We start from the raw sequence: 576,716 nt of genomic DNA on the forward strand, positions 1-576,716 counted from the left end.
GCCTTCTCTGTCCTACCCCCAGTTCTCATGGTGTGTACTCCAAACAGAACTCACATCATCCGGTTTTTAGATCCTTAACTATGTTCCTTGAATTCAAAAAAGAAAGCTTCTGAACACATGGAATGATGCCCAACCTCGGTCATAATGACAGGAATGCCCATTTCAACAATAAACGCATCTGTCACCAATCACATCCACAAACCCAACAGAAACAAACTTCACAATGCACGGCACTTTCTGCCTCAAAACCTCCCACGCTAGGAATGGATCAGGGCGGCCTATACGCACACATGTATGTGGCTCATGTACAAAAAGCATCACACCGCAGCACTGTCTGCTGTACGCCGAAAGCACCACAAATGTCCGCACACAGAGGACCTGCTAGACACACAGCAGAGTATCCAGACCGTGGAGCCGCACGGGGTCAGGAGAAACCTTGACTCGGAGCACTCAACCTGGACCAAGCCCCATTTTCATGTGTAACACATAAGTAGGTACCTGTTTCTAAAAGGAAACCTAAGAGATTAGTACTGACATGGCCGCTCTCTGGAGCGGCAAAACGGGCGGAGGAGAGGGGTTGGGAGAAAGGCTGACGTGTCCCCCCCAATTCCCGTTCCAAAGTGAATGTTTCCCCACGCCCACGTGTGACTCTGAGTACTCACAAATGCGGCATAAAAAGTCACTCTTGGAGTAATTGTAGCCGGCATTCCAACACCCACCCCTTAGGGTGAGCCTGTCTTGATCACAGAGCAATAAGCAGAGCCTCCTGGGGGCACCGCCCAGAACAGGGCACAGCTCACCGCCTCCTGGGGACCAAACCTCCTGCTGAGTCCTGTGCACACATCACACGGAACCCCAAAGGCCTCTCCTCTTTAAAAGTGCAACGAGGGCTTCCCTGGTGGCGCAGTGGTTGAGAGTCCGCCTGCCGATGCAGGGGACACGGGTTCGTGCCCCGGTCCGGGAGGATCCCACATGCCGCGGAGTGGCTAGGCCCGTGAGCCATGGCTGCTGAGCCTGCGCGTCCGGAGCCTGTGCTCCGCAACGGGAGAGGCCACAACAGTGAGAGGCCCGCGTACCACCAAAAAAAAAAAAAAAAAAAAAGTGCAACGAGCTCGACATTTTTATCATCAGAGAAGTAATACACTTAGACTGTGCACTTAATGGATAAGATGGTAAGTTTTGTTATGTGTATTTTACAATTAAAAATTAAAACTTTTTTTCATGGGGCCTATACAGTTCTATAACTACTTGTATGTGTTCCACTCAACTGGACTTTGAGGGGCATCTTTCCATGTCAGGAAATACTGACACCATTTTTTTTCCATAAATTTATTTTATTTATTTACTTTTGGCTGTGTTGGGTCTACATCGCTGCGCGCGGGCTTTCTCAGTCCCCTCTGCGGTGCGCAGGCCTCTCACTGCGGTGGCCTCTCCCGTTGCAAAGCACGGGCTCCAGGCGTGCAGGCTTCAGTAGGTGTGGCTTGCGGGCTCTAGTGTGCAGGCTCAATAGCTGTGGCGCACGGGCTTAGTTGCTCCGCAGCATGTGGGATCTTCCCGGACCAGGGCTCGAACCCATGTCCCTTGCATAGGCAGGCGGATGGATTCTTAACAACTGTGCCACCAGGGAAGCCCGCTGACACCACTTTTTAATTTTGTAATAGCACTTGTATTCTTTTTAAAAACTTTTATTGATGTATAGATTTATAATGTGTTCATTTCTGCTGTACAGCAGAGACTCAGTTATACACATATATATATATATTTTTTTTCATATTTTATTCCATTACGGCCTGTCACAGGATGTTGACTAGAGTTCCCTGTGCTCTACAGTAGGACCTTGTTGTTTACCCATTCTATATATAATAGTTTGCATCTGCTAATCCCCCCCTCCGAATCCATCCCTCCCCCACCCCCCACCCCCCTTTGGCAACCACCAGTCTGTGTTCTGTATCTGGGAGTCTGTTTCTGTTTCGTAGATAAGTTCATTTGGCTGACAGCATTTATAACAGCAGCACTCTGCAGTATGGATGGTCCCTAATTCACTTCAGTCATTTCCTTTGGCTGAATATCTAGGATCCAAGAAATGAAATTCTGAGTCCAAAATAGGCCTTTTGACACATGTTGCCAAACCACTCACCAGAAAGTCTCATCAGCATTACATCAAATAAGCACTTGTTTCCCTGCATCTCAGCACCAATGGGCACTGCTATTCCATTAGATCTCGGCCAGCTGGAGAATCAAAACCTAGTTTGTAAGTAAACTTGTCGATCCCTAGTTAAACGTCTTTTTAAACACTTGTTTCCTATGTGCATTTCTCATATTAGGAACTGCCTATGAGCGTCTTTCATCCAACTTTCCACTGGGGTGCAAATTCCCTCCTTTATAGCTGTCATTACTAAACCAACTTTATTACACACCTGCTTTTTTTTTTTTTGGACCCTAGAATAAGATCTGACATTGACCAACATTTTACTTTCACCTTGTGAGATGCAACCGGTGTAAATACTCATGCAGCCTGATTCCGTCCCCCAGGATGTGTCGCTGGCTCGGTTTTATTTCCTGCTGCCTGCCCTGGGCTGGCCGATGTCCCACTGACAGGTTTTACTGAACGAGCACCTCAGTGTCAGCGTCCCCATCAGGCCCTCCAATGACACCCGTCCCGGTGCAGTTCAAATCAATTCGATTCAGCAAGTCCAAGCCCTTCATTTGCCCTTGCGCATCGGGCACTGCGCTAAGAAGCTGCAAACTGGCGAGACGGTTTGCTCACCGCGTCAACGAAGCCAGCGCTCTCCCCGTGGGGGAGACGGACAGCAAGCCAACGAGCCGTCTGTGTGTTCTGGGGGCTCGGGCAGCCCCGCAACGGAGACATTTCAGGTGGTGGTTTATAACCGCTGTCTCCCCTGTGTGGGTCAAGTGTCCCTCACCATCACCAGCGCTCCACCAAGCCTAACGGCATCCTGCGAGAACTTCACACGTCCTGCCTTAGGAGGCTTAATAAGGCGACCTCAAAGAAATTATACACCATGATGGCACCCGTCATGTCCCTTGCTCCCCCAGAAGGCTCCAAAATGGTCATTCTGAGACTTCAGTTTTCTGATTTACAAGGAGGACAGCCTATTCCACTGAGAAATGAGGCTGCTACATTAATGTGGCAAAGTGAAATTTTTTCCTTCTTCGTTTCTGAACCCCCTCCTTGGATGCTCTTTTGATCCCCCAAAAATAAATACATAAAAAGTCCACAGGGATATGTCTTCAAGTCTGTACTAAAAACTGAAGGCCTTGAGTCAATTTACTTTGTAAAATATACAGCCAGGTTTCCCTGGTGGCGCAGTGGTTAAGAATCCGCCTGTCAATGCAGGGGACACGGGTTCGAGCCCTGGTCCGGGAAGATCCCACATGCCGTGGAGCAACTAAGCCTGTGCGCCACAGCTACTGAGCCTGTGATCTAGGGCCCACGACCCACAACTGCTGAAGCCTGTGTGCCACAACTACTGAAGCCCACGTGCCTAGGGTCCATGCTCCGCAGCAAGAGAAGCCACCACAGTGAGAAGCCCATGCACCGCAACGAAGAGCAGCCCCCGCTCGCCGCAACTAGAGAAAGCCCGCGCACAGCAACAGACCCAATGCAACCAAAAATAAACAATAAATAAATAAATAAACATTTAAAAAATAAAATAAAATTTACAGCCAACCTTGGAAAGACTGCACTAATTCTGCTAAAAGGGGCACGTCAACACTTTACTGTGAATTAGCCAACCGTAAAACACAAGGTCGAGAATTATTTCTGTATGAAACCAGTCACTGGAATTCCCTGGCGGTCCAGTGGTTAAGACTTAGCACTTCCACTTCAGGGGGCACAGGTTCGATTCCTAGTCCCTGGCTGGGGAACTAAGATTCCCACAAGCTGTGCAGCGTGGCCAAAAGAAAAAAAAAAAAGTCACAAAACACCTCCATGCTGCCCAGTAGTATCGTTCTAGTGCCTGTGTGTAAAAGCATCACGTGCCCAACTTCATTTTCTGACTCCTTCAAATCATCCCAACTTCTATCCACAATCTCCTTTCTTGGAATATGCACTTGCTCCCCTCAGACCTCAGCACAGCACTGGAAACACCTGCTAGCTGAGCTGTAAGTCTATATGCATCACATTATTTTAGCATAAAACCCCAAAACCTGGTAGCCTGCCACCTTGTGTAAAACACAGGCAATAACATTTCATCATTTGGAGCATAAGCAGTTTCCTCACTGCCAGAAAATCACCTACATATTGCCAAGAATAAGATTTAAGTATTCAAGATCACTTAAATCAAAATTAACAGTCAACAGTAATAAAAGAAGAAATCTTTTAAGAACCTACTGTATAGCACAGGGAACTCTACTCAATACTTTGTAGGGACTTCCCTGGTAGTCCAGGGGGCAAGACTGCTCGCTCCCAGTGCAGGGGGCCTGGGTTCGGTCTCTGGTTGGGGAACTAGATCCTGAATGCACGCCACAACCAGAAGTCCACATGCCGCAACTAAAGATGCCACGTGCTGCAATGAAGACCCTGAGTGCCACAACTAAGACCCAGCACAGCCAAGATAAGTAACTATTGAAAAAAACAACAACAACAACAACTTTGTAATGACCTACATGGGAATAGAATCTAAAAGAGTGGACATCTGTATATGTATAGCTGATTCATTTTGCTGTATAGCAGAAACTAACAAAACATTGTAAATCAACTATACTCCAATAAAAATTAATTTTAAAAAAAGAAGGAATCTTTAAAATTTTTGATGTTGGATTCATCCTTGGCCAAGAGATAGATTCCTAAGTGTACATGCATGTACACGTACACACACACATGCGCGCGCGACTTAAGTCCAAATCACGATCGCCACAGTGACACAGCGCAGCCAACAGACTCCAGGTTTCACTGTCCCGCTCATCTCTGTTTGTAAACAAGGCACGAGGCCCAGGTCTTACCTTTTTACCACCAGCTTCAGGGTCTTATGCGACCCCTTCACCAGGCAAATCGCCTCCTGTCTAAACCCCGACAGACTGATGTCATTGATGCCAACGATCTCATCTCCGGCCAGCAACTTGTCCACTGCCGCGGCTTTGCTTCCTTCTTCGATCTGCAACACAGAAGTGTGTCCCGTGAGCCTCCCGAACAAGCAAACAAGCCTCCAGGACTCAGCCAGGAATACAACATGCCCGTGACACATGCCACCCACAGGTTTTCTCAGACTGGCTTCAGGACAACCCAGGGGTGAAGGAACGCACCTGGGCCCTGATTCCCAGCGGGAGACCAGGGATGCATCCCTCACCTGGTCTGCCTCCACAAGGTCTACCATTCATGGAGGGGCGGGAAAGCGCACGAGCTCTCAGAAACACACCAGAAATAACAGAGCCAGAAATACCCATTCACTTTCTGGATCTCCTTCCTCCAAAAACTGATGATGGATTTTTTATTATTATTATTTACTAGTTATTTCTCATAGATTAATCCTGCACCTAGTTACTTCCGTAACAGCTGTATTTAGATGTAATTCAGAGAGCACACAATTCACCCATATAAAGATAAATGAATGGCTTGTTAGTATATTCACAGAGTTGTCCAGCCATCACCACCACCCACTTTAGAACGGTTTCCTAACCCCAGAAGAAACCTCGTTCGCGCCTGTCAGTGGTCACTTCCTGATGTTTCCACCCCCTGGCAACCATGCATCTGCTCTCGGCGTCTAGGGTTTGCCTATTCTGGACATTTCATATAAACAAAATCATACAATAGGTGGCCTTTTGTGTCCGGCTTCTTTCACTCGGGTTTTCAAGGTGCATCCATGACGTAGCCTGTGTCAGAGCTTCATTCGTTTTTATGGCTGAAGCAAACTCCATCGTATGGACCGACTACATTTTATTTATCCGTTCATCGGTGATGGGTACTGAAGCTGTTTTTACTTTTTGGCTATTAATGCTGCTGTGAGCACTGGTGTACAAGTTTGTGCTTATGCGTGCATCTTCATTTCCCTTGGGTGTACACCTAGGAGTAGAATGGCAGGGTCGTACGGTAGCTATGGTGAACATTGTGAGGACCTGCCAGACTGCCTTCTAAAGCAGCTGCACCGTTTTACGTTCTGCATCGTAGGGCTCCAATTTCTCCACACCCTTGCTGACACTTAGTATCTGATTCCTTTCATTACAGTCCTAGATTATTACACCATGCTGGGTATGTAAAATAGTCCCTATGCAGTGTTAAACACATCTGTATGAATGTGTATTGCCTCACTCCTTAAAAGCATTTTATGATTTTTATCCTGAGGAATCTTAATCTTTAAATCCTCACCCTCGTCTTCCCTATACAGTAATAATCCAACTCAGCATCAAATAGTCCATCAATTAACCAACCTGTTTTCTGTACTAGTGCTTGGCAAACTGTGGCCCATGAGTCAAATCCAGCCAGCTGCCTTTTGTTTGTTTTTTTTTGTAAATAAAATTTTACTGGAATACAACCAGAGCTATTTGTTTATACACTGCTATGGGAGAGAAGAGAATAGTCTGACCCACAAAGCCAAAAATATTTACTACTTGGCTTGTTATTAAAAAAAAGTTGCCAACCCCCGTTTCACACCAAAAAGCCATTATTTTTACAAACTGCTAGGAAACCTAGTGAAAAAGATGCATGCTTATAGGCACAGAGGTGTACGGGTCTGGAAGTTCGCTGCTCTGACCGTTTGCCAGGGCTAACCTAAAAGTCCGTCCCGAACCTCACAAAGCACTAAAACCGTAAATGTTTCTCCTCTGGTAGTTACAGAGCTGGAAACGAAGCAACTTACAGGCTCAGCTCTGAAACCATGTGGTAGTTTCCTAAAGTCTCCGCCTGAACCCAAGGACGGCTGAACTTTTCCTAGGTTAATAAAGCAAGTATTCATTGCAAGTCAACAGCATGAACAAAATGAGCACTCCTAACTAAAATACGAAGCAAACCATTCAGTTAACAACCGGTTTCAAAGTCTAGACAATTTTTATCCCCACATAATAACAGATCGTCAATAAGTTTCCACCCCACCAAGATTACACACTCAGCCACATGTAGCCAAGGTGAAGGCTACGTGGTGGAGAGTTTCCGTTTTGGCACGTCCCGGGTGGGAGGCCAAGGGGCCGTCCGGGCGGAGGGTCGGTGGGCAGCTGGCTGAGGTGAGGGGAGGGTACCCGGGGAGAGGTGGCCTGCTCGTGGGGTGACCAGCAACGGAAGGAATTTAAAAACTGGAGGGATGGGGACGGAGGCCTCCTACACAGAAAACAGACCCACCAAGAGCTGAGGACAGAACCCTGGGGCCCCAACACGGAGAAATCTGGAAGAAGGTGGGTGGGTGAAGGTGCAGGAAGTGGAGAAAGAGGGGGGTGAGAGTCACAAAAGCCAAAACAAGCGAACACGCGCAGAGCTGGCGAGCAACGAGAGTAGCGCGAGCACGTGCGTCCCTCTCCTTACGACGACCCGTCTCTGAATTTCAGTTTCACGAGAAAAATCTTCAGGCAAGACAACTATGACCAAGGAATTTGCAAGGGCCTTAGGACAGGTTTCCAAGGCAGGACGCCCTGGAGGCAAGCTGTGTGACTCGGCCGTGACCTGGTGGGTTCTTCAGTCTCGTTCCCACAAACCCTCGGACGCACAAGTTCTGCGAGACTGTCCCCAAGCGCTGTCACCGAAGTCTGATGACGTCGTGTTGCTTCCCCTCATCTGCAAAGACTTCCCGAGCCGCTCCCGCACCAGTGAAGACCGCACTCCGAAGCACCCACTTGCCCCATCCTGACCACACTCTACCTACATCCCCAGCAAAAACGGCTCTGGGCCTGGGAGACAAAGAAGCTGGGGAATTCTCCCCCCTTGGCTTCCTCGCCAAGACAAACTGTCTGTGTGACGTTTATTGTGCTCATGGAGAAAACAGTTGTAAAAGAAGACGTTCTGAAAACCTCCTGTCTGTACTCTTGACCCCATCAAACTTCTCCCAGTAGGAAGAATTAATTAGGCTTGAACTTGGTAAAGGGCAAACCTGAAGTTGGCTCTAGCCTCACCGGATACTTACTGACTCTGCCTGCCAGCACTGTACGGCGTATCATGCATTACAGACACTCAGGATCGTTTTGTCACCGTCCCCTGCCTTAGAGTCAAGAGAGCACTTGGCACTGCCACACTAGCAGAGGGAACTGCCTGACATCTGCAGCACTCGGGGGGCCACAAACAGGGCAGTCCTGTCCTAGAGCCACCAGGCAAAGTTCTCAGTGTCGCTCGCCGTAGCTCCGAAAAAAAGCCCGGTTACAAAAAGACAGGCACACAAGAACAAATGACTGCACACCCATGATGCCTGTCCATGTGCCACTGGCAGAAGCAAAGTCCCAAGTTCACATGCCAGGACGAATATTCTGGTCTGAGTATTCACTGGCATTGGAAACCTCCCGTTTAAGGCCTCAATGAAGACCTAAGTGTCCCCAAATGTGCACATTTTCTTGCTGTTCTTATGGAAACATTTTTTCTGGGAACAGCAGCGGGAGGAAAAAAAAACAGTCAATGGAAGTCTCGTTGGAACAAAGTTTTTGTATTTCATCCAACGGATGTTACAGATGATCAAGGATGACATCCACGGGGGCCGGAGAACCTTGATTCTCCTGGGAGCCGGGACTCCCGTGGGAAGGAACCACGTCAGGGCAGCAGGGGCGCGAGGGGCCAGGCTTGCTTGGCCTCGGGGCTGGAGATGAAAGCCTTCACGAAGAGAGAGGCCCACGAAGCGCAACTTGAAAGGGGTGGCATAGATGGGGGCGGACGTGCCACAGGGGGGTCTGGATGTGTAGATGGACCAGAGGCAGGAAGCCGGGCCGGCCTGAGGAATGTCAGCCTGGCCTGGCGCGGAGCTCTGGCTGGGGAGCGTCTGAAGATAAGGGCGGAAAGAGGAAGATGAGGAACTTGACCTTGAGTCAGAAGCTGGCATGGTATCCTGGAGGCAGTGGGGGCCCCAGAAGGCCAGCACGGAAGCAGGGGAGCGACCTTCTTAGGCCAGCAAATGCGTCTGGCCGCTTCCTCCTGGAGGTTGACACGAAAAGAATTTCTTCTCCCCGAGAACAGAAGGCAGCAGGCTCTTGTCTTTGCACTGGGCAGAAACAAGGGCTCAAACCAACACAGGGCAGAGAACACGAATGTAAGCAAGCGCTCTAAACACGGGGAAGGAAGGTCTAAGGACAGAATCGATGGGCCACAGGAAAGGGGTCGGCCGCTGGGGCTCAGATGTGGAGCTGGACTGATGTGGAAAATCGCGACGCCCAGAGATCAAAAGGAAAGGAGGAAGGATGTGTGAAGTCCAGTATTGTATTTCAAAGGCCATGAATCACACCCGTGATTAATCAGTTACGACTATCTCAAAGGAAGCTTTGCTGTCTGGAGAGCAAGCCATGAGAAAGCACTGCTTTCTGTGAGCCAGGATGATCACTGATGTCACCTCCTTAGTCTGCTTAATTTAACTATTTGACTCATTCTCCTTAAGCTCCCTTGTTTCGGAAAAGAGAGCTGACTCATCCAAGAGAAGTATCCAATGGTGAAATAATCGGAGAGCGCATCTCTGGTAACCAAGAAGCCCGTCGAAAACCAAAAACCTCTCGAGTGTTAAGGCTTGAACATACCATCACAGTCACTGGTCCCTGTCTCCCTTCTTATACATCCCGAGGAGGGTTTTTATCAACTATTTGAGGAATTCAGGCTTCGCAGTAGCTCCGGAAACATGCTTAAGAAGGAAACCCCACCTCACCCCATTTCTGGAGTATAAACGCTTTTTGAAGAGGTGAAATTGTTCGTTGGTTATTTTTTGGTACAACCAGAGAAGGGTGGGATAATGAATTTGAAGAGTCTCTGGCTATCCCGAGTGTCAGCTTAACATTCCATGGGGGGTAGTTCTTTTTAACCTGACAACACAGAACGTACTCAATGGCACTTTGGAGACGCAGTCACTCACGTAATAGGTCTTGAACAGGATACCCGGAGAAAAACATGGTCCAAAAGGATACGTGCACCGCAGTGTTCACTGCAGCACTGTTTACAATAGCCAAGACACGGAAGCAACCTAAATGTCCATCAACAGAGGAATGGATAAAGAACATGTGGTGTGTGTGTGTGTGTGTGTATGTATATACACACACACAATGGAATATTACTCAGCCATTAAAAAGAATGAAATAATGCCATTTGCAGCAACATGGATGGACCTAGAGATTGTCATACTGAGTGACACAAGTCAGACAGGCAAAGAGAAATATCGTATGATATCGCTTATATGTGGAATATTTAAAAAAATGCTACAAAAGGCAGAAACAGACTCATAGACTTAGAGAACCAACTTATGGTTACCAACGGGGGGTGAGGGGAGGGATAGTTAGGGAGTTTGGGACTGACAGATACACGCTGTTATATTTAAAATGGATAACCAACAAGGACCTACTGTGTAGCACAGGGAACTCTGCTCAATATCCTGTAACAACCTAATTGAGAAAAGAATTTGGAAAAGAATAGATACATGTATACGTGTCACTGAATCACTTTGTTGTACATCTGAAACTAACGCAACATTGTTAATCAACTATACTCCGATATAAAATAAGAAGTTAAAAAAATAAAAAATAAAAATAAAATTACCTGTACTCCCATGTTCTTTAGTAGAATTACTTCCTAAAGAAAACCACTTCTTGATCTTGGCCCTTCCTGTCGCCGGTCATGACACTCCAGTTTCCCTAATCATGCGCCATGAATGTGCCATGAAAAACATGGAAATGTGAGCATGTGGTGCTTATGATATTAAACGGTTAAGTGGGACCTGTGAAGTCACAGCCTATCAACATTTGAAGGTATTCAGACTTGATATCCTCTTAAGGAAAAGCTGCTTCCACATTTTAAGCCAGAAAGTCACTGGAACACCTGTTTAGAAAAGAATCAAGACTATGTGGTTTCTTAGTTCTTCAGTACATACATTAGGAAGGATGTACAAATTGAACTGTGTGTGTACCAATCCTCAAAACAGCCACTAGGGCTTCCCTGGTGGCGCAGTGGTTGAGAGTCCGCCTGCCGATGCAGGGGACACGGGTTCGTGCCCCGCTCCGGGAGGATCCCACATGCCGCAGAGCGGCTGGGCCCGTGAGCCATGGCCGCTGAGCCTGCGCGTCCGGAGCCTGTGCTCCGCAGCGGGAGAGGCCACAGCAGTGAGAGGCCCGCGTACCGCCAAAAAAAAAAACAAAAAAGCTCCGACGTCTCCAACATGCCACAGATGTCTCTGCATCTTTGAATACTCAATCACCGTTTTTGTGTCTCTGCCAATGGGGCACAATGATGGCAGAAATGGGCAAACAGGAATCTGTCTTGATCTAAGAAGCTATTAACATACATTTGTTGTGGGTTTTTATAGGAAAAAAAAAGCCAATAAAATATCAATTAGGGAAGAAAACTGCTTTCCTCATGGTTGACAAAAAAAACATATCAAAAAGCAAGAAAAATGATAACTACCCCCACATGCAAAACATCCTAAGAAACCAAAACCCACCTCATACATTCGGATTCGGATGAGCCAGTCAGTATTCAGTCCCATGCATACGAACGTGAGGGTCTGCTCTGAAGATCCTAACGCACGCCTGCCCCTCACGGCTACAGCGAAGGCTGGATCCCATGCCACCCCAAGACAAAGAAAGGCAGGTGTGGCCCCGACAAGGCGACAGAGCCAGGCTGAGCAGGTCACTGAGACGTGTGACGATCCAGAGGCAGTGGAGGCTGCAGTGAGCAACCCCAAGTCCAAGCAGACACAGAAAAGAAGCTGACTGCTCAGGGAAGGGAATTTGCAACAGGGGGTCAGCAGTGGCAGCTCACACCCCAGGCTGGCTGCAAAAGAGAACCCCGAGAGGAGCGTTCGTTCGGAGCCAAATGGGCTACGGCCTCCCCCGGGGGGGATAAAGCCCCAGGTATGTGCCTCTTCTCCAGGTGGGGCAAAGGTCTAGGGGCCTCAGGACCCTGCAGAGTCCCGAGCCTCAGCACAGCACAGCGCTCCAGAGAACACAGGCCAACCCGTGAAAGGGACAGTTTCTGGTGAGCAACATTCAGGGAGCATTTTCCGAACACCCCTGCCCGGTAAGTTACAATCTAGAAGGAGCGAGGTGTGCGAACGACCCGCTCCAACACCACGCCAGCCAGCCTCGTAACTGCAAACCCCCGTCGCCGCCCGAGCGAGCGGTGATACTGGGGCAGGACCTGAGGACAGCTCTCCTTCGTGGGCTGGCACCTCTGGAAGGGTCCTCAGTAGAGGGCGCTGGAGGGGCTGCTGTCCTCTGCCTCCTCCTGTGGACGAGGCGGTGGCTGAATCCACCGCGGCTCCACAGCCAAGTTCCACGAGCACTCCAGTGGGCAGCTTCCCGGCCAGTTTTAGAAGCATGCCCTCGGAAGGCTTCCCAGGGGTTCCGCTGGCGTGCCAGCCAGCTCCCTGGCCACCTGCCAGGTGCTGCACGGACAGCTTCCTGTCTGTCAGCTAGCCCGAGGGGCTCAGTGACTTTCTCTGTTGTCACACCCATGCCATGCAGATCTGAATCTCAGACTGGGGGGAGGGTGGGGAGCAAGAGGGGGGTGGTCGTACAGCTCCTTCCTCCTCCCTTACAGGTAATGTGCCTCAGCCCTAGAGGCAGTGGCTGGTCCTTACAGCTGCTACTCCAGCACTCTTTAAAGCTTTCTTTACCCCGGAGGAGTCCCTAGCTCATCGAGACTCAGTAAGTTGACAATAAGTAATAATCTGCTTAGAGTTAGTAATCCTTTACACCAGGGGCTGGCAAACTTTTCCTTCAAGAGCCAGATGGTAAATATTTTAGGCTTTGCGGGGCCTTCTGGTCCCTATGGTAACTACTCAACCTTCCCGGACAGACAGACAAGACCTAAGGGGTGTTTTGGTACGTGGCCAGTTTGCGGAATCCTGTTTCCTATTAAGCAGGCCCTGTTCCAATTACTATGCGCTTTCTGCCTCCCAACTGGACCCTGACGGATATAAATTCCATGTGACAAGCGCAACGAGGGAGGCACTCGTGGGCCCCAGTGGCACAGGGTACGGGGAGGGGTGAGGATCGGGCAAGGTTTCACAGAGATGAGGGGTGATGGATCCAGGACTGAAGACTCACCTCTACCACGTCACTGCACAACTTGGAGAAAGTCACTTAATTTTTCTTCGCCTCAATTTTGTCACCCAAAACAACGGTGGTAAGAGCTGGTTGTCTTACAACCCGGCACCAAGAGGAGAATAAAAATGAGACAATTATGAAAATATTTTGTAAATTCGGACGTATTACACAAGTATGTTTACAAATCATTTTCCTTGTAATTTGTGGGTGTTCCAATCAGGACTACAGCACAGGCTAGGTTCCTGGACTCTCAAGTTCAGTGACAAATGATCCCCATTCTTGGTCATTAACACGGGGAAACCAGACGTTGAAGTGGTAAAGGGAGACAGCTTCATTTACAATACTGCAAGCTATTTAGGTAGAGTGGTTTCTAAGTCCTTTCAAATAACATTGTTTGGGGGAAAAGTAAATCCTGAAGCTCAGTTATCCTAGCTGTTCTTACAGGTTATTCTTAACCTAATTTAAAGTTTCTTTTCCCCTTAATTAGCTACTATAGCCTTACAGAAAACTTCTAAAATACAGCGAGTTGCCATTTACACATGGAGCGTTTTACAAAAGTTTCACCTATAAGTGGATTATGTTCGTGGAAACCCAGACCGCATTTCTCACATTTAAAAAAAACAACATGATTTAAGTGATAGTTAAGTTCTCAGGCTAAGACACAAATACCTCTTTAAAAAGATGTCATGGTTTATATACTGTGGCTTTGCAATCAAGCAAAGGGAAAAAAAGGACACATGCCCCATCTCCCCAGACGGCCCTTTGAAATAAATGTATGCTGCATGCACAGGTCAGGTGTTTATAACAGGTACAGCTCTGGGTCCTCTTGGTTCAAACAGGAACTACGCTTTCTAGAATCTCTATCCCTGTACGGTTGGTTAGATTGGGTCCAAAGGAGAATCTGTCCAAGGATAGAAGGCGGAAGTGATGCAGAAGAGCCCGGGGGCCTCCAGCTTCTCTTACACCCCATTGCTCTGCATCCCCTGTCTTCCTACAAGGAGATGCCTGGCCCAGGCCCACGTACCGGTGGCTGCATGGAGGCACCCTCCCGGCCAGCTCCCCAGGCCGGCTGGGCGTGGCTTCTCAGAGGCACTCCTTCCGTCCAGGATCCCCCAGAACTCCCTTACAGACCCTCTCCCACATTTACATAAGCTCTAACTCCTGTCATCCTGTAACACCCACTGCGCCTCTGCTACCCTGAGCGAGCGAGCAAGCGTACCTCAGAGAAGAGGCAGGGTGGGTCCCACGAGCCGCAAAGGAGTGCAGTGCAACCACGAAGACACCAGGACACCCGCAGGAAAGCAGCTGGGCGAGGACCGGAGCACCTGTGACTCTTGTTTTTTAAAAGGGTGGTTTAAAAACCCCACAGAAGATTTACCATCAACCGCTTTTAAATGTACAGTTCAGCAGTGTTCTCTATAATTACACTGTGTGTAACCGACCCCTAGAACTTCATCTTGCACAACTCCATGTCCATCAAGCATCTCCCCGGCCCCGGCACCAACCATTCTGCTTTCTGTTTCCATGAACGTGACTCCTGCGGATACCTTGTGGAAGTGGAATCATACAGGATTGTCCTTCTGTGTCTGGTTACAGCGCTTGAGGTTCGTCCACGTGATCACACTTCTCTAACGCTAATATTCCATTGTATGTATAGACCACATTTTCTTTATCCTTTCACCTGTCAATGGACAGGTGGGCTGCTTCTAACCCCCTCAAGTCTTGTGTACGGGGCGGATGCACAGATCAATACAACCACTTGCAGAAACAGAGAGAATAACCTTCAAGTCAACCCTGTGTAGGTCTGTTCACCGAGATGCCCCTACAAGATGATCATACTGGCATCAACCACACCAGCTAAAACACAGAAACCACCCAAACGTCCAGCAGACAAAACACGGGAGAGCCCAACGATGGGGTACCACACCGCCTTTCCCCGCCACGGCGCTACAGACATCCAGGGCTGGATCGTCCTGTGCACTGGGTGGCCGCCGTCGGACACTTAGGAGCGGCATTCTCGGTCCCCACCCACTAGGTGTCAGCAGCGTCCCCGACCCCAAGTCAGAACAACCCAAGCGTCTCCGGATACTACTCAGGGTGCCCCGGGGTGGGGGTGGGGGCTGGGGACAAAAGCCATCACCCCCAGCTGAGAACCATGGTTCTAGAGAAAGGACGAAGTACCTGCACCAGTCATCGTAACTCCTGGGGAACACAGGAAACCGGACAGCTCGAACATCCCCTTTCAACCTGCCACAGAGCCTCTTCCACCAGCAACGCGAGAGGCCAGCCAGTCAGGCCCGGGGAACCACTGTGTTCAATCAAATCCCACCCTGACCAGGCAGAACAGGCCTTGTTCTGGACACCACGAGCCCTGCCCAGACATCACGGGCCTGCAACTAAGAAGCCTTTGTCCTCTCTCCCCGAAGAAATGGTCCTCCTTGTCTCCAGGCCTTGTTGGCTGGGTCCCCTCTATTCACACCCCTACCCCTGACACGCACACACTCACTCTGCCTGGCTCACCCCACTCATCCTTTTGGGTCCCACACCAGGACCCCCCAACACCGCTTCCACAGTGGGGCCCAGTGGCCACCTCCTGGCCTCCCGAATACCCTGGGCGCATCACCACTCAGGGCTCCAAATCCTCTGGTTTTGGGTTTTCTCATATTCTTTTCTTCCTTTCCTTTCTTCCTTCCTTCGTTTTCTTCCTTCCTTTCTTTCTTTCTGGCCACGCCACGTGGCGCACGGGATCTTAGTTCCCTGACCAGGGATGGAACCCATGCCCCCTGCAATGGAAGCTCAAAGTTCTAACCACTGGACCACCGGGAAGTCCCCCCAAACCCTCTGTTTTCGGTTCCCTGCTTCTGCTGCCAGCCCCACAGCAAGACTAGCATCTCCTGGAGGATAAAACCCCAAGAGTATCTTTATTTCTTCCCCTCTGATACCAGTGTCTGTCACGACACAACAGGCAACGTCTCTGGGAAGGGTGAACAGAGAGGGAAAATAGTCAGCCTGGACAGTGAAGTTATGGTCTAAAGCTAGCTTTCACCTTATACCACAGGAGGAACACAGCACAGACCTGCCCTTTGCAAATGAGTAGTGGGAACATTTAAGCACCGGTTCAACAGGGATGACTGGAATGACTTAATTCTGCAGTTTTCAAAGAAGAAAAGCAATCTGCAGGAGCTGATAGGCAATCAAGAAACAGGAAGAGGAACTGCTGGACACGAGAACAAAGTGTCCCTGCTTGTCAGACACATGGCTGTTTATTTGTAATGGACGTTCCCAGCCTTCTGCTGTTTCAAAGAAACGGCGCCTGTTCTTTTAGATAACGCTGCCGCTGGGCAACGCAGGAGAGGGGCTGCTCCAAGGGGACCCACCCAAGGCCACCTCACCTTCCCTTTAGGTGAGTCAGAGCTCCCCCCAACGCTTCATCTATCGGGTAAAAGAGAGAAGATCTCACCCATCACGAGGGCTGTCTCTTTGAAAAACTCTTCTCAGGGATGGTGTCATAGACAGAATGCTTGTGCCCACCCCCCCAAATTCACATGTTGAAACCCAACCCCCAATGTGACGGTATAAGGAGGTGGGGTCTCGCGGAGGTGACTGGGTGATGAAGGTGGAACCTTCAGGAATGAGCTCAGTGCTGTTATACGAGAGGCCCCTCAGCAGCTGCCTCAGCCCTTCCACCGTGTAAAGATACAAGAAAATGCCACCTATGAACCAGGAAGCAGGTCCTCGCCGGACACTGAATCTGCCAGCCCCTGGCTGGCTCTTGGACTTCCAGCCTCCAGACTATGAAAAATCAACGTTTCTTGTTTATAGGTTTTTGTTTGTTTGTTTTTTTATTGCGGCAGCTCAAATGGACAAAGATACATGTCAAAGGCCAAGCCTGGGGAGCCTAACTAAGCACAGGAATCTCAGGGCTGCACACACTAGCACCCAGAGGGTAGGGGACCAGGATACAAAAGACAGCCCTCGAAAGGGGCCCTGGGGCGGTGGCTGGGTGCTCCCCTCTGAAGGCGCAGCAGCTACTACCCGGTCCTGGCTGCTGGTAGCCCCAGGGAAATTAACAGCCAGTGTGGGCGGATCTTCCAGTTTTTTGGGTTGGTTTTGTTTTTGTTTTGTTTTTTTAACAAGCTGGAGAGCTGGATCTTTATGGGTACTATCCCTATGTCCTCAAATCGCTGGCACTCTTTTGCTTTTAAAACTTGGCGAGAATCCCCCCACACCAAAAGAAAAGTTGCATGGGAACGTCATATGCGCATAACCCCCAAGGGGTAGCCTGTGATTTGGGGCGTTTTGTCCTACTCTGTGTACACGCCTCTTCTCTGCAGTTAGAATCTACCCCCATGCAGGATCCTACCCACACCAAGGTGGTCTCCACCACGCCCACCGCCAGGTCCTCTTCCTGCATCCCCACAGCCGGCCGGTCTTTCAGGGCTTCGCTCCCGTCCGGATCCTCCAGGATCCCTGACCCCATCTTGCGGAGGTGCCGCCCTCCACCGTTGTTACTAGGATCCGACCATCCGCAGTGGCCGGCAGCACTGTGGAGCCAGAGTCCCCGCAGACACGGGAGGGGACACGTGCGTCCCCCCTCACAGGGAGGGCAGCCGTGACGGTCCTGACAGGAGACGGGGGCGGATGTCAGCTGGAGGCTTCTGAGGAAAGCCTTTGTCTCTGCCATCAAAGGGGCAGAAACATCTGGTACCACCCTTTCGCTCTGCTTCTGGCCGTGAACAAAGACACCGACTGTGGATGCGGCAGCTGCCACGCAGCTGCAAGGCAGAGACCCAAAGGGTCCCAGGACCCTAGGTGTGCATGGGGCTGGGCGGTGAGGTACCGGCACACACACACCCCACCCCACTCTCCCCCGGGGCCCCCTGGAAGGGCCTGGGGCGAGGTCCTTAGAGAACCAGACGGGTTCATCCAGAAGACATCCATACTTTAGAATGAGTCCTCATTCTTTATAAATACAAATCGTTTTTTCCTTTTAATGTTTATAATGTTTTTAAAAAATCAACACCAAATAAAACAGTTTGAAACACTAAAACTCTTAGCTTTTCTAATTAAAGAACTACTGAGGGACTTCCCTGACGGTCCAGGGGTTAGGACTCTGCACTGTCATGGCCAAGGGCGCAGGTTCAATCCCTGGTTGAGGAACTAAGATTGCGCAGGCCGCGCCTGGTGGCCAAAAAGAAAAAAAACAAAAACAAAAAACTGCCGAGGGGCATCATTTATTATCACATCTGAGACACAGGCTACGAAAACCTATAACGTCTTGCTGTACTCATGTTTTTATTTAAGACACATTGCATACACTCTAGAAATCTACCAGCTCCAAGTCACTACATCTCTCCTCATGTAACACCTGTACTCCTGGCTGACAGACGAGTATAATGCATTTTAAAAATTTATCATGGGGCTTCCCTGGTGGCGCAGTGGTAGAGAGTCCGCCTGCCAATGCAGGGGACACAGGTTCGTGACCCGGTCCGGGAGGATCCCACATGCTGCAGAGCGGCTGCGCCCGTGAGCCATGGCCACTGAGCCTGCGCATCCGGAGCCTGTGCTCCGTGACGGGAGAGGCCGCAGCGGTGAGAGGCCCACGTACCGCAAAAAAAAAAAAAAAAAATATATATATATATATATATATCATGGAGGAGGGGAGTGAGGGTTGGATACTTATAAAATCTAGAGTTTAAATCAACGGGACTACATGAACGCAGGTTTTTCACTAGACACATTCCTCATCTCCGCAGTAATATTATTTCTCCCCAGTGAACTGAAGTTTTAGAATCAGACCAAAACTGCCAAAATATTATGTTTCTAACTTGTAACCTCCATCTGTCATCTAAAAATAGGAAAAAAAAAGAAAGCACTTAAGATTTAAGCTACTCCATGCGCCCCCTATATTCATAGCAGCACTGTTCACAATAGCCAAGACATGGAAACAAACTAAATGTCCATCCACGGATGAATGGATAAAGATGTGGTACATATATACAATGGAATAGTACTCAGCCATAAAAAAGAACAAAATAGTACCATCTGCAGCAACATGGATGGACCTAGAGATTATCACACTGAGTGAAGTCAGTCAGACAAACATCACAGGATATCACTTATATGTGGAATCTAAAATATGACACAAATGAACTTATCTACGAAACAGAAACAGACTCACAGGCATAGAGAACAGACTTGTGGTTGCCAAGGGGGAGGGGGTGGGGGAGGGATGGACTGGGAGTTTCGGATGAGCAGGTGCAAACTATTATATAGAGCATGGATAAACAACAAGGTCCTACTGTAGAGCACAGGGCACTACAGTCAATATCCTATGATAAACCATAATGGGAAAAAATATGAAAAGGAATGTAAATATGTATAACGGAATCACTGTGGTGTACAGGAGAAATTAATACAACACTGTAACTCAACTATACTTCAATAAAAAGAAAAAAAAGGATTTAGGCTACTCCAATCCTGATGAATCTGCACAGAAAAAAACAGCAACCTTTTGCTGACTTTTCAGCAGCCAGCTTTCACAGGCGAAATCCTCATTCCTTAATATTACATTTATGTCTCCCAAGTGCATTCACAGCTTTGGGCAAAAACTGGACACATTCTTAAGTTTAAAAAAAAAAAAGACTCATATTAAAATGACTTAACTCTCCTGACCCAGTAGTGCCTCATCGTCTGCCGAGGCCAGAGCACATCAAGCGCTTCTGGGCTGTGCTTTGCGGGAAGGGAGCTGTGCAACCTTTTATCAGGATGTCAGAAGTTGCTTCTAGCCCACTTCTCCTTCTTCCCCAGGTTGAAGACTGTATTATTCACTAGTCAAGGGAAAACAGTTAACCGTGTGCCAGTTCACGATGGGCAGAAGTGTGCAGAGAGGCAGGCACGGACCATGAGAGCCCGACACACCCCGAGGCTGTGCGCACGGAGGAGGGATGGAGCCATTATTTCTTCCTGGGTTGGGGCGCTTTAACACTCAGCATGGCAAAGCTGCAGCACCAAGGCCTTTTTTTTTTTTTTTTCTTATTGGAGTATAGCTGCTTTACACTGCTGTGCAAGGGCATTTCTGAAGCTGGCCACAGCCTGCGTTCGTTCCATCTCCTGTGCTTTATTCCGTCCTACGGGGGACAAATTAATGCAAAATATACATTCATCTGCTAGGACTGATAAGGGACTATTTGGGACTTTTATCACTGTGTTCAAAAAAGGGGGGAGGCAGCTATCTCCCATGACAGGGTATTAAAAAATACTTTGTCGGGCTACCCTGGTGGCGCAGTGGTTCAGAGTCCGCCTGCCGATGCAGGGGATACGGGTTTGTGCCCCGGTCTGGGAGGATCCCACGTGCCGTGGAGCGGCTGTGCCCGTGAGCCATGGCCGCTGAGCCTGCGCGTCCGGAGCCTGTGCTCCGCAACGGGAGAGGCCACAACAGTGAGAGGCCCGCGTACCGCAAAAACAAAAACAAAAACAAAAAAATTATGTGGAATAATCTTTTGTCCAACAACATAGCGGTATCATTATAAAACAGGATTTCTGTGAAACAATGTTAGTGTTGAGTAAAAAGTTTCCTCTTTGTTTGAAAAATAACAACACTCCATTATCAGTAAGAATTTCTCTTTGTTCATGTCTGAAAGAATTACTATAATAACATTGTGACTATTTGAACTACTCTGGCTTTGGTAAGTGTTTAATATGTGCACAAAAAGTTAGTAATAACTTTTATATTTATTATATTTTAGGAGGCAGTTTTTCAAACCTAGAAAGAGTGCCATTATTAGGAGCATGTCTTTGTGTAATACGGTTTTTAATTCAGAATTTTGTGTATTTACAGTAAATAATAGACATTTTATCATGTGTTTTGGAAAAAATAGGGTACTAAGATAACAAAGATAGGAGGGCTTCCCTGGCCGATGCAGGGGACACGGGTTCGAGCCCTGGTCTGGGAAGATCCCACATGCCGCAGAGCAGCTGGGCCCGTGAGTCATAGCCACTGAGCCTGCGCGTCCAGAGCCTGTGCTCCGCAACGGCAGAGGCCGCAGCAGTGAGAGGCCCGCGTACTGCAAAAAAAAAAAAATTGTCCAAAATACCAAATGATATCACTTGTACATGGAATCTAAAATATGACACGAATGAACTTATCCACGAAACAGACACAAGATCAAAGACACAGAGAGCAGAACTGTGGTTGCCAAGGGGGTGGCGGGGGGAGGGATGGATTGGGAGTTTGGGGTTAACAGATGCAAACCACCATATATAAAATGGATAAACAACAAGGACCTACTGTAGAGCACAGGGAACTCTACTCAATACTCTGTAATAACTGTATGCAAAAAGAATCTGAAAAAGAATGAATATATGTATAACTGTACCACTTTGCTGTACACCTGAACTAACACAACATTGTAAATCACCTATATTCCAATAAATTTTTTTTAAAAAGATTGCATTTCTTACGTTCTTATCTATAATGTTCTGAAATACCATTTTCCCCCAAGGCATTAATGATTATTGCATGATTTTTTCTATAATCTAGAAAATGAGTATCTCATTTTAAAAATATAACTTTATCTATGAGGAGTATCCTTATAAAATTCTCTAAGTTGTAATGTGTTTTAGAGAATTTTCCATTTCCTGACTAAAGTTACTAGGAAATGTTATATATCTACAAGTAATTTTAGCCTCGATTATCAGCATAATTAAATTTTTCTGCAACTGCAATTCTACAGTCATTGTTATTGTGGGTCTAATTCAACACTCCTGAAAATTGCAATTCATGCAATCTGTGCCCTAATAAGGTATGATGTGTGTCCCAAGGGAGACTGGGCATAACAGAAATAAAGCCTCCGGCAGACCCAGTTCAAATAGAAATTCAAGATGGTGGCATTAAGAATTAAGCCTCAGGGACTTCCCTGGTGGCGCAGTGGTTAAGAATCTGCCTGCCAATGCAGGGACACAGGTTCAAGCCCTGATCCGGGAAGATCCCACATGCCGCGGAGCAACAAAGCCCGCGAGCCACAATTACTGAGCTTCCGCTCTAGAGCCCGCGAGCCACAACTACTGAAGCCCGTGCGCCCTAGAGCCCGTGCTCCACAACAAGAAGCCACGGCAATGAAAAGCCCACGCACCTCAACAAAGAGTAGCCCCCACTCACCGCAACTAGAGAAAGCCCATGCGCAGCAATGAACATCCAACACAGCCAAAAATAAAATAAATAAAATAAAAAAGAATTAAGCCTCAGATGCTACCAAAAAAAACCCCAAACAAACAAACAAAAAAAACCCCAGCAAGGAGCTAGACAAGTCTCAGCAGGAAAACTTGTACAGACAGTTTGCGCATCAGGAGGTCATATGTTTGCTGCTCTCCACCCCAGCACAGAGGAGCCTGGAAGGTCCTTAAGAGCAGGGCGTAGAAAATCAATCTAGTCAATTGAATATTCCAAGTAATCAAAGCTTTAGCTGAATATGTTGCTGGAAGCTGCTGTCAGGTTTTGTTGTTGTTGTTGTTGTTTTACAGACTACGTACGACGCAGCCTTTTCATGGGCACTAACCTCCCCCAAAGGATGTGGATGGCTCAGCCAGCTGGTAGTCACGCCCTGCCCTGCATTCCCGTACGTCTCCCTCAGCTTCACGAGACACTGCCTTTAACGAGCAGGCCCTTCCTGCTGGACCCTAACGTGAAAGGAACGGAATGAGGCAGACAGGCCTCTCGTCTGACACAGTGAACTCCTATTAATACAAGACTAGAAACTGACGGGACAAAATAGACACTCGTCACCTAGGGAACATCCCTGGCTCTAAGTTAAATTCCAGGCTAAATGGTCAACGACTGATGAACAGAGTTTTACCACAGAATAAGGTTCTGAACTTTTTATCCTTATAAAAGCAGTACAGAGGAGGCAACCCAAAGCAGAAGCTAAAAGAGTAGTGTCACCAGAAAGGGGAAGCAGCGGTGTTTTGACAGAGCAGAAGAAAAACAATTCTGTACCTTTCCACATTTCTATTCATGCGCCTAGGATAACAGCACCGTCTGCACACACAAACGTCAGAGGAAAATACTGGACGAACCGGCGAGAAACTTAAACATGTGAGTGGCAGCGCTGCACTGTTTTCTCTGAACTCCAGCCTCCTGGGTGGCCAGTTAGCTCGAGGTGGGGCATATATGACCAAGTAATCGCCGGGGTTCTGGATCATTTAAGGCTCTGACCGAGAGACAAGCAAAGTGGAATTTATTACAGAGAGATGGGGAAACATGCAAACCACAGGACTGGGAACTGCCCAAGCAGGTTCCAGAGAGCAAAGAGGACAAGGAAAGTCCGCAATGGCCGCAGGGCAGAAACCGGCTGGTTGGGATGCCAAGGACCTGGAGGCGGCTGCGTGAATGTGCTCCAACCCCTCCTTCTTTCCTGACTTCCTCGTGTAAGGACAAAAGTCCTAGGAGTCTGAGACAAGAGACTGGCCCAAGGTCGTTCAGTGAGTGAACAGTATGGAATATGACTCAGCAATAAAATCAACTACTGATATACATACACGTGGGCACACTCCAGAGAATTATGCTATGTGAAAACAGCCAATCCCCAAAGATGACATACTGTCTGATTCTATTTATGTCTTATTCTTGAAATGAAACAATTACAAAAACAGCAGCCAGGGGTTAAAGGTGGGGTTGAGGGCAGGAGCGGAGCGGGTATGGCTATCCAGGGGCCACATGTGGGATCGAATGGTTTGTACCTTGACCGTATCCATGTCAACATGCTGGTTGTGATACTGTTACTAGAGCTTTGCAAGGTGTTCCCAGTGGGAGACACCAGGTAAAGGGTATGTGGCATCTCTCCATAGTCTTACAACTGCAAGTCCATCTACAGTTATCTCAAAATACAAGCTTAATTCAAAAGACTGGCCCAGAGAGGATCACACGGCTACCCAGGTTGTTCCGGAGGCAGAAGCGAAGGGATGTGGCTGGCTGATCCTTGGAAGGCCGTGGGGACAGGTAGGGCTCCCCACTCAAGCCAAGACTTAACAACGGGGAAGCAATTTTCGTAAAGAAATCGGGGTGCTCCAAGGAAGGGCCATGGGAGCGAGGAAGCCAAACGCCAAGCAACATCCACTACTCGTTTCTGAGGACGTGAACTCTCACCCGGCAGCCGGCCAGCAAGCCACTCACCCACTTCATAATCTGAAGCCACTTTGAAAAGTCTTAGAAAAATGGCTTCCCGAGTTCTACTGATGCAGCCTGTTTGCTGCCACTAACACTCAGCAGACTATCAACAACTCAGCCCATGGAAAAAACTCGACAGTTACAGTGATCAAAAGGAGCAGGGAGGGGGAACTTAAGCCTGTGGAACGCAGTGCGCTTCTCTCCACCACCATTCTAGGCAGACGCAGAACTTGGCTTTAAATCCACACCATTCAAGGCACTCAGCTTTTATAAAAAGCAAGGATAGGGCTTCCCTGGTGGCGCAGTGGTTGAGAGTCCGCCTGCCGATGCAGGGGACACGGGTTCATGCCCCGGTCCAGGAGGATCCCACATGCCGCGCAGCGGCTGGGCCTGTGAGCCATGGCCGCTGAGCCTGTGCGTCCAGAGCCTGTGCTCCGCAACGGGAGAGGCCACAACAGTGAGAGGCCCGCATACCGCAAAAAAAAAAAAAGAAAAAAAGCAAGTATATCTTCTTCCATCTCGATTGACAGCTAGACAGTAACATCAATAATGCTTCACTGATGCTTCACTGATGTGAATTTACCTAGTTCACTTAAACAAAACCCTGGGAATGAGACGTGATGTCCCTCTGCACTTAAGGGAATTATAGGATGTCTGTACAGTATGAGATTTTTAACCATATTCTCATTTGAGTACAAAGTTTAATGGACTATTTTTAAACGAACAATCCCTTGGGGTCAATAAAACTAAAGTCTGTCCTGCCTTACTTTGGGTAGACTCCTAAAATAAACGTACTGATTGTCAACTCTGAAATACTAGCCTACTGCTGAGTTCAGGACACAAATTACGAAGTGAGGTGATGGGCTCTGTGACGAGCTATCCACCTCATAGCCAAGTCCTCTTCCTGGCAGTCTCCCAAACCTCCCAGCACAGCACCTGGCTTATGGGAAGGGCTCCACTACTTTCTGAACAAATACACCACACCGTGTTTGACTGTATGTACCCCGTCATCTGACTCCCAGTATACTAAGAACCAACGAGCACGTCGTGTGCGAAGCATTTTGACAAGCATCTTTAAAATCCTTTTAAATTCAAGAACCGTAACAAACGTATTTCAACAGTCAGGGTGGAAGACAAAGGCAGGATCACCCAAAGCTACCTTGAACTGGGCTCACAAAATGTGGATTCGTACATCTATAATTACCTCACAAAACGCACTCCAAGGCCTGGGTGGTATTAACCCCCTTAGAACATAAGCCTTTCAAATCCATAATATATTCATTCCTCTTTCCACCCCTTACCTGCATTGTGGGTGAGGAGAAACACAGTTACAGGTGCCAGAGATTAAAGAGAAAAACGATTCTGGGACTTCCCTGGTGGTCCAGTGCGTAAGACTCCACGCTCCCAAGGCAGGGGGCCTGGGTTCGATCCCTGGTCGGGGAGCTAGATCCTGCATGCATGCCACAAGTAAGACCTGGTGCAGCCAAATAAATAAATATTTTAAAAAGAGAGAAAAACTATTTTTAAAATGACCAAGTGACTGGGACAGGAGTGAGCTGAATGGAAGAAATCTTTAGAAAGAACGAGGAAACGCGGAAAAGTCGGACCGTGTGATAGCAGTCGACACACGGAAGTTAGCACAAGCAGGTTCCCCAATCCCTAGTGAGGATGAGAACACCGATCAAAATAAATCCCAGATGGCGCTCATTTCAGGACTGGCCATGCCTTGCCTGCCCTGTGGACTTCTTAGGAACAACACATTTTATACAACTGGACATCTGATCGGTTTTCCTCCCGGTACAATTTTTACCTAATGATTCCTCTAGCACCCCCTCCTCTCCCTTTCACCAGACCTCTACTTACTTATGCAGACGCCCCCAGGATACTGTGTCTCCTATGCTCCTCTGTGAAAACCTCAGCAGTAAGCTGGTACATTCTGCAAAATCCTACCATCCTTTGGTACACACTGCATTTCAGCACGCCATGGTCACTGGCTGCAGAAGACAGCTTATGAAACAGCATGCTCGCCCAGCAGACCACGATGCACCCCAAAAGCCCCCAACATGACCATTACTTCTCGAGGACCATCTCGCAGTCACACCAAAGCCCCGACCAGTGACGGACCCAGAGACGGATGTACAATTTCAAGGTCCCATCCCTTGCCCTTGGGTTTGAAGGCTATCACTCTGGCATGCCAGCCTTATTCTACGAGATCTGTCTGGCTTCATGGATACTCAGCTGAAGCTGAGACAAGCACAGAACGATAAACACGGTTAACAGTCTTAAGAAACCCAAATGAGGAAAACCAACAGGTCCAAAGCCATCTTCTGGCAGTTGGATGACCCTTATTAACCGCGGGAAGTCGACCTGTCCTGGAGTGCAGATTCCACCTCCAAGAGGCCACCACCTCCAAACCTCTACAACCTTCAGTTGTGCCGGACAGGAAGTGAAACCCAGAAGCAGCTCACGTGATCCCCAAGGCTCTACTGAATAGGTACCCACTGGCTGTGGGAAAACAATGAATTTTCTGGAAGGCAGACACCAACCGCAGAGCAGCCAGACACGGGCTCTGAGGCAACAAAGACGCCAGATCTGTGTTCAAGATGGCTCGTCTCTGGGGAAGGAGAAAAAGGGACTATAACTGAGCTCAAAATCACTTTCAGAAGTGCCCTTAGAAAAAGAAACACTGAGGCTCAGCAAAGAGAACGGGCTACGACTGCCACCGGCAGTAACAGGAGTGAATGTCACATATGTAAGATTGAGCGAAAAAACGCTAGACATAAATATATTATTCCATTTATATAAAAGTCGAATAGGGGCTAACCTGTGGTGTGAAAGTTCAAGACACCAGTATCTTGGCGGGGAGACTCAAGGGTGCCTCTGGGAGACTAGAACGTTCCCAGAACATAAATAGGAACGTTCTACTTCTTGATCTGGGTAGTGGGTTACACAGCTGTGTTCATCCCATGAAAATTCACCCAGTTGTTTATCATTGGGGGATCACTTTTCTGAATGCAAGTTACATTACCAAAAATATACACATTAAAAAAAATAGGGGGGCTTCCCTGGTGGTGCAGTGGTTGAGAGTCCGCCTGCCGGGGACACGGGTTCGTGCCCCGGTCCGGGAAGATCCCACATGCCGCAGAGTGGCTGGGCCCGTGAGCCATGGCTGCTGAGCCTGCGCGTCTGGAGCCTGTGCTCCGCAACGGGAGAGGCCACAACAGGGAGAGCCCACAACAGTGAGAGGACACGTACCGCAAAAAAAAAAAAAAAAAAAAAAAAATAGGGCTTCCCTGGCGGTCCAGTGGTTAAGACTCTGTGCTTCCACTGCAGGGGGCTCGGGTTTGATCCCTGGTCAGGGAAGTTCCGCATGCTGCGAGGTGCAGCCAAAAAACAAAACAAAACAAAAAAATAGAGCATGTCTACTATTTCAAGGAAATAAAAAAGCAACAAAACTCAGAAAACACATAGCAGCACAGCCCCCAAAGCATCTGTTCTAGAACAGAATCGGCCCCTTGCTGGGGTGTCCCTTGGTACTGCCCACAGCAGGGTTATGCCATTCTTACATCAATACCACCATGACACTGGCGACTGGCATCTGCACTTCAACAACCATATCCAATGACAGGCCAGCTCACTGCCCGGTAAGAGGTCTAGGGCCCCTGGGGTCCAGGTCATGCTGATTGATAAAGCACACCTCAGCAAAAGCACCAGGAAGCCAAGATGCCACCCCAAAGTGTTTTAGCAGTTGTGGGACCCAGGGCACGATGTCCAGGGAAGCTGTTGGGTGAAGCCCACAAGTGAGAACTTCCAGAGCGGGCTGTAGGGACACAGGAACAGGACAGCAAGTAAGCAGACAAGCAGCCTTACTCCACTGCCTTCAGAAGCCTGGAGAAACAGAGCTCAGCTCGGCAGGGCTCTCCATTTAAACACGGCAATATCCAGCTCAAGGGATCATGGAGGCAAGGCAGAAGTCAACTCGCATTATTTCCCCAAGAGTAACTTGAAAACCTAGCCTTTAAGAAATGGATATCCATATCATCGTCTTTTTTAAGATACAAGTCACTAAACAAAATGTCTTAGAAAAGTCCTATAAGCCACAGAAGAGCTGCAAGGATTCAACAACAAGCCTGACTGCGACAGGGTTTGCAGACCTCCTGGATCAACCCACTGGATGACAAGCCCCTGCCAGGCGGACGGCACCCCAGCCACCTGATGGGCGGGACAATGTCAGAGAAGGGCACGTTGGAAGCACTGGAGACAAATGCCAGCTTTCTTTACTTCCCTCCCAAGACAGACCTCACCCCACCCCCAGGAAAGGCGGGAGGGAGGGGAAACGTGAGAGAGGGACAGACCGGGCCTCCTGCCCTCCCTGACGTGGCACTGGTGTGGAACGCAAGACGGCATCTCTGAGGAAACCGAAGGACCAGACCGAATCCTGCCTGGCTCCCCAGGCTTTCACGTGTGCGAGGGCAAGTAGGGGGAGATCCCCTCTAGGGCTCTGAATGAACCGAAGGCCTGTGTGCCATCAGATTACGTGCTGCCTTCAGATTCAGGGACGGGAGGGGACCTCCACTCCCCCTTAAGAGCCCACCGTGCTTACAGGTTAGGACTAAAAGTCATCCAGCCGCTGCACGCCCGGCAGCTGAATTCTCTCCCGAGGACCCCAGGACAGGAGTACGGCTGCCACGGTGCAACGGAAAAGTATGAGTGTATTTGAGAAATCGCTCAGAATCCCACGTGGACCTTCAGGAGTTCCTTTAAATAAAAGATATATCAATCATTAAGTAGAACACTAACTAGGTTGAGGGGAAAAGGTCCCAACTCCTTAAATTTATGTTGCTTTAACAGGAACTGAAAGAATCTCAGGAAGTCATAAATAAGAGAAATTTATAACACACAATGCTTATTAAAGACGTCACTGGGACTTCCCTGGCGGTCCAGCGGACCCTGCACTTCTAATGCAGGGGACACGGGTTCGATCCCTGGTTGGGGAACTAAGATCCCGCGCAGTACAGCAAAAAAAAAAAAAAAAAAAAAAGAAGTTGTCAAGTTACGACACCACGCAGAAACATACACACTGCACAGCATCGCGATATCAGATTCAATTCTGTGGTCCGTTATTGAAAAGCCTCTGGTCGTTTTTGCATGTAACTCACAGTGAGTAACTGCTGAGGAGTGTCCAGCAATGCCTCCAAGACAGACTGGGACATCGCGGACTAAAGTGTCACTGCCCTTGCTGAGCTATGTGACCTCGGGCAAGGAGGGGGAATACTAACCGCGGGGCAAGGGACACTGCAGTGAGCATCCTGCGTCGGACACACAGTGGACCACAGAAAGAAAAAGCTACCGTTACACCGCCAGCTCTCCCAGCGTCTTCTCTCCTGTCAACTCCTCTTTCCTTTCCTAGGAATTCTCGGTGGCCCCAGCTGGAAACTCTACAGGGTTTTCATCATATATTATGTAAGCCAAAGGGAGAAGGCAGCAAACACATCAAACGCATGTACGGTAATTTATACTGTAATATCTTCTCCATTACAGAAGTCCTTGCGTACACACGTTACCATATTCACTTTTAAAGAGAGAACGTCTTTCAGTCTGCCAGTAACCCTAGTCGGGAAAGCCCAGTTTTGCAAAGCAGGTTGTGTGCAACACACATTTTCCTTCTTAAAAATAAGTACTCACTACAGAAAAGTTTTAAATTACTTGAAAGTATTAAAGAAACGGGGGTGGGGGGGACCTCACAGACATTCAACAACCAAAACACCAACATGTAACATCTTTCTGTACTCTCAATTTTTCTTCCTCTTTCTACGTTGCGTATTCAATTTTACATTAAGTTACAAGCAACTGCCCTCCTATAAACTCCTCATAAACAGCAGCTTGAATTGCTGCAGAATATTCCATGGGCTGAGTACCTGCCTAGAATTCTGAATCTGTTTTCACTTAGCAACTGTGAGAACAGCAGATTTTAACCCTGAGGTTCAATTTTTGTTTTCTAACATGCAGTCACAAGAATGTAAGACAGGAATCAACTATCCAGGGGAGTTCAATTTACAGATTTTTCTGTATGAAAGACTGCCTTTAAGTACATCTACAAACATTCTTTGAATTTTTTAAAAGAAGATACTAGTATAGCAGGCGGGTTGGGAATGGCACACTGAAGCAGGTGTGCAAGGCCCTGTGAAGAGCCACATTCTCCTCCCAAATGGACATCACCCCCCTTAATAATTCCTTAAAAAACCTTCCACTGTTCTCCTGCTGGCGATCAAATGAAGGTGTCCAATGACCTCCAACATGGTAGGAAATATCCTTCCCAGTTTAGAGAAGACCTAAGTCAAGGTTGAAGTCAGAGCTCGTGGCATTGGGACTAAACGCAGGAATCGGAGTGGCAGACACATGCTTCTCTCCATCCGTCCAGAGCGGCAGCCTTCACAGACAAGGGAAGTTGGTTCTGTTCGCCTCGTTAGCTCTCCTTTCTACTATTTCTAGAAAGTAGCCTCTAATATTAAAAAACACAGATTCCCACCAGCATGTAACGCACAAACTGCCAGTGCAGTCGTGAAAAAATGGAATGAACTATTGGTATATGCATCCACACGGGTGATCTCAGAACAATTACGGAGGAGATCAGCCGGACAGGAATGAGTACTGACCACGGAGCCCGTTTGCATGAAATTCCAGAAAACATACACTGACCCACAGTGGGTCAGAAAGCAGACTGGTGTCAGGGCTGGGGGACGAGGCTGGAAGGAGAGATTCCTAGGATGCAGCATGAGGACACTTTCAGGGTGATGGCTGTTGTTCACCCTTCGATGCTGCTGACGGCTTCGCACGTACAGTGTATACACATACATACATGTGTGTGTGTAAAAAGTACGCATATATAAAATGTCAAAACCAAACCAAAAAAAAGTCAAAACTTCATTGAGTCATTCAATTGAATTCTATTCCTAAAAGCCTTTTATTTTATTTTTATTTTTGGCTGCACTGTGTGGTTTGCGGAACCCTCAGTTCCCCAACCAGGGGCTGCACCCGGGCCATGGCAGTGACAGCCCGGAATCCTAACCACTAGGCCATCAGGGAACTCCCCTTAAAGCCTTTTTAAAAGAATTCCTCTGGAAGGGCGTTTGCAAGGCCTCGAGGTGGGGCTGTAATAAGCAGTTAGGAAGCAGAGAAGGCAGTAGGAGCTCCAGCTGTGGTTTTCAAAGACTCACCGTTAGTCACTTGATCTCTGGAGGGTCAGGGGGCGGGGAAGCTCTTGAGCCTTAGAAGCACACACAAGGCTTCCTTCCTGGCCAGACTCCAGGCCGCAGCAAGGAAACGCGGGTGAGCAGAACAGGAGACCCATCACCTGAACACACGGCACCCAAACCACAGCAGGTGACCAGCAGAAACCCTCCCCTTCCCCAGAGCCCCCTCACGGCTCTGGAAAACCAACACACGCAACGGCTGCTGCCGGCCTCAAGCACACCCAGGGAAGTGACAAAAACCATGAATATTCGGTGTCACCTGGTATCGCTCAAGGTCGTCTATCTCAACCCCGAGAGCCACCTGGTGAAATTTCAGCCAAGATAACGATGCTGCCGATTCCATGCATCCAGCCCTCTGTTTGGTTTCCCGTTTCCTTCCACGGAAGACTCGTGTTGCATCTCAGCGGATAACCGCTCCCCCACGCAGGTCACAGAGCTGAGGCCGCTGCTGGAGAAAGCGCCGGCCCTCTCCCCTCTGTGAGCATCTTACGCAGATGTTTTCCAAACTCACCTGAGGGAGGGCAGGGAGGTCGTCTCATCCCCTAAGGCTTTGGTTCCTTTTGGCTTAAGCTAGAGGGCTTAAGTTTGCACTGGACTTGCTGTGAAAGCGGTGAGAAGAAACGAAGGATGTTCTATGACGAGTTGCTTGCTGTTCTAGAAACTTGGAAACAGGCAAGTTACTCTGACCTCTTCCTCAGTGGTCAAGACCAGATGCGTGCTGCTGGATTCGGACAGCCCCGGGCTCCCTTGAGCCACGCAGACCACAACAAAACACACTGAGAGCGGATTCCAGCCGTCGTGAAGGTGAGCGCGAGGCCGACTCCAGCCAACCCCATACTTCAACCTCGACCTGCCTCCGCACCCCTGCTCCGCGAGCCAAGCGTCCGGGACCACCCAGTTCCCGCGCTTCTGCCGATAAACTGCGCCCCCGCCCCCCCGCCGTCGCCCAGTGGCCTGACGCACAACACGGGGACGAGGGTCACCCACTGTCCCGGGCTGGGCACTGACTGCACAGCCTGGCCCGCGAGGGACTCGCCGACCCCGTGAACGAGGGCCTGGACACAGGACAAGGTGTCTGTGACCACCCGACGCTCGCTCCACGCCATGGACAGGGCAGAGAAATGCAAGAGAAGGCATTCAGCCGCCCCCAGACGGCATTCAGTCTCGGGGTGCAGCCCGCCGCCCCCAGACGTCCTGATACTCTACGGACGTACCCATTGCACACTTGCAGGAGGCAAGACCGGACACGAGCACGCTACACGCTTTATCTTAAGAAAAGCAACGTGGAAGAGACGCCTCCTGAAGCTTCTCTCCATTTAGCTGCCAGCCTGATGAAGCTGGGGATTGTTCTCCACGTTACAGGAGTTCAGTTACTTCCTGAGGGCAGACAGAGACGACATGAGACACATTTTTCACGTATTTGGTCTATCCGATTTGCCTAACGAGCTTATGACATATTTTCGGAGCCCTACTTACAAGTGATGGAATTGATAGCCCACGGACTTACGTGGCCTGCCTCCCCCTGGCCACAGAGCTGGATCACCTCCCCCGGGTGCCCACCGGAGGTGGGGGTGCGCCCACATGGGCAGCACGTGAAACGGCATAAACATCCACCAGCTGACGAACCAAGGAACAAATGCCGTCTGTCCACACGACCGACTAGTATTCAGCAAGAAACAGGGAGGAATTAGTGACACAGGCTGCAACACGGATGAACCTGGACAACGTGAGGCTGAGGGAACGAAGCCACGCACAAAAGGCCACAGAGAACATGAGGCCATTTATATGAATGTCCAGAACGGGCAAATCCAGAAAGACAGAGGGGAGATTCGTGGTTGCCTGGGGCCGGAGCGGGACCAGGGAGTACAAAGGATCTTTTTCGGGTGATGGAAATGCTCTGAAACACTGGATTCTGGGAATGGATGCCCAACGCTGACTTGACTAAAAGTCACTGGAGTGGACATTTAACACGGGCAAACTGTATGGTATGGAAATGACGTACCTACATGAAGCTGCAGAAGAAGAAAGGGGAGGGGGAGGAGGATGGAAGGGGGAAGACGACGGGGAGGGAGGCAAAACAGGCAGGCAAACAAGGGAAGAGACGAGCTGGCACAGGCCAGCGCAGAGGGAAGACAGACGTTCCACACACACAAACGAGGGTCACAGACGTCCCTCGTAATTGGAGGCTCCGATCTGCTGAGCCCAAGTGTCAGGCAACACATCAGGCCCTGCAGGTCCTGGAAACAAGGCCACAGGGAGGGTTGTCCACCCATTTTACAGATGAGGAAACTGAGGCCAGTGATGAGCTATTTTACCTGAGCTCACCAGTCAAAGAAAAAAACAAAGAGTGGGATGAAGGAACTGGGACCCATGAGGAGGAGAGGGGTGGAACTGGGGAGGCAGACAGACTGATTCCCGGAAGTTATTTGCCACCTATACATCCACACGTGCAGTACACGTACACAACCCAGCCCTCCTTCCTACAGAGGTCTGGTCCTCCAAGCAACCACGAAGCGTAAGTCAGATGTTTTACCTGAGGTCACCTGTCAGGAAGAAAAAGAGCAGCCGTGCTTTAAGTTTCCCGACTCCCAGTTTTGAAATCAAAGTATTAGGTCACCATATTTACAGTAAATATTGGTATCACGTTGTTTCCATCAGCGAGCTGTTTCCACGGTTAGCAGGATCAAACAACGAAAGCTCTCTGCGAGACTGGGAGTTGGCATCCGTCGGGATGGACAGGGCTGACCTTGAGGGGCCAAGGAGGACACACCAGCCCGCGCCTTCTAAGGGAACCTTCTGGTGCTTGGCGCCGCAGGGGCTGCTGAAGTTCCAGGGCCGATCCAGGGCGAAGCTGACATTCTCCGTGAGCTGGAGGCCAGCGATCAGGCAGGGTCAGTGTGCTCACCAACACCTCCTCCCTCCCGCCCTGGCCAGGCCCTGGGGACGGCTCCGTGGAGGGCGGCTCTGCGGCCACCGGCGGCGTGTTCCCGTTTGTGCCCTGGCGGGGTACGTGCGGAGCCGTCTCGGCTCAGCTCTGACGTGAGTCATCCCCACCACACAGCCCCTCTTGTCCTGGGGCTCCCTTTCTCCCTCCCGGATGATGCCCATCCTGACTCCTTCCCAAGAGGCTCCAAGGCCTCTTTTAAGGGAAGCCGCCCACACGGCTTGGGAACTTGCAGGGTGAATGAGAAGGCAGGCGGGTAGGAAGTGTCCCGCCAGCGCAGAGACGAGGTTCCTTGGGGACGCCTTCTCACGCCAGCGCTGGACCGCTGTTATCCCGTCATTTCTAGTTTCTTCACTCCGTTGGTGTTCACACCTGTTCCTCTCCATCCAGCTGTCCCCTTCCTCCCTCACCTGCTCCCTTCCCCTCTCCGCTGTCCCTGTCCCGGGGGATCGTCTCTAATGCGGCGCCTTCGAGCAGCAACTTGCCCACCAAATCGGACCTCTGGCCCCTGACCTCCTCCCGGCCAGCTCCGAGAGAGGGCATTTCCAGCTCTCCCTTGCTTGTCGAAGGAGAAGACAAACCGATCTTACAGCTGCACAGTCCACTGCACATGAGGCAAACCATCGAACGATCTCTAAGTCCATTACCGTAGACAGCACGACAAACTTGGGAGTGGAGCGGGGGCGGGAGGACCCGGCAGGCACCCAGAACCCAACCAGGCCGACCACACAGGAAGCCAAGGTTCCCAAGGGGCTGATCGTTCAGACAGATAAGAGACAAACACCAGCTCGAGGGGACAGGAGAGGACAAAGCCACAGAGGAGTTGGAGGAAGAAAAGTGCCCAAGAAAGGGGACAGTTGTCCTCTTTTAAGACAAGAGCTAATTTCACCAAGCAACACTCAAACAAAACATGACGTATGACTTAAAGGACAGGAACAAACTTTGTATCTCAGCTAGATACACAAATTGCTTACAGCAGGGTTTTTTTTTGTTTTTTTGACATCTTCATTGGAATATAATTGCTTTACAATGGTGTGTTAGTTTCTGCTTTATAACAAAGTGAATCAGCTATACATATACATATATCCCCATATCTCTTCCCCCTTGCGTCTCCCTCCCTCCCAGCCTCCCTATCCCACCCCTCTAGGTGGTCACAGAGCACGGAGCTGATCTCCCTGTGCTATGCGGCTGCTTCCCACTAGCTATCTATTTTACGTCTGGTAGTGTATATATGTCCAGGCCTCTCTCTCGCTTTGTCACAGCTTACCCTTCCCCCTCCCCATATCCTCAAGTCCATTCTCTAGTAGGTCTGCGTCTTTATTCCCGTCTTACCCCTAGGTTCTTCATGAACTTTTTTTTTTAGATTCCATACATGTGTGTTAGCATACGGTATTTGTCTTTCTCTTTCTGACTTACTTCACTCCTTACAGCAGGTTTTAACCAAATAGGAAGAGTATTTTCTGCAGTGACTCCTGTTCAATCCCAACAGCAATGATCAACAGTGTTCTGAAGATGGTCTAGACCACCACGTGGTGTCCTCAGGGAACCCTCAGCCCTGCCCTGCTGGAGAACACCCACATGACCACGTTAAAGCACATACTCCGATCAGAGACGGTGCAGGTGCAAAGCACACAGGATCCAGAATGCGAGAGCCCTGATTTGCCTCCACTAAGTACTGGCTCACAGTCTTGGAGGAACTAAGGTGTGCACACTCCAGTTTCCTCATTTATCAGTACGAATAACAGTACACAGCTCAGCGCTGTCACTGTCGAGGAATCAAATGGATAATTTATGTCCTACACGTAGCAAAGAATTTGCTACATAATACATGCTCACTGAGTGATATTATTTCCAAAGACGTTGTACAGGACTAACTGGACACAGAAGAGAAGCTGCTCAGCAACCCAGGGAAGAAAAGGACAAGTAAGCAGCGGGGAATTTTTTTTTTTTAATCAAAATTTCATTCCATAAGAAGTAACATAATTTTCTGCTCCACAGCACTAAAAAGAAATGAGCTATCAAGCCATGAAAACACATGGAGGAACCTTAACGCATACTAACTACATAAGAGAAGCCAATCTGCAAATGCTACATTCTGTAGGATTCCAACTATACAACGTTCTGGAAAAGGCTCAACCATGCAGACAGTCTAAAGATTCATCAGGAGATGAACGGATGGAGCAAAGAGGACTTTCAGGGCAGTGAAACTACTCTATTATAATGATGGATGGATATCATTATATATTTGTCCAAACCTGAGAATGTCCCACCCCAAGAGTGAACCCCAATGTAAACTACGGACTTGCTGACGATGGTGTGTCAACATAGGTGCAGCCCTGGTGACAAATGTGGAGGACACTGATAACGGCGGAGGCTGTGTGTGTATGGGGGGTGGGTATACTGGAAATCTTCGTATTGCATTGTCAATTTAAAACTGCTCTAAAAAATAAAGTCTTGGGGCTTCCCTGGTGGCGCAGTGGTTGAGAGTCCGCCTGCTGACGCAGGGGATACCGGTTCGTGCCCCGGTCTGGGAGGATCCCACATGCCGCGGGGCGGCTGGGCCCATGAGCCATGGCCGCTGAGCCTGCGCGTCCGGAGCCCGTGCTCCGCAGTGGGAGAGGCCGCAGCGGTGGGAGGCCCGTGTACCGCACACACACAAAAAATGAATGAATGAATGAATAAATAAATAAATAAATAAATGTCTTTAAAAAAACCCAGATGTCACCCTATAATGTCACACTGCCAGTTCACATATTTATAACTGGAAAAAATGCCATGTAATAAAGATACTCAAAGGAGGTAAGTCTAGGGATTTCCCTGGTGGCCCAGTGGTTAAGACTCTGAGCTCCCAGTGACGGGGGGCCCTGTTCGACCCCTGGTCAGGGAACTAGATCCCACATGCATGCCGCGACTAAGGAGCCCACGAGCCGCAACTAAATCCCGGCACAACCAAATTAATTAGTTAATTATTATTATTATTTTTTTTTTTAAAAGAAGGAGGTAAGCCGGCATCTATTTTGCACAAGTCTCTGAAACCCCAGGCTGGAATAATTATTGCTTTTTAAAATCCATATCCACTACCATTGTTCTTATGACTCTTTAGAAGTAACTATATAGGGACTTCCCTGGTGGCGCACTGGTTAGGAATCCACCCGCCAATGCAGGAGACAGGGGTTCGAGCTCTGGTCCGGGAAGATCCCACATGCTGCAGAGCAACTGAGCCTGCACACCACAACTACTGAAGCCCGTGCGCCTAGAGCCTGTGCTCTGCAACAAGAGAAGCCACTGCAAAGAGAAGCCTGAGCACCGCAATGAAGAGTAGCCCCCGCTCGCCGCAACTAGAGAAAGCCCGCGCGCAACAACGAAGACCCAACACAGCCAAAAATAAATAATTTTTTTTTTTTTTTTTTTTGCAGTACACAGGCCTCTCACTGTTGTGGCCTCTCCCGTTGCGGAGCACAGGCTCCAGACGCACAGGCTCAGCGGCCATGGCTCACGGGCCCAGCCGCTCCGCAGCATGTGGGATCTTCCCGGACCAGGGCACAAACCCGTGTCCCCTGCATCAGCAGGCAGACTCTCAACCACTGCGCCACCAGGGAAGCCCAATAAATTTATTTTTTAAAAGTGACTATATAATTGTGTCATTCGTGTTAATTTTTTTTTTTTTTTAAATAAACAGCCCCAAACAAACCTCCTTTTAGCATTATCCTGCCAAAAACCAGCTGTGTGACCGTGGGGAGTGTCCTTTCCTTCCCTGGACTTCGGTGTTTTCTCCATCACGCGAGGGTGTGTAACTCCCACTCCCTTCTTGCCCTAAGACATCATCAGGGTCTGCAGATGACACGTGAAGAAACGGGGGGGGGGGGTTCAACTAAGAAATGGTACCTACCAGGCAGGGGAAAAGAGTGGGTGTAAAAATAGCTGACAAAGTGGCAAGGTTTGTACAAACAAAACCAAGGCAGAGAAAGGGGGCTGGGGAGGGCGCTGAGGACCGGTATCAGATGACTTTCCAGAGCTCATCAATGACCCTTGCTTGACCTGCAGTACGTTCCCAAAACTCCTAACACCTGACCACAGGAGTCAGTGCTGAGCTATGCAATCCTGCCTCAAGAGCTCCAGATGCATCCTCAACTTCCATGCGTTTTAGCAGGCGTCTACGGAGCATCCGCCGTGTACTCACTAGTCCGGAGAACACACGGGAAGGGCCCCCCGGGGGCCCACACCTAGAAACTAACTCCAGAGATTCCTTTCTGTCTGTCAACCTTCCCTCCTCTTGAGGAAACCATCTGTCCCCCACAGGTGTCCCCACCACCGTCCTGTTTGCCCTGCCCTGTTCCCAACGACGAGGGCACACCGCTGAACCCACGGAAGGGATCAGTCACTGGGTCTGGCGTTGTGGTTCTCCACCCAGCACTACTGACACGCCGGGATGGACCACTCTCTATGGTGGGGCGCCCTGTGCACTGCAGCACGGCCAGCAGCATCCCCGGCCTGTCTCCACCAGATGCCAGGAGCCACCTTCCCCCTCCGTTGACAGAAGTGCCTCCAGACATCACCAGATGTGTGTGGGACAAAGTCACCCCTGGTTGCAGTCTAGGTGAGCACCTCTGTGAGGCCTGACAGGGAAGAAAGGACCCCCTTTGAGAAGGCAGGCTTGTAGGGCACATGCCCAGGGCCACGTGCGGCCACCATTTCCATCCCGTGGGGAAGTCTGCCCGAGGAGCCAGCCAGCAGGAGGGACACAATCAGACCTAAGGGGGTGGTGGAGGGAGACACGGGCCTCCAGCGTTGGCACAAGGCCCTCTCCCACCCTGCCTGATGCATCTTGGAGATGTCCCAGCTGGGTGAGTACGCATATTCCCTTTTCTACTCAGGGTATTAAAATACGCTTTGGCTCCCTGCCACCGAAATGGTCCAGCTCTCTCAAGGGCTCTGTTCCCATCATCAGCCACATGCACGAATGTGCTTACGGGTCTCCATTCGGTGGTCAATGTCTTAGTCACTAAGTGCTTGGAGTTATGAGGTCCCTGCGGGTAAGGGGAGGCTGAAAACGTAGAGAGATTCACGATAAGGTTACAAGCAAAAATAGCCTGCAGCTCAAACGTCACACCCAGGGTTCTGAACTATTTTCAGAATCATCACCTAGGAGAGGGGAATTTCAGAAATACTGGAAAAACTCAGAGTGGAATTCTCACTCTTGTAGAGGAGAGACTAGTCACAGGACTAGTGTGACTAGTCTTAACAGGAAAGCCAGAGAGAAACCTTGGCAAGCTTTCATTTCCCCAAACAGGCAATGAGAAACGGCCGGTAAGAGAACGCCCACTCCCCAGTGAGGTCCATCTGTTCCCGATAAGAACCAGCCTGCGGGCCCACGCAGACAATTAAGGGTGCTTGATGAGCTCTACAACAGGCTACAGTTTTCAGGTGTGTCCAATCCTAGCAGACAGCGTCTAAGGATTGCCTGCAGTTTTCCTTTACAAGAGCGATACCAGAAAACGCTTGGTAGAAGCTGAAGGAAAACAGTCTCAGTGGTGCTGGAGACCCTTTCCTCTCCTCTTCAAGCGCACGGCTGGTCACAGCGAAACCCTCGCATCTGGCCACCCCTGCTGCGGAAACTAGCAGGAATAAGTCCTCACCCTCCCTTTGACCCATTTGTTAGCTGGGTTTCTCCTATGACCTAGACACAAACAAGAGACATCAGATACTTGACACCTTAACCTTGGCCGGGGGGCGCACCTGGTGAATCAGCCAGCCGGGGGGCATCAGGACGACGCTGGCTGGGAGCCAGGCCCCGGGGCACGGTGCACACTTCGATGCTGGACCAGCAGGGGCGCCCGGTGATTCACGGCCCCGCCGCACACTTCACCGTTCACAGCCACACGTCTGCTCCATGCGCGGGCTCGGCTGCTTTTCCAGCTGGTGGTGACTTCCCGAACGGGCTTTGCCCGCTCCCTTCCCCGTCGGCCTGCTTCTGAGCAAACGGCTTCCTAACTACAAAGCCTGCCGACATCACCAGCTGTCCCGGCGGCCTGCCCATACACTCTAGTCACAGGAAAGCAGCACAGAGCCCCACAAGACTCAGCAGAGACAGCGGCCCCGGCCCGCGTGCGCCCGGCCCCGGGTTCGAGTGTTCCTTTCCATCTCCTGCCAGCCTGAGCTCACTGACAAGGTGCAAAAAGCGAGCCCCCTACCTCTCCCAAGTCCAAACCCTCAGAAGCACCCAAACATGCCACCGGAAATCTGAAATAATCTGATCATTTTCTGAAGCTAGTCGCTCTCAATCCTCAACAGCACGGGCTGGAAACGCTCTCCCAGCTGAGCCGGACGCCTGAATCATCCTGTGTGAGATCCCAGTCCTGCATTTCCTCACCCTGAACACACTCAGCATAACTAACCTTGGTACCTACCCCAACCAGGATGTCATAATGAGCATTCAGGTAACTGTGCCCCGACAAACAGGTATATGCTCTTTCCCCAGTCGGAATCATGCTTTCTACCTGACTTGGACGCCAACTTCAGAAAATACCCTCACTTGTGATTCATCTTCAGCCAAAAGCAATTTCTCAACCCTGAAGTTCTCTGTTCCAGTTTTCGTATTAAAGCAATTTCTCAACCCTTTCCAGTTTTCGTATTAAAAAAAAAAATCTCTTATACTAAGATGGACTCCCAGCCTGTGAGCCCTAGAACCCTCGGTGGGCCCTTGTCACCCTAAGGACTGAAAGGGAAGCAACTGTGTAGCCACCTGCTGTTTGGACAGACGGTGGCCCTGTTCCCACCTCTCCCAGCATGGTGACTGGGCATCCCCAGGATTCCATGGCCACAGGACAGCTCTGTTCATTGCCACCTCTGACCAGGCGTCCGCTTGGCCGAACACACCAATCACAGCTACTGCAAGGACACTGAAAAGCAGGGAATCTGACTGGTGTTGCTGTAGCATTTCTAACACGCTCCAGCCCACTGCTCAAGCCACCCTGCGCATGCCAAATTTAGAGGTAGAAGAGAACTGTGTCCAGAGATTTCTTTTTAATTACTATTTTTTCCATTAATTAATTTTTTATTTATTTTATTTTTGGCTGTGTTGGGTCTTCGTTGCTGCGCGCAGGTTTTCTCTAGCTGTGGCGAGTGGGGGCTACTCTTCGTTGCGGTGCGCGGGCTTCTCATTGCGGTGGCTTCTCTTGTTGTGGAGCACAGGCACGCAGGCTTCAGTAACTGTGCCGCATGGGCTTAGTTGCTCCGTGGCATGTGAGACCTTCCCGTACCAGGGCTCGAACCCGTGTCCCTTGAATTGGCAGGCGGATTCTTAACCACTGTGCCACCAGGGAAGCCCATGTGTCCAGAGATTTTAAGTGCCTGTCTAAGCTCAATTCACAAGCGTCCTGTTTCCTAACTCACGCATAATTCTAAGGTCTTTACGCTACCCCTGCTGAGTCTCCTATTTGCCTGTTCAAATGGAAATAACCATTACTTTACAATCTGTACACAGACTTGTGTATATGTATACACAGGCCACAATGCTGTTAAAAAACCGCAAGCGCTACAGCAAGGCATAAAGTAGAAAGTAACCCCCCACAAGGGCCACATAAGTATTTGTTAAAAGCTAACCATCTGGGCTTCCCTGGTGCTGTAGTGGTTGAGAATCCGCCTGCCAATGCAGGGGACATGGGTCCGGGGAGATCCCACATGCCGCAGAACAACTAAGCCCATGCGCCACAACTAGTGAGCCTGCACTCTAGAGCCCGCGAGCCACAACTACTGAAGCCCTCGCGCCTGGAGCCCGTGCTCCCCAACAAGAGAAGCCACCGCAATGAGAAGCCGCAACGAAGAGTAGCAGCCCCCGCTCTCCGCAACTAGAGAAAGCCGGCGCACGGCAACAAAGACCCAACGCAGCCAAAAATAAATAAATAAAATAAATAAATTTATTAAAAAAAGAAGAATATCAAATAAATGGAACCACACAGTATGTAACCTTTAAAAAGATTAAAAAACGACAAAAGCTAACCATCTATAAACACCAACTGCTGGTCCCGCGTTTACATACCTCACACTTCAGTTAATCCTGTCAGCCCTGGAAGGAGATGTCATAAAGGTGATGGACTTGGAGTGCAGGGGCTTTCCAAGTGGCCCCACGTCCTGCGCCCACGCCCAGAGTCCCGGGGCACCCGGCTGACCGCAGCTCGCAGCTCGCCCGTCTGCCAACTTCGCTACCCTGAACTGATATATCCCCCGAGCCTCAATTTCCAGCAGCTGGAGAACGTAAAAGCATGATCGCCTCAGCTGTAACGTGTTACAAAATAACAAGCGCTTCCACAGAGCAAGAGAAAGGATATACAGCTGAGGTTCCCAAACCTGGGCTACAAACAGGAGCCCCCAAACGGGCCTTAAACGCACCCTGCTAAGCTCCCCCACCCCCGGGGTTTCTGGTGCAGTTTTTGAAGCAGCGGGTGGGGGGGCAGGGCCTGATACTCTGCATTTCTGACAAGCTCCCTGAGGAGAACGCTGACTCAGAAACCCCACCTAGAGACTGCCCACTTCAAGCGTCTACCCCAGCACCTGGCTGGCCTGCACTGGCAGCCAGGACCCCATAAGCACAGCTCAGCACCCCAGTTCTCCTGCTGTGTTAAAATCCCTCGGCTCCAGCCTCAGCATGCAGGCTGCGCTCCCCTCCGCCCCTGCTTCCCGTGACCCCCCGGGCTACCAGAACCCAGCCAGAGCTAGACCCTGCTTCCCTGCCCTGGCTGAAAACATGCCTCCTCGGGTTCAGAAAACACACCTGTAAGGGTAGCCGGGGGACCTCTGGTCAGATGGACTGAATTTTCTTTTTGAGTCTTGCAGGGAGCTCTTGGTGCCTGTCTGTAAATCTACCAACACGAGTAAAAACTAAAATGTAAGGCCATGATTCGCCACCTGGTTGCACATTCAAACCTCCTGGCCAGCTTTAGAGTCACTGACACTGGGCCACCCCCGAGACCCCGACTTAACTGGCCCAGGGTGTGGCCAGGCATCGATAGCTTTCAAAGCCCCTCCCTCCCCCCAGGTGATTCCAATGTGCAGCCAGGATTTCAATCCACTGCCCCCCACCCAGAAGAACTGTAAAGTCGTGCCCTCTCCCATACATACCCAAAACCTACAGTGACACTTCCAGGAGTCAGGGTCACTCGGGTTTTAAAGCTGACCAGAGGCTTTAAGGCCCGGCATCCTTTGCCACGGTCCATCTTACAAAAATGCATTTGCGCCTTTGGACGAGATCTCCCAACTCCTGCTCATCTTGTGAAAAGTGAGAATCTAGGCAGTGATTTTGTTATTGTTGTTGTTACTGTGTTTAAATGAAAGTAAAGTTATTCTGAGAAATCGAGATCTGAAACAAGTAAAATGAGAGCTATCAAAGAAAAGTCATTGGGCTTCCCTGGTGGCGCAGTGGTTGAGAGTCCGCCTGCCGATGCAGGGGACACGGGTTCGTGCCCCGGTCCGGGAAGATCCCACATGCCGCGGAGCGGCTGGGCCTGTGAGCCATGGCCACTGAGCCTGCGCGTCCGGAGCCTGTGTTCCTCAGCGGGAGAGGCCACAACAGTGAGAGGCCCGCGTACCGCAAAAAAAAAAAAAAAAAAAAAAAAAAGAAAGGTCATTTGGTGTAAACTTTAGGTATTATGGTTACCTTATATCAAGCTATTCTGTCTGGGTCACCTGAGCCCAGCGGTGACACATACAGCTAGGTTATCCCCAAAGACCTCTGTTTGGATGACCACAAACCTGCCTTCAAAACCCAATATGCAAAAAGAAAGTAAAAGGAAGAAAGGTGCCCTTGACTTTGACAAAGGCCGTTGCATAACACATTCACTGAGTAGCTAAAACGTGTCAGGCGCCGGGCAGTGAAGTGGAGATGCAGATCCCAGGGGAATGCTGGGCCCACGCTGCCAGGCCCTGGAGTTGCTACCTGGGTAAGCTCATGCTAAGGGGGCCATACAGCTGCAGGAGGCCACAGGTCAAGGTGGAGTCGCCCGGAGAGCTGCAAACACACCCACAGGTTCTTCTTCCAGAAGGGAAGCGGCTCCTCCCTTTGCTGTCATGCAATACAGATGGTGCCATGAACACGGCCTGAGCGCCCAGTGTCGAGGGCTGTGCAGACTGTCCTTAACACCCAAGTTCCTAAACAATGAGCTAGCCAGGGTGCATTCTGGTCAGTGTGGATATAAACACAGGAAGAGAAGTAGCCACGCATGTAAGTTTCCCTAAAATGCCAGCCCATTGATTTCCCCCCTGCCAAGTGGATGATGGGAATAGAACCCCAGATTCTCACCATTTAGTGAGAACCCAAAAAGCTTTAAAAGCTAAAACTTCATGCTATCAGGAGGGTATCTGTGCAAATACTGTTTTCTTGAAGCAAAAACTAATTACACAATGAATGGTCTCCACTCAGAAGACAGAATCATGGGTAATTACCCCAGTCAATGAAGCTGGCTTAAAATACATTCCCTGCAATTCCTTTCATTTTGTTCAAGAGCGGTCTGGTTTTTCTCTGTAATATTGAGCTGCACAGAGAAATTTCTGAAACTTGAAGTTTCGAGATCGAGCCCTTTACAGCTATTCCAAGCACATATTATTCCATAACCTTTGATACTGAGGGGTTATTTTTCCAAAGCTCCTGATGTAAGAATAGTGATTTTCATTCAGGAGAAATCTCTCCTGCTTTTTATTTATTTATTTTTAATAAATTTATTTATTTGTTTTCATCTTTGGCTGCACTGGGTCCTCGTTGCTGTGCGCAGGATTCCTCCAGTTGCGGCGAGCAGGGGCTACTCTTCGTTGCAGTGCGCAGATTTCTCATTGGGTGGCCTCTCCCGTTGCGGAGCACGGGCTCCAGGCGCGCGGGCTTCAGCAGTTGCGGCACGTGGGCTCAGCAGTTGTGGCTCACGGGCTCCAGAGCACACGCAGGGTCAGAAGCTGTGGGGCAAGGGCCCGGCTGCTCCGCGGCATGTGGGATCCTCCCAGACCAGCGCTCAAACCCGTGTCCCCCTGCACTGTCAGGTGGATTCTTAATCACTGCGCCACCAGGGAAGCCCAAAATCTTTCCTGCTTTTACTCCACCACATCTGAAAATGAGCTACTCCATTGCAAGAAGTGAAACTGCTTCATTCCTTTCAGCAGAGCATCCCGAGCAGCGGAGATGCTGGTGGTCCCAGTGGGTGGCACTCCCTTGCATCCCACCTGGGAATTCTGAGAGTGTTTGGCTTCGAGAGGCTCTCCCTACCCTGCCCAGGTTCTGAACACTAATGCAGCGTCTGAATGGGGGAAAACAGCTACATTAACTGGCCTGGCCCAATCAAGACCCTGCACAGTGCAAAAGGGCAGAATTCTTGCGTGCTGGGATCACAGAAGCACAGCGGGGCTACTGATCTGCTCGGAGGCATTCCAATCTCCAGGATGCTTCCCCCCGCTTTCCATCATTGTTCCCTGGACTCGGAGGCTCTAAATTCTGGAACTAAGAAAGGTTCCGTGCAATTACTTTTGTCCAAACGCATCATTCCTGGGAGGCGGGGAGAATCAACGGAAGACTTCTGGGTTTTATGTATCTGAACTTAACGTGTTTCCCTTCTCTCACTAGAAATCAATGATTTTTTAAAACGCTTAAACAGTTAAACTAGAACGATTTGAGGGAAAACCCAGAATGTACTAACCTCGTTCGCCTAAAACCTAAATGTTGTTTCTTTATTTAAATCTGAAACATGATTTCCTGATTACCACCAAGAACAAAACATAGCCAAAAACCAAAAATGACTTTCTCAGATCCTCCCTCTTTCTGAGAAAAGTAATACCTGATTATGTTTTCACAGCATGTAATTTTAATGACTTGAAGGCACAACTATAAAAATACAATCTAGTGACAACTTAAATACAATCTACAACGGACTCCACTGGTGGCACAGTGGTTAAGACTCCACGCTCCCAATGCAGGGGGCCCGGGTTCGATCCGTGGTCAGGGAACTAGATCCCACATGCATGCCGCAACTGGGGAGCCAGCGAGCCACAACTAAGGAGCCCGCCTGACGCAACTAAGACCCAGAGCAACCCAATAAATAAATAAATAAATATAAAAATTAAAAAAAAAAACCAATCTACAATTAAGAATAACAAGAAAGGTAGGAGAACAAAGCATGGAAAAGATTTATTCAATTACATAGCCACCGATTTTTATTCTAGAGTGCAATCAATTTGGCAAAAGTCACATAACCAGAATGGTTATTGACCTGTGCAAAATTAGGTGGTTCATTTGCCGAGTTACAGTTTTGTGGGGATTCGTATTATTTATATTGGGCTACAGCTTGGGGCTAAATTACAAGGGAAGTCTAGCTTTCAATGCTACCACTGGAACTGGGTCCCCAAAGTGCAGGCTGCCAGCCCAGAGCTGTTTGATATTTACTGAACTTTTAAATTACTGCTTTTTCTATTATGCACAGAGGTCATTTCTACACGTGGTCTGTAATCCCTTCAACGGTGAACACACGTCCATGTAGAGACACTCTTCCTAACTTTTTTTTTTTTTTTGGCTGCGTTGGGACTTTGTTGCTGCGCACAGGCTTTCTCTAGTTGTGGCGAGTGGCGGCTACTCTTTGTTACGGTCCACGGGCTTCTCATTGCAGTGGCTTCTCTTGTTGCGGAGCACGGGCTCTAGGCACGCGGGCTTCAGTAGTTGTGGCACGTGGGCTCAGTAGTTGTGGCTCGCAGGCTCTAGAGCGCAGGCTCAGTAGTCGTGGTGCACGGGCTTAGTTGCCCCGCGGCATGTGGGATCTTCCCGGACCAGGGCTCAAATCCGTGTCCCCTGCATTGGCAGGCGGATTCTTAACCACTGCGCCACCAGGGAAGTCCCCTAACTCTTTTTAATGAAAGGGACATCTGAACTTTCCGCCATCTCCTCACTTCTAGAGCCCCTGAAATCATCATTATGACATTTAATCCTCACCAGGGTATCGCTGGCTGCATGTTATTTAAACCAAGAGAAGCAAAACCACTCTAATCTTCCCTTCCAGAGAAGCCCAGCCAATACCTAGCCTTTGTTTTGTTTGTGACATCCTTATTTTGAGTGATGTTTCATAAAAAGGAGGGGGGAAAAAAGAGGAAAACAATTGAGTCAAAGTGACTCCAATGGTTGAACTAGACACCTACTTTTCAATAATTATTACACTCAAAGGGAGTTTTTTTCCCAAGTGATTCCTTTCCTTTCGAAGCAGCTAGGACCAAGCATGGAAAACACAGCAGCAAAGCAAGCCAAGTGTCTGTCTGGAACCCTCCGGAGGGCACAGAGGCCCAGGGGAGGCGCCCCTAGCACACCTGCTCCACGTGGCCCTGGGCAAGTGTGTTGAGACCACACCTGCCCATCACCCCAACTACACCTGGGCAAAGAGGAGGGGCCAGGGCTGCCCTGGAACACACCTGCTCCTTCCCCGGGGCTTTCTAGAAGTGCCACCTGCACGTAGGAGCTGGGACTCCCATGGCCGTGCAGCCCCGGGCCTCCACCAAATGGGATGGGAGAGGTGACCAGCACCTGCAGCCGCCAGGCTCCTTCAGGGCATCTCCAGCATCCTCCAGCCAAGCGCTAGGTGGACCCTGCTGTGCCCCGGGATACCACTCAGATCCCTTGCCTTCTCTCTATCGGCACCAGAGCCCGCAGCATTCCGACTCCTGCCCACACCCCCGCACCCATCTGCCCTCTGCTGCAGAGAGATCCCCGCCATCACCTCCTGCTTGAAAACCTTCCCTGGGGGGGCTTCCCTGGTGGCCCAGTGGTTGAGAGTCCGCCTGCCGATGCAGGGGACACGGGTTCGTGCCCCGGGCCGGGAAGATCCCACGTGCCGCGGAGCAACTAGGTCCGTGAGCCACAACTACTGAGCCTGTGCATCTGGAGCCTGTGCTCCGCAACAAGAGAGGCCGCGATAGCGAGAGGCCCGCACACCGCGATGAAGAGGGGCCCCCGCTTGCCACAACTAGAGAAAACCCTCGCACAGAAACGAAGACCCAACACAGCCAAAAATCAATCAATCAATCAATAAAATTTAAAAAAAAGAAAACCTCCCCTGGCTCTCAGCGCCCACCTCACCCACGGCAGCCCCCTCCCCTGCCAGTAACCTGCAGGAACAGTGTGGGCCCCTCCTCCAGCCCAGGGCCTGACTCTCTCCCCAGGCCGTCTGCCTGTGGGTCCACCCAGCACCAGCAGAGGAATCCCTGTGACATGCATGGTGAGGGGTGTGGAGGGTCCGCCCACAGGACGAGCCCTAGGAGGGGCCTTCCCATCAGCCTCCTCTCCGCCAGGTCTGGGCAACTCAAGGATAAGGCTGAACACCTTGACCCATTTCCTTATGGCAAGTAACAACTTTATTGGGCTGTGAGTCACATACCATAAAATTCACCCCTTCCAAGAGTAAATCCATATACAAAATAGATAACTAACAAGGACCTACGGTACAGCAGAGGGAACTCCACTCAGTACTCTGTCATGGCCTCTATGGGAAAAGAATCTAAAAGAGAGTGGATACAGGTATACGTATAACTGATTCACTGCTCTGTACACCTGAAACTAACGCAACACTGTACATCAACTCTACGCCAATAAAAATTAATTTAAAAAAAGCGGAAATCCAGCGGGGTTTAGCATGCTCGGAGCGGTGCAGCCATCACCACTCTCTAATTCCAGCATATGTTCATCACCCCAGTCCTCCCCCTGACGACTGCCCGTCAGCTCGGTCTCTGTGCGTCTGCCTCCGCTGGACATTTATACCGAAGGAAACATACAGTGTGCCCTTGACCTGTGTTCATTTCAAATACCGAACACACGCATTAGGAAATGTGGTGTCCGATGGCTATTAACAGAAGGGCTGAATTTCAGTTCCAGAAACTCCCAGCTTTGGGACACACATGAGGGGTTGGAAGAAAGAAATCCACCTTCTGGGACCAGGGACTCCAGGCACAGTTCATAATAAGGTGACACAAGGCCACCCCCGCCCCAATCTTCCACATCACCCTCTTCTCACTACCCCCCACCCCAAGCAAGTCCCAGCTGAGGGTTCAGAAGTTCCCTGACACCTCCCCCATCTCCTCTACTGGTCCAAACTAGTCCTGCTTTAGAAATTGGTTCTTATTTCATGGGCATAAGACCATCTTGGGGCCACTGTTAAAATTCAGATTCCTGGGCACCACCAACCCTGATTCAGTAGGATAGCGCTTGTTAATTCCGATATAAATGGCAGGTGTGTCACACCTTTCTAGAGCAGCAGTTCTCAAACTGGAGCCAGCGTCAGAATCCCCAGGAGGATTCCCGACCGAGCCCCAGTTTGGGGTTCAGTAGGTCTGCAATGGGGCCAAGACTCTGCGCTTCTAACAAGGCCCCAGGTGAGACGGATGCTGCTGGCCTGGGGGCCGCACTGTGAAAACCGCCGCTTGCTGGGGCGCAACCCCCCTGCCTTTCCACGTTGTCTATGGCTGTTCTCACGCCACAACAGCAGAAAGGCGTAGTTCGGTCCACAAAGCCAAAAACATTGACCCTGGCCGTTTGCAGAAAAAAGTCTGCTGACCTCTAGTTCACAGAGGATCATCCAAATATTAGAAATATCATGAGGATGTCTATGGCCAAGGTGAGACTTCTGGTACTTCCTATGGATTTCAGAGAAGTGGGGGGGATGGCATGTAATTTTATAAAATCCTCAGGATTTTTACACTTTAAACAATGACCTTAAGAAAGACTTTTGGGGACTTCCCTGGTGGTCCAGTGGTTAAGACTCCATGCTCCCAATGCAGGGGGCCCGGGTTCAATCCCTGGTTGGGGAACTAAGATCCCACATGCATGCCACAACTGGAAAAAAAAAAAAAGATCCCGCGTGCCGCAACTAAGACCCAGCGCAGCCAAATAAATAAATAAATAAATATTAAAAAAAAAAATGGGGGGGGGACTTCCCTGGTGGTCCAGTGGTTAAGACTCCACGCCCCCAATCCAGGGGGCCCAGGTTCAATCCCTGGTCGGGGTACTAAGATCCCGCAAGCCATGCAGCCAAAAAAAAAAAAAAAGAAAGATTTTTTAAAGTCACGTAGAAAAAAGAGCTTTAGTGCACTCCTGAACTCAAAGGCCCCCGGCTACAGCCGTCGTCCTGACCACCTAATATGATCCGCAAGCAAGCCGCCTGGGGCTTGGTTCCCCACCTATAAACATAAACAACCCTGGTCAAGCCCTCCCAGCAGGCTCATTATAGAACGGGGGTGAAAAGAAAGACTCAACAGAAAACTGGATAAACTGTACAATGGGATATGAAGATAATATCAAGGCACCCCCAACCCTGGAAAGGTTAAGTCCATTCAGGGATTCCCCTGTAGTCTGGGTTCATTCAACAACCAGAAAGGTTCGAGATGCGGAGCCTCATTTTCACTTGAAGCTGTGCTACTGGAAAGAGGAAAGAGAGCAGAAAGGAAAAGAGAGAAGCTCATTTCCTAAGGAGGGGTGACGCCTTGCTGAGCTGTTAGTGCCCTTGGCCACAGAGTGACCCTACTCAGTGTCTGCACCCCAGAATCCAGCCCTGCAGACAGGAAAAGGCATCCCTCAACAGAAGAATGGAGGTCAGCAGGGTGCCAGGGGGAAAGGATGGTGTCCTCCTTCCAAGACGGTCCATGGGCATCTTCCACGCACTCGAGAGACAGGCTGCAGCTTCCCTCCTCCTGAAGACGGCCCTGCTGGGTGACCAGGGCAGTGGGTGCAGTTCCCCCTTTTGGCAAATCTCTACCCTCATCTGCGATACAGGAGAAATACGGGTGTCCACTTTCTAGGGCTGTTTGGAGATGCTCTACACTCGTGCACAAAAGCAAGAAGCAGCAGCCAAAAGCAAGGCTTCAGAAAGTTAGGTGCCACCCTATGGACGAAGACGATGCCGGGAACCAACACACACTCCGGAGTGTTCCAGGGGCCGAGGTGAGACGCTGACCGCATGTGTCAGAGCAGGGGTCCACATCCCCTCTGTTGTCGTTAAGACAAAAGTCCCATGAGTTCTGAAAAGTGTTCTTTTTAAGATTTTAAAAGATTTTAAGGTTTCCAAATGGTCAGTTTCCATTGTGCTTAAACAGCCTCGAAGCCAGAATGACCAATTCTATTCTTTTGATTTATGAGAGGTATGACCCACCCCCACCCCCACCCCCACCCGGGGGTGGGTCAGGGAATCGCAGTTCCCACGCCTGGGCGTGTAGATGGCAAGCTCAAAATGCAAGGAAAATACCCAAAAGAAGTGAGACGTACATCCACACACAGACAACCATGTGAATGTGCGACTGTCCATAGGAGCATTGTTCATAAAAGCAAAAAGGTGGAAACAACCAGATGTCAATCAACTGACAAATGATAAACAAAATATGCTCTATCCATTAAGTGCAATATTATTCAGCCATAAAAAGGAATGAAGTCCTGACACACGCTAACGTGGATGAGCCTCGAAGACGTGATGCTGAGTGAAAGACGCCGACACAAAAGGCCACACGTTGTGTGGTTCTATTTAGATGAAATGTCCAGAAGAGGCAAACCCGTGGAGACAGACAGCAGACTGGTTGTTGCCAGGGGCTGGGGGCAGGAGGAACGGGGAGGGACTGCTCATGGGCACAGGGTTTCTTTTGTGGGTGATGAAAATTTCTGGAATTAGAGCGATGGCTGCACAACTGAGTATACTAAACCCCACCAAACGGTACGCTTTCTTAAAAGGATGAATCTTATGCTACGTGAGTTATATCTCAATTTAAAAAAAAATTTTTTTTAGGGCTTCCCTGGTGGCGCAGTGATTGAGAATCCGCCTGCCGATGCAGGGGACACAGGTTCGTGCCCCGGTCCGGGAAGATCCCACATGCCGCGGAGCAGCTGGGCCCGTGAGCCGTGGCCTCTGGGCCTGCGCGTCCGGAGCCTGTGCTCCGCAACGGGAGAGGCCACAACAGTGAGAGGCCTGCGTACGCCCTCCCCCAAAAAATTTTAAACTCAAGGGAAAAAACATTCCGGCAGGCCTGCCCTGCACGCTCTCCAGCGCCCCCAGGGAACGGAACGGGCTTCCTCAACACTGTGCATGCACCCTTAGTCCAAGAGAGTGCAGAGCTGGGAGACATGTGCAAAGATCGCGAGGTCAGAATGCTCGCGGGGCTGCCAGGATGGCAAGGAAGCCAGGCCGTGGTCTCTATGTGGATCCACAGGACGAGCGCCCCGTGGCGCCAGGCCCGGGCTGGTTCTGGCCGATGGCGTGGGGCTGTAGGTGCTCGGGGTGGCCTGGCCCCCAGACTGGTCACAGGTCGGGTTCTCTGCGGCCTCCACACTCCCTGGGCCACCCTCTCCTGCAGCTGCCCATGACACTGAAGTCTGGTTAACAAGGGCCCTCGGAGGCAGTAAAGACAGCAGAAATGCAGCCCGGGAGAGCAGGCGAGGGAGACTCGGGACAGCCCACGGACCCTCTCCCCTTCTCCCCGCTGCGGGGGATTCTGGCAGGGCTTCCTTCACACGTGCGCGCGTGCCTGCCTTTCCAGGACAAAGCAGGACCAGGCGACAGCGATGTGGTGAGGCCGGGGGCACCGTCTGTACAGGGCAGACTCCTCCAGTCCCGCACGCTGCTTTTCCTTCCGCTGCCCGTCTCACACCGCAAGTCATCCCCTGCCGCTGGGAGGCCTGGGAAGCATCATCCCGTAATGGCTTCACAACACGCATGGCCTCGTTCTTTAGAAACACCTAAGGTTTCTTCCTCAGTCAAGGCAGGAGGGAGGACTCCAGAAGACAAGGCTGGAAATGGGCAGCTGAAAGGTAAAAAGCCTTCTGGAGCATCTAAGGTGCAACACGAGGAGTTACCTTTCCAGCAAGAGCCTGAGAAGCCCAGCCAGGCTCCGGCACGTGCACTGCTGGGAGTCTAGACGAGGCTGGCGCACGGAGAGTCCAGAGGCGGTGACAGTACAAGACCAGTCCCGTGACTGCCCCGAGAGGCGATAACGGAGGCCAGGACACCGGGGGTGAAAGAGAAGGTACAAATACGAGATACCGAGGCTCCAGGGACTGGGTGATCGGTTGGCCACGGAAGGTCAAGGAGAGACAAGCATCACGGATGACTCCTGCATTGGGGGATAAACCTGTCGGCAGGCCTGGAAGTGCAGGAGAATTAAGGTAAAGAAGGTGCAAGATCTGCATCTGCAACACGCTGAGCTGGAGCAGCCGGGGCGGTACCCAGGGGGCTCTCCCAGATTCTGGGCCTGCGGTGGAGACCTGAGAGCTGTCTGCCTGCCTCAAGGAAGCGCACGAGACCACCTAGACAAGAGAGGAGAGAGAAAGGAGGGGCCTCCAGCAGAAACCAACACTGCCGCGCACAGCCAAGAGGAAGAGCCAGCAAAGGCCACTTTCACGAGGGTCAAAAGAAAGAGAAAGCGTTTCTGCGTGAATGAGACATCTCTTTCAGATCGGCAATACCACCACAGGGAATTTGAGAATTACACTCTGTAAAAGCAGGGAGCACAACAAGGAGTGTCCTCAATCAGCAGCAGACAATGTAAATTTACCTTTGGGGGTAAAACTGCACAACTACATGCAGTGGTGTGAGGTTCTAATCATTTTTCTCCAAAATGCCAGCCCCTGAAACACGGGGAGGAACAGGGGAAACAGTAGCCCCACCCCAGCTCGTAACCCATAGAGGCATCCACTTTGGACGATTTCATCCACTCTGTGGTGAGATCAACACCAAATAAATATGACTTGAGCAGCAGCAAGGCCTGTCTCTTCAAGTCCAGATGTTTCCTTTCCAAACTTTCATTCAAGATTCAGGGCATCTAAACACTAATGAAAATTAAAAGAAAAGCTGCACCTACCAAAAAAAGCACACCGTTGTTTTAAAGACCAACATATATATATATATATATGTTTTTTTTTGCGGTACGCGGGCCTCTCACTGTTGTGGCCTCTCCCGTTGCGGAGCACAGGCTCCGGACGCGCAGGCTCAGCAGCCATGGCTCACGGGCCCAGCCGGGCCGCGGCATGTGGGATCTTCCTGGACCGGGGCTCAAACCCGTGTCCCCTGCATTGGCAGGCGGACTCTCAACCACTGCGCCACCAGGGAAGCCCAAGACCAACATATTTGATCAATACGAAGTACTCAGTTTTCCAGAAGTTAGGGTTTTCTTTTTTATATGCCTGTCTACAAAAAGCTAAATGATAAAACTCAATATATACCATAGTAACGAAACAAATCATTTTTAAAATTCCAAGTGGCATACACAAAACTCAGCTTCCTTTAAGCTAGCATGTGATTCCAAAGATTGTCTACAACGTAATTCTTAAGAGAATTACATTCAAGAAACTCACAATCAGATCTGCATGGTACCAAGCAAAGAATTCCACAGACGGGGAAAACAAATTCAATATAGCTCTACTACCAAAAATAAGATTATTAAATGTTTTGGGTTGCTGATTATCTTTTCCCTTAGTTTCAATTTTTTGAAGATGGTTTGAATCTTTCTGCAACAAGAAAAAAACAGTACTGCTATACTTACAAATTGACAAGCACACGTACAATTAGCACAGAGAAGTATCACTGTGTGTGTTTACAAATTTACAAACATGGCACAATTCATCCAGACAGAATCAGAATTTCATCAGCAGCAGTATTTCATCAGCTTCAGCATTTCCAAGCCACAAGCAAAGAATCCCTTCACCTCCTCTGAAAGTCACGGAGGGCCACCGGGGTTCCCCCCACCCACCTTCCCAGGCTTTCGGTAAGCATTTCAACACCTGGAACAGAAGAGGCTCTCCTTCCCCACCCCTCTCAGCACCCCCTGCCCCCAACCCTCAGATCCCCACACCAATGCCACCTTCCTCCGGGGACCAGCTTTACTTTGCACTCGGCTTTATCTCCCTTTCCTTGACGGTCTACCTCATGTGTCTATGTATTCTATTCCCTAGGGAAAAGAAGAGCCTGCAATACAAGATCATAATTGATTAATCTGATAGAGGCAGCCCGGTTAATGAGGATTTAATGTAACCCGCCCAGGCAATACCCTCTGCACTTGAACCAAGGTGGTAAGTAAAGCACAATTCAACCAGCAGAAAGGTGCACGCCCTGACATCATACCGGCAGCCGGGCAGCCACCCTCCTCTCCTCTGGTCAGCCCTCCCGGGGGGCTGAGTAGCTGGACTGGGGAGCCTCCCTGTCTCTGCCCCACCTCTCCATAGCTCCCAGGCAATCGTCTGCAGGGAGGGGAAGGCAAAGCAACACAGGGTGAAAATTAAATTACCAGCTGAGGGAAAAGCTACGGTGGAAAGAAGCTGAACTTCTGAGGCTGCAGGTCTCATTTTATGTAATAAGTGTGCAGGGAATAAGCTACATGCTAATTGGACACCCACAGTGATTCCTTCTACAAAGTAAATAATCATTCCCTCTGTATGGGTGTAAATTAAACATTACATATTCAGTCTCAAAGCTAGCGGTATTCATTAAAAGGAAAACTTTTGAAAACAAACTTATGGTTACCAGGGGGGTAACGGGGGGGAAGGGATAAATTGGGAGACTGGGATTGACGTATACACACCGCTACATATAAAACAGATAACTAATAAGGATCTACTGTACAGCATACGGAACTCTTCTCAATACTCTGTAATGACCTATATGGGAAAAGAATCTAAAAAAGAGTGGATATATGTATATTATAACTGACTCACTTTGCTATACACCTGAAACTATCCTATAAATTATTTACAACACTGTAAATCGACTATACTCCAAAAAAAAATTTAAAACAAACAGAACAAAAAAACAACAACAAAAAAGAAAATTCCTGATTTCTCTCCAGATTTCGTTTGTTAGAACAGTCTAACTCTTGTAGTAAGTAATCAAAGAAGCGGGTCATGGCCCAAATGCAACAGAGGCTTATTTCTTGCTCATATACTGGTACTACTGGGAGGGCAACCAGGCTATGGTCAGCTAGCTTCCTCCTCAGGCATTCAGGGACCCGTGCTGATGAGGCTCTGCCCTAGGACCATCTTCATTCCAGACAACCAGCAGAGGAAAGCAAGACAGGCGGTAAATGGCCTGCATCACTTCTACTTGCTTCTGATTGGGTAGAACTATGGCCTCATAGCTGCAAGGGAAGCTGGGAAGTGTAGTCCAGCAGCACTGTCCAGAAGGAAAAGGAGACACAGGCTCCAGTGAACAGACAGCATGTCTACCAAGCCTGTGGGTCTGACTCCATTTCTGCTGCCAGAAAGCAAAGCAGTGAAGAAATGGAGTTTGTTGTCATGGGATATTTAACCTTCATCTTTTCCTACTATTTTCACTTCCCAAACCACTTTTTAAAATCTTATTCTTCTGAATATCACATCGATCTGAAAGAGCTACCTTTCATTCATATTGTAAAAAAAGAAAAATCAGTATTATTCAAAAACACTTTAGGGACTTCCCTGGTGGTCCAGTGGTTAAGACTCCGCGCTCCCAGTGCGGGGGCCTGGGTTCGATCCCTGGTTGGGGAACTAGATTCCACGTGCGTGCCGCAACTAAAAGTCCGCATGCCGCAACTAAGAAGTCCGCATGCCGCAACTGGGAGTCCACATGCCGCAACTAAAGAGCCTGCATGCTGCAACTAAAGATCCCGCATGCCACAACGAAGAGCCGGTGCAGCCTAAATAAATAAATAAATATATTTTTTAAAAACCAGTTTTTGGTAGAAGGGAGAAAATAATCACTTTCAGTGATTATTATTATTATTAAGTGATAAATACTGTATGCTGACACATATATATGGAATTTAAGAAAAAAAATGTCATGAAGAACATAGGGGTAAGACAGGAATAAACACACAGACCTACTAGAGAATGGACTTGAAGATATGGGGAGGGGGAAGGGTAAGCTGTGACAAAGCGAAAGAGCGGCATGGACATATATACACTACCAAACGTAAGGTAGATAGCTAGTGGGAAGCAGCCGCAGAGCACAGGGAGATCAGCTCGGTGCTTTGTGACCGCCTGGAGGGGTGGGACAGGGAGGGTGGGAGGGAGACGCAAAAGGGAGGGGATATGGGAACATATGTATATGTATAACTGATTAAATTTGTTATAAAGCAGAAAAAAATAAAATTAAACTTAACTGGTAAAAAAAAATAAAAATAAATAAAAATAAAATTGCCATCTAAATTTGGAAAAAAACAACAACCAGTTTTTGGTAGAAGGGAGAAAATAATCACTTTCAGTGGGCTGTAAATAGCACAACTAATGTACTGGAGCTGGGCATAAGATGTGTATTTGAATTAAATGCTTTTCTACAAATCCAATGCTAAACAGTCAGAATAAGCACCAAAATCTCTAGGAGACACATTAAAATGTTGCCATACAAAATCCAGCTTAAAGTCTTTCCACGATAAATTGGCAATTTCATACATTAACATTACTTTTTTAAGAAATTTTTTCACATGACTTTTTATAGTTTTCCAAATTCTTAGTGAAGCAGGATGAAGTAGGGGAAAGGGGGGAAGGGGAGGAGAGATGGAATTTAAATCTACTAGAACTAGGGCTTCCCTGGTGGCACAGTGGTTAAGACTCCGCCTGCCAATGCAGGGGACACGGGTTCGAGCCCTGGTCCGGGAAGATCCCACATGCTGCGGAGCAACTAAGCCCGTGCGCCACAACTACTGAGCCTGCGCTCTAGAGCCCGTGAGCCACAAGTACTGAGCCCACGAGCCACAACTACTTAAGCCCACGTGCCTAGAGCCTGTGCTCCGCAACAAGAGAAGCCCCCATGATGAGAAGCCCGCGTACCACAACAAAGAGTAGCCCCCGCTCTTCGCAACTAGAGAAAGCCCGTGCACAGCAACAAAGACCCAATGCAGCCAAAAATAAATAAAATTTTTTAAATGTAAAAAAAAAAAAAATCTACTAGAGCTATCTTTCCATACTGACTCATTTCACCCCTGTGTCAATATACTGAAGTGGGAATGATTCTAGTTTGACAGCCTGAAGGATTAAGGGTGAGAAAAGTTTAAGGACAGAGTGCACGATTCAGCTACATATGCAAGACGTTCTCTCCAGACTGGAACCACTGTGGCCAGAGCAGGAGGCAGAGACGACCACTCTCACGTCGCCAAGCGAAGCAGGGCTCCTCTAAACTGGCAAACCCCGCAGCAACGTTCAAATATGCCCTACACCAGAAACTTACGTTCAATAGGGGAAAACATTACTATGTGAAGGGATGTGACCAGCCCAAAAGAAACAAGTGAAGCTATGGCCTTAAAGGAGTCCCCAGAGAAGCAGCCTGGCTAGATCACTCACCGGCGTGCACCAGCCTCCAAAAAGCCTTATGGTCACCCACTCTTACATACCTGCAGACAGCAAGGACGAACTGAGCCTCCAACAGAAGCCAAACAAACACACAAAAAGCAGCGGAGCTCAGAAACGGAATCTACACGGCAAGAAGACATTTTTTAAAACCGGTTTAATATTCTCAAAGATATGAAGGAAGAACCATGAAACAAGATCAGTAGGGTATCAAAAAGGAACATTCGAGAACAACACTAACAAAACAAACAAACAGACAGACAAAAAACAAACAACTTTGGAAATAAAAAAAAACCCAAAAGCACACATTTAAAACTCAATGGAAGGACTGGAAGATAAGGCTGTACAAAATCTCCTGAGAACAAAAATAAAGAGAAAAGAAAAATAAGACAGAAAAAATTAGAGTTAGTCCAAAGGACTAAGAAACAGAAAGCTTTGGGACCTCCTTGGTGATGCAGTGGTTAAGAATCCATCTGCCAATGCAGGGGGCACGGGTTCCAGCCCTGGTCCGGCAAGATCCCACATGCCGCAGAGCAACTAAGTCCGGGCACCACAACTACTGAGCCTGCGCTCTAGAGCCCACGAGCCACAACTACTGAAGGCCGCACGCCTAGAGCCCGTGCTCCGCAGCAAGAGAAGCCACTTCAATGAGAAGCCCGTGCACCGCAACGAAGAGTAGCCCCTGCTCACCGCAACTAGAGAAAAGCCCGCATGCAGCAACAAAGACCCAACACAGCCAAAAATAAAAATTAATTAATTAAATTTAAAAAAGAAAAGAAACAGAAAGCTCTGTTGTCTCCCCAACAATACTGTACACCAGCGGAGATTAGAACACCACCTGCAAAGAAAGTGCCTAGGGAAAACCATCTCCAACCCAGACTTCCACACCCAACAATCCATTTACTGTCAAGGTAGGATAATGACATTCTCACATAGAGAAGGTCTCAAAAGACGACCCACTGTGTGTATGAATATAGTAAAAGATTTTTTGCAACTGGGGAAGATGCAGTGGACAGATCAACGATATGCACATAGAAAATTAGGCAAAGAAACAAAGCCTATCCTTACCCTTGGTGGTTATGAAAACTTGTGCAGGAGAAATAATCATAGTTTGTACCACCAGGCTCAGCAGTGTTGGCACTGGCATTCAAAATAACGTACACACCAAATACTGCTAACCAAGTGGTTCTCAAAGGGGGCAATTTATTTTTTTATTGTTTTATTTTTTTTGCAAATGCTATAACACTTTATTCTGTCAATTATGAAATGAAAAACAAATTTTAAAAATAAATTTTGTCTTTAAATAACTTTTTCTACATATTTGCAGGATGCTTTACCATTTATTTTCATTTTTTTATATTCATATTAATTTTTTTTCTAACATCCTCATTGGAGTACAATTGCTCCACAATGGTGTGTCGGCCCCTGCTGTACAACAAAGCGAGTCAGCCACCCGCATACATACATCCCCACCCCCACATCTCCTCCCTCTTGCGTCTCCCTCCCACCCTCCCTATCCCACCCCTCTAGGTGGTCACAAAGCACCGAGCTGATCTCCCCGCGCCACGCGGCCGACCCCCACCAGCCATCTTCCCCATCCATTCATCTGTCGATGGACAGCCAGGATGCCCCCAGGTCCTGGCCCCCGCAAAGAGCGCCACAATGAACACCGTGGCACACGACTCTCCCCCGAGCAGCCATGGTCTTCTCAGCGCACAGGGTTTTTTTTTTTTTTTTTTTTTATAGAAGTAGACTCGATTTACACTGTGCGCCAATCTCTGCTGTACAGCAAAGTGACCCAGTTCTACACAGAGACGTTCTTTTTTTAAATATTCTTTTCCATTATTGCTTACCACAGGTTACTGAATACAGTTCCCTGTGCTCTCCAGTAGGACCTTGTTGTTTATCCATCCTACATATAATAGTTTACATCTGCTCATCCCAAACTCCCAGTTCAAAGGGGGCGATTTTTGTCCCCCAGTGGACATCCGGCAACGTCTGGAGACGTTTCTGACCATCTCAGCTACAGGAGATGGAGGAATCTGTACTGGCTTTTAGTGGGTGGAGGCCAGGGATGCTTCTCAACATCCCACAGGGCACAGGACGGCCCCCCACGACAAAGAACTATTTGGCCCCAAACGTCAGTGGTGCTAAGGTTGCAAAAACGCTCTTCTAACCAAAATTATGTAGTAACATTGGGAGTATGGGGACCCAAGGCATGTGTCTGGGTAGCTGGTGTGGGAAAAAAGACTACATCCCAAGGTTCCACAGTGGGAAGTCAACAGTTATCCCGAAACGGAACAATGAACGTAGCAGCCATAGAGAATATAGGCAAATGCCCAAAGCAATCAGCTAAAAAGTTTCAATAGCTTCTCCAGGGAAGAGGAAACGACAGTGGGGGACTGCCGGTATGATAACAAGCCCTGCAGAACTATTTGATCATTTCCACCCTGCAAGAGCCACTTTGATAAAAATAAAAACAAAACTCAAAAAGATACACTTAAAAAAAAAAAAGATACACTACCATTTTGTGTCTTCCGTCCCTTGAGTAAGTGAACTGTTGCCTTTAGAGCCCACACGATCTACCCTGCCTGAGTTCTTGTTGACCTTCACAATTTGCCTTTGATCTGCAAGTCCCGGCCACCTGTGGCCAAAAGGAAGACCATCGCAACCGTTCCCAGGCCATGCGGAGCACTGTTCTTCCAGATCCATCCAACAGAGGCTGCAGACATTGCCTCCAACTTCATACCCAGGAGATTTTAGAAAAACAGGCCAGGTTAAAAAAAAAAAAAAAAAGTCACCTCTGCATTGCAACTCAGAACATCCTGGCTTTTCAGAACAACCTTATTTGTTCGAACGTAAAATAAAGTTAGTCCAATTATGTTTTAACCATATCCTACCGTCGTCCTCCTACTAAGATATGTTCCCCCAAAGAGAGGCCTTAACATTCGCACTGGTCAGGGAAACAGGCTCCACCTACCACAGGGCCATGCAAACATCGAATCCAGCAAGGTAACAGGAAAACAATTCTTCCAGAATACACCCTCCCTCTGTTGAACGCTGGCAAGGTTTTAAAAAGACCAAAAGAGCAATATGCAACCCTGAGGGCTTTCGAAACCCTTCGTGTGGGTGGAAATTGCAGCTTGGAAGAGCGCGGCTTGCATAATTTCTCATCAAAGGATGGCCCCATGCCTGACTGCAGTGCATGAAAAGTAAAAGAGGTAAGACTGAATAAAAAGTCTGTTCAGCCTTTAAGTCCTTAAATTATCTCGTTGACTGTTTACACTGCGCCCAGTGTACAAGTAGAAAAGCTCCCCAGAGCCCCGAAGAAATCCTCAAATCCAGGTTCATTTGCATGCTGACACAAAACAACTTGGGCAAGAGGACAGCTCCAAAATGCCTTCCAAATAGAAAAGCCAGCCCTTTCCAAGCTGGGAGCCCAGTTTCTTTGGCCAAGAAATAGAAAGGTGAATTAAGAAATCCCAGCTCGTTAGGACAAGGTGAAAACGGGTATTTTTATGAGCCTTCCGTTCTCATTCTCTTCTACATTTAGCTCTCGGGCAAACTTGTTTTCTTCTTTTCAAAAGACGAATGTCAGGACATGTTACGAAGCACTCATAACTGAACCAGAAGGGCAAAATCCATCACGATGCAGAAGTGTGACGGACAGCTTAAGTTTATAGCTTTTCACACCGTGGAAGCTTCTGGATTTATAGATGTGAGTCCTGCTGAATTAATTTCTACGAGAGGAAGAACCCCCCACCCATTGCACCTCAAAGCTCCAGCACCAGAGCTCGGGATGGGACTTGGGTCTCTCTGCCAGACTTCCCACCCCTGCACCCAAAACACCTCGGGAGGACCAGGGGTAAGGACTAACAGGACCCAGCTAGGCACAGGCTGGGACAGGGGAATAAAGATATATCTGAATGCCAGCTGGCAAGGCAGGTCTTCCCTTTCCACCAACTGGAAAGGTGTTTCAGCACAGGAAAGAAAACTCACCCTTCTTTTTTTTTTAACCGTACTATTAATTTTTAAATACAAATGAGTCTCTGGCATTACACTCCTCCGAACAATCAGCAAACTGCAGCTGGCCTCAAAGAGGCTGGGATCTCTCAGTGCCCAGGAGTTGCCTCGGCCATAACAGTACCCACAGCACCTGGGTCTGCCAAGGAGGGGCACCCAGCCCTCGCCCATCCACCATCTATTTCTATGGAACCCTGGGAAAGCGGCAGTGGTCCTTAGACGGGTGCTGACGTGGGACTGTGCTTCAACACCGACATCGAGCAAAACCCAGAGAGGCTGAATCCGTCGGTTCCCGATCCATAGCTGAATTCAACAGACCCCCCCCTTTTTCACAGCCTTCAGTGGTAACTGATCAAGTACGTGGCTCTTGGGGGCAAATATAAGCACGTCCAGACAACAACTTGTCCTGACCAGGGTTGCCAGGTCACCAGCGACCGTGACTCAGCACACCCCATGAAACGGAGCCCCTTTCAGACCACCGCAGAGGTACCTCCCACCCCCAACCAACAGCTAGTCTCGGCCCCAAGCCTCCACCATCAGGAGCCCTAACGGTTGACACAGGACATCTGCCACCTGGGCGTGTGGGCCAACCCCCCAAAAATGTGCCCTGCATCCCCTCCACCCCGCCTTCAGCATGCAAACCAAGAAGGACATTTGAGGACACGGCCTGGCATCCAGTGAAACGCCGAATGGTCCGGAGGCTCCTGAGAGGGTGCGTCAGGCTGGGCACCCCAAGCCCCAGCTCTCCCACACCTCCCCCCAGGACGGCTCTGGTCCCCAAAGACGATCTGAAAATCAACGGGGTCCCAAAGGAGCCGCCCGTGGGACCAGGCCAGGCCCAAATTACTGTCTTCTTTGGAGCTCCTGGCTAAGGCTCTGGCATTCTTGGCAGAAAGGGGTGAGGAGGACCTCAGAAACGGTGAAAAGGAGGAGCAGGGGCTTCATTCCTCCCCCGGTTAACAAACATTCCTGAGGCCGAGGGGGGTCCGCTGACACCCAGCTGGCCCACTTAAGGTTTCCTAATGAATCCCCAACGGCCCTTCTGGAATTCTAGCCCCTCCACTGACACGTTAGAAATCAGGCCCTACCCACCCCCATGGAACTTTTACACTTGCTGAGCGGATGGGGAAAGAAAGTGCCACGCAGACAGCAGGACCACGTACAACATCGCACCTACTTACACAGCTCCTGAGAGGTCCCGCATCAAAGCACAGTCTCGGAAACACTAACAAGTCAAAGTCTTTGGAGTTTCCTAAGGCACGGACATTATTTCTGCTCCCTCTCCGACAGCAGTATGAAAAACTGGGGTTCTGTGTATCTTCCAGCCCTGGTAATACGTCAAGCTACAAGTCAGTGTCAATGCAACGAATGGTTACAAATCTGGTTGCCACCTTGCTGGGGGACTTTATGTGTGCACTTTGAATTCCAAGAATGCCACTCCCGGGAAGTCAGTATCCCTTTAACTTCAAACCCGACCCAGAGAAAAGGCAGTCCTCACCCAGCGGCCCCGCTGAATGCCCATGAAACACAGCACTTGGGAGTTCCTGCTTCCATTTCCTTTCTCCAGATACAAAAATGCAGATGAAGCAAGTATTTGTTTGAGTTTTACTATGTAAATAAAGCCTATTATCAGGGCCAGCGCTTAGGAAGAAAACAGCTTTCTCCGCCAAAGCTGACTATGCCAGGGGCCTCTGAGTATCTTCAAAAAGAAGAATTAAGCACAAGCGTTCAAAGCTAAAATCGTTTCAGAGCAAAAGTGATATAGTTACTCTAGCGAGGGTGATTTGTGCCCAGGAGACATCTGGCAACGTCTGCAGACCTTTCTGGTTGTCACACCTGGGGGGTGGTGCCAGTGGGCAAAGGCCACGGCTGCTGCTAGACACCCTACAATGCATAGGACAGCGCCACCGCCCCCAGCAAAGAAACATCCAGCCCAGAACATCGTAGTGCCAAGGTTGAAAAACCCTCATAGGATGTGACAAAGTTACTGAACGTGGCATTGCAAGTGATTCCAGACAAGAGCAGATGGCACCAAGTGGAGAGAAAGCAGAGATATGCAGGGTCAAGATCTGGTCCTGAGGACCCTTCTCAAGATTTGCCAGGTTTGTGACCTCAGGGCACACCACTGAACCCTCCTTGGCCTTAGCTGTTTCATCTACAAAATGGGCTAATGAAACTCCATCAAGGGGCTTCCCTGGTGGCACAGTGGTTAAGAATCCGCCTGCCAATGCAGGGGACACGGGTTCAAGCCCTCATCCGGGAAGATCCCACATGCTGCGGAGCAACTAAGCCTGTGCGCCGCAACTACTGAGCCTGCACTCTAGAGCACACGAGCCACAACTACTGAGCCTGCATTCTAGAGCCCGCGAGCCACAACTACTGAGCCCACGAGCCACAACTATTGAAGCCCATGCGCCTAGAGCTCGTGCTCCGCAACAAGAGAATCCACTGCGATGAGAAGCCCGCGCACTGCAATGAAGAGTAGCCCCTACTCACAGCAAATAGAGAGAAGCCCGTGTGCAGCAACAAACACCCAACGCAGCCAAAAATAAATAAGTAAATAAATAAATAAAATAAAAAACTCCATCAGGAGATCAGGGATTGAACCAGCCTTGTTCTTGGCATCACTTCCAGTTCTAAGATGTACACTTCTATGAGGCTTTCAACTGAGACACTCACCATCATAAACAGAGTGCGTCCTCTTACACTGGATCAAGTTTCTTCCAAGTCAGATTCTGTTAGAAATGAGCTGTATAATATCCCAGGGCTCTAATATGTAACAATGTAATTACAAGGTTTTTTAAATGCAAAAAAAAAAAAAAAGCTATTAGAAGGCCTATTATTTAATGAGCCCTAGAGATTTTTCAGTAGGTACTGGGAAAAGAAGATTCAAAGCTTGGATTAATCTAAATTCTGGAGGTGGAACAAATTTCCCCAGTCTCCAACACAACAGTCTATTTCTTTTTTTTTTTTTTTTTTTTTGCGGTACGCGGATCTCTCACTGTTGTGGCCTCTCCTGTTGCAGAGCACAGGCTCCGGACGTGCAGGCTCAGCGGCCATGGCTCATGGGCCCAGCCGCTCCACGGCATGTGGGATCTTCCCGGACCGGGGCACAAACCCGTGTCCCCTGCATCGGCAGGCAGACTCTCAACCACTGCGCCACCAGGGAAGCCCTATTTCCATTTTTTAAATGATTATAATGGACACGCTTTCATTTACCCTTCTCTAATAATGTGAGTTAATTACCAGCTGTTGGATTGTAAGCAAGCATCAGTGATGACTTAATCCAGGAGGAAAGACAAGTAGGTGAAATACTGCAAATACCATGCAATACAATGTGTGGTTAAGGAATATATACATGCATGTGTGAGCACACGTGTGTGCATGTGTGAGCACACATGTGTGCATGTGTACACAAGTGTGCGTGGAAATTTGTCACTGATGTCCCAAACTGTCCTGAATCCTAAGCAAAGAAACCACAAATCTCCAGTCACAGTAAAGCACCTATAAAAACCAAGCAGCAGTTTAAGGGAGGGACATATGAGCATCTCAGATAAGACTCATAAGCAGTTTTATTTCTGCAAAATCCTGAAGCACGATCTGGAAAGACAGGGCGTGTACCCCGCTACCAGCCGAGCCCTACCTACCCACACACCTTAGCAACTACCGTGACAGCCAACCCAGGGACCACATCAGGAGCAGACTGCCTGCCTCCTGTGCCCTGAATAGGCCCTGGTGTGTGTCCACGGGTTTACTGTCCACCTCCTTCAGTTTCTAGAACAGGGTCCTCTTGCACAAGCAGAAGAGAAACCACTAAGAATGCGTGGGGTTTTTTAGAACTTGAGGTACAGAGAAAGGAGGAGGTTCCCATCTCCAGCTTCCGGTCAAACAACTGAATTTTAGAGTTTAAGTCCAGCTTTCTTACACTGCATAAGTCCAAAAAGCAAGATGTCATCTTAAATAATGTTTTACGACTTACTCCATCTGCTGTAAAGACAGGTCCGAGGAAGACAGGTTGAATCGCGCACACGCGTGTATTCTTTTTTAAGAGAATCTCTAGAAACGATAAAAGTCCGAGTAATTTACCTGATATCTTTTTAACTTTTACCATCAGAAATGCCCGGTAAAACTTTTATTATTGAAAAGGCACAGATTACTATGCCTTAATGCACGTATATGCAGGAAATGCCTGCCCTGCACAAGGTGTACACTCTATGGCTGCTCCACCACATACATTTTTCCAAAGAATCCAATTCATTAACGGGTTGCACGTGGGTGAAACTTATAACAACAATGACAGCCTCTTTCCCCGGTTCCACATAAATTCAGTGCACGTCTCCCCTCAAAGTCTCTAGTTTTATAAATATAAAAATGAGAGAAAATAAAGATCAGAGAAGTTTAGTGTCTCATTTACTATCTAGACAACAAAGCCACGCCGCCTCCCAAATTCAATCCGGTGGGGTGGGTTAGGAGTCACTTTAGTTCTTCCTGCTGTGGTGAAGCAGGAAAGCGGAGAAAACCAGTAAGTCACCTTCAAACGCTACTAGAAGCCAAGAATTTTTGCATTTTAAAGGGAACTTTGTCCCCAGGAATGGCGCGGCCCAGACCTTCCCAGAGAAACTGACCAATAGACACTTTTAACCAGAAGAAAACAGGACGGCTGGTTTGCTGTTTGTGTGCTTTTACAGGTTTATACAGGTTCGGCTGGTAAGTTTCAAGATGGGTTTTCTGTTTTGAGACAAGAGAATTCAAAGTACTAAAGTAACCCCAATACATACACACACACACAAAATTAGGAACTTATTTTGGGGGCTCAAATCCCACTTTTATAAAAGACGCTGAAAAGTTTCAATTTGTTTTTGCAGGTATCCAGGGCGCCGTGGGTCTAGGGCTGGAAGTGAAAGTCAATAAATATTGATGGGCTTTTGGGAATCGAGAAGCTAGGCTGGCGGCAGCTGCTAGTCTGGGCTTCCTAGCGATAACGGGTGCAGGTCCAAGGGGTGCAGAAACAAGTACCTAGACACAGGTGGGGACGTCTCTGTCCACCCCCGGCACGTGGGAATGTCCCTCCCCGACCTCTGGGTAGGCCCACAGGTGCAGGCCGGCGCAGGCGAAGCCGGGAGTGACAGGGGACCCTGCCAGGCCCTTCCCCGGAGGGGGAGGGGAGGGGACCCGGAACAAGAGCCATTGGAACTGCGCGGCGCTGGGAGCCAGCAAGACCGGGAAACAACGCTGAGTGGCCAAGGTGGCGCCCGGACCACACACCTATGCGAGTCCTACTACCCACGTCCTCGCAGGTGACCCAGGCGGACGCGCGTCCCGGGCCCAGGGGCACGAACCGGACACCCCCTCCTGCGCTCCTACCCCCCGACGAGTCCCTCGGCCCCAGGCCACATCCCGGCTGTCACCGTGCGTGTCCCGCGCCCTCCGTACCTTCGTGATCACCAGCGGCTCGCCGTGCTCGCGGCCGCCCTTCAGGGTGAAGCCCCAAGGGGCGCCTCCGCTCAGCTGCACCTCCACCAGGCGCCCGCCATCGGCCGCCCGCGCCTCGGCCTCTGCCAGGCGCTCTGGCCGCGCGCGGGGCTCTGCGCCCTCCATGGCGCGGGGCGCGGAGGCGGCGCGGCCGCTCAGGCCCCCAGGGCCGCCCGACCTGCACCCATGCACTCCGGGGAGCCCCGGCCGGCCGAGGGCGAGGGAGGCTCCCGGCGCCCCGCCGCCGCCGCCGCCGCCGCCGCCGCCGCCGCCGTCGGCCACTGGCAAACTTGCGCTGCAACTTGGGAGGAAAGTACCGGCCCCGGACAGGGAGGGAGCCGGGAGGACGCGCGGCGCGGCGCGGCGCGCGGGGTAGGGCGGGCCCCGGAGGGGGCGGGCCCGCGGGGAGGGGGCGGGGAGCGGCGAGGTCCGGCGCGCGCTCGGGGGCTCGCGCCGCTCGGGGGGCAGGGGCCGGGGCGAGTGCTCGGGTTCCCGCGAGTTGCCCGGAGGGTGGGAGGCGGAGCCGGGAGAGAGGTGCGCTGTCCGGGACCCCCGCGGCCTCCGGCGGTGGGAGGCGCGGGCGTCGGGGGCGCGCGCCCGGGGCTCCCCAAGTCGCCCCGAGGCTGGGAGCGCGCTCAGGACCTCGCGCCGCCAGCCGGGCGCAGTGTGCTGGGGGCCGGGGCCGTAGCTCGCGCTCGGGGCGCGCGCAGGCCTTGGGGGCGGGGTGGGGGGCGCGCGCTCGGGGTGAGGGGCGCGACCCGCGGGGCCAGAGGGAGGGAGGGCGGGCGGGGGCGCGGGCTCGAGGTCCGGGGGCCTCTCCTCCGTCTCGGGCACCGGGCCGCCCTCGGAGGCTCGGGGCACGTCCACCCGCTGCTCGGGTGGCCTAGGCGCGGCAGGTGAGGCGGCGGAAGCGCCCGCGCGGGGCGGGCCGGGGCGAGGCGGGCCCAGCAGCGGCCGGAGCCCCCGGCGCCCTCCATCTTGGAGCGCGCGGCCGGCCGGCGCCCCCGCCTTTGTTCGCGCGGACCGCGGGCGGCGGGCGGCCGCGCAGGTGAGGCCGGGAGCGCCGCGGGTATCCCCGCCGCCGTCCCGCGCCCACCCGCGTGCCTCCCGCCTGTCCCCGCGCCGGCCCACTGTGCCCCCACCGCAGGGCAGCGGGATGGCGGGTCCCTGGAGCCCTCTGCGCGCGCCCGCATTGTCCGGCGCTGCAGCCCAGCGCTGCAGCCCAGATACCGAGTGGCCGGTGTTGGCTCGTTCTGTAGTTACAGCTGAGCAAGTCATTGCGTTCAAACCCTGCTCTCCCTTTGGTATAATTGTGCCCAGAGGACTTAACGTATTAGGTATATTACTGTTCTGTAGCTGGACGCTGGGGAACACCTGGTTCCTCGAAGACGCTTCATCCAGGTGATGATGCAGGAAGTAGGTGGCAAGGACAAGCCAGGAGAGCGCAGAACAGAGAGGGGTCCCTGAGTCCTTGTCTGGGATCTGCCGCTGTAGAGCCAGGACGAGGAATCTCAGCAGCAGTCCCAGTGTCTTTAGCGGTCAAGAGAGAGGGATTTGCATTCTCTGGCTCTGTGGCTGATCTGTTGCATCTTATCCGGACAATTGAAGAAAGAGGGCACGCTCCCCTGGGCACCGGTCATGGCGCTGGGCACCGGTCATGGCGCTGGGCACTGGGTTACCGCCTCATAAATAACTCCAAGCTGCAGTGTCCAGAATGTCTCTAGTTAGAAGAATGAGGTGACTTTTCCTTTGTACATGGAGACTTGAAAGGAAGGTGCCTGTAAAAATCCATCTCAAGTGTACCTTTGCTGTGGTGGTCACATTAAATTGCACAGGACTAAATACACACGGCTATATATAAGCTTGGTGGATTGTATCAATTTTTTAAATAAATTTATTTATTTATTTTGGCTGCGTCCGGTGTTCATTGCTGTGCACGGGCTTTCTCTAGTTGTGGCGAGCAGGGGCTACACTTCCTTGTGGTGCCAGCTTCTCATTGCAGTGGCTTCTCTTGTTGCGGAGCACAGACTCTAGGCATGCGGGCTTCAGGAGTTGTGGCACGCGGGCTCGGTAGTTGTGGCGCATGGGCTTAGTTGCTCTGCGGCATATGGGACCTTCCCAGATGAGGGCTCGAACCTGTGTCCCCTGCACTGGCAGGCGGATTCTTAACCACTGCGCCACCAGGGAAGCGTAGATTGTATCAATGTTGATTTCCCGCTTGTGATAGTATGCTATCATTTTCCGGGATGATCCCATTAGGAGAAGCGGGGTACAGGATACAAAGGAGGTCCCTGTATTATTTCTTACAACTACATGTGAATCTATAATTATCTCTAAATAAAAAGTTTAATTTAAAAAGTGGTTTTGGGGAACTTACCTGGTGGTCCAGTGGTTAAGACTCCGCCCTTCCAGTGCAGGGGGCACGGGTTCAATCCCTCGTCAGGAAACCAAGATCCCACATGCTGTGAGGATTGGCCAAAAATAAATAAGTAAACTAAGGAAAAAAAATGGGGGCTTCCCTGGTGGCGCAGTGGTTGAGAGTCCGCCTGCCGATGCAGGGGACGCGGGTTCTTGCCCCAGTCCGGGAGGATCCCACATGCCGTGGAGCACCTGGGCCCGTTGAGCCATGGCCGCTGAGCCTGCGCGTCCGGAGCCTGTGCTCCGCAACGGGAGAGGCCACAACAGTGAGAGGCCCGCGTACCGCAAAAAAAAAGTGGACGGAGGGAATTCCCTGGTGGTCCAGTGGTTAGAACTCCACGCTTTCACTGCAAAGGACCCCGGGTGAATCGGTCTGGGAACTAAGACCCCGAAAGACTCGAAGACTCGTGGCATGGCCTAGATAAATTAAGTTAAAAGTGGATGGGAAAAAAAAAAAAAAAGATGTGTATGATCAACCAAAAGTTAAAGAACCATATAAGTGCACCTAGAGTTTATTCACATCCCCTATCCTAAAACATGCCGGTTAAAGCTGGTATTGACAAGGATCTCAGTATTAAATCTCAGACCTTACCTGGGGCTGAAATATTCAGACCATTAGAGTCACTAAAGCACGCAGTCATTGTCTTCATAAATCACAGCTGAAGTCGTCTTTAACATTTTAGGTGCACTGTATAGTCACTGTCAGATTCACCCATCTGCCACTTGGAAGTGTTATACTGTCATTCCTGGAACTTTGGTGTAAATTTACTTTCCTCCTCATTCTGCTGAGTTTGTTTGTCTTTCTTAATCTTCACATTAGGCATCCCTTCCAACTTAGCATCATTTGAATATTTATAAAGCTGTCTATGTTGACATTAATAAACAGGATGACAGGGACAGCAACACGCCGTGTGTGGCCTGTGAGATAGATGCTCTCCTCTCAGCCCCTCATACATCTTTCATCAACATTCTTGGGGTTACACCGGGGAGCACATCTGCCTGTGGTCCTGTCACACCTAAACTTCTGTATCATGTCTGACATATTATGACAAGACTGTCAAGCTTGTGAAAGTATCACTGTCTTGTGAATGAAAGGCATAGTCCCAATGTATCAACCTTGCACCCCTTTTGAAAGAATTCAGTATGACATTGAACCAGTGTGGACTTCTAGTGGTGACAGCTTTCTTTTCTAGGAACTCACAGCTCAGTCAGAATTTCTGAGAGTGGAGTATGTTTGGCAGCACGTAGCTTTTGTTCTTCTGGAAAGCCCAGGGCACGTTTGTTCTGTGTAGCTTCTCATTTTTTGGACGTTCATCTTCACTGCTCAGAACATGAGGCTGAGCATATACCCTCTGGACCCAAGGAGCATCCTCTGAGCATCCACACCTAGGCATTCAATAGCCTCGGGTGTGTGTGTGCCACCTTTTCAAGTCTGAGGCTTATTTCCTTTGATAGAGAGGAAATAGGTGAAATGAAATTGAGTTCTGCTTTCACTTGATCAACAGGCAATGAATTAGTCAACCAAGGGCAAATTGAACCGACTTTCAGAGATTTCATCAATAGCTAATCCTGGACTTCCCTGGTGGTGCAGTGGTTAAGAATACGCCTGCCAATGCAGGGGACATGGGCTCGAGCCCTGGTCCGGGAAGATCCCACGTGCCGCGGAGCAACTGGGCCTGTGCGCCACAACTACTGAGCCTGTGCTCTAGAGCCCGCAAGCCACAACTACTGAGCACTTGTGCCACAACTACTGAGGCCCGCGTACCTAGAGCCCGTGCTCCACAGCAAGAGAAGCCACCGCAATGAGAAGCCCACGCACTGCAACAAAGAGTAGCCCCTGCTCACCGCAACTAGAGAAAGCCCACAGGCAGCAACGAAGACCCAACGCAGCCAAAAATAAATAAATTTATTTTAAAAAAAATAGCTAGTCCTCTCTACGAAACAGAATTCAAATTATTTTAGTTTTTTGTTCTAACAGGAGATTTATAATTATAAAACATAATGGAGGATGGAGTTCCAGAATTTTCCTTTTACCTTTCACATTGTAGGGTCAAGTACCCTTCAGTTAGTAAGATCAGACTTTCTGAAACACCTTTGAGTGGGATATTTTTTAAAAGGCAGGTTTAGCCATTTCCTACCTGACTCACAGTGTACCTGAGTCGGGGACCCTACGATTAAGACTGGTAGAGGGTCAGTCAAGATCAGGGAGCACAGGTATGGTGGCAGTTAGAGGAAAACTTTGACACAATGACTTTGCCCTTAGTCACCAGTGTTTGTCGTCTTATTCTTGATTCCTACAAGCTATTATTACAAACACTGGAATTTAGCTGCAGATCTTAGATAAAGCTGAGTCTGCACAACCCAGCAACCAATTTCTCCCTCTCACCTTACAAGGATTTTACCCTGGATCTTGTTATTAGTTGGAATATTTACAGATCTCTAGGGGGGAGAGACTTCCTCTTTCTGTGCAGGGGACAGGAGGAGAGACCACTGGGTCTCTCCATGTGCCTGGCACCATGATAGTATTTGTGGCCCCTATCTTTGGAGTTTGCATCCTAGGGCCCAGCAATTATAGCTGCAAACAAAGCAGCCACAGCAGCTGAGAAACACTGACTGTCATTCACGAAGAGCCTGCTGTGTGCCAAGCATGTTATTCAGATGGACTCGGGTCCTCTCAGCAGATTTTCTCAGGGCATGCATCAGCCCATTTTACAGAAGGAGAAACTGAGACTCATCAGGGTTTAATAACGTGGCTGAAGTCACTGAGCCCAGGTCCCCGTGAAGGACTCACACGCTACCACTCACGGGAACCAGCGCCAGCTCCAGTACCAGAGGGCAGTTCTCACTGAGCGACTTCCTTATGTAAGATACTGATACTTAGGCACTTGACCACCTTTTGAGATTCCCTTGATCTTCAAATGCCAATCACGAAACAGGCTGAAACCTTGTATGGGAAAGCTTTGCCTATAAAACTAGATTCTTGCTTAGGTCTGTGTGAGTCCCAATTCCTTTACCTTTAGGACATGTTCTTTAAACTGTTACATATGTGAAGGGCCAAGTTTCCTGCTGGCAACTAGAAGGGACTAAATAAATGGTGCTTAAAAAAATGCACACACATATATATATAACAATACCTAACTGCAAATCAGGAGTACTTAAAAAGAGAGTACTTAGCTGAAGCTACTATTGTAGAAGTTTTTAATTATTATTATTTTTTTGGCTGTGCCACGTGGCTTGTGGGATCTTAGTTCCCAAACAATGGATCAAACCCAGACCCTGGCAGTGAATGCTCCAAGTCCTAACCACTGGACCACCAGGGAAATCCTAAACATTTTTATATTTTAAAGTACATTTTTAGAAAGCCATTGGCTATTTTTCAGTTTGTTTTTTTTTAATGAAGTAGCCGAAGATATACAGACAGCTCATGGAGCTCAATATCAGAACAACAAACAACCCAATTTAAAAATGGGCGGAAGACCTAAATAGACATTTCACCAGTGAAGACATACAGATGGCCAATAGGCACATGAAAAGGTGCTCAACATCACTAATTATTAGAGAAATGCAAATCAAAACTACAATGAGGTATCACCTCACACAGGTTAGAATGGCCATCATCAAAAAATCTACAAACAATAAATGCTCAGCTCGGTGCTCTGTGATGACCTAGATGGGTGGGGGGGGGGCGGGGAGGGGGGAGGGAGGCCCAAGAGAGAGAGGATATAGGTATACATGTGGCTGATTCACTTCATGGTACAGCAGAAACTAACACAACACTGTAAAGCAATTTTACTCCAATAAAAAATAAATTAAAAAAATAAAGTCGCCAATGAGCCTCTATTTCTTGAGCCCTTTTTACTTGTCCAACACCAGGGAGGGCTTGCGAAGGAATGTAAAGGATGCCGGAAATATGAAACATTAACTGTGGCTGTGAGGGAAAAAACCATGAACCACCCTGAAACAATTAGAGCACAATTACAGGCAAAACATCTTTGAGATGCAAATGTTTCAGCAGGAAAGAAATCCAAGTAGAGAAGAGAAGGAGAAAAAAAAGGATGAACAAAACCATAGGTGAAATTTTGAAAAAGAATTTCATCTTTTATCGTGGACATTTCAAGCAGACACAAAAATAGACTTCTTCTGTTTCATCCCTGCCCCCTTTTTTTTCTCTGAAGTATCTCAAAGCACATCCAGGAGGGAGTGACTGAGCTACTATCTTGCCAGCTGAGAGGAAGTGGGGGGGGGCGGCGTTTCATCAGGTGGGGACCCCAGGAGCAAAGGAATGTTCTCTGTTGTGAATGAACACAGACATTCCCCAGTCCTGTTCATTCTGAATCTATCAGAGCCTCCACGCCCCACTCCTAGGGCGGGTATGTATCCTGGGAGCTGGGGGCTGTCAAAAACAACTCCCGGGTTTCTGGCTGAAGTTACTTGAGTTGAGCAGCTGATACATGGAGTTTGGGGCAGAAACAAGTGAAGGGGGGCACTGATGACTTTCCTTTGGGCAGGTTGAACCTGAGACGCTTTAGCGATGTTGTGTTAGTTTCCTAGGGCTGTCGTAACAGAGTATCATAAACTAGTTAAAACAAGAGAAATGTTTTCCCTTTGGGAGGCCTGAAGTCTGGAATCAAGGTGCCAGGAGGGCCAATACCCCGTATGGAGGCTCTGGGGGAGAATCTGTTCCTCTCCCCTTCCAGCTTCTGGTGGCTGCGGGCGTTCCTTGTCATTGCCCTAAAGGCCCACCTAGAGAATCAAGGATCATCTCTTCAGCTCAAAATCCTTATTTTAATCACATCTGCAAAGACCCTTTTTCCAAATAAGGTAAGATTTGCAGGTTTCAGAGATTAGGACCTGTCATCTTTGGGGAACATGAGTTGGCTTACTGCAGATATGGAAACCACTCTAAGGTATTCTAGACAATGAATGGGACTTTTCCTGTTAGTGTGGAAAAAGCCTGGCTAAAGGCCCGCAGCTTCCTGGTGGTCCTAAGTGCTCTCTTGAGGACCAGCAGAACAGGCTAGCTATTTGCTGACTTCAGGTGGTGCCTGGGGAAGCCTGGTCCCACCCTCAAGCCAAGTGAGGACTGCTCCGGGGGAAGCCCTCATAAAGATTCGGGATACCTGGGACTTCCCTGGTAGTCCAGTGGCTGAGACTCTGCGCTCCCAATGCAGGGGGCCAGAGTTTGATCCCTGGTCAGTAAGCTGGATCCCACATGCCACACTAAAGATCCCATGTGCTGCAACTAAGACCCGGGGCAGCCAAATAAATAAATATTAAAAAAAAAAAAAAAGATTTGGGGTACCTACGGGCAGAAGACCTAAACAGACATTTGTTCAAAGAAGACATACAGATGGCCAACAGGCACATGAAAAGTTGCTCAACATTGCTAATTATTAGAGAAATGCAAATCAAAACTGCAATGAGGTACCACCTCACACCAGTCAGAATGGCCATCATCAAAAAGTCCACAAAAGGGCTTCCCTGGTGGCACAGTGGTTGAGAGTCCACCTGCTGATGCAGGGGACACGGGTTCGTGCCCCGTTCCGGGAGGATCCCACATGCCGCGGAGCGGCTGGGCCCGTGAGCCATGGCCGCTGAGCCTGCGCGTCCGGAGCCTGTGTTCCGCAACGGGAGAGGCCACAACAGTGAGAGGCCCGCGTACCGCAAAAAAAAAAAAAAAAAGTCCACAAAAAATAAATGCTGGAGAGGGTGTGGAGAAAAGGGAACCCTTGTACACTGTTTGTGGGAACGTAAATTGGTTCAGTCACTGTGGAAAACAGCTCAGAAAACTAAAAATAGAGTTACCATATGATCCAGCAGTCCCACTCCTGGGTATATATCCAAAAAACCCAAAAACACTTATTTGAAAAGATACATGTGCCCCATTGTTCATAGGAGCACTATTTACAATAGCCAAGACATGGAAGCAACCTAAGTGTCCATCAACAGACGAATGGATAAAGAAGATGTGGTGTGTACATACATATATATATATATATATATATGTATATTACAATGGAATACTACTCAGCCATAAAAAAGAATGAAGTAATGCCGTTTGCAGCAACATGGATGGACCTAGAGATTATCATACTAAATGAAGTAAGTCAGACAGAGAAAGACAAATATCATATGATATCACTTACGTGTGGAATCTAAAAAATAATACAAATGAATCTATATACAAAACAGAAACAGTCTCACAGACATAGAAAACAAATTTATGGTTACCAGAGGGGAAAGGGAGGGTAGGAGGGATAAATTAGGAGTTTGGGATTAACAGAATCAAACAACTATACATAAAATAGATAAACAACAAGGACCTAGTGTAGAGCACAGGAAACTATATTCAATACCTTGTAATAACCTATAATGGAAGATAATCTGAAATATATATATATATTATATATATATCTGAATCACTTGGCTGTACACGTGAAATGACCACAATATTGTAAATCAACTATATTGCAATTAAAAAAAAAAGATTTGGGATACCTACAAAAGAGATACTGGCATCTCTTTCCCAGGTTGTATTTCACGGAATAGCACTGATTGCTTTTGGGCTCTCTGGGCCCACGGGTGCAGCGGGCCAAGACAGCATCACAGCAAGGGGGCTGAGCAGTGGGTTGACTCTCCAAGTAGACTTGAAAATGTCACTTCAGTGGACCTAGCGATTGTCATACTGAATGAAGTTAGTCAGACACAGACAAATACCATACGATATCACTTATACGTGGAATCTAAAATATGGCACAAATGAACTTATTTACCAAACAGAAGGAGAGTCACTGATGCAGAAAACAAACTTATGGTTACCAGGGGAGAAAAGGGGGTGAGGGGTAAGTTGGAAGATTGGGATGGACATACACACACGACTATATATAAACTAGATAATAAGGACCTACTGTAGAGCACAGGGAACTCGGCTCAGTACTCTGCAATGGCCTATGTGGGAAAGGAACCTGAGAAAGGATGGATATATGTAGATGTATAACTGATTCACTTTGCCGTACAGCAGAAACTAACACAACACTGTCAATCAACTGTACTCCAATCAAAATTAATTTAAAAAAATAAGAAGAAGAAAATGAAAATGACGTCTCTTCATAGCAAACCATTCTGAAATTCAGGGGCTTAAAACCACAAACTCAGGCCTCATCCAGGTTTGCGACTCAGGTCAATGGTGTCCCACGCCCTGGGATCCCAGGAAAGATTCTGAATGGTGGTAACTTCTTTGCCAGAGACAGAACACTTTTCCCTGGGGAATGAGTGCAGGGGGTGTGAGTCATCTGCTACCACTGCTTTCTTGAGTTCTAATCGGGGACCCAAGTTCTCAGTGGCTGCCCTACGCATGCTGGGTCTAGTATCAGTTCTCTCTCCCCAGGGTCTCTGGTGCCGTCCTCTGCTTTACGGAGAAAAGCCCAGGGCTTTCAGACAGACCAAGAGCTCAACCTCTGTTTCAACATTCAAAGTTAGGGAGACTTCAGGGAGGGGTGAGGGGACCAAGGGCAGAATAAAAAGCGGCCCCCGGCCTGGGCCATGTCCACCACCCACCCCTGAGTGACCCTCAGCTGAGGTTAGGGGCCAGAGATCAAAGCTCTGCCCCGGGGGCCGGGCTCCGGGCTCCTGAGATAACAGGAGTTGTGAGGCCAGCCTGGCAGCCTTACCTGCATCTGGAGAATTATATTTGGGGAACAACGTTTTCAAATCTTGAACGCCTTCTGGGACCCAGCGTGCGTGCAACTCGGGGAGAGCGGTGTCAACGAAATCGCAGCATAACAATGCGGCACCTGGGTTCTCGTGAAAACCAGCCCAAGCAATTTCCAAGCAGCAAAAAAAAAAGGATTCTAGGGACTTCCCTGGAGGTCCAGTGATTGAGACTCTGCGCTTCCAGTGCTGGGGGCCCCGGGTTCAATCCCTGGTCAGGGAACTAACATCCCACATGCCGTGCGGCGCAGCCAAAAGGGAAAAAAAGAAAAAGAAAAAGATTCTACACGCGTGAGATTTCAGTGAGAGATCCTTGAACGAACTGATTTTCCCAAAGGCAGGATGAACTTTCTGCCCATTCACGATGATATCATTTGAGTGATTAGCAAATGGAGGCCTGTCTAGCTTCCAATGCCACAGTGTGAGGGGGAAAAAAACCAATAGAGATACTTAAAAGAGGTCCTCAGAGAAGGCACGATGAACTTGAATTTCTAACAGACTCCGTGGGTGATGCTGAGCCCGTTGGTGAGAGTGCACCGCGAGAAGCACGGAATAAAACGACAGCCAGGGGCTTCCCTGGTGGCGCAGTGGTTGAGGGTCTGCCTGCCGATGCAGGGGATACGGGTTCGAGCCCTGGTCCGGGAGGGTCCCACATGCCGCAGAGCAACTAGGCCCGTGAGCCACAACTACTGAGCCTGCGCGCCTGGAGCCTGTGCTCCGCAACAGGGGAGGCCACCGCAATGAGAAGCCCGCGCACCACAACGAAGAGTGGCCCCCGCTCACCGTAACTAGAGAAAGCCCACATGCAGCAACAAAGGCCCAATGCGGCCAAAAATAAATAAGTAAATAAATTAAAAAAAAAAAAAAAAAAAAGACGACAGCCAGGAGAGTCCGGACACTGTGGCAGCTCGATAACGTTCATCCCGTTCCGCCTCTCACTCCCAGCACAACTGCAACTGTACACACGAGGAGAAAGGGACGGGCCATCTGTGCATCCTCAGAGCTGAAACAATTCGGGGGCTGCATGGGAAGGAGAGGCCCTGAAAACGGAAGCCGCTACTGCTTTGGTGTTGGAGGGCTACTGATTCGGATGCTGGAAATTCCTTCACTTTGGCTGCTGGCCAAAATATTTGTTTCAATTGAATCTATTTGAATTTCAAGGAATGTAGAAGTACTTGACTAGCAGTAGATATAACAGGAAGTATCGGAGGGAGGCTTTCTGAAAGGTGGTAGAATTTTTACTACAATGTAGAGATTTCTTCCGGGCACACAGAGCAAGTTTCTAAAAATTTAATTGACTTATGATCATTCTTTACCTTTGCATAATTAGACTTGTAGAAAGCCTGCAGGCACTATCGTGTGATTGGCTTTTATGTATTTTATTTCTTTTATTTTTATTTATTTTTTTGATAGGTAAGAATTGGATTTATTTAGAGAGAAACACACTCCACGGAGTGTGGAGCATCTCAGAAGGTGAGATACGCCGTGACTGGCTTTTAAAACAATAAAATTTTTAAAATTTTACAATAATTTTAGGTTGGGACTTCCCTGGCGGTCCAGTGGTTAAGACTCTGTGCTTCCACCGCAAGGGGAGAGGGTTCAATCCCTGGTCCGGGAACGAGGATCCCGCATGCTGCGCGGCATGGCGAGAAAAAAAAAATAATAATAATAATTTTAGGTTTACAGAAAAGTTGCAAAGATAATACACAAAAAGCTTGTATACCCTTTACCTGATTTCCCTGAATACAGCATTCGTAACTATGGTTCTTTTGTCTAGACTAACAAATTAACATCATTACCTTACTAGTAACTAAACTTACGACTTTATTTGGATTTCCCGTCTGTGCGCTGATGTCCCAGGATCCCTTGATGCACTTAGTTGTCACGAGAGTCTCCTTAGCCTCCTCTGCCGTTTCTCCACCTCTCCCTGTTTTCCATGGCATGGTCACGTATTTCATAGAATGTCCCCGAACGTGGCCTTGTCTGACACTTTTCTCACGACCAGACTGGGTTATGGATTTCAGGAGGAACCTGCAGAAGCGATGCAGCGCCCTCAGCGCATCCCGTCAGGGGGACTTGACATCCACATGCTTGTCACTGGTGACACTCACCTTGACCTCTAGGGTAAGGTAGTGACTGCCAGGTTTCTCACTACAAAGTTACAGGGAAATTTTTCCTTTTCCTGACTCTTTTAACATCATTATGATTCAAAAGTGTCCTGTGGGAAATCACTTGGATTCAATGGTAGCCACCAAGTTCATAAGTGGCTAGGCTGTCCCTGAGACCGGATTAAGATGCTCCAATCAGAACATTAAGACAATTTAAAGCACTGAGAGAAAGGGTAGTCAGGATAGGTGTCACCAGTGATGGCCAATTGAAAAGCTCACTAATGTTCCAAGGCTTCTTGGTCTCATGTGTTTCATGAGCTATTTGTTTCTTCACAGAGTTTCTCTTATTTTCTAAAGCAGAATCAAATACTCTTTAAAAATCTAGTAACCACACTGTACAAAAGCCCATACAGGGAATTCCCTGGCAGCCCAGTGGTTGGTGCTCTGGGCTGTCACTGCCGAGGGCCTGGGTTCGATCCCTGGTCAGGGAACTAAGATCCCACAAGCCGAATCATGTGGCCAAAAAAAAAAAAGCCCACACATATTTCTTAGTTTACTATTATTTTGGTTTGCTTAGTTTGACAGAAAAGACCAGCGGTGGACAAATTATAGCCCAAGGGCCAGCTGTCTGCTTTTGTAAATAAAGCTTTCTTGGTACAGCGCCACACACATCCATTTACCTTCTGCCGATGGCTAGTCTGGGGGTCCCACGGCAGGGTTGGGTAACTGCCACAGAGAACGTGCGGCTTGCGAAGGCTAAAATACTTACCATCTGGCCTCTGAAGAATAAGTTTTCTGACCCCTGTGAGAGACTAAAGAGCTGTCATGAGTTTGAGAGACTGGGGTTATGCACACGGTTTACTCTAGATGTCCAACTAAAAGCAACACAGTGAGACCCAAAGACTTGGGGGAAGAGCCATCACATTTAAGCCACGGGCTCCCTCAGGGGACTGACTGACCCACACTTTCTCTGTGAGTGCCTTTCAGTCCCTCTGAGATCGACCTGTTGTTCTGCCGTGTGTATCAGACACGTTTCTGCTGTGTGTGTGACCAGCTGCACGTAAGGCTGCGTCATCTGCAGACACGCGGGAGTTCTCGCCACAAGCCAAGCTCTTGAGGTTCGTGTGGATTTCCTATTGCCTGCTCACAGCTGCTTGAGTAGCAGCGAAGCAGTCATTTCAAAATTAGCCAAAGTCTGTGGTTAATGAGCGGATTTCGTCTTTTACTAGATACCTGAAATCTGACAGTCTCATGTGCATCAGGACTCCAGAGCAAATAGCCTGCCCAGAAATAATGTCAGCTCATTTTACTACATTAGTATACTGTGCCACAAAAAGAAACATAAAATTTAAACGAAGTCTGAAACAGGTAACACACATATGTGTGGGTCCATCCTATTCACTGCACCCCCCCTCAACTTCCTTGAAAGTGCAGCCACATTCTGATGGCATCAAATTCGGCCATCTGCGACCTGCTTCCAACTTCTCAAAAGTGGACTTCTTGTTGCTTCAAGATGGTGAGTGGAGAAAGTGCTTTCATTGGTCTGACCAGTTCGTAGACATTCACGTTGACGGGGAAATGAATCTCCAGTTCCCCTCTGGAGCTTATGGCATAACCTGCTTGGATCTGAGCATCAGCTCTATCACCTCCGTGACCTTGGATAGGTTTCCTCACCTCCTCTGGTGCTTTGTACAGAACCTAGAGATACAAAGATGAGCCACAAGGATGGGGGGTACGAGTGAAGCCAGACTTAAAGTTCTTAATGCTGCCAGCTCTCGGAAGGCGGTCGGGGTAGCGATGATATTCATGTTAGTTTAGTTTCCCTTTTCCTCTCAGGACACAAATCCCACCCTCTCCTTTCCAGGGCTTGCTCAGTCTCATCTCTTCCCAGGCTGACACGGCATAGCTGACAGATCCGTTATCTGACTGCTGCAGAGCTGAAGCTGTACTGAGGCACTACTTCTCAATCCATCCAATTCTGTTGTTTCTTCGGAGGAAAGGACAAGATGCCTTCAGAAGCCAAGACTCTCAGGTCTTGCCAGGTGAGGTCAGTTGCCAACAAAAACCACAAGTCCGGAGGCTCTTTGGTTTCTAAGCCTGGGTTCAAAACCCAACCATCGTGTGGAATATTTTCAGAACTACTGAAGTCCCCAGGAGGCAGAAAAGGAGTTGAATACCAAGATATAAGCCACGGCAACGCTTTTTATCCTCTTAAAGCTTTGTAGGCAACCTTGAGCACTTTTGTCCATTCTGGAGGACACTGGGCACCTGAGTCCTCCAGAGCCTGCACGTGTGCACGTGGGAAGCAGAGAGGTGGGGTATGTGCCGCTTGGGCACGCAACAGAGATTGAAACGCAGTGATGCCTTTGCACAGATTGGCTACCGGAACCTTTGGCGTTAGAGCAAACGAACAGACTCTCCTTTTTCATTTTTATCTTTTAAAGCACATTCCACACACAAACTTCCAGAAGAACTTCTGCTTTCCAAGAGCCAAGGATATAGAAGATTAACGGTTCAAAACAGATACTGAGATTAATGCTTTCTGCAGGAGCGGTAGACCAGCGTATGGGGAGTAGTCCTATGATGTTTCCTACGGTTTTTACAAGCAAGGGTGTCATATCCAAGAGCCGTTAAGGTTTTGACAATGTCGGTCTGTTCCGGACTTCTATCAAAGCAGCCGCCCCTGCTTACAGATGCGCCGGGTCAGGTCTTTTTGAAGTAGTGGCGCTTGTAGCTCTTGGTTAAAGGCTCTGCTTCCATCTGGCAGTGCAGCTCCTGTCTGCCTTTCATGGGTCCCAATAGAAGCCCAGTCCTGTCGTTTTCCAGGAAGAAGGCTGAGGACCTGAGCCCAAACTTTGTCTTACTTAAAACTGCAAAGCTGGTGGTGGAAATGTAGATGAGAAGACAGAGGAAAACGATAGGGACGCCTTACCTGTGGTTGGTTGGAAAAATTCTAGAGGAGGCCACATTTACTGCAGGGAGAGGTCAAAGTGTGTCTGCTGCTGGCTGCAAAGAGGCCTATTCGGTTTGCTGTTAATAGATATGATGGAGCTGGGTGTGGGTGTAGGGGGTTCTTTTTAAAAAATAAAGCTGGGCTTCCCTGGTGGCGCAGTGGTTGAGAGTCCGCCTGCCGATGCAGGGGACACGGGTTCGTGCCCTGGTCCGGGAGGATCCCACATGCCGCGGAGCAGCTGGGCCCGTGAGCCATGGCCGCTGAGCCTGCGCGTCCGGAGCCTGTGCTCCGCAACGGGAGAGGCCACAACAGTGAGAGGCCCACGTACCGCAAAAAAAAAAAAAGAGTAAAAAGTAAAGCTTTGGTTAGTAGAGCCAGAATCTAGAGGGGGCTCTTTTATTTTCAACCCTGAAGAGTTTTTAAGGAAAAAAAATCCACTCAGTATATTATCAGTAGTACTAATATCATTTTGAAACTTTTATACATAGAGAATAAGGCATGATTTTCAATGTATACTGAAATTCATCTAGAAATTAAAGAAGTTAAGAAAATCTGAATAAACGTGAACATTTTTTTCCTAAACAGAGTTACTCTCCAAAGCGAATTTACAATGTGAAAAACTTAACCCTACATTGCTGAGACGAGTAAAAATGGAACAGCCCTGAAAGGTGCACAATGCGTGGAGGGGGGGCGGGCAGCTGGGCAAAGCAGTTTCCCCTTTCTTCAAGATTGGTTGATTTTCAGGGAAAATCCTAGCTCTGGGGGGTCCTTTCCGTATGGGAGAGCGACCGTAAAAAAGCAGTATTTTAATGCCAGTCACTGCAGTCACAGTTTATGAACCTGTAAGGGATCAAAACTAGGGACGTCAGAGTCCCACACAGGGCAGATCTGGCACGAGGCATGCTTTCTTATGAGTTAAGATGAGACGGCGGTGTCGGGTGGGGAGCGTGGGGGGGCTCTGGATTCTGGAGAACTAACAACGCCCCACGCCTCCCCTTGGGAAGGCCTTGATGAAAGGGGAGAGAGCTGACTTCCCCACCCCGGCGCGCTCCTTCCCCGCCCCGCACCCCCCCACCCCGACCAAGCATCACCCTCGTGAGGCCTCGTAGCGTCTGCAGAGGCGCGAGGCCCCCAGCGAGCCCGGCGCCTTGACTGCCAGCGCAGGGGATCGGGCGGGGGCTGCGGAGAGGCCCAGGGCACATGACGGCCCCACCCCACCCCCGCCAAGGGCCGGCCCAGCACATGACCCGGACCGGCCGGCGGGGTCCCGGCAGACCCGAGCCGCATCCCCAGCACGGACCATGGCCTCACCGCGCCTGGGGACCTTCTGCTGCGCCACGCGGGACGCCGCCACGCAGCTGGTGCTGAGCTTCCAGCCGCGGGCCTTCCACGCGCTGTGCCTGGGCAGCGGCGCGCTCCACCTGGCGCTCGGCCTCCTGCGGTTGCTGCCCGGGCGCCGGCCCGCGGGCCCCGGGCTCCCCTCGGCCTCCCCGCCGGCCACGGCCCGCGCCCCGGCCTCCGCCCGCATCCTGCGCGCCGCCGCCGCCTGCGACCTGCTCGGCTGCCTGGGTGAGGGCGCGCCCGCGGGTGGGGACCCGTCCGCGCGAGGTTGAGGGCGCGCGGCCCGCAGGTCGCTCCCGGCCGGGGGCGTGGATGAGCGCGCGCGGCCCCCGCCTGGGACCTGGTCGCCGCGCGGGTAAGGACGCCCGGCCCACGGGTGGGAGGGCCGAGCCGGAGGCGGCTCCCCAGGGGCTGGACTGGACGACCGGGGGACTCTGCGATACAAGATGGTTGGTAAAAGTTCCTTCGGGGGACCGTGGTTTTTTGTTTTTTTCTAAACAGTTTGATGTATTTGTTATTGCACTTACTAGGGAAACTTTAGACGGTGCTGTGAAGGAAAACCCAGAAAATACAATGCATCCCTAATTGTACCACTAGTGAGAGACTAACAGTTAATATTTCGTGCGCGTGCGCGCGCGCGCGCGCACACACACACACACACACACACACACACAAAAGCGTTTCCAAAATGATTTAGCAGAATCAGGAAGAAACCCATATATATATATGTTATATATATATGTGTGTGTGTTATATGTATATATAACAATTTTATTTACTTGCTTGTTTATTTATCTAACTTTGGGTTTTATACCACAGGTGGGCAAACTTGCAGCCTCTGGGCCACATCCTGCCTGCCGTCTCTTATCTATGGCCCGGGAACTAAGAAAGTGTTTACATTTTAAAGTGTTTTTAGAAAAATCTAAAGAAGACGACTGTTTCTGACATGTGAATAGTCCATGAAATGTAAATGTCAGCGTCCGTACGTGGAGCCTTATGGGGATACAGCCATGCCCTGCACTTGTGCATTGTTTGGGGGGCATCTTAGCCCTACAAGGGCAGAAGTGAGTGCTGAACAGAGAAACTATGGCCCATAGAGCCTAAGATATCTTCTCTCTGGCCCTTTACAGAGACTTTGCTGAGCCCTGCTTTCAACTCTAGCATGGCCCATTTTACAAACCTCTATGCTAGATATTGCCAAGCATTTAAACTTTTTTATTTTGTAAAATTTTTAACATATGCAAATGTAGAGAGATTGTATAATGAACTCCCTGTACCCATCACCTAGCTTCATCTATACCCCATCCCCATATCCCACTCTCCACTGGATTAGTTTTAAGCAGATTCCAGAATTTATATCATTTCACCCACACAAATCTCAATATATAGCTGTAGAAGATGAGAGTTTTTAAAAATCATATATATCACACAGATATCATTATCACCCCAAAATAATGAAAACCAGTTCCTTAATATCACTGGTGTATGTTCAGGTGTCTCATAAATGCTATTTTACAATTGGTTTGTTCGAATCAGGATCCAGATACTGTTCATGTTTTGGAATTGGCTGACAGGTGCTGGCATTTTGGAATTGTATTTTTCAGTCATGTTTGCTCTTGAAGGAAAGGCTGCTGGTGGTATTTGAAGTGCCTTCCACTGCTCTGCCGTGAGGGCGTAGCAGCAGCTTCTGGGGCACCTTGAGTGCTTCTCTGGGCGCAGGTGGCTGTGTGTCCCAGGGCCTGGTTCTCCTGTTCCTGGTTGTGTGATTGGAGACACTCAAGAATCTTGGCTTCAGATAAATGCTATGGAACCTCTAGTCACTTTGTTAGACTCGAGGAGTAAGACAGGAAGCTATAGCGATAAAATCAATTTGGTGCAGGACAATAAAATAAAAAATTGGTTTTCTTCCTGATTCTGCTAAAGCATTTTGGAAAAGCATCTTAATAATAATCTAGTTTCTGTAACTTGAATATCTGAAAATAGAGCTGCACCCAAACATCTTTTGAGGGTCAGCAAAATAATATTCGTATATCCTTTAGCCTTTAAAAGGAAGGTGCATGACATTGCGGGCAAATGAGCAGAGGCAGGTGTCAGGGGAAGGCTTGGTGACCAGGCCTCCTCACTGAAAAATAAGAAATACAGATGTCTATCTCACGGGGTGGTTTTTTTCCCCCAGTTTTTTTTTTTTAATATCTTTTTTTTTTTTTTTGGCCACACCGTGCAGCTTGCAGGATCTCAGTTCCCTGACCAGGGACTGAACCCAGGCCACGGCAGTGAAAGCACAGAATCCTAACCACTAGACCACCAGAGAACTCCCTCCCCAGTTTTACTGAGACATAATTGACATATAGCACTGTATAAGTTTATGGTGTACAGCATAATAACTTACATTTATCATGAAATGATTACCACAAGTTTAGTTGAGGAAATATCCATCACCTCATATAGATACCAAAAAAAAAGTGTTTATCGAGCTAAAAGCAGAGCTCTGTACTGAAAACGACAAAGCACTATGTGGAAGCAAAGCATTATTTTTGTTATCTGTGCTTAAGAATGAGAAGCTGTATCTTAGGCTTTTAGTGTTCATAGTCCCCCTTTAGTGGTATATGACACAGTGTATATTCGGTAGCATGTGACACAGTGTATATTTCTGTATGTGAAATACACACACTACACTAGTGTGTAACTCTTTACTGCTCACAGGTCCCCTTGAGCAGTGTGTCACATAGTGAATGCTTAAACAAAGGCTATCTATTGAATTACTTAACAAAGAACCCTAATATATGCCTTAGGTGTGTATACTGTGTTGAGGAGAATTAGATATTTGGGTCAAATAGCAGGGAAAACTCACAAATAATAAATGTCAAAAGTAGACTGTCAAGAACTAATTTGTGAAAATCTTAAATGTATTTTTTTTAAAGAATGAAAGAACTATCTTTTTAAACTTCAGAATGTGCTTTTTCAATCATTCTTTTTTATGTGAGGACTAGTTAACTCGGACACTAAAAATATAGCCAAGAAATATAAATTGTTATTCACATAATCACTTCTGGGTGCCAAATAAACAAACAGACAGCGTTAGGGACAGCACTGTGGCTAATGGTGGTTGAAGTTGAAATCAAAGTGCCTGGGATTGCTCCACTACCATAATAATTATTTTCTGAGTCTTATTTTTTTCTCTGTCTCTCTGCACACACCAGCGTGTGTTTCTTTCCTCCCTGTCTCCCTCACATCTTTCTCTTTCCCTTCCTATCTGTCTGTCTGTCTGCCTATCTATCCATCCATCCATCCATCCATCCGTCCATCCATCATTTTTACAGAGTCAACAGTCACCTTTAGATTTGCATTAGGAGCAGATACAAAGCATCACCTGCTTCTCCCTTAGGCATCACAGTCCGGTCTACGGTGTGGTTAGGGTTCCCAAGTTTCGTGGACGACATCTCAGCCGTGAACGGGACAGACGTGTGGCCCGTCGCCTTCTGCATGGGGAGTGCAGTAAGTGGACCTCCCCTGGTCTCTCCCTTCCCTCCCCTTTGCCCCGCTTCGTTACGCTGTGTCCTCAAAGTGTGGTCGCATCCCTCCCGCCAGCCCACTGTAACTTTTAGAAATGCACATGCTCAGGGGCTTCCCTGGTGGCGCAGTGGTTGAGAGTCCGCCTGCCGATGCAGGGGACGCGGGTTCGTGCCCCGGTCCGGGAAGATCCCACATGCCGTGGAGCGGCTGGGCCCGTGAGCCATGGCCGCTGAGCCTGCGTGTCCGGAGCCTGTGCTCCGCAACGCGAGAGGCCACAACAGTGAGAGGCCCGTGTACCGCAAAAAACAAACAAACAAACAAACAAAAGAAATGCACATGCTCAGAGCTCTCACCCCACTGACCAGGGACCCTGGGGTGCGGGCCATCTGTGATTTAACAAACCCTCCAGGGGCCTCTGACCCACACTCCAGTTTTAGAACCACTGTGCTAGTCTGTTCCCCATCCCCACCCTTAAACACACATTCAATCCTTACCTTAGATCCAGCCACAATCAAAACCAGCTGGCCAAAAAAAAGAAAAAAGAAAAAAAAAGTTATCAATTTAATGGATGTATTTACTTAACAAAACATATATTTAAATATAGCAATTTGTTCATCCATATTGCTGTCTGCCAAGTTAACCCTCCAGTGAATGACCTCAAAGGACACTGATGCCCTGTTGACCCCGCCATCTGTGCCACAACTGTCAGTGTCTCTCCCTTCCTCCCCTCTATTGCTTCCCAGCTGCATCCCGATGGAGCCTCGTCTTAGTGTATAGATCTCGTGCTGCTTCTAACGTACGGAGCTCCCCCCCCACCGCCTTCCTTCTACTGGGAAGCTCCTTCCTGTCCATCCTCCTTGGTCCTCAGCAAAAGGGCTTCTCGTTCAAAGACCTTCACGCCAGGCCAAGCTGTACACCTGAGCCCCTTATTTCCCTGATCACAAGCGTTAGCACAAGGCAGGGCTCGCTGGACCCGGTGCAGCGGAGCACACAGAGCAGCAAGGCACACGCCCGTCCCAGGCCACATCCCAGCCTGGGTTACCAAGCCTCTCCGCAGGGCTTTCATGTGCTGCCCCGTGACGTCAGAGGAAGTGGGCGTCTGCCAGCTCATTTCACGGACGGGGCAGTCTGGAACCCATGTCCGGGAGCTTTGATGCCGGCTTTTCCCGATGACAGATGTGGATCCAGCTGCTGTACAGTGCCTGCTTCTGGTGGCTGTTTTGCTATGCGGTCGATGCCTACCTGGTGGTCCGGAGATCGGCGGGACTGAGGTATTCAGAGCAAGCCAGCTGGCTCTTGCCCTAGTTTGTTGCCTGAGGGAAGGTTGGAGACACCGCTGAGCGCTCCATCTCTGTACGGCAGACACAGCTGATCAGAACCTTTCAGCTGACCCCTCCACCGAGAAACATCGGTGCCAGCTCATTTTTATAAAAGGCTGAAGGCACAATCGAAATATCGAGGATTTCTCCGGGTGCCCCCTACCAAGAAAAAAAAATGAGGATTTTAAAACCCTGAAAACAGTATTTCAGTAAATTAAATATTTGGAACAGGACAAAGACTTTAAAAAAAAAAAGAATTGGCATGAAAATAAAAAATTCTGATGGTGTCTAAAGGTTTAGGAAAAAAGTTCTTAGATGTATGTATTGATACAGGATGCTAAATACGGAGCCCAAGAGTTCTGGAGCTGCCAGGGGCTGCCTGGGAGGAACCCAGGAAGGGTTAGTGCCTTGGTCCTGGTGGGTTCAAGTTCCTGCCCCGTCACTCACTAGCTGTGTGACTGTCGGCAAGTTGCTGAACCTCTCTGGACTTCCGTTTTCTCGGCTGCAAAACAGTACCCACCTCAGGAGGTTCCTGGGAACAGTAAATGTGATAGTACCCGTGGATGGTTATGGATGGAGCCTGGCACGTAGCAGGCGCTCCGTAACTGGGAGCTGGGGTTGGAGCTGGGATGTGCGTGTTATGGAGGAGAAAGAAACCCAGAGAACCTATGTGCCAAAGAGAAGCAGGAGGGCATGGCGGGTGTCCTGGTCTCCTGGCTCCAGGCCCAGGAAGGATGGGTCCCCGACCAAGTTCGTGGTCCACGTCCATTAGGTCCCCTTTGCATGGAGCCCTTGTTTGCTTTTTTTCTTTTCAAATAGCTTTATAAAGTTCATCTGTTTAAGTGTATAAAATCCATTGTTTGTGAGCATATTCACAGAACTGTGCAACCATAACCATTATTTGGTTTTATGACGTGTTATTCATCCCCCAGATCTCTGTACTGGTTACTAGTCATTCCCCATCCTTACCTCTCCCGCAGCTCCTGGTAACTTCACATCTACTGTCTGTCTCTGGATTTGCCTGTTCTGGACAGTTTCTGTAAATGGAGTCATACAATATGTGGCGTTTTGTATCTGGCTGGTTAAACTTGGCCTGTTATTTTCAAGATTTATACATATTGTGGCACGTATCAGTATTTCATTCCTGTGCGTGGCTGAATAATATTCCATTGTTTCGCTACCTGCATTTTACCCGTTGATCAGTCCCTGGACTTTTAGGTTGTTTCCATCATTTTGACTGTTACGAATAAGGCTGCAATGAATATTTGTATGCAGGTGTTTGTGTGGACATATGTTTTCACCATATACTTATGGGTATACTTGGACTGGAATTCCTGGGTCATATAGTAACTCTGTGTAACCTTATAAGGCACTGCTGAACTGCTTTCCAAAGACTCTGTACCATTTTACCTTTGCACCAGCAATGTTGAATGGTTCCAGTTTGTCCGCATCCTTGATAACAACACTTGTTTTCTGTGTATTTGTTTGGTTTTTTGAGATTGTAGCCATCCTACTGCGTGTGAAGTGGCATCTCATTGTGGTTTTGATTTCCCTGATGAGTAATGATGTTTAGCATCTTCTCATGTGCTTATTGGCCATTTGTGTACTTTCTTTGGAGAAATATCTCTTCGCTTCCTTTTTCCAGTTTTTAATTGGGCTGTTTGTCTTTTTTATTATTGAGTTATAGGAGTACTTTATATATTCTGGATACGAGTACCTCATTAGATATATGATTGACAAATATCTTCTCTCATTCAGCAGGTTGTCTTTTCACTTACTTGATGGTATCTTTTTTTTTTTTTTTTTTTTTTTGGCTGTATGTGGGCCTCTCACTGTTGTGGCCTCTCCCCTTGTGGAGCACAGGCTCCGGACGCCAGGCTCAGCGGCCATGGCTCACGGGCCCAGCCGCTCCACAGCATGTGGGATCTTCCCGAACCGGGGCACGAACCCGTGTCCCCTGCATCGGCAGGCGGACTCTCAACCACTGCGCCACCAGGGAAGCCCGATGGTATCTTTTGAAGCATAAAAGTTTTTAATTTTGAAATCCAGTTTTTGTGTTTTTTTTTCCTCTTATTTCTTGTGCTTTTGCTGTCACCTAAGAAACCATTGCCTAACCTGAGGTCACAAGGATTTATACCTTTGTTTCCTTCTAAGAGTTTTATAGTTTGAACAATGTGACTTAGATCTTTGAATTAATTTTTGTGTGGAGGTGAGGATAGGTCCGCCTTTATTCTTTTGTGGGTGGATATCCAGTTGCCCCAGCACCACTGGTTGAATAAATTCACTTTTAAAACCAACGTGAGTAACCAAATAAAGACCACATTAAGGCTATAGACTACACTGGGCAATCTTAGTGAATCACCACTCTAAAATCCTTGGTATTCCTTACATGTATCACATCATCATTCACTTTGTCTCTCTGGCCTGAAATTTAGTACTCTCTTCATTTTGGGGTTTCTTTCTTCTACCTTTTTGCCTTAGTTCCCAAGCTCTTACACATCTGTACAAAACCGAGGGATACTTGGTTGTGAAAATTCTGTAGGGAAGATAGTTAAGGTTTAAAGGCTGCCAACCAGGTATATCAGTGAGAATTAGTTTTGGCTACATAAAATACATAAAACAATAGTGACTTAAGATAGGAATTTCTCTTTCATGCTAAAAGAGGCCAGAGGTAGGCAATCTAGGGCTCTTATGATGGAAATCAGGGACTGAAGCTCCTTCTCTCTTTCTGCTCCACCATTCCATTATGTGACTTCCATCCTCAAGGTATCATGGCCCAGTACGGCTGCTGGAGCTCCAGCCATCACATCAGCATTCCAGAAAACAGGAAGGAGGTAGGGGGCCATGCAAAAGGGGCCTGTTGTCCCCTGAGCCAGATCCCTTTAAGCAGGGAGGTGTTTTAAGCAGGCCTGTTGTGCATGGGAGTTTTACACAACAATAACATTTTCGTGTTACTGGCCAGAACTTAGTTTTCTGTCCACACTTAGCTGTAAGAGGAGGTAGGAAATATAGTTGATTATCCAAGCGTGCTGCTGCTCTGCCTGACATGCAGGTTCTGTTGCTGAGGAAAAAAAGGGAGAATGATTTTGGGTAGGCAGCGAGCAGCATGAGGAGACCTTGTCCCTGAAGCTGAGTGCAAGTGGGATGGTTCCCTCACTCAGTTCGGGAGGGATCGGAGCTATGACACCGTTAGAGGCCTCATAGACCACCAGTCAGTTGTGGAGATGAGAGGAACCTTGCAGCACCGAACAGAAGCTAGAAGACTATGTCTCCTGCTGTCATAGGAAATGCACCTCCACCCGTGAGGGACTGGAGTTGGACAGGGCTGTGTGACCGCTCTCTGGACCCGGAGAACAGACAGAGCCCTCAGAAGCCAGGACAGGCAATCGGAAGCCCTCCTCACACCCCGGCGGGTGTTTGGAATTCATCTTGGAGCTTGGCGTTAGGATAGGCAGAAGTCTGCGGACGTGCAGGGACTAGAAGACGCCAGGCTTGCAAGGACCTGCCCATCCAACAGGAGGCCGCCCTCCAGGGATGCCACACATCCAGATGCCTCCCAAGGGCAGGGTTCCAGGGCTAGGAACACCGTCGGCAGTGAAGTGGGCTCTCCCATCAAAAAGGAGCGGGCACACAGCAGAGAAATAAGACGGGTGCCCTCTAACCACGGAGACCCAGCCCCGACCTCGTCCCTAGCACAAGTCACACTTCCCAGGGTGAGGTCTCTGAGGGGCCAGCCCTGGGGGGTTTAGAGCCAGAGCTGAGCGTGTGGGTCCAGAAGCCTCTGGAGCCCCTCTTTGAATCGCCAGCTTGTTTTCAGAGCCGAGGGCGGAGTGGATTCTGTAGGTGGCAATGAAGAACCTGCAGCTGGTGGAGAGGGGTCCCGAGGAATTCCCAGGCAGGGGGCCAGACTTCTCCGGTATGGCTGGATTAAACTCCGCATTCCCTTCTAGATCCTTCCAGCATTTAGCTGTTTCCTTTGGCGCGGGAGAATTTTCCCTAAGCAATGTCATTAAGGCAGATTGAAAGTTAGCATGTAAACTGCCTCTTGGGCTCCAGGTGCGGGAGACGCACGTTTTAACCATGCAGGCCGGTACCTGAGATCCCGGGAGAAGCTCTGCTTGCCCTAAGAAAAGGGGAGTGTGAGAGCAAGGAGGGTCTGGGGGGGGCCTTCGCGTGCCTGCACGTGAAAACTGGCTTGCCGTCAGAAAAAGGGACGAGGGCCTTCAGCCGGGGCTGCTCCGGATGGATCCACCACGGCCACATGGGTGTGGCTTTCTGGCTGTATTGGTTATTGACGTGGCCGCAGCCTGGGCCCCGCGGCCCGGCTCTGACTTCCTCCCCTCGTGGGCGTTTGGGGGAACCGAGGGCCGGGCTTCGGGGAGCGCGAGCTGGCCTCGCCCTCCCACCCAGGAGATGACCCCAGCGGCTCCCTGCAGCCCAGGCTTGGCGTCTGGAACGCAGATGCCACCCTGCCACAGCCCAGCCCCTGCACAAAGCTGCTCCTTAGTTTCCTGAGTGTCCTGCAAAGCCTGTGACTTCTGGGCAGGACAGACCCCCACGCGCTCCCAAAGCCAGACGGGCAGGGAGGGCTGCTCCAGAACCAGCAGTGCCAGGGGAGGCCAAGGTGCAGCCACGTCCGCGTGGCCGCCCGGTGGGCCAGCTGTGCAGCGTTTCCTCCCTGAAGCCTGCCTGCCCTCCTGGGCCATCTCTCTTCCCTCCTGGCTCCTTTAGAAGGGTGTCCTTCACCGCATCCCTGACCACGCCCTTTGTCCCCACGGCGGGTCCGCAGGGTTAAAGTCCTGATGGGCCAGGGGCTGCCCTCTCTGCCAGGCGGCTGGCAGAGGGTTTTTTTTTAAATTTAATTTATTTATTTTTGGCTGTGTTGGGTCTTTGTTACTGCGCATGGGCTTTCTCTAGTTGCGGTGAGCAGGGGCTACTCTTTGTTGCGGTGCACGGGCTTCTCGTTGCGGTGGCTTCTCTTGTGGCGGAGCTCAGGCTCTAGGTGCGTGGGCTCAGTAGTTGTGGCGCACGGGCTCAGTAGTTGCGGCGCACAGGCTGAGTTGCTCCGCGGCATGTGGGATCTTCCCGGACCAGGGCTCGAAGCCGTGTCCCCTGCATTGGCAGATGGATTCTTAACCACTGCGCCACCAGGGAAGCCCCATCTGGCAGAGTTTTGAGTAACAGTGCGCACCTCTGAGGGAGCAGCCCTGAGCCCCGTCCCGTTGCACAGAAGAGGCAAACGAAGGCTGTCTTGGAAGAGCGAGGTAGCTCTGCACGGGCTCAGGTGGTCCATCGTCCTGACCCCACCTGCAAGGCTGGCTGCCTTGAATCTCTCAGGGGGGACAGGGTGGGGTGCGTGGGAGTACAGAGATGAAGGATGGACATGGTAACGATGAGAGAATTTGAACGATGCAGGGAATGGGGGGCAGGGGGACAAGATAGGAAACCTCCCTGCTGTCCTGGAACGTCGAATAACCACCCATTTCTTAGAGACCTCCTTCTTGGTTTGGACTGAGCATTAAGACGCTTGCATATTAGGTATGGAGGTGACTTCAGGAAGGCCAGAGGCCAGGAGCTGCTTGCCTACTGGGGGAGCCAGGCACTTAGGAGGAATTCTGAGGTACCCGTGCCTCACTCCTCTCAGTCTTTTATTTATTTATTTAGTTAGTTAGTTGCGCCAGGTCTTAGTTGCGGCATGCAGGCTCCTTAGTTGTGGCATGCAAACTCTTAGTTGCAGCATGCATGTGGGATCTAGTTCCCCGACCAGGGATCGAACCCGGGCCCTCTGCAGTGGGAGCGTGGAGTTTTAACCACTGTGCCACCAGGGACGTCCCCTCCTCTCAATCTTGCAAGCCTTAGGTTGAGGGAAAGAAGCCAGACGCAAAAGGCCACGTCGTGTATGGCTCCCCTTAGATGAAATGTCCAGAATAGGCAAATCCGTAGAGACAGATGGTAGATGAGTGGTTGCCGGGGCTGGGGGCACAAGCATGACGGGGAAAGACCACCGAATGGGTCCAGGTTTCCTTTTGGGGGGATGAACATGTTTTGGAACTGAATAGAGGTGGTGCTTGCAGGGCATTGTAGATGTCCTAAATGCCGCTGAGTTGCTCACTTTAAAATGGTGAGTTTGACGTTATATGAATTTCACCTCCATCCGAGGAAAAATAAAAACCTCACAGGCAGCATCAGGCAGCTGTTTGCCGAGGGTCTGCTCTGTGTGCGTCTTCCTGCCGCTCGCGGAGCTCGGGGCTTGGCCAGTGCTGGACCTCAGGCGTGGCCGCCTCTCTGCCACTTCGTCCCCCAGCACCATCCTGCTCTACCATATGATGGCCTGGGGCCTGGCCGCACTGCTGTGCATAGAGGGAGCATTCATGCTGTACTACCCTTCCGTGGCCAGGTAAGCCGGGGCTCCCCGCAAGCCCGCTCCCCCGACGCCTGGACCCCCGCCCCCCGCCTCTCTTGCAGGAGACGCCTGGGCGCTGACCCCGAGTGGGCGGGCAGGCCATCGTCCTGGATCTGTGCAGCTGAGAGCACAGTGGCTGGCACCTTGAGTTAGCATCCCTCCCTCTCTCCCTGTCTCGTGCGTGTGGGTCGGCGTTGTGCGCGGTGTGGATGCAGAGTGGGGCCACGGCTCCCCCGTACCAGCCTGTGTGCCAGCCTCCAGGCCTGTCCCCCTCCAGACGGACGCAGCCTTCCCCTGCCCACTGTTTATTTTTCATGCTTCAAACCAGCTTCCCCTGGGCGAGCAGGTGAGTTGAACATCCCAAGAATGAATTGGAGATGGCTGGAAGACACAAAGGGTCGCTCGCTCTTGACGAGCTTATTTTAAGCCTCTGCTGTCTGCACTTTCTCACCTCTCTCTATCCTGTGCTGTTCTCAACACAGACACTGGGCGATATGGCCTCTGAAACTGTCTCAGGCATTTCTTCAAGTTTAAAACCCCATCAGTGCAACCATTTGTAAAGCCTCAAGGTCCCTCCAAGGATATATACTCTAATTTTCAATGGAAAGCTGAAAAACAGAGGTTGGACATTGTCTCTTTGTCTGTGATTTCAGGGCGGTGTACGCCCGGAATCAGCACAGCGCAGCCCTCAGGACAGATCCAGCCCTCTGCCTGCTCTTGTAAATAAAGCTTTATTCGCACAGCCGTGCCCATTTGTGTACGTATGGTCTACGGCCGCTTTACACATTAGAGCTGAGTAGTTTTGACAGAGGCTATGAGGGTTCCGAAGGCTAAAATACTGACTAGCTGCTCCTTTACAGAAAAAGTTTGCTGACCTGTGGTGTAGACCGTTTCTGCCCATTCTGTTTCGATTTCTTGTAGCCACTCACTCAGAGGTCTCCACGTTGGTGTTGCTTTGTGGACAGTGACTCCTCCCAGGCCTCTGTGTCGATCACTCCAAACAGCCCACTCTCCCCAGGAACCCTAAAAGGACAAATACACAGTTAGCAGCTGTTACAGAGGGATGCGCTTCATTGGAAAGGCAGTTTTTATCTCTGGCCTCCACCTGTGAGATACTGGGGACGCTGCGTCTGAGCGCGAGGGAGCCATTGCTGCAGGGCACTCAGGAGCGCCAAGGTGCCCCGCGGTCTCCACGAGGCCGCCCCCCTGAAGCATCTCCCTCCTTCCTCATATCCATCCTCGGAGCCCACGACGACCCAGAGCCCTTGGCGCTCGGCAGGCTCCCAGCCTCTCTCATTGGTTCCTTACGTTCGGGCATCCGAATCTCACCTCTTCCTCCTCGTTTCCCTTTCTGCCCTCAAGCCCTTCCAGACCACAGTTTAGCTTTTGCAGCTGAAGAGGAAAGCTTCTGTTAAAAAGAAGGTAGCAACACAACACTGTAAGTCAACCATACTCCAATAAAATACGGCTTTCAGGGTAAAAAACAAAACACGCAAACAAAAAACCAAAAAGAAGGCACCATCCTCAGGTGGTACTTTCATCCTTAAGGCAACAAAGACGGGCACTGCATTTTTCTTACCTGTTTTCATGCATTTTCAGCCACTTTCGCCTCTGGTGTGAGCACGTCATCCATATGAAAACGATTCTGTGGCCACAGGACCTGTTCCCTCCTCTGCTTTTCCACCCCGTCCGGGGTCGGGCCTGCGCAACATCCCCTTTGCTTTGGATTCTCTCTTCCTCTTGGCCATTTTCCTCTACACTGTGTGTTTGTTCACTGATAGCCCCGACCTTGGTCACATACCTGTGTGTGGCACTCCACCGTGTCCTGTGGTGACGGATGATTCTCAAGACCCGTCAGTAGAAATCCTGGTCCTTCTCCCTGAAAAGAACCACTGAAACGATTATCTGTCACCATGAGAACAGATAATCCTGTGCAGTGTGAGGCTTGGGTATTTTGAGTTGGTGGAGAACAGAGCTTGGATCTTATGCGTGATGTCAGCCAGGCTTAGCACATACGTAGTAAGTGCCGAAAACCCAGCTGGTTCATAGAACGCCTTTGCCTTGCTTGAAAGACAAGTAGGGGGAGACCCACTTGTTTGAGAGACCCAGTGGGGGAGTTCGGGGCGGGGGGGAATCCACCACCCCAGGGAGCCTTTTCCACTCTTCACCCTTTCCCAGCAGGGAACTTGACAAGCTCCCTGATTTACGAGACAAACAGAGCCATGATGGATCCTTCGTCTTCTGTGATTTATCGCTTGTCCGCAGACCTGAGATATGAGTCAGGTGTCCTTCGGGCAGAGTCAGAAGTCATCTGTGTGTTTCCCTCTTCGATCTGGTCCTCTTATCTCGACATCCAGATAAGTCGGCGTATCTCAGGCAAAGCCCCGTTTTTTTTTTTCGAGCATGACCCGGCTTTCCTCCCTCAGGTGTGAGAGGGGCCTGGAGCACGCCGTCCCCCACTACGTCACCACGTACCTGCCCCTGCTGCTCGTCCTCGTGGCCAACCCCATCCTCTTCCGAAAGACAGTGACTGCAGGTAAAGCACAGGGACGTGCTCTGGGGGCGAGGCCACGGCTACGGCCCCGGGCCCCGGGCTCTGATCATCATCTAGGACCACGGACCTCATCTGTCATCCTCCAGAGAGGAGCAGAATACAGCTGGGGAAAGGGAGGGGGTTAATAAATGGGAGGGAGCGAGCCTGCTCAGTTACGGGCTGTACGAGTCCTTGGCCAACGTCTGCTAGCTCAAAGCCGGGACCGGGGGACTTTTCACTTCTGTCTGGGCTCATGCTGAGTCTGCCACTGGCGTGCCCCAGAGGACCCGAGTGGCCTTGGAAAACTGTGGAGGGGAGACGGGAGCAGGAAAGGGTAGCCGAGGGGAAGGGACAGATGTGGACTGAGCCATCCTGGGAGCCTGGGCCCTCCCGTGATGTGTGGGCCTGTGTCTTCTCCCACTTGGGCAGTAAACAGGAAGGAGAGCACAGGAAGTGAGTCAAATGCATCAGGAAGAACTGGGTGAGAGGGATCTTGTGAGTCAGCAGAATGCACTGGACAGACCTCCGGGCCAAGCCTGGGGACCTGCATTCCAGGCCCCATCCCATCCTCAAAGAAACGTGCCCTGGGGCAAGTCTCCAGGCCCCTCATGCCGCCCTGTGGGTCCCTCACGAGCAGAATGAGAAGAAAGAAACACACCTGAACAGAAAGGTCACTTGATGATCAGCTGCGGGTTGTAGAACTTTAACCAAAGTGAAGTGCTTTACCACTAGGGAGGGAAAAATCACTGCAGCTCTTTGCATCTCTCTTTGCATATCTGCATTTAAAACTAGTGTGCTGTACACCTGAAACTAACACAACATTGTAAATCAACTGTACGCCAATAAAAATTAAAGACAAAAAACCCCTTCCCCCCAAAAAACTAGTCTATTAAATATAGCTTTTTTTTAACAAAATTGCATTAAAAAATAGTGATTTGATTACATCAAACAAATGAAAATGACTTATAGAAAAAAGACTGGAAAGAAATACACTAAGATGCTAACAATGCTTGTCTCTGGGTGAACTATGGGTTATCAATTCTTTTCTAAACTTTTTTTTTTTTTTTTTTTCTTTTTGCGGTATGCGGGCCTCTCACTGTTGTGGCCTCTCCCGTTGCGGAGCACAGGCTCCGGATGCGCAGGCCCAGCGGCCATGGCTCACGGGCCCAGCCGCTCCGCGGCATATGGGATCCTCCCAGACCGGGGCACGAACCCGTATCCCCTGCATCGGCAGGCGGACTCTCAACCACTGCGCCACCAGGGAGGCCCTAAACTTTTTTATATTTTCGAACTTGTCTACAAGGATAAATGTCAAATCTTTCAACATTTTAAAATAGAGAGCATGCATCATTTTTATAGTAAAAAATATAAACTGTAAACAACTGTAGTTCCCGAACTAGTAAAATCCAGATAAACTCCAGAGTGTAGTTAATAGCACTGTACCAGTGTTGATTTCTTCATGGTGACCAATGTGACTATGGTTGTGTAAGATGTTAACTCCGGGGACAGCTGGGTGTAGGTATATGGGAACTCTTGGTACTGTCTTTGCAAATCTTGTGTAAATCTAAAGTGACTTCGTAGTAAACGTTTAAAAACTCTATATTGCCGTGAGTCTCCCAGAAGTCCCACGTGGAGGTGGTGAAGAAAGCACGGGCAGGGTCTTGCTGGGCTTCACGCTCTCCTGGCTGTGCTTCTGAGCTCCCATCTGCTTTACTGCCCTTGCTTTGCACGCGGGAAACGTAAATAATGAAATTACGTGCTGTTCCTCTCTGCTCTTCACAGTGGCCTCTTTACTAAAAGGAAGTCAAGGAGTTTACACGGAGAATGAGAGGCGGATGGGAGACGTGATCAAGACCCGATTTTTCAAAATCATGCTGGTTTTCATTATTTGGTAACCTTTCTTCTTTTTTTTTAAACTGTCGCTGGGAAGGGAAATGCAAACCGCCTGTCATTTGCTTTTCCAAGTGTGACCTGAAAGTTCCAAAGGGAAGCGTCTTTGGAGAGGAAATTTTTGACACTTGTGCTATAGGAGCCTTTGGAGGAAATGCTTGCGAGACAGGAAGGCAAGTCTACCCTCCGTGAACTTCTGGAAAGATATTCACATCTACTCAAACTGTATAAAAAGCCCTAAGAACGAAAAGTCCCGAGTTTAGTTTTGATGCATCCCAACCATATGCCTCCGGAGTTTTGCCCCATCGCTGGGGTTAGCATTCAAATCAAGGGCCTTCTAAATCCACCCATTTGCAGCAGTCTTTTTTTTTTGACGTGCAGCATGTGGGATCTTAGTTCCCCGACCAGGGATTGAACCTGCACGTCCTGTCGTGGAAGCGTGGAGTCCTAACCACTGGACCACCAGGGAAGTCCTTGCATCAGTCTTGACACCAGGATTCCTGTATCTGACAAGATACAAGGGCAAGGGCTTGTGACTCACTGCTCAGGCAAGAAGCGTAGAGTGGGACTTCCCCGGCGGTCCAGTGGTTAGCACTCCACGCTTCCACGGCAGGGAACACAGGTTCCATCCCTGGTTGGGGAAGTAAGATCCCACAAGCTGCGTGGCACGGCCAAAAAAATAAAAATAATCAAAAAAAAAAGAAGGGTAGAGAGCAATCTTCCTGTCCACCCACCCCCCATTCCCTCCACCCCCCACCCCAACCCCCTCCACAGGTGTCCTGCCCCAGCACTGCAAGTGGGTGTGCTGGGCACAGACCTGTAACCAATGCAAACTCGACTGGAATCAGGAAACACTTCGCTGTGGTGAAGCAATGCTTCGCAAGACAGAGCACGCCTTTGTGGTGTTAATAATTGATGTGATGTGAGCATGTTTGTTTGGACAGTCTCCTACGAGAGACGAGAGACGTACATCAGCTCCCTTAAAACTACACCGAGCCTGTGGTTTCAAACGTCACCTGCCTGCCAACAATAACCTCAAAAAATTCAGACATAAAATGTCAAGATTTGTTGTGGTCTCCATCAAAACATGAGCTTACTCTTCAGAGGAAGGGTGAACTCTGGGTTATTTGACATGTGCTAGAACCTTCCACCTGATGTGGTGTTGGGTGCGACCATCAGTAGGATCTGCTGGTCTCTGCTTTGGGCTCAGTGGGGGGCAGGTCTTACGTCAGATGCTTGGTGTGCCGCGTCCTCCCTGCTGCTAAGCAGGCACTGCCCCCCCAGGACCTCTAGGTCTCGGGAGGCATGGTCCCTGACCCCCAGCATTAAAAATGAATTATGGGGGCTTCCCTGGTGGCGCAGTGGTAGAGAGTCCGCCTGCCGGTGCAGTGGACGCGGGTTCGTGCCCCGGTCCGGGAGGATCCCACATGCCGCGGAGCGGCTGGGCCCCTGAGCCATGGCCCCTGAGCCTGTGCGTCCGGAGCCTGTGCTCCGCAGCGGGAGGGGCCGCGACAGTGAGAGGACTGTGTACCGCAAAAAAAAAAAAAGAATTATGTCACATGTTCTCTTCACCTGTGGGCCCTGTGGGCCATTTTCCTTCTAACAGTTGGGTGTCGAATATCATCAATGAAAGCCTTTTATTCTATCTTGAAATGCAACCGGATATCAATGGAGGCTCTTTGAAACAGGTCAGAAATGCAGCCGAGACCACGTGGTTCATGATGGTAGGTCCATCTTAATTTAAAATGTTCTTCCTAAAGAAAAAAGAAAAAACAGAAGGGATAAAACCACTCAGAAGTATAATCTATATGTTATTTAAATATGCAGGGAGTTGAATAGGTTCCTGGGATGCTAACATCTGGCCTTGGTCCATGAGCTAGCTATTTTCATTGTGTTGGGATCGTTATTAAACGGATATGACTCTGGTAAATCAACTTGGCAAGTGAATCAAACCTTTCAGGCAGATTTAAAATATCAGGGAAAAAAACAAAACAAAACAAAACAGTGCATCCTAGTAACTTTTAATATATACATCTTGTGCCTGAAAAAAAAAATAAAAATAAAAAAAATAAAATATCAGGGAATTTATCTTGAAGAAATGTTTCAGACTGAAAAAACCATAGGGATGTAGGTATTGCCTATAACATTATCCGTAATTATAAAGCATCATAGATAACCCACATTGTTTTAAACAAAAGGGAACGGTTACGTTAATGATGGTCTTTGATCTTGAGGAATGTTAAGCCGATGTTGAAGGTGACAATGTAAAAAAATGACAATGGTGAAATCTAGTGTTAAGTGAAAAATGCAAGATCTAAAAATTATACTGATTTCAACTACCTAGTAACACGTGTATGAAAAAATATTGGCGAGAAATACATAAAATCCTCATAAGGTGGGAAGCGCATGGGTCGTTTCCCTCCATGTTTTCTTTATATTGCATTTGCAAATACAAAAATCCATACACGAGCTGTTGGTGGAGAGATGCACGGTGCCCTACACAGAATTAAAATTCATGTTGCTTCAGAGTCGGGGGAAGGCTGATGCAGGAGGCTAAGACCAGCATTAGCTGCCTCCGCCCCTGCCTGTGCTGTGGTCACGTGCAGGGACCACACGTAAGCAGTTTCCTAGACTGACTGTTAGGCTCCGGTGCCTTTGTGCAGTCACAACCTGCCAGGGGCGTGAGCACGGCCACGGCCAGAGGTGAGACAGCCCTGCTGGGCCGTCCAGGGCCTTCCCTCTCCTGCCTCCTCCCTGGTCTGACTCAGCTTCCTCTCCCCACCCCACCTCCTGGGTCTTCACGCACCTTTGAGGGCCCAGCACCTCCAGACAATCTCTGTCTCGCCCTACACCAGCCAGTGGGGCAGGTTGCAGTGAGGCCAGCCCAGCGGGCCCCGAGTCACCCTGGGAGCACCCAGCGCTCTGATTCCCACCGCCTCACCCTGACTCATCCCTGTCTCTCTGTTCTCCCTGCCAGGGGATACTGAATCCAGCCCAAGGGTTCCTGTTGTCCCTGGCCTTCTACGGCTGGACAGGCTGGCGCCCAGCTTTTCGGGGTCCCAGGAAGGAGATCCAGTGGGAATCGATGAGCACCTCGGCCGCCGAGCGGGGTTCCCCATCCCCGAGGGGCTCCCGTGAGCCCCGGGAAAGCCCCGCTGCCGGGAAGGAGGTGCGGGCCGGCGAGCACAGTTCCGACGAGGCCTTGAGCCTGCTGTCTGAAGGTAAGAGCCCCTCCGCCAAGGCCGGCAGACGGCGGGGCCCCTGGCTCCCCTGGAAACGCTTGATAAACGGCCACGTGGCTGGTGCATAGCATTTCTGTCCTGATGTCCGGAACCTGCTTCAAGGCGAGAGTGGAAAGTGCCAGCGTTAGGCCTGCATTGCATCACCCACCTCTCCTTTTACTATGACGGTGGGACCTTTCCTCTAGGTATTAAGCACCGTAGCCTTGTAATCGTTGTAACTGGCTCCACCCTGGGCTGGATGGCTTTTTGCATATGAGATAAACGGCCCCTTCAAAGCCGTCGCGAACGTCTGCTGTAAGACAATGAATGGTACAGCCTGACCTCTGTAGCTTTTAGTGGCAACTTGGTTTGTCCACCTCATTCGGGGACATTTAAGACAACACGCTGCTCGTCCAGTGCTGGCTCTTCTGATCTGTCCTTTTCATTTCAAGACTCTAGCACTGTGGTCCTCAAATTGGTCCTCTTTTTAAACTCCTGTTTAATCCGACTTGGGGTTATGTCTATTAACCCAGCGGACAAGGAGGAAGAAAGTTCAAGACCCAAATAATGTTTCTCTAAAGGTTGCCATCTACTAAACCTACTACATACATTTTATATTTATATATTCATGAATACTATTTATATATATAAATAAATCTATTATATGTGCTTTTCATTAAACATACTGTAACCTTATAATTTATCATTTGCTCTGTATTCTGAATTTACTATTACAAAAAGCTCATTTATAGTCTAATCAAGATGGGTCATGAGAGAGAATAGTCACTAGACCTATGATGCTTATTCCGAACTAAATCTCAGGGACTGTCATGGTTATGATAACTGATTAACTTTACCGTCCCTGGTCTATGCAGATCTTTATTCCCTTGAAAGCTTCTTCTCGAGCAGACATTTTGCTGTTAGCATTGAGTAACAAGGCTGGAAATTCTTTACAAGAAGCGGACACATGTTTGCAGCACCTCCTCTGGGGGTCAGGGGGTTGATTCCCACAAATGCTGCTTGGGGAGGAGGCCACCCCACGCCCTCCTTCTGTTCCCACTGAGGCCCTGAAGCCCCTCCCTCTTCCCACTTGATTACACTGGGGCTGGTTGAAAACGCTTTTAACAGGAATGCATCACTCTGCAGCCCGTGTACCATCTTGTACTCATGCTGACCACTGCACGTGGTAAGGGCCCAATAGTCGTTTGTAATAATTATGTTAAATTACACATTTTTGATGGGACATTAGTTCTAAAAGGCCTAAGAGTAATTAACTGTAAGATGTAAAGACTTCTTAGACGTAAGATTTAAAGAATTCTTAGTAACATAAGAGTTGGGGTACTATGTCAAATATATCTCAAAAGAGCTGGGGAAAAAAAGAGTTGAGATCTTCTTAACCATTTTTTTTTAGTAAGACTTTATAATGAGCAAGCACTTTCTTTGAATAAAAGCAACATTTGTCAAGCTTGTTAGAGGCAAGGTGACATATGGTCTAAGTATAAGGAATGGACTTGCTATGCAGGAGCCATGATGATAACCTCCAGGGAGGGCTCGTGGCTTCTGGGCACAGGACTGTCCATCTTGGCCTTTTTTTTTGCAGCCCTTCCTGCAAATCTCACTTAGTATTTCTTGACCTCTAATAGGGTGCTAACGACACTGATTTTCATAAGATTAAACAGATCTTTGTGCTGTGTGCTTAAATAGTGCTGGGACACAGAGGGCATTCCATAAATGCTAACTCTAGTAAGCATACATAAATTCCATTACATATTCATAACCTGAGCGGAGACATGGAGCAAATGTTGGCGAGAAATAGAATGAAAGAGTCCATGAAAATTTCCAATCTGCGTTTTAAGTACGAAGGCAGGGCGATCTGGGCTAACGACGTGGATACGTGTCAGGAAACAAGCCCAGGGCAGAATGGTCCCCAGGCAGGAGACTCCTGTTCTTATACCACAGGCTGTACACGCTGCTGCCAGAACCCTCAGGAAACGGCAGCCTTCTGTCTACAGTGGTAATCTTGGAAATGAGATACGGCTGGCTTGGTCTTGGGCCGTTTCCTTTCTCCTCCTTCCCAGCCCCTTTGCTTTTAGTCTCTTTAGTAAAGGCAGGGAGCTACTCATAATACAGAAAGTACTATTACATGTGGGAGAAAAGCCCAGAGATACAAACTCGAAGCAGTAAATACAGTTCGGCTTCTCCCTGTTTGCATTGGTTAAGATGAAGCTTCACTGGTTTATCATATCCTTAAGCCTCTGTCTACTACTTTAGGATTCACTTCGAGGCCAACAGGCTTACACTGAGCCTCCGACAGGAAGTATCTGACGTGGTGTCTGGCACTTACTAGGTACTTGACATAAGTCCACTGAGTTTGAACAGATATTCATCGAGCCTCTGCAATACGGTCAACAGCATTTTAGCTGAGGGGTGGGGGCGGTGTGTGTGGATTGTGAGTGTCCCTGGGAAGTATCATGTAGGAAACTTGCAAGTATCAGTTAAGTAAAGACAATACTATATTTCATTCTAAAAAGTCTGACGCGTTAAAGGAACACAGAAAAGGCAGGGTCTCCACTGGTGTTGGTGCATGGGTGAGGGTTTCCGGAGGAGGTGATGTGCAGACTGGGTCTTGCACCGCAGCCTGGAATGGGAGAGGAGGAAGCCCGGAGGACGCCCTGTGTGGAGACTTAGTGCAGAATGTCTGTACGTCGTTCAGGGGTGGCCACAGCGTGGGATTTGTGGGAAGCTGGAGAGGCAGGTCGGGAACAGCTAACGAAGGGTTTTTACAGATTCTGCTAAGGAGTTTGCATTTTATCTAGTGGCCAGCGAGAGGCCAGTTAAGGTTTTTAAGTCGAGAGAAGCACTCAGAGTTGCTTGTAGGACTAGCCTAGTGAATGGATGTGGGAGAGTTGATTGGACGATCACGCTTCGTGACCATGGCAACAGCTAACATCGAGGGGATCTGTGTGTAATTCTCTATGACAACTTCGTTCAAAATCGCATCTTTACGAAGAATCAGAATTTCCCTTGGGACTAAAAGTCAAGAAAAAAGGGTACTTGTCACAAATAAGCAAAAACCTCGTTGGTTTTTATCTGGTGAGCACCAGAAAACCTTAAAATATTATTTCCTCTGTCCATGAGCTTTACGAAGCGTAGTGTCAGACCTCTGGCCCTACTTCAACAGAACACTTGTGCTCACAACGGGAAAGTTCGGGATCTGATGGATACTTTAACCTTATCATTGCCTTCAAAGGTTGGGGGGTGTATTTCTCGGAAGATCTGCTCCCCTAGCCTTCAGCGTCACCCTGGACCCGGTTCCCCCAAGCCCTGCCCACCGGCAGGGGGGCACGCCTCTGGTGGCAGGGCGGGACGGCGGTGGAGGTGGGGGCGTGGTCGCAAAGGGGGCATGTCTTAGGCAGAGGCCTGGCGGGGAGGGGCGTCGAGGAGAACAGGCCTTCCCTTGCTGTGGCAGAGGGGCGTGGCCACAGGGATGGGGGTGTGGCTGTGGACAAGATGGACCACAGGGCACAAAGGATTGAGTCAGTGGGGTAGGGCCGAGGCGCGGGGCGTGTGGGGAGATGAGGAAGGCTGTCGTCAGAAGAGAGCACGTGTAGTGTGTCCACAGGTGGGAAGCTTGTGGCCTGTGCAGAGCGCAGTGGATGGAAGTGAGGGGGCGTAACTGTACGTCTCTCTCCCCAAGTGTCTTTCCCACAACTCCGTCTCCCTCACAACACCCCAGTTCCTGCGCCGTCCCCTCTTACCCCCAGTTGCCCTTTCCCTCCCCCACTCCCTGTGGTTCCCACAATTCTCCATCTTCTCCCACAACCCCTTGCTTTTCTCACAGTTGTGTGTGTCCCCCACAGCCCCCTATTGCTCCCACAACTCTCTTCCCACAATTTCCCATTTTCTGCCACAATTCTGGCTTCTTCAGGGTTTCTCACAAATCTGTTGTCTTCTACAGTTCATTTTGCCACTGCTCCCCAAGTTCTTTTTCTTGCAGAGATTTCTGTTCTCCAGCCTGATTCCTTCTCTCTGACAACGGCCCGTCATCTCCCACGGTTCTCCCTCCCGCAGTGCCTGTCCTCCACACGGCCAGTCTCTCCCACAACACTCTTCTCCCCATCACTCTCTGTTCTGCCTGGCAATTCCGTATCTCCCCCCACCACACACACACCAGGTTTCTGCCGTTTCCCACAGGACTTTCTCCCCGCATTGCGTCTCTCCCACATCTCTTTACCCTCCATCACAGCTTCACACCTCCCCAAATTCCCTGTTCTCCCCCAGGCTTCCCCGTTACCGTCCCCGTTTCTCCGTTCTCTCGTACACCTCATTCTTTGTCTGTGATTCTCTCTGCCGTCACTAGCCCCTCCACGTAACACCAGGGGGCGCCATGGGTTGTGTTTGCCAGGGGAGTGTGGGAGAGAACACACCCCAGGGCCTCCAGCTCTGTCGGGCTGGCTGGACCCAATTCGACACCTTGAAGCGGACGCAGGCCCAGGGGTTGTGCGCCCTCTGTGGCTCATGCAACTGACCACCTGGCTGGTGTTTCTGATCTCGGGCCTCGAGGTTTGAAGGGATCCAGGAGCAACAGATGAGGGCGCCGGAGGCACCCAACATGCCTTCCCAACTGTTAGGTCCGCGTGGAGCCAGGAAGTTCTCGAGAACCTGCCTGGGCTTGCAGGGCTCCCTGACAGGAATTGCTAGGAAGGCGCTCGGCCCTTTGGGAGCTGGGAGGTCGCTGGCAGCCGCGTTTCCTGCACGCACACCCAGACGTGCACACGCACCGAGAGAGAATTAGTCCCTCACCCCCACCATGGCCTCTTTGGATTTGCTTCTCAGAGACTAAGACCAGACGCGAAAACCCATGGAAAGGCAGGCCTGCCGGAAAGCCCACGCTGCAAGCACCCAGCCAACGCGGCGCAGGCGGGCCTGGGGGCCAGGGGCGCGGGGCGGGTGTGTGTGTGTGTGTGTGTTTGTTTAGCGGCGGCACTGGCGTCTGACCCTCGGGGTTGTCGTGACACAAAGGGGTCTCCTCCGTGGAGCCCCGGGGGACGGGGAAGGAAGCAGGAACTCTGAAAAAGGGGGCAGAGTATGTCCCCAAGTGTCAGGTCACGGGCCAGATCTTGATCCCGAGACCCCGTGTGACGCTCCAACCCAGAGGCTTTTCGAAAAGACCACAGAAATCGCACACACGTTCCCACGAGCCCAGGACGCGCTCATGAACGGCGACCGACGCCGAGAGAACCGAGCCTTCCCGCTCCCACCTGCCCCGAGGGCGGCGCGGCTTCTCCTCGGAGCCGGCTTCGGGGCCCAGAGCCGCGATGCCGGCCCTTCTCCCGTCCTCTGAATTCCTTTCCCACCTCTTGGTGGGCTCTTCCCTCCGACCTGTGTTCTCCTGGACTCGCCTCGGGGCCGCCCTGGGAGGAGGAGCTGCGCGCCTCTCGCAGCACAGGCCGCTGTGGGGTTTGGGTGCTGGTGGGGACGGTGGTGTGTCGGCCACGCAGCGGACCCCGCGCTTGCTTCCTCTTGGGTAATATCGTCACCTGTTCCTGTAGCTCCGGCTTCCCCAGGCATTTCCAAGCCCACAGTGCTGACGGCCTCTCCTTTTCCCCCCGAAGTGTCCTCTAAACTCTGCATGTGGCTCTTCTTACCGCGGGCTTGCTCCTGCCGGTGTTTATACGTTAGTCTCCATGAGTGCTCTGAGGTGCCTGTGCCGTGTCCCACGGATGTCAAGGCGGTGACCCCACGGTATTTAGCCATTCAGCATTAGTTTATCGTGCCGGGGGCCTGTTGAAGCATTACAGATACTGTGGTAAGGTAGACAGATGCGCTGTCCACTGAGACTCTCCATATGATTATATAATAATTATTGTATCAGCATTTGTGAATGAAAGTCTCAAAGAACTGTACAAGATTCAAGGCAGCGAGAAGTGCTGCGAAGAACACCACGTCAAGAGGGGGCAGGAGAGTGGTTTTAGATACGTGTCCCAGACCCCTCCTTGAGGAGGAGGTAACATTTGAGTTGAGACCTGAATGCAGTGTGGGAGTGAGCCATGAGAAAATCTGGAGCGCTTTGCAGGCAAAAAAAAAAGAGATGTGCAAAGGCCCTGGGGCAGCACTGAGCTTGGATGGAAGAGAAGCATGTGCCTGAAGGTTGTGAGAGAGCAGAGGGACATGAGAGGAGGAGGCTGCAGCCGTCAGCGGGGCCTCTCGGTGGAGGGAGTTGGGATCTGGAGATGTTCCTGAAAGGCAGTCACCTGCCCCATGCACAGCTGAAAAGGCCACCCTTCTCTGCGTCCTCCTGTGCTGTATTCCTGACACACACACCCTAGAACCTGGCACCCAGCAGGCAGGCCTGGATATTTGTGGAGTGATATCCATAGAAAGAACAATTCTGACATCTGTTGCAAAGATCTCCCACACCTTCTAAAGGACGGCGTGTTGTTGGGATGGCTAAACAGACCTCCAGGATTATTCTTTTGGCTGGAGTGATGTTTGCTTTCACTCTACTGATTGTCACCTACGTCCCTCCTCTTAAGTTTTAGTAAGAGGAGTCCTTGGGGCACCTTGTGGAATTGAGAGCAGGTGGCTGCACGACCCCGGAGCCCTGTTGCTCCCGAGTGGCCCCTGGGGCAGCTGTGCCCACCGTCACCGCAGTGCACTGAGACCTCGGGCCCCTTAGACAGCATGTCCCAGGGCTCCGAAACTCCCCCGTGTCAACAGTCTGTTTCCATTTGGGCTGCAGCATCCACAGGATTCGGCTGAGATGCGGTGAGCTGCCCAGCGGTGAGGTTTGCAGGAAGGGAGGCGGGGTGGACCTCCCTTCAGGGGGGTCATACATCAGCTGCCCCAGAGAATTCTGTAGGACTTTTGTCCTTCGGAATGATTTAACCACATGTAGGTGAAAGCATCATGTAATTTTCTTTTTAAAATACAGATGGTTGTGAAGCTTGTGAAAGACCTTCTCGGGCACGGACACCATCACGTGACAGTCTTTTTTCCTCTCCAGGTTCTGACGCCAGCACAATTGAAATCCATGTTGCAAGTGTGTCCTGCAACGGAAAGGAGGCTGAATCTGTTCCAAAAGCCCGGGGAGACCTGTGAGAAGACGAGACAGAGGTCCAGACCCGTCTTCCCCAGACTCCACGTGTCTCACCCCTTAGGACTGTGTTCTCGCCTGCAGTCAGCGCACTGCAGGGTGTAGCATCCCCCAAATGTCACCCCCATCACCACGTTAGTGTGTCCCCCGAGATCCTCTTTGCGGTAGGAGGGATGATCCGTGAGCCTGCGCTTGGGGACGGCAGGGGGACTCTTTGGAGATCTCTCTCCAGACTCTCCATCGACATTAGTTTTTCTGATCTGGCTGTAATGTAAATGCCAGATCCAGGTCCTTGGAAAAGTTAATAAAGTAGCTGTGTCCGAGCTCCCAGCCTGACTTGGATTCTGTCTGAACACCTCCTCCAGCGAATGCTCTCGAGTCAGATAGTGATGATGCCAAAAGGCCACAAGGCAGCAGGACCCACGGAGCACCGAGCAGCAGCTGCACAGCAAGCTCCTTATCCACCACTAGGGGGCAGCGGAGGACAGGCTTGGACCAGCAGTTGAGCCCTCGGTCCCCACGTTGTGTTGAGCAATGACCGAGTCTAAGGAATCCTTAGGACCTGACTTATGCTCAGACATTGCCTACGTTTCCATCTTTCCATCAGTTGAAATATAGATTACATATATAAAGTATACATATATAATTATATAGAGAGCTGTCCTTTGATATCCATGAGAGATCTGCTCTAGGACCCGCACGGATTTCAAAATCCACAGAGGCCCTCATCCTCATCCGCAGGGGTCCTGGTCCGCATCCGCGGGGGCCCCTGGTCCGCATCCGCGGGGGGTCTTCCTTATCCGCAGGGGGTCTTCTGCATCCCCGGGGGCCGCGGGCTGGGGGATGGGCAGTGCAGACGGTCGGCTGTTCCTAAAATTTGTATACTATCGATATTGAACGTATACATGTGCACATATATATATATATATCTGGGGGCAAAAATACTATGTATATTATTCACTGGAGACGCAAGCCACCTAGGTAAGTCTATCGAAAGGCAAGGCACCATTTCCTCAGGACACTGCAGCCAGCTCTGCCACGTGATCCTCGTTTATATCAAGACTAGGACTCCATCCTGCTCTAGAAAAGCTGTCCAGGATGCTTCTCGATTTGTGCTTTTGGAGTCACATGGCCACAGATGGATTCAGAGCATCCTGTGACTGCGACCGTGGTACCCAGGGCTGCGTGCTCCTAAAGATGGACCTACATCCCAGCCACCTTGACCCAAAGTGCCCAGCAGGTGTGAAGGAGTTTGAACTTTCCTGGGTGTCCTCCGCATCCTTCATCTCTGCATCGACATTCCGTCTGCCCGCAGCATCAGAAGCCCGTCCTCTGAGGACTCCCCGTGCTGAACGAGGTACAGCCTCAACCCCACTCGAGCAAAGCTGCCAGCTGCTCACTTTCCCAGGCTCCCTCACAGCTAGAGCAAGCTATGGGCCTGGCAGAAAATCAGATTCGTGTCCCAAGTCTAAGTTGGAAGCTGGTGCCCAAGGCAATGGGCCGTGCAGAAGCACTGCTGGAAAGGGGTCGGCAGCTGGTGCGTCTGCTTTGGAAGGCATCCGGGGTGTGCTTTCAGGGGCCGGCCCAGTGTCCAGTATCAAGGTGTGGGCAGCTCCCACCGCTGTGTCTGTGCCCGGTGTTATGTGCATGGGCCCGATCCTGCAGCCGAACACGGCCCCCAAGCCTGGTTCTCCAGAGATGCCCCCGAGGCGCTCAATGTCCTCCTCACCCATTCTGTTGGCTTTACATTAGCCACAGTCAGGTTCAGAGTTTGCACCTGAGAACCCAGGCTGCTCTGAGTGTCTGGTTAAAGTGACCTCTCAGTAGATGGGGTGTCAGCATTGCAGCTGGCAGGGTGGTTTTGATTGGGATGGAGGCAGACTGAGACGGTGATTGGATACCTTCACGAGGCTACGTGCCACGCCCTAAGCTACACCTGGGCACTGGGGACAGAAATGAGCATCAGAGACAGAGATGCTATCAGTCACTCCTCGAGCACAGCAGATCACGACAGACCACGCCTGGCTTTAAGCAATTTCCCTGTAAGGCTGGCTGCTGCAGGGGGCTGCTATGTTATTGTTTTGTAGATGGTAGCTAGGACGGTAAGGGGAAAGATCTAGGGGAGAGGAACCGATGGTGATGGGAGATGGGAAGGTTCTTGAAAAGGGGAGGAAACTGGGACCCAGAGCCAGGAGTCTGGACTTGACAGGTGCAGCTGGGAGTGTAGGTTGGGTGGAAAGATAAGCCTGCTCCTATCAGGTGGCTTCTGTTTGATTTCAACTTATTGGCCAGTTTATTTACACCTTAAGAAACGTTTAAATGAGGCTACTTATTCCCCCTATTCCAAAGATACCCTCTTCGTTGTTTAGAGTTGTGTTTCTGGTGGCGTTTCTCTCAAGAACTTTGCTCAAGGGTAAGGATATTCCTAGCAGGAGACCCTATCCCCCAGAGGATTAACTTCAAGTTTTAGGAGAAGGCAATACTGTAACAGTCCCTGCTTCCTTCCACCATGGGTACCCCCCCTGCCCGCCCCCCACCCCGAGGCTCCCCACGCCCTCCCGCATCACGGGTCCTTCTCCCCGCGACCCCCCACGTGGTCCTCCAGGTGGAGCTGCTGTCTTCCTTTGCTTACCTTGCAAATGGATGAAGACACTTGGGAGAAAAAGGAGCCAGACTGGAAGAAAAAAACAAAAACAACATTCCACCCAATTCTGAGTTTTTTTGTAAGGTTACGTTATCTGCTTCCCACCCTCTCCCAGCCCTTTCCATGCATCTCACCAAGTGATGTCCAGGCTTCCACCAACAGTGAGCACCACCAGCATCCACAGGTGCACAGAAACCTTTCCGTGAATATAGAGAACACCTCAAAGGCCCTTTAGGAACAGCACCCAGATGTGGGCAGTTGAAAAAAAAACAAGTTTCTGTGCAGTGAGGGGAAACTTGGATTCCCGAAATAAAGTGGGAGCCTCAACGGACAAAACATTTTTAGAATCACTGCAGCAATGGGCTCCATGCACCTGAAGATGAAAGTTGGACAATCTGGATTCAACCCAGTTTCCTTCACAGCACAAAGAACCCCCTTCGAAGCTATGAATATGCCACCAGCATCGTTGCTGAAGCCACCAAAGCCCGCATCCCACACGCACCTACCCCGGGAAGCTCTGCCCTGCACTGTGCAGGCCCACTGTGTTTGCTACAAAGGTCTCCCCGGGGCCTCCCCGGGGCTTTAGCAGCAGGGCTTGGGGTGCTCGGAGCTTCACCCCAAATCCACCATGTGGGAACACGCTTGGTCAACTTGGCAAGACTTAAAAAAGAGAAAAACAAAACCAGGCAAGGCTGAACCCCAGACAACACCGGGGCAGAGAGAGGAAGGGAGGGGCCAGCCCCTGGCTCTGTTCCAGCCCAGGATCAAGTTGGGGTTAGGGGAAATGGCACCACGACCTTCTTTTGTGACTCACGTGTACAGCCAAACGCAGCCCGTCTCGCTGCGTCTGCCTACCACGGGGACAGCGGTTCAATTCAATTATGTCACATCCGTCCACTGATGAAAGTGGCATCAATGGGAACACCTGGCCAGGGCTGGCACGGAGCAGACTCCGGTCCACGTTTCCAGATGTCTGTGTGCATCGTGCCCAGTGTCCGCTCACCAATATCCACCACCTTAGGTTCTGCTAACTAGTCAAAGCTCACCCTTGAACTGCAACTCCCAGCAAACCAACCCCACTTGAGAGGAGAAAATTCATCCGCTTTGACTTTCTAAAACAGCCAGCCTGAAACACAGCAACACAAAGGAAACGTACTAAAAAGCACGCTCCCTTTATATCGTAACGGGGCAGCTGACCCTCCTGCCGTCGCGACCCCGAAAGCAGCCCTCCCGCTGTTTTCTGCTGGAGAAGACACAGAGCTCCGTCTACACTCAGGGGTGTCAGCGTGGGCCCCGGAGATGCTGACCAAGACGAAGAAAGCACACCCACCAAGTTCTCTATCAAAATAGAGCAATTTATTCAAGACACTGAATATGATCTGTTGATTCTCTCTTGAAACGAATGAGCTACGACGCACAAGGTGATTCTCTTTCTGGGAGCGCGTGAGGGTGAGGGGCGGAGGGAGAACAAAATGGGGGCCGTGTGGATGGAACAGAGTCTGGAAAACGCGGACAGGAGCACATCTGGCTGCACGTCTGACACAGACAATAAAAACCGCAGAAGCCAGAATTCACAACCTCAGTGAGCGGCGGAAGGAAAGATTCTGCATTTGACAAGAAACACGATAAAAAAAAAAAAAAGGTGGAACAGAAGGTTAAGAGAGAAAAATAACAAGGAACAGAAGCAGACCCTTATGTTGGACAAAGTGCACTTCACTCGGCTCTAAGATCTATTTTTAGAAAGACAGAACGAGCGTCGCGTTCTGGGTGTCACGTGGGGTCAGACGTGCCCCGTGGGCAGCATCCCTTGCCCAGGTGTGCGCAGAATGAGTTCTCAGTCACCGCAAACCCAACCGAAAATTCCGGGGAGGATCGTTGTGTGACTCCTGCTTTCAGAATCAAGGTCCCATTTGGTCACTGAGACTGAGGCATTGACTTCCAAGTGTTAGAAGCTGTAAACGACGTCCAATGCTAACATGAGCCACGGGGCACCGATGACAGGGATGTGTCTGCTGAGCGCTGGCTGGCACGGTGCAGCTGGTGGGCAGCGTCTGCGGCTCAGGGCACGGCTGCCGTCCTGCTGAGAGTGGGAATGGGGTTCCAGGCGCACTGGCTGCCTCGTCTTGCCTCCCTGGGGCCCCTGGGAGGCCCCTTCTCAGTGGCCGGCCGAGGACGCCAGGAACGCGGATGGTCTGCCTTCCTCAGCCTCAGGTCACTGCCAGGCCCGGGATCAAGCCCCCGTGTCAGGGGCCTCACAGCCCTCGGCTCCAACCCAGCAACTCCCAACTGCTTCAGATTTACCAAGAGGCTAAAGTCAGCACTTGGAGACCCTGGGTACCGACCGTCCAGTGAGGATCGTATCGTGAACAGACTGTCTTCACCCGTCAGCAGGCTTTGGCTTGTCAAACACAAACTGTGTCCTGACCCTGGACAGCTGATGTCTGTAGACGTGACACATTTTCATCGGGTGAGGGGGTCCAGATGGTGCTCGTCTAGATCCCCCCAAACTGCACCTCAAACCCAGTAACTTCTTGGTGGCAGGCAATTACCAGTGTACCCGGGGATGTCTGCCATCTTCACAGATGGCAGCAGAAACTCCGGAGAACATTGATCTTCTTAGAGGCCAAGCGTTTAGGTAACAGATCCAGAATAAAATGCTCGACTCATACGTGAACAGAGCGCTTGTTGGTCTCCTACAGACGGGGCTTGAAGAACTCACAGATCCATGGAGGCCCATTAACGATCCGAGAAAGATGAATGCACTCTGGCTTTTGGGGCTGGTCCCCGGACAATCCAAGTTTTGCAGGAGGGCCTGGTCTGCTCTGCCCATTAGCTTTTGCCTCCACGGACAGACAGCACCCTCTAAGTAACCTCGGGCCTTGTTGCTGGAACACACACATGGCTGCACCCTGCCTGCCGCCAGCCCCCCGGGCCCGGCCCCCTGCCCCACCCCGGCCTCTGCCTGCAGGAAGACGGATGAACCCAGAGGCCCTGTGTTCCGCGGCTTCCCCTGCTGCTAACTGAAAAGATGGGTCAGCGTCGGGTTATGACAACAAAGTACAAAGGTCACCGGATCCAATGAAAGGAAGCTCCTCCAGGAACACAAAGCCATGTTTAATTTTTTAAAAACAGTAAAAAGATTCATTATTACAAAAGGAAAACCTTGCTCCTCCTCCGTGGCAAGAGGAAGAAACTATGAACAGGACAGAAATGATTAGTGACACTCTACCTACGGAATTCACCTTCAGGACCAAAAACCTCTCTCCCTGTTCGTTTTTGTCGTTATTAGACCCAGTGAGATCCTGGAGCCTCTCCCGTCAGCTGTGCAAAGGACCGACCGAGGTGCTCTTGGTGGGGGGACCACAGGTGGCCCTGCGGCCTGAACGATGCCAGGCGGCATCCTGCTGAGTGGATGGCTGGGATGGCCCCTTCAACGCCGCTGGTCCTGGGAACGCTTCTCGGCTCCGAAGGCACGCTTCTCCAGGTCTCTCCTGCCGGCTACTATACGGTCCACACACCCTGAAAAATGCCAGGGTCGTCTTCGAGCTGGAAGGGCCCGGATTTTCCTCTGTGGCCGTAGGAGAGCCCCAGCGCCGACCCCAGAGCTGGCCCCTTCCCACAGAGTCTTCACTGCCTCTCAAGAAGCTGAAAGTGAAGGGAACAAGCCACCTCAGACCCTGCCTGTGTCTTCCTAAACTTTGTTTTTAAATATGAATCACACAAAGCTCTCTATGTCTGATGGCCATTTTAGGATTTTAAAATTGTTTTAACATAAAAATATTTTTTTTTCTGCAAAAATACTCTGGGCTCTCTCTTATAAGTCACTTTTTTTTTTCCTCCTGTAAAAAGTCCCCCTGCCCTGCCTTCTTACATAAAGCACTTATTATGCGCCAAAAGTGCCCTTGAGACCTAAGATGGGAAGCAACTATGAGGAAAGGGGCGGAGAGAGTGTGGCGGGGGGGAGGGCGAGAAAGCCCCGCCCGTCAGAGACTCTGTCAGGGGGTGATGCCAACCAAGACCACGAAGGAAGGAAGGAGGTGGAGGGGGCGGGCGACATCAGCAAACAAGCAACAAACCCAAAACAGTTTCCACCTCAGACCCAAGGCCCCCAGACGACAGGATTCCAGCCCATAGAAAAACCACGGGACAAAGAGTCTAGAAAATAGAAAGTGTTGGGATTACACAGTTGCCCATTTCATCCGCACAAACTGGTCTTTGAACATCCTTGTAAGAGTAACTGTAGTGTCCAAATTTTTAGGGTAAAAAAAAAAAAAACCCACCACATGAGGACTTCCCCATCCCCATTTTGGTTTATCACAGCATTTTTTTCCTTTTTCTTTTTGGCACAGTTTTTTTTTTTTTTTTTCCTCTCAGCCATCAGAGCCTGTTCTGGATGGGAACCAAACCGTGCACCGTCTAGCTGGTGGCTTCATGCTTCCCAGGCTGAACGTTCCAGGTGGAAACCATTCTTTCCCCCTTTTATATGACTGTGTGTATATTTTTGTTTTAAACTTCTTGATAAAGATTACAAAAAAATAGAGACTCCTGTGGCCAGGGATGAGTTGATTTCAAAGTACACTCTAAGGTCAAGTTCGTACAGTTTTGGAGCTGACAGAATTGTGTTTGAATAGTGCTACAACCCCACACATTCACTGCTGGTCCGTTAGAATTCTCTTCTTGTTTCTAAAATATTTCGTGTTTACTTTCGCAGATCTAAGACACACACCTGGAAGGGAAGAGAAAGCTCCCGTTATCTTGAGACACGACACAAGACGCCTTTAGAGCAGAGGATGGCAAACGGCCCATGGACCAAATCCAGCCTGCCACCCACTTTTTACAAGGTTTTATTGGTACATAGTAGAGAGGGTTCAGAGCATCTCTCACGACAGACTAACATCTGAGCATCTGACCAACCAACCCCAGGCAAACAGGACAGAGGGGAATAGCCAGGTCGAGGGCTATGCTAGGAACTAATGGGGTGGCCACAGCCATCGGCGGGTGTCACAGACCAGACACCAACATGGCAGGGCAGAGGGCAAATCACGCCTGAGCACACATTTGGGGGCCGGGCTGACATCTGGCCAGCCAGCCCACTGCCACCTGCCCTACAGCTCATGGCAATTCCAAGTGCAGGCATGAATCCAAAAGCTAGACATCTTAGGGGAACAACATAGGGCCACTGGGACCCCGGAGACCCGTGGAATGCAAAGTCGGGCCTTTATCACCCGAGGGCCCAGCAGGCTGGGAGCCAAGACAGGACCAAGTTTCTCAGCCTCGGCACCTGCGCTACTTGGGGCTGGTCACGTCCCTCCTGTGGGCATCCCGTGCACTGTAGCAGGTTCAGCAGCAGCCCTGACCTCCACTCACCAGATGCCAGTAGCCCCCCGACCAAAGCAGTGGCAACCAAAATGCCTCCAGACATTGCAGATGTCCTCCAGGGGCAGAATCACCCCGGTCGAGGACCACCAATTTCACCGAGAAAACGTCATTCAGTAAGTAAGAGAGACGGCTGCTCCCAGAGGCGGTGCCAGCCCAGAAGTTTCCTTCACCAACACACATTGGCTGCAGCGCTCGGAGGCCACCACAGCGCTGGAGGCCCCCGCGGGTATCAGGGGTCTGACTTTTCGTGTCTCCACCGCCGAGCCCTCCGCCCCCCAGGAAACTACGGGTGCTGCTTACGGAGCCGTCCGACGCACTGGCGCCCACTTTGTCCCCTCGGGCGTTCCAGCACACCTCGAAGATGCCGCCGGTGCCTCGGTAGCTGTGGACGAGACTTCCGCTCTGCAAAGCAAAGCCACCGTCACTCGCGATGCAGACCGCCGACGTGGCCCCCCAGGGTGTCAGCACAGAAACTTTCAAACAGAGAAGCTAACGGAGTTTTCAGCGGCCGTAACTCGCCTCTCAGACCTGCTGCCATGGGGGGCGTAGCTGACCTACGGCAGCCCGCGGAGTCGGCCTGAACATGCTGCAGCCGAGGTCACGCCTCCCAGGGGTCATTCCCGGGGGCCAGCGACTGAGGGGGGCAGTGGGACTGAGGCAGCCGGGGAAGGAGCAAGTCAACAAGGTCATGCGCGTCTTTATATTTAGAGGCGTCCATCTCACTGAGGACTAGAGAGACAGACCCTCAACGTCTCAAAGAGTTCTGTGATTTATAAAAATAAATAAATAAATAAAGGCGTAAAATGATTTAATGACTTGCTGACAGCAGCAGTTATCTAACTGATGATGTCATTTTAGAAATCCATCCATCACCATTTCCAGCAAGAGCTCCTGCTACGTGTTGATGTCTGTTTTCCGGGTGGCCTATCTGGGGCTCTGAGGCTGGGCTCGGCACCAGGCTGGCTCCACGCAAGGGCCACCGTCGCCTCTTGCTCGCCGAGAAGACATGAGCACGTGAGGCGGCTCCTGGGAAGCCTGAGGTCTCAGTGGACCACCCTCGGGCCCCCTGCCACCGCCAGCTAACATGGCTCCCGCACTGCCTCCCTGCACCAGCCACAAGGGGGCGCGGGCTTGAGAAAGTACGTTCGTCCGAATGCCACCCAGGCCTAAAGGAATCACGAAGGAGCGTGGGAATAAAACAGGAGGGGAGGGACTTCCCTGGCGGTCCAGTGGTTAGGACTCCGCGCTTCCACTGCAGGGGGCACGAGTTCAATCCCTGGTCGGGGAAGTAAGACCCCGCGTGTTGCACGGGGCAGCCAAAAAATACAAAAACAAAAGACAAAACGAAACAAAAAAAACTCCCCCAAAAACCAGGAGAGGAGAGGCCACGTCATCCATCCTGAGGCCACACAAAATGGATCGCTGGCTGTCTGCAGTGACCCCTCCCATAGCACATTTCTCTCTTCCATTAGCAGGAGACCCAAGAGCCCAGTATACTCAAACACCGTCTCCTTTTACTTCCGTGACAGTATAACCAACAGTGACATTCCTGCCGCTACCCAAACATAAAGCACTTCCCTTCAAAAAGTCAAAACGCCATGACAACAGCCAACGAATATTCCTCATGGTCCTTGATTTGTTCCCTGAAGAAGCTACAGGAGCTGGTGTGGAACAGAGGCGGTCAGGGCTGGCCTCACCCCGGACGGCCGTTCCCCCTAGAAAGCTCGGATGGAAGGACACTTCTGACCTAGACCTCAGTACCCACAGGGCAGCCTCTCGGGTAGGAAGATGACTGGGCTATGATTTTCCAAGGTGACTCCTCATGCCCAAGAGAAGGAAGTGGCAGGTGGAAGGCTTACCTGCCAAGGACTCAGAAGAAGTAACGAGTCTATGGGCGTCCCTGGCGGGGAAGACCGACCGCCCACACGGAGCACAGGGCAGATGGCACTGGGTCTGGGCTCCACCCGGGGAGCTGGGGTTTGTGTCAAGGCTCTGCGTCTGAGGTGAGGCATTCCTGAGCACACACTCATTCCCTGGTTGCTGTTCCGGGTGTGGGCCACCAAAATCATGACTGTGGGGGCACTCTCTCTGGAGAGGACTGGGCGGTGGGAATCAGGGGATTACCTGCGTGTTCCAGATGTGCACACACTTATCAAAGGAGCCGCTGGCCAAGTGCTTCCCGTCGGGGCTAAAAGCTACACTATAGACCGGTTCCTGGTGTTTGGTGAGCGTGTGGATGCAAACGCCCCGCTCCACGTCCCACAGTCGAACTGTAGAATCGAACGAAGCACTGGAAAGACGGGAGAGAAAACGTCACCACAACACACGCGGGTTCCCAACTGTTTCCCTAAGACGCGTCACGGGCAGCGGGCGCTGCCTTCCTTTCCTGGCTCTTACGTTTCGAGGGCCAACAAGCGGGTACACTCTTCCTCTTCTAAAACGTGAACCAGATACACTGAAAACAAAGCCACGGTCGTAAAACACATCATCTCCTTCTTTTTTTGGGTGCTGTTACGAGGGAGACAAATTGACATCCACACTCATTTGTCTGTGCATTTTTCTAAGATATGAATGATATGTACTTTGGTATTCACTACGTTTTGTAAAGCGCTCCCACAACTTACAACACGACATCTATCGTTGCCAACTAAAATAATGCTGAGAGCCGTATTTGGGGAAATAGCAAACCGAGCGAGTACAGAATTAAAATATAATCGCATCCAAATACACAATCGCACTCCTGGGAGCTGCAAATTTTAGTAATTTCCAAATTTGAAAGAAGCGTACACAGCACAAGGATGCTTTACCCGGCGCTGCTTCTCTCTGCAGGGACTTACAGGCAGCAGCACGTCCCTTTATGCTTGGTAAGTAGAAGGATCGCTTACGCTCGTAATGGGTGCCACGTGATACACAGCACCTTCCAAGTTATAAAAAAAAGAGAAAAGAGAGCGTGCTGTATCCTAGACATTTAAGTGGATTTCAGGACAATTACTTGAAATAAGAGAGTAACGGCCTTCGTGTTCTTCTGGATCGGCCTTTCAGCTGATGTGGACTTCCGTCCAGTGTTTTCTAAGAGACGGCCTGGGGTCGGTCCTTTCAGTAACACGAGTCCTTGCTGCCTGGCGAGGCCGCCCACCCCACGGCTACACAGCAAAGACGGAGGGCTCTCCCTCATTGACAGGAGGGCCGTGCCACCTGCCACTTTGCCCCACAACCCTGTTCTCTGCAACTACACAGAACAAACCCACTGCTGCTTCCTGGCAGGGAGACATTCCTTCCCAGGCCAAACAGCTAAACAAACACCCACGCTTTGTTGCATCATGGGCTCCGGACCCCTAAGTAACCCGGAAATTCAGCCTCAGAATCTCTTTAGTTCGTTTTTCTAAAGGTTCCTGTTAAAATATCATACTGGGATCGGAACATTATATCCTGCATGGGGTCCGATGAGCACGGGGACGAGTCTGCTGACCGCAGGCTAAGTGATGTAGTTCCGCGGAGGCCACTGTGGGGACTTACAACCACTCTTCTCAATTCTGGCATCTGACTGACTAGCCACTCCTCTGCCTCCAATGCTGGTGTCTTGGTGGGGGGGGTGGTCCACTGTATAAACCAGTTAGGTCAGATCTGGCTGCGGCTGGGGACACTTATCACCATTCAGCATTCTCACCACCTGCAGCTCCGAGGTGAACCAAGTACACCAAGCCCAAGGTCCAAGCTGAACTGTTACCTTTCTCCATCAGGAAAGCAAAGTGCTGGGAGCCTGGACACATACTGATTCCTCCCACCAGCCTCACGGTGAAGACCGTCCTTACCTCGAGTTAGCCGTCACGTGATAATTTATATCTCGGGGCCCTTTCAAAATCAGCCGCCTCTCCATTTACTACGGAAAGGTGTAAGCACATTTGGAAGACAACTTGGCAATATTTTCTGGGCTCTCTGGATACGAAAAACTTTGACCGGCCACATTGCTGGCTCAGCCACAGTGAGCAAGGCTGCTTTTAGGAACCGAGACTGGGCTGAGGGCTGCCTTCCCTTTACCTTGCTAGCATGATGTTGGAGTTTGGGTTGCTGGTGGCTGGCCCGGTGGGACTCCACTTTATGGTGTATATCTCTTTGCTGTGAGCTTGGAGGTCATGGACACACGTATCCTGCTTCATACTCCAGATCTAGAGAACACATTGGGAACACGGTGAGCAGCGGCTGCCTCTCCCACCGGGGCAGGTTCTCCACCACCCCTGCTGGGGGCGTTCCTTAGGTTGCCTCCTCTGGGAAGCTCACGCCCAGCGGGGTGGGCAGCTGGCGGACTGGCCAGCAGAGGGGCCGGCTGAACACTAGGGGGCGCCCGTGAGAAAGGCCGCGGGAAGGGCGGGATGAAGCAGTGAGGTCACTGCAGGACAGCGACTTTTGCCGTTTGCCAAGAGGAAAGACGACAGGGGTGGGAACAGCGCTCGGAACAGAATAGCCAGCCGGGGGAGCGTGAATGTTAAGACCAGCACTGAGTACGGGGGGGTCGCCTGGGTTGGTCAAACGGCTCAGCCTTTTAGAAAGCTTTACCTTTAACGTCATGTCATCAGAGCAGGATGCTAGCAACATCCCAGAAGGATCCCATTTGATGGCATTCACCTCATTCTGGAAGAGAGCAAAGGGTTTCAGAAAGAAAGAAAGGCCTGGGAGCAGTAACACAACCTTCCAGCAGGGGGAGGGAGTGCACTGTCCTCTCTGCAAAAAGCCTACTTGCATCCACCCTGGAGAGAAAAGCACACACCCCAGGCCACGTGCGTATTCCCCCTTTCCTTACGCCGCCTTGCTCAGGGATACAAAATGCACAGCCGTGTGCCACACATAACCAGCCACCCTCATCTTATTTCTCTAAGGAAAAAAAAAAAATCACAACTAGGAAGGAAGCCAAATGAATTTACACAGAGTAAGGGCAGCACGTAAAAGCAGGAAGACCAGCAAGTTATTTTAAAGCTGACTTGGAGAGTCATTTCCCTGCTCACTATTAATACGACAGCTACCCGCTCTGTCTACATCTGTCAGGACATCTCTCTTTTGGTGCTGAGTGGAGGGGGAGGAAACGTAAAGACGCAAGGTTACCCAGAGGGGTAACCCAGGCCCAAGACGACGTGACCTGAACACACACACGCAGGCGAGCACACGTCGCCTGGCTATTTCCAGAGCAAACGGCCAAGGACACAGAACGCTGCTGTAACTCGGCACATATGGAAAGCTCTAGCAGGCAGGCCAGTGTGCAAAGGGGACTGGGCGGAGGCACCGAAAGGAACAAGGCTGCAGGCGGCCTTCCGGTTCTGGGGGCCAGGGGACCTCGAGGCTACATCCTGGAGGGCGAAGGCAAATGCTCCCGTGGGCAAGGGAGCCACCTGCAGCTGAGTGGAGGCGGGGTGGACCGGGGAGAGATGGCGGGAGCCAGCCGCCGGTCCCGGGCCCCCCATTTCCAGTAGGGGGACCGTGGAGCCCCGTCCCGTTCTCTCAGGCCTGCTGCTGCAGCCTAACAATTAACTCATTTCACACTCATAATTAACTTCCCAATTAACTGCATGCTGCTAAGTGCTCTGGTCTGGATGACAAGTGGTGATGGTCATGCTACTCGCTAAGGGCACTGAGTGCTGAACGTGCAAGACAGGGGGGACAAGGCTGCGTCTGTGTTCCCTGTGGTACCCGAGGTGGAAGGCCCAGAAAATAGGGAGGGACTGGAACCTGCAGTACAAGGGGCAGGCCTGTGGGTGAGCCCGGGAGGTCGAGGCGGCCGGACTGAGCCTGTGCGCACAGGCAAGCGGACCCAGGAGGACACCGAGAGAAGCGGTGCCTGGTGAGAGATGCACACCAGGGACAAGGGCAGTGTGGGGGGCTCTGAGCGTAACTGCTGAGAACAGAACCCGAGGGTGCATCTCCGAGGGCCTGCCTGCAAGAGGGAGCTGGTGCCCACTGGCCGTCCCCAGTCGAGCCCCCTCCCATCTTCCAGGGTGAAAGTGGAGTTTCCTCTCCCTCCGTCTGCAGCCCAAGTCACAGTTCCCAGAAAGCATCCAGAAACGGCGCACGGGGTCTCGGGAAGAAATCAGCTCGACTACATTGAGCTCACGGCTTGTGTGGAATGGTGGGCTGCCATGGGACCCGTTTAAAGAGCCAGGTGGTGCGAGGGCATGAAAGTCCCAAACGGGGCAGCTGGCAAGTCACAAAGATTTCCTAGTAAAAGCTCGGGGACGGTCTAGGCGTAGAGGAGAAATAAGTTGAGGTCAGAAAAATTAAAAAAGAAGGGTCTGTTTATAGCCACGACAAGATGTTAACAGGACAATTGGTCCCTGGGCTCTGAAAGAACCTTCTTTTGGAAGCAGGGACCTGTAGGGACAGAAGCTGGAAAAAGTGGGTATAAGGAAATAGGCAAGTGCCACAGACAGTGCAAGTTATGTCGGGTAAGTTAGTGGCAAGGGATGCCGTGAGCCAAAGGCGGGGAGCAGTGCAGGTGTGAGGTGCTCCCAGCCAACAGGTCCTCCAGGAGGACCGGGGTAGAGGCGGGGGTGCTGCACACCAGAGGGCTCTGCCAGGGAAAGGCTGTGAAGAGCCTCGTGGGCTATGCGGGAGAATCTGATGGTACCTCCAGAGAGCAAAAATGCTCATGTGAAAAGACACACGCACCTCAATGTTCACAGCACCGTTATTTACAATAGCCAAGACATGGGAGCAACCTAAGTGTCCATCAATAGATGAATGGATAAAGAAGATGTGGTACACACACACACACACAGACACACACACACACACACAGACACACACACGGAATGCTACTCAGACAAGAAAAGAATGAAATTCTGCCACTGGCAACAACATGAACTTGGAGGGTATTATGCTTAGTGAATGAACTAAGTCAGACAAATATCGTGTGGTATCACTTATATGTGGAATCTAAAAAAATACAACAAACTAGTGAATATAAGAAAAAAGAAGCAGACTCAGAGATCACAGAGAACAAGCTAACGGTTATTGCTGGGGAAGGGGGAGGGGCACGACAGGGGAGGAGATTAAGAGGTACAAACTATTATGTACAAAATAAATAAGCTACAAGGATACATCGTACAGCACAGGGAATATACCCAATATTTTATAATAACTATAAATAGACTATAATCTTTAAAAATTTGAATCGCTATGTTGTACACCTGAAACTTATATAATATTGTAAATTAACGATACCTTGATAAAAAAGATTAATTAATTAAAAAAACGAATTCAGTGAGAAGTCAGCTGGTGTCTTGAGTTTCTTGGATTGAATGTTGATGTTTTCCACCCAATTTAGGAAAATTTGGCAAAATCATCGTGTCAAATAATTTTTCTGTTCCATTCTCTTCTCTCTCCATTACACATATACGCTACAGTGCTTCACACTGTCTCGTAGGTCATTAAGCCTCTATTCATTCGTTCAATCTTTTATCAGTTCTTCAAATTGGCTAGTTTCTACGATCTCTCTTCAGGTTTACTAACTGTGTTTCTGCAATCTCTCCACCATCCATCAAGATCTTCACTTCAGACGTTCTACCTCTCGATTCTGAGATTTCCACTTGACTGTTTTAAGAACAGTCTTCCTTCCTCTGCCACCCTTGCACATCTATTCACTCATTACAAGCAGCCTTTCCTTTATTTCCTCATAGAGTCGAATAATAGCTCCTTTAAAGGCTTTCCCGCAAAATCCAACATCTGGCTCATGTCAGGTCACTTTTTTTTTTTTTTTTTTTTTTTTTTTACACTGCCTGCCCAGATGGATAACTGGGTTAGCCAATCACCTGAGATAGCTACAGCAGACCAGGGAGCAGTGGGCTGCCCAAGAACTGGTCTGCAGTCACAGCACCCTCTAACCCTTGGCAGAGGGGAGCCAGCTCCCAGCTCCCAGCACATCCGCAGCAACCTGAGCCCCACGGTCGGAACGCGCACTTACTGTGTGTCCCTGGAACGTTTTGACCGGGCGGTCACAGCCGAGCCTGCAGACGTGGATACACATGTCTGTGCTACAGGAAGCGAAGGTGGTATTGTTCTGCCAGTCCACGTCAAGAGCAGGGGCTGTGGAGCAGCAAACAGTCGGGGGGAACATTTGCGTTTAGCAGTCGTGCACAGAGCCCAGGTGACTCAGAAGTAACAGCAGTCAAGAAGCCTGAGGACGAGACACAGCCGCACCCCCAGTGTGGACACCGCCTCCGTCCCTCACACGCCTTAAAGCCTGTCCTTTGCATTTGGAGGGACGCCCAGAGGCCTGCGGAGCGAGACCCCGTGACACCTCAGGTGCCGTAAGCGCAGTCCCTTGCTCCCCCGGCACAGGTGAGACACGGTAGGGGAGAAGCACGCCGTCTCCTCCCGCACCTTGCCGCTCCCGGGAGTATCACTGTGCTGGGCTGATCGGATTTGTTTCAGATAGAGAGGAGAGGAAGAAGATTTCATATCCTATGTTCAGGGTATCCGCACTGAGAAGATCTCCCACAGGGACTTCCCCGGTGGTCCAGCGGCTAGGACTCTGTGCTCACTGCCGAGGGCCCGGCTTCCATCCCTGGCCGGGGAACTGAAATCCCACAGGCCACGTGCCGCGGCCCAAAAAATCCCCCACCACACAGTTCACGCGTTCCACCAACTGGAGGATGCTTATCGTTGACAGGAACCCCTGAGGGGACCCAAGTGACCTTACGATGAACACTGCCTCTGGCTCCTGGGCCTTTCTCAGGGGCAAGTGGCTCCAAGAGCTCTGTGAGATTTGGGGGATGGTGATGGCCCTCTTCCCTTCTCCCAACCGCCCCGGGAGACTACTCAGCATCTTTGTTCTCTCCACACACTTCCTTGCTTCTGGGCAAACAGAGGGTTAAGTCCTGCAAGCCCCCGGTGAGATCTTCATCGATGGATCGACCCCCTAACCATGTCCTACGTGTGCTTCTTACAGGCAGGTCAGCACTGAACTGGGAGAACAATCCAGCTTCCTCAGGATACGCTAACTCGGACTGCCCCCTCCCGTGCTCAGCCTTCAAGTACGAGGTGCACCCATGCGCACGCGCCAGCCTTCCACAGCTGCAGGGCCGGGTCCCCTCAGCTCCCCTGTCCAGCTCTGTCCCCACACAGAGGCTATGGGTGGGAGGATCTGGCCGGGAGGCAGCACTGGCTTTTTCAACAGCCCAGGGCGTGCATCTGTGTGTGTCACACCCACTGCAGAGCGGTTCAGCACGGGCCCCCGGTTTCTGCTGCATTTCCCGCGTGTGCCCAGTGGAACAAAGGAACCAGATCCACTTGGTCAGAAGGACGTTCCCGGGAGCCAGGGAGCAAAGAGCAAAGCCGCAGCTGCTGCCGTTGATGACACTGCAGGAGCCAAACCCCGAATTCCTGGGCCAGCCTCTGCAGTGGGGTGTGCAATTAATACGCCTGGAAGAGGGACCATCTGGCGGGCGTTTCAGGGGCTGGTGACCAGCACCTGGCCGTCAGAATTACCGTGCGTTGAACCCCTGCCATCTGAACGGAGGATGCTGTGTACTCAGGCGTCCGGCCCCATTCTGTGTCGACGGTGCTGCCAGGACCCTGCCCTCCCCCAGGAGCTCACCATCCAGTGTGGGTGGGGCCAGGTAACGGGGCTAAGCTATTCTGGGGGTCTGTGTGGCCTCCCTGCCCACACTTGGCCAATGATGTTTGACCGTCAGCAGCACTCTAGGTACAGCCAAGCATTACTACTTCGCTTTAAAAAAAAAACAAAACTTTTAATTTTGAAATGCTTACAGAATCGCAGGACGCTGCGAAGATGTAATAGAGAGGCCCCACGTTGTACCCTTCCCCCACTGGTGGCATTTTATGCCCCTACAGTACAATGCCCAGACCCAGAAGGTGAATGGGCGCCACACGTGTGCAGTGCTGCACTGTTTGATCACGTGCACAGGCTTGTGCAATGACCACCGCAGTCAAGATCCAGAACCCTGTTCCATCGCCACGAGGACCTCCCTCTGCCACGTCACCAGCACACCAAGCCCTCCCTGGACCACCCCTCAACTCTGGCTCCACATTTAAAATTTCAACATTTCGAGAATGTTATGTAAATGGCATCATCCAGCACGTGACCCTTGGAGACTGGCTTTTTCCACGCAGCAGGACCCCCTTGAGAACCTATCCAAGCCGTCGCGTGTTATCGATAGTCTATTGGTAACTGTCCCTTGTCACTGCCGAGTGGAGGAACGCCGTCAGGCTCTGAGCTAACACTCCCTGCTGTTGGTGAACAGCGGACGCACCCCGCCAGGCCTTCATGGCGAACACCTACGGGTCAAGGCGGTTTCACAGATCCACCCATCAAACGCTAAGGAAAGGTGCCCCTACCGCTCTCCCTGCCTGTGCTTCATCCTGAAAAACAGCGCCCTTTCTTTCCATCTTGGACAGTCTCTACCACACCGCTTGACACTACAGAGAAAGAGCAAATAACACACGGAGCTTCCTGACCCAGCAATGGGATATGTATGGGTCGACCTCGTGGGCAGCAAAACCGCAGGTGAGAAGCTCTCTCAGGACACAAGAGACATGTGGTCTGCGGGATGGAAAGCCACTCCATGGACCTTGGCAACGCTCTGGGAAGCCTTGGTACACGAATTCTTAAGATAAAACTGTTAGACGAACCTTACTGATGGTTATTTTGGGCAAATCATTCTCTGAAAAACAGAAGCCAGAGCTCTCTTCATCACAGATATTCCCCCATCACGTGAGCACGGACGCCAGCACACCTGGTATTCTGCGCCTCTGCCCTGTCACTGCATCCGTCCTGACAGCAAAGGTAGGGATGGGCTTGGGACTTATGCCAAACTCGATGGACATCCACCAGACTCACTTGCTTTGGGCTGCCGAGTCTACAGCACAGATGTCTGACATGGAGATGACACACACAGATCAAAACCTGGAGACTGGGTTGCCCGGGACTGGGGAAAGGGGGAATGGGGAGTGGGTTCTTAGTGGGTAGGGGTCTCCTGATGGGAGGACAGAAATGCTGTGGAACTAGACAGTGGGGAACGCTTTGTATATTCTGCCCGGTCCAAGCACACCCACACAGACACACGCACAGGCACATACACACACAGACACAGGTTGGGATGCCAAGCTGCCTGCTCTTGGAGCCCTGTCCACTTCCTCGTGGGGAAATATATTCTATAAAACGTTCACCAACTTCCACATCATCAGTGGCATCAGATTAAAGCAACAAGAAACTTCACTGGCGGCCCGAGCAGGTGTCTCCGGTGTGGTCCCAAGCACAGCCGTGGAAGAGACGGGCTGCCTCTGCAGGGGAGTGGGGTGCAAACCGGCGCCTCCCAGGTCTGCCTCCGTCAGGAGGGAATGGAGTGCCGCGTGGAGTGACAGACGCTGGCGCCCACGCATTTGTCACAGTCGTGTCAAGGCCTTGTCGGAACCTTTCCTCATGGTCTGCTCCCTGCAGGACCATGTATGTCCCCCGCGTGGAGCCCTCCCTGGGCACGGTGGAGATGCACCGTCTTGGGGAGTCCTCGGGGCCAGTCCTCTGGTTCAGACCATCACCAGGCACCCAGAAATACCCAGCAGGGAAGACCCTCGGATCCCCTCCTGAACACTGTCCCGGGGCCACCTGACACAGTAAACGTCCACCCTGTACACTCAGCGACTCCCTCTCAGTGGAGCAGGCGCCTCTCGGGAAGGGAAGCAGCATCCGCCCCCTGCTGTCGACTTCAAGCCAGATTCTCCTGACAGTGTATTCGTCTCCACCTCTGTCCTAAGGTAAGAGACCACGTCTAACAACAGGACTGAGTCACATGGAACATGAAGCATCAGGTGGGAATCTGGGAACCTGGACTCCCTAGACCCCCGGCTGCCCCACGTGGCCTGGTGAGGACCCGACACACACAGCGACGTGTGTGGTCGAGAACAGCAGCTACCCATCCAAGCAGGCAAGACCACTGCAGGCCTGACACTGCTCCCTGCAGGAAGCCATGGCGGCAGGGATGGCATTGGCCCGAGCCTGGGAATTCGGATTTCCCAGCATGTCCTAACCGGTAAGAACGGCTTCTGGGCCTCCACCGTCTGTGCAAACAACGTGGTTTACGCTGAATCCCACGCGCCTCCTGGGAGTGCAGAATTCGGGTGCAGGCGGGCACAGGGTGCCTACTAACCAGAAATGCTGGGCACCGGGCTCCGCTGACTTCACACGACCTTTCACACGCACGATCACCGCATGCTTCCGGGGGAACCCAGCAGGTCCTACGTGACCCCATCAGGAGACAACCTTTGGAAGGTCTGGATCTCGCCCCACGTGCCCTTGCGCTCTGCCGACACTGCTCTGGATCCTTTTACTGTAATCCATCTGAGCTATGAACTCAACTGCACGCCCTGGGGGTCCTCCCGGGTGAACTGCGGAAGCTGGGCGAGGTCTTAGGGACGCCCCCGACCCAGCGCCCTTAGGGCAGCAGCAGACAGGAGCCCACACCAGTTCTGGGGCTGGTTCGCAGCTTTGTCTTTAAACTTTTGAGCAAACGAGCGCTGAGGGTATCTGTACGTTGGAGACCTCTAGAGCAGTGCTTCCTGTGAGAAGGGTTTCCTCGCTACCAGCTATATTCCATGCACGCCATCCTGTACCCATTCACCATTACTTTAAGGGACACTTCCTAGGACTCTGAGTCATTATTTTTGAATGACAAAGAATAAAAAGGGAAATTTTAAAGAATACTCACCGGAATGAAACGGAAACTGCTGTTTGGCCTCTCCTGTGTGGGCATCCCAAATTATTGTGGTCTGTGCTCCGCAAAAAAAAAAAAAAAAAAAGTTAGTTACTATTCTTCTTGCAAAGTTTCCTCTAGAAAAATTTATGATACAAGAAAATGCAGTGAGCCCCTCTTTTTTCTAAAGCAGCACTGTCCAATAAACAGTATATAAATAGCATGCAAGTCACACAGCAAGTTTAAAATGTTCAGTCACCACACTAAAAAATTAAAAAAGAAACCAGTAAAACTAATTTTAACAATAAAGTTTATTTCACTCTAGCAGGGCGAAAATATTATCATTTCAACATAAGATCAACATACTCATATCAACAAGATATTTGGCATTCTCTTTTTCACCCGTGTCTTTGGAATCCTGGGTGTGTCTTACACACTTAACGATCCAGAGGGTCACACTCATGAAGTTGGCCACACGCACTGGTTATTCCACCAGACACAGCAGCTGTAACTGATACTCGCAAAACTACCAGTTTTGGTGGGAAATCCCCCTTATCCCCAAACATGAAAAGCTATTGAAAAAACTATAACGATAAACACCTTTTGGGCACTTTTCCCAATGAAAAGCTGCAGAAATGAGTATTTCTGAAAATTCCCCTGACCGTCACTCCATGAATTGGGATCACTAGACAGAGTAGAGAATTGGGTTACACTGGGGTCTGGCACTGATTTATGGGTCTATATATAAGGAGGAAAAAAAAAATGATCTCCTCCCCGGAAAACACAAAGTAAATCACAAATGCTTAAGAACGTACTAAAGTTGGGAGACACTTAGGGAAGAAGGCATCTCTGGCAGCTCGATGAAGACCACGGGAATTAGTTCTTAATCTACTGGAATTTTCAACTCAGTCGGAACCTTTACACCTCCCTGTCAATGACGTTTAATAAAGATTTTACTTTAAGAAGAACTAGTTCTATTTTGTATCAACAGCAGTAATTTTCAGAGGAAATACTCAGAGCAATGAGTATCTCTGAAACTTTCGGCCAGCTCTAGACCAATTAACCATTTTTTTTTTTTGGGCCGCGCTGCAGAGCTTATATAGGATCTTAGTTCCCCAACCGGGAACTGAACCCGGGCCCTTGGCAGCGAAAGTGCGGAGTCCTAACCACTGGACTGCCAGGGAATTCCCAACAACTTTTTGTTTGATGGAGTATAACTTTTTTTCTTAATTGAGCCACTCACAAATCTGGCAAGGCAGAGAACATATAAACCCTTCCACAATTCTGATACAATTTCACCTACTACATCAATAATTGTAACAACTTGTTGATGTTTTAATGTTAAATATACACTGGGCAAAAGAAAGTATTCCTTAGGCAAAAGCTTTCAAGAAACTGAAACACATTTTAGCCACTTTGGGTTAAGCACGCACTGAAGGTCAAAGCCAACATCCCTAAATTACATTTCCTCCCCGAGAATATATCACTTTACAGAACATGACTATTACTCCTGCCATGGTTGACTAATCATGGTAGATAGTGTCTGACTCAGAGGCTACTAGAATTCCAAATGTGCATTTCCACTAACCATCCAGTTCATCGCCTGGCAGAAACAGAAGATAATCAGGTAGAAAATCCACAATGATTATAAAAAACGGCCTCAGGGACAGGGAGGACCTGCAGATGCAAAGAATTCTCTGGAAGAGTGTGAAAGCTAAAGGGCAGTTGTCATTGGCGTCCAGGGCCTGAGTTCCAATCTGACTTTATACCAATGTGTCCCGAGGCAAATTAGTGAAGCTCTCTGGGGCTCCATTTCCCCCTCTGTGAAATGGGCTGCATCAGCCCAGAGAGCCCAGCCCCTCGCATGGGCGTCTACCTTACTCCTGCTCTCAGGGAAGCCTGCGGTCTACAGCGCGAAGCAACAAGTTGTCAGACTAGGAAAACAGAAGCCTGGGGAGAGAAAACCGTTTGTGTTCCTAAAATCACTCTGGGGGGTGTAAGTTTATGCAGAGGACACCCCACGCCAGTGGGCTTCTTCAAGCAGTGGACAAACGCAATTTGGGGATTTTCTTCTTTCTATCAGTGAACTATGAACCTCAAAGTAAAAGGTGTGACGGGACGGGGGAGAGCTTTGATCACGGTCTGTAGAGCAGTCTACAGCACATTAAGACACGATGTGCTATAAATGAACACTAAGATCAAAACCACAGAAACAAACAAAAGAGATCCTTCTGATTTCTTAACGGGAGGCCGAATTCTCAGAATTCATAGAAAGCACGATGTTATCTGAGATTAGACATGAATAAGCATCTACAGATCACAGCAATGTATGTATCTTAAGCAGACACTCACTTTGTCTACTCCGGCACTCAAAATGTAATTCCCCTTCTTGTTCCATTTCAAGGCAAAGATGGGGCCTTTATGTTGGCCTAAGGTGCTGGCCAGGTTACCTGGTACGTAAAACACAAACACAGCGAGCAGGGTGACTTCCGAGCCTCAGTCTGTTCACCGGATGATGACAAACCCAGCACCTCCTCTCCGACCCCAACACAAGGAAGTCCAGACTTACCATCTTCCGTCCATATTCTTGCAAAACCGTCGTAGGAACCTGTAGCCAACAGCGTGCCGTCACTCTGCAGGTCAGGGAGAAACACAGACCAACAGAAACAGCTTAGCAGAGGCAGCACTGGAAAAGAGCCCCTCTCATTAGCCCCGGGCTGGAGCACCCGATGTCAACGACAGGTTCCCAGTCACGAGACTCCCCAGTCCCGCTGGCCTACTTTATAGCTCGCACTGCCCTCCAATTAAATAAAATGTGCGACCAAACAGGCTCCCTGCATACAACCAACAAGGAGGCGAGGGGGCAAGGAAAACACATGGCAACCCCTCAGCACTGACGACGTCCATAAAGATACTGTACGGGGCTTCCCTGGTGGCACAGTGGTTGAGAGTCCGCCTGCCGATGCAGGGGACGCGGGTTCATGCCCCGGTCCGGGAAGATCCCACATGCCACGGAGCGGCTGGGCCCGTGAGCCATGGCCGCTGAGCCTGTGTGTCCGGAGCCTGTGCTCCGCAACGGGAGAGGCCACAACAGTGAGAGGCCCGTGTACCGCAAAAAAACCCCAAAAAACAAAAAATACTGTACAAAAACTTATCGTGAGACTCCTGGAGGCTTAGGTGAGCTCTTAAAAATATGTGCAAATAGAGACGAGTGGTGAAATGACAGAATATGCATAAACATGATAAAGGGCAAGCAAATCAAAAGATGTTCCAATCAAAAAAAAAAAAGAGTCAGAGAGCAGCTCTGTGTGTCTCACGTATTAAATGCACGTAGCACAGGTGCTGAAGCCTCAGGGTGGAAAGTCAACTTTCCTTCGTGAAAACTCACAGAGCACCAGCAGAACGGGTTCCCTGATAAAATCACGAGACAGACTCCATCCTGCCAACGTGGGGCTACTGAATACCCAGCTAGAGGTCCACCCACACGGAGGGCCTCGGGAGGAGCGCTCAGAAACGGGGGCCAACCCCCCAGGGTGAGCTGACCAATAGTACTGCCCCCTTCCTGCGTCTGCCCGGCTCCGTCAGCATCACGGCGGCCCTCGCTGTGGTGTACACGTGTTCGAGTGTCTGGGCGGTGGCGGAGGCTTACGTTCCAGTCCAGCGAGGTCACGTCTTTGTTACTGGGGACGTCGTGCCCCCCCTCCCGTATACAGTGCCTCAGCACGAGCTGCGTGGAGCCCCCGTTGCTGTTTTCGTTGAGGTTCCATATCCTGGCGGTTGAATCTCCAGATCTGCGCAAGGAACACACGCAGCATTCAGCTTCCGGTCCCAGGCCCAGCAATGCGCACCGCTACTTGCTGTCTGGCTAGGTCGGGCATCCTCGGCACGGGGTCCTCCGTCCTGACTCACAGTGGTTTTCTCTTCCCGACCTTTTTTGCACTTAGTAATTTGAAATGTCTGTGCATTGCTCCCCACCCCGCTGAGAAAACGGCCGGACCGGGCACTTCTGCACAGCCTGCGGAACTCGGGGCGCCCCCAGCCCTGGTCTGCACTCACTGGGAAGATGCCACCAACGAGGTACGGCGGGGGAGCGCGTGTCCTGTGAGGGAGAACTCAGACAGCCAGACACTGGGCACCCCCAGCCGGACACCCTTACCCGGAAGCCAGGAGATCACTGACAGGGTTCCAGGCACAGATGAACACCTCAGACTCATGGCCCCGAAGGACTGTGGCTTTGTTGGGTGGAATCTCCACGTCCCCATCTATTTCCATTGGTTTTGAATGATTATCTGGCACAGGAAACAGGAAAAGACACAGGTCTGACGGATACCGAGGAAACAGCCTCAGGGCACGTGGGTTTTACAAACAACCTCCTCTGCCGTCACCCGTCACCCACGACGTTTACAACCAAATCGTGGGTATTGTGTAATTTAGTAGATAGGTGACATTTCTTCACAGTCTCCAAATTTGATAGAGGAATAAAAACTGGTATTTATTCTTTATACCTAGGGCGAGGCTAATTTCTAACAACAGCCGGAACAAGACTGGACAGAAAAGATAACAGCCAGCTGGCTCGTGAGCAGAGCCGGAAGGTTTCTTCTCTTGACGGGACAACAGATCTTCCCTGGAAGCACCCTTGTGAGCGGCTTATCTGTGAAGCTCCTTATCTGTGAAGCTACCACGGGGGTAGGCCATCATCCTGCCAGAAGGCTTGCCACCCTAAACCCCTCTGCCTTCAAACACCCTCAGAGGCTTGGGACTCCAGTGCTGTTTTCTGACTGGAGTCATCTGCATACCATGCTTTTCAAGCCAAGCAGAACCACCAGGCTTCTGAACCCAAGCAGTCCTCCTTCCAGATGACCCATAGGGTCCAGGCTCTGGAAGGGTGACAAGCCACGCTAAGTGCCACCCAGAAGAGATTCCCCCTGGAGAGTGGCCGTTTCCCCCCTATGTGGCACAAGAAAAAAGATTCTTGAAGATTAGAATGAAGTATCACTTCAGAGGCTACATTCAGGCCACAGCCTGCCCTGTAGCAAGATGGGAGCAAAGAGCAGGTGGGACTAGTTTCAGGGACAAAGTGAGAGTCGGAAACCACTGGACGGTGTACGTGGGATGGGGCGCCGGCCAGCCCTCAGGTGAAAAATAACGCCCAGGGACTCCTGAAACAAAGGCTACCTGCCTGCCAGCCACCAGCGTTCCTTAAGGCACACAACGGTCTCCACGTGGCCACACTCCCCTAGAGGTTAAGATTTAAAATACACGGTGCAATTTATAAGTTTGCAAAATTTCTGTCTCGGCAGATATACGGATTTCTCAGAGCTCACCAGTTACGATCACTGCCTGGGGCGGAGACTAAGAAGACAAGGACACGTACCTCCTTCCTGTTTTCTTTATTTTGGGCGCCTTGAGGGATGTACCCCACGGGAGTGGGCAGCCCGTAAGTGATCCGTGGGTACAAGCAACCTATTTTTTCTTCTTCTTTCCCTGTCCCGTCATTTTGGACCTCGTTAACAGTGATCACGGGGCCTGCTGGCGGGAGGTCTTTTCATCTGACGCTAGACAGATGGGCTTTAAGCCACCCTGCTGTAACATGACCCGCAATGCAGCCTGCCCTGGCTTCCCGCGCAGCGCTGGAGCTGCATCTCGACTCTAGCGGGAGAGGGCCTGTGCCGGGGAGGGGGAATGAGCCGCCCCCGCGGGGGCGGCACGGCTGCTCGGAGGGAAATGATTTTCAGAAGAGGAAGAACACACACGCGTGCACACAGTCACACGCACGTGCGCAATGCACACACACACTCTGAGCTTAGACCTTGAAGCTGTCTCCGAGTTGATAAGCCGCGTGTCAAAGTTCCGGCAGGTTCCCTGGGTAAAGATTCACGGTCTCCGACTTGTCTGCCAGACACTTTAGGGCCATTACCTAACGGGGACCCTGATGCAACCACCAAATAAGACAGCACTTGCTGCCTGGGCCGGGTGCCCTGTCAGTGACCGTGAGCTCCGAGTGTTAGGTAAGAGTTTGTCCACGAGGCCGGAGGACGGCGCGGGGGCCGCCTTTCTGTGCCGGACAGTAATCACCAGGTGGAACAAAGGAGTTCTCAGAGCAGCACAATCTCCTAAAGCTGAGGACGTGTAAGCAAAGGACGCTGTGTCCAAGGATCTCAGTGAAAAAACCCAGAGCACGAAGCCCTCCCAGCCACAGAGTAAGCAAACCCTAGACACTGACGCACACACACCGCCCAGCAGGCAGGCTGGAAGGAGCCTGCGGGGCGTGCCCAGACTCAGAGACCAGAGAGAGGCTGCCAGGAGCGCGAAGCTCTGGAGCCCCGCACTCACTTATCGCGTGTGCTCCGTTCTCTTCCCCGTTCACCGTGGCCTCGCCGTTCTTTGGTGGATTCTGCTGGGAAACGGCCGCCGGGGCCGCCGGGGCTACTGCCGCCGCCGCCGCCGCCGTGGCCGCCACGCTGGCCTGCTGCTGCGCCAGCTTCTCCCGGAACGCCTGCTGCCGCGTCTGCACCACGTCGGGCATCACCGCGTCAATCAGGGACAGTGATTCTATCGGGCGGCCGTCGAACACCGTGCCGTCCTGCGGACAGAGCCCAGGCGCAGACGTCAGCCCCCGGCGCGACGGGCGCGCGTCGGGGACACACACGCGGGCTCCCGGGAGCCGCGCCGGGCCGGGCGTCCTGAGCCAGGGGAAGTGATCACGGAGTGGGCAGGCGGGCAGGGGCCGGCAAGAGCGAGCGTCCGCGGAGGGTCCGGTGTGCCTGCCGCTGCCAGGGGCACCCAGCACTCGGCAGATACCAACCTGAACGCGGATACTTCCTGTCATGATGACAGGGCTACCCCTGACGCACTGCTCCTCAACAGGGGTGTGATTTTACCCCCTCGGGGGACATTTGGTCAAGTCTGGAGGCATTTTTGGTTGTCACGACTGTGGAGGTGCTTCCGGCATCTAGTGGGTGGAGACCAGGGATGCTACTCCACACCCCCCAGGGCCCAGGACGGCCCCGTAGCAAGGAATGATCTGGCCCCCAAGTGTCAAGAGTGCCGAGGGTGGGAAACCCCGCCCAGGCGCTCTGACAAGTGTGGAACCACTCCCCTTTGACGGGACAGACGTATCTTCGGAGACCGCAAGCCCAAATCAGACATCCCTGCACCGCTCACGATCCGATTCCTAATGCATCTGTCCGTCTGATGTACTAAAACACACACATCTGCTACCATCTGTAATGACTTCCTGGGATCAGGGCACAGACTAACACAGCCACGATACTCTAACAACAGCACTGTTTCGTTACACTTTCTATTTCCCGAACTTCCTTTGAGTCTCTGGCTTCCATAGATGATGAAAACATTTCCAAACACACTGAGCACCACAGGAGACAGTTCTTTCCTTAGAAAGCGCTCCAAAGATCAGTCACATGAAACTCAGAGCCTCTCAGTGTGTCTACTGGATGTGCAAACACGTTTTAGCCTGTTTTCTCCTAAATTAGGAAGAACTGAAGGACCTAAGTTTCAGCAACACAGTGTGTGAATGAAACATCACCCCGGCTGACTAAAGGTTACTATACAATATTTGAAAATAAGTGAAACAATATAAAATAACACAGAACATGGGAAAAAGTAGCCAGTCACCTCATCAGCTGCCCGGGTTCCAGCCACGGAGGGGCCAGTGCTGACCAACTGGTCAGCCCGCTTCTACGTCACCTTCCTTCTTCGTATATTCAAGCCCCAAATGGATGATGATTTTGCAAAAGGTTGTAACTGCCCAGGGTGACAAAAAACCTTCTAGTTTAAGCTCTAAAAGCACACTGTCTCACTTTTAACTACCCGAAACCTAAGGGACAAATGAGATGACCTTTCGCTCTCCTCTGGACACACTGGACTTTGAATGGCCAAGGAAGAGAAGGTATGGGGGCTCCTCCGCAGATGAAAGACGTGGAAACTGGGGCAGGGGGCACAGGGGCAGGGGGAAGGGAAATCCAATCTCACTCAGCATCACACAATCTGAGAGCTGGTGGGGCCTCTGGGGTCCTGTAACCCTATCCCCACACTTGTTTGTTTTGTGGAAAGAGAGACGCAGAGAGACGCGACGGGGCCTCAAGTTGCTGGTGGAAGATCCCAGGCACCCAATGTAAGACAAGGAAAGAGGAGACTGCCCATTGTTAGGCAAGAAAGAGCACAGGGTAGGCGGACACTCAGGTGTTTTCAAGGATGTGGGGTTTTGGAAAACAGCAGAGGAATACACGTGACAGAACACAAGATACACTCCTTCCGTAGTTTTAAAAGCTGAAGAGAAAGTGGAGTTAAATGCTATGCGTAAGACAGGCTTGTGAGGGAGACTCAAGAGGGAAGAGATATGGGGACATATGTATGTGTATAACTGACTCACTTTGTTATACAGCAGAAACGAACACAGCATTGTAATGCAATTATACTCCAATAAAGATATATATATATTTAAAAAAGGCTTGTAAGGGTGAGAGCAGTTCAGAGGGAGAGGGGATGGAGGGAACTGGAAGGGTTCAGGAAGACGGGCCCGAGGGTGGTGTGACCTGGGAAGGGGACACTTGGTGGTAAAGAGGGGCACGTGGGCAGTGGACGGCGTCAGCCGTGCAGGACGGACCGTGACAGAAGACGGGAAGTTGGTGCAAAGCAGCGTGCCACACCGTGGGGGGAGACACGAGGGCAGAGAGAAGGAGAGAGGGCGGGAAGTGTGGTGAAAATCAGAGGGGCTCAGGCCGAGATGCAGGGGAGGCCTCGGGCCTCTTCACAGGACGATCCCAAGAGTAAAACAGAACAGGGGAGAGGGGCACTGTTTTCAACCAAAAGAGCCCATTTAAACATTGGTATGACGTTGGCCCAAGGACTCACTGGGCCCCAATCTATAAAGAGGGAGGGGACACTGGGCCCCCATCTATAAAGAGGGAGGGGACACAAACAAATTGGAGTGACTTGAATGTATAATTATGGATACAACTGCCGCCTTCCCCTGAAGCTCTTCAACGAGTAACAAAACCACCCCCTGGAATCCTCTCGGACGCAACAGTCCTCATCTATCCTCCGTGGCCTCCGGCTGTGCCCTCTGTCGGGTTCACATGAAACACAGATTCTAGGCAAATGTTTCCCAGGATCCCTCTTCGACTGAACTGCTCAAACTATTCCAGGGGGGAGGGCATGTTCTGTGCACGTGCAAGGCCCACACCTGTCCTGAAGGACCCCTGACCCTTGAACAACACAGGTCTGAACTGGCTGGGCCCACTATATGCAGATTCTTTTTTCCAACACATTTACTACTATGTTGACCATCCGCGGTTGGCAGAATCCGCGGGTGTGGAATCTGCGGATGCAGGAGGGCCAACTGCGGGACCTGAGCACTATGGCTTTTGGTACCCGCGGCAGGTCGCGGAACCATCCCCGGTGCGTACCCAGGGATGCCCGTATAAAGCAGCTGCAGATCTGCTGTGTGGTTTTCCCATTGGGCAACGTAGTGTGACTTCAGTCAACAGCTGGCGATGTGCACATGGATATGGAAAACCACACACCCAGCTAAATAAAGGGCCTCGGAAGATTGCTCCTTGGGTGCAACAGAAGCGCCGTCCCCCACTGGAGAAAGTATCTACCGCAAAGAGATAAGGAACCCTAACCGACCGTGAGAGACGGCGGGGAGCCGTGTGCTAAGGGGGCGCGTCTTCCCGGCGCGGGCACGCTCCGGCGTCTGCGCGGCTCGGCCCCGCCCCGCGGTGCACGTACCTCGTTGATGCTGATCTCCGCCTCCACATACTGCAGGCCCTTCTGCAGGATGGAGATGAGGGCGGCCGGCGGCACTAGAGTCCCGTTGATGTTGGACTGGCTTATGTGGCTCTCGATACCGAACGTGAAGGCCGAGTGCGAAAAACCTGCAGCAAGACAGGGAGGCCAGGGTTCCGTGAAGCCTGGACCGAGGGCGCAAGGCGCAGCCTGAGACCGAAAAGGCGGCACCGCTGATGCCAGACGCGTTAAGAGCGGAAGGGACGTGGCCGTAGGATGCCCGGCCTCTGACGTGGGGTGTCGCGGGCAGGATCCGGCAGAGAGAGGGAGAGATGCAGACGGAGGCAGGCCTCTGCTTGCACGGGACGGGAAAACAGCTGTAAAGGTAGAGCCCTTCCCACGTTATTAAAAGCAAAAGAGGCCCGTGTCTGCCCGGGTTCAAGGTTTCTGTTACAGAAGTCAGGCGGCAGGGCTCTCTGCCTGGCTTTGCAGGGCTCCTTCCAGAAGTTCAGGCTCGTGTCTGCCTGCACCCTCCTTGCAGGGCTCATGGCACATGGATCTCACCACCAACCGTCCAAAGAAAAAGAGGTGGGTCCGGACTCAGTGGTGTGGCCTTGGGTCCTTTTACCGAAAAACTGGGCGATGCCCCTGGCTAAGAGGTGCTGGGTTCCCCCCTTCCTCCCCTAGCACCCCCCACCAAGTGCCTCTGTAGGAAGCTGCTGACAACACTGGGCAAGTGAGAGGGGCTTGCAGATGAGGTGTGGATGGAGCTGCTTGGATGAAAACGTCGGGAGGCAAGTCAGGACGGTGACTGCAGGGAGCAAACAGTGCCTGTTTCAGTAAAGGAGGGCACAGGGCAGGAGGAGCCGGGGGTCCATGGGGGACGGGGGTGCGGGTCTGAGGCACAGGCTGCCTTGTGCTCTGTCAGACCCTCACCTGCGTGGGTCCCGGGCAGCCCGCTCCCAAGCTGTCTCAGCCATGAGCGCCCTCCCGTCACCCCGGGTCGTGGTACGCGCTGGCGGGGGGCTGGCGGGGGTCTCCCTGCCTCTCGAGCCGCACTCACGTTCATCAGCCCCGGCGGGGCCCCTGGCCTGCATCAGAGTCAGCATCCTCAGGGCTTCTGCCTTTCGTTACCAAAACACAAGCAGCCTTTGCAATGAACAAAACACTCAGCCGGTGGGAACGTTCCCTCACGTGAGAAGAGTTCTGCCTGCATCTGCGTCCCTTTCTCTCTTCACTCCCTGCTTCTCACCGCACCTCCTGCTCGTGGCCTCGTTATTAAGAATATATAAAATAGGCACTTGATACTTATTTCAGGAGTAGTACTGTAGCTGCTATTAACTTGTGTGTATTTCTTTATACACTGTAAGCCCCTAAGTTAGACCGTACAGGAGAGCTCCTCGGAGGCTCTCCCCGCACAGGGTCCTTCCGCTCTTACTCTCTGAAGGACATGAACAAACACCCTTTGTGGTCAGCCTTCCCTTCTCCCTCTAACTTGTTTTCTCTCTCTCTCTGCCCTCCGTTCCCCTACCCACTCCTGCCAGAACAGAACCACCCACCCCTGTGTTAACCAATGACTCTATCCCCCCGAGTCTCTGCCACCCTGTGGACAGTCTTCATCTCCAAGCTTTTATCACTCATTTTCCGGCAAGGGGTAGCCTAGAAAAATCTGAGGTCAATGGATGGAGCAGGACCGAGTGGGTTCTCGGCCGGACTCCCCATCGCATGGGCTCATCCCTATATACTCTGGGCCACAATGGCTTCTCTCTCGGAAGAATTCTTCCTGGGTGACAGCCCCGCCCACCTGGCTCCTACCATCTCTTCCATTCGTGTCTCCACCAGCTGATGGGACGGGACACTGGACTGAGAGCCATTTGTTATCCTCCTCGTATCTTCACAAGGTCTAGTGCAGGACTACGCCCACCGTGGCAGTAATAAAATAACACCCGCCAGCCCTGACACGGTACGCACTCTCAGTCAGGCATTGCTCCAAGGACTTCCTCCTAATTCTGTAACCCTCTGCAGTCATTCCCTCATTTTCTTTTCTCCCTTTTACGGATCGGGTCCTGAGATCTCCCAAAATTAACTGACATACCCCAATCACTAGCTCCAAACTCAGGCAGTAGGACACCAATCGCAGCCCACCACAAAACTCCACCTAGAAACTTCTACAGAGTGTTCCACCAGAGCACAGCCTTGACTGTGACCAGGGCTCCTGACAAACACATCTCAGTGACTGATGGAGCAGCTGTGGGAGAAAAGTCAAGCTTTTGGTCTATGTCTTAGTCCGTTCCAGCTGCTATAAAAAAAACACCACACACTGGGTGGTGTCAGCAGCAGACATTTATTTCTCACAGTTCCGGAGGCTTAAGTCCAAGATCAAGGTTCTGGTAAGAGGCCACTTCCTGGTCCACAGATGACTGTCTTTTCCCTGTAACCTCACCACGTGGAAGGAGCAAGAGAGCTCCATGCGGCCTCTTAGAAGGGCACCAATCACATTCACGAGGGCCCCATCCTCATGACCTAATCACCCCCTAAAGGCTCCGCCTCCAAATATCACACTGGGGATTATGCTTCAGCATATGTATTTGTGTGTGTGTGTGTGTGTGTTCAGAAGGGAAATACAAAATTCAGTCTACAGAAGTATTATGTCATTCATCTGCTCACCCACTCATTTATTCCCTCAAGTAACACAGGGCCATAAAAATGCTACTTTTGGGGGGAATTTTTGAATTTTATTTTATTAATTTTTTAATACAGCAGGTTCTTATTAGTTTTCCATTTTCTACATATTAGTGTATGCATGTCAGTCCCAATCTCCCAATTCATCCCACCACCACCCCTGCCACTTGCCCCCCTTGAGGTCCATACGTTTGTTCTCTACATCTATGCCTCTATCTCTGCCCTGCAAACCAGTTCATCTGTACCATTTTTCTAGGTTCCACATATATGTGTTAATAATATATGATATTTGTTAGAAATGCTACTTAAGTCACGTGAAACGCAGCAGATTCTGACTACCTTACCACCTTTAATCAAACCTGGGCACTTTGTGTCCATTATCTCAATCTTCACAGCAGCTGTTGAGAGTTGGTGTTTCTGTTTTACACATGAAAAGGACAAATGCTGGAGAATTAAGATAACCTGTCCAAGGTCCATACATGCGATGAGAGGCTGAACTAGAATTTCAACTCTACACTATGTGACTCCAAGATTCACCTTTTTAACCTTACTTACTCTAAGACCCACAGGCACAGGAACCAAAATTCTTAAATTCTCCAGGTGGATGCCAAGCCCATTCCCAGCTGGACCACCAGTGGCTCTGGATCGGCAGCAGCCACAGATACAGTGCAGGCAACTTGTAAAGAACTGGGTGCAAACCCACTTCTAAGCCAAGACTTGAATATGTCCTGGATGGCTCTCTTTATCTGGGTTGGGGATACAGTTTGGTTGCATAACTTTCTTGTCTCTCCACGGGATACTGCTCTTCAAAGTAGATTCCATTTCTAGAACATGTTGATGACGATACTCAGTGAAGGACTGCTGAAAGAAGGGGATGGAGCAGTGAAGACGAACGGGGGGTGGTGTGGGAGTCTGAGGCTTCTGCAAGGAGGAGGGCTGAAAGCCATCTGCTAGAAGGAATGTCCCCCCCACTAAAGCAAAATGATGACTAAGGGGGATAAAGCTCTATAAGGGAACCATGACCTTGAACACTTGGGTCCGCTACTGGAGACGACAGTAAATTGTGACTGGAAACAAGGTTATCTTCAAACCCTTGCTGTAATGTTCCATGTCACTGCTGAGAAGAGTCCTCCTATTTGTTTACATTTACGTTAGCTGCATTTCTTTGGACAGATCTATGTGTGGCCTCCAAATCAATGGTTGCTTTCAGTCCATTTGTTCTTAAGACTTTCTTCTTGATTTCTGGCCAAGCAGATTTCATCAAGGCATGTGGGAGGGCCAGGCAGACAAAGTGTCAGGAGTCCTGGGTTCCGTCCTAGCTCAGCCACACGGGGGCTGAGTGTCTGGGCCAGGCCCCTTCACTGGGCTGGGCCTCCATTTCCTTTACTACCACGCGGGGCTAAGGAGTACCTGAGGAGCTGAAGGGAGAAGCAGAGGCAAGAGCAGCAGGAACACAGACACTTTTTCTAGTTTAAATTTATTTTATTGAAGTATAGCTGATTTACAATGTTGTGTTAATGTCTGCTGTACAGCAAAGTGGTTCCGTTATACATATACACATTCTTTTTCATATTCTTTCCCATTATGGTTCATCACAAGATTTTAAAAAAACATTTTATTGAAGGATAGTTGACTTACAATGTTGTGTTCGTTTCTTCTATACAGCAAAGTGACTCAGTTATACATATATATATTCTTTTCCATTATGATCTGTCACAGAACATTAAATATAGTTCCCTGTGCTATATAGTAGGACCTTGTTGTTTATCCATTCTATATATAAGAGTTTGCATCTGCTAATCCCAAACTCCCACTCAATCCCTTCCCCGCCCTCCACCTTGGCAACCACAAGTCTGTTCTCTCTGTCTGTGAGTCTGTTTCTGTTTTGTGTCATATTTTAGATTCCACCTAGAAGTGATGTCATAGGGTATTTTTCTTTCTCTGTCTGCTTACTTCGCTTAGTGTGATCATCTCTAGGTCCATCCGTGTTGCTGCAAATGGCATTACTTCATTCTTTTTTATGGCTGGGTAGGAAGTAATCCATTGTATATATGTACCACATCTTCTTTAGCCCATTCATCTGTCGATGGACATTTACATGGTTTCCACAGATGCTTTTTAATCTACATAGAAGACCATGAACTAGTGGAAACATCCCTTTTCCATGTCGCCTTGTCCATGCAACGAGGACAACTGATGTCGCGAGGGTACTTCCCGGTTCTGGAATTCATTCACCGTGGAACAGGGGGATGTCCTCGGCCTCTGTCGGGGAGGCCTGCTTGAGCACTTCCTCTTAGGTCACGGTTGCTGCCATGTGCCAAGGTGCCGTGTAATACGCCACCTTGGAAGACTGGCATCTCCAGGAAGGATGCCCCTGTGTTGGGGGTGGCCAGCCTCCATATGCCGCCACCAGTGCCCCAGCCCTCCCAACGAGACTCCAGGGCTAATGAGCATATTCATTTTCAGTCTGCCAGTGCTACGACTTCTGTGCCTTATGCCTCTTCAGCTTTCCCCCAGCTTTCAGGGCATCCCTTCTTCTCCCCAACAAGACACTGGGAGGAACAGAGAACAGGATGTCAGTGACAGAGATGCAAATGCTCAGAACTGGCTCCATGGCAGGTGTGGAAGTTGGTAAAAAGAGGCAGAACACAGAGCTTGGTGGCACCTTGATGAAAGATTCCTGGGACGGCTCAGTGTGAGCGTCCTTGGCGTCCACTGCTCGGGCAGCCTGGAGCAGTCACTGAAGCCTGCAGACTTGCCTCCTGCTAAGCAAGAGGCATCCCTGATGAATCTCTCCTCAGGAAGGTTTCTCAGCGGTGGCATGACTGATATTTGCGCCAGACCATTCTTTGTTGGGCCGGGGAGTTGGAAGGGGCGCTGTCCTGTGCACTGCAGCATGTTTAGCAGCATCCCTGCTCTCTACACAGATTTTTTTTTTTTTTGGCTGCACCGTGCTGCTTGCAGGATCTTAGTTCCCCAACCAGGAGACTGAATGTGGGGCCACGGAGGTGAAAGTGCCGAGTCCTGACCGCTGGACCACCAGGGAGGTCCCTCTACACACTAGGTGTTAGCAGCAAGCCTCCTCCCAGCCATGACAACCAAAAAGGCCTGCAGTTATTGCCTAACTGACCCTAACCACGGCAGACAACCAATGACCCAGAGGAAGCACACCCCCCGAAAGGACACAATCCACAGGTCTAGTCTACTCACACTTCTGCTGCATTTATAAACACCGTGGGCGGATTGCTGCCATTGAAAACCAAGTCACAGAATGCAGATAACACACGGTAATGGGGGATAACCAGATGAAGTGAAGATATTTCCGAGGAGAAAAAAGGGTATCATCATGATAAACTGGGAAAGGTTTAAAACAAGCACTACGTTTTTTATAAAGCACAGTAAGACCTTCAAGAGCAACTACTCTGAAAAGATACACGCACCCTGATGTTCACTGCAGCACTATTCACAATAGCCAAGGCATGGAAGCAACCAAAATGTCCATCAGTAGATGAATGGATAAAGAAGATGTGGTGTGTACACGATGAGACACTACTCAGCCATAAAACCTGAAATAATGCCATTTGTAGCAACATGGATGGCCCTAGAGATGATTATCATACTAAGTGAAGTAAATCAGACAGAGACAAATAACATATGATATCACTTATATGTGGAATCTAAAAAAATAGTACAAATGAAATTATTTACAAAACAGAAAGAGACTCACAGACATAGAAAACAAACTTAATGGTTACCAAAGGGGAAGATGGGGAGTGCTAAATGAGGAGTATGGGATTAACAGATACATACTCCTATACATCAAATAGATAACCAACAAGGATTTACTGTAGAGCACAGGGAACTATACTCAGTATCTTGTAATAAATTATAATGGAATTGAATTTTTAAAAAGAATATAGATCTGTACATATCTATATAGATAGATATACGTATCTGTACACCTATCAAATCACTTTGCCGTATACCTAAAACGAACACAATATTGTAAATCAACTATACGTCAATAAAAACAATAAATTAAAAAAAAAACATCTTGGAGAGTAAAATCCTTCCCATTTAGGGTTGAAAGGTGCTACCATCCATGAGAGAGGGAAACAGCAGGTGCAGGAAGGTGCTTCATCCAACTAGGCAATAAAAACAGATTTAAAACAAACTAAGTACATGCTTTGTTTCTTGCAAAACCACTAAACCATACCTCTTTCACAATGGCTTCACAAACCATTCGAGTTGTGCAGTGAACCATCCTGCCCCATTAATGCTGGCCTGATTCATCAGCAAAACCTGCTAAATGATCACTCACGGCCCTTAGAAACAGTGCTTATTCGGCAGAGAAAAGCAGACATGTTAATACTTGGGCAGCTGTGCCACTGGTTCTGCATCTTCAGCTGGAACAAATACCAAGGGCACCAATTTGAGGCACTAAAACGCAGAATCTTTATCAAGTACTTAATGGACTTTATACTTGGAATACTGACAGCTATCCAAGGCCAACGGGCACGATATGAAAATTATTTAGATCAGGGACAGGCAAGCTGAGGCCCACGGCTGCCTGTGCCTGGAAATAAAGTTTTACTGGAACACAGCCATGCGCAAGAGTTGATATACTGCCTACGGCTCCTTTCACACTACGATGGCAGGGCTGAGTAGCTGCAACAGAGCTAGTATGGCCAACAAAGCCAAAGATATTTACTATCTACTCTTTTATAGAAAAAGTGTGCCAACTTGATTACTATATATATATATATAGATAGATAGATATACACATACACACAGACACGTAGATATATGTATGTATACATATATGTGTACACAAACACGGACCACACAAAAGCAGATGTCATGGCTTCCCATATCTGCTCTTTCATTTCTTTCTGCTGCAGACTGAATGTCTGTTTCCCCAAAATTCGTATGTTGACACCCGCACTCCTAAGGTGATGGTATTAGGAGGCGGGGCCTTGGGAGGCAAGAGGTCATGAGGGTGGAGTCCTCATGAATGGGATTAGTGCCCTTACTTCAACACGAGCAAAAACTCTCACAGTTATCTTTCTAGGAGTAAATACAACTTTCTTCCCAGAACACTTTCTTGGGCTGTCAGCGGGTCCCACCGAACCTGCCGGCACCCAGGACTTCTCAGCCTCCAGAACTGCGAGAAACAAGTGTGTGTGTTTATAAGCCACTCAGTCCAGTGTTTTGTTACAGCAGGCCAAAGGCACTAAGACCCTCCTTCTGCTCTGTCTGATTAACAGTGGTAGCAACGGTAGCAGCCCAGCAGCCGACATTTACTCAGTGCTTTCTTTGTGTCAGGCAGCAGCGTTCAAGCTTTCCAGGTGCTGTTTGATGGGACACAGAACTACCACAGTAACTTGGATGATTCGCCACAAGGAACCTAGGACTTACTCTCCTTCTCAAAAGCAGTGAAGAGACTGCAGGCCTGGGAATAGCCCTCGAAGCCTCTCATTCCCTGTTTTTTTTAAAATTTAATTTATTAATTTATTAATTTATTTTTGGCTGTGTTGGGTCTTCGTTTCTGTGCGAGCTCTTTCTCTAGTTGCGGCGAGCAGGGGCCACTCTTCATCGCGGTGCGCGGGCCTGTCACTGTCGCAGCCTCTCTTGTTGCGGAGCACAGGCTCCAGACACACAGGCTCCAGATGTGCAGGCTCAGTAGTTGTGGCTCAAGGGCCCAGCCACTCCGCGGCACGTGGGATCTTCCCAGACCAGGGCTCGAACCCGCGTCCCCGGCATTGGCAGGCAGATTCTCAACCACTGCGCCACCAGGGAAGTCCTCATTCTCTGTTTTAAGCCTGGCCTTATCTCACTGCTTCTCCAGGCTGGTTTCACTAGAAGCACATGCCTGCTTTCCTGCAGGATGACTCTGCTTGTACGCTGCTCTCTTGGTCTAGAACAGTCATTCGTGCTTTTCAAGCGAGGGCGATTCCATCTGCCAGAGGAAGACGCGGGGCGGTACCTGGAAACATTTTTGCTCGTCACCAGGGGCTGTGTATGTGTGTGCTGTTGGCTAGCAGGTAGAGACCAGGGAGGCTGCTCAACACCTACAATGCACAGGACAGCTCTCCAAGCCAAAGAATGACCCAGTCTCGAGGCCAGTGGTGTTAGGCTGAGCAAGCCCGCCGCTCAATTCCCTCTCCCTCACTGCTGAGCCCCCTCAGTCGTCAGGCCTGTGGCCGGGCATCCTTCCTCTTCGTCCTCTCACCAGGAGACGACTGCTCTCTCCTTCCAGCTCCCGCAGCAGCCTCCCCATTCTTCCATCTTGTCGAGGCGCAGTGGGCAGTGTCCTCTTTATTCCCATTCGTCTCCTGAGAAGGCTGACGCTCCTTGAATGCAGGAAGCCCATCTGGATTCACTTGATAACACGGAGCACCTTCCTCAGTACAGCAGCTGGGGCTGAATATACATTTGTAGAATGGCTGAGAGACACCGGTGAAGCTGATGTAAATGAAGGGGTGGGTGAGAAACTGAATAAAACTGAGTCCTCATTGTTTTCAGAATGAGAGACTTTAGGGAGAAGTACAAGAACGAAGGATTTAGGTGTAACGGCACAACAGAAGGAAAACAGCTTTTAGTTTTTTTTAACGTCTTTATTGGAGTATAATTGCTTTACAATGGTGTGTTAGTTTCTGCTGTATAACAAAGTGAATCAGCTATACATATACATATATCCCCACATCTCCTCCCTCTTGCGTCTCCCTCCCACCCTCCCTACCCCACCCCTCTAGATGGTCACAAAGCACTGAGCTGATCTCCCTGTGCTATGCGTCTGCTTCCCACTAGCTATCTATTTTACGTTTGGTAGTGTATATATGTCCATTCCACTCTCTCACTTTGTCCCAGCTTACCCTTCCCCCTCCCTGTGTCCTCAAGTCCATTCTCTAGTAGGTCTGCGTCTTTATTCCTGTCCTGCCCCTAGGTTGTTCAGAACCATTTTTTTTTCTAGATTCCATATATACGTGTTAGCATACGGTATTTGTTTTTCTCTTTCTGACTTCATTCTGTATGACAGTCTCCACGTCCATCCACCTCACTACAAATAACTCCGTTTCGGGAAAACAGCTTTTAGATGAAGATGTCATACAACCAACAGTCTCAAAACACCAAAGAGGGCTCTTGGCCATATGTCTATACCAGAATTAAAAACCCATCATGTTATTTGAGAATAATAATAGTTAATCATAAAGGTAATGATATTAAGTGCTTATTATGTGTATCAGCCCTTTTCATGAATTAGGTTAGCGAGTTGGCAACAACCTATGAGTTAGTCTTAATAAATCCCTATTACAGATGGGGAAATTGAGTCACAGAGCAGTTAAAAGTGATTTCCCCGAGGGCACACAGCTAGCAAGTGGCCATCTGATCACTGAGTCCATTCTCTTAACCCACACACCACACACTACTGAAATTTGTTTAGAAACCTCTGAATGATTCAAAATGGTATCCTTTTAAAAAAGAGGAAGAAAATCATCTCATCAGTAATACCATTTATATTTCAAATTTCAACAAAATAAGTTGCAAACAAGGCCTACACTGCAGAAACTAGACGGAATGCTTTCCAGGTTAAAGAGGCAAACAAAGACGAAGTGTATAAAGAGAGCTATATTAGGAACAAGAGACAGCAAAGTCAGATGCAGTGATGCAGGAGTTTGGTGCTGTTTCTTTTCTTTTTTTTTTGTTTTTGCTGTACGTGGGCCTCTCACTGTTGTGGCCTCTCCCCTTGCGGAGCACAGGCTCCGGACGCGCAGGCTCAGTGGCCATGGCTCCCGGGCCCAGCCGCTCCGCGGCATGTGGGATCTTCCCGGACCGGGGAACGAACCCGTGTCTCCTGCATCGGCAGGCAGACTCTCAACCACTGTGCCACCAGGGAAGCCCTGGTACTGTTTCTTTTTGTTCACAGAGAGAACACACTTCTCCCATGTGCTCTACGGCCTGGGCCTGCCCTCACTTGCTTCCCCGGCTTCCTTTTCTGACCAACAAACAGGTGGAATTAGGCGATCTCCAAGGTCCCTTTCAATTCTAAAATTCTAGGCAGAGGAAAAAATGACCTCATCATCACAATCAAACCCACGGGATTTTAATTTATGGAGGTGAGTGAGTGATGACACGGAGAGATGAAGGCCACGGAAAGAAGAGTCCATCACTTACAATTCCAGTGGGAAGCGGCCACACCAGGCCACCAGGGCCACAAGAAACCTTATCACATGCAGGGACCAGAACGCCAAGAAACAGAGACAGGAACCGGGACTACGGCTTTATGAATATAACGGGGGTGGGTGGAGTAGCTTGATGGGGATGTCACCTACTGGACCGGAAGTGAAAATACACATGTGAGAGTCTGTGGACGGGAGGACTGTAATACGATTTCCACGTGCCCGCAAAAGCCACCTTGAGATAGAGAGAGGTCAGTGGCTCTGGCCGCCGGTCCAGCCCTACGATTAATGACCACCAAGCAGCCACTGGTCAACACGCTCATCCAGTCCAACTGGCTACCGGGGTTTGACAATGGGGTCGTTCTGAAAACGAAACTGTGGACCGCTAAGGACTACGTGGCACTTCCTTATTTCTGTAACATCCCTGGACGTGGTGCAGTCAGCACAGCTTCTCCTCTGTCAGTACTTCCCGGATCATAAAGTTTTATCTAACAGAACTGCAGCTGCTTGCGAAGTGGCCCGCCTTCCTCTTGGGGGGGCGGGGGGACCGGGTGACTCAGGTGTGCGGGTGGGGACAGTACCGATAAAAATAAAGACGGGAGAGAGGCTGAGGGTGGTCCAGAGAGAGCTGGACCAAATAAATCAAACCGAGGAACAGACGCACACACACACACACACACACAGAGTGAGAAGATGTCAACAGAAAAGGCGGGAGAATAAGAAATCATACCCTCATCTCTGGGGGCTGATGTATAATCAGTTCACTTCTTCTTTTTGGAAGTGATGGATTTGTCTCACCAGAGGATTACATTTTCTGCCCGGGAAGCAATTCATAACCGTAAACTCTAGTTTTACCCATGGTAAAAAGCACAAACATATGCTGAGAGTTCTTTTTGATTTTTCAGTCTACATCACTATACATGTCCATAACAACTCTACACTTCAATGTGTTTATCTTAAAAAAAAAAAAAAAAAAATCCCCAAGACCCGGCTCTCCCACACTGTCCCAATTCTCCACTATCTTGCTGGAGAAAAAACCGAGTGCAGGGAGGTGGCTTTATGAGCCGCAGACCTGTTCTCACTGACCTGCCGTAACATGGAATTCAGCGTAAAATGGAACTGCTTGGATGGCCCCCCAAAGAAATACCAGGAGGACCTCGTTAAAAATAGGGTTTCACTTCTCACATCTGGCCTGGACCCCAGGGGCGGCGGCGGAGAGCAGCCTGGGCTGCTGGCTGTTGCAGACCTCGCAGTCCTGCCAAGACCTGTAACATCCGCTAGACCTGGGAGGCCTCCAGGAGGAGAGAGCACAAGGCAGGTTATGAACCAAGGGTGCTACTTCCTCCTGGGCCCACAGCTGGCCGGGGGGCGGCAGCTGCGCGAGGGGCGCCGGGGAGGCGGCCGCCTGCCCCCACAAGCTCAGCCAGACCTCCGCTCCCGCTTCCGGCCGCCACTCGGAGGAGCCTCGCTCGGGGCCCGCTCCTTCTGGCACCACTGCCGCAACAGCTTTGAACCCTCGTGAATTCCGGAGCCGCTATTCGTTGACTGGGAAAGTCGAGCATGACTGCCAAACCGGAGATTTACGATGGACAGGACCGTTAAAAACTACAATTAACACAGGACTTGGGGGAAAAACAGAGAAACCAAGTTGGAGGAGAGAGGGAATAAGTCACACCATTACATGCTCGACACAAGTGCTGTTCTCACACGGGGGAATTTCCTCCAGTCCGCTTGCCCTCGCAAATTAAGTTTTACATGTAATTCTTGTGGTCCTAGAATTCTGCACCCGTGTTCTTTCTTACCTAACACAATATAAGCATTTCCCCTGGTTGCTAATTGGTCTCAATGGTCACCATTTTGGTTGATTCTCAGTTTTCACTGACAGTCATCCCTGACTTACACACACGGCCTCCGGATTTACTTTCAAAGACTCATCAGTGGCTTCCCACCGGACAGCCTGGCCTTCGTGGGCTGTTGAGCCAGCGTCCCAGCACTTCCTTCCTTCCCCTCCCGTCCTGTAGCCTTTGTTCCCCGCGCCAAGATGGTTCCTCCTCCATAAACACGCGGGGCTTGGCTGAGCCTCCGGGCACTAACTCGGGCTCTTGCTTTTGGTTGAAATGCTCTCCTTCCTCCTTTGCCTGAACAGTTCTAGCTCAATGCCTCCTCCTCTCCGCACCCTCCCCCATGGTCCTCTGTGAACTCCTCCAACCTCACACGTATCAGCCTCTGGGTCAGACGCCTCTTTAATACCTGTGACACTCCCTGGGTGGGGAGGAAAAGACTTCCTTCCCCCTCCCATCTGTCCTTCCAACCCTAGCACCTAGGGCAGTGCCACCACTCAACAGACAAGCCAGCGAGAGACATTTATAGAACTGCAAGTCAGGATAACTGCTTTATTCGTGTGTATCAAGGATTCCCGGATGGCATCCATACCTCTGACAGTACCTAAAACAATTTAACATAGCACAGGGGCAAATATTTTAAAATCAAAGTTATTTACTTTGATGTGCATCATGCAAGTACGATTAATAGATATTTTTGAAAATTTAGGATAAAGTAACTGCTTCAATTTAAGGGAAAATGTTAATAAATATTAACAAAATACTTTTAGGTATATGCAAAAATAACGTAGACAGTACAAGAGAATTGAGGATGGGAAATACACGTATAGACAGAGGAGGGCAAGAGAAGTGTCCAAAGGACAAGGAAGTAATCGATACTCACTATAAACACATGGGGGCGGGGGGGCGTCCAGGTTCCCTGGATGGGAAGAAACTCCTACATTCCATTAGTAGGCTTGGACAGGAGTCTGCAAACTATACCCTCTGAGCCAAATCTGTTCCCTTGGCCTGTTTTTGCAAATAAAGTTTTATTGAAACACAGCGACTCTCACGTGTCTATGTATTTCTGATGGCTGCTTTTGCACTACAAAGACAGAAATGACTGGTTGTGACAGAGACTAAAATACTTACTATCTTTTACAGAAAGATTCCTCCGACTAATCCAGGGGAGACACCTAAACTAGGCGATGGGACCAACAGGTGCTTAGGAAAGCAGTTTCTGATCCCTCAACTTGTTTTATGAGGCCACTATAACCCTAAGATCCAAACTCGATGAGGACATCCAAAAAGGAACATCACAGCCTAACTTCTCCTGGTAAAATACACTCAAATATACCAGACACAGAACTAACAAACGGAATTCAGTGATATATATGAAGAGCACAAAATGTCCGGGCCAAGTGGGGTTTATTCCAGGAACACAGGCTTTAATGTCCAAAGATGAATCAACAATTTCACCACATTAAGAGTCAAGAAAGGGCTTCCCTGGTGGCGCAGTGGTTAAGAATCCGCCTGCCAATGCAGGGGACACGGGTTCGAGCCCTGGTTCGGGAAGATCCCTCATGCTGCGGAGCAACGAAGCCTGTGTGCCACAACTACTGAGCCTGCGCTCTAGAGCCCGCGAGCCACAACTACTGAAGCCCGCGTGCCTAGAGCCCATGCTCCGCAACAAGAAAAGCAACCGCAACGAGAAGCCCGCGCACCGCAACCAAGAGTAGCCCCTGCTACGCCACAACTAGAGAAAGCCCACGCGCAGCAATAAAGACCCAAGGCAGCCAAAAACAAACAAACAAAAAAGAGTCAAGAAAAATCACTTACATGTAACGTTCCAGAGCTAGATGGCCTGTTCTGAATCCTAGCTCTACGACTTCCTGGCAGTGTGACCTGGGCAAGTGGCTACCTTCTCAACGCCTTGGGTTTCTCATCTGTCAACGATACCGGCTGCGGTACCTACTTCTTAGGGGTAATAGTTTTATTGGTCAAGTACTTAGAATCATGCCTGGCACAGAGCACGTGCTCAATAAATGGGAGCTGCGGTCACTAAGGCAAGGCAGTGACAATGGGGAAAGATGTAGCACTGACAAGATTTGGGGAGCACCCAGCTGGTGGAGACAGTACGAAAGATACTATGGACAAAGAATATGTGAACATGATTCGATGTTTTCATATTAAACCGCGATACAATTACGGGACAGAGGAAGTTGTTCTTTGCCAGGGAGGGACAGTGGTCAGGAAATGGCAATGGTATTACGTGTGGAATTATGTTAAAGAATGCTTGGGAGATATACAGCCAAAACAGCAGTATGGAAGGCAACAGAGCGGCTAGAGGTAGATACCAAGACTGGGGGATCAGAGGGGTTAGGGATGGACACCTAGACTGGTGGGTCAGAGAGGTTAGGGATGGACCCCCAGACTGGGGGATCAGAGAGGCTAGGGATGGACACCTAGACTGGGGGTGAGTAGAGAGGCTAGGATGGACACCTAGACTGGGGGATCAGAGAGGCTAGGGATGGACACCTAGACTGGGGGTGAGTAGAGAGGCTAGGATGGACACCTAGACTTGCAGAAGGAACAGCACACTGGCCACATAGACATGGGAGGGAAAGAAAAGGATGTCACCTTGGGGACAATGGCATTTAAGAAGTGGGTCGTGGAGACATCAGTAGAACAACATATAGAAACTTGGGAGGAAAAGGACAGTGTTGTGTCTGACAGTCCAGACGACTGGCTCTTCAGTCTGGAAGGAAGAAAGGGAACTGAAATTGGCAGGAAATAAAGTACACCAAAGCTGGACACTTTTAAGGTCACATTAGAATTTCAGAGCAGGCAGATCTTAAATGTAATAGTGTATGAACTTTGGAAAACAGGCACTTTGGTAAGTGGTTATTTCGTCTTAGCTAAAAAAAGGAAACAGGAACCATCTTAGGTTTTTTCATATCATCAGTAACATTTAAAGTAGGAAACAATGGTATCCTAAGACTTAAGGGCATCTTCAACAGCATCTAACCTCTCTCTGAGGGCAATACCAATGGAAATTGTTTGTCTGTACTGAGCAAGACACATATTTAAACAACTGTAACTTATAAACACTCAACTGATTTTCAAGTGATTTTTATTCTCATTGCTTCCCCCCACCCCCCCGACAAATTAATGAGCACAAGAATGGCAAATCTTGAATCCGAGCTTTTACACAGATACCAACGAGAGCAGTAAACTTAGAAAAGATTGCACAACCAAAACTGCACGGGAACCAGGATGACTGTGAACATCTGGGACATACAAAAGCAACTTCTCCACGGTTCCGTTTTGCTACTCTAATTGGTTATTATCAAACCCAAAGCGCAGTTTAGGAAAACACTCTTCCTGAACAAAGAGGAGTTCGTTGGCAACTAGCACCATGACAAGAGGGTCTGTGACGAGACGATTCTCGTAGTACAGGTTCTTTCCGACGCCCAGGCACAGCGTAAGGGGAGGCTCAGTCCCGCTGCAGACTGTGCTCTGCAAAGGGAACGTGGGCAGGTTTTGCTGGAGGAGAAGTGTGCATTAGAGATGCCACAAATCTCTCCTGGGGGGTGCTTTACTCTTTTCTACTAAGAGGCATGGCTATCATATTCTCCAGCTACTTACCTGCCCTTACATTTTTTAAAGTGATTTTTAAAAAGTGAGGTAAACACAGACTCACAAATGCATAAATGATAGATAGGCAACCACAACCTGGACTGGACTGGGGCAGGAGGGACACAGCCAAGGTCTGTCCAGGTTCGCCGTCTGTCCCCCTCAGCAGGTGCTGCAGGCCCCCACGACCGCCCTCTGATATAAACCTGGACACCAAAGCTCGGGAGGCTAGCAACACTGCGCGCGTGTCATCGTACATGCTACTGGGAGAATCAGGTGCCATCAGGTCACTCCACCAGGAGAGGACACCTGCAAAGCATGTGCCTGGTTCTCCTGGACTGGATGCCATGCACCTCTTCCCTTGGCTGATTGTAATCTTTTGTTTTGGGGGGGGGCGGGTGTATTGATTAATTTTTTTAAATAAATTATTTTATTTATTTTCGGCTGCGTTGGGTGTTTGTTGCTGCACGCGGGCTTTCTCTAGTTGTGGCGAGCGGGGGCTACTCTTTGTTGATGTGCATGGGCTTCTCATTGCAGTGGCTTCTCTTGTTGTGGAGCACGGGCTCTAGGCACACAGGCTTTAGTAGCTGTGGCACATGGGCTCAGTAGTTGTGGCGCACAGGCTTAGTTGCTCCACAGCATGTGGGATCTTCCTGGCCCAGGGCTTGAACCCGTGTCCCCTGCATTGGCAGGCGGAATCTTAGCCACTGCGCCACCAGGGAAGCCCCTTGATTAAATTTTAATGGAGAAAAATTGAAGCTATCAATTCAAAATAAAGTGTACCACCAGATATTGCATAAACAAGACATTTGAACAAACAAAATATAAACCCAATTATACTACAATTAAGAGGAACATAACAGGGCTTCCCTGGTGGCGCAGCGGTTGAGAGTCTGCCTGCTGATGCAGGGGACACGGGTTCGTGCCCCGGTCCGGGAAGATCCCACATGCCACGGAGCGGCTGGGCCCGTGAGCCATGGCCGTTGAGCCTGCGCGTCCGGAGCCTGTGCTCCGCAACGGGAGAGGCCGCAACAGTGAGAGGCCCGCCTACCGCAAAAAAAAAAAAAAAAAAGAGGAACATAACAGAAACGGAGACATAGGATTGACTTTGATTGATCTGTATCTTTTCTCTCCAGCCTTCCTGAGGTATAACTGACATATACCAATGTGTACACTGCGATGCTTTGACGCACGGATATACACTGTGCAAGGGTTACTCAACAGGCTACTTAACACAGGCGTGGCCTCACACAATTAACCTGTGTCTACTTCAGTGAGAGCACCACGCGGTACATTATAACCTGTATCTTTGTGCTGTAATCCACTGAGTGTGACACTTAGTAAATTCTGTGAATCCTTCTAGCAAACCATAGAGCCTGAGCGTGCTCTAGGGGGCGCAGCCAACAAACCACCAAAAAGGCACTGCTTCCATCTACTGGAAGACATGAGGACATGAGACATTACTGTTTTACATGGTTTTATTTAATGTTTATTTGTTTTTTTTATTTTGGCAGGGCGGCTTGAGGGATCTTAGTTCCCCGGATCGAACCCGGGTCCCGGCAGTGAAAGCGCCGAGTCCTAACCACTGGACCGCCAGGAAATTCCCTCACGTGATTTTAAAGGTACTTTCATCCTCTACTCATAGGCACAAACTATTCAGGTTCTTCCTGATTTATTATTTGATGAAACCAATATTGTCCTTTATGATTTCTAAAGCAAAGGTTACCATTACCTCAGAGAAATGCTTGCCTTGACCGTTTTCGTAAAGATTCTCTTTCTAAACAGGGACAACATTAGCAATGTAAAAGAGCCACTGCAGTCAAAAATATTTTTAGAGACTCAGCTGAACAATAAGCCCTGAACTTGTGTTTAAAGTAAGATAGTTGAACCATTAAAATGACTTCCTGAATCCGGGAAACGTGTCTTGCATAAGAAGTCATTCCTTGGTCCCAGGAAACACAGCGGAGCCTACCGGGTGATGTGTCAGCTGCTGGGATTACAGAGAGCAATGCCGCTTAATCATTTTTGGAGATGTAGTTATTCAAAAATACTAAGAGGAACACCCTTTTCCTGGTTATCTAACCTCCTCAATGGGAGTCCAAAGCACCCCCCCAAAACCGAAAACAAAACCCAGACTGAAGACTGCTACTCCCAATTATTTTATTATCTGCTAGAGAACTGTTCTGGCAGACTTCCCTCTTCCTCAAGGGGAAAAATACTCTGGAAAAATTTAATAAAAACAGGGACTGCATTATGCTCACTGTTAAAATCTACCTGAGTTCTGCAGCAGAAGGCATCAAAATGCAGCCCAAGAAGATGATAAAGAGTGAGAAAATGAGAATCCCATTACAACTCCACTTTCCAATAAAAACTAACTGGAAGAAGAAACACCCCACAACTCAGGGATGTGTATCAGTGCTTCTCAACTGGAGACGATTCTGCCCTCCAGGGGACATCTGGCAAAGTGGAGACAATTTTGGCTGTAACACAGGAGGGTGGGGAAGCATTGCTGTCATCCAGTGGGTGGAGACCAGGGATGCGGTTTAACAACCTACAATACTGGACAGCCTCACCGGCAAAGAACGACCCGCCCCAAATGTCAACAGTGCTGAGGCTGAGAAACCCTGGCTCTTTCCTGACTGCCAGGAGAGGCTGACAGTCTTTTGATAATACACGCTCTTGTGGCCATTCAGAATATCTCCAGAGATTAAGACCCTCAACTCTGCCCACCTAATAGAATTCTTCAAGCTAAAGACCATAAGGGGATATTTAAAAACCTTGTACAACACTGGAAAAGCGGTGGGGAAGAACATTGCATAGACTTTTATCCTCCCCGTAAAAATACAGCCCGTCCAGTACCTATGGGCCCGATCAAATGCAGAATTGCTTCTCATGACAATTACACAGGAGGAAACGGCCAGGTGAGCACGGCATACAATGCACACCTGAGTTTGCTGAGTTCCCAAGGAAGCAAAGATTTGTGCTATGTATACATGACAACTGCTGTTCACCTTCAGATGACTCTTCATTATTTTTTCTGTTTCCAAAAGCCCCAGAAGGTTAGTGTGGCTATCCACTTCTCAGTTAATACAGCTATGAGTCAAATCCAAGTAAAATAGACACCCCATCAAAACCTAGGCCTACACAATGGCTAATGACCTGAAAATTCTAATTAAAATGTCTTGGCCTCGGTTGTATTACTGACCTCTCTCTCTCTCTCTCTCACACACACACACACACACACACACAAACACACACAGCTCTGCAGACCATGGAAGTGCAAAATTATCACTGCTGTTTAATTTTTTTGTTTAATAATTTCAAGATTATCATGGACTGAGAGGAAGTTGTGAAAATAGTGGAGTCCTGTGTGCCTTTCACCAAGCCTCCCCGAATGGTGACATCTTATCTTGCCCTAGGACAACATCAAAACCGAGAAGTTACATCCAACTGACTGGTCACCTGACTGCAAACCTTCTCCAGGTTTCGCTATTTCTGACCTGTGCGTGTGCGTACGCCCATCACCTACACACGTAGCGTGTATAATTTTATCCCATGTGTCCATGTGTGATCACCTCTGCGGTCAAGACGCAGAGTTCTTTCATCAGCACGAAAGAACTCCCCCAAAGCAGCCCTGTGCAGGTGGACCAGCCACCCGACGCCTGGCAGCCATCTCTGCAGGCTTGCCATTTTCTGAGCGCTCTACAAAAGGAACCGTACAGTCTGCGGCCTTTGACGATTGCTTGTTTTTTCCAGCACATCTCCTTGGAGACTCACCCAGGCTGTGTCATGTATCAATAATTCGTTCCCACTTATTGCTGAGTGGGACTCTGGGATATGGACACACCACAATTTGTTTAGCCAATCACAGACATTGGGGAAATCTCCAGTATACTGCTACTGCAAAACATGTTGTTTTCAGTATTATTTTTAAAAAATAATCAGATTTTTGTAGGATACCAACCTAGCTTAAAAATGACCCCATGTAGGGGCTTCCCTGGTGGCGCAGTGGTTGAGAGTCTGCCTGCCGATGCAGGGGACACGGGTTCGTGCCCCCGTCCGGGAAGATCCCACATGCCGTGGAGTGGCTGGGCCCATGAGCCATGGCCGCTGAGCCTGCGCATCCAGAGTCTGTGCTCCGCAATGGGAGAGGCCACAACAGTGAGAGGCCTGCGTACCACAAAAAAAAAAAAAAAAAAAAAAAGACCCCATGTGTGCCAAGGACTCACCCCAAACGCTGTATAGTTCTATTAAAAAGCCTTTCAGTGTTAATAATGTTACTGTGGAATTTAAGTGGCTTCTTATCTTCCTTTTGAGACATATTTTCCAAACTCTGAAATACTCTACACACAAAACTTACCTATAATACTGTGATTTATTTAAAAGTTGTGGTTAAAATATACAAGATATAAATGCACCGTTTTACCTATGTAAAGCGTCCGGCTCAGGGGCATGAAGCGCATTCACACTGCTGTGCGACCATCCTCACCGTCTCCAGAACCTGTTCAACTTCCCAAAAGGAGACTCTGTCCCCATCCCACACTAACTCCCATGCCCTCCTTCACCTGCTGGCACCCACCTTCCCGTCTGTGTGGATGTGACTCCTCCAGAGACCTTGTATAAGTGGAACCGCACAGTATCTGCCTTCTGTGACTGGCTTACTTCACTGAGTACAGAGCCCTCAAGGTCCATCCCCGTGGTAGCACGGGTCCGAGGTCCCTACTTCTTAAGGCCGAGTAACATCCCACTGAATGGAGGCACCACACTGTGTTTCCCTCTCATCCGTCCATGGACACTGGGTTGCTTCCACTGTGATTTTTTTTTGCGGGGGGCTGTGTTGGGTCTTCGTTTCTGTGCGAGGGGTTTCTCCAGTTGCGGCGAGCGGGGGCCGCTCTTCATCGCGGTGAGCGGGCCTCTCACTGTCGCGGCCTCTCCCGTTGAGGAGCACAGGCTTCAGACGCTCAGGCTCAGTAGTTGTGACTCACGGGCTCCAGACGTGCAGGCTCAGCAGTTGTGGCTCACGGGCCTAGTCGCTCTGCGGCATGTGGGATCCTCCAGGACCGGGGCACGAACCCGTGTCCCCTGCATCGGTAGGCGGACTCTCAACCACTGCGCCACCAGTGAAGGCCCAGACTTTTACTTCTGAAAACCATGGATGCTCCTCTCAGAATAAGCCACATACGGCAATGCTAATATAGGCAAAACATATGTGTAAGAGATTGGCCTCTCGACCACAAATCATGACAGATCAGAAAGTAAATTCCAGCGTAGGAGGAGTTTTCAATCCTACTCGGAAGTCTTTATATCTCCACAATGAAGCAAGAAGTTCACCGTCTTGCTGATTTGTGATTTACGATAAATGACTTTCTACCATCTATCATAATGATAAGCTTCTTTCACTGTCTAAAATGTTAAAAACGACAGCCACTGGGGACACGCAGCCTGGTAACACCCCCGCACCTGACAAAACATTAGGGAAACAACTTCTCACTTGTGTTCCTTGTTCACTGTTACAGTTACCACCACAGTCATCAAGTGGTTTTGATTAAGCCTCTGTCTGTTCTTCATGGTGTGCAAATGTCAGTCACAAAACTCACAGCAGAGAAACACTTCCCCAAGTTTCGATGACGTTAATACCTTGGGTGTGTAGTCAAATCAATGCATGGAAACTTTTAGCATCTGCCCTACCTGGGGCCCTGCCGGCAGGAATCCTGCTATCTACCTGGAAGCCGGCCCAGACGGACGTATGTCCTGCCCACAGGCTCGGTCTTACCCACTGGAGGGCTGGCCAGGCGGCAGAGTTCCCTCGTCTCCTGCAGAAAGGTGCACACTTAAGGAGGACTAGGTGTGCACGGGTGGATGTTCTCTCACTCAGCAGATCTGTGGAAACCGTGACCCCGGTACAGGCTCACGAAGGCTAATTTTAAACCCTGAGAAGAAGCGTAAAACTTCATCAGTATCCTGTAGATGTATCTGCGGAGCACAGTGTCCTTTTACTTACTTTCCAACATGTCCTGCGCCCCAGGAACCAATTAGCTATACAACGCGAATCAAACCTATAAAACCACTGATGGTTGTGAAGTGCCTCGCTGCCGAGTGAGACCGAAGAGGATGTGGTGGCTTCTGATAAACTCAACCCACACTTGTCACACGGCCAAGCAATCCCACTCCCAGATACCAACCCAAGAGAAATGAAAACCCACGTACGACAAAAGCCTGTATGCAAACGTCTGCAGCAGCCTTAGCTGTAATCGTCAAAACCTGGGGACAACTCAAATGTTCTCACACGGGACAAGGACTAACCGCCCTGCACCCCTAAAATGGAACATGACGTAGCGGTAAAGAAGGAACTACGGACGTATGCACCAGTGTGAACGAACGTCAAACGCACCGAGAGAGGCCAGACTGTCAAGGCTCCCTGCTGTAAGATTCCACATCTAAGACATTCTTGCAGAGGCAAAACTACAGGGACCGGAAGCAGAGCGGTGCTTGCCAGGGGCTGCAGTGGGGGGAAGGGCCACGGGGGACTTTTTGGGGTGATGGAGCTGTTCCGTATCTTGACTGTGCTGGTGGTTACACAACTGTAAACGTCTGGCAAACACTGCAAATCTGTACTCCAAAAAGGGTGAATCTTATGGCATGAAAATTATACCTTACATTAAAAAAAAAAAGAAAGAAGGAAAAAGAAAAAGATGGTACAGATGAGGGTGGGGAGGGGAGAAGCAGCCACATCTAACAAGGAAAGGTCACGTCTGTCTTCTCCAAGGCTGCCCACTGAGATGAACGAGAAAAAGGTCTTGTCACGATTTAACGTCATGGAGAATCTGGCCCCAAACACCCAGACCTTCTCTCCTTTCCAGAATTAACGGTGACACGGACCCAACGCCATATGAGACCATCTTTCCCTCCATCCGTCATGGAGCTGGTCCTGTGCACACGACATAACAAAGACACTCGGGCTTGTTCGTGACAGATCTCCAAAGCCATTCATTCACCTCCTTCACCAGAGCCTTGGCAACTCCTGGCAGGTAAACACCCTGGTTGTGTAAAGAGCTGCCTGCCACCAATGCTAGCGTCCAATGGGTCCCTGCCCCACTGGATCTGGGAGAACAATGTTTCTGTATAATTTAGATTTGAGGATGAGGCCCCAGAGGAAATATTTAATGTGCCTACAGAGACTCACTTATCGGATGTCTGGAGGGGCCGCTCGCAGAAGCCCAGGCAGGCTGACACGCATCCACAGTGAGAGAACATGGAAAACACCGACCGGCTCAAACGGGCTTTGCCTTCTTAAACAGGTTGTTGATTGATCGAACCTGGAGTTATTTTACAGAGACAGCCCTGTGTCAGCACAACACGAGAACCCATCTCCAGGATGACCCCGGAACCAAGAATCTTCAGTCTGTGGGACTCAGAGAATAGAAATGTTGCCACCAGAGCCTTTCATGAAGCGAGAAACCCTTCAATGAGGAAAACCTGGCTTCCAGCAGTGCGAGTAGCTTGTACGGACTGATTGGAGACTAGCCAGTCGGCTTCCAAGTTCAAAACTCCCCCAACCCTTTGAGTTTTGCCCCAAACCCTGGATCAGGGAGACAGATGTGAGTCCTGCCCCTTGTGTCCTTGCAGGTTGACCTCGCAAAAGACCTCCTTCTTCTCTCAAAAGCTGGTGACACAGTACTGGCTTCTATGAGTGCTGGGCAGTGAGCCTTTGCTCGGATCATGACGGGAAATTATGGGCTGCGTGGCAAAGACTCTCTGCCACAATCTGCTTCCTAAAAATTGCCCAGACGGCAGATCTGACCACACGATTAACCCCTGTAAGGCAGAGGCCAACAGACTCCTAGCCCTCAAAACTGGACTCCCGTAACTCATGCAAAAACCAACTGAGCCACTCTGGTGCCAGAGCTGGTCAAAATCTCCTGAGTCGAAAAGCCTTGCTGACTAACCAGTTTCACTTATCAGGCTGCCATGCAGCCCAACTGTGAGATGTCACAAATCAACAGTATTTAAGGGAGTGCTTTCTACGGGCATGGCCCTTGCTTCAGACAACGAACAGTGACAACAAGCCTTTAAGGAAAAGGCTGTGGAATATATATACAGCTGGGTGAAGGTCAGGGAAGAGTCCAAGATGACACGAATTCTGCCTCTTGAGGGCAGAAACCCAAAACAAGTCCATTTTCAAGATTCTTTCCTGAGTTTGCAGAGATGAGACGTGGATTCGCACAACACTTTCAGGAAAGTATCATTTCAATACCCTGCCTTCCTGCTATCTGGGGGGATGAATGTTCTGTCGGTTATCTTACTTGCAGCCAAAAGCATCCTACCTGATATGCGATACCTTTAGTGCAGGACTCTCTGCATCGGCTCAGGTGGTAGGAGCAGGAGTGCCCGTGGTTGCAGGGAACTTGTCCCTAGAGCGGGCGTGGAACACTCTGAGTCTATTCCTGGTTGTGAGGTGGTGGGCAGATCTACCAGAGAACCAGGGGTGTGCCTCACTGCGGGGTCCTCACCACCTACCATCGCCGGCCTCCTCCGCACCCACTTTCTTCTACACACAACCTGAGGATGAAGACTACTGAAGACTTCACAACAGAGAACTTTCAACCTCTAGTAGAGAAGCCACGCTGGGAGGGGTTGAGGAATGAATCACTTATCACAATACAGGACTTAGCTTGAATGCATTTGATGGCGGCAAAGGAGAGAGAGTACAGATACTTAATCAAGAGACCTTTTTCTTTCTTTTCTTTTTCTTTTTTTTTGAAAAACTAGAAAGGAGACATTAACAGGCCAAGGGGAAGGTGCTCTTTGCACTTGGTGGGTGCTCGATAAATATATGCTTAACCAAAGCTTGAGATTTGAGATAAACATGTAAAACCACCCCAAAATGAACAGTTACACATTAGGCATTTCTTCCTTTGAGCATGTCCTCGTGGGGTACTCGGGTCTGTCGTCAGAGGAACACAGAGTAATCTCTTAACTCCTCACTCAACCTATGGGATTTTCTCTAGGGAGTCTGACAAATTAGGACAGCAGTTCAGCAGAGGTTACATACAATCAGCGTTGATGAAATTCTATACATTGCTGTCTCCCAAGTCTCTGTCTCAGTTGCCTGGTTACAGAAACTTTATCAACAAATGTGAGACAAATGTAAACAAACACCAAAAAAGGAAGTTTCGCCTTTCTGGGGGAGGAATGGAGATTTCTGTGTTTATTCAAAGAGGTCAGCAACGCTCCTGCCCCACGGCTCTAGGAACCAACCACGGGGAGAAACCTTTCTCTGGGTTACACAAAAGCTTTCTTTCACACCCTTTATTTACCCTGATGTTCACAGACAGAGGGACGGGGATTTTAGCGTGTGATTTGTCTACACATTTTGACCGTGCTTTTGCCTTCATCCTACCTTTGTGAGGAGGTGTTTCTAAAAGGAAAGGATCCCAAATTCAGTGCTGGAAGTCTACAGGGAGACAGGGTGTGGTACAGGGAACTTTCATTTACAATCGTTCCTGGGAATCTAACAGATCAGGGCTAGGGGAACACTTGTACTCCAGGTGAGAGATTCCCTGGCTAAGTTCTGAGGTTAAGGTATCAGAGCAGCGGTGGTGATTTCCCTGATTTACAGGGGTTAGGCAGTGCCTATTTTGTTTTGCTTATCAATTTTTTTTTTCTTTGCGGTTCGCGGGCCTCCCACTGTTGTGGCCTCTCCCGTTGCGGAGCACAGGCTCCGGACGCGCAGGCTCAACAGCCATGGCTCACGTGCTTATCAACTTTTTATACTATGTTCTGGCAAAAGCTAATCCAAAGGTTCAAGTGTATATGTAGAAAGAACGTGTACTTTCCATGAAAAATGCTAGCTGGGGTCGCTAGCAGAAAGAGAGATCCAGGCTTGGTTGGGGAGAGGTTTATTTATAACATGCTACATGCCCGATGTATTTCATCCCTTTTGCCCAGGATAACCTTTTTTTTTTTTTCTAATTTATTTATTTTATTTTTTGGCTGCATTGGGTCTTTGCTGCTCTGAGCGGGCTTTTCTCTAGCTGCGGCGAACAGGGGCTACTCTTCACTGTGGTGCACGGGCTTCTCACTGTGGTGGCTTCTCTTGTTGCGGAGCACCGGCTCTAGGCGTTGCGGGCTTCAGTAGTTGCAGCGTGCGGGCTCAGTACTTGTAGCTCGTGGCTCTACAGTGCAGGCTCAATAGTTGTGGCACACATGCTTAGTTGCTCCACAGCATGTTGGATCTTCCTGGACCAGGGCTCAAACCCATGTCCCCTGCACTGGAGGCGGATTCTTTTTTTTTTTTTTTTCTGCGGTACGCGGGCCTCTCCCTGTTGTGGTCTCTCTCATTGCAGAGCACAGGCTCCGGATGCCCAGGCCCAGCGGCCACGGCTCACGGGCCCAGCCGCTCCGCGGCATGTGGGATCCTCCCGGACCAGGGCACGAACCCGTGTCCCCCGCATCGGCAGGCGGACTCCTCCCAACCACTGCGCCACCAGGGAAGACCTGGAGGCGGATTCTTAACCACTGTGCCACCAGGGAAGCCCCAGGATCATTTTTCCAATGGGTGAATAATGTGTTCAAGAATAAGAATCGAGCCATTTGGTTTACCTGCAAGGCCTGCCCATCGCACCCTTCTGGGCTGACCCTGAAAGAGCCCGTCCCAGGGGCCCACAGTTGGTTCACCCTGAGTCCTAGCATGTGTGTTTCTGGCAAGTGGGACCTGGGAATTGGCTTCCTTCTTGAAAAATCAAGTTGCAGGATATATACAACACGACACCAAGTGTATAAAGCTTAAATGTGCGCAAAACAAACTGTTACAGGTTGAACTGGCCCCTCAAATTCATATGTTGAAGTCCTACCCCCACAGTACGCCTCAGGATGTGACATTATCTGGAAAAAGGGTTACTGCAGATGTAACTAGTTAAGATGAGGTCGTACTGGAATACCGTGAGCCCCTAATCCAATATGACTGTGTCTTGACAAAAGGAGAAACCTGACAAATTTAGACAGAGAGGTACATGCACACAGGGAGAGTGCCACGTGAAGGTGAAGGTATGTATCAAGGGATGATGCACCAACAAGCCAAGGAGAGCCAAAGACAGCTGGGAAAGCACCAGAAGCTGGGAGAGAGGCTGGGACAGACTCTATCACATCCCTCAGAAGGAACCACGCCAGCTGACACCCTGCTTTCAGACTGCTGTCCTCCAGGACACTGAGACAATATATTTCTGTTCAAGCCAACCTACCAAATCACCCCACCTCCATATATACACACCATATGTGTACACCAGCCCATAAATGCCCTCCCTGTGCTGGGGGCCAAGAATCCCCAAATCACGCCACCCTCATATATATACACCATATGTATACACTAGCCCATAAATGCCCTCCCTGTGCTCGGGGCTAAGAATCCCCAAATCACGCCACCCCCATATATATACACCATATGTATACACCAGCCCATAAATGCCCCGCCCTGTGCTTGGGGGTTAAGAATTCCCAAATCACCCCACCCCCATATATACACACCATATGTATACACCAGCCCATAAATGCCCTCCCTGTGCTGGGGGCCAAGAACCCCAAATCACCCCACCCCCATATATACACACCATATGTATACACCAGCCCATAAATGCCCCGCCCTGTGCTTGGGGGTTAAGAATTCCCAAATCACCCCACCCCCATATATACACACCATATGTATACACCAGCCCATAAATGCCCTCCCTGTGCTGGGGGCCAAGAACCCCAAATCACCCCACCCCCATATATACACACCATATGTATACAGCAGCCCATAAATGCCCTCCCTGTGCTCGGGGCCAAGAATCCCCAAATCACGCCACCCCCATATATACACACCATATGTATACAGCAGCCCATAAATGCCCTCCCTGTGCTGGGGGCCAAGAACCCCAAATCACCCCACCCTCATATATACACACCATATGTACAAACCAGCTCATAAATGCCCTCCCTGTGCTCGGGGCTAAGAATTCCCAAATCATGCCACCCCCATATATATACACCAGGCCATAAATGCCCCCCACCCCGTGCTCAGGGCTAAGAATCCCCAAATCACCCCACCCCCATATATACACACCATATATATACACCAGCCCATAAATGCCGTCCCTGTGCTGGGGGCCAAGAACCCCAAATCACCCCTCCCCCATATATACACACCATAAGTGTACACCAGCCCATAAATGCCCTCCCTGTGCTGGGGGCCAAGAACCCCAATCACCCCCGCCCCTCACCATATCTATCACAACTGCTCTTGATCTTAATTCCAATCTGATTTCACGTGAACAGAAATGTCAAGGGAAAGAAGAACATGCTGCCTCATCCCACCCCAGGAATGGGACGGCCCCTGAACCTTCTCTTCCCCCCTGTAATCCTCTGAACAAGAGTGTTCTGAGCTCTTCTTTTTCTATAGCCTGGGTGTTTGACCAGTGAATGGTTGCTCGCTTTGCACTTGGCATGTGGAAGATGATTTCCTTTAGACAGGAGGCCGCCCTCTTACCTGACTCCTGGAGATACCGATACACCAGAAAGTTCACCTCGTCACTGGTTATGCTCATCTTAGCCTCACCTCACGGCGATGAGGTCTTCACGAAGCGGGGGCCACCTTCTGTGAGCAAGCTGGGAGGAGAAAGTGGAAGAGAGCTGTGAAACACCGCCTGTAGTTTTTTGTTTTTCACTGCATTCTTTTTGAGATGACTGAAAAATATAATACTCAGGATGTTGTACATGTGAAGGTAATTAATGCCTGATCCGTGTTGTATTTTGTGATTACATAAAGATTTTATAATTGTGTGTGTGTGTGTGTGTGTGTGTGTGTATAGACACATTCATACAGGTGAAAATTTTCCCAAAAAAGATGAGTTGGTGCATTTTATAATGCTGGGATGGACTCATATATAAACCACTAATGGAGACAAGCTCAGGGGCCACAGAAAACGAGAACAAACACTGATTTTTTATTCACTAAAAATCCCGTGTGCGTTATGGTCACGAGGCAGTTGACAGCGAGCTTGCATGGGATCCTGATGCGCAGCGGGACAGACGCGACCGCCTTGGATGCCACCACCCTTTCCTAGACAGACGGGGAAGACGACCAGGCGGGCCAGCAGGCACGTCAACACCCCCAGGCAGGGCGACCGTATGGTCTGGAAAACACCTGTGGCTCTGAAGCAGTGATTAATCATAACACCTTCCACCCATAAAAGTTCAGTGATGAACTGGACCGTCACTGAACCTATAGGGTGCACACGGCCCTGAGAAGGCAGACACACATCAGCACGGAGCTAAGTCAGCGTATGTGTCACCCTGACGTGGCTTCTATACAGAGGCCAGGTGCAGGAAGCCAGCCCATGGACACAGAGAGAACCTACATCGTTTGTAGTTTGCCCCAGAAGTGGCTGCATCAGTCTGGCCGAGACCGCAGTATGGGAAGGCAGGTAGAAACCTAGGGGAGGAGTGAGGGGATGATGGGGACTTCGGAAGCCTCTGGGTCTGAGGCAGACAGTAAGAACAGAGCCTTATTTTCTTCACAATCCTAACTCAGACCTATGAGCACCCTGGCCCAAGACGACAGAAGTCAATCAAACAGAACTCTTTTATCCACAGAGAGAGCAGAATTCACACATGTGTAAGAGCGTTCACTCCAAACGGCAGCGGCCGAGAAGGGCCACAACTTCCTTCAATTATGTCATCAATACCGAACACTTCAGGCTGTTTGGGAACTGTCTTCAGAGGCCATGCCATATGTGTTCAGGCATCTTTACGGTGGAAAATCTTTCATTATTGAATTACCATTAAATGTCCATTTGTTTAGAAAACGATAAAAGGACGAAATGCACATTTCAAGTTGGGAGGATGTGAATTAAAGGTCATCATGATGGACACACCCCACGATGGCCCCCCAGTGAGTGCCACCTGATATAATCCCCTCCCAGCCAGTGTGGGCAGGACCTGTGACTCCCTTCTACCCCTCAGAATACGTCAAAGGAGATGGATGCCACACCCTGGCTAGGTTCGACGGCAAGGATGACCAGATGTCACTCCTGTAATTGTTACATTACATTGTGCAAGACTCTTACTGGACTAGAGAAAGACTGTCCTGCTGGCGTTCATGTGAACCGCCCGGGGCACCGAGGGGGGTCTGTAGAAAGCTGTGCGCCTCAGTCCTACAACCACAGGAAAACTGAGTTGTGCCAACAGTGTGAGCTTGGAAGAAGGCCCTTCCCTTCTCAGCTCTAAATAAGGATGCGGCCCAGCCGCCACGTGGCTACAGCCTCTCGAGACCCTGCACAGAGGAGTCCTGCACGTGCCCAGTCTCCTGACCCCGGGAAACCGTGAAAGAATGAACGTGCTGTTTCTAGCTGCTGAATTTGTGGTCATGTGTTAGGCAGCAGCAGATAACTAATACAGTGGCCTCTTGGGGCACTCCAGGTCTCACTTCGTCGTCTTAACAAGATTTTAATTTGTAGTTACCAGAATTTTGTCATGCAAAAATACTTGTTTTCTTCGCTTAATTAGGTGGTATTTCTGTACTTTTGTAGACACTGGAAAGAAAATTTGACAGTCAAAATATAAATTTGTCAGGGCTTCCCTGGTGGCGCAGTGGTTGAGAGTCCGCCTGCCGGTGCAGGGGACACGGGTTCGTGCCCTGGTCCGGGAAGATCCCACATGCCGCGGAGCGGTTGGGCCCGTGAGCCATGGCCACTGAGCCTGTGTGTCCGGAGCCTGTGCTCCGCAGCGGGAGAGGCCACGGCAGTGAGAGGGCCACGTATTGCAAAAAAAAACAAAACAAAAACAAAAACAAACAAACAAAAAAACATATATATCTATATAAATTTGTCCTGAGATGTCTGCTTGAACTCTGGGGAGTTCACATATAAGATGGCATTAGGAAGATATTTGAGACTAAATAAAAAGCTATGAAATCAGAGCATATACAAGGGAAAAAATAAAACATTATTCAAAGGACAGAACAAATAATAACAAAGATGTGTACGGCAGAATAGTGTAGCTCTAAAGAGACTTTTTTTTTTTGGCCGCATAGGGTCCTAGTTGCAGCATGTGGGCTTCTCTCTAGTTCTCCTCTCCAGTTGTGGCGGCGTGCAGGCCTAGTTGCCCCACGGCATGTGGGATCCTAGTTTCCCGACCAGGGATCGAACCCGAGTCCCTTACACTGGAAGGCGGACTCCTTACCACTGAACCACCAGGGAAGTCCCTAAAGAGACTTTTGATGATATAGAGTGGCAGTAACGATGTCGACTCAGTTCTCACGAGGAATTCAGTTTCAGTTCCTCTCTATGGTAAATAGTAAATAGTGGCGCCACTGGGATGTGATTAGGTCATGAGGGCTCCACCCTCATGAAGGGGTTAGTGCCCTTATAAAAAGAGACCCCAGAGCGTTTTCCCTCTTTCTGCCATGTAAGAACACACTGTTGCACACTTAATACACTACAGTCTAGTGTAAACCCTACAGGAAGAGAAGATGGTGGTATCTGGTCCTCACCAGATACTGAATCTGCTGGTGCCTTGATCTTGGACTTCCAGCCTCCAGAACTGTGAGAAATAAATGTTTATTGTTTAGGCTGTCCAGTTTATGGTATTGTGTTAGAGCAGCCTGAATAGACACCACCCCTAACCCGCTTTTCTTTTATTGTCATTTTCAGTACTTATAAACAGGGAAATCTAATCTCACCAACAGGGTCTCTCGGCCTCAGGGAGTCTGACTTGGGGCCAGACGATTCTCTGAGAACACTCTGCACACTGTAGGATGTTTAGCAGCATCCCTGGCCTCTTCTCACTAGACGCCAGCACAACCTTCCCTCCATCCCCTACGGTTGTGATGATCAAACACACCCCCAGACACTGCTAAATATTACAAATTGCTAAACTGCTGCTGGCTGAGAACAACGGTTATACAGGAAAACTAAGCATTTTGTGTTTGAAATGAATTCCATTTATAAAATTGTAAGACACCGTGGAGCTAGCTCATAGACGTTGCTTAATGAAACGGCCATGCTGCTAAAAAGGATCCTTTAAAATGCACCATAAGAGCTTGGCTTTTTCAAATAGTCTATGTAAAATCTTTCCACAAAATCACATTTTCATAAGGAAAGTACTGATATTTGTCTTTCAGCATCCAGATCTTTCTTGCTTTCTAAGGAGAAGGTATTTGGATACATATGGAAGACACCCCTGTACCCAGAGCCTGGTTCAACGTTCCCCACCCCACAAGTGTCTGTAATATATATTAGAAGTGTCTGCACAAGCGTTAGCACAGGACTCTGGAGTGAGAGAATTTAAGATCCTCAAGAGAGGGGAATTATGGACGACTTTTGTTAGTCCGTTCCCCTGTTTTTCTTTACGCATCAGCCTTTTTTCCAACTAAGAAAATTTCTGTTGAAGCTCTAGCTCTCTACTTTCTGATCCCAGATTCATCTTCTCTCTGAAATTTTAAGTTAGGATCCAAGGATCAGAATGATTTCCCCAATATGGTTTTAACTTCTTAAAGGATTTTTGATTTGTAAACAGCAGAGGAAAGAAAACAAAAAGCATCCCCGGCCTGCGATAGAACCAGGGATGTGATACCATTTGGTCCACAGGAGTGTCATGTGTTTCTACTGACTGGTCCACCTCAACATAGGCACACCTGGAGGTATTGTGGGTTCAGGTCCAGACCACAGCAATAAAGTGAGTCACAGGGCTTTTTTCTGGTTCCCCAGTGCATGTAAGAGTTAGGTTTACACTATACTGTAGTCTATTAAGTGTGCAACAGTATTATGTCTAAAAAAAGCTATATACCCTCATTAAAAATTTTATTGCTAAAAAATGCTAAACAAAATCTGAGCCTTCAGTGAGCTGTAATCTTTTTGCAATAACATCAAAAATCACTGATCACAGATCACCATAACAGATATAATAATAATGAAAAAGTCTGAAATGGTGCAACAACTACCCTAATGTGACACAGAAACACAAAGTAGCAAATGCTGTTGGAAAAATGGCGTCAGCTGACTTGCTCGTTGCAGGGCTGGCACCAACCTTCAATTTGTAAAAAACGTTATGTCTCCGAAGTACAACATGTGACATTTATGAGGTATGATTGTACACATGTGAGGTACATGTATGTACACATATGAGGTATGCCTATACATGTATTAATTTTAAAAAACCTGATCTAATAATTGGATCAAAGTCCCGCCCACCAATAAAACAGCTTCTTAAATTAAATGGCTTAAACTTCTTCTAAAACCTAACTAGTTCCAAAAAAAGGATTTACAGTGACTAGTGAACTGAAATGTGCATGTGTATTGTGAGACTATTCAATACACACAGGAGAACATTCTTTAAACTGACCATAAACCGCGGCAACATTCAATCCACTCCAACGCTTTGGGTTTGATTACACCAAAATCAAGAGAAACCAACAATTAACTGGTGTCTAACTGCGGTACCTCTGAGCAACGCGCTTGAAGGTGGTTGCTGTCAGTTTACTGGGTCAACGTCACTATTTTGACTCAAATGAGTAAAACGGCTGATCTTCACCTGGCAAAAGCTACTGTTTTAGACATATTTTGCCAAGATCTACATAAGGTTGGGAAGAAGAGTTACCTATCCTCTTTTCTCCAAGACAAGAGCTCAATTTCCAGAGAGAGATGTTAGAATAAGATGATGGATTTTTTAAAATCAGGGATTTTCTGTATAATTTCATGTATAGTAAATAAACGTGCTGGTATGACAGTGCTATTCAAAGTTCTGCTGGGCTGGAAGACCTCTCAGCCGAGGGTCTGGGGGTACCTCCCCACGCCGAGTTTCTGGTGTGGGTGGCAGTGAGGACATCTCGTGCCACGCCTGCCATCTGACCGTGTGGGGCGCTGTTTTCTGAGGCAGCCCGCAAGCCAAGGCTGAAGGAAGGGCGCCTTCCTCCTGTTCAGCAGGAAACTGGGGTTCCGGCTCTAAAAACACGTCTCCTCAAAGCCCCCCTCGCTATCTCTGCTGAAAGGTGAGCCAGCTCTTAACGCAGGTGTGAAGTAGCGGCAGGCAAGGCAGTGAGTTCCTAGCCGGCGAGCTCGGCCCCGGGCACACCATTCACTCGGGGACGGGCGCGGGCTTCTCTACCCCAGACACAGACAAGCGAAATCTACATCAGTGGCTCAAGTCCCAGGTCTGGTGTTTTGTTTTGTTTTTTCAATTGTGTTAAAATACACACAACATTTAATTTACCACCGTGACCATTTTGAAGTGCACCAGCCGGTGGTGGCATCGAGGGCATCCGTATTCCTGGGCAGCCACCCCCCCACACCTCCACCACTTCTTTATCACCGCCAACGACCTCTGTCCCCGGTCCCCCCCACCCCAGGCCCTGGGAACCACTCTTCTGCCTCCTTTCTGTCTCTGTGCATCTGAAATGAGAACCAACGTTCCATCCTGCAGGCGGGAGGCGGTTTCTGTCAGCCCTGAGGCACTCCGCCACTGCAAATACTCGCACAGCCCTGACGCTCGCCACGGACTTTCTTCCATCACCATGAGGGTCGGACGTTGCTGCCTACAAACACCTCTGCAGAAAGAAACGCTCTGTGACGAGAAGACCCCACAGCGAGAAGCCGCCACGCCTCCCGTGAGATGAGCACGTGGACCCCAGTCCCGTGTTCACTGTAACCCCGCTGCAAACCAAAACACGGGCAAATGCTTCACCCTGCTTTTCCCGCACTTGAGATAAATGAGGTACAAAGTGATGATAGAAACAATTACCAAGCACCTACGACATTCAAGGCATGGTGATGGCAACAGCGGGGATGACACAAATTCAGATGCAGGCGCGCACGCGCACACACACACACCCAGAGACACACACAGACACACACACACCCCGCTTCCTTGAAGCTGTAAGATGTCTATGCAAACAACGACAAGCTCCTGTAGTTAAAGCCCCGCGCCTATACCCTAAGGTGCTAAGAGGCACGGCAGCATGGCTCCAGGAGAGGCTAGGTCAGGGAGGAGGGGGGAAGGTCTGGAAGAGGGAGGAGGTGAATCCTTGACTGACGGACACAAGATGCGGCGGAGAAACATGAAAAAGGGAGGAAAGGAAGGATCTGTGTGTGTTTGTGGCAGGGTGTGTGTGTGCTGGGTCACCTTCAAGGACGTACCGAGTGCTCCCTGGGACCCAGGGCGGGAAGACGGCCCTCCGTGCCATCACCGCGGGCTGTGAGCTGGGGGAGAAGTTGGCCTGTGTCCTTTCTGCCAAGGACGATTTTTGTGGGCACGTGATGCGGAGCTCAAAATGCTTGTACTGGCTGCAATAAAGCTGGGGTACACCACGGTGATGGTTCCGGTGTCCACGGACTTACTGGCTACAGGTAAGGGAACTAACGTCCTGAGAGCCACAGAGCAGATCACAAAACGTAGGACTCGGGGGCCTCGTGGCTCAGAGCCAGGTGGCCTGACTCCTAATCACACCTCCATCCCTTGCTAGCTGTGGGTTGCAGGGCGGGTCACGTGGCTCCGTTTTCCCTTCTCCAAACTGAGGATCATGAGAGCCGTTCCACCCGGCAGAGGCGGTGAGGACGCGAAGCATTTATACAAACTCCCCGTCAGGGCCCCGCGCACAGGAGACAGGCAGGATGGCTATTACTCCCACTCGGCTACCTGCGAGCATCCCCAGAGCAAAGAGCCCCCGAAAGGGCCCGAGGAACACAGCACCCTCGCCAAAGTGATTCAGAGCTGGCAGCAGGTGACGTGTCAACAGGCCAGCGGCGGGTCGAGAGCCCGTCCGAGAAAGCACCTTCCTCCACGCTCGGCCCGGCACTTCTACCACGGAAACCCGGAGGGCCAGCTCCCACGGCAGCACCTCGCCCGTTTCCGGAGCAGCCGCCGTGGCCGGCTCAAGACCCGACGACACCCGTGGATGCCTTCCAACCTTCCAGCTCTAGAATAAAGGAGAGCTTTTTCAGCACCGGCAGATCCCCCTCGGCCTCCAAAAGAAGGAAAAAAATGAAAAAGGGCTCTTAATTACTGCAATTGTGTTTATTCTCTTGCCTGACCCAGTTTTGATTCGAGGCACCTCCAGTTAGGTTGATTTGAGGTCTTCAGCGTTGCGACTGTGCAGAAAAGAAATAACCACCCTCACCGTGAGGTAAAGCTACACATTCCCTCGCTGTTCTTTACAGAAGGAGGAAGAATTAGTGCGGACGGATGACATACATCCCTGGAGTTGCCCCACGCAAGATGAGTATTCCAACATACGTAATAATTCGGGGTTAAATCCATCAGGAAGCTAAAGGGAAGATTACTTATCATTATTATTTTCAGTATTTCTCCTTTTCACGATTTAACTTCAAGGTGGCAAAAACTCGTATGAGTCAGTCCTGCTCACAAAATAGTTCAAAATTCAGTTGCAGGAGAAATGGTGTCTGAGGGTTTCGTTGTACTGAGTATGCACGTACAGTATTTCATAGGCTCTCGTGCTCTGGGAAGGGAGAGAACTGCCCCCAAACAACAAAATCTTCACTGCGCTTTAATTATCTTAAAGGATATTATCACAAGAGAGCTGGCTCTGCGAGAGGAAGACAGGAAGGGCAAGCGTGTTCCCTGCCAACGGGAGGGGAGGCTGGATCGCGAACAGCGAAGTAAGCGCACAGTGATTACAGGGCGGGGGGCGTGGTGCTCGGCTGATATCACTGGTGGCAGAAGTTTCTCTTGTAACAGTCGGTCCCATTACGAAACGTTCTCTTAAAATCCTTTAAATCAGGGACGGAAGAAACTTTGTCTCATGGCTTATCTCTGCTATTAGTCTGCTGGCTTTCACGCTGGAAGAATCCATCCCTTAAAGTAATCTTCTGGACGAGGCTCAGGGCGCTTTGGGACATGATTCCGTGCAGACTGAGGACCGAGAGCCAGAGCAGCGGGAAACTCTGCTAGAGATTACCTCATCCCAACAAGGCGCTTTTCTTCTCTCCGCATTTCACAAATTCTCTGCTGACTGGAACGCAGTGGGTCTCACCTCCCTGCTTGCTTTATCCATAATGTTTTTCTCTCTTCAAATGGAAACTGAGTTTCCCAGGGGTCTCCCAGTCAGTTCAAGATGCAAAGTTTTAATTTACGCATCAACATTTACATATAAATCCTTCTGTACAATCTTGATGGGGACCCAGCTTATCGTGGAGATGAAGCAGGCTTGTTTTATACATTGCATATACCTGTTCTTCCGGCATAACTGTAACGAAGCCGATATGTAGCCCCTGAAGCTACTGAAAGCTATTTTGTTGTCCAATGACAGTCTGAGTGTGATTCAATAAATTAAGGCACTTACAGTTGGACCCCAATTATAGAATATATACATAGAAAAGATTGGGCAGGGAACAGGAAAATGTTAACAGTGGTTTCATCTTTTTTTTTAATAGACATATCTTCATTCACCAATGAGTATGTCTATTATTTTACAGTAAGAAAAAAATCCCCCCAAAGGTAAGATTTTTCACTAATTTTAGAGTTATATTTACTTACTTGGGAGTCAAATGGTCCAAAATTATAAATATAATCAAAGAACTATTATTTTATTATCAGAGTTCACATGCCTAGCAGTGGAACTGCCATTTAAATATAAGAATGAACTAGTGTAGTAAGATGCAGTCCTCAAAAGGATTTTCACGACGGGAGAAAATGTCCATGATACGGCGATACATGAAAAAAATAGGTTTCAAGATGGAATGTGCATGTTGCTAAATTTCATTTTGTACACACACACACAAAAGATACCCTCTAAAATATAAAAAATATAATAAAGTACACCCATCTCTCCAGGGGTGGGATCATGCTGGAATTTTACCTGTGTACATGTGCGTGCCTTTCTGTAGTTTCCAAATTTTCTCCTATGAACGTGAACTGTTTTCATATTCATTAAAATGTAATTAAAATCTGGCAGTGTCTTCAGAAATCATCACTATGAGAGCAACCCAGCTAACTAGGAAATAAAGCTGCAGGGTTGAGAGGGCAGAGAGAAGCGAGTCTTCTTGGGCTACAAAAATAATGCTGCGCTTCACAAAATCGAAAACATTCCCTGGGTGAGGCATTCAAAAAGGGTCCTTCCTGTGCCTGGCTGCCCTTCTGGGTTAATTAACGGCTGGCTGGGGCCTTTCATCCCAACCCTGTGTGCAGAGCCATGAAGGATGCTGACGTGACAAGAGAGGCGTCCGGTCCTGGAGTCACCGCCAAGACCACGTGTGCATCTCCAACGCGGCCACCGGGTCCTCTCGCAAACCCTCTGAGCCGCAAACCCTACCCACCCTACACCTCTCTGCCTGATGGGGAGGCAGACCCAGAAGGAAGCCTTTCTAAAAAATGTTCCACCCAGTAACAGCAAACCGCTGCTAAAAAATCTGCATCACGGAGCCAGACGATGCATGTAAGACCAATAGCACAGTTATCGTTTTACAGTCTTCTCCTCTACACAGTGAAATGCCAGTTCAGGTACCCAAGACTTCAAAGCAAAGTGCCTTGGGAGACACAGACAGCTGCTTCTTCCACATAAGAGTAGTCTGCCTTCTTTTTCTAATGACTTTGGTCTTGTAAGCTAATGCTTCCGATTAATCTGTAAATTAACATACAGATTTTAATTATCTCTAAGACTGAGAGGCTGGAATTGGATTCTTTACAATGTGCACTAGGCCCTCAGATAAATTTCAGTAATACGTACAGGCTGGTTATGAAACCTCTAAGACACTGTGATTTTCACCCACACACGCAGGATTTATTTGGGCCCTGATGATTCCCTTTTCTGCAGTAGGTGGAGTCATAAGTGAGGTCATTTACTCATATAAGGTGACCTCCAAAGTCCTGAAAAATAAACCCTGTGGTTTTCTCCGTAGATATTAAGGTGGGCGATGCCTTGCCCTTTGAGGTAGACTGCGTCTCAAAAATCTTGGTGTTAAAGCGTATTTTGATGCTTCAATTTAAATGAATAACAACAAAAAAAGTTTTAAAAGAAAAATACTTAGGGGCTTCCCTGGTGGCACAGTGGTTGAGAGTCCGCCTGCCGATGCAGGGGACACGGGTTCGTGCCCCGGTCCGGGAAGATCCCACATGCCGCGGAGCGGCTGGGCCCGTGAGCCCTGGCCACTGAGCCTGCGCGTCCGGAGCCTGTGCTCTGCAACGGGAGAGGCCACAGCAGTGAGAGGCCCGCATACCACAAAAAAAAAAAAAAAAAAAAAAAAAAGAAAAATACTTAAAGCATCATGAACCCAAGTATCTGCTGAGAGTTCAATGAGCCTCACGTTATGTCAGCAAACGCAGGAACTCAGTCTTGTAGTCAAATGCTCGGCATCTTAAACTTCCACAGCCACAAAACCGTTAAGATTAAAACACAAAATAAAGTAGTGACAGGAGCTGTGAGTCGGGTTCGTCACTCTCAGTACTCCGGACTTCTGGGACCACATAAATCTCCGGGATGGGCTGCCCTGTGCACTGGAGGATATAGAGCAGCATCCCTGGTCTCCACCCACTAGATGCCAGAAGCTCTCAATCTCCCCGAAAAACCGTCTCCAGACGTGATCAAATGTCCCCTGGGGAGGGGCGGGGAACTGCCTAGGGCTGAGAACATCTGAGTGGGGGCGGTTACACAAGTTCAGAGCCGCTCTTCACGTGGGAGGCCCTCAGATTCCTAAAAGTCTTGACCCCCTGAGAATCTGCAGTGCTTTCGTCGAGTAACCACAACTTGGATGCTGTCCTAAGCACGCCACAGACCTTGCAGAGTTCCACCTCGGATGTCCTCCAACTCAAAGGCTGCAGTCAGAAGAGGGAGACATAAAACAGGTGTGCTTCTCTAGGTCGAGGTGGGCACACTGTGGCCCACAGGGCAATTCCCACCTGCAGCTGCATTCTGCAAGGACTGTGACCTATCGATAGCTTTTACATTTTTAAATGGTTGAAAAGGAAATCAAAATGATGCTATTTTGCCACCCATGAAACTGATACGACATTCAGATTCCAGTGTCCGTCGGTGAAGTTTTGTTGGCACTCAGCCACATTTGTTCATCTGTGTGAGATCGGCAGCTGCTCTCACACAACAAGGGCAGAACTGAACGGCTGCAGCACAGACCACTGGCCCACAAAGCCTCAAATATCTACCCTCTAGCCCTTGACAGAAAAGGTCTGCCAAGCTCGCTCTCCTGAAGATTTCCTCCTTTCTACATTAGAGCACACCTGCCTTGTCGCATCCCAGCCTGACATCTTCCTGTCTGAGAACCTGAAGGTGATGCCCCGAAATGTGGATGTTCCTTGTGCACACACCAACCACCGTGAAATGAAGAGCCAAGAAAACACCACAGCCACGGTCTGCTGCGAATGGCTTTCAAAGGAGGCACCTGCCGAAACTAGGTAAGTTTAAGGGGAACAGATATTAGCCCTCACTTTCTGACGCACAGCACCCAACATAGAGAGGAAGGGCATGTGGTTTATGCAGATGACTCCCAAGCTCGTGGATGCACCATGGGTCCTATGGTAGGTAAGCAACAGTGTGTCATTTCCCAGCACGATCCCAAATGACCATCTGCATGTATAAACTGTGCAAGGAGTTAAAGGCTACAAAAATTTCCAGAGTCATCTATAAAGCTAAACACCAATGCCTCACACACAGCAGGAAGTCAGCATGTGCCCAATTCAATTCAATTCAAGCAAAGCTTACGTTCCCTAAATACTGAATTAATACACAATCGAAACACTAATGAGCAACAGACCTCCTCTTCCCTCTGACATTTAAAATATGGTTCAACTGCATTTCAAAACATACTCACTGATGGTGCAGCCACTTTGGAAAAGTTGGACAGTTCTTCAAAATGTTAAACAGAGTTACCATAACAACCTGGCAATTCTACTGCCAGGTATACACCCAAGAGGCATGAAGGTATACGTCCACACAAAACCGGTACACGAATGTTCATGGCAGCATTATTCATAACCACTCAATAAGAGTAAATACAACTCAAATGTCCGTCAACTGATGAATGGATAAACACAATGTGGTATATCCATACAATGGAATATTATTTTGCCATAAAAAAGGATTCATGTTACAACACGGATGTCAACATCTGATGTCACAGACTCAATGAACCTTTTATAATTTTTTATTTTTTAAAACAAACTAAACTTTACAAATATTTAAGTAAAATATTGAAATTCTAATACAGTTGAACCTTTAACAACATGGGGGTTAGGGGGATTGGCCCCTGTGCAGTTGAAAACCCACTTATAACTTTACAGTTGGCCCTCTGTGTCCATGATTCCTCATCTGTGGATTCAACCATGGACTGTATACAGCAGTCCATGGTTTATTGAAAAAAATCCATGTATAAGTGGACCCGTGAAGTTCAAACTCAGGCAAGGGTCAACTGTACATATTTACCTTGTTATATATTTGGCTTTAAACAAAAATACTTCAATAAGGTTCTTTTTTTTAACATCTTTATTGGATTATAATTGCTTTACAATGGTGTGTTGGTTTCTGCTTTATAACAAAGTGAATCAGCTATACATATACATATATCCCCATATCTCCTCCCTCTTGCATCTCTCTCCCACCCTCCCTATCTCACCCCTCTAAGATTCTTACTTTGGTTAAATCTGGGTCTATCATTTTCGTTCTGATTGGTTCCTTTAAAACAATAAAGCAAAAATCTTCCCCAAATTTCCATCTTGATGTTCTTAAAATTACAAAAGTTCTATCAGTTTTTTAACTTAAAAAAATTGAAGAAACAACCAGAAAACACAAAACAGTAAATGATAAAATCAAACCCTAAAATCCCATCTATCAAAAGATAACAGCACTTTTTCTTGGTAGTGGACGGGGAAGGGAGCCATCAGTTTTAGTTTGGAATGTGCCTTCAACTCTTGATTTTTTTTGGCTATGTGGCTTGCAGGATCTTAGTTCCCCAACCAGGGATCAAACCCATGCCCCCTGTAATGCAAGTGTGAAGTCCCAACAACCACTGGACCGCCAGGGAACTCCCTGGGCTTCAACTCTTGATGCCTGTCCATCTACGATTGTTTGGTTTGCTCTTCTGGATACCGTATCCTCTCACTAGATCTATAAATAGTAAGCTACATGTTCTTCTAAGAAGTTTCAAGGTTAAGTAGTAAATCAATTTGCAGACAGACACAAATCATATTAAGAAACTAATAAAGCATAGCATTAAGATACAGGGGCCAACTAAGATCTAGACTCATGTGCCCAATTATAATTAATTTTGCAGCTTAATTTTAATTCACAGTGTTGACAAGAGGGAATGATTTTAGAAAGTGTCCTCTGCTTCCGGTAAGACCCAGAAAAGTTTATAATAGCTGGTTCAGTATCCACAATTCTTAGAAGGCAATAAAAGGCCAATCTGTCGTGTAGAATGGACTACATTATTTAATGATGCTCTATCTACTACCTTCAACTTCAACAAGGAGAAAGACCTCAGACTCCTTCTAAGCAAAGCATTTTAAAACAGAAGGTGTTCAGTTTTGGCAAAACGCAGCTCAGCTTCAAATGAATTGCAGGTAAAAGACAAAGATCAACGCCAGGCATTTACCTTTAGGCTGACGTCATGTGTAGACCTTTGAACCAGTGGGCTCCCCAGCATCCGATCATATAAAATGCCAAGTGTCTGCTGGGACCTGCCTGGTGAGAAACAGAGAGATGTGAAAAACAACAACAGTAACAACAAAAAACACCTTAAAATTCTTTGGGAATTGTTCACCTTTGACCTGTCCTATTCTTGTTTTTCTTTTTCATCCCAACTCAAACTTAACACATTTTACTGTTTCATAATCTCTGTCCTAAAACTTTAACACAAACTATGCAGTTTTATTTGCAGTGTGAAAAAGGAGAAATTAAAATGGCCAGTCAGTATTATGGTACATGTAGAGATTTGTAAGGAAAAAGTCTCAAAGTAAATAAAATCGATTTTAGCTCAGATACTGTTCCTGCTACCATTCAATGGCAATTAATGCCCACTTAAAATATCTTTGTTTTAGGGACCGTATCACATACAACCAATAAATTAAACTGTACACACCCTTAAGAGAAGAAAAGATGCTCCAGACATCTTTTCTGACATTACAGACATTGCTTGGGCAAATGTTTACAATAATCACGTCATGCATGTTTGTGTGCAGATATCCACTCTTCTATGTGCTCAAAAAAACACAGAAACATTAGAATCTTTTTTTTCCTTTTTTGGCTTCCCTAAAAATAAAGCGAAAGCAAGCACTGACTCTCAACTTTTACATTACTGTTTTCCTACATTTCCATTTCACAGAGGTTCCACTTGCATGGATTTCTGAAGAAGCCAGGGGTATATCTCATAAGATAATCCTTCATATCAAAAACTCATTTTTATTTTTCACTCAGTATAAACAGTAAGCAGTCAACCAGGATCTACTTAATGATATTTACCTTCTTCACTCATAAACTGTCTTCAGTTGTGAGTGAATCCAGTCTCCTACAGGGTTTAAATGATCTACAAGCTCAAAAACTAAGGAAATTAAATGCCTGTTATTTTCTCTAAATTCTTGTTCAATAGTCTTAAGTGATAATAAAAAGGTGCCAGGTTTAATACAATTCAAATCCATAAGTGAGGCTATGAATGAAGGTGTTTCTTTCTTTCTTTTTTTTTTTTTTTGCAGTACGCGGGCCTCTCACTGTTGTGGCCTCCGGACGCGCAGGCTCAGCGACCATGGCTCAAGGGCCCAGCCTCTCCGCAACATGTGGGATCTTCCCAGACCGGGGCACGAACCCGTGTCCCTTGCATCGGCAAGCAGACTCTCAACCGCTGCTCCACTAGGGAAGCCCCGAAGGTGTTTCTTATTAGTGAATTTATACAGAACCTCCTGAAATGTTTTAAGGAAATTCAAGTAAATTACTCTCACTGAGTCACGTTTATAGTTACACTGTTCAAAGAAAGGAGAGTAAAAGGATTCTACAAGCAGGTTCATAGGCCCTTAAGTTTCATTACAGTACATTTTTAAACAACATAAGGATATATAAGATAAAACCAGGACAACTGAAAAAAGCTACCACTGAAGGAAAATAATAAGATTTAAACAAAATTTCTCTATAGCTCTTTGAATAGAAATTAAAGGGCACCAGACTGAAGCAGGCACAAGGGAATATTGCCTTTGCTTATAAAATAAAAATACATTTCATTATGAAAAAATTCGGTAGTGGAGATGAAATAGAACACCTGAAGCAGACAGCAAATTATTTTCAGGACTGGGTTGTAAGCCCAAAAGAGCCCTATGATGAAACCGCTAAACACCATAAAGTATCAAAATATGAGCAGATGTCACCACAATAAGCCCCAAACTGCTTGAAAATTAAAACATTAAAATCCATAATAATTCAATTAAGTAATTAATATATAAACAGCTCTCATTACAAGCTGTTCAGGAAAAAGCTTTAGTATCAAATTCCTATTCTCTGGCCCAAAACAGATGGTAACTCACAAATTGAAGGTTATCTCTGATATAAGTTGTTAAATTCAGTACATGTAATTAACATCATCTGTGTGTTATAAACACAAAAAATGTGAAATATGACTGGTTAATAACATTCTGGTTATGCAACATGTCAAAATTAATTAGTTTATTACTAGAAATAATAAGTTAAAATGAGAAACCTGAACTTCCAATCCCTGGTCAGTCCTGAATTTCCCATTATTAACACCTAAATAGAACCACTATCAATAAACAGTGTTGGCAGAACTTCCCTGGTGGCGCAGTGGTTGAGAGTCCGCCTGCCGATGCAGGGGACACGGGTTCATACCCCGGTCCGGGAGGATCCCGCATGCCGCGGAGCGGCTGGGCCCGTGAGCCATGGCCGCTGAGCCTGCGCGTCTGGAGCCCGTGCTCCGCAACGGGAGAGGCCACAATGGTGAGAGGCCTGCGTACCGCAAAAACAAAAACAAAAAACAGTGCTGGCAACAATTTACGTGCTGAAAAAGATTTGTGTGAAACGCAAATGATTTTTTTTTAAATTATTTATTTATTTATTTGGCTGCGCCAGGTCTTAGTTGTGGCACATGGGATCTTCGCTGCGGCGTGCAGGATCTTCATTGCAGCACATGATATCTTTAGTTGCGGCATGCAAACTCTTAGTTGCAGCATGTGGGAGATCTAGTTCCCTGACCAGGGATGGAACCCAGGCCCCCTGCATTGGGAGCGTGGAGTCTTAGCCACTGGACCACCAGGGAAGTCCCCCCACCTTTTTTTTAAGTCTTTATTGAATTTTTACAGTATTGCTTCTGTTTTATGTTTTGCTTTTTTGGCTGCGAGGCATGAGGGATCTCAGCTCCCTGACTAGGGATCGAACCCTCACCCCCTGCGTTGGAAGGCAAAGTCTTAACCACTGGACCGCCAGGGAGGTCTGAGACGCAAATGATTTTAACAAATGCAACATATCCTTTACTCTCAAAGGTAGTAATGAATGTAAAAAGGCCTCAGTTTCTACTTGCTGTCAGTTCTTGGCAGGGAATGGTGTAGACAATGACCGATAGTCCTTCCGCACAGGAGGCGTAAAGCCTTTCGTATGCTCACCATGCTGTGCAATCATCCCCTATACCAAGTCTCAAAACCTTTACATCACCCCAAAAGGAAACCTTGGGCCCATGAAGCGGTCAGTCCTCAAGCCCCGTCCCCCCTCCCCCAGCCCAGGCAACCACCAGCCTGCTTTCTGTCTCTGCCGATTTGCCTGTTCTGGACATTTCATATAAATGGAACCATACAATACCTTCTTTGTGTCCGGCTTCTTTCACTTCGCATAATGTTCTCAAGGTTCACCCACAACGTAGCATGTATCAGTACTTCATTCCTTTGTATGGCTGAATACTATTCTGTCGAATGCATGGACTACCTTTTGTTTACCTTTCCATCCACCAGCTGATGGGCATTTGGTTACTGTGAATACTGCTGTGAGGAACACTGATGTCCAGGAATGTGTTCGAGCCCCTGTCTTCCATCCCTTGGGTGTGTATAGTTCTACATCATTTTGCCAGAGACGAGGAATAGTGCAGTGTCGCTCTCCTTGGGGCAAACCAAATTACTACTTTTCCACTTAGAAGCTTTGTAAAGTCTATCAGGGCAACCCGAGGTGCTGGATTGGTTTTGTTTTGCCTGCAGCCCTGGCTATCATTCTAAATCCTTCTAAATTCTAAATCTCCCTCCCCTGAGGTAGTTCAGCTCCAAAGTTTTGACTTGGCAGTTGCTTGCATTTCTGGCTTCGCGGGACCCCTTGAGTTGACTCTGGCTACCCAGGTACCTTCTCACACTGATATCTGATGTGGATCCACATATGTAACCCCTAATAGAAGCATGGAACTATCGTGGTGTGTCCTATTTTAACACAGTGGTTTTCAACCAGGGATGGCTGTGCTCTCTGCCCCAGGGGACTGTAGGATACTAGACAATGTCTGGAGACATCTTTCGGTCGTCACAGGTGGAGGAGGGGAGGTACTGGCGCCTAGTGGGTAGAGACCAGGAATAGTGCTAAGCATCTACAACGCACAGAATAGCCTCCCTGCACGGAAGACTCATCAGCCCCCAAATGCCAATAATGCCAAGAAACCTTAACAGAACAGATTTTAGACTCACTAAGTTCATCTCTTTATGACTTCTGCCTGATTCTTACTGTGAAATATTAGAAGGTGAAGTAACAGTTTCACACAGGGCTTAGGTTCAAAAATAATTATTTAGGGGATATTTTCATAGATTGTCATAATGCTTCCTTCTTGGTTGCCCTAATCTGTGGAACAAAACGAATAATCCATATGGCTCACTAAGTGAAAACTGAGGATAAACCTACATTTTTACTGATCATAAATGAAATGCTTAACTATATACATATTGATTACATCTCCTGATAAAAATGAATCACATGTGTACAATTAAATTCCTTTAACTGCTGGTGGAGAGGTCAGCATGGAGCAGAACTGAGGCCCACAGCCAGCAGCCAGCACCATATGCCAGCCACATGAGAGCCACCATCGCACTGCATCATCCAGTACCAATCAGACCATCAAGTGCCTGCAGCTCTGGTTGATGCCTTGTCTGCAACTTCAAAGAGACCTCTACCAGAACCACCCTGCTAAGTCACCACAGCATTCCTGACCCTCAGAGTCTAACACACCATGAAGGACAGGTGGGAAAGATACCTGGGGCAGCAAGCCTTTTCAGCAATGGCCTCTACATCATCATCCATAGAATGGGGACAATGACACGCACGGCTGCTGCCAGGAAAGCCTAGAACCACAGGAACTTGGAAGCCAAGCAAATGGAGCTTTCAAAGAAGTAGGAGAGAGTCTGCCAAAGCATGTTCTTCAGAATGATGTTTTCCAGATGGTTAGTATGCGTTTAGTATCACCACATGAAAAACAGTTCTGTGATCCAATTTTCCACGTTCAATAGGATTGGTAACCCTGGGTTAAAGTTATTGAAAAACAATAAAAAGGAGCACCTAAATACATAAAACAAATACTAACAGACATAAAGGGAGAAATTGATGGGAATACAATAATAGTAGGAGACTTTAACACCCCAACGATATCAATGGACAGATCTTCCAGACAGAAAATAATAAGGCAACAGAGGTCCTAAATGACGCAATAGAACAATTAGACAAAAATTGTTATTTTCAGAACATTAAATCCAAAAAAACCCAAGAATACACATTCTTTTCAAGTTCACGTGGAACATTCTCTAGGACAGACCACATACTGGGACACAAAACAAGGCTCAAGAAACTTAAGGTGAATAGAAATTATTTCAAGCATCTTTTCTGACCACAACAGCATGAAACTAGAATTGAACCACAGAACCAGAAATGAGGAAAAAACGATTACATGGAGACTAAACATGCTACTAAAAAAACCAATGGATCAACAATGAAATCAAAGAGGAAATTAAAAAATACCTTGAGACAAAATGACAATGAAAACACAACCATACAAAATCTTTGGAGTGCTGCAAAAGAAATCCTAAGAGGAAAGTTCATAACAATACAGGCCTTCCTCAAAAAGTAAAGAAAAAATCTCAGATAAACAACCTGACCTACTACCTAAAAGAATTAGAAAAAGAAGAACAAACAAAACCTAAAGTCAGCAGAAAGAAGGAAATAATAAAGATCAGAGAGGAAATAAATAAAATAGAGTTTTATAAAACAATGGAAAGACTCAATAAAACCAAAAACTGGTTTTTTGAAAGGGTAAACAAAAATCAACAAACCTCTGGCCAGGCTCACCAAGAAGAAAAAAGAGAGGACCCAAATAAACAAAGTAAGAAATGAGAGGAGAAATAACATCTGATATTGCAGAAATTTTAAAAAACCACAAGAGAACACTATGAACAATTATATGCCAACAAATTGGACAGCCTAGAAGAAATGGACAAGTCTCTAGAAACATACAGCCCACCAAAACTAAATCAAGAAGAAACAGATATTTTTACAGACCGGTCACCAGAAGTGAAATAGAATCTATAATTTTAAAAAAGTTCCCTGCAAACAAATTCCAGGACCGAATGGCTTCACTGGGGAATTCTACCAAACAAACAAAGGAAAACTTATACCGATCTTTTTCAAACTCTTCCAGGAGGGTGAAGAGGAAGAAACACTCCCGAAGACATTCTATGAAGTCACCATCACCCTGATACCAAAACCAGACAAAGACACTACCAAAAAAAGAAAATTACAGGCCAATATCTTCGATGAATATGGATGCAAAAATTCTCAACAAAATATTAGCAAACCGAATTCAACAACACATAAAAAAAAATCATACACCATAATCAAGTTGGATTCATTCCAGGGTCACAAGGATGGTTCAACATATAAAAATCAATCAGTGTGATACATCACATCAAGAAAAGACAAAAACCACATGATCCTCTCTGTAGATGCAGAATAAGCATTTGACAAAATTCAACATCCATTCATGATAAAAACCCTTACCAAAGTGGGCACAGAGGGAACATACCAACATAATAAAAGCTATTTATGACAAACCAACAGCCAATATAATATTCAATGGTGAAAAGCTGAAAGTCTTTCTGCTAGTATCTGTAACAAGGATGCCAACTCTACCGCATCTATTCAACATAGTATTGGAAGTCCTAGCCACAGCAATCAGTCAAGAAAAAGGAATAAAAGGTATCCAAATTGCAAGGGAAGAGATTAAATTATCATTATATGCAGATGACATGATATTATATACAGAAAACCCTAAAGACTCCAGGCAAAAATTACTAGAACTGATAAACAAATTCAGCAAGGTAGCAGGATACAAGATTAACATACAGAAATCTGTTGCACTTCTTTACACCAACAATGAAATATCAGAAAAGGAAAGTAAAAAAAAAGAAATAAATAAAAAGAAACCAAAAAAACAATAAAAATTCCTTTTAAATCGCTTCAAAAAAAATATTTAGGAATAAACCTCATCAAGTAGGTGAAAGACTTATATGCTGAGAACTATAAAACACTGATGAAGGAAACTGAAGATGATTCCGAGAAATGGAAAGACATCCCATGCTCTTGGATTGTAAGAATTAATATTGCTAAAATGGCAATACTACAGATTACCCAAAGCAATACTACAGAATACTACCCAAAGCAATCTACAGATTTAATGTGATCCCTATAAAAGTACCCATGACATTTCTCACAGAAGTAGAACACATAATCCAAATATTTATATGAAACCGTAAAAGACCCAGAATTGCCAAAGCAGTCCTGAGGGGAAAAAAAAAAAAACAAAGGAGGAGGCAGAACCCTCCCAGACTTTAGGCAATACTACTACAAAGTTACAGTAATCAAAACAGTGTGGTATTGATACAAAAACAGACATACGGATCAATGGAACAGAACTGAGAGCCCAGAAATAAACCCACACAGCTACAGTCAATTAATCTTCGACAGAAGTGGCAAGAATATACAATGGAGAAAAGACACTCTCTTCAGCAAGTGGTGCTGGGAAAGTTGGACAGCCACATGTAAATCAAGGAAGTTAGAACACACCATCACACCATACACAAAAATAAACTCAAAATGCCTTAAAGACTTATAAATATAAGACATGATACCATAAAACTCCTAAAAGAGAGCATAGGTAAAAAATTCTCTGACATAAATCATACCAGTGTTGCCTTAGGTCAGTCTCCCAAGGCAACAGAAATAAAAACAAAAATAAACAAATGGGACCTCATCAAACTTACAAGCTTTTGCACAGCAAAGGAAACCATAAACAAAACAAAAAGACAACCTATGGGCTGGGAGAAAATATCTGCAAATGATGCCACTGTCAAGGGCTTAATTTCCAAAATATACAAACAGCTCATACAACTCAATAAAAAAAACACAACTCCATCAAAAAATGGGCAGAAGACCTAAATGGACATTTCTCCAAAGAAGACATACATATGGCCAATAAGCACATGAAAAGATGCTCAACATTGCTAATTATTAGACAAATTCAAATCAGAACTATAATGAGGTATCACCTCACACACATCAGGATGGCCATCATTAAAATGTCTACAAATAATGAATGCTGGCAAGGGTGTGGAGAAAAGGGAACCCCCTCTACACTGTTGGTGGGAATGTAAATTGATACAGCCACTATGGAGAACGGTATGAAGATTCCTTAAAAAACTAAAAATAGAATTACCACGTGATCCAGCAATCCTACTCCTGGGCATATATCTGCAGAAAATGCTAATTCAAAAAGATAAATGCAACCCAATGTTCGTAGCAGCACTATTTACAATAGCCAAGACATGGAAACAACCTAAGTGTCCATCAACAGATGAACAGACAAAGAAGATGTAGTACATGCACACACACACACACACACACACTGGAATATTACTCAGGCATAAAAAAGAATGAAATAATGCTATTTACAACAACATGGATGGACCTAGAGATTATCATATGAAGTAAAGTAAGTCAGACAGAGGAAAACAAATATCATATACCACTTATATGTGGAATCTAAACTATGATACAAATGAACTTATTTACAAAACAGAAACAGACTCACAGATGTAGAAAACAAATTTATGGTTACCAAAGGGGATTTGGCAGGTGCAGGGTTCAGGGGAAGATAAATTAGGACTCTGTGATTAGCAAGTACACATTACTATATATAAAACAGATAAACAACAAAGTCCTTCTATAAAGTACAGGGAACTATATTCAATGTCTTGTAATAAACTATAATGGAAAGGAAAAAAAAAACAATAAAAATAGTTTACACAGGGCTTCCCTGGTGGCGCAGTGGTTGAGAGTCCGCCTGCCGATGCAGGGGACACGGGTTCGTGCCCCAGTCCGGGAGGATCCCACACGCCGCGGAGCGCCTGGGCCCGTGAGCCATGGCCGCTGAGCCTGCGCGTCCAGAGCCTGTGCTCCGCGGCGGGAGAGGCCACAACAGTGAGAGGCCCGCGAACCGCAAAAAAAAAAAAAAAATAGTTTACACATAATTGCATCTATTATCCGCCTGGCTCTGTTCTAAGTGCTTTAAGTTATGTAATCCTTTTAATAAACAATGAAAGAATCCTTCCTACCAGAATCTCACAATGTGTTTTCAATGATACATCCAGGAACCACCACTAACGGTGTCATACCAGGGGTTCACATACACTAAATAATCTCTCTCCTGTTACGACTTTCTCATAGCTCTGAGCTGCAGGCAGTAGGAAGTTTGTGAACCACCTTCCTCGTCTGGCTCCTCCATGTACCCAGGTACCCACCTAGATAATGACACTCCAGGTACAATATGCTATGGTTTGCCCCTCTCTCCCACATTTCCGACGTTTCAGAAATATGCTGAAATTTTAAAGACAACTTTCTGATTGGCTTTGAATACATCAGTTGCTAGACAGTCCAATAAAGGGAGGTTCTGCGGTTGGAAGACTGTAGGTTCCCCAAGAGAATATAAAACCAACGTGCATGTCTTTAGACTCTGGAAGCGTGAAATCTGAAGATGACAGTACTTGACGAAAATGAAGGCAAGTGTGCCAAGCTGGTAATGACTTACAAAAATAAACGTTACTTTTAATATCATAATAGTGTCAAGAAGTAGGACACTTCTCGATGAGCCTTTATACACTGGGAATTAAAACCAGGCCATCATCCACATTTCTCTTTTCACTCACCGAACTAGGAAAATGGGTACGGTGAGGTGAAAGGTCACAGTGCATTAATCATCTCATTTCTTATCATCTCATCTTTTTAGAAAAATCTATTTTTGGAATACCCTTTTATTTAGGTGGATTATTTATTTTTTTGCCACTATGGTAAGGGTGTACCCTTCTCTGTTTACGTGTAAAGTCGAAGAGACAACACGAAAGGGATCCCTTCTCTGTTAAAGTTCTATTTATGACACAGAAAAGATGTTTTGAATATTTCTTAAGGATAAACACTAACTTTGTGCATAAATTCCAAAGGCCCAACCTTTAATATTCTTTAAGAATACGCATATACACCATAAAAACAACAGAAAGGTATAAATTAAAACCAAGTAACATCCTAAAAGATCTTCCTTTTAAAAAGCCTGCACGGTCGGGCTTCCGTGGTGGCGCAGTGGTTAAGAATCTGCCTGCCCATGCAGGGGACACGGGTTCGAGCCCTGGTCCAGGAAGATCACACATGCTGCGGAACAACTAAGCCCGTGCGCCACAACTCCTGAGCCCGCGTGCCATACTACTGAAGCCCACGCGCCTAGAGCCTGTGCTCCACAACAAGAAGCCCACGCGCCGCAACGAAGAGTAGCCCCCGCTCGCCACAACTAGAGAAAAGCCCTCGCACAGCGATGAAGACCCAACACAGCCAAAAAGAAAAAAAAAAAAAAAAATCAGTAGCCCTGAAAAAATTATTTTAGAAAAAGTCTCCATAGTTCAATGGTAATATTTGTTGTCCAATGTCTAAAACAAATGTAGAGTTTGAACGTTTTTTGGACGTAACGTTTCAGTACTGTTATCTGTAGACGGTAATCTTGGATGTGCCATCAACTCTCCTTTCCTGTGCGTTACTGTGTCAACAGATCATTACTGTACGAAATGGGAGAAAGGTTTCGGTAAAGCTTTTGACCTATATTTGAGATGGGGAAATGGTCACTATTGCAGCACGCCCATAAAGCTGGCAGTTACCCAGACAGTTACTAATGAAACCTCATTCACGAGCTGGTGATGTGGACACACTCTGCACACTACCAGGGCGGGGGTCTGAGAACTTCCTGGGGAACCCAACTCTCTGCGGCCCAAGGAGGCAACAGAAACTTACAATCACGCAAAGATTATGAACACTGATTTTTATCTTCGTTTCCCAAAGTAGATTGTGTTCATTTTAGTGCTCATTTCTAAAACAGTAGCTCTTAAAGATGACAACGTGATAGTTATAGCAAAGATTTCAAGATCAAATCTGTTGGAAAATTCTAGGTTTGAAAAAGGTAAAATAGATCCGAGAAGCTAAACAAACCCCATGCAGGATAAACACCAGAGAAAACCCCAAGAAAGCACAATTTCCTGAAAATCAGCAACAAAAGAAACTCTTAAAAGCAGCCAGAGGGAAAAAAAAATTACATCCAGAGGAAAAAGATAAACAAATGCCAAAAACTTGTTGTCTTCTGGCTTGCATTATTCTGGACAACGGAACAAAACCTTCCAAGGGCTGAAAGAACATGTCAACCTAAAATTCTACACTCAGATGAAACATTTTTCAAAACATGAAGGCAAAGTAAAGAATTTTCCAAACAAACAACAAATGCAGACAGAATTCACTGCTAGGAGATCTGCATCACAGGAAATATTAATGCAAGTTCTGTAAGAAGAATTATCTCAGATGGAAATTTGGATTTATGCAAAGGAACGGTGACAGAAATGGTAACTATTGGGGTGAATATAAACATATTTTCTTCTCATTTTGAAGTTTCTTTTACATATAAATACTTAATACAAAATAACTATGTATTGTAGCATTTTAAACATATATGAAAGAGGTATGTCATCAGAAGCACAAAGAACTAGGTATGGAAGGTAAACAGAAACAGATTGTTGTAAGTTTCTTATACATGATGTGGTAAAGTATCATTCAAATGCAGACCGTGATAAGTTAAAATGCATACTGCAAACGTTAGTGTAACACTGTAAAAATAAAACAAAGAGGTATAGCTAACAATCTAACAGTGAAGTAAAATCATAAAAAATTCTCAGTTTAGGCAAAAGTGGAGGAACGGAGGGAAAAAAAAACAGACAGCACGACACAAGCAGAAAACAGAAAGTTGGTGGTAAATGAAATGGTACAACCTTTCCGATTAAAAGGCTGAGTGTGAGACTAGATAAAAAAGCCACACTCAACTCTGTAACAAACCCACTTTGCATAAGTACATATTGTCTCTGAATACACGTATGTATATTTGACACATGTTGATGCATTATATACATCTACTATATATTATAGATATGTATTCCCATTATGTTCCACTTATCATTCTCATCTTCTGTGATTTCTCGTATTTCTTCCCTGCTTAGTAAGGCCGGGGAGGACGCTATGGAGGTGAAGACGACATAGAACAGGAAGCGAAACAGAGCGATTCCTGGGCCTGGAGGAGCGCACCTGCCTTTCGTGAGGGACCCATACGTGAACAGAACACAGCCCACTGATCCTGCTCTGCTGGGAGCAGATGGCAGAGTGACCAGACCACCAGGCTCCTTAAGAAGTCTCAGCATCGTCACACCAAGGCTGCATCCGCCTGCTCACGTAAGACACCCTTGGGGGTTTAGGAATAGAATCCTGAGAAGTCACAGCCTCGGTTCTTGAAGTCAGTCACACTGGAGCTGAGACAAGTGCTTGGAGGGACTTCCCTGGCGGTCCAGTGGTTAAGACTCCACGCTCCCAATGCAGGGGGTATGGGTTCGATCCCTGGTCGGGGAACTAGATCCCACATGCCGCAGGGCGCGGCCCAAAAAAAAAAAAAAGAGAAGTGCTTGGATAGGGGGTGGTGCTTGGAGGGATGGGGCACAAAGGGCTTTCCGGGTGGCATGGCAGCGCCACGCCCGGTCCCACCCTGCTCCCATGCCCCTGCAGGAGATCTGTAACCCTAGCTAACTTCCCACTCCACCTCAGTCTTGGAGTCTGTTTCTTGGGAAACCTTCTTAAAACAATGGCTCCAGCAGCACCTGGTACAAAATTCCGGATACAACTGCCCTGTTCTTTCAAGTGCCCTTGTCATGGCAACACTTTTGTGTGTGTGTGTGTTACACGGGCCTCTCACTGTTGTGGCCTCTCCCGTTGCGGAGCACAGGCTACGGACGCGCAGGCTCAGCGGCCATGGCTCACGGGCCCAGCCGCTCCACGGCATGTGGGATCTTCCCGGACCAGGGCACGAACCCGTGTCCCCTGCATCGGCAGGCGGACTCTCAACCACTGCACCACCAGGGAAGCCCAACACTTCTTTTTTTAATAAAAGAAAACGATGGTGTTTTGTATCTTTGATCCAAAAGCCCACGGGGCACGCATTTCAATAAATACATGCTAGTACACATGGTGTGCAGAGAAACACAAGGAATACCCCAGAATACTTCAGAGGGGATGTACTTGGCGGTCTCTATTATTTGTCTAGTTAGGTTACTCTATTGATTATCCTCCCCTTTCCTGAAATTGAATTTAAAAATTGGGAGACATATCGAGAGATGACAACAGAAGAAGGTGAAGTTCCAGAACTGTAAAGCAGGGGTGAGCACACTTTTTCTGCAAAGGGCCAAACAGCAGGTATCTTGGACTTGGCAGCCATACTGTTACAGGTACTCAACTGTGCCTCAGCTCAAAAGCAGCAATAGACAGTACGTAAATGGGCGTGGGTGTGTTTCAATAAAACTTTACAAAAATAGGTGGAAGGCGGGGTTGGCCTACAGGCAGGAGTCTGCCGACCCCTGCCCCGGGGCAAAATCATGTTCATTTTATTAAGGTGTGCACTCATAACTCATTACGAAATTAAAACAGACAACCGTAAAATATCATCAGGGTGACTTGAGGCATGAACACATGACAGAAGTGCTTTATTCCAGAAGTGAAGCAGGTCTGTGCCTTGTTCCTGGGAATGAGCACAGTGGAGACGGCAGCAGGAGTGTGGGGTGGACTTCAGCCCAGGTTCCTGGTTCCTGGGACACACACACAGCTGCCACAGGGAGCCCTCAGGACACGCGTGCAAATGCCATGCTGCGTTAAGATGGTGCTTTCAGAACCCAAGTGCAAAGTCTCACGAAAACTTCCCAATTCTTTTATTTTATGGATCACAGAAGTGTGAACCTGAACAGAATAATCTCATCAGTGTGGAGATGACATCTTTAATTTCTTTTTTCCTTTTTAAAAATTATTTTTAATAGGTTTAGTTTTTAGAGGAGTTTTAGGTTCACAGCAAAATGGAGGGGAAGGCACAGAGAGTTCCCATACGCCCCCTGCCCCCCAACAATGCACAGCCTCCCCCATTGTCCACACCCCCCTCCAGGGGGTACATCTGCTACAGCCGAGGAACCCGTATTGACACATCAGCATCACCCGAAGCCCATAGTTTATATAAGGGTTCACTCTTGGTGTTGTACCTTCTATGGGTTTTGACAAATTTATCATGAATGACACGTGGTCACCACTACAGTATCATAAAGAATCGTTTCACTGCCTTAAAAGTCCTGTGTTCCACCCACTCATCCCTCCCCGTTCCCTAAACCCTGGGAACCACTCATCTTTTGGCTGTCTCTGTAGTTTGGCCTTTTCCAGAAGGTCACAGAGTTGGAATCATACAGCATGTAGTCTTTTCAGGTTGGCTTCTCTCACTTAGTGATGTGCATTTCAGGTTCCTCCGTGTCTTTTCCTGGCTTGAGCTCATTTCTTTTTAGCGCTGAATAATAATTCCATGGTCTAGATGCAACGGTTCATTTACCCGTTCACCTACCAAAGGACATCCAAGTTTTGGCAATGACAGATAAAAGCTGCTATAAACATCCGTGTGCAGGTTTTTGCAGGGAAGTAAGTTTTCAACTCCTTTGGGTTAATTTTATTTTTTAAAAAATGCCATTAAACTTATATAAGTAATACATGTTCATGGGAGAGATTTTAAGTCATTCTCAACCGCAGGCAATTTTGTCCCCCAAAGGTCATCGGGTAAAGTCTGGAAGACATTCCTCATCACAACTTGGGGGGAAGGGCCCTGGCACGGGATGGGTAAAGGTCAGGGATGCTGCTAACCTCGTTCAATGCACGAGACGTCCCCCCATGAGAAAGGATTATCGGGCCCCACGTGTCACTAGTGCTGAGGTTGAGAAATCCTGACATGAGGATAAAATGTTAAAAGTTTTCTCTCCCCAAGTCCTCCCACTCTCACCACGCAGAGACAGCCTGTACTCACGAGCTGCTTCCACAGTCTTCTACAAGTTTCCACACATACGTTCTTACTTTTAACACAAATACATTTTGCTGACTATAATCTTTGAATTTAGTCATGAGTGGCACATACCAGTTGTTTGCATCACTGACATCCTTGAACAGCAAGGCTGCTGACTACCCGCCTACATAAAACCACTCCTTGCCCGTCAGTCCGCAAAGGAAGTGTACATTTTATAAAGTCCGTTAGGTCCATTATACAACTTAACCATCACAGGAGCCCTTTCGTTATTCCCACTTTGTGGATAAAGAGGCCAAGATCTAGAGAGTTCAAGCGAACAGAACCGGGCTTCACAGATCATAAGTGGTTAGGATTTGAACCCCCCGTTCTCGCTTCAGTTTTGGGGCTCTCATCATTTCACGGCGCACCAAGTCACAGTAATTTAGATAGAAGGTAGGTAGTCAGGTTCTTTTAAATTAATTAATTAATTAATTTTAAATTTTGGGCTGCTTTGGGTCTTCGTTGCGGTGTGTGGGCTTCTCGTTGCAGTGGTTTCTCTTGTTGCGGAGCACAGGCTCTAGACGTGTGGGCTTCAGTAGTTGTGGCACGTGGGCTCGGTAGTTGTGGCTCACGGGCTCTAGAACACAGGCTCAGTAGTTGTGGCACATGGGCTTAGCTGCTTCATGGCACGTGGGCTCTTCCCGGACTAGGGCTCAAACCCGTGTCCCCCGCACTGGCAGTTAGATTCTTAACCACTGCGCCACCAGGGAAGTCCGGTAGTCAGTTATTTTTGCACAATGGAAGTACCTCGCAATTTGCAACCAATAACACACTTTATTGAGAGAAGTCTTCTAGACACTTTGAATAATCAATTTGCATGTACACAATGCACCCATTACGCACAATTCTAACCCTTTCACATTTGGTTAATCTTTAACACTTCCGAGCCGGTCTGAAATGTATTCAGTCACTTGCAGTGTACCGACAAGCAACTAAGTTGAATTCATTTTTGGATTTTCTATGACAGTTTATTTTTTTCACCTGACTGACATGAGACTTTCTCACAGTTACTCTCTATGTCTACGACATAGTAGCCGAAACAGGAGTGGGCCACCATGCGGCTTTACGTTTTGTTCACATGCGTATCTGTCCCATTACGTCGTACCCAGACTCATGGAGTCTTAGATCAACAGTGAATATCTTATTTATAGAGACCGTTTATTTATAGATGAGGAGGATGACCAAGTAGGTCATTCCTCTGACCAAGAAGCCAGCAGAGTGTGCAGTCAGCTGAGCTAATGATAGAGCAGAAACGGAATTTCAGTTCTTTAGGGATAAAGCCTAGGCAATTTCTACATACCCTCGTTCCCATTAAACTTCTTACTCTGTTGTCTGATCTGCCTTCAAGACGTTAATGCCTCCCTGTTCCATCGCAGGTACTGGAAATTTGTGAAATCATACGCAGCAATTATTAAGATAAATGACGGCAAAATCATAGCTAAATATGTACAACGGGCATTCTCACATAAGGCCTCATTTCATGCGACAATGCCTACTGAATATGAGTATTTTCCAATTCCTAAAATGAACGATGCCCACCTTTTTAGAATTCTGATGCCTCACTGCCCTCTCCTGCCACGTGACACTGCTAACTAGAATAAACTCGTGTGGGTGCCCTTCCGTCTGTCCTCCAAAGACGGGGGCTGGAAGGACACGCAGGCTGGGTCTCTCGGACACGATGGCTAAAGAGTTGTACGTTTGCTTCTTCCTCAGTCTCATGTGGCTGAACCACATCAGCGTAAGTTTACTCTCACGTGTGGTGGCTGCAAACGGCAGTTTCTAGTATGAAATTCTCTGGGGAAAGAAACACTTCAGACAATTCGTGTGAAGCAGGACCAAGAAATCTATCCGTTAAGTAAAGCCCGCTTTTATCGTGACGAAGCCCTCGGACATAAGCCCAGCGAGGGAGTAGGTACCACTGACCTCTGGAAATGGATGACGTGGGGCCCTGAAAGATAGCACACCTCACGGAAGCAACGGCCAGTGCACGGTCTGGCATTGCCTCTGTCGAAAAAAGACTTGAGTTTTCCTAGTTTAAAAGGGAGACTGAATCTTGAGATAGAAAAAAGAACACAGGAGCATTTCTGTGAGTCAACTACCTCTTCTGACTGGTCCTCAGAATTCCCAGATTCCTAACGGCGTGAAGGTCCCCCACTGGCTTTTACAGTGTGGGCTTGGGATGCTGAAGTCACATAAAATATAGAGAATCTCACCATACCTCATCAGGAATACGTATGCCCAAACGTGCACGTGTGGGACAGAGAAACACAGCATTTGTGTCATGCTTCAGGGCAACACGGATGCATTCCCCACCACTGAATTCGTCATCATCCTCCAATATCTCACAGACTTGGACAGCCGATCACCAGGGGGGTCGGAACCTGGAAGTCACACCAGGTTGTTTGACCCTAAATCCCGTCGTTCTTCCACTGCACCACTCGGCCTATCTTTAGATGGCACTTCTGAGGGACTCTCAAAAAAAAAACAAAAAACCGGTCCTTCCTCTAACAGTTTATATTTGCCTTGAAGGCCAAACCCTTGCCTATGTCTTGTTTACCCATCTCAGTCATGCTGTATTTATGCCCGGTCTAAGTTGGCTTTCTCTTCTCTAGATTTCAGTGTGGCCTTGTTTCTCAGAAATTTATACTCAGTGCTTGCACAGGGTAGTGGCTCCCTTACAATGCATCCCTTACAATGCAAGCTGGCAGACTCTCTGAGAAGCAGTGTGGTCCCGGAGTGACCCTGGCTAAACCCCAGAATCCCTCGCTGAGGGCTGTGTGTCTCCTGGGAAGTAACTTAAATTTTCTGTGCCATGAAAGGAGCATAGTGCTTTACAGTTACACTGCACAAATTCCTATGTTCAAATACACACAAAGCCAGACGTGCAGGCTTGTACAGAACGATAGTTACAATTATAATCACAGCATGGGAACAGCTGTACACTGGGCACGGGAATTCTGCTGTGTTCCTTTTGTTCTATATTCTCTGTGATTTTTAAAGAAAAAATAAAAACCAAGATGAATCTTATGTGTATTTTACCACAATTAAAACATAAATAAAAAGCCAAGATAAATCTACATTTTCATCAGTCACTCCCACAAAGGAATAAATGTGAGAATTCCCTTAAGGGACTGAAAGAGTCACACAAAAGTGTAACAGAATAATGCTTTCGTTTCAACTGGAACATAATCACATTTATTCCTAGTTTTTTTTTTTTTTTTTTTTTTTTTGCGGTATGTGGGCCTCTCACCGTTGTGGCCTCTCCCGCTGCGGAGCACAGTCTCCGGACGCGCAGGCTCAACGGCCATGGCTCACGGGCCCAGCCGCTCCACGGCATGTGGGATCTTCCCGGACCGGGGCACGAACCCGTGTCCCCTGCATCGGCAGGCGGACTCCCAACCACTGAGCCACCAGGGAAGCCCCCTAGTTTTTCTTAAATGGAAACAAGTTACTTGGTTTTCAAACAACAGAATTCTTAAGTGAGCAAGTGTGTCTAAGAAAGAAAAAAGGAACAGGATCACATGAGAAAACAAATCAGATTAGACTGAGTGTAGATGCTACAATTCTTGACAAGCGGTTATCTTCATGCTACACTTAACCAAATGATTTTATCTGCCTATCTTTCTCTATTTTATTGATACCATTTTACCAGCCTAGTAGGCAACAGGCTTCTTCATGCAAATATAATTTCAAACACAGTTTCAAAATGCAAACGCCCTATTTCCTATAAAAACCAAATGTAAAGGAAAAATAGAATTTAAGTGAATTTCCTAGTTTAAGCTCAGCCTGATTTCCTTTGAGCTGTTCAAATTTCTCTCAGGCCTTAAGATCACTTTCATGAATTAAAGAAAATAATACATCAAATGCATAAGTATATAGGTACTTGTGTATATTAAGAAGCTCTGGGGATGATATTTCTGACAACAAATTAAACAGAACAAAGTGTTACCCTAAAATGGTACTTTGAAGACGTCATTGTTAACAGAGGGAACAAGTGCTGTGTCAGATTTCCGGTTGTGTGAACAGAAATTTTCACAAGTCACACACAGCCCTAACTGCACAGAAAAGCACTTTGTAAAAAAATTGCTGAGAATGCCCTTCTGTTCTAAGTGTGACATTTACATGGTTTTACAGAAATATCACAGATTAAAAATAGAAGACAGTGCCTTTTAGTAGGGCACAAACCTTGTTCCCAAAAAAGTATATGAGAAAAGTAAGCGAATTTTGAGACATCTTTCTCAGTTTGGATCCTCCATTATACAGAGATTTACTTCTTTTTCAGTGGGAAGAGACAGTCCCTTACAAGGACAGGGAGGCAAACTCTGGCACTGGGAACAGAAAAGCAAATGCACCTGAAGTGGGCGAGTTCAAGCTTGGCTGGGGTTTTACACCTGCATCTCCGACCGAAGGAAGTCTCCCCAAGGACTGATGCTTCATTGTGAAACGGTGACACAAATTAGTTCAGAACAGTGTGATAAATTAAGGAGACGGCTCGATGACCCACCAAGACCACTGGAAAGGCCCCCGTACACGGGCAGAGCATTCAACAGGTGTAAATATGCTCATCTGACCTGTTGTCATGTTAACCTGTTCCATTCGAGGTTGGCAGACCTGTTCTTTTTTTTTTCTTTTTTGCGGTATGCGGGCCTCTCACTGTTGTGGCCTCTCCCATTGCGGAGCACAGGCTCCGGACGCGCAGGCTCAGCGGCCATGGCTCACGGGCCCAGCCGCTCCGCGGCATGTGGGATCTTCCGGGACCGGGGCACAAACCCGTGTCCCCTGCGTCGGCAGGCAGACTCTCAACCACTGCACCACCAGGGAAACCCTAGGTTGGCCCTTTATTCTTAAAGGGCCAGGCAGTAAATATTTTTCACGTCATGGGTCATAAAGAGTTACAACCACTCAATTCCACCACTGTAGTGAGCAACAGTCAGACAACACAGACATCAATGGGTAGAGCTGTGTTTCGAGGAAACTTTAATTAATAGACTTTTCACGCATCATGACTTGTCGTTCTTCTTGGTTTGATTTTTTGGACCACTTAAAAATGTAAAAACCGGGCTTCCCTGATGGCGCAGTGGTTGGGTGTCCGCCTGCTAATGCAGGGAACACAGGTTAGTGCCCCGGTCCGGGAAGATCCCACATGCCGCGGAGCGGCTGGGCCCGTGAGCCATGGCCGCTGAGCCTGCACGTCCGGAGCCTGTGCTCTGCAACGGGAGAGGCCACAACAGTGAGAGGCCCGCGTACCGCAAAAAAAAAAAAAATGTAAAAACCATCCTTAGCTTGTTGACTGTACAAAAGTAGGTAATGGGTTAAATTTGGCCCACAGGCTATAGTTTGCTAACTCTTGTGTGAGATAAGGTGAGGCATGGTTAGATTCCATTGCTATCAGACCTTGCCAAGATTACTTAAAAATGAACCTCCGGGAAAACATGATGGTTTCTCAAAACATTCAACATACAATTACCAGATGATCCAGCAATTCCATTTCTAGGTATAAAACCAAAAGAACTGAAAGAAGGAAGCTGAACAGATGTTTGCAGCCCAATGTCCTTCATAACATTATTCACGATCGCCAGAAGATGGAAACAACCCGGATATCCACCGATGGATGAATGGATAAACATGTCGTCTATACGTACAGCGGAATATTATTTAGCTTACAAAAAAAATGAAATTCTGACACATGCTATAACACGGATGAACCTTGAAGACATTATGCTAAGTTAAATAAGTGAGACACAAAAGGACAAATAACCTAGGATCCCCCTTACATGAAGTACCTAGAGTAGTCAGAAATGGAGATAGAAAGCTGGGGGGTGGGGGAGAATGGAGAGGAGAGGAGAGTTATTACTTAGAGTTTTAATTTGGGAAGATGAAAAAGTTCTGGAGATGGATGGTGAATGCACTTAATGCCACAGAACAGTATACTGTGTACTTAAAAGTGGTTAAAAAATGGTAAATTTTATGTTACATATGTTTTACCATAATAAAAAAGATCTCAAAGAAAATGAACCTTCCATGCAAATGTATTTCTTCCAAAGACGCTGCTGTTGGCTACAGACAAACTTAGATCAAAATGTCTATAACAGTTAACATGGGCATCGGCCAATTTACTCTGAAGCAAGTCAAGAATAAATGTCTGCTTTCTTTCCATAAGCCAGAGTCAAACTCTGCAACTGTGAAAAAAAGGTGTACTCAGTTACCTTCAAACTCACAGGCGACATTTTGAGATACTTCCCAGTGGAGCAAAGGCATTCCCTAGAAACAATCTCAGGATCTTGGTAGTTTCTGGAATATCTGAATGTCAGTCAAGCCTAGAAATTCTTAAGCAGCTTCCGTCCTTGGAGAATTTAGCTTCACAGTGGCAGAATGACACATTTTGGTTAATTAAATTTGTATTGATCTTTGTGGTTGGGAAATGGGATCAATGTTATTGCTAAATCAAGGTTAATCATAAAAGTCATTCCAAAAAATTAACACATTATGCTGTTATATGATGATCAGGACCGTACTTGTGATTGTTAGCAAAAACTCTAAAAGCCCAAGGAAAACAGCAGGTATTCAGATCTATTTAATCTAGGCTGAATCATTTCTTCCCACCTAAGATGAAAGCTGCAAAGTGAGGAAAAAAAGGGAAATTTAAGCATAATTCTTAGTGGAAGCTGTTTCAATTATTAGAAAGAAAAGAGTTAAGGAGAATAAGATGATATTGATGCATCTTCCGTCAAGAAGTGTCCCGATGGCAGGTTCACTAAATTCTGATCTCCTACAAGCTTACTTTGTAAACCTCTAAGAATATACAAGGGATTATCGAATGACTTTGGAAACCTTTCAGCCACCTTAAGTTTCCAAAAGGAATCTTATTTTTTTGGCTGTGCCTCTTGGCTTGCAGGATCTTAGTTTCCCCACCAGGGACTGAACCTGGGGCCCCAGCAGTGGGAGCACCGAGTCCAAACCACTGGACTGCCAGGGAAGTCTCAAAAGGCATCTTTCTGACCTTTGGCTTGCTTTCCGTTTGACTGCGAATCGAGCCCCTTTGCACAGGACTGCACTGCCATCCATCTACCCCGTGAACTCACCCAGCCCCTGGCTTCAAATCCCAAATACATGTCTCAGGGTCCTGGCCTTCCCAGCTGCACGCGCATCTCTGGACCAGCCTGCATGACGCATCCACTGAGAGGTCCCACCAGCATCTCGCACGTGGCACGTCCACAGTGGAACCCTTGACCCGCCCGCCACCCACACCAACTCGCCCCTCCTCCAGCCCGCCGTCCGAAGAAATGACACCTGGCTCGTACTCAGGGTCACGTGCCGGGCCCACGCGCCTCCAGCTAGGCCATCTGCATGTCTGCTGGCGCTCCCCACTGAAGAGTGTCCCAAGTCTGTGCTTTCCTCCTTCCCGGGTCCGCTGAGCTATGCTAGTGGAAAATGAGACTGGGACTTCCCTGGTGGCGCAGCGGATAACACTCCGTGCCCCCAACGCAGGGGGCCCAGGTTCGATCCCTGGTTAGGGAACTAGATCCCACATGCATGCCACAACTAAGGAGCCCGCCTGCTGCAACTAAGGAGCCGGGGAACCGCAACTAAGACCCAGCGGAAGGGAGGGAGGGAGGGAGTGAGGGAGGAAATGAGACTGCCTTATGCCTGGAACCCACTTGGAGCCACTTCAATCCCTCCCCCACCAGCCACCAGTTAGTGCAGTGGGAAGCCGCCGGAGGGTTTCAAGTCCAAACACATCACCGTTACCATCACATCCTGTAAGGAACTGTCTGGGGGTCCCCTGCACACAGCTCTCACCTCATCTCCTGGTCAGTCGCTTGCCTCCTCCATCATGCTGGCCTGGCCTCCTTTACGTCCCTCGAGTGTCTAGAGCTCCGTCCCGCTGCCTGCCCTTTGCATGCGCTGTTCCCCCCTTCTGGAACTCTTTTCTCCCGGCTCTGCCCAGCTACATCCCCGAGACGTCAACTCATCAGTCTCCATTTCTTAACTCTAACGTGGAAGCCCTTCCACCCCAAGCCCCTTGGTCGCATCACCCGCTCATTCTTCACAGCATGCGCTACTATCAAGGCATCTTGCTGATCAGTTCCCCTGTTTACTGCCTGTCTTCCAAGGAGCAGGCAAGCTCCAGCAGGGCACGGCCTCTGCATCCACACGGCTGAGCTCAGAGTGTGTCCAGCTCACGCTCCATCCGCAAAGCTAAGCTGTGTGCCAGATGCAACGAAGATGCTTAATAAACAGCCTAGGACACGGAAAAGTACGTGAACTGAAATTCAGAATACAACACGATGTACTTGACACCCAAACTCCAGTGAAGATGGCATTTTCCTCCTTGACGACTCATGTGCCATTTTCAGGTCTTACAGGGCTTTTATAACAAGCATTAATGACAACCATGAAGTGTGTGCGTGTAAGCCGTGTGGAATCACATCCCTGTAAATTCATATGGTTATGAGTAGATGCTGGTGCATCCCCGTGTCACCTACATGTAACAGTTTAATATCAGCACTACATCAAACTGACAACCAGGCTAGTCCGACACATACATAATTACTAGGCTTCACTCTTTGCTGGAAGGTCTAACCATTAAAAGATAAACGGCCAAAGGTTCTCGTAAAGGATGCTGCTACTCCCAGTGGCTGAGCCTGCTGTCTGCTGTCGCCAGCCAGGCGCCCATTTACACGTGCACAGCTCAGGAAAGTGACCCCAGGAGGTCCAGGAAACTGACACACGCTTACCTGTGCTTTCTACTTCCTCTACAGAAGACACTTAAGGAGGGATGCCCGGGACACAGGGATGGATGCGCACAGCTGGGAAGCGGCGCTCAGAACCGCCCCCGCCGTCCCTCCCCAACCTCCGGATACACCTGCTCCCAAAGCCAGGCCAAGTTTGCTCAGCTGTCCCTGCTGCTGCAACGACACACTTCACTGAGGTATGTCACATGATGAAGTACGAGTGCACACGGAGCCTGTTTCTGGTTTTGTGCTAAAATGAAGTGGATGCTTTATGGACAGGGTGAGTGGGAATCATTTTAACAGATGCTGTGAAATCAGGTGTGGGAAAGACAACCAAGGTGACTGGAAGGCAAGGTGGAAATCTAGAAAGAGGCAAAAGTTGAGATTTCTGTGCAGGTGTCCTTAAGTTTTCACTAGGAAACTGGAAACCACATGAAATACACTATGGGTGTGGATGGTGTCAGACCAACGGGCAGAACGCCCTGGCTGTGAATCTTCCTCAGAGCAAAGGTATTGGCAGATGACTGAATACCCACAGGCTTTAGGTTAAAACAACAACAACAAAAGTAAGGCGTGTATGTATCATTTTCTGTGATTCCCAGCTTAACTGACTTTTCCAATTAACGTGACAATGCTCAGGTCAGATTGAGAGGGGAGGTTTCCAAGGTCCTCTCATACTAAACTGCCTACTTCCTGCCTGCGATAAATATCCACGTATAACGGGCACAAATCAAGAAGTCATTTGTGCTTCCAAATGCCAGGAAGTTCTGATAGTTACCAGTGATTACTCACCCTTTATGGAGTCCTGAGAAGGCTCAAAGTTAAATGGCTATAACTTTATAATACGAAATTAAGGCAGTAAATCACTGTATCACAAGATTCCAGACACCCCCAATACTCTGAAGCCCCTTCACGAGATACAAGGGTCTAAACGCTGAATATATAACATAAATAAGAGTTTTTTCACTACAACTAGCTTCTTAATATTAAAAAAGGACACACAATGGAATGTGAAGTAAATTCATATTGAAATGAGTAAATTCTGTGCTGTGCTGAATATATTAGCTTATACAAATTCATTTATGAAAATTCTATTTAAATGCAGCTGTGAAGTGAGCTATATACCCGCGAAATATGATAAATTTAAAAAAAAATCATGCTGATCCTCTACATCTAATCCCTCCTCCTCCCCCACCTCTTCCTTGACTGACTTACACTCATCTCCCCCAGAGATCATTAAGCCAAAAGGCTTCTGGACCCCAAGACCAATGGTTTGCGGGTTGCCTCCTTGGGCTCCCACGGTACGCCGTATGCACTGCCATGAAAGAACCGAAGGTCCTCGTATCTGTTTGCATTTACCTATCTGTTCTGGTGGGTCTCAACTGGGGTGATGTTGCCCCTGCCCCGGGGGGAATATCTGGAGACATTTTTGGTTGCTGTAACTGTTGTGGGGGGGGGGGCTACTGGAATCTACTGGGTAGAAACCAGGGATGCTCTTCAACATTCCACAATACAGAGGACAGCTCCCACTACCAAAAATATCCAGCTCCAAACAGCAATAGCGCCAAGATTCAGAAACCCATTCTATCTCCTTATGTACCCGGGGAATTTATCTGTTCCTCCTGGAACCAGTTTCCATGTTCTATACAAGTTGAACCTTTTTTTCCCCTCGCTCCTATGTTGGCTGTAAGACACCTTCATTCTACTGGTAGGAACTCAATCTTGCTTCTGTCTTTCCCGCATTCAAAGACTCCTCACATTGTAATGGGCAACTAGCATGTCCTCACAGATCGGCAATCCACACAGCTTCGACGCTTCTCTCTTCCAAAGCTACGGTCTCACGGGCTTTCCTGGTGGCGCAGTGGTTAAGAATCCGCCTGCCAATGCAGGGGACCCGGGATCAAGCCCTGGTCCGGGAAGGTCCCACATGCTGCGGACCAACTAAGCCCGTGCGCCACAACTACTGAGCCCGCGTGCCACAACTAATGAAGCCCACGTGCCTGGAGTCCGTGCTCTGCAACAAGAGAAGCACCGCAATGAGAAGCCCGCGCACGGCAATGAAGAGTAGCCCCCGCTCACTGCAACTAGAGAAAGCCCGGGCTCAGCAATGAAGACACAACGCAGCCAAAAATAAATGAAATAAAATAAATAAAATACATTTATTTAAAAAATAAAAAATAGGGCTTCCCTGGTGGCGCAGTGGTTGAGAGTCCGCCTGCTGATGCAGGGGACACGGGTTCGTGCCCCGGTCCGGGAGGATCCCACATGCCGCGGAGCGGCTGGGCCCGTGAGGCACGGCCACTGGGCCTGCGCGTCCAGAGCCTGTGCTCCTTAACGGGAGAGGCCACAACAGTGAGAGGCCCACGTACCGCAAAAAAATAAAAATAATCAATAAATAAAGAAATAAATAAATAAATAATAAAGCTACTATCTCACAAAAATAACTCTCATGCCCCCACTCCTTTGCTCTCCACAGGTTAACTCCCACTGGGAAACAAATACATTCTCCCAAAAGTTAACAGACTAAAACCACTGTAGATATGCCACTCAATTTTATGAATTATAGGTCAGATAATACCACTATCAATGCACCATACTTACAAGAAAAATTTAGAGCATCAGCTTCATCAAGAGGGAAAAAAGCAAAAGGCAAAAACCCAAGGATGGTCTGAATCTTCCAGATCGCAATGAAGCTGACCTTCCACTCCATCTAGAAGGCACTTTGTATGTAGTCCTACACTGTTCTGACCAGAGAACCCGTGTCTACTATCACGGCAGGCTTCGTGGAGGGATGGAGGGGGAGGTGAGAAAAAGAAGACCCCATGATCAGACATACATCAAAGGGCTACGAATTTACAAGGCATCTATTTAAAATGCAGTAGACCAACCATCATGAACACTATTTCAACAGAATGTGTGCCATGAGAAGCTGTACCTGCCAGACACCACGAATCTAGTCACTTCAGCCCCAAACAAATTGGTCAAATAAAACAAACATGATGTCCTGTAGCCGTCTATGCTGTCTCCCCCATCGCAGTATTCCTACTGGATTTTAATGGCTCAATCAGTCAAAACGGTGTCATACAGATGAAGTCCACATTTAAGCACTCATAAATGGGGCTGCTCCCACGTGCACATTAGGGGGATAGAAGTCCGCCATAAATGTAAGGAGGTAATTAATCACACACTGGGACCTCACACAGCTGGGTCTATCTGCATTCATCTCCTTAATTTCTAATAAACCTCCGTTTAACAGTGTGATTCTCACTGAATGAAAATTCACGGTGGCAGGTCAAGAGGAGCATTTAGAACCGATATACTGGGTAAAAAATAAATATAATGATTTACAAAGCTCCCTGGAAAGCAAAATACTATGAAAGGCCTAGTAATACATAAAAGCGTCCCATTTGCATAAATTTTAATAGCACTAACACTGTAAGAAAATATAGTCTGAATTTTCCTTATTGGGTCAGAGTATGTTATTAAAACAAAATCAGGGGCTTCTTATTAATCACCTCAATTCTTCTCTAAATCACTATCCACTCCACTCAACCTGCATGACTATAAACTTCTCAGTAGCTTAAAAGAGATCATGCCCAGGGAAAATCATTAGGTTTGCTAATTTCTACACAAACCCCAGGAGCCATCAATTTTTCCTTACCTCTTTCTAACTGGCAGCACTACAGAGTGTTGTGTTGTCTTTTTTTTCAACCCAGTCCTATTATACAGAGGGAGGTGGTATTTTATGTATTTGTTGAAAACAAAAAAGAACTTAAATGAACTTTAATTTTCTACTTACATGACTGAAAATTATAAACAAATGACTCAAATACACCATATTAACATTTAAAAATATTCGATCAATACTCAACATTTCTACTGTATTCCTCTTCTGTGGGTGCGGGTGTATGACTGTCAGTATCTGCTCTTTGCTAAATAACGCCCATATTTAAACATTATAAAGTGCAACGTAAGTGCAAATATCAAAGTGATTTCACACTCACTCATTTTTGGTACCAAAACACCCAATGTGCCATACCTGACCCATATTTTTATCCACTAGAATGTAAGCTTTTTGTCTGGTTTGTTCACAGCTATATTCCCTGCATCTTAGAAGAGTTCCTGACACACGTGGTAGGTGCTCAATAAACATTCACTGGTTAGGTGAACGTGGTAGTCTGAGAGATGGAGTGAATGCAAATGACCAAAGAGCATAAAAGTTCATCAAGAACTTCGTGTGCAAATATTACGCAACGTGCTATGCGGTGCGGAAGGACCATGGAGATAGAAGACAAAGTCCCTTCCTGGACAAGAAGGCTGCGTCATGAACGACACACACTCGTGTACAAAGGTAACTCCCAACAGTGCATTAGATGACCTCCTCCAACCTACGATGAGAAATGCAACAGAGTCGCTCCCTTTCATCTTCATTACTCCATGTAATCCTTATAACATGGGGTAGATCATATTCCCACTTCGTGCACAAAGAAAGAGGTCTCTAGTCACCTGGTTAAAACTCAGAGTAAGTGGTGGGCAGGAGACAGGGAATACTCACCATTGAGTTTCAAAAGATGGGCCAGGGATGCTCTTTGCAGGAGCCCTTGCTGTACCATATATGACCCTTGTCCCACAGCCTAGAATTTTGCATCTAACGTGTTGTTGTTTTAGTAATGCCACCTTCCCACTAAAGTGAGGACAGGGTCGGCTAGACTACCATTATCCACTTCACCCTTTGAGAATATAGGACACCTGGATTTTATGTGGCCACATGGCCACACCCCTTCCAAAAGGAGAAACTTTCCATGTAACCCAGTTCTGGCCAATGGCTACGAGCAGAAGTCAGAAATGAAACCTCCTGTCTGTGCCCTTAAAGGCAATGAAGTCCCCCTCCCGCACTCCTACTCAAGGACTGGGACAGGGATGTGATGTGAGGGCAGGAGCTGGAGCAGCCATCCCAGACGTGAGGTAAGATAGAACATTGCGGCCCCCGTTGTGAGGCGGTGCTTTAGGGAACCAGAGTTCCGTCACCCCCAAAGCTATATAAAGTTACATCCCAGGCTACCAGCTGACTTGAAAGACTCACCTCTTCACTTCCAACGTACTAGAAAGGTTAAAAGCTGCTAACTGACCTCATGTAACACAGAGAGATTCATCATAGGGGAAGAGGAGTAAAGAAATAAAACTATAGCGACTAGTGACGTCCCTGGTGGTCCAGCGGTTAAGACTCTGCATTCCCAATGCAGCGGACACGGGTTCGATCCCTGGTCAGGGAACTAGATCCCGCACGCCACAACTGAAGATCCGTCACGCGGCAACTAAGAGCCGGTGCAGACAAATAAATAAATAAATATTAAACAAAACAAAAAAAATTAAAAACTATTGGGACTAATGACTTCCTGGTCAGAAACCTAAGTCTTCACAATGTGTCTTGGAACCAATTTTAATTGTCTGGAACCCTGAGGTGTTTTACCGCATAAACAACGCTTGAAAAACATCCCTTTCATCAGAGGAGGCATCTGGTGGAGGCAGCCCTGGGCTTAATTCCTGGCTCTGAACCCTTACTCGTTTCCACAGTTATGGTCAAATTATTCAACCTATCTGAGACCCTGTATCTTAAGTGTACAGTGGGAATACCATCTGTATCTCATGGGGATGCCAAGGTATAAGAAAAACAGTGAAGACGGAGGACCTGGCTCCCTTCCACGTCAGTATGAGAGCCTGCAGCAGCTAAAATCCTTTGACTGTGGTCTGCAGGATGGAAGGATCTGGGGACTTTCTAGGCCACGCAATTCCTCTTTAATTGGTTCACATGCAAATTTTAAAGTTACGTGCCCGAAACATTTTTCGGTGGAGAGAATATGGATTCCGTTTGTCCACAGTTGGAACGGGCACTGTGCATGTATGTGCAGCCATACGCCCTGGGAAACTGAGGTCACACTGAACGCCTTTGACCTCGCGCCACAATTTGGAAAGGAACCTGGGAGTGAGTCCTGCTGTCTGCTCCATTCCTCATTTCTGTGTGTACTGCATAATGTAGAACCAAGAAAACGCCTAGCGTGTGTAGGAGTAACACACTGAAAGGAAACAGAACCTTGAGTCCTGAGAAGATACTCCTTATTACAGAAATACGACCACTTCTCCAAGCGTTACACCTCATCTGTTGAAATTTGGCGGGAAATGACTCACGCCTAGACTTACCTATTCAACATAATTTTGAGCAAAAATACACAAACACCACTGAGAAGCCAAATCCATTAAGCTATAAAACGACAGACACTGCACTCCAAAATCATCATAGAGGGACTTCCCTGGTGGCACAGTGGCTAAGAATCTGCCTGCCAATGCAGGGGACACAGGTTCGATCCCTGGTCTGGGAAGATCCCACATGCCTCGGAGCAACTAAGCCCCTGCGCCACAACTACAGAGCCTGCACTCTAGAGCCCGTGAGCCACAACTACTGAAGCCCGCGTGCCACAACTACTGAGCCTGCGCGCCTAGAGCCCGAGCTCCACAATGAGAAGCCACTGCAATGAGAAGCCCGCGCACCACAACCAAGAGTAGCCCCTGCTCACCGCAAGTAAAGCCCGCATGCAGCAACGAAGACCCAACGCAGCCAAAAATAAATAATAAATTATTTTTAAAAATTCTTCAGCATTTCTTTTTAACTATCTTATACATATATACATATATTTTTTCTTTGTTTGTTTGTTTGTTTTGGGTTTTTTTGGGCCACACCATGAGGCATGTGGGGCTTTAGTTCCCCGACCAGGGATCAAACTCACGCCCCCTGCTGTGGAAGCACAGAGTCTCAACCACTGGACCGTCAGGTAAGTCCTTCTATCATTAATTTCTGAATCATCATTTTCCTCCCCTTTCATTAGTTTCATTTCCAAGTTTGGAAAGCATTCTTTAGAGAATAAAAAAAAATAGAAATACTGAAACACTCTAAAAGGAGGAACTGAAATCGAATATTTGTAAAGCTTTCTGTGTGATGTTATAAAACAGTGAGAGGAGAGAGTAGTAACAGCCAATGACTTCAGAGCAATAAAAAAAAAACAAACAATTCCCTCCTTGTCCCCAGTGTATTATGAACCAGCTCAATGCTTCAAAGACAGCGCAGAGCTTGTCACATAATAGATATTCAACTAATTCACTGGCACAACACAACATATGTCACACGTACACACTCATTCACACATATACACACACCCTTGGGAAACAAACGTTGGCCAATGACAAGTAGAAACAAGTTAGCAAGCTTGCCCATTTATAATTATATATTTTTTAAAATCTTTTATTAGCTAAAAAATCTATGCTTTTCCTACAGATGTCATTCTATAAAGATACTGTCTTTTGATAAGCACACTAGGAAATACCAGATGAGCTTGTGCACATACCACAGTGACACTCAAACACATCATCTCTCATTAACAAGCCGTCATAACGCTCACACATACACGGCAGCTTTAAGGAAAGGGGTCAAAGAGTTAACGACAGAAGTGGACATGTAGGTATAATCTTAGTAACAAATTAATTTGCTAACTTGCCTTCTTGCTTTCTGGACTTAACTCTTGTTTAATATGCAGCCCTGATAGGCAGATAGATACCCAGTTTGGCTAAGGTCAGGAGACTAATATCCTGGCAAACATCAGAAATGGCCCATTTAGCTGAAACTCTGACACCGCAATCTTTAAAACAGCTGGCATTCACATGAAACCCAGAAAGTGTAACGTTCAAAACAGAACCTGAGAAACGCCTGTAAAGCAGCTTATGTCCAATTAACAGAAAAAGAAATGCAATGTCTGGCAAACAAGATAAAATATTCCACCTCATTTTTTTAAAATGAAAGAAATGCAAAAAAAAAAAACCCAAAAAAACCTAACAAACAAAAAAGTGCCTGCATTCTCAGCTCCACTGACCACAATCTCATGAGCTGCCTGAGAAGCTGGCACCCCTCCCCCATGCCCTGGCAATGCTATACAATCGGCACTACCCTTCAGGAAAGCAATTTGGTAATCAGTCTCAAGAGCCCTACAGCTTCATTCTCAGCAATCTATCCTAAAGCAGAAATTGGAAGCAATCTATATCTCCAACATGTGCTAAGTCAATTACAGTACATGCACTTGATGGCACAGATGCATGAAAATGTTTTCAATAAACGTCAGTGATGATCAAACACTTACTCCGTAAGGTTAAGTGGAAGAGCCGTATTACAAAGCTGAACATACATTATGTTACATACACATGAATACAGACATTTGGAAGAAAATATACCAGAACGCTGACGGCGAACTGCTCGGGGTGGAGAAGTGTCTTTTTTTTCTTCTGGACTTCATTGTCTTTTTTCAAATTGCTCATTACAGGCAGCACGTTATTTTTTAACATCAGAAAAGAGTTATGAAAACCCTGGCCAGCAAGGAATAATGACTAATTCCTCAACTGGTGAATATGAATAAGATAAATAAGACAGCTATTTACCTGTTCACTTCTTTTCTAAGAATGTCAATTATGGTTTCTCTTACACAGTGCGGCATGCTACGGAAGGACGTACACACTCAGCCACCACCTCTGAGTCACCTTTTTGAAGTTTTATGATACCAAAGTCTATAAACACAACATTAAATATTTACAGTTGATATCTGCTGTTTCTAAAAATACACAGAGGAGAAGGTCTCTTAACGAGGCCTCCACTTGACCTTCTCAAGGCAGTGTATTCTGCGGACGTGCTGACAGCTGTCCACGGGCCCTGGAGCTCACTGGGCTGGGGCCTCCTTCCTTCCCAGCAAGCCCGGGGCCTTTCCACCCCAGCTGGGTACCTGGGTGCTTCATAACCCATAGTGTCTTTGGGTCCCAAACCTGCTTATGCCAGTGGGGCTTCATACTGCATTTATGAAAAGTAATTAAATATTATATAAACTAATGAGCTAGGAGTACCATCTTTTTTTCCTACCGAAACTACTTTGGATGCTTTGTTATAGACAGATCATCAAACAAAAATGTATCACAGGGCCTCCCTGGTGGCCCAGTGGTTAAGAATCCGCCTGCCAATGCAGGGGACACGGGCTCGAGCCCTGGTCTGGGAAGATCCCACATGCCACGGAGCAACTAAGCCCGTGAGCCACAACTGAGCCTGCGCTCTAGAGCCCGCAAGCCACAACTACTGAGCCCACGAGCCACAACTACTGAAGACCGCGCACCACAACTACTGAAGTCCATGCACCTACAGCCCGTGCTCCACAACAAGAGAAGCCACCGCAATGAGAAGCCCACGCACCGCAACGAAGAGTAGCCCCTGCTCGCCACTAGAGAAAGCCCGTGCGCAGCAACGAAGACCCAACGCAGCCAAAAATAAATTAATTTATAAGAAATGCATCATGGAAATGCTGGCAGGGTGGACAACCCTGAAGAGATCTAGGAAAAGGCAGTAAATCTGCAGATGGATTCTGCACTGAGACGGTTTCACAAATGTCCTTCAAGTCCCACTGCACTTTAACGAAATCAATACTGCCAACTGTAGAGGGTGCATCAAGGGTACAGTTTATAAGGAAAGGTGACCCCAAACTAGAATTACTGCATCCCCATTCCAAGAAAAGGCTCTATTACCTTCTATCAAGCGATGGGTGAATACACCTGTATTTACATAGTTTAACCTGAAATCTCCAGGAGGTGAAGGTTCACTGGCTCCCCCTACATTACTGAGGATGGGCTTTGAAAGAGCGGTGTACGGAAAGAAAGGGAAAAGCAGTAAACTCGATAGTGGAGAAAGCCGGCCCACGCAACCTGAAGCGGAGGCCAGGGTGAGCTCATCAGAGACAAGTCATGTTGAGAGCCCACACCCCCGATGTGACATGATCAGAGGGTGCTCGGCCTCTGTGGTCTTCGTTCCCAAAACTCACAGCCCCAGTCTGACCACGGGAAACACCTCAGCCAAATCCAAACTGAAGGACATTCTACAAAACTCACGGCCAGTAGCCCTGAAAACAATAAGAGCCACAAAAGTCAAGGAAAGTCTGAGACCCTGTCACAGCCCAGGGGAAAGATGCACACGGGACAACTGAATTCAACGTGGTGTCCTGGATGGGATCCTGGCACAGAAAAAGAAGATTAATGGAAAAAAGGGTAAATCCAGAAGAAGCCTTAAATACAGTCGATAAAGTTTTTAAAAACCACATATATGTGTTTCATTTCTTATGATTCCCTGATTTACCCAATGCTTTCTGACGAACTTGCCCGGAGAGGCGTCTCAGTCCTCCAGCTAAGACGGCGCAACTGTGATTGGAAGAAATGAGTGGGGAAGCCATGGTACCTGCCATCTACACGGTGGCTCACTTCCCTGTGTAGAAAACCGGCACACATAAATAGATTCACAAACCAACCCCATCTAGGTCAACATCTGTTACTGGGGCAAAACCATCAATAATTCTTTCACAGTTATGAGTCTGCCTTGCTGCAAACCTTCAACACATCACCAATCATTAGCCTTGGCAATCCTGGAGGAAACACACACACACAATCCTATCAAGTTGCATTTCCACCCTTCAAAATGCCATCTTCTTTAATCTTAATTTTATCAATATTTTCAGCTTTTCCCCCCTTAGGAAGTTTTGGCTATCTGCCTTAGCTGGACTTGAAAAGCAGGGAAGATGAGAGTCCATCAGGGAAAAATTAAAGCAAGAAGAGGGATACTGGCCAAGCCCTGGCTCTCAGGGGTGAGGGCCACCAGCTGTAAAGGTGGAAACACTGGCAACCCCAAGCTCATGCCAAAGCGACCGGCAACATTTAGCACAAGCTAAGGGCTTCCAATGCAGCAAGCACTGCACGTGAATGAACCACCTGGGGGCTTCTGACCCTGCAGGTGCTAACAGAGCGGGCCTGGCTCGGGGCCAATGCTGCCTTGGGGGCCAACCCCTTAGGGTCCACCTCGTGCCAGCTCCAGTTTCTATTCAGGAAAGCCACTCCTCTCTCTGCACTGCAGCTGCCTTTTAGAAAACAGAAGCGCTACAAGAGAATCTCAAACCTTGGGATCCTATGAAATGTCCATTAAGTCAATCCGAGTATCCAGAATTCACAAAATGAAATTACCACCCACCAGGTTCATTTCTTTATACCTGATATGCCTTAAATGACTGTTAAAAGACCGTCTGCCCTTACACTCTACCTTTGCACCTTTACAGTGCAAACTCCAGGACCTCGCGGATGCCTGGCACACACAGGTATTCCGTCAGTACCTGCTGAATGAATGAACAATTTTAGTGCTGTGAGAGCAAAGTTAAATAAAGATGTTATCATCTTGGAAATCATGAGTAAGAGCTCGGAAAAAATTCTCATTCATTTTTTCCCCACTAACTTTGCACAGAAGACAATAAAAAAGGGTCATTCAATTATTTCATGTTTTGAAAAGGCAAGGTCAACATTTCGTTCATGTCTCGGGGCAGAAGGCACATGTACAGGGGGCAGCAGTGATTCTGACAGCAACTGGAAGAGTGAAGTGAATTTATGGAGGAGATGGGAGCCGACGGGGCACATCCACTAGGGGCTCAATAGACGTTTCCATTTCACGGGAGGAAAACTACTTTTTAAAATCCAATACAGGTAAGAGCACAAAATGGGTATGGAATTTTTATTTAACTATGCAGTAAAGTGAGAGTCTTCATTTGTACATTTTAATGGCTCCAAAGGTTAGGGAATGGACCTGGTTAAAGAATTTTCCCAACATTTTCTGATAGTTGACTATGTACTCAAATGAGTAATTCTCTAACCAAGACGCCAATTTATGGGTGTAAAAAATAAGAGGGCTGTGGTTGGTAGGCAGCCTCTTATATGGTGCCCAAGGAGCCCCACTCCCTGGTATTTGAACCCTGGAATAGCCCCGACCCACACTGGCCAGGATTGGTCTGTGTGACCAACAGAATACGGCAGAAGTAATGGCACATCACTTCTGAGATTAGGTCATGAAAGCACATAGCTTCTAGCACTTTCTTTCTCTATCTCCTTCTCCCGTGCTCTCTTCCCCTCTCCCTGTCTCAGTCTCTCTCACACTCACACAGATCATGCTCTCTGGGGAAGCCAGGTCATGGGCAGTCCTACAGAGAGGTGAGGAACTGAAGCCTCCTCCAACTGCCATGTTCATGAATGACCTTGAGCTTGACCCTCCAGCCCAGGTCCACGCTCAAAGACTGCAGCCCAGGCAACCAACAAGGGATTAATATCCAAAATATACAAACAGCTCATGCAGCTCAATATCAAAAAAACCCAAAAACCCAATCAAGAAATGGGTGGAAGATCTAAACAGACATTTCTCCAAAGAAGACATCCAGATGGCCAAAAAGCACATGCAAAGATGCTCAATATCACTAATTATTAGAGAAATGAAAATCAAAACACGAGGTATCACCTCACACCAGTCAGAATGGCCATCATCAAAAAATCTGCGAACGATAAATGCTGGAGAGGGTGTGGAGAAAAGGGAATCCTATTGCCCTGTTGGTGGGAAGGTAAATTGATGCAGTCACTATGGAGAACAGTATGGAGGTTCCTTAAAAAACTAAAAATAGAATTACCATATGACCCAGGAATCCCACTCCTGGTCATATATCCAGAGAAAACCATAATTTGAAAGATACGTGCACCCCAATGTTCACTGCAGCAGTATAATAGCCAAGATGTGGAAACAACCTATCCAAGACAGAGGAATGAATAAAGATGTGGTGTACACACACACACACACACACGCACACACCACACACAGGTATATTACTCAGCCATAAAAAAGAACAAAATAATTCCATTTGCAGCAACATGGATGGACCTGGAGATGATCATACTAAGTGAAATAAGTCAGACAGAGAAAGACAAATATCATATGATATCACTTACATGTGGAATCTAAAAACATGATATAAATGAACTTATTTACAAAACAGAAATAGAGTCACAGACATAGAAAACAAACCTATGGTTACTGGGGAGAGGAGGGGGGGAGGATAAATTGGGCGATTTATATAAAACAGATAACTAATAAGAACCTACTATATAGGGACTTCCCTGGTGGCGCAGTGGTTAAGAATCCGCCTGCCAATGCAGGGATCACGGGTTCCAGCCCTGGTCTGGGAAGATCCCACATGCCGCGTAGCCACTAAGCGCGTGCGCCACAACTACTGAGCCTGTGCTCTAGGGCCCACGAGCCACAATTACTGATCCCGTGCGCCGCAACTACCGAAGTCCGTGCGCCTAGAGCCCTTGCTCCGCAACAAGAGAAATCACCGCAGTGAGAAGCCCAGGCACCGCAACAAAGAGTAGCCCCTGCTTGCTGCAACTAGAGAAAGCCCGCGCACAGCAACAAAGACACAATGCAGACATAAATAAATTTATCAAAAAAAAAAAAAAAGAACCTACTCTATAGCACAGGGAACTGTACTCAATACTCTATAGTGACCTATGTGGGAAAAGGATCCAAAAAGGAGTGGATAGGGACTTCCCTGGTGGCACACAGGTTAAGAATCCACTTGCCAATGCAGGAGACACAGGTTTGAGCTCTGGTCCGGGAAGATCCCACATGCCGTGGAGCCACTAAGCCTGTGTGCCACAACTACTGAGCCCACACGCCACAACTACCGAAGCCCGTGAACCCTAGAGCCCGTGCTCCGCAACAAGAGAAGCCACCGCAGTGAGAAGCCCGAGTACCGCAACGAAGAGTAGCCCTCGCTCGCCGCAACTAGAGAAAGCCCGCGCACAGCAACAAAGACCCAATGCAGCCAATAACTAAATGAATAAGAGTGGACATATGTATATGTCTAACTGACTCAGTTTGCTCTACAGCTGAAACTAACATAACATTGTAAATCAACTATACTCCAATAAACTTTACTCCAACTGTAAATCAATTTTTACTCCAATAAAACTTAAAAAAAAGACTGCAGCCCAGGACAACACGTTGACTACAACTCATGAGAGACCTTGAGCCAGAACATTCCAGCTAATCTGTGCTTGGATTCCTGAGTCTCAGAGGCACTGTGAGATAATAAATATCTGTGTTTTTCAGCTGTTGAGTGCTGGGGTAATTTGTTACCCACCAATAGATAACTAATACAGGGGCTGAAACCGGAGTGCGTTAGTGGCCATAAAAGCACAGTACCATAGAAACTAATACCATCCACCTGTTCCTCCATCACCTCCTCCAAGCCAGTTATTATTTAATTCCATTTGTTTGCCTTCAACCAAGCATGCAAACAAACACAAACAAACATAAGACCCTGCAAATAGTCTATCTTTCCACCATCAAATCGTTCTGTTTTAGTAAAATCTGGATCTACTGGGTAAATCATTTACCTCCCAGATTCATGCACCCTTAGTAACCAGGTATTTTTACCCCTAAACCCCCAGCAAATCACTTGCTCTCCTCAGCTAGGCATTTCTATGTCCAAATGGTACAAGTTGCATTTTTCACTAGATTAGAAGAAAAGTTCCTGCTTAAAGTTCTTGATTCACTATGAGGTAAATCCTAAACTTGTCTGACTTATTTTAGCAAATTCTTGACATAAAAACTTGAGAACCTGTGCTGCATTTTGCATCATCATGAATGAGTCCCCTGTGTGGCTTTAAACTACTGATACTACATAACAGAATTTCGATTATTTTCCTCCAATGCAAATTCCCGTTCCTGTTTGGTTGGCTTTCTCACGAGTCTGACATCAGTGCCCAGAATGAACAGAGGCGATGGATGTGCACATGCTCTAATTGGGACTCTAATTATTCAGCTGGATCTTGCTTGAGGGCTGTAATTATGATGTGAAATCGTATTCCCTGTTGCCCAAACTGCTACTGGAAGCTGATCCTCCAAGGCCCCAAGTCCGTCTCCAAGGGGTGAACACGTTGACGGGACACCCAGGTGACCTCCTGTTTACCATGTGAACCCACTGCCGCCAAGAGAGACAAATCCAAGGTCAAGGTTTCACCTACCGTGCTCTGAGACCTCCAAATTCGGAACATTTCTGAGCATACGTGCTGTTTGTGTAACACGTTTCCCTGAAAAGAGCCTGAGGGTCTCAAAAGATGTCTAACTGCACCAATGACTCGTCCACAATATAATTTCTTTCAGAGGAAACTGGGCAAGACTCCACGGAAGGGCCTTGTGATTCCAGGTGGCAAAAACACCCAAGGGCACAGCTGCTGCTTCTCGCGAGCGCCTCTGGTGAGAACACAAAGGGGGCTGCACTCGGGAATGCCCGCTCTGGGGCCTCCACCCCGCCGTGGCTGGGAGCTTAGCAATGTCAGCATCAGGTGGCTGAGTCACGGAACAGTCCAGGGACCAGGCAAGCGGGCCCACAGTCCACACCGTCCCCTGAAGCCCGTCCTCATGGGCAGCATCCCTCCCGTCCAGTCCCAAGAGAAAGCCCACCGCTGCCGGCCCGCTCGCGTGTGACCGAGAACAGGCTACACGCGCTCCACGTGCCCGTGTGAACTGTAGCACACGAAAAACACCTCCTGAGGGAGAGCCCATGAGAGCTTGCAGACCTTTGGCAGGAAAGTCATGAAATAAAGAATCCGCCCAGGCGATCCCAGCTTCAGCCGAGGCTGCTGTGCGCCCTGCTTGCACACGCGCCTGGGCACCAGGACTGGCTGGTGACGGATCACTGCACCTGCAGCTCTGTCATACTGACTCGTTCATTTTATTAAAGACAAAGAATTTACAACGGTTTGGATTTCTTTGGCTGCCCTGTAAATGGCCACGGGCATGAGTCGTGCATGGCCAGGTAGCCACGTCCGGACACCAGGGGCGTCTGGGAGAAGATGGGTGGGGTGGGATGGTGTGGGGAATTGCCACCGCTACAGGTTGAACTGGGTCCCCTCAGGAAGATATGTTGTGGTCCCAACCCCCCGGACCTCACAATGTGACGTTATTTGGAACTAGGTTTGCTGCAGACAGAATTCATCAAGATGAAATGCAAATCAAAGCCACGCTACACAACCTCACACCTGTCAGAACGGTCATCACCAAAAAGACAACAAATAACAAGGGTTAGCGAGGATGTGGAGAAAAGGGGACTGTGACACAGTGATGGTGGGCATGGAAACCGGGGCAGTCGCTGCGGAAGACAGATGGAGGTTCCTCAAAAAACTAAAAATAGAGCTACCACACGGCCTAGCGGTTCCACTTGTAGGTATTTTCCTGAAGAAAACAAAATCTGAAGAGATATACACACCCTTATGTTCACTGCAGCATTGTTTACAATTGCCAAGATATGGAAGCAACCTAAGTGTTCATCAACAGATGAATGGATGAAGAAAACGTGTACACACACACACACACACACACACAGAGGAATACTGTTCAGCCATAAAACAGAATGAAACCTTGCCATCTGTGACAACATGGATGGACCTGGAGGGTATTATGCTAAGTGAAATAAGTCAAAGAGAAATACTGCATGATTTCACTTATATGTGGAATCTAAAAAACAAAACAAATGAACAAACACAACAAAACAGAAACAGACTCATAGAAACAGGTAGTCATAGCGGCGAGAGGGTGGGCGGTGAGTGAAACAGGTGAGAAGCTTAAGAGGTACAGACTTCCAGCTACACAATAAATGAGTCATGGGGACGAAATGTAGAGCACGGGGAATAGTCAATAATAATGTCACATCTTTGTATGGTGACAGATGGTTACCGACTTACTGTGGTGGTCATTCTGTGATATACAGAAATACTGAGCCACTACGTTGTACACCTGGAAATAACATAGTGTTGTAGGTCAAGCGTATGTCAATAAAAATAAAACGGAGAGAGAAACAAAATGCGCACGCACACAGAGAATTCATCAAATGAGGTCACGGTGGGGTAGGGTGGGCCCTTAATCCCATAATGACTGGGTGTGCTTATAAGAAGATGGTCACATGAAGACAAAGACACACAGAAGGCAGAGGTTGGAGTGACATGTCTACAAGTCCAGGAACGTCAGGGGTTGTCAGAAACCACGGAAGACGGGACACAAGCCAGGAAGGCCCTTCAGAGGGGGGCTGCCCTGGTGGCACCTTGATCTGGGGCTTCTGGCCTCCAGGACTGTGAGAGAACCACTTTCTGTGGTTGTAAGTCACTTTGTGGTACTTTTGTTAAGGCGGCCCTAGGAAACCGATACCATCACTAAGAATCATGGTTTCTGTTCTACTTTATAATCAAGACAGGTGCTTATTAAAATACTGTTTCGGGGGCTTCCCTGGTGGCGCAGTGGTTGAGAGTCCGCCTGCCGATGCAGGGGACACGGGTTCGTGCCCCGGTCCGCGAAGATCCCACATGCCGCGGAGCGGTTGGTCCCGTGAGCCGTGGCCACTGAGCCTGCGCGTCCGCAATGGAGAGGCCACAACAGTGAGAGGCCCGCATACCGCAAAAAAAAAAAAAAAAAAAAAAAAAAAAATACTGTTTCGGGTGCTGGCTGTAATGCAACAGCAATTTTCATAATAAAAGACATGCATCTCTTAAAAAAAAAAAAAAAAGGCTTCCCTCGCAGCCTTTCAGAGAATCCCTGCCTAAGGAAACGGTCCCTCTGATGGGCTCTGGTCCTGCGTTGCGACTTCAGCCCATCCTCACCCGGGTGGTTTCTCTGCTCAACCACAGTCACCTGCATGTCCTGGGAGGAACCTGGGGCTCGGGCGGGAGTGGAGAGGGACAACGCACAAGCTCCCAAGTTACCGAGTTGACACTTCCGGGTTTACAAAATGCTGCCTACAAATGTATGCATAAAAGAGCATGTTTTTTAAAAAAAAGCATGTTTGTTGATATGACTGCTATCTACACGCATGTCCCTGCATGCATGTTTAGATCCTTTAAAACAGCACAGTTTTTACTGTTTAACATCACTAAATAATTATTCTAAAAACCAAGGTGGTGTGTGGGTTTCAGATCAGTAAAAGAGGCCCTGGAACTAGAGCCCAGCCAGGCCCCCGGGGTCTACGACATCAAACCACAGAACGGATGAGAAACCATTACCATAATGAGCTCTTTCTCCATTCCTCCCAGTAATGAGTCCTCTTGAAGAATTCCTTCAAAATTCTGAAATGGTTTCTCTTCAAAAGGAGAAAGATAGGCTTATTGAGAAGGGTAGAAACCAGCTCGCGTCTGTGTGTGCATTTATTCACCCTCTTGTCTTCTCGCCTTTTAGGATGTCTGAAAAGTGAAGGGATCTTCACTTACTCCGGGAGTTCTCCGGCACATCAGTCAACGATCCACGCTTCTCGTTTACCAGGACTGACAAGAATGCCAACTCCACGTGGATTAATGACAAACAGTTCTATGTGTGATCAAGAACTAAGCCTGCTTACTCAGTCATAAAAAAGAACAAAATAATGCCATCTGCAGCAACATGGGTGGACCCAGAGACTGTCATACTGAGTGAAGTAAGCCAGACACAGAAAGACAAATATCATATGATATCGCTTATATGTGGAATCTTAAAAAAAGGATACAAATGAACTTATTTACAAAAAAAAAGTAGAGTCACAGATGTAGAAAACAAACTCGTGGTTACCAGGCGATGGGTGGGGAGGGATAAACTGGGAGGGTGGGACTGACATATACACACTACTAATATATAAAACAGATAACTAATAAGGACCTACGGTACAGCACAGGGAACTCTACTCAGTACTCTGTCATGGCCTCTATGGGAGAAGAATCTGAAAAAGAATGGATATGGGTATATGTATAACTGATTCACTCTGCTGTACACCTGAAACTAACATAACACTGTCAATCAACTATACTCCAATAAAAATTTTTTTAAAAAATGAAAAAAAAAACTAAGTCTGCTCTTCGAACTTCTGGATTCTGTTATTCCACACCCAGCCAACCAGGATCAATTATTAGAAAATACAAGGGACACCACCACCGAGGACTTCGTGACATTTATAAAAGCAAAAAAAAAAACACGGTCTGTTATCATTTATTAAATAGTATATATACACCTTATAAGAATGGAAATTCAATGAGTATATGTATATGAGAAAAAAGATGAAATCTTAGTCAACTCTATCCAATACTTGTCATCCATTTGGTGTGAAAGAAACCACCTCTTGACTTTATCTAATTAATCAGCTACCGTTTAAAAAATATATGTTAACATTCAACTTCAAAGCTATATATGTATTTTTAAAATAAATTTATTTATTTTATTTATTTATTTTTGGCTGCATTGGGTCTTTGTTGTGGTGCGTGGGCTTCTCATTGCGGTGGCTTCTCTCGTTGTGGAGCACAGGCCCAGTAGTTGTGGCGCACGGGCTTTGTTGCTCTTCGGCCTGTGGGATCTTCCCGGACCAGGGCTTGAACCCGTGTCCCCTGCATGGGCAGGTGGATTCTTAAGCACTGCACCACCAGGGCAGCCCCAAAGCTACATATTTTAAAGCAGATGAACTCTAAATCCAGGACCAGTCACTGCTGTTGACTCGACTTCACGACAAAGCTCTCTGAGCCAGGAATTCTCAGAACCAACAGGAAGGGCTTACAAAGGATACAATGCACCTTGGTCAGGAAACCAGAAAACTGGTGGCAAGACAAGCTGAAATGCTAAGGCTCCCGGTCCACAGCAGAAGAAAAGGAACCTGAAGACACACGTATCCGTAATGATCACTGATTGTATCCTCCACAGCCTTGAAGTCACCTCATTGAGCTTCAGCAGTATTACGAGACATTCTAGATCGTTCTACAGATGAGAACTACACACAGCACACAATACGGCCGTGCTCATAACCATCTCTCTCAGAAAGACAGCATTTGCGTGTGATGAAGAAAAGAAGGAAAATGCAATCATGGGGTGATGGCACACCTGACTTCCCGTGGACACAGCCAGCATTTCTGTCTCACTTGAGCACACAGCAGTGGGCCAGGGCTACAATTCCTGCACACGGTTCCCTGGGCTCTCTTCCTGCCCACCCGAGACCCCGCAGCCCCCGCAGCCCCTCACCACCCCAGTCAGAGAGGTGGGAGAGGGGCCCGAAGCAGAGTGAACAGGGAGCCGGGATCCCAGAAACGTGAAATGGGGGGTCCCGGATGGAAGACATCACGCTGCCGCATTTCCTTACACGACCTTCATGCCCACGTCACACTTGGAGGGGGAGTGAACGGGTCTGTGTCTGCTACTCACTTCCAGAAACAAGTCCTGTCCTTACAGAGGCTGCCCAAAGCTGGACAGCTGTCACCAACCTTTGCAATTCACGTGATAAAATACCCTAGACATACCCAGCTGAGGAACACATTCCTGTAGGAGAGGCCAGCCCTCACCCGCACCGGCTTCCTGCAAATTGCATGGAGCCCGCACGTGGCCACGACAATCCCAGCGCTACCTGACCCAGACGTTTGTGGTGGTCTAACTGTGAGGACAGAGATTAGCCGGTAGAGGCCGATGGTAGGGGCAGGGGTGCCACCCTCCAGGCCCTGAACTACCCCCAGATTTCTGCCACACTTTGTCACTGATGTGCTCACCCCCAAGAGACTCAGACCCCACCATTGCCAAAGGTAACACCCTAGGACATGTTACATCATGCATTACATCATTCTCCATTCAACAAACTCTCCAGTGGTCCCCTGAGCACCTGTAACGCAGTCCACATGCCCTGACCGGTTTGTTCCCTCTAGCCAAGAAAGAAGACCCGTCTCTCTGCTCCCATATTACTGAGGGGTCAGGCCATGTTCAGGCCTGTCCTATCCAATCAGATGATAAAACTGAAGTTTTATTTATCGGTATACCTCCCGTGCCCAGCACGGCGCCTGATCTGCACGAGATACTCAGCAAATACTGGCTGCACTGAATTAAATTCAGATACAATATTATGAAAACACTACAGGAAAAAGCATGGCTTTCCACGGTCTAGGAACAACACAGGCAGGCTTCTTCTGGGCCTCTTCGATTTTATGACTCAGATACCTGTCAAGAAGTATTTCCAACTGGGGTCAGAAATGCTCATCAACGTTACCTAAGTGGAGAGGTGAGTATTCTTCTCTGTTACAAAGGAACGACACTCTCTGGTACTTTTTCCAAGCTGTGACATCCTGCTGGGTTTCCATCATAAGCAGTTAAAAGCAAATGAAGACCTGGGGAGCTTTACTGATCCAATAGTGAGAGACACAGCAGCGCCAAAGATTGATTTCCCATCACGGATGCAGGTTTAGTACAGCCGTATAGCAGAGAATCACAGACTGAACAGCCATTCTCACTGGTTCTTCCACTCTCTCCCCAGTGCTTCTGTGGGGTTCACATACGACTCACAGTCCAAGAGGTGATCACCTCTTCCTTTTATAAAGATCCCCCCCCAAACTGGAAGTTTCAGTAATACCCTGGAAGTCCAATGTTCAAGATCTTTAATTAAAGGAACCTTGGCCCTGTAGCTACTTCCAAAGGGGCAGTGTAGCCACCCTGCACTGTGCTCCAAGGTGGTGCAGGAAAACTGGGCACCAGCTTCTAATTCCTCATCCTCACCAAGACCAAATCAGCTCCTAGGAACCAGAGGCTGGTAGGAGGAAGCAAATTTAAATTCTTCATAACACCTACTGTTGTCCTGTGAACCCTTTCCCACCAGGGAGCCCCAGTTGGGGGCGGGAGCCTCAATTCCAAATCTAACTAAAAGTTCTGACAGAACAAACTGCAGCGCTCGTGGAGACGCACATCCAGCTCTGGCCCAATAAAGCCCTGGGTACTTGTCAGTGTATCTGCTTCTCTCCCACCTCTAATGTCCATGAGCGCTCGGGCATCACCCATCCCGTGACGAGACACTTATTTTTCCTCCCGGTGTGAATCCTTCTACACCCCCCCCCCAATTTATTCATGGAAAAGTCTAAGCTTGGTCATCCACTATGAATTGGTGTTACGGCTACATCTAAAATGCTAAAGACTAAGACTAAGAGAACAAAAAACCCCCTCTTTTCCTTGTATTCCAACATATGATGTATTTTATGTTCCAATCAAGATATTGCTTGTGGGTTATATACTCTTCTCTATGGGCAAAATGTGTAACACATTCATGGGTGTCCATTTTTTTTTTTTAGCTCTGGGGAGACCTATACCCCAAAATGAATTTTGAACTATAAACAAGTCATTGAATCAGGTGCACTGGAAGTAGTCATGTGGCCAGAGCCATCAAAGAAAACGGGGAAGGATGAAGATGAGAAGTTTAGAAGCTCCCGAGAGAACACTTCTGGAAACAATCAAGTTAGCTCTCCATACCAACTCAAGGGTCCACGGCACACCGCCTCTGACGAGAACTCATCCGCTCTGTGTCCCTCTCCTTCTCGCTGCAGTGACCCCACCCCGCTGAGGAAGACCCTCCCACCACCTCCAGCTGGGGAGATCCACCGAACCACGTGGCAGTGTGTACGAGGAGACGATAGAAGCTTCTCATTCAGGATGCTTTGGGTTGACTTAACTTTCCCCCAAAAGATATACTGAAGTCCTAACCCCCAGTACCTCAGAATGTACCTTGTTTGGAAATACGGCCTTTGCAGAAGGAATCAAGATAACGTCATTACAATGTTCCTTCTCCTCAAAAAAGTCCCAGGTTCATTTCACGGGCTGAATGTACTAGTTTCATAGGGCAAACAGTTTTTTGGTTTCATTGGGCTACCATAACAAAGGACCACAAGCTGTCGGCTAAACAGAAACGCATTCCCTCACAGTTCTGGAGTCTTGAAGTCCGAGATCAAGCAGTCGGCAGGGTTGGTTCCATCTGAGGGCGGGGAGGGAAAGTCTGTTCCAGGCCTTTCTCCGTGGCTTACAGATGGGCATCTTCATGTTCACATGCATCTGTGTCCAGATCTCCTCTCTTTACAGGACACCAGTCATATGGGGTCAGGGGCCACCCGAATGACCTCCCTGGCTTGGTGACCTCTGTAAGACTCTACCTCCAAATGAGGTCACATTCCAAGGTACCAGGGGTTGGGACTCCAACATATCTTTTTTGGGGGGATGGGGGAGACAGTTCAATCCATACCAGTGGTGTTGACTATATAATATGTAAAGCCCTAGTAGTGGCAACAGTTAACACCAGATGCAGGAAGGGAGAACACTGCTTAAAGACAGGACTAGGGTGGCCTCAGAACTCCTTACTTGGGCTTGTGCTTGGGTAAAACATCTGAGCCTGAATCAGTGGGGGCCAGGCCAGGCCAAGGGCCATGCCACTGCACAACTCCTAAAGCACACACACTTGACTCAAGGGATGCTTGATCTCAACACTTTCCATAAATTTTGGGCATATCATGCATTTCTTTCTTTAAAGAAAAAAAAAGGATTCTGTCAGTGTCTCTGACTTTGGGCATTTAGATATACTCTGACCAGTGGGTGGCTGAATATGTGTGCGGGCCGGAGAACCGTGAGAGAGTGGGCATTCAATGTTGTTCCCCATGACCATCTCTGCGAGGAAAAATGCTCCCAGAATTGCATAAAGAAAATGAAAAGCAAAGAATTCTATAGGGTCCAGGGGCAGAGGCCCTTCAGTCCTCTGAAATCGACAGCTCAGCTCACATTCTAAAATAAAGCAGTGGATATGCCTCAAGCCTAAAGCTTTTTAAACACCCTTCCCCATTTTTATTGGCACTGAATCTGTATTTCTAACTTACTTTCCCGATTCTTCTATCCACTGAGGGCTTAGTCTCTTCCTTCACCATTAATTTCCCTTATGACTTTCCCCTTATGACTGTTTTCGAATCAATATCAAAAGATGTATACAGCCTTCACCCCATCATCTACAATGAGATGCTCCAGGCATGACTGGTGTTAAGGGAAGCCATGGCATGGGGGCTTCAGGATCCTCCAGCTTACTCCCAGGTCTTCCCTAAAAAGGTTGGGGGCAACTACAAGGAGAGAACTTAACGATCACACAGCTCTCTCTACTTGGGTTGGACACCTGCACCTCGTGCGGCTTTAAAAGTGAGAAAAAAGCATGTCTACAGGACGACTCGGGGCACGTTATGGACTGTTACACACACCTTGGCGACCGCCTAGTCCACACTCGGATTCACAGAGGGAAAGCTGTGTGATGACTTGCCAGCCTCCTGCACACGTCTCATGCACATGCACTTCACACATCCACCAGCCTCCATGAATGACTTTCAAGCGACACCCAAAACAATATAAAATGTATGCAACCCAGAGAGGGTACCGCGAGATGCTAACGTGTGCATTTCCAAAGACCACGACACAAGTCGTGGGCCGTGCCGGAGGGGGGTGCTCTAGACGATGAGGAATGAGGACCTGGGGTTCTCTTTCTGCCCCTGCAAGATATTAAGCCAGTTTCCCAGGGGCCGCTTAACTCCCCTGAACTCAAGAGGCCACAAAGAGAGGGAAGAGCAGTCAGTGGGCGGCTTCAGAGCCTCAGAGATGACAGGGTGGTGGTTCCCAAACAGGGGCGGCAATGCCCTTAGAGGATGCTGGACAGTGTCTGCAGACACTCTGGGCTGTCCCGAATGGAAGGGCGGGTTCTCCTGGCATCTCCCAGGGGGTTGACTCCGCACGGTGGAGGCTGGCCTGTGCACTGCAGGGTGCTGAGCAGCATCCCTGGCCTCCATCCACCAGATGCCAGGAGCTCCCTTACCCCCAGTTGTGACAATCAACAGTGTCTCCATACCCTGCCAACAGGCCCCTACGAGGCAAAACTGCCCTGGCTTGGGACTGCCATTCTAGGGTGAACGGCCAACTTTGCTGACCCATGCCTCCTATGGATACTCGTATTTAGAGGGCTGGCTTGCATGACACATCACTGTAAACGTTTCTTATCTTCCCTACTAGCCGTCAGCAACTTGAGAGGAGCCACATCGGAACCATCTTTAGCTCAACATTTTCAAGTACTTTTTAAACACTGCACATCTATTCGCCACCAATGAAGCCACACGTTTGCCTGCAACATTCTCCCAGTCACTACTGCAACCGTCTGGTGCCTTGCTAGACTAAACAGTCTCCTTGTGATTTTATTTACAAAATAATTTATTTCGTTGAGCCCAGGTGAATGGTAAAATGTCACCAAGCGCAGACTGGAAAAAAACCCACATGCACAGTGTTTCTGTGTACTTGATTTTTAGCTCTCCTGAAGTTTAGGAGAATGACTTTACGTAAACAATTAAATTAAAACAGAATTACCTAAAACTTCAGGAAGGACACCTCCAACACTTTTTGCATGATTTCATGGTAAACTGTTTTTTTTTTTTTTTTTTTTTTTTTTTTTCTTTTTGTGGTATGCGGGCCTCTCACTGCTGTGGCCTCTCCCGTTGCGGAGCACAGGCTCCGGACGCGCAGGCCCAGCGGCCACGGCTCACGGGCCCAGCCGCTCCGCGGCATATGGGATCCTCCCAGACCGGGGCACGAACCCGTATCCCCTGCATCGGCAGGCGGACTCTCAACCACTGCGCCACCAGGGAGGCCCATGGTAAACTGTTTTAAACGTAGCACAGTACAAGTCAGACTTGAGGGATACTGTTGCCAGGTGTCAACTGTGAACATCTAGGCGCTGGTTTAAACTCCGGCTGGTGACCAAACCCATTTGGGGCGCTGGCACACTTAACAGAAAAAGCACCTCAACTTATAAGTCGTGCTTGTTTCCACTGAGGGTTTTCAATTCCTAAAATGTCCTAGGGATTTGAGCCATGGTTAAGGACTCCCTTTCATGTTTGTCTACCTTTTCCTAAAAGCCAGCAAGACATTGAGACGAAGGGCACCTAACACGTGGCTCCCAGGAGCCATGCAGTCAGTGACTCTGTTAAGGGAATTATTTATTATACGAACCCTCTAAGTCGAAAAACTGAAACAAGATTAACATTTGGGCAAAAAGGTATTTACATTTCAAACACGAAATAATGAGTTCCCTCTTATCAGCAAGGTTCTTAAGCCACTTCGCTGCCAGCAAACGGAAATAAAACGTGATACACCCATCTAACTTTATTGCTGACGAGAAAACCTTCACGACTAGAGTCACTGGACCATTTCCCAGCCGCCTGTAGCTGTGGGTGAGCCCCATTTTTGACAGCGTCAGACAGGGATACGAACCACCAACTATCTTACAGGGTGGAGGGGACAGCCCACCACACAGTCAGGACACATGGCTTTGCCACCTCCCTGCAAGGCTCCGAAGCCCCCTCCCCACTCACTAGGCTGCCAAAGCAAGTCTGCCTCCAAAGCATAACTTCTGTAACCTCATGAGAAGAAAAGCACAGCTCTGCAAACACAAAGGTGAGAAAGGAAAACATCTCAGAGGTGAGAGACTTCGCAAAGGTAGGGCATGCACCTGCCCAGTCTGTTCTGTTCTATTTCGACGTGTCTGTATCTTAACATCACGAAACTTGAAACTGGTTTGATTTGACTGTAACTCTGCTTTGCAGACCTCTGAAAATGTGACACCTGCACTCCCGCAGCTGACAAGGAGGTGAGAATGAAATCCAAGTTCTGAAACCTCAGAGCGTGGCTTGAAGGGGTCTGCCTCAGACAGAGGAAATGCAAATTGCGGCACTTGGAGAGTTTGGGGGATAGGGGAGAAGCCTCCAGGATTCAGGTATATGCTAATAATTCGAGATGGAAAGTAAAATAAACCCACCACGGTACTACACAGTGATTCTAGTACGTGGCTCTAAAAATAATCCGTTTTGTTTGAAGCTCTAATCTCACAGGACACTACAAGGATCCCTTGAGGCCAAAATCTATTTCCGGTGGATTGTTAAGAAGTTAGTCTCCCAAATAATTCTCCCCCCATCTAGGGAAGGCACCACAAAGACGGCTAAGGTTAAATTCTTATAATAAACCCCAGAAAGAGAGTAAACCAGGATGGGGCAGGAGCAGCATCCACAGGGAACATTTTCATGGAGAAATTTTCCCAAGAAATTTTTCCAAGTACTATTAATACCAACGCTATCAAATTACCGCCTAGGAATCCCTGAGAACTGGAACATAGTACTCGCCGCTTACAACGTGCCCCCCCATACCACTCTGTTTCTTTTAGAGTAAGGATACCTAGAACCGGGGAGGTTATTGCAGTAATGTGTGCACGGATATGAAAAATTGTTTAAGGTGTTTTGTCAGGAATCTCGAACAAGTTCACTCTGGGAGAGTGTCTTGCTTTATAAACTTAATTTAAATACACCCTGGCGCTTCCAGGACTCTGATTTGTGACGCTCTATCCTAAGAAACGCATTTCCTTGAATAACCGCACCAACGGAGCCTCTCTGCATCCCATTTTAAAGGTATGGGCTCCGGGGGCCTGTCTCAGGTGCGCGGGCAGTAGGCTCTGGGGGAGAGGCCAGGGCAGGTGTGGGCATAGGAGAGGGGAAGCAATGGTGGGGGCAGGGCAGTTAGGAGGTGAGGGAGGGGACGGGATGGAGATGGTGCAGGACAGAAGACGGGCCCTGGGTGGAGGGGGGGCTTGCGGAAGCGTGCGGTGCAGCAGGGAGACGGAGTGCTTTGGGCTCGGGAGGGTAGGGAGCTGGGTGCTGGACGGGGAACAGGTGCAGGACAGGTGAAAGGGCGCTGGGGGGAGGGGAGCGGGTAGGAGAGAACCCGTCCCCAGACCAGCGCCATTCCTGTGGCGCCCACCTGGCCTTATACCTCCCCACACTAGATCTGGGCAGCAGGTAGAGCTGGGTGACACCTGGGGCACCAGGAAGCCTCCATCTGCTAAATGAACTCCACCTGCTGTTCTTCAACCTAGGGACATTCCAAACAGGGGAGCACTGCCATCCACCACCCCTTCCATCCGTCCTCCCCTCACCCCAGACACCGTACGGTACAGGCAGAGAGTATCTGAATGTACTCCATGGTGTTCGAGGGGTTCCCTCGCGTTCAGGGGCAGGAAACTAGGCTAACCCGTGCGTGTACACCGCCTTCACCGTGGAGATACCTACGGACTTCACAGAGGTGTGGTCCGATTCAAGATCCTAAGCAGGACTTAGGGACGCGTGAAGACAAGAAGCAGCATTTGCTCTCATTAGGGCAGTAGCCAAGATTTCATTTGCCATCAGGTGTCCTATTTACCGACCACTGAAGGCGTGAAAATCAGCCAATTTCTCTACAATACGGAACACAGAAAATACCCCAGCTGAATTCTTCACCACCTTCAGGTCGGATGTGCCCTCATCTTCTAGGGATATGTCAACACGGGGATGGGGCAGCGCCAGACCCCCCAAAGCCAAAAAGACGCCCACCCACCTCCCACCCCAGACACACATTTACTTTTCCCCTCAAGTAGAGAGGAATTATGTAGACTGCATCGCAGGGATCCAAAAACCAGAAAAAAGTCCTACTTAGAAATCATTACAAATGGTGGTGATGAATCACGCTTCAATTGATTTTTTTTTTTTTTACGGCTGTGGCTATTCTCATGTAAAAGAAAAAACAGGAAACATGAGTTTTAAAAGGCACTGGATGAGACATACAGAAACAAATATTAAACCCCTTTATTTGAAATTTAAAAGTCTAACAATTCCTTGAGAAGGCAAGATAAACACCTAGGGAAGAGGATGTAGCCAAGCCAAGTGCATCCTGAAGCTACAAAGTCTCCCATCGGGGGGACGGGGCCTGTGCCCGCCCACTAGTCTGTAGTCAATGCGCATCGCAGTGCCCCACCTGGTACAAGCTCAGGAAGTGCTGGCTGAATGAGGAGGAGAGGAAAGAGGGGAGGGGGGGAGGGGGAGGGAGGGGGGGAGGGGGAGGGAGGGGGGAGGGGGAGGGAGGGAGGGAGAGCTCTGTCTGGTCTGAATAGGTCAGGTGGGGGCAATCCCATGACAACCGTATCAAAGAGACAAAGTACCACATCCCACGCCCACCTCTCCAGAAGCGAGGTGTGAAAACGGGCAACAAACGTGAAAACTCAGAGGAAACGTCTCTCCCATGAAGCACATGGTACAACATGTAACATGGGAAGACCCATGAGCACTGCGGCCTCTGGCACCGCGACCTGGGCAGTACAATGATCGCTCCTCTGAAAGGAGAGGCGACCACACAGCGGACTAGTACTCAGCCATAAAAAGTGATGGAACTCTGACATAGGCCACAGCATGGAAGAATATTGGAAACACTGTGCTGGGGAAATGAGCCAGACACAAAAGGACACGTATTACATGATTCTACATACATGTGGCACCTAGGATAGTCACATTCTTAGAGACAGGAAGTAGAACACAGGTTACAAGGCACAAGGGGCAGGCAGAGGGGGAAGGGTGAGGTGCTGTTTCACTGGGTCAGACTTATCTGGAGGGGATGATAAAGTTGCAGGTGGAGATGGCTGGCCACACAACATTATCAATGTATTTAACGCCACTGAACTGTACATCTATGAATGGTTAACATGATATTGTTATCTATATTTTCCACAATAAAAACAAAAAAAGAGGGACTTCCCTGGCGGTCCAGTGGTTAAGACTCTGCACTTCCACTGCAAGGGGCACGGGTTCCATCCCTGGTTGGGGAACTAAGATCTCACACGCCACGGGGCGTGGCCATAAAATTTTAAAAGAAGAAAAGAATACGTGACTGGACCTGAAAGTTTTCATAACTACCAGGTAGTCTCTTTGACCTGCTATACAAATAAGGACCCAAGGGTTAAGATTTCCCTAACTATCCACAACCAAGGTGGGTGAGAAGTCCCAGGTTCGAGAAGCCACAGCTACACCCCAGGAGCTGTGACACGATCTCACTTCTTTAAAATGCTGCATAGTTAGTGCCTGGCAGAAAGGTCAGGGCCTCGGGCAGTAAACAGAGTGGACACATGGGAAGAAGCAAAGGAAGGACCAGGATGCGGAGCAGTGGGTGACAATAAACGTCAAGAAGGCAAAGATCATGAAGGAAAAACCAGACGCAGAAGACAGGAACAGGAATCAGCAAGAAGAGGAAAAACGGCGTCAACAGGTAAGAAACTATTTCATAGAAGCTTAAGGGAATGAACAGTTACGAAACGCATTTGCAGGCTTCCCTGGTGGCGCGGTGGTTAAGAGTCCGCCTGCCGATGCAGGGGACACGGGTTCGTGCCCCGGTCTGGGAAGATCCCACATGCCACGGTGCGGCTAGGCCCGTGAGCCATGGCCGCTGAGCCTGCGTGTCCGGAGCCTGTGCTCCGCAACGGGAGAGGCCACAACAGTGAGAGGCCCGCGTATCGCAAAAAAAAAAAAAAAAAAAAAGAAAAGAAACGCATTTGCCCCTGGAAAATTTAGTTTTACATTCCTATTCAAAATAATGTAGATTACCAAAATAAAACCAAAGCTGTTCTTTGGATGACCAAGGGGCTTTGTTTCACTTATTAATAAACGAGCTGGCTGGCTCCCAGGCAATGCTCTGGACCAGCCCCTGTCCCCTGGGCATTCTCCCTGGTCCCAGCTGCACCGAAGGCCCCATGTCCCAGACATGCCCTAGGAGTACATGCTGCCCTCTGAACCAAGGATGCCTTCCTCTGGACTCCAAAAACCTCTTCATCCCCGGTGCGCTGGCTCAGATGTCACCTCCCCGACCTCCGGAAGGCAGGTGCAGCCCCACGCAGCTATCATCACCCCACAGGAGGATGCTCAGGGGTCCTCCCTTCCCAGAAAAAGGGGCAGGGCTTTGCACCCCATCAGGCATTCCGTGAGACGGCTGACGACTGGCTGGTCCTCCGCACTCCCCGACCCCCCCACTGCCACCACTTGATTATAATAACCGGCACAAAGCAGGAGTCACTACGTCATCCCTGAATGAATACATACACTTCAGAATAACAACGATTTCGTCTGTAAGTATATCAACTGGTAAGAGACGGCTTAAATCAGCTGGGATGAGGGAGGTCAGTGAACTGGGACATAGAGCATGGCATCTGAGCAAAGAGAGGCAGACAGGAGGCTGTGCGGTTCAGTGATCTCTTCTGCTACAAAGTGAGGACAAAAGATAACATCAAGTGGGCCTAGCGACTGCTGCAGGGCCAGGCATCGTGCTAAGTGCTTTCGGTGGACAACTGCATTTAATCCTCATGTGAGGGGAAAGATAGTCTTTGACAGAGCACAACACTTAGCCCTAAAACGTGGAGCTTTTGCTCAAGGGCACATGGAGAGAACAGGAGTCCCAGCTGGGATGGCAGAGCCCAAGAAGTGGTGGACCAGCTCCAGCTTTGGGATGTGTACTGGGTCTTGTCTTCCCTGCTGGGGTCCTCCCGGCCCCGACCCACTTTTTCCGTCACTCCTCCCCCCACAAGCCCCCCACACCCCATAATGACTTGGATTGGGGGTAGCCCCTGCATCTCTGAGGGATGCCCCCAGGGGCATCCTTTGCCCTATGGGATGCACCAGTCAAGACTCAAAGAGCCCCATCTTCTCACTGGTTTCTCTTAACGTTGCTAAGAACGGGAAGGAGGGGCCCCTTCCAGTGAGGCTGAGGATAAGACTACAGGTCAACCAGAATGACATGCAGCACTGATTTAAAAGCTAAATTCAGAATACCCCTGAACAACCCTGCTCATAATAAGCAAAGCAAAAGTGAGGGGGAAACAATCTTTAAAAATTCAAATGCCTTTAAAACATGCTGTGTTTTGAACATGGGTGGGTTTTCTTCCAAGGAGAGGAACACTACAAAATGAACTTCCTTAAAAAAAAAACGTGCAAATGTTCAGAATTCCTATGTAAAACCAGCCCTACCTCCATGACATTTTGTTCAAACTAAATAAGGTCTCAGTTGATAGTTTTGCATGAAAATACATTTTGGCACGTTCTTTACAAAGAAACGTAACTGCTAAAAGTTATGGCAACACCAACCAAAACATTAGTTAATCATATTAAATCATATGTAAAATAATTCCTTGGGAAAAAAAAAAACCTCTTTATTTTAAAATAGGTTTAGACGTATAGAAAGTTGCAGAAATAGTAGAGAGTTCCCACGTAGCCTTCATCTAGCTTCCTGTTGTGTTAACATCCTAAATAAACACAGCAATGGTCAAAACAGAGAAATCAACACGGGCACAACACACCTAACTAAACTACAGACTTTAAGCAAACTCACAGGTCCTTTTTCTGTCTCCGATTTCCATCCAGGACCCCACGACCCGTTGATCTGTGACAGTCGCCCTTTCTTTCCTTGCCATTCAAAGCCAGACTCTTTGGACAAGCGCAAGAAGTTATTTCGTAGGATGCCGCCCCCCACCCCACCCCCGTTTGGGTTTGTCCACTTCTCTCGATTAGATGCAGGTTATGCATTCCCAGCAGGAATACCACAGAAGTGATGCTGTGTCCTTCTCAGGGCATCACATGATGTCACTAGGCCTTATTCCTGGTGCGGTTATCCACAGCAACTGGGCTCGGGTGGTGGCACCTGCTGAGATTCTTCCCCATAAACCACTGCCCTCGTCTCCTTGGTAATCGGTAAATATCTTAGGGGACATACTCTGAGCCCATACTAGTATTACGTCATGATTCTTAGACGTTAGGGATATAAAAATTAACTTATGGCTAACAATGTATACTTTAAATGGCTGGCACCATTTGTATCCTTTTCAAAAGGAAAACTCCCAAGAGGAAATCTTTAAAAATGCAATTTTTAAAAAGAACTCTTGAGTTCAATCACTGATGAAGAGTTAAGCAAGAGTAAGTACAACGCTTAACAGGTCGAGGGATGATCTGTGTGTGGGCAGGAATCCAGGCAGCCGAGAGCAGCAGGAAAGTCAATCTCAAAGACACATCCTAACAGGAAGCCTTGGGCCACGAGGCGACTTGCCAGTAATCTATCCCAAGGACGTTCCGAATCATCATTTAATTTTGTGTAATTTTTATCCTGGGTATAAACAAAAGTTCTCTTAGAGTATCCATTTCAAAATGATACTGTAAATACAAGTAAGTTGAAGGCTAAGTTTATTGCCAATAAACACTTTCATTAAAAAGAAGAATGGGGCTTCCCTGGTGGCGCAGTGGTTGAGAGCCCGCCTGCCGATGCAGGGGACACGGGTTCGTGCCGCGGTCTGGGAAGATCCCACATGCCGCGGAGCAGCTGGGCCCGTGAGCCATGGCCGCTGAGCCTGCGCGTCCGGAGCCTGTGCTCCACAATGGGAGAGGCCACAGCAGTGAGAGGCCCGCGTACCGAAAAAAAAAAAAAAGAATGATTTCTGTACCCCATACATTGTTGTAAAAAAAAAAGTCTACTCATTTTTAAAAATGAGTTATGATGCACTATTGTAGAAAACATCCACATGACCTGAAGTCACAAGCAAACTAACATTCTAGACCCATCACTGAGACCTAAGAGCATGATTAATTCATCTGCAAGCATCGGTGTGCAATCCCGATGGGGGTCAACCCAATGGAAAGCCCCCCGTTCGGATGGGCATGGTGGGTGGTGTACAAACGAGAAGCATGGCCAAGTTTAGCAAACTTCAAGAAATACACTAAAGACACAGTTATGTAAAGTTTCAAAATACATGTAAGACTCTGGTGAAAAAATAGTGTATTTTTAGAGCACCAACAATTTGCTTAAATAATTAAAAAGGAGTGGATGTACAGCCTTACAGACACACGGAGATCATCCAATACACACTTTACATTCTAAGACTTCCAGCAAACACATCTCATGAACCTGCATTATAAACCGTAGCCAGTTTCCTTGGATTTGGAGCCAGACAGGGTTCTTCCCCAGCCCCACAGCTCGCAAGAGGTGTGACCCTGAGCAAGTACCCTCACTTCCCTCCTGGGGATGGGGTGACAGGTAAAGCCACCTCTCAATGCAAGGCAACCATCTGTATAATGAACACGTTCCAGCAAAGATTTCTGGTAGCTGGCGAGTTAATCGACTCAGCACATCTGGCTCAGAGTTAAGCTCACAGTTACTGGGTGGGGTGAATGGCGTCTCCTGAAAAACATATGATGAAGTTGTAACTTCCGGTACTCGTGAATGTGACCTTATATAGACATCAGGTCTTTTGCAGACAGAATCAAATTAAGATGAGGTCATACTGGACTAGGGTGGGCCTTCAATGCAATGACTGGCGTCTTCAGAAGTGAAAGGGAAGATCTGGAGACATAGACACCTGGAAGAAGGCTGTGTGGAGATGAAGGCAGAGACCGGAGTGATGTGGCCACAAGCCAAGGAACGCCGGGGGCCACCGGAAGCTAGGAGAGAGGCATGGAGGAGGTTCTCCCTCAGAGCTTCCAAAAGGAACCAACCTTCCCAATACTTTCATTTTGAACTTCTGATCTCCTGATCTGTGAGAAAATCCATTTCTGCTGTTTTAAGACCCCCTAGAGTTTGTAGTAATTTGTTTACAGTAGCCAGAGGAAACTCATACAGGATAATGATGGTATTCGGTAAATACATTGTTTTTTTTTTTCAGTACGCGGGCCTCTCACTGCTGTGGCCTCTCCCGTTGTGGAGCACAGGCTCCGGACACACAGGCTCAGCAGCCATGGCTCACGGGCCTAGCCGCTCCGTGGCATGTGGGATCTTCCCGGACCGGGGCACAAACCCGTGTTCCCTGAATCGGCAGGCGGACTCTCAACCACTGCGCCACCAGGGAAGCCCTCGGTAAATACATTTTTAAAAAATACTACTATATTAGAGATACATCCGAAAATACTCATGGGTGAAATAACAAGATGCCTGAGATTTGCTTTAAATTACTCTAATAAAAAGAAAAAAAAAAAAACAGTGAGGGGACAGGTGACACCAGCTCATGAAATCCTGACAGTGGGTGAAGCAGGGTGAGGGGGAATATACCAAAATATTCTATATACTTTTGTATGTTTGACAATTTCCATGTTAACAAGCTAAGAGTGTATATGTCAGACGTTAGCCGACCAGCATCTAAACTATATATGCAACGCTGTCCCAATCTTTAACCAATGCAATCAACTTTAATATCCCATTTTACTCACTACCCTCTTTGAAACAGAAACAGCAGAAAACCACGGGAACCCCACTGATTAAAGCAGCCATCACATAGCGACGAATGGCCAGTAATCATCCAACTTGAAATAAAGCTAAAATTCATACACCTCATCTCCCTACACGCTTGATCAGATAAACAGTATCACAAGCATCACGGACTTAGGTGCACTGGATAAAAACAAGGAATTCTTTTTTCTAGGCACTAGGGCCGGAGTGCACAAACAGAACCAAGAAATGGAATCAACACGTTGAAGGCTTGACCCTTTCCTAAGGCTACCCCTGTGGGGATGAGGCTCCCCTGGGGAGCATCAGCAAAGAAGCTTACAGACATCATGAATGCAACACGGGCAGGTGCAACAACATGACCATCATATGAGAGATGGCACTTCCAGTGAGTACGAAAACCCTGCTTGAACATTCACTTTCTGTTCTGAAGCAGTAATTACGGCTGTGAGTGTGCTGGGCGGGGGCCTTCACAACACATCTCATCTGGGCAGCGGAAGCCACAGGCACCTGCTACCCAGTCTCCAAACCGAACAACCCTCGGGAAATGGTCAGCAGCGTTCTGGTAACGATGCTGAGGCTTCCCGATACCTTCATGTAGGAAACGCGGGCCTGATTCTCCTGACTCGTCCTCAGGGAACACTGGGCTCACGCTTCACCTGAACTGCTCCGGAAAGAAAGGAACCTGGAGGGGCAGCCGTGAGTCAGCGTCCTTCAGGAGAAACCCTGGCGAAACCTACATGAAAAATGCCATGAGAAACAGAGTCAGGGGGACCTTCCTGGTGGCGCAGTGGTTGAGAGTCTGCCTGCCAATGCAGGGGACACGGGTTCGAGCCCTGGTCCGGGAAGATCCCACAGGCCGCGGAGCAACTGAGCCCGTGTGCCACAACTACTGAAGCCCACGAGCCACAACTACTGAAGCCCACGTGCTGCAACTACTGAACCCTGTGAGTCACAACTACCAAGTCCACGCACCACAACTACTGAAGCCCGTGCGCCTAGAGCCCGTGCTCCACAACAAGAGAAGCCACCGCAATGAGAAGCCCGCGCACGGCAACCAAGAGTGGCCTCCTGCTCGCCGCAGCTAGAGAAAACCCACACACAGCGGCAAAGACCCAATGCAGCCAAAAATAAATAAAAATTAAAAAGAAAAAAAAAAGAAACACAGTCAGGTCTTGGCTGGGCTGGGCCAGGCAGCAGACCTCCACCAGCTCACAGGGGTCCCTGCTTTGCTCAACAGGCAGTAGGCTTCCTTTGACTTGACCCTCACATTTCCAACTTCCTTTCAGAATTCGGGGACATGCACAGCTGGCCAGTGTACGGGGGCGTGACCCTCTCCAAGGAGACAATCTTTAGATAGAGCAGCACCGAGCAAGTGGAAAGTACCCTGGGACAGGGCTTCTCAGCCTCGGCTAGTGACATTTGGGGCTGGATGACATCATTGTTGGGAACGTCCTGTACACTGCAGGGTGTTGAGCAGCATCCCTGGTCTCCACCCAAGAGAAGAAAGGAGCGCCTCCCCACCTGGGACAACCAAAAACATCTTCAGACATCGCCAAGAGTCGCCTGGGGGGTAAAACCCCCCTTCAGTGAGAACTACAGCCCTTGAAGGCTTCGCACTGGAGCCTACTCCTTGGAACGTTCTGGAGTAAAGTGTGAACTCTGACTCCTTCTCATGCATCCTGGTGGACAAGAAATGGTAGAACCAATCGTGACACAGAGAGCACGAGAAAAGAACTTGCAGATTTGCAAGCACGCGAGTTTAACCAACTCACTCAGACGGCCTTTGGGAAGATGGAAAAAAAACTGTGGCTGTGTAACGTCAGGCCTCACATGAAAGGGGTCTGTACCCCTTTCACTCAGCAGGGCTGTCTGTCACTTCTAGGGACTCAAGATGGATGTGCAATAATGTTTCCAAGAGCAACCAGAACCACAGCAGCACTAGTAACGACAGGGGTTAAATCAATATGATTTCAACTAATATCAAAGCTGGTACCAGGGACTTCCCTGGCGGTCCAGGGGTTAGGACTCCGTGCTTCGACTGCAGGGGGATGGCTTCAATCCCTGGTCAGGGAATTAAGATCCTGCATGCCAGGCGGCACAGCCAGAAAACCAACCAACCAACAAACAAAAAAACCCGCTGGTACCAGTGTGGCTCCCTTTACTTTCCTGAACCCACTGACAAGATTCCCTCTGTCACCTCCAGCTTCCCGTTCCCTTCCTCGACCTTCTGTGACTCCAGCTGCAGAAGAGTGCTCACATCCAGCGTGTGAAACGGCTGTGGGCTCCCTCCTTTGCTGTCTTGCGGGGTGGGCAGGGACTAAAAGGCTGACTTGTTGAGAGAAGGTCAGAGTGTAAACCAGCGAGCAGTCCCATGCACTCACTTCTCTTCAGGGCTGCACGGGGATCCTAACCCGCCGGATCCGGAGCCCCCAAATGCAGAGGGCATCCCGTGCCGCGTAACGGAAAAGGACAGCTAGCTCTTAGCGGCTCACGGCCCTGTCGTTCCCTCCCTCAGCCTTGCAAGGATACACAGGGCGTGCTTTACGAGTCCCTTCTCGGCTCACATATGGGATCTGAAAAGTCAATCTAATTAGTCTGGTTCCGATTTCCAGTTCTATCGGTAAGCGTCGATGCGAGATATGTCAAGGCCAGTCCCTAGAAGAGGTAAAATCGGAATCCTAGAAGCTGTGCCTTCGCTACTCCACAGGCAGGTGTCCTAAAGCCCCTTTCACACCAAAGTTAAGACCAGAGCTTGCGACGATGCCTGGGTGGGCTTCCCAATGCGTCCACCGTGGAGATACAGTCCGCAAAATTCAGCTCTGTTACAGCTTCTTGCATCACGTTGCTGTGGAGATGGATTCTGTTATAACAAGACGCCTTAATTCTCTGCTGAAAAGGAATTTATCTGACACGTCCCTCCCCCTCTCTGTGGTTTTATTTTCCATGGTTGGCACACAGAGTAATTCATACATTCACACACACTTAGGGGAAAAAAAAAACAACAAACTGCCTGGAACTGTAACAAAATGCCTGCTAGTCTTTGCTTTAAGGAATTTTACATTAAATAGGATCCAAAATCCCCCTGGGGTTTCCAGTTTGCCAGAGAGCTTACTTTTGTGAATGATTTCAACTTAACTCCTAGGATAACCGTCTTATGAAATTGCTGACACATCTGTCCCACTTAAATCTATGGTGTCTGCAAACAGGATAAAAATGACTTCCACAGGGTAGAAGCATCATGGTTTCATTTCTTTTTTCTCTTATCATCCATGTTATGTTTCGCAAGCTGTCCGAGCTTCCTTAGCATGACAGAGGTCGCAGCACTTTGCAGTATCCTTACAAGAAACGGCCAATTCAGTTCCACGATGCCAGGAGCGGCCTCGCTGCCAAAGCTGCGCCTGCATCCTGCCACGGCGACCCGTTTGTTTGCGCTCGAGCACAGGACGCCGCTTGTCTGACTGCAGCAGCTCGGTCCACTCCGCACCGCCGACAGAGCCCTTCTCGGCCCCGCTTCGCCCAGGGCTCCTTCCCGCTTCCTCCGGCTTGGCGTGATGCAGTGCTCAGCCTCGACCCTCAAGCGTGTCCGCGTTCCTCACGACGCCCCGTCCTTCTTGGGACCAGGGCCAGCTCCCACAGCAGCAGTTTGCTTTGCGGGGGAGGGCTGGGGGTGCTGGGAGATGGGGGGACCACCTCCAGCTGGGGTGCGTGCTGGGGCCGTTTCCTATACCCAGGAAACATTCCTTTTTTTTTTTTTTTTTTTTTTGCGGTACGCGGGCCTCTCACTGTTGGGGCCCCTGTGAGCCTGTGGAGCACAGGCTCCGGACGGACGCACAGGCTCAGCAGCCATGGCTCATGGGCCCAGCCGCTCCGCGGCACGTGGGATCTTCCCGGACCGGAGCACGAACCTGCGCACCCTGCATCGGCAGATGGACTCCCAACCACTGCGCCACCAGGGAAGCCCCCCAGGAAACATTGTTAAGAATCCCCTCACGGCCCTTAACGGGAGGTGGATGCTCCTCTGCGGTTACCCAGCGGATACGGGCTCGATATTGCCAAGACTGGTTGGCAAAACAGGACCTTTCCAAATGCTTTCTGAGTATCCTGGAGGGATAAGTCTCCAAACCCAAAGTGACGAGGGCACATCCAGGCCCCGTGGCCGTCTCCCATCACGCTGGTGACCAGGGAGGGGCAGGGCTCCCGTAATTCCACTTGAGAGAACGCAGCACAGAGCAGGGAGGACTCTGTGGCTTCTGCCACTTAAAAGGACACTCTCACACGGACCCCTGCCAAACGCCAGCTTCCTAGCCGTACACTCAGCGGGCCAGCACACGGGAGGCGGACGGCCCACTCACCGCCTCCGTCTCGGTCTCACCGGGCTGCACACCTGCCCAGCTTCGGCCCCGTGAGCAAGCTCCACCTCGCCATTCACAAGATGGGGCCGCGGCCGTGTGCACCCCATGGAAGGGCCGGGCCAGCCTCGTGAATCTGCAGCAGGGCTTCTCCCCCAAGGCACTGGTAATACCTGGGACCAGATCACTCTGTGTGGGGGGCCGTCCTGTGCACCACAGGGTGCTGAGCCGCATCCCTGGCCTCCAGCCACTAGATGCCAGGAGCTCCCCTGCCCCCAGCTGTGACAACTCCAAAACGCCTGCAGACACTCCAGATATCTGGGGAGGGGGAGGGGGAGGGGCAGCAAACACAAAGTCACCTCCTTAGGGAACCACTGTCCTCAAGGCGTCAGGGACCACACAGGTTTCCAGGTGTCCCCCCAGATAAAGGCCCAGGTCGAGACGCCTGGCTCTTCCACAGGCGGATCTTGTCTCCCGCCACCACCGCGGGGCCTCACTGAACCCACCCATCAAATAAGGCTCCTGACCTACCCGTTCTGTGCACAAAGGGTGACCCCTGGCCACAGGTGGCTCTTTAATCTTAAATGAATTAAAATGAAAGAAATCTGAAATCCAGTTTCTCAGGCACACGGGTCACGTTTCAAGTGCTCAAGGTCCACACGGGGCCAGAGGCTGCTCCACCGGATGGCGCGGGGGTGGAACAGCCCCATCTTCATAGGAAGTTCTACTGGGGGCGGCTGACCTAGGCCATCCGACGGCGTTCATTACAGTTCTAACGCCGCGCACGCTTCTCGAAGACCTCAGGAGAAGAGTGACCGGGAGGCAAATTAACACCAGGCACGACGGAGGATCTAGGCTTGGAAAACTAAGAATAACTCATTTTAACAAATGACAAGGGCTTCCCTGGTGGCGCAGTGGTTGAGAGTCCGCCTGCCGGTGCAGGGGACATGGGTTCGTGCCCTGGTCCGGGAAGATCCCACATGCCGCGGAGCGGCTTGGCCCGTGAGCCGTGGCCACTGAGCCTGCGCTCCGCAACGGGAGAGGCCACAGCGGTGAGAGGCCCGCCTACCACCACAAAAAAAAAAATGACAATGGCGGGCTTCCCTGGTGGCGCAGTGGTTGAGAGTCCGCCTGCCGATGCAGGGGACGTGGGTTCGTGCCCTGGTCTGGGAGGATCCCACATGCCACGGAGCGGCTGGGCCCGTGAGCCATGGCCGCTGAGCCTGCGCGTCCGGAGCCTGTGCTCCGCAACGGGAGAGGCCACAACAGTGAGAGGCCCGCGTACCGCAAAAAAAAAAAAAAAAAGTGGTGGTTCTTGAAGATTTAAAGAATTGGAATTTCTACAAACTGACCACTGGACCCTTGGACAAGTTGGTAATTTTAAGAACTGTATTTTTAAAAACAGGAAGTCGAGAGAGAAGGCATTTATTCCAAATTTACATGCAATAACTGAAAAATGTATGAACCTGGAAAATATTCAGATTGGCCTAAAGATATAGTCTGGGTTAAAGGAAAATTGTTGGACCTACCTCATCCAAACAAGCTATGTGGACCCACTGAAACGAACTGCTGCATCTCAGCATGTTACCCAGTCTTTCCTGATGAGCCTGCTCCCAGTTCTGTGCTCCTGGAGTCGTCCAGGTCCATCTACAAACCTGCTTCAATACTGTACCGCCTTCAACAGGCCTGGTATCTGCCCAAATGTGCAGCACACAGCACCCGAGTGATTCGTGGGTACAGCGCACTCATGTGCCCTGGTTTGTACCAACCCAGGGAAGGACACAACACCTTCTAAACTTCAAATAGCCCTGTTGTGCTATATTTTGGGGGACGGGGCAGGTGCCAGAAGACAAAAACACATTTACAAGGATACTTATCTTAAAAATCCTTAACTTGATAAAATGTACATTTTCATCTTAAAAACCTCCCTTTATTATTGGGTTGGCCAAAAGGTTTGTTCGGGGTTTTCCGTAACCTCTTCTGGAACATCTAACATCTTTTTGGCCAATCCAATATTTTGATAGCAAATGGTTCACTGGGTCTTTTTTTCTTTCTTTTTTTTTTTTTTTGCGGTACACGGGCCTCTCACTGTTGTGGCCTCTCCCGCTGCGGAGCACAGGCTCCGGACGCACAGGCTCAACGGCCATGGCTCACGGGCCCAGCCGCTCCGTGGCATGTGGGATCCTCCTGGACCGGGGCACGAACCCGTGTCCCCTGCATCGGCAGGCGGACTCTCAACCACTGCACCACCAGGGAAGCCCACACTGGGTCATTTTTGTCTTACTTTTGCACACATCCACACAAAACCCTGTACTGGAATGTTCACAGTAGCATGATTCCCATGGTCAAACTGTGGAAACAACCCATGTCCATCAACTGATGAATGGATGGACAAAATAGGGTCTAACCCTACAATGAAATTGTATTATTTGGCTATAAAAAGGAATGAAGCACTGACACATGCTACAGCATGCATGAAACCTTGAACACATTATGCAAAGTAAAAGAAACAAGTCACAGAAGGTCATGTATCATATGATTCCATTTATACGAAAAGCCCAGAATAGGCAAAGCCACAGGGACAGAAAGCAGATCTGCAGTCGCCAGGGGCTGGGGAGGGCAAGGAAGAAATGGGGAGTGACTGCTACGGGGCATGGGGTTTCTTCTGGGGGAACTGAGAATACTCTAAAATTAGACTGTGGTGACGGCTGTACAGCTCTGTGAATACCCTAAACACAATCAAATCATACACTTTAAGGGGGTGAGTTTGATGGGACATGAATTATACCTCAATAAAGCTGCTGAAGAAAGTGGCTTTGGCTGAAGTGGCTACAAGCCATCCAGCCTGGGCTATGAACCACAAATGCATTAACACAGCTCATTCCTTCTCTGAGACAGTGGATGTAGTCAGCAAGCAGAGGATGTTTCCACTCTAGGGAAGTGCGTACGTGTGTGCACGTGTGTGTGTGGCAGGGGCACTCACTTTTGTTAATCACTTCTGCAGTATCCACAGAAGGGAACATTTTCACAATCGTTTCTGCACTTTCTCCAAGGAACAATCTTTCTTGCTGGGGGACAGTGGACACACGGGGCAGGAAGTCAGTCCCAGCCACGACTCTGGGATTCCAAAAGCGATTCCAAACTGCAGTAATTCAGCTGCCATTTCCAAAACCCCTGCACGGCCTGGTGCACCCCACTCCGTTCGTCCTGCGGGTGCTGCGGTCCTGTCGATGGGAGTCCTGTGACACCGGGAGGGGCGCCCGCTCGCCAAGCCTCGCATGCGCCCTATCTGGCTGACACAGACCCTGTGGTGCGGACACTCCTCAGCCTCCAGAGACTAAATGGACCCGAGAACTTGCTTTAGCCACTGGGACCCCAAAGCCTCCCGGGGATGCGGAGCAGCCCTGGCCATGCCTGGGCTACTACACGAAGGAGGCATCTCACTCTCCTCTCACAGGGAGCCCACGGCTGCAGCATCACAGCATCAGGAGCAAACCAGAGAAGACACATCGCAAGAAACAGATCCCTGATAGGGTGATGTACTTTGTGGCAAATCAGGTCACGCCAGCCCTTGCTAGCCACAGTCCAGAATTTCTTTATTCATAGTTCAAGAACTCACCACAGCTGCAGAGTTTACAGGTTTCGAGAGCCATAAATCCATCTGCTCCCTGCTTATCTGAATTTCATACAAGATTAATATTCTACCTACATCCGCTGACAAAGACAAATAGCTACAGAACGCAAAGTGACAATATTCTATGTCAGTAAACACTGTGACAAGACTCAGTTGAAAACACATTTTCAGCTTAGATTTGGTGTTTTAGAGGAACATACATTTTGTAAACCAAACACTATGTGGTCACACAGAAAAATATCTTCAAAGTGGATGAAGGTCTTCCCTGGTGGCACAGTGGTTAAGAATCCACCTGCCAAGGCAGGGGACACGGGTTCAAGACCTAGTCCGGGAAGGTCCCACATGCATCCCACGGGCGGAGCAACTAAGCCCATGTGCCACAACTACTGAGCCTGCGCTCTAGAGCCCGTGAGCCACAACTACTGAGCCTGCACTCTAGAGCCCACGAGACACAACTACTGAGCCCACGAGCCACAACTACTGAGCCCGAGAGCCACAACTACTAAAGCCCACATGCCTGGAGCCTGTGCTCCGCAACAAGAGAAGCCACCACAATGAGAAACCCGTGCACCGCCACAAAGAGTTGCCCCTGCTCTCCGCAACTAGAGAAAGCCTGTGTGCAGCAATGAAGACCCAATGCAGCCAAAAATAAATAAATTAAATAAATACATTTTAAAAAAAACTTTTAAAAAAAGTGGATGGAAAAATATTAAAGGTTAGGAAATACCCAGCCCTTTATCACTGTCAAATGCAGTGCCTCCGATTAGAAGGTTTGTAAATGAAAGAATGAAAGTAACCAATAATGTAATTAATTTAACAAAGAAAAAATGTGAATCACACTTAAAATGAATCAGCAACATTAAAATAAAGACTAAATGCATACCATACCCAATAAGGTAATTAATTTAACAAAGAAACTATAAGTTAAAACTTGAATCATACTTCAAATTAATCAGCAACATAAAATACACCAGAAAATCCTTCTGCTGTGAGGATCTGCCTTTCAAATGAAGCTTTTCTTTAGGTTTACAAAAAAAAAAAAAAAGAAAAGAAAAAAATGCATACAACAGCGCCTTATTTAGTTTAAAAAAACAAAAGGTAGCTGGTATCTGTGTATTTTAAGACTTTAAAATGCCAGGAGACCACTTTGTTGCATAAGGTAACTTGCCAGAGATAGTATAAATTTTGTAACAGATTTTCAACTATTTCTACTGTGCTTACATCAAGCTCCAAGTCTGTACCCTACGATTTCCATCTTAGACCAAAAACCAGATCGAATCTTTGTGTGGCAGGCCCCCTCAGCAAAATAATATCCTGCTCCATTCTCAGCACCCAGCACTCAGGAGGCACTCCTTACCTGAGAAACAAATGAACAGATACAACATGAATTGTTTTCCTACTTTGCACCAACATGTCAAAGAAATTCATTTAAATTGTTCTGTGTAAATAAAGTTATAAGCTCATCAGAGTTGAAAAGACACCCCTGCAAGTAAACAACAGTTGCTTTAGGATTAAGTACCGCAATAACGTGTCAGGACAAAATCAGATCCCAGGGCTTCCCTGGTGGCGCAGTGGTTGAGAGCCCGCCTGCTGATGCAGGGGATGCGGGTTCGTGCCCCAGTCTGGGAGGATCCCACATGCCGCGGAGCGGCTGGGCCCGTGAGCCATAGCCGCTGGGCCTGCACGTCCGGAGCCTGTGCTCCACAATGGGAGAGGCCACAACAGTGAGAGGCCCGCATACCGAAAAAACACAACAACAACAACAACAGCAGCACCTCATCAAGCACTTTTCATCAGCTGGAGACCACAGAAAATGCAATTGTTCTACCACATGGGATTCACGTCTTTAAATCAACGGGCTATGGTTCCGCGGGCACCCAGGACGCTTTATGGCTTTCAATAAGACAAATGAGCAACACCCCACTCTAGCCCATGGCACCCCAGCCCTGCTGAACAAACCCCACCCCTCCCCGGGCTGCCACCTGCACCAACTTAGTATGAAAACCCCTGCAGCCGGTTTGGTCTTTAACACAACGGTCCACCCAGATGAGATCCACAAAAGACACTGTTTTGTCCTTGTTACTGTGTCCAGTTCTAATTAATTCTAACAGGAAACTCTCCGGGCTCCAGGGAACCACTTCTCTCGGAGTCAGGGCTCCTTTTAATGACAGCTACTGGGCTCATTTGAGCCCTTCCTGGATTTTATGAAGAGAAAGGAACTGGTGAGAACTGGCCACCCATTCCACTTACTAGGAACCCCCTACCAAAAAAAAAATAAAAAATAAAAATAAAAGAACTGCAGAGAAAAATGAGAAGGCAGGTGCTTAGAATAAGCAACACGCATGTGTGCGTGCGTAAACACACACACACACCACACACACATACACACACACAGAACGCAGCCCCAAAGCAAACACTGTGTATTCCGGGGTTCTCCATCACTTCCAGGCTGTGAATAAGGCAGGGGAAGTGGGCCAAGAGCAGGAGGGGGAACGGGAATGTGCACTGACTCGATGTGCTCAAGACATGTGGTACACGTTGCACCGAAACACTACGAAGCAGGGACTGACCTCCTCGTTGTACAGACCGAGCCTCAGAGCATCCAACCAGCCTCCCAGAGCGGCGCGGGGCCGGAAGCAGGAGGGCTCTCCTCCTCTCCTTCCTCTGTCCTTGCACTAGGACAACAGTGACAAAGGGCAGAACAGAGGACGCTGCTCGGCCTCTCGCTGCTCGGCCTCTCGCTGCCTGGATGAGTGAACTCCAGGTGGAAGCAAGCAGCCCCTCTGAAGGCGGCGCCCGGAGATGCGCGTGGGCAGCGGCTCTGGGAGCGCAGCCAGGCGGTCCTCGGCAGCAATAACATGGGCGCGTGCTACCCGTGGACGGTGGATTTGACCTCCATCACCCCAAGGGCCGACAGCACCTGCAGGGCTTCCCCGGGTTCCCAGGAGCCTGACCCTCCTCCCTGATCACACACACAGGCCTCCAAAGGGGGATGCAGCTCAGCAGGACAATGGGCTGGGTTCCCTCTGAGGCGGGTCTGTTTCTGTCCATGAAAGGAATTCATCCCCAGCGGCGCGGCTCAGATCCCAGCCCTGACGCTGGGGCTCTTCTCTTTGGTGGGGGACGCGGGGTAGCTTGCTCTCCACATCAGCTGGGCCAGAACTCTCTCCTGAGCAGCGTCCTGAAGGTGCGGAAGCCCGATGCCATGGCTGCATCTTCTGAACTCGGCAGCTCCAGCACTGCCCACATGACCGGGGGGGGGGGGGGGCGGCAGGGCTCCTCTGTGCCACAGCATCCTTCTCTGGACAATAGAGGCGACAATGGCACCGACCTCAGTGGACGGCATGAGGAATAAATGGGACCTGAAAACAGCAGCTGGCTCACACCGAAACCTGTGCGTGGGTGTTCACAGCAGCTCTGTTTGTCCTAGCCTCAGACTAGGAGGATCCCAAACGCCCTTCAACGAATGAGCGGATAAATACACACGGGTGCATCCAGACTGTGGAATACCAGGCAGGCGCTGGTAGTAATACACAACACCTGGGATGGATCTGAAGTGCCGGAGGCTAAGTCACTAAAGGCAGTCTCAAAAGGCCACACGTTGCATGAGTCCATTTATGGAACATTCTTGAAAGGATGAAATTACAGAGACGGAGAAGCCAGTTGCTGCCAGGAGCTGGAGAGGGTGACCGTACAGACGGGGCATACGGAGCTTCCCCTGTGCTGATGGACGAGTTCTGCATCAGATTACAATGGGGGTTGCTGGAATCTACACGTGATCATATTTCATACACTGTCCACATGCACGCACACACGCACGCACGCACAGAAGAACTGCTAAGATCCAGATAAGGTCCACATTTGTGTCAACAGTGCCGATGTCCATTTCCTCCTCTTGGTAAGTAGTACCTTCACGTAAGATGTTATCAGCCGGGGAAGGCGGAGGAGGGCGCTCTAGACCTCACTGTACTATTTGTGCAGCCTCTTTTTGAGTCTAACATTACTTCAAAATAGAAGTCTTCAAAAATAACAGTGTGTGATTGATGAACAGATAAACAAAACGTGGTCTATTCATACAATGGAATGTTACTTGGCAAACAAAAGGAATGCTACAAAGAAACTTGAAAACATTATGCTAAGTAAAAAAGAAACCAGTCACACAGCACCCACGTTAACGTGATTTATTTCTTTTACCTGAAACGTCCAGAATGGGCAGTTCCCCAGACACTGACCGCAGACTGGTGGTGATCAGGGGCTGGGGGAGGTGGGAGTGACTGGGGAGGGACTCCAAACGTGTATGAGATTCTTTGGGGAGGGATGACATTTCTTAAAATCAACTGTGACGGTTGCACAACTCTGTGAATACGCTAAAAACCACTGAATTGTATGTGCGCTCCAGATGGGTGAATTGTCAGCTGTGTGAATTATGGCAATGTCTGGCACACAGTAAGGTGTTACACAAGTATTTTGCCGTGATACACTCATCCTCCTTCACCCGTGGGGGCTGGTTCTAAAGGTCACCTTTGGCGCACAAACATGGCAGCGCTAATGCTAAGAGAATCAGAATCAGTCTCCTTTAGGCCCTGTGCAGACAGGGTCAAGTTCAGGGTCTTTGCCTCTTCCTTATACCTTTTCTGCCCCTCCCCCCAGTCCCCTGCATTCCACAGGCTGGTTTATCCACTTTTCCCTAAAAAAAAAAAGCTTTCTTATTCCTGACTTCCTCACCTTTGCCCAGAGTCCCGTCTAGAACGCATTTCCTCAGTATGTACTGAAATCCCATGCAGCACCGAACCCAACCCAAGTGTCCCTTTCAAGAGAAAGGTCCAGCCTTCCTCAGCTGCTCTAGCACAGGCTGATAGACCCTTCCTAGGAATTCCCACAGCAGCAGATGTCTGCAGCACCCATGGCACACCCCATGCACACCACGGCTTTCCAGCACCTGCAATCCCTTACCCCAAAGCACAAGACACATTTCACACATCCTGGTAGACTCCACAAGGCTCCAGAAGCAACAGATTCAAAGGATGGTCATCCCAGAAACAGGAGACTTTCATAAAAGGTGATCTGAAAAGGATGTTCGTGATGTGGCTGAGAATCGGGCCTCGCTGTAAACTGGGTGAAATACAGCAGCCAAGATGGCAACTCCGGAACCCAGACGGCCCTGTTCTCGGTGAGTCTGGGTTCTCTCTACCCCTCACAACAGTCCACGCGGGGCTCAGACAGGACGAAAACGCCGCCCCAGGGGCCTACGGCACAGGCCACGCTGCCTCACAATGGTACCAAACGAAGTTTTTATGGAAAATTCTGGTTGGTCCACAAGCAGTGGATGCCTGTCTGGATGCCTGTCATTTTCCAAACACATTCTGAGAGGCACATACAAGACAAAGGGAGCCTGTAAAAGGCGAAAGAGTCAAAAAGCTCTGTTTATTATAAATCAGCCACCTGAGGAAAAATACGTACCTGAAATGCACATGGGAAAAACCGGCAGCAATGATGCTTCCCTCGAAAGCACACGCACTTTAACAACCATCTCCATTTCCCTCTCCTAAACTTTCTGACTTCCAGAAGCTAAATAAAATAGGAGCTTGCTACGAAGTGCCGACGCAGATACAAAGCATTTTTTGGTTACCAAATCACCTATTACAAGAAATCCTGGGAAATCACTGTTTCCGGTACGTACAGCCAATATGGTAATAGTTAATTTTTAAGCGCAGAAAACGTGGAGCGGTTGACAGGATGTTCATTACGGAATAAGAAAGAAATCCATTTTACAATTCCACTTACTCAGAGCCAAATGTAGGCAAATCCCTTCTTCCTTCTAGGGTTTATTTTTAGGCCTGTTTTCTGTCTTCAGTTACCTGTCAATGAAAAAAATACCCAAAGTCAGGCAAAACATATCAACGAAGACATCTCGAATACATTCTCGACTGTTCGCGATGCCGGCAGACTTCTGAAATAGGAGGTCTTAAGAAGCTGACATAATCACGGCGTCAGATGGTGGAGAACCACTGTAGGTGAACTGCAGGCTTACATCTCTATGTAGAGCACACAATGTGACTGTCCACACACACAAATGTGTTCAAAAGTCTCACTATCTGAGAACCGACTGTGATCACGTCACCAGGGAACACCAGTAACTGAAACATCTACCCATCTCTCATTTTTCTCTAGCATCCTAAAACACGCTAAGTGAAAACACAGGTATTTCTAGATTCAATGCAACTCAGCACATGCTTACTGAGAACTACTCGCCCAGTCTGGTGGGAAGCGGAAACGCTGCTCAGTGCTGCCCTGGTTTCCGGGACACCTGAGGTCTGACGTCATGTGACACTTACCCGGCCAGATAGTGAAAAGGGGGGATAGGGGGGATCTCAGTGAGGGGAGATCAGTGACAATAAACTCGTCAGAAAACTCACAACAAGACTGTTTAACACGAGAGAAGTGATGAGGCTCAAAGCGGTAGTGGGAGACAAGTGCCCAGCGGACAAGGAGCTGAGATTACAGCGGGGGCTGGGATGCAGCTCTGTGAGGAGCGAGCCCTTGAATGGGAGTGAGAGTGGCCAGCAGGTGCAAATGTCCTGTGGTGAGATCGACCTTGGCAACTGGGAGACAGGGAGGAAGGCCAGTGGGCTGGGCAGCAGAAGTGAGGGACAGCAGGTCCTGGATCACAGAGGACTCTGCAGCCCTTGGAAAGGAGTCTGATCCTTTCTTCTTGACCTCTCTTCACCCAGCGCCAGACCGAACGAGAAAAGAAAATGTGACAATCCTTCTACTTAAAAACACTTCAGGGGCTCCCATCGTTCTTAGAACAAAACCCAGAGGAGCTCCTGCTCAGCAGAGGAACACAGTGGTTCACACAGTGCAGGGGGGGAAGATGAGAGACGAGACGGAGAGGGACGCACAGCGTCTGAGGTGTGTCTGGAGGTGTGAGCCGGAGGACGCCCCAGTAGGGCGGAGGTGTGCTGGGCAGGGGACAGAAGAAGCAAGGACGCCTTCCAGGTTCAGAGCTTGAGCAAAATTTGGAAGGTGGGGCCGTTGCCCAGGAGGCACGAAGGTTGAGCGGAGGAGAAATCAAGAGTCTTTTAACGTGTGAACTTTGCAACGCCCATTGGCTCTCCAAGCAGGCTGTTAACTAGGTAGTTAAGCACACAGGTCTCAGCAAGTGCGAGAGGTCCCAGTCACAGAGTTAAGTCCGGCAGTAACCATGACCTCTGAAGCTGAGGGCCTGGATGGGAGCATGTGATGCAGGACTTCTCATCTTCGGCACTCAGATCAGACCGTGGTGTGTGCGGTGGGGCCATCCTCTACGCTGCAGGATACTGGACAGCATCCCAGGCTCTGCCCGCTGGACACCGATAGGAATCCCCCATCCTCCCAAGCGGTGACAACCAAAACTGACCCACACTGCCCATGTCCCCTGGAGGGCATACGCGCCCCTCTGAGCACCGCTGGTCTCAAGAGGACCATGCTAAGTGAGGTAAGTCAGACTGAGAAAGACAAGTATCGTACGATATCACCTAGACGTGGTGGCTAAAAAACTGACACAGGGACTTCCCTGGCGGTCCAGTGGTTAGGACTCAGAGCTTTCACTGCCGAGGGCCCGGGTTCGATCCCCGGTCGGGGAACTAAGATCCCACAAGCCATGCAGCACAGAAAAAATAAATAAATTAAAAAATAAATACAGGGCTTCCCTGGTGGCGCAGTGGTTGAGAGTCCGCCTGCCGATGCAGGGGACACGGGTTCGTGCCCCGGTCCGGGAAGATCCCACATGCTGCGGAGCAGCTGGGCCCGTGAGCCATGGCCGCTGAGCCTGCAGGTCCGGAGCCTGTGCTCCGCAACGGGAGAGGCCACAACAGTGAGAGGCCCGCGTACCGCAAAAAAAAAAAAAAAAAAAAAAAAAAAAGAAAAAATAAATAAATAAATAAATAAATAAATAAATACATGATATAAATGAACTTATTGACAAAACGGAAACAGACTTGCAGACATAGAAAATAAACTTACAGTTACCCAAGGGAGAAGGAGGGAGGGATAAATTAGGAGTTTGGGATTAACAGATACACACTACCATATATGAAATAAAGAACAAGGACCTACTGTATAGCACAGGGAACTATATTCAGTATCTTGTAATACCCTATAATGGAAAAAATCTGAAAAAGAACAGATTATATAATTGGCTATATATATAATATATATAATTGACTATACGTAATATATATAGTCGACTATATATGTTATATAGTCGATTATATATGATATAATCAACTCTATATATAGTATATAATCGACTATATGTTATATAATCGATTATATATATAATATAGTCGATTATATATATATTATATATACTGACCACTGAACCCTGAGGAGGAGGACCTGGCCAATGAGACGGAGGAGCGTACAGCAAGGTAGGAGGGAATCCAAAACAGTGTGTGTTCTTGGCTTCTAGTGACGGCCGTCTCTCCAAAATCAGGCAAAGACTAGCAAATAACTGCTACTGAGGTGGAGGACAAGGACGACCGCGGCTGACAGGATGACCAGGACTCAGGCACGCCGTCTTCTCCGCACGGAAGAGATCTAGAGAGGCTTCACGGAGGAGGTGGCACTTGTTGGCGCAAGAAGTCGGGCAAGGTAGAAGAGAAAGGGGCTGCTGCTTGAGTGGTACTGGAGGCAACGAATGGGAGCAAGAGGAAGGCACGGAAGTTTCCCAAAATATCGGGGGATGCTCTTGCTGTCGTGGTACTCAGGAATGAGGATGCGGACAGCAAGCAGAGTACCATGGGGCCGGTCCGTGGAGAGAATGCGGCTGCCTCCATCCAGCAGAGGGAGGAAGGAGCCGCCCGAGCAGTACGGACCAACGTCACTCTTTGGGCCACCAGTGTAAGGACAGCTGCAGTGGTTGTGCACGCTGGCTCCAGGACTGCCCCAACAAGAGCTGGGAGACTGGGGGACCAGAGCCTTCCCTTTCTGACTTGGTCCTGCATCATCCTAGACCCCCTTCCCCCCACAGGGGCTCTGTCTGGACCATCAGGAATTGGAATTAAGGAGCCCCTCATGAACTTCTGGCTTCTCTTTTTTTTTTCATTTTGTCCAAGCTGACAAGGAAGGGCACAGGCTCCTGGCAGATCACGCTCAAAACCCTGAACGGTATGGAAGTGCTGACAAAACACGCCAGAGGCCTGATCCATTTCACTGCCCTGTTGTGTCTTCCTTCCAGCATTCCTGTGCACATGCATTTTATTTGTTTAAATGAAAACGTTTTTTAAAAAAAAAAAAGAGGAGTTACAGGCCTCACTTTGCTCCTAATTAATTATAAGAAACTCTCTCTGAACCACAGATTCCTCAGCTGTGAAATGAGGGTATTAAATTATTTATGAGGTTTCATCCACATCAAAAAAAAAAAATCTGAGAAACCATTTTCCTGTTGACTTCCTTTGTAAATTCTAAGGGAAAACACCTTGCAAGGAACTGAACCAAGAACTTGCAAAAGAATTGGTGGGGGAGGGAGGCGGGGGAGGAGGAATGTATCTCGTCCCGCAGCCAACTGAGCACAGAAATATATCCAAAGCGCGCATTTTTTCCCCAAAGTTGCCATAATGATTAACATTTCCACTCTGGAGAAATTCAGTTGTATCATCCTGAAAATAATGTGAAAAATCTGAAGTATGTTTTCCGAAGCCACGGTGCATGACACAGGAGCCGCGGTTTCCTCCCGAGTCCTTTTCTTTTTTTGGTGAGCCCTGAATTAACTGGGCCAAGAGCCAGGGGCTAAGACACATCCTGGTCCCAAAGGCAGGGGTGGGCTGCAGCGGTTCACGGTACCAGAGAATTCCAAACCACTTCATGTGCTCCGTATGGGGTTCAAGTTCTTCGTGATGAAGCTGCTGTTTGCTGCATTACCCACACTGTGCTGACCAGTGTTTTTATATATTGAGATGATTCGTTCCATACCAGATTTTAAATCTTTTAAATCGGTGCTTCTCAAATGGCGCTGATTTTGCCGCCCCCCCCGCCCCAACCCCGGGACACCGGGCAACGTGTGGAAACATTTTTAGTTGCCAGGACTCCGGGGAAGAATGCTACTGGCATCTGGTGAGGCCAGGGAAGCTGCGAAACATCCCACAGCCCACAGCATAGAGCCACCTCCACAAAGAATTATGTGGATCCAATGTCAGTATCACCAAGGTTGAGAACCCCGAATCTGAACCATACTAAAATTTCTATAATTTTGCCCAAGGTATATATACTGTATACTTTCATTTTCCAAGCCACCTTTCTTTTCAAAGTAATACACGTACACAGGGGAGGCAAAAGACTCCTCCTTTTTCACTGCAAGCATTCCAGCACCATCTATCCTCAATTCTACTTCACAAAGCAACCACTTTCAAACCTTAGAACTGTTTCTGTTATTGGCATTGCTCCCTAGTACGGACTTCCATGTTCCTAAGTTAAGCTGCTTATAATATATCCTATCAACGTCAGATACCACTTAACTTGATTTTCTCACACATGGAAGAGGATTTTTGGTTTTTAAAATTCCCATCACCAACCCTGGACTTACCCTCCCATGTTTCCCCAACAGTATAACATTTGGGGGGTTCAATCTAGACTGCACACGTTTTATTTTGACAATGGCATCGGCACCGCAGAGCAAGCAGTACAGTGTGATGAGGATTCCTTTCTTATGCAACCCTTAAATTTTCCTGGGATTATTAGTTGCCTCTGTTTTTATTTTCTTTGATAATTCCTCCAACACCCTCCACAACGTTTCAATTTTTAACTCGGATAACCTGTCAGTTCCACGTCTATCCTGCCCTCACCCCCACCCCCTCTCCCCAAATATATACACACCAGACCTTCCTCTGGTCTCTGCTCCAGTCTGTACTTGTCAGAGGTGGGTCGGCTCAGAGCAGATGCCCCGAGATCACACCAGCATCCTGAGAATCCCTTCTGCCTTCTTTGTTTCTGGGACCCCAAATCTTCCCCTTTCTTGGTTTACTCTCTCGTTCTGATGGGACACATTCTCTAGTAGCTTCCTGAGAAGTGATGTATGAAAGCTAAGTTATACTGATATCCTGAACATGTACAAACAACTTTATGCCACTCTAAATTAACAACCAGTGAGGGAATGACTTCGAAATTCTGAGTGAAAATAAACTTTCATAGGATTCTAAGCTCAGTCTGTTTTCTAACTTAAGAAATATGATGTCATTCTGATTCAAAATCCTTCCTATGACTTTTTTTTAAATTCAGAAAGCGCTTAGATACTGCCTTTATCCCTGATTTTCTAAAATGACATGATGATGAGCCTTCATGTAGTAATTTTTTTGATGTGCTGAATTTTTAGTCACAGTTTTAGTCACTTGGTTTGAAATTTCTCTTCTTCAGACTTGAGGTATTTTCCCCTCCCTCTCTTTCCTGGAATACCTGTTGGGCAAAAATCTAACTAACCATCTCTCATCTGATAAAGCTTTCTGCACTGTACCTTCATTGTCTAGTAAGGTATTCATTTAGCCACATGTGACTACTGAGCACTTGAAATGTGGCCAGTACAACTGAAGGCCTGACTTTTAAATTGAATTTAATGTTAATTAATTTAATTTAAAGAGCCACACGTGGCCAGTGGCTACCATATGTGACAGTACAAATCTAAAGACTATGACAAAGAGGATAAAAAGACAGCAATGGAAGATCAGTGCCGTTAGCACCCACCCTGAGATGATGTTAAACACGCATTCAGAAGAAAACATTGAGAGTGATTTCTAAATCCCCGCCGTTACTATTTCCAACATAAGGTTCTGTGATTTAACTCCTTAGGGCCTCCTTCCTCGTTAAGAACTTGAGGACCTTTTAGAATGAGATCACACAAGCAGAAACATCTCTCTGCACCTAAGACTGGATTTTATTACACCCAGTGTGTAAACAGGGCAACCGAGGGCCCTCTTTCATCTGAGGTGAGATAGGAAGGTCCCTCACAAAACAGAAATTTAGACCGACTCACAACATCATAGCAGAAAATAGCAGCGAAACATAAAAAATATAAAACACAAGGGACAAGACAACTGGTAGGTTGCTAACGGCAGCTTCTTTGAATGCCACCTCACGACGGCAGTGAGGGAGCCCTCACCCCATCACACCTGGGTGTAGACCACGGCTCTCTACATATGCTTTGGCAAGAAACACTGCTTCTGCACAGTGGATGCTCCAGGGGACAGAAACTAGAACAGCACGCAAGGCCTTCTCTGTGCATTCATTCATTCACTTATTCATTCAACAAATGTCGCAAATGTCGTAAACTGTCATCTATCTATTAGCAACAACCGAGACAGAAAACGGAACAAAACCAAACTGCACAAGTCCTAGGCACCTGCCACAAAGCCAACTAGCCTCTTGTTTCAACAGCATCGCTGAGAACCACTTTATTATAGCTGAGCACAGAATACAGCCGGCATGCCACAGCAGTGCATCCAAAACAAACAGTAGGATCACAACCAAAAGAAAGTCACCCTTCATTTTTAAACTTTGAAGAAAAACAAACATAGCACTGTAAGTATAGGGCAATAAATACTCAGGAAACATCATTCATTTTTAATTTAAGAATCAATGGGGAAACATACTTTCTTCATATACTCTTCAGGGAAGTCACTTAATATCCATGCATTCCTGCAAAATGACATTTTATTACGCTTGAAGGTTTTACAAGTTCAGTGTAAAAGTATGAGTTATTCAAATGAGGAGAAAAAGAGACACTAACCAAGACACATATAAACTTGATTTCTTCTTTAAAGCATTATGACACTAATAAGAAGTATTTAACGCTTGTAGAATTGGCAAAATCAGTATTGTGAGCATGCATGGATGTATATGAGCACATATATATAGACATGTGTATCACTTACCCATCACCCCACGGCAGCAGACTTAACCATATACATGTCACACGTGACGAATGAAAAGCACTTCCCCAACTCACACCATGATATGCCAAATAAATCCCACATACAAAGACCAAGACAGGACTTGGCACATGAATATCTGGTATGAGAGAGGTAACATAACATGACCCAATTGGGCTTACAGTTATATAATCCATCCACAGCTAGTATCAACGGAAAAAAAACACAAAAAACTTTCATAAGCTATCAGTCGCACAATATTTGTAAGCGTTAAAGTTTATTCAGTGGCATGAAATCTTACTTAGTGAGAGAAAAAGAATCACGACGTTTAAACATGATACATTAAAGTATTATGATAGGGACTTCCCTGGTGACGCAGCGGTTAAGAATCGGCCTGCCAATGCAGGGGACACGGGTTCGAGCCCTGGTCCGGGAAGATGCCACATGCCACAAAGCAACTAAGTCTGTGCGCCACAACTACTGAGCCTGCGCTCTAGAACCCATGCGCCACAACTACTGAGCCTGCGCTGTAGACCCCAAGAGCCACAACTACTGATCCCGCATGCCGCAACTACTGAGCCCACGTGCCACAGCTACTGAGGCTGCTCTCTAGAGCCCGCGAGCCACAACTACTTAAGCCTGCACTCTAGAGCCCGTGCTCCGTCCTCAGCGAGAGAAGCCACCGCAGTGAGAAGCCCACGCACCGCAACGAACAGTAAGTAGCCCCCGCTTGCCGCAACTAGAGAAAGCCCGCGTGCAGCAACAAAGACCCAACGCAGCCAAAAATAAATAAATAAATAAAGTTATTAAAAAATAAAGAAAGTATTAGGAAAGCGTGATCTTTCTTATTCAGCAAATTGTCAACCCACAGCAATCTGAACCTCTCCCCACAGATGTAACACCAAACTATCAATATAATCTTCAGGTGACACATCAATTTCTGGTCTACAGATGACACAGTGAGGGTACCATGGGGTAGAAAAGAATGCCAATTAATCTCTCCCTCAAGTCCCACAGCACTCTCTCCACATTTTGCAATGAGTACTAAGCGTACCTTTAAATGTAACTGTCAAGCACGTTATTTATTCACTGAAATTATCATGGAAGTTTCTGAACACCATATGGTCCTGGTGTTCAGGTTTCAGTTCCTACCATGTGCAAAACACATCCTACTCCCCCAACCCTCACCTGCAAAGGGCAAGGGTACTGTCCTCAATTTCATTTAACAACACAGCAAGCAAATCCCTCTGGGAAAACAATTAAATTCAACTCTATGCTTACCTAAATACCTCAAAATCTAGGACGCCAATGGCAACGATCAGCTAATTCAAGAACCGAGTATTAAAACACACGCACGCACACACACACAAACAGGCACACAAACACATCTTCCTATTCACAAACCAAAGTGCTTCTTCAGGTGTCAACCTTCTTATTTAGGAGATCAGAAAGATGTCCTAAGTAAAAATAAAGATTTAAAACTAAAACCAAAACACCCAGCACTCTCACACAAATACACTAGAGTTTCACCATACTGAAAGAAACTCAAGAACCCTCATAAGGCAGAGACCAAAATTATGCAACTCTCTGATCCTTCCCCCTTTGGAAACAAGATGCCCTCAAAATGACTTAAACCCCAGCCTTTTCCAAAAGTGGGGAAAAAAAATTTTTTATTTGTCAACTTGACGACTGAGAGGTGGTGTGTCACTAGGAATTGTTTCAGTTTGCACTGAGGGTCAGTCCTGCCCCCAAGTCTTTAGACCAGTGGCTCCCAGCTGGGGATGACTGGAGACGTTTCGGGTGGCCACACCTGGGGCTGAAACTGAGGGTTTCTCCATCACCAGCAAGCTCAGGCAGTTCAGCTAACAAACACGTCTCCGGTCTGTCCACAGCTGCCTCACGCACACCACAGACTCTGTCTGGCCCTGCCATGCCTCACCCTTGACCCCCAATCTTTTGCCCCAGCTGTTAACAAGCTCTCCTAACTAGTTTCACATTCCCCAGCCTTTTGCACCTTTGAGAGAAGCCAGGTGTTCAACCCTGAGAACTGTACCGCCGGTAGCGTCTCCAAGTCACCTGTCCTTCTCACCCTGTCTGCAAGCTCCCCACTGAACCCACGCCTTGCTGCCGGGGCACTTCTTCCAGGCACACCCCTCGGGTCCCATAATGAAAGTGAGAACTGAGATGCAGCTCGGGCTTAGCAGCTCTCCTGCTTGTGATGCGGACATGTCCTGTTATTCTATCCAGGATGCAGCTGGCCTGGCAACTACGAGTGGGGTAGCTGGGGCCAGAAGGGCCGTGACAGCCCACCCCCGGCCGGCTGTACGCATCCTTGGGCCAGGCGTCCCCACGCCTCCACTTCCACATCTGTACGAAGGGGACAGGTAACTGACTGAATCCTCACAACAACATCAGGGGTGGACCCCACCAGGCACACGCACAGAAGGGACACAGAACCCTCCCTGGCACAGAGGGAACACCACCTAAGTACTGGATAAAACTCCTTTCGCCACTGTGGTCCACGCGCTCCGGAATCAGCTTATAGCCTCGTCACCAAGTACACGTGCGGCCCCAAACAAGAACCTGCGAGCCGCGTAGGTCCCTCTCCCTGTAAAAGCGGGACGCAGGACGCCTACGTTACACGACGGTCGGGAGGAACAGAGACCGTGACTGTAAAATACACAGCACGGCTCCTGGCCCATCAAAGCTATTAGTCAGAGGCCATTCCTACTGGCTGTTACTAACGGAGAAGAGCCAAGGCCCTGAACTGATCCAGAAAAGTCATTCCAGATCCTTCCTTCTCATAAAATCGAGAGATAGCTATTCTTCCTGCACTAATTCTTTATGCTTGTTTAGTGGAAGACCCAAAAGAATTTTTACTTCAATAACCTTGATTTCACTTCCTGCTTTTCAACGAAAGTGATGAAGCATAATCAAGGCTCTGGGGCCCAGTTTTCAATGGAGTTTAGAGGAACGTGCTCTCCCACTCTGGTGGAGAGAGAAAAAGAATTTCTGCTCCATTCAATGTACCTTTAAGCCCAGGAATTCATTTTTTAATGGCTTTTTTCCCCCAGTAAAATTAAATGATTCAGGACTTTTGTTAATTGTTATGAATCTTTCTTTCGTAGATTGGTTTCTGAAGAACTTTAATTTTCACGCTTGAAAGGCCTAAAAAGTTTAACTAGGGTCTGCTCAGCTGCTGCTTTTGACACAGTCCTCATCCTACTAAATTCAGACATACACTTTGCCCCGATGGACTTCAACAGGAAGCATCCACATTAAAAGAAGATGCTGCTAATGTATCAGAATTCAAAAGCCACTGTAAGCCAACACCTTCTAAGAAGACACAGCACTCTCTCATTCACTAAAATACCTAATGATTTCCCACCTGGGAAAAGAAGGAAAAAGATTTGAGGTGGGTCCCAAACACACACACATGCACAAAGTAGCAAAAATAACATAATGAACGGCGTAAATCAGGGCAAACAGGAGATAATGGCACGAAAAAATGAGATAAAGCTGAAAGGTGGGGACAGGACCCAAAGTTTGCCATCAGACACAACTTTACATCAGCTGGAAGGGAACTATATAAATCAGATTCTGAGTTTCCTAGACATCGATTCAAAGAAACAAATATAATTAGATGCTTGATTCACAGTATCCAAAAAATGAAGGAGATACAAATATCAAAAACACAGCAACTAGAGTTTGATACACATGTAAAATTTCTCCCATGGGTCCCAGAGAGGAAACTGTGGACTTGGTACAACTCTACCCTCAGTAAATGCTATCCACCAGATTTTCACTGGGTCACTTTTAAAATAACCCTCAGTGTTAAGATAACCATACGGCACCAAAGCACAGCTCAGCAAATCAAATTTACAAGTGGATAACAAAATGGTAGCAGCATGTAGATCTCCACACAGCCCAGTTTGCTCCAAGGCCACGTCTTAGAAGTGCTCCAAGTCCCAACTGAGGGGCGGGTCTCCTGGGGTCACAGAAACACATTTCAGTCTATCGTAAACACATTTCGGTGCCAATATATATACCACTTCTACTGTATTGCTTCTAATGGTTGCCTAGTAACCGACTGTATGGGCTAGATCATACTATGATTTCACCACTGAGTTCAATTGCTTGGTATTGTAAGCGATGCCCCAATAAAACAAGGAGAACCATTTTTTAAGTGTCAAAAACTTTTGCGAACCACCTACACTAAAAAAAGGAAAGCTGGGGCTTCCCTGTTGGCGCAGTGGTTAAGAATCCGCCTGCCAGGGCTTCCCTGGTGGCACAGTGGTTGAGAGTCCGCCTGCCAATGCAGGGGACGCGGGTTCGTGCCCCGGTTCGGGAGGATCCCACGTGCTGCGGAGCGGCTGGGCCCGTGAGCCGTGGCCACTGAGCCTGTGCTCCGCAAAGGGAGAGGTCACAACAGTGGGAGAGGCCCACGTACCGCAAAAAAAAAAAAAAAAAAAAAAAAAGAATCCACCTGCCAATGTAGGGGACACGGGTTCAAGCCCTGGTCCAGGAAGATCCCACATGCCGCGGAGCAACTAAGCCCGTGGCCACAACTCCTGAGCCTGCGTTCTAGAGCCCGTGAGCCACAACTACTGAAGCCCACGTGCCTAGAAGCCCGTGCTCCGCAACAAGAGAAGCCACCGCAATGAGAAGCCCGCGCACCACAACGAAGAGTAGCCCCTGCTCGCCACAACTAGAAAAGCCCGCCGCAACTAGAGAAAGCCCGCACACAGCAACGAAGACCCAATGCAGCCAAAAAATTTTTAAAGATTAAAAAACAAAGCTGTATTTTATTACCTAATGTTTAAGGGAAAACACCTAATAGCAAGACTACATAATGGCAGTTAATTCCAAGGTGCCTTTGAAATTGTTTATGTTTCTGTTAATCACAATAGGGTCTAAAGGTATTTGCAGAATAGCACCACACATGACACATGAACCATGCCTGGTATGTGTGTGAACAAACTTCCAGGCTTCCTGAGAAATAATTACAAACTATGTGGCATTAAAACTTTTCCACAAATTTGAGTTGAGAACTTCAGGAAAAACATCACGAGCTAATAACCATGACCTTTATTCCGGGACAGCAACGTATTCATCTGTCTTCCTGCTGGAGACGATCCTGGTTGATCCCTGTTGTCCCAAGGTAATTATTAACAGTGCTGCCTTTCCCTCTCAGAAGTGCCCCAATTTGGACAATAAATTATATGGCTGCTCGAGTCAACAACCAAGGTGGCCTAGGTTCCAAAACAACAAGCTAGGAATGCTAAGGTCCCAGACATGGGTTTCTGCATAAAGAAGAGGGAAGGTACTAAACCCGGAGATCCTAACACAGTGAAGCTGGTGGAAACGACCCTCGGCCAGAACCACGTGAAGTGTCAAAGGAAGCTTCCTCCTCTGCTGTCTTGAACTAATCCACTCCTTCCACACAGCCAACAAGTGTAATGACCAGGCTTCCCCCCTCCCACTTCTCGGGGACATCTGGCATTACCGTGTCTATAACCCTCTCCTCCATGGGCTCACGGAACGGCCACAGTTATCCAAGCGAATGGGTCCAGGGCAATCCAGCTGGACGGCAGGCTCCACGAGGGCAGGAAGTGCCTCTGCTTTTAGTGCATCCACGCCTGGCACGTAGGAGCCATGCAGTAAACACGCGCTGAACGAGTCAATCTCTTTCTCAGATCATTTCTCTGGTTCTTCTTCATCCTCGATCCACTAAACGCAGGCGCTTCCCCAACACCCCACCCTTGAATTTCTTTTTCCTCCAGCTTTGTTCTCTTGTAAGGTTATCTAACGTGGTGGCCCTCTTTGCAGGGAACGCCAAAGCTGTCTTCCAAGGCAGCATTTCCTCTGCCTGCTTCAGTGTCAACCTGGGTCCCTGTCCAGTCCCCCGAGGTCACCATTTCAAATGTAAATGTCCATCTTCTCCCAGTCTCTCTTGACTACTTCCTGTGACTCACCAATTGTTACCCTTCACATCCAGGCCCAGAGCTTTGCTGCTCTCACCTTGGACTCATCCCTTGCCCTTTTCTGACCCCCTCCCAACAATCCATCAATTGGGCCCCAAGTTTTATCCACAAAGCCTCCCTAAACGTCACCTCTCTCCACGCCCACTGCCACTCCCCAGTCAGCCTCGGGATGACTGCGTACAACTTCCCCCTGCCTCATCTTTCCCCCTGCAAAGCCGCACATAACTCTTCCTAAACCAAAGGTGTGATCCTAACGCATCACTCAAAATACGTAATGGATAACCACTGCTCCGGAAAACACCCAACTCACACCTTGCAGTTCCTGACTGAACCCCTGGTTCCTACACGGCCAGAAAAGCAGGAGGTTGGGACTAATACCACGTCAAGAATAAATTGTTAAACTACTGCAACCCAGGCCATCTATGGTAGCAGAGTCACCCCTCCGCACCCAAGTTGCGGCCATCCTAATCCCCAGAACCTGAGAATATGGTAGGTTCCCTGGAGCGGGGGAATTAACTGTGCAGACGGAATTCAGGTCGCTAATCTAACCCTACCAAAAAAAGTTATTCTGGATTACACAGGTGGCCCAAAGTAATCAGGGGAGTCCTTTCAGTGGGGAAGAGGGTTTCAGGTCAGCCAGGGTCCACGCACTGCAATGTGAGCCTCAGCCATGGCTGGCTCTGAAGAGGGAGTAAGGGGCCAGGAGCCAAGGAACACAGGCGGCTCCTGGAAGCTGGGAAAGGCAACTGCAAACAAAACAAAACAAAACCAATGTTTCCCCTAGAGCCTCCAGAAAATAAGTGTCCCTGCAGACACCTCCATTTTAGTCCAGGGAGACCCGTGCTGGACTGGTGACCTCCAGACCTGTGAAGTACTGAATGTAAGTCATCTGAAGCCACTACGCTTGCGGTCATGTGTTCCAGGAACCACAGGAAACAAATGCAGCCTTCCGCTTGCCGGATACCAGCTCCCTGTGTGCTATAGTCCCTTTCAGAGGGATTATAATCTGGGCGTCAGGGAGCGTACACTGCGATCCACGTGTGGTCTCTGTAGCTGCTTGGGAAGCTGCCGCATCAATGCTGGCTGCAGGGAGGACTCCCGTCACTCCGGGTGGGATGAGGGGGAGGTGAGTGGGGACCCCGAGAGTGAGCACCTCCTTGATGTTCATGCCTCTCCAGGGGGCTCCCTCACCGCACCCCTGTCGGGGCCTCACGTCCTCAGCATCTGGCCCCGACTCCCCGTGGCCCCCGCAGGGCCAGGTTTCGTGGCCGGTGGCCGAGCTGTCCATTCCCTGATGAGGATTCTGTCCTGGAAACCTGCGCTCTCCTTCCCAATGTTTCACCCCGCAGCCCGTCCCTTTAGAGTCCCAGCGAGTCCTGTGGCAGGGGCTGTGGGAATGGACTCGCCCGTCCTGATGCAGCCTTGGTGCCCGAGCCCTGAGTCTCTGCGGCTTCTGGGCACGTGGCGGGGGGGGGGGGGCAGTGCCCACCGTTTATTCCTCTGTTGGGCACCACTCGTTAATTCCTTTACTCTCCCATCTGCTCAGACCAAGCTTTACGAGAGGCTCATTACCCTACAGAGACACAGAAGATCCGCTCAGCTCCTTTCTTCAAGGAACTCGTCGTGATCTTTAAAGCAGGCAATGAAAACCCCTCATTTCCTACTCAACAAGTGACGCTGTGGGCCTTGTAACTGAGGTTGAGGAAGTTCTTTGAGAGATGATGACAAGTGCTGGTGAGGATGTGGAGAAACTGGAATGCTCACACATCGTGGGTAGAAACGTAAAACGACACAGCCGCGTTGGAGAACAGTCCGGCTGTTCCTCAGAAAGTTACACACGGAGGGACCATATGGCCCAGCAATTCCACTCTGAGGAATATACATAAGAGAAATGAAAACATACATCTACACAAAAACCTATAAACAATGTTCACAGCAGCTCATTCAAAGTAGCCAAAAAGTGGAAACGGCCCACACACCCATCAACTGATGACTGAATAAGCAAAATGTGGTATATTCATAACAACAGAATATCATTCAACAATAAAAAAAGAGTGAAGTACTGAATCACGCAACAACACGAACGAACTCTGAAAGCAGTACACTAAGGACTCCCCAGGTGGCACAGTGGTTAAGAATCCGCCTGCCGATGCAGGGGACACAGGTTCGAGCCCTGGTCCGGGAAGATCCCACATGCCGCGGGAGCAACTAAGCCCGTAAACCACAACTACTGAGCCTGTGCACCACAACTACTGAGCCCACGTGCCACTACTGAAGTCCGCACACCTAGAGCCCATGCTCCACAACAAGAGAATCCACCGCAATGAGAAGCCGGCACACCTCAATGAAGAGTAGCCCCCGTTCGCCGCAACAGAGAAAGCCCACGTGCAGCAACGAAGACCCAGTGCAGCCAAAAATAAATAAATAAATTTAAGAAAGCAGTATACTAAATGAAGGTCAGACACAAAAGACACATATTATATGATTCCACTTGTCTGAAATGTCCAGAACAGGCAAATCCATAGAGACACAAAACAGACTGTGTTGCCAGGGGCTTCATGGGTAGGGGAGTACTGCCAATGGGGAGAGAGATTCTTTTTAGCTGATAAATGTTCTAAAATCGTTTAGTGGCGATGTCTGCACAACTCTGTAAATTTACTAAAAATCACTGAATTGAACATTTACAACAGGTGAATTTTGGTTTGTCAATTATGCCTCAATAAAGCTGTTTTTTAAAAAAACCTGAGATCCTTAAAGCAAAGATTATCTATGTATATGTGCACAAATGTACAACAAAATATACAGTTACACTGCTATCATACAATCAAAAATCTAGAGACAACTTCCAATGTTTTTAAAAATGAAAACTCTTCATTTGCTGTTACAAAGGATTTAAATAAGCTCACTGCCTCTAATGTCAAATGCCTAATTGCATAATTTAAGTTGGTTAGAGGCCTATAGATAGGCTTTCTCATTCAAATTACACCTGAACAATAAGTTTTATTGAATCAACTCATATTTATACATAACATGATTTTCAGCCGGTTTGAGATGAAAACTGAACACGTAAAACATTTCTTCTTATAGTCACAACAGAATCCAGAAGATGAAACTCACTAGAATATCTGTTTATTAGGACTCAAGAATCCTAACACCTGAAGCCCTAGTTTAAGTGGATTTTAAATTCAATATAAGTGGACTAAGAAATTCCATTTTCTGGTGTCATACATGACAAAAGCTTCAAGAATGACAGTCAAATGTGTTTTTTTTAATTGCCCAGTAGCTAATAAACCTGTTGTTGGGCTTTTTCCAGATGGTGTAAATTTCAGCACTGCTAAAAAAAAAAAAGACCTATGGAACTCACACACTTTAATGTCAGCTCATTTCTGTGAAAGTACTCTTCTATGTCGGACTGAATCATCATTATAAAATCAGAATTTTGTAGGGCTATTATTTTTCCCAGGTTCTGCAAAAGAACACGGTCAAATCTGGTCAATCTTGGCAGCACACGTCCCACTGGGCAGAATCAGGATCAAAGAAAACGGCAACAGCAAACACCGCCAGGCTGTATTTCTCAGGGCAAGAGGAGGAAGCAAAGTCCTGTACCCTGACCTCCCACCACTTGCTAGCTGAACCCCTTGGACCCTGCGTATGAAACTCCTGACTGCAGCACCTAGACAGGTGTGTCCCCTATCTCAGTTTGCTATGGCTGGTGTAGCCAATGACCACACACTCAGCAGCTTTAAGCAACACAGACAGACTGTGTTACACTCTGGAGGTCAGGTGTCAACAGTGGGTCACAGGGCTGTGCCCCTTCTGGAGGCACCAGGGAGGGGAGAAGCTGGGTCCTGACCTTGTGCAGCTCCTGGAGGCCGCCCACCTTGCTTGGCACATGGGCCCACGTCACTCCAGCCCGTGCTTCACTGGACACATCCCCTCTCTGATGATGACCCCCTCGTCCACTCCGATGTTCCTCTGTGGTGACGACGACTCTGGGCTCAGGAGGATCACGGCCCCACCTGGAGACCCTGGAATCGCATCTGCCAAGTCCCTTTTGCCGTGTGAGGTCACACGTTCACAGGCTGCAGCATCAGGCCTGGGACATCCTTCGAGGGCCATGGCTCTGCCTACCTCAAGTACCAAGGACCAACTTGAGAAATGGGAAAAGAACCTGGAGTCTATGCAACATGACACAAGAGTAAGGCGTGGTGGCAGCAACAGAGACTGGAAACCGCAGTGTTCATTTTTACGGCGTTGACCGGTGCTAGCAGTAGCCTTGCTTTGCTTTAGGCCAATCCACACGTCTGCCTGTTTCCGGAGGCCTCGGGCCTCCACCGCACCGTCTGTACAGAGCTGTGGTCAAGGGAGCGGCAGAGATGGGCTCCGCCTTGCGCACTTCACGGTTCGGGCTGCAGCGATACTGAGCCCCAGAAGTGGAGGCAAGCCCAGCCGGCTCCTACTCACGGGAGCTTGTCCTGGAGGGCACACCAACTCTTACTCAACTCTAGACTCCTACCCTGTCTAACCCTCACACGGACCACAATCCCCAAATCACAGATAAACGGACCGAGGCCAGATGATTTTCACAAGATCACACAGTCCTAGACCAATCCCTCGTCCACTGCACAGAAAGGCCATGGCATCTTCCTTCCTCAAAGGCTATGGGGTCAGCCCAGTACCTCAATACCTCCACTCTCTTTTTCCTAAAACACCCAAACCAGAAACGTGTGACCTCGTAGCCAAGAGAAAGATAACCATGAGATTCACAGCCCCAAAGGGAGGCACAGTCGAGGCCCCCTCGGCAAGCCGGGCCCAGCTTGGCGTGACGCGGCCCTGCCCACTCGGGGCCTCACACACCTGCCCCACTCCCTCACCTAAGGGCCTTGCACCCACACGTCCAGCAGGTCCTTCTCAGGGCACACGGCAACACCCATACCTTCATCCCAGCTGTGCCCCCTGCAATGGGGGCCGCTGGCACCACGCCCGCCTCTCCGAAGAGCTGAAGTTCTCAAGGGGAGCAATATGCTTGTTCTCCACGACTCCAAGCCAGCTGAGCACTTGGCACAGCACGTGCTTATGAAATGTGAGCACCATGAATCCACGTTCTTAACGTCCATGGTCAAAGCTAAACATGAACAAATGCCCCACGTCCTCTCCACAAACATTCTGGAACACAAGCATTTCCAAAGACTAGCACATGCCAATACAGTTCTTCCTCCATATGTACAGGGAGCTATGTGTTTGCGTAAGAGAGCCCCTCTCTCCTTGCCCATCTCTGCTTCTGGACCTGGAAGTTGTACAGGAGAACACTGCAACACAACCAACTTACGTGTGCAAAAGAAAATTTTGTCGAAATGTGCCACACTAAAAATCAAAACGTTGTAAACTACACTTTGAAAATATGAAATCAACTCTACTTTGGACCCTTGTGAGGAAGAACAAACGAGGCCCTTTGGTCTTAATGTCACCACCACCATCATCAACGAGACATACGCAGCAGTACACAGGAAATGACAATCCCTGGGGAAATGCTGGGGAGTCATTTTAAAACCAGATTTCAGGGCACAGTCCCACAGCACTCGTCCTGTGTACAGTGGCAGTGGCAGTGGCAGTGTTGTGTGTGTGCGCGTGTGTATGTGTGTGAGAGACAGAGTGCATGCCTGTGTACGTGTGTATGTGTCTGTGCACATATAATATTTTACATTAAAAAAATCATGAAGTGGGACTTCCCTGGTGGTGCAGTGGATAAGACTCCACACTCCCAATGCAGGGGGCCCAGGTTCGTTCCCTGGTCAGGGAACTAGATCCCACATGCATGCCGCAACCAAGAGTATGCATGCCACAACTAAGAAGCCCACATGCGTCAACTAAGGAGCCGGTGATCCGCAACTAAGGAGCCCAGGAGCCGCAACTAAGGACGCCGCCTGTCACAACTAAGGAGACCACGTGCTGCAACTAAGGAGCCTGTGAGCCACAACTAAGGAGCCCACCTGCCACAACTAAGGAGCCCGGCTGCCGCAACTAAGACCCAGTGCAAATAAATAAATAAATATTTTTTTAAAAAGTCATGAAGTGAGGCTCCAAAACACCCTCGAGTCCACAGTTTGTCAGCCTCAGCACTGTTAACATTTGGGTCCAGTCATTTTTCGGGGTGGGAGCTGCTGTGCGCACTGTAGGATGTCTAACAGCATCCCTGGCCTCCATGCACTAGGAGCCAAGAACATCCCTCTTAATCTCCACCTGTGCCAACCAAAAACGTCTCCAGACATTGCCAGATATTCCCTGGGGGACACAGTTGCCCCTGGTTGAGAACCACAGCTCTCAGCTACCAAAAAAGCCCCCAGGACGAGTGTGGCCAAATTATTTAAAGCATACACGGTCCTTGAAACCAGAACAATCTACTTTCCCAGATTAGTATGAATTACAATGAGAATTATCTTTCTTTGAGGGGGTCTTAAAAATGCAATAAGTTCTGCATTACACTTTATTGACCTACATTCTGTTAAAACAACCAAAATGTAAGTTCTTACAAAGGAAACCTTTGGAAGTCATTTTTCCACACAAGAAAGAGTCAGTCTTTTACTGAGATGATTTTGAAGAGTATAACAAAAATCAAAACTGCTTTCTTTCATTAGTCTTACACCGAAGCCTGTAATCAGGGAGACAACGCAGGAGACAGTCCTGCATTAACCCAGATTCCATCTTTCCCTGGGTTTGACCGAAATTTTCGTAGGTTACACAAATATTACCTTTAAATTAGTGTTTATCTTCCTCCAACATGTGGACAAAGAATGAAATGTATTGCTGGAAACAGAGTCTACATAAAAGCTTTTATCTTCTCCTTTATCCAGAAGGCCAATAAGAATTGTCAGCGCTTTCCTCTACCTGACTCTTCCTCCCCGACTAAGGGCACAGAGCCTTGGGCAGGATCAGAGAAGAGTACTTCTGGGATCCCAGGCCCATGGCTCCTCTTAAAAACAAGTGTGATAAGAAGCGAAGGGGCTCTGAGTGATTTCTAAGATGGGTCCTCCAGGTGGGCATGGAGTAGGGGAACGGGCCACGTGCGCCCGTCGTGCCCTGAATCCTCCGAAAGTTCCTTGATCCGTTCCCGCCATCCCTCCAGGCTTCCACCTCACACTGAAGCCTGGATAAAGTGAAAGCTTCCTTCACAACTACTTTTAGAACCTGGGTAGAGGGGAACCGACCCCGTACTCTTTTTCTCCAAAGTTTGAGAGGGAACTGACTGGTGCAGGACTAACTCCAGGCCGTGAGGTGGCCAAGTCACGTCCGACCCCCCAACACACACACACACACACACACATACACCCGTGCTCAAAAACCACCGGCAGGGGAAAGCAACACAAAACGAATTCTGCAGGGTGAGCCCAAGGTACGACGGAACTCCCGCTCGCAAGAGGGCCTGCTTGGTACAGAAGGAAGCAAACCTTTATTTCTACTTGTAAAGCGTAAGAATTGGGGCAGCTTGTATAACGTCTTGGGACGCACAATCCGTCCCATCAGTTTGGAGGGTCTCATTCCATACAGTTGGAGTCAGTGGATCTTTCTGGCAAGGGCGAGACAGGAAATATTTTAAGGTTGGTAATTGAGAATACAGTGTAGAAATTACATAACAAGAGAGAAAACAAATTTTCCCCAAATTTTCACTGACAAAAATCAAAATTTTGTGAATTCAAAATTTGAGTTTCCTATCATTTTCATGCGTCATGAAATACTCCTCTTTGATGTTTTCCCCCCAATCGTTAAATAATGTCAAAACCATTCTCAGCTGGAAGGCTGCACAAAGACAGGCAGCGGGTGGGTTTGGCTTGGGGGCTGCACAGGTGGACCCCACCTCCTGGAGGCAGATCCTGCAGGCCCAGCTCAGGGCCTGGGGAGGACAGGAGGCTGCGCAGGCAGCCACAGGCAAAGACGAGAGAAAGAAAGGGAAATCCAGACGGAGACATCACCGGGGGAAAGGGCTTTCTGAGCCCAAAATGCTATCTTTGTGTTGTCTGTGCTAAGAAACCTGTATCGGGGGACAACTGATACCTTCAGGTGTGAGAAAGCCATGGTATTTTGTATATAAATGACACTGCTTACCCCCCTAACTTTGCGCCTTTCAGTGTGGCTGGCTTGTGGTAACGTCTTTTATGTGTTACACACACATAATGTGAATGCTGAGTGATCACAAATGGTCCTAGTTGTACAACTCTTCACCACGTCACTGGAGGAACCCTTATCATTCCAAAAAGAGCACTGAAAATCCTACAAACCAAGCTTAATAAACAGTAAACCATGTGATGCTAGATGCTAAAGTGGGATGCATCCACAGGTTAGCCACTGACTTTATGAAATGTACACCCAACTTGAGCAGGTGTCTGACAGGTTAAAGTACATTTTATTGACAGTCCTCACGAAACTGGTCTCCAGGTACAAGTGCCCCCACCCTTTCAGCTCTGCACACAGCCTAAGACCACTGTGACGGGAACTCCCCAGAGGGCCTTTATCAACGTTCACAGTTTTCGTGCTTTGATAATGATCAGTCACAAACCCTACTTAAAAAGGTGACATTTTGTTTATATAAGAATTATCAATAGATCTTTAAAGGGGGTCTTTTAAACACGTTAGAGAAATACAGAAAGGAACAAAGAAAAGAAGGAGAAAGCCATGAGGACGGACTGAACAGGTGAAGTGAAATTGGTGTGGAAGCATAAGGATGGAAAAGGGACTTCTGAGCACACATACAAATAGGGTGTCAACTTTTGGACCATGTACGTGTTTTTTACATTCAAAAATATCCTTACTCTCCAGAGGTTCAGGAAAGAACAAAGAGGGAAGGGAAAGGGAGAGGAAGAGAGAGAAAGAAAGGGGAAGAAATTTACCGTTCGAGAGAGAGAAAGCAAATACGGCAAAATGTTAACAACTGATAAATGTATTCTTTACGTTTTCCATGGGTTTGAAATTGTTCAAAATACAAAGTGGAGGAAAAGAGCGGAATAAAGCTGGGCTTTAACTGAGTTATTCTGACCTCTGACACCAGCTCCACTGGCTACTATTTGCCCTCAACAAAACATCCAGTTAGGTCAGTCTTAATATTGAAATAAAAGTTCAAATTATTCTTGTTAAAAAAAAAAAAAAAACCAAACCCACTGACTTGGCACTTGTGTCGAGCTGGATATTTCTGGTTCACCGTGCGAGTCTTACTAGTTTCTCCAAGTCTCTCTGGAGAGCCGGGCTGGCGTGCCCATCCTGCCCATGCAGACTCCGCGAGGCCTGGCCTTGGGCAGGTGACCTCGAGTGTGGCAGAGTGAAAACCAGGCCAGAATCTCCACAGACATCATGCACCCCCAGATCCCCAGCTAGGACACCTCCCCAGAAAGTCTCACAGATCCCACAGGGCAGCAAGAGGCATATTTCTCGTGTTCCTGACTGAGCAAATACCTAATGATTAGTAGGAGTTAGGAATATGGTTTTTTTTTGGCTGTGTTGGGTTTCGTTGCTGTGGGCGGGCTTTCTCTAGTTGCTGCGAGTGGGGGCTGCTCTTCGTTGCGGTGCGCGGGCTTCTCATTGCGGTGGCTTCTCCTGTTGCGGAGCACGGGCTCTAGGCACGCGGGCTTCAATAGTTGTGGCCCACGGGCTCAGTAGTTGTGGCTCGTGGGCTCTACAGCACAGGCTCAGTAGTTGTGGTGCCCGGGCTTAGCTGCTCCGCGGCATGTGGGATGTTCCCGGACGAGGGCACGAACCCGTGTCCCCTGCCTTGGCAGGCGGATTCTTAACCACTGCGCCACCAGGGAAGTCCTGCAGATTAGCCTTTTAAAGCCTAGTGAAGGCTGCACAGGACTTCTCATTCTCGGCCTTTGTTAGTGACCTGCTCCTTAGACAAGGCTTCCTGGAGGCGACATGTAAGAAGGAGAACTTAGAATCATCTCTTCCTTAGGGAAAGCGCTTCCTTGAGAGAAACGCCGAACACCTCAGAGTTGTGCCAGAACTACAACCTCAACGTACGACAAGACACTCCCTGCACGTGGGCAGAAGCCCGCTGGAAGGCTCTGGGCTGCTTTGGAGACAAGTTTAAATCACCTACTGAGCTTTGCAGCTGGGCTGAGCGCTGCTGCCTGGGGCCCGAGAGCGCTCTCCTTCTGGCTCTGGTCCTCTTAGTTTCCACCCCTGTGGGACACCTGTGCTGGTGAAACGCTTAGTTCTCCTAGTTTAGAGCTTCTTCTTCACGCATGATCTTCGAGGAGCTGCGTCTTCCCTGGCGCCTGGCTGATTCAGATGTCACGTCAAGGACCTTTCTGCGCGGCTGTGACCTGGCCACGACAGAGAGCAGGGGCACGCGGCTGTTGGGTTCTGTACGCGAATCTCGTGTTTGTGTGAGGATGTACTATTTCCCCCTTTCCAGGCAGCACGCCTGACACCCAGAAGACCTCAGCGAAGTCCAACCAAATAAATCAGAGAGTGGGATTTAACAGAGGGTCCTCATGCTTGTCCTTTACGACCACTGACAGACCAGGGAAGCTGCATGCCACCAGGAGACAGACGACACGTCCTAATGTCTCTGCTTACCCTGCCCCCTGTGGTTAGCTTTCAATCCACCGGGCGGGCTTGTGCACCCCACGCAGGCTGTGAGCTGGTCCGAGAAGGGCCGGGGGAAGAGGAGGAGGGAAGAAAGGACCCAAACCTCTTACCCACAATCAGGAAAACATACATTTGATTCCAACAGCACCAGCATCCCTGCTGCCTTGACAAGTGAGACACACAGGGGCCTTCACGGTGGCAGAGGTCGACGGCCGGAGCACCTGGAGGCCCGGCCTCCCTCCAGTCAGCGGATCTCCTGCTCCGTCCCCTGGTCCCACCCACAAAAGACACTCACGCAGGCACCCAGAACAGTCATAAATCAAGTCCAGGGAGGCACAGAGGCAGCAGGGACATTCAACTGGAATGCCAAGGCACAGAGGCTTGTCGCCACTCACCGTGACTTCCAGACCCGTGAACTGAACTTTCCTTGTTCCTGAAACGGAGTAACAAGGCCTGGCCTACCTGTCTCACGGGGATGCCCAGGGACGTGCTGAGAACCACAGAGCACGGCAACCGTTGGCTATGACGAGCCCTGACGGGGGAGACAGGCCGAGGGCTCACGCCGCACGCGCCCTACGAGCGCCCAGGGACTGAGCCGCTGAGCTGTCTGTCACTGCACGGGCCAGCTGACAGCTTCTCGGGACACCACAGCTGCCCGCAACCTGGGGCTCCTGTACACACCAAACACATCGAGTCGTGCGGAATCCCATCCTAACTCTGCAGTGCAGTCTAAGACAGTCTAGCACGTGGACGTGTATCAGGTTTTAACTGCCCCTGCCCTAGCCCTCTTCCTAACTGCTCCCCACTTTCTTTACGGGGAATTTCTTTTCCTTTTCTGTCTCACCCATAGTGCTGGGACCAGAGGAGAAGCGACCATGGCACGAAGGAACATCCAGCTCCCTCGCTCTCCGGTCTCCCCCAAGGTTTTAGCAGCAGTCCAAGCGAAGTGCTCACAAGCTCACATGACTATGAAAATTTGCAAAAGCGACACATGTTACCATCCGCGACCAGTTAAGCCCTCTGCTGCTTGCACCCTCTCTCCCAACAGAGGACGAGGGGAAGCGGAGCTACCTCGACACATCCGCCCTGGCTCAGCGGGATACAGCTGTGCGATCCGCAAACATCCCCTTGTGCGGCTGTGTCACTGCTGGCTGTGCTGGAATTAAGAATGGCTTCCAGAAACACTTTATTTTAGGACAAATTATCCAATGTCGGGGCACAGTGGGCAGTGCCAGATACACTATCATGATACAAACTGCATGAGGGCAGAGGAGAAACGAAATTGGAAACTATCAAAGCCAGAAGCTAGCCTATGGAAAATTCTTCCACCACAGAATTTTTATCACATATCAAATCATTTCTCAATTTTTACCATTTATCTCATAAAATTACTAGAGACTTTCCAAAGTTTAACAAGCCAAAAAAGTTTACATCCCATTACGAATAATGGGCCGTGAGTCACCATAACAGCAGCAGCAGCTGGTCACCAGGCTACAGGAAACCCTGGATAGTGTATTTCCTCTATGGAAAATGATACTGTAAAGCCACTGTCACAGAAAGAGGTGACCTAAGAATACACAACTTAAGGAAAAAAACAGAGAGGCCTGTCAGGCCATGAATTCATTCATAAATGTTGTTTTCCCATAATGTGCTATCTGCAGTACCTGCCAACTTTGAAAAATTGTCTAAGTACTTGCTCCCCTCAAAACCTGGCGAGGGCAAGTCCTCGTGGGAAGACTGCCAGGCTGGCTCTACTGAGCCCCTGGTCTAGCCTAGAGATGGGCACATGCTTCCAGGTCAGCCAATTAAATATGCACATGCGCACAGACACGCGCGCGCGTGCACACACACACACACACACACACATACACACTTTGAATCTTGAGGTACTGACACAGAACAGAGATGCAACTGGAGTTTCTTTTATGGTCTTGGTTACACTAGCGTGATGAAATCTCGAGCCTGCCGGAGCGAGAATTCTCAACTCTACAGACTGTCCTTGATTCCTGCTGCTCCCAAGACGGAGCCTCACTGCCCCGCTTCAACTCCCAAGGGCCCAGCTTCAGTCAGGCAGGAACTGTTTCTCTTGTTCAAAACCAAGAACCCTACAGGATACTCACTGGACCTACAAAGGGATATGTGTCTCCTGGTATACAAACATGCCCAAGATCTATGTGCTTATGTGTGTATTTTGTTAATGTTTGTTTTCGTTTAAAATCGAGCTATAAATGAAGTACACAAAACACACATGCTTATAACTGCATGCAAAACATCAGGAAAAATACACAAGAAACTATCAACGGTGTTTACTCTGGGAAGTAAGATTATGAGGGAGAAAGAAAGAGGCTTTTCTTCTAACTCACACCCTTCAGGACTCTGTGAATTTTTAAATTTTTAAGTAAATAAACAGCATGTACTATAATAAATGCATGCAAAACTAAAAGGAGGGCCAAACCTACAGAATAAACTCTCACCCATGAGAAATGCTTCATCTCCTCTTGAACCTTTTCTTCCCCCTTCCTTGTGAGGCAATTCCCTCTGACAGGATTCACCCTGAGGCTCATCTCCATCTGTGGGCCAAGTTCCACCTAACCACCCAGTGTTCCAAGGAGCAGAACAGAAACCTCATTCTCTCAGAGCAGCAGAACTGAACTGCCAAATCTAGCCTTAGTAGCTCTAGCTCGACACACCGACTTTCCCACGTTAGGTGCTTCACATTTAATGAATAAAAAAAATTCATGAATGAATGAGTTGCACCATAATGAATGAGCTGGCCTTATGATCATTTGTTTCTACAACACTGAATTAGTACAGCTAATTATAGTTAAATTCTACCAAAAACATCTTTGCTTTTTTGTTTCGTTTTGTTCTTATATTGCTTGATTCCCAGCGTCCTTCTTTATCCTGGTGAGTGAAATTCTCTCTTTAATTTTTTGTTACTTACACCTCATACAAACAGTACATTCTTAACTAATGCTGGAGAGGGTGTGGAGAAAAGGGAACCCTCTTGCACTGTGGGTGGGAATGTAAATTGACCCAGCCACTATGGAGAACAGTATGGAGGTACCTTAAAAAACTAAAACTAGAACTACCATACGACCCAACAATCCCACTACTGGGCATATACCCAGAGAAAACCACAATTCAAAAAGACACATGCACCCCCAATGTTCATCGCAGCACTATTTACAATAGCCAGGTCATGGAAACAACCTAAATGCCCATCAACAGACGAATGGATAAAGAAGACGTGGTACATATATACAATGGAATATTACTCGGGCATAAAAAGGAACGAAACTGGGTCATTTGTAGAGACGTGGATGGACCTAGAGACTGTTATACAGAGTGAAGTAAGTCAGAAAGAGAAAGACAAATATCATATATTAATGTATATATGTGGAATCTAGAAAAATGGTACAGATGAACCAGTTTGCAGGGTAGAAACTGAGACACAGATGTAGAGAACAAACGTATGGACACCAAGGGGGGAAAGTGGTGGGGGGTGGGGGGGGGGTGGCGTGATGAATTGGGAGATTGGGATTGACATGTATACATGAATATCTATAAAATAGATAACTAACAAGAACCTGCTGTATAAAAAAATAAAATAAGATAAAATTCAAAAAAAAGGTAAATTCTGCCTTTATTACCAATTAGAAAGGAAAAGCAAAGTTAGAAACTGGGAGAAAATTAACGCTGCATTCATACTGGATCAGACTGATCGAAAAAGCATTTTTACATCCTTAACATGACAATGAGAGAGGGATACATATACAATATGTTAGACCAACTAACAGTAACAGTCCCTGGGGCTTGTCACTAAATTGGAGGGTTTTCCAAAGAACACCCCAAGCATTAGTGAATGCATAAGCATCTTCTCTCCCACTTTTATCGTAATAAAAATTATGGGGGCTTCCCTGGTGGCGTAGTGGTTGAGAGTCCACTTGCTGATGCAAGGGACACGGGTTCGTGCCCCGGTCCAGGAAGATCCCACATGCCGCGGAGCGGCCAGGCCCGTGACCCATGGCCACTGAGCCTGCGCGTCCGGAGCCTGTGCTCCGCAACGGGAGAGGCCACAACAGCGAGATGCCCGCGTAACGCCAAAAAAAAAAAAAAAAAGATTATGGAGAAAAGAAATCCTGCCTAACCCATTGAATTTGGATTTGATTGTAATTAACTGTCCTTTCTCACCTGTTAATATAAAACATTTTGCTATTTCTAAATTAGCACATATTGGAAAGGAAGATCATTTCCTTGGGCCTCACTTCCCTCAGCTGCTCCAGCCTTCTACTAATGAGCCCAAAGTATTTCAATTTAACCCTCGTGAAGGAAGATTAACTTTATAAGGAGGAAAACACAGCAAGACAACTTCACAGTTGTCTGTGAAGGAGCCAGTGCCAGTGCAGGGCCTTTCTGGTTCACAGTTTCTCTCTGGCTTCACCTGCCAAATGACTTGATCTCTCCAGTACAAAAAAACAAATTTCGGGGCTTCCCTGGTGGTGCAGTGGTTAAGAGTCCGCCTGTCGATGCAGAGGACACGGGTTTGTGCCCCGGTCCAGGAAGATCCCACATGCCGCGGAGCGGCTGGGCCCGTGAGCCATGGCCACTGAGCCTGTGTGTCCGGAGCCTGTGCTCCGCAACGGGAGAGGCCACAACAGTGAGAGGCCCGCGTAACGCAAAAAAAAAATTTCAACAACCGTTAATTAGGGCATTGGGAAGCCCGGGCTGACCGTCTGGCTCTGACCACGTCCCCTGATTATGATGATCAGGCTCTAGCATGCCTTGGTCCTATGACTCAGTAGCCACCCAGGGTGTGGTTTCTTTGTAACTTGCACTCCATGCCTCATCCTTTGTCCTGGCAACCCACCTAGTACACTAGACCCTCCAGAACCCGAATCCTGCCTGGCACATAGTAAGTGCTCAATGCGTGTGAGCTCTGACAATGAAATAATGATGATGCTGATAAGCTACTATGATCTCTGTCCACAGGGTCGACAACTTCACTTCTTGAGCCAAATTCTCCCTGAGCTACACCTAGCACTTGTTGTATCTGTACAAACTCTGGATGTTCTGCTCTACTGCCGACTATGGATGTCTTCTAAGATTCCGCCCAGAACCAAATCTATCCCCTGGCACCTTTCTGAGCCCACTGGGTCAGTCTAGTTCTAACTCAGCCTACTGTCTACATGGATTATCTGCAACTGATGGGACATGCCCTTCCCGTGAAGAGCTAACACAGGTGGATGAGAAGATTCAACCACCTGGTCTTCACCTGTTTGCCCGAGCATGCAGGCGCCAGGCTCTGTGGGAGGGACAGGACTACACGATCAATGTGACACAGCCCTGGCTGTGACACAAGAACAGTTTGGTGTGGAGAGACATATATCTATAGACTATCATAAAACAACACAGAAGTGCTTATGACAAACTGCCCCTGGCAGATTATAAAACACAGACCAAAAAAAGCCATCTGGGTGGGAGACAAAGGCCTCCTGAAGAAGGTGATACAGGAGCCCAGTTTTAAAGAAAACGCAAAGTCAGGAGGAAAAGGGAGGAGGGACCATCACAAAATGCCCCCCGTTTATAACAGAAACTAGCCTTTCCCAAGCGCCCATGTACCAAGATTTTCACCTGTGTCCATCTCATCTCACTGAGTTCATTCAACTACCTTATAAAGTAAGTAGCGTCAACTCCATTCTCCTGATTCAGAGACCAAGGCAGGAAGAGGTGACCTTGGCAAGGCTCCACACCGATTCAATGGAGACGCCTCATTCCAACCCGATCTGAGTCACTCCCGGACCATGCAATTTCCAGGATACCTATGACCTTCGTGGGACCACAGTTTCGTGATGAGGGTCACAAGAAGGGCTTTGTGCCTTTAAACAAGTTCACATGTGCCCAAACATTCCTCTTCAGCCCCAAACCCAATCTCTCCTTTCCCTCGTCACAGCCACTCAAAGGCCCACGAAGGGTTAAGAAAATCAACACCCTAATTCCTTCTGCCAGTCTCCTTCAACCTGAACTCTAACCGGCCCCTCCTCGGCCCTCCTGTTCCAGTACCATGTTCCCTGAGCTTCGGCAGACCAGGACCACCACGTGGTCTATCTGCCCGCTGTCCTCCGCCCTAGCTGGTGCTGACGGCAGCGGCCCGGGCCTTCTTCTCCCAAACGTGCACCCACACCTCGGCAACCAAGCATGCAACCTCTCCCCTGGCCACCTTTACCCGCCAAAGGTTCACTGGTAGATAACAAACATGCTCTGGGGTCTGGACACGTGACACAAAAAATATAAGAACAAATACCACTGAGGAAACTGATACATAAGACAGAGCTGGACCCTCCCATCAACCTTTTACTGTAAGAAAAGGCACATAAACCAGGCAGAATTTATTAAAACTAAAAGAGCAGCATGACTGTCATGAAGACAGGACCCTTGAGGGAGGAAAAACAAAACAAAACGGAACAAAATCCAGACAAAACACATCAATCTCCATAAATCATCACGTTTCAATAATTAACAGAACCCTCAGACATCAAACAGCACAGACGGCCCAGTGGTTAACACTTCAACTCCTCGAGTCAGTGTCCCGTCCCCTCCACGGCCCTCAGTGTCCATGACCTGATCTCAGCTGCACAGATGCACTCCCACCACCTCACACGGGCACATCTTGAGGCTGCTTGTGGTCACAGACAATCACGTCCCTTCCAAAGACTTCAATGATCCAAGTTCTACCGTGCCACCCACCTCTCCCACGAGCGGCACCACAAGCCCCCATGTGCCTCTGCAAACTTAAATTTAAGTATAAACTGAATTTAAGTTCATAGCAGCATTATTCACAGTAGTCAAAAGGCAGAGATAGGGCCTCCCTGGTGGCGCAGTGGTTGAGAGTCCGCCTGCCGATGCAGGGGATGCGGGTTCGTGCCCCGGTCTGGGAGGATCCCAGATGCCGCGGAGCGGCTGGGCCCGTGAGCCATGGCCGCTGGGCCTGCGCATCCGGAGCCTGTGCTCCGCAACGGGAGAGGCCACAAGAGTGAGAGGCCCGCATACCGCAAAAAGAAAAAAAAAAAAAAAAAAAAAGGGCAGAGATAACCCAAGTGTCTATCAACAGATGAATGGATAGAAAAAATGTGAGGTATACCCACAATGGAATATGATTCAGGGTTTCCCTCCCTCTCTCTCTCTCCCTCCTTCTTTGGCTGCACTGGGTCTTCGTTGCTGCACGTGGGGGCTACTCTTTGTTGCGGCACACGGGCTTCTCACTGCGGTGGCTTCTCCTGTTGCAGAGCATTGCTCCGCGGCATGTGGGATCTTCCCGAAGGAGGGCTCGAACCCGTGTCCCCTGCATTGGCAGGCGGATTCTTAGCCTCTGCGCCACCAGGGAAGTCCCTGATTCAGGCTTTAAAAGGGAAGTCTGACAAATGCTCCAACACGGAATGAGCCTCAAGGACACGATGCCAAGTGAAATAAGCCCATCACAAAAGGATGCATACTGCATGATTCCACTCATATGAGTCACCCAGAGTAGTCAAATCCAGAGACAGAAAGTAGAATAGAGGTTATCAGGGGATGGGGGAGGGGAGGAAGGGGAATTACTGTTTAAAGGGGAGAGAGTTTCCATCTGGGCAGATGAGAAAGTTCTGGAGATGGATGATGGCGATGGCTGTACAACCACGTAACGGAGTTAAAGCCACAGAAGTCTACACTTTAAAATGGTTAAAATGGTAAACTGTGTTATATTTATTTTACCACAGTAAAAAAGGTAAAGGAAATTTCAAATTCAATTCTTCCGTCCCACGAGCCCCATCTCAGATGCTCGCCGGCCTCACCTGAACGGCTACCACAGCGCCAGCGCAGAGGACTGAAGGATTCCGCCCCTGCAGCCAGTGAGTGGGTAACATGGGTGGGTGGCTGCTGACCCTGTGCCAAGGTACCTTCCCATACTGAACCAGCCCACTGTGCCAGCCAGCGTGCATTCATTCATTTATTCATTCATTCAGCAAGCACTGCTGAACACCATTCATCTCGGTGCCCGGCACTTGGTCCAAGCGCTGATAAATAAAAATTATCAAGACACGCCTGGCAGCTAACACTTCCTAGGACGGCGGGGAGGAGTGCACAGTTTAAAGAGAAATCACAGTGTAACGTGATGCGTGACATTTCACCCACATAAGCCAAATGCTGACCGCCTGCGGACTTTGTTCTCTCCAGCACACATTCCAGAACGCTCTACGTTGCTCCGGGGCCAGCTTCCTAAGCCAGTGCAGATCACGCTGCACCTAGACTCCCATGGAGTCTCCACTTGTCTCCTCCCCACCCAAGAGCTCATTCTCCCTCCCACTGTCTCAAAGAAGAATCAGCCTTCACCTTCCCAAAGTCAATGCCACCAGCACTTCCTGATTCCACCCTCTCCTGCCTGTTCTGGGCCCCCCTCCACCCTCGTCTCTCATCTCTCCGCATCCATAATTCCAAAGGAGCCCCTACCCTCAGTCTACAGACGAGCTCAACTTCCTCTCAGTACAGGGAAAGCCAGGTCGTCTTCTCCTTCCCAATCCACAGGGCTACAGGCAAACTACTTCGGAGACGGGCCAGGGCATAAACGTGGCGGGCTTTGCAGATCACAGGCCGTCTGTGTTGTACTGTTGCCGTTCACTCGTCTTTCACTACTCTTTACAATGGAAAAAGTGTTCTCAGCTTGGGGGCAGGGTGGTGGTGTGCGGGGTCCGGCCCACGGGACACAGGGCGCCAGCCCCACCTACATGTGATTGTCAGAGCATTGTTTCTTAGGTACAGTTCTGGACGTGTCCCTCCTCTGCCCAAAAAGACAGCGCTTGGCGGTCTCCCCTCTTTCCACAGAGTAGGAAAGGTGGGCCTTCAAGACCCCAACCCACCCTCGGAAAGCCCCCGCTCGCTCTCCCCTTCAAACCCCTTCGAGCACCGCCCAAATGGCCCACTCCGCGCCACCCTCCTCGTCCCGCCACGAGCTGCGTCCACACCGTCTAGTGAGCCTTGCCCAGACCCATCACACGCGCAGAGCCCCGTGCGAACGCCACCACGTTTACAAAGACCACTGTCTCCAGTTACAGCGACCTTCCTGCGCTGCCACTAACCCAAGCCTCCCTAACCTATCGTGCTATCTCCCCAAGACACCGAGAACAGGTTATTCCTGATACGCTACAGTTGCTCAACGAAGGTTTTCTTAAAGAATGATGACTCTCAACCTATACGGTATTGCAACTCAACTATACCTCGATTAAAAACATTAAAATAAAATGCACCTGCCCACACAGAGAAAAAATGAGAACTCTCATCTCCACGGGGGGCACCAGAAGCAGAATTTGAGTTATTCTCACCTTGATCACCACTCAGCACCACCACAGCAGGGCTGCACAATTCCTTGTGTGACCTGTGACTCAGAGGACGGCTCCATTCCTCCGTCTACTGGGAGTGCCTCTCAGGAGAGGGCATACCTGATAGGCCATCGCCAAAGTCACCTCTTTTTATATGATCACTGATATGGACTGAACATTTGTGTCCCCCCCAAATTCAGACGTGGAAACCTACTCCCCGGTGTGACAATATCTGGAGGTGGGGCCTTTGGGAGGTGATGACATCGTGAGAACGGAGTCCTCGAGAACAGCAGCGGTTGTGCCCTTAGACAGGAGACCCCAGAGGGCTCCCCTCAGCCCTTCCAGCAGTGCGGACACAGCAAGGACATGACCATCTATGAACCAGGAAGCAGGTTCTCACCAGCCGCCAAATTTGCCAGCACCATGATGCTGGGCTTCCAGCCTCCAGAACTGTGAGAAATAAACTTCTGCAGTTTATAAGCCAGCCAGCTTACGGTATTTTGTTATAGCAGCACGACGGGACTAAGACACATCACTCCTGGGCAGATTCAAAGCTCTCAGGTATCTGGGAAGTCATCAATGTCAAGACCACCATCAATTAACAAGGACTAGGGGTCAATGCTGCTGAACACAGCCGAAGCCTTTCACGACACAGTGCAGACTGCAGGCAGGTCAAGGTCATCCTTCCACTCACTCCACAGGTACTTATTCAGCACCTACTGTATGCCAACACAGTGCTGGAGAGTGAGGTAGGTACAACAGGAAGCAAAACTACTTCTAACAGCAAACTCTTCAATACAGCCAAACAGGAATGCGAGGACATTTCTGTCACCAACATACACAGATCACGCAAGACAGTATACGTCTCAGCGGTAAGGATCGAGGTCCCTGAGACGCCCCACCCGGCCACCACACTATGCTTCACTCAAAGTGAGCGCTCAATAAATACCAGCCACACAGAATCGCGCTCCAAATGATTACATCAAAAGCCTTTGGTAACTCTGGAAGGAATTAGGACTGACCTTTGAGTAATTACTTCGAGACTGAAAAAGAAACAGCAGCAACGCAGAGCCTCAAAACCACTCCAGGAATAATCAAAATAAGAGAAAGACGTTTGTGAACAGATTCTGCACTTCAGTTTCTGTTAAAGAGAGATGGTTCTCATCCTTCAAGCAGAAGAGAAATTAAAGTCATTGCCTCAATCCAATAGCTGGAAAGTGTCTTTATCGTGAAAATTCAATTAGCAGTCTGTGACCTCCACGTCATTTCTCGGTCTGTAGCTCCACACCCTTCCCGCTGAGGTTAAATGCACCACAGTGGTCGGGAAGTGCCCCATTTAGAAGATGTGCCCTCGCCTTTTTAGAATGAGCTGTGCTTTGATTATACAGCTACGCTAAAGAGGCTGCTGGGTCAACGTTTATACGCGGGTTCCATGGAAATTATTTCCCAATTATTATCTGTGTGTAGCAAACGGAACTTATTTAAGTTTCCAGGGTATTGGCAGCGCGACACCACCACCACAGGATAAAAGCGCTCAACCCCAATGCTTGGCCAAACAAGAACTGTCCAATACACTTAAAATCTGATAGCTTTTATGCAACAGCCCCTTAATAACTATAATACCTGCTTGTAAGGTACTTTAGAACATAGAGGGCATGCACTGAACTCGTCATGGGATAAGAATGCCTGTGACTGTGCACCTTCAAGCTGTCAGAGTTCATTAAAAATCACGGCACAACTGGGTATCTGACTGGTATAATTTGGGTGCCAAGGCACTCGCTGGCTAATTCAGGCTGATCAATTTCAAGCCATTCTAGTGTAAAGAGTGAATTATTCATAAACGTTTAGGGAATAAATCATATGACCTTAAACATCATGCCCCCCACCTCAACTTCACCCATCTTTGTCACCGACACTCTACTGCTGGTCTGTTAAATGTACATCACTGTAATCCTCCCACACCCATAATTCCATTAAAACAGCTCGCTCTAAATAGTCTTTTCACAGTAGCAGTGTACAGAGGTACGCCTGGATACAGAACTTTATACAGAGACTAGTCTATCTAGTTATACCCAAACAAAGAGAATAGAAAGCATGCTGTTCATGAATACTAAGCATTCAGTATTAACGATACCCATTAACGATGGGTCTACTGACTTCTAAACCAGTGACATACAAAGCACGGATCTGGGCTGAACTCAACCACAGCCAGAGAAGGTCTGCTGGGTGCTCCCTGCCTCTCCACGGAGCGCCAAGTATGACAGCCAGAAGCAGAGCCAGGGACCAGGTCGGAGTTTCTGGCAACTTGACCCTTCTGGCCTGGTAACTTAGCATCCCTGACCCCCATGTTTTCAAAATACCACGAAGCATCACTGTGTCCTTCCTTTGGGTCTACCGTGCTCGAGGCAGTCCCTTCCTGCCTTGGAGATTGCGTTGGCCTTAGTCCCGCCAAACACGCATCCGGAAGGTCCACAGAGGAGTCCAGAGCAATCTGACCATTTTCTTTGTGCTTAGACTTGAAAACTGCGTTTTCTCAACACCGGGAAAAAGGGAAGTATGTCTTTTCATTGAAGATTTTCACTGAGAAGGAAACCAAACTGTCTTCCCAATTTATCTCCCTAACATGAGAACATTTCTCTGACGTGGAGCGCTGACATTTACAAAATTTCGTTTAGACACCGTTAAGGACCATAAGGTTTTTCTGAAAAACCAGAGGGGAGGGGGAAGGGAATGCATGGTTACAAAATAAGAAGGTAGAGAAAACCGTCCCAAAGGACGCAGAAAGGAAACACGCTCTCCCATATCCGACACACCTGTATCAAGTGTTCACGCTGAACTATGTCTCCGCAAAGCTCAGATGCTGAAGCTCCAACCTCCCAGGACCTCAGAATCTGCCTGTATTTGAAGACAGGTCTTTAAAGGGATGATGAAGGTAAATGAGGTCACTAGGGTGGGTCCTACTCCAATAGGACTGGTGTCCTTATAAGAAGAGGAGATGGGGACACAGGCACACACAGAGGGATGACCACGTGAGGACACAGGGAGGAGACGGCCGTCTACACGCCCAGCAGAGAGGCCTCAGGAGGAACCAGCCCTGCCCACACCGGGATCTCACATTCCAGCCTCCAGGACAGTGAGGTGAGGAATAAACATCTTGAAGCCTGCCCCACCCTGTCTGCAGCAGTCTGCAGCACTTTGTTACGGCAGCCCTCACAGACTAATTAACACACGCTATACCACACTCTGTGCCAGGCCCTGCTCTGGCTCCGAGACATGGACAGAAAAAGCAGAAGGGAAGAGGTTTCACGATTTGTCTTGCCCCAGGCCCTCGTGTGTTTGGGTGCAATTCCTCTTTTTTCTCTACGCCTCTCTTTTCTCACCTGTATAATGGGATAATATGACATGAAGGCCATCAGTAGGATTTCCTGAGAGAGTGAATACGCAGTACCCAACAGAACTCCTCATACATCCCAAGCACGCAATACACAGTTTTTAAAACTGGGCCGCACCCAGGCCAATTAAACCTGTCTCTAGGAGGTAGGAATTGGGCACCAGAAAAACCCGTGTAAAGCTCCCAGGGGATTCCAACGGCAGCCCGGTTGAGCGGTGCAACTGATGTAGAAGCAGCGTCCTCTGCCGTGGGGGAGGGAGGATGCTGTGGGGGAGGGAGGATGCTCGGCGGCCAGGATCCCTGGGGGCTGGGGCAGAGATGGTCACACCGGTGGAGCAGAAAGATGAAGGTCAGGAAGCCCGCTGGGCCCAAAGGCTTTTACCTTGAATCTCACGATGCCCTCGTTAAATCCACACGATTATTATTCCCAAGTTAAGAACAGTGGCCAGGGCTGGGGCAGTTCCGGCAGGGGGTGGGAGAGGAGGAAACAGAGGTAAATAATCTTTTAAGTGCGCTGATGCTACGGGACAACCCAGGGGAGATGTCTGGGGACAGCAGGTGACACTGCTCTGAGCCCAGCAGAGCCAGGGTGGGGAGGAGGGTAGCAGATGAGTGAGGCCCCACCTCTCAGGGGGACCTGGAGCACCCCCTGGGCCTCTCCTGCGCTTCACCCAGTTTACCAGCCCAGCCCGCACAGTTCCCACATCAACACACCCGTCCCTGCTCCAGGGTTACCTGCGGGTTGCCTACGGGATCGCTTTACAAACAGCCCAGAGAAAATGCTCTTACAGTGACTGTGTTTTAACCTTTAATGTGAAACATTCCATTGTTTGAGAAGGGGCGCAGTTTCTAACTGAATACATCTAAAAATACGATGAGAAGGTATGAATTAAGGTGAAAGGGTAAAATGTGCCATTGAAAAAACAGACATATTTTGGAACAAATCCAGAAATGTCTTCCTCCTGTTACATGTTAAGATTTCATGGGTTGAAGTCAAGCCAGAAACACGCATATTTGTGATGGAAAGACAAGTACTATTCGTTAAAATTGAGAGACCAGCAGGATTTTCTCACTTTATTCTGAAAGAAAAATGTAAATACTTTTGAACGGGTAGCGGGGGGGAAAAAAAGGAAACATGCAGAACTTAAAAAAAAAAAAGAAAGAGCACTGATTTACTGCTTTAAAGCCACGGATAATTTAAGAACATAAAAATATGTGATGTGGTCTGTTCATTAAAGTGTAAGATTTAGTATAAATTGAATTTTAAACTATAATTTACCCAGACAACTATTTCAAATGTAATGACCGAATATGCTTTCACTGCTTCTAAATCCTGCTGGCAAAATTTAAGGAAACTCTTAATTTCTGCCAATTTATGAAGACGCAGGCAAACTTGAGTAGAGAAAAAAATCATTAATAAAAAAGTTTTCTGGCCTTGGTGACCCCACAAGGTCAAGCAGACCCAGAAGCTACTTGTTTAACAAAAGAAGAGCAGCCGAGGTGAGAGAAAAGCCCACCTCCTTCCATTAAAATAACACCTGGCTTCTTATCAACATACGTTCATTTGAAAGACAAGGAAAAACAGGATCCTTCTCGTGTTCGCTCTTCAGAATTACCCTTTTAAGTCGAGGAATTCATAAATGCTTTCCCTCACATTTACGAGGTTTTCTATCGTGTCCCGGGTTGTGTTCACGCGTCCATTCGGTGTGTTTCTAGACATTAAGCCGTTCATCCATGTCTGGGAGAGGAAAAGCATCTGCAGTGGCGGTTTCCTACCAGTTTTCACCCAGAGCCTCCGAAGCCCTTCCTGCTCTTCCCTGTCAAAGGCCGAGGAAATGCAGCGCCCACGACCGAGGCTGGCGCGTCTCAGCCCTGGAAACCAGCGGGACCCTGGCTCCTTCGTGGGGCGGCCGTGCAGAACCGCAGACTGCACTCCAGCCCCCCCCACCCCCCCACCTACACGGGTTCTGAGCTCATCGCGCCCCTGGGGGGACCATCCTTCAACCAGCCTGAAATTCTGTATCGCGGGCCAACGCTGAGCGTGCTGGAACCCCTCCCAAGACGGGTGAGGGGTGAGTGAAACAGGAAGGGGAAATGAAGACGGACAAACTTCCATTACAAAGTAAGTGCGTCACGGGGATGAGACGTGCAGCCTGGGGAACACAGTCAGTAATAATGTCATATCTTTGTCTGCTGACAGACGGTAGCTAGACTTACCGTGGTGGTCATTTTGAAATGTACAGACATAGTGAATCGCTATGCTGTGCACCTGGAAATGACATAGCGCTGTAGGTCAATTAAACTTCAAAAACGATCAAACAGACCAAGTCACAGAAAAAGAGATCAGATGTGTGCTTACCAGAGGAGGGGGCTGGGAGGAGGGGGAAGTGGACAAAGGCAGCGAAAAGGTACAAACTCCCAGTTATAAAGATAAATAAGTACTAGCAATGAAATGTACAGCATGGTGAATATAATCAACACTGCTGTATGTTACACATGAATGTTGTTAAGAGAGCAAATCCTAAGAGCTCTCACCACAAGGAAAAAATATTTTTCCCTTCTTTTATTTTGTATCTATCAGAGATGATGGATGTTCACTAAACTTACTGTGGTCGTCATTTCATGATGTATGTAAGTCAAGTCATTGTGCTGTACACCTGATACTTATACAGTTCCGTATGTCAATTACATCTCACTAAAACTGGGAGAGACAAGAAAAAAAAAAAAAGACTGCCTTTGACTTCTGGATCCCAGAAAGCTGTGGCCACTGCACAGAGCAGGGGTGGCAAATGCCTCCTACAAAGGATCAGATAATAAATATTTTCAACTCTGTGATCGGGACAGTATGTGTAGCTACTACCCACTCTGGCCCCAGGGAAGAAAGTCTTGGGGAAAACAATGCGTGTGGCCATGTCCCAATAAAACTCGATTTTCCAAAATGGGCCACAGAAGTAAATACTTTCCCCTGACACAGAACCTTATCAAAATCTCACTTCAGGCACTTCCTTTGTGATTAAATTTTAACAAGTCATACCCTGATTTTTAAACAGCTTTCCAAGAGAAACAAAAAACAAATGAAACAATCAGAGAACTTCCCGCCTCAGTAATTTTTCGATGCCGGTTTCCCGGGAATGGTCAACAACAGACTTCATCAGGGCAATGGGACCTAGACTGTGCTGCTAAGGTCCCCCCAAAGGGCAGCAGTGGCCTTCAGCCAAGGTCAGGCCCCAGCAATCGGCCAGTGGAGGCAGTTACAAGGGCGTCTAGACTGCAGTGGGGTCGCCGGAGGCCCCATGACTCCCTCCCAGCCTGGCTTCCCCTTCCCCCGAACCTGGCCTCTTCCTGCCTCTCCCACCCACAGGTGCTGATCCTGAGAGCCCTCACCGGCAGCCCGAGCTTCCCCACCTTGGAAACCCAACCTGCGCAAGTGGGCTCGCCTTCTCAGGGGGCCCCCAACTCCGAGCTAAGCAAATGAAGAAAGCCTGGTGAATTCTGGATACCATTCTCGGTGGTATCCAGAAGCTTCTATTTCACAGACGCTTTTTCCCTAATTCAAGACGTCAACACCGTACAATTTGTACTTCACAATCAAGTGAGCTCCAGGGCCTCTCAAGGACTCCTCACTGTTCAAATGGTAAAGTCTGTGTGTTCCTAAGACTTCCTTCCATGAGGACAATGCCTAGGAAACTGTGCTGAGCTAAGGTGTAACTTCCCTGGTGGTGCAGCGGTTAAGAATCTGTCTGCCGGGCTTCCCTGGTGGCACAGTGGTTGAGAGTCCGCCTGCCGATGCAGGGGACACGGGTTCGTGCCCCGGTCCGGGAAGATCCCACATGCCGCAGAGCGGCTGGGCCCGTGAGCCATGGCCGCTGAGCCTGCGCGTCCGGAGCCTGTGCTCCGCAACGGGAGAGGCCACAGCAGTGAGAGGCCCGCGTATCGCAAAAAAAAAAAAAAAAAAAAAAAAGAATCTGCCTGCCAATGCAGGGGACATGGGTTCGAGCCCTGGTCCGCAAAGATCCCACATGCTGCGGAGCAACTAAGCCTATGAGCCACAACTACTGAAGCCTGTGCGCTCTAGAGCCCGCGCACCGCAACTACTGAGCCCTCCCGCCACAACTACTGAAGCCCGTGCACTCTAGGGCCTGTGCTCTGCAACAAGAAAAGCCACTGCAATGAGAAGCCCACACACCGCAACGAAGAGTAGCCCCTGCTCACCGCAACCAGAGAAAAGCCCGTGCGCAGCGACGAAGACCCAACGCAGCCAAAATAAAATAAAGCAATAAAAATGACTTTAAGTAACCAAAGGAAATCTACTTTCAGTAACTTATTGGCTGGTACATAACAACAGTGGATATTATTCAGCCGTAAAACGGAAGGAAATTCTAACACACCCTACAAAATGGATGAATCCTGAGGACATCACACTCAGTGAAAAAAAGCCAGTCACAAAAGGACAAACACTGTGTGACTCCACTTCTATGAGGTACCGGAGTCATCAAATTCACAGATGCAGAAAGCAGAACAGTGGTTGCCGGGGGCTGAGGAGGGGAATGGGCAGCTGCTGCTTAATGGATACAGAGCTTACGTCCGCGACGGGAAAGAAGTTCCAGTGACTGGCCACACGACAGTGGAAATGTCTGTCCATATAATCAATGGCCACTTTGTGCCACACAGTGTCCAGATACCATATGGTCCGAAAAACCCAAAATTCTGACCATCTGGCGTTTTACACAAAATTTTCCTGACCCCTGAAAAAAATGAACCAAAATATCCAAAAAAAATATTTTAATGCACACGTAGGGTCAGTGACTAAATCCAGGCTAAAGGGATTATGGTAAACCTTTGCATTTTTTAAGTCACACTACAATTAATAAAGCAGTGATGAGATCTGAATAGTCCTTTTCCTCAAAGGGCCCCGTACAACTAATGTGCCTCTGGTCCTTTCTCCTCTCTTTCATTAAGAATAAGCCACGGTAGGGACTTCCCTGGTGGTCCAGTGGTTAAGAATCCGTCTTCCAATGCAGAGTACATGGGTTCGAGCCCTGGTCTGGGAACTAAGATCCCACGTGCCGAGGGGCAATCAAGCCTGAGCACTCTAGAGGCCACGCGCCACAACTAGAGAGCCCACGTGCTGCAACCAAGACCCGACGCAGCCCCAGTATCTGAGGAAGCACGGAGGACATCTTCAGAGGTGCTGGGTGGTGTTTCTCAGCCACAGTCATGCTTCCAAAGCCCAACCTTTAGAAGTCACATATGACCCAGCAGTTCCACGCCTGGGTAGATGTCCAAAAAAACCAGAAACCCTAATTTGAAAAGATACATGCGCCCCAATGTTCACAGCAGCATTGTATACAGTAGCCAAAATCTGGAAGCAACCTAAGTGTCATCAACAGATGAATGGAAAAAGATGTGGTATGTATACAGTGGAATATTAGCCATAAAAAGAATGAAATCTTGCCATGTGCAGCCACATGGGTGGACCTGGAAGCTATTATACCAAGCGAAGTCAGTCAGACAGAGGAAGACAAACACTGTACACTATCACTTATATGTGGAATCTAAAAAACCGAATGAATATATATAAGAAAAAAGAAACAGACTCATAGATACAGAGAACCAACTCGTGGTTCCCAGTGGCAAGCGGGAAGGGGGGAGGGGCAATGTAGGGGTATGGGAGAAAGAGGAACAAACTACTAGGTATAAAATAAATAAGCTACAGGGACACTGTCCAACACAGGGAACAGAGCCTATATTTTATAAGTGGAGTATAACCTTAAAAATTGTGGATCACTGTGTTGTACACCTGACACTATATTCAACTATACCTCAATTAAAACCAACCAACCAACCAACCAACCAACCAACCAACCAACCAGCAACGACCTCCTGCAGACCTCCCACCCAGCTTACCAACACGGAAAGCCGCAGGGGAGACGGAAGAAGAGGGCCAGTGGCGAGCGTGCAGGGGTCACTGACAAGCAAGACTCGCCCCCTCCTGGCCCACGTGAACTCTCACCCAACCTCCAGGTCTCAGCTTTCTCCTGGCTCTGCCCAGGGGGAGAGCCCATCTAAACCTCTAGAGCAGGGCAGCTCCAAGGTCACTGGGTGCTGCCCTCTGGTGCCCTGGTGTGGCCTGTAAGTGCCTTTCCATGCCTGTCTCCCCAACCTGCCTGTCACCTCTAGGAGGGCAAGAACCGACTCCCTCGTTTCCCTTGACATCACCAACAGCAGGCCCCCGGCCTGCACAGATTCAGCTACCATAAGTATTTACTGAGGAAACTCACCACCTGCCCTATGGATGAACAGAGCAAACACAGAATCACGCTGAAAGGAAACCGCTTCTTCCCACAACACACGTATGAACACATCCGTCATCCGCGGACAAGGACACTTAGTCCAACGCATGTCAAGAAAATGAGGAGAGACTGCTCTGAGAAAGAAACAGCTCTAAACACGTGCACTGAGAAGCACACAGATCTACACAGTCAACGCGTGCGTGGGCCAGAGGACCGCAAGCTACAGCCCGTGGGCCCAACGCAGCCCACTGCCTGTTTTAGGCAGCCCACGAGCTAAGGATAGTTTTTACATTTTTTAAGTGGCTGGTGGGAGGAAAAAAATCAAAAGAGGAATAATCTTTCATGAGACATGAAGACTACATGAGATTCCAATTCCAGTGGCCATAAATGGAATGTGACTGGGGCAAGGCCACGCTCAGTTATCAGATGGGTCAGGGCTGAGGTCCCACTCCAGGCAGCGGGGAACGGAGCTGTCTGAAACGTGCGGACTTCCAAGGCCAAACCAGGTACGACTCGGCCCTACACAGGCAAACATCAACCACCCATGAAGACAGAGATCCCGGGGCCAAGTCCAGGCCCCAGCACTGCCTGTGACGAAGCCGGGCAGGCCCAGGGGGCAGGCTCTCCCTCCTCAGGCTCCACAGCCACGCCAGGAAGGGACCAGGCCGGACAGCCATCCATAGAATGGGGAAGACAGGGGCATCATGTATAAAAGCACACGGTCTCTTCTGCTATATTTGTGTGCTTAGTTTGAACCCATCTGCACCTCTCACCCCAAAATGAGCGACGAGAAGCTCAGTAAAGCTCCCAGAGCCAGACTTCTGGTGAGCGCTGGCTGGACTTTACAAAGAGACTGTGTTCTCTCTCTCCCTCTCCCTCCCCCCTCCCCCTCCCTCTCTCTCTCTCTCTCTCTCTCACACACACACACACACACAGACACACCCTTCATTCTGAACCATGCTGCACGCGTTACTCTTATTTCTTCCACAGGAAACAGGACTAGAAGGAAAAATAAGGCAGGAATGTCCCCGCGCTCACTCACATCACTAAATCCTCCAGCATTCAACCCTCTCAGGCAGAAGGAGGAAAAATAAAGCCAAAACAGCCTGCACTTCAAACAGGATTGGGCCTTGTTTTAACCCAAAATCTCTCTGGGAAAAATTATTTACCCCATGCGAACAAGGAAAAACACAGAGAGCGCGTGCACGCCAAAATATTCAATTTACATAATGACAGTAACTGCGGCCTGGTTGGTATTGTTTTATGGGTCACATACACTTTAAAGACCAATACACGTTTGTATTACAGACGAAATGGGTTATTTCCTCCTGCCCATAAGCAGCTCTCAGAACACAACCGAAGGCAAAACAGCACTCAGGAGACTATATAGTTTTTCCACTAAAATCCAGATAATTTCTTTTTGAAAAGCAAAATCTATAACGTAAATCTCAGTGAAAACTGTCTCCTTATTAAGCAATTACACCACACTTGGATACTCTCGGGAAGGCCTAGGAACAGGAGCTCAGGCTCACTGCGTTCCCCACGGTATCTGCTGTTACAAGTTATAGTTTTCACTTTTCTCACTGGGAAATTTGTCCAAACACCTAGGAATGCAGGGTCCAAAAAAAAAAAAAAAAAGCATACGTTCAATTCAATAATTATGGATAATATCTTAAACACTCAAACCAAGTAAAGCTAAGGCTCTGCCCTCAAGTCTAATAGGAATTTAAAAGGAATACACTTTAGACAGGAATATAAGAGCATAAGCGGAATAGAGTGTTACGGGTTTCACTGGAAGGGGAGTGAGGGGAGAGGAAAACTGACAGAAATCAACAAACCTAATAAATGCCAGAGTCTGGTCTCGAACTGACACCCTCCTCCCCGTGTCCTGGACCACCCCTGGGCCAAGTAACCACTCCTCTAGAACATTCTAGTAGGTGCCATCGGTCAACCCACTTCGCTGCTGACTTCCTCCAAATCGTTCTCCACCTGGTATTGCCCTCCGCCGCCGCCGCCCCGTACTCCAGGGTGAGAGCTAACTGCCTAACTCAGCTCACAGAGGCACGGCCAAGGGGCCCTGGCCAGGCTCTCTCTCCCGCTGCTCGTCCAGTCCTGGCCAACCTCAGGACCTTTGCATAAGCTGTTCCTTGGCCAGGCATCCCTTCCCACTCCACTCACTCCTCAGGTCCCACCTTAAACGCCCCCGCCCCTGTGACTGATGAAGACACAGACTTTCACAGCTGCCTGGATTTCCTCGTGATGCTCATCACTGCTGAGATCCTGTGATCTCTGTGAGCACGTACTGGCTTCTCCTCCCCCTCTCCGGTGGGGCTGTACACACCCCGGCAACAAGAGCCTCAACTGTTTCCCTCACCGCTGTGAATCCCCAGCACCCAGGGAAGCACTCATCCCACACAGCTGACCGAGTACCCGTTGAAGGAATGAATAAACGAGTGGGCGAGAGGAAGACGCCACAGCTAAGCGAGCATTTGCAGTAGGTGGGATATTAGCTGGGGGTGACAGGGCAGAGGGGTGCGGTCTCCGCAGCGTCAGAGGCGGAAAGCTTCACGTGGGTTCCGGGAAAGTCAGTCTCCCGGCTTGGCTGGAATTTACGTGCAGGGCAAAGTTCAACGGGGTCAGTGAATCTGGATGGGCTTTGCGTGGGGAGGGGAAGCAACAACTTCATTTTCACTAACCTGTCACCTAACTCCACCAGAAACGCAGGCAACAAGCCTCTGTGGAAACAGCAGACCCCCAAGATTCTCACCAATAGGAACTGCACACATTTTCATATCAGGTTACAGATGCCTCAGATACTTTAAAATACTGCTGACACTCACCACTGCTTGTAAATGATGGTAGCGGTTAAAGCCATTACTAGATAGCGCTATTTAAAATGTTCAAAAAGCACCTATCAAAGAATTGAGGACTTCCCTGGTGACGCAGTGGTTAAGATCTGCCTGGCAATGCAGGGGACACGGGTTCGAGGCCTGGTCCGGGAAGATCCCACATGCCGCGGAGCAACTAAGCCCGTGCGCCACAACTACTGAGCCTGCGCTCTAGAGCCCGCGAGCCACAACTACTGAGCCCGTGCACCACAACTACTGAAGCCTGAATGCCTAGAACCCGTGCTCCGCAACATGAGAAGCCACCGCAATGAGAAGCCCATGCACTGAAACAAAGAGCAGCCCCTGCTCGCTGCAACTAGAGAAAGCCTGCGCGCAGCAACGAAGACGCCACGCAGCCAAAAAAAACAAAAAAAGAGAATCGAAAGCAGGTCTCAAAGAGATGTTTGTACACTCAGATTCATAGCAGCATTATTCCCAATAGCCAACATGTATAAGGGACCCAAATGTCCATCAACAGATGAGTGGATAAACGAAATGTGATCTACGCATACAGCGGAACACGATTCAGCCTTAAAAATGACGAAAATTCTGACACAGGCTACAACAGAGCTGAAACTTGAGAACATCATGCCAAGTGAAATAAGCAGACCTAACAAGACAAATGCTGTATGATTCCACTGTAGGAAGCACCTGGAACAGTCAGATTCACAGAGACCGAAAATAGAGTAGTGGGGGCCAGGGGCTGAGGGTGCGGGCATATGGAGTTAGTCTTTAATGGGGACAGACTTTCAGTCTGAGAAGACGGATAAGCTCCGGAGACGGATGGTGGTGATGGCTGCACAATAATGGGAATATACTAATGCCACTGAACTGTGCACCAGAAAATGGGTAAGATGATACATTTCACATCAGGTATGTTTCACCACCATAAAATAAGGAAGAGGGCAGGAAGGTAACAGCACACAGGAATTTTGTTTATGACAGTACTGGTAATTGCGTCCTTTGCTAACCTATCTATCTTTTAATGCATTTGAAAATCCTACTCTGAGATGCCTCCGAGGCTTCGATGGACAGCTGAAGGGGGTCCATACACAAAAAAGAAAGTTTAGGATCCTGGTCTCTGAGAAGGGGACAAACAAGGAAGCTGTTCAGAGCCTTGGGCGCAGGAGTCTGAAGTCAGTATCGTCCAGTGGGGACTCACCACGGTGCCTCCCTGACACTGCTGCTTGAACACTGGGGTTCTGGGGAGCCCCTCGGGCAGCTGGGGGACGCAGGGAGGGGGAACGGAGAGGGAAGGATGGGGCCAGGGGCCCCGGGGAGGGCGCTGGCAGGGCCTGGGGGGCGGACGCCAGACTGCACGTGGTCCAGGAGAGCGTGGGCTGAGAGGGGAAAGGCAGGGGAGCGTGGAACTGTGCTCTCAAGACGTGTGATGAGGGGGAGAGAGACAGAAATAGAGCGAGAAGCTAGCGGATCAAGCAAAGGGTTTTGCTGATGTTTCATATAATGCTCTGCTTGTGTGTGCAGCGCTAGACTACAGGCATGAGGGAGTCTGCAGAAGACAGAGGTGCGAGAGGTTTTGTTTCCTTACAAAGCCTACGGGTTTTAACAGATCCCAAACCACATGAATTCTTCCTGAGCTCACAAAATTAAGCCCACGTTTTCAACATGTTCAGAAGCCCCTGCTCACAGATGGAAACTTTGAGATGGCCTTTTCCTTTCTGAAGGCTAAATGTCAACAGAGAGGAGGAGGGCTTGACAAGAGTTGATATTTAAAGATGCGAGGCGAGCAAGTGAGTTAAATGGAGGAAGTGTTTCTGGCGTGGAGAAGTTCTCCTGCCCTCCCTCACCCAAGGAGATCAAGCCATCCCCCCGCTGCTTGTCATGAGAGACGGCCTTCGGTGATCCATTAGCGAAGAATTAGCAAAAGGCTGCTGGGGCCGATCACCTTCCCAGGCTTAGCAGAAAAACCGCACAGTCCCAGACTTCCTGTAGTTTACAGCATAATTAATAAGTAAGAAGAAATATCAACAGAAGCAAGTAAACTACAGTTAGCCCAGCTTTGGTCCATGGGGGCCGTGAGCACCTAGACTTTTCCCCCCACTAGTCCTCTGTTCTCACCCTGCCCCGGCCACTTGCCCGCCAGCCACGTTCAGCCTTACCCAAGCCACGGCCCCTGGAGGCTCTGCTGACAGACCATCCCACTCAGACATTTACATAAGCCCTCGTGGGCTTCCCTAGTGGCGCAGTGGTTAAGAATCCGCCTGCCAGTGCAGGGGACACAGGTTCGAGCCCTGGTCCGGAAAGATCCCACATGCCGCGGAGCAACTAAGCCCATGCGCCACAACTACTGAGCCTGCGCTCTAGAGCCCGTGAGCCACAACTACTGAGCCCACGTGCCACAACTACTGAAGCCCACGCGCCTAGAGCCCGTGCTCACAGCAAGAGAAGCCACCGCAGTGAGAAGCCCGCGCACTGCAACAAAGAGTAGCCCCCGCTCACCGCAACTAGAGAAAGCCGGTGCACAGCCACGAAGACCCAACGCAGCCAAAAATAAATAAATTTATGAAATAAAAAAATAGATAAGTAAGCCCTCCTCGTCTTGCCCTCTCATTAGAAGCCCAGACGATACACAGCCACACATGGCCAGTGGCTCTCATACTAGACAGTGTGGATACAAAACACCTCATCACGGCAGAAAGCTCCACTGGACAGTGCTCGGTAAGACCATCTTCAAGCAACCGTTTTCAGTCTGCCCTGGTTTATGCTTCAATCCATCGATTTTTTAAAAAATTTATTTATTTTTGGCTGCGTTGGGTCTTCCCTTAGCTGCTCTGCGGCATGTGGGATCTTCCGGGACCAGGGCTCAAACCCGCGTCCCCTGCATTGGCAGGCAGACTCCCAACCACTGCACCACCAGGGAAGCCCAATCCATCGAGTTTTAAAAACCAAACCAATGAGTTCACATAACCTCTTAAGACAGAAAGCCTTACCTAGGGTAGATTAAACAGGGCGCTTACGATTCCAAGTAGGGTTGGTGGTAGCAGAGGGGGTGAGGCAGGGAGGAGCTGCCGCGCTCCCCAGCCCAGGCTCACACCCTCTGTTCCTGAGGACAGTCTGAAAGCCGAATCTGTCTCCCGCATCAGCTGACCCTACCAGCTCTGGCTTCCCTTGAGTCAGGACCCCCTGTTCTCTTAGGAAACCGAGACCTTCATCTTGGTAAAACTCCTGAGAGGAATCATCTTCCTTTCGGCTCCCAAAGTCTATGCACTTACCACCTTCTCATCTGTCCCGAAAGCCAGGTCCCCACTACTCCTTTTCCAAGGCAAAGAGCTACAGCCCCGTCCTTTATCGCACCTCTGGAACCTCTCACTTCCTGTGAGCTTCCACTCAAACAGCACGTCTTCCCCCACTAAAAACCCCTTCCCTGGGCTTCCCTGGTAGCGCAGTGGTTGAGAGTCCACCTGCCGATGCAGGGGACACGGGTTCGTGCCCCAGTCTGGGAAGATCCCACATGCCACGGAGCGGCTGGGCCCGTGAGCCATGGCTGCTGAGCCTGCGCGTCCGGAGCCTGTGCTCCGCAACGGGAGAGGCCACAACAGTGAGAGGCCCGCGTACCGCAAAAAAAAAAACACCAAAAAACCAAAAACAAAAAAACCCTTCCCCCACACTGGCTTCCCTCCCAAAGGCTGTTCTCCTCCCCTGACCTCTGAGGTTGTACCTCTCCCCCCCGAGACATGTGCACCCACTGCCTCCAGCGTGTCACCCGGCGTCGCACATATTCCGTCTTCAGCTGCAGACTCACTGCTCCCACCCTGAAAGCCACACCTGGGTCCCCGGCACGTCCCCCCAGCCTCCGTGCACCAAGTCCCACCTCGGCAGCCCCGACAACCCTGCTTCTCTGCTTCCTCTTGCCGCCTCCTCTGGGCGCGTGGGCTCCTACGGACACACACCTCCACAGCTCTCCTCCACGGAGGGTTCCTCCTCGTCTCTGCCCCTGGTTCCAGGCCATGTCACCAGCTCTCAGCTGATGCCATCCCCACCTCCGCGCTCCAGGGCACCGCCGACACGTCTACTACACGTGAGCTCCAGTCCTGCCACGTGCTCCCCAGGCTCAACCACAGGGCCTTGGGCGTCAAATATTTGTTCTACTTATTCTGGAACGGGAGGCCCTCAATAAAACAGCTGACAAGTCCAGTCCCACCGTCCTCTATAAAGGTGAGATTTGTCCTGTTCCAGTCTTCCGTACACATGCTCCAGCTGGTGGGACGTAGAGGGAAGGTGCGCAGAGAGAATATTTAGAGAAGCAAGAAATGGAAAGCAGGGACGGAGCCAGGAAGATTACAGTAACCGGCCCCACCCAGCGTCTCCCACACTCGCTGAAGAACACACGCCGAGTCCCGGGAGGCTCCGCTCCTAACCAGAGACACCCCAGGCCAAGGAGATCAAAGGGCCATGTGCCCAGCTCCTCCTGAAGCTATTTTTAGATCTTACCAGAGGAGGACAAGAGAAACCAGAGAATTTCCACTCTACCACTGTTCTGGCAGCTTTCAAAGTAGGTTAAGAGGAAAAATGATCTGGGCTGTCACGGTTGCTTTTAAATTCTGGCTAATTTTAACCCTTCTCCCAAACCCCTCTCCCTGCCACTCCCAACCCAAAGACGTAGATGCCTCCACCACGTGACTGTCCTAAGGGTTGGACAAAGCTAGAAAGAAAACAGAAGAACTGCGAAGGAACGAAGCCGCCCTGGACACCACAGCTAATGGAATGCTCTGGCTTCCCACCGTGCACATCAAAACGAGACACGGGTAAAGAAGAAATCTTGACAGTAGAGCGGCCTCCAAATTACAGACGGGATACTGCCCAAGGCTTCACTGGTTCCGCACTCAGAAATGTCTTTCTCCTAGAAACAATGCTATAAAACTATGATCAAGTTCCCAGCCAGTCTAGAATGGCCCTGTAAAGCCTGCAGATGTAACTGAAATGAAAACTGGCCATGAAAAACATCCAAGTAGCACACCATAGCGTGGCGAGCGTATGCTTCCATGCCGAGCATCTGAATCACCATGCTGTTTCTGGGGGAAGTGGGGTTTCTCCCATGTATGGGGTACCAGCTACTACGGACAAGACAGGAATTAGGAACATTTCATCTTCCCCACGTGTTTTCACTGTTGTCTAGGCTTCAAGAGAAGCAACCATCAAAAACAGCAGGTAAAAAGGCAAGAAATGGGTCACCCCCCCTTAGTATGTTAAGCCAAGCCTTCCACAGAAGGCACTAGAAGGTAGTTAGCACCAGAGGACAGGAAGAAGACTGTGCGAGCCAAATGCCAGTGGTACCACTTCCTAGCTGTGGGCCCTGCCTTACAATTCCTCTCTGGCAGCCAAGGCATTTGGCTGTCACCAGGCCTGTGGTGGGCAGGGCGTCTTCCGGGGAGAAGACGCGCTCTGCTGCGGGCTTTGTCCACCAGCACTGCCAGCCGCTGGGTGACTGAGGTGGGGACGCAGAAAAAGCAGGACATGAGCAAAGGTCTCTCCTGGATGACCCAACTTCCCCCCTTCTCCCACCAAGCCCAGGAGCACCCTGTACCCCCTCATTTTATGCCACAGCCCTGCTCGGCTCTGACAAAGCCAGCACCAATCCCTTCCAATCCTGTGGTATAAATGACTTGTAGAGTTTAATGTACTACCCTCTCCTGGGACTCCCAGGATTTTAATTGGGACAAAGTTTCATGTCGAACAAATGACTCTCTAATTGTGGAATACCAGGCTCCAGCAAGCAAGGTTAGACGGGAATAGTGTGCACATGAAGATTAGATCAGGAGAGAGGAGGAAGTGCGGGTCACACCAGGGAGGTGTATGGGCCTCAGAACAGGCAGGGATCACACGCTGATTCTGGAAAGGGCCAGAGAGTCAATACTTCAGGCTTCCAGGGGCCACAGGGTCTCTGTTGCAACCGCCTGTGTAGGGAATAAGCAGCCACAGACAGTATCTAAATGAGTGGGTGTGGCTGGGTTCCAAGAAAACTTTGAATTTCATATCATTTTCATGTGTCACAGAACATTATTCTTTTTTTGGCCGTTTAAAAATATAAAACCATTCTTAGCTCGCAGGCTGTACAAAAACAGGTGGCAGGCCAAGTTTGGCCCCTGCCTTCAAGGAAGCCTATCTCAAGCTTTGGCTCAAGAGATGTTTTTGGAATCGGACACCGTCATTTTTCCAGGGCTCCCACGTACACAACCCTGGCGTCTAGCCACCGGCCCGCACCCCACGACTCCCGAGTGGCCCTGCGGAGTCCTAAGACTGAATAGTGTGATGAATTCAGGGTAAAAAACCTTCCACTGTTGAGAAGCATGGTGCTGCCCTGGGAGAGAGGGTGGGCTTTGAAGTCCCAGTTCCAAGTGGCAGACCTGGTATGTCACTGCCCTGACCTCAGTTTCCCCACTTGCAAAACAGGAAGAGCCTTTCTGGATTTGGATTTGTTGTGCAGGCTCAAAAAGAACTATACAGAAAGTACCCAGGACACTGCCCGGTGGTCAGAGGGCACCCAAAAAGCCACAGGTCCAACACGAACGATTTTTACCCTTATCTCCCGACCTCTCCCCCACCCCACCCCCACCTCGAGGCTCAATTACATCCCTATTCAAGCCCCAAAGTTCAGGTTCAGGTGTCAACCCAGGGATGTGACCCTGGCACTGAGAATGAACCAGGTCCACGTGAATGAAGCCACAGTCCAAACAGCAGAGGTCAAAGGCAGGACAGGCCACTCAGGTTTCAACATGCAGGAAGTCACAAAGAAATCCCCTCCCCGCAGATTAAACTCTCAAACACACAAAGGAGCGTTGGTTCCGCCAGGGGGGCCCTTCCTCCCGCTCTCCTGGGCCACTTCCTCCTACACTGCTCTTCATCCAGCAATCTCAGTCCCTAGCCTCTATCTCCAGCTCTCCCTCACCACTGTATAGCATGTACAGCTTGCAACAAAGACATGTTACCACGTGCAGCAACAAAATAGCAAGATAGCTGTTGAGACAACGTTTCTTTCTTTTTTTTTTTTTTTTTGCAGTACCCGGGCCTCTCACAGTTGTGGCCTCTCCCGTTGCGGAGCACAGGCTCCGGACGCGCAGGCTCAGTGGCCATGGCTCACGGGCCCAGTCGCTCCGTGGCATGTGGGATTCCCCCCGGACCGGGGCACGAACCCGTGTCCCCTGCATCGGCAGGCGGACTCTCAACCACTGCGCCACCAGGGAAGCCCCGAGACAACGTTTCTTTAGGAGACTAAGTGCTGATGGTTTTTTAACCTGACATGCAATTTCAGTCATTCCGTGACTAGCGTAAGCACCCGGCCAATTCTACAAAGCTCATGGCAAAATCGCTGAGTGTTAGGAAATATTAAATGACCACCTGGATGTGCTTTTTATTGAGCCCTGTTTATGAATGGAGAACTAGTTCCCATTACTTAGAGCCATGCGCTTCTAATCATCTCCAAGCAAGATTCCCGGGAGAGCAACACACAGAGAGGTCATCCATCTGCAGCACTGCGCTGTGTACATTGCCCTTTGCTCAGGGAAGGAAAACCACCTACGTCAGTCTCAACCAAGGTGAAAAGAGTGAGTTGACATACTATTGTTTTCAAAATGTTCCTTACCTCTCAACGGTCAGAAGGACGCATACAAGTCTGCCCTTTGCTATCTCCATCTTCATCTCTACGCTGGCCCTTGAGAAAGGGTGGAGTGCTGTACGTTGGCTTTATTTTCCCTCTCGTGTATGTGCATTCTTCTAAGAGAACGCGGCCATTCAGCCATGCCACGTCCCCATCTCACGCTTTCTCTTGGCTGTTTGTTTGTTTGTTGTCTGGAGGAGGGGAGGAGGCTAAGGAGAGTGAGAAGAGGGAAAATACACAACAGACAGGACAGCGCCCCGCTTCCTCTGATATCAGCCATACTCTGCCCGCTCACCGCGGACGCCTGGTTCTTAATTGTGGCGGAGCAGGGACAACAGACAGGGACGCGTCTTCCGGAACTGATCACTCTGAAACGGCTCTCCCGCACGCAAAGTTATAACCGTGTCCGGGCACGAGGAGCTTCCACCACCACGTGAGACCACGTGACGTATTTTCAGAGCAAGCTTCGAAGTATGAAAGCGGTTCCGAACCCTTTGTAAAAGAGCTTTATTGAGATACAGATCACATACCACACAATTCACCCACGGGAAGTATACGGTTCAATTGCTTTCAGTACATTCACAGAGCTGTGCAACCATGATCGGTACAATCAACCTTGGAACACGTGCATCATATCCCCAGAAGCAGCCCTGGACCTGCTCCTTCAGCAGTCAGCACCCAAACCCCAGGTCCTAGGCAACCACGCATCTACTTTCTGACCATCCAAACCCTTTTTTGTTCAGCCCACAAGCCTCTGTTGTAAGTGTCTGGCAGGCTCCCTGGTACCAACGGCCCTCGCAACTAACTTCCCAGTCTTATCACATCTCAGGGGCGCGAGCCAGTACAGCAGCCTGGCTCCGGTTTCCATAAGCCACCGTGGCTTCTGCAATTTCACCCCACGCCTCACTCACAGGAGCTTCTCGAGGCCCAGACTGCAAACTACTGTCCCGAGTTCCCGAGCAGCAGCTCGCGCAGAAGCCCCAGGCGGGGAACACAGAGAGTCACACAACTCTGGGGTGTCCCGTGACTATCATTAACCATTTCTAACTCGTCACGTTCACAGCAAGAGAGGTGGGAAAGAAGAATCATTCAGCCACATTCCGTGCAGTGGGAGATTCACGTCCGTTATACGCTTACTTTACATCTCCACTCTCCTAGCCAGACGTGTGGCAAACCATCCAAACGGAAGAGAAGAAAGAAGTTCCAAAGTGAGGTCTAAGTGGGGTGGATAACACCAAACGCGGTAACTACCGTCACCGAAGGGGAGGAAAGAGGTTGTCCCATCCGATTACAAAATAAGGGGTATGCGAACTGATTAAGTAACTGAATCCAGGGCCAGTGATTTCGGGTTGTGATGGACAAGCTGGGGGGCTTTCCTCCCCATTATATTCTCCATCAATCTGCCTGGAGCTTGAAGGGGAAACGGTTTCTCTCTTCTGAGCATTGAAAACAGAAGGGGTATGCCCCACGTGGGGCTCAGGCACCGCCTGCATCTGGATTTTAACCACCCAGGGCATCCCCTTGGCCTTCCAGGGGGGCTGTTGCCACCTGCCCCGTCCACTTCGGCTGCCAAGAAAGTCAAGGGGCTCTTTCACAGGTGCTTGTTTAACAGCCTCAACTCATTCCGTCCCCTTCCGCTCAATTTATGCTCCACTGGAGTTTTGCAAGAGAAGATATTACTCATGCTTATCTTTAAGTCATAAATGAGTACAAGCAGACACTGGTGAACTCCCAGTAATGACCGTGGATGAGGTAACCATACTGCGCCGTACTGATGTCCTGGCTTTGCTGTTGCTCTAAGCTTATGTAAGAGGTCACCGTTGGAGGAACCTGGTTGACAGCACACAGGACCTCTCGGCGCTATTTCTGCGACTTCTTGTGGTCTATAATCGACCAAAATAAATCGTTTTCAATGAAAGTTACCTAAATAAATTTTTAAAAAATTAAACACAGTCTCTGTTACTGGTGCTCTGGAGAACTAAAAAGCGGCAAACCCAAAGGAAGCCAACGAATCCTCAGAAGGTCTTCCTGGTCATTAAAAACTCAGTGCCACAGACACAGGCAGTGAACCGGGAAAAAAATCTTTCTGTAACTAGCAAGAAAAAAGGTCTCCTACTGCCTTAAAATGTAATCTCCTGCAAATACTTGACGTGAATAATCTGAAAATGAAATTAAGAAAATATCATTCACAAAAGCATCAAAAAGAATACACCTGAAACTCTAAAACATAAACCACGAACGAGTGCCAACATTACAGTTCAACCTCCACTAAGCCCTGACGTTCCATAATGCTGAGTCATGCTCAGCTCCCTTCCCGGCAAGGCTCTGCAGGAATTAAGTTGGTCTTCCATCAGCATCAAAAGCTAACAGGTGACACCAGGATCACATCCAGTTGTTACAATGCATGGTATTAAAAATGAGTGATCATTGAGAAGCACACACCCACCCAATCAATCATCCATCTAGCCTCTCAATCATGTTTGTATAAGCAATAGAGAAAAGCAGCCACTGGCAGCTGGGAGCTGGCCTGGCACTCACGGCTAGGCTGCAGCCTTCTCCTGTTGGAACATAAACAATTCAGAGACCACTAATCTCAGACAGGGACCCGATTCCATAAACCCTGCCCAACTCTTTTAAGGTCTTCTTAGCACCCTGTGACTGAGATGTCCCGCGGTCCCCTCAATGCAATGCAAGGTCAAGAAACCCAACCTCATCCAACTACAGCTTTGTGTGATCCTGAAGACTATCTGGCTGAAGGACACTGCACCTAGGAATGCAGGTGAGGACAAATGCCTTTTAAAGAATGAGTCTCAGCATACAGATGGCAACAGGCACATGAAAAGATGATCAACATCACTAATTATTAGAGAAATGCAAATCAAAACTACAGTGAGGTATCACCTAACACCGGTCAGAATGGCCATTATCAAAAAGTCTACAAACAATAAATGCTGGAGAGGGTGTGGAGAAAAGGGAACCCTCATACACTGTTGGCGGGAATGTAAGTTGGTGCAGCCACTACGGAAAAGAGTATGGAGGTTCCTCAGAAAACTAAAAATAGAGTTGCCGTATGACCCTGCAATCCCACTCCTGGGTATATATCTGGAGAAAACTATAATTTGAAAAGATACACGCACCCCAATGCTCACAGCAGCACTCTTCACAAGAGCCAAGACAGGGAAACAACCGAAATATCCATCCACAGATGAAGGGATAAAGAAGATGTGGCAGACACACACACACACACACACACACACACACACACACACAATGGAATACTACTCAGCCATAAAGAAGAATAAAATAATGCCATTTGCAGCAATAGGGATGGACTCAGAGACTTTCAAACTAAGGGCAGTTAAGTCAGAAAGAGAAAGACAAATACCATAGGAAGTCTAAAATATAACACAAATGAACATATGTACTAAACAGAAACAGACTCACAGGCATAGAGAACATACCTGTGGTTGCCAAGGGGGGGTGGGGGAGGGATGGATTGGGGGGTTGGGGTTAGCAGATGCAAACTAGTACATACAGAGAGTGGATAAACAACAAGGTCTTCCTGTAGAGCACAGGGAACTCTATTCAATATCCTGTGATAAACCATCATGGAAAAGAACATGAAACAGAACGTGTGTGTGTGTGTGTGTGTGTGTGTGTGTGTGTGTGTGTGTGTGTGTGTGTGTGTGTGTGTGTGTGTGTGTGTGTGTGTGTGTGTGTGTGTGTGTGTGTGTGTGTGTGTGTGTGTGTGTGTGTGTGTGTGTGTGTGTGTGTGTGTGTGCGCGCGCGCGTGTGTGTGTGTGTGTGTGTGTGTGTCCTGAGGCTTTCCTTACTCAGTCCTGTCCCCCAGTTATCTCTCACAGGCCTTTGTCCCTCATTAAAACACGTGAACCTCTCGCTGCATCTCCAGAGGGACCAGAGGACACAACCCTCGAGGTTGGCCAAAAGGTTCGTGCGGACGTTTCCGAAACCCGAACTCTGGGGCCGACCCAATGTTATAACGCGGACTGCTTTCAGGATGTTCAAGTCCCTGAAACAGACACCTGTGTGTGCGTGTGTGTGTCTAATACCCGGGGACACACACACTGTGTATACACACAGAGTCAATTGTCATGATTTGAGGATACAGTATTCGTGAATTTGCCTATCTGCTAAAATCTACCTCTGTAACCCCAGATCCATACCTGGGGCGGTGTGGCCACTGAAGGACCAAGCACGGGGTGAGAAGGTCGAGCCGCTCGGTGCACACGTTCCCAGCTCAGGTGGGATGAGGCCTCGCGTTACCTTCTTGTTTCAGCTCCCAGGCCGTAAACCGGTGTGCTCTCCGGGGGCTATTTACTGCCACGTTGTTTGCATTTCTGTGCTTTTGCTGGTGACATCTCTGCTTAGAACATCCCCCAAGCACGGTGCTGCAGCGCTGTCTGGTGTTCCGAAGGGCAAGACGGCTGTGCTGTGAGGCAGGGAGGGAACACGTGTGTTGGAGAAGCTTGGTTCAGGCACGAGCTACAGCGCTGCTGGCCGTGACTTCAACGTGGATGAATCAACACTGTACAGTCAAGAAGGCGTCTTTAAGCAGAAACACACGTAAAACAAGGTTATGCAGTGATGGGTGGATGAAAATAATGGAACCAGAGGCCTGCAGGAGCCGAACCCTCTGTTTCTCCTGGAAGCAAAGCTTCTACGAGGTCTCAGCAACTTTACGTTTAACTACTGTGAATAAGGAAAATCGACCACAGACATAAGCCACATAAAGGTGTACCCATCACCCATCTCCACTCGACCTAAAAAAAGACCCTAAAACCATTCTTCTGTGTCTTCCTATTCCACAGACATCCCTGTATGGAATGGCACGGTCGCCCCTCCCATGCTCAGCTTTTCCCCTGTCCTCATCCCTTTACGATCCCCTCACTACCTCAGGGCAAGCTAAGCGACGGCATGTGTACGCCCTCCGCCCACAGCCCTTCTGTACAGGTGACGTTTGGTGCCAACCAACAACAAGGGCAACTACGAATGAAAAAAGCCGGAGCCAAAGAGAATGAAATGACAGACGATGGGGAGCGGAGATACACCCCTGCCCTCTCTGTGGAGCGCATCCGCCCTGGCAGGCATCCCTGCAGCCCCCTTCCATGTGCACGACTCCACCTTGCTCGGGAGGAGCTCTTAGAGAAGCTGTGGACCCCGTCTGCACTTTTGAAGTGAGAAATGGATGGCAAAAACACAGTATTCAGGGCAAGAAGCCAACGCTGGTTACAAAACACGGTGTGTTAACTCTTTTTTCCTCTTTTATAACTCCCCTAAGGACAGATGTAATAATGTTTCCAAGAAAGCAAACGAGCAGAAAAACAGGGCTAAAGGTAGAAACTTCTTCTGTAATGTGAGCCAGCCTAACAGTGAACCAGTGTAACATGGCTGCTTTCCGGGAGAACGGTTCTAACCCAAATTCTGAAGGGACCAAACAGAGCAACCAGGAAGGAAATCTTCTTAAAAGGCACCAAAGCCTATTTAAACAAATCTGCAAAAGATTACTGATTTTCAATGAAGATTCTCAAGCTAAATATTTTAATACAAAAAATTTAACTACGGCTTTTTTGTTTGTTTGTTTTGCTTTGTTTTTTGTTTGTCTGGTCGGTTTTGGTTTTACACCAAATCATCTGTGACATGATTCCCCAAGGACTTTTCAGGGAAAAAAGCAGAAAAAAAATCCGTCCATATGTGACGCTTGTCACATGTGGTACAAGCTTGTCTATCCTCCAAAGAAAGCTTAGATAATGAGATAAAGGTAACCGTATTCCTCACTTCCATTTAGACTAAGTGTCTGAACTTGATTTTCTCCAACAGGGTCCAAACTGGCCTTTAGTTAAGTCACATTCACCTGACCAGATAATCAAGAAATGCTCTCAGACCTCAACTCTAAGACAACCCCACAGAATGGAATCTGCTGGAAGGTGGGCCTTTCCTGGCTCCTGTTCAAGGCAGTTTAGTCATTAAAAGTTCCAGGGAACATAATTATTACAGCGCATTCCCTAACAGGTGACAAGAGAACAGTCCAAAGACAGCTTTCTGGCCACTGGGTTTCACCATACACGGTTTTTACCACTGCGAGGGATAGAGCAATAATACCAGTAACTCAATAATACCCCATAATACCAGTAACTCAAACTAGGGGCTGAGGACAGTCTTGAAAATGGATCAGTCACATTGTGTGCTGGAACCTTTTGGAGAGCATATGGCCCAAGTGACCAGCTGACAGAAGAAACAGGATGATTCCTTTATTCTCTTGGGGCCAGTGTCACACGGGTGGTTAAGGACAGCATCAGGCCTACAATTCCATCTTTCTGCTCCTATTCAAGGGCTCTTTCCAGGGAAACATCAGTCTTGGTATCGGACCAAAAAAAAAAAAAGAATTATAACCTACAGTTATACGGGTCTTCTTTGATTTAATGCAGTAACTCTTGGATAAGGTCAGGAACTGACTTGCATTGGCTCAAATAACCCCAACTTCCAAACAGGAGAGCCCACCTACCTCTAAAAGTCTTCACTTCGCATTACACGTGTTCCACAGGTGGACCGTGAGGGCAGGTACCCTGTGAGAAGTCAGATGCCAGGAAGATCACGGGCAACCCTCCACTGATAAATTACACAATCCTCAGAGGAGCATGGAGACTGCTGATAATGCCAGTTCCCAGTTCTTTAAACCACAGTGAAGCGAGAGGAGAAATACCATCTCCATCGAGCATAAAGAGTTCCTAGAGAGTGTTCTGGAAGGCTGAATGAGACACTGCCCCGTGGCACCGATAAGAAGAAGGCTGGAAGGACATGACCACTGGAATCTCCCTCAATCACAGTGTCTGAGTCACAGGTCACAAACTCAGCCTACTGCCAGAAGTTCACTGTGTGTCCTCGAAAGCACATCTTCTAACATACTCCCCGCATTCCACACGGCTGCATCCGGTCGCTCCAATCCCCTCCGCGCACGCACACCCCCGCCCCCAATCTCAACAACATTCTGCTCCGTCAACGACAGTAACATGAATCACGTTCTGCCATGAGACAAGAATCGGTGCTCAGAACGTCTTGATCCAGGCACGCCACACAGAAAGGGAAGTTCCATCGCCTCCTAAGCGCCTTTCAGCTCAACTTGTTCGCCATCAGTAACAGTCCAGGTGCCTCTTGAGGGGAGGGGGTGTCGGATCTAACAAGGTGAGGGTCCCTTTCCCCAAACCTGGCTCTAATTTCCTTACCACTAAGTTCCAAGGGATGGGCTCATGTTCATGTAAGCTGTATTTCAGACAAAAGGACAGCTGGAAAAATTACCAAGGTTGGTAGCATAACACATGACATTGCTAGACTTGCATGTGGAAATGTGGCAGCTCAGGGCCTTTCTCTCTCTTTTTTTTTTTTTGCGGTACGCGGGCCTCTCACTGCTGTGGCCTCTCCCGTTGCGGAGCACAGACTCCGGACGCGCAGGCTCAGCGGCCATGGCTCATGGGCCCAGCCGCTCCACGGCATGTGGGATCTTCCCGGACCGGGGCACGAACCCGCGTTCCCTGCATCGGCAGGCGGACTCTCAACCACTGCGCCACCAGGGAAGCCCCCTTTCTCATTTTTTAGTTCACATAATTTTAATTGAGTTCACATACTTCTATTTTCATCTCCTCTTTTACTACATGTGACTTTCTAGGTCATCTGCTTTGTCAGACACACCAACTCGGTGTCCTCACAGCCAAGGAGTTGACACGGCAGGCAACAAGTTGGTAAAGAAGAACTGACACCTCAAGGGCACAGAGGACAGATGGTGGTGGCCAGAGGCGGCGGGAGACGGGATGTGGGTGAAGAGCATCAGAGCTGCAGACTTCCAGCCATAAAATAAGGTAAGTCCTGGGACTCCCCTGGTGGTCCAGTGGCTAGGACTCCGCACTCCCAATGCAGGGGGCCCAAGTTCCATCCCTGGTCGGGGAATCAGATCCCACACGCCGCAACGAAAGATCCCGCATGTGCGACTAAGATCCAGCGCAGCCAAATAAATGAATGAATGAATGAATCAATCAATCAATCAATCAATCAATCAATCAATCAATCAATCAATCAATCAATAAGCAAGCAAGCAAGCAAGTCCTGGGGATTCAACGTAATACATGACTATAGTTAACAATACTGGAGAGTATATCTAAACGTTGCTAAGAGAATAAATCTTAAAAGTTCTCATCACGGGACTTCCCTGGTGGCGCAGTGGTTAAGAATCCGCCTGCCAATGCAGGGGACACAGGTTCGAGCCCTGGCCCGGGAAGATCCCACATGCATCCCACGGGTGGAGCAACTAAGCCCGTGTGCCACAACTACTGAGGCCGTGTGCCACAACTACTGAAGCCCGCGTGCCTAGAGCCCGTGCTCTGCAACGAGAGAAGCCACCGCAGTGAGAAGCCCGTACACCGCAACTAAGAAGAGTAGCCCCCGCTCGCCGCAACTAGAGAAAGCCCTCGCGCAGCAACGAAGACCCAACGCGGCCATAAATAAATAAATAAATAAAGATTTTTAAAAAAAAGTTCTCATCACAAGAAAAAGAAATGAGTAACTATGTGTGATGATAGATGTTAACTAAACCTATTGTGGTGATCATATCACAATGTTTACATGTATCAAATCATTATGTTACACACCTTCAGCTAATACGTTATATGTCAATTATCTCAATTTTTTAAAAATGAAATGAAAATAAAAAAAGACAGTTGAAGGATGGAACTGTCTCTGTGGGTCCTGACCCTCCCCCGCTGCATCCCACAAGCCAGGAGATGTCTTTTCTCAACGGGGAATCAGGAAGAACAAAAGCCTTGCTCTCACAACTACTGTACTAAAGACACAATCAAGGAGAACCATTTCATTTAAACAGCACTCAACCGAAGGAGAAAAGAGAGAGAACGAAAGAGAGAAACAGAAAGTTCTGCACAACAGAGTTATTTCCGTAACTTGCTGGTCGCCCCAAGAGGTGATACTTGGCTGATGTGATGATAGCCAGTTCTAGGTGACACAGCATCCTCTAGAGCAAGTGCTTCCCCAGCAGCTTTTTAGGAGAAAATCTCTATTTGCTTGCTGTGCACGACGACGCGGGTGGGAATAGACAGGCTTTTGCTCACTCACTCAGAGCACCGTCCTCTGCTTGTCCTGCCAGCAAGTCAAATACCCTGATTTTTTTTCATACCCTCAACATTTCAATCACCAAAATAAAACAACACTTGTGTGGGAGGAGGAAGGCGGCTGTCAGCCTCTCAATGACACGGCTCCCTCCTCTAATGAGGTCAAAACTTTCTTTTGGCCACAGAGCAACCAAGTGTCAACACACTAAGTATCAGTCCCTAAAGACTGGAAACAGAATTTACAGCAAGATATAAAAGGCTGGTCCATGGAAACGTGATAAGCGACCCTTAACCATGCAGCACAACGTGCACTGCAAAGGACACCGTGAGCAACTGACCCATAATTACCGTGAGCTCGCTACAGTGCAGAGCAGAAAGGAAACCTAAGGCAAGATCTCTGCTATCAAGCACTTGCAGTCTTGCTGGTAAGGAAAAAGAAAATACATGCGTAAGAGAAACAGTGGGCAAAAGGCCCCCTGGAAAAAAAGAGTATTAAGCTCATAATGGAAATCTCCTAATAAAAAACAGATTTTCCAACACCAAATAAATGGTCCATTTATTAGGCTGTGCAATAGCAAAAGAAAATTAATAAAACTTAAAGAATTAATACAGTACAAAGCCAATGAGAATAAGTCACAGAAATCATAGAGACCTAGCCAAGACCCTTGGGTTGTAACTTGCTTCCACACAGCCATCTGTGAGAGATTAAACAACTCCTTTCTCCTCGGGAGGGTTTTATGTCTTTATATGGAAAGGACTGCCAATTGCCCTTCCCAGTGGAGACAGTCCTGAGAGACGTGGTACTCAAACTTCAAAGCGCACGACAGTCACCTGCAAACTGCATTTGTGCAGGGCTCTTCAGCCTGGGCACATGTGGACCCAGGCCAGGTAATTCCTTGTGGGGGACTGTTCTGTGCACTGTTAGATGCTGAGCAGCATCCCTGGCCTCTACCCACTAGATGCCAGGAGCACCCTCTCCCCTAGTTAACTACAACAGAATGTCTCCAGATGTTGACAATGTCCCTGGGGGGACATGACTGCCCCCCCACCTCCCCCCACTACCACCTCCCCAGCTGAGAACCCCTGTTCTAAGATGGAACCAAGGAAGCTACATATTTCACAAGCACCTGCTGCTTCCAACATCCACCTACGGGGCTATTTTCCTGGATACAACTGGGTGCATCAGTCTCGTCCACTGGGGTCACCTTCCTTCCCAGACACCAACAGGGCAGAGGGTATCACAATCCCACTACTTCCCTCTTGCCCCCTAGCACACGTGCCTTTTGCCCCCTTTGCTGTGTGACTCTGCATGACCTCCCGACTAGAACAGCCCTCCCCAGCCCATGGATGGGGGATCTGGCCACGTCCCTTGCTCTGGTCAACGAGCATGAGTGGGAAGGACAGGCAGGGGTTTTAAACGTGACTGCGTGATGTCACCTGGCTTCTTCTTATACCAGATAGGAGGAGCAGAAGTACATGCCCCAAGTGGCCACTAGCCTCAGAAGGAGGAGATCAGGAGCTCAGCCCTAAACCCAGCCCAGAGCCTGACCAGGCCTCCCTGATCCCACCCGGCTGAGCCCAGAAGAGCCACACCTCACCACCCACCGACCAGTAAGCAAGAAATAAGTGCTTGGTGCTCTTTTCAGCAGCACATATATTAAAACTGGAAAAATACAGAGATTAACATGGCCCCTGCACAAGGGTAACACAAAAATTCATGAAGCATTCCATATTTTTGATGGAAACTAAACTTTCGGTGGTGAGCACGCTCCAGCGTACAGAGATGTCAAAATATGGTATTGTACACATAAAACTTACATGTTATAAGCCAATATTACCTCAATTTTAAAAAATTCTGTAAAGAAATAAGAGCTTGTTTCTGTAAGCCTTTGTATGCGGGGGTGCTGTTTGTTACGCATCATCAGCAAAGCAGAAAGCTGACTAATACACTCCCCAAATATTTCTGAACCAAAATGCTGATTAACAAGTGGATATTATTATGACTTTTCTGTCCCCACCCCCACCCGTCTTCCTCCACTCTTTTATGGAGCCACAAACCCACCAGTTCAGTCCCCATAAAGGCACACATGGTATCTCTCAAGTCCTGGGGGCCAGGTCCCACTCTTCTCACGTCATGGTGGTCTTTCCCACAGCGGACTCAGACTCTGAGACACTAACTCCAGGGAAGAGTTCTGTCAGAGTCCCCGAGAGACCCTCAAACTGACAGTGGCAGGGCCACCCACCAACTGTGGAGTCCTTGGGAAGGAGAGGCTCTAGACATACAAATGCGTTCCATCAGCACCAAAAATCCCAGGTCCTTCTGAGACAAAAAACAACCGGGTGTGCTCAGAGGTAAATCAAGACTCAGCCAGTGGCTGCACCTCAGTGAAAGGCAGGCACACCAACCAAACAGCTCCATGACTTCTGAATCATTCAAGAGACAAACAGCAAATATTAAATAATATACAAACCCTGCAGGGTTCAGAGGAACAAATTAAGAGACAGAAACAAAGGAAATAAGTCTCCTTGAAGACTGTTCATGGAGCCAGAGAATAATGGCCCCCAGAAAGTCCCATGCCCTAATCCCTGGGCCCTGCGACAGTGTTACCGTGCATGGCAAAAAGGACTCTGCAGATGTGATGAAGTTAAGGATCTTGAGGAGGAGAGATTATCGTGGATCGGGGGGTGGGCAATGTAATCACGTGAGCCCTAAAAAGTGAGCAATCTCTCCAGGCTGTGGTCAGAGAGAGATGTGACCAAAGAAGAATGACCAGAGAGATGCTGCACTGCTGGCTTTGAAGATGGAAAAAGGGGCCATGAGCCAGGGAATGCAGGAGGCCTCTAGAAGCAGGAAGAGGCAAGGACTGGCTTCTCCTGAAAGCCTCTGGAAAAGAAGGCGGCCCCACTGACACAGTGAGACCCACCTCAGACTTGTAACCTCTGGAACTATAAGATAACAGCGTGGAGTTGTTCAAGTCAGGAAGTTTGGGGTCATCCGTCCCAAGAGGGACAGGAAACTAACACAGTCAATTATAAGATCAACCGAGACAACACACATGACCTTCAGCCTTACCAATAAGCTCTTTGTTCAAGGCACAGACACCCCAGAAAGCCGTGCCTATGGATAGCTGGAGAAAAATCAGCCTCCATATTCTCCCACCTGACCCTGGAATGGTAATTTATGACTCTACACAGGCAGAAGGCTTATAAATACAGAAAAGTAAACAACTCTACGACTCTGTTTCAGTCTAAGCCGGCATTGTGGCTTCAGGGAGGCCCCAGAAAGCAGCCAAAGTCTAGCTGGTTGGAACCCCATGACCCCAGAGCAACTTCACACTACCCCCTTGGGAACTACAGGCTTCCTATGTCTCACACCAAGAAAGGACCCTCTAAAATCCCATCCAGGGACTTCCCTGGTGGCGCACTGGTTAAGAATCCGCCTGCCAATGCAGGTTCGAGCCCCGGCCCGGGAAGATCCCACATGCCGCAGAGCAGCTAAGCCTGTGTGCCACAACTACCGAGCCTGTGCTCTAGAGCCCACGAGCCACCACTACTGAGCCCACGCGCCACCACTACTGAAGCCCACATGCCCTGGAGGCCGCGTGCCTCAACTATTGAGCCTGTGTGCTGCAACTACTGAAGCCCGTGGGCCTAGAGCCCATGCTCCACAGCAAGAGAAGCCACTGCAATGAGAAGCCGGCGCACCGCAACGAAGAGTGGCCCCCGCTCGCCACAACTAGAGAAAGCCTGCACATAGCAACAAAGACCCAATGCAGCCAAAAATAAATTTAAAAAATAAAATCCCATCCAAAAGGCAGCACAAAAGAGGGGTCAGCAGGTACAGCTTTAATTGACCAAAACTGTTTTCTAGGTTGATCTTTAGGGGAAGAGATGGAACAACTAAAGAGAAGGAGAAGGCAGATACAGTTTACGCCCAATTGGAAGCTGAACTGGAAATAGTTTTATAAACATTGCTCCATCTGTGAACCGTTTTCCATTTCAACGTAATCTGAAAGGAGCAGCCCGTGCCCCGGGTTTACCCAGCCCGTAACATTCTCCCACCTGATTCCCCACCCCAGGCCCCAAGCTCTCCTTGATTACCCAGAGATTCCACAAAACATTTACCAAGAAACTGGAATAACACACACTACAACATGGACAAACCTCAAAGACCTAATGCTAAGGGAAGAAAGCTAGACAGCAAACAGTACATATTGTGTGATTCCATTTATAGAAAATGTTAAGAGTAGGCAAATGCACAGGGACAGAAAGCAGATCAGTGGTTGCCAGGGGCTGGGTGGAGAGGGGATTTGGGAAGTGATCGCTTAATGGGTAAGGGGTTTCTTTCAGGGTGATAAAAATGCTACAGAATTAGACAGTGGTGATGACTGCACAACTCTGTAAAAACACCAGGAAAGTACTGAGTTATATACACTTTGAATGAGTGAGTTGCATGGTATGTAAGTTATATCTCAATAAAGCTGTCATATTAAAAAACAGAAAAGAGAGAAAGAGGAAGAAGAAACAACCACTAGGATGTTAGCCAATGATTACAAGTCACTGCAAACTTTAAAAAATTTAACCACCCCAAGGAGGTTAGTTTACTTAACAAGCCTGGATTCCTGCGCACCAGCCCACTCCACAGTAAAGATTCTGAAACGCCTGAGCAGAGGTCGGTAGCAAACCGTGACCAGAGGTGGTTTATGGAACGGGCTCAGGAGCAAAGTGGGACGACTGGGGTCCACGATGAAATGCAGGAGGATGATTCTGCAGAAGTAACAGTTCTCAGTAATTTAAAGCAACTCGCTACAATGAAAGTATTATCTCTCTCCAAAATAAAAAAATAATTGTAACAAATACACTGGCTATGGCAGCAAACGTCTACTGATAACGTCTGGCTGCTCCAAGTTCGCCGATGCAGATTAGACTCCTGAAAAGCAAACTGAAAGTAAAATACATTTACTGGTTTGGGACTGGCTGCTTCAGATGGGAGGGGGTGGGATGGAGAAAGGATGGATGTTGTTCCCCTGTGAGAGGAAAGGCGGGTGAGCAGCCTTAAGATTCCAGCGGACCCAGCAGCACAGGGAGCCCCTGGCGCGGGGCCTGGGTCTGATCCCGCCCCACCTGGGCTTGGACCATTTCCTCAGAAGGTGACCCCAGCAACTGTAGACAGGACACAAGTTAGATCCCACAAGAGTCGGCGGGGGTATCATGGCTGGCGTTTGGCGGTCATCAGCAAGCCGACCCACGCATCCCGAGTTACTCTTGGTATTAGCCCCTTGACATAATAAGGAAGCCAAGAGGAAAGACGGACACATCCAAGCATACAAAAATGGGAAGCCTGGTGATTAAGACCATAAGCAACATTATAAGGAACCGTCCAGGACAGAAATATTTGCAACAACTAACAATCACAGTCTACAAAGACTTCTAAGGCATGTGTGGGCCTCAGACCAGGAGCGTCAGCATCAGCTGGGCACTTGCTGGAAATGCAGAGCCTCAGGCCCCACCCAGATCTACTGACTCAGAGATTCTGGGGATGGGGCCTGGCAACCCGTGTTTTCACAAGCCCTCCACAGGGTGCTGGGACACAGGGAAGTTTGAGAACCACTGGTAAGGTCACAGAAATATTTAGAGCAGCACTATTCATAATAACCCCAAAAATGGAAACAAGCCAGACGTCCAACAGCGGGTGCATGGATCAACGGTGGTGCGTCCATACCTGATGGAATCCTACCCAGTTATAAGAAGGGATGAATTAGTGACACAGGCCACAACGTGGATAAACCCGAAAATCACCATGCTGAGTGAAAGAAGCCAGGCAAAATAATCAGGACATACAGTGTGATTTCACTGATATAAAATTCTAGGATATGCAAACTAACCTGTCTAGTCATAGAAAGCCATCAGTGGTTGCCCGGAGGTGGAGGGAAGCAGGGAGAGATTACAGAGAGGCACAGGGAAATGTGGAAGCCACGAAAATACGTGTTATCTTGATATGCACGTGTTCGAGAAGCCGGCACCACAACCAAGACAGCAAATATAGGAGAAAACTGATGAACGTGCACACCTTACATACGCCTGGTTTACTGTACTTCAATTTTACCTTAACGAAGTGGTAAAGAAAGCAAGCAAGCAGATGGAGCAAAACCAGTGTAATATGACCCCATATAGATAAAAACGCAGGACTACACAGCTGTACGTGGACAGCTGAACATGCCAGAAACAGAATCTACCACATCACACTGTGGACTGTTAATATCGGTTATTCTAAAGACACAGACCTACTAGAGAATGGACTTGAGGATATGGGGAGGGGGAAGGGTAAGCTGTGACAAAGTGAGAGAGCGGCATGGACATATATACACTACCAAACGTAAGGTAGATAGCTAGTGGGAAGCAGCCACAGAGCACAGGGAGATCAGAACGGTGCTTTGTGACCGCCTGGAGGGGTGGGATAGGGAGGGTGGGAGGGAGACGCAAAAGGGAGGGGATATGGGAACATATGTATATGTATAACTGATTAAATTTGTTATAAAGCAAAAAAAATAAAGAAAAATTAAAATATATATATATAAAAATAAAATAAAATAAACTAAGTGAAAAAAAGCAAGGTGCAAAAGAATACACACACACACACACACACACACAAATATCGTTTATTCTGCCGGAGACGCTGGAAGTTACAATCCCACAGTGCGGGGATTCAGGGAAATCAGCATATTCTTAGGTATCACCTTAGAAACAGGAACGAGCTTAGAACAGGAAAAAGAAACAAAAACCAGAATCTGTTCAGAGGAAAAGCCTTGCATTTTGGAAGCCCCCAGAGCAAGGCCGGCTGCAGGGGTGCAGGCAGGCAGAGGCCCCCCGGGTAGAACCAAGCGCCGCAGGGGTGCGGGGCAGCTCCTGCTGGGAGATGCAGGACAGAGAAGGGGACGCACGCAGGTAAGCGGGCTGGGGCCCAGGCAGGGGGCCCTGAACTTCTCAGGGGGCTCAAAGGTTGACCAGATGAAGAAAACAAGGGGTGGAGGCCTGGCTATTATGACACCCTGCGCACTCTGCACTCCGGGAAGCAACTGAAAACCCTATAGAAACCAAGAGAAACCAAAACCCTGGAGGGCGGTAAGCAGATGCACTGAAAGGCTGGGCTCACAGCAGCCACTCCCTTCCAGCACATTCATCACAGTGTAGACTCTTTACTCAGGATCTTTCGCCCTCCTTTCTCAGTGTCTGGGGAAGAGATAAGGGTGAAGTGTGATTTCCAGATCAAAGCCAAGGGGTGGCCCCAGACATCTCGTGTAATTTCGCTGTTTATTTGTAAATGAACGCTTCTAAAGGAATTTCTTTTCCCTCTGAAGTTAGCTCCCAAAACCTTGCTTGTCCTTTGCTATAAAAAGAGATGCATATTTCCCTGGACTGTATGAGGACGGAAAGCTTTCTGAACTTCTTCTGTAAGTCTGATGGAGATTTTAGTCCTTCAACTTCACTAAGTCTTTAACCATGAGATTCAAGCTTCTAAGGCAAGGTACTTGACCTCGGCACTAATGACCTCTTGGGCTGAGTAATTCTTTGCGGGCCTTGGGGCCTCATCCCCTGCATGATAGGACGCTGGGCAGCGCCCCTGACCTCTATCCACTAGATGCCAGTGACACCCCTGCCCCACTGGTAACAACCAGAAAGGCCCCCAGACATTGTCCAGCGTCCCTTGGGAGCAAAACTGCCCTTGGTGGAGGACCACTGAGCTAAGGTATATCCCGACCAAGATGGAACTTCCGTCAAAGTCAAACATCCAATGCCATGAAAGAAACAGGACAGGATTTCAAGAAGGAGGCAGCGGGGGCATGGACGGTTGACTGCCCTATGGCTGTGTCCTGGGTTCTCCAGGGACTGAGCCCATCACCGTAAACGCAGCTCCTTTTCCAGACTCCTCACCTGTCCAATGCAGCCCTTTATGCACGATTCTTCACGGTTAACACGACCCTAAATATACGATGAACTCCTCTAGCTTCACAGTTTGCTCACTACAAGCAAACGTTTCTCTCTCTTTTTTTTTGGGGGGGGGGGCGTGCCGCAAGGGCATGCGGGACCTTAGTTCACCGACCAGGGATCAAACCTGTGCCCCCTGCAGTGGAAGAGCAGAGTCTTAACTACTGAACTGCCAGGGAAGTCCCTAAACGTAAACGTTTTTGTCTTTTTACAGAGCTACTTACTTCCTGCATGGCTCCACCTTGAGAGCCTGCAACCAACCCATCACTATCCTGATTCTACACGGAGGAAACCAAGGCTTCTCTTCCGGTCCTGCACTCTCCCTAGGTACCCCTCTCCTGGAGAGGGGGCGGGGAGGAAGGCTTACTAAATCACCTCTCACCATCAGGTTCTGAGCAAAGGAAAATCTACAGAGACAGAAAGGAGATTAGTGGCTGCCTGGGGCTGGCAGGGGGAGCAGGAATGGATGACTTGACATTCCTGAAGACGTTAGTGATCTTACTGGGGAATGAAAATGTTTGAAACCTGGATGATGGCCGATGAGTGCACCACTCGGTAAACTGACTAAAAAGCACTGAAACTGTACACTTGAAACGGGTGCTTTTTATGGTATGTAATTTATACCTCAGTAACACTGTTCCTGAAAATCAACTGGACCTTAAATGGGATATAGAGATCTTCATGAAATTTATCACCGCAAGTGGACATCTACAGCCATCCCAAGGCAAAGCAAACATCTATGGCAAACCCAAATGAAACAAAGTATCACATAGCTTGCAAAAGGAAGGACAGCCCAACCTGAATCTACAGCGTGTCCAACTCAATACTAGGAACTATAGAACAACCACACTGCCCAATGCCAGCAGTGCGGACAGAGAGAAATTCTACTCTGATGGGCATCTGGGCCATCAGAAACCCATGCAGAAAAATACATATCTTGTCCAAATATAGAACATTCAATGGAAAAGCAAACACAACAGGTAATTCCTGAAGGTTGAACATACTCTTAGATAGCAAACTATGAACCAAACCCAAACTTCCCTTAAAGCAAAAGCCACTCAGAAAAATGGGACCCCAGGGCTTCCCTGGTGGCGCAGTGGTTGAGAATCTGCCTGCCAAAGCAGGGGACACGGGTTCGAGCCCTGGTCCGGGAAGATCCCACATGCCGCGGAGCAACTAGGCCCGTGAACCACAACTACTGAGCCTGCGCATCTGGAGCTTGTGCTCCGCAACAAGAGAGGCCACGACAGTGAGAGGCCCGCGAACCGCGATGAAGAGCGGTCCCCGCTCGCCGCAACTAAAGAAAGCCTTCACACAGAAACGAAGACCCAACACAGCCAAAAATAAATATAAATAAATAAAAATTTTTAAAAAAGGGACCCCAGCTTACCCCTCTATTGTGCCAGGAGCTGAGAAAATTCAAATTCACAAAGGACAGCTTATTCTGTGCACCATTTCATGTTTAAATATGAATTGGGAAATAGTGAAAACATACAGTCTCTGGTTTTATTCAGTTCACTTTTCTGGAAACACAGGATGATCAAAAAATTACATAATGGAATTAAAAACTATTAACTATTGGGTGGACAGGAGCTGTACTGGCTGAGAGAAAAAGGAAATATTTCCATGAGCTAATCTTATTCTATATTTAGTTTGAGTACACTAATGTAATTAACCAGGGGTGTATAATTTTGCTAACTTCAAATTTCCAGTTGTAAAGCCTCACATACAATTATTTGAACTACAACTGATTTTTATTTTTGTGGGAAAATGAAGATAGCTCATTTTAATAACCCAAGCTTCCCAAGAAGTAACTGCCTTCCTTGACAGAAATTACGTGAATGGTAATTCACAACACCACAAACTCATTTGCTTTTAGATCTTCCCTCAAAGGTTAGCATACTTGGAGATTTCATGTCCCGTTGACTCAACCGTTTGGTGCTACTATTCCCCTACACTCCTGCTCTGTACACCTGTGCCTCTAATTCCCAGAGAGTATACATAGATCTCTGCACTTCTTGAGTACCTGAGGTATGCATTCAGGAAATAAAATCAAATTTTGTGCCCACTTCGGCGAACAGTCTCAGGATGGGGCTATTCTCTGATACATCTCTGAATATTATTTAGGGTAATTTGGCCGGCAAATAATCAAACGAAAGAAAACACCTCCTGTCCAGACCTGAAGCGATTGACCAGTGTCTAGCTGACCTGCTGGCAATGAGAAGTCGGGACCTGGACAAGGCTCAAGGAAACCGGCTAAAAGCAAAATACTTTGTGTAATTTCTTCCCCCTCTTAGATGGGCAGGCACGGGGCAGATAAAGGACATTCCCAAAGACTTTCATTAAAACTAAACTTGTTACGGGAGCTTAAATGTCCTGATCTCTGGAGAGCAGAGACAAAGGTGCATCATGTAGATGTCAAAAATTCTACTTCCTGGGAATTCCCTGGCTGTCCAGTGGTTGGAACTCCGTGCTTTCACTGCCGAGGGCCTGGAGGGCCTGGGTTCGATCCCTGGTGGGGGAACTAAGATCCTGCAGGCCACGTGGTGCAGGCAAAAAAAAAAAAAAAATCTCCTTCCTGCTTCTCCTCTCTTCACAGTAGGTGCCTTCTGAATATTACTGTAAAGAGAAGCAATCTTTTTTTTTTAAGTAGGAGATAAATATATCAGTTTACCAAAGGACAGATGAATGTCCATGTGGATCCTGACGAGCGTGAAATGACATGTGGCCCTGGTGCCCCAACGGTATGGAGAACAAGACCAGCGTTAGCTGCAGGCATCTGCATGCACAGTGCACGTCTCTGCTTCCCTTTACATACAAAGCTACGCTGCAAACTCAGTACCCACAAAGGGAAAAATAGGCACAAACACCAAAAATCATACACAGCACCGAAGCTAACGTATCAATCATTTCAAATTAAACAAACAAAAAGGCTGGTGTGGAAACCTGGAACTGCTTGCGGTCGACATTTAGTGTCATGAAAACCAAAGCTTCAGCCATTCTCAGCAAACGACCTCAGCCAAAGACCTGAAGTTTGGAGGTGAGTGCTATGTCTCACCTCCACAGCCCACAATGTGGTCTGGGTTGTGAATATAACTTTTGTATTTATTTACTCTCTGTAACACCAGTAATACAGCATGAACCAAAATGACAGTTTTCTCTTTTAAAAAGCCTCTAATGTGAAATGCAAAAAATAAAAAAATAAAAGATTTAATAACAACCATGATGGATGAAATATGTTTCTGGAAGAAAACAACAACAAATGAACAGCCAGACTGAAGGCACCGAGAGACTTTTATCACAACCCAGTTCCAGCGCTATCTCACATCTTTTAAAGTTTGAATCACGTATTTGACAAAAAGCCTGGTTCTTGGGAGCCCTGAGGGCATCCGTCAATGAAAGCAGCTGATTTATAAACAGAATTAAGTGATTATGAAAACACTGCGGTGTCATGAAATGCTTAAAAAGCACAGCATTGTTCCAAAGTTTGCTCCTGCACCTGCAACTGAGATACTGTCATCTGGTTCTGAAACACAAATATTTTTTCAGCTTTAAAAACACGCACAATCCTGTACATCCAAAATGTGCACAGCACCCTGTCAACGTACGCTCTTTCTTCCCCAAATCACGTCATTAATAGCTGTGCCTCTGGAGGGATGTCCAATCTTTAATTAAGTTGGCAGATCTCAGTCACAACACATGTGTGTGCGCGCACACACACACACACACACACACACCGTGGCAGGTGAAGCCAGAGGGAGAAAGGGGAATACATCTGTGTCCCACTTTATTCAGGGACTTCAATATCAGCCCCTCATCACCTCTGGGGACCCCATCAGTGATCTCTAGACGCTTTTTCATTGCATATGCCTCTCAGTGAAAACCTTTTAAGCATGAACTCCAACTCATGTATTGGCTAGAGACAACACTCAAGGAACATTATATGCATTTTTCATAGACCACAAATAGACATTTTGTAAGTATTAAATAAAAATAAATAAACAGAGAACTTAAGTTTCTTCCTGCACTCCAGTGAATCTGTCACTGCCAGAGGGTATCCGGTCCCCTTGGGAGCCCACTTCGTGAACTGAAACCTGAGAGGAGGCATTTCTGTCACCCTCTGCCCCAGCTAAACATGGAGACTACTGGTTTCAAGGAAATGTACGAGGAGGTCCGTGAAATTTATCAGAGTCCCATGAAATCTATCAGGCAAGTCTGATTTCCACAGGCCTCTCCCCTTGTTCTCATCTGGTCTACAACAATTTCTGTCATGCACTGGACACATGAGATCATTACTTCTTGTTTTCACCAACTTCTGAGCTGGGTGCCCCTCCAATGCTGTTTCTCCTGGCAAGGCTCTTTGAAGAATTACACTCCAGATCTCTGGAAATTGCTGAAACTGGCACAGAATCATCGTGCACCTTAGAAATACAAACCTAATGTGATAGTTTTTCATCATCAAATTAGGAGTTAAACCAAAGCGTGTCTCCCAAGACTGACCTGTGACTGTCAGGAACTGGCAACCTTGTTTTTACGTTGATAACTGTGAATACTTGAGTCTTTACCAACACAGAGTTGGCATTCAAGTTTCAAGGGATTAAAATGCCTGATAAGACTCTGTTGGAAAAAGAACCTAAGGCAAGGACCCAAGTTTATTGTCTTCCAAATGAATCAAATGGTAGAGACTTCAATTCTCTACTCAGTTGCTTTTCTAAATACAACCTAAAACTCGGCAACCACCTGGAACTTTATAGGTGCTGAGAACTATGTTTGCATACCGGTGCTACAGATGTCTGCATCATATGAACGGGGTTAACATCCCTCCAGCTCCACTATCTCATTTCTCATCTTCAAACGGATGTCAAGATAACAAGCATACCTGAAGGGTAGAGCTGACCCGGCTAAGGCTAAAAATCACCCCAACGCACTAGAAACAAAAAGCACTGCTCAGTTACACAGAATTTTCTCCAGTTCCCAATCATGACTTACATGGTCTTACCATATTAAAGTATTTGTTATTACTGATTTAAGAAATAAAATGGCATCACATACAGTAAGCTTCTTTTGCCCAAATTTCCATCTATCGGAAAGTTTAAACAAGCAGAAGTGCTTGCAAATTGGATACCGGATGTTCACACAGACTCTAAAGCCCAATGACAACGGGCAAGTCTGTAATAGTTATGAGTCAGGCTCTCCAAGAAGTGGACAGTGTCCCCGTAGCCTTGCTCCAACATGGATGAGGTTGGGTGTCCAGGTTGCAGTAGACATGAGGAAAAGTCTTCAATATCTTGGAGAGAGAGAAGGTGATCTGGCCGGGGCGGCGGGGGGGGGTGTGCGGGGGTGCGGGGAGAGTCCTCACCTCCTCCTGCCTCTGTATTCTCCCTGCGGGTTGGCGGTAAGTGTTCCAGAAAGGAAAGTGCTCGGGGCTGGCTATTTGAGGTCACATTCTGGATTCCAGGCTCAAGAGAAGTAAGCAAAGAAAACTCTCATGTTTTCTTTTCAGTATTCCAGCTCCATCCACCCCGATAGGAAAAAATGACAGGAATTCAAGGCAGAGACACTCTCTTCAAGAATAAACACTATGAATTTTGCCGTGAGCATTGTTTGTGCTTATTTTACAGGGTCTCCTGAGACTGGGAAACTACAACACTCATAAGACTTATTCAGAGGCACCCCACAGCCCAAAGTGTCTCCTGAATTGCTGGGGTTTTTTTTTTTACAGTAAAACATGCAACTAACTTAGCAATGTTAAGTTGAATACTGTTTATTTCAATCATGGGTAAAACGACAGTTAAAGCATGGAACATAGTTTACCCAAACTGCTAGTTAATATAAAACCACCATAATCCTTAACCTACAAAAGTGTTTAAAAAAAAAAGAGCCTACGCAACATTTAACATGTGCCTTTTCCACATTACAATCCGCACACACAGGGTAGGAGAGGCCTCAAGATCAGCTCATCCAGCCTTTCACTCTACAAGTGAGGACACACACAGGTTCAACAACTTCACACAAGCAGGCAGGCAACCCAAGGCAGGACACAAGTGACCAAAACACCAGGCGAAGGACTCTCTAGAAAACATGATATTCGTTACTTGATCACAAACAGTGAAATTACAACCCAAGGTAAAATTCAGGTTAACAACCACATAGAAACACAGACGTAGGAATTTATTTCCACAACAAACCAATGCAAACACAACTGGATATTTTCAGTGCACTTTACGGTCACGTTATCAACCCACTGGGAAAACCACGCCTCTTAACGTGTGTCCTGTTTTTGAAACTAAAGACATGAGTCTAACCTACTGATACATTTTACATAGTACTTGTTCCAGAAACAGTCTCTGAAAGTGCATCCAAAAATGTCCCACCTCAACTGATTCGGCAGCACGGATCAGCTGGTACAGGAAATGCGCAAATCCTACAGGCAGCTCCAACAAGACACCGGATAGTGTTTCACTGTGATTTCTTACAAGTATTAAGAAACTCTAAGTTTTGACCTTTCCTTGCTTTTGGTAAAATCCACAGTGCAAAATCATTCTGAGGAAAACACACTGGCCCAAGTGTGCTACAGTAAAATATTCATGAGTCAAGGAAGGTGCTGGGAGAGTGGAGAGATTCACCATTAGGCATTTCATCCTGAGTTAAAATGCGATTACCAAGACCAGGAGAGCAAGGCTGATGGGCAGGTGGCCCAGGTCAGGGAAAGCACCACGGACTCCTTCGGGGGGACGGAATTTAGTTGTTTGGTAACCTGATGATGGTGCTGGTTACAGAAATTTAAGCATGCTGAAATTCATTATTTATCATATAGTAAATATAGGAAATATAGAGAGGATATATATGTGTCTGTATATAGCACGTGTATGTGTTTGTGTGTGTATGCCAGCCCTGAAATTTAACTTAAGGGGCGGGGGGAGATAAGAAAAGCAAGCAAGCAATTGATGGAGACCACCGTAACTAAAAAAGGATATATTATTATTGTCATCATTGGATATTTCCACACCAATTCCCAACTTCAGAGTAGAGGAAAACCTAAGGACACTGGGCTCCAAGCATGATAATAATCCTCCTTCTGTTAATACAAGCCTGAGAAACAAATTTTATTTTCTTTCTCTCTCAAGAAGACACCTAAGGCTAGAGAAGGTAGCTGATGTGCCCAGAGGCAGTGAGCGCATGGGGAACTGGCTGCAAACCAGGTTTCCCTCCAACCACGTCCCCGACCCCATGACCACAGGAGCCCACGGGGTCCCCAACCAGGCTGGGCTTGGCGCTCCTCTGGGGGGGGTCACAGGACACGGGGCCACGGGCTGGCTCAGGAGGACCAGGCTCCAGGTGCCAGCAGTGCCCAGCCCTGGAAGAGGGCCCCACTGCAGGTCCGCACCCAGCTGCCCCCCGCCGTTCCCGAATCAACGATTCACAGGGGAGGACAGGGCCTGAAACAGCAGCCAGAGTCCTGCGAGCAGCAAACACCTCCCGCACTGACTTGTCCCCGCCCTCCCAAGCAGGGCGGTGGAGGTTACCCCAAGGCCAGGTTAACCGACATTTCGCTGGGCACAGAGAGGGTCCGAAAGCAGCAGACAGGAACCGGTGTTCCCCTGATAAATACCCAAGGCCCAAGAAGCCGACCAACAGTGAGACCTGGTCCACCTGCAATGACATCAGCAAAACCAACAGGAAGGAGCCACGCAGGCGCGCTGGCATCGGGGGGCTCTAAAATACTCAAGTTGAGTCGCAGCCCCCCCCACCAACACCTCCCGGCCTTCCACCGCTCCCGTTTCTTTCTTCTCAAAAGGCCACCCGCTTCCCACCGCCTCCTTTTCCTTCTCATTTACTTCCTAATGCATCCCAAAACGGCCTACGGGAGCCTTGAGAACCACAGCGCCGGATACCTATCTTGAGGTCCACCTGCCCGTGGACCCTGCTCGAAACAGGACTGCACCGCTGACAGCAGAACTCAGGTCTGGTGTCTGCAGCCTGTCATCATGGGCATCAAGCGCCGGGTTGTTCTCTGGGGTGGGTCTGTCCCGTGCCCTGTGGGATTTTACGCAGCATCCACGGACCGCCCCCCCCCATGCCAGGAACATCACCGTCCCCCTCCCCCAACAACTTGTGACAACCACACGTCTCCAGACATTGCCAAAAGCTGCTTGACGGTAGAAGACAAAACTGCCCTGAGAACCGTGGGCTGACTACAAGCTTCTAGAATTCAACGCTGCAAATACGGTCCCCCTGAACAACCATCTCGTCTACCTTGGTGTCTAAGACCCCCTTTCTCTCGAGCCTGCGAGTCACGCTCCAGCTCCACCTCTTCCCTTCCAACTACCAAGAACAAACCAGAGCCGTGGAAAATGGTACCCAACTTCCTCTATCAGAAGAAAATACTCTCTCCTCTGTTTTCAAGTTTAAATTTGCTCCAATTTAACTTTTCAATGGCTTCCAGTTCACATCTGCAATCTTCAATCAGGCAGCGGATTCCCAAAAAAATATTTGATGCCGGCGATAAATGCACAGAAGGGCTTTGCAGGAGGCGGCCACCTCCATGGCCAAGTTCCCAGGGAGCACATTCCTTAATGACTGCATTCTTCCCCTGAGGTTTTAAACTCATTTTCTCAGAGCAGGCTCTCTTTCCCTCTATAAACATGTTGACTGTTTGTCCCTTCCCACATCCAGCGTTTATTTTGGTTGCTGGGTCTCGTTCTGCTAATGTGGCCAGGGCCATCCAGTTGGTCGAGCCCCATGGAAAGGATGAACAGGAGGAAAGGGCCAAGGAGGGCAAGACCCGAGGGAAAAACTCACATCCAGTCTCCACTCAAGAGGCCAGTTACTTCCTTCACGCTAAAAATAGTTATGGAAAAAAAAAAAGTTTATCTTTCCAACTTAAAAAAAAAAATGTTTACAAAATGACTTTAGTCTTGCTTCCTGATTGAAACTATTTTTTAAATGTCTCGGGTGGTGAAAGATTAACAACTTATTGGAAGTCACATACTCTTCTTTTTTAACGGAGAAAAAGGAGGCAAATGCAAGGTATCGGGGACACCACACCTTGGACAGTCTCGCCTCACAGGGCAGAGCGATCGTGCTTGTCCTCTGGCCCGGGTCAGGCCTGGCAATAACCACGTGTGCAGAGCCCAAGACCCAGACACCTGGCGGAAAGCTCAAAGGGGGGGCAGCCTCAGGGTTGGGGTGTGGGGTCCTCCCTCCCGATAGGTAACTGATGAAGGGTCTGAATTCCTGACACTCAGGACCTACGTGAGATGGCTCTTGTGGGCCTGGCTTCCCTCTGCAGGAACCCATTTCCCGCCTCTGGAAGAGAATCATGGATATCCCAGGTGTCTCAAAGGCTTGACAGGCCACAGCAGTCCTGAGACAAAGCAAGAGTGAGGACAAATGGCAGAGGGGGATCTGGGAAGTCACCTCTCCCACAGATGCAAAACTGGGGTTTTCCCCCCAACCACAAATTTCTAATACGTTGCTATAAAAAAAATACAAAAGACTATGCAAAGAACACACCAACTAAGTTAATAAAAATAACATCCTGACTCAGGGACCGGTATACAGGAAATGGCCAGCACTCAGCCACTTTTTAAAAATACTTTGACTATTGTTAAGCCTCACTTTGTCGGAAGGATTCCTGATCAGCCTTTCAATAGCAGAAGATTTTGCCCTCAAGAAATTAAACCTTAAGACTTAAGACATAAACCTGGGGGGAGGGAGGGGTAGCCCATGGCGAGCAAGGCTTTAAACTATCAGATAAGGCCTCTAGATCACCTAAGGCCTCTAAATCACCTACGTGGGGCTTCAATGACGGTGACACCTTGGGCTCCCCACCATCCCAAGAGATGTTCGCCACGACACACTCAAAGGCGGGCAACGTGGGGACTGGCTATGCCATTTTTCAGGTGGGGAAACTGAGGCACAGAGACACTAAATGCCATGTCCAAGGTTAAATACTCAGTGAGAGACTCCAGCTTAGAGTTCTGGTTTTCTAATCCAAAAGTGATCCAAACCAAAAGTGATCCAATCTAATAAACCAAATCTCACTGAAATCACTTTCCTAGGTCACCTGCTAGCTGAAATGGGCCTGCCTGCCTTTTTTTTTTTAAAGTCTACCAGTAAATTACTTCAAACTCTTACAGCCTCTCCCCTCCTCCCACAAAAAGTAGACTAACTCTCTTTACTGCCTTCTTTATTAATCCTTACTTGCAGTAACTATAGAGAATCTCCCTCCAATAGAACGTTCTGCAAGTTCTGCGCTGTCCCAATATGGCGGCCACAAGCTACACACATCTATTGAGTATGTGAATTATGGGTAGAGCAATGAAAGAACAGAACTGTTTACTTTAGTAACAACAGAATTGTTACTGAATTTTAGTTCATTTGAATCTAAATATGCACATGTTGGCTAGTGGCTGCCACACTGGATAATTAAGCTATAGACGAAAACAAATCTTTCCACTGTGGTGGACATTTCATGATTTCTGTTGACATTCATCTAGGTGTATAAACAGATTTCAATGTAGGTTCTTCTGTGTGGGAGAGAAAGAGAGGGAGAGAGGGAAACTGTGTGTGTGTGTGTGTGTGTGTGTGTAATTTAACGAGCTTGTCTCCAAGTGGGAAGATTCACACAATGTATACACAAGAAGGCAAAATAACACCAAGCTTAAGAGTTGGGCTTTCGAATCAAACAATCCTCCCTCCACCATATATGAGCAAGTCAGTGTCCTCTGAAGCAGAATGGAAATAATTGCTGCACACAGGGCATTAAGTGCCTGTAAAACCCTCACTGCATGGCATTAGAGTAACATTAGGATAATTATGCTACCTGCACAATACCAACAAGTAAAACTTACAGGCAGCTTTGTAGTTTTCAAAAAACTTACACGTACAGTCCCTCTTTCTGTCCTTGCACTACCCAATGAGTACCACGATTTCAGTTCCCGTTTTTATTTTTACACATATAGAAAACGACACTCAGAAAAGTTACAGGACTTGAAGATCAACGGTAGAGCACAACAGGATGGGCCCTTTCACTAGTTCAGGCCAAACGGGGACAAAGGCTGCTTTTCTAGCAAAGCGTTAAGTGTCCTGATGCAGGTGGACTCAGGGGCTCTTGCCCTTTCTGCTGGCTAGCGCTGAAACCCTCCCAACAGCCCACCCAGGTAGATTCATGATGCCATCACAAAGCTGAGAAAACTGAGACTCCCATGGTTAAAGGTGAGATTCGAGAACAACCAGGACACCACACACTTCATTTAAACACCCAAACTTTCAGGAGGGGTGAGCTTTGGGAGATTTAAGGGTCAAGGTGCGAAATTTAAATGGGGGGTGTTGACAATTCCTCGAGTGACTTAAGCCCCGGACAAGCCAACCTCAGAAGATCCAGTGACACACACCCTGCTGTGCATAACACCAAATCAACACCTAAAGTCTCCATTTTCGTCCCACAGGTGTGCGTTCCCTTCAGGTCTGGAATATCCTTAAGGGGCTATCTTAATAAGTGGGCCAGGTGATGCACTTCAACTTACATCCCTGGATTCATTTTATCCAGCTAGGGGGTTTTCCACGAAAATCTGCCATACGTTTGAGATATTAACATCCCTTAACATAAAAGCGTCATCTTCACGTCTCAACTGTTCCATACTCGCCCCCCCACCCCCACCCCCCATCACGTCTTTCCTAGGAATGACTAGTTGTAAACTTTTCATAAAATCGTCCTGGGCCATTTCCTACCCCGAGGCCACCGCTCAGGACTGAAGAGGGGCGCTCCCCTCCCCCTCCCAGGCTGGAGTCCCGCCCCTCCCCTTTCAGGTTAACCCAGGGACCCAGGCGCCGCGCCTGGAGAGGAAAAACATCCAGCAGTCAGGTCAAACCACATGTGACAAAGCAAAGCAGAAACCGTGGCACAAGGAATAGAGCATGGAGTTTGTTTCTTTTGGGGTTCTGCTCTACAACATCAGCTACAGAAAAGAAAAAAAAAAAAACCCACCTCCGACTCTAACTTTGTGGGATTTCCAAAGCGAGGGGCTCGGAGAACGCGAGGCCGTGCCAAGAACGAGCCCCGGCGCGGGCCTCACCGCGCCCGGACAGCGCACGTGAAAGGCAGGCCCTAACCCAGCGCCCGCGGGCCTCTGACAACCCCCAACTGTCACCCGGCGACCTCCGGCGACCCCCGAAGACGCGCCCCACCCCGTTCCGAACACTGGCCCCCGTGGGCAAGGTCGCCCTGGGGAGCAGCGCCCGGGACGCGAATCTGGGGGCACCCCTCCCCCAGCCCGGGAGCAACAGGTCTGCAGCCTCCCCAGGCCGCGCTCCGCAGACCCGGCGAGAGCAGGGACGCCCCCCGTCCGCCGAAGTCGCCCCCAGCCCGCGCTCCTCGCTCGGGCTGGGGAGCTCCCGACTTCCTTGACAGTTTCTGCGCCTCGGAAACTGAGCCGCCCAGGGCCCGCGCCGCCGCGCTTCCAGCCGGCCCGGGACTGGCCGGCCCGCGCCCGGGGATGAATGGGGCTCCCCTCCCCCCACGGGGGATCCCGCGGCGGCGCAGGTCCGTCCAGCCAGCCCCGGGTTGGGCAGACAAAGGGGCACCGGGGGACAAACCGAGCGCTTCCCCAAACTTGCCGGCCGCCTCCCCCTCCCCGAAACAAAGGAGCCCCCCAGCCTCCGCCCGCCCCCAACGCGCCGGCACTTTGGGGAGCAGCCAAAACGGGGTATTGTGCAGCCTGCAGAGAGCGCGCCGCACCCCAGCCCAAGCCCGGGAGACATTTGGGGACCTGCCCCTCCAGAGCCCCGGAGGCGGGCGGAGCGTGCGGGCGCCCCGGGCCGCCGGCCTGACCCCGGAGGGAGGGAACCGCCGGCCCCCACGCGGGACAAGTTCGCGCCCCCCCGCCCCACCCCGCGCCCGGCCGGCCGAGCCCCGCTCACTCACCTCGCCGCGAGCAGCGCAACTTGCGGCGGCCCCGCCGCCCCGAACCTCCCTCCGGCCGGCCGTCGCCGAGCCCGGGCCGTGCCGCGGCCGAGGAGGGCCCGGCGCCCGGAGCAGCCGCGCGCCGCCCCCGGGCCGCCCCCGCCCCGCCGCAGCCGAGTCCCCGAGAGGCGCGGGCGCTGGAAAGTTTCGGATGCCGAATGGCGGCCGAGGGCGCTGCGGCGGCGGCGGCGGCGGCGGCGGCAGCGGCAGCGGCAGCAGCGGCGGGGCGGGGGCGCTGGCGGCACCTCGCTCCCGAGCGCAGAGAGTGCGGGGGGGTGCGGGGGGCTGGGGCGGGAGCGGTGGCGGCGGCAGAGGGCGGGACGGCGGGAGGGACCGGCACGGGCAGTGACCTCCGGGGGGAGCGGCCGCCAGCGCGCCGACCCCGGCCGGGAGGACTGCCAGGGAGGCCTTCTCCGCCGCCGGGCCGGCCCCTCCCCCCACTGCCCCAGCCCGCACCCTCCCCCACCGCTCGGGGACGGGAGCCCGGGTTCCCCCCCGACACCCCAACACGCCCGGGGGGAGGGGCGCGTCCCAAGCTGGTCCCTCCCCCACGGAGGGTGAGGACACCAGGCCTGCCCTCCCCCACAGCCACGAGGGGGAAAGTCCGCCCCCAACACAGCCCCTCCCCCAGGGCTCCAGGGAAGACTCGCGTCCCGGCCCGCCCCGCCCCCACGGCGGGGGAACCTGCGACCCTCCCCTGTCCCTCACCCCTGACTCTGCTCTCCCCGCCGCGCCCGGAGTGGCTGAAGGGAATCCGGGTCTCCCTAGTGTATCCGAACCCCGTCCCTTCCTCGTGGCCTCCATGCGGGCGGAAGGAGACGCAGGCCTGTGCCCACCCCGTCCCAGGCCCGGACCCAGCCAGGACGGGACAGGAGCCCTGTCACCAGCACCGCGGTTTCCAGGGGAGGGGGGAACCGGGCCACCGCTCTGTTACCCTCCCCCACCTCCAAGAAGCAGCCGCCCAGCTGCCCTAGCAGAACCCCTGCAACCTGCCTGAGGACGCCGCTCCCTCAAAATCGGCTGCCGGGAGGGCACCCCAATGGTCTCCCCTCCTCCCCGGAAAAGTGGGGGCCCAGGGGGAGCCTCGACCTTTGCAAAATGCCTCCAGCGAAGAGCCGGCAGTGCGTGGGGAGAAAGAAACTCGGGCCCAGCGGGGTGGAGGCTCCCGGCGGGGGCAGGGGGAAGAAGCCGGGCCCTCGGGCCTTCTCACCCCCGCCCCCGCCCGGAGGCGTCGGGCCTCGGGCCCCGGCCAAGTGCTAAGGTTGCCGCAGCTCGCTCGGCCCAGCCCTGGTGAACCCGAGGCCGCAGCGCTCCTGCCTTCCCTCCTGCTTGGTGACAACTGCCCCCCACTCGAGGCCTGAGTTTACTTAAACAGACATCTGCACCCACCCGCCGGCACGGCACCTTGGGTGTCTGCTTTGCGGAACATTTTAGAATAAGTTTGCCCCTCCCTGGAGCTTCGCCCCAAGAGCCCAGTACACACTCAGCGTTTTACACTGGAACCTCACTTGCTCCTTGCTGGGACACGGGGCCATTTGCTGTACTGGTTGTGCGGAGAGGGGGCCCGAGGTGAGTGTCTAAGGGGCTGGTCCTCCATCAAAAAGGCAGACTAAAAATTATGTTGCCAAATATTGCTGTGAAACGTCAGTGATGTAAAACGACGGTTGCCGCACATTATTATTAGAGCACATCAATAAAAGATACACTTACACAGTCTCCGTAATTGTGAATCAGCAGAATAGATTTTGCCTTATTTTGTATCAGTTGCCATTCAAGGCCCCCCAAAAGGACGTGGTGGGACCTTCCCTTGAGCCTGCCCGTCGTTGCTCCCGGGCTCCCTGGGCTTGTGAGGACTGATGCTGAGGTATTAACAGGCAATCGAAAAACCAGGGGGGGGCAACAGAAAACCCGAGCGAGCTCCTGATGCAACCCTGCCCCGGTTACACGTGCTTCCCTTCCCCCACCGCCTGCCAGTGGAAGCGCTGCGTTTTTTCCGCCTGTAGGGTCACATTGTGGTTGATTGATTCTCCTTTCGCCTTGCTCAGTCATTCAGATTTGGAAAGTAAATAACAAGTTGACATCATTACAGCTCTCGGCTTTACTGGGACACGGCCCCCGGCTACCGCACACTCTCGAGTAGCCGCGCAGCCAAACTGGCCCTCTGGCTTGCCAGCCTTGCTTGTTAGCCGCTTGGAAATTCCGAATTGAACACGATGAAAATGTTCCTTGGTATGTTTTGATTACTTGGCAGACGCCAATCATTTAAAGTATGAGAAAGTGGTGGAAATCCTCGCTTCCAAACTAGGACCCGGTGTGACCACTTTTTTTTACAGCTGGTCTTCCGTAGCTAACAATGCAAGGGAGCTTGGAATCCATCTTGCCTGTTGGATCGCGTCCCAATAATCCCGACGGTCTTCTTGCAAGTAAGGAGTCAAGCACTTTCATCACAGACTCCTAGGAGCCCCCAGGGACTCTGTAAGACCTCAGACAGGAAAGGCGACCCCCTACATTTATCCTAATAACACCGAGAAATTCCACCTTCTGAATGCTAGATGGGTGGTAGGAACGTGTTAAATTAGACTATCTTATTTAATCTGTTTTGCAGATTCTTCGAATGGTGTAAGAAAAAAGGAGAAAAAGCACATTAGAGCAGGAAAGGAGCTAGTGCGTTCTGACAAAAGTATAAAGGTTGATTTGGAGGCCGTGAGCAGCAATGATCTACACAGGTATCCACTGCACAATATCTATATTCCAAACAAGTATTTTTGGTTGCTGATGCAGGGAGCTGGAATACAAGAATCCGCTCGCAACAAATGCAGTCAGTATTTCCCCTAAACAGTAGCCAAATGTTTAATAAAAAGGCAGCAGGAACCCACACAAATATAGTCAATAATTTTTGACAAAAGAGCAAAGGTATTTCAATGGAGAAAGAATATCCTTTTTAACAAATAGTGCTGGAACAACAGACATCCATAGACAAACAAAAAAATTAATCTAGCCCAGACCTCAAGGCTTTTCACGGAAACTAACTTTAAATGGATCATGGGCCTAAATGTAAAAAGCAAAAACATAAAACCCCTAGAAGATAACGTAGGAGAAAATCTAGATGACCTTGGGTTTAGCAGTGAGTTTTTAGATACAACACCAAAAACATGATCCATGAAAAAAAAAACTGATGAATTGGACTTATTGAAATTAAAAACTTCTGCTCTGCAAAAGACACTGTTAATGAAAAGACAAACCACAGACTGGGAGATAATGTTTGCGAAATCCATACCTGATAAAGGATTATATCCAAAATATGCAAAGAACTCTCAAAACTCAACAATAAGAAAACAATACAGAATAAAAATGGGCAAAAGATCTGGAAAAGAAAACTCACCAAAGAGATATACAGATGGCAAACAAGCATATGAAAAGATGCAGAATATCACATATCACAATGAAATTGCACATTAAGACAAAATACGGGAAATTCCCTGGCAATTCAGGGGTTAGGACTTGGCGCTTTCATTGCCTGCTGGGGCTGTGTTCTGTCCCTGGTCTTGGGACTAAGATCCCACAAGCCACGCAGCTCGGCAAAAAATCAAACGCTAACCGGATGCCGAGCAACAGGAACTCTTAGCATTACTGGTGGGAATGCAAAACGTAAGACCACTTTGGAAGACAGTTTGGCAGTCTCTTACAAAGCAAAACATATGATCCAGCAACCATGCTCCTAGGTATTTACCCAACTAAGTTGAAAACTTATGTCTACACAAAAACCCGCACAGAAATGTTCAGCAGTTTTACTCACCAAACACCGAAAGCAACCAAGATGGTCCCCAGTAGGTGTATGGATAAACAAACTGTGGCACATCCATACAATAGACTATCATTATGCAATAAAAAGAAATGAGCTATCAAGGCCTGGGAAGACAAGGAGGAACTTTAAGTGCCTATCACTAAGTCAAAGAAGCCAATCTGAAAAGTCTACATACTGTATGAGTCCAACTCTACGACATTCTAGAGAAGGCAAAACTGAAAAGATCAGTGGTTGCCAGGGGTTCTGGGGATGGAAAAGAAGGGACGAATACGGGGAACACAAGGGATTTTCAGGGCAGTCAATGGATTCTGCATGATACTATAGTGGCAGATACATGACATTTTACATTTGTCCAAACAGGTAGACCTGTACAGAACCAGAAGTGAACTCTAATGTCAGCTGTGGATTTTATCAGTATTGATTCATTCATTGTAACAAATGTACTACTCTTACACAAAAGGTGGTAACATTGGAAATGGTATGTAGGAGGAGGAAAATTGGGAACTCTCTGTACTATATGCTAAACCGTTCTGTACATCTAAAACTGCTCTTTAAAAAAAAGTCTATTATTTTTTTTAAAAAAGACAGTAGAAAGAGGTGTTAAACTTCTTTTGAGAATTACTGCCCAGTTTTCATTGAATCCAATATGTAATTTCATCGAGGCCCATCTGATGTTCTATGGCTCCTAATACCTAGGCCGGTATTTGTTTGCGTCACTGGCCTACTCGGAAAGGCCTGAGAGTCCAGGATTCGTGTGTTCCACGCCACAGTGACCTCTCGGTGATGTTGGCAGAGCATGTCTCAGCTTTGAGGAAGCATCTGCCACAAGCTTCTCTTATGAAACGAAGAAGCGGGGTGTGCTCACCAACTTCACTTACAAACCTCTGGCCGAGGTTTGCTTTGGGGCTTGCTTCTCATTTTCCTCAGGGAGACTGGAACCAAAACTACAAAGGGAGCTGGTTGTATCAGGTGGTAGCACGTGGCGAACGTACTTGGAGAAGTAAACAGGAGTGAGGACAGAGATTTCCATCACCTGCCATGGATGTGAGATGAGGTGGGTGGTAGCCCCTTCCGCTCCCCTCGACCTGGGTGGGCATCCAATCATTTTCTCAAGATAGGATGAATTGTGTCTCCCGCCTCAAATTCATATGTTGAAGTCCTAACCCCCAGCACCTTAGAATGCGACTGTTTTTGGAAAGACAGCCTTTAAAGTAGTAAATAAATCAAATGCAGTCATTAGGGTGACCCTTCCTTATCCAATCTGACTGGCTTCCTTTTAAGAAGAGGAGACTGGGACACAGACATGCACAGAGGGAAGACCGCGTGAAGACACAGCAAGAAGGGAGGACTCGGGAGAAACCCACCCTGCCGACACCTTGACTTCAATTTCCAGCCTCCAAGACTGTGAGAAAATAAATTTCTGTTTGTTTGTTATTCTTTTTGGCTACGCCGAGTGCAGGATCTTAGCTCCCCGACCAGGGATCGAACCCATGCCACCTGCATTGGGAGTGCAGAGTCTTAACCGCTGGACCGCCAGGGAAGTCCTAATAAATTTCTATTATTTAAACCACCCAATCTTCAGTGCTTTGTTACGGCAGCACGAGCAGACAAATGCATGTGAGTTGTTGCGGGTTTTTTTTCTATTTGGAATGTCACATTCAGTTCACATCCTTTGAATACTGAAAACACCTCGCATTGGGCATGGGGCTGTTCGTGCACAGTGTCGAATTTGATCCTCCCAGTAATACTGGAGGGCAGGGATTTTTATCTCCACTGCTCAGAGTAAAAGACTTGGCCCAAGAGGTTAAAGGATTGAGAGGAGGGGGTTTGTAACCGCTTCTATGCTCCAGACCTTCTTTGGCAAGTTACTGACTATATTGATTACCACGGCATAAATACATAAAATAATATGCATAAGATTACAAGGAAACTCGATTCTGTAAAAATATAGTTAAATTAAGAAAAGAAATTCCAACGTCATAATACATGTGCTTCTTTCTCGGTACTTCCAATCATAAGCCCTAGAGGTGGTACTAATAACTTCCGTCATTTCAAAGTAGTGGTGGGTACAAATAAAACCTGCTTCAACTCTAACCTGCTCTGAAAATACATCAGACTTCTGTTGGCGACAAATTGGTAACAAATCAAAGACACAGTTAATGCTACTCTTATCTCCTCTATCGTCATAGTTGTCAGAAATGCTCCATTTGGGTGAACGGCAGAGGTTCTCCCCACCCAAGTTCATGGACCCCCTGCCATCTCTCCCTGGGACCTTCCTGCCAAGGGAGGAAGTGCGAGCTGCATCCCATGATTCTCTATGGCCCTTCTGCCTACCTAGACTCATCCACGCCACCACCGTGGACCCCCTCCCATGGCTCATGGGCCGGGACCCTAGAGTGAGGTGACTTTAAGGGGATACCAAAAACATACTCATCAAGATAAGTAATATTATAATGCCATATTTTAAAACTCTAAATGAATGCCAAAAAATGCCTCCCTGATGAGCAAAATATCAAAAGGTGTTATAAAGACAGGTTCTGGGAAGGAGTAATCAACAAGACAGGCAAAATTCCCTGCCCTGATGGAGATTCTGTGCTAGGACAGGAGTTGGCAGAGGACAGCTCTGATACCTGTTTTGGCACAGCCTGCAAGCTAAGGATACGTTTTTTTAAAGCCTGGGGAAAAAGATCAAAAGAATAATGATACTTTGTGAGATGGAAATTATGTAAAATTTGAATTTCAGTGTCCATATAAATAAAGTTTTATTGCAACACAAACATGCCTACTCCTTTCCAGCTTATAGCGCTGTAATACCAGAGTCAAGTGGCCCACGAAGCAGAAATAACGTTGACTATTTGGCTTACAGACCCTTGTTTCTAGGAGACTGAAGGACTCAAGGTTGCTAACCTCTTCCTAGGAAAATTGTTTTCTTTATTATAGTGTGTTTTCAAAAACTTTTCAGAAAAAGTTAAATTAAGGAACACCCTTTTTTACATATTTAAGAAAAAGGAGGAGGCAAATGATGGTGGGAAAGAAGCAGAGGGTGTTTTTAGGAACCAAACCCGTCCTGTTTGTGGGTGGGGATGGATCTTAGAAGAGCAGAAATGTCTGGGGACAGCCACCCACTCAGAGAGGGTAGGGACCATCCAAAGGACTCAGCAAAATTAAATGTATCTTGATAGGAGCAGATGCCGGTGAGCAAAGGAAGAACCGAGCTGACAAGAGCTATATGTCTTTCCTGTGTAACAAAGTTTTCTTATAGTTTTCTAAACGTTTTCAAAGACAATCTCACCCATTGTCATAGCAACCTATGATGTGACTGGGGAGACAATTGCCATCATACTCATTGTACAGGGGAGGAAAGTTGAATCTCACAGAGGTTAGTGGCTGTATCAGTTTCCTCTTGCTGCTGTAACAAATTACCACACGCTTAGTGGCTTAAGAAAAACTTATTATCTGACCATTCTGGAGGCCAGAAGTCCCACATGGGTCTCACTGGGCTAATTAATATTGAGTTGTTGGCAGGACTGATTCTTTCCAGAGGCTCCAGGGGAGAATCTGTTTCCTTGCCTTTTGCAGTGTCTAGAGCCCAAATTCCTCGGCATGTGACCTCCTTCTGGTCCTGTCCCTCTCACAACACACCATCCCCAGCTGCTCTTCCCCGCCCCGCCCCCTTCCAATTTCAAAGATCCTGGTGATTCGATTAGGCTAAACTGTCTAATCCAAGTCTAAACTCTCCATTGCAAGATTCTAAATTTAGCCACATCTGCAAAGTCCCTTTTGCCACAGAAGGTGGCATTTTCACAGGTTTCAGGGCATTCAAGTGTGGACATCCTTAGAGGACCATATTCTGCTTTCCAGAGTGGCCCAACTCCTCTGATTCCAAAACCGATGGCCTTCATAACACAAACCACGTTGCCTCTCAATCCGTGAATAATTTCACAGCCCACCCACCCAGCAACAACCAGAACAACAACAGAAAAGGCTGCTGCACATGATGGGTTAGAGTTCCCATTTCCCCCAAATAATACGTGGCTGTTACAGTTACAAAATAGCAGGAGATTATAATTTTTAAAAGGCCGTTCCCCCTCCCTCTCTCTTTTGGTAACCATATTTCATTATAAGACATTATGTGTTTTGTTTCCCTCCCTTTGTTTCCACTTCTGCATTTAGTGTTTGAAACTCGCTGTGGAGAACAAGCCTGGGAGAGAGGATGATTTTATAAATAGTTGCTGCACAAAAATCATCTCCCACATGGTCAAGCTCAACACCACATTGACAAAGAAAACCAGCAGGTTCAAGAAAAGCACAGGTGAAACTACATGGAGGTGGAACATCGGCATTTTTCTACGGTGCCTTTGTCAGAAGGCCTTTTTGATGTTGTTTTTACGAAATGAACAGCCACCCGATAAGATCATACATATACATGTCATGCTCACAGACAACCCAGCCATCACCTCCTACTTAGCCACCTAAGAGAAGTGAAAACGTAGGTTCACACAAAAACCTCTACACGCGTAGGTTGGTTGATAGTTGCCAAAGCCTGGAAACAGCCCAGATGTCCTTCGGCAGGGGAAGGGATAAGCTCACTGCGGTCTATGCGTGTGTTGGAGCACTACTGAACCCTAGAAAGGAACGGCTTTGGCCTGTGCCACAACATGGATGAATCTCAGCTGTAAACTGAGAGGTGAGAGAAGCCAGACTCAAAGGGCGACATTCTCTATGATTCCATTTATCCGGTGTTCTGGAAAATGCAAAACCACTGGGACCAAAAACAGATCACTGGTTGCCAGCGTTGGGCATCAGGAAAGAGATGGATGACAGTGGCCCACGGGGATGCTTTGGGGGGTGACCCAGCGGTTTTGTATCTTGATTTGGGTGCCGTCACATGACTGTAAATGTTGGTCAGAACTCGTAGAACTGTATTCTAAAAGGGTAGACTTTATGTAAATGACACCTCAGTAAACTTGACTTCAAAAAACAAAAAAGAAAAGAAAACCCAGCAGATTGGAGGAACGCCCCATAAAACTCAAAGGAATTTGAACACAGGGCTTTTCTCCAGTAGCCGTGTAAGAAACTCTTTTTGTTTGCTGTTATTTTCACTAGATCGAGGACATTTACTGAGATCAGATATATGTCATCTGTGATTCTTAAAATGTCTGTAAGGGAGAGAGGGAAGGAAAGAACATGTTCGTATATTTTTGAGATAGTAATGGGAATTGGTCACGTTTCTAGAACTAACTGTTTTGGATCCAACCCTGCCCAGTCACAGAAGCCCACAGTGGTACAGTGCCGTCTAGTCTCTCGGGTGTGGGGCCGACTTGTGCAGTCAGTGCGTTTCCAAGGCATGGTCTGAGCCGTGGCTAAGAGCACAGAAGTGCTCTCCTAGCTTTCCGTATTTTTACGGAAAGAGGACAAAGACATGATGGCCACTAAATAAATGATTCTAAACGAATAATCACAACTACTAAATACATGATGTCTAGCTTAAATATGATTCTTGTTTTAAGATATATTAACGTCTGTCGAAACATTATAGGCAAAGAAACGTAAATAAAAACTTGAGCGTGTCCAGAACCCCATAAGCCCGGTCTAATCATGAGAAAAACAGGAGACAAACCCAAATTGAAGGACATTCTATAAAATACGTGACCAGCATTCCTCAAAACTGTCAAGGTCGTCAAAAACAAGGAAGGATGGAGACCCTGTCACATACCAGAGGCACCTAAGGAGACAACTCTGTCCTGGGACAGAAAAGAACGTTAGTGGAGAGACTGGGGAAATCCAAATATAGTCTGGACTCTAGTTCATAGTATTGGACTAAGGTTGACTTGTTAGTTGTGAAAACAGCATGACTGTGGGGAAACTGGGTAACGGGGCAGACTGAGCTCTCAGCCGTAACTCTGTGTCACTCTGCAACTACTCTAAAATTGTTAAAGTTTGCTTCAACGAATCAGAATGCTCTATTTCAGTTGACTTGACAGATGACTATTTTTAAATATAAAACACTTCTGGGCTTCCCTGGTGGCACAGTGGTTGAGAGTCTGCCTGCTGATGCGGGGGACACAGGTTTGTGCCCCGGTCCGGGAGGATCCCACATGCCGCGGAGTGGCTGGGCCCGTGAGCCATGGCCGCTGAGCCTGCGCGTCCAGAGCCTGTGCTCCACAACGGGAGAGGCCACGGCAGTGAGAGGGCCGTGTACCGCAAACAAACAAACAAATAAATAAATAAATAACACTTCTAATTGTACACACAGACACAGTCCCATTTTGAAGAAACGGAAAATGAAAGGACTTGAGGATAGTACTGGCTTCTGGGGAAGAGACAAGAAAAACATTTTATATAAAAATTTCAAGCCATACAAACAGAGGATATACACATGCGTGTAGTTCATGTATATTTAAAGACAAGTGAAAATTAATACGAGGCAGGTGACTCTATTTCTCCCACTTTCCCTGCACCTACTTGGTTCCTGCCTGGCCTCCTCCCCAGCCTGTGCTGTTCCCTAAATTTTCCCAGCTTGCGTCTGCCCCCGTACCCACTGTTTCTTTGGCCAACCGTTCCTCCTCCCATTACCCCAGGCCCCCTCAGTGCGCTAAGGGCTCTGTCAGGATGTGGGACCCCCCCCCCAACAATCTGACTTTCATGAGCCAACATGTTGATGTTTATTAGTTTTCGCTGGCTTTTCTACCAACTAGGATAAGAGCTCCGTGGAGGAGTGGAAGGTTAGGACAGAGGTATGAGAAGGGAAGGCGGGTGTCATGGTCTTCTGTCCTCTCAACTTCACACATCACGCTGCTGGCAGTTATTCAATCAGACACTGTGTCTATTTGCTAGGGCTGCTGTAACAAAGTACCATATACCGGGTGGCTTAAAACAATACAAGTTTACTTTTTCACCATCCTGGAGGCCAGAAGTCCAAAATCAAGGTATTGAGAGGAACATGTTCCCACGGAAGCCTCTAGGAGAGAACGCTTCCTTGTCTGTTCCGGTTATTGGTGGAATCTGACAATCCTTAGTGTTCGTTAGCTTGGAGCTGCATCATTCCAATCTCTGCCTCCCATCTTCACGTGGCTATGTGTGTGTGTGTGTGTGTGTGTGTGTGTGTCTAAACTTCCCTGGATTTAGGACCTACCCCAAGAACCTGTATTTAGGACCTACCTTAATCCATTATGACCTCATCTTAACTTGATTCTAACTGCAAAGAACCTATGTCCAGAAAAGACCACTTTCACAGGTACCAGGGGTTGGGATTTCAACATATCTTTCTTGGACGGGACACAATTTAACCCACAGCTAACACAATCATAGGTACTGCTGTGGAGGTATGTTGTAAATGTGATTAAGGCCCATCATCAGTTGACTCTGAACGAGGGAGATGATGCCGGATCATCTGGGTGGGTCTCATGCGGTCAGGTAAAAGGTCTGCTGCGCTGGGCTGAGGTTTCTATGAAAAAGAAGTTTCTTTCGGGGACGGCAGTTTCCGTCAGTTCCCAAGAACATTCCAGCCTGCCCTTCCTAACTGCAGTCCCTACAGATGTCAGCCTTGCCTACCCCTCCCACACAGTGGCTTAGTCAATCTTGGCAGCAAATCTCCTAGCATGTGTCTTCTACCGGTTCTGATTCTCTGGCTGAACCGCAACCGCTACATCCAGATTGAAGAACTGCGTTGAATTTATCAGACATACACACATAGAATCACAAAGCAGAATATCTTTTTTATTTGCTACAGTAAATTGCATGGAAATGTTTACGCTATGCCTTGAATATAATCCAAAATATTGTGGATGAAAACACTAAGTCATTTATAAAGAGAACTAGAAATAATCCTCAAAGCTAAAAAGCGAAAGCGCTGGGGAAGTGACTTTTCGAATGCTGTAACATATTTCTGAGCCACTAGGTTCAGATCTCATACAACCTTATATCTTAAAGATCAAATTATCATCTTGGTTCTGCCTCAACAATATTTCAGGGTTTTCCTACAGCCGCCCCAGGCTATGAATGACCACTGGGACTGGTTGGCAATAGTGGCCAGGAACTAGAGGTTTTCCAGAGAAGAAAGTTGATGAGACCCCGAGAGCGGGGCAAAAAGGAGGAGGGTGAGTTAGGGGTTTCAACCACTCTGAAATCAAGGGAAGGCCAGACTAAGAAATCACATGCTGTGTGATTCCATTTATATGGTGTATCAACCTGCGAGGGCTGCCATAATAAAGCACCACAGACTGGGTGACTCCAACTGCAGACATCTACTGTCCCCCGGTTCCTGGACGCTGCAGTCTGAGATCCCAGTGTGGGCAGGGCTGGTTCCTCCTGAGGTGAGGCCTCTTTCCTGGGTGTGTAGACGGCCACCTCCTCCCTGTGTCCTCACGTGGTCGTCCCTCTGTGTGTGTCTGTGTCCTGATCGCCTCTTCTTATGGAGGACGCCAGTCCTATGGGATCAGGGCCCACCCTAGTGACCTCAATTTACCTTCATCCCCTCTTTAAAGACCTTATCTCCAAATCTGGTTACATTCTGAGATACTAGGAATTAAGATTTCAACACGTGCATTTTGAGGGACGCAATCCAGCCCGCAACATATGGAATGCCCAGGATAGGCACATCCACAGAGACAGAAAGCAGGTTAGTAGTTGCCAGGGGCCGGGGGACTGGGGGGGCATGGGGTGACTGCTAAGGGACACAGAGTTTCTTTTTTCTTTTTTTTTTTTTTAATTGGAGTACAGTTGATGTACAATGTTGTGCTAGCTTCAGGTATACAAGCATAGTGATTCTTTTTTTTTTCTTTTTCAGAGTTTCCTTTTGAATTGAGGAAAATGTTCTGGGGCTAGACAGCGGTGGCACAACCCTATGAGTATATGAGAAACCACTGAACTGCACACTCTGAAAGGATGAATTTAATGGCACATGAATGATAGCTCAGTAAAGTTGTTGTAAACAAACAAACCCAAGGGTGCAAAGAGGAAGGGAGTTAAAAGTGGCATCACGTAGAAAGGATTTGAGGAGAATATAGAGGTTTTCTTTTCACGACTGGCCCTTATTGTGTTTTTGGACAAAGACTTATTACCCCCAGTCCCCCTAGGATCCATGACAATAGATCAGATGACTGGACTTCCCTGGTGGCGCAGTGGTTAAGAATCTACCTGCCGGGCTTCCCTGGTGGCACAGTGGTTGAGAGTCTGCCTGCCAATGCAGGGGACACGGGTTCGAGCCCTGGTCTGGGGGGATCCCACATGCCGTGGAGCAACTGGGCCCGTGAGCCACAATTGCTGAGCCTGCGCGTCTGGAGCCTGTGCTCCGCAACAGGAGAGGCCGCGGCGGTGGGAGGCCCGCGCACTGCGATGAAGAGTGGCCCCCGCTTGCCACAACCAGAGAAGGCCCTCGCGCGGAAACGAAGACCAACACAGCAATAAATAAATTAATTAATAAATTAAAAAAAAAAAAAGAATCTACCTGCCAATGCAGGGGACACGGGTTCGAGCTCTGGCCCGGGAAGGTCCCACATGCCGCAGAGCAACTAAGCCCGTGCGCCACAACTATGGAACCCGCGTGCCTAGAGCCCGTGCGCCACAACTACTGAAGCCCATGCACCTAGAGCCCGTGCTGCGCAACAAAAGAAGCCACCACAATGAGAAGCCCGTGCACCGCAGCGAAGAGTAGCCCCCACTCGCCGCAACTAGAGAAAGTCCGCACGCAGTAATGAAGACCCAACACAGCCAAAAATAAAAATAAATAACTAAATAAATTTTTTAAAAAAGAAAGAAAGAAAAAAAAGAATCCGCCTGCCAATGAAGGGGACATGGGTTCGAGCCCTGGTTTGGGAAGATCCCACATGCTGCGGAGCAACTACGCCCGTGCGCCGCAACTACGCCCGTGCTCCACAACTACTGAAGCCCACGCGCCTAGAGCCCGTGCTCTGCAACCAACAGAAGTCACCGCGCTGAGAAGCCCGTGCACCACAACGAAGAGTAGCCCCTGCTCACTGCAACTAGAGCAAGCCCGTGCTCAGCAACGAAGACCCAACGCAGCCAAAAATTTTAAATTAATTAATTAAGAAAAGAATGCCAAATGCTTTAAGTGGAAAAAAAAAATTTAAAAAAAGAAAGAAATGAGAGGGCTTCTGGTCCCTTTCAGTAATGCCTACGACCTCTGCATATGGGCCCCCAGATCAGCGCCGCTTGAACGCCACTGAGCGCTCACATCACCTGGGACACTGTCAAACTGCGGATTTGGGTTCCACTGGGCTGGGCTGGGGCCCAAGTCTCTGCATTTCTCACCAGCTTCCAGATGGCGCTGATGCTGCAGGTCCACGGACCTCACTCTGAGTAGCAGGGACCTGGGTTTCTCCATCTCGGCCCTCGGTTATCATTTGGGGCCTGATCATGCTTCATCAGGGAAGTGCCCTCTGCATTGGGGGTGTTGAGCAGCATCCCTGGTCTCCACTTACTTGATGTCAGTAGCACCCCTCCCTCCAAACTGTCTTTGTTCATTGACAAGTGTCCCTAGGCAGTGGGGGACAAAATTGCTCTAGTTGGAAACTCCTAGTCTAGAAAAAGCGTTTAAAAATGAGTATAACACAGCTTTGACTTGGAGCCGGGTTTCTTATCCTTGGCACAGCTGACATCTGGGGCCAGATCACCCTTTGGTGTAGCGAGCCACCCCAAGCATTGCAGGGTGTCTAATCGCACCCCTGGTCTCTACCCCCTAGATGCCAGTAGTCCATCCCACTCCACCCAGTTGTAATGATCCAAACTGTCTTCCAGACCTTGCCCGACACCCCCTGGGGCACCATCGCCCCACTTAGCCATTGCCCTGGGCGCGTGCTGATCGTGGGACCTTCTTTGCTGTGTTACCTGGGCTCCTTATCTCCTTGTCCACCAGGGAAACTCTCTCTTTGCTTTGTGGATTCCAATGGTCATTTTGTCACATATATAGATACATAAAATACATATTAAAAAAATATGTGTGTGTGTATATATATGTATTTGACCTTCTCATGAGACGGAGCTGCCCAGAGCAGATGCATCACTGCCACTCCTCCAGCTGAGTCAAGTAACCCTCAAGGGGTCTTTGTGGTCCTCTGCAGCCTCGGAGCTGGACCTGTCAGTTCTCCCAGCTGCACTGGCTGCTAGTGGGTTTATCTGGCGTTTTTCACTTATATTCTATGGGCAGCCCCAGCTGGGTGTGTGGTGTGTGTGTGTGTGTGTGTGTGTGTGTGTGTGTGTGTGCGTGCGTGAGAGGCTGTGGGTGAGCCTTGGAGGTCTAACTTCCTGATACATTTTAGTCCAACTGCATCTCAGCAAGAATGACCCACGGAGGGAGGCGGCTGTCTTTCCGACAGAAACCCCCAGAAGCTGGCAACGACATCAAGCCCACGTCGGGGCTCTGAGACTCGCCGCACACAGACTGCAGCACGCTTGGAGGTGTAGGCGTCTCTTAGATTCCATCTTGCCTCTCACGTGTGGTTTGTCATTGTTTGGAAGTCAAATGAACCCCCCCCAAAATTACATGCAAATTGACTGCCAGAATGGCCAGACTGTCCGCAGGCTGTCCGCTTAGTAAAAGCCGTGATAAGATGTGGCTTCTGTGAGTCGCTTTTCTGGAACGAGGCTGTCTGCCATGCTGACATGTGACATCTGTCGTGGAGGGGACCTATGAGAATAGATGGCCTCTGCAGAATCTGGGGGAGGGCTCTGATCCTCCTTCAGACTAGGACCCTGTCCCCATAGGATGACTGGCCAGTAGCACTGTGTCCTGGGACTCTTCCTCCCTCCCACAAGGCCACCCCACGTGCAGTGCGGGGGACCTCAAAATCAACCCCGGTTTTCCTCACGACCCCCTCCATTCCCTCAGAGCAAACGCAGCGTGCTTTGATGACACCATTCCAAAGTGGGCTCTTGGCAGTGCTCACAGCAGGAGGGTGTCGTGGTCAAGAGCAGAGCTGGAGACAGATACACAAGCACAGGTCCTGGCTCCGCCCCTCAGAGCCACGTGGCCTTGAGCGAGTTACCAAACCTCTAGTCACTTCCTCGGGGTCTGGCCAGGTCGTTGCTGTCACAGGGATACTCCAGCAAACGTCCAGGTGGCCAAGGTGTTGGTGGAGCCTTGTGCGTCCCGAGCACTTCCCCGAGGGTCAGACTGCGTAGACAGCGCGCCCCTGAGAGGCTGCCCATGCCGGGTGGGGCACTGCAGCCTGTCTGAACCGGGGCAGCTCTCCGAGGCTGCCACTCCCCGGCACCCCCCGGGGTGCACAACACAGGCACTGGGGTCCGTCCACCCCTTCTGTGTTATTTGACTTGACCGGAGCCAAATCGGACTGTCACAGAACAAAACAGAGCCCGGCAGCTGGGTCGACCCCCAGGCCCTCCCTCCTGGCAGACACATCGTTTCCGATGGGATAAGGGCCCCCGACAAAGGAAAGTTTCTTCATCCACGACTGGCGTTCCATACCTGCCCCCACACCCGCTAAATGTTAGCCGAGGAGCTTGTCCACGGAAGCGAAGCCACGTGGTTCATGGCTCCAGGCGGAAGGGCTGCCGGATGGAAGAGCAGGCGGGCGCCGAGGCTCCAAGGACGCTCGTCTCTTGGCTCCTGAGCAGCCCGACTCCGGAGCTGAGGTGTAAAGCGACGGGTTCGGGGAGCGGGTCCCAGGCTCAGCAAACGCACCTGCCCCGGGTCTGCTCGGCACCTCCTGAGAGCCAACTGACTTGCTTTTGGGGAGGGAACCGGCTACACGGTGGCACCTGCAGGGATGACCGCTGCTCTACACAGCTTCTCTCCTCTAGCAGGAGGGAAGGAAATGCAGTGGGTGAGTGTGAGCCCCGCGAGGCACGGGGGCCTCCAGGATAGGGCCCAGCGGACCTGGGCTGCGCTCAGAGGACTCAGCGACCCTCCCTTCGGGGCTGGGACGACAGCTCAGATGGCTTCCGAGCCTCCCTCCTCTCCTCTCTCTCTTTCTTCGTCTTTCTCCTTTCCCTTCTCCTTCTTCTTCTTCTCTCTCTCTCTCTCTCTGACTCCACTAAGGCCTTTCAATTTTGGGTGTAACAACTGTTTTACACCAAAGGAGCCAGGTGCAGCACTGAGAGGCTCCGACGTGTCCCCCTTCCCCGGGGCGCCCTCCAAAAGCGCAGAGGAACCCCGGCAGCAGCCCCGTCCGCCCCCTGGGCTGGCCGCACGCTGGCACCTGGGCCTGGCAGCAGGATGACTTGACCCCCCGATCGAGCCTGACTGCCGTGGTCCGGGACTCCAGCTTCAGTCCTCCACACGCTCGGCGCTGCTCAGACATCACCATGACATTGGAAGGAGGTTATTCAGTTACTTTGTCCAAGAAGCTGGAGGAGGAAATGTATTCCACAAGCAAGGGCAGCAAAGACTCCAGAAATAGTTCCAGGCCAAGAGCAGTGAGGCAGCCGTGGGGTGGGGCTCCGGTAGGATGGGGGTGGCCAGCAGGGAATTCAGGGCCCGGGCCGGCGCTGAGGGGGGCACACTCGGGAGGAGGGGACGCGCTGTCTGGGCCCCGGTGCCACTCTCCTGTTCTTCAGCCTCTCCCCTCCATGGGTGCCCTAGGTGTGCGGACAGCCAGGTGTGTGGGGAGAGCCGGAGGACGGCCTGGGGACCCCCTGCCTTGCACACCTCCCCATTCTCTGCCATCCTGCTGGGGGCCCAGCGGAGGAGGGCTGGGGAGGGGTGCCAGCCAAACACACACTGGGCCCCCAGCCCCAGAAAAACACTGAGCTCAGGGGAGCAGAGATCGCTGGGTCAAAAGCAGAAGCTGAGGATTAGAAACAAGGGATGGAAAGAGGATGTTAAGATGAAAAGACACAGGTGACATCTGTCTGTTTCATGCCATCTCTCACCCATTCACGGAAGACAGGATTTGGATAAAAAGAGGAAGAAGGTGTGAAGGACTTCCAGGAAAGGGCCCTGATTGACCGCCTTGGCCAGGTCAGGCGGGAGCGTGTGCCTCACTGGGGTTATACACCTGGTGTGTATATACGTCCATGTATGCATACATCTATGTATACATAGTATACATCATACATATAGTATACAATTAGCGGGACGAAGTATGCTCTGTGATCCGGGAGCCCTCCGCCAGGCAGGTCCTGGCCTCCAACACCACCCACTTCCCCCCCCGCAAACCACAGCCAGATTGCTCTGCCCGCAAAGGTGATGTTTAGTCTAGGCCACGTCGATTCCAAGGGCTTCGTTCTGCACGGAGTTCTCATGAACTACTTTCTACTTAAGCACACTCCATAAAGCATTGTTCGGCTTATGAAGGGTCCAGGTTTAATATTTTATACCAGACCACAGGGACTGGAGGCTGCATACCTGGCTTTGCTGGTGGATAGGCAGCCAGGTGATGGGGCGAGGCTTGCAGTGCCCCCCGAGTGCCAAGGTTTTCCCTTGTAAGTAGGGACGGGACAATACAGCAGTCATAGCACGTTGCTACTTTCATCACTGGGCGGCTGCAAAAGCTGCATCAGCTATTATGGTTAAAATTAATTTAGCTCAAAAATATGCATGTGCTAATTTCCACTTACCTCCTCTCAATTATGTATTTGTGTCAGAGTCTATACAGGTGGACAAGATAAGGGTTTTTTCTCCTTCAGGAGATCGTTCTGCTACAACCTCAAAAAAAAACCATTTAGGTTTAAACACTTGAGATTCTTTTAACTGTCAGTTTGAAAAAAAACACCTTCGCCAGAACCTATGTGCAAACTTCACGGGTTGCATAAAAATGACAGGCACGCAGTTGGCTATAAAGTATATAAAATACTTCAGAAAGGAAACAAGGGGATAAATTAATTTAAAAAGCAGGTAAGAAATACGTCAGGATACATTTGTACGAAAATCATTGAAAACTGTAACTTGTATGAAAAGCACAACCCAACTTTCAAGTTGCATTAGTGATTACTTCTTACTGAATCTGGATGTTTTTAGGAATTATTTCACTTAATACGATTGTGACTTCTTAAGCAGCAAACGGTTCCTAAAATAGCAATTCAGTGGGTCCTCTAGAAAAAATACACAAACTGAAACAAAAACCATTTTAGTTACGTAAATATAATTCTCTTCAAACAAACCTTGAGTGCATTTTATGGATCCACAGGGGGAAAAATGAAGCACTAAGACACAGTCTTACCTTCCAGAAGCTTCTACTCTAGTAGGAGACAAACTTAAAGTTGTGGGTAATACATGGTAGAAATGAATGATTGTGTGCGTGCGTGTGAAGGTTCATTATCTCATAAGAATTCATCTCATTTCTTTTTTTTTTTTTGCGGTACGCGGGCCTCTCACTGCTGCGGCCTCTCCCGTTGCGGAGCTCAGGCTCCAGACACGCAGGCTCAGCGGCCATGGCTCACGGGCCCAGCCGCTCTGCGGCATGTGGGATCTTCGCAGACCAGGGCACGAACCCGTGTCCCCTGCATCGGCAGGCAGACTCGCAACCACTGCGCCACCAGGGAAGCCCCATCTCATTTCTTAATTCAGACTTTGCCTACTGGGCATTCTAAAAACTGGGAATTCTCTGTTCCTTTCTTTTTGAAATTGCCCTACTTATAATTTCATTCAATGAAATGCAGAAATATTAAAATGAAATGAAAAAGCATGTCTCTTGTGACTTCATAACATTCCACCATTTCAGGTAATTGAAGAAACTATGCTCACCAAAATCTTGAGGCTGGCAAATTAGACAATCTAGATTTCAGCGCTGGCCTGAAAAAACTCAAAGCAGCCTAAACCTGTTATCTGACATGGAACCTTTCTCTCTACCTCTCCCACACCTTTAACCAGGTTTAATTTGGTGGCTGGTTTTCTGGGAGGTTCTAGGGAAGGTGTGGTTTATGCTCACTGGCCACCAGTAATGAGCCACGCCCCACCCCACCCCCAAGAATAAGAACAGTAAAGAGATCCTTTCTGGTCCTTGTGTTGGAGAGGGCGGGCAGGGCCGTGGATTTCAGGGCTCAGGTCTCTGACCACAGCACCATGGCCAGAGGAGGACATCCTGTTTTGGGGGGGATCCTGCTGAATGGCCCAGCAGGTCTCTGGACGTGTTTATCACTTGGCTGGACTAGTGGAACAAGAGCTAGAAGTAGGACACCGTTTCCACTGTGAGAAATGGTCTGGTTGAGGCTCATGCATTATTTAGCTGTTCATAGAAACATGTAACATCTGCGGTGTGTTGTGATGTACCCTCTTCAATCTCTGGGAGCTCCCGAGGCCTAAGCATTCCAAAAACAAAAGCGGCAGGTGTCACGCTTCATGCCAAGCAGCGGCCATAACGCCTGTGTGTGTCAAATCCCTGTCACCTTTCCCAGCACTGAAGGAGGGTGACTCGGCCTGAGGGTCTTGGGGCTGTACCCATCCACTCCCAGTAACGGTCTGGCACCAGCATGCCCTTCACCCAACAAGGAAACGCTGTCCCCATTTCTGAATTTCCAATTTCCTCCCAGTTCTGCAAACTCCACCCTTGAAACCATCGGCAACTACTTGCTCCCCACAGACCCCCAGGCAATCGAATCCGGCTGTCCGTTCCAGCTCCTTCTGCCCTGGCTGCCTGTCTACCACCTGCCTCTTCACTTCACCCCCCACCCAGGACCTCAGCACCCACGCTGGACTCTTCCGGGCGTGTGCTCGTTGCCGGTGCCCACGGTCTACCCCAGCTTGCACTGCAGCGCGTCTTTGTTCTCGACTGCTCTGTCCTGACCTCCCTGCGCTTCTCTACCGATATCACCCCCGACTGCTTTTCAAACTGCACTCAGCTCTATCTCCTCTGACTATCTGGAGCACTTAAGGGCTCTACCAGTCGGGGGTACCTTGCAGTATGGGCCTTGGATCCCAAGGGAGGGTTTCCCTTTATGTTTTTTTTTTTTTTTTCCAGCTAAGTTGGAACGTCCGTGAGGCCCCAGCATCACCGGCAATGCCCAAGGTGTACCCGGACAGAGAAACTCTGTCTTTTTTGACTGAACAGTTATTCTAAGAGTATGATACACTTGGTGACGATAGAAAGGAGGAAGCCGCTCTGCCTGGGGGGTGGAGAGATGGGTCTGGAAGAGCGCGGAGGAGGTGGCCACGGGGAGGAGGGGAGAGAGGAGCAAAGTCAGATACGCAGAGCAAAGTCTCCACACACAAGACTTGTCGAGAGAGCCATAAGGATGGAAAGGGAGGCATGATGGGAAATTCATCTGGCATCATAGAGGAACCTGCAGAACTTGCAGCCCTTGGGTGCAGGAAGACCTCGTGGTCGTCGACATTCGCACCTGAGCTGGAGCAGCCAGGGAGTCAGACGGAGGCCATGGGGAGGTTGGAGGAAGCGAAGGGAGGGGGGTTACTTTCTCTTTGCTTCTCTTTCTTGCGGGCCAGTTTTGACATCTACCATGTGCTCACTTCCAAATAAGTCTTGACTCTGAACAAGATGGCTTATTCGTGCCTTGTCTCGTATTCTTGCAGCTAAGTCTTGGCTGAATCTCCCCATTTGGACACAAGGCCCTCACCCTGCCCTCTCCATGTCCCCCCACCCCACCTCCAACAGAGTCTGACTGTTCCTTCGAAGCCCACTTCACATCAGAGGGCCTCGAAGAGCCTTTACCTCTCAGGCCACCCCCTCTCCGCTTCCCTCCCCCTCCCCGACCTGGACAAACCAGGTTGCTGCTCACGCTGCTGTCTGCATCTTGTCTTCGTGTCCTTTCTCCCCTGCCAGCGTGCAGTGCTCCTGAGGGCTGGCTCTTCTTTGTGATATTCACAGGCCTCTGCATCCTGTGTATGGACACACTATGAATTAAAATGACAATTCTTTTTTTCCCCCTTTTTTTTTTTTACTGTTTGCATGTTATTTTTTTTTTTAATGGCAATTCTAAAATGAGTCTCCGCTTTCAGAGGAAATGGACGTTGCTCTAAAGACAGGTGGGAGGGGAAGGAGAATAAATCCCCCCAAAGATGAAAGGCTTTGAGTCACAGGATCTGGCTAATTTGGGAACCCACCTGGCATAGTTTTATGTCAGAGACTGTGGCATGGGGGTGGGGTGCTCCAGTGACCAGGGCAGGCTTATTTCGGGGAGAAGGTCAATGTTTACATCATGCTAACTACAGTCTACTGCCTTGCACACAGCAGGTGCTCAATAAACGAACACCTAAAGTGCGTTCAAAATTATTTTTTTCACCTAAAATTATTTTCATTTAAAAATGAATTTAGGGGCTTCCCTGGTGGCACAGTGGTTGAGAATCTGCCTGCTAATGCAGGGGACACGGGTTCGAGCCCTGGTCTGGGAAGATCCCACAGGCCGCGGAGCAACTAGGCCCGTGCGCCACAACTACTGAGCCTGCGCGTCTGGAGCCTGTGCTCCGCAACAAGAGAGGCCGTGATAGTGAGAGGCCCGAGCACCGCGATGAAGAGTGGCCCCCACTTGCCACAACTAGAGAAAGCCCTCGCACGGAAACAAAGACCCAACACAGCCAAAAATAAATAAATAAACAAATGTGGGGTTTAAAAAAAATGAATTTAATGAAGTACTGACACATGCTACAACGTGGAGGAATCTCAGAAACATGCTGAGTGAAAGAAGCCAGAGAGGAAAGGTCACATATGACATGATTTCATTTATATGAAACACCCAGGACAGGTAAATCATTAGAGACACAAAGCAGATTCAAGGTGGCCTGGGACCAGAGCAAAGGCAGACTGGAATGAGGAGTGAGTTTGAAGGCTGTGAATATACTATACACGCCACTGAATTGTCTGCTTTAAAAGGCTAATTTCATGTTATATGAATTTCATGTTGGCCAAAAAAAAAAAAAAAAAGTACCAGGGAAGTTCCTAAAATATAAACATTCTTTTTCAAAATAAAATTAATTTAAAATTGGAAAAAGTAGCCAAAAGTTATTTTCCCACTAGAATGCAAAAACACAGAAGCCTCTTCCTTGGATATGTGGCTGCACTTTAATTTCAGAGAAACGCACGTGCAGTAAGACCCACCGCAAGTATACGTATTCATGTGCGTGGTTCAGAATCCACGAGAACTGTCCCCTCAGCCACCCAGAATGAAATCCAGACACTGGCTGCTTGAGCTTCTTGAGGCAAAGAGCCATATTTTCCTTCATAGAAGCAGTAAATGACAACAACAGAGCTAAACAGATAAAGGATGAGCAATGCCAGGTTTTGTTTGCTGCATACTAAAAGTTACATTGACCTACTGGTTTGACTGTTCCCAGAAACACCGGCCGGAGACGGTGACAACAACAGCCTGCAGGGCAAGACCAAGGTAGAGAGATACATTTCGTATTTCTTCCTCTCCTTGGAAGGATGGAATTAGAAAACATTCAAGAGGGAAATATGAGTAATCTGACATTAAACTCTTAAAATGCTACATCTTTGTGCCAGAAGCTGGTTGAAAAAGAATAAAGTATCACACAACAAAGATAGATTTGGAGGGGAGAGGAAGGAAGAGGAAGGTGGGGTGTGGTGAGGGCGGGGCGGGGGGGTGAGGGGGAGGGGAGTAAAACAGAATATTCCAGATGGTGGCTCTGAATGATGTTTGTTGATTTTCAGTCACCGGTTTCACATTCTGTTGCAGTGTCTACTACACCAGCCTTAGGTTAGGTTGGATTTTTGTCTTTAACCTCTGAGTATAACTTGCATACAGTAAGTGCAAAAAATCAGGTGTTTTACCTACGGGTACACCTGAGCAACCATCAGCCACATCGAGATGTGGCTCTTGTCTACAAGGGGCCCTCATTCCACTCAGAGTCGGTAACTCCCACGGAAGTTTGCTAACGCTTCTGATTTCTCTCCCTGGAGGTGATTTTTATCGTTGGGACTTTAATGAGTTTCAAGTGACTCTAGAGCAAAATGTTTATTCTAACTACAGCTGGAAGAACAGCAAATGTATTGTCTTATGGAGTCTTAGAGAGTCATTTTTCTGTCTTGCAGACACATCTTTTTCATTAGATCCATTTGAGAGTGTATGATTAGTAATTGTGAAACCAACGGATGCAAAAGGAACCTGCAGCCCAAAGACAGAAGGCAGAAGAGGTGGGCCGGATCTGTAGGTGCATTTTTCCCTCTGCCTTGTTTATCTGTTTCCCCCTCCCTCCTTCTCTGCTTAAACCGCTCCAGATCAACAGGGGGAAAAACATCAAATGGATGTACACCCTACGAGGGTGGTTTTTCCTCTCTCTTCCAGAACATGTTCTATTTATGTAAAAACATCAACTCTGAAAAGCATAATGCATTCATTCCACCAAATATAGCACATTAGAGTTTATTAGCATTTGGGAACTTCAAGTAATGGAAAAACTGAGCCACATAAAAAGAGACACATGATAAGTAGCTCTGAATTTAGCACCGTTTTATTAAGAAGCCAGCACAGCCCGTTGACAAATGGGCCAGACATGCTGACCTGCTTCACCTCCTCTAAAAGCTCAGATGGAAACAGAAAGTTCTCTAAGCACATGAAAATAGCTACAAAAATAAATACGATATCTTGCTACAGGTTCAGTGGCTTCCAATAGGGGTTTGGAAGATATTAAATGTTTAAAACAGAAAGGCGGTTAAAAATAGAGCGCAAATGTAAATAACCAGGGATTTTTTTCCTCCAAGTTTTTTTGAGGCTGAAACGTGCAGGTGGAGGAAGATGACTAAGTAATACTTAAAAGTAATCTTTCCCTTGATTGTGTTTTTAATTCCAGTCTTAATTGTAAGCTCTTGGAAAACACCTGCTACCCCATGTTTTCGGGGTGAAAGGTCTGACTACCTATCTTTGAGGTCTGCTGGCCAAATTCGGGGCAACCTCATGCAAGCTCAAGAAGGAGCAAAATGTCCCCCTGGCTGGCTTTCCATGAACATTTCTCCCCTCAGTTCTCCCACCCTGAAGGCGTGTTGGACAGACCCTAGGCAGCCCGCATGAGTCCTGCCCCCTGGTGTTCATGCCTTTGTGGGGGTCCCATCCCCTGGAGTGTGGGCAGGACTTGTGACTCAGTTCTAACCGAGAGACTATGGCACATAGGGTGGCGGTCACTGCTCTGATTGAGTTGGAGCTAGAAACTCTAGAGACCACCTTGCAGGACTGAGGAAGTAAGCTGCTGTGTGGCGAGGAATCAAGGGCCGCCAGCAAGAAGCCAGGGCCCTACATCCTGCAGTTGCAAGGAAGTGAATCCTTCTAACAACCTGAGGGAGCTTGGGAGCTGATTCTGCCTCAGTTGAACCTCCAGATGAGAATGCAGCCTGGCTGACATCTGGACTGCAGACCCTGTGACCCCCAAGCAGAGGAGCCGGCTAAGCTGTGCCTGGACTCCGGATGCACGGAAATGTGAGCTAAATAAAATGTGTGTGGGTTTTTTTTTTTTTTTTTTCCGCACCACTCACCTTGCAGGATCTTAGTTCCCTGACCAGGGATTGAACCTGCGCCCTCAGCAGTGAAAGCGTGGAGTCCTAACCACTGGACTGCCAGGGAATTCCCAAAATGTGTGCGTTTAAAGCCACTGAACTTGTGGTAATTTGTTACGGAGCAATAGACAACTAACACACAAGGACTTAGGTTTTATTCTATTTCGACAGGAATGTTTTATTCTATTTCGACAGGAACTCCTGTCACTGGTCGTTGACCAATTCCATTCATCACTGTGCACTCCCTACCTCTACACCTATCACTCTCTTCCTTTTCCAAAAATAATATGACACAGACACAAAAGGGCAAATATCACATGATTCTACTTATATGGGCTACCCAGCATAGGCAAATTCATGGAAGCAGAAAGAATCGTCGTCACCAGGGGCTGGGGGACAAAGGGATGGAGATGTTGTTTAATGGGAACAGAGTTTCTCTTGGGGGTGATGAAAACGTTCAGGCTGTGGATGGTAGTGACAGACGCACAATATTGTACACGCGCTTCATGCCACTGAACTGTACGCTTAAAAACGACTCAAATGGTAAATTTATGTTATGTATATTTTAGCGCCATAGAAAAATCCAAACAAAATATGACCAAGTTTTATAACGTTACTTCTCCATTTTATTAGGAGAGTCCCGAAAAGGGAAAGGTTTTAAGGCCCCAACGGACTGTGTCATGACATGAGAACCTCAGAGGAGGAAGCAACATGGCGGCAGGAGATCGAATCCCTTTTCCCTCAGTTTTCATGGTGCTCAGGCACCACGGGACAGCTCCTTCCAGCGCAGGGCCAAGAGGGCCAGGAGGCAGGAGAGGGAACTGCCAGCCTTTGTCTGGGGGGTTGCTTAAGGACCCCCCGATATAATTGTGGTGCCGCATCCAATGTCACAGAGATGGTCGGTGTGGCCCGAAATGCTGCAGAGGCCAGATGTAGAGGGGAAAGGGCAGCTGGAAGCCCTGGGGAGGGGTCCCAGGTGAGAGGGGGACAAAGCGGTATGAAGGCAGTGGTGGTGGAAGCTGATTCTTGGTGGAAGCTGATTCCGGGACCAGCTGGAGGGGGCAGGGAGTTTGGAGCAGACTGGAAGGGCCAAGTGGCTTGCCCAGGGTGCCAGAGCGACACCCACAAGGAAGACCTTGACGTGCCTTGGGCATAGTCGGCTCTATTCCTTTAAGAGGCGTTGGTCATCCCCAGAACAAAAGAATAGCTCGGAGGCAAATAAGCTTCAGAATGAACACAGCGCATGATTAAGCAACACCACGAGAAGGGAGGGACCTTCCGTCTGATGCCCTCCAACCTCCCCTGGTGGCACTTCACTTTACCTACATCAAGCTGCTTCTGGTGGCAAAACATTTGGATGCAATAAACAGTTGGTGCCCTTTAAAAGTCAGAGTCTAAGGTTCTGAAACTGTTTAGTCTGGGGTTACCAGCACCGATTTTGGAGTGAGACACCGTGGCTTTGAATTTCGAGTCGCTGCTGGCTGTGGGATGTGGTGCATACATTATTTACAGGGCTTTGCTCCAGAGTCTGCCTCTGAAAGTTGGGGCCAAGGCTACCTCTTCCTCTGAGGCTGATCTGAGAGGAAGATTTCTGCGTTCAGATCTACGATTAGTACACAGTCACTGCTCAACAAACTGAAGCTATGATGATTCCACTGAAATATGCGTCTCAAACAATTAGGAACAATGTGAGCAGACACAATATTAATTACATGGTTTGGAGAACTTTGGCGCAACATCCAAAATAAAACAACGACCAAAAAATCGGGGGAAAGAGACGCGGGAATTATTAAGGGACTGATTGCCTGAGAAAATACAAAACATCAGGCCAGAGCAGTGATTCTCAAACTAAAAGTGCAGCAGAACCTCTGGGAGGACTTACCAAACCCAGATGGCTGGGCCCCAGTCCTGGGGTTTTTGATTCAGCAGGTCTGGGGGAAACCCAAGAATCTGCATTTCAAACAAGTTCCCAGCAGAGGCTGACGATGGTCTGAGAAGCACACTTTGAGAACCGCTATGCTACAGAAACTTGCCACTGGGATATTATTACTAGCTCATGCATTTGATCAGCATTTGGCAGACTGCAAGTGTGCCTTTGGTTAAGTGCTCAGGAAAAACCTGATTCTTGCCTGGAAAAGCGGGAAGCTTAAGGAAGCATATAAGCCAACCCCACACTAGTTGAGAGGGAATGCTTTCACAAGGCCCTGCAGAGTGGGTCGGGGGGCCCTGGGCAGGGACCCTGCCTCTCCCGGGGAGTAAAGGGGACCTGCCAGAAGCCTGCGGTTGAGATTCAGGTAAGTGAAGAGCTTAGAAAGAGTTAGAATATAACAGCCCCCCAGGGACTTCCCTGGTGGTCCAGTGGTTAAGAATCCACCTTCCAGCGCAGGGGACTTGAGTTCGATCCCTGGTCGGGGAACTAAGATCCCACATGCCGCGGGGCAACGAAGCCCTCGTGCTGCAACTACTGAGCCCACGTGCCACAACGAAAGATCCCACGTGCTGCAACTAAGACCCGACGCAGCCAAAAAAAACAAAAACAAAATCTTGAAGAAAACAGCCCCGCCAGTTACCCTGGAAAGTGATAGTAACAAGCCTTCTGCAGGGAATCCGGCTGATTCCTCCGTGACCGACCCTCTCTTCATTGAAGTCATGTGAATAAATGACAAAGGGAAGGCAACTCATTTTGTTTTCATCATAGCCAGTAAAAAAAAAAGTATTAAATGGTGCCTGACTGAGGGTGTATATATGTTCCCTAGTGGATTGTTTTTCTACTGCTGCATTACCAATTACCCCAAATTTAGAGACTTCAAACAGCGCACATTTGTCCTCTCAGTTTCTTGGGTCAGGAATCTGGACGTGGCATAACTAGGTCCTCTGCTCAGGGTCTCACTAGGCTGCAATCAAGGTGTTGGCTCAGGCTGCCTTTTCATCTGAAGCTCAGGGTTCTCTCCCAGACTCACTGGTTCTTAGCTAATTCAGTCCCTCGTGGTTGTAGGACTGAGACCCTCAGCTCCTGGAGACCACCCTTTTCCATAGGCAGCTCACAAGTTGCTGTTTGTTTTGTGTTTGAGTCCAGCAGGAGAGTGTCTCTGCTTTTATAAAGCTCACGTGATTAAGCCAGGCCCACATTTCATAAATCTCCCCTGATTAGGTCAGGCCCACCCAGGGTAGTCTCCCTTTTGAGTGACTCAGTCAACTGATTAGCCCCCTAATCACAGGAGTTACATCTCGTCATGGTCACAGGTCCCACGCACACTCAAGGGGAGGGGATTATACAAGGCATGCACATGGGGGATGGGAATCATGGGGCCCCCTGAGAATCTGCCTACCGTGCTTTCTTCAGAGCTTCCTCCTTCCCATCCCCCCATGCCACCTTCCCCTCCACGTGGCCCCCTCTGCCCCCCTCCTCCAGAAGTGTTATTATACAAACAGAAATGGGGCCAGCTAGACTAGAAGGGGAGGGAGAGGTGGGTTAAGCATGCTGACTCCTGAGCCCTCAGTCAGTCTCAGTGGGTGGAGCTTGGGCTTCTCCAGGTGAGTCTTGGGGACCGTGAATTTCCAGGCTCCTTCAGGGCTGGCTCTCAATATCTGCTTGCCAGCTGGGTTCCAACATCTCTGCCTCTTCCTCTTCCTGAGGCCCCATATCCCCTTCTACAGCCCCTGTTCATACATCCCAAGAGGGATCCATGTTGGGTTCTCTGTGTCCTTGTCTCTCACGGGCAAGCTTGGCTCTGGCCTCCAGAGACTGGAATACAGCGCAGGAATGGGTCCTGCTTCCTGCAGATGGATAGCTCTCTACCTTACTTGGACTTCGGGCAAAACTGACTTTCAATGGCCAGGCTCTGTATAGTCTAGGGATGCCCACACACTGTGCCATGTTGAATTCTTCCCAACCTGGTCCAATGCTGAACATTTCCTGAAATTAGCATCTTTTATTCACCTGTAGACCTACCCTGGTCCCCGACTCCCAGCACCTAAGTTCAGTTTTTTTCTCCCTTTAGTGGTTCTCAAAGCGTGGTCCTGGGATCAGCAACATCAGCAACACCTGGCAAATTACGAGAACTACAAACAATGCAGCCCCTCTCCAAACCTCCTGAATTGAGAATTCTAGGGGTAGGGCCAAGAACTCTTGTGCTTTAACAAACCTCTGGGTTGCCCAGGTGAATGCTGAAGTTGGGGAACCATTGCTTTAGATCAGCAATTCTCAATACTGGCTGCACAGTGAAAACACTAGAAGAGCCTTTAAAAATTCCACAGCCCAGGGCTTACCTGGTGGTGCAGTGGTTGAGAGTCCACCTGCCAGTGCAGGGGACACAGGTTTGTGCCCCGGTCCGGGAAGATCCCACATGCCGTGGAGCAGCTGGGCCCGTGAGCCATGGCCACTGAGCCTGCGCGTCCAGAGCCTGTGCTCCGCAACGGGAGAGGCCACAACAGTGAGAGGCCCGCGTAACGTAAAAAAAATAAAATAAAAAATTCCACAGCCCAGGCCACACCCCACAGCAACGAATTAAGTAGACTTCACTGGGGGCAGGATCCGGGCTGCACTCATTTTCAAAGCTACAATGTGCCACCAGTTTCAGGACAATTCTTGGATTCTAAGCACAGTGCTTACCTTCCCCATTACTTCCTGGTGGGTACAGTGTAGGCGTGGCATGACAAAGTGGCATCACCAGTCATTTTTCCCCTGGGAAAGGGGACCTTTCTCCATCCCCTCTCAGGAATTGTAGTATCCATTTCTCCCTCCCTAGGATGCCCTTTGTCCCCTCTGCCTGGGTCAGCCCACTAGATCTCACCTTCCGTCTTGCCTCCCCAGCAAAGCCTTCTGTTACCCTGACTGCTAACCTAGGTCATCCTGTTTTAAGACCGTCTACCTCTCCTGTGTAGGATTCTAATTTGAAATATTAGAAGGTCAAATGCCTCAGCAAGATTTCACCTTAAACGATGAGTAAAGATGAGGTCAGATTGCCACAAAGAAAAATAAGAAAATCTGTTTCTTGTTTCGATCCAGGGTAAACCATGTAGAGAATTCAACAAGGTGACAGGTACGTGACCTTGACCGGCAAAGGCCCGGATTATCCTCCCCTCTTCCCCTGTACTTCCTGTCTCCCCCACATCTCTTGGGGAGCTGGGTGGGGCACCCACACAGCTGGAAACAGTTACCAGTGCATACTTATGACAGTGCCCACCACTGGAATCTACAGAGAGGTGGGTCCCTGACATCAAGGAATGTATACGGGGTTGAGAAATGTCAGCCTTGTGAAGGATAAGCTTCCTGGGTCACCACAGTGTCATGCAGGGCACGACTGTCTTCTCCTCTGCCTTGGTGATTGCCCTCAGTATACTACAAGCCCTCACAAGTCAAAGTAGGGGTGGCTTTGTACGTGTGACCCTCTGCTGGGAAGGGACCACATCACCACTACTTGAAGCCCAGAGTGTCTCATGCAGTCCTTGGTGGTTGCCCCTTTCCTCATAGGACTGGAACATGAATCCAGTGCAAAGCCAGGCTGGGAGACGAATCCCAGTGTTAGTGTGATGCCGTCCTGGGCAGAGTCCTCTCTGCACTCCATCCCCTTCTCATTCAGCCTGTTCTATTGGCCTCCTCCACATGGCTTGAAGTCTCTTGCCCATAGTCCCCCATGCAAGTAACCCTCTCTAGGTTTCTTCCACCATGCTCTGCCTTGGTGGTTCTCCCCCATTGGTCCCCAGATCCATTCACAGCTCTGCTCGGCCACATGGTGTGCACTGGAGGCTGGTCCGCAGACTGCATCCTCTGGTGTACTGTACAAGCTTTGTCTGCTGCAGCTGCAGCAATCCTTTATTTCTTGCTCACAATGCATGCAGGCTGTGCTTCAACTTTGCCCTTGCTGAGCTCTGCTGAGCTAGGATTGGCTCAGCTCCATGTGTCTTCCTAAACCTGGAGCCAAGTTCTGTCTGGAGGTCAAAGGCTTTTGTCTGCAAATCCAGCAACAGCGCAACTCTCTCACCATTCTTCCGTCGTCAAATCTTCTCTGATGTGAATTTTTCTGCCTTCCCCTTCCACGTTTAAGGACTCCTGTCATTACATTGGGCCCACCCAGATAATCCAGGATTTACATAGCCTTGCAAGAGAACTGTCCTATTTCCCACACACCTAAAGGTGGGGGAATGACTCCACACCTCACTCAACAAGGCTTTCAGAAGCTGTGCTAAGTACAGACATGAAAATTAAGAGCCACCTGGACTAATAAAGAATCGCTAGCGGCAGAGCTGACGTTCATTTCACTTGGCATTGAATCACCCAGCCGTCGTGTTTCCTGTTGGCTTGAGGGTGTTCCCTCCAGACCGGAAGTAGAGCTCTCAGACCCGTTCCGTCCTTCAGCTTCCTGTCTCTCACTGCAAAATCCCCAATAAACTTGAGGGTGGACACGACTGACTGACAAGTGCTCTTCTAGGATCTCCATCCCAAAGAGGAGAGGACGGACCCAGAAGGTCTATCATACCAAACCCCAACAGAACGTTGCTTTCTCTCAGTTGTTAATGAAACTGGATAACCGGTTTATGGCCCTCATGACAGTGCTGAGCTGGTCGATGGCTGGGCGTTTAGCAGAATCGCCACTGTAGAAGGTTGAAAGCGGAGGCTTAGCTGTTAACGGAATTGCCTAAAGTCATACAGCTCACGGGAAGGGCCCTTCACGCTCAGCTTCCTTCTCTCCTTCCTTCTTTCCCTCCTTCCTCCCTTGCTTCCTTCCTTCTCTCCTCCCCTCGCCTCTCCCCTCCCCTCCCCCCTCCTCTCCCCTCCCCCCTCCCCTCTCCCCTCCCCTCCCCTCTCCTCTCGCCTCCTCCCCTTCTCTCCCTCTCCCCCCTCCCCTCCCCCCTCCCCCTCCCCTCCCCTCCCCTCTCCCCTCCCCTCCCCTCTCCTCTCGCCTCCTCCCCTTCTCTCCCTCTCCCCCCTCCCCTCCCCCCTCTCCCCTCCCCCCTCCCATCTCCCCTCCCCTCCCCTCTCCCATCTCCCCTCTCCTCCCCCCCCTCCCCTCTCTCCCCTCCCCTCCCTCTCCCCTCTCCTCCCCCCTCCCCTCCCCTCCCCTCCCCCCCCTCCCCTCTCTCCCCTCCCCTCCCTCTCCCCTCTCCTCCCCCCTCCCCTCCCCTCCCCTCCCCCTCCCCTCCCCTCTCCTCTCCCCTCCCCTCTCCTCTCCCCTCCCCTCCCCTCCCCTCCCCTCTCCTCTCCTCTCCCCTCTCTCCCCTCCCCTCCCCTCTCTCCCCTCCCGTCCCCTCCTCCCCTCCCCTCTCCTCTCCCCTCCCCTCCCCTCCCCTCCTCTCCTTTCTTCTCTTTATTCCCCTATGATGTTCTGAGTATCAACAATGCTTACTTAGGTTGAGCGATCAGAACAGAGTTGACTCTTGGGGAGGTCACGGGGGGAACGGAGCTTCTTGGGTACGGTAATGTCCTCTTTCTTGACATGAATGTGGGTTACACAAGTGTGTTCAGTTTAAGAAAATTCATTAAACGGCACACTTAAGGTTTTTGTATATTTCTCTATATATTCTTCCCTAACAAGTGACAAAAAAAAAGCTCTCATAATAAACTGTAAATAAGGCATGAAGGGAGCAAGAAAATTTCCCTCTTACGAGCTCGCCCCTGGTGTACAGATATAGTTTGTCCACTGGTCTTTGTACTGTTGCTTTTGTTGTTTTGTAGTCCAAAGAGATGACAACTCTGTGATGATCCAGGAATCCCACATCCAGAGAGATAGAGAGACAGACAGATCTTCAAAAGAACTGAAATTATGGTCTTGAGGAGATATTCACACACCCACATTCACAGCAGAGTTATTCACAGTAGCCAAGGAGTGGAAGTAACCCAAATGCCTGTCAAAGGGTGAACAAAATGTGGTCTATACACACAATATATGTATACCCAATGGAATATGATTCAGCCTTAAGAGAGAAGGAAATCCTGTCACATGCTCTAACATGGATAAACCTTGAGACCAGGGACTTCCCTGGTGGTCCGGTGGTTAAGAATCCACCTTCCAATGCAGCGGACGCGGGTTCGATCCCTGGTCAGGGAACTAAGATCCCACATGCCGCGGGGCAACTAAACGTGGTGCTTGGGCTCTAGAGCGCCACAACTAGAGAGAAGCCCGTGTGCCACAACGAAGATCCTGTGTGCCGCAACGAAGACCCAATGCAGCCAAATACATAAATAAATATTAACCCCCGCCCGCAAACCTTGAGGCCATTATGCTAACTGACATAAGCCAGTCACAAAAAGTCACAAATACTATAAGATTCCACTTCTCTGAGGTGTGGAAAGTACTCAAATTCACAGAAGCAGAAAGTAGAAATGGGGAGTTTTTTAAGTTTTGCAAGATGAGGAAGTTCTGAAGATCTGTTTCCCCAAAATGTGAATATACTTAACATCATTGAACTTTACACTTAAAAATGGATAATATGGTCAATTTTATGTTATGTTTTTTACCACACACACACACGCACACAATTAACTGTGAAAACACCCAAGTCGTATAGATTTTTCTCTATTTGTATGTCTTAAAGACATAAAATTGCTTCTGTCTATTATGGTAACAAAGGAAAAAGATCACTAGGCAGATGTCCTCACTGGTCCACATAATGGGCAGACATGTCTGATTCGCACACGCCACACGGTATCATACACCCATTTTTTTCTCTTGGACGTTTTTTCAGAAAACATGCTGCCAGAAGAGTTGTCTTAGGCGGTGTGTGATGGCCTATCAATCCCACACCTCCACCCTCTCCAACTCTCCAGCCACAAACTGATCAGGTTCGTAGGGATAGTATTGCGGGTCAAATTACGGCCTACTGTGAGGCTCGGAGATGAGGGCTCATCAAATAGTCATGTCGGCTGAGCAGACAATGGCTCCTTTCCCTCTGAGGTCTCTTGCTCTGCTGGATCATCATAAAGCAAAAGAGGTCCACAGGTGTGTGTCCTTGTGTGGGTATTCGAGATGCTGACTAAGGGGGACTTCCCTGGTGGCACAGTGGTTAAGACTCCAAGCTCACAATGCAGGGGGCCCAGGTTCAATCCCTGGTTGGGGAACTAGATCCCACATGCATGTCGCAACTAAGAGTTTGCATGCCACACCTAAGGAGCTGGTGAGCTGCAACTAAGGAGCCCGCCTGCTGCAACTAAGACCTGGTGCAACCAAATAAATAAATAAATATTAAAAAAAAAAAAAGATGCTGATGAAGGTATTAGGGCCAGGCCCCCATGTCTGGTCAGGCGGAAGGTAATGCACGCCTGGTGCCTGGCTTACGATTCCTGCCTGTGTGTCTCTTACCCATGAGGGGCCACACTCGTGGGACTCTCAAGGAACTTCCTTTCTCTTCCCTTTCTTTTCTGAGTGCTGAAGATTTCGCTCCTGAAGCCTTCTCGTGGTTCCTCCTCACCCAGTTCCCCTGCTCTCGGAAAGACAGTTTAGGTACTTAACTGAGTTTTTCTTTTTCTTTTTTGCGGTATGCGGGCCTCTCACTGTTGTGGCCTCTCCCGTTGTGCAGCACAGGCTCCGGACGCGCAGGCTCAGCGGCCATGGCTCACGGGCCCAGCCGCTCCGCGGCATGTGGGATCTTCCCAGACCAGGGCATGAACCCGTGTCCCCTACATCAGCAGGCGGACTCTCAGCCACTGCGCCACCAGGGAAGCCCTTAACTGAGTTTTTCTATCAAGCATGAGTGTTGTGCATGACTACTAGGATGGCTATAATGAAAACAGACAGAAAATAGCAAGTGTTGGCCAGGATGTGGAGAAATGGGAACCCTGGCACACTGTTGGTGGGAATGTAAAATCGTGCAGCTGCTGTGGGAAACAGTTGGTGGTGCCTAAAAAAGTTAAATATAGAGTTACCATATGACCCAATAACTCAACCTCTAGGTATAAACCCTGAAGAACTGAAAGCAGGAACCCAAACAGATACTGTACACGAACATTAACTGCAGCATTATTCACAATAGCCAAAGGGTACAAGCAGCCCAACGGTCCATCAATAGATGAGTGGATGAACAAAATGGGGTCTATCCATGTGATGGAATATTATTCAGCCTAAAAGAAGGAAAGAACTTCTGATTCGCTCTTCAACACAAATGGACCTTAAAAGTATTACACTGGCTGAAAGAAGGTGGACAACACAAAAAGACAAATAGTCTATGACTCCTCTTATATGAAATATCCAGAATGAGCAGATTCATAGAGACAGAAAATAGATTTGAGGTTACCAGGGCGGGGCTGGAAGAGGAGGTAGTGGAGAGGCATTGCTCCATTGTTACAGAGTCTCAGTGTGAGAAGATGAAAAAGTTCTGGAGATGTTGTACATCAACTACACCTTGGAACTTCCCTGGCGGTCCAGTGGTTAAGACTCTGCGCTTCCAATGCAGGGGCTGCGGGTTTGATCCCTGGTCGGGGAACTAAGATCCTACCTGCACTGCAGTGCAGCCAAAAATTTTAAAAATTTAAAAAAAGGAAATAAATAAAAAAGATCTAAAACTATGCCTCAAGGGGAAAAGAAGACTTATACGATTACAAAAAAAGAAAAAGTTCTCAAGCAGGATATCGGTAATGTTTGTATGACAATGTGAATGTCTTTAGTGCCCCTGAATTGAGGTTAAAAATAGTTAAAATGGCAAATTTTATGTTACATACGTCTTATCACATTTAAAAGACAAATAATGAGTGATGCGAACAGTGTTGGGTCAAGAGGGCCTTGGTGATGAAAGCTACCAGGAGACAGGGTTTTCCAGGGCGGGCCTGAGAGAGAAGTGAGCCCAGTCCCTCCTCAGATGCCACGCCCGCCTGAGTTCTATGCCTCAGCACAGTGGCCGGGGGACAGAGGTGGTGGCATCCTCCTCCGCATTCCTTACTTCCCTCATTGCTGGTCCTCAATCCCCCACCCCGCCACCGCGTTCCTTCCCCATATGGCTGCTGTAACTAATTATCACAAGCCGGAAGTGCCTTAAAGCAACACACATTTAAGTTCCCACAGTGCTGGAGGTGAGCGCTCGAAAATGGGCTGTTGGCAGGGCCGGGTCCTTCGTCAAGCTCTCAGGGGACTCTGTTTTCCTGCCTCTTCCAGGCTCTGGAGGCTGCCTGCTTTCCTTGGCTCCTGGCCCCTTTCCGTCTTCCAAGCCAGGCGTGTAACATCTTCGCATCCTGACTGACCTCTGCTTCCATCCGTACATCTCCTTTTCTGCCCCTGACTTTCTCACCTTCCTCTTATAAGGACCCTTGGGATCTACTGGGCCTGCTCGGATAATCCAGGATAAGCGCCCCGTCTCCAGATCTGTGATTTATTCACAGCCCTTTTGCCACGTGAGGTCACAGATTCACAGGCATTGAGGATTAGCATAGGAATATCTTTGGGGGCCTTTATTCTGCCTACCACACTCCTCCTTGCCCTCTACGCAAGCTCGTCTTTCTCCTATGGGTTCTGTCTCCCAAGCTGACTCATTATGCGAACCCCTTGCCCCAGTTTTTGGAACTTTCAAACCCCCCATTCCTGCAGCTCCTGGCTGATGTGCAACCCCTGTGCTAGGAGACAAAGCTATGCCTGTTTCCGGAAGGAGCCTTGCTCCCTGGCCCTCCATCTCACCTGATACGGAATCGTGGTACAGGTCGATCTGAAATTTCAGGTTAGATCACCCACCAAAGGTATTTCTCCAGGAAAACACCAGGTCCCGTATGACTATTGCTAGGTCCTCAGGGAGAGTGTATCTATGGGAGGCTTTTGTTGTGTGGCCTGGGACAGCCCACCAGTTTAGGACATTAATTTCATAGAAAAATGTTTCTTGTTCCAAGCAAATCACTTAACAAAACGCAGTGTTGGAAGCCAGCCTGGGTATGTACGAACGCTCTGCTGACATTTAGTATCATACACCCAAACATCTGAAGCAAATAAATAAAATAACGAAGCAAATATAAAATATAAAAAGAAGGGGGGTTGGAAAGCTAAAGTCAGCAGGAGAATACTGCAGGAGCTTCACATCCATTCAGAGAAGCAGTGTATGCATCAAACAAACAGACAATTCAGAACTGCAAACGATTCAACGGAGCAAGCGTTGCCTCTGACTCGCCCGGTCTTGACTTTTTTATGAGACGTAACCCAAGACGCTAAGCTCTCCGGAGCCAACTGTAGGTTACCCGTTCTCCCAGAGGCTGGCTGACGTAGGATCGTGGTCCTCTCTCACTTGCCAAGCTGGGAGGCATACACTTATTCCCTAGCTGTCCTCCACTCCCTTCTGGGAGCCTGGCTTCTCCCTGGGGCTGACAGCGCCATGTCCTGCTTCCCACCAGCTTAAAACCATGTGTTCTCTGCTGCCTCTGCTCTGCCCAATCAGGCAGCCTCTCACATTCCAGAACCTTCCGACACCTTTTCCCTCCATCTTCAAAACTCGCCTGCTCTTGTATTAGTCCTTTGCTAATGGACTAAAAAAAAAAAAAATCAGCGTAACAGGGTCCCCCGGGGTAGGAAACAGGGTTTCCTGAACTGGACAATTTGAAGAGCATTTCACACAGCGAGGGGCATGGCCTGGGGCAGCGTTCCTCAGGCTGGACCCCAAAATGTATCTCCCACAGAGACATGCCTGAACGTCTCACTTGATCCCCTCCGGGATTGAGGCAGGGGTCCTCAGACTCGGCCCTACTGACCTCATGGGCGGGGTCATGCTCTGTGGTGGAGGCCATCCCGAGCATTGGGAGACATTTAGCAGCATCCCTGGATAGATTTGAGACCCCGGAGCCCGCGGGTGACCTTTATATTGTGAGGATCTACCCAAACTGCTGCTGCCTTCAGGTGTAGGGCCAGCCTTGAGCAGCAAGACATTCTCCACCCGCTGTGGCTTCCCCTTGCTGCACGCCTCCAGCGAGTTGAGCAGAAAACAAGCGGCATCGCAGCTCGCGTGTTAGGGGTTGAATTGTGTCTCCCCCTCCCGAAGACATGTGGCAGTTCCAAGCTCTAGTTCTCAGGGACGTCCTCTTAGCTGGAAATCGGGCCTTTGCAGACATCATTTGTTAGGAGGAGGCCCTACTGGATCAAGGAGGGCACTGACGCAGCATGACGGACGTCCTTGTGAGGAGAGACGATGACACACAGAGACAGACACGCACGGAGGGACGAGGACATGAGGACACCCAGGCAGAAGACCTGTGATGACAGAGATTGCAGGGATGCGTCCCCAAGCCAAGCGACACCAAGGATTGCCAGCAATGCCCGAAGCTAAGAGAAAGGCACAAAATGGATTTCCCCCAAGGCCCTCAGAGGGCATGGCTCTGCCACGACACCTTGATTTCAGACTTCTGGCCTCCAGGACTGGGGGAGAATAGATTTCTGTTGTTGCAAGTCACCCGGTTTGTGGTACCAGTTACGGCAGCCCTAGGAGACGAATATAGCACCCACCACCCCTATTTCTGTGGATGGTACAGAGTGTGGTTGCACAGGTATCTCTGGCACACTCTTCCTGGGCCTCCCTCTCCTGTGAACTAAAGACTCAAACTTGTTGGCCTGGCCTCACGGCGGAAGCAGAGGGATGTTGGAGACAGGGGCTCAGAGGCCCACATGGTACTTGAGAGGTCAGGCTACTCAGTGAGTGCCTCAAACCTCAGTAGGCCTTATTTTCTGTACCTGAAGCATGGGTACACTAATACTTTACAATCAAGTTGTGAGGCATGTCTAGTGCCGTGGCCACAAGAATTCGAGCCCCAGGGGACCACTCCCAGCCCCCTCCCACTGCTGGCGGCAACTCTAATTCAGCCCAGGTGGAGGGCAACTCGGGCACTGCTGAGAAAGCCCCTTCAAGTTAACATTGCCCGGGAACAGGAGGAAGGCTGGGAGAAGCAGTCTCTACTAGAGTACAGAGTGTAGGCGCCAATCCTGCAAACAGAGGTATTTATACATCCATGCAGCCGACCCTGAGGGCAGCTCCTGTCCCAGGGGCTGGGATGCTCCAGGGAAAGGAGTGGAGGGAGATGGATCCCACCCCAAGGGACTTACCCTCTGGGTTGGGGGGAGGGGCTTCCAGGCAAGGTTTTGCTGCCTACCTTTGTCCAGGCCTCGCTGTGTGCTGGGTGCCAAGGTGGGTTATGTCTCAGCCATCTGGGTGCAGGGCAGGGAGCAGACAGAAATGAGAGTTTCCACCTCTTGCTGGGAGGCGTTCATACCACGCACTCTGTGGTTACCGATGGCACCGCCCGGGCTGATTCTGAAAGGATGGGTCAGGAACCAGGGTGAAACGACAGTGAGCCAGATTATTTGGGACGTTGCCATAAATTCAGAGGCAAGTTCTGAATGTAAAATATTTGAAAGGCTTTATTATTTTAAGAACATAGAATAGCCTGGTTTATGTTAATAAATTGTCATCTTAAGGACGTCCTTTGAGGGCTCGCTTTAATGAACAAATGAGGATAATTCATAATTAGCGCGCACTTTTTTGCGAGCATGGGGAAAACAATCCCAGTGAAATTAAGTACTAATTACCATGGTAGAATCCAGGAATATTTCTGGAATATCCAAGGTCACATTTTTGGATACATGCTAAAAATATCAGCACCACAATAACGGAAAACCCAATTTCAGGTTATCTAATATTTATTACATGCATGAAAAATAATTTATTAGTTGTGTTAAAGAGAGAAGCACGAGGAAATGGTGCCATTTAATTTACCAGAGCTATATCTTAATAGACTTTTGAAGACACTTGTCCTGAATTAGTTAACTATTCCTACATAGTTATTACTGAAAAATCATATTAAAACTCAAAAGCCACATTCCTGTATTCATTCATTTTCCTGATGATAAATTCAAAGGTAATTGCGTTGCCACCAGCATACGAACTCCTCATAGCTCATGTACAGAGTTGCAATTTCCACTTCTTTTTCTCACACTAGAATATATATCCCTGACCCTTCACTGTCTCCCAGAACTGGAGGCTTTATCTCAAAAGTCTCTGCTTCCGAGTTTGGAATATTTATGTATCCTGTCAATGCTATCTTTAGGAAATTTACAGCAAGGTTTTGCTTGTTGATTCAGAAAACCTTTTTTCTCTTTTAGTAGTCTCTCCACCTAGGGTTGCTTGTTAAGTAAGAGCTCCAATAGCTCAGAACAGCTGAAGTGCAAGACGTGTAGGATTTTAAGAGACGAGATCATAATTATACATTCCCAGGTCCGTGTGACTGCAAGAGGCTCAGGGGAAACCACGACTGGGCAAACACAGATGTAACAACAAAGCCAAAAAAAAGAAAAAAGAAAAGGCAGGATGCTTGCATTACCCAAGCACGTGATAGCTAAACCAATGGTCCTGGAAACAAAGGATCAGCTATTATTATTACACGTATGAAACAGCATGTGGCTGTTATAGAGGCGTAAACAAGCATCATAGCTCCATGATCTGAAAAACAGATTAATCCAGTCCCTGCAATGTTTACGCTATTACAGTGATTAGCCAGCCTTTTTTTCACAGAGTGAAGGTTCACTCTGGCCCAGCTTCTGTCAAAACCGTCACACAATGCAAATTATTCGAGTCCAAATTTATTGGATCTTATTCATTATGAGCTTGCCGGTTCCTAGCAAGACACATACGAGGGATTTGAGACTCACCAACATGTTGAAAACCGTGGAAGTCGGAAAGTTGAATAAGGCAGAAAGGAAAAGGTAGAGTAAACGTCCATAGCTGGACACAGTAGGGAGCCTAACCCGGCTGGAATGTGCTTAAGTGGGAGTTTCATGTGCAAAGGTACTACTAGCCTCTGAGCTACGCCCTCTGTCTCTAGCTGGCTCTCTCCGGCAGTGGGGGTGCATGAGGGGACCAGACTCGGTGAAACCGGAAAGGGTCAGGATGGAAGCCCCAGGGAGCTTCTGGAACTCAGAACTTGCTCAGAGTGCCGCCTCCGCTCTGGATTTAAACCCATTCTGCAAAATTCAGTTCAAAGCCCACAGGCTTTGTTTCCAAAGCAGACCGTTTCATAGCGAAACACCCAAACACTTCCTGTGCTCCACCTAACTGTGCAGGAACCCCGTGGAGACAGGGAGCCACCGGAAGTGGCTGAGAGCTTAGAGTGTGGAGCCACTGCCTGGGGACACACCTGAACTATACACTGACCCTCTCTGGGCCTCGGCATTCTCATCCTTAGAATGGGGACAGGGCTGTTATTTTGCAGAAGGGTTTAGGACAGCGGCAGGCTGAGAATAAGCGCTGTGTAAATGATGTAAATGTTTGACAAGCAAAGTAGGAGGCTTGCTCTTGCCTGTAGTTTGAAGATGACAGATACAAGTGGGGAATCTTTCACCACCTGAGTGAGCATAAGAGGTCCCCTGGTGGGCACCTCTGGCTCTTGACTGTCATGGGGACTGGGGGAGGGGCACGGCAGGGGAGGAGGAGCAGACAGGGGAAGAGGAGAGGGAGAGAGGGAGACAGAGAAGACAGAGAGAGGGAGAAGGGGAAGGAGCGTAGCCCTGTCCTGTATTCCTTCCTCCTGCCCTCCGCCCCTCCACCCGTCATCCAACCTGAGACCCACTGGGCACGGGCTGGCCCTCTGCTGGCCGTATACCCAGTTTCCTTTATGCCTGTTACCCAGTAAGGCCCGAAGAGTCACTTCTTCCAGGAATTGTTGGTTCTTTCACAGGAAATGTTGCAAACCTGAAGAATCCTCCAGGACTCCAAGAACACATCTCGAATGTCAGGCCCCGTGGCAGAGGCTAGAGAAGCCCTGGGGCAGTGACATGACCTGCTGTGTGACGGCCACCTGCCAGGAAGGTTGGCCAGCTTTGTGTCCACAAAGACCCTCTTCTTCACCCAAATACTTGAGCACCGGGCTGACTGGACATGTCAGGTCCGACTCAAGTAGGCTGTGAGTGTGTTCTACACGCCTGATTTCAGAGACGTCCCCAAGGTGAAACTTCTCATTGATCGTTTTTATATTGATGACAGGTTGAAACCATTACATTTTTGATATACTGGCTAAATAAAATATATTCTTAAAATTAATGTCACATCTTTTTTACTTTTTTTTTTTTTTTTTTTTTTTTTGCTGTATGCAGGCCTCTCACTGTCATGGTCTCTCCCGTTGTGGAGCACAGGCTCCGGACGTGCAGGCTCAGCAGCCATGGCTCACGGGTCCAGCCGCTCCGCGGCATGTGGGATCTTCCCGGACCGGGGCACGAACCCGTGTCCCCTGCATCGGCAGGTGGACTCTCAACCACTGCGCCACCAGGGAAGCCCTCTTTTTTACCTCTTAAATTGCAGCTATTAGACCACTGACTTTGGGACACCGGTTCTATTTCTAGGGGTGAAAAGGTTCTTCAGAGGAAAACAGGTCATCTCCGATGAGGTTGAACAAGACTCCAAGGGCAGTTGGATCCTTAGGGAAGCAGGACCAGAAGGAAAGCAGAGAACATTCTGAGGACGTTTCCAATGCAGACAGCTCTCTCTCAGGTAGAACCAAGGGGTCGAGGGAGCAGGTTCTGCCTCCTGCAAAGATAGCAACGGTATGCACCTCACCTGCACGCTCCCTTTGGAAGCTCCTGGAGAATGTGTTTCTGAAACACGAAGTAGTAAACCGAGAACGGGGAACACCAGGACACCAGGAGGCAAGAGCCAGTGCAGGCGAGAGGCTGGGGCCTTTCAGCACAAGCCGTGTGCTGGTTTCTAGATCAAATCAGTGCGTTGCAGAGCGGGCGGGAGAAGGGGTGATCTCTGCATGGGGAAAACAAGGACAGTTAGGTTACTTAATGTGTCTGAGCATTTGGGGGAGTCATCAATGGACAGTGCAAAGCATGTGGAAAAAATTGGCATACATCCCTAGAAAACTAAGCAATGGCATGCGACAGGTTTTAATTCCAGAAAATATTCAGAGCTCAACAAGAAAGGAAACGTAATCGTAGCTTGTCACTTGGATTAGCAGAGAACATAGGAAGCCATAATAATACAAAGACTAGGGACTTCCCTCATGGTGCAGTGGTCCCCAATGCAGGGGACGTGGGTTCGAGCCCTGGTCCGGGAAGATCCCACATGCTGCGGAGCAGCTAAGCCCGTGTGCCACAACTACTGAGCCTGCGCTCTAGAGCTCGCGAGCCACAACTACTGAGCCCGTGTGCCACAGCTACTGAAGCCCACATGCCTAGAGCCCATGCTCCACAACAAGAGAAGCCACTGTAATGAGAAGCCCGTGCACCACAATGAAGAGTAGCCCCCGTGCACCACAACTAGAGAAAGCCTACGCGCAGCAATGAAGACCCAACGCAGCCAAAAATAAATAAATAAATAAATTTATAAAAAAATAATACAAAGACATTTAAAAAAAAATTTATTTACTTTTATTTTTGGCTCTATTGGGTCTTCGTTTCTGTGCCAGGACTTTCTCTAGTTTCGGCAAGCGGGGGCCATTCTTCATCGCGGTGCGTGGGCCTCTCACCCTCGCGGCCTCTCTTGTTGCGGAGCACAGAAGCTCCAGACGCGCAGGCTCAGTAGTTGTGGCTCACGGGCCTAGCTGCTCCGCGGCATGTGGGATCTTCCCAGACCAGGGCTCGAACCCGCGTCCCCTGCACTGGCAGGCGGACTCTCAACCACTGCGCCACCAGGGAAGCCCAATACAAAGACTATTTAAACAAAAATCATAACATCTAAGTTGAGGGACTGGAGGGAGTTGAACTGGGGTGGTTACACCAGCCAAATCCCCAGGTACCATCACAGAAGTTGACTGAAAGGAACAAATCAAGAAATAACAGCATGTGCATATTATTAGTACTTAGAAATATAGAGAGAAATTCTAGAAGAAACAGGTAGGAATGGAAAGTTGTTGCTTGGGGTGGGTGAATGGGATGGGGGTGAGGAGAGATGGAGCGGGGCATGGAGAGTTAGTCGTTTTGACTGAATTACATGCGAGCTTTAGTTTGATTTAATACTTTTTTTTTTCAAGTACAAGGAGATTCCTCGCCAGCTGAGCTTCCTTCTATGAAATGAAATGTCACCAGAATTTGAGTCTTTATGGTGTGATTTTCCTTATACAACATAAAGGACCAAGTTTCAAAAATATGCTACCCTTGGGCTTCCCTGGTGGCGCAGTGGTTAAGAATCCGCCTACCAATGCAGGGGACAAGGGTTCGAGCCCTGGTCCGGGAAGATCCCACATGCCACGGAGCAGCTAAGCCCGTGCGCCACAACTACTGAGCCTGCGCTCTAGAGCCCACGAGCCACAACTACTGAAGCCCACATGCCTAGAGCCCGTGCTCCGTGACAAGAGAAGCCACCACAATGAGAAGACCGTGCACCGCAACGAAGAGTAGCCCCCGCTCGCCACAGCTAGAGAAAGCCCGTGTGCAGCAACGAAGACCCAACGCAGCCAAAAAAAAAAAAGCTACCCTTGCAAACGAATTTCCCAAGCCAGTGGGTTACGAGCATCCTCAGTGAGTGCCCCCTGCCCTCCGCTCACTCCTGTCCTCTCCGCTTGGAGGCTGACCCAGGAGCCTGCCCCTCACCACCAAGACAGCACGTTTCTCCTTTCCCTCCACTCAGCTCCTCCTGTCTATGCATTCTTCTCAGAATCCTTCCTCCTCCTGCTATTCCCCAGCTATTTAGGTCATCGTACCCAATTTTAGAGACTGAGGAGAAGACACTAATGCATACTTTGGCTAGCATTTGTTAAAAATAAAATGTTGGCATGCATATTTTAACAGGAAACAGTTTGGATCTGAAAATAGACACAGAAATGGGGAAGACACACAAAGGGACCTCTTTTCTCTCCTGCTTATTTCATCAACTCAAGAAAACTTGTTGTTCACGGCAGCTATTGCTCTACCTAACTGCCTCATCTTTTCCCCCCAGCGACATATTTAGAGAAAGTGTTCGCGCAACTTGGGTTTCACAACGGACGGTCGGTCAGGTGGCGGCGGTACACACAGAGTCGTTGCTCTCTGCTTTCCGGGGAAGGAATGAGCTGGTGCCTGAACGGCAGTGAAAACAGGGCCCTCAGGAAGTCTCTGCCCATTTGGGTGGGGAAGCGGAGACTGGGGTATGTTGCTCTGGCCGTGCCCTGCCTAAGCACCCCTGGCCAGACTTTGGCGGGGGATGCTGGCCGTCCTCCCCCTCCTCCAGGGGCGTGGGACACACTGTCTCCTTCTGGCCAGAAGCAAGTCACTGAAACCTGCCTTCTTAGTCAACCTTGTTTTTCCCCTGGAGCATAAAAATCACTGCTTAATTTCTACTGTGGGCAATGGAAACCAACAATGCAAACAAGACGTAGTGAAAAATTAACCTTGTGGGTAGCACCTGCTTTTTCCTACCTACTCATCATCAAAGAGGAGCTGGTTTCAAAATGACCTAAAGCAAATGGGACTTGGGGAGAGGGGGGGTTTGGGGGCCCTTGGGCCAGTCTTAACAGATGTCCTTGTTCCCAAGCCTCAAGTCTCAGATCCGAGTCCAAGGTGGAGAAACTGGCAAGGAAACACGGCTCCCCATACAAATGCGGGTTTTCTTGAGCCGTGCTTGCTTCCAGCAGGTGCTGCAGAGGAATCCCACGGGACCCTGCAGTACATTATCCATGTCTGGGAGGAGATTTTTTTTTTTGCGGTATGCGGGCCTCTCACTGTTGTGGCCTCTCCCGTTGTGGAGCACAGGCTCCGGTTGCGCAGGCTCAGCGGCCATGGCTCACGGGCCCAGCCGCTCCACGGCATGTGGGATCTTCCTGGACCGGGGCACGAAGCTGTGTCCCCTGCATCGGCAGGCGGACTCTGAACCACTGCGCCACCAGGGAAGCCCTGGGAGGAGATCTTGTTCACGTGAGCCTGAAGCATGAAAGCCTGCATTGTCTTCTAGACTTCTTTGGCCCTTGACAGATCTCTCTTAGAAACTCTTTTTCTTTTGCTTTCTTCTTTTTTGGCCGCGTTGCACGGCATGCGGAATATTAGTTCCCCAGCAAGGGATTGAACCTGTGCCCCCTGCACTGGGAGTGTGGAGTCTTCACCACTGGACTGCCAGGGAAGTCCCTCTTTTGCTTTCTTAAAGCAAGATCTTGAACCAGCTCTTACCGAATCGAGCGTGGGTCCCATCGCCTGCGCACAGTAAAGCCAATCTATTGACCAGTGGCTGTGGTGAAGGAATGTGCAGCCTTCATTGCAGGCACCGTACAAGGAGTCCAGGGCAGCTAGTGCTCAAAAAGCCCGAATTCCCCAATGGGTTTCAGAAAAGCATTTTTAAAGCCCAGGCGAGGGAGGCGGGTGGCAGGGTGTGTGATCAGCTTGTACACAGTTCTCGGATTGGCGGATGGTGGGGTAACAGGGCGTGTCAGTGGGTTAACTAATCAATCCTTAGGCTCTAGTAGGCCCGGGGGCTACGTGCTCACGCTCACCAAGTAGCTAGGTCTTCCATTTGCTGCGGGCTTAGCATCTGTAAAACAACTCAGGAATGTGCATCAAGTACTGTTATCTAAGTACTTCAGAGAGGACCTACAGCAGAGGATGAATATGGGGGAGGGGTCTGTCCCAGGAAGGCCCCAGAGGGTCCTGCTTGGTTACACGAACACCTGTTTGCAGAGAAAGTTTGTCTTCAGCCCCTCCTCGCCCCAGAGGAAAAACTTATTTCTAATCTAGATTTCTTGCATAAACAGAGAGATTGAATAACAGTCACTGAAGCCAGGGTGTTTCATGCCTTTGGGGGCTAACGGTACATCTCGTCAGGAACCCAAACAGTTGGTGCACACAAATGGTTTGCTCTGGAACTGGAATAGGGGGACAAACGTAAAATCATTCAACGTTTGCTGGACCCCGCTCTGGAAATCGGGACAACAGCAGTCACCCCCGGGCATTTATCACAGAGAAATGAAAACTGAGGTTCACACAGACACTGGCCCACCGCAGCCAAATATGTCAGAGCTCAAAAGTGGTATCAGTCTGGACACCCTTCAGTGCAGACACACTATTTATTGATACGCACACCAACTTGCAAGAATCTCCAGGGAATTATGCAGAGTGTACGAAGCCAATCTCACAAGGTCACATATTTTATGACTGCATGGCAGAACTTCCTCAATATGACAAAAGTATAGAGACGGAAACCAGATCATTGGCTGCCAGGAGCTGGGGAGGAAGGGGGGATGAGAGTCGAGAGAGGACACGGGGATTTGAGTTCTGCGTCTTGAGAGTGGCGGTGTTATACAAATCTAAAAGTGGTACAGCTTCATACAGTTACACACCATGGCACATCCATTTCAGGAGTGGCACAAAAAAATGTGAAATCCGAGTAAGGACTGTAGGCTAGTTCATCGTACTGTGCCTCTGTCGATTTCCTGGCTTTGATAACGTGCCATGGTTTTATGTAAGATGCTGCCATTGGAGAAAAAAGGGTGATGGGAGCAAGAGACTCCTTTGCATTATTCTTGCAACTTCCAGTGAATCTATAATGAGCTCGAAATACAAGTTATTTGGTGGAAAAAATGGTGGCTCCTAGGAAATCCTCCGTGAGATCTGCTGGATTAGTTCATTCACACACCTGGTGACAAGGTCACCTGGAGCGGATCGCATGTTCTGTGCCTTCCAGCTTCTTATCAGGCAAGTAACAATACTTAGCCAGCAATATTAAGAGAAGCAAGTGCCTCAAGTAGCTTTGTCTAAAAATCACATTTTCTCTAAGAATCCACAATTACAGAGAAAGACACAAGCCAAACACACGATGAAGGCACAATTATTCAGTCTTGGTCTGCTAATGGGTAGGGGCATTCGCATTAAGATCGTTTTTTCTTTTTTAAAAAAATAATTTATCTTTGGCTGCTTTCGGTCTTTGCTGCTGCGTGTGGTCTTTCTCTAGTTGTGGCGAGTGGGGGCTACTGTTCGTTGTGGTGTGAGGACTTCTCATTGCGGTGGCTTCTTTTGTTGCGGAGCACGGGCTCTAGGTGCGTGGGCTTCAGTAGTTGTGGAGCGCAGGCTCAGTAGTTGTGGCGCACGGGCTTAGTTGCTCCACGGCATGTGGGATCTTCCCGGACGAGGGCTCGAACCCGTATCCTCTGCACTGGCAGGCGGATTCTTAACCACCACGCCCCCAGGGAAGCCCACGTTAAGATGGTTTCTGCATTTTATGTCTGCACCCTCCCTCTTCTGAAGCATGCGGTCCACTGTGGGGCTGACTCTGCCCGACCTCACACCTGTCGCAGCCTCCGTGGCTCCTTCCTCCCCGGACCCAACCAGCAGCAGCAAGTTCAGACTCTCGCTCTATTGCGTCTGAATTCTAAAGTGGTGGCGTGCCCTGCTTTCTTCTCTCTGACTGTGTGGCCAGAGATGCGTCTTGGGAACACTCATTGAATAATTAATTTTCAGTTTTAAATAATTCACTAGTCCTGGCCTGCATAATTGCTGGGGACCAAAGAATTAATTAGTTGGATGGTTTTTCTCTTGCCCGCTTTGCTTGGTGGGAGGGCCAGGCTTTGCTGCGTGGAACATAACCAAGCAGCCTCTAACTAGGCCATTATGGCAACAATGTCTGAGCACGTAATGGTGAAAGGATAGTACTGATCATGACCCGCTGGGGCATAAAGCGGAGATTTTGCTTTCAGCTGAAGCCCACAATCCCTTCCCCGGCAGCCCACTTACCACTCCTGGATTATTTTTCGCGAGGGGGACCAGGCCAACTATAGGTGAGTAAAATCAACACGTGATCGCAAACCCTCAGTTTACAACAAGGGCTGGCAAACTGTAGCCCATGGGTCAAGTAAGGGGCACTATTTTTGCAAATAAAGTTTTACTGGCACGCACCCACTCCTGTTCATGAACAGTGTCTCTGGCTGCTTTCAGCCTCAATGGCAGTGTTGAGTGGTTGTGACAGAGACCGAACGGAAGGCCAAGTCTAAAATACCTATTCTCTGGCCCCTTGCGGAAAAGTCTGCCGACTCCTGGTTTAGAAGGCCATTTAAGCCATCTGTCTCTCCTGAGTTTACAACAGCTCTGTTAGAACTTGACACTGTGGAGCTTCGGGTTTGAATAGGGTTTCTTCTCACCTTATCAAGGGGACGGAGGGAGGAGAAGTAGAGACAAGAAGCAAGAAGCGCGGATAATCCCTGACTGGGGATTATTGGAGATGAGGACCTGGGTTCTTGGGCAGGGAGGTGGGGGGGTTGTGGGCTCAGGAGGAGAGGCCACGCACACTCAGAGATGTAAAGCACGCGTCATGGTGCCTGGCATGTAGTAAACAGCCGGGCTCTTTGGTTGATGTTATTGCTATAATGACTGTTTCCCCAAGATAGATTTTATCTTTCAGTGATGAGTTTATCAGATAAACTCCAATTTTCTCTGTATTTATCGTTTGAACTAGAAATTACAATCCTAACCACTTGTGGAGCTGGAAAAGCTCGATCTGGGTCAGCATGGCCTTAGAAACGGGTAAGAGGCCTGAAGGGCTTTTTGAACTGGTTGATGCCTGTCTCTCCATAGGGACTTAGGCCCCTGTCTCCATCAGCAGAAAGCTGGTATGCTTTGGGATAAACACAGCTATGGAAAAGATGGAAATATTTACAATGCAAAATCTATACTGTCTCCAGTAGCAAAGCCACGCAGGTGTATTATTTTTTTTTTTTTTTTTTTTTTTTTTTTTTTTTTTTTCTTTTTGCGCTATGCGGGCCTCTCACTGTTGTGGCCTCTCCCGTTGCGGAGCACAGGCTCCGGATGCGCAGGCCCAGCGGCCATGGCTCACGGGCCCAGCCGCTCCGCGGCATATGGGATCCTCCCAGACCGGGGCACGAACCCGTATCCCCTGCATCGGCAGGCGGACTCTCAACCACTGCGCCACCAGGGAGGCCCAAGGTGTATTATTAAAAGCGAGAGAAGTGTGAAAAGAGCAAAATAATTTCTGACATGTTTTTGCCCCGATGACCTGGTGCTTTATCTCCGCCTTCCCTGCCTTCCTCATCCCCAGACGCTCGTCACCATGCCCTGACTTCTTCCCGATATGACCTCCGTCTGTTGTTTTCCTCCCATCACTCAGTACTCCCGCACTCTCATTTTCCTCCTGAATTAAAAGATCTTACCTGGTCTCCCTATCTCCAGTCTTGTCACCCCCTATTCACAGTCACACTGATCTTCCCGAAACAAACTCCATGGTATCATACGCCCTCTCAAAGAAACTGTGGTAATGCACGCATAACCGAATTGACGGCTAGTGACATTCAGTACGCTCATGATGCTGTGCCACCTTCAGCTGTCTAGTTCCAGAACATTTCCATCACCCCCAAAGGCAGCTCTGCACCCACTAAGCAGTCTCTCCCCATTCCCCCCCACAACCCGAAGCCCCTGGCAACCACTTACCCGCTTTCTGTCTCTATGGAGTTGCCAAATCTGGATAGTTCAGGAAAGTGGAATCACACAATATGCTTTTGTCTGGCTTCTTTGACTTAGCACAGTATTCTCAAGGTTCATCCACACTGTAGCATGTATCGGTTCTTCACTCTTCTTTATAATGGAATAATATTCCATTACAATACCACACTTTATTTATCCATTCACCTGTTGGTGGACATTTGGGTTGTTTCCTGTGAACACTTGTGTGCACTTATTTCTTTGAGCACCTGTGTTCAGTTCTTTGGGGTACATACCCAGGAGTAGAATTGCTGGGTCATATGAGAATTTCGTATTTAACTTACCGAGGAACCAACAAAACGTTTTCCACTGCGGCCGTAGCATTTTACATCCCCACTCACGTTCCTTCATAAATCCAAAACAATGGCTTCCTATTGTCCTCTGAGTAACATCCACATTTTTGACATGACAAGAAGCTTTTCAAGATCTGGCCCCTGCCTACCTATTCTGCTCCACACGTGGTATCCTTTGCTTACCCTGCTCTTTCTCACCACTCTCTCTCATCTGTCCTACAGGCTGAGGACTCGGCCTGGGACCCTCCCGTCTTTCCACCTGCTTCAGCAGTTCACCCTCCCAGGCGTTCTCTACAAAGCCCTCAAGTCCCAGATAGGTGCCTCCTATGTGCTTTCTGATCACGGGCCTCACTGCACTGTCCTGAAGTTCCTTTCTATTGGGCGACTTTCACCCACTAAATATTGAAGAGTATCCTCCATGAAGGCAGCGGTAACATCTGTCCTGTTCATGACCTTATACTCAATTCTCAGCGCAAAATTAAGGCTTAATAAATATCTGAATGAATTAAATTCCAACCATCACCCATGACAAACTCAAGAGCGTCAAAGATGATTAAGGGGCTGGACACGTTTAATCCTGGATAGTAGTGGCCTGGTTTCTGGTCTTCAATCCCCTCTCCCACATCCTCATTTCTGTTTGTTCATTATCGTCACATGTCCCGGTGGCTCTTAACCTTATGATGGGGGTACTTGAACAAGCTGCCTCTGTGATGCGAATTAGTTAGCCAAAGTCATTATTGTTTAGTGAAACAAGTGTTGTTCAACATTTGCATGCAAAGGAAACTTTTAAAAAGAAGTTATTTGGGGGCTTCCCTGGGGGCCCAGTGGTTAAGAATCCGCCTGTCAACGCAGGGGACAAGGGTTTGAGCCCTGGTCCGGGAAGATCCCACAGGCCGCGGAGCAACTCAGCCCACGAGCCACAACTACTGAGCCCACCTGCCGCAACTACTGAAGCCCGCGCGCCTAGAACCCGTGCTCCGTAACAAGAGAAGCCACCGCAATGAGAAGCCCGCGCACCACAACCAAGAGTAGCCCCCGCTCGCTGCAACTAGAGAAAGCTGGCGTGCAGCAACAAAGATCCAATGCGGCCAAAAATAAATAAGTAAGTAAGTAAGTAAGTAAGTAAGTTATTTGGGCTGCAATGAAATGTCATGTCCTGGAATGGCTCAGTTATTGACCACACTGAAGGAGGGCAAGGATGTGGAGCCACCAGAATTCGCACACAGTGATGGTGGGAATTTAAAATAACACAAGTGCTTTGGAAAAACGACTGGCATTTTGTTAAGAAGTTTAGAACGTATCAGTTCTATGCCTAGCAACTTTACTCATAGGTAGCTACCTAAGATAAATTAAAATGTATGTCTACAACAGCCTAGTGCAAGAATGTTGATAGCACAGTATAGAGGTTCCTTCAAAAACTAAAAATAGAACTACCGTACGACCCAGCAAACCCACTACTGGGCGTATACCCTGAGAAAACCACAATTCAAAAAGAGTCATGTACCACAACGTCCATTGCAGCACTATTTACAATAGCCAGGACATGGAAGCAACCTAAGTGTCCGTAGACAGATGAATGGATAAAGAAGGTCTGGCACATAGATACCATGGACTATTACTGAGCCATAAAAAGAAACGAAATTGAATTATTTGTAGTGAGGTGGATGGACCTAGAGTCTGTCATACAGAGTGAAGTTAAGTCAGAAAGAGAAAAACAAATACCATATGCTAACACATATATATAGAATCTAAAAAAAAAATGGTTCTGAAGAAACTAGGGGCAGGACAGGAATAAAGATACAGATGTAGAGAATGGACTTGAGGACACAGGGAGGGGGAAGGGTAAGCTGGGACGAAGTGGGAGAGTGGCATGGACATATATACACTACCAAATGTAAAACAGATAGCTAGTGGGAAGCAGCCGCATAGCACAGGGATATCAGCTCGGTGCTCTGTGTCCACCTAGAGGGGTGGGATAGGGAGGGTGGGAGGGAGATGCAAGAGGGAGGAGATATGGGGATATATGTATATGTATAGCTGATTCACTTTGTTACAAAGCAGAAACTAACACACCATTGTAAAGCAATTATACTCCAATAAAGATGTTAAAAAAACCCCAGAATACACCTCCCCCCTAAAAAAAGGAATGTTCATAGCTGTTTCATTTCCAGTCACCAAAAACTGGAAACAGTCCAGGCATCTTTCAGTAGGAAAATGGGTAAATAAGCAGTGGCCTAGCCATGGAATGGAAAACTACTCAGCACTAAAAAGGAAAGAACTATTGCTACATGCACCACCATACAAAGATGAATTTCCAAAACATTTTGCTGAGTGAAAGAAGCCAGTCATAAAAGAGCACATACATGATTTATGACATTCTAGGAAAGACAGATCTAATTTTTAGTGACAGAAGGCAGATCAGTGGTTGCTTCTGGGTAGAGGTTTAATTAGGAAGAGGCATGAGGGAATTGTCTGGATGATGGAAATATTCTATATTTTGATAGGGGCTTGGGTTACATGTGCGTATGCATCATTAAAACTGATGAAACTGAACATTTAGACTTATGCATTTCACTGTATGGAAACTAGACTTCCATTTAAAAAATGTAAAAGTTATCTTGCTACTTGTAAATAAAAAGATGACGTATGTAAATAGCTGTGGGTTTTTTTGCGGTTAGATCTATGGAACAATTTAATCCCACAGGATCTGTGACCATGTTTTAGATGGTGATATTTGGTGGCATCCTTTGCTTTCTACTCTATGATCATTTAATTTTTTTTTTTTTTTTTTTTTGCAGTACGCGGGCCTCTCACTGCTGTGGCCTCTCCCGTTGCGGAGCACAGGCTCCGGACGCGCAGGCTCAGCGGCCACGGCTCATGGGCCCAGCCGCTCCGCGGCATGTGGGATCTTCCCAGACCAGGGCACGAACCTGGCGTCCCCTGCATTGGCAGGCGGACTCTCAACCACTGCACCATCAGGGAAGCCCTGATCATTTAATTTTTTTAAAAATTGTGTTTAAAGATTAAATCTTTTTCACCACTGAAAATGTTGCCGTTTTTGAGTAGCTGAATAATTTTCAGACCATCACTCTTGTATGCTCGTTAGAGCTAAAAAAAAAATAACCCTTCAAAGTATTTGTATTGGTTAGCTTTTGCTGTTTGATACACAGCTCCAAAATTTAATGGCTTAAGACAAACACCATTTATTTAGCTCGGGGTTTTTGGGCCAGCAGTTTGGGCTGGGCTCAGGCAGGTGTTTCTTCTGGTCTTGGTGGGGCTCAGCGGTGCAGAAAGTTACCTTCCTCCTTGTACAGGATGAGTTACGCATGCACGCCATCATCAGCTGTAACACCCGAGAGAAGGCCAAGGTTGTGGGAATCCAAAATAGGCATGACCGAAAGACAGAAGCGAGAAGTTAATTTGACTGTCTTCCCCAGCCCTCTACTTTCGGCCTTGAGAAGAGATCTCTTCTCAGTTTGGCTTCTCCTGTGAAGTAGGGTTGGAAACACTCCTCATAGTAAAAGCTAGCTGGTTTGTCCTGCTCGGCACTTGTGCAGGAAAGCAAGCTTGATGTATTACTGCAAATATGCGAGAAAACCCCTGTGGAGATTCAAGCCAGGAGCTAACACAGTTGCAGGAAGCTTAAGATGATGCTGCAATTCAAATAGAGCAATCTAGTAAGTATTTTTAGTAGATTCGGGTTTGATCATTACTGAACCAAAAAGAATAGAAAGATTAAAATGGCTGAAATGAACCATCATTGCTTATTTCATATTTTAAGAAGTCACAGTAAGGAACTGTTATGTTTCCTTGTTAAAAACAGAAATTATCTCCCCGAATGCTTAGAAGGATGATGAGAAGCAGATTTTTGAAGTATCTTTTAAAATCTAGTTGGTTTGTTTTTATCATTTACTTATTATATGTAATAATGACTTTTCCATCCATTAGAATAGAAGCAATCATGTTTAAAAAAAAAAAATCCATCCGAGAGTACGAGAGATATTAAGAGTCTTTTCAACTTCGCACGTGTGCACTGAGTTTTAATGCAACAGCTAATAATTCTGACATTCAAATTTCACTTGCACTAATGTAAAGCTATATTTTCTCTGCAAGGGGTGGGGCATCATATTTTTTTCAGCGACAATTAATGGCTAACAATCTCAGTAAAATGGTTCTTCCAAAAATCAGTTATCCTATAAAAGCTGGGACGTTGTCATGGACATGTAGGGGGATTTGAATATTCCTTCTACATAGGGGTTAACGAGGCAGATGCAGGGAATAGACAAGGAGAAATAAAGACGGTTCTCTCCCTGCCCCCACTGAGAATCAGTATTTAATCTTTTCTGCTTGAGAAGTCTGATCCAGGGAGTCAGGTAATTGAGACTGTGATGTGGTGTCCCATGTGTTCCCTTCTCTGGTCGCTCCTTTTTCCATGAAGATGTTGTTTTCTGAAGGGTCAGGTGTCTGAGCTGTAGAGCAACTGATTTAGCTTTGACGTGTTACATTTATGAACCAAACAGAAAAAAAACATTAATCATTAATCATATCCACCGTGGGGCCTGTGCTTTACCATCGGCAGTCACTGTGTGCTGGTGCACCCTCTCTTTAGACCGCGGCTGATAACTGTCTACTAATCCCCACAGCCAAGGGCTAAAAAGCCCACGCTCTGTCTTGCTGCGGCACTGCCGTCATCTTAAAACGTGAATGGACCCAAGTCTTCTTCATGCCTACAGTGGGGCTCTAAGTTGGATAACTGTCCAGATCTGGGTTTCCCCAAAAGTGGACCCTGAGATAGGCTTTGAATGCAAGCAGGTTGACATGTGAGCAAATCCCAGGAGACAGCTGTTGCAGAGTGAGGAGATGAGAAACGGAACTGAAGGTGTCACCAAGCCTGCGAGCACCGTGGGCAGATGGGGCCCAATGGCGGGGGGGAACCTGCGGGGAGACAGCATAGCTCATGCACCTTGGAGCTTTCGCTGCTCAGGAGGAGGGAGCTGGGGTATTTATACACTGGCTCCCAAGAGCCGTTTGCTGAGCACTGCTTCCAGGAGCCTCAACTCTTCAGCACGGTGGCTTGCCGCACACACGGGGGAACTTGCTCCTTTGTACGTGAACAGGAGTGGGGAAGAAATGTGGACAGACCCTCAGAGTGTCAGTCAGCTACGGCATAGCACTACCACGTCAGGCCCACAGAAGCCCTAAGGAAGAAGTACTTCCCTGTGATTCCTGCAGCACAAAAATGACCAACTATAGGACTGGGCGCGGAAAGACCGGAGCACCTTTCTATAAACAGAAATGAATGACTATTACTGGCAAGGCTTGTTATGCAATTATAGAGTCCAGTGCAAATGCACATTCTTCAGGGTCTCTGTTCCAAATGCTGGAAGAACGCACCAGGATGAGGGTGGGTAGGAGACTCCCTCCCTCCTCCGCTGACCACTTTACCCACTGAATGTGCCACGGAGCTGCCATCTGGGATGGGGACGGCCACCACAGAACCTTGCCGCGGAGCATGCCCCTGCTAGGGAAGAGAGGTGCCCGCGACGGCTGCGGGGTGAGGTGGCGTACGGCAAGGCGCAGGAGGCAGGGGAGCGGGCAGGCAAGAGCCCATCCCAGGCCATCCGCTGATTTTTTAAAAACCATTCTTAAAATATAAACATCGGGCTTCCCTGGTGGCGCAGTGGTTGAGAATCTGTCTGCTAATGCAGGGGACACGGGTTTGAGCCCTGGTCTGGGAGGATCCCACATGCCGCGGAGCAACTAGGCCCGTGAACCACAACTACTGAGCCTGCGCGTCTGGAGCCTGTGCTCCGCAACGAGAGAGGCCACGACAGTGAGAGGCCCGCGCACCGCGATGGAGAGTGGCCTCCGCTTGCCACAACTAGAGAAAGCCCTTGCACAGAAACGAGGACCCAACACAGCCAAAATAAGTAAATTAATTAATAAACGCCTACCGCCAACATCTTCTTTGAAATATATATATATATATAAACATCACTCATAGCTCATGAGTCGTACAAAAATAGGCAGGGGGCTGGAGTTGGCTCACAAGCTGCATTTTGCTGACCGCTCTCATCGGAGAGCCTCCGTGTTTACGGATTTAACTGTGGAGGAGTCGATAATGTGGGAGTGGCTCCCGAGGTTCCGGCGGTCGAGCTGTCATTTTTGCTGAGTCCATAATTGAGGCTGTGGATTCGGTGGGGTTCCACGCTGGGGTGGGCCACTCAGCTGGAGACTGAGGCCAGCCGAGCACGGACCTCGTGCACTGTTCGGTGCTTAGCTGCCCCCCTGGCTGCCACCCACCAGATGCCAGTGGGATGCTTTCCCCCAGTCATGACAAATGTCTCCAGACACGGCCAGATGTCCCCTGTGGGTATAATCACCCAGGTTGAGAACTCCTGCAGCAGAAGGAAGGGGGGATGGATACTGAGACACAGCTCGATGCCATCCCTCACCTGAAAACGGGTTCTGCTTCCTGTGTCCAGGCCAACCCTCCTTCCTTATTCAAGGCAGAGCTGCTCTCATTTCCAGCTGTGTCAGCGGTCGGGTCCTCGCGGCAGCTGTTCTGTCATGTCTTGCAGCACTTCGGACCTTGCCAGCTCCGTGTCTGAGGCAGCCTCTTGGAGACTCTGTGAACTACTGATTATTCCCTAATAAATTCATTTTCTGTTTAAACTAGCCAGAGTGAAGTCCTACTGTTTACAACTAAGAATCCAGACGGATACAGTTGGCCTCATTAAGATGCACCCATGATCCCCTTTTAAAACCCTGGTCTTTTATCCTTGGGTTAAGAAGCCAGGCAGATATGCTAGGAATAACTCACAAAGGCAAATTCCCATGCGTGAGACCCATGGGAACATGTTCGTTTCCATACGAACTTATAAGTTAAATTCTGTCTCCGTTATCTTTTCTTTTTTCTCCCCCTTTTAGGACTAGTTGAGAAAGTTTGTAGGAATCACAATTCCCTCTGGATCTCTACACATTTATGCTCTCCTGTCCTCTGGCTTCCAAATGCAGTCCACGCCGAATCCCCTCCACGCCTCTTGTTTTCCTTTCTCTCCACTGCAGTGATACATTTCTCTCTCCCGAGTGTCTTCTGCCTCCTTTTTCTTCTCACCCTGATCTCTTCCCCACTTAGTTTGATCCTCTTTTCCTCCTGCTGCATCTTTTTCTTTTGTCTCCTCGTCCAAGTCTCCCGTAAAGCATCCCACCCTTGCTGCCCACCCTGATCGTGAGGTTGGAGGCTCCTATGTTTCCATTCTCTTCACCCTCTGCTGCTCCTCTGAGGATGTTTGTGGGACCAGTGAACGTCTTCAGCAATGACCGCCTGCACGCAGAGGTAGGGATGCTGGGCCCTGAGCATAGGTGGAGAGCTTGGCAGTAACATGAATGGGACCTGTGTGTTCAGAGGGGCCAGGTTGCCTCAGAGCTCCAGCAGCTTCAAAGAAACTGTCCTAATACTGCAGCAACCCTCCTCCGCCTCCCAGCCTGTGACAGCCCGCCCATCCCTTCATCCCTCCCCTGCACTGTTCACCATGACTGATTCCTCTTGCGGAGACAAAAGGAGCCCTTGACTCCAATAAATGTTTAAAACAAACACACAAAAATAACAAATCACTGATTCCCAGGCTGGTGGGAGGAAGCAAGGTGGAGGTGACATTTTCCCACTATTGTACTAACATGGATTAATTAGTCAGATTAGCTGCTTAACACCTGGGAAGGTGTGGAAAGGCATGAGAGGGTGAAGCTGAGTGCAGTGGAGGACAAGGAAGTCTGGGGCAAAGTGGAGTGCATGGATTAGGGAAAGGGGGTCTGCAGAGGGTCAGGGGACAACCCTGCGTTCTGAGAGGTGAGTCAAGGCTCTGCAAGCAAGCGTCAGCACCAGGCAGGGTTCTAGGCACTTTACATATATTATTTCACATAATCCCCACGACCCTATGAGATAGGTTCTATCATTGCCACCTGTATTGGTTAGCTGGTGTGTCAAAAAATGCTGTGCAACAAACATCTCCACAAAAATTTCTTTGGCTTAACACATCAATCATTTAATCTCCTTCGTGTGTCCACTGTCCACAGTTCAGCTGAGAGTCAGTGGATCTAGTCTGGGCACAGCTGGGTCAGGTTGGGCTCACGTTTGCTCCAAGTATCTCCCTTTTTCTTTGAGCCAGTGGACTAACGGTACCGTGTGTTTCCCATAGTGATGGGAGACGTGCACGAGGGCAAGCAAAACCGTGCAAACTCATTTCGGGCCTCTACTTTTGTCATATCTGCTCACATTGGCCAAAGCAAGGTGCATTGCTGAATCTAAAATCCAGAAATGGGGAGGTGCACTCTGCCCACCATGAGTTCAAAGCAACTCACAGAGCCCAGCCCAGTGCTGATGAGGTGGGGAATTATTCTCCTCTCATGCATGCTGCAGGGGGTGGGGGAGAAGACAGTGTCGGGAATGAATTTTTTCCCAACTATAATCTAGCCTACTGCATTTTAAATATGTAGCCACTGAGTCACAAAGGGATTAAGCAATCTGCGTGAGCCCGCAGAGTAAGTGGCAGGCTGGGACGTGAACCCCAACGGTGTGGTCGGAGACCCTTCGTCGCACAGCCCTGCGCTCTAAACCACTGCACTGTACGCACCACCTGTACCCCACTGCTTGCTCGCTTACGCTGCCTGTGGTAGCAAGTCTCCAAGACGGTCCCCGATGATCCTCACCTCCTGGGGTTCACACCGTTGCCTCAGCTTCTCCCTCGATGAATATGGCCACACTCTGTGGCCCACAGAATACTGAGAAAGTGATGGTGTGTGACTTTGGAGGCTGGGTAAGAGCAACCATTTCAGGGTCCTCGTTGGAGTCTTGGGTTGCTCACTCTGGGGGAGCCAGCCGCCCTGTTAGGATGCTCAAGCTGTCCTGTGGAGAGGGCCACCTGCAGAGGAACTGAGGCCTCTCCAGCACGGATGCACCTGCCAAGTCGGAGGGAGGTGCTCCAGCCTCCAGTCTTTAGATGCTCTGGTCTCCAGTCTTTAAGTCTCCCGCAGAAGACCAAATAATGTGAATCCAGGACAAGCTGTCCCTTCTGCGTCCCGTCTGGACTCCTGACCCAAAGGAACTCTGACATGTAATAAATATTTATGGTGGTTTTACTTCCCTAAATTACGGAAGGACTTATGCTGCAGCAGCTAACACACAGCCTTTCCCAAGTGCTGGAGACACCACCCAGTACTCAAAAGCAGAGCTGAAGTGTGAATCGAATACTCTGAACTCTAACCCATAATCTGATATAGCACACTGCCACAGGAGCACAGATGAGGGGCTGGTGAGAGGAAGCGCACGCACCCTGGGGGCGGGGTGCTTGGTGCACGACACATGTGAAATAGGTAAGGAACCTTGAAAGCTCATCTATGGCTGAAGACACGGAAGGTTTCAAAGCCCCAGTTAAGTCACAGAATTGCATCACTTGTAAAGTGTCTCCACTGGAAGATGGTATGACTCCCCCCAGAATACCTCCCTCTGCAGATTGCCTCCCAATCTACAAGACGTGTGGCCAACAGCTCCCTTCCTACATACGCGTTTCCCACCTGCAGGACGTACTTCCCACACTCCGAAATAGGTCTCATTCATTCATTTGTGTTGCCTGCAAATACGCTTGTCAACTTCCATCTTCCATTTTAATTTGGCCTTCACTTCATTGAAGTAAATCTGTCCCTGACTGGCTCCTGGGTATAGTCACAATTTACACTTAAAGGACAGTTCTTGTCATCGCAATCAACTAAAGACCACATGGAAAGGAGAAGACACCAGCTCTCCCCCCTGCCCTGCCCCCAACACCCAAAAGGAAGATAAGAAAACCCCACTGGCTTTTTATAATATTTTAGATAGTAAACCGATGCCAGCCCACAAATGTGGAAACCTGACAGCCTTGGCAAGGATTCTGGCAGCTGGGGAGGCAGACCATTCTAAATATAACAATTTAAAAAAGCATTCATCACTCGAATCCCTCTCTCACCATTTACCTGTCTCCAGTGATCATTCTGACACGTTGTGTCAGGCACAGCTTGTGAGAAATGCTATGTGCATACAGGAAGAAAGGTCCCCTTTGAAGCATCACTTGGAAGCTGGGATTGCTAAGTGGTCCAGGGACAGACTGCAAGGTGATTTCCTTGATTCAAGTGATGGGGGTGGGCAAAGGTCAGTCTTGGCCACATCATCAGTGAGACCAGTCACGAGCTTGATAGCTTCTGAAGAAATGGTTTAAACCAACAGGTTCTCCTGTCTGTGACTTCCTTGCCCTCAAAGACTCAGCAAGGGTGCGGGACTGCTCTAGAATATGCTCTGTGATTCTCTGTCTCGTACACCATCAGTGAGGACATGGGACCTCCGTGTGTGTTCTTTTAACGGGAGAGGAAAAAAAAAAAACAAAATAGGGCTTCCCTGGTGGCGCAGTGGTTGAGAGTCTGCCTGCTGATGCAGGGGACACGGGTTCGTGCCCCAGTCTGGGAAGATCCCACATGCCGCGGAGCGGCTGGGCCCGTGAGCCATGGCCGCTGAGCCTGCGCGTCCAGAGCCTGTGCTCCGCAACGGGAGAAGCCACAACAGTGAGAGGCCCGTGTACCGCAAAAAATAAAAAAAAAATAAAAAAGCATAGCACACATGATGTACACACACTCCCCACACATCTGTTAGAATGTTCTCTGTTTTAGATACACATCACCGTGATAAATGTTCAGCACGTTTAAATGTTTGGATTTAATAGAAGACACTTCAGAGAGTCCTAAGTTAAATTCAGGAGGTCCCCAGGGGTTCACCGGTGAGAAAACCAAACTTAAAACATTCAGACCTGAAATATTTGAAAATAAGCATATAACTGTATGGGTATCGTCTGGTGTGTTATTTTAACAATCACTTGAATACTAAGCATACGCCCTTGCTAGGTAATCAAATCACGAGTTTACGCTCATGGAGATTCACCATGGACTAAGCACTTCACTTCATTGACTCCCCTAATTCTCACTGCGACCAGCTGGTAGGGGCATCTGCACTCACAGAAAGATTACAGAACCTGCCCAACGCCACACAACCAATAAAAGGTGGAGCTGGGGGCTTCCCTGGTGGCGCAGTGGTTGAGAATCTGCCTGCTAATGCAGGGGACACGGGTTCGAGCCCTGGTCTGGGAAGATCCCACATGCCGTGGAGCAGCTGGGCCCATGAGCCACAACTACTGAGCCTGCGTGTCCGGAGCCTGTGCTCCGCAACAAGAGAGGCCGCGATAGTGAGAGGCCCACGCACCGCGATGAAGAGTGGCCCCCACTTGCCACAACTAGAGAAAGCCCTCGCACAGAAACGAAGACCCAACACAGCCAAAAATAAATAAATAAATAAATAAATAAATAAATAAATAAATAAATAAATAAATAAATAAAAATTCACTTTGTTAAAAAAAAAAAAAAAAAAAAAAAAGGTGGAGCTGGGGCTCAACCTGAGAACGGCCCACCTCCAAAACCCGGGTTCTTGCACTGCCTGAAGCTGTCTCTCTTTTTTTTTTTAATTAATTAATTTTATTTTTGGCTGTGTTGGGTCTTCGTTGCTGTGCGTGGGCTTTCTCTAGTTGTGGCGAGCTGGGGCTACTCTTTGTTGCGGTACGCGGGCTTCTCATTGTGGTGGCTTCTCTTGCTGTGGAGCACGGGCTCTAGGTGCGCGGGCTTCAGTAGTTGTGGCACACAGGCTCAGTAGTTGTGGCTCGCGGGCTCTAGAGCACAGGCTCAGTAGTTGTGGCGCATGGGCTTAGTTGCACCACGGCATGAGGGATCTTCCCGGACCAGGGCTTGAACCCGTGTCCTCTGCATTGGCAGGCAGCTTCTTAACCACTGTGCCACCAGGGAAGCCCGACACTGTCTCTTTATAGGCATAAACTTCTGCATGTTTGTACAGCACTTTAAAATGCATCACAATAAATGTGTCTGAGTTGATCATGCAATGAGTCATCTGCAAACTAGAATTCCTGCCTTTCTTTTGTGACAGTTTTATTCCCAATATATTTATTCTTCAAAAGCCAGGTCGATCCCCAAACCCCAGCCAGGGCTCCGCTCTGCCCTTTATATTCAGCACCATGGATCGGGTCTCGCCACCTCCTCTTCTTTCAATGCACCAATCCCAGGGCTCCCGGCTGCTGCCAGAAAGTTTCCACGTCTCCCCATTCGAGACCAAGCACAACACACACAATCATGTCTCTACCCCTCAGCCCAGCTTCAGGAGATGTCACAATCTTAGCTCCAGGCTTTTTCCTTTCCAACGTTTCCCCATCTGCTTCCATGAGACTTCAACTCCAGCTACCCTTGGCCGACTTGCCTCTTTCAAAAGATGTTTTGTTCTCTCCTAACTCTGTGCCTTTGCCCAGGCTGTGCCCACTGCCTGGAAGGCTGTTCTTTCTGCCTCTTTGGAAATCTGACCCACCTTGGGGGTTCTGTTCCCCCAGGTCTTTCCAGGTGCCCTTCCTCTGTTCCCCTGTGGAGGGTCCCATCTATCCATCCACACTCCACCCTTGCACCTACTGGCTGCTATTCACAGGTACCTTGTCTCCCGGTGTGTCCACTGGCTACAGTGTAAGCCTCAGGCCATGGGGGGGAGTCCACGTTATGAGAATAAGGGAGAGAAGGAATGCTCTTTCAGGAAGAATAGCAGTGTGTGTTCTGCTATATTTGCTCTGCTTGTTTCCACACTGTGGATACACGGGTGATCGTGTTTCTCCCTTCACACTGGCTGCTGGGAAGCTTGGAGCCAAACGTAGAGTCCTCCTCTGATCTGGAGCCACAGGAGGAATCCCGAGGGCTGCTGTTACTTCTAGCTTTGTCTCCTGTTGCCTCTCTTATGTCCCCAACATCCATGTGTCTTCATCTGTTTTCATCTCCTAGATGGGTTTGACTATGTCTCTGCTCAGGGTAGTTCACTGGAATGCAGCAGAGAAAACACCACAACCGAGCCAGCGGAGGGACGTCTGTTTGATCCAACTGTATGCCGCACCCCCACCCCAAGAGCCCAGCACAGAGCTTGGCATATAGTAGAAACTTGGTAAATGCTCAGTTTCATCGAATTGAAAAAGGCGGGGGGGGGGCGGACGGGGGGTGGATGGGAGCTCCAAATCATCAGTGAACAGTTTTAGTAAAATCCCTGAAAATAAAGTTGTTTCTACCCTAGGATTATTATGAAATCATGGGCACTGAGCTCACGTTAAGGAAGAGACTGCTTTTGGACTTTAAGACGTGCTGTTTCGCTCCGAGCATTATTAAGCTATGCAAAAGCCTGCCAAAGAAGGAGCCGTGGCTACAAGTACTGGAGCATGTAAATACGGAATGAATCAGTGGCCTGGGAGCCCTCACGTTTCTGGGGATCTGTCGACAGGCTGGTTGCTTCTGTCACAACAAAAGGAAAAGACAAAATGAAATTAATTCTTCTTGATATGCCTCTTTATATACTTACATCAATCCCGCTGTAGAGAAACTTAAGGTTTATGCATTCATGAAGACAGCACGGAACAAACAAAGCCCAGAAAATTTAAAGGCTGATAGAGGGAATTGTTTCTCCTGACCATGGCACCTGTTCTCACTTTCTATCTCCCTCCAGAAAGAGCCCTCGGCCATCGTATCCCAGTAAGTCGAACTCTGCGTCTCTGTGTGGGTCTCCCTGAGTCCCTCAGGGTGTCTCTCAGATGCAGACACCCACATCCCCCCGGGTGCTGACTCAGCAGGACATGACCGCACCAGCTCAGGAGAACTCGCCAGGCTTCATTCGGCAGGAGTGCGACACAGCTGCCCCGCTGCTGAGAGGCGCGTGCCACGGACAGGCCAGAGGCCGGCCCTTCGGGGCAGAGAGCCGGAGGCCTGAGCGGTCCTGAGAACAAATCCCACCTGCCCTGTCCACCCCTCCCTCAGCCGTCGTCCTGTTCATCTACGAAGCCACTTAGAGAAACAGGGTGTCTTGGTTGGGCCCCCAAACGACGGCCAGCAGGTCTGTGCTCTGTCTTCAAGCAGTCCTGCCCCACCGGTGACATCTGTTCTTCCTATGGAACCTCCCAGAAGCAGAACTCACGGCGTTCATTTGGGTGTCCGATCCCTACCGTGGGACAACCCTGCCTTGTAACCATCCTGCAAGCGTACAACCAGGCCGGCGGCACGCAGGGAGCCCCCGCATGTGTGGAAAGGCAGCCTCCAGGTTATCGGGAATCGTCTCCTCCTGTGGCAACTTGACGGGAGGTTCCAAAACTGGCCTGCATCTTGCTGTATTTTTTTCTGCAGGCAGCTAAACAAGATAACTCTATCCTCACGTGGCATGTCAGTAATGTTTTTTAACCTGAGAAATAATGGTGGGGTTTTTTTCTTTTTCTTTTCTGATTTTCCACAGACAAACATCAAATACACCGAACACAGCAACCCGCCTGTGGGAGCAGATATGCTTGGTTTCCATCGCTTTCTTTGGCATCTTTGATCTTCAACCCGTGGCCATCAGCGGTTGTGAGTCAGGGTCTCTCAGCCTCGGCGTAATTGACACCTGGGGCTGGATGAGCCTCGGCTGTGAGGCTGCTCTGCACACTGCAGGACGGTGAGCAGCACCCCTGCTCTCTTCCCACTCGAGGTCAGCATCACCCCTCCTTTCCCAGGCGTGGCAACCAAACACGTCTCTGGACGTTGCCGAATGTTCCCTGGGGAGAAAAACCACTCCAGCTGAGAACTGCTGCCGTAGGGGAAAGAGGCTGGGAGAGTCAGGGCAAGAAGTGCTCTTTGAAGGTGGTCGTTTCAGCTGCGAAGCTTTACAGAAGGCGCGGACATACGCGCCTCTCCCTTATCATGTACCCATGTCCTCATCTTCTCCGATGCTACCGGGGAAGGTGGGAGCCACAGGGTAGCGAGCTTCAAGAGGGAGACGGGCATTTTTCACGTAGACTTGTGCTGATGGATCTTCAGGGAATCTTCCCAGACCTGAGGCCTCAAGGTAGGAGCTAGGAGAGCTGGGGGAAGCCAAGGATGGGGAAACTGGACTAGTTTCCATCTCAAAGTAACTTAAGTCTGTGTTGCATTGAGGAAATGCCCAAATGGGGCTTTCATTCATGGTCCAGCACAGCAGAACTTGTTAAAGCCCTTTCCTTCCTCTCTCTGGCTTATTATCACACACGAACGGCAAATGTCCTCAGGATCTTCTCCCCACTCACCGACCTCTCCTACATTTCTCTCCCGCTTTCTCCCTCCTCTTGTTCTTTGCCTTACAGACATCTCCTGCCTTCCAGTGATGCTCTCACGATAGCTTCAGGCAGGTCGTAGGCTGAGGGGTGGAGCCTCCTGCCACCGGGTGGAGGGGTTGGGTTCTACGTGATACAAACTTTTCTCCCATTAATATGAGAATCAGCTCTGTGGTCTACTTACTGAATTACTGTTGTTTTGAACTCTGTATTAGTTTTCTATCGCTACCTCACAAATCATCGCACCCTTATCAGCTTAAAGTCGCAGCCGTTTATCAGCTCGTACTTGGCAGGTAGGTCAGAAGTCTGGGTACGTGCAGGTGCATCCTCTGTTCTGCTCTCTCTGGGCTGCTGTCGTGGTGTCGGCCTGGCCGGGGCTGTGGAGCTGTGCTTCCCAGCTGAAGGTGTGGTCCTTGCCCAGGTGCAACTGGGTGTGGCGGAATTCAGCTCCATGCAGTTGTAAAGCTGAGGCCCGGGTTTCCCCATGGGCTGTCAGCTGGGGCCTGCTTTTGGCTCCCAGAAGCCACCCATGGTCTTTGCCACAGGGCTTCCTTCATCTTTTAATCCAGTAGAGAGACTCCCCCTGACGCTTCAAATCTCTCTTTCCAGGAAAAGCCCTCTCACCTTTCAGGCCTCCCCTAACTAGGTCAGACCCACTGAGGGCCATCTCCCTTTCTTAAGGTCAGTCGATCTGGGATTTAATTCCACCTGCAAAATCCCCTCAGAAGCACCTAGGTTTTAGCATGTGATTAACTCGGAGAGGCCGTGTGTATGCCAGGGGTCAGGAATGTCAGGGGTCACCTTAGAATTCTGCCCACCACAACCTCTAATATGAAAATGGTGGTCTCCTGTCACTAGAAAGCCACCAGCGTGTCCAGGAATCATTGACTGATTGATTCATTCATTCATTTTGCTGACACCAGCACAGGACATGCAAGATGTCCTTAAGTAATATTCATTGACCTAATGTTTCTGAGAAGTAAATTAACTCATTCAACAAATAGTTATTCAGCCACAAAAGACACAATGGTGAACTGTCAGAGTCTTGTTCCAATGGGTGACTGAACGAATGAACAAACACTGGAGACTTCCCAGACCACCAGGTCCTCACTGGCCTAGCTTCTCGTTCAATAAGCACATATTGGTTGCTGACTGTTCATGAGTTAAGTCTGAACCTTTAATCAGTTCTTCCTTAAGGGAAATAAAGAGTTTGCTCAAGGCAACTGATGAGACAGAATGTGGAACCAAGTATGGCGGACCCGTTCACCAACATGCAGATTCCTTCCCTGTGCTGTCCTTAGAGTCAGTGGAAGAAAGGCCAGGTGGTAGTTACTGGACCCCCTTGCTTTGACTGCGTGTGGACGTGAAAACAGGGTGGTAGAGATATGGGCCCAGCTGGTGAGGTTCCGAGGTTCCTGGGCTGCCTGATGAGGATTTCTTCCTCTTGGAGACCCGAGAGCAGGAGACGGGGGACCCAGAAGAAAGAGCTGAGTGGGAGGTCCAACAATGCTTGTAAGGGGGTCAGACGTAGGTCTCACTGCCTGGATTGGAGGCAGAAATCCAAGAGTCGGGTTGTGGAGAAGAATGGCAGCTGGATTGTAATTCTGAGCAGCCGTGAAGACTTGCTTTTCTTGGGCAGTTGTAGCGGGTCTTTGGGTGGGTTGGCCAGTCGTGACCGTGAGATCAGGGCAGGCAGGACTGCATCTCGATATCTAAGCCTGATGCGTCTCACTGGGAGGTGACTGTGTCCTCACATCCCCTCTGAAACATTTGGCCATGTCTGTAGACACTTTTTGGTTGTCGTCACAGGGGTGGGGGTAAGTTCCAGCATCTATTGGGTGGGGGCCAGGATGCTGCTAAACATTGTACAGTGCACAGGATGGCCCCCAGCAATAAAGAAAGATCTGGTCCCAAACGTCAAGAGTGCTGAGGCTGAACAATCCTGTGCTCACCGGATCCACGTGTTGGGATCAGTGGCCAAATGATCAGTGACCCGAAGGACATGACACTCAGTGAATTGTGTTGGCAACTGACACCCATTCAGGGCTCCACATTCAACCAGTCTCATGGCCATAGACGCAAACTGGACCCTGGTCTGCTGTTGTGAGCGTGCCCCATTCCCAAGAGGGTAAACACATGACAGGAGACTTTTGGTTTCCTGTTCATCAAGTGGTAATTCCTGTTATGTATACTTTGGAATAGTGAATTTACATGTTTCCTTATTTTGTTTTTGTTTCAGATCTACCGTTTTTGTGCAGAAAGCACAATTTTAGGTTTCAAAGCACAATTAACCCTTAGGAAGTAGGTTGTGAATTTTCTGGTTTCCTCCAGCTTCATCAAAAGACCCTAGATTCCGCCTTGTTGCAACACACACAAAAACATTTCATCCCTCGACCATCCTGAAGGGAGTGCAGCCTGCGGGTCTAACAGCATCTTCCCTTGCGTCCTAACCAGCCCTGCGCTTTAAGGAAGGGCTGACTTCTATCTAGTGACCCCAGTATACACTCTGGAAGCAGCATTTTCAGCGAAGTCCTAGAGACTTTCCCCTTCCTCATCATCCACTTCTTTTATGAAATCAGTTTTTGGAAGCATAGTTTTGATTGGGGTATGTTCTGATTCTTTGAGAACACACAGTGTTTTAAATGGGTTTCAAGTTTAGGGCAAATGCTATCTTTTTTGGGTGAGATTATGAAAATCAAAGACAGGTGCCCAAACGGCGTGAATCCCACGAACTCTAGAGAAAAGTGTCGGAAATAGAGCCCTTGACGGTTTTTCTTCTACTTTATACATTTCCTGTGATTAATCCTTCATCGTGGCCTTGATGACCTAGAGGTGTTTTAGAAGTGGTTTCCCAGGCTTAGAGAGATGGTATGGTCCTGCTTGGGTAGGATGGCGGGTGGTCCAGTTTGGAAGCCGCGTTGCGCAAGCAGATAAACATGGGGGCCTCCAAGGTAATCTTTCCAACAGTAAAAAAAAAAAAAAAGTGCTGCAGGTCATCAGTCTCCTTTTTCCTTCTTTTTTTGTGTTTTTATCCTTGGTCTGTTGGGCAGTTACCCAAATTATAAGACTTGCCCATCATTTCTGTTTAATAATCTTGCTTAGAAACTCAAGAAGTACCCCGCACGCAGCCCTGTCAACAGGGAATCATTAACGCTGAGCAGACAAAATGTATATGCTTAATTGTTTTCATTGAAATAAACGCCCTGGGTACCCCCTGCTATTTAATGAGCACACACAGGTTCACTAGGACAGGACGCCAGTCACAGCTGCCATCTTTGATTACTCGCTTTTGCACTTGAAGGTAGAAACGAGGCTGGTTTTTATGAGAAATAGGACATCACCTTTTTGATTTTAACCCGCACCCCTCCCCAGCCTATTTCCCAGAGTAAAACGAGCTGGATTAATGGAGGAGGAATGAAGACATTTGAAACCTTCTTTGTTGGCACCTCTTTACTCCCCATTGGATAATTGGTGTTTCAAGTAAAACTAAGATGCTGGCAAAGCTTTTTAGAGTTCTATGAGAACTTTAGTCAGGCTGTGGTACATTCCTGTTTTGTCGGAAAAACTGGAAGCCAGACCTGTATCCAAGCGCCTGCTATTCCTTTGTGAGAAGACAAGAATGTCAGCCTAACTGTCAATGAATACCCTAAACTTCACTACCTAAGGCCAGTCTTCCCTCCCTCCCTCCCTTCTCTCCTTCCTTCCTTCTTCCCTCCTTCCCGTCCTTTTTACGTGCTTCATTTAAAGATCAAGAGGACTGTAGCCCTACTTCAAGATTCCTGATTCTGAGATGGAAGGTTTCAGATGGTGCCCCTTGGAACCAAGGGGCTATTCGTTTTCCATCAAAATCACCCCTACTTAGGAAGTTTCTCAAACTCTCAGATGCCAGACTGAACGGCACCTCTCCCGCCCAGCTCGGCTTCTTTTCCATCTTGTTCACTGAAATGGATCCATCTCCCAACTAGCCTTCCTGCCTGACATCTTGAACTCACTCTTCAGCTACATCACAGTCAATATTCATACAGAAAAGTGCACACACGGTAGGTAAGTCAAGGCTCCCTGAATCTTCAGTCTAAATGCTCTCATGGAACCAGCAGCAGATGAAGAAGCAAAACACCGCCAGCGCCCCGTGCATAATGTTTGACTCTTTGGAGTTGACTTATTCCAGATCTCATGAACGCTCTCTTCTCCGTTCCCTACTGGAGCCCTCCCCACTTCTGGCCCATCTTTTCACTGGTCTCTCAGTCCCCATCTGTGTCCCTTCCCATCCTGTCTCCTTCCCACGATCGGCCTCAGGCAACCTCAATGTTGTCTGTTCCCGGTTCAAAAACCCACTCCTGCTCCCCTGTGCCAAGGGGTGAAAAGTCTGTTTCCTCATCAAGAATACAAGGTTCTTGGGACTTCCCTGGTGGCGCAGTGGTTAAGAATCCGCCTGCCAGTGCAGGGGACACGGGTTCAAGCCCTGGTCCGGGAAGATCCCACATGCCACGGAGCAGCGAAGCCCATGGGCCACAACTACTAAGCCTTCGTTCTAGAGCCCGCGAGCCCCAACTACTGAGCCCATGCGCCACAACTACTGAAGCTCCCGCACCTAGAGCCCGTGCTCCGCAACAAGAGAAGCCACCGCAATGAGAAGCCCGCGCACCGCAACGAAGAGTAGCCCCCGCTCACCCCACAACTAGAGAAAGCCCGCGTGCAGCAATGAAGACCCCACACAGCCAAAAAAAAAAAAAAAAAAAAAGACTGCCTTCCAATGCAGGGGGCGTGGGTTCGATCCCTGGTGGGGGAACTAAGATTCCCACGTGCCGAAAATTAAAAAAAAAAAAAAATCCAAGGTTCTCGGGGACCTGACTTCAATCTTTGTTTCCAGTTCTACTTCCCAGTTTTGCCTCATATAACTTATGACGGAGCCAAACGAAAATCCACTGACCTTATGACATAAATAATAACAGCAGTGATAGCTGACTTGTTGGAGATATTTAACACGCACGGGGCTCTTGATGAAGGTTTAACAGATTTTCACCCTCATAGCAACCTTATGAGAGAGATGCTATTATTAACCCCCTTCCCTGGAAACTGGGTAACTTACCCGAGGTCACAGAACTGCATTTAGACTCAGAGGGTCTGACCTTGTGCTTCTAAGCAGGACGCGTACCAGGGTTTTCCACATCTATGATGTTGCCCATGCTGTTCCATCCTGCAGGGTGTGCATAACCAGCGTTTTTAATCCACAACTGACTCAGTCTGCAAGACTCAGCTGGTATGTTTCCTCCTCCAAGGAGTTCTTCTGGTTTCCTTCAACTGGAAGTTGTCTCTGAATAGCCAGAGCATTTTAGCTGTCCCTCTGTGACACACATCCTTTTACTCATTTATTTAACAAACAGTTGATTCTCATTCTTCACAGTAGTGATGCTGTACAAGGTTTCCATGAACACTATGAGTGAAGACGGAACCACTGCTCCTGGGGAAAGACAGGGTTAGGTTCCCATGAGCCTCTGCTCGCAACATTTCCTTCATCATCAGTACCTAAGCTTCTTGTATGCGTGTTCTTGTCTATACACACCTTATTTAATAAATGTTATTGATTCATGCACACTGAACTCACGGCCAACACTATAACTCATGTCTGGAGGAAGCTCATGTAACACACATATTTTCTCCATAAGCCTTCTCATGCTTAGGACACTAGACAGCGCTTCAGCATTAGTGGGTCATGTTAAATGCTGAAATCATCAATAAAAAGCACAAAGGGCAAAAAACATTGGTACTAAATAGGGTGTGAAAAACCTCAGCTGGGAACATGCTTGTCAAGCAACCAAAATTTTTCACCATTGTGTGCGTGGCCTTGAATGACTGAAAGCACCATGAGTATTGATTTCAATAAATAATTCTATCGAGAATCCGTGAATAACGAGGATGGACTATGTTTACTTAACCTCGTGTTACTGTTACTGAGTAAGTGCTTCTCTTTCCTGGTAAGTTATAATCTCCTTGTGAGAAAGAGCTATGTTTTATTGATCTCCTTGCTTCCCTGACAACTAGCCCAATGCCTTTCTCATTTGAAGTGCTCAGTAAATTGTTTATTAAATTAACTAAAGAAAAAGGAGGAGGTACATACTGGTTCAGAGGTTCATGATGTCATTTCTTCACTGTATCTGCTCGATGGTCTATGCCCTCAAGACAGTCATGTGTAATGGTCCCACCACCTCAAAAAACCATTTCTTCTTATTTTAACACCAAAGATATTGGGGGTGAGGGGGAACGGGTATTTTTACCCCTTGGAAATGTGCTGCCAGTATAAACAAATGTCAGGAAATAGTTTGGGGGTGCCCTCCCCAGCTCCTTGTGATGTTTTAGGAAATCATAGCATGTGTGGAGAGTGGACCCACGATCCTGTGAAGGGTTGGGAGGCGGTGGCAGGGTGGGACCTGGCAGGGTGGCAGGGTGGGAGGAGGGAGAACGGGCTCTGAGCCCCAGGTCGGGTTTCGTTGTGGCGGCAGCATGGTGTTCACCAGGGACCATGATGTCACTTGTCTTTTTTCATTATTCTTGGTTAATACCTCCTCCTCGTGAACAAGACATTAATGATTTTCTTTCACTGCGTTTTTGTCCTTTTCCATTTAATAAAGTTGGCTTGCCTCTCCTTCCCCACCCCCCTTTGCATTTTGAATGGGATACAAAAATAATGAGGCTGTTTTGTTCAACATCCGTGAGTTTTAGCTATGTAAACCTTATATCAAATCAACATCTTTTTCTATTGCCGTAACACCACTATCTCTACAACGATCATGTGATTTTCCGCTGCTGCAGGAGACGGGTAATTATTTTACCCAGCAAGAAAACAGGTAGCTTTGGGAGCAACTTAAGAATCTGATGTTCAAGGTTATATTTTGAGGACAGATATGTAGCCAGACGTTTCAAAGTTTAAAAACAGTGCCCATTCAGGACATTCCATTCAGGGCTTGTGTCTAATCAGAATCCAACGGAGATTTCTGGTTTTCAACTCTTTTACCCCATTCTTTACAGGCTTGGATTTTTAAAACCTCCATATAGGAGAATGTGATTAGGAAAACAGAAATAAATATTATTGCAGATTGTAAGAACGGCCAAACATAGAAATAAATACTATTGCAGATTGTAAGAACGGCCATGATCCTTCACTGCTACCTGCATGCATGCCCCTTTGCAATGACCCCCATCAATAGGTCAAACCTATTTTCCGTTCCTTTGAATCTGGCCTGGCTTTATAACTTGCTAGGGCCAACAGAGTGTAACAGCAGGGACAATGTGTGAGTTCCAGGCCTAGGTGTCAAGAGCCTTACACCCCACTTCTCTCTCTGAGGTCTGCCTTGCCTACTGGAGGGTGGCAGACCATGTGGCGCGGAGACAAGCCATCTGCTGAGCAGCCAGTCACAAGTTCACCTCGAAGCCAACTACAGATTCATAACTGAGTTCAGCCAAGACTGAGTCCAGCAGTCACCTGAATCCAGCTCAAAGAATGAGCTAAGTAAATGGTGGTTGTTTCCAGTCATTAAGTGTTGGGGATGTTTGTTATGTAGAAAAAGCTGACTGATACAAATATTCTAAAGGATCTAAAATTTTAATCTAGTGAGCATACAAGAGTAGCCACCTGAAAATTATTTTCTAACTACTCCAAAACAGCAGTGTTTAGAGGAATTTTAAAAATTAAAAGGGCCTCTGGCAAGGACTTAATTATCAGGAAATACGACAAAGAGCAACAAAACATCACACCCCCAATGTTCCCCCACACAATGTTACTATCTCCTAGGATCTACATTCTGTAAGCCAACAGGGAAGAAAGAGAGTGTGCAGAAGTTCTAGTGGAGGATTTTCTTTCAATAAAAATCGTGAATCTCCAGTAAGAACCTTCCTACATTGCTTATCTGTTTATGAACATTAAGTAAAATATGTTTAGCAATCCTAACAGGAATGGCTATTAGAGCAAAACCTTTCAAACTGGAATAGAGGAAATTCATATGAAAATTTTTTTTATCATGAATTATATTAAAATCATCCTGCGCTGTTTTAATAATATGTTTTCACAGAGACACATTTTGGTCCCAATTACTCTGAAAGTAATCAAGAACTGTTTCCTATGGAAGTGACAGGAGACTGACCGAAAGAGGCAGATATAATCGACTTTGGTGAAAGCCTGTTCACATCCACTGAATCTGAAGTATTCTGTCTTTAATCCCCTCAGAAGACAGAACTGCGGTCTTCAAGAACACAGGCAGTTTTATACTCACCTGTGGAAGCATTTATGGCCATTTTGGGGGCTTGTGTGCTTTGAGATCTCGTTATTTTCCTGATGAGGACTTGAAACGAAAATTCATTCTTCTTTAGTAGACACGCATATAAAATTCAAAACGTCTAAATAGTGGAAAGCAACTCTCCTGCCCTCTCACGACTCTCAGACACCCAGATCGCCTCCCCCACTGTTTCCACGCCTGGGTCGGTGCGTATCCGTCCAGAGATTTCTTTAGAGGCACAGCGGACCCTGACAAGCATTTATGTCTGATAGAGAATACACGTGCTCTTCAAACCCCATTACCGATTCTGTTTTCTTCGGGGCATGAAGCTAGCCGGCATTCCACCTCCCTTGCAGGTTTATGAGGCCTGTTGCCAGTCTTAGCCCTTGAATGTGGGGCAAGGGCAGTGCTCTACGGCTGCTACGTTCCTGCTCCGGGAACCCCCATCTGACTGCCCCATGCTCTCTCTCTGCTTCCCTGTTAGACTGCAGAATGCAGGTGTTGGCGGGCGGCAGAGCCCAAGATGGAAGAGATCTGGGTCCCTACAAGACTGCGTGAAGCACAACCTCCCCTCCCTCACTCCAGGGACTAACTGGACTGCCTCCTGATGCTAACCGGGCCGGTTTGCTCTACTAGTCATCTTACTCTAGTGGTTCTCTACTGGGGATGCACCTTGCTGAGTTTCTAAAAATGCACCTTCCTTTCAGCCGGCTGAACTGCAGCCCAATGCACATTTCAGTAGATTAACACTCCTTCTAAAAATCTTACTGTTGCGTGTTTTATAACCCAGCCCCCTGGCTTGGCATCGATGGGTTAGTTGGTGTGACTTGGGTCCTTTTACGCTGGCCTTGCAGTTTCTCTGCAGCCCTGGAAGTCGGCTATTTTTGGCGGCTGTCCTTGGCTGGCGCTCCCCTGTGCCTTCATATCCTCATGAAAAGGGACTCTCTGTGCAGACATCCAGCTAAGTCACGCCCTGGTGTACCGGAGAGCCTGGGAGCTGCGCGGCCAAACCAAGCCAAAAAAACCCCATCCCCCTGACCTTGAACTGGTTTACTATGAGTCTCTTTCTTATCCGGAGAATCTCCAAGGAGTTCTCTGCTTTGAACAGTGCACCCTCCAATCAAACACAGATTTCTGAGTAAAAGGAACAGGAGAGATGTTGCCTTTTTTCCTTAGGTTCGCTATCAGGAGTGTTCCTGCGGAGTGCCCTGACACTTCCTCTTTTGCTGACTCAAAATAATGATGGAGAACAAGAAGCGCAGGGTGGTGGGGGTGGCGGGGAGGTGGGGGGGCGGGGTGGGGGGGGCTGGGTAAGAGAGAAAAAGAAAGACCAGTCACCCTGAGAGACCCTGGGGAAGAGCCAAGTTTGTTCCTGTCCCTCCCACCCTTGGTTCGTTTGTTTGTTTCAAAGCTTTGTCCCATTAGATCCTCCAGGAAGTCTTGTGCTGGAGGATGGGATGTAGGCGGTGAGGGTTATCATCTCCATGGAGTGTGCAGGTTACAAGATGGCTCTGAGGACCCCGAAGGCTTGAGGGACTTTACACACTGAAATGCTGGCTCCGTGATGCACATAGTGGGTTTCGCTTCCTGCTCGTTTCCCCGAAACACTTGCCAGGTTGTCGACCGTTATCACCATCTTGCAGAATTTATGAAAGCTTCTCAGAAGTTATCGATATAATCTCTTTATTTTCTTCCTATTTTACCCTCAAGTTTTTTTTTTTCTTTTGCATTTAGGGCTCCTGGGCTCTTGTATTTTACAGTATATTCATAGTTTAAATGAAATCAACACATCTCTTGTGGTAAAAAATTTCGGGGAAAGAAGACAAAGTTTTGCCAGATGGGATCCTTCCAAAAACAGATGTGCTGATAAAACGAGGACCAGCTCCTTCTCCTGGACTGTCCTGGAGGTGACAGATGCATGGCTGGGAGGATGGCAGACGTGACCGGAAGACAGTGTTCTGGACACTCAAAAATAGGAGCAAATGTCCATCCTGTCCAGTGCACATTAATTACGCTTCCCCCCAAAAGAAAGATGTTTAGAACTACAGATAACGAATCTTGTTTAAGAAAGAATTTACCAAATTGGCAGATTTCCATCTCAAGAATATAACAAAAACAGTTCACAGGTGGAGGATTTCTTAAACTTAAGAAAGTCACCTCCTAAGAAGACAGGAATGTGTTTCCCGAGCATAAGGTATGTGCGCTTGGCGTTTTCCCTCCTATCGCAGGTCGGGATTGTAGACAGCGAGGACACAAAGGGCGTCTGTATTTTTCAACACCTGATTCAGGAGGTGGCGAAGCTAGGATGAAGCAGTGTAAGTAGCCCCTGCATGTGCTCCTTGAACCCAGAACGGCTGGAGAGTCGAGTTTAAGGCCAGGAGCCCGGCACCCACACCCTCAGAATTTTGCTGCGTGACTCCGCACCTCTGTGGCAGCTGGGGATGCCTTTAGATGCCATGTGTCTGTGGCCTGGTATTCCCGCCAAGGATGTCTAAGAACAAGCACAGCAGCTGGAACACGAGGGGGCTCATCCCACTTCTAGGAGGAGCATGTGCTGTTCACGATTGCCTGGGGCCAGTCAGAGCCACGTTTGACTGGGCAGGGCTTCTCCAAGTGTGGGTGCGTCCAGGCCACCTAGGGTGTTTGTTACAAAGGCAGATGCCCAGGATGCCAGCCCTGGAGCTCTGGTCGCTCTGGTCCTTGGGGCTGGGCAGATTCCGGTGCAGGAGGTTCAAGGCCTCCGTGCCAAGAAACCCCGGCCGACAAGTGACAGATTCTAGTAATAATCCTTTACCATCAGGCTTTCCTACTTATTCCACACTGCTTAGGCCCGTTCAAACTCCGGGCAAGTGATTTCATCATATTTTGAGCAAGGGACAATCTGATTTTGTGAAATGTATGTATTCTGGCCACAACAAATCCTCAGTTCTTTTTTGGCTGTTTTACAAATCAATCAAGAAATATATGCCAGGAACTACAAAAAAAGGAGGCTGATTTTTAAAAAAATGTACACGGTATGTTTTCACTGTATAGAAACTAACGATGTGAAAAAAGAATTTGGCAAATGAGAAGAGCAAAAGTGCTTGAAATGCTAATTCTGTTTCTAATAGGACGAATTATTCGGGCAACTGGTTATTGCATCATCTTGTGATTTGGAAAATATCTTTTTTTTTTTTTTTTGTGGTACGCGGGCCTCTCACTGTTGCGGCCTCTCCCGTTGCGGAGCACAGGCTCCGGACGCGCAGGCTCAGCGGCCATGGCTCACGGGCCCAGCCGCTCCGCGGCATGTGGGATCCTCCCGGACCGGGGCACGAACCCGTGTCCCCTGCATCAGCAGGCGGACTCTCAACCACTGTGCCACCAGGGAAGCCCTGAAAATGTCTTCTTTATCCTTTGCTTAGTTATGTCAAAGACTGGCTGACGCTTTAGGAGTCGGCAGGGCCAGCTTCATGGCTGCGTGACACTTCAGTGACACAAGGCCCCAGGCTCACATGGGGTCCTGGTCTGAGGTTTAATGCTCTGAAACTGCCATACTGACAGCTGTAATAATTTTATCTTTGAGCGTGTGACTTGAAAGTGAAGTCCGAGGATAACGGAGCATGCAGCTGGGGCCGGGAGGCTCCCCGGGGAGGGGGCTCTCTGTAGCCCACCTCCCCGTCCCCACCCAGGACTGCTGCTGCCCTCTGCCCTGCGTGCGGGGCGGTGGCTGGGGTCATCAGACGTGCCCCACTTGCTGAGTCACGGTACCCCAGCACCTGTGGGGGACCGCCTGTGAGTGACAGTGCCCAAAGCAGCGTGACATTGAAGGTAAAGACACCAAGACAGGTCAAGAGAGACCGCAGGAGCCAGCAAACTTCCTTTGTTCTGCCTCTGAACACAGGCCCCTGCATTTCCCTTCCACGCCATGCCCCACGCCCTGTGCGGCAGCTCTCTGCGTAGTCACACGTGGACACGTCTTTACACGGCAGTGTGCCGCACGCAGGCCCGAGAAAGGGAAACAGCATGACTCATTTCCCCACAAACAATTCAGGAGGAGAGAATCCAAGGGCCAATGTCTCCTCTGAAATTCCTAACATAGTTCTAGAAATGTTGCAAAATTTTAGAAACTCCCGATGCTCTGTTTGGAAAGACACCGCATCATTATCTGTTGCCCCCGGTACAGCTGTGTGCAGAGACAAGCTTGGGTGGCGGCGTTGTGCCTGATGGTGCCCCATCATGCAGAAGAAGTGACAAATGGTTCTCGACCCGGCCACATCTCGTTCCTGACCGCAGGCAGCTCTTCTGGTGTCTGACCGTGCGTGAAGGCACAGCTTCGCAGAGGGAAGGGGTCCCGTGATCCCCGGAGAGAGGAAGCTGCACTGGCCTGGATGGAAGGCAGAGCGGAAGTCAGGAGGTGCCCTGGGCCCGTCAGCAGCGGGAGCTCTGTGGACTCCTGCAAGGCAAGCGCCTGAACCAGGGTGGCGGTCGGGAGACAGAACAGGCCAGGCCGTGCCTCTGCTAATTTCACTGAACGCATTGCCTCCCACTGGTGTACGTGCCTCGTTCCAGGTCGTTCTTCTTCCAGCAGGTCTGTTCCTGCTTTCCTCTTCAAGTACCCGCAGGATGGGCATGACACTCTCTCTCCCACCTCGACAAAACAAAGTGCTGTTGGCATTCAATAAGATTGAAAAATATTTTGAAAAAGTATGTTTTTTAACGTAGTTAAAAATCAGCAAAGCAGAAACATACTTCTGTATATTCTTACATCAGTGGTTCTCGACTGGGGCGATTTTGCTCCCCGCAGGGGACGTGTACAGTGTCTGGAGACGTTGGGGTTGTCACAGCTAGGAGCAGGGGGTGGAACTGGCATCTGGTGGATGGAGACCAGGGATGCTGTTCAATGCTCTACCACGCACAGGGCATGATCCAGTTCCAAATGCCAACAGTGTTAGAGTTCACATAACTGAAAAAAATATTTTTCAAAACATGTTCCTGAGTTCCATTCCCCCAGCAATCATCTAGCATTCTTTCTTTCCTAGGAGAAGCCTCCATGAGTCGAAATTCAGAATATTAACTCACAGGAAAACGCCCCCCAAAAGAGAAACCCAGAGTTCTCCAAGTGGTTCTAAGGGGAACAAAGTGAAGAAACACAACGGTGCACTGGGGATCAGCAAAGGGGGAGGAGAGGGGAAGGAGAGCCCCGACCGTGGCTACACATGACCCTCTCCAAGTAGTTGTGTTTTTTGGCCGTGTCACGTGGCTTGACGGATGTCAGGTCCCCAACCAGGGACTGAACCTTGGCCCCTGGCCCTGAAAGCCTGGAATCCTAACCACTAGGTCATCTGGGAACTCCCCTTTAAAAAAAAATTTTTTTCCCCCTTTGGGTTTCCAGGTAGCTTTAAAAACTTCCGATGGGTGGGCCACATCCCAGACCAAAGGAACCCAAATCTCTGGGGGTCGGTTTCCAGCAGTAGGCGTTTTTAAAGTTTAGGGAACATGTGATTTAGGTGTGGAGGTGAGTGGAGGCCCGTGGGCTGCCTCATGGATGGTTCCTGGGTTCTCAAGTGAGAAAGAACGAGAGTTAGGGCAGGGTTGGAGAGGAGGAAGTTTCCAAAGGAGCAGACGGCAGGGCAGGATGGGAGCCGCACGGGGGAGGCTTGTGGCAGATGTGAGCGGAGAAGCCACATGGCCGGAGGCGGGACCGACACTGGATGCTTACTGCAGCCAAGGTGCGTGGAGCGGGGAGCCAGGCCCGTGTCATCCTGAGGCCGTGCTATGGGCAGAGTGGGCCTTCATTTCAGAACACTGCAACGCAAAGCAACCTTAGGCCCAAAGAACAGAGACCCACACTCCCCTGGGGACCAACCACTGGCGGAGGAAGCTGGTCCACATTAGGGGGCTTGAATGGGGCTCACAGGGATACACTACTCTCCCACACGAGTTAGGTTGATCAAGGCCTGTGCAAATCCACTGAGCGCAAACCGGCCCTCAGCTAAGTACTGCTAACAGGTCGAGCCTCTCCCTCCTGAGCGAAGTCGTCTGGGGACCTACACTGTCCGCACTGGATTAGCAGTACAGAAGGTGAAGACATCAAGAAGTAGAAAGGAGAGGCAGGAACAAGGTCCCCGTCGTCAATTGTGGCGAGTTCTCCTTCAGCCTTGTTTTAGAGTTAACTACAAGACCCGTTTAGTGGATCCTCATCTGCTGGTTACTTTGCTCAAGCTGAGAGAAGAGTTTCTCAGCCTTGGCACTGTGGCTATCTGGGGCCAGATCGTCCTCCGCTGTGGGCACTGTGCCGGCCACTGTAGGATATAGAGTAGCATACTCGGCCTCCTCCCACTAGATGCCAGGGGCAGCCCCCTACCCATTTGTGACAACCAAAAGGTCTGCATATTTGGCCTAATACCCCCGTGGATCTATATTTTCTGAACTGGGGAGGGTCACTCATATAATTAGATAGTTGTGAATTCAATGGAGTAGGTGGTGACCAGCATTGAAAAAATGGAAGGAAAGTGGATAAACAAGAAAATTACATTGGTCACACATGGCAAGGGTAAGGGTGATTTCATGAGCATCTGGGTTCGATGCGAACCTGACTGTGGATGGTCAGGAGGGCATTTCCTATCTGGAGAGAAGGAAAGATAAAAGAGCTCAGCTGCGTGTGGTGAGGTTAGCTGGAGGAAACCCTGCACTGTAGCCTCAGGAGTCAGGGGTCAACTGTATAAATCTCCCGTGAGAGCAATTCATGGAGTCTTTGGTAGGGTATTTGGGAGAGGCGGCCAAGCACACCATCCCAAGGCTCCTCGGGCAGAATGCAGGAAGACAGAAAAGACTAGAAGGACTGAGCCCAAGTGTATAGATGGAGTGATTAGGGCTCAGACCCGGTAGGATCAGGGTCACAGAGAAACACCTCAAAGAAAAAGCCAGTGTCTGGCACAGAGTTGCTCGACCATGTGCTAGCGTCAGGGTGGCTTATTTTGAAGATACTCTGTCTTCAACAGGTCTGTGTTAGAGGCCCCTTTTCACTTAGAGACAGGATCTGCAAAGATTGCCTTATATTACTGCCTTAAAAAAATCTTTTACTGGGGCTTCCCTGGTGGCGCAGTGGTTAGGAGTCCGCCTGCCAATGCAGGGGACACAGGTTCGTGCCCCGGTCTGGGAGGATCCCACATGCCGCGGAGCGGCTGGGCCCGTGAGCCATGGCCGCTGGGCCTGTGCGTCTGGAGCCTGTGCTCCACAGCGGGAGAGGCCACGACGGTGAGAGGCCCGCGTACCACCAAAAAAAAAAAAAAAAAAAATCTTTTACTGAGATACCATTTACATACCATAAAATCCACCCACCGTTAAGTGTATATAGTTCAGTATTGTTGTTATTTCTTTGTATATTCTGAGTTGTGCGACCATGACTACAAATGTAGTTTTAAAACATTTTCATCACCCCCAAAAGAGACGTGCCACTCATCACCTGTCACTCCCCATCTCTCCCCTCCTATAGCTGGCAATAACCACTCAGCTACCTCCTGTCTCTGCAGGTTAATCCTTCCTGGACATTTCACAGAAATGGCATCAAATAATAGGCAGCCTTCTGTGTCCCAGCATAACATTTCTGAGTTGCAACCACGCTGTAGCACGAATCAGTGTTTCATTTCTTTTTATGGCTGACTCACATTCCATTGTGCGGAGAGACCACATTCTGTTTATCCTCTCAGCTGCTGATAGACGTCTGGGGTGATTCCAGTTTTTCTTTGAATATAATGCTGCTGTGAACACTGTTCTAGGAGCCTGTGTGGACGTGTGTCTTCTTTCCTCTTGGGTGGCTATTTACGACTGGTCACACTATAACACTGAAGTTGTCCATTCAAAGAACAAAAAATTCACCACGTGAGCGCTCTGCAGAGATACAAGAACGCCTCTGGAATTAGTTCTCGACTATAGAAACGCAAGTTGAGGGGTCTTGCTTCGTGAAATGAAAGGCTGTGCGTTTTTCTCACATCTCTTCTTTTCACAGTCCGTGCTGCAGCGTGGGAAAAAATAACTCGGGGAGACAATTTGCTTACAGAGACCGTGTGATGGGTACCAAAAGAGGGAGTCATTCAAACCCATCACCCCGATGCCTCCCAGGCCTGTGAAGTTTGTCATTACCAGGCGGGGACTGATGTCTTCTCTCTGTGACGCCTCCTTATCCTACCACGTAGTTTTGTGCGTTCCAAGTCATTCAATATATATGTAATTAGTGATATCCACCGTGCCCCTAAAATGTGCATGTGTACATAAACAAAAACTGTGTACTTAACAGGATACAACAGAGGGAAAACTTCCACTCCTCACCATGAGTGTTTCGGCTTTGCTGGATATCCCAGGGAATGTGGCAGGCAGTGCTTTGGGAGAGAGAGCTTCCCATCCCAGATCCTTCCAAGACCAGGGTATTGGGGTATTTTGGGTTCTCTCCAGTCACCTGAAGCATCCCTTTTCCCCCTTCAGGCCCACCTCTTCTCTGATCTGAGGTCTCAAAGGACAGGAAGCAGCTCTTGGCTTGGAAAATTTGCCAATGTTTTTTCTGCCTTTAACGCTGGAAAGCTTCAAATAGGAATTCCAAATAATCCCAAAGCAAGCAGTCAACACACTTATCCATGGCAGGAGGAAACCGTAACCATTTTTTTTTGCACTGCGGGTTGCCGGTAAAGAAAGTTACTTGTATAACTACACAAGGAGGTAATTTAGGATACATTTCTTTAGGGTTGAACAAGAAGAATGTTCTGCACTAAGGAAATTAAAACTGCATACAAAAAAACCCCAAAAAACAAAACTGCATATACTGGAATTTAAGCCGTCATTAAAAGCATGCCTTTGAAAAATATTTAGAGACCTAAAAACATATTTTTAAGGCTAGGTAACCAAATCAGAATGCTAAGCTATTTAGACAGTGTGAGTCCCATTTTATTATTCACCTCCCCGCTACCCTCAACTACGTTTGGATGGAACATTTTTTTCTGCAGAGAAAAACGACAGGCATGTCATGCACGCAAACATTAACACCGGTTTTCTCTGGGAATCTTTATTTTCCTGGACAGAAAATTGGCTATGCTTCGCTTTGTATTAGGAAGAGTAAACATCATTTAATATCTAAGCGGTAAAGTCTCAGGAAAGTGGCAAATATTTCATCAGGAGGCTTAGTAATGAACCCGACCGTCTCGGATAACTCTGCGAACCCTCTCGCCACTACACCGTACCAGAGGCTTCTGAGGTTACATTTATGGGGCGTCTGATACTAGGCAGGCAGCACACAGCAGTTCCAGGGCCCAGCCTCCCGCGCGGTCCTACTGGGGATTTAATTATAGGGCTGGGTAGTGGAGAGCGGTTCTCAAACTGTGCAGCGGGAACTTCACCCTTTTGACATTCAGCAGAAATTCAGAGAAACTCTCCTGCGTCCACCGACAGGACGGAGAGCCGTAAACGTGTGGATGTGGCTTTTCGCTTCCTTAAATCCTCCACCTCCGTCCCCCAGTGCTACCACAAAGCACCCCCGGCCTCCAGGACCTTCCCCTTTGGTCCCCCGCATCCACCTACCCCCAGACCCACCCGCCACTCCACCGCGGCCCAGCCCCTCTCCTGTCCCTTTCCCGTTTCTCCGCAGACCCCACTCCTCGCCCCGAAAGGCCCTAGGATCCCCGGGAGCAAACTGTGAGCCCGAGTAGTGTTTTGGGAGCATAAGATTTAGAGAGAGCAGGGCCAGCGGGCCTGGGGGGAGGGGCGGAGGGGGGCGCTGCTAATGCGCCGCTCTTCGAAGGTCGTCGGTAACTCCTTCCTGGCAGTGCTGGGCGCTGGCGTTGACCTCTTAACAAAGAACAGGTTCGGCCGCCGCCCCTCCCCCGTCCCGGAGGCCGAGGAGGCCACGTGACCTTTCCAGGCTCGCCCCTCCCCCGCCGCGAGTGGCAGGCGGAGGGAGGGAGTATGGGGGAGGGGAGGGAGTATGGGGGGAGGGGAGATGGAAGGAGGACGGGGGAGCGTGCAGTTGCGGCGGGAAGGTGGTCGCGGCGAGCAGGAGGGAGTGGAGGGCGAAGGGAGCAGGGGGCGGTGAGGAATGGGAGGTGAAACAGAGGGGTGGGAGGAGGGGGAGGGGGAAGGGAGAGGGAGGGGATGGCAAGTAGAGGAGGAGGGGGAAGGGAGGAGGAGGAGGGGACGGAGGAGGGACGGACGGCTAAGGACAGGGGCGGACAGGGGCGTTGGAACCCCATTCCGGAGACTCATTAGGATGCAATTGCCAATTTTTTTTTTTTTTAAAAGCCAGACTGTATAAATTTACAGTTTCCTTTTCAGCTGAAGCAGACAATGTTAAAACACATTAGATTTTCTGTTTCGGAATGCAAATTAAACATAGCCGAGCTTTTGGAAGGCTTAATTAAGGGCTTAAGAAAATATGAGATTTAAAACATGGATACTTGAGTAAGGCAGATTTTAGTCTGAGGGGAAATGTGGCCTTTTTTTTTTTTTAAACTTAAAAAGAAAATTGCTTAATAATAAAACGGCCCAAGCCTTCCTTGAACATAACAGGAAGTCTGCTTAAAAAAAAAACATTTTTTTTTTTTTAAACACCCACTTGTTCACAGACTGGGAGGGGGTGGGTTTAAGGTGGAGGCTGGGTGCCCTGAGACCCAGCAGCGGAGCTGCCTGCCAGGTCATCATAGAGGGACCCCCCCCCCCAGGCTTGCTCACCCGCCAGCCGCGGCAGTCCTGAGCCCTTCCCCCTCTAATCTAGAGAGGACTTTCCTAAATAGCTGCCTGTAACTGGGTTCCCTTCTGTTCCCTGCTCCCGCCTTCAGCCCCAAGGCAAAACAACAAAACCAACCAACCAGAAAAGCCGCCGCCCCCCTCCCCCAAACAAAACCCAAAACCCACCCCAAACTTTGCATCAGCTGTTCTTGCTCACGTTATGTGAACTTCGTGGGCTATAGATATTTAAGGCCTTTAAATGCCATTCTGTGCACACAAAACTTAAAAATGGTCTGACACGGGGGAAAATTGGCAAACGTATAGTTCACAATCTGTTACCGTCACGTGAAGCCAGATTCAGTAAAAGCTCCACTGGCTCTCTCTTCCAAGCCAGGTTATGCAACGTCTTAAAATCCTTAAAATCGTCTGGGGACTTGTCTGAGAGAGGAAGAAGCGGGAGCCATGAGGGAGAAGCCAGGATTTGGTTGCCACGTGTAAGTCTTTTCTGGGGGGATGGGTCGTCGTGGGCGTAGCACATGTTTGGGTTTAGTAAGCTATACCATTTCAGTCTAAAGAGCAAGAAGTCTCTGGCATTTTAACTGTCTGGGCTTTGCAAATTGGGAAGGGGGAAAAAAATAAAAAAGGCATCCTGTGAACCTGAGAGTTTCTGTATGTAGGGTCTCTGCATTCCGGCAGCAGAGCAGTGGGCTGGCTTTGCCAGGACTGCCATATCGGAGTAGCACAGACAAGGCTGCTTAAACAACACGAATTTATTTCCTCATAGTCGGGAGGCCAGAGTCCAAGATCAAGGTGTCGGCAGCACTGGTTTCTCCTGAGGCCTCTCTCCTTGGCTTGTAGACACCACCGTCTTCTCCCTGTGTCCTCACGTGATCTTTCCTTTGCGAGCATGTGTCCTAGTCTCCTCTTCTTATAAGGACACCCGTCCTGTTGGGTTAGGGCCCACCCTAATGCCTTCATTTAAACTTAATCATCTCTTTAAAGGCCCCCTTTCCAAATACAGTCATGTCCTGGCCTACTGGGAGTGAGGATTTCAATTTACGAATTTTGGGGAGGACACAACTATGGTCCTAATAGGACTGAGGGCTTCACACAGGAGGAGGGAGAGAGGGTGGCTAAGGCGCTCCCATCCCTTCTGCACCCTGGCCTAGGGGTGCCCTGTGGTCTCTCAGCACCTGGGCTGTGCAGTCTGGAGGGAGAAGTGGGTGGAGGAGGGAGGGGCCTGCCCCTGGGTGGTGCAAGGGCAGTTGCTAACTGCCAGACCTGGGCCTGGCGCCTTCACCGCAGCCTGTGTGTCGTCTGAAGATGCTGCTAGGGGTGAATTCTTCATGAGTAATATATTTTTGACAGGAGTTGTATCTTATTCATGTTCGGGTCCCCAGAGCTTGCTAGGGAGCTGGGCACCTAGGAGGGAGCCTAAGGTATATCTGTGGAATAATCATGTGGATTTTCAAGATGTTAATTTAATCTTCATTGATCGTATGTACCAGAAACCACAAAGCCTTTTGTTGTGAAATGATTACTGGTAATTATTGAAAAGAGACAAAGTTTTCTCTTTCTTCTTTGCTTTAATTGGGAAGAAATATCCCAGCTGTGAATGTTCTGATGTTGCTGGTTTCCTCAAGCCATTCTCTGGAAGATGTCCTAAGGCTAAGAAGTCTGTTGGAGCTTCTGTTTCAAGGGACTTCATTAACACTTCATTCCAGTGCAGGGGTGACTGGAAGGGGTTGATCTCAGGATGCTTTTAAATGTGTACAGATCAGCCTTGCAGTTCAGTCTTGGCAGTGTCGGCAGAAGCAGAGAGGATTCTGTGAACCACAGGCATAATTCTGGAGACATTTTTGCTTGTGATTATCTTGAAATGGTCCTGGAGCACTGGCTGGCTTGGTCACTGGTAGGCAGCTTGTCCTTTGCCTCTGGGGGAAATCCATTCTGGCCTGGACACTCCCAGGGCATTGGTGACCTTCCCCCTATATGCACTTCAAGGAGTGCAGTGAGTTGTGTTGTCCCCTGAGGCTCTGGGGCAGAAGTTGCTGGTCACTGGGCAAGGCTGAGGGAGCTGGGTCAGTCCGGCACCCTTCACTGTCCTGCCAAGCAGAATGGTTTAATCTGCTGCACCACGCGAGCACGAATCTACTGTAAGTCACTAGCAATTATATATCTGGGCTGAGGCAAAGCTTTGACCCAAAGTTCCGTTAGGTAATTAATGACAGGCCAAAGGTTGGGGAAAATGGCATCATTCCTTCAGTCCTTTTGCTCCCTTCTAAATTCTTGGGTCTTTTTCGGTGTATTTTGCTTATCTTGTTTGCCTTTTGCTCTTTATTTGGGAGAGGGCTGGAAAGGAAGTGACGTGTTTGAAATACAGGAGTAGGAAGTGAAAGGAAATTACTGCTTGGTGACGGCACCACAGAAAGGTGGCGATATCTGTAGTGGACACTGGTGGGTTTTGTCTGCTCCCGTGTCCACCCCCTATCTTATGGTTAAAACAAGTCAAGTTTCCTTTAGGGAACACATGGCTATGTGTTCTTTAGGGAACTCTCAGGCCCTGTGATATAACCCTCCAGGGGTAGACCTGAAGACCAGGCCTGGCCAAACAGCATTTCAAATCCCTTGGCTACAGTGACTGGTTAGGCAGAAGTTTGTGACCCATGATCTAGAGACAGCCAGATGTGGGCTTTCGCTAGAATTTCTAACAAAGACATTTGTTTGTTTATGAATCCATCTTTATCAGTCCTTCAGACTGAAGACAGCACTGAGGCATTGAGAAACATGGAGCCAGGGAGTGGAGAAAGTCCATGGTAGGTGGCATTTCAGCACCTGGACCTAGCCAAGCCTGAATAATATTCCCTTCCTTTTTTTTTTTTTTTTAACACAATTTGAGTTGCCCATGCTTGCCATTGGGGAAAAAAAAAATCCTGGCTTATTAGAATACTAACTAACCTCTATTTTGTAGAGAATTAAAATGATATCGAATGCTATTTATAGAGTCACAGAGATTCCCTCTTCTTTCACTATGATGGATGATCTATAGGCATAAAAATGCATCCAAGATACATATGTTTTACCGAATAATAGAAAAGGAACAATCAGCAATCACTCAAGTCACGAAAGAGAATGCTGCCAGTGCTCCTCTCATCACCACCCATCTTTCCCCACTAGAAGTTACCACTCTTTTGACTTTGGGGATAATCATCTCCTTGCTTTTCTCTATAGCTTTACTCCACATCTGTACCCTTAAACAGAATGAATTTCGTATTCACGGGTCGTACGGCGTGTATCTTGGGGGGTCTTACATGTGTCACTCACCATCACGGGCCTGATGTTCCTCTCTCTGCGTAGCTAGAGCTCATTCATTCTCAAGGCTATCAGAGTGTTCAGCAGACGACAGTGCCACAATGTATCCATTAGGGAGTAGTTTTTGTACCCGATGTTTACAGTAGAGAATTTACTGAAGTCGATCAGCCCAACAGAGCTCACGTTGGAAACAAACTGAAATGTTACGTACTGCTCTTTGCGGAAGCCTGATCCTGACTCAGCCCAGCCATCTGCCGTCCTTGGTCCACATCCAAGCTGCTGATGGCTGCTAAAGAAAGATTGCACAACTGAGTGAATTCATGTTACTACAGATCGTGATCTTCAACCCCAGCTGGGCCCTCCCGAGAGCAAGCGATTCTGCGAGACCCTCTTCAGCTTTCTATTCCATCCTGCAGTCCTAACGGCGTCAAAACGACACAGCTTTCTCCCAGCCCCTTCTCGGCATACTCTCAGCGGATGACCTTGCCTAACGGCGGTCATTAGGTAGAAAGTCATTCATTTCTTAATGTGGCAATGATGCCTCTTACTTGCATCCACACCCATCTTCCCTGCCATCTCTGGGGTCCAGCTGCCCTTGCTTCCTGGTAACACCTCCCCTTGTGCCCTCTCTCCACTTGGTAGCTCTGTCCTTGGCTCCCACTCCGCCCCCACCCCCTGCCCCCGAGTCAGACAATGTCTGTGAAAGGCCTTTGCCTTAATAACCTCATCTTCAGCATCCCTGCCACACTCCTGGGTCTTTTCAGGTCTCCTCTGGATTATTACAGTCTTCCTAACTGGTCTGCGTTTTAGTTCAAGCTATTTTCCTCTACCAAAGTCAGAATAATGCTTCTGAAATGCAAATCTGATTATACGAATCTGTGTTTATTTCCTAGGGCTGCCATAACAAATGACCTATAACAGGTGGCTGTACTCTCTTACACTTCTGGAGGCAGAAGTCTGAGATCAAGGTGTCAGCAGGATTGGCCCCTCCGGAAGCTCTGGGGGAGAATCCATCCCATGTCCCTCTCTCAGCTCTGGTGGCCATCAGCCGCCTTGGCTTGCGGGCCCACCACTCCAATCTCTGCCTCCATCTTCACATGGAGTCTTGGTCTCTGAGTTTCGAACCTTTGTTTCCTTTCTCTTTCAGGGACACGAGTCATTGGATTTAGGGCCCACTGTGAACCTGGATGATCTCATCTCAAGATCCTTACCTTAATTACATCTGCAAAAACCCTATTTCAAATAAGGTTGCATTCTGAGGTGCCAGGAGTTAGGACTTGGACATATACTTTGGGGGCTGCTATCTACCTCACCACATGCCTCCTTGCTTAAAATCATCCAGTGGTACCCCACTTCTCTTCTGGGTGTAAACTAAACCCCTCAGCCTAGAATACTTTCCCCAGCCTGTGCAGTCTTACCTGCTCTGCTGAGTAACCACATTCCTCCCCCTTCCTTAGTCCCTTCCACTCTCAGGTCTTACTAAGTCTCTGCTCAGCAATGCCCTCCCTCCCTCTGGACTCCCCCATCTTTCTCCAAGTCCACAAAGTGCCATGTGTAGACCCACAACTAATAGAGCACAGAGGTGAAAACCATTCCCAAAGCCAACCAGTGCAGTAGATGAGAAACGTGTGAAATTTTATATGGAATGTTTAATCTTAAAAAAAAAAAGTCCAAATATACCTACTCTTAAGTTACCTGTTGGTAGGGAAAAGAAACCCCAAAAATCTTCATTAAAGAATTTGATTGCTTATGAAAATGACAACTGCAATTTCCTATTACACAGAAATTACTGTTAACTCTCAACAGAAGGGAAAATATGAGTGTGGCCACGGAATTCAAAGATATAGCTGGTTATTATGGTAATATTTAAGTGGAATTCTGTTTGCACCTTAGGGCAAAATAACTGGACTGTGATGTGAACAGTCTAGATAATCCTGTGTTTTAACAGCATATTTAAATTACAGCCCTGTTTACTTACAGGACTGAATGGCCAGTTGGACCAAAAAATGTGTTTAGTATGGGGAGCAATTTCTGGAACTTCAGGTCATGAAGGAAAAATAGATTTGGCATCTGGTAGGTGCCAGCAATGTAGGAACAAGACTTGCCATCAACACTGTGTTATGGATGATGTTTTATGGCCATTTGGTTTTATTCCATTTTTTTTTTTTTAAGAAGACATTGGGGGTAGGAGTTTATTAATTAATTAATTTATTTTTGCTGTGTTGGGTCTTCGTTTCTGTGCGAGGGCTTTCTCTAGTTGTGGCAAGCAGGGGCCATTCTTCATCGCGGTGCGCGGGCCTCTCACTGTCGCGGCCTCTCTTGTTGCGGAGCACAGGCTCCAGACGTGCAGGCTCAGTAGCTGTGGCTCACGGGCCTAGTTGCTCCGCGGCATGTGGGATCCTCCCAGACCAAGGGCTCGAACCTGTGTCCCCTGCATTAGCAGGCAGATTCTCAACCACTGCGCCACCAGGGAAGCCCTATTCCATTTTTTTATATATTAAAAAAATTTTTTTATTGTGGTAAAATATACACAACCCTAAATTTACCATTTTCACCATCTTTGTACAGTTCAGAGGCATGAAGTGCTTTCGCAGTGATTTTATTTCACCTTCCTGAGGAATTCTAGAGTGCATACAGCATAACTTAAAACTGGCTTGAAAGTGCAGACACTTGGCAGTCTATTCTTTTTTAAACCTATGAGAAAGAAATCTTTATGTCCAATAATACATTTGAGAATTTGATGAACTATTTTCTTGATGGCCTCCCACTACAGAGAGAAGAAAAAACTAGTTTATAAGCCTATGGACATGATGCAGGCTATTGGTTTTTCAGTGTATTTTGTGCTTTCTATTTTGGAGTGAGCTTTCTGGTTTGTAGGATAAAAAAATCTCAAAGTAGGCAAGACGTCAGGAAAATAAGACTAAATCATGGTACCGATCCAAACGGAGAGAGCCTGTGAGAACTTGATGAGTATCTGCCGGATTCTGGGCACCTTTCAAGTCCCCCTAATGCCTTCACTTGTAACTAAGGCTAGAAGCTGAAATAACAAGAGAACTTTGAAAATTCTGGTGTCTCCAGATGGGGTGGAGTTATTTCAGTCTTCTGGATTTTGATGTTCATTTGGACATATTAACATGCACACGATTAAAAAAAAATTTATGTTCCAACAGAAAGATAACCCTCAATCTGCACAAAACATCTTTTGAGCAATCATTAAATAACGGATCGATGAAGGGCTTCGAATCTTCAGCTCAGCAAGTGAATTAATTTGAAAAAGAATGACATAAAGGTTCTCTGTTCTTTCTGTGAGGAAGTTTCTCCCAAATGATTTTTCAAGATGAGCAAATGAAAAAAAAATGCATAATTGCAGCTGTCACTAGATCATTTTCTCCTTCATTTTTGGGGTCTATTCTTACTTGTTCGAATTGTGTAGACAGCTTTGATCATGCTGCCGTTGCCAAGCAATTCACTCATCTGCTGAGTCCCCGACTGCCAAACCGAACTGTTCTCTCACCAGACAATACTCTGGTTCCACACCATCCGATTGTCATCCTGTGCTTTGAACTCTGTTACCACTGCCTTAAGAAGAGAGAATACTTTTGTAATTTTTTGACTATAGGAAACAGAACACATGAAGTTTGGTTTTCACAACTTGGATTTTTATGTGGATTCCCAGACAGCTCTCATGTTCTAAAATTACTCTTTGGTCATCTCACTATGTGTTCCCTATTTCTGCACTTCAGCGCCTCCAGAAGGGCTGCCCTCTTTTCCCCTGAAGGCAGAAAGGACACAGTCAATATGTTTTTCCCCCGCGCAGGAATAAGAAAAATTATTTGGAGTCCATTTTTATCATGACTCTTGTGTGGACTCTTTCTTTTCTGTGTAAGGTGTTTCTAGTGCCTTGGTGGGACAACACACTTTTTCTTAGAGCAATACCTTCTTAAAAGGAAGATTGCTTCTGCGTTTCAACTTCCGGACTCATTGGTGGGTGATGGCATTGCTGACTCGTGCTGAGGGGTGCAGCCTGGGCTTCTGCATGACCCCTGGCAGCCCTTGGGCTGGGTACATTTAGCACTAATTGATTTCCCAGGCCAGTGACTGTGCACACCCCAGCAATTTTCAGAATCAATGAAATAATGAGGTGAGGCAACCAAGCTGGCTGGAGGGCATTGGAGGGCATCCCCTCCTTTTGCTGCCTCCCACTTGAATTTTTACTAAACAGGAAAATTCAGGGGCCGAGGAATGGGTGGCCAGATAAATTACAGGACACCTAGTTACATGTGAATTTTGGACACACAGCAAATGATGTTTTAATATCAAGTACATCCCAAATATTGCTTGGGATATACTTAGAATGAGCCGAAAGTCTGTTATCTCACATTTCACTTGAGTGAAGCTGGAGCCTTCATTGAAAAACTCATTCTTTATTTCTTTTTCTCTTCTCACTTATCATGCCCTTTAGACCTACAGGGACCAAGTGACTATCAAGCTGTTGAACTGTGACTAGTCTGAATTGTTATGTGAGGTAGACTTCTAAGGCTTCATATGAAGAAAAAAAAATAAGACACCAGCTTCCTAAGACTTTAATATGAAGAAAAAAAGTTTCTCATTAATAACTTTAGAATCAATATTAGGTCATATGTTGAAGTCATACCATTTTGCATCTACTGGGCTGAAATATATTATTAAAATTAACTTGTTTCTTTTTTTTCTTTTTTTTTTTTTTTGCGGTATGCGGGCCTCTCACTGTTGTGGCCTCTCCCATTGCACAGCATAGGCTCTGGACGCGCAGGCTCAGCGGCCATGGCTCACGGGCCTAGCTGCTCCACAGCATGTGGGATCTTCCCGGACTGGGGCACGAACCCATGTCCCCTGCATCGGCAGGCGGACTCTCAACCACTGCACCACCAGGGAAAGCCCAATTTGTTTCTTTTTAATTTTTAATATGGCTACTAAACCATTTAGAATTATATACGTGGTCTGCATTATACTTCTGTTAGATGACATGGCTTTAGAGCAGGGATTGGCCAGCGTGTTTTGTCAAGGGCTCGACAGTGACTCTCGTGAGCTCTGTGCTGGACAAACAGGATCTTTGTTGAAAATTCGCAACTTCATCCGACCTTGTAGCCTTTGACGATATGTAAAACAAATGGATGTGGCCGAGTGCCAATAACACTTTATTTATAAAAACAGGCGTGGCTTATTTGGCCCAAGGGTGTAGTTTGCTGATCCCTGCTTGAGAGACTTGGGGTTTTTATGTATAATTTTTAAATGAAGTATCTACATGACTCTTAGTCTCATGATTTGGACAGAGGGAGAAAATACTTGTAAAGGGACAACTTATCTTTCTCAAGGTGGTCTGACTACTAAATAGGAGATTGTTGACAGTTTACTGCTGTTTTTTAGTTTTGTTTTTTTTTTTTTTGCGACACACGGGCCTCTCACTGTTGTGGCCTCTCCCGTTGCGGAGCACAGGCTCCCGACGCGCAGGCTCAGCGGCCGTGGCTCACGGGCCCAGCCGCTCCATGGCATGTGGGATCCTCCCGGACCCGGGCACGAATCCGTGTCCCCTGAATTGGCAGGCGGACTCTCAACCACTGCGCCACCAGGGAAGCCCTTACTGCTTTTTTTTTAATAAGGGAGAGGAAAAAGCATGGGTATAGCCACTCATACGGGGTTTCTGCCTTGTGTCAAAGCCTCCTGGATACCCACCCACACGGGGAAGCGTAGGTCGGCTCTCATCCATTCTGCAGAGGCAGTGAAGGCCCAGGATACACATTTTGTCCCAAGTGCTGCAGAAGTGTGAGGGCATGCTTGACCCACAGTCCATGTGAGCAACAGCAACTCCCTCTAACAGATATTAAAGACAGGAAACAACAGACATGGGGGCTTTCATGCCGGTAAAGCGAAAGGCATTTTTACAAAGGGCTATAGAAGTAGTAAATCCCTTTTCTCACCCAATTAAAATGTTTTATTTACTGAGAGCATGGCATGATGTAATTTTATAAGAACTGACTTCCATGTGATTGGGAAATGCCCTGAAATGTAAAACCTTTCAGGATCACATTAACAAAAACAAAAAAACAAACAGTGACAGGCGCAGATATATTTTGGGAGGTAGGCTGGGGAACGAGAGCCATCAGTCGTGATTGGTAAATAAACGAGGTGCTTATATGTTTCTTTTACTGACGAGGGAGGCTCAGAAGTAGTTCTGCAATAAAATAATCAACCATGAAAGTGTAACCCCAAGAAGTTTATGAATTAAAGTTTGATTTATTACCTGATTCATGCTCTTCTTCTCAGGGCTGAGGGAAACTGGAAACAGCTTACGTCCCTTCAGTTTTGCAGTCTGTGAAATGTGCCTCAGTGACGGTGTTTAAGTTGAATTTCCATTTCCATTGTTATTTTTCCTTTTGGCACTGGTGTGTAAATGTAATTTCGCTGCAACTGAAGTACTTGCTTAAGTAGCTGGGAACTCCTGTGGGATTAGGTTAGGGCTGGCGATGGGGTGCACCTTTCAGAGGTAAGAGCTTACAGCCTTTGGGGATTCCAGTGAATGGCTTGTACACAAGTGCCTATTTGAGGGCACCTGTTCCATCTCCTGCTTTTCATTACTTTGTCAAAGATCTCGATATCCTCCTGGAAGAAAAGAAAGTAAAATTTAGTGGATACTACTGTGTAATGGGCACTTAATGTAGGACTTTACATATATTTCACTATCAAAATTACCCTTTGACTAGTAATAAAATACAACATCTATAGTAATATAAAACATACAAAATACTTGGTAATATAAAGTAATTCAGTACCTTTAAAAATAGTCCATTTTATTCTCTCCCTAAACCATGTATCATTAAAACTGCCTTCCAAGTGATATAAACTGAGGCATGAATCATCAGTCTAGTAAGTTCTAAATCATCTGTAGCCTTTTAGAAATTGCCAGTGGGACCTCTGTTTTAATACAGCTGCCACTAACAAAATGATGCCAGGATTTGATAGGGCAACTGCGTTGAAGCTACTCCAGGGATGCAACGTACTGGATGTTGATGTCCTCCTCCTAAATTCGTATGTTGAGATCTAACTCCCAAGGTAGTGGTATTTGGAGGTGGGGCTTTGGACAGGTAATTAGGTCATGAGGGTGGAGCCCTCATGAATGGGATTAGCACCCTTGTAAAAGAGACCCTAGAGAGTTCCCTCTCCTCTCTTGTCATGTGAGGACACAGGGAGAAGGTACCTTCTATGAACCAGGAAACAGGCCCTCACCGGATACCAAATCTGCTGGCACCCTGATCTTGGACTTCGCAGCCTCCAGAACAGTGAGAAATAAATGTCTGTTGTTTACAAGCTGCCCAGTCTATGGTACTTTGTTAGAGGAGCCCAAAGGGACTAGGCCAAGGGACTTCCCCTTAAAATGATAGACCCTAATGGGTCCTAGGGCCAGGGGGTATGTTTCAGCTGCAGTGGGTGTGGGTGTGTTGCCTGCAGGTCAGTGCCAGGGATCTCTCACCTGGACAGGTTGTCTCAGCCTTGCCCAAATGCCACCACAAAAGCAGCCTGCCCCCAGACCTGTCCCGTGCCCCTCCAATGTAGTGAGCCTCCACAGCAGCAGGAGGCCGCCACACCTGCCTGGCCACTGACACCTGTGTCCACTCAGTAGATTCTAGGAGCTTCAAACGTCAGTGCAGAATGTCCTTCCAGAGCCTTTAAAAAAAGTGTGAGATTCAGTTAAGAATCATGCCCTGCATTTGGCTATGACTTTGTAATCTCCTTTAATCTAGAACCATCCGTCTGCCTTCAGTTTTTCTTTTATGCCATTGACGTTTTTGAAGAGTCCTGGCTTGTTGTCTTCTATAATGTCCCATGGTCTGTATTTGTCTGCCTGTCTCCTCATGATTCCATGCAGGTTGGACAATTTTGGCAAGAACACTGAAGAGGTGTTACTGCGTCCCTTTCATTGAGTTATACTGGGGGATCTAATGCTCAAGTTGACCTTTTATTGCTTTTGCTGAGCTTGGTTAGTTGGTTAGGGCTGTGCCCACTCAATATCCTTGTCATGCAGGCACATTCTTTCCTGTGTAAGGAATGATCAATGGGGGACAGGGGGTGATATTTTGGGACTGTGAAGATCTGTTCACACCCATCCCCTAACTGTTCCTGTTTGTAGTAGTACACTGCTGGTTACAGAATGGTGAATTACTAATTTGATCATTTCTTTTATAAATTATTATTTTTTCATCTCCCCTTCAGCTTTATTAAGATATAATTGACACATTAACACTGTGTGAGGTCTTCTGAAAGTTCTTAGCTAAAATTCTCTAAGAAGAAGAGCTGGACTTCTGTACCCCAATTTTTGTGCATCATTAGAGCCTCATGGTTTTTTTCTTTTTTTGGTAATTGATGTTGTTGTTGTTGTTGTTTTTTGGTTACGTGTGTTATAATCAATTAGCATTATTATTCTTTTGGATGCTCTAATTGTCCCCGAATTGGCCAGTGGGAGTCCTTTTGGCTACCATCAATATTAAAAGGCAGATTCCTGCCCACCCCAAGCCTCCTACATGTGACGTGGTTAAAAAGAACTACATATGGAGTTGATGTTTTTGATATTACTGTGTTTTCATGCCTTAGCCAGAATTTACAGCATTTAATTTGTCAAAGATTAACATCTTGGGCAAAGTTGACCTGGACCACAGGGAAATTTTGTGTTGATAAAACATTGTGGTTTACCTATTTAAGTCAAGACTCAAGTTTGCTGAAAATTTTATGACAGCAGAAATTCACTGACCAACCCCGAAATGTTTACATCAACATATAAGAGAAAGCCCCAGCTCTTAGTGGTTTGAGCAAGCATTTTTTAAAAAGTCACAGCAATCTACAAATTTCATTTCAATTTGATATACAGATACTTCTTGTGGTACTTCCAGTGTGTGTGCATTACTCCACGGTAGGTGGTGCGTGTCCAGGCGTGTGTGTGTGTGTGTGTGAGAGAGAGAGAGACACTGCTCCAATGAAGACAGTGTGCATGCTTGTGTCCACTTCTCCACGTATGTCCCTCTCTATGTGGCCGTGCGTGTGTACAATGCTCCATTTTAGATAGCATGTCAGTGTGTGTGTGTGTGCGTGCGCATGTGTGTGCTTGTCAGGTACTTCAGCTCATGAGAAGCTCCTTGGCTCTGGATGACAATGCTCTCAATTCACTTTCTAAAAGTAATTTCACTCTTCCCTGCATTTCTTTCATGCACGAGGTCACTGAATACGATTTCCCACAAGTTTTATGAAAAAATGTACTTGCCTTGCTGTTATTCAAGGGGCTGTTTCTTTATATTTGCATATCCCTGATGCAACACAGGGGCACTTGTGCCGCCAGATATGCACGCTTCACAAGCTGAGCCTGAACCTAATGAAAGGATTTAAGTTAGCTTCCGTGAGGCAAAAATCTTCGGTCTAAACTCATCTGAGAACTGGAGTCAAATGAATCTGGGAAACATTACTCAGAGCTGCTTGTGTGGTTCCCGTTGCAGTCTCTTCTGAGACTGGGAGGTGGAGGGAATCATGAGTTGCGTAATGTATTACAGAAATGTGGCCTCGCTTGTGCTTGATTATGTTGATAGCAGTGTAATTTAGTGCAGAGTATGAGCTGTGCTAGAAATGTTAAAGCTTCTGATACAGCCAAGATTTTCCCTCTGCTTCCTTGTTAATCAGGCTCAAAAAGCACTAGAACCTTTTGCTAAGTTAGTGAAATATCAAGAGGAATAACTGCAGCGTGTAAAAATAGCAAGAGAATAGAACAGTAGGTCAGAGAGTTAAAATATGTGTTGCAATCGAGTATGTGCAACCTTCCTTTTCTTTCCAGAGATCCTCTGTGGTCTCTTTCCCTGGGTTTCCACTGAATTAGGGAGGGGAGGCCATGTGATGGTGCAGCAACTGACAACCCCAGGGCCCGACGACTCAGCTTTTTTCTTGCTTTTGCTACAAGTCACTGCAAGTTGGCCCGAGGCCTCTGCTACAATAGTCACGTGGAGACTGAGGCTGATGGAGACAGGGAGGTGGGTGGGTGGGAAATGACAACCCCACTGTAAAGCATCCCCCTGAAATGTCATGTTTCTCACCTTCATGGGGGAAACAAGTCACAGGGCCAGACCTGAGTTCAACTAGGTGGGGATGTTTAATCCTTCCTCAGGGAGTATGGCTCACCTTGAAATACTGGTGAGCACTACTGCAGATACGTTAGTTACCAGGATCTAATACACTAAAGGGCTTGAAATATATGACATAATCATGCCAAGGGCAAGCCTGTTCCATCCAGATTAGTAACAAATACCCTACATTTAAGGTGTGCTGAGAAGCCAGACAAAATAAGCTCTAAACCATGATGTCACCCTCGTCTTTGCTCATTTTTTCCCTGTGAGTGATCAAACACTTGGACTTGTTTGAATATATCTTAGTATCTAGGTCCTAAATGTTTCACTCTTGATTTTTTGTAAGAGGTTGTTTTTTGTTTTTGTTTTTTAAAGGAGGGGGAATTACCTTCTAAATATAGAAGGAACAGACTTTCATTGTTAAGAATTTAGGAAATGCAGAAAAAGATTAAAAAAGAATAAAATATGCTATCAGAGAATTTCAGTTTTTCAGGGACACACACACAAAGCACAGAAGCCACTGAATTAAAACAAACAAAAAAGACAGCCCATTTTAAAGGAATGTGTATTCCCTTGATTATTAAAAAGGTTCTGGGCTTCCCTGGTGGTGCAGTGGTTGAGAGTCTGCCTGCTGATGCGGGGGACACGGGTTCGTGCCCCGGTCTGGGAAGATCCCACATGCCGTGGAGCGGCTGGGCCCGTGAGCCATGGCCGCTGAGCCTGCGCGTCCGGAGCCTGTGCTCCATAACGGGAGAGACCACAACAGTGAGAGGCCCGCATATCACACACACACAAAAAAGGTTCTGAACATGTTCCCACCGGATGTTTAGAACTGTATGCATAATGTTTATTCTCTTACGTCTTCCTGTTCTTTTCTGTGTAGGGCTATTTTGAGTGTGACAGAAACCCAATTCTAAGTTGCACTGGTGACAAAGAGGATTGGCTCAAGCAAGTGAGGACAGAGGTGCGGGTGGTTTCTGGAGCAGCTGGGAACACGGGTTTCGGGCCACCGGTTCTCACAGACACGCCTCATCCATCACCTCTGTTTCCTTTCTTAGGCTGGCTTTGCTCTATCTCACTTGAGCTGCTTCCCCTGCCTAGCAGTGGACACGGAGGCCAGGGTGTCCCAGGCTTTGGTCGCTAGCTGTCCCAACAGGGAGGGACTCCGTCAGACCCAGTGGACCTGGCTTGGTCCCAAAGGGCATCTGTGGGATCAGTCAATGGTGGATGGCTCGTTGGAACCAGATGGTTGGGATGGGAGAGGTGGGCACCAGAAAAGGTGCTTGTTCCACGAGAAAGGAGGGGCACTGGGCATGCTCTTCACCGCCTCACCTTATAAGAAAGAACTTTTCACTTAAACAAATGCTACATTAGCACGTAGTAGCTGCTGGATTATCAAATAACGTATGGAAAGGTAAGGTCCGTCTCATGTGTCACTTGCAGATGCCTCCCAGAGGTGCGCATGACTGGCTGGTGTGTGACCTTGTCAATCATTTTCTGTGCACTTACACAGGCATCTGTGCGTAGAAGCCCTCCAGATCTGACTGCGTGTTTTGGGGGAGATGTGAGGTGATGATGGATTCGTTTCCTAGGCCTGCAGTAAAGAAGTACCACAATCTGGGTGGCCTAAAACAACAGAAATGTATTGTCTTGAAGTTCTGGAAGCCAGAAGTCCAAAATCAAGGTTTTGGCCAGGCCATGCTCCCTCTGAAGCTTCTAGGGCAGGATCCTTCCTTGCCTCTTCCAGTTTCTGTGGTTTGCTATCCATCTTCGGCTTTCCGTGGCCTGGGGGTCACTCCAGTCACATGGCCACCTTCTCCCAATGTGCCTTTACATCCTCTTCCCTCTGTGTGCATCCGTCTCCGCGTCCATATTTTCCCCTTCTATAAGGACACCAGTCATATTGGATTAGGACCCAGCCTAATCACTTCCATTTAACTTGGCTACCTTGTTAAAGACCTTGTTTTAAAATAACGTCACATCTGAGGTACTGGGAGGTTAGGACTTGTCTTTTTTGGGGACAAAATTCAGTCCATGACAAGTTAAAAATATGATTTCAAAAAAAACTCAACGGTGACTTCATGTACATATTGCTTTGCAAGTTGCTTCTTTTGGGTGAAAATAATCTTGGAGTACTGTCAACATCAATACATTCACTTCTGCTTCATCCTATATAATTGCTGCACAGTTTCTATAGTGTGGCCTTTGACCTACAGTCTTGTGAACAACTGCAAGTATTTCGCTAAGGAGAACATCAAGAATTTTAATTGTGGGGTCAAAGGGCCTGTGTACGTAATCCTAATAGATGTTGTCAATTGCCCTTCAGAATCCCCCCAGCCAGCCCCCAAATGATCAGAGCTCAAGGGAACCTTGTCCCCATATCTTCACTAAGACTGGGTATGACTCACTGTTTCACTCAGTTTTTTTCCCAAACTGAAATGGTATTTCATTATGGGTTTTTTTTTTTTTTGCGGTACGCGGGCCTCTCACTGTTGTGGCCTCTCCCGTTGCAGAGCACAGGCTCCGGACGCACAGGCTCAGCGGCCATGGCTCACGGGCCCAGCCGCTCCGTGACATGTGGGATCTTCCCGGACCGGGGTACGAACCTGTGTCCCCCGCATCAGCAGGCAGACTCTCAACCACTGCGCCACCAGGGAAGCCCTCATTATGTTTTTAATTTCACTATTTACTAGTTAGGTTGAACATCTTTTCACTCTTTTTTTCAGCCTTGTCTATTTCCTGCTCTGTAAAGCGGCAATCTGTAGCCGTTCCTTTTCAGTTTGTCCTACTGAACTGTCGGTGGCTTTCCCACAGATTTGTGACAGTTCTTTAGGTATCAAGCACGTTAACCTCTTTGTTATTTTTTTGCAATGTTTTCCCTTATTGCCCTTTTAATTTTAAAGATACTTTAAATATAGTAAAATCTATAGACCTTTTCTGTGTGATTTCTTCTGTTGCTTTTATGCACAGCAGTTCTTTGCACAGACTTATATGGCTTCGTTGTCAACATTGGGCATTTTCATCTGTCTGGCTGAGTCCTAACTCTGGTGGTCTCAGGCGACAAGATCAGGGTTTTGGCAGCCTTTTTCTGAAAAGGGCCCGATTGTAAATATTTTAAGTTTTGAGAGCCATATGGCTCCGTGGCAACGACTTAACTCTGCTGTTGTAGCCAGAAAGCAACCACAGGCAACACCTAAATGAATGGGCATGTCAGTGTTCCAATCAAATATTATTATTATTATTTTACAAAAACAGGCAGCAGGCTGTAATTTGCCAACCCTTGGACTAGACATAGGCAAATCTCCTATTCAGCCAGATTATTTAGGCACACCAGCGTCCTTTATTTAGAGAGAAACAGTGAACACAGAGTGGAGTTGTTACAAAATCAAACGGACCACAATGAATCAATGACTCGCTTCAAAATAGTTTTTTGCTTACACGGACTCAACAAATAACATGGTATGTGACTGTAAGCCGTGTTTCCTTCTAGTCATTTGGGTCTGAGATTCCTTCATTTGTCAAAAGACAAATGGATGACTGCAGTGCAAGGGGCCTGATACATGCCTCTCAGGCTGGCTGTCTGAGATTCTATTTTGCAAAGAAAAAGAAACATTGACATGGTTATTCTGCTGACTTGGGAAAACCGGTAGCTTCAGATAAAGAGAATTAGCTGTTGTTTTAGGAAATAAACATCTTAGTGACACAATTAATGTAAAGGCACTTATGGAGTTGATGACATTTAACCACAAATGTACCCTCTTCTTTTAAAACGTCTGATTTGCTCACTGAATGGTTACAAAGGGACTAGAGAGCATGCAGCACATCTCCTGCCAGTATCTGTCAGACCCTGACCCTTCCCAAATTCTTCTTGGCTTGTCAGGGAGCCCTGAAGAGCCAATGGTGGTGAGGTTTGGGAGCCTCTAGGTTACGGGTCATCTGGAGTACTGGTAACACACAGATTACTGCTTCTGCAGATCCTGGTCCCTCCTTGGCTACAGGAGGGGTACCATGCAGTTTGTCAGATGCGTGAGTTAAGTTCCCCGTCCCACGTTAGTCTCCTGAATCAAACTCTCTGGGGAGTGGCTGCTGGGAATCAGCACTGAGACAAGAACCCTCTGTGATCCTTCTGAGGTACCCTTACGATCTGAGAGCCCCACATGTGAGGTTTCATGTCCCACAATTAACTTGCAGTGACTCTAATCAACTGGAGGAGATATTCACTCAAATTATCCATTTTAATGTCCAGGGCAAAGAATGTTGGGGATATTTATGTCTCATTCTAGGAAATGACTCAGTGGAAAAATTGACTTTATGTTTTCAACTTAACTCCATCTTCCTGGCTTGGTTATTACAACCATATCAAAATTCTGTCTCTAAAATGTTCTGATGGTTACTAAGACCAGGACTGTTACTAAAATTAACTCTGATGGTCCATGTTTTCTTTATTTCACTCCTAATCTCTCTTGGTAATATTAATTTCAAGTTATTTTAGAAAAAACACAATGAAACAAACACAACACAATCAAGCAAAAATAAACATTTTTTTAAAAACATTTTTTAATTGGCATTTCTTTTTAAAGAAAGAAAATTCTGCACCACTGTCCATGATAGCACCAGACTTAGGAGGGGGAAAATGAATTATGTGTGACCATTTTTTTCTCTTGCATGACTCTTTTGATCATATTTTCTTAGTAGTATTGCTTCAAAGGGAAATCATATTGCTTGCATGTTTAATGTCACCTCACGTACATTAAATTGGCCTGGACTTGTTCAAGTATTTAGAGACTCTGTTATAACACAACACGTCTTCTTAAATATTTGTGTTTTCATCTGTCTTCGTAATTGGGCTCTCAGCTGCTGGAGGGCAGCTCATGTCTTATTTGTCTTTCTGGAGCCACGCCTGGCATGACATCTGCCCTTAACGTACATCCTCTGAAGGCTTGATGTTTGTGTGGAGGAAGGTTCATCTTCGTGGAAAATTCCAGCTGATCTGCACATTAGTTACCTTTGATTTAAGAGCGTGTTTCTCCCACTTAGAGATGAGATATGAACACTTCGATTTGTTACCTAGTCTACATCTTACACAAATCCAGATGCTAGAGTCTGACTGTATATCTTTTATACAACCTGTGTCTCCGCAGTGCGGGAGCACCTCCACATTACTTTGCCTACGTCAAATTTGGGTGTTTGAATGCCCGCCGATCAGAGCTGATTTGGAACTCTCCTGCTTTAAAAATGTGTGGTTTTTTTTGGTCTTGAGAGTGTTCACTTTCTGGTTCCCAATAGTTTGATTTCTTTCAGTTCTGGTGGGCTAACAGCCTCAGAGATGTTTTGTTTGTGCCATTATTTAGAGAAGGGGAAGAAACGACCGGATCTTATTTACAATCTCCGTCCGATAAAGATTGCTTTGCCATAAAAGAAGCAAACAATAAAAAAACTAGAAGTACAAGACACTGGGTCTTACAGTCATCACACTAAATAAAACCAAAACAAAACAGCTCAGTTCTGGACTCTTGACTCAGGGCTCAGCCAGCTGCAGGTACCTCTGTCAAGGACAGAGGCAAGGAGCTGACTTCCTGGTGAATTTTTCAAGTGAGTGTGTAAAATAATTTTCAAAAGCCAAGTTTAAAATTCCCTGTTGATGGTCCGGGAGGATCCCACATGCCGCGGAGCGGCTGGGCCCGTGAGCCATGGCCGCTGAGCCTGCGCGTCCGGAGCCTGTGCTCCGCAACGGGAGACGCTACAACAGTGAGAGGCCCGCATATCGCAAAAAAAAATTAAATAAATAAATAAATAAATAAAATAAAATTCCCTGTTTAACTTTCTATAAACCTTCCGGCTCATCTGTTGCACAAACACCATCAGCAGATCCCTCTTCCAAACAATAAAAATACCTCTATTCTCCTGATAAAATCTTACTTCAAGTAAGTTGAAGGGACTACAGCTTTTTTTTTTTCCCCTGGAGTACTTTCTTTTTCTGTTTTACCCTTTTCTTGTTTGCTTATCGAGGTACAATTTACATGTAGTAAAATTCATTCTTTTTCAAGTGCGTAGTTCAGGAATCTTCAAACTATATACAACTTGTGGGTCCCATCTGGCCCACTGCTTGTTTTTGTAAATAAAGTTTTATTGGAACATGGCCACTCCTACTCATTTACGTATTGTCTATGGCTGCTTTCATGCCACAATGGCACACCCGAGTAGTTGCTGCAGTCTTGGTCTGCAAAGGCAAATATATTTGTTCTCCAGACCTATACATAAAGTCTACAATCATGGCTACAGTTCTACGAATTTTGACCAGTTTAACAGTCACATAACTACCACCACAATTAACATTTTAAAAATTTCCATTGGGCTTCCCTGGTGGCTCAGTGGTTGAGAGTCCGCCTGCCGATGCAGGGGACACGGGTTCGTGCCCCGGTCCAGGAAGATCCCACATGCCGCAGAGCGGCTGGGCCCGTGAGCCATGGCCGCTGAGCCTGCGCGTCTGGAGCCTGTGCTCCACAACGGGAGAGGCCACAACAGTGAGAGGCCCGTGTACCACAAAAAAAAAAAAAAAAAAATTTCCATTGCCCTTAAAAATTGAGGAAGCTGCAATTTGAGGTAAGAAATGATTTTAGAGAAGTAAAATTTTATTCTATATTTAACACAGACTTTAGGTTTTTAACATTTTAAATCCCTACATACACACAACATACTGGACATTTGTGGTCTGTCTTTCCGGCAGTGACTTCCCACTTCTCTACCTGATGGAATCCTGATTTCCTGTTGAGGAATTTAGCCCTCCACTGTTCTCATGTCTGACGTGTGGGTGGACTGGATCCCAGCTGAAGCTCCTTCTATGCTTGCTGGTCCCAGTGATGCATCCAGGGGTTGGCATATGACAGAGTCAGTAGGATATAAGGGCTTTGGGGAAAGGAAAGCCTTACCTGCCCTTGGGTGCTGCCTGAAAAGATTCTTTGCTGTTGGACTTGAATGAGGAAGCATCCTGAATGCCTGGCACCCACCAGGGCCCACAACGGAGGCTTAGTGTGGAAGTGAAACTATGGCTGTCTGGGCAGAGCTGAGAACTGGAGAGAAAAACCAGATTGTGGTCCTGTTGATTTTCTGAGCCCAGATTCAAGTCTTGTCTGTCACTAGCTTTACTGCCGGACTGCTCTAGTAAGTTCCCTTGCGCGTGGAAGCTGGAGAAGGGATCTCTGTTATGTGTAACTGAATGACCTCTTATTGATGCCCACTGTGTAACACTCAGGGAATTATGGAAAACACCTGACACACACATCTATGCCCTAAGTTGAGGATTTCATGCTACTACTTAGCTTTCCGGGAACAGGACTTGCCTTGTAATCTCTAATCCTTTAATCAAATTCTCATTCTTTCCTTTCCCTACTATTTATTGGGGAACTGCAGTGAGGTAGGAGACCTCATAGTGGCCAAAATGGACAGTCTTTATTTTGAGAAAGTGCACGTTCCAGTGGGTGTACAGCCCCAAACCCCAAAGGTGCACTAGTCAGGTAGCCCTGAGTGCTACGGAGAAAGATGGAAGAGGGGATGGCAGGACTTCACAGAGATGGCAGAGAAGGTCTCCCTGAGAAGGCAACGCTGGAGCATAGCACTGAACAAAGGGAGGGAGCCTGCTTGCAGCTAGAGGGAGGGAGCCTGTGCCAGGCAGAGAGAACAGCAAGTGCAGAGCCCTGGATAGGAGTGTGCTGCCTTGGCTGACAAATAGGCAGGTGCAGACGGGTGGGTGGGCGCGGTGGGAGAAGAGCTGAAGACAAGGGTAGAGAGACACTCTTAGTGCGCAGGGCTAATGGCTCAACGTGGAACCACTGGCAGCAAAACGAGCATTTGGGAAATGAGTATTGAGGGAAAAATGTGTCTTAACCAAAGGGCAGTTGATGCCTTGTGGATTAATCTTAGGCACTTTGGCAACAAGGGGTCTCTTTTGGGGAAAGGTGAGCTTTGGACACGTGTCAAGTTGGGTGGCAGAGACTTAGAGGTTGGGGCAACGTGGTGTGGGCTTCCCAGGGGTAAGGGTGCTTGGCCTGTGCAGGTTGTGGTGGGGGGGACCTGGTATGGGCTTCCCAGGTGTAAGGGTGCTTGGGCTGTGCAGGTTGGGGAGGGGACCTGGTGTGGGCTTCCCAGGTGTAAGGGTGCTTGGCCTGTGCAGGTTGTGGGGGGGGACCTGGTGTGGGCTTCCCAGGGGTAAGGGTGCTTGGCCTGTGCAGGTTGGGGAGGGGACCTGGTGTGGAATTCTCAGGTGTAAGGGTGCTTGGCCTGTGCAGGTTGTGGTGGGGGGGACCTGGTGTGGGCTTCCCAGGTGTAAGGGTGCTTGGGCTGTGCAGGTTGGGGGGGGAGGGGGGGTCTAGTGCAACTCCTCCTGTCCTCCCTGCAGCAAGGAGCTGATGACAGGAGGGAGCCCGGCAGTTTTGCAGAGTCCCCCCCCACCCCAAGCACCTGACACCTCAGCAGCCACGTCTCTGGTCTGCATTCGAATTGCCAGTTGTTTGCTTTGGTATCTTCTGAAAATGCTGCCCGACAGACCTGCAGCGTCCCAGGGCCTGTTTCACTAGAAACACAGCAAAACGCGCTGACAATCAGGTCTCCAGCTTTGTGGGGGCAACTTGCAGGGCTGTTCTAAGCCTGATGAACAGGAGCTCCGAGGGAATGCCTGTGATTTAAGTCCAACAGGGAGACTTCACATTTTCCAGGCCCTAAGGGTTTGCACCAAGGTCGTACCATCCTTGCTATTCTTTGCTTGAAACGTAATAAACAAAAACTCCTAGTTGAAGGGTCCCAAGAAGATGATGCCACCTCCACCCTCAATGGGCTGGCGTCTAGTTGGGAGAGGCAGATAAAACAAGCCAAGAACCGCTGCGTCCCTGTTCGAAAGAGGTGGCTCGAAGAGATGTGAAGAGGGCCCCTCAGTCCCCAGTCCTGCATTTGAGAGAGTGGGGTGGGGTCGGGTAGGGTGGGGGTGTGTTGGGGGAACGGGCAGCAGGGGAGCTGTCTGAAACGGATGTTTAAGACAGTGAGATAGAAGAAAACTACCAGAAAAGGCGTCCCAAAATCCACACTTCAGTAGTTTCTAGAACACACCTGGTCCTTGAACAGCACGGGTTTGAACTGAACAGGCCCACTTCTACACGGAATCTTTGCAATAAATGAGCGCTCCAGTACTACAAGGTCCACGGGTGGTTGACTGCTTGGACGCTGAACCACACATACAGAGGGGTGACCGTCAAGTCCCACAGGGTTTCAGGCCGTGTGGAGGTCTGGCAGCCCTAAGCCCTGTGTGGTTCAAGGGTCAGCTGTACTCACAACGGGGTACAACTATCAGCACTATCACCCTTAGAGCATTTTCCTCACCCTCCAAAAGAAACCCCATCTCCACCAGCAGTCACTTCCCGTGTCCCTGTGCCCCCAGCCCCTGGCAACCCTAAGACGCTTTCTGTCTCGAGATGTGCCTAGTCTGACTCTTTCATAGAAATGGACTCCTACAATATGTGGCTTTTGTGTCTGGTGTATTTCCCTGAGCGTATGTTCTGCAGGTTCATCTGTGCCGTCACATGAATCAGTACCTCACTACTTTTTAAGGCTGAATAATGTTCCATTGGACAGATATGCCCCATTTTGTTATCCAGGTGTCAGCTGACGGACATTCGGGCTGCTATGAACATTCATTCGTGTGTGAGTCTTTGTGTGCACCTATGCTTTCAGTTTTCTTGGGTAAATACAAGAAGTGGAATTGCTGGGCTGAAAGGAGGTTTGAAACTGAGATTGGGCGTTTGTTTAAAAGGAAATATCTGGTGCAGAGAGAGAGACGGAGGAAGGGAGTGTCTGTGTGACTAATTTTTTGCTTTTAGTTACTCCTTAGAACAGAGGTGATAAATATGATTATTTCTGGGAAGTTCTTTAATCCAAGAGTAAAGAATTTTATAGCTGCTACCAAGTGAAAAGTCCCAGGTCAGCCTGACGTAGAGCGCCCCAAACAGCGTGAGCTGGGCTGGTTCCCGGATTTCGTGGACTTGACTTTCCTATGGAGCCCTCCTGGCTCTGTGGATGTTTGAGAAGTGTCTTTTCGAGGAACACACATGTGTGATGTTCTGCTCTGTTTTCCCCCTGGACACGTGTAAATAGGTCAGACGACACCACGTCAAATGGCACCGAACTTCCCCATGGAGCTGTAGGAATGGGGAGATTATATCTGCAACTGTTTATTTAGAGCACAGGTGAGAGTGCTAAGGAAATCCTCAGTCTCCGGTCTTTTTCTCATTTCTGCAAACCAGGGATTCCTTTCCCTTCTTTCTGCAGGGCTGATGAAACCAAGCAAACAGAAGAACACTGTGAGAGGCCAATCCTGTTTGTGGCAATCGTTTGGCCGGAAGGAGAAGTGAGGAACACTCCTTGAAGGAGTTCCTCACTGATGCGTCTTAACTGACAGTGTTTGTCAATGAAAATCCTCCCTACTCTGTCCTTAGGTCACAGAGAGGACTCCTCTAAATGACTGCTGTAGTTTAGGACTCGCCCGTGGATTCACACTTTTCTCGTTCTCAGAATTCATGAGTGAAAGAATAAGCACACTGATTAGTCAACCGTCATCTGGAAACTCGCAAACATAGGCTTTAGCATGAATCTTCAAATTCTGGATCTAGTACGTTGTAACGGTTTTCATGCTTATCACAGTTTAGGGGAGTCTTTTCCTTTCTCTCGATTATTTCTGATGCCTGTGCCCAGTACAGTGATGGGACTGCATGGGAATGAAATCATTTCTCTTGTGTGGGATTGTGGAGTGAGTGCCATTAAGAGAATGTTACACCACAGACGCTGTGTAGCAACAGCTGCATGGATGGAAAATTCCAGAGTGTTTTTTGTTGCAACGTTTTCCATTTTTATACGCGCAAGGAAATGTGTGCTTAACTGAACTCAGCTGTTTGAAAATTCACAGAAAGTATGAGATAATACCTGTCTTTGCCATTTAAGCAATTTTAAATAATGGCAGAAAAGATGTGCTTCATTTAAAAGAGTTTATGAAATATGTATTTTGTGGCCACTACTGTGCGAAAACTGAGGGGGGTTTGAAAACTGGAGTGTTTAAATTCTGATGGATACAATGAGACGTGTGTGTCGGAAACAATACACAGTTTTTTTGCCTTTTTTTTTTTAAATGATGAGAAAATGAAAGATCATTGTAGAAGACTTTCACGGTTTCTGGAAGTAGTAAGTTGTTGTTTTTTTTTTTTGCAGTACGCGGGCCTCTCACTGTTGTGGTCTCTCCCGTTGCAGAGCACAGGCTCCGGACACGCAGGCCCAGCGGCCATGGCTCATGGGCCCAGCTGCTCCGCGGCATGCGGGATCCTCCCGGACCGGGGCACGAACCCATGTCCCCTGAATTGGCAGGCGGACTGTCAACCACTGTGCAACCAGGGAAGCCCTGGAAGTAGTAAGTTTTGAGCTGCACTTTTGAGGATGAATAGAGCTTTTTAAAAAACTACTGGAGAATACCTATAGAAAATTGTATGTGTGTATCCTCAGGGTACAGCTTGCTGACTTTTTAAAATGGGGTACACCCATCTAATCAGCACATAGATCAAGAACATAACATTACGGGCACCCTGCACCTCCCCCTGTCCCTGTCCCCTTCTGTCACTACCCACCCCCACTTCTTTGAACAGTATGGATTAATTGTGCTCTTTTCTGTACTTTCTATACATTGAATGATACCAGCAAAAGGCAGGAAGCATCTATCAGACAGGAAAGAGGGATGCTGTTTTGTGTCTGGAGGCCTCATGATGTCAGATGTGCTGCTGTTGCTGCGTGTGCTTTCAGACAGTTTGTTTTCATTCTGTATAATGTTCTATGGTATAAATACACCCCACTGATCCATTCGGTCGTTGTTGGGATTTGTGGTGCTTCCAGTTTTAGGGACCTTTCAACAAAGCTGCTTTAGATATTAAAGTGCACGTCTTTTGGTGAAAATATGCACCTGTTTCTGTTGGGTATGTATTTACCCAGGAATAGGAGTGGTCGGTTTTCGTAGATACCTAGAGACCAGTTTCCCAAGGGGTCATGTCAGTTCACACTCCCGCCAGCAGAGGGCGAGGTTCCAGCTGCTCCCCAGGTTTGACCTGGGCAGTCTGATGGGTGTGCAGTCAGGGAGGTCTAGAGAGCCAGGGAAATCGGATTAGACAGGGGCTTCCGCACAGGAACTGATGGTCACATCTGTAGGGGAGCAGTGAGAAACTAGGTGGCTAGGTGATGGGAGGACAGGTGGGCAGGCTTCCCTGACAGCCTGCAAGTTTGGACTTGCTCCCAAAGCAGGAGACTGGTGCACAGCCAATCTGGCTACTGGGCATCCCACTCAGGGCCTCTGAGGGCTTGTTGTGTTCCAGTCAGAACTCCCCGGTGAATGAAACCTGATTTCCATGCTGCAGATCTTTACTTCACTCTGCTGCCCATTTCACCCCAAATGCAGCGTCCCTGCTGTGGAACAGAACCCTCCTTCTCTGACTGGACAGGAACCCGGGTTGAAGGCTTGGGCTGGGCTTTCTTCTTTGCTCCTTCTCGCCTCACTTCTCACATTAGGAGCTGACCACGAGAGACTCCAGAAAATAGTAGAACAATATAGGAGCTGACCATGAGAGACTCCAGAAAATACTAGAATATAGGAGCTGACCATGAGAGACTCCAGAAAATAGTAGAACAGTATAGGAGCTGACCATGAGAGACTCCAGAAAATAGTAGAACAATATAGGAGCTGACCATGAGAGACACCAGAAAATAGTAGAACAGTATAGGAGCTGACCACGGGAGACTCCAGAAAACAGTAGGACAATATAGGAGCTGACCATGAGAGACTCCAGAAAATACTAGAATATAGGAGCTGACCATGAGAGACTCCAGAAAATAGTAGAACAGTATAGGAGCTGACCATGAGAGACTCCAGAAAATACTAGAACAGTATAGGAGCTGACCATGAGAGACTCCAGAAAATACTAGAACAACAGAGTCCCCTAGCAGGTCTTAAAGACAGCTTGAGATTTTCGAGTTTCTTGTTATCTCTCTTTGGCAAAATGTAATCACTTTCAGCCTGACAACCTAACTTACTCCAGTAGCGTGAGAGTGCGTCCAGCTCAAAACCCTATGGGAAATGGCTCTGGAGCAATGCTGCCAACACCAGAGCTTCCAGCCCCTTGTGGACATTTACATTTAAAATGACTAAATTTAATATAGTCACTAACAATAAATCAATAATTAAAATGAAATTAAATTGAAAGCTCAATTCTCTGTCACACTCGCCACATTTCCAGTGCTCGGTACCCACACCGGCGAGTGGTTACCGTGTTAGCACAGAACACCTCCATCACAGCTGAGAGTCCTGGTGGGCACTGGATGAGGGGAAAAAATGCTGAAGGAAGGAGTGAGGACTGGATTAAACGTGTACACTTGCTACCACATCCCATTTTGGTGGTTGCTATAAAAATGTTTGGTCTTTGATCAAAGCTGCATTGCTGTAGCAACATTATTTGTTCCTGGGTTTTTAAGAATTTCAGCCGTGTCTCATAGACGTTTCCTGCATTTTGTTTCTCTCACACATTATTTATTTTTTCCCTGGCTGTGAAATAAAATCTGGGTGGTTAGGCATTTCCCCCAAAGTCAAAAGCCATCATGAGTTAGTACTACATGTTGATTTACGGTTCATGTGGGAACAAATAACTTGCCCAGAAAAATGCTGTCTGTAATCGAGGCCTCCTGGCCCCCTCTGCAGCTGAGGTCACAGGCGGGCTGGGCCACTCCTGTCTGAGGGCCTGCTGCCCAAAATCTCGGTCTGGGACGGGAAGCAAAAGGATCAAACAAGACCCTTTTGATTAGGAAAACATTATTTTTGCATGCCCTGGGGATTTTTGCATGTTGTTGAAAAACAGTAATATATTCTGCTTTTCCAGGTATTTTCTTTATCAGAGTAAAACAAACTTCTTCTGTGGAGCTTGAGTCAATAAAATTGTAACTCTAACAGAATCCCGTCCTCCTTCTTAGATACAGAATTTATTCCCTTTTGGTTCAGCATAAAATGAAAGCAAAGTCCCAGTGACAGACTAGTTGTATCATATGTGTTTTGGCCATTCATTCATCGACAAATTTTTATCGAGTACTCATTACAGACCAAACACTAAATTTGGTGGATTTATTTAAATTTGGGGATGCAGTGGTCACTCAAACAGATCTATCCCCTGTTCTCATGGCCCTTATAAATATAGAAGGGGAAGCCAGTGTTTTAAAAATGTAAGAACTAAATAATCACTGAAAAATGTGACACAGTTGGCAAAGACTGAACTGATGGTTAGGGAAATGGAAGTCAAATGGGACAAAATATTTTGATTTTGCACAAAAAGTCACAGAAAAAGCAGTGGTGTGAAATAAAAGGGCACAGGCTTTAGGGGTCCAGACATCTGGATTCATTTCCTGGTGTATCAGTTATGTACTGCTGCATAACAAATGACTCCCTAGCAGCTTAAAACAATAAATGTTTATTATCTCGTTGTTTCTGGGGGTAGGAATTTAGGAGCAAATTAGCTGGGTGGTTCTGACACAGGGTCGCTCATGAGATTGCACTTATGATGTCCACCCTGGCTGGAGGCATCCAAAGCCTTGAGGCTGGAGGATCTGCTTTCAAGACGGCTCACTCACACAGCTTTTGGTAGGAGGCCTCTGTTCTCTGGCTTTTGGTTGAAAGCTTCATCCTCACCAGGTGGCCCTGTCCCATGGACTGCTTGAATGTCTTCACAACATGGCAGTTGACCTCCCCAGGGTGAGGGATCCGAGAGAGAGCAAGATGGAAGCCACAGTGTCTTCTATGACTGAGTCTTGAAATTCACAAACCTTCACTTCACCCTTAATCTACTGGTTAAGTCACACACTCAAGGGAAGGGGAACTGGGCTCCACCTTTTTTTTTTTTTTTTGCGGTACTTGGGCCTCTCACTGTTGTGGCCTCTCCCGTTGCGGGGCACAGGCTCCGGACGCGCAGGCTCAGCGGCCATGGCTCACGGGCCCAGCCACTCTGTGGCATGTGGGATCTTCCTGGACCAGGCCACGAACCTGTGTCCCCTGCATCGGCAGGCAGACTCTCAACCATTCCGCCACCAGGGAAGCCCCTGGGCTCCACCTTTTGAAGGGAGAAGTATCAAAGAATTTGTTGACATGTTTTAAAACCATGGCACCTACCCTGGCTCTGTTTTTCTCTAGCTGCGGGATTGTGAGTTTTAGTTTTCTCACATAGAAATAAGTTTAATGAGACCCACACCACAGAGGATTAAGTGAGATACCATACATGAAGAAAGCTTTGCAAATTCTGAGGAGTTATGTAGAGGTTGGTCACTTAGGAAAGAGCAGAGAAACATGGAGCCTCACACTTACAAAGTTCCCATTTATTTAGTCCAGGGCGTCTGGTGAGCAATGAAGGGCATCCAGGATGATTCAGGAATGATCTGGGCTATGGAATCTTTTCTTCACCATTTCATTTCCATTCTCTTCCATTAGAACTCCAGTTTGACATGGGTTGTATCCCCTCAATATTCCTTTGCTCTTTGCATCCCTGTTCTGAGTAGATTCCTGATGCAATTTTCTAATTATAATTTCCTTTCTTTGCTTAGAGTAGCTTCTGTCTTTTTCCCCCATCCCCATGCTGTCCAATTTATTTTTCCCATGTACCTGCTATTTTTCTTTACTCCCAACATTTGCTTCCATTCCTAGATGTTGCTGATCTCTGCACATTAGGGGCTTACAAACTAAAAGTGTTAAACCAACACAGACACGCAGAAAAAGGATGCTACAGAAACAACTGTCTACCAATAAAGGAGTGAGCTCTGCTAATGAAGAGCAAATACTAATGCAACAGCATTACACACATTCAATGTGTTACTGAATCGTCGCGAGGGCTATCTAGGAGGGCCTTGTTTCTTATGGTGTCTTCTTCTTTGTGCTCAGTACGGATACTGGTACCGAGTAGTGATGCTCTGAATGCCAGCTGGAACGAGCAGGATGAGCGCACCAGTTGTTTTCTTTAGCATCTGCTTTCCGCGTGTCTGTGTTGGTCTAGCTTCTCTGGTTTGTAAGCCCCTAACGTGCAGAGATCAGCAACATCTCTGATCAGGCCTTTGGCGTGGGCTTCCTCTTCTGGTAGCCTTGGACTTCTGATCTGTTGATGTCCGTAATTCCGCCCATGTGGCTGTATTTTAGCAAGAGTGCTTACTTGCCTGTTTTCGGACGGCTCTGGATCTCTCCAAATACTGGCTATTTTTACCTTTCTTCTATTAGCCTCATTTTCCCCCTTTCTTCCCAAAGATCAGTGTCAAAAGGGATGAGAAAAGTGCCTGAGGAATGACATACAACTGCAACAGAAACCTTCTAACGCAACTGTCTTGGCTCATTCAAGCATTCTTTATGGAGCACGTGCCCTAGTCTTAATAATTGAGTCTTCTGTGCCAAGTGCTATCAGTTTGAAGAAAATGAGGCACATCTTTTATTTTTCCAGAACTCACTGTTAAGCATTTCTGAAATTATCGGACTTCCCCATGCCTATCAGATTCCTTTAGGTTTCTGTAATGACAGCTGTGGGGATGGAGCTTCAGCTGTAGACACTGCTGTCAAGTATTAAGACAGTCTCTACTGACCGACTATTTACCCTAGTGGACACAGGTACTTTGGTGTTTCTTCTGTGTATCTTTGAGTAGAAGTCAGAAGATCTGGATCTAGTATTATTAACTTTGCCATCGATGCAGGGTGTCCAGGGTCAGCCTGACCACTGCACAGCATGACTGCTGGCTTACACTGCATTTGCCAAATAAACAAAGACAGGAAAAAAATAAAAGTAGGACCTCAGGTAATTCAGTCAACTTGTCTAACTTTCAGATTCATCATTTTAAAAACGAGATAACTGCATCAATTTTTTTCTTAAAGATTCTAAATTAAATTTTCAGATACTGGATGGATATCTTAGGGGGAAAAATAAAACAAAAAAACCAACCCGGAGAGGTCAATAAACAGCTGCAGCGCTATATGATAGTTAAATGTTATCCAGTGATGATTTCTCAGGAAGTAATTTTTTTCAAGGAATGTACATAAACTGAAGATGATATTTTATTTTATTTTATTTTTTTGTGGTACGCGGGCCTCTCACTGTTGTGGCCTCTCCCCTTGCGGAGCACAGGCTCCAGATGCGCAGGCTCAGCGGCCATGGCTCACGGGCCTAGCCGCTCTGCGGCATGTGGGATCTTCCCAGACCGGGGCACGAACCCGTGTCCCCTGCATCGGCAGGCGGACTCTCAACCACTGCGCCACCAGGGAAGCCCTGAAGATGATATTTTTTATTAATATTATCACCGTTATCATTATTACTCTCCTAAGGTGCTTTGCTCTGGCAAGCAGTTACGGAATTCACCTGTTTTATGCTTAGGTATTTTGATCTCACTCAGGCACCTCCATCTATGCGACGTTTTGATAATTTGACAGCTCCTCAGCAATCCCTTACCTTAACTCCTCTCATTCATTCTAATTCTTTTCTCTGTATGGTGAGTTTTTATAAATCTTCCTAGTAATGGATTGCTGAGTCCCTAGCACAAAGGAATTGAACTTATTGTCTACCCTTCCACACCTATGTGGGTTTCCAGCAGACAGCTTGCCATTAGCAGAGTAAACTCACTTTCCAATGTACAATTTGCTAAGTTTTCCCTAGTTACATACTTGCTATCAATTTCCATACTTTAACTTGTTTTAGAAATTGATTCTGATTTTGAGTTGCCCACTGTGTATTTCTCACCTTAAAATGATCAGGAACATGTACAATGTTATACATAATGCTGGAATACACAGGACTAGAACAATTAACTCTGTCTTGATGCTGCTTGATTTGACGCCAATCCAAAAATCCTAATCCTTGGCTACAAGCATTCCCTTAAGAGGCACTCTGCTTTTAGAATCTCTTCTGTACATGAATTAGACAAGTACTTGGGTTTTCAATTACAGTCTCATAAATCAGGAAAATGTATTTTTTTTATATAGTAATGACGTGTAGCAGTGCCACCACCACATTTGTTAGGTTTTTTAAATGTCTGAGGGACTGTGTATAAGGTATAAAACTCCTGTACAGGAGATTCCCGTTTCCTGGGAATTCTACTATGTTATGACACATGCGATAGATGATAAAATGGCTTGTTTTAAAGCCACTGAGAACAGATGCCTCTGGTGACTGAATTTAGTGACTAAAGTGACCAGGGATATAGTACAGGTTACAAGTGTAGACTATGGTGTTATGTTAGACTTCACAGGTTCAAATCCTTGTCCTTCCTTGGACTAGTCACATGAGCTGGGCAGAATTCCTTATTCTCTCGGAGCCTTGGTGTCCTCACTGTGAAAGAGGATATAACCCACAATGGTTATTGGGGATTAAATGACTAACAGTAGTTGAATGCTTAGATCAAATCAGCTCTCTGCTCAGAGAAAGTGCTCACTGAATAAACATCAAACAAACAAAAAAGCCAATCTGCGCTATTTCTTTTCCCTGATATAAAGGATAAAAATAAAATCCCAAACCACAAGAAAGCAGGATAGTCACTGACTAAATGTTCTTCCTTATTTTTAACAGCCTATTTCCTTGTGAAATTCGAGAGTGGACTTTGGGATGAGAAGGTGGCATCTGTGGGTAGAAAAATGGCTGGCTGAAGAAAGGACTATTAAATACTTTATATGTGGGGTAATTACCCAGAATACAGAAGGCAGTTTTCTGTGGTTGGGAAACTCCCTGCTGCAGTGAGAGAACCTTCTTAATTTTTGTTCTAAATTTTATTGCGCGTGACAGGCTGTGTTCTCTTTAGAGGCCTTCTGAATACTGGATTTGCTCATATAGTTCACGAACTGAGTTATTCCACTTGTCTGTGAGCTCTCATACACTTGGTTCCATGAGTATAATTTGATACATTTGGCTAAAAGAGACATTAGTAACCTGATAAGAATTTCATCTTGGCATAGATGTAGCAAGATTGGAAATATGTAGCAAAATACAGCAAGTCTGGCTCACAGGACTGTCTTTGTGTACAGATAATTAATTTGTTTCTTAAAAATCCAGAGGGCTTGGCATATCCAGGATAGTTTTATTTGTAACGTAGCTTTTTCACGCTCCACAGAGTACCAATTTGATTAATATTTTTTGTCCCTTCAATTACATATCACATTTCAAAACTCACATGGATTGCTGGCAACCATATCTAGCCAGTTATGGAAAATTCTGGAGAGGTGTACAGACCATTTCTGCTCTCTTTACTGGAATATAATCAGAAAAAGGAACTCTGTAGGAGGAGGTACAGTGGTTCTAAGAAGAAAAAATTGAATTGATATGCAAAGTATCCCCATGTTTGATGTTTGATACTTTAAAGACCATCAGTAAAAAAAATTATTTTATCTGCTTCACTGAATACTCTGCTAGAAGGGCCGACACTTTGGAAAAAACTTTTCCTGTTGGAGTTGAATCCTTTTCTGGGTAATCTGTGTTTGGTAATGTATATATTTGTGTGTTCCAACTACTATGGCTGTGTAACAGATCACCGTCAAAATGCAGTGGCTGAAAACAGTGGTAATAATTCCTTCTCTCTCCAGGTTTCTAAGCATCAGGAATTTGAGAGTGACTGAGATGGGTGATCCTGGCTCGGGTTCTCTCATGAGGTTGCCGTCAGTTTTCGATCAGGTCTGCAATGATCTTGAAAGCCTGACTGGGGCTGGGGATCTGCTTTCAAGGTAGCTCCCTCCCTTGATTGGCAAGTCAGTCCCTGTCTATGTGGCCTCTCTACATGCTGCTTGAGTACCCTCACAGCATGGCAGATGGCACTGTGCAGAGTGGGTGGTCCAGAAGACCAAGGTGAGAGTTTCGACGCCTTTTGTGGCTTAGCCTTGGAAATCACACACCATCATTTCTGCTCTAGTCTGTGGGTCATGCAGGGCCAGTCCTGGTTCAATGTGGGAAGGGCATGAATTCAGTTGGTGAGCATCACTGGGGGCCATCTTGGAGGCTGCCTACCATGGAGCATATACTTCCATCACAAGTTTTTATCAACATTTGAGAACATGCTTGGAAATATACCAATTTTCCCATAAACTACTGGACATGATCTACTTAAAAAGAGTAAAATAATTTAAGGTTTAAAAAAAAGAACTCAGGGCTTCCCTGGTGGCGCAGTGGTTGAGAGTCCGCCTGCCGATGCAGGGGACACGGGTTCGTGCCCCGGTCCGGGAAGATCCCACATGCCGCGGGGCGGCTGGGCCTGTGAGCCATGGCCGCTGGGCCTGCGCGTCCGGAGCCTGTGCTCCACAACGGGAGAGGCCACATCAGTGAGAGGCCCGCGTACCGGAAAAAAAAAAAAAAAAAAAGAACTCAAACACAGCAAGTTCAGGAACCGCCGATGTGATGTGCTTTTGAACAAAAGAGTGGTTTTAAAGGCACTTCCTTCTTAAAGGGATAAAAGAGTTAAAAGCTGTTATGTATGCAATCATTCTTTTTTTTTTAAAGATGTATTTTTTAAATACTTTTATTTATTTAATTTATTTATCTTTGGCCGCATTGGGTCTTCGGGCAAGCAGGGGCTACTCCTCGTTGCAGTGCCCACGGGCTTCTCATTGCTGTGGCTTCTCCCGTTGCGGGGCTCCGGCTCTAGAGCACAGGCTCAGTAGTTGTGGCATGTGGGCTTAGTTGCTCCGAGGCATGTGGGATCTTTCCAGACCAGGGCTCGAACCCGTGTCCCCTGCATTGGCAGGCAGATTCTTAACCACTGCACCACTAGGGAAGCCCTGCAATCATTCTTAAGCTTGGAATTATGCCTTTTCTCCTTTGCTTGGCTAGAAGTTATACATGCCTGAGGAGTTTAGCATATATAATAGTAATTCAAGGAAACAGGTCATTAGATACAGAAAACATGTGTATGTGCTATGGTTCAATAATGAACTTATTCACATGGAAGAGAATCTGGGAAATTTGGGATCTGCAATCTAAAAAACTCTTGATGTATGCCTCATTCCATAAAACCTCTCCACCATTGGAAGCCTTGGAAGAAGCATGTTGATGTCTGTAAACGTGGTAGAAAAACCCCAACTGCCTGCTCCAGAGCATCTGAGATGCACCTGATATATCCTCATGAGAAGCAGCTTCAGAGTTTTGGGGGTGGCTCCACGACATGAAGCACGGCCGCCTAACGGCTCATTAAAGACAGCCTTGGAACAGGAACCCTGTGTTCCCTGTGTAGTAGAACAGAGGCACAGGCTGGAGAAAGAGGCAACTGCAGAAAAAGACTAATATGGAGAAAGCGATACCCAGCTTCGGGAGTCCACAGTCTCTTTGACTGGGGCTGCTCGTGCTTGGTGTGTATGACCAAATTTCAACAGTGGTGCTAACCCTCCAGCTCATCAAAATTGAGTGCAAATGTACCTTGGCAGGTTTTCTGTTTCACTGCCTGTTTGGCTTGGTTTTTCTTCTTTACTGAAACTGGCCTCACCAGATAAATTTGAAAAATGGAACGGTGGGTTTGCTCTCTACCTCTAAGAATTTGTCATGAAAAACAACTTTACCAGAAACGAGACAAAGCAAACCGCCAACCCTCACCCTCAATTTTACCTCTGTAATAAGAAACCACAAAGAGATAGGGAGCTATGAGAATCATGGGACAATTCTTAGAGAAGATTTAATAGTAATTTGTCTTTAAGGTACCAAAAATAACATGTGCAAGTGAGATAATACATATTTGTAATTAGATTTTTGGGGGGATGGATTCTTCTCCAGGCTCCATTTGCTACAGGCTTATTTTTATCTGGGTTCTTCCTTTTCTAAAACTGTTGGAGAGAATTATTTTCTCAGGACATCAAATCCTTGGCTCAAGTTGTAACTAGACAGGCTGAAGCATTTTTTTTTTTAAGTATCTTTTTCCTTCTTGTTTCTCATCTTTTATTTCTCAAAATACATGTGCTTTTTATAGATATGGGAGCAATTTTCAGATCAAGCGCTCTGAAAATAGTCTGAATTAGAATATATTAGGGGAAAATCATAATTTACCCACAGAAGCACATCATGTTTTATTTTATTAAAAGCAGTACACAGAGGCTGCAGACAGGGAAAAAATGAGGTGGAGATTTTCCCCTCAGCTATTATTTAAACCAGAGTTTTGTTTACAGGAAATGTTTTTAATGTTATATGGACACATTAATTGAAAATAAATTTAAGCACAACTAGTTTCCTTTCTGCTTTGCTTTGCTTTTATTTCTCCTCACATATCCTCTTGGGAGTTAAAGTCCATGGGTCATATTTTAAAAGGGTATCCTTTTCCAGCTGTGGAATTAACTCTGTAAGATTCCAAAGAACTTTGTCCCTTGGATCTGTCTCTCTTGTCCACTCCCGTTAACGCTCTTCTGGTTCATGCCTTTCATCCTTTTACTTATATTTATAGTGGTGGCTCAGACTCTTCAGGACCCGTTTAGTTTCCACACTGCATGAGATTATTACTTTTCATATAGCAATACTGTGATTGCATCCTATCTGCCCAAAAGTTTGTGAACACTTTCCACTGCTGTCAAGTAAAGTCCAAACCCCTCTAGGTCAGCACTGATGATATGTCAAAAACCTGGCACCGTGACACACGCAAATACTGTAAAATCCAGCAGTTGCCCTCTTGGGCTTTGGTCCCCGAGAAATGAAATTTATGTTCACACAAAGATCCATATATGAATGTTCATAGCTGCTTTATCTGTAATTGCCCCAAACTTGAAACAGCTCCCAGTGTCCTCAACAGGTGAATGGTTAAGCCAACTGTGGTACAAGCATACTATGAAATACTACTAGGCAATGAAAAGGAATAGGCTATGGACACACGCAACAACTTGGATGTATCGCCAGGGAAATATGCTGCGTGAAAAAAGCCAATCAGCCATTTGTTGAAGGCTGCTCCCAAGGCACAGTAATTCCTCGGCATTTTTGGTTTGCTGCTCACAAGAGCACAGTGGAGTCTGTTGCCACAGAAAGTCCCCAGGCCAAGAGTTGTAGGTGTCAGCAACTGGAAGACAGCCTGGCAGACGTGACAATGTATGTGTCAAGGGGAAATGGGTAAGCGCAGAAAGAGCTAACGACTAAGAGTGAGACTAAGGAAATCTACCAGAAAGTAGAACCAAAAGACGAGGAGAGAAAGGATAAAAAATCAGAGGACCACTCCAGGGGTCCAACAGCTAAATAAGAGGAGTTCCATAAAGAGAAATAAAAACAAAAAAACAGAAGGAATAAATCATAATTTTTAAATGAAGTCCAAGAAAGTGATTTCTGCCTCTGATAGGCACACGGTGGCAGCTTAGTTCTGAACTGTCTCCTCCTAGAAAACATGCAAAGCTACAAGAAAAACAGCAGCAACCTGCAAGTCACATGTCCAGTGAACCCGGGAGTCGGAGAAAACTTGCAGACTCCAAATTACAAGCACAGCTCTCAAAGTCAGAACCAGCAGGAAGCCCCAGCAGTTTTATATCATCCTAGTACAGACACAGTGTTATAAAGTATCAGGGAAGATTAATCTGGGAGTCATCTGCGTAGAGGTGGTATTTGAAGGCCCTGGAATAACCACTATACCAAAGAGAGGAGAAAGGGCTTAGTCAGTGGTGTGTAAACGTGCTTACAGATTTATGAAGTAAGTTCTGATATGGGGTGGGACCTGTGGCTCTGAATTTCCAAACAGGCCCCTGGGTGATGCTGATGCTCTGAGTAACCAGATCCACGGAGCAGACTCTGAGTAACAAGGCTTTAGGGCAAGGCTCTCAGCCTTGGCTGCGCTTTCCAACCACCCAGGGAGCTCTAAAAGTCCCACTGCTCAGGCTTCATCCCAGAGCCGTCCATGGAATCTCTGGGGACCCAGGCATCCTTGGTCAATTGCAGCTCTAAAGGCAGAATCTGGTGCTCAACATCGCTAATTATTAGAGAAATGCAAATCAAAACCACAAAGAGGTATCACCTCACACCTGTCAAACGGTTATCGTCAAAAAGTCTACAAACAATAAATGCTGGAGATGGTGTGGAGAAAGGGGAACCCTCGTACACTGTTGGTGGGAAAGTCAATTGGTGCAGCCATTATGGAAAACAGTATGGAGGTTGCTCGAAAAGCTAAAAATAGAGTTATCATATGATCCAGCACGCCCACTTCTGGCTGTATATCTGGAAAAGATGAAAACTCTAAGTTGGAAAGATGCATGCACCCCAATGTTCACTGCAGCATTACTTACAATAGCCAAGACATGGAACAACCCAAGTGCTCATCAACAGATGACTGGATTAAGAAGATGTGGCATATGCATACAATGGAATATTACTCAGCCATAAAAAGAATGAAATGCTGCCATTTGCAACAACGTGGATGGACCTAGAGAATATTATGCTTAGTGAAATAAGTCAGACAGAGAATGACAAATACCTTATCACATATCACTTATATGTGGAATCTAAAAAATAACACAAATGAATGTATATGCAAAACAGAAACAGACTCACAAATATAGAAAACAAACTTGTGGTTACCAGTGGGGAGAGGGAAGGGGAGAGGAACAAATTAGGCCTATGGGATTAACAGATACAAATGACTACATATTAAACAGATAAGCAACAAGAATATACTGTATAGCACAGGGAATTATACCCATTCTCTGGTAATAATCTATAATGGAGTATAATCTGCAAAATACTGAATCACTATGCTGTACACCTGAAACTGACACAATATTGTAAATCAACTATACTTCACTAAAAATGATATGATGCTTTCTGGGAAGGTGGGGGAGCAGATAAAGGCAGAATCTGGGAATCAGGTTGTAAACTAGATGCCTTTGGGGCCATATGGGTGCCTTAAAGAGGGAGGCAAGCCAGCCGTAGTGGAGGAGAGCTGGCAGCCTGCACACAGTGGCCACATAGAAATATGGGCCCAGCTGCTACCAGATACTCAGTGTGTCAAGAGGGCCAGGCACTTGGATGGTTGATGGGAAAACAATGAATTTTTACACGTTGCCACCTAATCCGGATTTCCCTGAAACACAAGAGTGGGGAAGCACTGGGCAGGTTGGCAAAGCTGTTGGTGGGATTTAGCTTGGCCTGGTGGCAACCTCTGATCAAGACTGGCCTCCGAAGTGTGCAGGGAGGGGTTTCCTCCTCCCCATGACTGAGGTTTGTAGGTGCACTGGACGGAGTCCACGGATCCAAACACCTGCAGTGCTGGTACAGCTCTGCACAATGAAGACGTGTCCCAATAAAATGGCCAAGGTCCCACGAGAGAGGCGGGGCACTTCAGGACTTGAGGAGGCCAGCCTGAGAAACTACGTAATCCAGAAAGCTTCTCCATCTTATTTCCGGGATACAGTTATCTACAGATAGCGATCTATCTATCTATCTATCCATCCATCCATCCATCCATCCATTCATCTGCTATCTATTTATCAATATACACACATAAAACTTTATTTTCTGGTAAAGAATTATTGAGGCAATGGTAAAATGTGTACTGTCAACGGCCTTATTGATTTTTTTTCAGTAGGACATTTTGTTGCGCATTTAAATTTATGTGTTCAGATTAAGCCATGAAAAGCTCCATGAGCACCTCCACCTAGGCAGCTTGCTTCTCTGCCTTCAGGACAATACTCCTTTATCCATTCATTAACCCACACAACACACTCCTGAGTACACTCCCATGGAAGTTGCCAGCACAGTGGTCCTTAAATCATCACAACTTTCTACTTTTATCTCTCACTCATATGATTTTCTAATCCTCTGTTAATGTTTAAAAAAATGCCCAGTGATATACAATGAAAAGAATTATTTTTCTAAACCTGCCTAGGTAACTTGACCGTATGTTAGGTGAGGTTTTACAGACGTGTACTGTAAAGATATAAATTTATATTACACAGAAGGAATACAGGAGAAGAAATGCTGATTAAAAGGCATCATACTGAATAGTGACAACGTGCACTGAGGAAGAAAAATGGAAGTAAGACTGAATTGTAAGTATGAGGTTCTAGAATGGGAGATTCTGAATGCCAACTGGCCACTCATTTCCAGAATGGAATGCACAGTAGCACCGTACTTATTCAAGTTTGATTTAAGTCTTTACATGCTCACTGTTTTGTGATCAGAAATATAAAGAAGAATCCACGATGCACTGTGTACAAGGGCTGTCCCTGATCACCGTCTGAAATCATCTTATTCACTTCTATCTCAGCCCTCCAGTAGCTAAACCCTGTGAGGGCAAGACCTAACGGGTCTTGCTGGGCAGTCAGAGTAGGCGCTGGCAGTTAGCAGGCTGTTTTAGCTTGCTAGGGCCACTGCACAGAGTATCACTGACCGGGGGGCTTAAACAACAGAAGTGTATGGTGTTGCAGTTCTGGAGACTGAAAGTCTGACATCAAGGTGCTGGCAGGCACCTGGTAGTTCTCTGGCTTGTGAAAGCATAACTCCAGTCTTCACAAGGAGTTCTCTCTACGTGTGTCTCCAAACTTCTCTTTTTGAAAGGACATCAGTCATGCTGAATCAGTCCCCTCCCCTGCCCCCCACTACAGTATGGCCTCAGCCTAACTTTACTAATTACTTCTGAAATAGACCTATTTCCAAAGAAGGTCACATTCTGAGGTCCTGGGGGTTCGGATTTCAACGTATGAACTTTAGGGAGACACAATTCAGCCCATAACGCAGGCACACATTACATACCTAGTGAATAAATGAATAATGAAACAGGGAAAGAGCCTGCTTGGGCACCATTCTACTCCCAAGTGACCAGGTCACTGCACATGTCTGATGACATCGACTCCACGAGCTAGAATTCTGTAAAATATCTGAGTATAGTATTTTATATTGATTCTTTACAAACACAGGATAGTGATTCCTTGAGTGACAAGGATTGTGACACTGTATGAATTGCGTAGTTTAATAACAGTTAAAGTAGAGGTGTATAAAGAATTTTAGGAAGGATGCCCAGTTAAACCTACAGAGTGGCTTCTGGCGTGACCTGGTGGCCTGAGCTGAACCTTTAAGTTTGGGCTCTGGGCACACCGCAGCCCAAGGTCTGAAAACCCGCTACTCTAAGGTGGAAGTTCGGGAAGCGGTCCCCTGCCCCACGTGTGCTCCTCAGCTTGATACGTAGACTTTCCTCTCATTTGGCTTCTGGCATCACCCTGGGTATCTCTTGTCTTCTGACCTGTTTTGTCTTATTATTCATCCTATACTTGACCAACCCTGACTGGTCACTTACTTGTATCACACGAGACAAACTCATTGCAGAATTCTTAAGACATTTTACACGTAACCTCTCAAAGGTTACAACTTTAACAGAGAGGAACTTTCTGTCACGTACAGAAACATCAACACCTGCATGTCTACTGTGCGAGCTGCTTTTGTTCCTAATTGCTGGTGCACAGATCTGTGCAGTGCTGGACCTTCTGGGGTTGCAGACAAATAAGCACCATTAGGGGAAGAAGCCAGACCTGATTTTTTTCATTGGAAACTGTATTTCCAGTTTGTGAACAGCACCTGGCATATATCTGTTTTCTAACTGAGATTCCCCTCCTGCTGGGAACCTAAGTGCTAATCGCTGGGACTTCCAGAAGGATGACTGAAATTAACTAACATGGGGGCCCCTGTGGAAGGCATTTCATGTACTTCTGTACTTTAGGCTGCGGCTGCAAGCTGCTGGGAAGGTGTTCCTCCATTACTTAAAATACTTTTTCCTATATGTTGTTTTTTGTGTCCGTAAATAAACACGCTCACTTTCAAGACAACCCCGTATCTACTGAGAGTCAGCTTCACATTTAGGTAGGACTTTCTTTAAACCATTTCAAATATGGGTTCCTCCCACGTGAAACTGATAGTAAAAAATTAGTGGCCAGCCACTTGGGCCAGGGAGTGGAAGAAACAGAACTCAAAGCAAGCTTTCTGACGCTAAGCTCAGTGTTCTTCCCAGGAAAATATCCAAATGACTCTCTTACTTAAGAGACAAAAAAGGGAAAGAGGGGGCTTCCCTGGTGGTGCAGTGGTTGAGAATCTGCCTGCCAATGCAGGGGACACGGGTTCGAGCCCTGGTCTGGGAGGATCCCACATGCCGCGGAGCGGCTAGGCCCGTGAGCCACAGCTGCTGAGCCTGCGCGTCTGGAGCCTGTGCTCCGCAACAAGAGAGGCCGCGACAGTGAGAGGCCCGCGCACCGCGATGAAGAGTGGCCCCCGCTTGCCACAACTAGAGAAAGCCCTCGCACAGAAACGAAGACCCAACACAGCAAAACTAAATTAATTAATTAATTAAAAACTCCTACCCACAACGTCTTTAAAAAAAAAAAAAAAAGGGAAAGAGGAACACACAGCTTTTATAACTCATAGATCTAAAACTGGGAGCAACACGTTCCAGTCACCTCATTCTATAGGTGGGGAAACTGAGGCCCCAACATTCCCCCAAAGAGTCACAATATAGTAATGGAAAAAGAGTGTCTAGAACACAACATCTAATAGAAATATAATGCTAGCCTCAGATGCCAGCCATATTTGTAACTGAAAATCTTCTCGCAGTGCCATTAGAAAAAGTAATATGAAACAGATGAAATTAATTTTAATAATACATGTAACCGATCCAATACATCAAAAATATTATCATTTCAGCATGTAACTAATATATAAATTATTAATGGATATTTTACACTCTTCTTTGAAATATTCTTAGAGCGCATCTCAATTCAGGCTAACCACATTTCAAGGGTTCAGTAGCTGCATGTGGCCCGGGGCTGCCCTCTTGGACAGCACAGCTCCAGGGCAGCCCTTCCGCCCCAGTCTAATTTTCTTCTCCGCAACTGCACCCCTGGCTCCCAGACTTACACACCACTAGAACTTGTAAAATATTAATCGTAAAGAGCTGGTGCTTATTTTGAATTACCGTGCGCGGAAGATACCAGGGGTAGCAAGCAGCTGGGAGGTATAGTTCGTTCACGGAAGATGTTTTAAATTTTAACTCCTGTCCAAGAAATGCAAATCAGTAATAAAAACTAGATTATAAATTTCAGAGTGGGACTTAACATTTAAAATATTTGTGTTCTGAAGAGAAAGGTGACTAATACACGTGTGACGTAATGCTTCCAGTATTGCTGATTTTAGTTCTTTGAGTTCTTTTCTTTTCTTTTTTTTTTTTTGCGGTACACGGGCCTCTCACTGTTGTGGCCTCTCCCGTTGCGGAGCACAGGCTCCGGACGCGCAGGCCCAGCGGCCATGGCTCACAGGCCCAGCCGCTCCGTGGCATGTGGGATCTTCCCGGACCGGGGCACGAACCCGTGTCCCCTGCATCGGCAGGCGGACTCTCAACCACTGCGCCACCAGGGAAGCCCGAGTTATTTTCAATTATGGTAACATTCCATTAAAACTCACCCCTGACTCCCAGGCTCCCCCACCCCCTCCCGTCCCAAGCAGCACCACATGGCCTCTCACACCGTCACGGTGGAGGAGCTGAACCCCCCCCCCCTTATTTAAATCCTTTCTAATGCTACTGGTCAGTCTTTCCTAAAATATGCTCGGCAGAACAACAATTTTGTGGGATGTGGTTAACAGATTCTACAAGGCAAAAAAGAGTTTTTGTGTCCATAGAAGTTTGGGCAATACTGGGCTAATCATATTAATTATGCTGGTTTGGCTGCCTGTGACCAAGCTGAAGTGACTCCATAGTCTCACCAGCATCCCAGGCTGTTTCCCTCCCCTCTCTTGTCTTCAGCTTGTACCCTTAGTCCTCATGCTCACTGCCTCGTATCTGCAAGATGGTTTCCCCAAATGTGGGTGTTTTAGGCTCGAATAAGAAAAGAGGGAGGGACGGACGGAAGGAGGGAGGGAGGGAGGGAGGGAGGAAAGATGCTTCCAGCTGAAACCTAAAACGTTCCCCCAAATCTCTAGGAGTGTCCTACTCAGGCTCATCAGCTAGAACGATATCCCAAGGCTCGCTGCAGCTTCAAGGGAAGCTGGGAAGGTGAATATTTTAACAAAGCACACTGCGGTGGTAAACTCAGTCACCCTTGTCTACCTGAGAATGACGGAGCAAACGGAATATGGGATGCTCAGGATCTGCCACACGGAGTCAAAGCTTTCTTAGAGGCATTTACTTAAGATTTTGCTTTCTGCGTGTCAAATGGGGGACCATTCATGTCTTTCCCCCCGCATAAAATTCTCATTTTTTCATGGAGGAACTTGAAGAACTGCTGTCCGGTTAAGTATGCCTCGGGCGAGGCTGTAGCCATGTGTCATTCTGGGACAGCCATGCATCCTAAAAGGGAGACGCACAGAGGGTCTGAGGAAGACCCCGTCTATCCTAACGTGAATCCTAATGTCTCTCCTGCCCCGGGCGTCCTGTGTCAGCTCCTACGTTCCTAGAGCCTCTCTCGGAGCCTCAGCTGGTCTCACGACCTCTCTTCGGGCCACGAGGCATACGTGGAACTCGCTCCTCCAATGCAAGTTTCTGCTCTCCCCACGGAAGGGGCGGACACCGCACACAGCGACCCCGTCCCGCTCCCTCTACCTCGCACACAGCCTGGAGTGCCAGCGGCCAGGTGGTGAAAATGAGCGCAAGTCCCCCAGAGTTCCAGAAACACCCGCCAGTCACTCGACGCCAGCCGCTGCCCGTCTCCAGATTCTTGCTACGCGAGCAAACAATAAGGCTCTCTTACCGTACGATGAAAGCCGCCTCGTCGATGGCAGCGTGTCACTCGCCTGTCCGCCCGCGACGCCTCGCTCCCGCAGCCTCACGCCCCCTACGTCCTTCGCCGCCGCCGGCTCCGCTCACCCGACCGCAGCTTCCGGTTCTCATTCTGGTTCAAGATGGCGGCGGCGGCCCGAAGGGAAGAGCTTTCTCTGAGCAAACCCTAAAGCCCGCGGAGCGACTCCTGCTACAGAAGCCCCACCGCGGCGGGGAGGGCAGGTGAGAAGGGCTGGGAAACACCGTCTCCCCTCAAAGGCCGCCCCCCGGCCCGGCCGCCCACTCAGTCGGGAGGGAACTTGAAATCCGGAGCTGCCCCTCCCCCCCCCGCCGCACCCCCCCGCCGCACCCCCCCCGCCGCATCCCCCCGCCGCACCCCGCCCCCCGCGCAAGGCGGGAAGGGTTGGAACGCCACCTTTGAAGGTGTGCGCCTGGGAGAGGAGCCCCCGAACAGGTAGCGCTGAAAACCAAGGAGTCGCGCCTCCATGAGACCCACAGCCTCGGCTCTTAGAGGGCTCGCCTCTCAGACTCGCACCGCGGGGCCCAGCGCAGGAGAGGCCTCAGAATGCGTGAGGGCCGCCGGGACGCGGTGGGAGCGGGGCTCGTTTGCCTGCCATGCAACGTGGTCCTGAGCGGCCGGCACCTGGTTTGACATGCGTCTGGGAGCCAGGTGGGGTTTTCTCCATGATGGAGGCTGGCAGATGCCATCTTTTTTATTCTTCTTCTTCTTTTTTTTTAAACTCTAGATCCAGAGCTTTCCACCCGGGAATGCGCTCTGGAACGTGTCCTGGCGTTCCTTGCTTATAGCCAGTGTTTCACGGAAGGGTCATGGGCACATGTGGAGGGTTCAGCACTCAACGTTAGCCTCCGACCTGGGTCTTGGTTCGTGATTAGCTATGTCATTCACTTGACAGCCTGGAGACCTACCCTGATCCGCAGCCAAGTCCTTTCTCAGGGGGTGGGGTGGACTCACTTTTCCCCAGCTGCTGCCTGGACTCTTGCCCCAAGCTGAGTGGACCATTTGGAAGGACAGTACTGCCATCTGTTTGACTCCAGTCAATTCTCTAGCTGCCTCAGCCATTCGCAGGATTGGATCGCGTTTGATGTTTGGTATTTTTGTTATCTCAGGAGCACGCTATAATTGCCATGCATCTTTGGATGTTGAAATGTGCACTGGTGGCCGCCCTGGTACAAGGTGAGCCAGTCTCCAGCCCTAGGGAGGCTTGGTCCTGACCTTTCTTTTCCCACCAAGGTGCCAGCAGGTCTGTGGGTTTTGAACATTCTCTCATTGTTTTCTGGGAAACAGTATAGTTTAGCCAGCATCCAAGATGGCACCCAGTGAGGGCTGACCAGTACTACATGATAACGGATAGAATATCATGGACCTCTTTGGTTGTGACTTTGGCAGATGGGTCGTAAAAGGCATTGCCACTTGTTGCCTTGCCCTCTCTTGGATCACCTGCTCTGGGGGAAGCCAGCTGTCCTATCCCGAAGACGGTCAAGCATCCCCATGGAGAGGTCTTTGGGATAAAGAACTGAGGCTTCCTGACCACTAGCCAGCACCAAATTGCCAGCTTTCTCTACACCCCATCTTGGAACCGGATCCTCCTCCAGTCCCAGTGAAGCCTTCAGATGACTGCGGCCCTGGCTGACACCTTGACTGTAACCCCACGGGAGACCCTGAGCCAGCACCAGCCAGGTAAGCTGCTCCCCAATTCCTGACCCATTGAAACTAGGAGGTAATGGCCCTTATTGTGTTAGAGTGCCAAGTTTCGGTGCAATTTGTCACACAGAAACAGGCAGCAGATATAATAGTTCAGCGGCCAGCCATGGCCACCAGAAGTTCTTGCAAAGTCCCCTGCCTTTTTGCTAGACTATTATAGAGTTTGTGCCACAAAAGTGCCCATATAGGATTTTCCATGTGGGACATGAATAAGTACTTTTTAAGTACGTAATACTTTAAAAGTACCTTAGTACTTCAGTACTTTGCAGTATTTATTAATTTGGAAAAATCAGAAGTGGTGTGAGAATGCAAAGAAAAAAGGTAAAATGATATTTAAAAAGGTAATTGGTATAAGAAATGTAATTGAATTTTAAAAAATCGAGAATGTCAGCTCTGGGAGCCAAACATTTCCCCACTGAGCTTATCTGACACCCTGGATGGATGCAATACGCTGCTGGAATTGAGTATTACGTCTCCTTCATCCTTCTCTTTACGTTTTGAAGGTGAGTTTTTTTTCTTTACTCTTGCAAAGATACACTATGAGAGCCCTGCCCAGGAGCCAAAATGGAAACATACATGCATTAAATGAGAAATTGTATGTTTTGTCTGTAAACAATGAAGGATTTGCAGGTAATATATGTGGAAGAGGCATGTTGAGTGAGTCAGCATCCAGCCTGGCTTCCTGGATCCTGGACAAGTCATTAATTTTCTGCATCTGTGTGCTCCTTTGTAAGCGGGGAGATAGAAGGTTCTTGTGAGGGTTCAATGAGATAGTTCCCTGGAGCCGCTTCTGTTCTGTTCTGTTTTTGTTGTGATTATGATATACAATTAAATTGCATTCAGTAACTGCATTATTACACGCGAACATGGTTATAAGGGACTGGTCAAGTAGCGCCCGTTGCAATGCAAATAGCACCTGAGCCCGATGAACCACAGCTGATATTAACCTAATCCAATCTCAGTGAGGTGGCCAGCACATTCATTTCGTATGATTAAAACAAAAATGGGGTCATTTAATACACAAGTATCACTCTAAATTTTTACCTTGTACCATTAGCACAAAATATCTTTTCATCGTGATTATCCGTTGTTGTTAAAAACATAGTGAATTGTTCCTGCGGCAGGCCAAGCTAAAGTGAAATATAATCTTCCCTCTCAGCCCTGAGATGAAAAAGTAAACGAACTGTGTGTCACTCAGAAGGAACTTACACACACAGTTTTGAAAATGCAGTGTCTTCATACATCAGGCTTTCTTTTTCTTTCTGTTGATGACAGCGTAACAAGTTAATATTAGCCCTTAACGAACATCTCTGCTGTTCAGCTTATTAACTTTTGAAGATGTAGGACAAAAACAGAGTTGAAATTGACTGGAAACTCTTGTTAGAATGATGGATGTTAGACACCCGGACTTGATGGCTGTCACTCTCATGGCTGTCCCATGGGGTGAAATTTATACCAATAAACAGGAAGAAAATTTCCATTTTCAACTTTGGACTCTGAAAATTAGGTTTCATTTACAAGCTGATTTGTCCTGATTACTCTGAATTATCCGGCAGAGGTAGGAGCAGCAGCCCTTCTGAAGCCCCTGCGTCGCTGTCCCTCCCCCTCCACCCCCCACCCCCCGGGGGACCTTGCCTCCCTGCTAATCGCCTTCGGTTTGTACTCTGCAGATCCAGGCCACATTTTAATAGGGGTGTGAAAGATGTTTGCCAAGCACCCAGTCAGCCGGAAGACCGCTGGCAGGTTCGCGGTGTCATTTTGTTGAAAACAAAGTGGCATGTTTTTTTGGAATACATTTACATAAGGAGGGAAGGCTTAAAGGGAGAGAGAAAGGCAATTTGCTTGTGAGGGCTTTGATCCCGTCAGGCATCCTGAAAACCTTTAATGATGAATTGTTCTTTGCTCACACCCAGTGGGGCTGAGTCTGGTCTGCAGACAGGGAATAGGGTATATAGCTCTTCTCGCCCTTCCCACTGTCACCCACACCCGGGCCCTACCTGGGCACCTGCCTACCTACCAGGAGGACCTAGTTGCTGGTGCAAAGAGCAGGCAGGGAGAGGGGGAGAGGAGGTCCCGGTCTACTGCTCTCTAAGCTGATCTCATTTTTTAAAATCTAAATTTATTTATGTATTTCATTTTTTACTTTTGGCTGCGTGGGGTCTTCGTTGCTGCGTGCGGGCTTTCTCTAGTTGTGGCGAGCGGGGGCTACTCTTCGTTGCAGTGCGCGGGCTTCTCATTGCAGTGGCTTGTCTTGTCGCGGAGCACGGGCTCTAGACACATGGGCTCAGTAGTTGTGGCATGTGGGCTTAGTGGCTCCGTGGCATGTGGGATCTTCCCAGACCAGGGCTCGAACCCGTATCCCCTGCATTGGCAGGCGGATTCTTAACCACTGCTCCACCAGGCAAGTCCCGTAAGCTGATCTAATTTTGTTTTACTGTTTTTCTGTGTTGTGTTTGCTTCACGATTTTCTCGCTTTGGCTCAAGGGACCTTTTTTCCAGGAGTAAACCTGGGAACACAGGAGGTTTAGGTTTATCATGCTAAATTATAGTCAGCGTGTTAGTGGAAGGTTAATACGGGAGGTGCAGTGGCCACTGCTTCCCTCAGACTCGGGCACCAGGTATGGAATGCTTCCTGTGCCTTATAGGAGCATGAGACCAGGTCGTGGTCACGGGGGTGGGAGAACACGTAACAGCCACCGCACATTGGTGGCAGAGAGTACTGGGGGCCCAGCTTCAAAGTCTCAGTGTTGAGAATGTTGTTGCCTCCGCTCACAGTTGAAAAATAACGACCTCTGCCTTGAAAGAGGCCCTTGACATCTGCCGCTCGGGTAATTTGTTAGTTGTTGAGAAGAGTTTACTACTTTAACCTGTGTGGGTGTATATGGACATCATGAGTGTGTATGGGTGTATATGTGTTTCTGTGTGGTTGTGTGTGCTTAAAAGATAAACTAAGGCATGTTAACAATTTTAAGAGTTTGAGCAAAAATTGGTTTGAGGGGCTTCCCTGGTGGCGCAGTGGTTGAGAGTCCGCCTGCCGATGCAGGGGACACGGGTTCTTGCCCCGGTCTCGGAAGATCCCACATGCCGCGGAGCGGCTGGGCCCGTGAGCCATGGCCGCTGAGCCTGCGCGTCTGGAGCCTGGCTCCGCAATGGGAGAGGCCACACAGTGAGAGGCCCACGTACCGCAACAACAACAACAACAACAACAACAAAAAAAAAAAAAAACAAAACAAACAAAAAATTGGTTTGAATCAGGCAGTGCCTAACTGGAAGTGGTTAGGAATGCTCCACCGACAGGAGCCGGGGTAGACTTGCATAGAGAAAAAGTGGAAGCAAAGTAAGGAAATGATTGGTTGGCTATAACTTCGCACCTAGTTGGCTGTTTGGGATTGACTCTGGTTTCCTGACTAGGCTTCCCACTGCATAAGAGCCCCCTCAGTCTAACGGCCTCCTTGTTTCATTAGTTGAACAGTGCACGTGTGTACAGGGGCACGTGTGTGCATGCATGTGTGTTCACAGGTTTGTGTGCCTTCACGTGTCTGCACATGTATGCATGCGTGCAGATGTGTGTGTGGTGCACCTGTATATGTGCACACAGGTTTGTACACGTGCGTGTGCATTTATGTTTGCACGTTTGTATTTGCTCATCGTACACAACCTGTGATAACCTCTCCTGTACGTCAGTCTTTTTTTCCCACCACTGCTGCTTGCTTTAATGTTCGTATGTAATCAGAAATGATTTTGAGGCCTCCAAATACTAGACCGAAGCTTCAAGGAACCAGTGCGTCAGGAGGAGGAGACTGAGGATAGCAGAGAGAGGTTGTTTGAACATAGCTCCCAGCAATCAGGGACAGCGGGACGGAACCGGAGCAGCGGTCCTGGGAGCAGGTGCCTCCCTGCTCTAGATGGGAGGGGGCCCCGTTGCCTAGAGACCAGCGTGAAGGGCTCAGGTAACCAAAGGTGTTCTGGGCTCCTGAGAAGGGCCGTAGCTTGCAGGGTTGAGGAGGCTGCTGAGCCTTGCATGGCTCCATGCCGCGCTTGGCTTTCAGGCTGCTATGTAGACTGTGGGAGTAGCATCACATCGGTACATCAGACAAAAACACCACTACACTAGACCACCACAGGCTGCCTGTTCAGTTAAATGAAGACCAACGGATGCTTGGAGACATTTCTTTTCCATTGTTTCTCTTCCTTTCTTTTCATCTCCTTTTCCCTTTCCCTCTCCTCTGTCTTCTCCCCTTTCCACCTGTCTCTCTCCCTCCCTCCTTTAAAAAAAAAATCAAATGGTTCTAAAATCACTTTTCTGCCTAGGCAACCCTCATTATCAGATGGAAAGTCTGGCACAGTATTTATCTTGATACATAACCATGTTTTTCCGGTAGACGTAACATTTACTCCTTAGGCTTTTCTTACATTTATTCCCATATTTTTTTCCCCATTTCCTACTAAGTCGTCGTCTTAAATGTAAAAGCATAATATATCCTCTACTTCCGCTTAACATCCTCTGGGCTGAGGACGCTCTGAACTATGTATCCGGTTGGGATAGAGCCATGGAAACACAAGCAGAGGCAGCACGGGGGAGCTTTAAAGAATGACGTCTCATGATGTTGATTTATTCGGGCCGGCCACACTACATGAGTCATATTACAGGCGGTCACGGTGAGGATGGAAGCCACCACGCTCCTTGGGTGCTTTGCATGCCAGGCCGTCTAAGTTCTCTGCTTGCCTTGTCACGCATCACCCTGAGCCCTCAATGATGTCCTTCCTCAGGTTCTCTCCGTTCACTGAAGGAAGGTATGAGCTTTTCTCCAGAGGGCACAGTACCAGGAAGCTGTGATTCTAGCCTGGGCCATCGGCCTCCCATCCAGATCTAACACATGCAGCCACCAGACAGGTATTAAAGGACATGTGCAGCGACAAAACGTGAGTGAGCGCCAGTCCAGGGGCAGCAGTGAAGGCTGAGCTTGCAGTAGGGAATCTCAGATCTTCCCCACGGCTGATTTAATTAAACTCTAGGTGGTTTTGCAAGGGTGGGCGAGGGGAAGCTGGTGAGTAATATGCACTCTTGGGGCCCGCATGGGACCTGCTGAAACAGGTGGGGCCACAGGTGTCTGAACAGGTGTCTGAACGAGCCCTCCTTTGGGGCTTGCTGATTGTCATCGGTGCTCAAGTTTGGGACTCGTGGCTCCAGGGTGAGCTCTGCACCCCTTGCAGATTCTGAGGCCACCTTCTCTCCTCCCACAATCTGAACCCAAGCTGTGACCAAGGGGTTGAGCAGGAGGGAGGAAGCAGGTATGAATGGGAAAGTGGAGGGAGGGCATGGGACAGAGTATTTAGGTTGCCCCCCGTGTGGTCATCAGTGCTTCAGCTCTCTGCCGTCAGGCTTGCAGTGGGGCTATAATTATTCCTGAGCAGCCCCTTTCTTCTGACAGAGTCACAGCTCACAAGATTCTACAGTGAAGGAGCCGGTTTTTAAATTCTGCTACAAACTCCAGATTCTGCCTGCCCTCCCCGGTATATGCATCCCCTCCCCCGACTTGGCGAGCTCGTCACCCCTGGGAGGCTGATGTAATGAGAATTCGATGCTAAACCAGGAGGCCAAGGGGCAGGGCTCCTGGGCTCTCTCTCAGTCCAGGGCCTCTCGCTTGCTTTAATTTCAGCAGTGCCTCAGGCGGGTCAGCGCAGGGCCCTGTGAGGTAACTGCACAATGACCACACGCTGCTGGGTCATTCTTCTATTAGGCTGTTCCACAGTCTAGTGGAATTCATGATTAGAAAGTAATGTCATTCCCTAAAGCATACTGAAGACCCAGGCTACGCTGGGAGAACATTGGTTCAGTCACCGCTGTCTCCCAGCTGAGACTGACGAAAACAAAAGAAACAATTTCGTATGATAATATTAGCAAATATGTCTTCTGTAAGCCCTGTCTTCATGCCTGTTGAATTGCATTGTCCCCTCTCCGTATTGTTGACTTACTTGTATAAAGGATTTCGCTGTGCAAAGTGGGGAAAATTATTTCACGCTTGCTTTGATCAGAAATCTGTGGAGGTGTCTAAACCGTTCAGTATATTCTAGGGTGGTTAGCTTTGCTAAGGGAAGGGAAAGGCGCTCAAATCGTTAGCATAAATTAAGCGGCCTAAGTGCCGTCTTGAATATTTTTAGATGGATTTAAAAAGTAGTGTAAATTTAAGAAGGTCAAAGATGCTGGGAATCGAAGGCATGCACATTGTTCATTATTTTAGCAATGTTCTAATACCGTGTTTCTCATGTGTCGTCTGACATCTAGATTATGTAAAGCCAAAATGAGGTCACCGTGACAGCCATCTGTGCCATTAATTCATTGTTATGAGTTAATTTGGATTAGGATCTCGGCTAAATTATGAAATGTTTGGTCTTTGTTTTAGCTGAAGACCATTTGGTGGTGATTTGCATTACTTCCAGTTTCTGGATTCGGGCAGCTCATGCTGCCCTTTTCTCCCCTCCCATGAAAAGGAGTAATCTCTTCATAATAGAATTTGTAACTTTACGTAAGAGGAATTGGCGTACAGCCTTGTGGAGGGCGGGTGGTGGTGCTGGTGGTGTGTCTACTACTTAATGATAATAAAATATTTGTTTTTAAAATACCTCGAAGCTTCCAGGATTTTATTTACTGATTATATCAAGTAATTGCCCACGGATGTATGGCATTATGGAAACTTGCAAAAGTGAACGATTAGTTGGTAGGCCACAAGTAAATTATGGCTGGAAGAGCAAAAGTGACCTAAAATTAATGAAAAATGTGTGGCCTCATCCAGTAGTAGTCACTTACAATTGGCAACAAAGGTTACCCAAAACATAGTTATGTAATTAGTTTGATGTGTCAAGCTGAGTTGCCAAGGAGTCCTGGGACACTGTAGCTGGCCGGCAGGGGGCTAGCCCTGGAATCTGGCCAGCCTGGAAGGGTCTGCTGGGCAGGCTGTAGGTGACAACCAGTAAGAAAAAAAGTCTCAGGATAAGTTATGAACCTTTATGCAGGTGTAAAAAGGTCTTAATTGTTTTTATTAGTTGCATTATTGCTCTATCTAATTATGTTAAGTAGAGATAAGAGTAAATGAGAAACAAAGTTGAGTTTAGGATAGAGTCTGGATTTGGTAAAAACTGAAAAGTATACGTTTTGTTTCAGGCAGAGAAAAAGGATCCATAGATCAGAAAATGTAGGATGAAACCAGTGGATCTATATGTGGTGGAGGGTAGATAGGAAATAGATTCATGGCTTTTTAGCCTAGGGTGGAGAAAGTGCCGGAAAGATGGACTAGTGGGAATAATTTTCGGCTTTGAATTCAGAGAGACTTAGTAAATCCTGGCTTTGACTTTGTTATGGCAGCCCTAGGAAGCTGGTGTATAAAATAGTGAAATGATAAATCACCAGCAAAGGAAGTGGTTTTGCATCCCAGCTGCCACAGCTGGGAGCCGTGGTGTTTATATATGAGACGTAGAAAATAGTCATGGAGGAAAGCACTTGGAAGAAACAGTGGAAACCTTCCAGATCATACAGAGGCCTGAGGATTCCTTTTTCTGCTTAAAAATTCTGAGTTTGAGCAAAATCTTCCCAGTTCATGCATAGAAAAGCAGGGGCTTTCCCATCATCTCAGGTCCCTGTAGCTGCTGTATTTACTGAGATTCTGGTGTTGTATGAACTGATGAACAGGAACTGCAAAAGCAAGGGAAGTAGATGAAGAATTGCCAACGTGTTACTTGGTTTAGCCAGAAACATGGAAAAGCTTGAACTCTGAACATACTGCACCCTGAGAAAGGAAATGTGGTGTATTTGACAACAGAGAGGAGCCAGTTTGGCTTAGACCAAGGGTTGGTAAACGTTTACTATAAAGGGCTGGATAGTAAATATTTTCAGCTTTGTGAGCCTCACAGTCTGTTGTCAGGTTTCAACTCTGCTGCTGTGCTGTGGAAAGCAGCCACAGACAACATCTAAACAGATGAACATGGCTGTGTTGCTGTAAAGCTTGATGCATGGACACTGGAATTGGACTTGCCTGGAGTTTTCATGGGTCATGATGTAGTACAATTGTTTGATTTTGTTCAACCATTTGAAAATGTAAAAGCAATTCTTACCTTGAGGACTATGCAAAAAGAGGTGGTGGGCTGGATGTGCCCTTGGGCTGTGGTGTGCCATCCCCTGGCTTATTGCCTCTTGGTTTAGAATAATGACAATGCTGGAAGAACTGAGACGTTGAAAGGGAAAGGGGGTCTGAGTCAGAGACCAAGATGGAAATGCTTGCCTAGAGTACTTTGAAGTACAGTTTTCTCTTATGTCTTTGTTATCCATAAGATTGGCAGCTCACATTACACCTGTAGTTGAATGAATGAATTCTGATCCATAGTATGTTCCCTGGTGTGGGTTTAGCTGTTTTTAGTTTATTACCCCCACCAACGGGATTATGGTTGTTGTTTATAGTTAAGCCCAGGGTTAAGAGAACAGTGGTAGTTCTAAAGACATTCCTTAATTGGGTAAAACCATATCTTAAAAACTCTTTCTTCCGTGACTGTGCTCTAGTCATCTCTGTGGTCCCTACCTGGTGCCCCGGGGCAGAGGCTCACTGCACTTGTTTCCTTCTCCTCCTGTGGGCTGTAGCACAGCTAGACCCCATTTCCTAGTTTCCCTGGTACAGAGGGCAGCCCTATGCCTGAGTTTTGTCTGGTGGAATGAGGGTGAAATGACACACACCACCACCTCCAGTCCTATCTGGCCCCAAACAGCCTCGTGTGCTGTGTTCCACACTCTCTCCCTGCCTTGTTGTGCCTGGAAGGCAAGTCCTTTTTTTTTTTTTTTTTTTTTGTGGCACGCGGGCCTTTCACTGCTGTGGCCTCTCCCGTTGTGGAGCACAGGCTCCGGACGCGCAGGCCCAGCGGCCATGGCTCACGGGCCCAGCCGCTCCGCGGCACGTGGGATCCTCCCGGACCAGGGCACGAACCCGTGTCCCCCGCATCGGCAGGCGGACTCCCAACCCCTGCGCCACCAGGGAAGCCCGGCTAGTTCTGTTTTATCCTAGAATTTGGCATATCCGTCGGTTGGAAGGAGGAGAGGCGTACAGGGGCACTGTCAGTGCAGGCACTTGTGTGTCAGAGCAAGCAATCATGTTTCTTCCGTGAAACCAGGAGAGCTCTTTGTCACAGCTCTTATCCTACTCTGACTAGTATGCGTTTGGTGTGTGAAGACAGACGGTGCCTGTGGAGTAACGATTCCTCTTGCAGTGACCATTCACTCACGTCTGGCCCTGTGTACAGAATCACTCATCTCACTCCAGACCTCTGGCTCGTCCCTCATGGTCACTTTCTAGGCCCATCCTGAGTGGGCACACCTCGTGGTCTGTGCCCCAGCCCCAGTCCTCATCTGCTAATGGATTGTCTCTCTCCTATGCTGGGTTCTGTCTTCGAGAGCCATTCGTGGTGCTCAGGTGAATTCTCTGTTCTGTTTTCCTTGCATCTTTTTAAACCTTCAAGTTAATGGATGACTAATAGCACAGAAGATACTTTTTTTTTTTTTTTTTTTTTGCGGTACGCGGGCCTGTCACTGTTGTGGCCTCTCCCCTTGCGGAGCACAGGCTCCGGACGCGCAGGCTCAGCGGCCCTGGCTCACGGGCCCAGCCGCTCTGTGGCATGCGGGATCTTCCCGGACCGGGGCACGAACCCACATCCCCTGCATTGGCAGGCGGACTCTCAACCACTGCGCCACCAGGGAAGCCCCAGAAGATACATTTAAAGTGCACTGAAGTAGATGGTTGGTGCATGTTTTTGTGAGCCAAAGGGAAGCTGGGGGTAGGTGAGGAATGTGAGCCAGTTCAGGAATGAGGTCATAATGTCCACTGATGACAACCCCATGTTAGCCTGGGGCATCCAGAGGGGTGGGCAGCCTGCCATGGTCTCGTGTTACTTTGGGATGTTTATAAATATTATGGTTTGGTAGAGGCTGTTAGAGGCTGTTGTATATGCTGGTGAAAACATGTTGATGATCATGCATATTAATGTATATTATGTAACAGACGTTACACAGAATTATGGCATATAATGATATATAAAATATAAAATATATAGTTGTATTCTATAATCATATATAATATAAAAATATATATTATATAATTATTTACATATGTTTTTTGATATATACAAATATATTTTTATATTTATATATAATTTCATATATAATCATTAATATTATGTAAAATAATATATTATAAAATATCGTATACACATACACATGGTTGTTGGCATCTATTGCGCTGAAGTGGAAGCTGCGTTTTGGTTTGTTTGTTTTTTTCTCAAGATGTAGCACTTTGCTTTTCCAGATGCCAATTGATTTACCTCCTGAAATAAGGAATACAAGAGTATGGGTTATCTTCTCGAGTGTCACACGGTGTGATTGCAGAGGTTTAGTGTTTTGTCTCATGATATGTGCCTGATACGGCACAAAGCATCCTGGAATCTCCACAGCGTCACTGCCACCGAAAGCAGCCCCGAGGGTTTTTCAGTGCAGTAATCACTTGCCTTCTCCCACATTTACAGGTTTGCACGTGCACTTGTAATAATGAGAGATCCATCTGTCAATACATAGAGAGCCTGCTGTGAGAAAGGGCTCCTGGGGCAGCTTCCTCGAGTGGAAACCCTTGTAGGGCAGTGGGCACACTTCATCCTAGTGTTGTTTAGTCTTGTGCATATTCCCCTCCTGTCTTCCCTTTCCTTTCCCACTGCCTTTTCCATCTCAGCAATGGAAACTCCATCCTTCTGCTAGCTCAGGCCAAAAACCTTTGAGTTGTTCTTGTGTGTATCTTTCTCTCCAGTCCACACCAATTCAACAGGAAGTCCTTTTGGTTCCACCTTCAATGTGGGTCCAGATCTGACCATTTCTCCTCACCTCTCCTGCTCCGAGCCACCACCATCTTTCTTCTGCAGCCGTCCGAGCATTACGTTTATACATAGCATCTTTAGTTAGAGGTGATTTTTTTATGGGCACTAAAAGAGAGATAAAGGATCCGCAGATGAATAAGAATTGTGAGAAACAGAGGACCTGAAGTAGAACCAATTGGTCTATTTATCAGTGATGGAAGACAGGAAAAGGAGAGAAGTACTTCTGAGGGAGGAGGTCAAGTCTTGGTTAGTTGATAAAACCTAGGTGGGAAAGTTCTGCATGGGTCTCTAGGTTGTATAGCACTGCTTGACAGTCTTGCCCCTTGTAGGGGTCTGGTGGGTGAGCAGGGTGCGGAGGCAGCATAGAACATTCTTAGGCGACTTGAAGGGAGGGGAAGCAGCAGGTTTGTGCAGATGCCTTTTGAAGGCCTTGTAGAGGCACTTGGTTCAAGGCAAAATAGCATACCTTCAGGGTGAGGGCCAGTCAGCCTATTCTGGAGCCATAATGAGGATGCCTGGGGTCTGCTAAAATGCAGATTCTGATCCTGTAGTTCTGGGTAGGGCTGAGATCCTGCATTTCATTTCTTTTCTTTCCTTTTCTTTCTTTCTTTCTTTCTTTCTCTTTCTTTCTTTTTCTTTCTTTCTTTCAGTTGAAGTATAGCTGATTTACAATCATGTGCTAGTTTCAGGTATGCAACACAGTGATTCAATATTTTCGCAGATTATAATCCATTAGAAATTATTATAAGATATTGGGTATAATTCCCTGTGCTATACTGTAAGTCCTTGTTGCTTATCTATTTTCTGTGTTTTGTGTATGTAGTTTGTACCTGTTAATCCGTTACCCCTACCTGCATTTCTAAGAAGCTCTTAGATGGTGCCGAAGCTGCTGTTCTCTACAGATAGCCTGGGGCTGCACTCTCATATGGGAAAACTTCAAATTCCTCGACCTACAATTGCCCAGCTATGCTTCTTAATCTCTGTTTCCTTCTTTTGATTTGGGGTAGATAACCTACAGCTATTTTGGTCTTCTAGTTATGGGATCCATACAGTAAGGTCCCCCCTCCCTCCTCCACACCCCCTCCCCGTAGGACCACTTATTCTTAAAGTTCAATGAGGGACATTACAAAAGAGTGACACAAATGTAAGATTTTATAGGTTTCTTGAACAGTCTCGTAAAAAAGAACACATAAACTCCTTTGGAACAAAGACCTTACAGATCAGGTAGCAAACATGTTTTTCAGACCTTTTAAATCATTTTTTAAAATTAAGGTGAAATTTGCATTAAATAAAGCTGATTACTTGAGAGTGAACAATTCATTGGCATTTAGTACATTCACAGCGTTGTGCAACCACCACCTCTATGTAGTTCCAAAACATTTTCATCACCCCCAAATTAAACCCTGTATCCACTAGGCAGTCACTCCCCTTTCCCCTTCCCTCAGCTCTGGCAACCGCCAATCTGCTTTCTGTCCCTATGGATTTGCCCCTTCTGGATATTTCATCTAAATGGAAGCATACGATATTTGTCTTTTTATGTCTGGCTTCTTTCACTTAGCATAGTGTTTTCATGGTTCATCTACGTTGTCGCCTGTGTCAGTATTTTATTTATTTTTATGGCTGGATAATACTCTATTGTAGGTACACTCCACATTTGTATATCCATTCACCCTTTAATGGACATTTGGGTTGTTTCTACCTCTTGACTCTTGTGACCAGTGCCGCTGTAAACATGTGTGTAAATCGTGCATTTTTCTTTGTGTAGTTTAGGGAGTGATCCTTTCTGAAAGATACAAGTTGATTTTGACATAAGCAGAGGAGATTCATCAAAGGTTTGACACTCTGCGATTCAAATTCAAAAATGAAACAAATGACTTTCTGAAGCAGACCTCAAGGTATTCTAAATTGTTATAAGCGATGAACACTCTCCTTTGAAAAAAACTCTTCAATTGTTTATTCAGGAATCCTGGGTTTTAGGCACAAAAGGTATGTAAATACAGCCGTGTGTAGTGTCCCAGGAGATCAGGAGAGATTTCTGCTCAGAGTTCTTTCAAGGATCCACAGGACTTCAGAGACGCCTGCCTCTGTGCCCCACAGTGGAGCTGTCTGCCTGCTTGCCTGCCTGCGAAGGGTACGGTTTGAAAGGTCTCTTACCTTCTAGCTGTTAGAGCTCAGAACCACGTGGAAGGTCCGTCACAGTGAGATGGAACATAAACATGCATCTGTCATCTCAGGGACCCAGAGGGGCTTTTTTCCCCAAGCAGCACGGCTGCTCTGCTCTGAGATATCATCAAGCCTCATAAGCTGAAGTCTGAAAGGGTGACCGTGCTGGGTGCTGATCACTCCAGACTGAGGCCCGTGATTAAGATTTATCCTTGAGCAGCTGCAGAGCCTCTGGCTCCCGTCTGCCCTGGAATTGGCCTCATAGGGCAGGCCTTGTCGGGTGGGGCTGGAGGGAGAGCGTGTGCTCCTGAGCTGTGGTTGTGGACAGTGTCGGGGCAGATACTGAGCTCCTGTCCAGGATGTGATGAGACTGGTCCTAAATAGCTTGTCCAGCACACGGCACAGAAAGGGATCTTAGGGGGCTTCCCTGGCGGTCCACTGGTTAAGACTCTGTGCTTCCAGGGCAGGGGGCCCGGGTTCAACCTCCCGTCAGGGAGCTAAGATCTTATACGCCGCGTGGCGCAGCTGAAAAATAAAAAAATAATTAAAAAAAAAAAAAAAAAGAAAGGGATCTTGTGTGATGGAATGGGGAGTGCAGTTGAGTCAGAACCAGGGAACTTGGGGCCAGGGGTACAGGAAGCTGAGCTTGGATGTGGAGCTCCTGCGCTGGAGCTGGCTCTTGTACATTGCTCCTGCAGCTTCCTGGGAGGAAGGCCCTTTGATAGGAGCAAGGCTGCAGTGTGGGAGTCAGTTATACACACACACACACACACACACACACATTCTTTTTTATATTTTTTTGCATTATGGTTTAACCCAGGACACTGAATATAAGTTCCCTGTGCTCTACAGTGGGACCTTGCTATCCATCCATTCTATGTGTAATAGTTTGCATCTACCAACACCAAACTCCCAGTCCATGCCTCTCCGACCCAGGAGCTGCAGTTTGAAACACTGCAGATTTTGCGAGATGGAGAAGAGTAGGTAGAACATTATAGGCAGAGGGAAATAGGAAAAGTGTGGGATCAGTGTCTTCCCATCCAGCATTTCAAAGATTGGTGATATTTATAAATTCCAAGAACTGGCTATTAGTGTAAAAGAATTCTAGATGTATCCTGTTACCTTTTTTTTTTTTGCGGTACGCGGGCCTCTCACTGCCGTGGCGTCTCCCGTTGCGGAGCACAGGCTCCGGACGTGCAGGCCCAGGGGCCATGGCTCACGGGCCCAGCCGCTCCGTGGCATGTGGGATCTTCCCGGACCGGGGCACGAACCCGTGTCCCCTGCATCGGCAGGCGGACTCTCAACCACTGCGCCACCAGGGAAGCCCTATCCTGTTACTTTTGACATTCTTCCTCCATCTATACTTTCCCCCTAAATTGCAATGAGCTAATTTTGAGAAAAGTCAGACTTTATAAAGGCCAGACTCCATTTAGGCCATCTCTTTCCTTTTAACTGCTTTTTTTAAATTTAATTTTGGCTGTGTTGGGTCTTCGTTTCTGTGCGAGGGCTTTCTCTAGCTGTGGCAAGCGGGGGCCGCTCTTCCTCGCAGTGCGCGGGGCTCTCACTATCGCGGCCTCTCTTGTTGCGGAGCACAGGCTCCAGGCGTGCAGGCTCAGTAATTGTGGCTCACGGGCCCAGCCGCTCCGTGGCATGTGGGGTACTCCCGGACCAGGGCTCGAACCCGTGTCCCCTGCATTGGCAGGCAGACTCTCAACCACTGCGCCACCAGGGAAGCCCCATCTCTTTCCTTTTAAACACAGTTTTAAAGTATACCAAGTTTTCGTCACTAATTATTTCTCTGAAAAAGAGAACTGTTAAATGAAAAACAGAAAAAAAAAAAGGTGAAGGGAAAATGATCTAAGGAACCGAAATGTGTGTTTATTTTGTTTCTTGTTGGTTTTTTTGGCCCCCTTGGGATGGCAGGTACTGCGTCTTGAGAAGGACCACGTATGTTGATTTTCTGCTGTAGCCAGGACTTCCTACAAAGTACGGTATGGCCGTCCTCCGACAGTGCAGCTGCATGGCCATCTTCAGCGGCTCCAAGTTCGCACGTCTGAGGACGGCACCCTGCGACGTGGTTGGGCTGCTTCCATGGCCCCCACCCCTGCAGTCCACCCGGCTCCTGGTGGGACCTGGGGCGGTGCTGGCGAGGACGCACTTTGCTCTCTTAAGCCCTGGCGAACACACAGAGCTTTCTGATCGCCTCCTGCCTGAACACAAACAGGGGATCCATCTCTGCCTTGTTTCCCCAGTTACAGGTAATTAGCTCTGTGCTTTTGAATGCTAGTGCTTGAAATTGCGTGCTCTGCATCTGCCTTACTGCGAAGCCGCTCCACTGCCTCTAGACAAAACATCATCGAAATGAGATTTGCTCTCAAGTATCTGGTATGTGGGAGGAGGCAGCAAAGGAAACAGCGGATATTTCAGATCTATGGAAAAATATACAGCATGGCTGAATAACGGCATCCAGCACACTCACGAATTAAACACATCTTGATCTAATAGCCAGTGGTAAGGAGTAAGCATTTCTATTTTGAACTCTCATTTCAGAGGTGGGGTGAGCCATATAAATTTTCATAGCAGTGATTTGTTTATTTTATGATTTCCCGTCCTGACCCTTTTCTCTTTCCAGCTCTCCAAGAGGCAGGCTGTTTGGCTTATCACTGGCTTATTTAAACTTGTGCAATTCAAGTATGATTTTTTTCCAAAAAGCAATTTGTCATGCATCCAGAGTCTCATTTTGACAAGGGCCTTCGGTGTATAGAACTGTACTAAGATTCCAACTACTAAGGTCTGAAAAGGAGTATCTCTGTCTACAGGCCGTAAAGATTTTATCTCACATCTTTCCAGAATCCAGCTTTATGAGTACATTGGCACCAATATCTGATGTAGGTTTTAATCTAGGCAGAGGTGGAGGGCGCGGGGTGTGTATGTCCATCCTAGTGTGCCCCAGCCTTCCCTCATCTTCACTTTCCCTTCCATGAGGGACTTCACCTTACTCTCCTCAGGCCACAGATGTCTCCCATCCACCCCTCCACCTGCCAGATTAAAAAAAAGTTGTGTACATCGGTAAATGATGGAAAAGACCTTTATATACATGTACAAACATGCACATGAATTACATCTTACGAAAGCTCTTCCTTGACATCTTATCTTCCTCCAGCCACCACCTGTTTCTCTCATCCTGTGTGAAAAGGATGGCTAAATGGTCTCCAGAATTCACTTCCCCTTCTGTAGGGTAGAGATGTTGCTGGGAGTGGGTGTCCAGCTCAAGTCTGTTTTGTAGCCCTCTTGCCTTGAGGAGGGGTGTGGTGACTAATTTGCTGGTGAGATATGCGTGTCCCTTTGGGAATAGGTGGGGGGAGAGTGGAGCCACCAAGCAGGCAGAGCCTGGGTGTCCAGAGCGTCCTTGGAGGAACCCTTTCTGACAGCTCGGAATGCTGGACTGCATTGGATTGGTACAAGAGTAAGAGTGAACTTGTATCCTGAAAGCCATTGAGACATGTGGGCTTCTTTGTTGTGGCAGCTCATGTTACTCTAACTCAGGGTTCAGCAGCCTTCAGCCTGTGAGCCAGATCAGCCCGTTGCCCGTTCCTGTAAATAAAGTTTTGTTGGCTCTCGGCCACACTCACTGAGTCACATATTCCTGTGGCTGCTTTCCCACTACAACGGCGGACTGGAGTAGTTGTAGCTGAGACCCTATGGCTGTTAAAGCTGTTCACTGCCTGACCCTTTGCCGAAAAAGTTTGCAACCAGTTCTCTACTATTTGAGCCTCGGATGTCTGCTGAGCATGTAACACCAGGTGCATGAGAAATACCTCCTGGTACTGCTGAGGGCAGAGGACAACACCCCATGGACCTGGCCCTTCAGTTACTGACATGAGATCCCCAAAGCCCCCTAACTTCCCCCACCCCCTACACACAGACACACACACACACACACACAGACGCACGGTCTTAGGGGTGAGAAAACCCAAGGGAAGAACACACTAACACACCTTTGTTTACCTAAAGGGATTGTCTATCTCATCGGTGGTTCTCCAACTTGAATGTGCATCAGAGCCATCTGGAGGGCTTGCTAAACACAGATAGCAGGGCCCCACCCCGGGGTTTCTGATTTGGCCAGTCTGGGGTGGGACCTGAGACTCTGCATTTCCCACACGCTCCCAGGTTCTACCAGGAACCACACCTTGGGGACCACTCACCTACGTTATTCTTTAGGACGATGCTTTGCACTGGAGTGGACATAAAGTAAATTTTTTTTTCTTGCTCGTGATTGGATCAGAGGGGAGAGTTTGTTTTAGGAGTAAGGTATAATACTTTATGGAGAACTGCAGAACACTTTTTCTGCTCGTCCAAGTAGGGGTGTGAGTGTTGTGACTCTGCTACTCTAAAAGTTATTAATTAATGTTTTTGTTTCATTACTTGTGATTTTTCTTAAGCAATGATGACTTGAGAATAACCAAAACCATACAGTAGGATGATCATCCACAGTTTGCTTAAAGCTAACCTAACCACAGACCCGTAAGCACGTGAACAAAAGCAAACAGCCAGTAGGGTGGCAGCAGGCCGCCCGGCCTGTGTGGGGTGTGACCTTGGGTGTTGAGGCACCTGGAAGGTACCACACATGTGTCTATGGGACTCTCTCAGCCCCTGTGTCTCCAGGACCTTCTCCTTGGGACCCTCCCCTCTTTTCTCCTCCCAGCTTCTCTTCTCCTTCTAAGGTAGAGCCTGTATGTTTTGTGTTGGCCAGGTTTCTTCTCAGAGAGTGGCATGGTGCAGGCCCTGGAGGTGGGGCTCAGATCGAAAGTCTTCTCATTTTTGCCAAAACTGTTACCGAGTACAGGCTCGTTCCGCTCACTGCACGACAGGCCAATAAATCGGGAGACGGGGTGTTGAGGCAAGGAATAATGACTTTATTTGGAAAGCCAGGACTCCGAGAAGATGACAGACTAATGTCCTAGAAAACCATCTTGCCCAAGTCAGAATTCAGGCTTCTTTTAGTATACTGAAAGGGGAGGGGCTGTGGTTGGTTCTTGCAAGCTTCTTGGTGTCGGAATCCTTTGTTCTTGTAGCTGTCCATGTAGGTTAGGTCACAGTGTTCCTATAATCCTCCAACAAGACAAATGTTATTCTCTGTTCTGAAACTTTTAATCGCTATACGAATGGAAAAGTATTATACCGTTAAAGGTCATAGCCTTGAGAATGGGCTGTCCTATTTATTTCACGGTATGGGCAACATTCTTAACTGGAAGCAAAGACAATAGAATACAAAGGTTAAAGTAAAAGAAACAAATCTAATATAGAGTTACATTTGTTCTTCCCTATTACAAAACCACTGGTGGCATCTCAGCAGAGGTCTTGCCATCGAGGAAATGCAGGTGGTAGACTTTTTTTTTTTTTTTTTGTGGTACGTGGGCCTCTCACTGTTGTGGCCTCTCCCGTTGCGGAGCACAGGCTGCGGACGTGCAGGCTCAGCAGCCATGGCTCACAGGCCCAGCCACTCCGCAGCATGTGGGATCTTCCCGGACCGGGGCACGAACCCGTATCCCCTGCATTGGCAGGCGGACTCTCAACCACTGCGCCACCAGGGAAGCCCAGGTGGTAGACTTTAAAATCACATGTTGGGCAAAGGCGCAGGGAGGGGAAAAGAAGAGGGGCATGGAGGGATGGCGAGAGAGAGGGAGGGACAGAGGGGGAGAGATTTGGGGCAGGAGAATATTCTTCACTGGGTACATCAAGCCTCATGCATGTGGCTATACCCTGAGTCCCCCCATCTACCACCCCCATAGCAGCAGTGGTGGTTTCAGTTAAAAGCTTCCCACCTGCTGTTTCACTGACGGTTTCTATTTAACTATTTCACGTGTGGCTTAAATAACCAGCACGTGGTATTAAAAAAATTGTGCCCGTGCTTCCCTGGTGGCGCAGCGGTTAAGAATCCACCTGCCGATGCAGAGGACATGGGTTTGAGCCCTGGTCCTCGAAGATCCCACATGCCATGGGGCAAATAAGCCCGTGTGCCACGACTACTGAGTCTGCACTCTAGAGCCCACGAGCCAACTACTGAAGCCCGTGCGCCTAGAGCCCAAGCTGTGCAACAAGAGAAGCCACCGCAATGAGAAGTCCACGCACCGCAACGAAGAGTAGCCCCCGCTTGCCGCAACTAGAGAAAGCCCACGTGCAGCAGCGAAGACCCAATGCCGCCAAAAATAAATAATAAATTAATTTAAAAAATTTGTGTCCTTCTAATGCATTAATGAATTATATAGGGGGTGCCATGTTAAGTTCATGCTAATTATATCTTCTCTGCCTGTAAATTTCATATGGACAGACACTGTGTTTCTTTGGCAGGGTCCATAGGGTGGAAAATGGTGCTGGACCTTGGGGAATTTAACTTGAATGAGGCCTAGGAATTTGCCTGATGATTTCCATTACCTAATGGGCCAAGCAGATCTCTTATCAAAAAAAACCTGTGTACTTTGTCTTTACGGTAATTTCCTGCTGTGGTTTTAGCACAGGTGTCTAGCGCCCCCTTTGCCACCACAGTAAAGGTTGAGATCAGGGGTTAGTAAACATCTTTCTGTAAAGGGCCACGTACATATTTGCAGCTTCTCAATTCTGCCATGCTAGTGTGAAAGCAAGCAAAGACAAGTTAACGGCTCTGGCTGTGTTTCAGTAAAACTTTATTTACAAAAACAGACAGCACCAGATTTGGCCTGCACATCTGTAGTCTGCCTTCCCCTGGTTTAGTCAGTGCATACAGGTCACCTAGGGAAGTTGTTGAAATGAAGTTCATAGTTCAGTAGATCAGAGGTGGCGGAGAGATTCTGTGTTTCTAACTAGCTCCCAGGACAGGAGATGCTGTTGTTGCTGCTGCTTCTTAAGCCACACTTTGAATATGGTGGCTTTAGGTAACATCTGCTTTTTGTAAATAGATTCGGCAGTTGCAAGCAACCAGGAGAGGCTGGTGATGATTCCAATGAGCTGCACAATTTTACAGAATTTCAGAGAGAGAGCGCCTCAAAAGCTGTATCTAAACTTGGAAGAAGCCTGTGGGAATGATGCTTTATTTAGAAGCGTCTTCTAACCAAACCAAACCTGTGAACATTGGGTATTGCTTCTCAGGTTTCCTGGAACCCACTTACTTTAGAAACCTTTCCAGAAGAATTGAGGTAATTAAAAGGGAGCCTAGTTTTCTCTGTGACCTTGGATCTATCACTTGACCTTCCAACACCTGGGGGCAATGCAAATGTACTTATCGAATTGTGTCAAGACAGGATCTTACTGGAAAACAGATGTTGGGTCAGAATTTCCCACATGTGGGAGAGCTGAAATCCTGCAGGTAGCTCATAGTCGACCTATTGATAATGATGCCTTTTCCAAATACCAGAGCTTGAATACAAAGGACTAATTGCTTTCAGATTTGGGAAAGGTTAAAAAACAACAACAACAAAAAACTTTGCCAGAGCAAGAGCAACTGTAAAAACTGTAACAAACGTATGAAACTATCTCTAAAAAGATAAGCTTCCCTAAAAGTCTTGCTCTAAGCGCTTACAGTGACTTGTGCTCGGGCCACGCTGCATACCTGATAGTGCAGTATGGTTCCGCTCATTGGAATCATCACCGGCCATCCCCACCCCTCCTCCTGTGCCCTTCCATCTCTGCCCAGTTCCAGTAATTCGTTCCATATGGAAATGAGACGTTGCCAAACTTGAGAGACCCCTTTCTCTGGTGGATTGTTGGAATCAATTCCATGTGTATAACTTATCTGGCAGTTTTTATGACATGTGGCCAAGGGGTCTGGGATTATTTTAAGTTTCAGGTTTTAAAAATAACGGGCAATTTTGACCCTCTTGGAGGATTTGCTACTACTGGGCACTCTCCTGGGACATTCAGGTAGGGATCAGGTTTCCTCCTGTCATTTCAAAGCCCTCTCCCAGGGAAAAAGACTTTATGTTGGCGACTGTTTGTATAAGGCATTTGTTTTGGTTGACCTTTCATCTGCTGTGTTAATGGTGTGGGAGGGGCTGCCTGGGTAAGAATGTTCTAGCTCTGGCTCCTTCTAGGTTTGGGTCCCCTCGGAGGAAGCGTGGCCTCAGGGTTAAACCCAGAAAGCGTCTCAACAGATAGTCTTGTGGCCTCCCTCTGTTTCTGATCTGCCTGCCTTTCGTGTAGCCATTTTCACGTTTTGTAGAACATACATAAAGTGTTGTATCTTAGAAGGGAGTGTTGGTGATAAAAGCGTGGTTGTTTATTGTAGCATGACAACCCCAACAATGCCTGGCTTTGGGAGGCCCCATAGAAGTTGACAGATTGACTTCAACTTGTACTTTTGAGTGCAAAGGGGCACAAAGTGGGTAAGCAGAATTCTCAGAGAAGACAGAGGAGTGCTGCGAGACTACCCGCAAAAGAACAGAGATAGATAGCTATTCTGTTTTGACTTTCTGTGGAAAGTTCACTCCCTAGACTAGAGTCAAAGACATTTTCTTCTAGGTACCACAAAAGGTGAAAGGGTTGCTTGTGCTTTTGGCGCTGCCTGAGTATTTTGGCTGTGGACACTGGCCAGTGTCAGGCTAGGGGAAGTCTTTATAAAATAGCTTGTGTATGAAAATGTTATACTCTTGAAATGAATCCCTTATTATTTGTTTAATCTTGGCTCCACCACCAACGTCTGAGTCTTAGTTTCACATTAAAAAATAATCTACCTTGAGCGCTTCTTTTGAGAATGAATATACAGAGAGAAATATCTGTCATGCAGCTAGGTTCAAATAAACAGCAACCATTGGCTATAAGTCATTTTGAATTAATCATATATGCAATTCAGAAGATTTCTCCTGGTTAAGAGGAGAAAAAATAGCCTGAGGGTGTCTGTTTCCTTTCAACTTTTGCCGATGATAGTGATGGCATTTCTTGAATGGATCGTCTCTGTGGTAGGCTGTCTGGGCTAGAACATTCTGGGTTTGGCTACTCATTGTCCTGGGTAAATGTGGGAAATGCAGGAGTTACATGCAAATGTGCCAATACATTTAATAGTGAGTTTTGAGAACTTTTGAAGAACTGGAGGAATGTGGGGTTAGATGCTTTTGGAGGCTCAGGTGAAGGACCCAGCTACTAGGAGATCCAGGAGGAACCGAGTTCTTGGATCTGGTAGGTGGATGTCAGCATATGTGTATATCCCACACGAGGAAGAATAGAGGAGACACAGCATCATAGGTCCCACTGGCGAACAGGCTTCTGTTCAGACTTTTCCCAGGTGGCCCTAGAGGACAGGACTGGCCACATTTTATCAATTCTGAAATGTACATTTTTGTAGGATTTCACATTCTGAAATCTGACTGCTTCTCACAATGAGCCACATCTCATAATTATTGGCATCTTTTTCTTCTTACGTAAAATAAAGGTGTGTCTTGTAGTCGAAACCCTTTTATGTTTGGTGAAATGCGGTAGATTTGGGCTCCTTAAGTTGGAATGAGAAGGCAGTGAAATGAATTACTTCCGTCTTGTGGAATCAGAGGGCCAGAGAGAAAGAAGGTGAAACGTTTGTGCTTTCCCCAACTGACAGTTTTGCTCAAGGCAGAGAGGAAGGGTCAGCGTTCCTTTATCTAGAGCCCTGGTTCTATAGGGGGGTTCCCGAGCAGCATCAGCATCACCTGGGACCTAGTGAATCAGAAACTCTGGGGGCAGCCGCACAGGCTGGGTTTGAACAAGCCCTCCAGGTGATCCTGACCCACAGTCCATTTGAGAGCTACTGAACCGGGTCTCCCACAGTTGTTTTCCTGGAGGGGTGTTGTTGAAAGCATCCGGTGTGAGATCATTAATGTTCCTCCCCTAACTTCACCTTCAGTCTGGATGAAACTGTTCCCTCCTTTGTAATTATCTGTCTTTCCTGCGTCACATGGCAGTCCGCTCTCTTTTCTCATCCCACCTCTTCTGTGACTTGTTTGCAGGCTGCTCCTCCCGTCCAGCCCTTAAATGGTGTTCTTCTGCAGGTCTGGTCTGTATCACCTTCTTTGTTCACCCTGCACTCTCTCACTGGCCAGTCCTCTTGATGCCGGTGGTTTCAACCCACTTCTCTGTCAATGGCTCTGGAATTTCTCTCCCGAGTTTGGGTCTCTGGTGCCCCTACCCACATACCCATGAGCGTTCACACGGACCTCACACGCAACCCATTACAACGGTACTCCTTGTCTTCTCCTCAGACCAACGTTTTTCTTCCTGATTTCTTTAGTTCCAGCATCTCACTTACTGCTTAAGGTGAAAACGTGGGTATTTCTGTACGTCTCCCTGTGTCTCAGGACTGCCATTCATTACCTACCATCACACCATTCCTACCTCTCAGTGTCTCTCCAAGGCATTCTGTCCCCTGCGTGTCCACTGCCTGTGACCCTGACTGGGTCTCTTATTATCCTTCTTGGGAATATTGTGTGGGTCTCCCTCTGTTTTTTCGGCCTCCGGGCTTACTCCAATCCCATTTAATCTCTCCATGTTGGTCAGATGAGAGTGACATTTCTCATGGGCAAAACCGGTGATGAGATTCCTGTATTAAACAGTCTTTAATGTCTTCTCATTCGCTCAGTGATATTTCCCAGTCCAGATCCCTTCCGGAGCTCTGCCCTTACGAGATGGTCACCTAAGTTTGGGAATTGCTGTTTAAAGATTTTCCCTTTGGAGACTCATAATCTCCTTTGGCATTTTAAATGTTTTGGAAAGTCCTGTAGTCAAGAAACTCATTTAGGTTTGACCGGGCATTTCTCATGGTCTTGGTTGACCCTGCACCTCCCACACGTCAACCCTGTAACACCCCGTGGCATTTGTGTTCTCAGTGCATTCTGGGAGAGGCTGTACTTTCCACGAGGCGAGTCATGAGCTGACCCCAGCTTGCTCTTTAGCCTCATTTCCCATCGCTCCCCTGATCACATTTTGAAGTTTAATTTCCTAAAAATGTCCTGTTACCTCATGCTCTTGGACTTTTAGCCTTTGCTTTGACCTCTGAATGCAGTGCCCTCCATCCTCTTGCCCCCTGGAGAATTTCTTCTTGTCATTCAGGTCTCAGCTCAACTACCGTCTCCTTCAGGAAGCCTTCCCTGACCCCTCTAGACACAGTTGGCACCCCTGTCTGGCACCTTTGTGTCTTGTTGACACTTATCCTCCTCCTCATCATCTCCTTACAGACTGTACCTTTCTTGAACACAATGACATTGATCCAGCAGAGTGTCTACGTAGCACAGATGTTCAGTAAAGACTATTTGATGTGACGTGAGAACCTGAGTATATGATCGAGTAGTGGTACTTTCTGGCTGTAACGATGTTAAGAGCTACTCCTTATAAAACACTTACCACACAGGAGCGCTGTTGCAGACACACCCTCTACGTTAACTCACGTGATCCCCCTGCCGCCCCTATGTGGTGGGCACCAGCATTATTATCCCCGTTGTTCACACGGGCTGAACGTGAAGGATGTTCGATGCGGCCGGCCTGTTTTCTGCCAGTGAAGGGGAAGGGAGGTGCGCGTCTCTGTGAGGACCTTGTCGGGAAAGGAACAGATATCTTTAGAGGCACTTCTCTAGAGAAGCAGAATAAAAACCTGGAATGATCTTTTTTTTCCTTATTGAAAAGGAAGAATTTCTCAGTCTCCCCTAAGAAAATGAGTACTTCCATTTTGCTGAGTAATCGGCTGCTGGGTGTTACTTGCAACCTGCTGGCAATTTTTTTTTTTTTTTTTTTGTGGTACGCTGGCCTCTCACTGTTGTGGCCTCTCCCGTTGCGGAGCACAGGCTCTGGACGCGCAGGCTCAGCGGCCATGGCTCACGGGCCCAGCCGCTCCGCGGCATGTGGGATCTTCCTGGACCGGGGCACGAACCCGTGTCCCCTGCATCGGCAGGCGGACTCCCAACCACTGCGCCACCAGGGAAGTCCCTGCTGGCAAATTTAATATATACTTTCCTGAGCTGTTAGTGCTGAGGGTCTTCTTTTAAATGGAACGGGTCGTTTGATAGCAGTGGTTTTCAAATGGGGGCGGTCATGCCCCCAAGGAGGCACTGGGCAATGTCTGGAGACATTTTCTGTTGTCACAACTTGGGGGAGAGGGCACTCCTGGCACCTAGTGGGTGGAGGCCAGGGATGTTGCTCAGCATCCTCCAGTGCCCAGGACGGCCCCCCACCCCCGTGGCCCCGTCACCACAGTAAAGAGTGATTTGGCCCAAATGTCCACAGTGGTGAGTTGAGAAAACCTGTTTTATGGTTGTAGGTTCAAGCTTACAGTGAAAGAGAAATTAAACAGAAAACTTGAAGGTCTGAACAAACCAATGGGAAGCGGCAAATAAGACCTCGTCAGAAGTGGGCTGTGCGGGAGTCCCTAAGTTTTAATGAGCACAGCACAATAAAAGTCATAAAACTAAATGAAGGTGACCACCCTAGCACTCCATTCAGTATTGGCAAAGGAAAGCAAAAAAGCCCCCAGCCTTGAAAGGTAGGATTAAGGAAGTCAGTTATCTGCAAGAGACCTTTAGACTATTTACACTTGTTTCTGGAAATCCACAAAAAACATACACTGAAGCATTTTCTCTAAATGTCATTCTTAAGGAAGTGTCCTAGAAATGTCATTCTTGAAGAAATGTCCCAGAATGATACTAGCAGGAAAAAAGATTGCTTTCAGTAAATGGGAAAAGGGGAGTCAGATGCATGACCAATGTGTGTCAGATCTGATGGGTCCAAGATGTATAAGACTTGGCAAAGAAGTGGAAACTGTAAAATATCTTTAAGTATAGGAGGCCACCCAGAATAGACATCTCCACAGTGGGCAAACATAAAAGGAGGTGTTTGTGACAGTCTGTTGCATGGGGGAAGAAAATACTAGACCATTTTGAAAGAATAAACAATACATGTCAATGTCAGAAAGTCTTTAGCATTGTCAGCATGCATACAGATCATTCCCGGTGCTCACACCCAAGCTGTGTGGTAGACTCCCCACGTCAGAAGCAGGAGGAGAGGTAATCTGAGGCCAGAGCGCCCAAAACACTGGCACGTGTCTGGCCTCACTCACGCGTGGGCAGGCTGATCTAGAGATTACGTCGTTAAGTTTGTGGAGAGCCAGCCTCCACAGGACACTTGAATAGCTTAAAAAGAAGTCTGAAAACACACAGCCTGTTAAACCCAAGCGGAATCCTCCAAGCACAGCGAACCACAAGAAAATGTCTGATTTGTATTTGTTTGCCAAATCGTGAGGTCAAAACGTTGTCCCTGTCAGATCTGGCAAAAAGATGACCACCCCCCACCCCCCCGACCGCGAAAAAATAAATAAAAACGATCAAGAAGACTATATGGTTTTATGTCCAAGTTTGACAGTGATAGATGTTTTCCTATGTTGTATTTTTGTGCTGTAATGTATTCCTGAGTGGCAGTCGTAGTGGTAAGTCGTTTGGAAATACATAAATAAGCATACTGCAGATGCACGCTCCAGCCTGACCATTCAGGAGCCTTGTGGTCTATGACAAGGTACTTGTGTTTCTTTCTGTTGACTGATTGTTTTTTACTCTAAGCTTTGTTGATGTGTAATTTACATCCAGTCAAACACATCCACTTTAAGTATATGGTTTGAGATTTGACAAACGCTTGTAACCATGTAATCACCGCCCCAGTCATGATATAGAATTGTTCCGTCACCCTCCTAAAGTTCTCTCTTGTCCCTTTGTGGTCACGCCCTCCCCCTCCTAGCTTCTAGCCGCCACCCATGTCATCTCTGTGCACAGTTTTGCCGCTTCCAAAATCTCATGGAAAGTAAATCATACAGAATGAGGCTTTGGTGTCTGGCTTCTTTCCCTTGGCATAACACCTTTGAGGATCATCCAATCTGTTGAGAGCATCACTGGTCTTTTCTTTTTACTGTTGTGTAGTCTTCCCTTGTATGGACGTACTTACTGTAGTTTGTTTATCCGCCCGTCAGTTGAAGGACACTGGGTTGTCTCCACGTTTGAGCGACTATGAATAAAGTCGCTGCATACATGTACACCTATGTCTTGGCGTGAACACGTGATTTCATTTCACTTGTATACATCCCCAGGAGTGCGATTGCTGCATCGTGCATTAAGTGTGTGTTCAGCTGTGTAAGCAACCCACCAGACTGTTTTCCAAAGTCGCTGTGCTGTTTTACTTTCCTACCAGCAGTGTGTGAGAGTCACAGTTGCTCTACATCCTTGCCAGTCTGGGTACGGTCGGTTTAAAAAAATTATCCATTTAATAGTGGTATTTTATTGTGATTTTAATTTACAGTTCCCTAATGGCTAAGGATGTTGAACACTTTCTCCTGTGTTTTTATGCCATCTCTATCTGTTTTGGGGTGAAGTGCACTTATACTTATTGAGCGTGTATATATATACATGCAGAATGACATTCATGTTGATAGGATTTTTTTTTTAGTATTAAAGTGAAATAATGCAAATGCTCTTTTTTCCTTTTTTTTTTTTCAAACCTCATGCCTGGTACGTAGCTTTTCCTTAACTAGAACCTATTTGTTTGTTTGTTTGTTTTAAAATAAATGGATGGTTATTGGACAAAGAGTGACTTAGGGATTATGAAAATTTGACAGACTGAATGATGCATTTTTCTCAGTTTTTCATGAGGGTGGACCTGGAGCCTCAGGTCTAAAGATCTGTTGAGGAAGGGAGGTGGAAAGGGGGTGATGATAACTTGGATATGGAGATGGATAGCTGGAGAATGTTCCAAAGAGCTGAGCAAGTTTGCCACACAAAGAAATCAGCCTTTAGCACATGGGCAACCAGGAATCATTGAGGATGTGAAGATGAGAATGTCATCGTTAGATCAGAGTTTCAGAAATGCAAATGGGACAGTCCTCTACCATTGAACCTGTTTTCCCTGTATGCTCTTGCATGTGTCAATACAAGCAGCACCCTGTTAAGTCAAGACCATTATAATTTCAAAACCTAAAAAGTACGGAGGGGTCAACTCTGTAGACTTCTACAAAAATGATCATTATGCCAGGCATAGTTACCTCTCTGGGGTTGATAAAGCTCCATGGATCCAGATTATCTTCTGCATAAACGCAGCACAAGACCTGAAGATGCCACCGTTTGTCCTTGACATCTGACCTTAATCATCTTCACTTGGTTGCCTATCGTTCTGTTACATGGATGCAGGATAACATATTGTCTCAGTCTTTTTTGCAGGCTCTTTATTTCTCCTGTTTCCTTTTTGCAGTCATAACTGTTGTAATTCCCCATGGGGGCATAAATCTATTCGGATTATAAGCAATACTGCTCAAAAGGATGTGTACTAAAATTGGGAAGTCTCAACACATTCAGCACATCTTTTTTTTTTTTTTTTGCGATACGCGGACCTCTCACTGTTGTGGCCTCTCCCGTTGCGGAGCACAGGCTCTGGACACGCAGGCCCAGCAGCCATGGCTCACGGGCCCAGCCGCTCCGCGGCATGTGGGATCTTCCTGGACCGGGGCACGAACGCGTGTCCCCTGCATCGGCAGGCGGACTCTCAACCACTGCGCCACCAGGGAAGCCCAGCACATCTTGATTCAACACATATTGTTGGAGCACCTATTGCCAGGAATTCCCATGCACTGCACTTAACATTTGGGATGAATATATCCATGTATAAAACATGCAGAGGTGCCCAGGGAACATGGATCTGCATGCTGGCGGAGGGAGAGAGGCAACGCATGACAATAACAAGTAACAGAATTCTATGCTATGTTAGAAGATTGTAAGTGCTCTGTGGGAGAGCTCTTTAAAAGGCTTCTGTGTGACTTGGGTAGAGTTGTGACCCTTGTGCTCTTCCATGGCCAGGGCCGTTTACGCCACAACTGGGATTTGGTCCTTACGGGACAGGACAGAGAGCTGTGAAGCTGTGATAGCGAGAAAAGGTCAGGGGCTTGAAGAGGTAGGGAGCTTGGGAGCCTGTCTGCACAGGGTGTTGGAGGTGGACGTGCCATCCACAATGGGAAATGGAGCCTCCTGCCTCCCGTTGGAAAAGCTATTTGTGCTCTCCTGATTTCAGGATAATTTCACACCGAAGTTTCTCAGCGGCCGGGTGTGGGGAAGTTGAAACAGAATTTTCAGACATAAATACTGGCTGTAATGAAGTCTGATTGCTGTGTCTGTAACAGAAGACCTGAAACGGCCCCTGATGAAGCTCAAGCATAAATTGATCTTTTTGTTGTGTTGTTTTTAATTCCACCTATGAATTTCTTGACACATTACTTTTGGATATTCCACAACTTAATGTGGTTGCACAGAATATCCTTTTGCTTTCCCTCTCTTTCTTGGTAATAAAACATGCCTGGCTGTTCCTTCAGGGACAGGACTGCCTCTCTCCTGTTGCTACTTGTGCTTTGAATATTCTTGAAGAGAGTGGGTTCACTTGGCAGGCATACACTATGACCTGGTTTGAAAAAGAACTGCTCCCACAAACACATTAATTTCTAGAATGTAGGCAGGCTCTGTTGGGTGATACAGTTTTCATCTGACACATAAAACATGCCAACAAATTTTTTTTCTCTTACAAGCAGAATAGAATCTTGTAATGCCATAAGCCATCAGGTACTTCTGCTTTCAAAGTTTGAATTACTCCTTTTCCCCTTGAAGCTAATAATTTTATGAGGATGAAGGTTTTCTGCATATAAGAGATTTCTTTGCTACTCTGCAGAGTTTGAGTGGTGTGTAATTGATCCTTTAGGTAATTAGCCGTTGCCCATAGGCTAGGTGCTAGGGAGATCAGATGCAATTCCACCCCCTCTCATTATATTGTGTGCACTGGCCCATGGGTAGGAGTTTGCCAACCCTTGGTGAAGATGATGAGAAACAATATAAAATGTCAGTTAAAAGCCAGAACTTAAGAATCAAATACACCTGGGTTTGTATTCCCCCCCTTTTTTTTTTTCCATTACTTGCTGTGTGATCTTGGGCAGGGAATTAACCTATGTTTCAGTTTGGGTTTGCTCATCTTTTTAAAGAAGACAGGGACAATAATGCTGATTTTGCCAGGTTTTATAAGGATTAATAATAATATATGTAAAGCATTTATCCTGGTTCCTGGCATATTATGAATGATGTCATTGGTAGAAAATACTTATGTTAAATTATTTAGAGCTTTACATTTTAATTATGAAATATTAAGGTCTCCTTATGTTCCAGTATCTTATTGTTGTTAGACTTTGTCTCTGGATCCTCAGATATACAGGCAAATAAATAGCACATGTACCCAGGCTGCCCCAGCACATGAGGGCAGGTGATGAATATGGGAAGTCAGTTGGCTTGTGGCAGAAACAGAGTTGTCATATAACTTGAATTCTGCACCACTTAAGAAGTCCTTGTTTATCAGGAAAAAAGTCTGAAAAAGTTCTCAAAGTCCTTTGCCCTTTCTTCTGTTTTACTGTGTGCCTGTGTAGCCAAAGGTACAGGTGGACCTACTCTCCCCGGTGATTTGATGCCATCTAGTAACAGCTGAGGGATGCAGTGCAACGTGAGTCTCTAAAGTGTATCTTTTGTTTTTAAGGTTCAAAAACAAATAAAACATGGTGCCTTTGACAATTATTAAAGACCATACCCGAGTCTGTGTTGTGGGCATAAGATCTTTGCTTTCAAAGAACAGAGCTTTGCCAAGTTTTCTCATGTCTACTGGAAAAATGTATTTTGGTGTTATTTACAAATAAAATTATTTTCTCCCAGGTCCTATTTTAGTCCTAATTTTTGCAGAAAAGAGATACTCAGAAGCTCCAGCCTTTTCCCCAGACGGTTGTTCTTTCATTGCCATGCATCTGTTTCACTTGTATTTAAGAAAGGCAGTTAATTTCAAGATGTAGCTAACAAAGAAGAGTGTGTATCTTTGAGGATGGCATCAAACTTTTTTTCTTTTTTAACCACCATCCACCCAGTGTCCCCTCCACGTGTATGTGCATTTGGAGTTGGCTGCACCTTGCTTGGTCACTGCTGTAGAAGTCCAGAGAACATTTTCTTCCCCTCTTTCACCTTGGGTTGCGGTTGCCATCACGTTCAAAGAGGCATTGCTGCATGTGTAAGAATAAGCTCAGTTCCTCCTCATCCTTCAGTACCAAGCTCAGGTGTCTCTGCCTCCAGAAAGCCTTCCTGACCGTTCCATCCACCTGGTTTTGTTCGGAGGCTCTTGTGGGTCCCCCACCACAAGCTGTGCTTGCTTCTCCTGTGGGATCACTATGGTACGAATATTACCTGTGAGTCCTTTGCCTTCAGGTTCTGTGCTTTCCATGTCTGGAATAAAGTAGGAACTTAAGGCATTTCTAAATGCATCAGCAGAGCGCTTGAGAGTTTTGTGCTCGATTAAGTCATTATTTTAAATGAGATAATTCATGTATAGCCGTCACATAGTGTCAGGCACCTAATAAGTACTTGGCTAGTTTTTATTTTTATTTTTTGCGGTACGCGGGCCTCACACTGCGGTGGCCTCTCCCGTTGCGGAGCACAGGCTCCGGACGCGCAGGCTCAGCGGCCATGGCTCACAGGCCCAGCCGCTCCGCGGCATGTGAGATCTTCCTGGACTGGGGCACGAACCCGTGTCCCCTGCATCGGCAGGTGGACTCTCAACCACTGCGCCACCAGGGAAGCCACTTGGCTAGTTTTTATATTATTTGGGATCATTCAGCTGAAGGTGCTGGAAAACCCAACAAACAGAGGTTTAAACAGAGAGGGATGTTCTTGCCTTGCCCATCATGAAGACTGTGCTTAGGACATCACGGTGGGCGTGGTGGGACCGTGGCTCCATGACACAGGCAGGCACTTCCCATTCATCTTTCTCCACCTAGCCTAGGAGGATGCCTTTGTCCTCATGCCTCCATGGCTACTGAGTGGCTGCTGCATCTCCTGGCTCACGTCTCTGTATGGGCAGGAAGAAGGAGAAGGGAACAATGGGACCAAGAGTGTAACTTTGCTAGAGGCCGCACTTACCCTGTGGCTTTCACTTACTTCTCATTGGCCAGGACTAAGTCAGTTACTTAAGCAGGGCTGTGGGAGGGGTGGGATCAGCCAGCTCAGAAGGTCTGTTAGAGTTCATGGTTTTATTTCTGCACTGCTGGCTTGCAGAGGGGGTTAGGGGTGTATGTGTTGACGGTCCTCTCAGCGGGCCAAGGCGGTGACAGGTTCACACACCACCCCCATGCCTCACTCTTCGTTGCTCTCCTGCATTTCCCCTCCATGTTTCCTTCCTCTCCTGTTTTCCTCCCTCCAGTCTCTCATTATGGCTCAGTATGGTTTGTGGTCCATCGTTGGCATCCCCTGGGAGCGTGTTAGAACTGTAGGGTTTCAGTTTTCACCCCAGACCTCCAGAATCAGACACTTTGACGGTGGGGCCCAGCAGTCCGTATTCATGACATGCCCCGCAGGGGCTTCTGGCGCGAGCATGAATTTGTCAGCTCGTTTTTTCTGTCTCTTGCTCTGGGTGTTCTTCCAGGTAACTGGTCACCTAGTGGAATCAAAGCATTCCAAAAATATCTGTGTGCTTGACCATTTCATATTGTGTTGTTTAAGAATCAGGTGAGTTTATATGTATAGTCCAGTTTTTAAAAATACTAGCTGACTTGAGTGGCTCTTGGACTGGATGTGTTTTTCATTGTGTGTGGCCCTTGACTAGGGGTAAAAAATGGAATTTCTAGTTCTTGCTCAACATGCAGCAAACAAGTTTGATTATTATTTTTTTCTTTATGGAAATATTTGATCATGTATTTGAATAGACCTAATGGGCAGTTAGTTTTCATGTTATAAAGACTGTATATACACACACACACACATATCTCAAAAAAATATTGGAAGAAAATATTTCTAATTTTTCACTCTAACTTTAGTCAAAGCAACAGCCTTAAAAAATAGCAATCATCAGGAAGAAACTGTTTATGGAATTAGATGCAGACAGCTTACTTTTAGAACAAACTCCTTGCACTTTCAATAGGAAAAAAATAAATGATTGTATGTGTTTGAGGTGTGAGATAAAATGAGCATGAGGAGGGGAGGAACAATGCAGATTGTGTGGGTAGGGATTTATTTTCCTTTCGGGTTCCAAGAGTCAGCGCTATTATCAGACTAAAAATTGGCCCTCTTCAAGGAAGACAACGTTTTGTGCCAGCTTTGTTTTATTATTATTCTTTATGCTATTATTTTTGGCTTGCAGACAGCAGCTTTCTGCAGCAAGGATTCACAAACGGTTCCTCATGTTTGATGTAAATGTAAAGTCTGTCAATTCCTGAGCCTGCATATTTTGCAAAAATATCATGCACCAGCATCTTCATTCTTGTTTGGAATGGATTCAGGAAAATGTCCTTGGCTCCAAAATAGCTTTAAGTAAGGTTTGGACGCTCTAGGAGGCTGGGCTTGGTTCTAGCCTCCTTCCCTTTTGCCACCTCCAGTAAGGATGGAGATCTGTGGGCATCGCTGCCTGAAGAGACTTGGGCCTATAAATAAGCAGAAAGCTACGTTTTTCCGTGCTACCTGGCTCTGAACCTTTTGCATAATTAGAGATGCATTGTCTGAAAGTAACATAATTATAAGTCTCACGTGAAAGGCAAGAAAAACAGAGCGAGGAAAAAATGTCTGTCTCACTTAGAGAGTCTTGCTCGCCTCACCAGGGTTTACCAGCCCTGTGCACACCTGTTTCAGGCTGCCTTGGGTTTCAGGAACTGGTGGACTCCAGAGATAAAACAGGGGCTGGCTTCCCATGGGGTTTTGCAAGCTCCTGCGTAATCTTGCAGGATTTTACCTGAGTCTTCCTGTGATGATACGCACGCGTACCCCCGATGGTGACAGATAATGGCGTCCCTTGGCCTACTCGACCCTGAGCCATGGGGCCACTGACTCCCTCTCATCTACTGTTCTCTCCTCTCTCGATGTGCAAAAGCAGCATGTTGTTCTCTGTGTTCCTCAGTCCAGTCCTTGGGCGTTTGCACGTGCAGCGTTCTTGATTTGCAGCCCTTTCCCCCCAGATGTGCACATGGCTCTTTATTCACCCAGGAGGCCTTTTCTGACCGTTCATGCTCAGATAGCCCCTCTGAAATCGCTTGCCCCTTACTATGCCTTATGTTTCTTCATAGCATTTGTCTCGACTTGCCATTATATATATATATATATATATATATATATATATATTTTTTTTTTTTTTTTTGCGGTACGCGGGCCTCTCACTGCTGTGGCCTCTCCCGTTGCGGAGCACAGGCTCCAGACACGCAGGCTCAGCGGCCATGGCGCACGGGCCCAGCCGCTCCGCTGCGTGTGGGATCTTCCCAGACCGGGGCACGAACCCGTCCGTGTCCCCTGCATCAGCAGGCGGACTTGCAACCACTGCGCCCCCAGGGAAGCCCCATAATATATTCTTACCTTTATTTCTGTCTTCTCCGTTGGAAAGTAATCTTGATGGCACAGGAAATTTGTTTTGTTCCTTGCTTCCACCTCAGTGTCTAGAAGCTGGTACTCACTGAGTGAATAAATGATATGTTATGTAAATAAATTAATACACAAATGTGTTCCTAAATAGTAATTTTGATTCGGGTGATGTATCGTACTTCTGTTAGTTGGATATCACTTCACTCAGGAATTTTATCTGACTCTTCCAGTGATGATATGAATGCATAAATACAAAGACAATCTAACTGTCCATCTATCATCTGTTATTCCATCTCACCCCCTACCTGTTCACTGATCTATCATCTATCTATCCATCCATCCAGCTATTCTCTTTTTTTTTTGAAGTTTTGAATTTTATTTTATTTATTTTTTTATACAGCAGGTTCTTAATAGTTGGGATTGACATCTATACATCTATTCTCTTATCCATATCTATCTGTCTGTCTGTCTATCATCTATCTATCTATCTGTAATTAGGTTCCAGATAAGAAGCACTGACCTTCCATGGAGAGTATTAGGTAAGAGGTTAGACTTGAGGTGGCTTCTAGAGGGAAATGGATTGGTCATCATCACAATCAATTACCATGGTTGATTAGTAAGGAGGGGACAGTGATTAAATATCATGTAGAATTCAGTTTTTACATTAGCAGTTACTTTGTTAGCTATATTAGGGTGAATATGAATTTTTTGAAACTCGCAGTATCAAAAGGGTGAAAAAAGGATGTAGTTCCTACATTATGTTTTTGTTCAGTGGCTTATTCGTGACGCTGAAAAGTAGCTTTTATTATCATTTAAGGGGCAGTTCTTTCGCCTCCCACTTTCCTCTCTCTAGCCCTTGTCCTCCTTCTAGCTCCTTTTTTCTTTTCTTTCCCACTCACTGCATCCCTGCCTTCTTCCTTTGATTCTTCGTTGGATGAGGAAGTTCTTAATAAAAATAATTGAAATAGGTGATTTTGCTTGCATAATGACATTCCCTTATGTCTAATAATAATAATTAATAATAATAATATCATGTACCAGGTCATAAGCACTTTATGTACACTGCCTCAACTGACTCATCTGTAAAATGGGGATCATGGTGAGTACCACACAGCTAGAGGACTAAGTCGGGGTTAGTGGGTATAAGTAACGACCTTGAAGTCACGTGGCTAGATAAATATCAGATCCAGAATTTGACTTGGGAGTGTCTTTCTGATAGTCCACCTACTTCTCCAAAAGCTGTTGGCTGGGTGCATAAAAGAAAAATTATTATTAGCTTCTCATTCTGCAGAAATGTGAGACTTACAAAAAATGTTGCAAAACTAGTACACAATCTTCCCATATCCCTTTCCCCCAGCTTTAAAAAATGTCAACATCTTACAAAGCCATAGTACAGTGATCAGAATGAAGAAACAATAACATTGATATCATACTGTTAACTGGCCTGCAGATTTTATTCACATTTCAACAATTTCCGCATTAATGTCTTTGTCCTAGTCCAGGGTCCCACATTGTATTTTGTTGTGGTATGTTCTTAGTTTCCTTCAATCTGGGCAGTTTCAGAATCTTTCTTTCCCTTTCATGAGTTTTACATTTGTGAAGAGTATTGGCCACTTGTTAAGTGAATGGGTTTTCCTGGTGTTTCCTCAAGATTAAATTTAGGTTATGCATTTTTGGCAAGAATACTACGGAATCGATACTGTCTTCTTCTCAGTGCATCATATCAGGGGACACTTGATGTCAGCATGTTTCATTACTGGTGAGATTAACCTTGATCATTTGGTTACAGTTGTGTCTGCCAGGATTCTCCAGTGTAAAGTTACTATTTCTCCTTTGAAATTAAAAAATATCTTGTGAGGAGATACTTTGACAGTATGCACACATCCTGTTTCTTATCATACTTTTTTTCTTTTTTTTTTTCGTCGTGTTTATAACCCTGACATTACTACTCTGTATACAAAATCAGCTGTTAACCTTATATGGGAGTTTCCTTGTATGTTATCTGTCATTTTTCCCTTGCTGCTTTCAATAATTTTTCTTTGTCTTTAATTTTTGCCAGTTTGATTACTATGTGTCCCGGCGTGTTTCTCCTTGGGTTTATCCTGTATGGGACTCGCTGTGCTTCCTGGACTTGGGTGGCTATTTCCTTTCCCATGTTAGGGAAGTTTTCGACTATAATCTCTTCAGATATTTTCTCGGGTCCTATCTCTCTTCTCCTTCTGGGACCCCTACAATGCGAATGTTGTTGCATTTAATGTTGTCCCAGAGGTCTCTTAGGCTGTCTTTTCTTTTCATTCTTTTTTCTTTATTCTGTTCCGCAGCAGTGAATTCCACCATTCTGTCTTCCAGGTCACTTATCCATTCTTCTGCCTCAGTTATTCTGCTACTGATTCCTTCTAGTGTAGTTTTCATTTCAGTTATTCTGTTGTTCACCTCTGTTTGTTTGTTCTTTAATTCTTCTGGGTCTCTGTGAAACATTTCTTGCATCTTCTCGATCTTTGCCTCCATTCTTTTTCTGAGGTCCTAGATTATCTTCACTATCATTTTTCTGAATTCTTATTCTGGAAGGTTGCCTACCTCCACTTCATTTAGTTGTTTTTCTGGGGTTTTATGTTGTTCCTTCATCTGGTACATAGCCTGCTGCCTTTTCATCTTGTCTCTCTTTCTGTGAATATGTCTTGTCTTACTTTTTTTAAACCCACTAATTTTTAGCATTTATTAATGATTCCTTCTGGAACACTTACTACTGTGGTTTAGGCAAATGGTGATTTTCTATTTCCTGCATTCCTCTGCATTTATTAATTGGAACTCAGGTAAGGAAGAGCTCTACCTTCTCCCCCTTTCATTTGTTGGTAATGAATTCATGGATATTCATTTTATTCTACGGGTTATAATTCAATACTCTCTATATTTTTTGGTTGTTGCAATTGTTCAGATAGTCGCAGATTGGTCTTTGGGAGATCCTTTAACTGGGCTCCTGTTGACATGCTCCCATCACTTTTTGAGCGCTTCCTTAATTTTTGGCACCACACAATACACCCAGAACATCTTATGTTTTCACTGCCTCAGTCCCTGGATAAGCTGTCTCTCCAAGGAGCTGTGGTTCCTTTTATTGGAGAATGAATTTAGAAACCGAGATGTGAGTGCTGGGTGTGCTCATTGCTACTGGGGTATCATTGCTTCTTAGCTCTCTGAAAGAACACAGCCATTTCCTAGAACATATATGAATCACACACAGATACACATACACTTGTCCATATCTATATCTATCTGTTTATGTACTAAAGACCATAAGTTTGTACTGACATATCTGATTCAAGTCCAGTACCACAATGTTCATTCTCGCCTTTCCGCTGTAACTTCTTTCTCCATCGATGGAAAACCTGCCTCTCGTTATCCACAATATTTTTATAAATTTTTAGTCCTAGTGTGTGCGTGTTTGACTATACGTATACACGTATATTCAAAATTACTACCTCGTACGTCTTGAATAGTAGAAACTGTCCTAACTAGAATGCAGTTTATGGGCACCTTTCTTTTTGTCTTTTAACGCTTATAGCATATAGTCACAATACTCTTTTCCAAAGTTACTCAGTTCAGTTCTTTTCTTCTTTCAGTGTGGCTATGCTATTCATTTGTGATAGAGTTAAGCTCACGTGTTACTGCTTGAGTTCCATTTTGGGTCCCTGGCCCACTGCCACCACCACTGGCCTGGTTGATTTTAGTTATTTATTTACTGTTTTTTTGAAAAAGTGAAACATTCACCTAGTTCTAATAGTCAAAACTGTACAAATAGATACACACATAGAGGTGTCGCTCCCCCATGCCTTCTTCCCCATTTCCACTCTCCCACACTTCCTGAATGCCCGCCCATCCCCTGTAGGTAGTTTCTGATTCATCTGACATGTGTTTCTTTTATGTACGAGCACAGATACGTCATATATCTTCTTATAATCCCTTCCTTTGTACATGAAGGATAACGTACTCTAGGAATTACTTTGCACTTTGCTTTTTCGCTGAACAGTTTATCCTGGAAATATCAGTTCATGGGGGAACGTCTCCACTCCATGGTCTTCATTTTTCCCACTCAGGTGTAACTTACATACAAGAAAGTGCACAGATCTTAAGTGTACAGGCTGATGGTTTTTCCATGTGTCTACACGTGGGTAAACATCCCCCAGATGATGATCTTATTTCCAGCACCCTGGAACATTCCCTCATGCCTTTGCCAGTCATCTCTTTAAAACAAGGGTAACTGTTCTGATTTCTGTCAGCATTGGTTATTGTTGCCTGTTCTTGAACCACATAAACACAATCATTACAGCACATACTCTCTTTTGTTTGTTCAACATTATGTTTAATCCACATTCGTATGACCTGATACAGGCCCGGCAAGGTAAGTCTTGGATCTGAAAGCTTCGTCATCTTCTGCTATCCTGGCGCAAGATTGATGTAGGAGGACAGCTCGCAGGTGTTACAGCATTCTGCTTCTGGCTTTGTAAGAGATTACATCTTGTAAAAAAAAAAGTAGATACTCTGTAAGAGCTTTTAAAAACTGCATCTAACGCCAGCAGTCTCAGGGTCTTTACACTGAAACCACTTGAAAGAGAATTCTGCCAAACAACTTGAAAACAAGTCACTGCCAATTGGTTTAAAATAAATATTCATACACTTGCTCTCTGTTTCTATACATAACTTGGAGTAGAACCTATAAAATTCTACTGAAATGTATGTTCCACGAGTCAGGGATGTTGCCTGCTTGCTTCAGCACCATATAATCACCTAGGACATGGTTGGTGAGCAATTGAATAATTCCAGAGCAACTCTGAATTGACTGACAATTCAGGGGGCTTCAGAGTCCAACACAGGTGACGGCGGGGGCGGAGCAAACACAGGCAAAGGCTTATTTGGTTTCTCCAAATGGGCCGAAGCTGTCTTACTGTTCCTTCTGTTCTAACTGGTTTTGTCAAGGAGGAGAAGTGTTGCTTTGCCCTGAGAAGCAGAAAGAAGACCTGGTAGATAGTTCTAGATTGAATGTTATCTGAGCAACAGGCCGAGGGGCACGTTTTGGGAGTGAACACACTGCCGTTTCTTCCTTGGTTGGTATCTAAGCATCATCTGTAACTCCACACACAGGAAAAGGAACCCTGCATTCTCAGCCTGAGCTGTTTTGGCAAGATAGAGGACAGTGGTATGATGAGAAAGACATTTCCAGTGGTGTCTTGTCCAGGTTACTCTGGTGAACGCTTGCTCTGAACACATTGAGTACAGGGTGAATATCTGTATGTAATCCTAGACAGTTTTATATTTTTGATTCTACACCCCACTGAATAGAAACAAACCAAAAGCCAGACTCTGCTTTCTATTTTAAACTCGCTCTGGTATCTGGAATTACCTGCTGAAGAAAATTCCATAGCTCAGTGGCAATAATCTCCTACAGGCATTTTAAAATAATTAGGGGAGAAATGTCCTAATTTACAAGGGAAGAGACAGTTGTCTTGAGAATAATTAATTTCTGCCATGAAAAATGCATATATTAGAATGGTTACCTTCAGGAATTAATTACCTTGTCTTTCACTATTTGTCTTTTCCGGAATGCTGCTTACTTCAAAATGTAATTAAAATCTTTAACACATAAGAAGTTAAAAATCATTGCTCTGCTGTTTCAAAGGCAGCACGCAAGAGAGGAGATACTGGTTTGTAAACAAACTGCGTTATGTCATTTTAATTTCTTTGGACAAGGACATTGGACATATATTATGGGATAATATCTGCTTTCATGCTAAATTTTCTAGTGAATTTGAGATTGAACTGCCTTGTACCATTGCTGTGGGTGGATAAAGAATCAATAAGTGATTTTTTTCCCCTCCTGTGGCTGCTTTACTCTCATGATCTGTGGGTACTGAGGGAGCATAGGTTGACGTTTCTGTCTCTTTTGATGGACCCGCAGTCATCTCCAAGCACCTGTGTCTTGGAGATGCAATAGAATGTCAGAGACAGCCAGCCTGTGAGTTGACAAGGTGGAGACCGTGGATTCTGGCAAAATTTCTCGTCCCATATGCTCTTCTAGAAACTGGCTGTTCCGTATCAGGAGGCAGACTCTGTTTCCTCTCCCCTTGAACCTGAGTGGGGCTTTATGACCACCTGAAAAAAAATAGTATATGGTGGAAGTGTGACTTCCTAGGCTAGGTCATAAAATTCAATATGATTCTAGCTCTTTCCCTGAGCATTTCACTCTTGGAATCACACCATGTTGTGAGGAAGCCCACGCCACCCGAAGAGGCCTCGTGTAAGTTGCTTAACCAACAGCTCCTGCTGGGATCTTAGCCAGCAGCCAGCATCAGCCTCCAAACATACGGGTCACTGACTGTTCAGATGACTCCAGCCCCCAGCCCTTGAGCTGCCCCTGTGAAGACCACGAGGGGCAGATGTGAGCTGCGTCCACCAGCCTCAGGCCAGACTGCAGGCTATGAACAAACTTGGGATAATTTGTTGTGCGACTGTAGTAACTAGAACACAAGGTAAGACTTAATGAAAAGGATGCTTTTTGAGGAAAATTTATTTGTAGCATTCAGGTAATGTCTGTGGAAGAAAGTTTTTTGTGGAATAAGGATCAGGTAGTCCATAGCACATAGCAGAAGAAGTTTAAATGGTTGCCCCCCACCACCATGCACGCACATGTTTGCAGACATACTCATCCTCATTTACCTCCACCTTACCATCTGCCTCCTGCTATGATGCAGTGCCATTTAACCTTCTTAGATTATTCAGGGCTCTGCGCTGGACCAACTGGAACATAGGGAAATCTTTATGTCTCTCTTACTTCTCACAAACATTTTCCCCCAAAGGCATAAAGAATATTTATAATTTTTCCCCTTGCCTTGGTTTCAAGGTCTGCTGGTGCCGGTCTTCAGAGGCTGACAGGCCTACTCACCCTTCTTCTGGGGACTATAAGATGCTATCTAGGTGACTTGAATTCTCATGAATCCACAGAATGAGGAGAGAAGCCCTGAACAGAAATGTTTTCAGTTATAGTTCCTCTTCCATCACTGGAGACGGCACTATAGCAACTCTGTGATTTCAAAAGTAAAACACATGTCAACCCTGTACACCCTCACATTCTTTAGAAATCTATAAAGCAAGGAAAATAACCTTCCACCCACCTACCTCACGGTCGGATGGGGTGGAATTCTGAGTTTGTGACTGTAAAAGGTGCTCTGTGATGCGGAGGGGCAAGTCTGCGTAGGGTGGTTTGCTAACAACCTCAGATAATCTGGAAATGCAGTCAGAACGTATCACCAGAGTTGCTGGATCAACCTCAGCATCAATTCAAGAAAGTTCCCGTGGGACTTCCGTGGCGGTCTAGTGGTTAAGACTTTGCCTTCCAGTGCAGGGAGTGCAGGTTTGATCCCTGGTCGGGGAGCTGAGATCCCACATGCCTCGAGACCAAAAAACCAAAACATAAAACAGAAGCAATATTGTAACAAATTCAATAAAGACTTAATAAAAAAAAAAAAAAGAAAAAACAGAGTCCCCGTGATGAAACATCACTCCCCTCGTCAAGCACAAAGAATTGCCTTTGGAATTATGTTTGGGCAGTTGGCGATGCAGTTTTCCTTCCTGACAGCTTCCGTCGTTGGCGCTGATGGAAAGTCATTTATACCATTGTCAGTGGCGCTCCTCCCTGACGGGGATGTATGTTACTCTGGGGAGCACCCGTGGCTTTCATCAGGAAGTTTGCTCTGCCAATTTGAATACAAACCCCTCCATTTCTTTGTCCGGTATAGCCAAGGCCCATTCCGTGGCAGTGAGAACGATGGGTTTTTCCCACATGCTGAGTGTTCTCTGGAGTTGACAGTGTGGTTCCTCTTTATTTCACAAGCCCACACCCACCGCAGGAATCCTGTGGCTCTCGGGGCCGGTGATCCTCTTGTGTACGACACTGCTTTCAGAAAGGGGAGCCAGATGCTCGACGGGTGTGTGAAGACGCCGTCTGGCCACAAGGCACATTGTTAGAAGCCAGCAGCATTTATTAAGATTCCCTGGTACAGGAGACTACCTTTCCCCTCTCGGCCTACCAGCACCAGGCCTTCCTGCGTGGGGGCCAACACAACATCTACACAGAAAACAGAAAGTCCAGTTGCTCCTCAGGACATCTGGACTCCTGCAGGAAGATGTCAGGCTGAGCTGTTCTTGTGTCCCAGGTGCCTTGGTACCTGTGGCTGTCGTTCAGCCTATTGACTGGAACAAACAATGAAAGGGAGTGAGTGTGAATTTGGTACCAGCTTCTTCCTTATGTTCACCCTTGCCTCTTTAGCTTCTGTTTTTGTTTTCAGTGATTTCTGAGCACAGGGGATGAACATGCTTTTGCAAGTTTTGAAAACTCAAAAAACTGTCTTCTGGGGTCAGGCAGTCATGTTCGTATTTGAAATAGGTCTGGGTGTAAAAAATTGGGAATGCTGGGGCCTGTTGGGAACGTGTAACGGGATGAACTATCTACGTTTGCTCTTGTTTTTAAAAACACTCCACTGACCAAAGCAAGCAGGACCAGGTACATAACTTGTGGGGTCCAGTGAACAATGAAAATGTAGAGCCCTGTTTTCAAAAATCATTAAGCATTTAAAGATGGCAACAGCAGAGCGTTAAACACAGGGTGGAGTCCTTCTGTGCATCCCTTGGGCTTTTCTAAAATGTCGTATAAACAGAAGGATATAGGATAAGGCTTTCGAGTCTGGTTTCTTTCACTTAGCATAATGCTTTTGAGGTTCGTCCACACGGTTGCACGTGTCAGTGGTTCTCCCCTTTTTATCCCTGAAGAACACTCAGTTTTACGAATGTGTCACCATTTGTTTATCTACCTGTTGAATGATGTTTGGCCTGTTTCTAGTTGTTGGTGATTGTGAATAAAGCCACTGTAATCATTCCCATTCAGGTCTTTGTGTGGACATATGTTTTCACTTCCCTCAAGGAGATGCCTAGGAGGGGAATGGTTGGGTCCTATGGTAAGTGCGTGTTTAACTTTGTAGGAACCATTCTGCATTCCCACAGGTAATGTGCGAGAGTCCCACTTGTTCTGCTTTTTTATCAGTACTTGTTATTGTCATTCTCTTTAACTTGAGCAATGCCAGTAGGCGGGCAAGAATTTTTAATTTGGATTTACCTGATGACTAATGATTTTGAGCAACTTTTCATATGCATATTGGCTGTTTATATCTTCTCTTTTGAGGTGTCCATTCAACATTTTTGCCCATTAAAAAAATGAGTTGTCTCCTCATAATTGATTATAAGAGTTACCTATATATTCTTGATATGAGCCTTCTGTCAGATGCGTTTTGCAAGAGTTTCCCAGTTTGTGGATTTCCTTTGCATTTTCTTCGCTATGATGTTGATTTTTATAAAATAAAAAAATAATTGTGCCTTTTGTGTCCTGATTGAGAAATCCTTAACTTATCCAGTTTCCTAAAGATTTTTCTCCTTTGTTCTCTTCTAGAAATTTAATAGTTTTTAGCCCTTTCATGTATGATGCATTTTGTGTTAACTTGTGGGTTTGGTGTGAGGGTTTGGTGTGAAGTAAAGGTCAAGATTCTTTTTTTTTTCTTTATAGAAATATCCAGTTGTTTGCACTATTTGCAAAGGGTGAATTTTCATTTGGAAAATTTCAAAGTGAGGTCTATGTTGATTTGATGCCTTTGCAGTAATATTGTACTTTCTATATACTTCTTTTGATCTCTCCTCTATTTGAGTCTTTGGAGAAGTGAGTCTAGAATAGACTCCAGGATTGCTCAACTGGTCACTGTGATTCACCAGTGCCACAGATAAAGGAGAGCTAAATACTTTTTTCAAATGCGTGATAAAAGTGCACTTACGCAATACATTACTGTTTTATATTTCACCTTGCTTACAAGGAAGGCATTTTGCCATTCTCCCACTGATGGGTGCAGTGACAACCAGCTAGAGGATCACCACATCAGTGTCCTCTTCTTCCTGGAAACTCCATTTCCCAGCCTCCCTTGCAGTTGATTGTGATCATGTGGCTGAGTTCCAGTCAGTGGGATGTGAGTGGACGTCACATGTGCCATCGGACTGGCCCATGATGACCTCCTGTGACCTTGCCTCCTTGGTTGGATCTAGATGAGCATGGCAAGTAGAGAGGCCAAGTTACAGATTGGAGGAAGCCCAGGTCACCTGGACAAGAGTGAGAAATGAACCATCGTTGTGTTCAACCACTGAGACTTGAATTTAGTATTACTCCAAGTAATATTCCCATCTAAGGACGTAATTCTTCAGTAAGTGTAGACACGGAATGTGTCACTATCCCTAAAATCCTCTGCTGGACTGTGATGTTCCGTGGGATGACCCCGGCTCAGAGCTGGTGTGCACTAGATTCTGATGACAACCTGGGATCTCAGTTTATCTTTTTTTTTTTTTTTTTTTTTTTTTTTTTTTGCAGTATGTGGGCCTCTCACTGTTGTGGCCTCTCCCATTGCGGAGCACAGGCTCCGGACGCGCAGGCTCAGCGGCCATGGCTCACGAGCCTAGCCACTCCACGGCATGTGGGATCTTCCCGGACCGGGGCACGAACCCGTGTCCCCTGCATCAGCAGGCAGACTCTCAACCACTGCGCCACCAGGGAAGCCCTCAGTTTATCTTTATTAAAGATGCATTCCTTGTTGCTCATGGAGTTTCCTTAGAAGGAAAGGACCTCAGGGCACAGTCATCTCTTATTTAGCCCTCTGTGTCTATGGATAAACAATTCCGAGAATTCTTTAGTTACTAGCCTTCTGATTCGATAAATGGAGACAGTTTTTGTGTTTGTAGTGGACACAGTAATGTACCCCCATCTGCCCAAGATGTCTATGCCCTAAATCCCAAGACCCATGAATATGGAACTTTGCAGCTGTGACTAAGTTAAGGATTTTGAGATGGGGAGGATTATCGTGGAGATCAGGTTCTCCAGTGCTGGGCTTGAAGGCGGTGGTAGGGGCCCTGAGACAAGTCACGCAGATGGTCTAAAGAAGCCGGACAAGACACGGGAATGGATTCTCAGGGCCTCCAGTAGGAACCAGCCTTGCTGACACCTTGATTTTAGGACTTATAACCTCCAGAACTGTAGGATAAGGAATTCGTGTTGCTTTAGGCTGCTCCATGTGTGGTACTTTGCTACAGAAGTAATAGGAAGCTCATACAGTACCATCTGGGATTTGTATTGTTATTTCAAAGTATTTGAAAAATTGTTAATTTTCTGCCTAGCCTCTATCTACAGCTACTGAAACAGGGGAAAGAAACAGATAGTAACTCTTAATGTCCCAGGATAAGCCATCATGGGGGTTGACAGCATTGTAGATGAAGATTAACAAAGAAATTGTAGGTCAAGTTATAACCACAGTTCCAATGGGCTATATAAGGTGTTCATGAGGAATGATGCTGCAGAATCTTGGCCTTTGATAGAAAATTCCATCTTCTCTGTCGACCAAAAAAAATGCGCAACCTAAAAGTTGAGAGTTATGTTTTATTCAGCAGACATTCTTAGGACATCAAGCCTGGGAGATAGCATCTCAGATAACACTGAGAAAACTGTTCCAAAGAGGCAAGCGGGGGTGGGGGTGGGGGGAAGCCAGTCTATATAGGGAGTATTTTTCAACAAAAGACCAAGTAGTCAAAACATCAAAAGATTACTGTTAATAAAAGAAACAAGATATCTCAAGTTAAGGAATTTGTGCTTTTCTATGTATGGGAAGATACAGGAGTCTAGGCTCACTGAAATCATTCCTTCGATATTCATGTTGGCTATCTAGGGCCAGTTTCCTTGTTCTCTCATCCTGAATCTCCTCAGGGTGCACTGTCGGGGGTGGCTACAGCGCTGACTGCTAGATGGGCTTTGCAGTGGGCAGTCCACTTGTCTCCATTCTGAGTTCCTGCAGGGCTCACCGTCTGGAGGCTGTAATGTAATGGCTTGATGGCTGCAACATCCTTTGTTTACTGATATGGCAGGCAATGTTTTAGTTCTCATCTCATTGGAAATGAAGAGCAGGTAATAACAGGAATAATGTAGGTTCATTGTGGATTTGCTGTTGTTGTTGTCATTTTCTTTGAGGTAAGTGAAAAACTACAAACCCTGTCATCTAAAGTTAGGGATATTAGGAGCCTACTTCCTTCTTTTTTTCACAGGAGCTAGCATTCCTAAAATATATACTTTAAATTTTTTAATTTAATTTTTATTTTATATTGGAGTATAGTTGATTTACAATGTTGTATTACTTTCAGATGTACAGCAAAGTGAATCCGTTATACATATACATATATCCATTCTTTTTCAGATTCTTTTCCCATATAGGTTGCTACAGAATACTGAGTAGAGTTCTCTGTGCTATACAGCAGGTCCCTGTTGTTTATCTATTTTATGTATGGTAGTGTGTATATGTTAATCCCAAACTCCTAATTTGTCCCTCCCCGCAACCTTTCCCCTCTGGCAACTGTAAGTGTGTTTTCGAAGTCTGTGTTTCTGTTTTATAAATAAGTTCATTTGTATCATTTTTTTAGATTCCACATATAAGTGATATCATATGATATTTGTCTTTCTCTGTCTGACTTACTTCACTTAGTATGATCATCTCTAGGTCCATCCATGTTGCTGTGAATGGCATAATTTCATTCTTTTTTATGGTTCAGTAATATTCTATTGTGTATATGTACCACATCTTCTTTATCCATTCCTCTGTCGATGGACATTTAGGTTGCTTCCATGTCTTGGCTATTGTAAATAGTGTTGCAGTGAACATTGGGGTGCATGTACCTTTCCAAATTATGGTTTCCTCCGGGTATATGCCCAGGAGTGAGATTGCAGGATCATGTGGTAGTTCTATTTTTAGTTTTTTAAGGAACCGCCATACATTCTCCATAATGGTTATACCAATTTACATTCCCACCAACAGTGTAGGAGGGTTCGCTGTTCTCCACACCCTCTCCAGCATTTATTGTTTGTAGACTTTTTGATGAGGGCCATTCAGACTCATGTGAGGTGATAACTCACTGTGGTTTTGATTTGCTTTTCTCTAGTATTAGCGATGTTGAACATCTTCACATGTGCTTTTTGGCCATCTGTATGTCTTCTTTGGAGAAATACCTATTTAGATATGCCTATTTTCTGATTGGGTTGTTTATTTTTATGATATTGAGCTGCATGAGCTGTTTGTATGTTTTGGAGATTAATCCCTTGTTGATCGCTTTGTTTGCAAATATTTTCTCCCATTCTGTGGGTTGTCTTTTCGTTCTGTTTATAGTTTTCTTTGCCATGCAAAAGCTATTAGGTTTAATTAGATCCCATTTGTTTCGTTATTTTTGTTTTTATTTTCATTACTCCAGGAGGTGGATCCAAAAAGATATTGCTGTGGTTTATGTCAGAGTGTTCTGCCTATGTTTTCCTCTAAGAGTTTTATAGTATCCGGTCTTACCTTTAGGTCTTAATCCATTTGGAGATTATTTTTGTGTACGGTGTTAGAGAATGTTCTAACTTCATTCTTTTACAAGTAGTTGTCCAGTTTTTCCAGCACCATTTATTGAAGAGACTGTCTTTTCTCCATTGTATGTTCTTATCTCCTTTGTTGTAGATTAATTGACCAGAGGTTCATGGGTTTATTTCTGGACTTTCTATCCTGTTCCATTGATCTGTATTTCTGTTTTTGTGCCAATACCATACTGCTTTGACGATGGTAGCTTTGTAGTACAGTCTGAAGTCAGGGTGCCTGATTCCTCGAGCTCCACTTTTTTTTCTTTTTTTAAGATGTTGGGGATAGGAGTTAATTAATTAATTAATTAATTATTGCTGTGTTGGGTCTTCGTTTCTGTGCGAGGGCTTTCTCTAGTTGTGGCAAGCGGGGGCCACTCTTCATCGTGGTGCGTGGGCCTCTCACTGTCGCGGCCTCTCTTGTTGTGGAACACAGGCTCCAGACGCGCAGGCTCAGTAGTTGTGGCTCATGGGCCTCGTTGCTCCGCGGCATGTGGGATCCTCCCAGACCAGGGCTCGAACCCATGTCCCCTGCATTAGCAAGCAGATTCTCAACCACTGTGCCACCAGGGAAGCCCTCTAACTCCATTTTTCTTTCTCAGGGTCCTAAAATATTTTTGAGTATTTTCTTTTTAAAAATTTTCATTTAATTAATTAATTTATTTTTTGGCTGTGTTGGGTCTTCGTTGCTGTGCGCGGGCTTTCTCTAGCTGTGGCGAGCGGGGGCTACTCTTTGTTGCGGTGCACAGGCTTCTCATTGCGGTGGCTTCTCTTTTTTGTGGAGCGTGGGCTCTAGGCATGTGAGCTTCAGTAGTTGTGGCTCATGAGCTATCTAGAGCGCAGGCTCAGGAGTTGTAGCACACAGGCTTCGTTTAATTGCTCCGTGGCATGTGGGATCTTCCCGGACCAGGGATCGAACCCGTGTCCCCTGCATTGGCAGGCGGATTCTTAACCACTGCACCACCAGGGAAGTCCTTTTGAGTATTTTCTATTTGGGAAGAAAACAATTCAGTCATGCAACCAAAACATGGTAAATGGGTTCTGGTACCAATTCTAATGTGTGTATGGGGTGACCCACACTAACACCAAGCAATTCTGGGACACCAGCTGGGTGTCCTCCAACTCACGTCAATTCTGACACTTACCTACCCAGAGACAGCATCAGATTCCACACTTTATGGGTTCAGTCCTACCAGACTGCGTTCCCTCCCCTGTCCTTTCAGATGCTGAATTGCAAGTCCAGGTACTTCTGACTGACTGGCTATAAATTAAAGGTTCCCACAACCTCCTTCTTGGGTCCAATGAATTTGCTAGACTGGCTCACAGAACTCAGAGAAACATTTCGCTTACCGGATTACTGGTTTGATAGAAAAGGATATGAATCAGGACCAGCTAGGTGGAAGCTGGGCAGGGCAGGGTATGGACACGGAGCGTCCATGTCCTCTCCAGCCAGCGGCACTATCCCCAGTCGCGATGTGTTCACCAATGCAGACATTCTCTGAACCCTGTCCTTCTTGGTTTTAATGGGGGTTTCATTACACAAGTGTGATTGATTAAATCATTGACCATAGGTGATTGATTCAACCAACCTCCAGCCCTTCTCCCCTCCCTGGAGCTCTGGGGTGAGACTGGAAGTTCCAGCTCTCTCTCTAATCACTTCAGGCAACCAGCCTCCATCCTTAGGTGAGTTCCAAAAGTCATGTCATTAACATAACAAAAGGCACCTTTCCGGCTCTCAGCGCTTAGGAAATTCCAAGGGTTTCGGGAGCTGTGAGCCAGGAACTGCGGACAAAGACCATATATATGAGAAAGATGACCAAAATATATTTCTTATAAATCACAGTATCACACATGATCATTTTTCTTTCTCTCTTTCTTTCTTTTTTTTTTTAATCATGTGGAATTATTCTTCCAAACCTATATGAAGGAGAAATCATTTGCGTTAGAGGGTCCTCATGAAATGCTCTGCAAACACTGTTCCCATCTGATGAAGATCAGTCACTTTTCAGCAAGTGATAAATCATTTCCAATGCATATAATCACCCGTTGAGGCTTTTTTTTTCCACACCATTTCACATTTTTTATTGGATTTTGTACATCACTATAGAAATACAAAAATGAAATCTTCCAAATTTTCTCCTAACACCAAACGTGCAGATAAGCAGAGTCCTGTGCCCACAGCAGCAGCATCTGTTACCGAGCAGGGCTATTTCTAACGGGGGAAAATCAAGCTGTATAAAACTGCTGTCTTCCAGAGAAGGACAAAATTCCCCAGGGCCTTCCCTCTACTTGTCCGTTGGTGATATGTGTACCTGAACTCTCAGAGAAATTCAGTTAAATTCCCTGGATTTGGGGATATAATACATCTCAAAGTGAGCCTCATAAGACTGCATGGAAATAAGTACCATCAAGGATCATCATTAAACATTTACTGAGTGACCGTGGGCTGTGCATGCTATCCTGCTGAGTTTATGATGTCTCATCTCCTCCAGGGCAGAATATCCACTTATTTCACCTCCTGGAAGACAGTATTACACCTTCGTAGCAGTCAGTGCAGACTTCTCCTTGGTGTAGGAGGCCCAGTGCCTAGGGCCTGTGAAAATGGTTTACTTTCTTTTAAAATCAGGAGAAAAGGAATGATGATAATCCAGCACAGGTTAGATTCATCTTTATACAAGGGATCGTAAAAACATATGAAAATCATTATATTTAAATTAACATAAATATATACATTTATATAGAATTACACATAAGTTTGCACATAATAATTTATGTCTAATAATTTATGTGTAATTTATATATACATTTATAGAGAATTACACATAATAATTTATACATTAAAATGAATAAATACAAAATTTAGATATAAATTTATGTATTTTATGATTTATATATTTAAAATCATTATACACTATATTACTTATATTAATACTTGTAAATATTTATACTTATATACAATATATACTATATATGATATTTACATATACATAATATATGTGATATATGATATATATATATATATAATGTGATTTATATAAATATACACAATTTTTTAAACATTTATCTATTTATTTTATTTTTGGCTGCATCGAGTCTTTGTTGTGGCACGTGGGATCTTTCGTTGTGGCACGCAGGCTTCTCTCTAGTTGTGGCATGCAGGCTCCAGAGTTCATGGGCTCTGTGGTTGCAGCACATGGGCTCTCTAGTTGTGGCTTGCATGCTCAGTAATTGCAGCACATGGGCTTAGTTGTCCCGTTGCACGTGGGATCTTAGTTTCCTGATCAGTGATTGAACCCGCATCCAATTGGCAGGCAGATTCTCAACCACTGGACCACCAGGGAAGTCCCCTAAATATATATAATTTTTATTATATAATTAATTATATAAATAATCACCTAAAACAAACATACTTATGTAAAGAATGATCTAAAATAAAAATAATTAATTATATAAAGGATGATCTAAAATCCACCATATACTGACTCAAAGTAAATATCAACAAATTTTTTTTTTTAAGTATCAACACATTTTAAGAGGTTAAAATCTCACAGAGATATTCCTTGATAACAAAGGAAGTATGTTAGATGTTAGTAACATAAAGATTACTGGAAAATGCTCAAATGTTTATAAATTAAGTAGAGTATTTTAAACAGTCTGTAACTAAAAGAAAAATTACAGTGGAAATTAGAAAATATTTGGAGCTGAATGGCAGTGAAAACATGGCTTATCAAAATTTATGGGATCCCATTAAAATTATGAATAGAAAAAGTGTTTACAGTTAAGTGTACATGTGAGAAAAGATGAAATGCCAAAAGTCAAGGATCTAAGCATCATCTCCAGGAGTTAAGAACATCAAATTAAATCAAAGTGGAAAAAAATAATAAAGATAAGAGCAGAAATTAATAAAGTGTAAAGTAGATGTAGACCAGAGAAAAATCAAGAAAACCAAGATTCAAAAACAAAGCTTGGGGCTTCCCTGGTGGTGCAGTGGTTAAGAATCTGCCTACCAATGCAGAAGACATGGGTTCGAGCCCTGGTCCGGGAAGATCCCACATGCCGCGGAGCAACTAAGCCCATGCACCACAACTACTGAGCCTGCGCTCTAGACCCCGTGAGCCACAACTACTGAGCCCACGTGCCACAACTACTGAAGCCTGCACGCCTAGAGCCCACGCTCCACAACAAGAGAAGCCATTGCAATGAGAAGCCTGCGCACTGCAACGAAGAGTAGCCCCCGCTCGCCACAACTAGAGAAAGCCCACATGCAGGAAGAAAGACCCAACACAGCCAAAAATAAATAAATAAAATAATAATAAATTTATTTTAAAAAACCCAACAACAAAGCTTGCTCTTTGAAAGTACCAAGAAAAATTTAAGATCCCTGGGAAAACTACTCATGAAAAAGAAAAGGAGACACAAGAAATGAGTATCAGGAATGGAAGAAAGGCTGTAATTCCACATCTTCCAGGCATTAAGAAGAAATAAGTGGAAATAATAACATGCTTTTTGCCAATAAATTTAAATATTCAGATGAAAAGAATGAATTTCAAAGAAAACACAGAAAGAAATACGAAATTCGAATTGTACTATGTGTTTTAAAGAAATTAAATCCATAACTAAAAACCTTTCCTCAAAGAAAACTCTGGGCCCAGATAACTGGTCTGGTGGATTCTTCTGAACATTCAGAGAAGTGATGCCAGTCATACCTAAGCTCGAGAAGTTTGCCTTTTGTGCGGTGAATGACTTCACAAACGTGTCTCTTTGGTAGTGGTTGAATACTGACCCCCGCCCCCCAAATTCATGTCCACCTGGAACCTCAGAATGTGACCTTATTTGCAAACAGAGTCTTTGCAGATGTAATTAAGGTATTAAGGTCAGGATTGAGGTGAGATCTTAGAGGATGCGGGTGGGCCCTCCAGCCGATAAAGTGTCCTTGTAAGAGACAGCAAAGGACAGGCAGATCCCGAAGAGAAGGCCGCGTGAAGATAGATGTGGATGAGTGAGTAGGCAGGCTTGTCTAAGGATTGAGAGGAAAGGCCTGGTCCTTTCTGAATTCATCAGCTCTCCCTTCATCCAGGTCCCTTCATAAGAGGATCAGGGACCAACACTGAGGAGTCCTAGGGCAAACTGAGGGGATAAAAACCTCCGTCTCTCTTCCTGTTATCTTTCCCTTAGCATTGCTCCAAATGGACTTCTGCCTGTCCTCAGGAGTCCCAGTGAGAGGGACAGCCACACCCATTGTGACCTCCCGTAGGAGTTTCTCTGACCTGTTGAATCTCAGTCACAGTTGTGGAAGCCACTGCCCCTTAACAGTTTAACGTGTGAAAAAATGAACAGAAGCTGCTTTTTAATTTTTCCAGACAAGAACCATCACCCATCTTTCACAGAATGGTCTGCAAAAGAAATAACCCCACAATTGCGTGTTTTCCCCCTGAATGCACTTTCTAATGTACAGTAATTCCTATGAGAAGCCTCTTGTTGGAAGAAAGCTGGGAAGCCCTACATGTTCAAGGTGGAAATTTGGTATCACCGCTTCCCCCTCCACACACAGACCATGGGCTGGGTTCACGGATGGCCTCTTGGCACTGAGGTAGGACTGTGCTCCTAACTGCTCCGTCGGTGTTCCTCCCACGAGAAACGGCCCGCCAGTGAGCAGATCAGCATGCCAGGATGTGCCCGTCACAAGCCTGAGAAGATGAGGCGTTCAGCAAGGTCTCTCCCGCAGGACGGGCTGTGAAGATGGCAAAGGGCAGGGGCCCCCCCTGTTGTACTCTCTGCAGATGGCCAGACTGAGGGCCTCTCCCCTTCTCTTTATCCCTCTCTCCCTCCCTCTCATTCTTCTCTTATGCAGCAGTCAGCAAATCTGAAAGCACTTATTGCATATCTCAAAGAGAAGGCATACTAGTGGCAGATGCTAGTATGGATCCTCCAAATAATCCTATAACCTCAGGCTCTCTCTAAAGCCCCTTGACGGGCAGCTTCTGCTTGCTTGGAAACTCTTGAGGTGCATTTTGTGACACCTGGGCCCTATGAGTTGTTGATCTCATCTCCAGCAATTTAAACCTGTAGTTCTCCCTCTTTAGCCCAAGGATCCCCAAGGGAACTTGTTAAACATGCATAGTCTCTGGTCCCAGCCCAACATCTGGATTCAGCAGGTCTGGGATGGCATCCGGGAATCCACAGGCATAACAAGCTCCCCGAGTGATCCTGTGGCAGGTGTTCCCTCCTCTTTAGGCCACTGAGACACATAGTCCTAAACAGTTGTGATTATTGGCCAGCTTGTCCAGGTGACCTGGGATTGCCCTCTTTAGGTAGAAAGAAGGCAATCCATTTCCATCAGTAAAAATGAAGAAAACTGATTTGTCAGGCAAAGAAAAGCAGTAGCGTGATATTATAAAGCTATGTGTTCATTTGTGTTGGACTCCCAGGTTCATTTTGTACCAGGTAGGTAGAACCACCCTGGGTGGTCCAATTCCAGATAACTCAGAGACGGAGGAGGAATGAAAGACGAGGTCGTGTCCCAAATTTGTTATTTCCCGAATGTTGCATATTTTGTCCTTCGGCTACCCAAACCCTATTTTTTTAAACACCCGAACTTGGCATCTACCGCTCTGAAGTCTGCCTCAACATGTCCTGCCGTCTTCCTCAAAATAAGTAAGGAGACAAACAGCATCCAAGGGGCTGTACCGCATAACAAGGCACTTGTTCATAGCTCTCATGGGTTGCTTTGGGGGCATGGGTTGGAGTCTTGGAAATGTGTTGTGAGCCGAAAGTGCATCTCTTCCTTTTTTGTTCCTTGAGGCCCTGGTGTAGGGTCAGTGGTTATGGTCTGTGTGCCAGAGCCTGGGCCAGTTTTCTGCTTCACTGCTATTTAAAAAAACTGAACACTGCTTGGTAATGAAACTACATAGTCTTTCAGAACCTAGTTTCAAAGTTGTGCCGTTAGGTGAGCATCTTAGGGGATTCACAGAGAGCGAAAAGTGTCTGGTGGCAGGGAATACGAAGGAAATTGAGGGAAAAAAGAATGATGCCATTTGGAAATGTGGGTACATGGTGAGGAGATGGCTCACTTAAGTGCTGGAAAGCGCGTGTGCTGGAGCACCAAGGCAGTGGCTCCTGCTTTAGCCGGCTGAGGGGACAGTCCCCCCAGCTTTGAGAGGTAGGAGGTGCAGCACATGAACCAGCTAAGCAAGCAGAGCCAGCGTGCAAGCTAGGGCATCCTGACCCAGTTATCTTGACCGGCGTGCACCTCGCTCCTCCTCTCTGTGGTGGAGAGACGTCGCGAGTGTTTCAGGGAAGTTTTACACCCAACCTGTCAGCAGTTTTACAGCTAGAACCACCTAGGGTGCCCCAGTTCCAGATAATTCAGGGTCGGGTGGAAGAAAGCCTTGCTGTCGTTTTTAGAGTTTGGTTAAGCTGTGATCCACACACCAAAGAGGGGTGAGACAAGGCTCCATCTGAATGCTTCCTCACTTCAGAAGATGGCGCATTAAATGCAATTATGGGACATTATCTAGTCATTAATACGAGGTTTGCCAAGTTTCTAATAATATGGAGCAGTACTCTTGATAGTAAGTCAGAGAGAAAGGATACAGCATTTTCTATGGCAAGCAGCACAAACATGTCCATGGGGAAAAGGTCTAGAATAAAATATTTAAAAAGGTCAGTAGCAGTTAAGTTTAGATGATTGAGCTCTGGTGTCATTTTCTTTCGTGTTTCCCCCAGATTTTCTTTAATAAATAAACACTAAAAATTTTGTTTTTTTGTGGAAATTATTTTGATATTTTTTTCACACTTTCCAAATACTTTAAACACTCATAAAATTGACTATTTCATCCTGAATTTAAAGCGAGGTGCCTACCTCCCTCTAGATAATGAACTAACATACTATCCGCATCTCCTCAAAAAGATAGAAGAAATATCAGTCACAGTAGGAAAGCGATTGGGCACCTCTGTTCTCAAATAATTTTTTTTTGTAATATATTCACTGCAAATGGATCAGTAACCTAACATATATATGCTTAAAAAAAAAAAAAAGGCACCAGATTATGGTACCACTTTATCAAGAAGTGAAATTCAGATTCTCATTGCTCTATCTTACCTCCCTCCAGTGACCCCCCTACTCCAGGAGTGGTCTGAGGGGGCAGCCCTGGGAGCTCACTGGCAGTGCAGACGCTCAGGCCCTGCCCAGATCTGCAGATTCAGAGTCTCCATGTTAAGGGTGCGCTGAGGGGATCGGTGTGTCTGTTAAAATGCAGCACGGTTCCAGTGAGCTGTCGGCATGGTGGAACATGGTATGTCAGGAGAGGCTTCAAGAACAAAAATGGTAGTAATGTAGTTGGGGCCACGTGAACTTGGTGTTTATGTTTAGGAAATGACTGCTGGTCATGTGTCCAGAATGCACTGGGTTATTGTATGTTATCTGGAACAGTCGCCCACCTGCCATCCTTTATACTTAGACGTTGGCTTTTCACCTTGGCCTTTGGGAAGGGTCAGTCCAGTTTTCTTATATCAGTGATTCTTAATCGGGTGAAAGGCATGAGTGAGGGATGCAGGTGTGTTCCCAGTCTCCCTCCTCCCCCCTCTTTCCCACCCAAGGGGACATGGGGCGATGTCTGGAGACATTTTTGGTTGTCATACCTGGGGGATGCTCTTGGCATCTAGAGGGTAGAGGCCAGGGATGCTGTTCAGAACCCTCCCATGCACAGGATAGTCCCTTCCTCACCCCAGCAACAATAAGAGGATTAGTTGGCTTTTCCAGAAGTTTTCAATAAATACCCCATATAATCTTTTTTATTCTATTTCTCTGCACTGTCTCCAGTCAGAAGGTAGATGTTGGCTCCACCACTGTCCAGATGATCAGATTCATTTGTTCACTTACTAACCACTTGAAGCCAAGTGTTCTGCCTGTATCTCCCCCTCCTAACCTTGTATCCCAGAGGTGCAGTGCCCTTTCAACCGCATTCTTTTAGGGCCCGTGAGGTGCACAGGAGTGGACCATTAGTGGATCATTAGACGCTGACCTCCGTCACTTGTTTAGGGTAGTGCTTGCCAGGCAGTCTCCACTGTAGTTACTCTTTGCTTTTGCTTTCCATACTCTGTTCTTTGGACTCGAGCCACTCTGTCCAGTGTGACCATTAATTTTAAATGCTTCTTTCGGCTGCAAATGCAGCCCTGAGTTAGCACCTATAAATTATAATTCTGGTTCAGTGTCCTTGGAGCTCATAGCCACCACTTGAACGATGAAATAGAATTCATAGAAGAAAAGAGGCATTTAAAATAGCAAAAGAGCATTTTCTTTAGTAGTTACATTGTCGAGATTTGATTTGAGCTGGAATGAAATTCTTACATGTGTTCAGTAAGGTATGACTCAGTAGGGGAAAATGTGGCTAAGTTTTTGTCTCTGTGTAACATTAAGGCAGCTCTCCATAATATAGCGTTTCATCCGTACTATAAGGCATTGCTCCCATTTTGCAGATAAGGAAACTGAGGCTTGCAGAAGTTAAGGAATTTGTATCACACAGATGCTGAGCCACAGAGTGGGCTTTATAAACAGGCTGCTCAGCTCCAAGCCTTCATTCCTTCCATTATATCTTGCACCCTGCATGGAAGAAAGAAGGGTGAATAGAATAGGATGCTTTAAAATAACCCTTCATTAACCTCAAACGCATTTAATGTCTCAGCTAATAATTGACATTACAGGCAAACCAGCTTCCATGTGGCTTCTCCATTCCTGCCCTCCAGCCTTTCCACTTGCTGGTTCCCCTGTGTTTGGAATGTGCTTTCATTTCTTTGCAAACCCAGGTTCTTTCTCATTACACTGTACACCTGTAACTTACGTAAAACTGTATATCAACCACACTTCAATTAAAGAAAACACAGGTTCTTTCTCTCCTGCAAAACAGTGCTTAAGACACCTACTTTGATCTTAGGTAAGCCCCACATGATACCAAACCTAGTCCAATCTCTCCCACAAATGCTGAAGCTTAATGCTGGGTCTCTGGGGCTAGGTGCCCATCACACGGACAAGCACATGTCCACATTTGCAGGTTGTGTGTGTATGTGTATATACAAGAAATGGGTCCTTTTAGGGGGGGCCTCTCACTGTTGTGGCCTCTCCTGTTGCGGAGCACAGGCTCCGGACGCGCAGGCTCAGCGGCCATGGCTCACGGGCCCAGCCGCTCCACGGCATGTGGGATCTTCCCGGACCGGGGCACGAACCCGTGTCCCCTGCATCGGCAGGCGGACTGTCAACCACTGCGCCACCAGGGAAGCCCTAGGGGGTTGCTTTGCGCAAAGCAGTCTGTTAAGCTCTGTGGATAATGTAGAGTTGAATAAGGCACAGTCTTCACCCTCAAGGAGGAAAACAGGCATACAAGCAATAGATTACAGATACTAAAACGGATGTAAAAGAGTGCGAAGGCAGGGAGGATCGCGGCTGGCTTGTTGAAAAAAGAGGAGTCTGAGGTCACCTGAGAAAGCTGAGAAGGATTTGCCAGTTTGGAGAGGGCCAAAGGCAATATGGCAAGGCCAGCATAGAAACAACGTGGTGGCAGGCAGAGGTGAAAATGATGGCATGGTAATTGGAAGACAAATAATGGTCAGAGGTCTTGGAGACCAAGGGGTGTGTGTATGTCAGGAGAGGCTTCCAGAACAAAAATGGTGGTAATGTAGTTGGGGCCACATGAAGAAAGGCTTAGAACTCCACGTAAACGAATGCAATTTTATTCTGTAGGCAATGGGGGTCCATTGCTGATTCCTGAGAAGGAGTTTGAAGTGCATTTTTTAAGATCTCCTTGGCAGTGATGCGACGGACACAGTGCATGGGGAAGAGGTGGATATTTGCGGGGGGTGTTTTTATGTCACTCAGTTGCCCTTTTCCTCCATTTGTGATGAAGCTACTGAGGGCTGGCGTTGTGGTTCCTGTGTCTTTTCTGGCAGCACCCCTGCCCCTTCTGTTATCCACAGGGCATTTCCCATTGCCCTGCAGAGAACGGACGCTCTGTGCCTGCCGTAAGTCTGACAGTTGTCCGAGGCTAGAACCACAATGCTTCACGCATTGTGCAGGCAACTTAAAAGTATTCCATGAACCACTCAAAGTGTTACAGATCAGGTTTACCAGGTAGCTTCTCGGCTTGTATGCTGAGAACTACATCATGACGATGGCCCCGCCCCCTCTCCAAAATGCTATCTTCTAACAAGGGGCCGACAGTGCTGGTTTCTGGAGTAGGATGCCGTCATGCACGCCACGCCTTGTTCCACCCAAGGTGCACCTGGAACAGCTTTTGAAACTTCAGTTATTCTATCTATGAAAAGGCTTCATCTCAGCCTGACCTCCTAGCACCTACCTGACAGCGAGGGAGAAATCATCCCCCTCTACAGACCTGGCTCATTGCATCTCTGCACCACAGAAACTGATATTTAAGAGGTAAAAGCTCAGTCACTTAGAAGCAGAGCGAGAGTACCGTTAGCTTTTGTGTAGAAGTGACCGCAGCAATGGGAGTCAGAGCTCTTCCCCCACTTCCCAGCCTCTCCTAAAGCCTGCTGTAACACATTGTCCTAGAAAAATACTGAGCTGGGAAATGGTACCTTTTGCTTGATAAGAATGTCATTATCTTTGATCAGTGTGAGTGCAGCTCCAAAATGAGATGCAGAGAGCATTGCTTTTAAGAAATAATATTGCAGAGAGAATAAAAATGATCAAAATGGAGTTCTCATCCAGCCCAACCCTAAATAACCCTTCCCTGCTCCCCTTGCTTATGTGGGAAGAAATGAAACTGACTGGTCCTGGGAATGCATTTCTTGGAGGCCCTGGTGCCTAAGCCAGGTGTGGTTGAGTGCCATGCTTGTTTCTTACTGCCTTTGGCCCTGGTGTGGAAAAACAAGGTGCGAAAACCGATCATTTGCTGCTGTTTCCGTGTACCAGAGTTTTTGCACAACTTCTGCATCTCATCAACTAAGGCTGTTTCCAGAGAAGGTAAAACAGGTCATATAGCATGCTTGGCTGAACACAAGGCCACACACCCTAGGAGCAGTCACTGAGTCACCGTATTACACTGGACACAGTGACAGCTGGGAAGTGTCAGGATTCTGGTGTGGGGAAGCCACTGGAGAAATCCAAAGATCCATCTCTCTATTCCAGGAGAGAGGTGCTCAACACTGCCACAGTGAATGGAGTTGAATTGGGATCCCATCTTACCTCACCGGACCCATGCAGGCAGAGATGTCATCTGTATGGTCACGAGTTTACAGGTTCCTGGAATCTCAGGACTAGAGAGGGCCTTAGGATTTGTCTTGCCCGAGATGTTCATTGTCCTTAGGAGTAAAATGAGCCCAAGAGAAGCTGAGCGTTAGACAAGATCATGGCGTGTAGTCCCTCGAAGGCTAGTGGCCTCCCGGCTGCCTGGTTTTGCATTACACTCTGCTTCAGAAGGAGATTCTGTAGTGAGTGTTTCTGGGTTTAGCTGCCTTCATTTTCAGGAACTTCTTGCTCTGAAATGCTTCATATGGTGTCTCCAGCTTACCTGCTTTTGTATCCACATTGGAGACAAGTAGCACAAAGTATCATAAGCCGTCCTTTGTAGCCTCCCAAGTAACTGTGAAAGGATCTCAAAGCAACAGTTAACCAACCACCAGTTTATCCCTTTTCCAAGGAGTTTTTCCAAGCAAAGCTCAGGGTGTGGCCCATGGCAGTGAAGTTCATTCCCGGCTGCTGTTCCAGTCACTCTGAGTGGTTTTCTATTTTCCTGGTTGAGATGTGTGCATGCTTCTGCAGGGAAGCCTGTGTGTGACTCCTGGAGAAGGGCAAAGGAGGGATGGTTCCCCTTCCTTCTCTGCCCTTGACTCCGTGGACCTGAGCTAATTTGCATGCCTGATTTAGCTCTTACTGCCATCTGCTGGAGCCCCCTGATACACACCTCCCACACACCTCTGCCCTTACACAGAGCTTGTTCGTCCATGGGTTTCTTTCCCCCTCTGCCATTCTGTCGTCTCACCTGGTGGTCAGAAGGTACGGAGACAGGTGGCAGCGTACACACCCTCAGGCCCAGCATCCTCACCAAGCCTCCCACTTCTGTGGTCCTCCATGCCCCCCAATCTCAGTCACGTACCCCAGTATCGTTTAAAAATACGTGTCGTGTCTAAGACTCTTTCTGACTCATGAGTTCACTTCGGAGTGGAGACTTCTGTCCTTTGTGGCTTTTGATTTAGAAACTAACGTCTTGGAGATCCACAAAGCAGTACTGGTGTTTATCACCCCGTGGCCAAAGAGGATCAGGACTGTTGGGAAGACGTGCCACGCTTCCAGGGAAGAAGAGTGTTGTCCTGTTTGTGTTTTTCCATTGGTGCCATGGGAGGAAGGAGGTAGTTTAGATGTGAAAATACAGTCATGACGGTGGCTGTCATGACTTCCTCTGAGCAAAACCATAATTTGATAATTTAACGTCCAAGATGGTTTTTATAGACCAGGGAAACATAAAATCAAATTAATTTTTATTTTGGACAAATTAATATATAGCATATTTTACAGAATGTTTTTGTCTTTTAAATTATAAAACAGTTAACTGTTCAATGAAGAATGTTTAGAAAATAAAGACAAGAAAAAAAAGAATGAAAACCACCAAAATCTTATCACCCTGAGATAACCACTGATAACTGAATGTTCATGTATTTTGAACATGATATAGACATACATATTTATAGAATTGTAAATACTAGTTTGTGCATCAATCACTATGTCCTCAGCATTTTCCCATGTCATTATATATTCTTCAAAAATATGATAATTAATGGTGATGTATCATTCCACTTTAAGGATGTACTGTTTTAATGAACTGCTGCTCCGTTGGCTGCCATTTAGGTGATTTCTAAATTTAGTCAATGCATCTTAAGAACATTAAAAAGAACACTTAATTTGCTAAATGACTATTTAAGCAAAGCTGGGGATTGTGGTTCTTTTCTTAACTTTTGACATGATTCCATTTTCAGAAATCACTGATTTACAGCCTGATGCATGATTAACATGGGCGTTGGGGCTTACTGATAGAGTTCTAACTCCAGCCTTCTTAGACTGGAGAGATGCGATGAGTAGTGTACGATCAGCACCCCCGGTGGCTGTCCTCTTGCTCTTTGTACATCCCCTGCTGGACCAGTGCCTGCTTCACCTACACCCTGCTCACGTGACTGACCTTCCTACATGCTTGCCCCTGCCCCAGCTAGTGATTCTTCTAATCTTTTTTTTTTTTTTTTGCGGTACGAGGGCCTCTCACTGTTGTGGCCTCTCCCGTTGCGGAGCACAGGCTCTGGACGCACAGGCTCAGTCCACGGCTCACGGGCCCAGCCGCTCCGTGGCACGCGGGATCTTCCCGGACCGGGGCACGAACCTGCGTCCCCTGCATCGGCAGGCGGACTCTCAACCACTGCGCCACCAGGGAAGCCCCTCTTCTAATCTTTAGATCAGAACATCTTCACCAGGATAGCTTATCAAAGGGGCAGTGAGGGGTGTGCCCCTCTACTAGTTTCCCTGCTAACCAATGAGCCAACCCGGCATCAATTCCCCCTATAATTGGTTACCCCGGAGTCCTGCCCACCGTCCACGCACACGGTGGGGCGTTGCTCCAGGACCTTGCTTCAGACATGTTAAGTCCCCCCATCCATTAAACCACTGATGTCTCTGTTGCTGACTCTGGGCTCTTTCTTCAGACTTGAAGCCCGGCAGGTACAGGGCTTGCAGGCCTGCAGGGTGCAGCCCAACAAGTAGGTACACAGTCTCCACGGCTGTTGGCTTATCCGCACGTGGTATAGACAGGGAAACCAGCTGAGCTGTGGTTCTGTGAAGGTGGATCCTCCCAACAAGACCATGTGTACGAAACCTGTATCTGGGCTTGAAAAACCCTGATCCTCTAAGTCTGTGAATTCCATTGGGGTGGGTTGCGACACAGTGATTTTGCCTCCCCGCGGCCCTCCCACCCAGGACATTAGGCATTGTCTTGGGACATTTTTGGATGTCCCAGCTGGGGAGAGGGTGCTACTGGCGTCTACTGAGTAGCCTCCAGGGACATGGCTAAAGACGCTATAGTGCGCAGACAGCAGCGCCTACAAAAGAGAGTGATCTGACCCAGATGTCAGTAGTACCAAGCTTGAGACCCTGAGCCTGTAGGTGGAGAGAAGGTCTGAGAAAGGGTGCAGTAACCAAGACAGAACTGAGCACCTCTGATTTTGATTGAGAAAGATAGTGTGCCTAACTTTCTCATACCTACCTGCAGCTCTCCACTTGGTCATTGAAGGAAACAGATTTGACCACTTCTGCAGGGGGCTGCTTTGTGTTTCCCCTTCCTTTTCAGGGACCAAAATTCAGCACCTCAGTCATCATAGATCCAGAGCTCTCAGAACACTCACTTGTAGAGTGGGCGTGGAAGCCTTTGTACAAATTGGCTTGCTTGTTGAATGTACGCGTTTCCAGGGCATGCCTTCTCCAGTCACTGGGCTCTACTCTTGATTTTCTTTGCTTTACATCATTTCTTTCCTTGTATCAGGAAAAGAATGCCCTTTCTGTCCACATCAAGGGATACTGTAATTGTCATATGACATAGCAGTGCTTAACTTTCATATATTTGACATTTTTAAACATCATGTATTTTTGCACATTATACATTGACACTCCTAAATTGCCCTTTAGTGTACCACACGTTGTGTATGTCAGCCGAGGAATGGATGTTTCTAGTTGTGACTTAGAGTTACCCTTTGCCACTGTTAGTTCCTTTGCAGCAGATTGGCTGTCTTGGTATAGAAGTGTGTTTCGGTATTACTTGCTTTTTCATTATTTTGCTTTCTTCCGCTTTTCTTCTTCAAATAGGAGTGGAAAAGGAAAAAGGAAGTTCTACTAGTATGAAGTGAAGTGTAGGCTTCATAAACTTAATACAGTTGTAACCAAAATGAAAGTAATTGGGCATATCAGAAGCAGCAAACCTTTAACCCCAGTCAGATGCTCATCACTTCTAGGCTCGTAGAAAATACGGTCAATAATGAAGCAAAATAAATTTAATGAACATGTACAACATACTGAAAATACACTGCTGAAGATCTTCTCTTTAGGTTAGGGTTCAGTAGTATTATATACAGTCCCCTCTTGCACATGCTCTCCAGGGATATTGTTTTAATTGTTCACTTTTGGCAAATTGACCTTTGGTATGCATTTTCAGGACTGTGTTGTGTATAAAAATAGAGGTTGGCTCCTGGTGGAAAGGCTTGACCGCCCTCCATGACCAGAGACCATCTACAGTACGTGAGGCAAGGAAGAAAAATTAAGAAATACACTATTTGTGCTTTGACCTCCGAAGTGAATTGCTTTTTTCAAAAAAGACCTCTGCCTGAATTTCAAACATTAATGACTGTTAAATGAAACTATGTGTTTTTATATCTTATTGGTAGGAATGAATCACATGGATTTCATTTCACAACACGTGAAGTATTTCCATCCTGCCAATTTTTTGAAGTCTAGACATGATTTAAACCAATGCCTCCCCTTGAGAATAAAACTGCAAAGAGATCTCCACATTCGTGAGTACAGCCGTCCTGCCATGGGTACCAGTGCACGTTTGATGATACGTTTTCTTCTCCAGTTTTCTCACTTTTCACTTTTTTTTTTTTGAAATTAGAAAAAAATCAGTGTTCCTTCAAAGTGGTGCCTTCAATCCTTTCAGGCATAAGGGTGAGATTGTGGTGGGGAGGGGAGGTGGGCTGTTGGCTCTCAAACTTAAGACTGTAGATGATGGAATCCCAGAAACTGGGTATTCACCTGGGTCCTACAACTTGCCAACAGTCTGTGTGGCCCAGGGCAAAGTGTTTAATTTCTTCGTGCATTAATTTTCTCAACTGAAACGCAGAAATAGCAGTAGGAGGTAAGTTTTAGGGTCGTTCAGAGGGATGAATGAGCCAGTTCACGGAATGTGCTCAGCACGCCTGTCTGACTTCATAAATGGTCACTGTCTCGGTTACCACCCTTACCCCCCGACCTCCCTGCCTCTACAGGTGAATGGATTCTGAGTTGCTGCCTTTCTGAACAGGACATACACTACTTCCGTTTCATAGGGGGAGACAATGGGACTCAGCAGAGGGCTTGCAGACTTCTCAGATCCCTGGGAACATTCTGCCCTGGAAACATTCTGCCCTGGGAACATACCTAGCCAGAGAAAGTTCCTGGGCATATTCAAATGGCTTCTTAGAGTATCCAAACATTGTCACTGCTGGCCTGGCCCAGGAGAAAACAGTGACAAATATCGAAAGGGGAAGAGGCTAGCTGACTCTTCAGTCGTTTGGTTGAATGGATCTTTCACTAATAGTCATCGACTGTTCCACATTTGCAAGAATTGTGGAAATTGCTTCCCACTGCTACTTTTCCCTCGTTACAGAAACATTCATCAGTGGCTGACTTACGGCGGTTCTGACGGTAACAGATTTCACCAAGCGTACAGGTTCTCTCTTTGGAGACCACAGCACTGGTGAATTAGTCAGAAGGATTTCTATTACATGAAAAAAAACTCTTTGCTTTCCTCAACCTTTCATGTGATAAGCTGCAAAATAAAAAGGCATCTCCTTAACCTCCCAGGCTCCCAGACTGGACTCTTCAGGGTGAAGGTCATGAGCTGCCCATGAAGACCTTCTGCACAGTGATGTTGAGCGTCAGTGTTTCCTAGGCCATATTTGTTCCAGATGTGTCTTCCTCATACGTCATTAGTTCAAATGGAACAACATAGATAATGCTGGGACTTCCCTGGTGGCGCAGTGGTTAAGAATCCGCCTGCCGGGCTTCCCTGGTGGCGCAGTGGTTGAGAGTCCACCTGCCGATGCAGGGGACACGGGTTCGTGCCCCGGTCCGGGAAGAGCCCACATGCCGTGGAGCGGCTGGGCCTGTGAGCCATGGCCGCTGAGCCTGCACGTCCGGAGCCTGTGCTCCGCAGCGGGAGGGGCTGCAGCGGTCAGAGGCCCACGTACCGCAAAAAAAAAAAAAAAAAAAAGAATCCGCCTGCCAACGCAGGGGACACGGGATCGATCCCTGGTCCGGGAAGATCCCACATGCCGTGGAGCAACTAAGCCCCCGTGCACCACAACTACCTCCCAAAGTAGTCATGTTTTGAAGAGTTGTTTTGGTGTTAGACACAACAGGGTGCAATGCCATGGAGATCCGCTGAAGCTCAACACTGGTATTTTTACTGAGGAAGAGGCAACACTTTTAGGATCAGATAGACAAAGTCATTGCAGGTTGCATCTCTGAATACGAACTGCTCAGGGCCAAGGGATTCCCATCCCCCAGGACGTTACAAGAACAGGAGTCCATTCATTCAGAATATCTTTAGATTAGGCACTGGGTAATTCCTTTGCACTTTAAAGAATCTGTATGTTAAGGTAAGGTAGGAACTCTTTGCTTAATTTTCTCAGTTGATGTATCAGGGTGGCAGTCAGAGCTGAGCCATTGGAGGATGTGTTTACTTGTAAGATAACTAAGACACTCCTCAGCAGCTTAATCCATTCCTTCACCTCCACGTATGCCATGGTCCACTACAGGCCTCCCGAACCCCTTCCAACTAAGGGCTGGACTCGTGGCTTTGCATCATCGGATGTTCTGATGGTTTTGTGTTGCCAGCTCTAGTTTACAGAGCTGACTTTAGAAGAAACCATGAGAACTGGACGAGCTCTGTGGTTAGGTGTGATGGCAGGGCATCAGCCAACTCTGGCTCAAACCGCAGATAGATGATCTGGATGATTTTCCAGGGGGTGGAGGGCGTCTCATTCCATTCAGGCTGCTGTGATGCAATGCTATAGACTAAGAGGCTTAGAAACAACAGACATTTTTCTCTCACAGTTCTGGAGGCTGAGAAGTCCAAGATCAAGGTGCCGGCAGATCTGGTGTCTGGTGAGGGTCTTCCTGGTTCTCACTGAGTCCTCACTTGGTGGAAGGGACGAGGGAGTTCTCTGGGGCTTCTCTTGTAAGGCACTAATCCCATTTATGAGGGCTTCACCCTCATGACCTAATTACCTTCCCAAGGGCCCCACCTCCTACTACCCTCACATGGTAGATTAGCTTCGACATATGAGTTTTGAGGGGACACAGACATTCAGTCTGTAGCAGGAGGTGTCACCTCACCTCCCCGTGCCCCATTTTGCACCTCTGTACTGTGAGAGAGAGTTAGAAGAAACGACTGTGGGATCTTTTCAGATGTAGCCGTTTAGTATTCTGGAAGGCTGGAAGGGGCCTCAGAATTCTTTAGGGGAACATGTCGTCACAGTCTTCCTCTAGCTCCGTGGTTCTTAGAGTGTGTTCTGTGGAACAGCAGCATCAGCAGCGCCTGGTGACTTGTTAGAAGGCAAGTTCTCGGGCCCCATCCCAGACCTACTGACTCAGAAGCTGTGTCTGGCAATCTGTCTTCTAACAAGCCCACCAGATGGTTCTGATGCATGCTCAAATTTATGAACCACTTCTCTGTAGAAGCAGTGTCTAACTGGGCTCTACCTGTAGAGCTTCAAAGAATGATGATGCCTGGGTTTTGCTTCAGATATTCTTGTTCATTTGGTTTAGGATGTGGCTTGGACATTGGGAAGTTAAAGAATTTCCCCAGGTGATTCTGTGTAGGACCAGGGCTGAGAAACGCTGATGTGGAAAGCTATCCAGATAAAATGAGAATCTTTTTTTTTTTTTTTCCCGTACGCTGGCCTCTCACCGCTGTGGCCTCTCCCGTTGCGGAGCACAGGCTCCGGACGCGCAGGCTCAGTGGCCATGGCTCACGGGCCCAGCCGTTCCACGGCATGTGGGATCCTCCCGGACCGGGGCACGAACCCGTGTCCCCTGCATCGGCAGGCGGACTCTCAACCACTGTGCCACCAGGGAAGCCCTAAAATGAGAATCTTGATGTGAGTGTAGGGGACCAAGGCCCAGGACTCTGAATTTTAAGAAGCTCCAATGTCAGCAGAGGTCCTCCGTTGAAGCAGATGCCAAAACCAGCTCAGACACAGGAGATATTTCTGGAGGACACGTGTGTGTTCATTTCCTTGGGCTACTGTAACATATACTGCAACTTTGGTGGCTTAGACAACAAAAATTATTCCCTCTTCGTTCTAAAGATCAGAAGAAGTCTGAGATCCAGATGACAGAGGGGCTGTGCCTACTCCAAGGCTCTAAGGGAAACATCCTTCCTTGCCTCTTTCAGCCTCCGGTGACCCAGCTTTTGGCAGCTCCACTCCAGTCTCTGCCTCCTTCTCTGTGTCTGTCTGTGTTGTGCTTCTCTTATAAGTACACCAGTCATTGGAGTTAGGGGCCCACCCTAAGTCCAGGATGATCTCAAGATCCTCAGTAACATCTGCAGAGACCACTGTTTCCAAATAAAGTCACATTGGTTCTGGGTGGATATCTCTTTTGGGAGCCACAGTGACGGTGAAGGAGAAACATATAGGGTGAAGGAGAAAGATACAGGGTGCAGCAGAAGGCGGGGAGAGCCTACAGATAGTGATGTCGGTCTTGCACTTGTGAAAAGAGAGAAAGGAGGAGGACTGCGGGGGAAGTGCTTCAGCCTACACGGTAGGTCTAAAATCTACCAAAGGGCTTCCCTGGTGGCGCAGTGGTTGAGAATCTGCCTGCCAATGCAGGGGACATGGGTTCGAGCCCTGGTCTGGGAAGATCCCACATGCCGCGGAGCAAGTAGGCCCGTGAGCCACAACTACTGAGCCTGCGCGTCTGGAGCCTGTGCTCCGCAACAAGAGAGGCCGCGATGGTGAGAGGCCCGCGCACCGCGATGAAGAGTGACCCCCGCTTGCCACAACTAGAGAAAGCCCTCGCACAGAAACGAAGACCCAACACAGCCCTAAATAAATAAATAAATAGATAGATAGATAGATAGATAGATAGGTAGATAGGTAGATAGATAGATTTAAAACACATAGTGCCATGTCCTGCCCCAGAATTCCTAAGTCAGTGGAGCTGGGGTAGGATCTGAGAATTCGCTTTATAAATAAATAAATAAATAAATAGATAGATAGATAGATAGATAGATAAATAAATAAATAAATAAAATCAATCTACCAAAAATTGTAGCCAGGCTGTTGTGGTGCCCCTCAGAATTCCTACGTCAAAGCTAATGCACCACGTGAGGGTAGAAGGAGGTGGGGGCCTTTAGGAGGTGATGAGGTCATGGGGGTGGAGCCCTCATAAATGGGATTAGTGCCCTCCTAAAAGAGGCCCCAGAGAGATCCCTTGCCCCTTCCACCCGGTGAGGGCACAGAGAGAACCAGGAAGGCCCTCACCAGACACCAACTCTTCAGGTACCTTGATCTTGGACTTCTCAGCCCACAGCACCGTGAGAGATCAATGTCTGTTGTTTATAAGCCACCCAGTCTATGGTGTTTTGTTGAATGGGTGCAGTGTCCCAATGATACCATTCAACTGTGTTCACCGCAGCAGGTCTGCCGTGGGGAGAGCAGACCTCATGCAACTCCGTGGCTGCCGCAGCCCCCAAGATGATGATTTTGTCCACTGGGAACCTAAATGTTAGAACCACCGCGTAAGATCTGTGTTTCAAAGCTTAGAGCCAAGAGAGGTTAATTTTGAGAAGCATCAAGGAATACATTCTCCTCTTGAAGCTCCTGAATGCACCTGAGCCTGGTTAACACTCGGCAAGTCTGAAGTAGACACAGGTACTTAATTGTGTTTGTGTCTGCCAAAAGTATTTGACCAAGGATCCCTTTATCCTGTGTGTTAACATTCTGCTCTACACACACAGTTTGGGAATCCCTGCTGTGGATCAGAGGATAAACAGATTGTTTGAAACCTGGGCGAATGAACCTGTCAGGCCAGCAGCCCCAGGAGGAAGGTGGACGCCTGTGCAGCATTTTGGGGACCTACAAAAGGCCTCACTGATTCAGAAACGTTCCCCTGCTTACGGGAAGAGGATGTTTCTCCATTAATGTTTCTTTGCCTGGGTTCGAGGCTTTCATCTTTGCTAAAACATGAAGACTTGTGGGAGAGGGAGTTTTATTCTGACTTCAAGAGCATTTTCTGAGCAGCTTCCTCTAGTGCAAAAACCTCTTCTGAGCACTTAAAAAAAAAAACCCTTACTTTAATAGAGAGGTGCATATGCAACACATTCCTGCAAATACTTACCTTAACTGGCGGTTAGAGCTTCCCCTGAATGCATTTTTCAAATTCTTTTCTGTAGAGAGATGAGGTTCCATTGGGGAAGAAGGTAGGGACATGGATTCCTGAGGGCCCTGGGAGGTAGGTCCCAGGAATGAGGGGAAGGACAGAAAAAAGGAGGCAGAAAGACGGGCTCTCCTGCCTCTCAGATGTGCCCAAGGGCAGATGTGACCCACACATTTACATGCAAAGCTTTTATGTTCACAGGTTGGCACATTAGAGATGCGTTTTGATTCTAGATTGACCAGGCTTTTCCCCCACTCTAGGAAATACACTCAAGTATGACTTAACATGGTCATGGCGGTTTTATGTGGCAAGGGGCATGAGTTGCCCTATGATGAAGCTCTTTTTTACCTTTCATAATCAAGCGCTTTTTGTGGGATTCTTGAAGCATATGCAAACAATTTGAATTTTTGCTCAAACAAAAATAACATCACACAAACACATGCCGCACGTGCACACAGACACCATTAGTGCAACTTGTGATGTAGTACATGTATATAATGTATATTCATAATATGTATCACAGAAAGGATTCCTGGGGATACACAGACACACAGACACAGACACACACACACACAGGGCACCTTGAGTTTCCATGACCACGTACCAGGCTATAAGAGGAACCACAGGCAGAGCAAGCACAGTGCACCCCACCCCTGAAGCCCCTGCACCTCACAGAGAGGACGTTTAGCTGTGCAGCGCAGCCCAGCCACAGTGCGGGTGGGACCTCACAACGCTGCACCCCACACACTTAGAGGGAAATGGGAGGGGGCGACTCTAATTATTGGGAGCTCACGGGTGAGACAGTGCCTGGTGAGAAGGCATGGCTTCTGCAGCCCTTCTGCTGAGGCTCCTGCTAAGCTACTCAAAGCAGAGAGGGAATGGGCTTTTAGAGCCCTCTGAGTTTCTTTCTTTCTTTAAAAAAATTGTTATTGGCGTAGAGTTGATTTACAATGTGCTAGTTTCAGGTGTACAGGAAAGTGAATGTTATACGTATACATATATCCACTCTCTTTTAGATTCTTTTCCCACATAGGTCATAACAGAGTATTGAGCAGAGTTCCCTGTGTGCTGTACAGTAGGTCCTCATTAGTTATCTATTTTATATATAGTGGTGTGTATATGTCACTCCCAATCTCCCCATTTATCCCTCCCCTCCCCCCTTACCCCCTGGTAACCAAAAGTTTGTTTTCTACATCTGTGACTCTACTTCTGTTTTGTAAATATGTTCATTTGTACACCTTTTTTTTTTTAAGATTCCACATAAGCGATATCACATGATAGTTGTCTTTCTTTGTCTGACTTACTTCACTCAGTGTGACAATCCATGTTGCTGCAAATGGCATTGTTTTGTTTTTTACGGCTGAGTAATATTAGATTGTATATATATGTACCACATCTTCTTTATTGATTGATCTGTTGATGGACATTTAAGTTGTTTCCATGTCTTGGCTATTGCAAATAGTGCTGCAGTGAACATTGGGGTGCATGTATGTTTTCCAATTATGGTCTTCTCTGGGTATATGCCTAGGAGTGGGATTGCTGGGTCATATGGTAGTTCTATTTTTAGTTTTTTAAGGAAACTCCATACTGTTCTCCATAGTGGCTGCACTAATTTACATTCCCACCAACAGTGCAAGAGGCTTCCCTTTTCTCCACACCCTCTCCAGCATTCGTTGTTTGTAGATTTTTTGATGATGGCCATTCTGACGGGTGTGAGGTGATACCTCATTGTAGTTTTGATTTGCATTTGTCTAATAATCAGTTGATTATCTTTTTATGTGCTTTTTAGCAATCTGTGTGTCTTCTTTGGAGAAATGTCTATTTAGATCGTCTGCCCATTTTTTGACTCGGTTGTTTGTCTTTTTGACATTGAGCTGCATGAGTTGTTTTGTATATTTTGGAGATTAATCCCTTGTTGGTCGCTTTGTTTGCAAATATTTTCTCCCATTCTGAGGGTTGTCTATTTGTTTTGTTTATAGTTTCCTTTGCTGTGAGTTTCTTTCTCTTCTCAGCAAGTTTCCACTGGGTTTCACTCACAGTTGGATTCTGAATCTCCTGAAACACATAGATTTCCATTAACTTTATTTTGGGGTTTTGTTTAGGTCAGTGTCCTTTCAGACTCACACTGGCTTGTCATCTAAGCGCTGCACGTTGGTTTGAATTTGTCAGCCACACACACCCATCCTTCCTGGATTTTGTGGAAGTCAGCATTTCTAGCTTGTTCCAGGAGAGCTTACCGGACAGAAATTTAGCCTGTGATTCAGCGGCTTGTGAGAAATACTCCTTTCTGTCACACTGAAGGAAAATTTCAGTTTTGTTGATAAGAGATACAAATTGGAATTGAATTTTATTGACTGAAGCACTGGCACCTTTGAAAAATTTCCAAAAGTAGGGATTTTTTTGTTTGTTTATGTGAAAATTAACCAAGAATTTACCAGAAAAGTCCTACTTATTTGCTGTAAGTTTCAGAGAGACTAGAACCTTTATATAGAAGCCAAAAAAGCAGGAACATGGATTCATCTAGGATCTCAGAATTTAACTCTCTTGGGATACAATTCACACATCCTGTAGAAGCAAGTGTGGTGATAGAGATCCTGAAGTAGGCTTTTAAATAGAGAAAACAAAACCCAGACTCAAAACCAACCACTGAGGACTTTTCTTTCTGGGCTCCAGTATGATGACGCTTCTGCTGTCTGTGGCCACATTTGTATGCAAGGGGCTGGACTTGTACCAGCACAGTTGGGTTTTCATAGATGACAGCATGAATAAATCAGATCAAAACCCACTTTTCTTTCTAGTTTACACAATTTGAGCAGTACTTGGAATAAAAATAGAAAAGGCTGCATGAGAGACCAAGTCATGATGACTTTGTTCCTTGTATTAAAAGAATACAGGGAATTGTTATAAAAATGAAGCAGTACAGAAACTGACAAAGAATAAAATAAAAGATCTACCCAGAATCTCCACCAACTAGAAGTAAACATCACCCTCATTGGGTGACCATCACATTGAACACCTTTGAAAGTCCATCTCTAGAAGGAAGGATGGAAGGTGGACAGATAATTACAGGAAAATACATTTTCATTTTGGTGTGTGGTATTTATACATCTAATTTTGTGAAAGTATTATAATTAACTTCACTGGATTTCACAGGAAGAAATGAAACTGATTTTGCACTGAGAGAAGAGCTAAACTTCAAATAGATGAATTTTTTTTTTCCTGCAAGAGATATTAGCTCCTAAAGGACTGATCTAAGGCTAAGGAAGTAGATTATGAATAACATTACGAAGTTGAGGACATTATGTATCTTCGAGTCACAGTTTTCCATTTTAGATATTGATTGATTCCCTGCTATGAAATTTGAGGACACTAACACTTTCACACTTCTTTCCGTGTTCACTTCTGATTTTCTACATTATTATATTATTTTCATGCTGTGATGGCTTCTATTGGGTTGGACAAAAAGTTCGTTCGAACGAACTTGTTGTCCAACCCAATATAACAGTCATATTATGCTCTGTAACGATACTTCTCACAATTGCTTAACATTAGTTCTTTTTAAATGGATCCTCTGCTTATTGCCCGTTGTTTGGCCAAAAAGTCTCCATTTGTGAGGTTTTAGTTTTGTCTCTTATTTGCCTGGGTTTCATCTTAAAGCAGCTTTATCAAGAGGGCCCATGGGGTCTGTGTTCTCTGAATTCTTTCGTGCTGGAGAATATCTCTATGTTGCCTCTTTGCTTGAGTGACATCTTGACTGGATTTTGTGTGGGTCTCACTTTCTTCGAGATGTGATAGTCATTGCTCCATTACTGACTGCTTTCGGTGTTGCTGCAGAGAAGTATAATTTTTTTCCCTATTTTGTAGGCGGTTTGCCTTTGTTTCCTGAATGTCTGAAGTATGTTTTCTTTATCCTTGAAGTCTTGATGATGTCAAGTCTTGTGGCACTTTTAAAGAAAAATCCAGTGTTATTTCTTCTGATCCCAGAGAGAGAATGATAATCAGTGTATAGGAGTTGAGAACTCACTGTTTGTTTTTCATTGTGAAACCTACAGAATAATCACAACAGCTGCCATTAATTGACTTCTCTGTGTCAAACTCAGTATTGTTCTAGATGTTTTGGGAATATAATCCCAATTATCCCAAAAACCTTTGGAGCAGGAACGATCATCCCCATTTTATATATGAGAAAACTGAGCTTCTTAGATAATAGGTAACTTGCTAAGTTACTAAGTTGCATCGTTACTAGGTAAAGTTCAGGTGAAAAGAGATAATTTTCCCTTTTGCTTTATTCATGTCCTGGTTTTGATATTGCACCATAGTTATATACGATGTCACCATCAGGTGGCTGAAATGTACACAGGACTCTGTGACCTATTTTGCAGCTTCCTGTGATTATATAATTATGTCAAAATAAAAAGTTAAAAGAAAAAAAGACCGAAACGTGAGCTAACTAGTCATTGATGCTGGTCTAGGAGGATATTGAGAGTCATAGCAGGAGCAGAGGGAGAGCAGAACAGATGTCACCTGGGTCTGCTGTCGTCTGAAGGCTTGACTGGAGCTGAGAAATCCAGTTTCAAGAAGGCGCACTCACAACTGGGTGCTGAGAAATTAGTTCCTTTCTAGGTAGGCTCTCGTGGATGCTTGAGGGTCCTCATGACCTGGTAGCCGGCTACGCCCAGAAAAAGCGATTCAAGAGGTCACAGTGAAAGCTGACCTGGTCTTGGAGCACTTCTGTAGTGTTGAATTGATCAGTCAGGTAAGCCCTGATTTAATGTGGGAAGTGGTTACACTAGGATATGAATACCAGGAAGCGAGACAATTGGGGGCCATATGGAGGCTTCCATAGTCCTGGAAACCTTTCATGGAAAAAAGTCAGCAGCACTCTGGCTCTTGGTAGATGTGGCAGTTGAAGTGGAGTGTACCATGCATAACTGTAGGTTTTGAAGCCTGGTGATCAGAAGGATAGAGATGCAGTAGTCAAGCAGACTGGCAGGCAACTGGTTTTGAGAAAGTGGGTTGTTGTTTTAAACATGTTGACTTTGAGGTGACCTGTGGGCCAGTCTTTCTAGACTGACCTACAACTCATCCCTGGTGTTCAGCCCCACACCTGCTCCCTGATATCTGGCATCTGTCACCTGAATCTTCCTGGAGTTACGGGCTTGAGCATTCCTGGCCCCTGCTCTTCCAGGTCTTGGGCATTCAGCGTACTCTGCCCTGCTAACTGCTCACATCTGCTTTCCAGTTTCAGCACCTTTTGTCGGCAACTGTTGTTGCTGTTGTCTCTTCTATTCTTTTTTTTTTTTTTGCAGTACGCGGGCCTCTCACTGCTGTGGCCTCTCCCGTTGTGGAGCACAGGCTCCGGACGCGCAGGCCCAGCAGCCATGGCTCACGGGCCCAGCCGCTCCGCGGCATGTGGGATCTTCCCGGACCAGGGCACGAACCCGTGTCCCCTGCATCGGCAGGCGGACTCTCAACCACTGCGCCACCAGGGAAGCCCCTCTTCTATTCTTTAAATTCTTGTGACTCTCATTTTATTCCTTTATTCTCATTTTGCTAAGCTGTGGGCGGGGACAGAGATGAATGCATGGGTTAAATTTGCAAGATTTAACTAGAAGTCAAGTTGTATTTAAAAAGTTGGACTGAGTTTATATGATGCATAAATTTTATTTAATCAGTAAAAAAATTTGTTGAACATGATATTTTGGGTGTGAAGTAGGGAAAACAATTTAAAAAGTAATTTTTCATTGTGTATATTGTATATATATTGTCTGCTAGAGACATAGTCAATATTTATTGGTCTTTTCACTCATTTTGTGAAGCTGATAGAGCAAACACCGCAGCTTGTATGAGAAATTGTAAAATAAGCAGCAGGTGTGTATGATAAGAGATTCTTTTTCCCCCCATAAATTTCTCTTGGGGTATAAGATGAGGTATTAAACAAACCAAAGAAGTATTGCATCTGATGAAATAAAACTAGCCATACTAGAGCAGAACTCATAATTATAGTGTCTTTTGGGAATTTTAGGACTTTACTGAATACTTTAAATGATTATTATCATTATTTTGTTCTGCATGTATAGCATTTTCTGAAATTCTTTGATGAAGAATAAAACTATTAACAGGCTGACCAGATAAACATTTCTATGAAGAAAATTCACTACTCATTCCAGGCAAGTAGTTATTATGCAAAGACCTAGCATCTTGACGATGTATAGTTATCTTTCCAAAGACTTCATTAACCCGCAATTGGATAGCTCTTTCTAGCCTTTCGAAATGTGGTCTCTGGGATCCAGGTGTCCACTTGTTCTCTGAAAAGCAACCCCTCTCTGATGATTGCTTCTGGGTTGAGCCTGATTCATGCGGCTCCAAAGATACCTGAGATGTCTCTTCTGGGAACGCGACTCAGATGGCTGCTTCGGAAAAGCTGGAGCGCACATATTTCAGAGCTGAGGTGGCAGGTGATTTGCTCCCCAGAAAGCAGATATCATCAACTCCCTCAGTCGTCTCCCCTCACCCTGCCCCGCCCACCTCACCCCAAACCTGGAGGCACTCAGTGATGTTCCTGGGAATGCACTGTGGTCCTTGACCCACTGCAGTGATGGGATATATTTATAATTTCTCATTATTTTATAAAAGACAAACCTAATGATTGTTTTACTCTCACTTGCTTATTGAGTAATTTATAAAAAAGACATTATAGCCTCCATCCACAGCACTCCATCTGTTTACCTCTATTTGTAACTTTTAAAAATTGATAAAATACACATGATTTATAGTTTCACAGTATGCAGGTTTCTCAAAAATCTAAAAATAGAACTACCATATAACCCAGCAATTCCACTCCTGGGTATATATCCGAGAGAAACAAAAACTCTAATTTGAAAATATACACACACCCCAATATTCATAGCACATAGAATTTAAAGAATCTTTCACTCAACTAAAAAAAAAAAAAAGATTTACAGTTTTAGCCATTTTTAAGTGTGCAGTTCAGTGGCATTAAGTGTAGTCACACTGCTGTGGAACTATCATCACCATCCATCTCCAGAATTTTTTCATCCTCCCAAGTGGAAACTCTGTACCTTTTGAACAATAACCTCCCATTCCCCCTCCACCAGCCCCCGACACCCGCTATTTTAACTTTCTGTCTCTGTGAATTTGACTACTCTAGGTTTTGCCATAAGTGGAATCATACAGTATTTATTGTTTTGTGACTGGCTTATTTCACGTAGTATCATATCCTCAAGGTTCATCGAAGCTGTAGTGTGTGTCAGCATTTCTTTCCTTTTTAAGGCTGAGTCATATTCCATTGTATGTATGTATCACATTTTGTTCATCTATTCATCTATCAATGGACACTTGGGTTGCTTCCACTTTTTTTCTGTTGTGAATAATGCTGCTGTGAATATGCGTTTATAGATATCTATTTAAGACCCTGATTTCAATTCTTTTGGGTATATGCCCAGAAGTGAAATTGTTGGATCATACGATAATTCTATGTTTAATTTATTGAGGAGCTACCATACTGTTTTTCTCCTTCTTTTCGTCCTTCCTCCCTCCCTCTCTCCCTCCCTCTCTCCCTCCCTCCCTCTCTCCCTCCCTTCCTCTCTCTCTCTCTCCCTCTCTCCCTCCCTCTCTGTCTCTCTCTGTCTCTGTCTCTCTTTCCTTCCTTCCTTCCTTCCTTCCCTCTCTTTCTTTCTTTCTTTCTTTCTTTCGTTGTTCCAGGTCTTACTTGTGGCGGGCTCCTTAGTTGTGGCATGCAAACTCTTGGTTGCAGCATGCGTGTGGGATCTAGTTCCCTGACCAGGGATGGAACCTGGGCCCCCTGCATGGGGAACGCAGAGTCTTAACCACTGCGCCACCGGGGAAGTCCCTACCATACTGTTTTTCATAGTGGCAGCCTCATTTCACACTGCCACCAGGTCTCATTATTGTGTTAAGGTAGCTTTTATTCATTGTCTGTGTGCTAGGGACACTAATAAGATCTACCTTTGTGAATTTTTCTATTTTTTAAAGTTGAGATGCAATTTACATACCAGAACCTTTGCTTTGTATAATTCAGTGGTTTTTTAGTATATTCACAAAGTTTTGCAACAATTCTGCAATCTAATTCCAGAATATTTCCATTGTAATTTTATTCATTTTCCATTCCTCTCTTCTCCCAGCTCCTGGTAATCACTGATCTACTTTCTGTCCCTACGGATTTGCCTAGACATCTGGACATTTCGTACAATGGAATCATATAATTTGTGGTCTTCTGTGGTTGACTTCCCTTACTTAGTATAATGTTTTCAAGGCTCATCTATGTTGTAGTAAGGATTAGTACTTTATCGTTTTTCTGTAGCTGAATTATATTCCATTGTGTGAATAGACCTCATTTTGTTTATCTGCTCATCAGCTAAGGGACATTTGGGTTGTTTACACGTTTTGGCTGTTATGAATAATGCTTCTATGAATTTCTACATATAAATTTTTGTGTGGACATATGTTTTCCATTCTCTTGCGTTTATACCTGGGTCACATGGTAACTCTGTTTAACCTTTAGTGGAACTGCCAAACTGTTTGTACATTGTGCATTCCTGCCACCCGTGTGTGAGGATTCCAGTTTCGCCACATCCTCACCAACACTTGTTCCTGCACATAGTTTGGCTTTCGCTGTCCCAGCGGACGTGAAGCGCCGTCTCACTGTGGTTTTGGTTTCTGTTTTCCTGATGGCTGATGATGTTGAGCATCTTTTCACGTGCTTGTTGAGCGTTTGCGTATCTTCACTGGAGAAGTGTCTCTTTAAATTCTTTGTCCGTTTTCAGTTGGGTTGTCTTCTCGTTGCTGCATGGTGTCCGAATTATTTGATCCTCACTAAGGAAGCATGGTGCTGGCATGGTCCCCTTTGTATAGATGAGAAGAATGGGGACTGGGAGAGGCTGACAGGTGGGGGAGCTGGAGTCCCACTCCAGGCCTGTGAGATGCCTGTGTCTCAGCCCCTGACCTCCAGGTGACCCTGCTTCGGCCCCCTACAGCCCTGTGGGATGTTCACATGACTGTCGTGTGTCACAGGGGTCCCAGCATCGAGGATTTCCCAGCTGAACAGTGCTTAGGGATCGTCTTCAGGACACACTTACACACAGTCCATTAGGTGAGTTGCTGAACTTCTGTTTTTAAAATCGTTAGATTGACCAAAAGTTTCCATTCTCCATCAGCTTTGCTAATGCCAAGAAAACACAGCTTGTACACGGCTTTCTTGAGAGTTCCTTGCTGGTAACAGACACGCTGTTATGTGTATGAGAACGTTCAGCTGCTGAGAAGGCTAAGCACTCGCTCTCTCGGGGTCTGACCGTATTTCTTGAGACATTCTAGTTCAGCAAGTCCAGGCTGGAGGCCTGAGAATTGAAGTCTCTTACTAGCTCCCAGGTGATGCTGCAGGGTCAGCCTACAGGCCCCACTTTGAATAGCACAGGACGGGTGTTTGGATTCCTGAGGCTCACTGGATTGCATCCAGGGTACGGCCTGGCTTCACGTTTATCCACAAGGCGGGCCCACTCCTGTTATACAGCCTCCCTCCTGCTCACTCACAATTTCCTGTTAACTAAGAACAGGCACCGACCTCTCCTCTGAACAGAAATGGTCCTGCGCATGTAACTGTTTCTTGCCTAGGCCCACTGTGTATGTTGGTAGGCAGAATTTTATTGGCCTGACCTCATCTGGAGATCATTTGAAAGGAACTGGACCCTCCCTGAAGTCACAGTGACTGGAAGCATCAGGGGGCCTGTGGACAGGGTCACGTGGAAAGGAACTGTGGGAAGTTTCCAGGATCTTTCAGTGGCCACCGGCTGACAGCCAGCATGAGAATGGGGCCTCAGTCCTGCCCCTGCAAGGAACCAGATTCTGCCAGCACCCCGAGCCTCAGATGAGACCACAGCCCGGCGAGACCCCGAGCAGAAGGCTCAGGTAACACGTGTCCATGCTCTGGACCCGTGGAAACGAAGATAATAAGTTCGTGCTGTCCCACGTCACACGTTTGTGGTAATCTGTTACTCACTAGAAAATGAATACGTTATGCAACACACTTAGATTCTGTCGAGCCAACAACGAGTGCCCATTGCTTCACTGTGCACAGCAGACTAATCCCTGTTTCCTCCTCCTCCTCCTAGGGTTGGGCCCACACTTGAATAACCGAAAACGCCCATTGGCCAGCACCCTAAATAAAACAGCATCATGCTGTGTGTACTTTTAGCACCAGAAACCATTTCTAGAAGCTTTGAAGTTACAGTTTTTCTTTCTTTGGGACCAGATCAATTAAAAAAATGTTTTTTATGGAGTGCTTCTTGCTAGTAGAACAAACAGATCTAAATGGTTGAGAATTTTTTCCCCCACGTATCTTCTGTATCCTTATTTTTGTGCATTTCAGTGTTGTCTTCCAGTGTTGACTCCTTGGGAATGAGGACCAGTTGTCCATCGTATTTATGGGCTCAGACAACTGGGCTCACAGCATATGCACAAAATCTTATGTGTAGCATCTGTACTTAACTGTACCACCTCTCATCCTTACCCGGGACAATGCACAGGCTTGCAGTTGTTTATCTAGATGAATGTCTTCGGTAGAAGTATGTCATCACACCGAGTTTGAGAGGGAAGGGGACTGAGAGATCATCCAGTTCATTCCTCTCACTCTACAGATGAGCAACACAAAGTTGGAAAGCTTCTTATTAAAAACAGATGGCTCATTGAAACATACTTTTAAAAATTAAATGCTGGAGAGGGTGTGGAGAAAAGGGAACCCTCTTGCACTGTTGGTGGGAATGTAAAGTGGTACAGCCACTATGGAGAACAGTATGGAAGTTCCTTAAAAAACTAAAAATAGAACTACCATATGACCCAGCAATCCCACTACTGGTCATATACCCTGAGAAAACCATAACTCAAAAAAGAGTCGTGTAGCACAATGTTCATTGCATCACTATTTACAATAGCCAGGATATGGAAGCAACCTAAGTGTCCATCGACAGATGAATGGATAGAGAAGATGTGGTACATATATATAATGGAATACTACTCAGACATAAAAAGCAATGAAATTGGGTCATTTGTAGAGATGTGGATGGACCTAGAGTCTGTCATACAGAGTGAAGTAAGTCAGAAAGAGAAAAACAAATATCGTATATTAACGCATATATGTGGAATCTAGAAAAAATGGTACAGATGAACCTGTTTGCAGGGCAGGAATAGAGATGCAGACGTAGAGAAAGGACATGTGGATATGGGGTAGGGGAAGGGGAGGGTGGGACGAATTGGGAGATTAGGTTTGACATAAATACATAACCATGTGTAAAATAGATAGCTAGTGGGAACCTGCTGTATAGCACAGGGAGCTCAGCTTGGTGCTCTGTGATGACCTCGATGGGTGTGATGGCAGGGGAGGGAGGTCCAAGAGTCAGGGGATTTACATATACATAGAGCTGATTCACTTCATTGTACAGCAGAAACTAACACAACATTGTAAACCAAGTATACTCCAATAAAAAATAATTTAAAAAAAGTAAATGTATCTAGGGGACATTTGGAAAAAAGTAGTGATTTAAAAATATTTTTGAAATTCAGTAATTTTTTAAAAATTTATTTATTTATATATATTTTATTTTTGGCTGTGTTGGGTCTTCGTTGCTGCGCGCAGGCCCTCTAGTTGTGGCGAGCAGAGGCCACTCTTTATTGTGGTACGCGGGCCTCTCATTGCGGTGGCCTCTCCTGTTGAGGAGCACGGGCTTCAGTAGTTGTGGCTCGCGGGCTCTAGAGTGCAGGCTCAGCAGTTGTGGCACACGGGCCTACTTGCTCCATGGCATGTGGGATCTTCCCGGACCAGGGCTCGAACCCGTGTCCCCTGCGTTGGCAGGCGGATTCCCAACCACTGCGCCACCAGGGAAGTCCCTGAAATTCAGTAATTTTTGACCCCAGGAAATATCTGCAATGTGGTAACCAGCAGCCAAGAGACTTCAAAGGAAGACAGACAGCTCCCCGAGGTGATTTGCTCCTTAGGTTTGAGTTGACCAGCACTTGCTTATCCAGCACAGGGAAGGCTTACACCACTTGGAACAGTGGGATTGATAACACAAAGAGAAAAATTTCCATGTAAAACAGAGCTCAGGGCCTCCCTGGTGGCGCAGTGGTTGAGAGTCCGCCTGCCGATGCAGGGGACGCGGGTTCGTGCCCTGGTCTGGGAGGATCCCACATGCCGCAGAGCGGCTGGGCCCGTGAGCCATGGCTGCTGGGCCTGCGCGTCCGGAGCCTGTGCTCCGCAGCGGGAGAGGCCACAGCAGTGAGAGGCCCGCGTACCGCAAAAAAAACAAAAAAAACAAACAAACCCAGAGCTCATTCCACCCATTCAGAGTTGAGTAGAATGAAGCAGTTCCCTAATGCTTTTAAACAGGCATTTGTCCCACTTAGAGGTCTACTCTGTTAGACCTTCTCAAGACTGCAGAAGGAAGTTGTTTACATTATTGCAGAGAATTAGGATCTAACTCTAGAACAGATCTCTTATTATTAAAATCTGCACTGGTTTTGTCCAGTCCATTGAAATTATTGGTGATTTTGCCGAAACAAACAGAAAACAGAAGGAAATTACTGCCTCCCACCTCGCCCCCCCCCCCCATTTAACTGTTTTATTTAAGTTGAATTGCAGTAGCTTGGAAGCAGCACTGTTTGGAGGGTAGAAAATCTGGATTCCATTTACCCTCTGGTTCCTGGGGGCCTTAATGATCTGAGCTGGTCCAACACCTCCTGTGGCCTCAGTCGGCTTCCTTGGGGAGTTAAGCGTTTCAACTATTCACGTGTATCCTCTCTTTAATGTTCTGGGAAAATCCACATAGACTAAATGGAGACCAGTTAGGTCACCAACCCCGATAAACCTTCATCTTGGTTATTGTTTCTTTATTGCGGGACTGAACAAAGCATTCCTACAAAGAGCCAGATACTGAATATTTTCTGCTCTGTCTTGACTACTCAACTCTGCTGTTGTAGCACAAAAGCAATAAATGAATGGGTAACTTCCAGTACCACTTTATTACACTTTTTTTTTTTTTTACAAAAGTTGGCAATTGCAGGATTTGGCCCACAGGCTGCAGGGTACTGACCTCTGTTACACTGGTTGCTTTCTGAGGACCTAATGTTGGGCAAAATTAAGGGACAGAGACCTAGAGTGATATCTGGGGATCTTTTAAATCAGGTGTGATAAGGATAAGCTGTATTTTGATGCTAGAGCTCCTACTTAAGCGTGTGACCTTGGGCCATTCAGTGCTCTCACCTTAAGCTTCCGTCCTCTCCCAAACAGGAATCATAAGTAAGGTGACTTTTCCTGAGCACTCACCTTTGGAAGTCCTCACTGTGTAATTTACTCCTCACTGCAACTCCACAGGGCACCTGGTCTGCAGCTTTGCTGCCCATCTGCCAATCAGTATCCCCTGGGGGAGCTTGTGAACTTCCCCGTGTCCAGGCCCCACCCTTTACCATTACATCAGAGTCCCTGGGGACAGGGTGGGCCTCAGCATCTGTAAAGCTCCTCAGCTGAGTACCTTGGGCAGCCACGTTTGAGAACCAGTGTTATCAGGTAAGTATTCTTATTACCTCAGTGGTACAGAGTTCACAGAGGTAAGCCTGCCAAAGGATACACAGCAAGAAAGTGGACAAAGCAGGATTCAAACTGGTGTCACTAAAATTCCAATGCTGGGTTTTTACTCTCTGTGTTATTTTCATTCCCCCACTGAGTAAGGTGGGAATCATGAGCCAGTGGCAAAACCAAGATGTGTTTGTGTATTTCATAAACGCTGCAATACATACATCATCATCATCATCATCATCATTACTGGCCATTTGCTAGAGTTGCTGTGTTAGTTGTCTGTGCTACATAATAAATTACCACCAAGTAATTGCTTAAAGCAATTTATTCTCATATTGCCTATGGGTCATAAGTCTGGGCAGGGCTTAGCTGGGTTCTCTGCTCAGAGTCTGGCAGGGTCTCACTTTCCAGTCAAGGTGTTGGCTGGGCTGTGTTCTTATCTGGAGACTGGACTCTGGAATGATCCTTTTCCAGGCTTCCTCAGTTGTTGGTAGAATTCATTTCCTTATAGCTGCGGTACTCATGACGTCTTGTTTCTTCAAGTCCAGCAAAAAAACATTACAGTAGCTACAACCTACAGAGTTCCACCAGTTAACTCCATTAATATGTACAGTACTAGCAGTTGAACAGTATTGGTTTGAGGCTACCCACTTAGTGGTTTTTCTTCTAATCCACATGAGAGGCAAAATGAGCACAGCGTGATTTTCCAGTTCAAAAAAAGGTTGGTGAAAATTGCAGGTACTTTTTCGTGTGTGGTCAGTGCAGTGACCCACTTTGGGCAAAGTGGAAGGAAAGTGCCTCTAGCAGGATGAGGAGGTGAAGAGAGGGGCATTGCAGGAGCAGCTCTGTTCTGAACATGCTTACGTTCGATTGGCCAAAGGTGCTTCCTGTTGGAGCACATGCTGTTTTGGTGAGGCTGGGTGGACGCGTCCCCTTCCTTGAGATGATCTCAGCGACCATCCACAGGTGATAGTATGAGTAGCAGTGTACTTGACCCTCTTGACTGCAACTTGGTTAGTCACCATCGCTAGCAGCTGACGCTTGGGGCCCCTGAGAAAGGGGCGGTGATGGCAAGCCGTAGAGACCGAGATGAGAGACAGAGGAAGTACAGCCGTTGTTATAAGACACCTGTGCATTTTATCTTTGCCTGTAGCTCCCCATTTTGTCCAGTCGGTGAATCCATTCTCCACGTTGGCAGCGATCTCTAAAAGGGGTTCTTTCCCCAATCCACAGGGCACAAGTCCCAGAGACCCTCCCACATGGTCAAATCCTTTTGTGTTTGTTCTCAATGAAACATACTTCAGGAAGCTGTCTTCCCTCTTCCCCTAGCTCTGCACTGGGGCGATCCTTGGTCAGTTCTGATTAAGGTGAGGAAATGGCATTCAGTACACATGTACTGAGCATCTTAGGTACTGAGGCGGGATTCTGGGGCTGGGGGGAATAAGGCTTCAATCTACTCTGCCCTCAAGGAGCTGCACATGTGATTAGGAGAGACTTCGGGGCAGAGATGAACAAAGACTGGGAACCCAGAGGAAGCAGCATTTAACACTGTTGGAAGAGATGAGGGATGATTGTCTACTTAACATCTCTTTGGTCATCCGCTCATATTTTTAAGTGGGCATCATGAATAGGTGTAGGCTCTATAGCGCCAAAGAGCAGAAAGCAGTGAACACGTGAAACTCAAGTCCTCTGGTCAGAATCTACCTTCCTGTGCCATGGGTTCCTGCAGCAGCTCTCTTGCGGTTTGAAGAGAACTTTCCTGTGGCAAATTGCATTTAGGGGATAGAGACTGAAAGAGGAATCTGGAAAGCACCTTTTCAAGGTGAAGAACCACTTCAAGAAATCCTTTTACCTTTAGGCTGGGGGTTGGCAAACTATACCCCTACCTGCTGCCTGTTTTTATATGGCCCACAGGCAGATGGATTTGGCTTTTTTAAATGTCTTTCTTTTTTTTTTCAGTCAAAAGATAGTACTTCCTGAAATGTGAAAATGAGATAAAAGTCAGATTTCAGTGCCCCCAAATAAAGTTTTACTGGAGCCCAGCCACACCCACCTGTTTACATATTGTCCATGGCTGCGTTGGAGCTACAGCAGCGGGGTGTGTGACCCACAGAGCCTCAATAGTTACTGTCTGCACTCTACAGAAAAAGTTTGCCAACCCCTGCCTTAGGCCATGGGGTAAAGTAAGTGGAACAAAAACATACACAGCTTGTAAAGTAAGTAGAACAGCACATTCTGCCAGTCTGTAAAATAAGTGGAACAAAAACACACCACTGTAAGCGTGGCTTTGCGAAGGCTGATCAGTAACTGGTTATAAAAGGATTGGCAGGAGGCTGGGAAACATGAATCCATTTAAAATAAAATCCGTTACAACGTTTACGTCTACTGATGCCAGTTCAAATATAGAGAAGAAAATGAACAAAACCATAATGTTTCTCATTCTGGCAAGAATCCAGGGTAATTGGGGCTGTTAGACGTAATCACATCCAAGCCTGCTTCTTCTAGAAAGTTCTCGTGGAGATGACTAACGAATGGTCCACAAGTTTGAAAGGAATACGGAGGCTCCCTTTCACCCTGAAAACAAATTGATGAGCGTGCCAAGCCGTTTGAACATTAGCAAGACCTATTTTTCTCCCTTTTTTCTCTTATGCTCTTGCCTTTTTATCTCAGTTGATCAGATTGCATTCTGGCTTATTCATGGAACCAACAAATATTTATTGGTCCCTCGCTGTTTGTCACGCATGGCTCTCAGCATTTGCAATTTGCCAGTGAACAAACAGTTCTAAGTCTTTGCCTGTATGGAACTTATAGTCTAGCAGGGCAGTCAGAAAATCCATATGATAAGTAAGTAGCACGCACAGCATGTTAGTACAGGGAGACAGGCAGAAATGTGGAGTGGGGGAGAGGGATGGCACATGTTCAGGCTCGGGGATGTTGCAGCTTTAGACAAAGTGGCCAGTGGTGCTGAGAGGCTCATTGGAGAGGTCTTCTTGGTCCATCGGGATGACCAATACTGGCATCAGCAAACATCTGTGGGTACCTGAGTGTCCCCAGGTAGGCCAGCAACTAGCTCAACCACAGGCAGAAATAGGACAAAGTGGAAATGTCCAGAAGGCACTGGAAAAGCTCTCCAATTCCTACGCCACTAATTTCAAATTCAAGATAATTCTTCAAGCCTGCTGGAAACATAACTTAAGTGAATGAATCCTGGCGGCATGAAGTTCGGTGCTGTTGTCTGACGGTGGAGACAGGTGTGGGTCCTCTGGGAGTACTCAGTATCCTGGCTCCGACTGAACTTGCCTGAGCTGTACTTTTTCATAGACCTAGAACCTGCTGAATGGGATTTAGATGGATTTAAATAAGCAGGTTCAGGCTTCCCTGGTGGTGCAGTGGTTAGGAATCCGCCTGCCAATGCAGGGGACCCAGGTTTGAGCCCTGGGCCCGGAAGATCCCACATGCCGCAGAACGACTAAGCCCACGTGCCACAACTACTGAACCTGCACTCTAGAGCCCACGAGCCACAACTACTGAGCCCATGCACCACAACTACTGAAGATGGCACACCTATAGCCTGTGCTCTGCAACAGAAGACACCTCAGTGAGAAGCCCATGCACTGCAATGAAGAGTAGCCCCCGCTCGCCACAACTAGAGAAAGCCCGCATGCAGCAATGAAGACCCAACTCAGCCAAAAATAAATAAATAAATTAAAAAAAAATTTTTTAAATATAAGCAGGTTCGGTAAATAGCTCCAAAACTCTACAAAACTAAGCTTTCTGAGCTCCTTTTTGTTAACTTGTTTTTTACTGAGTAGAGGATTCCATCATCATCTGAAAGTAACAGACGAAATTAAGATTCAATTAGCTTTGTCTCTGCTCAATTAGCTTTGTCTCTGCTCAATTAGCTTTGTCTCTGCTCAAAGTAATTTTCTGAGTTCATAATGCTAAATTTCATTGCTCAGAATCATTTTGAGTATATGAAATGTATGTCAGTGTACACAAATGTATCTACATAAATAAAATGAAATGTGAAAAATATAAACTATAAAAAACAATGTATTATATGTATATCTATATATAATGTTACGTGCAGTTACATGTACATGTTATCCAGTTACATCCATATAACCCGATAACTTATTTTTGATATATCTTTAACCAACTATAGAAATACTATATACAATGTATAAATATGTGTCAAAATATATCCTTATTACATAGAGGGGGATGGAGGAGATACATAATGAGGATACATTTATCTGAAATATCTCCGTTTGTTTTGGAAAGGTTTTGTTTTTAAAAGCTGAGTAGGGAACTGAAGTTTAATTTACTTCTGGAAAAAAAAAAGTTGATGTACTTTGAATAAAAAAAAATAAACAGACTTTCCCATTGTATTTGAAATGTAATTTGTAATGTAAATTTTAGGAAACATGGTTATTTTTCTTTTCTAGGGACCTAAACAACTTTTTCTAAAGCTCTCTTTGGAAAATTAATAGAGATAATGTAGTCGTTCAAAGGGAGGTAAAGTTCAAAACAAGTGAGTTCCACAGATAAAATCACCACCCCCCCCCGCCGACTCCCGAGAGGTGGTGGGTGGTGGAGAGGGGCCCATTTGAGCTGCGTCTCCTTTCTGACGCTCACTGGTGTCTTTGTACAAATAACAAAGGACAGAAAGCCCTTGTGGAAATCTTTGCTCTCCGTCCAGAATCAAAACTTAAAGAGATTAAAGCATCATAATTGGATGAAACCTCTCCTTTTCCCCCTTAGTAAGTACTATTTGTGTATAACAGTTTGTCCAAAATTAAAATTTTTCAGTATAAGACACAGAGATAATTGATTCTGTTCCCCTGACTCCGCTGTAAATGAAAGCCATCTGAATATTTGCCCACTCTTTTCCAGCTATTGTCTCTATATTTATTCCATTCTCTCCAAGTGTCTGGGTAATAACAGCCCAGAGTCACCTTGGGGAGCCTGGCCCCCGTCCCTGCCTTCCCAGAGATTATGCTGTTACGCTCTGGGATGTGGTGTGGGCATCAGGATTCTTAAAAGCCCCGCACCCCCAGCTCCCCCTTCCTAACATTCTAGTGTTCTCACGTAATTCTAGGAGAATTATGTCATCCTCCAAGGCTTCTCAGTGCCTCAGCAAACTGCATGTAATCTCTGTGGTTCTCACCCCTTTGATGAAAAGAAGTGGTGCCCTTCCTTTGAACAACCAAGCCATCAGTGCCTGAGTTAATTGGACTCTTACGGTCTTGAACATGTATTGTTTGGGCATTTCTTTTGTACGGGAGAGTCCAATAGATGTTCAAGCCAAGGAATCCTCATTTGTGAGCACAGGGTGAGAGAAACAATCGATTTACCAGGGTGGGGAGGTGAGGTGGGAATTGCGTTCACTGTTTCCTTCCCTTTCCATTTCAGGTTTGGGCTCCTAGCAGTGATTAAAGGAGAGAAGAAGCCAGGCAGGCAGGGTGGCCCTGGGGTGCTTTGGCATTGCCCAGAATATTGCCAGCGAGTTGGGTGGCGTGGAGACCGACCAGTTCACCTTCTCCTCGTCCCAGTTGCTGTGGGGCAGATAAGAAAATGGGCTCAGGCGGCAGATAATTCAGCCAGATAGGCCATCTTCACAGAAATCTAACATCTCATTCCTCAGCCTGTCTCTAGGCTTCTCTATCTAATACAAAGGGAGATGCTGAGCGTCCCCACCTCAGTGTAACAGGACTTAAGTGAACTCACAAATAAAAGCACTTAAAGAGTGTGGGGCACATAGTAAGTGCTCAATAAATGCAAAAAATTATTGCTACTTTGGTCCATCTCAGTTTTTTTTTCAAGCAGTGGTAGCATCTTTTAGGTGGTGAAGATTGTTTCCTTTTTTTCCTCTTTCAAAGGAAGGTGAAAATGTGGAGGTAAACATCTTAGAAAATACATGTGAAGTGAAGCGTAGGTGTTAATTGGAGCAGGAAATCTTCAAAGAAGAGAATTACTTCAAGTGGAGCTCTGCAGACAGTTGGAGGGGCTAGCATTATACTGTTGTGGGAGTGTTCCAGCCTTCAGCCGGGTGGTTCTCCAACGGCGAACTTTGTGCTTGTTGTGTCTTAACTTTGGGGACTCCCACCTGTCATCCTTTCTCTCCACGGCTTAGACATTACTCACAGCTCTTTGTTTTGCTTTAGCTGCTTTTACTTCTGTATCTTTGTTAACCTTTATCTCCCCCCACCCCGCACCCTTAATTACTCTTCAGTACATTGAGTCCCCTCTCCTGATGCCATTTTTTCTAGGTCTAGGAACAACCTTCAGAGAATATGTTCTGTCCATCTTAAATAGCATTATAAAAAAATTCAGCTGGAGGGAATTGGACATGCTATTATCACTGGTCCATCGTGGCCTCAGCTTTGTTTGTCATTACATTCATTAAATAATATAATATATTCAACATCCACTGAACAGAAGAATTAGGAAGTTGCTAATCACTTATCCCACCTCTACTACTTCTTTATCTTTCCTGCCTCCTTGTCCCGGAAGTAACCGGGAGTCTGTGATTGGGTTTTTCATTCCCTTGTTTAGATTTTCTTTCTCTTTTTTTCACATGCGTGTGTATACCTTAATAATAGGTGATTTACTTTTGCTTGCTTTTGTATTTTATATAAAGAATATCCTATTGGGACTTGCTTTTTTATTTCACTCAACCTTTATTTCTATGATGTCATTCATTCAGTTTGATGTCTATTAAGTATTAAGCCAGGGAGCTATGCCATGATGACTTATCCATTCTCCTGTGTTAGGGCATCTGGATTGTTTTCAGTCTTTTGCTTTTACAAACAGTGCTGCTGGAAGTGGATTCTCAGTCTGGACTCCTATGCACATGTGCTAAGCTCCTCTTGGATCCTAGTCAGGGATGGAATAGGTCAATGGTGGAGGTGCATTGTTTCCCTAAGTGATACCAGTTTATACACTCACTAGCAGGGTGTTTCTGTCTTTTGGTCCTTTAGGATTGAGGGACAGACTTCTCTCCTGAGTCAGATAACACTCACTACTACTGTTTGGACCGCTGTACCCGCCACCATCTCCACTGCCATCTCCACCATCATGGTACAGTGTGCTAGAGGGGCACAGTGCATTCTTTGCACCTCACGTACTCACTGTGGCCTTGTAAAGCAGGAGTCATTATGCTCATTTTGCAATAGAGGAAACCTTAGCTGATGGATGCAGCATAATCAAGAGCTGACCCAGATTAAGTAGATCCTGGACTCCAGCCCCGTTCTGTCTGAGTCTAAAGCCCACACCGTGCTCACTGGCGACCCTGCTTGCCTCTTGTTCGTTATTTATGACCAAAGTCACCAGTGTAATGGCAAAGCAGGTGTCATTTCATTTAGAAAAGGATTCTGTGAGCGTGTCCTTTGAGGCAGCCAAAAAGACATTTTTAAAGTCAAACCAGTCTTTTGTGGGATTCTGGGGAATCACTTTTCCTATGCTTCTGAGTATCTGTTTGACGTCTGCTTTTCTGGGATCACAAGATTTGAAGAGTAGAAACAGCTGGGATGGTTTTAAGCTGAAGTACATGATAGCTAGGGAACTAGCCAAGATGTCACTTGATTGAAGAGTTGTATCCCTAGGTTTCCCCCAACTGTCTGTCATTCTCAAGTAGTGCAGGAGACCTAGAGCAGGAGACAGGAAGGCTGAATTATGTATGGATGTCTTAACCTGAACGGGTCCTCTCTTTTAGAATGAACCCATGCTGCACAGCTGTGTGATTTCCAAGCCACCCCTTGAACCATATATGTATATATTTTTTCCCCTCCCACCCCCCAGAGTATTTCTAGGCTGTCAGGATCATTTCCTAATGTGTGTGATGTACTCCACAGCATTGTCTAGTAAAATAATATCACTGTATCTGTCTGTTCGTAGCAAACCCGGGAGAGACTCAGTTCTGCTTCACATCTGGAGTATGTCAACTGAAGTAGAAACTTGACTGTGAAAAACGGTGCAAGTACTTTATCTTTGCATTAGCAGGTTATAAACTGGTCCTGCCTTAATGAGTATTTTAAAGTGTATTTTCCATTAAAAGAGCAATACCTCGGGGCTTCCCTGGTGGTGCAGTGGTTGAGAGTCCACCTGCTGATGCAGGGGACACGGGTTCGTGCCCTAGTCCGGGAGGATCCCACATGCTGTGGAGCGGCTGGGCCCGTGAGACATGGCCGCTGAGCCTGCGCGTCCGGAGCCTGTGCTCCGCAACAGGAGAGGCCACAGCGGTGAGAGGCCCGCGTACCGCCAAAAAAAAAAAAAAAAAAAAAAGAGCAGTACCTCCATCGTTATGATCAAAAGCTATGAAAAACAGACAAGAGTAAAAGAGAGGGGGAAACAACATCATTTGCCGTCTCTACCACCCGAAGACATGAGCTGCTAACATTGTCGTGAATGTCTTTCCAGTCTTAAAAAAAATCTATATTCTAAGATTGTGATCACACCAAATATATGATTCTGTATTCTTCAGTTTAAGTTTAATATTGTAATGTATGTCTCCATATTTTTACATATTCCTCTCAAACATCATATTTAGTGGCAGTATAATTCTTAAGTAATTTGTTTCCTTTCCCCTTTCTATTTCCTTCTTTTTTTGTCTTCTTCAAGGATTCAGTAAATTATGGCCTATGAAGTTAATGCCTGTTAAATAGGATCTTGGCTAATATGGTCTGTATTTCAGTGACCTGGACGCATCTTAACATGATACTAGAAGTGAAATATATCTAATCTATCTATGTAAAAACCAAAGATGTAGTTCACTAGTGGCAGAAATGAGGTCATTGGGGACTTTGGAGTGTAGCAGTTCTCACACTGGTCACACTGGAGAGTGTATCAGGCTCACCTGGAGGACTTGTTAAAACACAGATGCGTGGACCCCAGCCCTAGATTCTGACCTGCTAGGTCTGGGACAGGGCCTGAGCATATGCATTTCAAACAAGCTCCTAACCACAGACCACACACTGAGTTACTCTGACACGTAAAACCAGGTTTGGTAATAATTTTTACGCACTCACCTAACTCTGCTGTTGGTAATTTAATGTAGGCAAACAAGTTAGTAGGCCCCATGCATGGGTCTCGTATTGGCCTCATATGTATCGGCCATCGATGGCATTGATTGGGGGAGACATCAAGCTATGTGTTAACATTAAAAATTGCAGTTAAACTCTCAGGTTCCTTTTGCACTCATTTCCCTGCTTATTGTAAATGGGGGGTGGGCGGGAGTCAAAGTACATTTTTTCCCCAACCATCCGTAAATTGATGCAAATTTAACGATGACTTCCTTTTGCCATCACCAGCTGGGGTCCTTGACCGTTTCTCTCTGGTTGCTTTCTTGGACTTACTTCACACTAAGCGTAAGGCAGAAAGTCTTTTAAGGTTTGTCCTTGCTTTGCATCTGGGCCTCCTGGCTTAACTGCCTGCAAAAATTCTCTGCTCTGGGGATTGTGGAGGAGAAAATCTGAAGCTGGATGCGGACCACACCCACCCCTCTCACAACAGTTGTGCCTCAGAGAATGGAAACCAGTGTTCCATAAATGAACTCTGCACATCTGATGTGGATTGGGGGTGGAATCAGATTGTCTCCCAAAGCAGAACGCAAGTCCCTTGGTTGTTCACAGCTATTTTCTGTTCTGTGCACAGTTGCCTTCCTCGGACATAATGTGTTCCTGGGGATGTACACTGCACTGAAACAAGCAAGCTCACGATCGCCAAATGCCATATTTGAAAGGTTTTTTTTTTAGTGTGTTCTCCCCTCTGGTAAGATGTGGGCTGTGTACACGGAGGAGTGCTGTTTTCCAAGACTCCCGAGGGTATGAAATCTGTGGGCAGCTCCCCACTCTGCTTGCAGGGTCTCTTTTATGTTTTCAGGCAGAAGTCCCCATGGAGCTGAAGATAATTATTTTTTATTTTGTCTTCATCACACAAGGGGTTCTTTCAGTAAAACGGCTTCCAGTTTGATGGGACAAAATGGATCTCTTCGTTTCCCCTGAGTCTCATTGTCATGAATGACAAAATAAACCCTTATAAAACACACCGGGTGGAAACAGTCATTTCCTTTTTTGAGATAAACTTTGTGGACTCCTCCATTCGGCCCAGGCTGATGGTGAAAATGCAAAGCGAAAATTCAGCCCTGCCCATTTTCAACTACCTTGGAATCTCAAAGTGTCCTTTGGGACCAAGTGGCCAGTGTGACTTAGGAGAATGCTCTCCGGGGAAGACACAGATTTCATTTTAAGAAAGAGAGGAAGGAGGGCTGTGTCCTGGTTCTTTTGAGATGCTAGGATTATCCCTACCAAAAAATAGTAGTTTCCCTAGCAACAAGAGATAAGATAAAACGCTCATAAATTTTCCCCACCTACTCATTTTTTAAAATGCTGTGAAGCAGATGGTTTGGATAATGCAGGTATTCCAGAGTCTAATTTACTCAGTGTCGATAGAAGGAGCATAAATATTGAAGTGTTTGTGCTCTGCAGTTTGCAAAACTGCAGCCTGACAACTCTTTCAAAGATGAGAGCTTTCCAAAGATCCAGCCTCTCTATCAATAATCCAAACAGGATGTTGGCAAAGAGAAAGCATCGGAAGACCCAGATCCCTTAGCCTGTGTGAAGGAGATAGGCAGGGCAAAGAATTCAGTGTGCTTGGTAGCACAGGATAAAAGAAAGCAAGGCTGTCAGAAGGATAACTAGAAAGAAACAGAGGTCCAGTGTTCAAAATTGTAAACCATTGGGTATTGGCAAGAAATCTTTACAGAATCTATTTATTTTACATAGCCATGCAATTTAGCATTGGACAGTGCCGCTTTCAGTGGTGTTGCTTATTGAGGTGGTGTCTTTGCATTTCATCAGCTCGATGGCTTTTCTTTGCCTAAGCCGGGTGCATCATGGTGGATACGGTTACTTGGCTTTATGACTGAAGCTATCTCACGTGTGTATAGAAGTGCGTGAGGAGACAGGCTCACCCTGGGTCTCAGGTGGGAAAGGGCTACAAGATGAGGATTTTCACTCATAGGTCAGAAATGGAAAAGCTCTTTGTCCCTTGCGTTGTAAATTATTAAAAATGATTTCTGGCTTGTGTTTGTGCCCAATGAAAATTTCGGTTCCTTTAATATTTCTTTGGTGCCTGTAACCTAGATTCTTACTGTGCTAAGACAAATATGTGATAACACGGATAAACTTATTTTTTTAGTTTTATTTTTATTAAAAATTTTTTTGAGGTATAGTTGTACCATATTACATGTTTCAGGTGTACACTACAGTGAGTCACAATTTTTAAAGGTTATACTCCATTTATAGTTATAAAATATTAGCTATATTCCCTGTGCTGTACAATATAAATTTTAAAAATGAAATTGGAAACATTCATGTATATCTATGTTTGTAGATACATATGAACGTACATACTCATTCCCGCTCTCTCTCTCTCACTCTCAGTGGGATATCCACCTGGATCATGTGTCTCTTTTTAAGACATACAGATTTATTTTCCTTTTGTATACGTTAAAGGTAATATACTTATATCCATTCTTTAGTTTATTCCAGGAAAGTGGCACAGGATAGTACCAGATAATTGTACGTCTATAAAGAAAAAGATAAGATAGCTGGGCAGGCGGGATGGCTGTGTTTCGGTTCGTCAGCCCCGAATACAGTTTTCATTGTTCTTGGCTGAAGTTTCCATTGTTTGGTGAATACGAGGAGTCTTTTGCTGAGATTTGCTGCATCCCGGACGACTTCCAGACATTTGTCAAGTGTGACTGATAAACACAATTTAATTTCCTCTTTTTAAGAAATAGCTTGAATGTATGCTGATGCTTAGGTCGAAAATATATCCGTTTTCCATTTTATGAGGGCTGTGAAGTCCATGATTGTTTGGCTCTCATGGAATTCATGCCTTCCAGCCCGTCTCAAGCATGTCCTTATGAGTTGATGCCCTTGGGGTCCCCTAACAGGACACACTCCATTGTTCAGCTCTGATGAGTCCTGCTTGTTTATTAGGCATGAAGATTAAAGTGGTGGAGAGCTTGGGAGAAAAATTCTCCAGATGGTGAGCTTTGCAGTCCACATTCATGAAAGCTTTTGGGAAGACTCCAACTTCTATTTTATTTTAAGAGATCAACTTACATTATTTCATGAATGAAATGAGACTTCAGGCTGAAGATAAACTATTCTACTGCAGCTCGTAGCAGCCATAATACATGGTTGAAGGTATCTGGATTGCCCTAAACTCTCTCTTGATTAATAGCTGACGGATGGTTGATTTTGCGGCTATGAACAAATCAATGTACCAAAAAATGTGGTTTATATTTGCAGCTTGGATTTTGGGACACTCATATAATAGTCCTGATGTTAGATACAATGTTCAAGCTGGCATTTCAATTTTAGGCTACTGTGTATACCTTCTTGGGATAGTGTTGTTCTAGGATGAGAGTGTAAATGCAAAATGATCATGTGACACGGATTCGGATGTACAGGACAAAGGTGTGCATGATATGGGGCCTTTGAAAATCATTCTCCAATATCCATGTTTTTGTTTCCATTCAGAGATGTGTGCCTTGCTATGATATTAGTAATGTCTTTCAGCAGTGACTTTCGACATACTTTTGAAACGGAACGATCAAAACAATTCACCTAAGACATCTGAGCCTGTGTCATTCCATGGGGCCAAGTAATAATTAGAGGAATTTGAGTCAGTGGTATTTTAAATTTTTATATATATATATATATATATATATATATATATTTATTTATTTATATTGTGCTTCACTTTATTGCACTTCACAGATATTGTGCTTTTTACAAGTTGAAGGTTTGTGATAACCTTGTATTGAGCAACTCAATCGGCACCATTTTTCCAGCAGCACTTGGTGACTTCATGTCTCTGTGTAATATTTAAGTAATTCTCTCAATATGTCAGACCTTTTCATTATCATTATATTTGTTTTTTAAAAAATTTTTATTGCAGTGTAGTTGCTTTACAATGTTGTGTTAGTTTCTACTGTACAGCAAAGTGAATCAGTTATACGTATACATATATCCCTCCTTTTTGGATTTCCTTCTCATTTAGGTCACCACAGAGCCTTGAGTAGAGTTCCTGTGCTATACAGCAGGTTCTCATTAGTTATCTATTTTCTACATAGTATCAGTAATGTATACATGTCAATCCCAATCTCCCAATTCATTCCCCCCCCCACCTTCCCTGTTTTTTTTAAGAGCAGTCAACTGTTTGTGGTCTCTTTGGTATCCAAAGAATCGCCTTTGTCTGGCCTGGTGCCCTGATTCTGTTTCTTTTTCCCCTTCCAGTTTTATTGAGATATAACTGACATACAGCAATATATAAGTTTAGGGTGTAAAGCATAATGAATTGACTGACATACATCATGAAATGATTATCCAATAAGTTTAGTAATAACATCTATCATCTCACATAGATACAAAATTAAAGAAGTAGAAAACAAAATTTTTCCATGTGGTGAGAACTCAGGATTTATTCTCTTAACAACTTTCATATATGATATACAGCAGTGTTAATTATATTTGTCATGTTGTACATTACATCCCTAGTACTTATTTATCTTAAATTTGAAGCTCCTTTGGAGACACTGTTATTTGAAAGAGTTTTTCAAAAACTGTCGGGAAGGAGTCAAGGTTGTGCTAATACGTTGCTTGAGTTGGTTTTCCTGTCTCTCTCAGTTTTGCTTTTATTACATCCTATTTTAAATTAGATGGCAAATAGTGATTGCGGTCCAGCCAGTGTGTAGGGTTAGATGTCTCTGACAGGCACTCTTGCGCCTCTCTTGGACTCGTATGCGCCTGCGTCACTTTTCCATTTATCTTTACGGGGATGTGTTCATATTCTTTGACATTGCACGTCTCCCCTCCTGATTGTTCCCTTATGGTCCTTTCCCACATTTAAGCAGTGAGGTTCTTGTGAGCTCATTGCCTCACTGCACAAAGCAGAAAGTAAGAGGAGCATTTCTGCCTGGCTTTGGTTTCCAGGAGCCACAGATCCTAGGGAACTAGAGGGCTCTTTCTTGATAGAAAATTTGGGGAAGTTTGTGGGTTGAGGAGAGATGGCTTCCCCAAGAAACTAGAAAATATTTGTTGGGGCCCCAGGATGGCAGAAGAGGAGGTGTGGATGGAAGGGCTTTCCGGGAGGCGCCCTGTCTGAGACTGCCCACTGAGCAGAGGAAATGAGCAGGGACACGGTGGGGGGTGGGGGGGGCAGGGGGAGGGAGCCTTTGAAGGCCCCGTAGAGATTTTGGGAACCTGCTGTCATCAAGAAGAGCAGCAGCGTCTGGCGAAACACCTACTTCAGGTGTGGCCATTGTGAGCCCTCTGGGCGAGGGTCACCCGTCTCTTCTGTTAACAGGGAGTGGGGCTGTTTCTGGGAGGGAATTTGGGGGTTGGAGATGCTCAGGCTGGTCCAGGTTCAAATCCTCCTCCTCTGTCTCAGAATCCTACTCTTTTCTCACTAAAGCTCCAGCTTTGACTTAGCAATCAGGCTACACGTTCAATCTCTCTTGCAGCTCTGCTACTTATAAAATGAGAACCTGGGCCTTATTTTCAGCACAGCCTGCCCTGTGGTTGCTGGAGCTGAGTGTCCTAAATCGGTGAATGGCTCCCCTGAGCCTGTACATTTCGTGCAAAGCTTCTAATGCCATCCAGAGAATTCCTCCTGCATTTAATTAATCTTTGTAACTCTCGCTGTCCCCTCTCCAAACCTCAGCTGCCACCTGTGCCTCCTCTGCATTAACCACAGGTGAGGCCTCAGTAGCTACGATGCCCCTACATGCCCGAAGTGATCGCCATCCTGTTCCTGATCAGTGATCAGGTCCCTATTGCTGTCAGACCGGCCACCCACTTCCAAAACCCTATCCTGAGGGTCTGCTTCCTGAAGCCACTGTCGGTCCCAACTGTCTTAGGTCAGATTCTCTGAGAAATGGACCTTGAGCCAATAGCTTGTGTAGAATATTTAATTGAGGAGTGAAATCCCAGGGAAGCAGAGACAAGGGAGAGAGGAATGTGGTAGGCAGAATAAAGGTCTGCCCAAAGATGTTCCGAAACAGTGCATGTGATATCTTACATGGCAAAGGTGCCCGATGAGGCACGAGGCAAGGTCTTGTCAAAGTGGGCCCTGAGGGACTCAGCCTGAGTCCCCCACGCTGGTCACTGCAGTGGAGGCTAGGCCGATATGTGGCGGACAGCCTCAGGGGCAGATGGGGCCAGGAGGACCCAAGGTGATGCATAAGGCACGCCATCTGAATCAGGAAGAGGAAAGGGAGGATGTTCTAGGACAGGTGCCTATGGGCCATTAATGTTGGGTTCCTCCAGGAAAGCTCTCACAAACACGTTCTTTAAAAAACAAACAAACAAACATAGTTCTCTTGAAAAACGCCTCATTTTCCAAAGAGTCTTTTCTTTTTTTAAAGTGCTTTTATGTTCACAGTCTGTTTCTATTCCAAAAGTACTGGTGTGGCTGTGGATGAGGTGCAGCCATATATTTAAGACTTGGTGCCGTGTTCTCTTTCTCCAACTTGCCCTCCTTTGGCTGGTGATTTTTGTCTCTGTCCCTGGGAAGCTGAACCCTGGTGCTTTCCCGAACGACGTGCCGATACCCTGTGCTCCCTCCCAGTCCGGCACACTTGCCTCAGGATTCAGGATTTCTGAATTTCTCAGCTGGACAGCCTGGCTCACAACCCCGGGGCCCCTGCTCCTGGCTTCACCCTCTGCTTTGCCCCAGGTTTTCAGGTGTTCTGCTGGATTCCAACCTCTGTGTGAGGTCCTATTCCTTAATAATTTGAGGTGGCATTACATATTATTATTATTTTACCTTTTAAGCTAAACTTTTCATTGTAAAATGAGACATAAACACAGAAGAGCACCCCAAAGCGCATAAAGATTAAATGGCAAGCACCCCTGTGAATATCATGCGTGTCATAAAACAGAACATCAGCCAGCCCTCTAGAAGCCCCGTTCTGTACCCCTTCCCAGTCATACCCCATTCCCCTCCCTCCGTGTACACACTGTCCTAATTTTTGTAGCAATTACTTCCTTGAATTTCTGTAGTTCTCTCCCCTGGATATGCATCCCTAGGCAGGATGGGTTTTATCTACTTTGTAATTTGATGTCTTTTAAATCACTGTTAATCTGCTTTTCCCCATTCCTTTTGCTGTTGTTATTGTTCTTACAATTTATCTGTTGAGGAACCTGGGTTATTGGACCCGTTGAGTTTCCCAAGGTCTGGACTTTGTTGATTGCTTACTTATGGTGAAGATCAGTATTTTCTTCTGTTCTCTGCATTTTCTTCCTTGGATGTAGACGCTTGATCAGACCCATGTTCAGTCTGTTTGGCAAGACTATATATAAGTGGTGTTGAGTTCTTTCCTCAGGAACCACAATAATATCTGAGTTTCACTCATTTTTTGTGACGTTAGTAGCTGGTAATATGCTGGGTCTGTGAATTCACTGGAGGTTGCAAAATGGTGATATTCGACCCCATAATTTTGTTTTCATTTATTATTTGTAATAATGTTAGAAGTAGTCACTTCTCCTTTACGTTTGGGTATAATTCAGATAGGAAAGGCAGGATAAATGCTTGATTCATTATCAGCTTTATGATCTTCATGGATTAATTTCTTATAAATCTCAGAAAGTGATCAATTCGTTTTTAAAATTTTAATTGTGAACTCCCGGTTTTAAATTGCAGTTTTCATCCTTATTGAAGTTCAAGGTGTCCCATCTGTAATTGGTGACAGCCTTTTCATGTTGACTCCTGACTCATTTTGACACATCCCTCATAGTCATGGATGGGTTTCTTTTTATTTATTTTTTACTGAAGTATAGTTGATTTACAATGTTAGTTTCTGGTGAACAGCAAAGTGATTCAGTTAAACATACATACATATGTTTATATATATATTCTTTTCCATTATGATTTATTGCAAGATATTGTTTATAGTTCTCTGTCTTTGTTGTTTATACATTCCATATATAATAGTTTGCCTGTGCTAGTCCCATTTCTTTAAGTCATCTTCAATTTCCTTTATCAGTGTTTTATAGTTCTCAGTGTATAAGTCTTTCACCTACTTGATCAGGTTTATTCCTAAGTATTTTATTTCTTTTGGTGAGATTTCATTTTTTAATTTTATTTTTAAATTAAATTTTCTTTTTCTCTTTTTTTAATTTTTTGGCTGCATCGGATCTTCGTTGCTGCCTGCGGGCTTTCTCTAGTTGTGGCGAGCGGGGGCTACTCTTCGTTGCGATGCATGGGCTTCTCATTGCGGTGGCTTCTCTTGTTGTGGAGCACAGGCTCTAGGTGCTCAGGCTTCAGCAGCTGTCGTGTGCAGGCTCAGTGGTTGTGGCTCGCAGGCTCTAGAGCGCAGGCTCAGTAGTTGTGGCTCATGGGCTTAGTTGCTCCACAGCATGTGGGATCTTCCCGGACCAGGGCTCGAACCTGTGTCCCCTGCATTGACAGGCGGATTCTTTTTTTTTTTTTGGTGATACGCGGGCCTCTCACTGTTGTGGCCTCTCCCGTTGCGGAGCACAGGCTCCGGACACGCAGGCTCAGCGGCCATGGCTCACGGGCCCAGCCGCTCCGCGGCATGTGGGATCTTCCCGGACCGGGGCACGAACCCGCGTCCCCTGCATCGGCAAGCGGACTCTCAACCACTGCGCCACCAGGGAAGCCCTGACAGGCGGATTCTTAACCACTGCACTAGCAGGGAACTCCCTGATGCGATTTTACAAGGGATTGTAATTTTACTTTCCCTTTCTGATATTTCATTGTTAGTATAAAGAAATGCAACAGATTTCTGTATGTGAATCTTTTGTATCCTGCTACTTAGCTGAATTCGTTTATCAGTTCTAGTAGTTTTTGTGTGGAGTCTTTAGGTGGATGGGTTTGTTGATATCGGCCATGATAATGTCTTTGAGGTCATCTTGTACACTTTGTGTCCCAGGCTAGGAACTGGCTATTTCTGCAAAATTCCTTGGGGTCTTTCACTGGGAAATGATACTATAAGAACATAATCTTGGTGCTAGGAACCTTCATTGTTATTGGATAGTCATCGTTTCTAGGACATTACAGTGGACAGAACTGGAATTTTTATTTTAAAGATAAATTACTATATGAGTTTATAGCGAGACTTTAATGTTTCTTTTGGAAAAATGTACCTCCTTTTTTCACAGCAATGATCCAGTCTCAAGAACACTGGGAAGGATAGAATTCGAATATACAGAAACAAACTACTATATATAAAATAAATAAACAACAAGGTCCTGCTGTACAGCACAGGGAGCTATCTTCAATATCTTAAAATAACCTATAATGAAAAAGAATATGTATATATATATATAACTGAATCGCTTTCCCGTACACCAGAAACTAACACAGCATTGTAAAATCAACTATACTTTAGTAATCAGAAAAGAATATGTGTAATCACCCATTTGCTTTATCTTACATCACACACCACAGTCTCACAATAATACTCGTACTACCACCACCACTAATATGTTTACTAAAAACAGTTACATGGTTTTGCATCTGCTGGCCTCATTCTTTCTTCATGTTTTAAATGCCGTATATTTACATTGAGTGTACGGCCATTGCGTGCTATACGCTTTCCCTTTGAACTCTCAGGTTTTGTTTCTTTTTTTAACTTTTTATTTTATACTGGAGTATAGCCGATTAACAACATTGTGATAGTTTCAGGTGCACAGCAAAGTGATCCAGCCGTACATATACATGTATCCTTTCTCCCCCAGACTCCCCTCCCATCCAGCCTGCCACATAACATTGAGCCGAGTTCCCTGTGCTACACAGTAGGTCCTTGTTGGTTTTCCTTTTAAAATATAGCAGCGTGTCCATGTCGATCCCAAACCCCCAAACTACCCCTTCCCTCCCCGCTTCCCCCCTGGTAACCATAAGTTCATTCTCTAAGGCTGTGAGTCCGTTTCTGTTTTGTAAATACATTCATGTGTATCATTCCTTTCTAGATTCTGCATATAAGCGATATCACACAATATTTCTCTTTCTCCGTCTGACTTACTTCACGAAGTATGACAATCTTTAGTCCATCCATGTTGCTGCAAATGACATTATTTCATTCTTTTTTATGGCCGAGTAATATTCCATTGTATATGTGTACCACATCTTCTTTGTCCATTCCTCTGTCAGTGGACGTTTAGGTTGCTTCCATGTCTTGGCTATTGTGAACAGTGCTGCAGTGAACATTGGGGTGCATGTATCCTTTTGGACCACGTTTTTCTCTGGATATATCCTGAGGAGTGGGATTGCAGGGTCATATGGTAGCTCTATGTTTAGTTTTTTAAGGAACCTCCATACTGTTCTGCATAGTGGCTGCACCAACTTACATTCCCACCAACAGTGCAGGAGGGTTCCCTTCTCTCCACACCCTCTCCAGCATTTATTGTATGTGGATTTTTTGATGATAGCCATTTTGACTGGTGTGAGGTGATACCTCATGGTAGTTTTGATTTGCATTTCTCTAATCATTAGCGATGTTGAGCAGCTTTTCATGTGCCTCTTGGCCATCCGTATGTCTTCCTTGGGAAAATGTCTATTTAGGTCTTCTGCCCATTTTTTTGATTGAATTGTTTGTTTTTTTGATATTGAGCTGCATGAGCTGCTTGTAAGTTTGGGAGATTAATCCTTTGTCAGTTGCTTCATTTGCAAATATTTTCTCCCATTCTGAGGGTTGTCTTTTCGTCTTTTGAGTTTAATTAGGTCCCATTTGTTTATTTTTGTTTTTATTTCCATTACTCTAGGAGGTGGATTGGAAAAGATGTTGCTGCGATCTATGTCAGAGAGTGTTCTGCCTGAGTTTTCCTCTAGGTAACTCTCAGCTGGTTTTTGTGTGTAAGTCATGATGGATTTAATGCTCACCAGTAGCTTTATGTTGATGTCAGTGTTGCTGAATACAAAGACCTCGGGCTGTGCTTACCTTCCTTGAGTACTTTATCACTCCATTTTTTATTGAAATAAAGCCTCGCTATCAAAGTCTGATAATGATCTCATTTTTTCATTATATGTCCCTTTCTAATTTTGCCCAGAAAGGCACAGGATTCTTTTTCTTTAAAATTCAGAACTTTTACTGGACCGTGTCTTCACGTGGGCTAAGTCAGCGTGCTCAGAGATGGTAGTTGCTCTTTAAATATGTCATTACAAATCTTCATTTCGAAAATTTTTCTTGAATTATCATTTTTAGTATTTTTTGCCTTGTTTCAGTTTCCTCCTTCAGGGATTTCTGTGGTCAACATGTTGGGTCTTCTTTGCTCATTTAACTATTTGTCACTTTCTGTCAAATCCTTTTATCTCTTCAAATTTTTAAAAATTTGAAAATGTCCTTTTATTTCCCACAAGTCACTGTTTGTTGCTTATTCTCATATCTTTCCTAGTTTTTTCTTTTACTTCTGAACATTTTTTTCTTATTTGTAGTTGTCTTGAGTTCTGATTTCTGAGAATTTCTGTTTCTGATTTATGCTGTAATTTTATGTTATGTGTCATTTTTATTAGTGTCTTTTAACTCTTTTTGAAATATCAAGTTTCAGTTTTCAAGGGATTTATGAGGATGTATTCTCTGGCATGCTTTTCTTGTCTGTAGGGATGTTACTCTGCTCGTATTCTTTCTTTTCTTACAATAAATTTGAATCACATTCAACTGTGATCCCTTTTTATTGTTCAGTTTCACATAAAATTAGTTTTCCTGAACTTTTAAAAGTAGCTGTGTTCACAGCCCTTCCTGTTCTTCTGTTTTCATGTTAAAAAACATGATGAGTTTGTTGGCCATTCTCTTTGCCTCTCTTTTCTGTGTCCTGCTCAGTTTGGCTTCCACTCCTAGTGTGGGAACCCTGTCCTGAAGGGAACCCTGGTGGGCCGGTTGGAAGCGTATGGGGGACAGACTGCCCCAACCCCTTCAGACAGGCATGTTTTGCACCCATTTGCCACTGAGTTGAACAAAACTCTTCTCAATTCCAGCTGCTGTTCTCAAATTGGCCCACTATGCTTGCCGTGCAAACCGGCTGGCTCTTTGGGGGTTGTTCTTTCTAGGTCTGCCAGGATCCCTGGCTTCCCTCAGCTTCCTCCTATGTAGTCTCTGATTCTTAAGTCTTGTAGTTTAGGGATCGTGGCTATATGGTGTCACCAGAGTTTGTTGTCAACATGATGCATGCATTTTTGGTTTTGTTGTCTGGTTGTTCTGTCTAGTTTTATGGGCAGATTTGGGTATACTCAGTAATTATGCCCCTGCTATAGCTGCTTCTTCCCCAAATCTGACTGGCACTTTATTAAACAGTGACCATCTGTGAATTTCATGAACACAGCAAGACACAGAGACTTAGCAAAAAGAATGCAAACCTCATCTAGGCCTCATTTAGGCATTCCAATGCTTTGTTATAACCTAGTAAAATTAAGTAAAATTAAGTAAAATTAAGCCCCGAACACAGACTACTGTATGGCCCAAGTAAAAATAGCTTGGACAGGCCAGGATCTCAGTGTTTGTGTCAATGAGTGTGCAAGAGGGGGCGCAGGTGAGGCATGTAGGGGCTCTCAAGGCATCAACACACTCCACTTAAAGAAAGAAACAATCCTTGAGCACTGTCTGTGCTCAGCAGTGTCCTGGGAGCCGGGAATACAGGGACGAAGAACTCACAGTCTGTGCCTTCCACGTGCTCTCGGTCTGAAGGGAGAGGAGAACTGGGAGCCAGGAAGGTTCGTCACTGCTGAGCGGCGGAAGGAACAAACTATTTATTCCTTTTCATCCAGATTGAGACAGAAAAACAGCAGGGAAAACAACCACCCAGGTTTCCGCACTAAGAATGTAATTAAATCTTTCCTGGAACTGCATTTCTCAGTGTTTCTCTTTGTGTGATGAAAGGTACAGGATTTAAGGGACTTGTGGCCTAGAAATTGACCCCGTTTTTATTCGTGTTAAGCCCAGGAAGATGTGAAAGGGAGGAACTAAGCGCTGTGGTGCACGAAATGGCTGCCGATAAATGGTTCTTCCTCTCCTCACTGGTTTAGACCGTGTTGTTTCAGAAAACCAGACGTGTGTGTGTGTGTGTGTGTGTGTGTGTGTACATATACATGTCTTTTGGGGGGGGGCTTTTACGTGTGCCCAATAATTATCCATAAGAAAGTCTCGGACAATAAGTAGCCCCGGATATACCCCACATTGATGGGGAGGTTGAGGATCTTAGGTACCCTTTTGGGGTGTTTTTTATGCAGAGATGGAATGAACTAAAGAGTTTGTTTAGAGGATCTCAGATCGTTTAGAGGATTTCAGGGCAGACACGGTGAGAGCCGGGTTGAT

At 47.7% G+C, this 576,716-nt stretch overlaps 2 protein-coding genes across 5 annotated transcripts; one reads left to right on the plus strand and one right to left on the minus strand.

The window, feature by feature from the left end:
• Positions 1–84,759: 84,759 nt before the first annotated feature.
• Positions 84,760–111,416, plus strand: LOC308609632 (G-protein coupled receptor 143-like). The gene is made up of 9 exons (XM_081223374.1): positions 84,760–85,073; positions 88,231–88,340; positions 89,535–89,629; positions 95,982–96,074; positions 98,507–98,616; positions 100,396–100,504; positions 102,110–102,227; positions 103,481–103,724; positions 110,731–111,416. The coding sequence occupies exons 1-9, from the start codon at positions 84,806–84,808 to the stop codon at positions 110,823–110,825; spliced, it is 1,242 nt and encodes a 413-aa protein (XP_081079500.1). The 5' UTR covers positions 84,760–84,805; the 3' UTR covers positions 110,826–111,416.
• Positions 111,417–116,559: 5,143 nt separating this feature from the next.
• On the minus strand, positions 116,560–341,561 carry LOC308609733 (F-box-like/WD repeat-containing protein TBL1X). Of its 4 annotated transcripts, XM_081223440.1 has the most exons (18): positions 339,697–339,812; positions 313,836–314,101; positions 256,438–256,511; positions 184,192–184,280; positions 170,130–170,248; positions 141,292–141,437; positions 137,872–138,121; positions 135,695–135,827; positions 135,188–135,329; positions 134,108–134,171; positions 133,891–133,988; positions 131,554–131,614; positions 126,792–126,913; positions 123,398–123,472; positions 122,882–123,009; positions 120,968–121,133; positions 119,144–119,245; positions 116,560–118,190 (listed from the first exon to the last, which is right to left on the minus strand). In XM_081223440.1, exons 5-18 carry the CDS (start codon positions 170,185–170,187, stop codon positions 118,164–118,166), a joined length of 1,572 nt encoding a protein of 523 aa, XP_081079566.1. In that variant the 5' UTR covers positions 170,188–170,248; positions 184,192–184,280; positions 256,438–256,511; positions 313,836–314,101; positions 339,697–339,812; the 3' UTR covers positions 116,560–118,163. The 4 variants fall into 4 exon arrangements, with proteins under 4 accessions (XP_081079566.1, XP_081079568.1, XP_081079567.1 ...); XM_081223442.1 differs by lacking the exons at positions 313,836–314,101; positions 339,697–339,812 and adding an exon at positions 341,446–341,561; XM_081223441.1 differs by lacking the exons at positions 313,836–314,101; positions 339,697–339,812 and adding an exon at positions 340,825–340,845.
• Between the last annotated feature and the right edge of the window lie 235,155 nt (positions 341,562–576,716).

This window comes from Mesoplodon bidens, assembly GCF_964165515.1.
Source record: "Mesoplodon bidens genome assembly, chromosome: Y".
In the NCBI taxonomy this organism is placed as follows: Eukaryota; Metazoa; Chordata; class Mammalia; order Artiodactyla; family Ziphiidae; genus Mesoplodon; species Mesoplodon bidens.

Excerpts from the sequence above, each read along its gene's own strand:
- LOC308609632 (XM_081223374.1), top strand. The coding sequence starts at position 84,806 with ATGGCCTCACCGCGCCTGGGGACCTTCTGCTGCGCCACGCGGGACGCC. Across the intron at positions 85,074-88,230 it reads CGACCTGCTCGGCTGCCTGG|GCATCACAGTCCGGTCTACG; the intron begins GTGAGGGCGCGC and ends CTTCTCCCTTAG. Across the intron at positions 102,228-103,480 it reads AGACCACGTGGTTCATGATG|GGGATACTGAATCCAGCCCA; the intron begins GTAGGTCCATCT and ends TCTCCCTGCCAG.
- LOC308609733 (XM_081223442.1), bottom strand. The coding sequence starts at position 170,187 with ATGAGCATAACCAGTGACGAGGTGAACTTTCTGGTGTATCGGTATCTC. Across the intron at positions 131,615-133,890 it reads TGAGTGCCGGAGTAGACAAA|ACCACAATAATTTGGGATGC; the intron begins GTGAGTGTCTGC and ends TGCGGAGCACAG. Across the intron at positions 119,246-120,967 it reads TGCACATCTGGAACACGCAG|AGCGGAAGTCTCGTCCACAG; the intron begins GTAATCCCCTGA and ends TTTGCTTTGCAG.